General features: G+C 39.3%; 2 protein-coding genes and 3 long non-coding RNA genes across 9 annotated transcripts; 2 read left to right on the top strand and 3 right to left on the bottom strand.

Moving 5' to 3' along the window:
* Positions 1-20,112: 20,112 nt before the first annotated feature.
* Positions 20,113-45,183, bottom strand: LOC125321251. The gene is made up of 2 exons (XR_007201501.1): positions 44,799-45,183; positions 20,113-33,327 (listed from the first exon to the last, which is right to left on the bottom strand). It is a non-coding gene; the product is annotated as an uncharacterized LOC125321251 (long non-coding RNA).
* On the top strand, positions 44,293-162,602 carry ALCAM (activated leukocyte cell adhesion molecule). 3 transcript variants are annotated; one of them, XM_048293785.1, is made up of 17 exons: positions 44,293-44,664; positions 126,932-127,032; positions 129,761-129,980; positions 133,986-134,050; positions 134,431-134,518; positions 135,355-135,537; positions 140,299-140,426; positions 142,088-142,217; positions 147,651-147,763; positions 148,631-148,766; positions 148,841-148,974; positions 150,421-150,553; positions 151,261-151,299; positions 151,602-151,719; positions 153,634-153,690; positions 158,598-158,712; positions 160,291-162,602. In XM_048293785.1, exons 1-16 carry the CDS (start codon positions 44,568-44,570, stop codon positions 158,683-158,685), a joined length of 1,830 nt encoding a protein of 609 aa, XP_048149742.1. In that variant the 5' UTR covers positions 44,293-44,567; the 3' UTR covers positions 158,686-158,712; positions 160,291-162,602. The 3 variants fall into 3 exon arrangements, with proteins under 3 accessions (XP_048149742.1, XP_048149744.1, XP_048149743.1); XM_048293786.1 differs by lacking the exon at positions 44,293-44,664 and adding an exon at positions 48,395-48,482; XM_048293787.1 differs by lacking the exon at positions 153,634-153,690 and having other exon boundaries at positions 44,295-44,664.
* A 21,404-nt stretch (positions 162,603-184,006) lies between these two features.
* On the bottom strand, positions 184,007-312,167 carry CBLB (Cbl proto-oncogene B). 3 transcript variants are annotated; one of them, XM_048293782.1, is made up of 19 exons: positions 312,046-312,167; positions 310,980-311,138; positions 301,115-301,365; positions 244,624-244,770; positions 233,469-233,625; positions 229,532-229,653; positions 227,250-227,387; positions 225,682-225,769; positions 223,245-223,376; positions 219,312-219,515; positions 211,513-211,698; positions 208,580-208,945; positions 206,839-206,933; positions 203,131-203,274; positions 199,023-199,102; positions 198,792-198,923; positions 197,366-197,506; positions 194,820-194,939; positions 184,007-188,908 (listed from the first exon to the last, which is right to left on the bottom strand). In XM_048293782.1, exons 2-19 carry the CDS (start codon positions 311,124-311,126, stop codon positions 188,646-188,648), a joined length of 2,913 nt encoding a protein of 970 aa, XP_048149739.1. In that variant the 5' UTR covers positions 311,127-311,138; positions 312,046-312,167; the 3' UTR covers positions 184,007-188,645. The 3 variants fall into 3 exon arrangements, with proteins under 3 accessions (XP_048149739.1, XP_048149740.1, XP_048149741.1); XM_048293783.1 differs by lacking the exon at positions 198,792-198,923 and having other exon boundaries at positions 312,046-312,128; XM_048293784.1 differs by lacking the exon at positions 203,131-203,274 and having other exon boundaries at positions 312,046-312,128.
* Positions 312,168-421,735: 109,568 nt separating this feature from the next.
* On the bottom strand, positions 421,736-443,314 carry LOC125322185. The gene is made up of 3 exons (XR_007201881.1): positions 443,164-443,314; positions 422,648-422,693; positions 421,736-421,874 (listed from the first exon to the last, which is right to left on the bottom strand). It is a non-coding gene; the product is annotated as an uncharacterized LOC125322185 (long non-coding RNA).
* A 9,349-nt stretch (positions 443,315-452,663) lies between these two features.
* Positions 452,664-457,583, top strand: LOC125337850. The gene is made up of 3 exons (XR_007208144.1): positions 452,664-452,838; positions 453,944-454,057; positions 457,064-457,583. It is a non-coding gene; the product is annotated as an uncharacterized LOC125337850 (long non-coding RNA).
* Positions 457,584-487,078: the final 29,495 nt, after the last annotated feature.

Below are 487,078 nucleotides of genomic sequence, written 5' to 3'. Positions count from 1 at the left end.
TTGTAAGGACCTGTCTCACTTCACTCTTGTGAATTACCTCGATATAATCCATAAATTAGAGGCTTCTCCACACAGTCTGACCTTTAATGAACAACAGTTATCAAGACAGTGTCTTTTTAATATCATTCCATTTCATTCATGCTCCACATATCATCTAACACCTGCAGTTAGTTATACACTGTCCTTTCAAAGGAATCCTAAAATCCCTTGAATCTAATTCCTAAAATGTCCAGGCTGTGACCTCTGGAAATGGTCTTACATGCCTAGAAATGGAAGTTGGTCATTCTGTGACTTCAGAACACGTATCCACATGCAGGACTTTGGGATTTAAGGCCTTGCTGCATACTTTCACCTCCCATCCCTTTGCATTCGGTCTTTGCTGGAATAGAATCGAAGGTGTTTAGTACAAAGGCAAATGGCAGCAGCCTGTGCATTGCACCCCTGCAGCAGAGCACGAAGACTTAACAAAGATCATGGCAGGGTTTATAATGACACTACTCTTGCTACTGTGAGTCAACAGACTGAGCCACACCTGTCACACACAAAATGCAGATGGGACCTTTCCTCTCCTCTTGCCAATATTAGGTTCTGGCAGTTTGCATACGTGGGGCCAAATCATTACTGGATACTCCAGTCGCACCTGCATTGCTCAGGATCTTGGCTCCAGGCCATATCTGCTGAAAAGACACAGATCTTGGTGTTGCTCTCATTGCATGCATGAACTGAGTCTGCACTGAGAATAGGCTGAGCTGTGCTTAGCTCGTTGCTCACTGACGTGCTCATGCAGTGTAAAAGAAATATTTTTAAAAAATATAGGTCAAAATCACACCTGCCTCAGTTTCCTCATTTGGTGATTTAACTATTTAAAGTGCCAAAGTTTAAATGAACTATTGAAAAGTGAGATATAATTCTAGCTAGAGCGCCATTATTATACTGAAACTTAATAGCCCACACACATGGTCATTCTGACACCTTGTTTTCATGCGTTCATAAATTTCCAAGGAAACAAGTTTTGAACTGGGCTTTTTTCAGATTTGGTGCCCTTTCACACGCTCGTTTTGGTTTTTGGCAACATGAACAGGAGTATTTCAACATTGCTTTATTACAGAGAGAGTGGGCATAAAGAGCAAATTAACTCCCATGGCTTATCAAAAAAAAGTGTTCCATTTTATGAGTTCTGGCACCAGGAAGACATAAAGGTAGAAAAATTGCAAGTGTCTTCATTGTGTGTTTTTGTGAATGAAAACATACATTTTGATGTATGCGGGACCTGGCTGTATATGAACACACATAGAATAAATAAAGTGTTACATAGGAGTAACATCTTCAACACATTTGGTTCAAAATCCTGCCAAATCAGTAACAGTCTTTTCAATCATGATAAAGGGTTTAGGTTAGACAGAAATATGTATTAAATCATAAGGATATCTGAGTTTTGCCAAAGAAAAAGGTTTTCATTCTTCAGGGACCACAGGGAGCTGCCCCTCCATACAATTTCTCCTTCCACAGAACCTCTGGATCTGCTCCATGCCTCCAAAATGCAGTGTTGGCCTTGAACGCATCTCTTGTGCTACCATTTGACACACCTACACAGTGGGAAAAGAAAACTCCAGCTGGATCACCAGAAGAGACGGGGAACCCTTGTTTTAGCTTCTAATGTACCTGCTTTCTACACTTCTTGTTTAATGAAAAGGAAGGTTTAGAAGTTGCTGGCTTGAATGGGAATAAGTGTCCAACTGGTGACTCACTGCAGTATGCAGTCTCACAGACCTCCTCAGCATCCTACCAAGGCCCCAGGGTGCTTTTACACCATACAAGGTTGCTCCTTTACAAATTCTCACTAGGGTCTTTCCCAGTTTCTTCCAGAGCCAGCAGCCCCTGTGTTGCCTAGAGCAGGACTGACCTGGTTCTGCAACTGTCCGACACCCAGCCCCAGCCACCTGGGTCACTTACTCTGCCTCTTCCCTTCTTACCTTTAGCTAAAGCTCCCAGAGTGTTTCCTGGGCCGCAGTTCTGTGTCATTACATGATGGGAAGGCAAGAAATCATGGCCATGTGGATCAGCAAGGAGGCAGCTTGCACTCCAGAGGAGAGCAGCTGCGGGGCTGTGCTTCCTGTTAGCCTTACACATTGAGCAGAAGAACAAAATTATGTCTGTGCCTTGTTGTTCTTGTACAGCATAGTATTTAGCACTTCCTGTCTAAAGTTTGAAATCTCTTTCGGTGAGATCAAATGAGCCTATCAGGGGCAAATTTTCAATGCCAGAAATACACAGTGAAATACCCTTTACTTTTAATCAATGCTCCACAGATTCAGGCTGCATACTTACTCCCTCATGTTGTTTTAGAAAATCCTTTTTGTCTACCTTTCATTAAGTTTTCAACCATAGGGTCCCCACATACATATTAGAAATTCACAATTAAAACTTTCCATTCACATTCTATGAACCTTGATAATTATGGGATGTCTTTTCCATTATTAGACTAAAAAGTTTGACTTTTTTTCTTTTTACTTACTTTTTCTCAAAGGAGATCTGGTAATACGTTGTACATTCAAAAATATTATTTTTTACAGTTAAAAGCCCGCTTTGCTGTGTCAGAGGCTATTGTTGCAATGGTTTATGTAAATTAGCACCATTCTTACTGTGCCGCTTGATAAGGCATCTAATTTAACACGTGTTACCACTCTTCTGTTTGCATGCAACCACTGGGATACATATCTTTCCCTGAAGTGATTGATTTTCTGTTGATGCAAATTTACTGGAAATCCTGAGACTCCAGAGGATGTTCGGCTGATGGCTCTGAGTCCTGAATATGGATTTTAAAATACATTATTTCTTTATTTCAATTTGCAAAAGAGGCACAGACAATCAGATCTCCTTTTAAAATGACACAGTAAAAATTACATACAAACTTAAGAGTGGTTGATTACAAGAAATAATTCCATTTGAGACTTTGCATATGATTGACATAGTCTGTGCTTTGATTAGATTAAAAAAATCTCCAGAGATAATCGCTCATAATGAATCGTTTATTATGTATATCTCTTAATTCTAGAGGGGTTAAGGATGAGTGAGCATGAAAGCCAGGGACAGAGCTTTATGCATCCCATAAACACTCCTTGCAGATATTTATATGTGTCCTCAAGCACCTCTGCATGAAATGCAGGAACAAGGACAATTATTACACTTCCTGAAAGACTTCTGTAGCATGGAAAAGCACTTCTGCACATGGAAAGTGTTGGCTCTCTTGGATCTGAATCCTGCCATGACCCCAGAAGCCAAGTGGGCAAGAACACGGAAAAGACCAGCAGCACACTTGCACAGAGCAAAGGTGAAGCAACCCTTTCTTTGTGCCAGACAATTGCAGGCAAGGGGTGGGAGGTACAGAGCAGCCAGGCTGTGGCCCATGCACTAATTTACCTCAGAGATGAAAGGCAAGAATGTTGTGCAGGGGGCTGGGAACAGCTACCAATGCTGATATGCCAAGGAATGCATATCTTTGGCTTTCTGCATGGCCTGTTCTCACTAGACAGACACTTGGAGGAGTATTTCTGTTCAGCAGGGTTTTTTGGGGTCAAAGCACCAAAAGGCAGTTTACCTATAAATACAGAATGACCTTATCGAGAATATTCGACTAAAAATTTCTGTCCTTGGACCAATTACGCATTGAGCAAAGGTTTTCTTTTCCTTGCATACATCCTTAAAAGAATTCTTTAACCATTCTTTTCAGGGTCACAGACCAAAGTTCAAATTGCTTTCATTAAACATAAAAGGAAGATTTTGTAGCCAAGTTGTCTGCATACCTTTTTTTACAAGCTGGCATATGAACAGTCAGCAGGTGCCTCTCCAGAGCGACAGGCGTGATATACAGCTCTCAGAGCCATCTAATACCAGCACAAACACCATGTTTTACAGGCTGCCAGATGACTTAGACAAAGAGCCATCATAATGACTTCCCTGGCTCTGTAATAGCTCCATTTACAATTAGTGTTAGGAGGTAGCAGAGCTCAGTTTTGTGTACCAAGCTGACACAGTTTAGGTAGGACACTCTGCTGTATAAAACACACCTGGGCCACTGTCTGCAGAAATTCATGCCCTTGTTATACAATGGTGGCTACTTGGATTGTTGAAAAAGGCCTGCCTGAGTATTTTTGTACCTATGCATTTTGTTTGTAGAACACAGCTTAAAATTCCAGACTGTGGCTGTCAATTTGAATATTCACCTTTTGCTGTCCAAGCTGCATAGATGAGATTTAAGAGTGGTTTGATTCACCCTTGTGAGTGGGAAAAGTGCCAGAACTTATGAGGGAATTAGGTACAGTTGGAGCGAAGGTCTGCAGGGAACTTGGCAGTTAAGGATGCAGGGAGCATGGCAGGTTTGGATACAGGGAAATGACACATTCACAGCCCACTCCTGGCCATAAGCCCAAGAGTGGGTTTTTACTATTTCAGGTGAAAAAAGTACCCTCGATGATGTCAGGAACTTCCATTAAAAATGTGTGAAAATAAAGATTATAATCAATAGTAATTTTCTGGTAATAGCACCATTTTGCTTGGGTTTGGTCACAGGTATGGGATCACTGAGGACACACCACGGAGGAGTTTCCCTGATGGTGTGGGACACATTACCCAGCAGTGCTTCCTAGTTCAGACCTGGATGTTCTGCAAACTCCTAAACATAAAAAAATTTCAACAGCAGCAGTGCTCAAAACACATCTGATACAAGCAGTGCTTAAGACACACAAATTTTTTAATATCCCCGGTCTTCAAAAGATATAATTTTAAGAACTTCAAATGTATTTTTTCTGCTTTCTAGTATTGGAATGCTTGGTTACTACTGTTTGTTCTTTCATTTAAGCAATATACACTGCCCCTCTTAGCTTACTTCTTCCACCTAAGAATCAGGAGAAACCTATTTCCTAAACGAGCAGAAGCCCTCACTGAAATACACAAAAAAGCATAAAATATTTCAGCTTGCCAGAAATTACTGAAAGGAAAACAGGAAATTGCTCCTGTTTATATTTATTTATTTATTTATTTACTTTTGTGCTTTACAAGTGGAAAAAATCCTCTAAAAATCATCTTGTCAACCTACTTATTATCTAAAACAAACCACAGCCACTATTAAGGTCATTTAAAATAGAGGAGTATGTAGAATTATTCTAATTTGGTGGCTAAAATGTATTATCTACTGTGAAAAAAGAGTGGAAAGACACATACTGAATATAATAAGGAGATCATCAAACTAAAAGAAATCTATTTTTCATCTAAAAATCAAAATAAATAAGCAAATCCACACATTTAAAAAATAAATACACTAAGCACACAAGTGTTAGTAAAAATCTGGAACTTTCCTAGTAACACAATGGAAGAGATTAAAAATAGAAACAATAATAAGAACACTTCTATATGTATTACATGAGATTACAATCTGTGTGTGTGTGCAGATTACAGGATATTTCAGGTATCTTAAGCCAAGCATTTAATCATACAAAAAGTACAAACAGCATGTTTCAAAATAACATCTAGGAAGAGAGGACACCTACATACTGAAGAAATGTTTTTGAACCTCTTTTTCCTCACAACTGAAGAATGGAAAGCATACACAGAATGGGAGCCACCTGTGTCAAATTGACATTATGATATGGTAACTGGTTATTTCACAGGTCCAGAAAGCCACAGTCTGGTACTCTCTGTGACCTTGGGTTAGATTTTTTATGTCAACTGCTTTAGTGAGTTAAAAGGGTCTTTAAGCAGAGCTCAGGAAAGAGATGAGCTTCCTCAGCATTAGCCAGCTCCATGTCCTACACTCTCTTATCCCCTTCAATGCTTCTTTTCCTGATCAAACAGTCACCATGACCTTCCCCACCTGGAAGGTCCTCTCCTGTAACCTTTAGGCACACTGACTTCTGGCCTACTGTTGATGTGTATGAGGCTACAAAGAGTTTGAGACTCCAGAGCTGAGAGCACTCGTGTAAGAGAGAAAATACAGCCACACACACACACAGACGCAAGCACTGCCTTTGAAGATTTGCATAAAATTATTCAGGTGTAGAAACCCTAGATCTTTTCCCTAAAATAGCTCTTGGCATACTTATCTTTAGGGACTTTTCACCTTGTGGGTGTAATTCCTTAATTAATTACTTCATCTTCTGTCTACAATCCTGCAAACCTCTTTGCAGATCTGTTAAAATACAGTTACATATTCATGTGATCCAAGCTTTGTGGGTTTTATTCATAACAATATGGATTATAATCACAGTTCTTTTGAAGTACAAGCTCATCAATACACCTAGCCAACACAGGTTGCTGCTTAATAAAAAAAGATAAGTAGCAATGAGCTTGAAGTTTCAAAGAAAGACACGTTTGAATATATACCCCATTAAAAGTAACTCTGCCTAGTTGTGCAAATGCTGCACTTCATTCATAATTAAGGTAAGCTTTTACCTCCCTAATGTAGTTTATGGAAGACAAATATTTATGCTTTTCTGCACTCACTAAGATAGAGGCAGCCCCTACAACAATGGTGAAGGCTGCATCTCAAGATTCGGGTTCTGTGTGCTGTCCAGGGCACATGGGAAGTATACTCAGTGCCTGTTCAGTAAAGATTTGATGTCCAAATTTATGGCAGCTAAGAGGCTGATCTCCCAGGTCTCCTTGAAGCAAAACAAGTTTGAGTACATACCCATTTAGCTGGGAACCTTTGTGCAAAAGGAGGCCTCTGAGCAGCCTTCAGCCCACGTGGGCATTCAGGTGCAGATGTGGATGCGCCCAGCAAGTATAAACACAAAACCAAGAGGTGAACAGGAATCTTTTCAGGTTGAAGTTTCAATCTGGAGAAGATGGAATGTGAAAGAGTTTCAAGATGACCAAATGAGACATTGTAGGAACAAAAACTAATATTTAACAAAATTTTGTCCAGCCTGCTCCCTTCTATTAACCGAGTTGTGCATATTACCTTCAGCCCTGCACTGTTCAGATGCTGGATGACTTTTAAGGAAATAAAGATTTCCCCCACATCTTTTCTTCTTTCTTCTGCTTCTTGGTTTTGAGATTCGGAAAGACGTGATGATGTGAGAAAGCTAAATCAAAGGAACAAACGTGTCTGACAGATCTCCCTGGGCTGATATTCTAATTGCTTGCTAAAGTAAGTTTTGCACATGACATAAAAGAGTATCCCATTATACGTCCTGAGATTAGAAACTTCACTATTATGACAGAAATTCTTATAAAAGATGATGCTTGTAAAGAAAGATGTGCTTACTTGAGTAGCTTTGGCAGCCAGCGTGCTTTGGCTGCTATGAAACTAGTGTGAATGTCACGGATTTGGCTCCATTCCCAGCTCTTTTGTGAATTTGCCCAAAAATTATCACTCAATCTAGTCCTCTTGTTTTGTTTCCTCAGTGGTGCCAGGGTTGGGACTGTTCACACACGACTTTGCAAACTACCTAATAGAGTGAGTCCCTATTACAGCTAAGGAAAGGAAAAAAAGGCAAATCCTCTGTAGGCTTTTGAGCATAAGGCAGAAATTTTAAGTTCATTCTGTATTCAGTGGGGAACCAATGGAGAACAGAGCACTAGGGAAATAGATTTGCCTGTGTTTCTAAGTAGACAAGTTGCTGCATTCTGTCATCATGGGCTGTTTTCAGTCTGGGTAGCTGTATTTCCAGATAATGAGGCATAATTTCTCCAAAGCAGCTTTAAATCTTGCTGCAGATGATGAAATTTTTCAATACTTTTCATTTTCTTGTTTGTGTACTGCAAAAAATCAGGAGAACAATAACAGGAAGTTGATTGGAAAGATATTGGGGACTATCAGGGGCTTCAGAAAAAAATTACAAATCCTAAATATGCTAATACCTACAGTTTGCTAAAAGCAGCATTTTTGTGGCATTTACTTTAGTGCACCCTTTCATTAAAGAAAACTTTATGGGAGTTAAACTTTAATGCATTTTTTGTCTGTGTTGACAATTTGGATGGGTCTTGGGATTTGTTTGTTTATTTATTTCCTCTTAATTGGATTATAAATGGTGACAGAGCCAATTCAGTCTCTAGAGTCTGTAATTTAATGATGTTCTGAACCTCTTTCTGAAAGTTACCCACAGAGGAGCTGTACTGAGAAAGATGCCACCTTCTCTTTTCTTAGTGTAATTCAACTTTACCTGCCTACCAATAAATTAATTTACAAGGTCCTCCTATAATTTAAATGAAATGTGAAAATTATCCCTTTCTTGACTTATTTTCAGGAAGCTGAATCAATATAATTTAGGAAATTAAATGTTACCCTGCTTCCTTCAGACAGCTGATCTTAAAACCAGCCCCAATTCCTTGTTTTCTCTCCTTTGCTACCAAAATTTTTGTACTTTGCATAACTCAGAAACCACCCATATTTTGCCAGTGCCAGATTGGCACATATCAAAAATTAATCCATAATTAAGTGCAGATAAGGTACATGCAGAAGCAGCACAGCTGCAGCCCTGACAATATTGCCTAATTTATTGCATCCAGAGAGATAGAGTTATTTCATGTGCTATGTCAGGTGGACTAGGAGACAGAAAACAGGCCCTGGACCACTAGTAAGAATGAAGCCTTTGAGGCTTTTACCTCTGAAGAAAGATTGATACCCCTGGAGAATACCAGCATGAGAAGGGATTTCTGGTATAGTAAGTCATAACAGATGTGACGGCACCCAAAGAAAGTGCTTCCTCCCATGAAGCCCTGATGACACAGTACTGTTTTGGAGGGGTGAGCTTTAAAAGCAAACTGTCAAACCCACAAGGCTGTGCTACTGTAGTTCAACTGAACTTAAATATTAGAGAGATTTAAAAAGACCGAAAGATTTACAGCCTCATTATACTGAAAATAGCTGCAATTTTTATATTCTTGAGTTTTGAGGAGCTTTAAAAAGTTTTCTCCTATAATTTGGGACTTCTATGCAGTATAAGGAAAGCCTCATCAAAAGAATGAGTGTCTGGGTCAAGACAAAGCCATAATTCCCAAGCTGTTGGAAGGAAAAGAGATGAAGACAGAACTAGGTCAGAGACCCGGTGTTACAGCTCTGCAGATTTGCTTCTGGTGCTCTTTTTGGTATCCAGGGAACAGGGAGAAGAAGCCTTGTGCTCACCTCCAACAACAGGTGCTGCCCCAGCCTATCAACCACCCACCTTCAGCTTCATTTAAATCTGCAGCTGGCCTGATTTTGCAGTGCTCTGGTACAGGCAAAGCTATCAGGAGGTCATCACCACAGGACTGCGCAGAGCAATCTGCTATTTCAGGCAAGTCTTTTTGCCTATACCTACAGACACTCCAGCATTCACGTGTTAGCGAGAAAAGGTTTCCAAATACAGAAATGCCAAACTGGTGGCCACCAAAACCACTGGAATGAACAACTTAATTTGCTGTATGTGATAATGAACTACCTTGCGGTTCTTAACTGGTCTTATTTTTTTAATTCAACTCTAGGCAGCTTTGAAGCAAAATAAAAATGAAGACAGAACACAGTAGGAAGATAATGATCGGCATAAAGTAAGTAAATAGTCAAATCAAATTGCAATCATAGGGTACAAAATAAGAGTTTTACATAAAAACCAAGAAAGAGGAGAACAAGGGAGTAAAGGTTCTTTTTGTAATGCTTATTAAGAGTACCTGAAGCCATGACACAGGCAGAGGACAGAAAGATTAGTCTACACCTCAGATAGCTTACATTTCAAACTGAACTGAAAACCCTAAAGAGGTTTTCAAAAAGGAGAAGCAAGTTCCCTATTTAGAAAATAATGCAGGTGACACTAAATACTTGCATGACTATAAAAGATGGGCATCCAAAGTTGTTTACAGAGTTCAAAACCTTGCCATATCTGTCAGCTGCATGTAACAACTGCGGGAGCCTTGGTGGCTTGGACGGTCGGGACGGACGGAGACGAGAGATCTCTATAGTCAGATCTTGGAACATGCGGTTTATTGCAAAGGGCGTGGGTACAGGGGCACTGCTTAGAGCTGCCAGACTCAGCTCGGAGCAGGCCCAGGAGAGCAAGAGAGTAAGCGGGTAAGTAAAGAGAGAGAGAGAGAGAGGAATAAGAGAGTGTAGTAAGAGTGTGAGTAAGAGTGCGAAGAGAGAGTAAGAGTGTAGAAGTCCTGGTTACAATACAATAAATCATCTTCTGTACTGAATATTCTAATTGTCACTAACCAATCTAATACAAGATACAAATCCTATAGCATTTACATACAGCCTATAAGAGTTCTTATATTACCATAGAGTGTTACATCTTAACTTCTAAAAACTACTCTTTGGACCCCTTCTGTTGAGCTAGTAGGGTCTGCTCTGACCCTTGGACCTGCCTGCAAGCAGAGGGTATTGTTCCATCAAGAGGGGATTACCTTCAGTCGGCCATACCATTGTTTTCCAGTTGTTCAGTAACTAAGACTTGGTATCTCAAAAGGTGGCTTTCATTTCGATGTCGCTTATAGTTTTCATATTCCCAAAATCTTTTGCCAGGCAATCATATTTATAAGGCTTTCCTGTTTCATCTTCCCCAACAAACAACTGTTTAGGAGTTTTAAAATTAAGCAAATGGAAAACCCCACAGGATGTTACAGATTATGTGGATTTAATGTTTCAGAACTTCTAGATAAAACGATGACTTGTCTAGGCACTGCTCATCTTTTTAATTACCTTTTTGGTCTCGTGGATGAGATCAAGCTCAGAATTATGGAAGTACTTATGGAGGTACAGTCACTGTGAACCAGACTTCAAGCTATTGGGAGAGTGACAGAAGTTAAGCCATAAACAGTCACTCCTTTACATTCAGAATATATATTAGTGAATCACCATCTATGCCTTCTTTCTAAGTCACGAAACACAGCCACATGCTTTATGTTACTTTGCACATCACGCACCATCACACTAAGCCCTGCTCAATTCCCCTGCATCCATCTCTCACCTGCTACAGTAACTTGCAGTGATTCTTTGTCTGCTCTGTCAAGCCCTCGGATTGCATCTGCCTGAGACTGACGCTTCCCCAGCCCCTTAGGAACAGCAGATTTGTCTGCAGTGTTAATATGTCACACAGTACACCTGGATGTAAGTGAAATACCAGCCCGACCTGTTCATCCAGTCTCCAGATCGCCTTGTAAAGGGTTCTTATATAACCTTGTGAGGTCATTTCAAAGTACTGCTGAAAATTAAAGAATGTTGGCAGCCAAGCTGAAAGCAAGCACCCTCAGAACTGCACCCATTTTAGAACCAAGCGCACTTGAGAAGAACCAACCTGAGGACATTACGTTTCATCCAGTGAGGGCATTTTTGCCAATTTACTTTTACATTTGTCCTGTACTATTTAAGTTAGCAACAGTACCCACATATAGAACCTCATCCATTCCTATTCTGAACCTATGGAAAGATAAAGCAGAATTTTGCAAAGGTTATCTGTTTACACAAGACCAAACTAACGCAAGAGCTACACACACCATAACAAAGAAGACTCAGAAGGATAGATGGCTGAACTGAACAAAGGCAATGGGAATGTTTGTCTGCACTAAAATCTCCAGCAGCCAAAGGCAATACTTGAGACAAGTTTTTCAAATTAGGTGGCCTGAAGTTAAGCACCCGCATTCATATGTAGGCAGTGATGTGAGTGATTTGAGATATGAAGGATTCAGGCAACCACTGCTTATACTGGAATCACTCATCAAAAATCAGGTCATACACTTCTCAGCCTACATATAGATTTAATGCCTAAATTAGGAAGGAAATTTTGGAAGTCTTGAGTTCTGAATCTTAAAAATACTTGAAAACTTTAACAGAAACATGGTGTCAGATCTTCATATATGGTAAATCAGCATAGCCCTATTGGCATAATGAAAAAGCATTGATTTTTTAATGAGCTGAAGATCTGGCTTTGCAGTCCACTGTGGCATTTGTGTGTCCATGTATGGATAATATCTCTATATTGGCAGGGAGAGCTGGAGAGAAACAAGTCCCAGGAAGCAGGAGCCATGGTTTCAAGCCAAGATCTGCATCCAATCTGCTGTGCTATCTTGCACATATCACTTTGTAATTCTAAACATTTTCCCAAACAAATCTTCACCTTTAGATACCTGCTTAGACTGTAAAACTCCTCCTACTATGCAGTCACACAATGCTGAGCAGAAACAGATTCTAAGCTCAGTTTGCGCTCTCACCTGTTATTCCAAACGCTATCAATATTAAATACATCTGATTTTATAAAACTAGCCCAAACTCTCTGACTTGGCTGTGTAAAATGTGCCCCTGATTCTGCAAAGAAAAAATACACCTGACAAGCCTTGAATCTGCATCTGCCTATGTTTGCACAGTCTCCATGTAATGGATCTAACTGCACATGAAATGTTACAATGACAATAAATACACATAAATCTACTAAACTGATGAGCATTCAGTCAGACCTGATTAATGATGCCCTCAAGAGCAGCACCAAGCTGCATTTTCATCCTTAAAAGTGAAAGGCAACAGTTTTAAAGGACATGAAGAACACAGAGAGCCATTTCTCTTCAGAGCCCTTGAGAAATATTTCCAGCATGATTCTTCCCATCAGTACAAAAGCACCGAGTGGCAGCCAGAATTCCAGGAGGTACAAAGCCCCATCAGCACCACCACAGGAGGGACAGGAACATAATCTCTGCACCATGGTAAATAAAGGTGCTATCCAGCACCTGAACAGAGACTTACAGGAGAACCCCACACCCCCCACAGCTACCCTGGAGCACCCCCACAATAAAGTGAGCAGCTCTGCCCTTCAGCCTCATACAGCCTGGCAAGAAATCTCCACAAGGTCCTGACCAGAGCTGGCTTTGATCCAGACAATGCAAAGGAACACAAGCTCTCATCTGCCTGTGCCCATTCATGCAGGCATGGCTAAAGAAATGCACTGAGCTACAGTCAGCTGGGGAATCAGCTTTAAGGACTCCTGTAACTTATCCTGTGCCCAGACCAGCAGCTCTCTCTGCTAATCACATGCAAGTTTATGCTGCCAGTGTTATTTAAATGGTCTGAATTGGTTTTCAGAGTATTTAATAAATATTCCCTGCTGGCATAAAAGGAATTGAAGAGCTGGAGATCTGAAAGAGCCAAATATCCCTTTTGGCACCTTTACTCTAATGATGCAACTGTGTCTCTGTCAGTCTCTGCCAGTCTCAGCAGACTGGCATTAAAGTGATGCTTTGCACAGGAAAAAGTAAATAAGCAGATTATGTTCCATCTGATGCATAAATAGTGTGATTTTTATTAAAAGCCACCAAATGCAGCTTCAAAAAGCAATGCGTTGTATTCTATGATTCATTTGCAAACCATTGGCCAAGCAATAAAATCTGTCATTGTGAAGTATTTTTATTTTAAATAATATGTGGAAATAGATTTCTAATTGTTTTCTTCTGGGAGGACAAAGGAGTTCTGATAATTAGGCCACCTAGTTAATTACTAATCCTCTTCAAATATGGCTAATAGTCTGGTTTGTCAACATAGTTTAATGGAGATGGAAATGAAACGTGTCTAATTTTCCTAGCCACAGGACTTTCAGAAATGACAGAGGTGTTTTTCCTCCCTTTTCCTACTGAAGAGCAGATGTACCATAGGTCATGGCAACATCCTGGGCACAAGCACAACTAAGTTTTGATATTGAGCACTGTTAGCCTTCCTGGCTTATCCCTGCCCTGGTCTATGCCCTTGTGAGGTAATTGTAATACTAATTCCAGGAATAGATATTAATTAATTTCACTTTTTGAATTCCTCATTGTTGCACAATCTCATAAAATAAAAACAAGCAAAAGCAACCACTAAATTTTGGCTACTTGCTACAAAAGGGACTTTATAACATGGCAGATTTTTAGCTTTCATTCAAAAAAGCCAGCTGTGGAGATTTTCAGCATGACAAATAATTCAATTTTTTCAGTGCACAGTGTTTTTGACAAAAGACTGACCCTCAAGTCATGTCTCTTTTCTGGTCTAAAGGACAGTGCAATGGGCTGGGACCCAGGTGATTTTTACCCTATTTTCCCCATTCTAGTGTCATTCTACAGTTGTATCACTTTCCTTCTGCATCCTGTGGTCACCAGCTGCAAAATTCAGGTAAAGCTAAAAAATTCCCTTGTGAAGGAATGAAATTACCACCCCAAATTGCCCCCTCCAAATTGCTACAGAGAAGTTAGGCCCTATTACCCACATTAAAAAAAAATGGAGTCAACATTTTTGTTCTAGCAAGATCATGGAAAGACCAATTACTCTCCCATATACACATATTCATTCATTTTACCACAAAATCAAGCCTAATATAAAGACCAGTTAGACACCTTTAATGAATCAGAAGGAAGATAAAACTAAATATTGTCAAATGAATAGTCTTCTGTTGTCATTATTAGATTGTCAGAAATATCATCCTAAGTTTCTTTTCTTTTTTACATTCTTCTAACTCTGCACTTTTAATAGGTGTTAAGGATAAAATTTCACAGACCTAACTTCCAGTCTTCAATGGATGAAGCTGAATACTTTTATTACAGTTTAATAAATTGTTAATATTGAAGATGAATAATGAGATAACTACTGTCATGTAACCCCCTAAAAACCATTACAAAAATATGCTTTCTGACAAAATTTCAACTTATTATTAAAATATATAGACTTGCCCCTATGCAGGCAAAGGTAATTTTTCTGACATTACTATTTCTAATAATAATTTTGTTTAAGATAAAACCTTATTTTTTTCTAAGAAATTTCAGCTTTCATTCAAATAAAACACTCTGAAGTTGCATCCACTTGTTTTGCACTGCTTTCCATTCATTAATGGATATAGTAGAGAAGTATTACACTCTTACTCGGAGGAGACTGAAATCTTGGACACTGCTTTACATGGAGACATACAGAAGCCAAAAACCATCCACGGGCATGGTTATGGCTATCCTGGGCTGGCCTTCAGAATTCTCCATCGAAGTTTTTACTTCCATACCAAAGACTCATACTGCAGCAGCTTCCTGGTGGCAGATGTGTAATTCCACGCTGAGTACAGTGCATGAGTTTTCTTCAATATTAGAAACTCATTTGAACTCGCACATCTAACTTCCCTCCAAATTAACACTGGACATGTCCATCAAAGCATGTTACAATTTTATGAAACTCTAGTGCAGCCCCATTACTCACTAGCATGTTTCATCTCACTCTCCATCTCCTATTTTTAAGATTTCATTTCGGAAAACAAATGCACACATTTATAGGTTGTGCAGTCCCATGACTGCAGTATTGCTATTGATTTCTTATGTGACAAACCAAACACATATACTCAGCAGGATCTGGGCTGGTGTAATGATTTCTGAAGAATTCCACTTTTTGCTTTATTAAGAATGTTTGGGGAAATAGCTTGGTGGTTTTACACAGGATACATTAAAACTGGAAAATAAGGCTCACTCAGCTACAGCTTTGTTTCTGTTGCTAAGCTGTCTTCTCGTCAGCCCAGCCAGAATCTGGGGAAACCTCACTATTCAAATTTATCATTTTTGGTAGAGCTAAGCAGAAACTACTGAGGTGCCATATAAAAACCAACAAAACAACCAACCAACTAACCAAAGAAAACATCATCATCAACACCAAACCAAAACAAAACCAAACAAAACCCCAATCCACCAAAACCTAGGGATATCATCTGCTTTGTTTCCTCCTGCCTTCATCCCACCATTTTTTTCATATACCAGGTTGTTTCTTTTCTTTCCTGAGGGCAGTTATTGTTTGATCATAATCTTGCTGCTCTCCTAGCAACCTGATTAATGTAAGCATGTTTTTACTTTAGGTTCTGTGTGTTCAAGATTAAGCAAACTGTTGCAGATGTTCTAAAAACGGTTAAATAAATAATTTTTAGAGTATTTTCATGATTTGTCCTGAAGCATTGTAACATCTCAGACTGCCAAAACATGAGCCAGGTCTCAAGGTTCCGTTCATATCAGTGGGAAATAAAATGAGATTTAACAAAGGCAAAAAGATGAGCTTGAAACCTTTCTAGTAGAACAATCATTTGGATGATAAAGAGATGTGAACTGGGAATTCCTACAAGAGATAATTTAAGAAAGGAATGCTGTATCAAAGGCAATTTTTCTTCTGTTTCTTTATAAGAGGCTGGCAAAAACAAACTCAAGTATGCTTCAAACCTGTGATGTTTCATTGTGTTCTCATGCAATCAAAATGTCCTTCAGAATAGGCAAGATCTGGATTTTTTAAATGTAAAACAAGCAAGCAAACAAACAAAGCAACGAACCCAGAATCCTTCATACAAGGAGAAGAAAGTGATGTTCATTCTGAAGAGAAGAACAAAGGACAAAGGGATTGGAAGCAAATACCTGTATTCCAATGAACATGGAACACAACCTGTCGCATCAAAAGACTGTATATTTTTAAAGAGATTATAGAATTCCTTAATTGGATATACTGACAGCATTGCGCATTGCTTGAGAACACTGTAATTGCGTATGTAAATGTTCTGAAGTGCATTGCCATGAGGGCATCCCTTCTGTATGTCCAGCCAGAAGGCAGGAAATACTGGCCAGAGCACACTTTGGGATAGCGTTTTGGAAACCACACGGTGCACCTGGTGATCAGTAAAGCTCAGGGTCTGAATGGAAATACACTGTTCCACTTTTAAGAGCTTCCAGTATCCTAGGACATAACACAGTACACACTAAGGAAAAGCAAACTGAGCTCTCATGCCTTTTTCTGAACTTACAGGTGGACAAAGACCAGAGCCTCTTTCCTAGGGCTTTTCTTGGATCAAACACAGATGTCTGGCACAAAATGTACATTTGTGTTTGTACTGGATGCCAAGCTGAAGCTTAGCTTTTCTTGATTTCTCTTCAGCCATTCATCATACGGATGGTCAAGTCATTTCTCTCTCAAGAGCCCCTTTATCAGTTTAAGAACACCTGACCTCTGTTCAGCCCACAGATCCAGGAGGGGAAGAAAAGTGCAGACAGAGATGCCTGCAATTTACAGGCTGAGCCCCACAAGCTCTCATGCACAATGGGCAGCTGAGCCTCCAACACCTTGGGCACAGAGCCTGGCCCCTGGCCCTCAGTGCCCCAATGTGAGCCACAGCGACTGCAGCAGCAGCAATGAAATCAGCCACTCAAGTGGCTCCTGCTGCCTTCACAAGTGGGCACGGTCGCAATCACCAGAGCCACGTGCCAAACGCTTTTGTTGTCTGAAGTGAAAACTGTAGGGGGAGAAGGAATATTTAGGGACGACAGCACCTGAAAAAAAAACGTGTGGAAGCAGCATCTACCACTGCATTGTGTTCTGCTGTTTGGAATCCCTCTGCTGAAAAAGAGATAATATTAACTTTCACCAAACAATGTGAATAGAACTAAGAATTCCTGAATCATTTCTAAATTCCCAAGTGAAAGCTGCTATATTTAATTTCTTATTACAAAATATGCAAACAATAACAGTTACAAACAATTACCAGATCCTGAACTCCTAGGCAAAATGCCTAAAAATTGCATCTTCATTTTCAAAAGAATTCAATGGCTACATGCAGTATTTCAATATAACATTTCAATATAACACCCCAAAAAATTTACTATATGTGTGTGTCAGACTTAACTAGATGTTCTTCCTAGACATCAAGGATTGAAATAAAAACCTACAAAGCATTTACTATCAGTATACTAATACTACCTTTTACTTATCTACTATTATTATTATTGACAGAACAAGAGCTGTTAACAATGTCAAAGAAGTAATTTGAAGAAATATTTAATTTAAAATTCGGAAACATATAGAAAATAGTAAAATAACTTTTCTAACATTTTATTAAAAGCTCCAAGTGAATTGATATGTTGAAATATAGTCAAATATCTAAGTAGAGTTTAAAAGCCACTGCACATTTTAATAAAGGTCTTGCCAGATAGTGTAAGACTCTGCAATATTTCAACCTAATATCTTGATTGCAAAATGTTTGAGTTCTTCCTATGGCTCTATGGAGAGTCAAAAACTCACACTTCCATCCTTTCGTTCCTATTAAAAAATCTACCCAGATAATTTGATTTTGAATAAAATCCCTAAAATTCTTCTGAAAGGGATTGAATTGTTATGGGGAATTGCAGACAAAATTGAAGATAATTGATTTTTATGCATGAAAATTTAAATTAAGGCAGTTCATGTTTAGAGTGACAGAATAGAAGTGTGCCTGTTGAGTTAACACTTTGCAAAATTCAGCTCTGATTAAATTCATCCAGATTCGTATAAGGGGCTAGCCTAAGATAGGCTTTTGGGGGATAAAGCAAAACTGAAGTTCATCACATTTCACATTCGCTCACATACCAAAAAATGTGCTGGCAATCAGGAAAGCAAGAATTTTGCTGGAAGATTGTTGCCTGATTCCTATTCCTTCAGATTTTTGTGTGAGTTTTAATATTATATATCAAGAATAAAAAATAGATGGAAATATTTTCCCCAGAAAAGCTCAGACTGTGTTTCATAATTTCAAAGTCCATTTTCCAGCCTTTACTGGGTGAAAATAAAGAGCTTCAGGTAAAAATACAAAACTGTGGACTACAACAGAGTATGACTGAATCCCTAAAACACCTCCTGTTTGGACTATGGGAAAAAATATAAATTATCAGAGCTTAAACATCACAGAGTATGAAAGCACTAGACTAGAGATGGCCAAGTTACATCAGTCAATTCCCAAGTCACTTTACTATTAGATAAAATATTGTCACGTTTTTATATTGTTATACCTTTTTACAACATAGTGCTGGTTTGCAATTGTAAAGTGTTGGCAAGTGGAGAAAAGGGCAGGAATGTTATGGAAACTTCAATGGAATGAGGTAAATCTAAAATACTCTCCAAGAGCTGTGTGTCAGGATGTGCTGGTGCACTTCTAGTCCATGAGAAACTGCACCATGGTTCCTTATTTTGTCGTACCTTCAGACTGAAGAATGACAATTTGGGCTTTTTTCCCCAACCAAAAAAAATTGTAAAAGATGAATAATACATTAATGGAACTGCAGCACAAGCTTACCAAAACACTTAATTTATTCAAATCTTTATTAAACACACGCACACAACATAATATAGAAGTGTGAATAAAACAATGCAGAATCAAAATGTTAACATTAAGAGAAAATACAGCAAAAATATTTCCAAAGAAAAAGCACAAAATGTGTTTTTCATCTGAACATTGATTAAAATGTTTTTTCCTGCAAAATATTTTTATTCATTCACATAAGTATTTGAAATAGTCCATCTCAAACTGTTTTAACTACTGCTAACAGTAAATGTACATTTGAAAGCTAAAGGAACATGCTGGCTTGCTATACTTATTTTTTATAAAAGGAAGCATCTTTGCCAGCAACTTATTTATTACTCTAACTCTTTCTGGAATGTGACTTGTCCAGCACAGCATAACAGCAGAGCTTTGAAGCAGAAGGAAAGAGAGGAGCGAAAAATACTAAAATACCTTGAAAGCACAGAAAATATGGTACTAAAGCCAATGGCACAATATCTGCACAATCTAGAGGATCAACAAGGCAGAGAAATATTTTCTTGTGGTGCAGGGGTGAGCTGGAAGCAATTAGGAAAGAACAACCCCTCAGTGCTACTTACAAGCATGAAGCAACAGTCATGACTAAAGCACAGTGAATCGGCGCCTGCCACAGCCAGCTGCCATTTCGAAAGTGCTGCTCCAACAGTGGTTTGTGGAAGGAAGCCTAAGATGGATAAATGTCTGCAGGAGCCCCAGGGACATGCAACTGCTCTAAGGACATTAAAAATAGCAGTGTGAATTCCTGCTCTGACACCGCGGCTAGCAGACAGCTCCTTGGCCCCAAGTTAGTTACAAACTGATATTAAAAACCTGGGAAGCCCCTTAAAGTCTCACTCTGGGCCAGCCAGGCAGATCCCACAGGCTCCTTGGCTAGAAGCTGAATGCTGATGAGCAAAACCAAGAAGAGGGATATAGTTTGGGGATAAAGCAGAAAATGAATTTGCTGAACAGAAAGCTCTGCTTGGCCTCCTTAATCCTCGCAGGTTGGGAGTAATTGCAGTGATTCCATAAAGCTCAATCACAGAGGGTGCAGTGGTTAGATGGTCATGTCTTTGGCAGGCAGTGGTTCATATTAATAATGTTCCAGGCTTTCAAAAGCAGCCTGTATGTCTAAATCAATTACTTCCCGCAGCCCTTGTGTGTGGTAAGCAAGCAATGCTATCTCTTTCCTGAGATAAGGAAACCAGAAGGAACTGAAATCGTTACAACAGGAATGTGAAGCAGACAGGACAAGGGCCCCATATTTCTTTTGTTTAGAGTTGTGCTTTGAAGAATTTCTCCAGCCTGTTTCTCTTTCTCCTTTTATGTTATTCATTGTTATCTCTTCAGATTTCAAAAAGTGAGTTAAGCACCAGAAAATGTGCAGAGCTGCTGAAACGCCACCTAAAAGGGCTCTGTAAGCCTTAAGAGCCCTACAAGGGCTTCACTACAAGAGAAACATTTCATGCTTTGGCCTTACCGTTTAAAAAGGGCATCAGATGATATTTGCAAAGAAAAACATGAAAACGACACAAAATGCAAACTTCTATTTAGAATGAAAGCTGATACTCAAACATGTACCTACAGTAGCTGCAATGTTGAATAAAGCATTCAACACTGACAGTGGTTTGATACTTGTCATCATTTTATCTATGAAAAATATTAAACTTTTTCTATTAATCCTCAAAATTACTTCAAGGGAGGCAATTTAATAATGAGGACAATCTCTGTGGCTGGCCCAGTGTAAGACTTCCCAGGGGGCTTCCCAGGTTTTTAGGATCTGTTTGTAACTTGGGGCAAAGATCTTTCCACTAGCCTCCTAGAACGGAGCGAGATGTGTGCTTCTGAGGGGACTAAGAAGATTTATTCTCTTATTTCTTAGCAGCATGATTTGCTCAGCATTCCCACTGGACATGCCCATGCAGTTTATCCAAGGGTATCTTTGCTAAAAAGCACAGTGGATGGAATTCCAGCTCTACTGACGCTGATGGCAAAAACTCCCAAGTATTTTGATGAAACTCGCCTGGTATTAATTTCCTGAGTCACACTACAATTTTGGTCATTATTTTGGGGAAAAAATCAAAATCTGCACAATAACCTTTGTGACCAGATGGGAAAACTATTACAGTACATCTGTATGTAGTACATCTGGTATGGGGTGTCCATGCATGCAGTCTATAACTCAGGGGCATTATAGAATAATTCTCTATACTGTAGAGATATGTGAATCAGTATAGAAGCAATCCAACCGCAGTAGTACAGGCATCTACCCAGTCAAGAGTGTTTAAAAGTAGCTCAGATTTCTGTGTGCTTTGTATACTATGCAGTGAAGCTGTTCCCTCTCTGAGAAAAAATATTTACATTAAGCCCCTTTTATCAGGACGATATGTAAGCTTAATTACAATGTAAACATAATCTTATGTTACAACAAAGACTTCTAATTGGATGTTATAAGAAAGACTTCTTTTACTGGTTTGCTACAAATCCACTCCACCTCTTCTTAGTATCTGTTCTGTGCTGGCAACAGATAACTTGGGTATTTTAAAAGCAATAGGATTTACCAAAAAATGTCCCTCAGCCCAGCATTATTTCTACTTTAAGTCAGAGACCTACAGAAAGAATTGAAAGATGAGGGTCTTTTCTATACTTTGACAAAAAGCCATGCTAAAAGTATTGATAAAACAATAGGAGAAAAATAAATCAAGAAATATCTCCAAAGTCTAGCATATAGGGTGTTTCATTGTTCCAAAACAATATAAAAGAGAAAGTTGGTACAGAGCTCAATTATTGCCTTGAGTGCAGTATCAGTATTGCTCATGTCTTCGAAGAACTCTCTGATTTTTCCCTTAAGTTCATAAAGCTGCTGTAGGCTGCCTAAGAACTGATAAAGAACTTCACTTTCTGAGGCTAAATGTGATGTCCACACCAGAAACAGCTGTGTTACGAGGTTCTGACAAATTCCTGTTGTCCCAAGGGTCATTTCTTGGTGAGGTACATTTGTTCCTATCACTAAAATGCTGCAGGCAGAACCCTCAGCTTGCACAGATGCTTTGTGCAGACTTATCAGGGAGAATCCTGGGCATCCTAACCAAAATTTATGTCCTAATTTCAGGGGAATTATGCCATAAGCAGCCACTTCCCCACAGTGTGGCTCTGGAATCTTCTAGCCCAGAAGAGTGCTTAAGCTGCTGAAGGTGTAGGTAAATCCAAGCAACCAGCATGAGTGCGTGTGTCATGTAGGAAAACTCCAGAGGAGTTAGTGTCAGAGGGATCCTTTCCTGGTGTCCTGATTTTGTACCTAATCTTCTAATCTTTGATGGCACTAACTGCTGGAAATAGGGAGGACTGACCCTTAGAGCTGCTGCTGACAAAGGATGAAATATGGCAGTGGCACAGCACAGCAACAGAACTGCCAGTGCTGACAGGTCTTACAGGCTCTGTAGGCAGCATTTGAACCACAAATACAAACACTTAGTATTAAATGGAGTAGGGTATAAAGGTGAGGAGCTCAGACAGGAACAGGCAAGGTGCATAGGTTGATATGCACCCCAAGATATCTGCATATCTCTCTATGAATTGACTTACATAAAACTTTTGGAAGTGCTAAATAAACATACCACGTCAATACTTCTGCAACTGTCACCTGGAATGTCTGCATTCCCATTTTGGTTCTGACATTGATTCCCTTTTTGCCCTTGGTGAGACAATTAGCAGTACCAGGTTAGACCACCTGGATTCATGACACAGAAGTCCTTATTCTGCAAATATAGAAGGGTTGCAACTTGCTTTAATGTTTTCACTCATAAAAGCAAAATATTATAAGAATAATATATATCCTTCCTGCTCCCAGTTGGGTTAGGAGATTTCATGTTTTTCCAGTTCTTTGAAGATGTAAAGATTGACACTGAAATCAAGTATTTTTGATAAGTTGCTTATATGCCATAAAGGCAGCATGATAATCAGAGATATTCTGCAAGGTGATCTATTACCTCATCTTAATGTAGTTTTTCTTAACAAGGTGTAGCTTATCTTGTATAACTGAGTGTTGGAGGAGGAAACATGGTGGGAATATTTTGGGTACTTCTATATCTGGTAGATCATAAGCCAAGACAGATATTTTTCTAGATAGGCTGTCATCTTCCTCTTTGTACTGGTCCCACTACTTTGGTATGTCTCATTCAAACAACCCTGCACTTGGACCACCACCTCTGCCTTTACCTCACTAATGTACTACTGTATCTCAAGCAATAAGAAAAAGATGCAGATTTTAGGGGATTTGAATAACATCACTTAAACTGCAATGACTCTCCTGAATACCTGAGGCAGTGTAGCCTTTCTGGAGCAACATTCTGTGCTCGGGATGATGCATACATGCAAGCAAGACAACAGTGTTTCTTCTTCCCTATAATGTACATTTGGCCAGCCTGATTCCACCTAGCTTGTGTGCTTCTGAAACAGTATTTTCAGATATCCACATGTGGGGATAAGCCCTTTGAAGTGTTAGATCAGATGATCATGAACAAAACCCCACGATCCCTCACACAAACTCAAAAATCAGTGAGAGATGCTCAGAGAGCACCTAAATCTCAGCTTTGGGAGGAAAAGCAGGAATAATGGTTTCAACAACAGCTAGAGAAAAAAGTTGCCAAATGCCCCTGCCATCCTCAACCAATCCCATTGCCCTGTTTCCTCTGTCAGGAGCCTCCCCACCCATCCTCAGTACACTCAGGGAACCTTTTCATGGGATTTTGCATATATGTGCACTTTCATATGTGTTATAGTTTCTTTCTAAAATATTCAAAACTTCTTTCAAGTCCCAGGTCTGTGCTAAATTCAGCATGTGTGAAGACCATGGACATAACATAGGAAACTGGATAAATTGATATTAAAGGATTTCAGTTTTCAGTACTAACATTGTGCAAGAAGTGCACGTCTCTAAAATAAGAAGGGGAATAGCATGCAATGGTGAACATATAAGAGCCTAAGCTCTAAGCTGGAAAACCTGACTCTTAGCAATTTTCCTCTGAAATTTTCACAATTTTGTGCTCCATGTCCTCTACTGTCCGTTCTACATCTTTACTCTTCTCACCTCAACAATGAATTTACCAAATTTATTGACTACAGTGTGGAATAGCCCCTACAGTACAACTTGCAAACCAAAAGGGTTTGTTTCTTTTTCCATATACATGAAATGCTCCATATGTAGAAATAGAGATTGGAAAAGGCTCTGTCAATCTGACCTCAGTAATACTCAACCTGTCTTAATAAAATGTTTTAGAACTTTTTATTATTTTTGTTAGAAGAGACTTGCTTCCCATATGCAATTGCCGTGAGATTCCAAGACAGAGTTGTTACTACAACAGGTGTCAGGTTTAAAGAGCTGAACATAAATGTTATAAAGGAAAGCATTATCTCTATGCACAAATGTATGCATGCATGGGGATATGTGTTGATGTGTAAGTGCATGTACATATATTTATCTGCATATATTCCTGGTTTTGTATACATGCCTCCCTCATCCTGCCATCACGGAGGCAGAAGGCAATTTTGAAGCTTATTTTAAAGCAAAATAAATTGCCTGCTGGCAATTCCATCTTCAAAATGTTCCAGTAAATTGTTTTGTTAAGAGTAACATCATTTTCATCTCACCTAATCATTATTTGTCTAAACAGTGCTTTCCTTTTAAAAATACATTGCTTTATACTACTGTTTTGCTGATTTATAAACTTCACCGCCCCTAAACTAGCAATATTGCAGAGCATGCTGATTACATGACTAGATTGGGTGTGACTATGCCTGAACTTCTTTCTGAAAATGAGGTCTGAGCTACAAGGACCTATTGTCCTCACCATGAGCGAAAACAAGGACACAAATAACACAGCTATTACATATTTATGTCAATGAAAAAAAACTTGCTCACTTAAAAATACGTGTAAAATCCGTGTGTTGCTTAAAATTACTTCTCCAAAAAGACATTAATTTTTAAATCCTTTGTTTTTCCCTCTAAGATACCAGGAAAGCAAGACTTTCAGGAAGGGGAAAGGGAACACTGCTCTTGTACACCTTCTGTGTGCATATGTTAACAAACAGGAGTTCACTGAGTGTGGCACATTCCTTTCAATCCTGCAAACACAGTTACCATTACTTCCCTAAGCCTGAGTGACCAGGACTCTACGTGCCCACTTCCACAGAACAAGAACCAGGTCCAGATATGTGCATGACATTAATTGTGCAGGATAGGGCACTAATCCTTACTCCAAAGCCCTTTCTTTCATACTGCAGCTACATCAAAAGTAGAATTGCAAGAGAGCACAGAAAAGCACAATCCAGAAACACATGGACTCACTTCTCAAATTCAAAGGCAGATGCAAATTACAAGCAATGAAAAATAGGAAGTGCTGCATTCAGCTTTCTGCCCTGGAACACCATGTAGTAAACTCCCAACCACAGCAAGCACAACACACAGGACTGTGTTTTCATGAAAGGCTTGCTCCAGCCTTCTGCAGCAGTTTGAACTGAGCTCTCAGTCAGGATATCTGCAGACTCTGTAAATTACGTGGATGATGTAATCTAGGTCAAACTATGAAGAAAAAAATCCATATTAATTTTTCTTTTCCCCAGCTCCTTTTTCATCTGTTTTACAAGATTTATTCCCCCCATAAAATTGTACAGTAGTTAAATTCTTAACAAACAGGATGTCTTGGTAAATATAGTAGAGTAATATATCTACTAGGAACCTTAAAAATTATTATAATTAATGTGCTAATAGTTACAATAATAATAATAATAATGACAATGCATATACATTTATTTAACCAACTGGCATCTCTGGACTCAGTCAAGCACAGAGCAGAGTCTTCACCTCTTTTCCTACATATATTTGCAAAGACCATTTCACTGTACTTCATCACGGAGTTTTTGGAAACATTGTTTTTTTCCTGCTCAGGTTAAAAAAAAGTTTTAGTAGAATGTCCGAGGGATTCATTCAAATCCTTGACTATAGATTCCTAAAAAGCCAGGTATTTCACCTAAGTCAAAGACTATGTAATGCTTCTAGGGTCTACCGAGGAAACAGTAATGGACCATGGCATTTTAAGTAAAGACTTTCCACACACTATTCTGTTCTGCCACAGTTATCCGGTGGTACATCTTTCAACCAAACACCAGGTGTGAGATGCATTCCACATGAATTTACAGGCATACTCAGAATGCTGTAAGAGTTTCTGACATGATGTGTATGCATTTCCTTTTTTCTTTTTTTTTTCCCGGGGATATCTGGAGTCGTCGTTGTCATTCATCGCATCTAGCAGCTTCCAATCTGACTTAAAATCATTCTTTGCCAATATGAAATATCTGCTGGTCATGATGCATGCCATTTCTTATCTCTGAAGATGTGAACGTGTGTTTCAGATGTACACAGCCCCATACCCTGCTATCTCTTAAGGGCAAGTTTCTGAAAAGTGCAATGGATAACAGGTCAATGAATAGCAATTTTTTTTTTTTTTCTCACAAGAAAAAAACTGTTCTAGTAAAGACAAGATGCATTCAGGCACTTAATATACACAGATAGGAACACTACATTGCATTACGAGACCTTTCCCACTCATGTGCCATTAACATTAACCAGAAGTATAAGATATTAAAGGCTTAGATGCAAAAGGAAGATGTTGCTGCAAACCACACACTAGACACCCAGACAGTTCTAGAAGCATCAGTGTGATACACAAACAGTATTGAAACAGAAAAAAAATATTGTACTGTATTCAGGAGGATCTGTTTTCCCAGGATGTTATACATGTAAATGTTTTATAAAAACAAGAAATACATATATCAAAATATATGGAAGAAAACAGAAATGTATAGTTTACAGTTAAGTGTCATCCACATGTTAAGGTGTTTCTGGGATGCCTGCTGCTGCTTGTCAGACCTGCTTCAACATGACTAGGCACCTCAGGAAAGTTTTTTACATAAGACGAGTGGTAGAAGGGTGAAAGATGGAAAATCAGGGTGATAATGATGGCTAGCAGGGCAGAGTATGAAGCAGCTGACAATGGAAAACCAAGACAGTAGGAAGACCAGCACAGATAACAAACTCTTACTTTCTGTTCATGTATTTAATGTCCATGTGTGGTGGAGGTATATATCTACAGGTGAAAGGAATAATCTCAGATTTTAGGCATCGTAAGCATCAATGCCAATATATATATTCTTTATTTGTATAAATATAGATGTAGATATTCACATTTATAAGCCTTCTATGAGCCTTCTAAGATGCATATAATTGTTTCTACCCTGGAATGCTTAAAATTAAATGAATGGCAATTGCACTTCAGTAATGCATTCTACCAGAGAAATTAAAACTAAACTTGCCTATCAGGGGAAAAGGCAGGTGCTACATTATTTCTATCATGCCTCCAGTGGAAATCAGCTAAATGATTTCCAAATGACAGAAATTGTCTCAGTGACTTACTCGCTAATAATACTTATTTGAGTTAAAATCTGTTTTCTTATTGGTAATATCTGGAATTTTATTCTGCCTTCTTTGGAATACTGATACAGTACCAAAGACTTTGGAATAATAGAATGTGCAATAATTGAACTTTGAGATTATAAGTGTTATATTGAAGTCTCAAAAAAACTGTTAACTTCTCTCAATTAGAATAAAATATAGTTACTTCTTCTTCCAGAGATTTCAGCTACAGATGCAGAAGTGTTAGAGAGGTATCCTCATTTCTGTCCTAAAATGTTTTTGCTGTCCTCCCTTAAAAGTCTATGTTGATTTAAAGTTCTTTTCCCTCACAAAATCTTTATGGTAGCTAGCTAGTATAGCTTTCAGATTTTATCTTGCCATATGTTTCAAGTTGTGTGCTTCAGTCTGCATCTGCGGAGTGTCTGCTACGGTAGGGCTACAACATCAACTCAAAACAATTGGGACTACAGTCTTTATAGTAATTACTCTCCACAGCTGTTGAAATCAGAATCTCTAAAAAAGGAACTTAAAAACTGTAGCTTCTCTCCCTCTCCCTCTCTTTCTTTATTTTTATCTGAGGCAAAAACAAGCACATCTTGATGGGGCTTTCTGAATTGAAAGATGGAAGCAGATTTTTTTCATGGTATAATATAAAAACACACTGCTTTAGAGTATGGAATAAAGGTACATCTGTCTTTAACCACGAGAGATGATTTAAAGAAAATCTTATGTAGAAAAAAATGTTATAGTACAATACATCTTAGGTGTTAGAAGTCTCATTTGAAAATGACATTGACTAAGTTCTGCTTTTCAAAAAAAATTTGCTGGTTGTCAGAAACTGAAGAATTTATTAACAGTTAAAATCCTAGCAATACTGAGCTTGCCTCTCTTACGGTCTATGAAGGTATTGCCAACCTCTTTATCTCAACAGCTAGACATCAAAAACAAAATCAACCTGTCTTTCCAGTAAATATATCCAAGCACCTGCATGTCGTTAGATGTGGCATCACTACAATGATTCAGAAGCTATAGAGAAACATACTTACAGTATCAAGGAAGAGTTTGACCCTGCAGTTCACACAGAACTGCTTGATTAGACTAATTCATTCACAATCTGAGTGCAGTAGCCATTTTTATCTGTTCCAGTAGTGTTATTTTAAAACCACTCTAATTAAAATAGTATGCTCATAGGATTATAACAATGCTCAGTTTTAAGTGACCTCAGGAAGTCAAACACAGGATCTCTATTGAGGGCAGATCAGGTTGCTCACAAATTAGTCCAACCAGGTCTTGAAATCCTTCAAAGACAGAGACAGAACAGCCTTGTTGAGCAACCTGTTCCACTGCCTTACTGTCCTCTTGGGGAAAAAGTTTTTTTCTTGTATCCAGTTTGAACCTCTCTTGAACTCCTGTCCACTACCTCTTGCCCTCCCACCATGCTCCACCATTTGGAACCTGTCTCCAGCTTCTTGATCACCTCCTCACCTCTCCATATAAAGCTGCTATTATGTTTTCCCAGACCCTCTCTTCTCCAGATGGAACAAGTCCTCCAGTAATAATGTAAAAGCAAAAAGATACATACACATATGAAAAAAGCAGCAGTGATTGCATTTAGTATTATTATTGCTGCTAAAACACAACCAAAAGTTGGCATACTGTTCTGTTTTTAAAAAGGGAAAAGAATGTTCCTGCCCCAAATGATTGAGAGTGCAGATTTTCAAAGGTATTTAAGGAAACTGATTTCTATTAGATTTGGGGGAAGCCAAATATCTAGATAGCTTCAGATATTCGGCCTTAAAACACTGTAAGAAAACACTACTGTCACCACAACTGGAGTCCTTAAAGGTTCAGCAAACACAGGAACTTAAGCATTTGAGCAGCCACATCTGGAATACTTTCAAACCTACAAGGAGCACATGCATAAATGTTTTCAGACTATTAGCTAAAGAAAGGGAGTGCAAGAAAAAAAAAGGAAGGCAACAAATACAGGGGCAAAGGGTATGTATGTGAAGCTCAGGAGTACATTTTTATGATAAACCCAGTTATTTTCTTTTTTAATGTGTTAACAAGTTGCCAAACAAATCTCACTACTGTGGTGGTGAGAAACTTCATTTCTAAATCTCAACTAAATCAAGGAGCAATGTCAACACTTCTGTGACTGCACTGTGTTAAAAAAATATACAAGGTAAATTGCTCTGGAGGAGTCTTAATCCATCCATGAGAACTGAATCTGAGTTCTTCTGTTTGTCTGGAGTTCAGGAGATGAACTCTGTCCTTTGGCAATACATTAGCAATGGCTCTAAGGTTCACTTTTCAATGAGTTCCTCAATACTGCTGAAATCCACCCCTTTCTTTCGTGCATCACAAGGTTCAAATTATTGGAACTGTTGCTATAGCAGCATTGGGAATCTTCTTCAAATTAAAAAAAAGCATTTTGGTTTATTTTTTGATCTACCCAATGATTTTCTTGCATTTGACAAGGATGTTGCTTTTGGTAGGAATTTATTCCATTCTCAGATATGTGTCAGAAGAATCTAGAATGTTCAGACAGATCTCTTCCTGTTACTTTTGTGCTATAAATTTAAAAATTAATAACTAGGAAATAAATGTAAATTATTTCCAAGTAATAAAATGTTATATCCACATTTTATGAACATTAATGACAATTTAAAAAATGGTGAAGTTCAATCTGCCTAGGCAGACTCTAACATAACAATTCAGTTACCTAATTACATCATGATTACCTACAAAGTCAGCCACCTTACACATCTATATGTGGATGAAGTTACTCATTTTTTGCAGAATTTGCGCCATGCATTACACGGGCAGGAGTTGAGAAGCTAATTTGAAGACACTGAAAAAAAGAAGATGCACAGGAAACAATTCCTTTAAATTATTAAATATTTAAAATTTTGGGGAACGAAAATAATGAAATACTGAAGAGAAGCGGATATGCTTCTTTTATACAGCCTAAAGGGTAGACCATTAAACAATGTATTTTAATAATAAAGTTTACCTTAACTGAGTTTAAAAGAAATTATAGGCATTTTCTTTTTCCTCTTTTAAGCAATGTTGTACAACTTTCTCTCTCTAAATACATACATCTACATCAGTGTGAAAAATGTCCTAGGATGTAACAAACAAAAGTACATCTATCAAACTCCTGGTTTTTCTTCTTATCCAACTTCAGAAAAACACATTGAAGTGTACTGGGTCTGACCTGTGCACTAGATCCAAGGAGCACCAGTTATGAAAAATGTATATAAATACTTGCAAGAATAGAAGAAGTTGATTCTACTATGCTGGTAGTTTTTCCAGGGCTCATTGTTGCTTTTTCTAGTCTTCCAAAGTTTCCACAGAAGCCCATGGTTAAGGCACAGAAGTTGTGCAAGAGGGCTGCTGCAGTTTTTCTGTTTTGATGAATGTATCTCCAATTCTTAAAGCAAGATAGAAATCAAGTATTTAAATAACTGTAAGATTCTGTATTTGTTTTCAGGGACACTAGGAAGATGGTAATTATATGAAGCAAGTCTTACTCTTTCAAGGTCACTCCTCCCTACTCTGCCTGTGTATGTTTTCTCTCTAACTAAATGTAGACTGGAAGCACATGGAGAATAATAAATTATGGATAACAACTTTAATTCATAGCCCTCATAACTGAGAACCCTCAGTAATCTGCACTTACTCTCTCTCCTATGCAGCAGCAAACAAGCTATAAATCTTCTGAATGTTTTACTAATATGCCTCTCTTTTCCAGCAATCACAAGCAATGTCTCCAAAAAATAGTTGCCTTATTCACTCCCACGGTATTGTGGAACAGTTTGATAACCATGGATTTACCATTAGTGGAGAGTTCAAACACAGTTTTAATCTCAATGAAAATAGGAGGTTTTAGTTGGTTACTAGGGCACAAACTCATCTAAATCCTTTGCTTTGTTTACACTCTCAAACTATTTTTTTCCAAATAGAGGTTGATAGCATAGGAAAATTGGGAGGAAAATGAAACAAAGAATACATTAACAAAGTGAATACTGGATCAAATTCTTTGCATCTTAATTAAGCCATAATCTTGTTTAACAGGAAACTTACTTGGTTAAAAACCAGCAAAATACAGCCATTGTCTGGGGAGTATGGGAGGCACATTGAACAACCTGTGCAACAAGAAATTCCATTGAAACTTGCTTGTGACCTGGTGAGAGTGCTGCCAAAAGGACCTCTCTTGAAAGGAAGTGAATGCCACTTGGACTGCTAGAAACAGCATCTTGCCACCAAGAGGAACATGGCTAAAGGAAACGAATTCTGGTCTGCTGTGCATGTCTGCAACAGCAATGGCTGCTACTAGCTGGAGTACTGAGAGAAACACAACAGGAACTCAGAGCAGGTTAACTCACCATGTACCTAGGGAATTTCATGGAGAGCATTTGCATCCTGTGGTAGCTGCATCTAGGCTAAAAGGCAATGAAAATGTACTACACACTCTTCAAAAAAGCTACTGCCCTGAATCAGCCAAGACTTCTTTCACTTTTAAGACAAACAGGATGGACTTAAGCAAGGGCATAAACAATTTCTCAGGTCAGCAGGAATTCATGCAAAAATACTGGTGTTTTTTGACAATCCAGGAAAGTTTTAATATAAATAAATTACAAGTAAAAACTCAATTTCATGTTGAGATATAAACTCTACAATAGCCCGTTTATTAAGATCAGCTCACATATGCTGCAGAAGAGTGTTAAGACCCCCTCAAACAAGCCATTGGAGTAAATTTGAATAACAAAAATAAATTATCTCTGGACAGAAATTATTCAAAGATTAGCTTAGCAAGCAAAGTATTATGTTCAATGATTTTTTTTTTCCCCAAACCTACTATACTAAAATAAAATAGTTGTAGAGTTAGGAATAAAAAAGACCGAAAACAGGAATGTGAGTTAGCAGGCATACAATATGTCTCTGCAACTGATTCTCACTACTCTTCAGCCTCCCACCAGCTGTAACTGAATCATTTTTCCAACTTGTTAAAGAGTGGATTATTTCTGAAGCTAATGTATCCTTGTCCAGAAGGCAAAGGAATTTCCAAACTTATTTCCAACCTACTCTTTCCCTTATATACATACACATATAATCATGTGTAGCCACTGCTGCTGTGTTCCATGTGTTCAAACAGTAGGAGTCATCAGTAACAGCAGCTGCTCTGCATGGGGAACATGATATCCTTCTGAAAAATCAAGACCCAATTCCTATAGCCACGAACAGCCTCAACACTCTGAATCACAGAGTCACACATTTCTGCCCATCTTTTCCCATGAATGTTCCACAAGGATCATGGTACTGTCCGTCTTCTGATCAGAACTTAGGGCTTCATGATGAAAAGGTCATAAGAACAAGTAATTATAATGCCTACTACATTAACTGTAGCAGTCACCCAAGCACCTGTACAAGAAAAGTACCTCTGTCCCCCATGGCTTCCACATAGTTTTTTCTATCTTCAATTTATTTACAGATAAATAACATGTCCTATAGATTGCATATGTAAGATCCCAAGGATGTTTTCATTAAAAAAAAAAAATCTAAATGACCTAATCATAACTTATTTCATTGCACACAGATAAAAATCACATTTAACCAACACTATCTAAAACTTCATGTTTCAGCAAGAATTATCTTCAGTAATGTCTTTGAACAAATACCTTGAGAGGGCAATCTGCTGTCACAGGAGGATAATGCACCCACTGCAAAGCCCCTGTGCCAATATATTTGCTCTCCTTCTGTCATCTCTGGCTCAGCCTTCTCCCTGCTCTTCATTCTGGTCCTTGTGGTTGGCAGCTATTGAAATAACAAAGACCACAGTATATGACTTGAATGCAAAGGAGATAAATCAGCATGCTGCCTGCCTCCTAACAATACCGTTTTCCAGATTATCCATGGCTTCTGCAAAGGCTCCACATATACTTTGGGAAGGACATGAAGGATTCAATCGCAAAGAGGCATTGGATTAAAAAAATACTCAAATTCAGACTTCTTAACATTTCTCAAAGAACTGAAGTGGTCCACTTGAAGAGTTTCCCTCAAGGACAACTTATTCTCAAGCAACATTCAGAGGGAAAAACAAGATGTTAAAGATTACAGGGCATTATTAGCATTCATGGGACATTGTAGCTGTTCCTGACTCTTTTACTTGTTGATTCAGGAATTCAACACTTCATCCCTTGCCTCAGTTTCCCAATCAAACACAATATAAATAATGATACTGACATTCTTTCTTAAAGTGCTGTTGGAACTGTGCAGGATGAGCACTTCATAGAAGCTGCGTGTAAGTACTATCATTCTCTTCTTTTTTTTTTTTCAGTTTAAGAGACACTTAGCTATAAGTGAGATAGATGCCATTTCTAAGAACCTCTTAAGACCTCAGAATTTGGTTCATACAATATAAGAATTACATGACTGTGCCATCCTCTGTGTCATCAAGTAGCATTTGACAAAGCAACATTAATTTGGTAGGAGCTCAATTATAGGCTCAAATCCTCCTGGTTGCCTTTTAGAGGTTCTGCTTTTCAAGGGGTTCATCTCTCTCAAAAGAGATATGATTTGCAAAAAAGAAGCTCACAATGCATGCGAAATTAGTTGCAGTGGTTCAAAAGAAAGTGGAACAGCAGCATTCACTTCAGTAACTGCATTTATGCCTCTCTAAAACTTCACCTCCATTCTCAGAAAACTGAATCTTCATACACTACTGCCCTGTTTCATTGAAGCAAATTTTAATTTCCTTCCCCTTCTAACCCACAAAAGGACTTATAAAATGTCTACACTCTCTTCCCATTTCCAACTTCTTTCTTTTGTTTTGACCTTTTATCTATGTGAGGAAGCAACAACGCTGAAAGATTTATACTTAAAGAGTGGGGGAGTGAATGTGAGCAAGGTGCAGAGAACTGTGATTAATGCATCCAGTTTGTTTGTTTAAATAGATTTTACAACTGTCTTACAAAAGAACAGCAGGGGAAAAGTTTAGTTGGAGGATCAAATGGTTCTTCAGCATACATCTTACACTTATAAACATCCTTATCCTTGTACAGATGCATCTTCATATCTTGGACTACATATTGAACACACAATTTTGTTGGTGAATAAGTGGCATGACCTCTGTTTTGTGTATGTCATTATCTATTAATAAAGTGGTATAAAGCCTGTTCCCTTGTAGTGACTATGTAACATCTTTAGCATAGGGTGAATTAAAAAAAGTACAAAACAGAAGAGAAATTCAAACAATGTGTCAGAAGCACTCTGCAATGAACAAGACCTGCTGTATGTTAGCCCTGAAAGGCAGCTCACACCCACCCAGCCACTTGCTCACTCCCTACAATGGGATGGGGGAGAGAATCAGAAGGGTAAGAGTGAAAAAACTTGTAGGCTGAGATAAAGACAGTTTAACAGGGAAAGTAAAAGCCATATATGTAAGCAAAGCAAAACAAGGAATTAATTCACTACATAACACGGACAGGAAGGTGTTCAGCCATCCCCAGGAAAGCAGGGACCCACCATTTGTAAAGGTGATTTGGGAATACAAACACTATTGTTCCAAACATCCCTCACTTCCTCTTTCTTCCCCAGCTTTACATACTGAGCATGATGCCATATGGTGTGGAATATTCCTTCAGTCATTTGGGGTCTGCTGTCCCATCCATGTCTCCCCACAACTTCTTGTGCACCCCCAGCTCCCTCACTGGTGGGGTGGTGTGAGAAAGAGAAAAGGACTTGACACTGTGCAAGTACTTCTATCAGCACTGTTTTGGTCAAAGATCCAAAACACAGCACCATAGGAACTACCAGGAAGAAAAAAAACTCTATCCCAGCCAAAACCAGTACAAGGGCTATAGGTGCATTTCCAAGTAACAGGAGAATCCCGTGCTGCTGAGCTCAGCAAGCAGTGAGTAGGTGATTGTTGGTGGGAATTAAAACCAGAGCTAAGGGGTTCTTGATCTTCCTTTTCTTCAGAGGAAGGTGCACGGAAAAAAAGTGGGGAGAAGAACTGAATGGTAGGTTGGAGGCTGCTAGGCTGCAGACAGGCAGAGAGGGAGAAACCTACCTGTGGGGTAAGACTAATGACTGAGGGTGGGGGGACAGACCAAGAAATAACAGAAATAGGCACACATATGAACTGAGATTGACAGAGAAAAAAAACAGAAATAGTAGGATGAAGGAGAAACATCTTGTCTGTGAGACATGGGAGACTGTTTGGCAATGAGAGAATAGGGTGAACAGCAAGTCTGCAAATAAATTAGAACTCTGGATAGCAGAGTCAAGGGAATAAATTGTGCTCTGAAAAATGTCATAGACTTAAAAAGTTAGATCAAATGTAAGCCAGAATAGTAGAGAGATCTTGATAAATCTGCTCTAAGCAAAACAGGTAGACTCCTTCTTGTTACTAACTGCAAACTTTCAGAACATTAATGCCAGGGAGGTTTGAACCCTTTTGACTGCCATTCCTAGCAAAGAACCATTACACACATCCTGAGAGAATGTGAATCTGACCTTGAAATCTACAATGTGCCTGTGAATCCATCTCTTGCAGAGTGTGATCCTGAGACAGCTGATAACAATTGTCTTCCAGTCTTTGAGTTGCAGACTGCTACTAAATAGATTGGCAAAATATTAGTTATCCATCCTTATCAGAAATTCTCAGCACTCCATATAAAAAAAAAAAAAAGCCCTTGCAACACTGCTTCTATAATTGCACTGATTATTTTAGCCACTGGAAACACACGGGGCAGCTACAGTGAGCCTCTCTCACAAGGATGCACCAGTAATTGGTATTACCTTCTAAACTGTGACTCAGCACTAGTCCCTAATCCAACAACCTGTGGTTACATCTTCTGCCAACATACAATGCCATAAATCTCCTTCCCAAAGACATCTTTACAATTTCTTGAAGGTAATTACAAGTTCATTTTTATGAAAATACATCCCCTATTACAATTTCTGCAAATCAAAAGGCTTTCTTCAAGTTTGATTTGACTTTTTCTACAATTTTTTTTGCTTTAGCATAAAAAAGAAACATGTACAACAGTTTAATGTATTCAACTGAGCCAGGATGATGTACAAGAAAAACAATTTTCTTTTCCTTCAAAACACATTTTGCTCATCCTGTCTAGTTTGTCTGTAGCAGGAGCTCTTCCTTGTTCCAGAACAGCAAACCTATTTAAAGAGAGTCCAAGCACTTCAGAGACTTTTGTTCTAATGCAACATACATATTATATCATAAGCATAATTCCTACATGGCTAATTCTCGCAATCCATGTGCTATCCCTCCACATCTTCAAGTATGTTGGCACATTTCTACCGATTTAATGAAACTCTATATTTTCAACAGTTTCAATCACAGCCTCCTTTCCAAGGGCTAATATCACCTTCTGAGGAACCAGCATTACATACATAAGAGAGACATTCCAATACTGTTCCCTCAAGTTGTGTTGCAATCCAAACAGCCTGGTCTTGAAAACCTTTCCATCTTTGAACATTTAAAAATATAATTTACAAATCTAGCCTAGACACGGGTATCCAGATAAATGACAGAAGATCAAATACATTTTTCCGGGGATCTGACAACACATGGCTCTGAGGAACACATGACCAACTGGTGGCCTTTTCACCTCTTGAGGCAAGCCTATTCCTGCCTTGGGTAACTGGCAGACTGGAAAGAAGCAATTCCTTTCATTTACTTAGGAATTGCTCTTCCTAATCTACAAGTGCTGATGTAGCACAACTGGGGGCAGGCACACTGCAGTAAAGGTTGCAAGGAAGAAATCACAACTCTGGAACACAGACAGTGGATTTATTTTAATGGTTCTGCGTATGGTTACATTAAAAAAAAAAGCATAATTGATTTCCTGCTGATGCTCTCCTCCAAGTTAATGAATGAAAGCTGCTTATGTTAAAAGTCATGCAGCATGATAAAGTCTGCTACTACTATCAAGACTGTAAAGAAAAACTGATTATTAGGGTCTGAGGCAATACCTGTCACATAAGGAAAATGCCCAGCTTTGGGATGTGCAGAATCCAGTGTCCTAGCATTGAAAAACAGTGTGAACCTGGTACTGACTCTCTATTTTAATCCCTCCTTTCCAATTCTCATTTTATTGGCATCTCTTATTTTCTCATTTCTCATTTATCATTTGCATCTCTCAAAGGAGCAGTACTTTGAAGGAGCTGAACTCTGCAGTATGATGCATGTGCTCCACTCAACACTAACTCATCAGTTTTCAACACTTGATCAAGGTTCTTTGGTTTGCCCAAGACAAAAAGGGAAGAAAATTGCTTCTGCAGGAAAGGTAACAAATTTCCTTTGGTCCAAGTTTAAGTTCTGAGTAGGCATGAAAGGCTCTGAGCTGTCTTTGTCCTGTCCATCTTCCACAGAGGCCTACAGGTTTGCTCAATTTTCACTGATTTTCTTCAGCCACAGGCGGACCTAAAACCAAGTGGTGTCCAGGTGGATAAAGTGCAGACTCTGTTCCATTTCTTGCACCCAAACTTTCTATAAAATAAACTTCACTTCTTTCCATCCTTACTTTCACTGCTATTTTCATAATGCAAAGGAGAAAATCTACAACATGCTCTGAATAGGTTACCTCCACTTTTCTCCCCTTGGCTAGGTTTGAAAGTTAAGCATGAGCACACTAACTAGTACAGGCAGGAGCATTTCACTGAATTGACAACCAGCCATGCTTCTGATCTTTACATTTGTTTTTACTACCTTTCTCTAACCAACAGAAATATAAACAGAGTAGTTTCAGTTTGGGAGGTTGAGGATGAAATCTCAGGAACTCTGAATCCTTTCTTTTGATCACCATTGGTTTTTCAAACAGATTAGGAAATCTGTTCATATCTCTAGGGTTCAGTATCTTGTCCAGTGTCAGAGGCTGCCAAGCACTTAATGCTCTCACAGAATCCGAAATCCTCAAATGAAAGGCAGGACGAAGGTGAAAGCTATTTGAATACCTACCTTATAAAATACCATGATTTAAGGCTTAATCAGACCCCCAGATTAAAAATTGCACAGTATCAGTATTCTGATTAGATTTGATCAAGAAGATTTTAAAAATTATATAGCTCATACAGAAATCAGGAATCCACGTGAGAATTTGATTTTCTTTTACGGAAATCAGAGATAGCCCCTGTAAAAAAGGAAGTCAAAATTAATTTTTTAATACAGTGCTAAATAGTCTTCCATTGTTGGTGCAGGAGGGGGTGCCTGTGGCCATGTCCATTGCTGCTCTGTCAGGTTATTCTCCACTAGCCCCCCAGCAAGGGCACTCCGTAGGGAAGGATCCATCTCTCAATGCTTCCAGAGGTCCCATTTGCACTATTTCACACTTCAGAAACTGAAGGCTCCTCCTAATGCTGTTTCAACACTAGCACCTGCCCCAGCTCATCTGATGCCACACAATCCCTGAGTGATTGCATATTGTCTCCTGACTGGCAGCACAGCACCAGGGATAAAAGGAGGCTGCTGGCCAGAGCGGGCCTCCATTCTCCTCTGTTGCTCTGCCAGGATGTTGTCTGCACTTGCTTTGGCAACATGAGTAGAACGGGGTAACAGAGCCCCAGATTTGGAAACTGGGGCAGATTACGCCAGAGCTGACCTTGCAAGAATCAAGCTAGTCCAAGTCCCAGACTGAAGTGACATCAAGGGAACAGATGGGGAACTGCTTCCAGGTGAGGCTGGCACCAACACCAACTGCACTCCACTCCTTTGTGAACGGCCCTGCGGAAAGGCTCCTCAGCCCAAGAAACAACTTCACAAGCCAGGACTTGGCTGAGCACTTCTGGGAACTGTGCTCTGAACCACTTGAGACTGCCAGTGTGTAGGATGGACTCAGGAGAGGCCAGCTGCTGGTAGTGTAAGGAGTTGTCTGGATCCATCCAACAGGGCAGAGAAACTCAGTGACATCCTAATAAATCACATGACACTCTGCTCTTTCTTGCTCCTTCACAGCACGCCAACATTTCAAACCAGATGTTGTAGAACTGCTTGCAGGATATTTCTGGCAGAATGCAACATGTCTTGTCCAGGATGCTCCTTAGTACAGGAGACCCATCAGATCCTATATTATTAAGGTATTTTCCTGTTACAGTCAGGGACTGTTAATGACTAGAAAGCATAGAAAGTCAAAGAATTTAGTTTCATGGACACTGAGAAAAGGGAAAGCAGTCTAATCATTTTAGCAAAGCTTTGTATTACAGCTATTTTACTTCAATACATATCAGTGCTACTCTTCACACTTGTGAATCTCGCTGGATATTCATAGAAAAATAATTCTTTTCCCTCATAAGTGGCTTTTGTAATGGAAAAAAGAGACCTGAAATCTGAAAACTGATCACTTTTACCTACCTCAAACCTTTATAAAAAAGGCAGAGGAAAAGGCAAGTAGGTGTCCAGCAAAGTTGATGCATACTGGTCCAGCCTAAAGAACTGGATTGCTTTTTCTCTTTATGTAGTTCTCAATCATCATCAGCTAATGTGACTCTTGTCTATTTTGTGCATAAAACCTACTTATAGTCTAAAAATTTTGTTTTCTTCATGTTTGTTAAGGCAGAACACAAACTTTTAAAGACAACCAGCTATTCTTCAAACTCCTTACTCTCATGTTCCACTTGTATTTTATGAAAATTTCATCTCAGCTGAAAGCATTCTGGGTGTTTTGTATATAATACAAGTGTAATGTTATTTTAATGAATGTTTGTACAGTACTGGTCCTTTAGTTACATTATGTAAAAAAAAAACTGGACACGGGTAATAGGAAAATAAGTTTGTTTCAGGAGCCTAATTGCTACACTGATGACAGTAATAACAACTCTGGCAGGCATTTGCTGATGTTTTGGAGTAGTATGATTTTTGCAGCGAAGAAATACTGAAAACACAGATTCCAGGTATTATTCTTACTGTAATTTGTCAGGGGTTTTTTATTTATTCCAAATATATGGGTCTTGTTTACTTAGTCAGAGACAGCCACATTTGCAGATACCTACAGAAACCCTGGTTAAGTAGGCTTTCTTCTTTGCTACTATTGGTCGCAATTTGCCTTTATGCCAGCTCTGGTTTTTGACCATTTTCTGTGTGTCCTGCATATTCTGTTTGAAATACTTTACAACCTAGAGACACTTGACCGTGTACAGCTGATCCAATTCAGAAAGACTTTGCTGCCAGTTATCCTCATGTGCCAATACTGAGCAATGCAAAACAATTTGTGACAGACGAGCATTCATCTACCACAGATTCTACTGCAATCAAGCAAAATCAGTGAAAGACTCTGCTTGACTTCAGCATGTGTTGGCTCAGATTTGCAGAGCCTGGTGTTTAAAGTATTCAAGGTGCATAAGGGGACTGGAAGCACCTTGTGGATTTCTCCAGTGTCATAAAACATGAGCCAAGTCCCAGATGATTCACTAAAAATTCCTGTAGCTGTGTTGTAACCAGCAGCATGGATTACTATATGCTTAACCCTTGATGTTAGATAATGCTGAATCACATCTTAACACAATCATCTGTACCCACACAGGTCTCTCCTGAATTAAAACCTTTACCCCAGCAGTGCCCAGCCAAACTAACAGAATCAGATTTGCAGAAATGCAAGGCTGGACATTGCATTCAATACTTGTCTCACAATTCAAGGGTAGTTTCAACAACAGGTTTCCCCTTTGCAGACTGTATTTTGAGTGCTGAGCCAAACCAGCCTGCAAAGTTTCCTTGAAATAATATTAACAGTCCTCCACTCACTATTAACCACAGATTAAATTACCAGGAGCATTGTGCTCTATTAAACACTATTCTCTACTATTCTTGCTAGAAATTTGCTTCCAAAGTGTTTTATGCACCTGTTGTAAAAGGGAAATGACGTTTCAGCTTAACAAAAACTCTTTGTTATTATGCACAACCACTATTAATGGATTACACTTTTAATCCATTTTGTCACATAAATAGAAAATCTATGGTTTGATAGGATTAAGCATTTAACAAAGTATTATTATTATTGCTTTTCAAAAACAGTTATTTTCTACTAAAATTTTTTTGTACTAGTAAGTGTTTTAACTTGTTCAAAATAAATGTTTATTTTGGTCTTTAAAGCCAGGCAGTTGCTGCTTTCCCTCACTCACTCACGCTCCTATTAACTTCAATAGGAAGAGGAGCATGCCCCAAGAAAATAATCTGTAGAAAAACAAATCTATGTTCTATCAACCTAATAGACATTAAAAGAATTAATTTTAAATCTCAGAACTGAAGATAGTCGAAATGACATAGCATATAAAGATATCATTAATAATTATCTTAACAATTTCTACTCACATTTAGAATCCTGTAAAGTTATCAAAACCCTCAAGTAATCTGATCTTGAGATGTTTTCTATTTACTCAGAATTCAAAGAGCTCTTTTCATGTGAAAGGTAGAAACAGCTTTGAAGATAAATGACAAAGGAGTGAGGGAAACCCTAAACAAATCATACCTCTGATTAAAGTATTATGTCCTTAATGTAATCTCCCACATTTCTCATATTTCTTACAGACTTTAAACAACACATTCAGAGCAAAATACTCCTCAAATAACTTTTCTCAATACTATCTTGAGTATAAATTGTAAAACTACTCTGTATGGTTTGCCTGCCTGAAATGTGTAGTTCTATAGCTTGCCTTTTAGTCTCTGCACCATGCCATTGGAAGTTATTTACAATATTCAGAAAGACTTCCTCATCCCTTCTCTCAGTGAGAGAGAACATATACTATTCATTATGTTGATGCAAATGAGGCAGCAGTTAATCATCTGCTTTGAAAACAAGGTACTTGGGCATTATTTAATTTCCTAAACCAGCAAACCATGTGTTTGCATTTATACAAATTGTTCTCGCTATTGCTATGTTGAAAAAAAAAGGCAAACATACTACATGCAGAGTGAATTCTGGCCTATAAGCCTTTTCCTATGTTTATTTGCATTTAGATCACTTTTAGAGTTGGCCTTTTCTGTCTTTTTTTTCCAGCCACAATTCTACTCACTTCAGCAAAATTGTCCATATCAATGAAGAAGGCAGAATTAGGCCCTTAATTTGCAATGGAGCCCAAGTTGTTGCAAAATCAGCACAGAAAATTAAAAGATCTATAAATTTAAAAAAAACCAAAAACAGTGGAAATAAAAGTTTGAACTCCATTAGATGGTCATCTCAGTGCAATTCTATAGAAAGCCTCTCTGAAGATTTTGAGTGGGTCTCCAGATCTGACAGCAATAGGAATATTAAATATCCCTGCTAATGATTACCTTACCACATCTAAACACGCAAGAAAAAAAAACACAGAATGGGAAATACTAATTTGTTTCAACAGGTAAACAAAAAGATTATTGATCTTAAAAGTAGTATTTTTTAAATCTGTTTAGTAATACGCCCATAAAGAGAAATCTGCTGAGAAAACAAAGGATGACAGAGTTCTGCTGAGCAGTAAGCCTAGAAAGTAAAATATTTTTAAAACTGATTGCATGGCATGCCTTACACAATAAGAAAGATAATAATAATAATGTGGAAGAACAGAAGGACTTTTTGAAGTGAAGACAATGCTTTAGACTTAAAGTTCTAAAAGCCAAATATTCTTAGTCCGCTTTACAGAAAACAAGCATAATACACAAAAAAGTACACAGGCTGTGTTTTTTAAAGGTACTCTATCACTGTAATGTTTAAGTATTTTTAGTTGTTAGCCACCAAGAAAATTGTTTTGAGAATTGCACAATAGACTGGTTAAGTTTGTCTTTCATTTTCAGGAGTTTTGGGGAAGTTCCTGTCCAAGAATTCAAATCATCACATGGTGAAGTGAAGAAACACTTGACACTTCGGATTTCACTACTAGAAAGTCCCTTTGAAGAGACCAAACTATGTGCATTATTCATATTTCAGATTTTGGACATCAGGTTTACTTCACATGACAGCGTGGGCTACATGTTGATCACGCAGTACTGCTAGCTGAGAAACTTGCTGTGCGGCTTCAGCGTGCTTATTTCCCTCTCAGTGAAAGAGCGCTGCTTACTCAGACCGAAACGGGAGGAGAATAGAGCGCTGTGCATGAAAGCGCTGCTTCTGGATTGCGTTACTTTGATGAGGAATCTTTTTGACCTTTAGGGCAGCCGACTTCCACAAGTGACGAAAGATCCCTCTTCACCCTGCAGTGCATTTCTTCATGCAGCTAGAGTGTTGTGAGCTCCCTTCCTTTGATCCAATCCTCTGCTATATCAATTAAATCAGATTAAGCTGATCGTTATTATCTTTGCTTCCTTTTCTTTCTTTTTTTCATTTTGGCTCAGAGGAGGAACCATCTCGTTTCTATACATACGACAGAACAGGCACTGCCATTATTATTTCATTTTTTTAGCTGCGGATTTGCAGTACTCGTAACCTACACGCATCCTGAACACAGCACCAGAAAACAGCCCATGCACCGAGCAGAGGCAAAGCCGGGGTAGGTGAAGGGGGGATCGGTTTGTCCCGCATGCTCGCCAGCCCCGCCGCCCAGGCCCCCTCGCCTTCACAGCGCCGCCCCGGTGGCAGCGGCGCATCCCGGGGCTGCGGGGGAGGCACATCCCTGGCGGCAGCAGAGGCACATCCCCGGCGGCAGCGGAGGCTGCACCCGGCGGGGCGGCAGCGGGGGCTGCCCACAGGGCTCCCCCCGCCTGCGCGCCGTGTGCCGGGAGGGGCGGGGGCTCGGGGGGCCGGGCCAGCCTCGCCGCTGCCGCCGCCCGGCTCCGCCTCTACTGCCGCAGCGCTCAGTCCTGGAGCGCCGCTCGGCTGCCAGAAGGGAGCCGCCACCTGCTCCGGTGCGGAGTCGCTCCTCGCTGCGCGCCGAGAGGGAGAGCAGCCGCCCCGCCGCCCGCGCCCAGGAAGTTACCGCTGCTCCTGCCGCCGGGGGAAAGCCACCGCTGCTTCTTCCTGGCCTCGACGAGGGAGAAGTCGCCGCCGCGCTCCAGTGCGAGAGGGAAGAGCCCCCGCGGGCGCGCCGCCCCGCTCCGCCGCCGCCTCCCGGTCCCGCCGCGGGCAGGCGGGATGATGGAGCCCCCCGCCGCCGCCTGCGCCTCCTGCCGCCGCCGCCCGCTGCCGCCCCTGCTCTGCCTCCTGCTCGCAGCACTCTGCCTGCCGCCAGGTGAGCGCCCGCCCGCCCGCGGGAAGCGATGGCCGCGGCCGCGCCGTCCCGGCCGCGCGTAACTTGGCGGAGGGGAGGCCGGGGTGCAAGTGGCGGTGCCCGCCCGCCGCTCCCCGGAGCGCCCCGGCACCTACCGCGGGCTCTCTGCGCGCCGGGGGTGGCTCCGACCGGTGGTGCCCGCTGCGCTACTGGAGGAGAGCGGTCCTCTCCTGCCCTCCGAGGGTGTGCCGGCTGATGCCGTCTTTTCCTGCGGGAAAAGCAGGAGCTGTCCCAGCGGTGAGGGGGACCAAGAGGCGGCGGTCTCATCTTTCCCCGTGGGAAGCGGCGGTGGGGTCCCCCCGGGGCGTTGTCAGCAGGCGCCGGATAGCGCTGCCCCCGCGGGAGCGAGAGCCGAGCCCCGGCGCGGTGCCGGCTTCACTCGCAGGCTGAGCGGCACGTCTGCGCAGCGAGCCGCCTGCAACTTCCGCGCTTCAGCCGCTTCTCCCCTCCCCGCCTTCAGCGGCCACGGCAGCCCGCGGGGCCGGCGGCCGCCCGCCGCTTTCCGCTGCCGCTTGGAGCGGTGCCGGGCGCGGCGGGGCAGCCCCGCTGTCGGTGCCCCCTCCGCGGGCAGTGTGCTGGGGAGCGCGGGGCCCGCGCCTGGGGGCAGCGCTGAGTGCCGTAGGCTGCTCCGGCGGATCGGGGTCGCGTGGGTAACTTCGCTTCCCCTTTCCGCTCCGTAAAAGCACTCTCGAGGCCCTAGGGAAGTAGGAAGGCGCAGAGAGTGCTAAATACCCTAATTGTTCTGGGAATATTTTGGCTATGAGGTGTTTGTAGGCTTTGTTTTGTAAATATTGAGCGTGAAAGTGAAGTATGAGGAAAAAGCTGTGAAGTGAGTTCTGCATTCAGCGCGGGGACCGTCTCATTATTCTTGTAGAAAGAGCGTCAGCCTGTGGTAAAATTTTGTATTGCTTTAAGAAATGGCTTTGCCTCTATGTGCCTTTGCAACAACGGATGGTTTGCCGAAGTGTTGAAGTTGTTGGTGGTTTTTCATTCCTGGCCTCTGCCTGGTTGTTATGTGCTCTCCAGTTAACCATTTACGGCCAGCATGGTCTTGTCGAAATGGAAGAGAAGAGCAGACCTTTTTCACTAGATCATTTATGCTTGTGTTTTACAAGCTCCAAGTAGAAAACCAGCTACAACAGTAAAATAAGGCTGCTGAATCTATAAATTTCAAACAGAATAGTAAAAAAGCTCCAGACAGAATCAACAGCAATACTGGAACCGTAAGCAGTGTGTCAGGCTGTGCTGCTTGGCTTTTGCTTTGGCAAACACAGTGTATAATCACTGTCGGACATAATAAATACCAGTCCCGGTGGCAGAGCTTACAAAGAGTACTGGTTGCTGTGATGCAGAGAAAGTCTTCAGGAAAGATTGTTCATTTTAGGAAATCTTAAAGGCATGTGGATTATCAGAGGGATAAGGATCTCAGCTTCTAAGAAGCAAGACTTGGCCCCTGTGGAGAGATTTCGCCCAGTAAATACAAAATGATCTTGCTGATTGTGTGACTGTCTACATTTTCCGATTGAAGAAAATGTGAAACCGTAAAATATTTTATCTCAAAGGTTGTGTTCATGGAGCTGTATAAAAAGATGGCACTTAACTACCTATGATCTTAATAGGTTGTCAGCAAAACCATCCAAATTGTTCTTTCTGCTCTTCATTCCTTCTTTGCCCCCTCAAGGAGAAACTCAGGCTTAAATGTAAGGAAACACATGTGGGGAGAAACCAGCCCCACCTCAGCTGGGAAACTTTCCCTGCAGTACTGAAAATGCCTGGAAAGCCCAGAAGAAGATTTAAACCTCTAGTTCTCTGTTTATTCTGAGAAATATAAAAGATACTTAGAATAAAAATACCTATTAAAAACTCTTGATATTGCTGTAGTTTTACTCTTTCTCCCCCCTTGCTATCTCAGCTGTTTTAGATGATAGCTAGTTTGCTATCATCAAAACAAATTCTGGATGTATTGCTCTGTCATGGTGCTTGGCTTTTGGGAGTTCCATTGGAGCTTTGGATCTGGAAAGCAGTAGATGAGCTATTAAAAGCATATTAAAAGTTTATGGGCCGCAGGTATAAATATCTCTGGCAATATTCATGATGGACTGGAGATCCTTATGAGAAAACTCGGGTTTATTTCTTCACAGAACAACCTGCCTAGGAAGATACTCATCTTAAAAAGAGAGAGGTCCAATACACATTTGGTACTAAGAGACTAACTCTAGGTCAGATTAAGTGAGAACACCGATTATAATCTCATACTTCTCTAGAGGAAATGGTTGTATATGAAAAGAAAGTCAACTGTTAATCAGCAGCTAATCATGACCTTTGTAAAGCTTTCCTCTCCCCCTGCTTTCTGGTAGATTGTAACAATGAAGCTCTTAGTCTCTCGTTTTATTAATAGACTTGTTACATATTGCCATATTGCCTAAGCCTAGTGAGACTGAAACGTGTAATCTTATTCACGTGACACTCATTGTGTCCTCACCCCTGACTGCGTTTTTTCCCTGGTGTATCTGGTATGGCTTTGAGCTAGGGAAACTGGATTTCTACATTAAGATCTGGAATTCACATGGGTTTTCTGAAACTGAAGTCAGAAAACATCTGCACCACGTGTATATGCTTCAGTGTGCCATGTGTTTGTGATCCAATATACAGGTTACAAACCAGACTCATTCCTAAGTGAGTTATAAATTGTTAAATTGATTGTTTTGGGAAGAGTTTGATATGTTAAGGGGTTTTTTTTTTTCTTTTTTGGTATATAAGTCTTCCAACATAAACTATTTTTCTTGTGCTCTCCCCTCCACTGTTGGGTTTGTAGCACTCAGAAGGCAGAGGGCAACAACAGAAATCATCCAGGTCTGTAAATCCTTGAAATTTCAGCCAAGTGATTTTTATTGAAGAAAATATATGTTATGTTCATGAAATAAATATGTCTGTTGCAAGTCATATTTAATTTCAAGATATTTTATTTTCACTTTTCAACCTGTGTAAGAGTAATACCCTTTCTTACAGTACCATCTGTTCTCCTTCCTGAAAGTAACCTGGGTTGTTAAAATTATTTACCCTGGGGTTATATATTATCTTTCTTTGCATTAGAAGTCATTTGTTGACTTACTTCCAGCAGAAATTTTTGGGGAACAGAATCTCTAAATATTTATGCATGATGATACATAAAGGGGAAAATAAATAGCATTAAGTGTTTTGCATAATGCAAATTAGATCTGTGTGATCAGGATAAAACTGTCTTCTCTATTTTCTTGCAAGTATCTTACTTATGTAGTGTGGTTTACAGTCTTAAGCTGTAAGAGTGCTCACTGCAGATTTCCATGATGTCATACCTGATTCCGTATGAGATCCTTCTGAGCCAAATGAAAACAAGCATTTCTGTAGCAGCAGTAGCTTTAATGTATTGGCTGCTCATACCATATCACACCATCATGGGCTTTTTTAGGTTCCTACCAGAGGACTTTCTGGAGAGTATTTTTTGGTCAAAGTGTGTTTGGACTGCTTGGGTTAAACTTGAGCAGGTTGCTGAACAGGAAACTGACTACAAAGGAGTACCACTTCTGTATGTACTTTGAGCCTATTAACACTGGAGAGACTGAATGTGCTTATTTTGTAGGAGCTGTAATTTGTAATTGGATCTCCTAACACTAGATTACCAATATTTAGTCTCCCCTTCTTGTGATCTGTACTTTATGACCATAACATGATGATCACAGAAAAGCTGGCTCGAGGTCTGGTCTCCAGTGCTTGTTCCACTGCCGTTTCACACACGGGAGGTTTGTGGCTTTTTTTAATACTACCATGCTGATTGTTGAAACTGTTTTTCCTCATCACTAATAGTATGGTTTCTTAGTATAGTCTTGGTTAGTTCTGCCAACTCTCTTCAGTGCTACTCAAGGTTCCTCTGGGTTGGCAGGTGTGTAGCTTTTTCCTCTGGTAATACAGTCATTTTTTTTTAAAAAAATGTATGTAAACTGAAAGGCCACATTTGTAAGAGAATTGAGGACCTGTTGCAATATTCTGATTTCTCTCAAGTTCCTCTGTCTTCAGGAAAAATAGTTACGCTTCTATGCACTGATGCTCAAATGAGAGACTCTTAAAGAACTGTAAATGCTGTAGGGTGGTAATTAGAAATGACTCAAGCAGAACGCCATTTTTCCAGGAAAACCTGAATATTAACAACTCTCATTGATATGAAATGGTTGAGTGTTATCTTCCCAGAAGACAAGGCTTTGACCTACATGTTCTTTATCTTGGTATATTTTCTTTAATGGGAACAGGATGAATATTAAAGGAAGCTGTACATTTCTGCCTTTAATACACTAGAAAATGAATATCATCATTTAGAGAGGAGATTGCAATTCACCTTGTATTCTGGCAGTCCTCTACTGTCAGTGATCAGATCAAGTTTCTTCCTTTTTTTCTTCTCTGGTTTTGTTTCCTTTTTCTTCTTCCCCAGTGTGTTTTATTGAGGATGGCTTGAATCACAATCATTCCTACATCAGTGGATGTTAATCTACTGCTTCAAAGTGTTGGCTCTTTTGAGGAATTTCTGCCTAGCTTAAGATCAAATTGCATTTGTTATCATGCATATAGGTCTCCAGAAAGACAAATAAATATTTACTTATTAAAACACTACTGCTTCTGCTGAACTAGTCTTTTTATTGTTGATAAGAAATACACTTCTTTTGGGAGGTAAAAAATGGGAGAAAATGATAAAATAGTGTAGAGAGCAAGACAAAGTACCTGCAGCTTCAGGGTGTGATTTTTAGAGGTTATCAGGGGTTAGAACAGTTCTGTAACATTTGGTTAGAAAGCATTTGAAGTGCTTTCAACAGCAATGGAAGTACTAAGCTGTTCCCTTGATAAGAACTAAAATGTGCAGTTGGTGATTTAATGAGTGTTTCTGCAGTCTGTATATCCATACATTTTGTTTAGGTTGTACTCTGTATAGTTAACCCCTGTTGTGAAGAAAAACTTCAAAAGCTTGAACTGCATGTGTTGTGTTTTGTGCTGTGGTAGCACCATCTGTAGTACCTCCTGGCATCATTAATCATGGGTGCTGGTCACAGCAATATTGGACCTGAGGGAAACCTCTCAAATAGCAGCCAAGGATAGCAGAAGTCCCCAGGGCTGGAGCCCTGGCACGCAGTGACGTTTTGGCATGTCATGGGCTCTGTGTGGTGGCTGTCCCCTTCCCTTGGCTGTCTCTTGCATACAGTATATATGATGGGTCCCAGCTGCCCAGGCTGGAGGGTTTTGGGTTTTTAATAGAACATAGATTCTTACCATAGTTGGCATCTTTTAAACTTTGAAGAGATATTGGCAGCTAACTCAATAGAGGGAGCTCCGCTACTTTACTGTTAGAAGCAGCGCGTCTCAGCTTTTCCCAGACCTCTGGCTTCAGCCAGAAAGTTATATTAAAAGTCTTTGTTTCTTCACACTGTTTTGTAGTGGTAGGCTTTGTTACTGCAAGCGTCTTACTTTCATCACAGCCTTCCTGTTGCATGAAGGGGAAGGAAGGGCAAATCCAAATCACATACTAGACAGACCCAAAGAGATGACTCAATTAGAGACGTTCTCTTTTGCTGCAAGGCTTTGGGTGTTTTAGATGGATACACTACAGAATCAGGTTTTTAAGTGACACTTGGGGAGGCAGGTGGTGAGATTCATGGAGAAGAATTAGAATAAAAAGGGAGTATTTTCAGGGATGGAATGGGCCAAAAGTGGTGTGGCATGAAATAGGGTACAAAGAGGATAAGGAAAGGATCGTACCAGACTTATTGCTGTGGTGAGAGAAAGCTAGAACACTTCCAGTAAAATGCTAGGTAGGATATTTGTTAAAAAAAATCTGTTTTTTCAGTAAGTTCTTCTAGGATTTTTTTTTTAAGGGGAAGTGGAATATGTATGCCATTCTGTAAACATGGTCATTGTGAAAGAAGCCAGCTTAGGTGTGTGCTGGTATGCTTTTAACCCATTCCATGTCTTTAATGCAGAAAAGCATACATACAGAAAGCTGATAACTGCTCTGTAAACTTAGGACTTTATATTTTTCATCAATACTTTCCTTTTTAAAATATTATTTCTTATCAGATGGTTTTGAAACTAATTATGAAGTCCAATTAAAGAGCAGCACTCCTAAAAAAAATATTCTTTGAGTCACCTTCAAGTAAGCCTGTAATGAACTCAGCATTATTCTTCAATCAGATGAATCATGGACAAATGCCCTTTATTATTTCACTTGCTGCAGAAGTTTCATTTTTTAAATCAATTTTTCTCCAATTTAACTAAAGAAACTAACCATAGATAGTGGAGAACAAAATAGATATAGCTTGTGTACAGCTTGATTTAAGTGTGGCATTTTATATACAACTGACTTATTTCATGGTTTGGTTGTTTTGCCTTTTTAATGTGAGTTTTTGGTGGGGTGGGTTTTGGGTTTGTTTGTGCTGTTGTTGTTTGCTTGTTATTGTTAGAAAATGCAGTAATTTATTTTTTGAGAACTCACGGTTGAGCTGAGTGAGTTTTTCATGCTTAGGAAGAATTCCTAAGACTCATATTTTAGAGGATTGGCATAGTTTATCTCTGAGGTGGAATGGTAAATGTTCACTTTAGAGTCTGTAAATGGGTACCTTACAGAGAATACATGGGTTGAACTGGGCTTAAAAATGGGCAATTGAATGCAACTGTGAGATCTCAAAATTATTTGTGAGGTGCTGTTCTTTTAATTGCAGCTTCTGAATTATTTTGCTGTTGATGAGATAGCTAGAGTATTAATCTATGCATTTTTCCATTTTGGCATGGAATTTTTGTTTGCGAAATGTACAAAGCACCATGTGTTTAGCAAAGTGAGTTCTGTGACTTATCCACATAAAATCATGGTGTGTTGGTTTATTCTAGTTGTTCTGGAGAGTAGAGATGAACTTAATGGCCTTTACCTACAAAACCATACATGGAACAGGGAAAGGACAAATGGAATATTTAGGCAGGGTTGGGGAGCTTCAGTGTAGCTATGTAACTTCAGAGAAGAATGCTGAATCAATTTCTTCATTCATGATACAGCACATCAAATGCTTGCCTATGGAGAGGATGATAGGGTAGGTTTTATCTTAAAATCCACACAGTGACACCCCATTATGGGATTTGCTTTCTAAAACTGGGGAAGGTGGAAATTTCTGACACTGACAGCAAAGTAGTGCCCTGACAACTGGTGATGTAAATCCAGAAAACATTTGCATCTTACACTTGACAGCTTTAAAGGTTAGTGAGGGGATAAGTTTTCCAAATTTAATTCATGACTGAGATTTTTGTCAAGTATTTTTAATATTACTCTTCAGTTTTCAAACTGCTGCACAACTTGCTGCTAAACTTGAGCCCTGCCTACACACAGAAGCAATAAGGAAGTCAGTGTTATAAATGTCCCAGCAGCTTCCAGTTTGAGTGAATTATGTTTCTTACTATTGTGTTTCTGCACAGACAAGAACTAAGTGATTCAAAGCTTTACGGTTAGTAAAGTAATTCTAGTAATTGTGATTAGTAATGGAGTCCTGTGGTTTGAAACAGTCACCAATGTATGAGTAAATGATGACAGCTACTTCGCATTGCGTATGTTTATATTTTGCACCTTTGTTTTCCACAATATTTTTTGTTTTGTTAAATATTTAAAGCTTCTAGAAAATGGTTTGCTCTGGTAATTTTGCTCTTGACATGGTTTCTGTAACAGGACTTTTGGAGGGGTGACTATTCCATAGTTCCGTTTTACCTGGCACATCACACTGCTGTTGAATGATGCAACATGTTCTGTTTTACCTTTGAAGTTTAAGTCCTTTATCCTCAAGATTTAACCCCAGTTAATATGAGGTGCCCCACAGCAGCAAATTCCGAAGTGTCTGTATGAATCTCGGAGTGCGCCTTCTGGAAGTTCACCTGCAGGCTTGGTAAGGGTCAGGTTCTGGTATTTCATCCAGACTCCCTTGTGTCTGTGGGTCATTTCTTGTCACTTTAAGTACCCTGGGGTTGTAGGAACCCAGAGTGCAGAGAATATTTCTCTCCGTGTTTTGAGGGGTTTCACCTCCCTGAACAACACAGCTTTTGACCTCTGTCTGTGGAAAAAACTGCCTACTCTTAGAGAAGAACTAGAAACTACACTAATGTAAATTAGATGATAGACTTCTAGGTAAGGTTGTCACAGGGTGAAAAATTTAGAGGTTTTGGGTTTGTTAAGGTAGTAAATAGATAAAAGCAAAAAACATCAAAATGGAGGATTGTTGTTGTTCTCCAAACTTTCTTCTTTTTCTACTACTCCATATTCTGCAGTTCAAGTAGTTTGGGATGATTGGACAAAGAATTCCACAGTTCCTGGCTGTGTTATTAAATAATTGGTAGAAAAGTAAAATTAATGTATGTTTTAGTAACCATTGGTTGACTTACCTTTAAAAAGGCTGTGTAATCTTGATAATTCGACTTTCTCCTGTATTGTCTGCTTTGTGCTATGTCTGGGTCACGTTAGTGACTCTTTTTTTCTGATAAGACTTAATAAACAACTATCAAGAAGCAGCGAAGGCTGAGAGTCCCCATTTGTCTCTGGAACTCCTGGCAAGGACTTTAAAAACTCTCTCGCATCAGGAGAGGTTTGATTACAGCATGATCAGTGTCATCGAGTGTTAAATCCAAAACTTCTGCACAGCTCCCTGGGGCAGCAGGGGGAGGAGTCTAAAACTTTTAAGATAGTGGGAAATAAGTGGTATGTTGTAACGGTGACTACCATGGATGTATAGGCAGGTAAACCACTTCTTAGTAGATTCACAGAATATTTTCTCATCTTCTATGCCTCTTAGCATACTGCCTGCTCTGTAAGAAAGTTCTTTCCTTGTCTTGAAAGAGCCTTAAGCCCTTGGTATCTGCAGCCAGAAGGAAGGCAAACTTTCTGGCCTATGTATAAAACTGCTGGTGTATCAGAGGGCCATAAGAGATGCATTGTGTCTGCCTGAGAGCCAAAGGGATAGGAGCAGGGGAAATGAGAACTGTGGTTTTTTGGAGGTCTTGTGGGAGTGGGAATGTAGCTGGGTGTTGGGGCACGCTAGCAGTGTTAGGCTCTGCAGAGCCTGCTGGCTGTCGTCATCCAGTAACGGGGGCCTTGGTTGGAATGCTGAGGCAGCCACCAGGGCAGCACAGCTCAGTGTGGGAAGCTTTGGAGTTCTCTTGGACAGCATGCAGCTCAAGAGCCAGCAGGCAGGATCTCCCTGTAATGGTGGTCACCTGTAATTCCATGGTGGCTGTTTCATTTCTGCTGCCTAAGAGGGGAAAGATCTCTATTCCTCCCAAGCATGAGAAATTCCCACCTTTTGCTGGGGGCATGTTTGCTCTCTGACCTACTGCAGAGAGGTGTCTGCTTACTTTAGAAACATCTCACTTTTTTTTTTCTGCTCTGAATGGTGCATGAAGCCCTCTGTGGCTCACTTTTTAATCATTATGTCCATCTGCAAGTACAGCAGTGATAAGGAAAGATGGGTTTCAGCACATCCAGCATGCTCACAATCTTTGGCTCTCTTTCCATTGCATCAGTGGCACAGGGCATAGAGGAATGAATAACACTGTGTTTCTTCAGTGAATGCTGAATGGCTGAATGTGAGCTGCCAGCAGCTTTATCCAGAAAAGTGGGGTGTTGGGAGGAGTGATATCTGCACCCAGAGGAGGATAGGCAGGTGAATCATTTCTAGCTGGAATGCTCAGTCCAGTTTTATTTGATGTGGGAGTAGTTTTGAAGGCTGAGGTTGATGGCTCAGTCCAAAAGCTTGTCAATTTTTCTGGGCAGAAGTAGTATGTTCGAAGTGTTTCTCAAAATGATTTACTCTTAGTTTTACATATGGTTACTCCTGAGGGCCACATATGAGCTTCACACTGGAAATTTTGTGTATTTATAAAAACTTAGCCCTCTTGGTATGGTGGGATGCCTTGTTTCTGGTGTGGATTCTAATACACAAAAGTAGCATCCATAGCTTGATTTTACTTGTGTTTCAACTGGTTTCTAGTCTTCCTGTGAGGCGTTGTCATCTGTAAACAGCAACAATTGTTCTGGGAAGCTTTTCATGTAAACGTGAGAGAGCAGAGTGCTGAGCATGTGGGGACCATGACTCCTTGTGAGGAGGCTCTCTTCATGCAATAGAGTCAATATTTGCTATTTTTTTGGACATGATGTACAGTACAGATTTTTTTCATGACCACAGAAGGAGGTTGGTGGCTCACAGACTGCAAGTTCTGTGACAGTGTGATAAACTCTACATAAAACTTGAGGGACCCTGTTAATTAAAAATAGAAACTTTAAAAGGAATATTGCAATGAAAATCTCATTTTCTTGCTGGAGCTTTTCATGATGCCTGAAAGCGTTTTTTAGTTGGCTTTTAAGTCACTTCTAGTTCTGTTTTTTGCATTTTCTTTTCCTTCTTTAAAGCTGAACTGTGTCTTTAGGGAAGGATAGCTACTAGAAAACCAAAAGTTTTATTGAGACTTGCATTAATTCCAGGTGTGAGGTTATGACCTAAATCTTCCAGCTGCTAATAAAATGCTAAGCTCTGCAGTTTTCCATTATCTTCCTCAACAGCAACTTGAAATTTAAAAAGAACCCAAAACCCAGAGTTTCTTTAATTCCCTCTGGTTGGGGAACACTGAGGACTGGATGAAGATTTGGTGTTGGATGGGATTTTTTCGGTTGGTTTTGTTGGTTGGATGTTTTGTTGTGGATTTCTTTTTTCCTTTAAGTATAACTTAATGAAAGAGGAAATTGATCAGTGTTCTCTGAAAACAGTGGCACCATATGCCAGGATTTTCAAACAGTGGTATTTGTAGAAGCTTTTGTGAGCTGGGACTGACAGTGGCTTAGGAGAACCATTTTTCCCTTGGACATGTCAGCACTCCTGGGTTGTTAAGTCGGGGTGGAAGTACCACAGCGTACATTTCATTTGAAAGAATTTGAGTGATCTCTGGTACTTTAGTGGTGAAAAAATCATATGAGATTTATGTGTCTTGTGGCATTTGCTTGAAGCTATGCTTCAGACATAATGGACACTTCACATCCTTTGGCTGCTTGGCAATGCTTTAGTTGCAAGTGCAAGGCTGGATAGTTTGTATGGTCTGCTTCTGCAATGGATGCACATCCTTGATAATTTCTATTGACAACAAGCTGTTGGTGAGTCTGGAATGCTTAATCTTCTGCAAATCATGTTTGCAAATATACCAGATGAACTGTATGTTGAAGAGCTCTCCCAGTGTCAGGGATGGGTGAACTTTGCCCTGCAAGGCTTGGAGCAGGGAAGTTTCCTTGTGATCAGAACCTGAACAGCATGTGTCCAGGTCAAAGAGCTCAGGGACATCCAGCTCCCACCACCATTTGCTTCAGGAGTAGCAATTCCTGTGAGACACTATTTCTTCCCTGTGTTGCAGGAAGGGACTAGGCTGAGTGTTTTGTGACTCTCGAGGCAGTCTGACAGTGTCAGCTGGTACCACCAGCTACTGCTGCAGCTGAGGAGCATCAGTGTCTGTGATTTAGCCTTGGACTGAACCCTCATGTGGGCTTTAACTATGCCTTCTAGGTGCTCTATTTTGTATATTGCCACATGTGATCTCTTCTATTGATGACACACACGAATGAAGGTTTAAAATTTTGTAAAGTGAGTTGGATGCTAAAGCTGTGCTTTACTGACGTTTTATTTTGAGGGGAGTCTGAACCTGACTTTTCAAAATCATGGGAAAGGGAAAATGATGCAAAGATTACTTAAATTCTTACCCACCAATTTTTATTCTTTTGGCAGCTGAAGTTTAAGAGAAAAGGTCTAGATTTCTTGTTTAAAGAAAGCAAAATAACAGAGGTATTTTTGATTTATAAAGCACTTGAACATCAAAAGATATTTGAGAATGTTTCAGGCTGAGAAATAGAATTTTTTTTTTTTGCTAACGTATTGTTTGCTTAACTTCAGTGTCATTGACTAGTGTACGTCTCTATGTTCTGTAGGCTTTGGAGAGTGAAGACTTTAGAGGTCGGAACAATTAAAGCTGGAGCATCTAGGATTGCAACAGCAGCACTTTGGATCTTTGACAGGGTGTATTAATGTGTCTACTTAAAAGTTCACTTTTCTGTCACTGTTCTGTAAGCAAATATTTATGACTGGAACATTTACAGACTAGAAAGAGAAGTTTGCTGTCAGTAGTGGTGATCGAGCCAAAGATACAGATCAGCATCTCTGCAGAGTGGCATACCCAAATAAAAGGCAAAGAACTTACTTCCAGCATATCCAACCAGGTATGTCCCTAAAGCCTGTGAAAATAAATAAATAAAAATCATGGGAAGGGGTCTTTGCAATGCTGACCAGGGAGGATACAATGTCATTTGGGAAGCTGGGACAGAAGAGACAGACAGTGCGCGGGCAGGAGGAGCTGTAGCTGGCGTGTGTGGGGCTTGCATGTCTTGTGGCTGTGAGTTTCTGGAGAACAGTCGGCTGAGTCTGAGGGCAGCCCTGCTTTTGGGTCAGGGTTGTCATGTCCCCTGCTGCTGCAGAGACGGGGAAGGAGTGTTGGTGGTGGAGAGCCTGGGATGGGAGAGCAGGCAGGCCGTGGCAGGAGGAAGGAAGCAGAAGGCCCTGGCACAGCTGCACAGAGCCGGTGTGTGCTTCCTCTTCCCCTTATGTGGATGGGGGAGGAAACTCCTCTGCACAGAAAGGGCAGCTGGATTTGGGCTTGCGAGTGTAACAAGTTGTGACAGGAGAACAGAAAGCATTCTGAGAAATGGTGGGGTTGAGGAGAGCCCCTGATCAGAGTATTTTGAGGGAGAGGAGCAGGGGAGAACCCAGTTTCAAGGTAGGCAGTGCCTGCCCTCCCCCGTCTGTATCTTCGCATGCTCCCCTGGGTTTGGCAGTCACACCCTTCCCTTTCACCTGCCATAATTTAGCAAGATGTCCCTTTTGGTAAAGATCATGTTACTGCCATGTCACCATGTTGTTCCTCTTCTGTCAGCCACACAGCTGAGTGATATTTCCTGTCTCAGAAAGCCATCTCTGCTTCCCCACAGGGATTTTGCAAAGCTGACACGTTCTTACACTGGGAATACGTGCCTTGTGCTTGTAGAGCAATCACCTGGACTAACACACCCTTTATAGACAGCCTCCCTTCTCCATCTAGGGGTCAGGACAGATAAACTGAAAAGCTCTTCATACTGACAGTCTTTTTGGGGGGAGGCCCTCAGTGATTTCGTCTAATTGTCATAGGAGTCTTGGTGTATGGGGTAATGTGTCAGGGAAAGGGTATCATGTGCTGAGCATAATCAGTGGGTGACCTAAATGTCTGTCTCTGTGCTGTTGGGCCACCAGATGTTCTCTGGGGTGACTCACACCTTACAATGTGGGCATTCAAGGTGGTCAAAAATCTCTCACTCCTGGCAGGAAGCAGCCTGTGTTCTCACAATGCATTTTTACCAGTTCTAAAGAAATGTAACATTAGTTGTTTAATAAGAACATTGTAATAAATGCAGATATATGATGCACTGTTGCTGAAATTGCAACAGTCAACTATTTTTCTGATCTAAGCCTGTTCATGCTGTGTCTGGACTGAGGTAGGGAGAATCAACCTGTGGTAGTTGACAGGTGCTGTAAACCTATAACAGCAGCTTTGCTTAGTTACTAAATCCAGAAACTGAGCTAGCACAATAGTGTTGGGCCATGATCCAGCATGTGTTTGAACACCCAGTTTTGAAATTATTTGAGTATTTTAATAGATTCTTAAGGACCTAATTTTTAGGATTGAGATAGCAGGGCCCATGCAGAGGGGGCACAGGAGGATACAGTAAACCATGGTGTAGAGGCTGTTAAGATGCTAGATACTGGCTGTGAGTCATAGGATCTTCTGCTCCTTGCAGAGTGTGTTGAGCTATCATGACTTGCAGAGAAATAGTTTAGGTAGGGGATTGATCTAGTTCAGTCTTCCCAAGACTGATGCAAGTTCACCTCTTTGGCTGACTTTTTAAAGCCTCCATTTTTAAATTGCACGCACATGGTTTTCCCATCTATAAAATATAATGTATGAGAATGAATATATATTTTTTTTTGTGCCTGTCAGCAGGGAATAGGCAGCTTACTAAGCTTTCTTGAGTATAATTTTAAATGGAGAAAATGCTTCTATATAAACTGAGATTATCTCATCACAATATTTTTATGATAGTTAATTAAAATGTGAGAAAATCCTTTAGAGCAGATTTGCAGTTTTGTGACTTTTATGAGACTTAACATGAGAGATCTATTTTTATAGTTATGCCTTCTTATTAGTTTTGGGATTAGGATATGTTTAAATGCATGGCTATCAAATCCTGTGATGATTACTTGTTTATTTTGCAGTGTAGACTAATTCAGTTATGGTCCCATTCATGTGGTTTTGTGTCCCACTTTTCAACGAGATATTGTAGTGCTTTATTGTTATTGCTATTTAAAATAAACTCCCTGAATAGTTTTAATTTCAGCTTGTATTTTTTTAAATATTAAGTTTCAGTGAAGCATATTTGATTAGATTGTTGTGAATAATGGTCATTTAGGTTGTTCCAGCTCCTGGACATCCATTTTCATTATACTGGAAGACTGTAAAATGTAAGTGAAGGAAGGATCACTGTGACTAGCTGCAAGAGACTTAAATACTTAAAAAGTTGTCGAGACATAAATAAAATCCTGTAAAACCTTGGCTCTCAGTGCATAAAACTGTGATAGGAAGCAAGACCTGTAGAAAATTTACTGGGATAAAGCAGGAGTTATTGAAGACTGGCATGTGCTCTGTTCCCTTTGCAGTGGACAGGCACGTCAGTGGAAGATTGATCTCTAGGCATGGTGCTTTCTACTTGAACTCGTCCTCAGTCTAAAGAAAGAATGGGCTTAAACAAATATTTTTTTTGTTTTGCTTTGACCATGCCTATGATAGCATGACAGCATGAATCTTTTAATCACAGGCTCATCTGTCATCTCAAATAACACCTGGGAGTTTTTTGCAGAATTTCTCAGTCTAGGAATCATTCCATCAGAAGTGAATGTGATGAGGATTCAAAGTCCTTTGCCTTGACCTATTTGTGTGAGTGACCATGGGGAGAGACTTGTGCTCTAGGCCAGCAGGAGATTATGCAAAGGAGTAAAGGACACTGCTCTTTTCTCCCTGTGGGTCATTAAACACAAGCTTTAGGGGTTTTGGGACAATCTAGAGAGGAAGCACATCAGATAAATATTAGGTAGAATTCTCAGGGCTAACTACCCAGCAGACTTTGCTCAATAATATAATGCATGTTTCCCTGATGCTTCTATGCCAGCTCAGGTGTGAGCATAGATGTGCTTACGTAAGCAGACTGCACTGTCAAAAACAGAGCAAGGGAGAGGAAGAAAGGAGAATTGTTATGCTGCCAGGAATACACATGCTAATGAGAGCTATGTTTATATTAGCAGACTATTCTGATACATCTAATTAATCAGAATTTGTCTACCAAACTATGTCTTGGAGATCTAGAAACATGGGGATTATGAGATTTGCCAGATCTCTGTGGCACAGATCTTCTTGGGAGACTTGTGAAACAATGGCTAATGATTGCTTTTGACTCCTAGATTCCCTCCCAGAAAAGTAGAAACTTAAGATAACCTTGAATCTCATTTTGTCTCAGGCCATTTACCCAGTAGTAACACTACATACACTGAAGTAGTCCATATAATTTTTTATGGCAATTTGAGTTCAGTCTTTATTCATAGAGGGGAAAGTAGGCAGTGAAACAAACTGTTAAATAAAATACCAGCATTTCACATACAGGCTTTCATACCAGTGCAATTGGATGCATACTGAAAGGGAGAATCAATTATATACCTGCTGCTTATCAGAAGTTAGCAAATAGTAAATGCAGTTTCATTTTTATAATCAATTACCTAGCCCTGAAACTTGTTAGCAAAGGTTAGGAGCTGTAATAATTTTCAGTGAATGCCTACACATTATCTCAGTGTATTTCTACATGCTGCATTTTAGGGAGATGAAGGAAAAATGTTTCTTTCCTGAAGTCTTTTAAATTGGCTTCTGAACGATGAGGGTCAAGCCCTTCAATTTCTAAGCTCAATTTACATTCATCCCACAACAAAAATGATGGTGTGTACTTTCTCATTAGTCAAACACCTTGTTTTTTCACTTGTAAGCATAGATTACTTTACTTTCAGCTTTGTGAGTTTAAAGAATGCTTGCATCCCTGCATGGTTAGTTCAGCCACACCATTGTTCAGAATTTAAAGATGAGTGGGAGAGTAACAAAGGATAACTTTCTTCTTTTTTTGTTATTTTATTTTCCTCCAACATTCTCAACAAGGATCCAAAATTCTTTGTATGCAGAAGTTATTTGTTGCTGGTGACAGGCTGTGAGTGCATTGTGACATGTAATTGTCAATCTTTCAGTCCTGCTAGCCCAGTGTTTGCTGTTTATATACAACCTTTCATGTTCTTATTTTTTAAGTACCTTCTTATCAAACACTCCTTTATTTTTCCTCAAATGTTCTATAACTGATGTTTGATTATTAACTCTTCTATGATGGTATTTCTGGAGGCTTGTGCAGGCTTTGTTTCTGGTTTTCTGCTGGATGGCAGCATATCCTGTCAGAGTTGCATACCTCTGCATAGCTTGCTTCACTGAAATATTTTAAAAAAATATCTTTTGTGCAGTATAATACTTGAGGGTGGTTTTTTTGTTGTTGTTTTTTTTGGGGGGGTTTTTTGGTTGGTTTTTTTTTTTAAGTTCCTAATATCTGCAGCTATCAGAAATGGTTGGATCAAGTTTCTCCACTAGCCAGATCATGCCCAGTAGGGTATTTGATTTGTTTGTATTTCTTGGTTATTTTGCCCAAGATAAAATTAATTTTGGTGAAACTGGGTGTCTTGTACCTCTTCTTTGTTTGTTTATTTCTCTTTGAGCGTGGTAAAATCTACTGAAACTGCTTGGTGTTACCAGTTGAGTTTTTGCTCATTTTTAATTACAGAAAAAGCATTCTTGCTCTCTGTTAATTTTATAGTTATTTAACACAACTATTTGTTATTTATTGTTCAAGGCTGGTTTTCATAGACCAGTTAGTTTCTGAATCATACTGTATCATAGGCATCCTGTTTTTTCAAAGAGTGTTTAATTGGCATTAGTCAGGCTCTCATTAACTGCATTTTCTGTTTCAGTATTATCTTTTTTGGTAATTGACTTAGTGTCCTCACTGCATCTCTATTTTTAAAAGTGGTAGATAGCATTTGAATCTCTGGAAATGTCCAGTCATTTTAAGTTTGTGGAAGTTTTTCTTCCCAGGTCCTCACCGAGAAACTCAACTGCCGGCTGCAGATTGCAGCAGCAGTGAAAATGAAAACATTTCTTAGGTACTCTTGATATCTTTATTTAACTCAGAAATCTTTATTTAACGGGAAGCAATGGTAAGAACGACAACCTCCTCTAGTCTGACTGGCTCGATGCTCCATCAGGCCTCGATATCTGTGGTTAGAGGGGCTATTTTTCTATTCTCCAAGACCATGCATGTCTTCTCAAGTTGTCCCAAGCTTCTGCACAAATTAGTCAGGAAATCCAGACCACACAGATGGTTTAACCAACTCTTCAGTGAGCAGGGGGTTGATTGCAGGGCCGGTGTCTTCTGGCAGTGGTGTTCTGGGGTGCTAAGTATGCCTGGGGCTGTGCAAGGATCCTGGAATGAGCACAGCACTCTGGAGGGGAAAGATGTAGCTGTGGTACTGTGCTAGGAGTTGATTTATGAAGGTGCTGCTCAGTTGCATTGTCAACAAGGCAGTTTTCCTTCTGGTTTTGTTGCTACCTTGTGGAACATCAGCTCAGAGGTGCCCGAGCCATACAAAAGGGGTTGGAGACTTGCAAGACTGTTTCTCAAAGTCCCGTGTGGATAGGACAGGGACATAAGAGTGAGCTCTGCCCTCTGCAGAGATGAGAGAAGGGTATTAGAATGAAACTGGTTTGTCACCATCACCACCTCATCCTGGCCAGGTGGGGTTGTCCCTCTAGCAAATGCTGCTGCACCTGAGGCAGTGCTGCTGCCGGATGCCTGGGGGAGCAGGAGCTGCTTGGTTTGCTGCTGGCCGGGTCAAAAACTCAGTGGAGCTCATTTGTATAATCATCTAAAATGACAGAATGAAAGAATTTAAGTAGCCTGGGAAGGACTCTGTTGCTGCATGAAAGGAGAAATTGGATGGAGATGGCAAAGCTAAGTGTAAGGTAAAGTAAAAGAAAAGCAGAGGGAATGAGGGCTGTTGCAGAATTTTTTTCAAAAATTAAAAAAAAAAAAAAAAAAAAAAATTGCTTACTGACATTAAGTAATGAAGCCCAGGAATGGTTTCTTTGCTTTCTATTTTATATTTTACACAGCTTATAAAAATGATATAACGGTACTTCATTTATGCCTATCAATAATTGAGTCTGTAATTAAGGCTTTTATTACCAATAAACCCTTGTGATTCTGTGTGTAGTGAATATTATTAAAGCCCATTTTTCATTATAAATTCCTCCTGTTGATCAGTTATTAAAGTGGTATTTTTTAATTTTAAAATAAATGACATAAAGCATTTAGTTGGCAATTTTTTTTTTTTTTGGTGAACTAAGAGTAGAAGAGAGCGATGCAACAGAGATGATGATCCAAACACTGCTATCTCCATTTTTTTATCTCACTAAGAAAACATAGAATTATTTTCTTTTTCAAATGGGCCTTGGGCAGTGTTGACTGAATGTGTTTTAATTCTCTGTTACTACATTGCAGTTCTTTGTTTTGCTTTATTCCTCAAAAGCTATGCAAGTTCAAATGCAAGGAAAATAAACTGTAACAGAGGTTTTCATAAGCTGGTTCCTGCAGATTAACATGTACTTCTGCAGATGCCTTTTTTCCTTATGCTTTGTGTCCTATTACCGCACTGTAGAAACATCCTACAGAAGAAAAACATAGTGGTGTGAGTGGAGTCCTGATCACTGTATTTTCATATAGTGTGACTGGTTTCCTTAAAATAAGGAAATAAAAATACTGCTTAATTATTTGCTGTTACTGTCTGCATTTTAATATTGAAAATACAGGTTAGATAATGTTTTGACTTGAAATTTGGTGAAAGAGAGCATGCTGTGCTATACAGCAATGGTTTCTGCTCCAGCATGGGCTGTTTCTCAATATCCTGAGCATTTTTCCTCCTACCAAGTGACTTGTTGCTGAAGCTGGAGCTGCTGCTTTGAAGACTCTTGTCTTTAAAAGCAGATCTGTACTTCAGACTTTTTGCTTTTTTCCACAGTTCGAGGAAATTGGCACCTGACTGGGTTTTTTAATTTTCCCCTCCTTTCTTCCTTTTCTCCTGTCCCAGTCCATGACAGTCTTGGCTGTTTTATTCCTGTTTCAGTACAGCTCTCATATTGCCTTGCCTCATCAGCCAAGGTAATGAAGAGGCACACCACACTACTCTCAGGATGCAGTTTCCAGCTAATTGTGTGCTCTTGAATTGTCCTCTTAAGATAATTATTTGCAAGATGGACTATATGTCCCTTTGTAGCCGGTTTCAAAAACACCTTTGGGTGTTAGAAGCTCTAAGGCAGCTGTCCAGTACCTTCTCTGGCTTTAATTCATTTACATGCTCTGGAAGTGGAGCAGCCCGATTACACCTTATCACTTGGAAGGTCACTTTAGCAGCTCTTCCAATTAAGTTGTCTGTATTAGTAAAACAGTTCTTTTTCCTCAGATTCTTATTTGACTAGTGCTGAAGTCTCTCATGTCCCTTGGGCAGTTGCTGTAAAAGATCACCAAGTGAAGAAAAATAGGGATTCCAGGATGTAATGTACTGTTTTTTCAGAACTTTTATGATGTCAAATTGCAGGGTTTGTTTAGTGCAGCAGTGGGGTCCTTAGTGGAAGCTAGGTGATGTGTAGCTTCTGTCAGCTGAAATCAAATCACCTGTCCTGCTGAGTTTTTGCTTGCTTTGTCTTAATTTCTTTGGCTGATCTTAGAAACCATTTAAATTTTTTCAGCAATGTGAGTTTTCAAAGTGGAATGACTCATACATACGTGTTGCTTAAGTTTCACCATTGCAAATAGCCAGGGTTCTTTGTTTTTACTATCATTAAATGTGCTAAATAAACAGGGAAGTCCTTGATTATTTCTAATGCTGACAAACTAATTCTCTGCTATTACAAGGTGGCAGCTCTGCCCCTGAGATCCCTGTGACCCAGTATCTGCTCTGTGTGTAAGTAACTTCTTTATTAAATTAGTGAAGTTCTGTACTGGTGTATTTTAAACACAAAATGACTTCAAATTATACATTTTTATGGTTGTTTCTCTCTCTTCTAGTCTGGCATGAAATCTCTCCTGTAGGATTTTTAATGCTTAGAGCAGAAAGCAGAATAGCCTACCTGCTCTAATACATGCAAGAACATGCCTTGGTGGCTGTGAAAGCTTGCTGTGTTTGTGTAAGATTGATTGCTATACTTCACTTTTGAGTTCTTGTTTTAGTTTTGCCCTTCAGAAGTTTTACTAGAATAGTTTGTAAGTGCCAATATCGTACCTTAAGTGGGTGTGTTAGATATTCTTAGGTGCCATGTTCTTTATTGATGCTTGCAAGTTGCACTAAATATTGTTGGGGAAAAAATATAAAGCTAAGCACAAGAGACCTTTATGAATAATTGTATGCTTTGAGAAATGTTATGCTTAGCTTAATGCACACTTTAATTCTCCAGAAAGCACCCAAGCAAAAGACACAATGCAACAAACTTAATCTCCTTCCCTTCTCCTCTTCAAATTACATCTATCACAGCACCACAAATATTTCTGCTCTTTTTTTAATGCCAAAAAGGTGTGAGTAGATCATGGAGCTATGGGAAAATTGCAAATTATTTTGCAGGAAGATTTGTAATTAAAGGACAGAAGTAAGGAGGAGGATGATGACACAAATAAATGAAGTATAGCGAGCAGGAGAAGATACCTTAAAAGAAAGTACATTCATGAAACAGCTACTCACATAAATAAAAATTTATATGATAAAGTAATCTTAACTGATCAGCAGGAAATCTGAACCATATAAAACTCTTTCATCAGAGTACAATTTGTCAAAAACTTGTATTTCATACGGAGTTGAGTTTGGTTGTATTCAGTTTGGAGTTACGGGCTAAGTGGAAGACTGTGCTTAGCTGTTTAGTCTGTGGATAGAGTTTTAGATGATGTAAAGCTAAGTTTCACTCATGGTGGATCATCAAATATGATCCATTTAAGTTCTGTAATGAACTCTATCTTTGCTTTTCTGTTTTAGGTGTAACCCTTGACCCTGAAAATCTGCCACAACGTTAGGCTTCTATGGCTACAGGTCAGCTGAGACCATAAAGGCCTTTTAATTCAGTCTTTGGATAACACTGTAAACAGGATGTGTAAACATCCTGTTTCATGTGTGTGTGATGGGAAGAGATGTATGTATTTTGCTTTTGATTTGGGTGCCCTTTCTGAAACAAAATGACCTGATATCTGTGTGCTTGCAACACAAGATCAAAGCATCTTTTTGGGGATCTAGTGAAACATATTGATCTCTGAGCACATGGCACTGAGCAAGATTCACAGATTTTTATGAGGGCAAGAATGGATTACTTAAGCTACTGCATTAACTAGGCTTGTTACTGTCAGGGCACACAGTCCTGGCTCTGCTGTCAGTCACTGGGCTTACAAGCAGATTGGATCAGTAGTGCTGGTGCACACATCTGTGAGCTGTGGTCTAAGGAGGATAAGTATTCCCTGGAGAAGGTTGGGTTTCTCTGAACCAGTATGGTGGGTTTTCAGGGCCAGGTTTTGGTATTGGTGAGGCTAAAAGGGTGGCTTCTGTGAGAAGATGCCAGAAACTTCCCCCATGTCCAATACAGCCAGTGTCACCCATGGAGCACATCAGCAATGGTGGCAGTACCTCTGGGATAATGTATTTAAGGAGGGGGAAGAATCTGCACAGTGGAGATTTAGCAGGAGAGAGGAGCGAGAATAGGTGAGAAACAGCTCCAAGGGCAGAGAAGGAGGGGCAGGAGGTGCTCCAGGCACTGGAGCTGAGGTTCCCCTGCAGCCCATGGTATGGCAGCTGTGTCCCTGCAGCCCATGGAGGTCCATGGGGAAGCAGAGATCCACTTGCAATCTGTGGAGAACCTCATGGCAGAGCAGAACCCAAAGGAGGCTGAGACCCTGGGGGAAGCCCACACTGGAGCAGGTTTGCTAGCAGGACTTGTTACCTCGTGGGGGATTCACGCTGGAGCAGTCTGTTCCCGAAGGACTGCACACCATGGAAGGGACCCACACTGGAGCAGTTTGTGAAGAACCTGTGTGAAGGTCATGGAGAACTGTCTCCTGTGGGATGGAGCAGGCGAAGAGTGTGCAGAATCCTCCTCCTGAGGAAGGAGGAGCAGCAGGGACAACATGTGATGAACTGACCATTTCCCATCCCCCTGCACCACTGTGGGGGTAGGTAGAGAATTCAGGAGTAAAGTTAAGGCCAAAAAGAATGGAAGTGTGGGGGCAAGGTGTTTTAAGATTTGTTGTTATTTTCTTATTATCCTACTCTGATTTGACTGGCAATAAATTAGATTAATTTTCCTCAAATCAAGTCTGTTTTGCCTGTGGAGGTAACTGGTGAGTAGTATCTCCCTGTCCTTATCTCAACCCTTGAGCCTTCAGTTGTATTTCTCTCCCCTCTTCAGCTGAGTTGGGGAGTGACCTGTTATCCAACCAAGGTCAGCCCACCACAACCAGCCACATACCTTGTGGGAAAGAACTGCCGCAAGAAATGGGAGATGTGGGTTGCACTTCTGTGTGATTGGAGCCCTTGAGCATGGTGTTTGACTGCCGGGGTGGGTCAGTGTGTGGAATGGCTGGAAGCTGTTCAGTTCTGTGCATGGAACAAGCCTCTCAAAGTCTTTTGACTTGGGTATCTGCAGGAGTGCTCATTCAAAGAGATTCAGCTCTTAATTAGTTGAAATTTGAAAGGTGTTTCTAGAAGCTAAAGGCATGAAGTACTTTTAAGTTGAGTAAAAGCTGCCATAGTTCAGATGAACAATCTCTTCCAACCTTTAATCTACCTGTGGTCATACCAGCAATACCAGTCTGAGGTCATATCTCTGAGCTGATGTCTGGGGTTACATTTCTTTCACTGAGAGGAAAAGTCTTCACAAAAAGTGATAAAAATGGTCATACCTGTCTCTTAAAGTAGAAAAAAAAGTATATCCCAGAGCTCCTATTTGTTTTATTTGGCTTGTTCTAATTTATCATATACATAAGAACCATGAAGTTTAATCTGCATATGCCTCATCAGGGTTGTTGGGTTTTTTCTGTCTAGATTAAAATGTAAATGTAAGTACAGAAAAGCATCCATATTAAGAATTCAGCGACTGACTTGTTATAATTGAATTTGTGTCTCAGACTGGGCATTTGTGCTTTAGCTGGTTTAATTTGCATTTGAATGAGTAAGTAGAAACTTTGAATTGGATACTCAATTAGAAAATGGTATGCCGGTACATTCTTCCTTACTGTAGCCTCTAGACACATTTCAAAGTCCAAGTTCTAGGTTTCTTATTCAAAAATTAGGTTTGAATTTAAGAAGCATTGTAAGGGTTTGTTAGTTCTGTTCTGTACCAAAATCAAATCTAGAACCTCCAGACTTAAATTAGGACTTCGTTTCCAAAGTGTTGGGTTTTTTCTTTGCACTGAAGAACAACGGTTTTGGTATTTTGCTTGCTGGTGGTCTTGAAAAACAGTAGTATCTGGTAAGAGATGTGATTTAAGCAGAGTTGATGCACTGATAAGCCCCAATCCACAGAATCAAATTAGATTAAATTTATTCCAACTGAGCAAAAGAAATATTTTTCTATATATTTAGAACACATAGGACAAGGTCTGTAATTTAGAAGTTTAATACCACTTTTTATGGGGAGGAGCCTTAGAGCTTGGCAACACCAGCATTAGTGCTAAGAAATTGCAGGTGGGAGATGCAAGCAAATAAGTACTTGCTATTAAACCGGCTTATTAGATGCTAAAAACGCCGTGGTGTGTCGAGTCTAAAACCTCACTTCAGAATCATTTCTGAAAGAAATGTATTGCAGGGTAAAGAACGAAGGACAGGAAAGGGGAAGGAGAAGGCAGAGTGTGAAGTATGACCAAAGATGGATCTTCCCTCCCCAGTGCTGCATGGAGAGGTGTGAGGGTATCACACACATCTGGTGCTCCTGGAAGCCTCTAAGGCTTCTGCCTCAAGTACTGGGCTACAGCATGTTGTTATAGGCCCAAGAAATTCAGCAGGAATAAATGGGTATTTGAAACAAGAAAATAGTGGAAACACAGGAGAGCAGAGAGGATACAGAAATTTTTAGTAGATCTATGTTAAATGTGTAAGGGGCTAGGCAGCAAGAAGCTCCTTATAGGGGAATTTGTTTAAAAATTCAGCAGACTGGAAAATTGAGATAGGCTCAGAGGAGTCTTGCATTTCCAGTTCAGGTGTTCAGTGCTAATTTCAGGCTAAAGGGCATGGCACATTTGGGTGAAGCAAGAGGTTTGTGCCCACACTGGAATTTCCTTTGGGAAGATTTATACTGATATTACTAAGAGAGAGGTTCACATTTAAGACTGGAAGAGGCATCTTGGATCACTGAGTTGGTGCCCACATAGTTGCAGATGAGAATATAAATTTTGCTTATGAATTGACTGACTCCCTTTAAAAATTGTTTTCTGTCATTGTTTCTTCCATTCAGAAGGGAAGAAAACTTCAGCTTGTCAGAATGCATTAGTAATATGTATTAGTTTTTTGGCAGTATTTGAACTGTAGCTTAAACACTTCTATCTCCAATATGTTCAGATAATAAAGTCTTCTCTCTTAGTCTTCCCTCATGTGATATACTCTTTCTTCTTGCAAGTAAACTATCATTTTACTTGTTCAAGTTAAATCAGGTCTTGAAGATATATTAACAGAAATGAGCTGTTGAGTTTAGGCTTCACTGTGGTTTTGTGCAGTGACATTAATACTTTGTCCCCAGGTATAATTTAGGGGATTTTTTTTGTTGAGCTGTCTGACCATAATTGCTGTGTTATTATCTGTCATGCCTAGACTTGTCTACTTGTGCAGCACTTGTGAGATGTTCTGCAGAACTTGGGCTTTTATATCTTTTGTCCCATTTCTATTATTCTACTCCTAAGGCAATCCCAGATCTTCCCATGCAGTGTTCTTTGTTCTAATGGCAGCATCATAGCATCTCTCCACTCTGCTCAGCCTCCCAGTGTTCATCCTTGTCAAAATTTGCCTTGCAAATGAACACAGTGACAGGAGGAGCAGAGCTGTTGACTTGGTTATGAGCTGTAATGTGTCATTGTCTTGACTAAAGCTGTGGTAATTGACACACTGTTTTCTCCACATCTTAACTTTTAGAAGGTGGGTTTGTTCATCTGGTATCAGATTCTAAGTACAAATATGGTGGGGTTTTTGGGACAAAACATTGTATTAGTGGAGAAAATGACTGAACTGTGAAAATGTAATGAATAAAGCAAGATGGATGTGGATAGAAAACTTGATGGGTATTTGTTAAGGCACATGAAAGTGTTAGACTTTTATTCTAAAGACTTAGTCATATCTCTTTATACATGATTTTCTTATAGCTGTGCAGAACTGAACCTAGTTCAGATGATGCTGTTTATATCCTATTCATCATCAGAATTTTCATTTTCTGTTAGTTTGCCTGTGTGCACAAATATATCCTTACTACAGCTGATTGAAAGGAGCAATCCAAACAAGGATGTCTTGGAACTTAGAACCAATGCCTGACAAGTTAGGACACAGTTTAGCTCATGGTCCTTGATGTTACAATGTCCAAGGTGACCCACATCCCTCCTTGGTTTTTGTTTGCTTTTTTTCCCCATTACCTGCTGTTCATTGGAAATAGAAGAATTCACATAGCTGGAGGTACAAAGTTCAGGGAAGTTTTTTGAGACATAAAACATAAAGGAACTGTGAAGGTAAAGGTGTAATCACTTTTTACAGCATTTCAAAAGCAGGACATAATTAAATTGCTCTGACTGTATCATTAAAATTAATTTTTTATGCTTTAAAATATCAGTTGCATTAAGGGATAAAATTAATGCATAACTGTTTTATGGAGTGTAAACTCAGTAGAAAAGTAATATAGTGGGAGGCAAAAGAGGTAGACGAGAAAGAAAGGTGTGTGAGAACAGTGAAAAATACCACATGAAAAGTCAGTATGATGTGGTTTCCTATGGTCTCTTATCAACGTCAGATCTCCTGATTTCAGGCATAGATCACAGCATTTTTGTAGGGCAGGTAAGCAGGATCTAAGTAATATGGAAATTTTGATTCCTTGCAAACTTCTGAATTGAGTGAAGAAACCGAAACTGGTATTTCCAATGAGTGACTGTTCTGGAAGAAGACATGAGCTTCTTTTCACACACATCTAACTCTCCCCCACCATTTGAAAAATAAATTGTTGCTTTTGCTGCTGAGTAACAAGACCCTGAGGGAGCAGAGCTGTGAAGTACTAATGAGAGAGAGGGTGGCTGCAGGACTGGCAGGAAGGAGGCTGGACTGAAGGATGCGCAATACCTGAGAGTCCGCCTACTCTCGTTGTTGTTGTTGAGTTTTTGTTTGTTTGTTTTCCCCACTAATGTAAGGATACAAGTATTGCAATAGCTGCTTATCTTTTAAAGAGGGGAAATATTTGAGATAGTGAAAGACAGAAAAAGACAGTGGAAGAACATTGATTCCCAACCAGCATCTTGTGAGTAGAATGATCCTGAATGGTTTTGCTCTGATACTCTGTATATTCACCAGTTACTTTGTCCTCGGTATTACTGAAAACAAGCAGTCATTTTTCAGAGTGCCAGGAAAGCAATGCTCTGCTATTTCTCACTTAGCTACTGGAAAGGTTGCTCATTTTATGCACATGTGAACCAACACAAAGAGATAGTTCAAAACAGCCAGGCTCTGCTCCCTTGTAATTAGGAAATCAGAATGAATGTTTTCTATTTCTTCACATGCAACATTTCTTGCCATTACCTACACAGTGTAAATGCAGTGATAAAATGAAAATGAAGGGGGGAAAATATCCTGCGCACTAATAGATTTTAATTAAGAATATGCATAATTCTTTGGAATGACACACAGCTGGACTTAGCTTCCAAAAATGGCATTGTAATGAGACCCATGCTAGCTTTTGCTTTGCCTGCCTCTAACTTATGGCAAAATATTTGTTATCATATATTATTTCTATGAGACATTAGCTGACTCTGGCTGTTTTAGTGATATAATAAATTACAGAGGAAGTTATTTCTTTCGGATTTACAACAAAAAAACCAAAACACAAACCCTCAAGAAATAAACAACCCAAAAAACTAACCCAAGCCCTAGCAATGCTGTAACAGGGTGGTTGTAAGGCTTCCTGCACTGGAATTTAATGTTTGACTTCGGAGTTAGCAATCAAAACTCTTGTTTTTCATAAGGCGTAGCAATATGGAAGATAAACGAAGATAAGTAGAATGTCTTGCTTTTGTATTCATTTCTCCCCAGCAGAAGGAAATTGGTGGTGAGATGATAAAATACAAGGCAGCCAAAGATGATTTGTGCTGCTGAAATCTCATCCTCTGGTTATGAAAGCTAGTTTCCTGCAATGCCAGACAGTGACAGCCCATGCATGTAGCATTTCTCTTAAAGCAGAGGGCATGTGGTCTTGAAGTGCAAAACTGGTTTATTGTAGTGTGTTTATTCAGTTTAGGGGGGTTTTCTGGCTTGGTATGGTTTTCTGTTTTTTACATAATAAAGATAAATCTGCAGATAAATCTGAAAAAACATTAAAATATTTTTTTAATTTATATATTGACTTTCTTAGGAAGTGGTAAATATCACTCTTCATGAGGAAAAAATTTACATCAGGGTGGATGGTTTTGTTTTTCCCACAAAGAGTTTAAGAAAAATATCAGATTAGGCTATCAAGAAAAAAATACTTAAATCGCTATATTTCACATTCAGACATTAAGCTATAATATGAGCTATGTGACTTTTCAGTTTTTGGAGCTAGCTGATAAATTCAGTTACAATATTTTTTCTTACACTGCAGTAAATATTCAAGGGATAGTGGAAAGGCAGGATATATAGTGAAATCACATCTGGCTTTAAAGCAAGTGTAGTGTTAATGTGCCAAACTTCCAAAACTATGTTTAGGTCAGAGAATCGCTTGGGTTGGAAAGGACCTTAAAGGTCATCTAGTCCCAACCCTCCTGCCATGGGCAGGACATCTTCCACTAGACCAGGTTGTTCCAAGCCCCATTCAGCCTAGCTGGTCGCTTCCAGGGATGGGGCAGCCACAGCTTCTCTGGGCAGCCCATGCCAGGCCCTCATCACCCTCACAGTAAAGAACCCAAATCTCCCCTTTGTCAGTTTGAAGCCATTCCCCTTGTCCCATCACTACATGTCCTCGTAAAAGGTCCCTCTCAACTCTCTTGTAGATTTCTGAGAGGCTGCTGTAAGGTCTCCCCAGGGCCTTCTGTCCTCCAAGCTGAACAGGCCCATCTCTCTCAGCCTGTCTGGGTAGGAGAGCTGCTCCATCCCTCTGATCCCAGGGCTTAAAAAATTCCCTGAAATGGAGCTTAAAACATGAAGGGCTAAAACTGGACATCTTTCATGTTTAATATGATTGCAAGAATTTTTAGATAAGTCTTACTCAAATACTGAGATTATTAACTGTGTTGTTATGGTTGTGTGGGAAGAGACTGTTACAAGTATAAAGAGCTGTCTTACTGCCTTTATCCTACTCCCACCTTGTGTGGGAGGAACATGGAAGGAAAATGCAGGGACAGAGATTAAACTGGCAGAGACCATATGTAACACTAGCGGGTTAGAGACTAGCCTGCTAAAAGGAATTATATCTGTTTGGTATCTATGTGGATGAAGACTTTTGGACTTCAGTTGTCTAACCCAGAAACTCAAAAAAATTAGAATCTTCCATGAAAATGAAAACCAATGTACTAGAAATGAGACATAAAGTGTGAGCAAATACAAGATAAGTGACTTTGCAAAGCAGATAAAGATGTTCAGCTCAGAATTAGCGTGATTGCTGTTTGCAGTGGTGTGTTTTTTTGAGGAGCTGGAGATGCAAGTCTAAATCCCCTTTGCCAGCACCCAACTTGCAGGATAGAGAGGAAGATCTGTACAGCCATCCCATGTATATTTGTAAGCAAGGGGAAGTGGATCTTGCATGCGTCAACTCCTAGGAAGCATCTCAACCCCCAAAAGAAATAATTTTCATACAGAAGAAGCATGTCAACAAGAAAGACTGAGGGGGTCATGGCTTTCTGTGAGTTTCTGGTCTCACAGTTGGGCTTGCTACTGTGATGTGCTGACATTGCTGCAGTCAGTCAAGGAAGCTGAACCCAAGAGTTGAGGGAGAAATGAAAAGTGCGTGCCTATACCTATTTTCTGGTCGGTATTCTTTGTAATGAGCCTGTAAAAAAATTAGTATTGTTTTGGGTTTGTTTGGGGTTGTTTTGTTTTGTTGTAGGGTTTTTGGTGGTTGTTTTCTTTAGTTTTTTTGTTGTTGTTGTTGTTTTTCTTTTGTGTGTGTGTGTTCTGGTTTTTCTTCTTTAATCTAGTAGATTTTGTTGGGGGAGTCTTTACTTCTAGAACTGACTTCTGTGTGAAGAATTTTTAAAGCATGAATCAATTACTGCCCAGCCATAGCTCCTCTTTCAAACCTTCTGTTTATGCCAACACACATCCTGTTCTTGTTGCTGAATTGTGGATTATGGCTGTGGCGTGCAGCATGCTTGCATGAATATGGCATGAGAAAAGAGGTTTCTGCTGGGAGGCAAGAGCCTTGGGGATATGAGCCCTGTGCCCTTTTTTTTTTTTTTTTAGTTGCTTTTCTCTGTGAAAAGGGTGATCGCTTACTCACTATACTGACAATACAATGTGGAGGCTTTATTGCCCCGGGAGAGTCCAAGGAGCCCTGTATGTTCCCATAAAGAAATGTGTTTTGACCTAAAAACTGAACAGTTCATTGTAGGCAGTGTTAGATTAACATATTGCTGTGGTTTTCTGATCTGTTGGTTCAGTGGCAGTTAATTTTTTTGGCTTTGCTTTATAAACAAAGGGCTTTTGGAAGTCTAGCCCACAGTTGTATCAGAAAAAATGCCTGTTAATTTTTTCTGTTCTCTTCTCAGTGGTTATGAAAAAACTAATTTTTGGATGCTGTTACAAACCAATGAAGTAATGGGAGGATATTTCTTTCTCTGCCATCTGAAAGTTGCAAAAACCCCTTTTCATAAAATTAGAAACCCCACTAAAGCCTTAATTACTTGACATCCATCCCTATTAGTGAGCAGACAAGGCAGGAACAGGATAAAATTATTTTCTTACTACTGAGGATTTTTTCTCTTTTAATTTTTTTTGCAGGCTTCAAATTCAGGAGTTGCTTAGATTACTTTTTGAAGGTCCAAAGATGTAATCTTCAGAATATAGGTGGGATTTTTTTCACACAGTTGAGTAGCAGAAGAAATACATTATATGAAGGCGATGTCAGGATCAAGAGCATTAGACTGTTTTTTATCGGAAGTGTGAAGTTTTAATAGCCTTTTTAAAAGCTATTGTGAAGCACTATTCATATTCTACAAAGGTTAAGTTTTATAGCTCGCTAAAAATGGTGTATGCTTAGGTTATAAATGCATTTTGAATTCTCTAGTACCATTTTAGTGTGGTAAAATTGGAATGGCTCTTTTCTGACCAATGACCAAAACAGTGAAATATATATTTTTTTCTCAATAGACAGTTTCTCCTCTTTTATAACAAAAAATATAATATATTTTTTTTAATAGAGGAAATGGCCACCAGTATGTGAATACATCAAGTATACTGTGTGCTATGAATGGAAGCACTTCAAGCCTTAAATTTAGGTCAGTGAGAAATCGTGAGGGAGGAGATTACAGGCAGCTTTCTGGCAGACTTGTGCTCTGATCCCTCGACATCTGTATCACACTGGACAGGGATTGTGTTGGCCAGTTCTACCTGGTGAATGACTCTAAAATTATCAAGGGATGAAAAAAGGCACATAACACGTGGCTAACAGGGAGATACTTGTGTATCACTGCAGTTCCTTGAGTGTTTTCAGTCGGAGGAGGCATCTTTGTGTGTTCTTGCAGGGGGATTCACCTAAGCATGAGCTTATGACCTTGGACAAAGAAAAGGAATTCTGACTTGTGTCACCTAAGCTTCTTATTTAAGAAATGAACATAAGGGGTTGGTTTGGTTTTTTAACTACACACTAGTGAAACATCGGTCTGATTCTAGCTATTTTTGCCATTGTTTCCAGTATTTTTCTTAGCACATACATACACAAGATAAACAAGTGAAACTGAGATTGACAATATTAAAAGAGCCTGCTGGCTTTCTTGGACAGAATGTGCTGAAAGCCACAAGAATTCTGTTGTCTTTCTTTGAGGTTTTGTTTGTTTGATGGGTGGGGTTTTTATGGTTTTTTGTTTTTTCAAAAAAGGGGAGAGAGGTTATGCAAATAGTGGTTCCTGACAACCCTGAAGAGCATTTGTGACCTGACATGCTTTGTCCCTCTTCTTCTAGTGTATCCAAGTAACTACAAGTTGCTCCACTTCTCTAAGGCTGTGCTAGAATATGTTTGCTAGAATGCAAACAGTTACGAGTGATTAAAAATAAAATTTCATCTATGTACACAGTGCTTAATTTGATTAGGGAATTTTTTCTTGGAAACATTCCCCTCAGAATGTCATCAGTCTTCATTTAGTCGTCAGTGTTGTTGCCTGCCTTGCAGCATGTACAGCTGTGTGGCTGATGGTGACTACAGAACTCATTAGCCCTTCTGAAGGGCAGGGTAGCAGTAAATAAAAGGAATTGGGTGTTTTTTCCTCATCGAACATCAGTGTATCTAGAATCTGGCAAATTTTGTGGCAGATACCAAGAGATACACACTTTCTCTTACTTAGAAGCAGCTTTTCTGGCACAAAAACCTGGCAGCTTTTGTGTCCTCTAATGGCTCAAGTCAGGAGGGCTGGAGCAAAATTTGCCTAGTGGGGGATGTCACTTGTAACACAGAAATAGGAAAGCAAACTCTCAAATACTGTTACTGGGCTCCCAACACGATAAAGTGCTGCTCTTGTTCCCTCTAACTTTTCTATCCTAAGCATTTTTTCAAATTAATTTTGTAAGCTGTAAATAAATCTAGGATTCTGCCACATGTCGAGAATCCTCTGCAAAAACAAAAACAGAAGCAAAACCACCATTTAAACAGGGTCTGACTTTCTGAAAAGGAACTCAGAATTTTTACTGTAGCTACAAATGACTGTGAATAACCATCTATTTGAACTGGTTGTCTGTTTCCAACAATAGATCTTTTCTCTTTCATGGTAACCATAGTGAAATGCCATTCAACTTTACTTGACTTCACAAGAAGCCTGGCATAGAACTTTAAATGGCTAAGCCATTTGTTTAATATAATCTTATGATTGGAGCAAAACTAAAATTCTTAGTTAGCAGTATGTTTTGTGATGCAAAACTTGCTCAGGAAATTCTTGTGAGCTTCTTAATGATTGATTTCATGTAAGTTAGCATGCTAAAACTTAAAATATATATTCGTGTTACTGCTTTGAACAGATTCTGAGTTCTTTTCTATGTAATATCAGAAATGAGAATTATTGCATAATGGGCTAGTCCAAACACTGGGAGAGCACTTTCCTAGTTTGGAATTTTCACATGTCTGTGTTCAGTCACTATGGTTTTGTGTGTGACAGCAATTGGCTAATCCCAAGTGTATGAACATGTGTGGTTCGTTAGGAAAGACACGGAATAATATTTGGGGTTTTTTCCTGTATGTTTCAAATTAAAGTAGGCCTGAGAGCTCTTACTGTTTGATAAAGCTGTGAACCTGTTTCTTGTGATTCCCTTGTTAGAAAGTGTACTAGTAGAACTACCAAGAGAAGCACTCAAGCAAGATGAGGTTAAACTGGAAGTGTTAAACATGTAAAGGCAGTAATACATGAACTGGAGTGTTGGAACATGCCGGCAACTTTGTATCATTCTAAAAATTTGGTGTCACAGATTAAATTTTGGGTTACTTAACTCCTTTGGTACTTACGAATTTTCAGTCTCAGCCCAATGAAGATTTTGCATTTCCTTTTTTTTTTTAAATTATGATGTAAAAAGACCATAAAAATGTCATGTACTAAAAAGTGTAGTACAGTTGTTATCAAGTCTCTAAAAATTGGGGGAAAATGTCTCTTAAGCCTGTAAATCTTCTCCATATTAATTTATGCCAAGTCTAGAAGTTTGATAAGCCCTACTTATGGGAATACACAAAGGATAAAGTGGTCCTGCTAAGATGTTCTCTGCTACGCTGACAAAGCAGCAATTTAAATTGCAAAGAAATTGTGCAGATTTAGTTTAGTTTATTACAAAAATGTTAGTTCAATGCATCTACAATTCCCAATTTTTTTCTTTATTAACTCGTCTCATCCCAAGTCTGACCCAACCAGAGCAGGAGCTATTTCTTATTCACATGAAAATAGAGGGTTGCTATGGTTGTGTTCTCAAAGTGGATAGCACCTATTTTTCCATTTTAAAACTCAAAGACCCAGATGGATCATACTTTTATGAGTAAAAATCTGTAAGATTTTTTTTTTTTTCCTGCAAACAGGATTAAAGCATTAGTGTGGAGACATGGAGAAGGGGGGAAGGCTTTTAATGACTTTTAATCTCAAAGACTAAATATTTGAGCTCTGTTATCCAGCATTTCCTCATGTTTTTTATTCACCTCCTTTTGCTAGGGATGTGGTGTTTCCTACTGTGTTCCTGCTTTTTCCACCTGATCCCCATTAGGGTTATTGCTGTAATCTGTAGTGTCCCTGACTCTCTTCTGTGTCCACATCCATACTAGCCGAGGAAAAGGGCAGGTGGTAGAGCATGGAGTGTACATCCATCACCAAACATCCTGCTAGGAGCAAAGTCTGGCAGGTGTAACTTTGCTGTTGTGCATTTGCAGTGGTGACATTTGGCTTTTTTGCTGGGTTTTTTTTTTGACTTGTAGAAACCCATCAGTATACAGTCCTGTGAACATAAAAAAAAAACAACAAAGGAAAGGGAAATACAAGACAAAGTTGAAATTTCTAAAGGTGTAAACAACACAATTTGTTCACAAACATGGCTCTTCTCTAGGGCACTTGGGAGGTTTGCAAGTTTCCTTGATCAACAGACGTTTCTCACTCACTAGTGCTTAGTTCAAAATTGAAAATGAAATAAATTCTGTTACAAGTAGGAGGATTTTTGTTATGGTTTCAGTCCTCCATTGCAGAAGATACTGTGTTGTTTGGATCTTTCTGCAACTCTTGTTTGTTTACAAGTTATTTTACAAATTGCAAATGCCTTCTAGCTTATAGTGGGAGTCTAGCATCAGCATTAGAAGAATGGGAGGGGAACAAAAAAGCTGAAAAGCTCAAAGACTTTTCTGTTTTCCCTGACAGTAGCACCACTGCTTGGACAGAAGACAATTGTAGGCAACAACAGAAACCGTGCACTTAAATACTCAAATGCTGTGTGTTTTAGCATTGTGTTAAACACTTTTGCACAAGAGTAATTGTCCTGATCATCTACATGGAGTTTAGATGGTTACTTTCTGAGGCATTTATCCTATAAACCTATAATTAGAGCACTTAAGCACTTGCACAGGTGCGATGTAGCGATGACACAGTAAGAATAACTCTGAAGTTAATTTTGTGTTCAGAGGGTATTTTCACAAGATTTCATAGCAAGATGTATAACTAGATCTTTTGTTGCAGGAGGAAGGTTATGGGGTTAGTTCTAGGTTACAGTACACTGCATTCAATAATTGTACATTTCAGCTCATTTTTGGTTAATGAAAATGAACAATCTTGTGCTCACCAGTATCCTTTTCCTTAATAACTTTCTTGTCTTTATGATACATAATTCATCAAAAACACCCACAGATATGCTCTGTTGAAATTTCAGCAAGGAAATGTCAAAACTTAAATACTTGAGCATAAATAGCCTTTCACAAAATTCTGCCTTCTGATCCATGTGAATGCCATCATGAATGTTTCTCAGATGTAATATTTGGGCTTTGCCATTGGAGGCTGTTAAGAAGGCATGGCTTGGTTGAAAAACAGTGACAACTTCATTGCTATTTTGTGAGTGAGGATTGTGAGGAGCCTGTGTGTACTGTTCAGATTGTTGAGATTAATATGCTGTGTGCCTTGTGTTGATTCTTAAATACCATTGCCATCTTCTTAATACAAACCCTTAAGCAGGGGATTATTTTACCTACTTTTTTTTTTTTTTTTTTTTTTTTTTTTTTTTTTTTTTTTTTTTTTTGCCTGATTATGTGCTACAGGGATAATAAACTTTTCAGATATTCAGTGTAGAGAAGCTTAACACTTAGGGCACAGCTCTCTCTCATGCATCATAAAAGGAGCATGGAACTTGTTTCTTTTTAAGGGCTTGTCCAGGCAGGTTTGCTGGAGAAAATTAGGTCATGATAAACAGGTCAGCTCAAGAGCTCGGGGTCATTCTCTACCCCAGAATAGTAGAAATACGTGGAGATTTGCAGTTGTCCATATCAAATGTATTCATTCAGTTGTTTCACCATATTTTTTCTGGTAGTGCAATGGCCTCTAGGAAACAAGCCATTAAAAAGTGCTTCGAAACCACTGAGTGTCACTAGGCATCTGAAATAGAAATGAGTCCTATCTGACACATTTTCCGGGGTTGTACTGACAGAGGAAAGAGCTCTTCTCTTAACTTAGTCTCCTGACTGCAGGTGTACCCTTCAGCAGTACCTGGGTGTAATTTGCTGAGCTGTGAACTCCTACCTGAGTGTTTTGGAATGTTATTGGTTTGGCATGTATGCTAGGAGAACTTCCATCAGCTACAGGGCGTACTCATAGAGGCTTTTGAAAGGCCTTTGGTTGTGTGAACAGTTGGAATGATTGCCTCCAGTTACTTTTAGTTTTTGGAAATAGTCTATGACAAAGTAGGTGGAAAGCTACCTGAGGGAGTTGTGTTGTAACAGTGTCATGGAAAAGGTGGAAGAAGGTGGTAGAGAGTTTTATTAGTCACAGAAATGTGGAAGATAATTAAAAATGAACTGGAATAAAAATTGCTGTACGATTGAAGGAAGAAGTAAGTGTGTTTGCTTGCTATGAAATTAGCTTACCTTTCTGTGTCAAAATTGAGGAAACCAGTTAAACTTTCAGTACAGCAAAAGTCACTATACTGCTAGCAGTACAGACTAAGTACCAATCTGTGAGAGAAAATAAGGAAAAAACCCCCTTATAATCTCCGAATCTGTACTTGTAACAAACATACTATGAGATTATTTTTTTAATGTATTAATTTACTTTTTATTATTTTTTTAATGGCTGAGGATTGATATATTTCTGTTGTAAGAGTGATGGTCATTCAACAGCTTTCGCAGTCAGCTGTTCCCTGCCTGATGGTTAATTAAATGTTCTATTCAGTGAGTGATAATTGTTACTGAAGGTCCAGTGCCTGCTTTAGCATGTTGATTGCATGTGTAGCACAGGTGCTCCAGATTCAAGTTTGATCTAAAATTTCACTACGGGACACACGCTCTCATTTAACTTGGAAGCGCAGGATGCTGAAGAGATCTGCGCTCACATGGGTCAGACAGTGGGTTTGAGAGTCCCTGGTTGGAGAAATGTTGTTAGTACATGAGCATGAAATTAATACTTACAGGATCGGTACATACGTGAATGATGCTCAATATTCTTAAGACATTCCCGCTGTTCTGTTTTGCTGGGTGATTTTTTTCTGAAGAAAAAAACTATTGTACATTTAAAGATTCTTATGAAAATTAGCCTTCCAAAAGATAACTCTCAAATGTTATATAATTAACCACTTTTGGAAACAAGGACAGACAGATTTTTGAATGTGCAATTTACACTGATGTCACAGAATCCATAATTCAGGAGATAAGGGATGGGCTTGTTTGTTCTTGATTGATTGTAATTGCAACCAGATTTAAAAAAAAAAAAAAAGGTTAAAGACAAATTCTAATGGTAATTTTAACATGGGAAAAATAGATGGTACTGGTATGAAAATCGTGACTTTTGACAATATAAATTGACAGAATCTTAATATTACAATATTCAGTGGTGGCATCAATCAGCTTTTGACCTTCTCTTTTATTTCATACTGATCAACCCTTTCTGAAGCTATTATATTTTCATCCCCCTGAACAGCTTTAAAAAGTAGTTATCTGGGGATAGGGGAAGATGAGCGTGCTGGAGCTGTCAGATCTCATGCTCACCAACTCGATGGAAAAAGGGAAATCCATGATTGGCTGTGGATCTTGTTGCAAGCAGTCAAATGTGCGTAGCTGGAGGACACAGGGTTAGCTGGTACAATGTGCCTGAGCCTCTTGTCTTACACCAGTCTTGTGGCAGGAAGTTCTTTCAAACTAGTGTAATATAGATGGAGCTGTTCAGACACAGAAGGAAAGTTTGAACTGTCCCCTCATAGCTGAGAAGTAATTTAATGGCAGATTTGATCTTGGTCATTTTGGATAAATACAAATGGCTTATAATAAAAGTATAGTACAAGACAAGAATAAACATTTGTACTTGAACTGCTGTGCTGACTGTATTAAGAGCAGGCTAACAAAGGGCTCTGCCCTTTAAAGTGGCTAATAAAACTTTTTATGGCACAGTGAAAATTCTGCAGAAAGTACCAGGTAATGACTTGCTCAGTAATTGTTGCCTTTTTTGAGGCACAGCTTTTTTTCTTTCATTTTTATTCTTTTTTCTCTTCTTCAGAGGAGGAGAGAGGTGGATGGTGAACACAAAAGAGGCAGAGTCTGTTCATTGGCTTCTTGGTAAGAATCAGACAGAACTGGCATATCTGGGAGGAGAACTGATGACATTTCTGCAGGAGGCAAAGTTGTTTTCATTGACTTTGGGGGCAAAAGAATCATTCCAGAGTTTCCGTCTTTCAGAGCCCTTCCTGTAGTTTTTCCTTCAAAAGACCTCTCTAACAGTGAATAAACTCATCCCAGTGCTTGCAAGGAAATGTTTTATTTTGTGTTGTATGTGGATAACATAGAAACTATGGAGTGAGGACACATTTTAGTATTCGTCTCTTGATATGGAGAAATGAGTTACGTGATAGATTTAGAGGAGGCCATGAAAATAGCCTTATGAGATGAAGTATTACTGTCTGGGATTGGAAATTCGTACATTGAAGCAAAGATCTCTGAAATGAGAAATTTGCTGTTAGGTCTGAGAAATGTGAATCAGAGAAAGAGCTGTTGATCATCTCTAGGTGTAAATCTTGTCCTCAAATAAGGCTGTAGTATTTAGAGTAGCTTGCTTACTTTCTCTTAATGATGGCTAGCAGCTGTTTGCAATGCTGAATTTCAGCCCTTGGAGACATGCATAGCAACCAGTAGCACTCAAAAATACATGATAAACGATTGTGGTGTGGTTTCTTGTTCAGTGTGTGCCTTTGTGATGACCATGCGTGAAGTAGGATTTATAATCATATGTTTCCCTTCCAGAGAATAATAGCTGGCTGGGAAATGCAGTAAGTGATCCTGATCACCCTCCCCAGTGTTTATTCACATTAAAGACTGATGTATGGCAAGCAACCAGTTAAAAGTAAAACTATAAATAATTGTGTTAATCAGTGTATAATATATCTTTGTATTTGTTTATTGCCTTGGGTACTTGATTAGGCAGCTCTAACATACAATTAATCAGTAACCTTCTGTGTTAACTTCTCAGCGCTCTTTAATTAATCAGTTGTGTTGCAGAGGCTCTGCTGGCTTGGAAAGCCAGGAACTGTGCCATGTAAACACTTTTGTTAATGTCAAGTGAAGGTTGCGATATGCCTTTTTTTTTTTTTTTTTTTTTTTTAATTATTAGCTCAATTGAACTAATCAGCTTTTCGGGGTCTAGGTGCAAGTTCTAGAGGCAATTGTAAACACTAGACAAGAAACATGGAAACTATGTGTCCTGTAAATGCTGGGAAGTTTTTGTGCCTTAACCATTGTCATAAGTCTTTTCAAGTGTACTGATAAGGACATGTTTGTTAAGTGCCAATCCAGCTATGTTGTAATAGCTGTGTATTTCATTAAGAACAATTGGAGGGCTGATTTTTGCCCTTTCAAAACACAGAAAAGCTACCTGCAGATAAGTAAGCATGGAAGGATTTCATCTTGGCACTGCAGATAAAAACATAAACACAGGTACCTGATGCATTTTGGATATTGGGTCATATCATAGACTCAAAATGATTTGGGTTGGAAGGGACTTTAAAGATCATCTCGTTCCAACCCCGTGCTGTGGGCAGGGACACCCTTCCATAAGACATGCTGCTCAAAGCTTTATCCCTTGAACCCTTCCAGGGATGGAAGGAGATTTTGAAGTTCTTCTGCAGGCGTTCAGAAGTGCATGAAGAGGCAGGTTCTGGGATTTTACAAAGAAGCCTTTTGTCAAAGTTAAGCCTTGGCTCACCTACAATGTTATTCAGACCCTCAAAATAACAAGAATGTAACCAACACTGATTTTAAGTGCCAAGTCTGTTTGTAACAATTATGCCAACTTGAAAGGAAAGTTTTACATTTCAGTCAATGCTTTGAATTTAGTTACATTTAAGAAGATTGTATGAATGAAGTACTAGAGGAAGAGCTTTTTATATGTGTTTGTGTTTCTGTGAGAGCACCAAAAGAAAGATCAGGGTGAGGACTGTAAGAACAGCCTGTCTTGCTAACAGCAGACACAGTTTGAGGGTGCCACTCCCAGGACACCATTCCTAGTAGTAACACTGAAGAACATATGGTTTATATAGAGACCAGAAGACTAAGACCTCAACATAGATGAATGCTCAGAACACAGTGTCTTCTGCTGGCAACAGGATGGTGACACCAAGGTTGCAGAATATCATCTATGTGATTTTTCTTTCCTGGGAGCTCATGAGGGAAAAACAAACACGTTTCAAACAAACAAGGGGTAATGGCCAGCAAACAGCAACCTGCCTAAGATTTATGAAGGCTGAAGTAAGCAACACTTTGAAGCAAAGGACAGTGCCATAACAAGTGTTACCTCAACAGTTTACATGAGAATGATAATACAGGATGTTGCATTGAAGCCAGTGTTGCGCACAAGATATATTGGCCAGACCACTTGGACACACAGGCTTGTGTGGGATTGCAGGAGTGTGGGTCAATGAAATCTTTGAGAAAATGAGTCAGGTTGAATCAGCTTGGGGATATGATAAATATCACATCACCTTCTCAGAGAGCTCTCTTACAGAAATTTTCTGATTCTATTTGTCAGAGGCAATCTTCCTGAGAAAGTACAACTCAGGACTTGCTACTGTCCATCTTGATCATGTTGGTTAGAATATACTGGTTAACATGTCAATGTGTTCATCTGCAGGGAGAAGACATAGTAAAGTCTCTTTTCAAACAGCACTGTATTGCCTATCTCACACCTCTCTTCTGCCTTCTCAAGCTCCTGAAACCTTGAGGTCATACCCATGATAACCCTGACTCACATCCAAGGAGAATCAGCCAGACATGAATTAATTTTTCCAAAGGGGAAGAAATTAAATTAAATTAAATATGGGCTTCCTCATAGTACTTATCTCTGTTAAATGAGAAAATTGTAAGTACTGAAGAACTTTGAGGCTGGTAGCTGTGTATCAACTCCAAGATATTTTCTGGCCAAAGTAATTAGGGCTCAGCTGATGGATGGACAGGTACACAGTTCACTGTGTTTACATAAGCTCTGTTTCAATAGGACACCAGGCTCCATATATGACAGTGTTTATTGTAGATGAGCAAAACCTATTGTGGCTTTCATCCAGCTGGATGATAGATGGGGATTCTTCACAGAAAGAGAATGAGAAATAACTGCCAGTACTGACAAAAATGCCAGACTGCGAACCGAAACAGTGAAAAGGTGCTATTGCAAAATCAATGCAGCTCCCATACAGGATAATACAGAGGGGTCATCTGTCTTCTTCCTAGCAGACAGTCATCTACATCAGATACAGCTGAATATGTTAAATGGAAGCCTCATCCAAAAAAAGTATCAAGGATGACAGTGCTAAAAAAGACTGATGTTACTCCTTGTGCCTGACAGTTAGGTTGGGCTGGTTGGTCTCTGTCACACAAAAATACTGCTGTCTAGACATGGGGGTGGGGGAAAGCCTTTTGCTAATAGTAAAGTGGTTATAGAGTGCTTTAACTGTGAAGGAAATAGTCTCCTTTAGTCTTTCTCATTCAAAAGTTCTATTTATTAAAAAGAAGAATTGGGCAATTTTTATATTTGTTCTTTGAAGTTTAGCATGACCTACAAAACTACCATATATCCAAACTCAGGCAGAGGATTCCTTCCGCCAATATTTGTGTACTCAAGTGTATATTTTTCTAATACTGCTGAAATGCTGCAAAGTAGACATTTTTATTCATTGCACGCATCTGGTTGCTTTAGATAAACTAAGTAAAAAGAACTAAAATACTGATGAGAGTATTTTTCAGCTCAATCTTTATTTTCCTGTGCTTTGCCATAAGCTTCAATACCGAACTACTTCTTAGCCTGGAAGTTCATATTACATTATCTTTCTAATAGTTGGAATAATATCCAGACACTGAAAGGCTTATTACTGCCTTAAGTCTGGGTACAGTGACCACTGCTATCAAATGCAACTCTGTATCTGAATTCTTACTGTCCCAAGTGTGGCTGTGCAAAGTCAAATCATTCAAGTACTAAAAGACATTAAAGTCTAGAAGCAGTTTAAATGCATTTTTTCACAAAATCCATCATTTACACCAGACTTAATACCTTAGAATTATAGAATGGATATTGAAGTGGACTTAGAATTACTTTTTTTTTGTTAACACTTACACTATTGGACCAGGTAGGGGTAATATTTTCCTGATCTGTAGCTCATGAACAATTAGAAACTGATGGTGTAATCAATGACTGAAGCAACCACGAAATGATGGAGAGAAAGATTGTGAGGGGATCTCAAGTTACCTGGCAAGTTCTTCACACTGATATTTCCCTTCCCTCCTTTGGGCTTTCTGCCTGTTAGTCAGCAAAAAAAGTAGGTAGATCACAACTGAGCTTAATTTTGAATAAGCTGTACTGGGGAGGTGGGAGCAGCAGCAGGCTGCAAAGGAGGGATTCAGAATTATTGCACAGGCACACGGTGATGGCGTTAGGAAAGCCAAAGCTCACCTGGAGCTGGAAATGGACATCAAGGACAACAAGGCAATCTTGTGCCACTGGATGGGCAGTAAAAGAATAAGCAAGGAAAATGCTGCCCTGTTGCTGAACAGGACAGATTGAGTGACTGCACATAGATAAGAAGTCCTCAGGCAGACCAAGTCTCCAGAACTTTCTTTTCCTGACTTTTCATCTGGATCTCCTAGAGATCTCAATAGGCAAACTGCCCACAAGCTGGCAGTGTGCCCTTGAAGCAGACAGCAAATGCTATATGGGACTGCATTAGCAGAATAGCACCAGGTCAAGAGAAGCAGTTACTTCCTTGAACTGGTATTCCTAGATCACATTGGAAAAACCGCACCTGATTTTGAGCTTGTAGATACAAGATAGATGTGGATAAACTGGAGCAATTGTGGTGAGGAGTCTGCCATGCAGGAGGGGCTTTTATGATTCTATGATCTGCCCAAATAAAGCCTTGGGGAGCCTCAAGTGGTCTCATGGCTGACCCTGGTTTGAGCAGAGGAGCTGCACTAGAGGCCTCCTGGGATCCTGTTTAACTTGATTTACTCTGCGATGATTCTGTGAAATAGGTCACTCTCTGGATTATTGTCCTTCATTTGCTTCCCTCCTTCATTCGTAGTCTTGATACTGGATATACCTGAAGATTGTGTGAAATGTGTATCATAAGGGAAGCAAAAGATCTTTTGATACCCTGGTTTGGGGGCTTGTCCAATAGTAAATTGTGTTTGAAAACTAGGTATTAGTAGTGAAATGTGATATGCTTGGAGTTGGTCTGAATTGTGAGGTTCTCTCCCTAATGGTAGCTTGTTAGCAATATTCAATCCTAGCACAATTCATTGATTTCCTTACTTACTTGGGAAATGTATTGTGTTCCCTTCTGACTTTTCTCTCCTTCTATACTTTACTACAAAGGCCTGTGTCACAGCATACATTTCTTGTTGACATAAAATAGCAGGAGTATAATACCATGTACTTAGTAGGCTGTGTGTCATAAGCATTAGATACCAGACCCACTGGTGCCAAACTAACTAACAAAATCGTTTATCAGATCACTTCAGGGATTTTCCTGCATTTGCTTTACCACTCTTTGAAGTGATGTAATAGGCTCTGCTGACTTCTTGTCAGCAGGGAATACACAATAAGATGTCTGGCTTTTGTAATCAAACCTCCAAGGGTCTCTATGCAGAGCTGTAATGCGGCTCTTGAATTCTCAAATACAGACAAGTCCACTTTCGTAAAAAGGCAGTTTAGTATGAATGACACATGCAGAGCACTAGAACTTCACATTCAGTATTCCCCTGCCCCTTTTACTAAGAACCATTTCTCAATTGTGCATTTTTCAGAGAAGGAGTGACTTAGGCCAGGTCACTTGAATCATTTAAAGCAGACAAGGTGGAGAACTCATGCATGTGTTGTATACTTTGATAAGACAGTTGTGTTTTGTCAGGAGAATGCTCTAAATTGTTGAACTTTGCTCAGTGTGGCCTCTATTTTGTATATGAATGTGTAGTTGTGATGTCACTCCTAGCCAGCAATGAGTTCTTTGTATCTCCTTCCAACAACATTGTATGAAAACATCAATATAAGGAAAATCATATATGCCTTTTGATGCATTTATTCTGCAGGGATCTTTAAAAACCTTTACTTTCACTGAAAAATAGATCATCTAAGTATTTTAATCAAAACAAGCCATTATGTTGGCAGGTATTGTGTGCTTTGGCCTTTTAAGGAGGAAAAAAAGTGTGCTGAAGTGCCTGTTTCCTTGCTGGCTTTTTTTCCGGTGGGTTCATGAGTAGAGACTTCTGTTCTTGGGCTTTATGTCTCAAGGCAATGATAATTTAGAGGGCATAGTGTAAAACTCTGTCTGCTAGAAAGCTTGACAAATTTTATTTAAAAATCAGTAGTTTTTTGGTTGTTCAATTTCCACTCCTGAAACTTTTCTTATTTTATGATCTTCCTGAGAAGCTGATGACAACTGCAATTAGAAGTATAATCACTAAGGACAATAGTACTCAGCATTCTCTAAATATGCCATTATTTTTTACCTTATTGTTCAAGGGTATTTGAGGAAATTCTGTATTTCAGTTGCTTTATCCCACTCTTACCCGAATTCAGCATCTAAGTACGGTACCAAGTGTTGTGCTTCGTTGCTAAACATCTGCTGAATCTGGATCATGATGATTTTGAACATGAACAACTGGAGCAAGATTTCCTGAGCTCTGCAGTGTAAATTGGAAAACTAATTTGGCACCATAAATGGATTTATTGCCATATGGGCATGTATTGCCCAAAGTCTTCCACCAGCCTTGCTTTCAGAGATCTGTAGTTTATTATGAATATAGAAGCTGTGTTCTCAAGTTCTTGGCCTTTAATCTAGGGAATATGTGATCTGGACAGGTTAACTAAGTATTCTGGGATGTCATTTTTTCATTTTGAAATGAAGTTTCACACGCTGTGGGCTAACTAATTAGGCCCACTTAGAAAGCAATGAATGATTTACTCCATTTGAAACAGGGTGTGAAGTTAAAGAACCTGATAACTGCTGAAACTAATGCAGAGTGGTTAGGTCCCATTAACTTCACCTTAAAAATGTCAGTCTGTTAAGTAACTTCCTTAGCACTTAGCTTTTGGCAATTACTTAGAGAGTCACCATTTGCATTCCTCTTCCAACTACTTTGGAAGTGGGAAGAGCTGGAGCTCCCTGGGCTGCCAAGAGCTGCTGTCTCCTTTCAATGCAGAGCCTGGCACTCCTAAGGTCCTTCAGCTGCACCTCCCTTCCTGCTTGCTTGTCCCACTGATGTCAGGTCGGTGACCTGAGGTGTTTGTGTGTCTGTCAGGGTGGTGACCCTGTACATAACCACCTTGAAATGAGGGCTGATACAACCTCTTTGTGTTCCATGTTTGGTTGCCAAGTTCATTACTCTGCTGGATATGAAGTCCAGGCTCTCTCAGCTCAAACCTGTGTTAAACAGTTGATTTTTCTCTTTTTTTATTTTGTTCAGCTTTTGTGCTTGAAAACCAGAAATGGTAATACTGCTTTTTCTGGGTAGCTTATGAAGATGTAGCAAAAATGCCGGTAAACGGTTAATTTAAAAAAATCTTTGTTGTTTAAAAACAAAATCATATGAAGTATATATCAAATACATGAGGGTCCTTACATTTGCAAATTTTTATATTGACTTCAGCTTTTTTACACTACACTAGTACATGTTTTGCAATTAATTTCAAATGGCAAAAGGTTGAAAAGGCAATTTTTTCCCCTTTGTCAGCTACTTCATTTTCTCCAGCATTGTTGAAATCAGTGTAGCACATGTGTTATGTTGTCTGCTGGATTTATAAAGCAGGATGTAATTAATTAAGATGAATGTCTCCAGAGCCAGTTTGTAGATCAGGTGAAACCTCTGGCCTTGTCCTCTGTTTTGAATGTGGTTTTGGTGGGTGGAACAGAGACATCCACAGAAAACTGAATGGCTTTCATTTTGTTCAGAGTGTCTAGTTTGTTGCTTGGGGAGGGCAAAGTGCAGGAGGAAGAGGGAATGTGGCCAGATGAGCTGTTTGCTTTTTTCTTGCCTTTCCCACTCTTATCTTGGAAACTTTATGGTGAGGAAGTATGGCCTGGGATCCTCTGAAGAGAAAAGGTAACAGGTAAATGTGTGATACTAAGAGCTGGAAAATGAGACAGGAAACACAGGACTCCCTGCTGAAGTGCTTTGATGCTTCTGTGACCTAATGTTTTTCCTTTGTCTCCTCCCCAGCAGAGCTGGGAGGGTGAATATTGCCTACCAGAAACAGCCAGGATTAGTTAGTTATGCATTTGAAGTTCACCAGCAGGAGACCTTCAGGGCTTTCAGACAGCTGCTCTTGGAGCATCGATCATTCATTCAGGTTGTCCCACTTCATGAGAAAAGTAATTACTATTGGTGAGCCAGTAAGTATGCACTCTTTTCTTAATTTGCTTTTTGACATCTCTGAGGGAGCAACCAATACACTTAAAAGTGCCCCCAAATTATTTTTTTAAGTTGCCTCGTAAAGGTAGATGACTTTTAGTCCAGAGTTCTTATGACATGAGAAGACAACTGTGTCCCAAGTCTCTGTAAAATACTGTCTCTTCTCTCCTCTGGTTTCCTTTAGCATTTCCCACGGTACTAAATTGAAGGGCAGGGGAGTGGCAGAGGTAGCCCCGGTCTGTTTGCTCTCTTTTTGTGTTCAAAAGCATGTTATCCTGAGTTTGAAATAAAATGTTTCGTTCTAATGACCATAAAGAATTGACTTAAAACAGTTATCTATACAAGAAAAAATAAAAGCCTGTTCAAACCCACCCAGTCTGTCAGCCTTTGTGATTATCTTCTGTTCTGTACTCAAGAGATTTGCCCACAGCATAGAAGAAAAAGCCAGCTCCTCATTGTGCATCTAACCCTTGTGGGAGACAGTGCTCTTACTGCTGCGCCTCATCCACTGAATTTAGAGTCAGAGTATAGCAATGGAAGACATCCAGGGTAAAGTCACACCACTAAACCTTTACAGTCTGTTACATGTGCCTTACAAAGACAGCTTTCATACTGACTGCAGAAGGGATGTAAAACATGGGTTGTAACAAGGATTTGTTTGCTCTTGGCTTACACACAATTCTCACAAAATGACTGCAAAGATATGGGGAAGAAGGGAATAAAACTCTGGAGATAGTACATGTCCAGAGAACTTTAAAACCGTATGTTGATATAATCTGCACCAACTCTGCTCTTTTCCTTGATTCTTGGATGATAGTACAGATTATGCTGAAGATAATCCTATTCAATTGTTCTTTTGCTGTAGGAAGAAAATGCAGGCATAGGTCAGGGTGTGTGAAATCCCTTTTCATCTCATCAATATTATTTCTACCATCAGAATTAACAACGCATGGTACCACCTAAGTTATCTGTGGTTGTAGAGGGGACATGACATTAATTTCTATTTGTTACTTTTGTGACCTCACAAAGAAGAAGAATGGCAGCATTTATCCTTCCCTGTGAAGGGCCACATACTGGTTAATAAAGTCTGTGTCTACTGATAAGAGTGACAGCAGTCAGTCAGTCTGTGCAGATGTGTGAGAAAATGAAATCCCTGTAAATGTCCTCCAGATCAGTAGATACCAGCTAATTTCCCTGTTCAATAGAACAGATAGATATCCATCCAAATATCTAATATCAATATCATGAGGAGGCGGAATAGCTGGATAGTCAAAAATGCAGATCCTTCCCCCATCATCTCTCCCCAAAGTGCAAAGATGCTGATTCAAGTGATACTGATTCACTGGCAAGATAAACGTGCTCGGGTGTGCTAGCTCGGTTTGCAAAAAAGGACTTGTTACAATCAACAATGGCGCATTTAAACTTTGAAACTAGATGTTTCTTGGCCGTGCCTCAAATCAAGTTCCCTCAACTCTTCACTGCTGTGGGAGACAAGCTCATCTTAAGTGATTCTGACTGAAGGCTTCCTTGAAGAATTGCCTGAAAATTGGAAAAATTATGTGTATCAAAAAGTGAGTTTAGATCATCAAGAGAAGATCACGAAATCACAAACAGCCTACAGCTCTGTAAAAGATAAGGAGTAGCAGCTTCCAATGCTTAAGAGAGAGCATGGGGAGAATCACTATGTTGCTTGGGATAGTAGCTAGAAATAAATAGATAAATATTAAACTATATTGTTAAAATTGCTAGTCGTGACAAAATATTCCTAGATAAATTTTGTCTGAAAACAAATGAGAAAAATTTTGGATTCTTCCCTTGAAAGAGAAACTCCGTGCCCTTCCTGGGAATTACAGTATCTTTCTACCTCTCTTTTTTCCTTGTGTTGGAGAGCACAAAGTAGGAGAAAGGACTTGTTTTGTTAATCCTGTCTTTCTCACAGGAGCAGACTTTCTGTTGAAAAATCAGCTGTACACAAGTTCTTAATTGTTGCAGTCTTTAAACAGATTTTTTTTCTTGTATACATTTATTTACTTACTTTAAGGGTCAGAAAAGTTCACTAGGAAATTAGTTTGATAGTTGCTTACAAAAAAATTGTTTCAAATTCTAGTGATTATTAGTTGAAGCTATTAAATGAACCTGAAGAAGTAACATAAACCATTGTGTGCTTCTCTTAATCTTGGTGATTTATGGTAATGGTGATATCTTTTAAAAATTCTGTAGGTTTTTAATTGAGATATCTAGAGAATCTCTGTATGTAGTTTGCTCAATATCAAGGTCTCCATGAAATAAAGTTTTATACATCGGTGTCATTGTTACATCCTCGAAACATTTTGAATGTTCTATTGCCAGAGACTAGATTAAATGCCTGTGCAGTGTTCTCTTCTGTATGCAGTGTCTGGGAAATATCTTCCAATGTCTGTGGAAAGAAATCCATCACTTACATTATCTGTGAAAAGTAATGCTCTCAACACTGATCTTACATGATTTTGCGATTTTTTTTTTTTTTTTTTCTCTAGTTCTATAACTTTAAGAATATTGGTAATGCTTGGAGCAAGTTAATGTCAGCATTTTAACTAGAAAACCTTTACTTTTTGTCTGCAAAAATTGTAAAATACTGAAAGTGCTTATTCAGCATTTCATCTTGCAGACCAGTGACTAGAAAATCAGTATTTGTACCAGGGTGGTAGAAATGAGGATGCTTTTTTATTTTTGCAACCATATGAACCAAATCTTGATAGATATCTGAACAGTCCTTGAAGCTCCATTATGCTATGTTGTTATTTTGTGTGTTGGGACTTCCTCAGGCATCCGAAGTCACTTACCTGAGGGAGGAGATCTGCTGCATGTGTAGACCTGCAGCAGTGGCCAGCGTGGATTTGCTGGGTGTCCCTGCTCTGCGGGGAGGACTTCTGGTAGCTTTGGGTTTGTAAATGTACCTGCCCAAGGCAGAGCTGGAACAGTTGCAAGCTGCATGCACAGTATATTTGACTGTCAGCTTCTGCTGATAACTTCCTTAAAAAAATCTGTTTTCTGTTTGGGATTTTTTTGTTTTTGAACAAATATTTTGAGTAAAGTTATCACAGGAGTTTATCTGACCACTTGGGCAGGTGTGCATCTGAGCCAGCTGTGCATCTGAGCCAGCTGTTTACACAGCATCTGCTCACAATCAAGAGGGCATGATTCACTGTGAGGAAGAATATTCTAGTTCCCTAGAAATGCCGTTTTCCCTCATCTGAGCATAAAGATGATGCTGAAGCCCACACTGAGTGTAATTATAGTTAGGTGAAATCAATTTTACCTGAGTTTACTGCTTTATTAATTTTTCCTATAGTCAGAGAATGGCTATAGATGGTTCTGTTGGGGGTAACAAAAATACAGTTGGATAAATATCCTGAGTTTATGACTTTAGGACTGTGTTTTAGTAACAAATGCTTGGTAAGCTTTACATCAGCATACAAAAAATCAGTCAAATTTCTAAAAAACATACTTAACCCTGATAATACTTACCCTTAAAGGGAGATAAGTGGGAGTTGCTGAGGAGCTGAAATGGAAATTTTACAGCATGAATAGGTCAGCCAGGAGTGGTAGTCTGTTCAGCTGCATTTTTTTGGTAGGTTTTCTGTATGCTTCAGATGGTGGAAATAACTTTGAACTCAGCTCAAGGACTGTTCATGAACCAAAATTAATTTGTATGCCAAAAAAACAGAGAATTTTGACATTACTAAGACATATGGGCAACAACATTCAGAAATCCCAACTTACCAAATCACAGTTTGGAGAGATATACAAAAGATACTGGTCTTGATAATTTTCTAAGAAAACCTAACAAAGAATTTTTAAATGGCTTATAGTATCCCAAAGTCTCTTTACAGATTAGCAAGCTTAAGATCCTCAAAGTATTCAGTGATTTAATAGAGTCAGATTAAGCTAGAATTCTTAATTTTTTTCAATGTTCTTTGAAATTTGTTTTTTATGTCATGTAAAACAATTTTCATGGGCCATGTTAATTTTGCCAGTGTTTGGTATTGAATCACTTCAATTCAGTTAAAAATTAATCAGTTTAAATTTTTTTTCTATCTAACCTCTTGTGACTCAGTTGATTCTGCTTCCTCACCTTTTTTACTGGTATTTTTTTCTCAATGTTATGCTTCTTTCAGTGATATTTATGAGGAACCTTGACTAACAAGAATAGCAAATTTCAGATCCATCTAGAGTGACATTACTTAAATAGTGAATCAGCAATTTTTTTTTCTCATAATTCTTTTGGTGATATTTTTGCTTTGATTTGTTGCAGTTTATGTTACAAGAAATGTTACTTCTTAACATTTCCCCACACACACCTAACGGAACAGATCATGCCCTGTCTGCATAAGTGCTAGAGAATGATTTCTTTGATGATCAGCTGTTAAGTTCTTCATCTTTTGGGTGCAGAGTCTATTTCTTTTGCTTCTCAACATCAGGTTCAGAATAGTTAATCTCATTCTCAAGAGATGAAGTGCCCTCTTAGCAGCTGCTGATGTGTTTTGGAGACTGGTGGTCTGACCTATCTAATAACACTGGCGTAATCTTCCTAACAAGTAGATGCTGATCCTGATTTCCCACCAAAAGTCTTTGATAAAATCCACAGAGGTGGCTACTGAAAGGGCAAATAGCACCAATTTTAGCAATCAGATGCAGAGTTCAGGGCAGGGGGGAAGCCTTCTTTCACAACTTGAAATCACATTTCTTTCTCTTCTTTTTTTCCTAAAATACTCCTTTTAACAAAACTCACATTCAGAGGATCTTTCTTCCCTGTGGTCTTAATCTGATATTGAGTTTCTTAATGGAAGCAACCTTGGAGTGTTCTAGTTTTGATTGGTTGTAATTCTTCTTTTTCCAAATGCCTCTCCTATAGTTAGCTGTTCTGCACAGAGAGTTAGAGTTTCAGATCTTTCCTTATTCTTCAGGAGACAAATTTTCCTCCTCCTTTCACCTGTTTTTTTTCCAGTGTCCCAGGATTCAGTTGAAAAATTAATTTGCCCTTCAGTTAATCAAGGCTCTGTTCTGCTTCCTTTCTCATCAATATCCGGCACATCTTAGCTGATTAGGGCATTGTTAAAACAGATTAACCTTAGCTGTAGATTAAGGACCTAAAGTGTTTGCTGTGATCCTCAAGGGAGAGCCTTACAAGTTTAAAAGAAAAACCTGTCCTCTTCAGTTAATGGCCAGATGCTTCTTGAACAAACTTTGGGATTGACAAAGCCTTAATTAAATTGCTTAAATTCTCAGGTGTGGATCTGATCCAGCAGTTGTTGAAGCTGACTGATATCAGCAAGCTTTAGACAGACCCAAGTCTAACACAAATGAGGTATTCTAGTACTGTCTCAACTGTCACACAATAATTACAAAAAAACTCACCAGCTTCTTTCTGTCTCTAGCTGGAAAACAATATTATGGCTTGTGTTTTACACCAAATGGCAACTGGAATACAAGGTCTCTAGAATGCTCTGGTAAATCTGGAGCTGCATTTTTATTGTTTGTTATCTCCATGTTATTATGAAACTCTAGAGCTAGAGGATACTGGGCATTTTGGAGCATCATTTTAACCTTGCACTGTCTTTCTGTCTCCAAATTATATTAGAAGTTGTCATTCCTTGAAGGAAAAAACTTAATATATGAAAATCAGTCAGAATGAAAGGCCTCCATTGAAGTCAACATCCATCTGGCATCTGAGTGTTCTTCTTGCCCTTGTTACCTAATTTGAAGAGGATTAGACAAAAACGTAGTATTTCACTGTAAATAGTTAAGAATTGGCTTGACAGGGCCATACATAATCTGATCTGGGCTTTCCTTTAAACAGAAGGTTGTGCTGGATGATTTCCAAACCCCCTTCAAGCCGGGCTTTGTTATGAGTCTGTGATTCTACAGTATGTTCAGGGGCACAGGGTGGACACATCTACCCAGAGCTGGCTAAAACTAAAGATGTATCTTTGGCTGACTTTATGCTCATGCTGATCTGTATTCCCATCTCCTCCAAAAACCCCATAAAAAGCAAATCTATAAGTGATGAACACCAGAAGAACTGGGAGTGCTGCTTCTGTACTTGGCAAGAGCAAGCTTTTTAGAACATAGTGGTCTTTGCATCTTAGGCCTGCAAGTAATGAGTTGAAAACCAAAGGAGGACTGCGAGCAGTCCTCCTTTAATGGAGGTCCTGGAGACACAACAGGGTATCCCACTAAGCAGAGTAAAGAAGTAACTTATTGCTTTCTTCCTTTGGAAAACTGTTTGCTGGGCCTTTTAATGTAACACAGAAGATTTCAAGTGTGTGTAACAGCAAAAAAAAAAGTATTTTTTTACAGCTCACCTTTATAACACTCAGTTTTTAGAGTGCCATGAGATGATGTGGGAAGAACTGGCGTTAGTGAAAAAGCACCTGGCTTGGGTCTGTGATGAGTCCCCTGTGCAGTTTTTTCCCCCCATAATGTCCTGTCACGTGTTTCTTCCAGATGGAGATGAGTCCAAGTCAGGTTAGTTTCTAGCTGGGGAAATGTGGGCTGAGTTAACACCTGGACTTTTATTTTATATGCACAAAGAGGGAACACTTGGTGCTCTACACTTTTCTGCAACTGGGCAGGAAAGACGAGAAGAGTGAGGGAAGTGTGGAGATTGCAGCTATGAACAACTTGTGTTGTGGATCCTGTTACAGTTGGGGAGTTGCCTGATGACACCTTATAAAAGCTGAGGAAAATCCTTTTAATTTACAGCACATATGTCTGTTTGACATACCTCTGAGGGCTTGTGCTCTTCAGCTGGCTCTGGCATGTTTTCCAAGATGAGGGGTCTCAATTCCTCAATCAAATCAAAGAAACCCACAGACAAAGTTAAACAAAATTTTAAATACCTTTTTACAAATCCTTGTTCAAAAGTTTTGATTCAAAAAATCAAATTTCTAAAGGTGTATAAGGATTTTGTTTGCTTTCCTCTTAAGATATCTTCAGAGATCTCTTCAAATAATAAAAAAAATTTGTTTCTTCAACAACTTGCAGCCATGAATTTGCTGAGTTGGGATGGATTTGGGATATTAGGTGTTTGATTTAGGGTTTTTTTTTAATGTCCATATACATTAATTGAAATTCTAATATGATGAATAGAGGATTCTGTAGGTTTGAGCCAGTTTTCAGAATTTTGCTTACCCATAACAACAGAATTTTGGGGGGATCCTATGTTTTGTAGAGACCTGATAATCTTAAGCAGCAGTGCAACTGGTTGTACTTAGCCTTGGGATGTCAAGCTGGATATCTTCTCAGAGTGTGACTAAGGGGCAATTCAGGAAATCAGATTTCTCCATTATATGTCACTTTGATCACCCAAAAAGCAATACTGACTTTCTAAATTAATGTCTATGCTCTCTTGCTCATACAGAAATGTATCCCTGATGGAGTTAACGTTTTTGAGAAGGACTCTGATTTATAAATGTTCTTTATTAATTTTTAACTCAAATAAAATATCTGTGGCTTATTAAGGCTTATTGTTCTGTAGTTTCTGCTACTTTTACTTCTTCTTCCCTATTAAAAAGAATAAGGTTACTGTCCAGGAGCAGCTTTACCAACTGCGTACTTTTCTGATAAAAAGTATGAGGTTATGTGGTAAGGGGTGAGTGTTCAGACCTGTCAAGCAAACTGTACATCACTTGCTCATGGCTGATCATTCTGCACCAACAGACTCTGCATCCTTCCTAAAGCTTCATTTTTCATAGCCCTTGGTAGCAGCATCCATGGGGATTTGTTAACAGAACTTACAGTGGAACGCCATTTCTGTAAGCCAGACCTGGAAAAAGCATGAAGTAGCTGTTGCTCTTAGTGTCTCTTTTGTCTGGACCCCTCCAGAGCTGGCTTTTATGTGCTCACAGAGCTTGTGGCTGTGAGCCCAGGACTCAACAGATTTTAATATCTCTTGAATCTGTGAAATGTTCTGTCCCTAGGAAGAAAGCTGTCCCTGCCTCTTAGCCCTTTTCATCTCCCGCAGGCTGCCTTTTCACCATTTAAAACAAGCCAACCAAGGTACCACAGCAATGGCATATTTACAATTGAATTCCTCAGTTAATCTTGTTGGAGAAGGTGATTTCGGTCTCTGTCCCTTTGTGAGAGATGGCTCTGCCCCCCCTCTGCAATTTCAAGCCTGGATTTGAGGAAGATCATCTTAAAGACTGAGATTTCCATCTGCAGTTGAGGCTGCTGGTGAGCAGCAGGTGTGACCTGTTCCACGGTAGCATTCCCAGCTCCATGGTACAGCTTCTCACCTCCAACGCACATCAGTGTCTGCTCACTGGATCCTGCTTCCCATGGCTGCTTTGAGGGCAGGGAAGTGGGGAGAAGAAGTGGAAGAAGAAATGTTTTGCCCTTCATTTTGTCCTTCTGCCTTGCTTGTTTTGCAAGGATTTGTGGCAGTCTACCTCCAGAGATGTGCAGCGCCTGGTACCATGCAGGCTGAGTCTTCAGGTTGCTTCATGCCACTGTAAGAGAAGCCCTAATAATGCCAACATTTGAAATGCAGAGAGAAATTGTGATATCTGAGCAGTATGGAAGATTGTAAATCTGTAATAACATAAAAATATGCTGACATCTCTAGAATCAAGTAGATTAGATGTGTTTTAATACTTACTCCACTGACTCCTTTTTGCTGTCAGTTTTTGAACAGAAAATATAAAAGAAAGTGTAAAGGAGTAATTCTTGTATTTGCACACAGTGATTCTGAGTATAGTGGAATAGCAAGTTTTTAGAAGGACTGGTTACTGTGCTGTAGTGGAAAAGTTACAAAGTCTTGCTTTGTCTTCTCAATTTTCTGACAGGCAGCTGAGTCAAATTAAATTGTGTTTAGAACATGAGGTTAATACCCAGAAGACCTGGAGTTGCATTTGTAATTTAATGTATTATGGGTTTAATTTTCTAAGTAGCCATGCCTCCAAGTGACACTTAAAAGCACCAGTTTAAAGCTGCTTCTTCGCACATTATGTTTCATGAGGAATGAGCTGAAAGCAAAATCTGTTTTGTTTTTCCAAACCAGAAAATGGTGGTTTTGTTTTCACAGTTGGGTGCCAAATGATGACAATTTTTTTTATTCATGCTATTAAACCTGAAGGTTAGAATTTCAGCTGCACTTTATAAGTTCGTATTTCGACTTACAATATGTATAGAATGCCTTAAAGAATCATTTGAAAAATTATTACTGTGTTTATTCAGTTTATTTATTCCCCACATATATAAGGCATCATAAATTTTATGTGTCATAAAAACCCTGAAAAGTCTCACAGAATTGTCACTACCCCACCAATTTCAGATTTTTCTGTGGAAATTGGTGAACTTCTATACTAACTGTGCATTGAGAGGGTTTATTTGGCAATGCCCATAGAAGCTGGATTAAATAGCAGGTTTTGTGGTTACTTCAGAGGCAGCTACTCCTGCAGTACCCATCCCTACAGTGGAAATGCAGGTCAGCCAAGGGAGCACGTGTGCTGTAATCCAATAACAAAGTGTCAGGTAAAACTCAATGTGCCTCGGTGGGCCTGGGCCTCTGACATTGCTTCCTGAGCTGTTCCACCTTAAACCTGATTGTGTTGGCCTGTTTGGGCAAAAGTCAGCAAAATCACTTAGATCTCTTTGGTTTGTTGTGAAACAGACTCCATTAGCCTGAAAGGGACTCAACAGAGAGTCCTGTGAGTTGCTTGGATAAGCCTGAAGGCACGAGAAACCTTTGGGCAAAACTGTGGGGGTTTTGGTCAAGGTTTCTTTTGCTCCCAAAGGATGTGGATATTAGCAAGTTGTTTATTGTGTAAGTGTAGGCATTATGTTTGAAACCCAGCCTGTTTTAGAGTTCATTTTGATGTTCAAGGAAGTTACAGGACAGGTTCAATCTGCTTCATGATATGTAGGTAAAGCCAACATTCATTAACCAATTATCTACATGCACTGTATACGTCAGAGGAAAGCATCAGATAAGAGAACTTCTGTCCAACTTCCATCTGCCTACTTGGGCACCTGGCTTAGATATGAATATACTTAAATCAACAAAGTAAACAGCTAACCACATGAAGGCAGAGTTATCGCTTTGAATTACTGCCCTATTTTAAAAAATAAGAGTTGGCTGTGTGTCTTGGTTCACTTGAATTTCTTATTGTAAAATACAACTTTGGCATTCTGGGTTGGATTTCTTTTCTAATTTTCATCATATAGCTTAGTAATCTTTTAACTCCATGTGTCGCATGGGTAACTAAAACCTCTGTAGGTAGGAAAAACTGAGCGTAGTAGGCGAACTGTGAAGGAAGATTTTGGGTTTCAACCATTGAGACAGACTTACACAAGCCCAGAGGGCTGTATGAAGAGCTGCTCTGACCACTGGAAGCTTTCTCAGATCATGTGCACAGGATCTGAAGAGTGTGCAGTCAAAAGCAGACAGTTCTAAGCTCAGGTGACTACTTAGGTAGATGTACTGAGCAAACCCTGCGTGGATAGCAATTGAAAAGTTTCTCCAGTGTAGGAAAGAGATTCCCTGTCAAGGAGCTTTAGCATTTTCCTAACCCTATCAAAATATTTCTCACACAATGTTTCTTTATTTCTTTATAATTTCTCCTCCATTTTTGCAGTGCACAGTGGGTGTCACCATTCTATTACTACTGCTAAGCTTTTCATTTTGGGAATGTGTTTTTCTCTGCATTCTAACTTCGGTCTGCTTTAGGGATGGTTTTTATGAGTTGCCTTTATAGTGCCTTGCATACTGAAACTCTAATGATATAGAAAATACAGTAATTGTTTTGCAGTATTGAAATACAAGTATTTGCCTTTATTTCAGAACAGTTTGTCATCATTTGTTATGTAACTGCAGTGTTTAACCTAGCAGAGTTTAAAACTACATATTTCATATCAGTAGTCAGGTGTTAGATCATTTAACAATATTATCAAAATCATTATTTTTTTTATACAATGTATTATTATTTCATCACAAAATACTATAGAGCTGATTTAAAGGTTCAAAAGCAATTTGCCTGATGCATATTTTATTTTTGGTGGCAGAACAAGAATACAAGTGTCCTTGTTCTTTATTCAGAGCTTTAGCCAAAAGACCTTCCTTTCTCTAATACTCATATGTTGGTTGTGGTTTTCTATTGATACTTTGCTTGTTACTCCAGTTATAGAACACACAATTTTCCTAGCAGTAAATTATTGAAATTAAGGTGTTTGGTTCACATAAGGTCTTTCACCCTGCTTTACATGAAAACTGACTGATGTGTTTAACAGAATAAACCTAGAAGCAGCTTGAAAGATAATGCTGGGTTGGTTGACTGGCTTTAGCAGGGAGAAAAGCAAGGACATACAGATTTGAAATAATTAGCTTTTAGTGCTTTGTTCTGGTGGCCATAACAGACTTTTCCACTGTGATTTAAAAAGTATACATGATGACATTAAAAATGTAGAGCCACATCTTAATTGCTCTAGTATAAATCTGGAATAACTTTTAAATTTCAGTGTTTTATGAAGCTGCAGCTGAAATCAGAACCCAAGCCACAGCTATTGCGTTTCATGCACTTAAAGGGAGCTTGAAGGCTGAAATCTCAAGAAACTGTAATGAGTTCACTAACCTGGCGGGGCATGTTAGCTCTTTTTTTTTTTATTTGGAGTTTCAGTAATATATGCTTGTGAGATTGAAAAGAAGATGATGTGAAATCCGGCCATATTTGTAGTGTGAATGAACACATAAACAGCTGTGTAGGTACATACATACCCTACATTTAACCCACTTTCTCTTTCCAGAAACCTGAAATATAAAATCTCTATCGAATTTCTTTTTCAATTGAGTGCACACAATTTTTCATAATATTTTGATAAGTCCCATCTTCATCTGGTAATTTGAATATTTCATATTATTTGATTTGTCCTTTGATGATATCTTGCAGGAATATGTAGGTGAAAGTATAATGCAGAGATTGAATCCTAATAGATGAAAGGTTTAACATCTTTATAGGCTTCTGCTTTGCTGTAGATAGGGTTCTGCAGAATTGTGCAAAATTCTTAATAAATCAGAACTTTTACTTGCCAGACTGCTTGCATTGGAAGAGCTGAAATGGATCCCTTCTCTTGTTTTAGACTGTAAGGGCTCTTAGGTTTCAGCCCGTGAGCCCTAAAATGTGCCAAAATCTAAAGTTTGAAGATTTTGGGGTTTTGTTGGGGTTTTTTTAACAGGAAAGTGATTGTATAAAATTTTGTAACCAAGGAAAAAAGTCTATGTTTAATGACGTGTGTTTAAATAATTCAAAATCCAGGAATATATCATATATATCCGTGAAATGCTGAAATTATTATTTTCAATGTACCTTTAAAACCAGATATGTTAGCTCCAGCTCATATCAGATATAAACTTTAAAGTTATCCCTCAAAAAATTTGATAGCTCAACCTTCAATATCTCAAAAAATTTTACACGCACTTCTTTTTAAACTGAAGGGGTAAATCTCATAATCAAAAATATTTTTATTTAGTTATCAGCTATCAAAGTGTCAGTATTTGGCCAAAAATACCCAGTGTAATGCTAATAAGCTCTAGTTTAATTTTCTTTTGGGTTTGTTTTTATTTTCTTTGCTCGGAATAATGAGTGTTTTAACAAAATTTCACATTTATACAACTTATTTCATGTGGATTTGTCTTTTTTTAAACCAGAAAAGCAAGTTATTAATGAAAATAATTTTACTCACTTGTTGAAAAGCAACTGCTATCACAGAAGAATGTAAACTCTGTTTAAGATGGTATGTCCTGTGTAAACAATGAAAATAAGAAATGCTGCATTCTGTGTTCGGTGAACGACAAACCTCAAGTTAAGGTGATGAACCATAGTTCCGAGGAAAAAATTATTCAGAAGACTGGGGCTTTTTTGTAATGTAAAATACTAATGCATAAATGTGTAGACATTTTTAAAAACCCAACAATTTACCTAGGATCAAAAAGCTATAGGTCTGAAGATGCCTGCTTAAATGTGTTCTTCACAAAAATTACAATGTGAAGTTAGGTAGAAAAGAAAATTGCATAAGTGTTTTCCTGAATATATGGCTCCTTTGAATAGAACAGAGCCAAAAGGCTGCTTGTTAAAATATGATTCACTTCTCTCCAGTGGCTGTTTCCACAAGACAAGAATAGGATTGTTTCTTTGATAGATGAACAGAAGAAATACAGAAGAGGCAAGAAAGCAGGTGTGTCAGCACATAGCAAGTGTCCTTCTGAAAACAGCTAAGTCCCAGGTTTAACCTATCATTAGGTTTTATGCTTTGAATTAATCTGCACAGTGAAATCTGGTGAAAAGTACAGAGTAAGGTTTTTCAGTAATTACTCCTAAGCATGTGTTTCTGTTATGATAAGTGACTAAGCATAACAATTCTGGCTGTGATGGAAAACAGGGAAAAGTCTGTCCTTGATTTGCTTCTGACTGCAGCAGCTGGCATAGGTGTATCCAGCTAGATGTGCCAAAACCAGCTTGGATAGCTATTATTTTACTAAATAGATGCTCTCTGTCTTTTGAGGGTCTATTGATTACCAAAAGGTTTGATGGTTTTTTCTCTTTAGTATATAAATTTAGCAAGCTTGCTGATTAAAAAAAAAAAAAATAAACACATTAATTCAAAGATGCATTCATTGTCTATAATACAGTGCAGCTTTCCTCATGTTAGAAGGGCTTGTTCATAAGCAGTGTAGGTGTGTAATCTGATATTATTTTTTGTTCATGTGATAGCTTTGTGTTTAAGATGAGATAGATGATAAAGTACCTCATGAGGCATCTTCAGTGCCCTGAAATATCATTTGAGCCAGTTTCACTGTCCAGCTCTAATAGTTTGATTTATGGAAGCTCTCTAAGTATAGAAAGTATGGGGTTTTGTTTTACAGAATTTTGAAGGCATTGACTACTACTTTCACTTAAAAACTGTAATTTTAAAAGATGAAGTTGTGAAGACTTGAGAGGACAAAGTTAAGTGCTGACACTAAGAGAGCTTTTCTGCCCCTCTTTCCCTCCTCTGTGAGGGAAGGGGAGGCCAAGGTTGAACAATCCACACCAAATTACATATATTTGGTTTATAATGTTGGAGGATGAGGTGACATTAACAAATACAGCTTTCAAAAACATGTCTGGTCCGTCATATAAACTGCACTAGGTAATCCTACTGGGATGAAGGGGAGAGAAGACAGTGTGCAAAAGATGATTAGAGACTAATATGCTAGTGCTGTTGTTAGTTAATGCAGCTGACTTTATCTCCTGGTGCCACCACTTTCACTCTTAACTGGCATCATGCCCTTGTTTTTGCCGAGTGTTTCTTTTGCTACCATTAGGTGCAGTTATGTGAAGTGTGTACCTATTTAAGATGATGTAAACTGCTCTGTTGCATGTATTTGTAGTGGTCAACACTCCAAGAACTGTGGTACCCAGAGAATCCACCTGCAGCTGTGTTCTCTTAAGTTCTTGAAGCTGCAGGTAGGTAACTTCAATTATCAAGAGTGCACAGATTATGTAGCTTGGACCTTGGAATATTACCTCACAAGCAAATGAACAAAAGTAAGTAGCTGAAGCTCCGAATCACAAAGCAGGAGAAATTCTGTATTGCTGTGTACTTTAATTTATCTGATGTGTATACCAAAGGCCAGCAATCTGGAGTTTTTGTTAAATCTTCATCATTTGCCCACAGTAGCTTGGTTTTGTCTATTTTTATTCTGAATGTTCCCTCCAGGTTGACTGTTCTTATCACTTGTGTGCTCTTGAGTGGTGTTTAAAAAGTCCTTTTCTTTGCTGTGTCAAAGAAAAATAAAAGCAGAATCACTGCATCTGCCTTGGTTAGTAGATTGACACTTCGTGCTTCTGGTTCCCACGGTTTGTAAGGAAAAGTACCTTAACACTTCAAATTCAAATGTAAATCTTTTCTTACTCAAGAATATTCTTGGTAAAAAAAATTATCCTCCGATATTTCTGAGGTAGAATATGAGCAAATCAAACATACTTAATCTTTTTTTGGAAGGGACTGTAAGTTTTGTTTAGGTCTGCTTTGGCTCAGAATGGTTCGAGATGGGCTCCATCCCCATCTTTCTGTCAAAGCTTTGCAGAGCTAAGGGGAGAAGGGAAAGGCGCTTAACACATTGACATGGAAATAAGCAGCTCTGAGCCCCCAGCTTTGAATGCCTGCTGAGGGCAGGACTAATGAATAAAGCATCACCATTTTTTCATTGCTCATTTTTAGCAGAGCCCCAGCACCCTGGCAGAGATTTAAATAGTAACTCATAAAGATTAAGAGTTGATATTTTTCACCTGTAACTTTTCCCTAACAAAAACAGTCAGAATTGTACCAACAATTAAAATGAGGTACTGCTTGGCTACAAGCTCCCTGTGCTTTTGTCTTGTATTTATTAGCTGATGTAACTTTGTATTTGATTTTCTGACTTTTATATGGAGAGGTATGTCTTGGTGTGCAGTGGTACAAAATGAGTGTTTTCTTACAACCTTTCTCTCTGTCAAGGCTCTAAAAGAGAAAAAAAGGAAACAATATTGAATGAAACACTAATGCTGTACACTGGTAATGCTTGGGTGTACTGGAAGTAATGTGTCTCTCAGTCTGCTTCCCTGCAATGTCCCTTAATTCGTTTTAATGTCTCTCTTCATTCTTATTAATACACTTTGTTGTTCTCTATGCTTCTGCCACGTTGTATTACAAGTAGCTACACGTGAAATCTATTCTGCTCTTCTGTCACCTCCAGGTCTTTCCCAGCACAAGGACTATCCCTACATGTCCTCTTCCTTTTTTGCTGACACTTGCTTTGGAATTTTTTTCCCCCATAAATTATGACGCTTTTTTTTTCCTAGTGTAGCATCTAATCAGGATTTCTATCTCATATTCAAAGTTCTCTGAACAGTTCATCGTTGTGATCTCAGCACCATTTTCCTCATATTTTTTGTATTAACACAGTTGCAAAAGTATCTTGACAGCTTTTAAATTCTTTTTAAGAGAATGTTGCACAGTGTCAGGTTTTATACTTTCAATAGGTGTACCTAAATTACATAATGCTTTGTCTTCCAGTGGGCTCTAATGTTCTTTCACAGAAATAGATTGAAATCTGCGGTATCTCAAGTTGGAGTTGTTTTACCCAAAAAGTCTTAGAAGATATCTAAGCAGAATTCCTTACATTTATCAAGACCTAAATTTATTGCAATCTCTAAAATAATTTACAATGTGTTTCATGAGCTTTAAAATATGATTGAATTTTAAAAGCTATGCTTTTTAACTGTTAAAAAAATAGTCAGCTCAAGCTTTGGAGTCACAAGTCATTAATGTTGAGTGAGAATAAAGATTTTAAGCCATTTTAACCAGAAGTATGTTCTTTTTTACACTTCCCCACATTATCTTAACAAAATGAATGAGCTTTCATTAGGAAAAAAGTAAAAAGTACAAGATTAAAGTTGATGAGCTAAATCAAGGTGTCCTGCTTGGCTGATTTAAATCCATGATTAAAATCAGTGACTTGATTTAAATCAATCCACTGTTCTTTCAGCCAGTCTGAAATGAACTGTTCTTCATTTCCTGCCTAATTAGAATTGCTTCTGTAAGATTAGTTAGGACTGTGCTTTGATACAGAAAATCTGCTGCACCCTCCGAATTCCCTGAATTTTGGTTTTGGGGGATGAAGACCTTTTTTCCTCTTGTTTTCCTGCTTCTCAAATAATAGTTTTAATGAAGTGAAACTACTCCTAGAACAGTATACCTCTGTCCCTTAATGGCTGGAGATAGAAAAACAGGTCTACAACCACAGCTCACCTTGTTAAGGATCATTTCAGCTGATGACTTGTTCAGATAGCAGGGAAGGTGCTGGTGCTCACTTGTGTCTTCCTTTCATCTGTCCGTTATCCTGGGACTGATGTTCCCAAGTGCCTGCCTCCTGCAGGGCCTTGCCTGTGCAGCCTGGTGCAGGTCACCCTCGCCCACAGAAATGACTGAATAAAGGGGTGTGGAGATGTAACTAAGGAAGTGAGGGACAGTAGACCTAATAATGGCTATTTTTCCCACGGGCTTCATGCCCATCAGTCCACTGAAAATGAAGCAGGTAGAAGGTCCTGTGAAAACTTGCCTCTTCCTAGGAGCCTTGCAAACTTCGCAGGTTGGATGCTCTGGTAGCCTGTCAATTTAAGCTGGTTTTGCGGTCTTTTTCTCAGCTGGCCACAATCTTTGATTTATTTATTCATTTATTTTTCCCTCTTCCCTGTCTTCACGACACTTTTGATATGAACTACTTCTTACATTCCTGTGAAACTTAGGTGGAAATTGTCATCATCTTAACTCGTTGTCTTGCTGTGGGGGGGTACCTGTGAGCATCCGTCACACAAGCTTCATTTTCCTTTGCTGTAAAGAAAAGCCTGTCACACAGCTCTAAGGAAGGTTATCGTACTAGTTCAGGGTTTTTTAGGCCCACAGAAGCAACCTATGATAAACTTCTTTGTTCTCTGAAGTGTAACTAAATAACAATTTCTGTTTGTAGCTATTGCATCCATCCTGAAAAATGAAGAAGTGATTTCATCCTGGTGTGAAATCCAGGACAAAACCAGATTATTTTACTGCATGGCCTATAAGCAGATCTCTTCAGAGAAGCCCTTAGTTGATTTAATTCCTTTGGTTGTTCTGGAAGACAAGTCATAGGAAGGATGGTCTTCTGCATCACAGCTTTGGAAAACCCACTCAAAGTAATCATCCTGCCAAATGCTGCCTGCCTGGCCTTTGCCCATCATGAGAACTTTGTGCTGCACCTGCCCTACAGGAGAAAACTGGTTTCAATAAGTCTCTTTTCCTTTGATTGTCCTTCTTACTTAGATTGCACAGCTGTTTAAGAGAGAGATTACCATGTACTCTGGATCTTTGGAGTGCCTAATATTGTGAGCTGCAGGGGAGGCATGGAGGCAACTATGAAATATTACGTTATTAGTGGTGTGCAAAGATTGTTTGGAAAAAATACTACTGACAGTTCTGAAAGCTGAAGAATTTACCTTTATGATGAAAATGAAAAATAGGTAAAAGCTTGCTTGTACTTAGAACAAGAAAATAATGTTTTGTTAGCTAGAATATAATTTAAAATATGTTATGGAAATTTACATTTTTCTAAAGAAAGAGCTGCCAAATCAAATTAGTTTTGAATTCAGGAAAACTCTCGTTGAGGGATTCAGACAAGCCATATGGTACTGTCTTGCAAACACCAAGGCAAGGGAAAGTATTGTGTGGGCTTTTATCACATTTTAGTCATTTTGAGAAGAAAATATGTTTTAATATTTTTATGCATACAATTTATATTGCAATTTAATGAGAAAGAAATGACATGTACCTAAGATAAATCTAGATAATGAAAACCTACTCAGATGCATTCAGCTTGATTTAAGGTGCCTTGTTTTGATTTTAGAGCACTTAATATATTGAGGGTTTGTTTTTTTTTTTTAATGGCTATGATGGATATTTATCTTATGTTGGACTCATTTCAATACTGTAGCAGCCAATTTCAGGTACTTGTATGGATTGTCTAGAGAGGAAAAATAATTCTTGCAGCAGCTGTTGGTGCACAGAAGGCAGGTTCAGGTGTGAAGCTACTCCTAGGGACTTTTTGATATCTCCTCCTCAAAGCAGAGGCGTGGTGCTTAGTAAACAGTACTTCAGGATAATGCCAAGGGTATAAAATGAACCACTTAAAACTCTGCAGCCTGGTGCTCTGTCACCCAGTTCAAAGCTGCCTTGTGCCAACTGTCTGTCACTGCTTCTCCCCATTCCAGCCCTGCCACAGCTGGCAGCCCTCCACACCATGGTGTTCAAGGCACTGTATGTCTGGGGACATTTTCTGTGCTGTTTTAGAGCAAGGACAAAAGCAGTTATGTCCAGGAGTATATGCTTTGAGATTCACTGGTGTGTACAGGAATCTGTAAATGGACAGTTTAAGTTTTCTTACTTCTTTTTAACAGGTACTTTTTGAGCCCTGCTCCCAAAGGTCCAGGCTCACAGCCCCTCAGTGCAGAAGCTGTGGGTCCCTGTTGAAAGGTGCCCATGCTGCTTTCCAGAAGGGGGGATGACTGGGGATCAGCTGGTGAGCAGCTGGTGCACTGCAGCCCTGCTCCGAGGGCTCTACACCCAACACCTGTATAAGGGCTCAAAAAGCCAGCCTTTCACTCACTCTTCTTGGCCCCATTCCTGTAACTGTTCAAAGCCAGCCTAGACAGGGCTGCGGGCAACCTGGTCTGGGGAAACGTGACCCTGCCCATGGCATGGGGGTTGCAACTAGGAGATCTTGAAGGTCCCTTCCATCCCAAACCATTCTGAGATTCTGTGGGTTGGTTTAGGCTGTGAACATCTGTTTTTCAGTGTGAATTTGCATATCAAAGGCATTTATGAAAAAGAAAAACATATAAAGAAAAGTTAAACAAATCAGCCTAAAAAGCTGATTTGTACCTGTGAGAGGCTAAAGGCAGCTACTCTTTTGCTGGGGGTTGGCATGGGTTGCTCTAGGGTTTTGATTTGTATGTGGTGGGGCTGGTTTGGGATAGGTGTTTGTTTTTCACAAGCCAATTAAGACCAACCTGAAATACCATCGATTCCCACCGTGCACGCATAGCTCATACCACATGTGCCATGGCATTCCTCCCTTTGGTCAGACAAGCTGACACTGACATTTCTGCAAAGACCCTCACCTGTTACAAAAGGCAACTTCTAAAGAATGAAACTTCACAAAGTCACTTTTATCTTCACTGTGTGACACTTGTTTCTCATTAATTTAGAGAAAAAAGGCTTGTTGTCAGTATTGGGGCATTAAAAACATACATCATTCCGTGAGCTGTTCAGAGATGGTCAAAGCTCACATAAATAATTCTCTAGCCTTGGTATTTTAGGAAGGACACCAGATGGTGCTCCAGAAAGAGGGGGGGGAAAAAAAAAGGATTCCAGAACTATTAATTAATTTTCAGGTTGTCTTTAGAATCATTATATATAGCAGCATTTTTTAAAAATATTTGTGCTAATTAGTGCATGTTTTTACAGAAGGTGGGGATGATTAAAAGTGTTCTTCATCCTCACAAAAGATAGAACAAGTTTTTTTGCGGGGGTCAGATTCTTTGAGCCTATGAGCCATCTTGGCACCCCTCCAAATGGTCAGAGGCGGCTTGGAATAGCTGTAGGATTGTTTCTGCCTTTCAGAAGTGTTTTCTGCCAGGTACCCAGCACGGTTATATTCCTCTTGGTACAGAGCAGTGATTTGGGAGGGCTGCAGGTAATGGGTGCTCTAGGAGTCCCCTCGGGCATGATGGCTTTAGAGCCACAGCACAGCAGGACAGCTTGCAGCTGCCTGACTCAGAGAGGCTTTCAGCTTAGCAAGAGCTGAGGCAGTCCCACGCAGACCCCATGTGAATGCGGGTTCTCTGCAGAAAGCACAAGAGTGCTCTTAGCAGAGAAGTAAGGTACCTCTCACTTCTCAGTACTGCGGTATAAAGGTGCACATGAAGGCTCTGCTCTTCAGGAGGGGATCTGCTTCAGCCAAGAAATGCTGTGCTTTGCCCACAAATGGGCTACATAGCAAACACCTTGTCTTCGATGGCTGCAAAATGGTCATTCTCTGAGTACATAATTAGTGTCAGAAGATGGATATCTAGCACTGTACCGGTAAAAGCTCCTGCCACAAATCAAAATAACTGCTCAGGAGACCTGTCCTTTATGTTCCTGCTCAGGGGCAAGTGGTGATATGGGCAGCAGCAGCAGCAGTACCTAGACAGGGAAATTGGTAATTATGGCCCAAATGTGTAGGTCAAAACATGATGTTCAAATGTACTTAAAAGTGCATTAATAAAGTTGGGCGTTAATGCGGTTTACAGGAGCATGATGCACTGCAGCAGCTGTCATGCTGACTAAAACACGGCTGCCTTCTCTGCTGAGTTTCTGACAGGTGTATAGAGGAAGCAGTGACTTTCACACCAAGATTGGTGTTTACAGAGAGTTTCAATGACAACATAAGTGCAGCTACTCTGCACTGGAAGCTGTGCATCTAAGGTGGGCTACTCTGAAGGAATTGCTGTTTACTTGGCCATTCAGATCAAAATCTGAAATTTCAAGCACCAGAGCCTGTGCAGCTGCTATCATTTCTGATACTGCTGTTCAGGACTGCGTTGACGTGAGCTGTGTGTAAAAAACACATTCCCTAAAGCCAGCACAGTGTATCACCCAGACAGTCAAAGTTTCTCTCTTCCTGCAAAACACGTAGCAGGTTTTATTGGTGACATAGGCACAAACCTGGAGTTGCGAGGTTCCATTGAGCTGGGGTTATGCTCTGGAAGTAGGAGTGGCTCCATAGGGGTCCTAAAGTGCTCTGCATAAGGTTGGTCTGGGCTGGATCCCTGGGCAATCATTTGGTTGTCTCTCCGTATCCTCTTACACATGGGGTCCTGGAGTTTCAGGATGCTACCACAAGATTTATAATAATAGGGAGTGAAGCCTAGTCAACATAACTGTTTTCTAGTAGTTATGCTGATATTTCGTGTCTTCATCCTCATGCTGTTGCACTGTTTGTTCTTGATGACAAATACGTGCGTAAATATTTGAAAGATTAAAATTCTTATGGCTTCCATTCTCACACACTGACAGTAACTCTGTTTTTGGGCCCACATACAGGCCTTGCAATGTAACCTGCTGCTTTTAAACTTTTTAGCAGCATTGTATTTGCAGAAAGTAGTGCCTACATTTTAAAATTCTAGAAAGTAACTCCTGTATTAATTTAAAGCATTAGTAGGAATCATGCTTTGCATTTTCTAACCTTTCATGGCAGCTGAGACTTACAGCAATTTGTTCAGTAACTGGACAGTACCTATATGTTCCAATGTTATATTATATTGGAAAATCACTGTAAGCTGTGACTGCATCCACCATCAATATAGATTTGAACTGCTGTTATGTGCTCCTTTCCAGCATTGTTTTATATATGCAGCATTATTTTAAACAGTGGTTTGTTTTTTGATTTTTTTTTTTTGTTTGTTTGTTTGGGTTTTTTTTATTTGGCTGGTTTTTTGGGGTTTCTTTTGTAAAAAAAAAAAATTCATGAAAAGCAGGAAAGTAATAGCACAACAGATGTCAGTTTGTATATGCAGGTAGAAATGTAAATACACATGAGGTGGAAGCAGAACGTGATACTTGGCAGCATTTCCTACCCTCACACGTCAGTAATATCCCCAAGTAGACATGATGGGCACTGAAGTCACACCAGCCTTAGATATCTCCTTATCCATATGTCTATGTTTCACTGTTGAATAAGAGTCTGTGTAACCTTTGTTTTTATATATTTGGGTTTATATATTGCTTGCAATCTTTGCTCTTGACACACCTGTGAGTTTTCAGCATACTGGTTAAGAAAGGCAGGTAAAGACAAACTTGCAGAAATGAAGGTGGTCTTGATTTCTCCCGTTAGTGAAAGTGCACATCTGCTTCAGCTCATCCTCCTAAGGCAGGAGACTGTTGCCAGTATCAAGGCTGCCTACAGGCATCTGTGAAATTTAAAAAACTCCATCTGTGAGGAGCCCATTAAATCTAAAGAGTGCCACAGAGGAGATATCAGTCACGTATTTTAGCATAAATCATAAGGATTTTGTAGCGTTATACTTTCAAGGAGCTTTTCCCCTTCCACACTTGTGTTGTTGTGCTATCAGTGAAATGATAGGTCCTGTTTTCAGGTAACAAAGACCTGTTGATGATTTGGCAAGGCTAAGTTCATCTCATCTGCATTGCTCTGTCTTCTCCCTTATCAGTAGGGAAAGCAGCTGGAAAAAAGACAGAGCAGCCAAAAGCCTGTTGTCAGCTGCAGGGTGTCTGTCCAACAGGCTCTGTTCAAAGCCTGTACAGCTTTTTACACCCACTCAGTGTCATGGAAGGATAAATCTGCCCTTCATCTGTGCTCTCTAAAGTTGTATCTTCTGTAAGGCCTTGGCCTTTTTTTGTTTGTGTGGCTGGGGTTTTTTGTTTTGAGGTGATGAGCACATGGTTTTCACCACAAGTTAATGAAGCTCATTCACTGAAAATAATATTCTGTACACATTATACAAATTACAGTCACAGGTTATTATTTTCTCCATCATGAAGGCTAGCTGATTTATTTGTGACTAACTGCTAAAACCAGCAAGCAGCAGGTCTGGTAAGTGTGACTGCAGTAAGGCAAGTGTGGCAGGACATTGTTAATTAGCTGCGGACCCCATAGCCTTGATGAAAGGCAGGTAGGACAAACATTCTTCTGTGATACACAATATTGGATGTGCAATTTTGGGTGCCTGTCTTGGCAGAGTGTCAGTGCCTTGTGCCCTTCTGCAAGTCACCTATCAGACTTACATTCACCAAATATTTTATTTCTTAGTTATTGGGGTGTATGGTATTATTATAGGATTACAATTGAATATTTTGCAAGTGTTTCAGAGCACTGATAAAGAGAACCAAGAAATGATGGCTTCTCCCCACAGGGTCATCTCTGCTTGCTGGAACCCCTGTTTGCTGCAGAGGTGATTATGGATAGCAGATAGTGAGCCTGTGGCAGAAGCTGAGGAGCTGAGCCTTAGGACAGTTTTGTATGAGTAAACAAAGGCCTAGGTGGATGTGCAGATAATGGAGGGGGGTACGTTTGCAGATCTGCAGCAGTCAGTAGTAGAGATCTGGCCGTTTTCTGTGGTTTAGGATTCCTTGACAGAGCAAATCATGATTTGAAGTAGAGGAGCAACAGGCATGATTTAAAAAACTACATTGCTGGAACCTGTCAGGCACTAATTTTCAACTTTGAAAGATCCTAGACAGATGGAAGGCAAGTGCCTGTTCCTTCTGACTGTGGGCAGAAAGGACACAACTCAAAGGAGGAAAGTGGTTAGAAGAGGAGGAAAGTTGTTTGCTGTTGAGCTTTCTCTGCATAGGAGGACTCTGGTGGCATTCATTTAACTACATCACTTTTTCTAATTTTTTGTCTTACTTGCCTTTTTTTCCCTAATTCCTGATTTTTTTCCAATGCATTTATTTACTTTTAACTAGAGTGATCAGTGGTATTTTTCTCCCCTCATGCTTTGCAATATTATTTGCTTTATGGTGCTTCAGTTTTGCTCCTGAGACTCCTTCAAGCTTAAATAAGTATACAAAATATATACATGTTTTGGAAAGTTCATATTTTTTAAAATATAAATAGTTACTAAGCTTTCACTTAGCAAGAAATTTAGTATCTTTTTTTACATTTACTTTATAGCAGGAGATATGGGTAATTCCTATTTATTGCTGTACTTGCCAAACCTTAGGTATGTTATCCATGCAATTTTTGCTAAATGAAAGTGAAAAAAGGCTCAGGGAACAAGTCAGGAAAACCAAGTAGCTTTAGTGCTGATGTTGGCTCTGGCAGTGTGGCCATGGAGCCCCTCCATGTGTTTGACTGGGAGTAGGAGGATTCAGCATCAGACTTTCCTCTATGATGCTGTAGTCTTTGTGTGTTCTTGCATCTCGCCAAGGCCGGGGTGAAGAAAATACTGCTTATTGGCTGCTTTTCAAAAGCTAGGGCTAGAACTATTTTTCCCTTGTTTTGATGCAAGAGTTGAAGCATGGATCAATAAGGCATCTGTTTCTTAGATAGTGCCTAACTCCCGAAACAACTGTAATTGGAAGGTCAATCTGTTCCTTCTCCTCTTACCTGCTTATGGAGCCTCACAGACTAGAACCTAAAATAAGGTACTTACAAGGGGTACTTGAATGTAGACAAGCTGCCATGTGCTTTACTGGCATGTGTAGGCCATAATGTGTGTGAAAGAAAACTTTTTTTTTTTTTTTTTGGACAGTTGGAGAGGAGCACCCTGGGTCAGGGACTGAAGGGCACTTCTCTTTTTGGTTAGCTGATGGTCAGAGTGAAGCCTTAACTTGGCTCTGTGATTGCGTCTTCCCAGAAACAGCAGCTGACCAAGTGGGTTGCAGTGACCTCCCCCTTGCTGTCTTGCAGTTTCTTCTCACTGGTTTGATCCTTCACAGGCTGGAAAAGGTTAATGGGTGTGGTAGGAAGGGAGCCCAAGTGTCTCACCCTATGAGGAACAGTACATTTGCTTCCAGGTGCCCCTGGAAAGAGCCAAGAGGTTTGGACGCCCTTTGGCATCTCCCCTCTGGTGCCTCCATCACCTTTTCCCAGGCTTCTCGCTGCAGTGAAGCAGCAGCACATGCAGGGTGAAGGGTAAATGTGGCAAAAGTTCAGCCTCCTTTATTAGAAGATCTTGTCTTCTCCTTTGGTGCACTGCCAGTTGGACACTGACTTAAAATCTGGGATAAAAGGGGGCAGCATGTTCTTACTTAGAGCACCAAATCAAAGCCTCTCATAATTTTGGTATGAAAAATGTGTGCTGTTTAGCCTTTTATTCAGCATTTTTGTATAAATAATGTGGGTTTTCTATACTACTAACCTGTGAGATATATTGCTCTGTACTGTCAATATCAAGCTAGGAAGAAACAAGAGGGAAAACATCTTTTTTTTAGTATGCTGTCTATTGACTTTTTTTAGTTGGAAAAAAGGGATTCATAGAAGACTACAATGGGGATTTTTAGATACTTTTTTTTGAGCTGCAGGTTTTATTGGACTTAGGAGAAACTTTTAAGTCCCTTTAAGTTATTGGCTACACACCAGTCTTGCTGACTAGCATAATGAGAATATAAAAAACAATTTGAGTAGTTTTAACAAATGGAGAAGGTCTTTAGAAGTGCAAGTGAGAAGCATATCAGAAATATTCTGCAGGAGCAGCCAGGGGCTAACCTCAGAAACAGTGAGAAGTTTCACTAAGCCACAAAGGCTTTGTTGATTCCATTTTTCCTAATTAGGTATACCCTTTAAAGTAAAAATTCTTTGCAGTATTGACTCAGAAACTGTTTTCTGAGTCATATTTCTTGACTCTTCTCATCTCTTGGCAGATAGCTTGTGTCATCAGACTTTAGTAAGCTATAACTCACTTCCCTGGCAGATGTGCCTGACCACTTGTAAAAAATCACACCATATGTTGGTAACTATTTTAATAAACTACTCTCAATTTCTAGTATGTTAAAAAAAAAAAAATCATAGTTCCTTTAGGCATGGCTACATCTTGAACAGAAGTATTTATAAGAAGATTCATTAGCCATTTTTTCTCTTCCTCTGAATTATGGAAGCTATCCTAAGAAATGTGTAAAAAATGGTATGAAAATAAATTATTAACCCTGGTCTTTCAGCTGCAGCATCAGTTGTGGGAAAGAACTTTTTTCCCCACTGTATGGTGCTCATAAAAGTCATAGCTGGGTTTTCTGATGCTGATCACAATTTGCCAATGTTGGACGTGTCTTCTGATGTGGTTCCACCTGGATCTTGTGGAAAGGTTGTCTTTACTAGCCTTATACTAACTCAAGCATTTTTAAGTAGGTAGTTGTGTGTTCTTTAAGTCCAATTTGTAAGTATTTGCTTGGAATTACACTGCATTTTTTTCTATTTACAGCAACACTGCCATATATGTAACTTCTTTTAAACCTCTAAGATTTACTCAAAGGACTTGAAAATTTAAATCTGCAAATATGACTAGTTTTGGATTAGCACTGAATCCAGAAACAGAGTTAAATAATTCTGAGCCAAAAGCAAGGACTTCTATAAAATAGTGTGATTAGAAGGCCACTGATATCACAGTGATGTCTTGGAGTGGTGTTTTGGGAAAAGAAGCTTAGGTCTTTCTCTTTGGAAGGAAAATCTTGCTATAACAAAGCCCATGTGCTACAAAGGCACTGGTGGCTTTCATGGGTTTTCCTTGCAGTTCTTTAGCAGATTTTGGAGCCTTCCTGATTTTAAAGGGAGTAGATTAAAAAGTGGAGCTTTTCTGGTCCCATTTGAGAGCTGTTGGACTTAGCAGTTCCCTTTGTTTTCATGGAGCTGGGCACTGGAGCAAGGCTGAGGTGGTAAGGTAGGAAGGTTGATGTGCTGACACTAGTTCATTTTGCAGTAGCATTTTGCATCAGTTACTGAGCTTTGAACTGCTCATTTAGTCTCAGGCTTTGCAGAGGGTAGTGCTAGGAACAGCTCTTTTATGTCATTTGAAAGCTTTGCTGACTTGGAAGCAGTATCTGTTTTACTTTAAATGACAACGATAATGCATTTAATGATGGCCATTCAAGTTTTAAAGGAGTATGACTACGTGCAAATTTCTTTTGCATACCTATCAAAAGTTCTAGAAACTTTTGATGATTATGATCTGGAAAATGTCATGGTTATTGCTTTATATGTAATATTTGAAGCTACTAAGCTGACAAAAGATTATTAGTCATCGTTATTTAGATGCGTTCTTGGTGTTTGGGTACATTCAAAATGAAAAGCTTTTTTTCTGTATGTTCTCCAGCGCAGTGCTTTAGCAATGATGATGATAGAAGATGTTCAGAGAAATGCTCAGTGTGAACCTCCCTAGGGTAAAGCTTGCAATGATGATAATCCTTGTAAACTACGCACTGTGGTATCCACTACAAAACCATCTGCTCTCGAAAGGACATAACTTCCTAAAACCTCTGCCTTGCAAAGAAACTTCCCTCAATCTTCCCAAAAGCTTCTGCTAAAGTAGTTCCAAATCAGGCTACATGCAAATCATACTGAAAAGGAGCATAGAGATAGGAAAGCTGTTTTCTGGCTTGGGAAGTGGGAAAAATAGCCACCAAAATACTGAAACAGCTGGATATTTTGAGACCTTGGAACAGATGTAGCCCTCAGTGAAGTTAACAGCAGTTGAGTAGTCTGGTGTTTGAACAGGCACACAGCACTCAGAGCTCTATTTGGTGACCTTGTAGGACTTTGAAAACTGTGGTTAAAGTGATCCATGGGATTTTGGACCTAAACTCAGAGGCTCAGCCTGGAGCTCACACTTGGGGCTACATAGCTGAACCGTAAAGCCGAACTGTATGCATTTGTAGGAAAACTGTTCATCCCTGCCATTCAAGACTGGCTGAACTATCGAGGAAAGAGCCAGTGAAAAACATGCAATGGACTCAGTCCTCTTGAAGGAGTGGGCTGAGGATTTCTTTATTGATTTAGGTGATAGAGCCCATGTAGCTTTGGTCAGATGGGACAAATTATCTCAGCTAGTTTCTAATTATAGCTCATTTCTTTATACTGATAAGGAAAACACTTGTTTTATATGGTATTAGAGAGGAATAATTGTTCATATTCATAAGAAAGATGATTTCTGAAGGGCTGACATGTTTCCTTCAGGATTTTTTCGTAATTCATGAAAAAAAACTGTGTTTTAAACACACTTAATGCTTGTGTAGGGTAATGATAGCTGAATTCTGCTGGAATTTAATGCCTACTCTGGTGTTTTCAATATCTCTTTAGCTTTAAATACCCTGCCTGTTTGTTTGCTGATGTGTACTGTCCTTAATGTTGTTGGGTGCCAATCTCCTTTTCTCTAGCCTGTTTGAGTACTTGCCAAAATCAGTGTTAAGTACCTAAGTGCTCCTGTTTGTGTGAGTTTGGCTACTTGTGTCATTGGAATTAAGTAAGTGTTTATCTGACAAGCTTGTCAAAAGCAACTCAACATCTTCCAGAGTCACAACCATATTTTTACCTGGATCTTCTCCCCTTCCTTCCCTCCCCTCTCCCCCTGCAAAAACAAACAAACAAACAAAAAAAAAAAAAAAAAAACCCACCCAAAAAAGCAAATGAAAACTGTCCCAAATGTGCAAGTTACTTCACATCTTCAAAGAGCTCAAGTTAGCAGTATGCATTCTGAAGGGTAATTTCTGTCTGTTCCATCAGTGCTTATAAGATGATAAAAGAATTTTTTTACTTTAAAATTGCCTGGGCTCTAATATTATTCAGGGTTGAAACTAATTGAAGGTATACCATGATAAAGTACGAGAAATCCTTCAGAAAGTTCTGCTGTGTTGCTTTAAAAGTGTTTGGTGCATCAAATACTGATGTGTATGTTTATCTACAATTAGTTTCCCTCTTGGATACTCTTGATGATTCTTTGTAACTAATAGTCCTTTTGATGACCTAGTCGCTCATGTGTGGATTTGTTTCACTATTTAAACAGGTAGAGATAAGAAACAATATACTGTTTATATAACCTGTATCAGATAACATATCAACAAACACATGCGCCTTTGTTTTTAATCATATTTGTGCAGTGAAGATAATCAGTGTTTGAATTTTCTTGGAAGTGTTTGCCCTGCTTCCCTATTTTCGTGCCCAGCATACGAATGATCATACCCACCTAGCTGAAATAGGGGGTGTCCCATGTGTGAGTTTTGATAACATGACCCTTTTTTTGCCTGCTTTTACCAGTCTTTTGACATCTGATGTGTGTCTTGTGTTTTCTGTGCTATGTCAGAAAATTAATGAACACTGTGTGAGCTGTGCATAGGACTGCCTGTTGTAGCTCATGTGAAGAGTAGTTGTTTTCAGTAGAACAAGCTGGATCATGAGGATGAGCTTGTTGAGAAAACAGCAGCTGAACCTCTGTTGTAGAGATGTGCAGACTCAAGGCTGGGTGGCGTTTGGCTCCCTGGCTGTTGTGGCTAAGCAAAAAAGGGTTATTTAAAGGCCCATTATATCCATACAGGTTTTGTCTCGGTTTTCAGCTGATTTTATCAGGCACAGGTGGCAAAATAAAAGGTCCATGACATATTTGCTGTATACAGTCTTCACTCACTGTTGTGAAAATCTTGAAAGCCTACTAAATGGCTTACTGAAAAAGTGACCTTTTGCCAGCCAATGAGAAGAGAGAGAGAAGGAATATTTAGAAGTTTATCCCTACCTGAGGAGTCCATGCAGCATGGAAAGCAGCTCTGGAGAGAAGATCCTTTGGTAGACACAGAGTTGGACATGATTGATGTACCCATGCACAAAGATGGCTAATGAGATTCTGAGCTGCACTAGGGAAAGTACTGCCAGCAGGCTGTGGGAGGGGATCCTTCCCCTCTGCTCAGTACTGGTGAAGCCACACCTGGAGCAGTATGTCCCTTTCTGAGCTCTGCAGTATGAGAGACATGGGCATACTGGAGAGAGTCCAGGGAAGGGCCACTGGAGCACCTCCCCTGTAGGAAAAAGCTGAGAGAGCTGTTCAGCCTGGAGAGGGGAGGGCTCAGGAGGAATCTCATCGGTATGTACAAATACCTGAAAGGGAGGCTACAAAGAAAATATAGACAGGATCTTCTCAGTGATGCCCAGTGACAAGGCAAGATGCAGTGGGCACAATCTGAAGCACAGGATGTAACTCTGAACATCAGGAAACACTTTCTTCCTGTGAGGGTGACTGAGCACTGGCACAGGTTTCCCAGGGAGGCTGTGGTGTCTTCTTCCTTGGAGATGTGCAGAAGCCATCTGGATGGAGTCCTGGACAACCATAGGTCAGGGCTGTAGATTGCCCTGCTTGAGTAGAGTGGTTGGACCAGTTGCCTTCAAAAGTCCCTTCCAACCTCAGTCAGTCTGTGATTTTGTAAGCTCTCTTAATTTTTTCTCCAAATAGTGCTTTTAATTAAATGAAAAATATTTTTTTGTGTTAAAACCTGCTTTAAGGCATCAACAGTTGGGACAGTAAACACCTGCTGTCAAATCTTGTCACATCCAAAGTAGGAGAGTTTTTTCTAATACGTTTAGTATTGTACCAAGCTGTCATTCATATACTGCTTTGTCTTAAAAAAACCCCCAAAATTACTTTTAATAAAAGCATGTTCAATGAGGAGCAATTAAGCTGGTCAAGGATATAGAGAGCAAGTCGTGTGATGAGTGGCTGAGGGAGCTGAGCTGTTCAGTGTGGAAACTAGGCTTATCACTCTCTACAGCTACCTAAAAGGAGATTGTAGTGAGATGGGTGCGCACAAGAAATGGCCTGAAGTTGCAGCAGGGGACATTTAGATGGGCTGTTACGAAAAATATCTTTACCGAAAGGACTGTCATGTCCTGTAACAGGATGCCCAGGAAAGTGGTTGAGTCACCATCCCTGGAGGTCTTTAAAAGACTTAGGGACATACTTGAGTGGTGGACTTGGCAGCATTAGATTTACAGTTGGACTCAATGATCTAAAGGGACTTTTCCAACCTAAATGGTTCTGTGACTCTAAAAGGTGCCTTCCCAATCTTAAGAACATGTAATGGTTTTGTGAAACACTGATGTTTCCTAAAATAAATCATTTAGGCCAGTACCAGCAATTTAGGCTGGTACCTAAGTGGGAGCCTGGTAGGACCTATGTTTCTGCCTGTATAGCTGAAATCCTTTTACGAAGTGGAGGGCAGAAAGAAAAGTAGCAAACAACGTAATATTTACTTCATGAGGCAAAGCTTTATAACCTCCCAGATTCTATTTAGTACAGGCTAGTTGGGGCTACCTGGAGAAAAGATGGGACGGCTAATGCCTCAAGTAAAGATTTGGAGTGCTAATCCTAATGTAGAGTTTCCGAAGTAGTTAACTACAGTTTCTGAGGTAGGTGCTAAGTAGGCATAATAGCTCTTGAGTTTGGACACTGCCACTGAAGAAGCTGCTAATTGACCTCCCCTGCTTGACGCTGCTGATTGCTGCAAAGAACCATAGCAGCCAACGTGTCCTGCTGTTCTTTAGTAATGAGACTTTGCTCCTTGGGTCCAGAAAGTGTAATAAAAAGCAGCATTGCTGAACCCGCCTGGGCAGAAGCATCAGCAGTAAAAAATGAAGTGCAAAGGAGAATATAGGACATCTTTGTAGATGTAAAACGTGATTTAAATCAGTGGATACCAATGTACTGAGGGAGGTTTGGCTCCCCAGATTTCCACTGTACTGGAAGTAAGCCCTGCTGTGCAGACCAGTGCAGATGAGTCTTGGGCAGTACCTGTGCTAGCCAGTTTTCAAATACAGGTTCATAGTCTCACGTGGAGCTTGCATCTAGAGGGTGTTTGAACAGCCCTTGTTCTGTTTTACATTTGTCCCAAAAATGCTATTGGTAAGCACCTAGAAGATGAGTTTGTGGCAAGAAGTTGTTTCAGTATTGCAAACGGAAGGTAGAGGTAGAAAACATGGCTGCTTTCCACACACTTTCTACAGCTTTTGTTATTTCCTTGGAGAAATATCAGCTTCCTAATTTTTTTTTTTTTTTTAGCTTACCTTCTATCCATTCCTCCTACATGATCCTGTTGATTTAAAAATAATAATTGGTCTAAAGTATGACTTGCCTTGTACTTTTGGTGAGGATCTAAAATAACAACAGCACCTTCTCTGCCGTTAAGCTTCTGTTCAAGATTTTTTGTTTTGTCCCTTAGTATGTGGGTACTGTTTGGTTCTTCCCTTGTGAAACACAGGCAGAGAGCAGGACAAAGAAGGATGCAGTTAGCACTGCCATGGAGACATGGGAAGTTCTCTAATTAAAAGCATCAACAGCTATGTCATCTCAATTTACCAGTGTCCTGCTGGGATCTTACTCTGAGCCATCATACCTCATGAAGCTGCTGCTTTCTTCCCATGTTTGAACCTGTGTGGAAAGGTTTCATCTGGCTCAGAGTTTCTTCAGCACTGGATCAAAGAGAGGGAAATGAGGTAAATCTCAGCCTGCTCAAGCCTCTTATGTATGTAAAGAAATGGAAGGAAAGTGATATAGGTGTAATTCAAACCTAGCAGGTAGAGCTGCTCTTGGTGTACATGGGGCAAGATCCTGCCTCTGAATTAGTGTGTTGTTAACAGCACTGGCTCAGTTTCAGAAGAAAACATCTGAAAATCATGTAAGGAATCTGGCTGAGCTCTTAATTAGCTACAGAAAGGTTCACCAGAAATAGAGCAGGGCAGGACATGATGTCCGGTGACGTAGCGTTATTCCCTGCAGCCGCCTTTGCGCCCTCCTGCAGTTAATGAGAAGCGAGGGCCCTGACATTGACCCTGCATCGTGTTAGGGCACGCAGAAATTTGTTATGTATTTGTAGATCCTGCTTTCATTTTTTTTTTCTTAACATGAGCTGGAAATTATGTAAAGAGGTCTCACAATATGATGGTTGATGGCAAGCACTGTCATATCATTAAGCAATAATTTTCTTCTTCATCCTGCCATTTTACAAATATGTCTAGTAGCAACAGAGAGAGGAATTTCCAATTCTGTTGAAGTGGTTTTTCTGTTTGTTTCTTAAATGTATAGGTTGGTAGGGTTGTTTTGTGGAGATTACTGCAGTTACTGCAGTGAAAGTTTGAAGTTATTCAATTAATTTGCATTCCTTCAATGTGCTAAATTTGTTGCTACAGAAGTAGGAGGAGAATATTTTTCAGGGGGACCTTTTGTATTCTTGTAAGGACTGTTTTTCTGTATTTAAAGTAAAATCTGTGTCTTTTTGGTTCTGTGGTAGCAAATTCATAGAAAACTGTGTGATTCTAGTATAGGCAAAATTTATGGCAAGTCATGATTTTGTCCATTTTAAGAAATGCCTTTCAGCTGAAAGAGTTCTAAGATCAGAGGCCAGTCTTTCCCTTCATCAGGCCATTCATCAATTACCTGCTCTGAATGCTGTAAAGAGTTTTTCCAGAAACATTTTCATTCACCTCGTGAGGCTGTTTGTTGAGTCTTCAGTTGTGTATACTTGCTACCTTAGCAATTTTGCGGGGGCTAAATGGGTGTCTAGAAGAGAGCAGCATTTCAGATCCTGGGGGGTCATTTTGTTTTCCTCTAATGACAGGGAGTATTTCCTCTAATAACAGCAAGTATCTCATATCAGAGGAGCAGTTTTTGGTTTTCCGTGTGGTGCAAAACACTATTACAGGTTTCAAATTACTAAATGGCAATTAGCTGGAATTTGAACAGGTACCAACCAGTTTACTAACTGAATATATATTTGCAAATCTGTTGTAATTTTGGTCCCATGGGAGAGAGGAACCAAAAAAGGACAGCTTTTTTCAGCTGTAGCAAAAAAATGAAAATCAGGATTCAGCTTGCAAAGCCAGAGTTGCGTTGCCCCCCCTCCGGTGATCAGAATGAGGATGAGTGCAAGAAAGGGCCAAGGGAAAAATTCATTCCAGCTTTGAATTTTACTTCAATTTATGGCTTGATATTGTAAAACATTGCTTCTATTTCCATGAAATTGAAGTTATCTGATCTCTTTAAAAATTTTTGTTTCATTTTCAAAGATTGCTCTTACTCAGCACCATCTAGTGGAATCACCATTATTGTCATTTAGGAAAAGCAGCTGGTCCCTGTGAACCATATAACAAATTAGAGCATCCAGTACTTATAGTGTGAATAATGCACCTAAAGCATGTTTGTGACTAATTAAGTAACAGAATCAGAAAGATTACTAGTGCTTTAGCTGAAAAGGAGCAGTTGAACGAATGAAAGTTTAAGATAAATGCAGGTAGTGGTGCCTGTTATCTCCTGTGTTCCTTCAGTCCATTAAGCTCCAGCCTGCTTTTTTTGCCTTAACCGTGTGGTGCCATCCAGGTTGTAGCTTCTCTAAGGAAAGATTTTGGAGTACTGTTTCTTTGTGCAGTATCACACAGCACAAACCCCACAGCCTCATTTGTCTCTGTGATACATGTGACAAGTACAAGCTGATGTTAAGTGAGCTGTAAAGTCCTTATGTGAGAAAAATGCTCTGAAGTCTTTTTAATTTAAACTGTAGTCAAGGAATTCAGGTTTTGGCTCTTTGAAAAGGCATGACTTTCTTTAAAACAAAAAACAATCCCTTTGAAAAAGCTCCCTATTGAGTGCAGCTATGTGCTCTATAGAATTGTCAGGCCCTCCCAGCAACTGCCTTATGACTTGGGAAAAGCAGAGGGGTGTGTGGCTCAGGTCTTTGGGGGTGGATGGGAACCTGTTTCTTTTCCAGCTATAGAAAGAAAGAGCTGAATCTCCAGAAAAATTAATGTTTCTAGAAGGAATGGATGATTCTCCTCAGAAACACCTGGCTACATCAGCAGCATCTTACTTCTCACTCTTAGATACGGTTCCTTTGGCAGCAAGCCCTTAAGCTACAGTTGCAAAGGAAAGGGCAGCAAAGGGGGAGATCCTGAGTCTCTGAGCAAAGAATCTGACAGAAGTCGCAGATGTGCAGCTGAGAGCAGGCAGCCAGCACACTCTCTGGGCAAGCACCAGAGGCAAAAGCTCTCTCCAGTGCAAGGAGCAGCAAACAAGAGGCAACTAAGGAAACTAGAAGCAAAGTTGCATTGTAGTAAATGCACCAAGTTGTAACATCTTCCCCTTTAAGCCTCCTTGCATTTCAGCATTTCTTCACTTTAGGGTCTGTTGGTTTTGTTCAATTCACATGTTTCGGACAATGAAAATAAGTGGGTCAGTTTTATTCTGTAAATTTATATGCATTAGCACAATAACATTGTGCTGAGGCTTACAAAAAAAGCTGTTCTTAAATAACTCATAGAAGCATTTCACTTCATTTTTCCAAAATCTAAATGTACAGACTAGTTTTTTTCCCCCCCAGGTTTTAGGGAACACATTTTAATATTATCATTCTCTTTTCTGTCATCATTTCCTAGTTTTTTAATGTTGTGGAGCAGTCAGAGTATCACTTCTTTGGTGGCCTCCTCACAGTAGTGTGTTGCAATGTAACCTTCCCAGGAAGAATTGGCTCTTTTTTCAGATGAAGAAAATAAAGGTTTAGGGATTTTCACTTTGTACATTTTAAGTTTGAGACAATCCCAATTGTAGGGTAGGTATTAATCTGGTTGAACAGGTGCAGTTGTGTTTGGAAATCCACTTGGCTCCCATTGACTCCAGCAGGAAACATGGGTCCAAAAATGTCATAACATTTACTTAACAAATTTAGTGACAGGAATTCTGTTTTGTTACAGGATTGAGGATAAATCCTACGTGCCTGAAAATAACCATTTGCAAAGGAGCTGGTGTTGCAATAGGTGTGAACCAAATATTATCTAGCATATGGGAATTCAAGAAAACATTTTAAATTGTTTCTTCTCTTTCTGTTTCTCCTCTAGCTCTGGGATTGTACACAGTAAATGCAGTATATGGAGACACTATTACTATGCCTTGTCCTCTAGAAGTACCAGATGGTCTTATGTTTGGAAAATGGAAATATGTAAGTATAGCTCATCTTTATATTTGTTAGAGCTGCTATAAGATGATGTGTATTTTTTGTGTGTGTGAGATTTTAAGATTCCAAATGATAGTATTTCTGCCTCATATATGAAGCCATTTATTCCCGTGTTTGTAAGACTGCAAGATTCCAAGCTGTATAATTTCTGCCAAGCGTCGATTAGAGGTTTGAGGAATTAATCTCATTGTTCAATAGAAATAATTATTCAGGAGTTCTCTGCCAACCTGTATTAGAGATCTGGCATGTTATCCAGTGGTGTCTTGCTCACTTGACAGAGCCATTGTTGTACATTTGAGCACTTTTGAAGTCAACTGCCGGAAGCAGAGCATGCTCCATCCCTGGGAAAAAGCCCTGCCCCGCCTTTGGTTGATCTGACAGTCACTCGGATCTGTTTCAGGCTTCGTTGTGCTCAATACACAGCGAAGAAGAGAGCAGAGCTGACCTTAGGAGCATGGCTGGTGGTTTCACTCTGCCATTTCTGTCAGAGAACAGAGGCAAAAATGTGGGTGCTCTCTAGGTGTGCTGGCCAGCCTGCAGTAGGAACACTGCAGGATGAGCTTCTCCTGTATATGATCGGTATCCCAGGTCAAAAGGAGAATCAGAATATCAAAGTCAAATGAAACCTGGAAGCATATGCGGATAAAAATGCTGGCATACCAAACCCCTTTTGCTTCTTAGACTGGTATTGAGACAAATGGTTTTCCTGCCTCTGTGAAGTTCATCTAAATTTCCTCTTCTGCTCAAAAAAAATGTACCTGGAATAATAGATAATTTCTAGTTTGACAGTGGATTTAAAATTATGTAGCGCTAGCTCTCTCTTTACAAATAGCATCCACCAGCCTATTTTACAGGAGAATGATCTGCCAGTGGCAGGGGGAGTCCTATTTTCCCCTAGCTCCTTCCTTTTTACCTTCAGGTTTGCAGCTTTTGCAGCCCCTATCCACTCAGTAGTTCCTTTTCTGCAAACACGTTTTGGGAAATGAAGTCAGAAGTCTCTGGAGAACGTTTCCCCAAAAGGGAGAAGTAAAACTGTTTCATAGGAGCATTCAGAAGATGGAGTGCCTACATTTTGCAGTAGCTTTTTCAGTCTGCTGACTTTCCTTGGGAAGACACAAGTCCATCTCTCTGAATGTGCAAGGATATTCTGAAAAATAGAAACGTGTTATCTTTTTCCATTGCATTTGGATTGCCTGTGTTGGACAAGTACCAAGCAGCAAGTGGAGATGTTGTAGCTTCTTCTAAATGGAAAGGGAGACAAAACCTAACATACAAAAAAGCCTGTCTAAGTTTCTGTTGTATGAAATTGTTGACAGCCCACGCAAGCAAGTGAAAGTGATGCCTTTTCTCCTGGGGCAGCTCACAGCATGGCAACAGAGAGGGTTGGATTCATTTTTTTCATCAGGTGATTATTTAGTTGGAAGAAGAAGGAACTCTGTTTTCTTCTCTCCTGCCTTGTGAGGAGCAATTTGGGTTCCTGGTTGGGAATGTGAAGGCACTGGGAAACTTGCACCATGGCAGGTGTTGCTCACTTCAGGGTCTACCTGTGTGTGCTTGCAGCTAGGTAGGCTATGGGAGTCAGGAGCTCATTTGCACTTGACAGCCAACTTCCTGTGTATCAAGTCAAGACAGTGTTTTCTTTCCTGTGTGACAGACATCTAGACAAATCCAGCAGTTAAAAGTAGGAGAGGGAGAAAGACTGCAAGGGAATTTAAACTCCACAGCTAGCTGATGCCTCCTGCTTTCTGCCCAGCTCCGACACCACTCATCTCGTCACAGCATCGTCATGCTTTTGTGGGCTCTGCAGTCCAGCTGAGGTATTGTGCTGGGAACACTGCTAACACCAGTGCTGCAAGGTATAAGGGACAAAAGAGAATGAAAACCTTTTCCAGCCCCCAGCACAATACAGAATATAAAGATAGAATCAGTGTTTCACCTCTCTTTAAATAAAGGCAGATACTGTCTGTCTGCTCTGTGCACGTGTTTGTGTAAGGAGGAAGGAATCAAATCCTGTAGAACCGTCCCTGTAACTTTGTCCCTCAAAAAAAAAGATTTTTATATGAGAGATTTGTGTAAGGCTGTCAACTTTGTATTCCTTCTTGGGATGGCAACTGCATAAGGAGGATGTCTAGAAAATGGTACTTTGCAGATTAACAGTATTTGATTGTATGTATATTCCCATACTACAAGCTGTCAGGTCTTTTAAAAACAAAGGGAAATAAAGCTAAAAACTAATTTGGAATAAAATAGGCAGTTATGCCTGATTAAATCCTGCATTTGGAATGAAGTCTAAATATCCCGAATAAACAATATGAATATGTAAAACAATAATGAAAAAAGGAAATTGAAGCTGTTGAGACTAGCTCACACATGCGTCTATTTCAAGTACTTTTTCATACAGACACTGGCAAGAGCTGCCAAAAACACCAGCTTTTATTAGAGAAAGTCCTTTGCTACGCTGAGATTGAGCAAAAGGATTGAAATAATTTCTATTGATGATATGCTCAATGTGTACCATGGCAGTCTTAAACTAGCTCTCTTATTACACTGAATTTCTTCTATGTACAGTAGAAATTAATCAGGAAAAAAAAGCCATCTGATACAGTTTGCAGAGGGTTTTTTTTGAAATTATGGGTTTGTACCAATTGCAAATCTTCAGGAACTTTTAAATGAGTGTTTATGCAAAATAGAGGTGTTTATCCTTTTATTATAGGAAATGCCAAATGGATCTCCAGTATTTATTGCCTTCAGATCATCAACAAAAAAAAATGTACAGTATGATGATGTACCAGACTACAAAGACAGGTTGAGTCTCTCAGAAAACTATACATTATCCATCAAGAATGCAAGAATCAGTGATGAAAAGAGATTTGTATGTATGCTAGTTACAGAAGATGATGTTTCCGAAGAGCCGACGATAGTCAAAGTTTTCAGTAAGTAAATCTAGTTGTTACTACCATTAACATTCATCAGCATCTGAATCATAAATTACAGAAACTTTTGTTTAAGGCAGGATTAAAGCCAAGAAAGTAAGTTTGGCTCAGTAAATTACTAAGACTAGCAAATTTCTGCAGCTTTCAAAAATGTAATCTACTGGTGGCATTTATGTAACAGGACTGCCTGCACTTGCAGTTTATTCATGATAAGTGCTGGCTCAAAGAGAATTTTAGGCTTTGATAATGACTCACTTATGTGATGTCATTTGGCCTTGGAAATGAAAAATGTAAAATTAGCATTGATTATTTTCCATTTGTTCTCAGAGCAAATTTTTCTGCGGGAGGGAAACATTAACCGTGTGCAGTCTGTAGAATTAGTTCAGGCAAGAGGTTTGAAGTGGCTCTAAGCAGCTACTGTGCAACAGCACGAACCGTGAGGGAGAGAGCAAGGGGCTGGAAAATGAGCCACCAGCCCCAAATGCTTGTTTTGTCCCCTGCTGAACGGTAGGAAGGAGAAGTACCAGTCTGCCATTCTCTCCTGGAGCAAAGCAAGGTTTATTAGTGTTTGGTATCACTACAGCTCGATGGCAAGGCTGGTCTGCAGTGCAAACCCCAGTCCTCTGAGGCACAGCCCAGCTCAGAGCTCACACAGGAGCGAGGACAAGCCTGGTCTCTTCTTGGTGCTGATTCAGAGCAGAAGTGTAATCCATCAAACCCTGAGCCAGCCTGGGGAGGCGTCCATTGTGGCTTTTAAGGGACACAGGGCTGTGGCTGCAGTGTCTTATCTTCCTTAGCTTCATGTTTTTATATGGCTTTTGGCCTTTGTTGCTCTTCAGGTGCAGATTTACACAGTCAAAGTAAGTCTGTTGTGGGAACACGCTGACTGCAGGTACGGGCAGTTTCAAAGTGATCACACTCTGTTTGAAAAACAAATTCATGTTTTGGAAGGGCATTCTTTTGCTTTTCTCAGGTAGAATGTGTCAGGGAGTCCTCAATGATGTCTATGCTGTCAGTCACATAAATGAGTTTAAGGCCAGATTAGGAGCCAATAGTAATTCCCTCGTTTCACTTTCAATTTGACTGCAAGAACAATTGAATTAATGACAACAGGGACGAGTGTGCTCAGAGCACGCATTGTAAACACAGTGCTTCAAAGGAAATGATCAAGAATTATCATGTTTACTTATTGCACAGTAGTAAATATGTAGATGAGGCAGTGGTATATGGTGAAATGAAATGCTAACTGCTTGAATTACTGTGTACTCTACTAAGTATGAACACAATGCTAACTCAGCCATGGAGCACAGCTTGTCTGGTTTATTCTGTGTATTAGTACTAATAGAGAAATCTTCTATTTACTAAGGAAGATAAGAAGGGAAGATGCCACGCTTGTAATATGGCCAACTTAGTGCTGCAAGAAAAATTACCTTTATGTTTTTTCACTTTGCATTCACAACTTTATTCATGGTTCTCTTAACTTTTCTTTGCATTTAATTTTCTTGAGTCTGGTTTTTAAGTTCTCATTTTTAGTTGTTTGCTTGCTTTAGTTGCAGAAGAGTTAAGAGTTAAGCTGGCAAGCTTCGTTTGTTTAGCCAGGGGAGTTTCTAACTCATTGAGCCACAGGTACAGAGCTAGGCAGCTGCAGTGTGACCCTCATAAACCAAGACCTTGTGCACCTGAAAATCAGCTGCATCCCAGGAGTCATGGCTGATTCTGGGTTTTGCTGGAGCTTGTTATGCCCTCAGCTGTGCTACCTGATTAACTCAGGATGAAGGAGCTGAAATGGCTCGTTGTGCAGTTACCACCTGCTAATCTCTCTCACCGACTACTCAAACAAGCACTACCAGCTTTCCAGATGGATCCTGTCAGCAACTTTTTTGTGGAATTAAATGGCCAGTTTCCAAAGCAGAGCAGCCCAGCAGACAGAGCTGCTGTCCTGCTGCACTGACACTTGGCTTTTGTAGGCAGTGAACTCTTTTTCCCTCTATTATGAGGCCTATATAGAGTTGAAAAGTACTCTGGCAAGCTCTTAAGCTGAGAGATAGGCAGTGTGCTGAAGTTGCAAACCCACCAAAGTGGGGTTTGCTGCCAAGTTTAAAATTTTTTCTCGCTTCAGACGCTGAGCTGGTAAATGCCAAGTAAGTGTTTTACAGTGAATTACCTTTGTGCACGTGCAGCGGCTGTGGGGGTCTGGCAGCAGGCATTTCCTTTGGAGGCTGCTCTCAGAGAGCAGGTGGCAGCCTCTCAACTGGAACATCTGCTCAGTCACAGAGCACTCAGAACGAGGAGAGCCCCACACAGCAGCTACAGAGCAGGGGACCTCCCCTTTCCCTCGTAGGATCACTGCGGGGCAGGGGCGTCCAACACACCAAAAACAGGGTCTCATCTATCAGTCCTGGGGGAGATGAGAGATGAAAAGAAGCAAAGCTGAGGTGGAAGAAGGTGTTGTGGCTTGGTCAGCTGGTGACTGGGACAGGCAGGCAACTATCCCTGTTTATGGGACCCAAAAATCTGACCCAGAAGGCCTGTTAATGGTCGTGTAAAACCACGTTTTCTTGAATTGACAGGAAAATATTTTGTCCTTGACTGGTTCTTATATGAAAAAGATTCACCTTTTTCCTTTAAAGCTGACAAAAGAGAAATAAACATGCATATCTCTCCTAAAAATAAAGATCTTTATTAGTCTTTAGAAGAAAATATGATGGTCTTAGTGTATAGCTTTGACTGTTTCTTTTGTTTGGTTTTCTTTTTTGCCACAAGCAAAGTTGTTTGAAAATGTCAGATGAATAGGTTCTTTTATTCACTTTCATTTCGCTTTTGACCTGATTTTGCTCCGTCCTGGAGTAGTCATCCAAGTGAAGAGTATCTGTGCATGTATGTGCACAAGTAAAATGGATTATTGGGAAAACACACAGGCTTGCTACGTCTGTGACAACAGGAGCAGTGCATCTGCACATCAGCAACTTCATCAGTGTGTGTAGAGATCTTGGCAAGATAGTGGTGAAGTTCACTTAGGGCTGGGATTAGTGACATACAAACAGTGCTTCATAGGAAGCTTGATTTGGGGAAAGGGTTCTGTAAGTTGACACGGTTAAGAATGTTTCAGTCTGTCAAAGTATGCTTGTTTAAACAGTATAGATAGGGTGTAGAGGCTCTCCTTGACTGTATAGACATTGATTTATTTTTTATTTCCTTCACTCTTCCCCTCTCCTTTTAAAATTGTGGGGAAAACTGTCTCTTTTTGGAGATAAAAATTTGCATTCCGGGCTTCAGGCCAAACTGTTTTAACAGACAAGTTATATAGTCTCTAGAAAGTAGTCTTTTATGATGGAAACACTGATAGATCCTCCACTTTGGCAAGCCAAGAGGTCCATCTACCATAATAAAAGTAAATAAAAAGACTTACTGGCACTGAAGAAAAAGTTTGTGTTTTTTTAAGAGAGTTATAACTAACACAGAATTGGTTAAAATAATTACACTTCTCTCTATCATCTGAATTTCTTAAATGTAATAATCCCAGTTAGGAAAAAATAAACATTAGAAGAATTATTAGGTTGACTTTGTTCCTTTATAATGTTGACAGCTCAGCTACAGTAATATCTGCAGGAAAGCTGCTTTTTTGTTGCTACAGTTTCTGTACCACTGGCTCCTTCTCCAGCATGTATATCCTATAAATCGATAGATCAGATCAGATTCTCTCCTCCTGGGTGGTGAACTAGTCTGTCTGGCTAAAAGATGTATCGTCAGAATACATGGAATTCATTATGGAAGGCGTGACAGATTTAAAGTGAGAGTTTGTTCTTCTCAATCCATTTGCCAATACTGAGAGAGAAGTACCTCACCTTTTCTTCTTTTAATGGGAAAACATAGGTAAGGCTGTGATAATCAGGCCAGATTATTCTGTTTAGTTTCAAAAGTCCACATATTTTTAGTATTTTTTTTGCTTTTCAAACAGCTGTTTGTGCCCCCTTCACCAGTACTTTTATCCTATTTATGTTTTAGAACAACCCTCTCAACCAGAAATCTTACATCAAGCAGACCTCTTAGAAACAGAGAAGCTACAAATGGTAAGAGAAGCATCCTCCTTCACAGTTATGTTCTTGACAGCTGCCTGAAGTCCCTTTTCAGTCCAGACAGAGGTGGTGGCTCAGAGAGGTGAATGAACACCTGCCTGTGAGTCTATAGCCAGGCTGAGCACAGAGCATTTGCCTTGCCACTACTCTCTTTATTCCTGCCTGATCTGCAAACAAGGGCCATCCTGACCTTAGGCCCACCACCCTCTTCCAAATTGTACCTCACTGACTTGATTTTCCCTATTTAAGAAAAGCAGTTGAGGTTAAGCCTTTGAACTTTCTAGAAATTTTTACCCAAAACAGCATAAGTAAAAACAAAATTATGTCAAAACCTAGTGGAGAAAACCAGTGACTAATTCCTGTCTGTTTTGCAGCTCGGGGAGTGCATTGCAAGGGACAGTTATCCCGAGGGCAATGTCACGTGGTACAAAAACGGGAGAGTTTTGCAGCCCGTGGATGATGGTATGTTTTGGTAATGACCAATGTCCCTGGATCCACACATGACTCAAGAAGAGTGTTTATAAGGCTTGCTCTGCTTTCTTCTAATATATTCTTCCTTTGAGAAAAGCTACTTGTATGTATATACAGATGTAACTAGAAGATGTTTAGCCCTTTCAGAGTACCCAAGCTATGCCACATAATCTTTCTCTTTTGGTACCGGTTCTAAAACCACATCATAGGGAGGAGAATTGCCTTTATTAATGCTATCACAAAGCTATTTTTGGGCCTATGTAACCAATAGAAACCTGTATCTAATTTTCAACTTCTTATAAGGCATTAACTGTCTCAGTTTCATACCTGTTCAATATTGTGTTTTGGACCATGTAGACCATCATCTTATACAACTGTTATTTTCCAGGATATGTATGAACGACTATTTTTTTCCTTCTTTTCAACTTTGACAGACTGATCAGGCTACAATATTTTTCCTTCCATAAATCAGAGAAAGCTTAAAAAATAAATTTGATCCTAATTTTTTTGCCATCATTTTTGAGGCCTTCTTTCTGTCTTACAAATTAGGCTGAGATTTGTATTAAAAACCCCACCAGTTTGCAACTAGGTTTTTTTTGTTGGATTGGATTTAAACTATTTGGTAGGTTAGGAGTATGTTGTTGGTAAAATGTTCCTTGTATACCTCAGTGGCAGTACAACAGGAAAAGTTTGTACAATCTCTTGGGTGACATGTCATGCTGCTTGTATGTTTGCACCCTGATCACAAATGCAGAACAGGCAACAACATACAGGAAAAAGGTTTCAAATTCTGTCTGTGTGACACTGAAACATTATTTCCTTTTCAGTTGTGGTCATAAATTTGCAAAAGATTGTGGACAGAACAACTGGACTTTTCACCATGACATCGTCTCTTCAGTACATGCCAACAAAGGAGGATGTAAATGCCAAGTTCTCTTGCATTGTGACTTATTATGGACCATCTGGCCAGAAAACTATGCAGTCTGAACCAGTTGTCTTCGATGTTCACTGTAAGTTATCAAAAAAGTATCTTTTGCTGTACAAAGTCTACCTCCAGGGCAGGGGAAAGCAAAATCAAAAACAGTTTACAAAATTAGAGGGTTACTGCTTCTTGGCTATTGAAATGGTTTCTTCAAAATTGATTTGCATCAAGAAGGTCTGAGTACATTGCCAAGGTGATTTTTATTATCTTCAGATTTACATGAGATTTCATTTTTCCTAACAATAGAATACTGAATATCAAGATTTCGTTGACAAAAGTGGTAGCCATAAAGAGTCACAGTGAAATGGGCTTTTGAGAATTTTAAGAGAAGTTATAGTGGTTGATTCTGTGCCCCCTGAAATATGCAGTAAATACACAATACAGTTTTTAGTAAACTCAAATGTTTTTCATCTTTGCAGAGTCAGCACCAAGCAGTTAATGCTGGCTGTCTACCTTGCATAAAATGCTTCTCTACAGCTGTAAGATGCTGTGTTTTACATTTAAAATACATATTTTGAATATTGGTAGACTTTTAAGTAGAGAATTTGTGTAAATAATTGCTTCTAACTGGACTGAATTCTAAAGCAGCTTCCTTACTGTGTTACTGACAGATGTGGAAATCAAAATGCTCCTTCGAGTAAACAAAACAGGCTGTTGGCAAGGAAAGATCAGAGGAGGTGGCAGCACTTAGAGACCAGGGGAAGAGACATTTCAAAGTCTTGTAAAATGACACTTCTGAAGGACTGTAGAAGAGACCGGGTCACAGCAGGATGTAGAGGAACCAGAGATAGACAATATATCCAATCAAGTGTTACCTCTCTGCACACTTCAAGAAATACCTCATCTTATAAAAAGATTAGTCCCTGTTTTGGGAGTGATAGGGTCTAAGTATACAGCCCAGCATCTATGTCTTAGCATAAATTGTATGACAGCTGTGTAATCCAGCTGAATACAAAGCAAATAAGTAAGGCACTGGATCTCTCCATGCAGTGTGAGTGCACCATTGCCTTGAAAACAAAAGCCATGGGCTGGAAGTGCCATGTATGTTCTGCCTAGATGATAGTTGCTTTTCCTCTACGGGTCAAGTTTGTTGAGCCACAGGGTAGGGGATCGGTTTTGACCTTGCCCAAATAAAACCAAACCTTGGAGGTCTTTGGTTTCCTCTGGATTAAGGTTGTCTTTTCACCAGCTGTTTCTCCAGAATGACAAGCAGAAGAACTAATGGAGAAGAAAACCCCTGGGACAACTGTTACTCCTAGAAACACCACAGGCATTCCAAGCCTGCAGACACCTATCCCATCATTTTGAAGCTAGAAGCATTTCTTATTTTTTTGGTTTGGATCTAAAGCTGGGCACCAAATTTCACTGTGGCTTTTTTTTCTGTCATTTGTGGAGCCCCATGACTATGAATAACTCCTGCTGTGCATGGCAGATGTTCCCAGGAAAGAAATGTAATGACCAGAAAGCATTTGTTGCTATTACTTGCCAAGAGGTGCTGTGCTGTCCTCATTTCCCCTCTGCTTTCATGCATTAGGGCCACTTCACCTGTTGAGGGTGAGGCTCTTCCAGGTTCCTGTGGTGCATGTACTACATGCACTCGCAAGTAAGAACTCCCCATGTGAGGGGAAAAGAAGGCTGCACGGCTGCAGGATGGTCACTGGCCGTGTATAGTGTGCCCTCTGTATAAAGATTTAATGGTTGATAAACTAGCTCTTCTAGTCCTGGCCTAGTAATACACAATTTAATTAATTCCACCAGTGTGCTGCTAATTAGCAAATAATGGAAGGCAGGCACACCATTCAGTACCTCAGAAGAGGCCTCAAGTATGAATTCTGTCTTTAGAATGTGGAGTTTCCCAACTTTCTTTATGAGTATTTTCATCTGCCGTAACTTCAGTTCCTTACTCTGCATAAATGCATCTCCAAATGAATTTGTGAAATTCTTTGTTAACAGATGCATTTCATGATTTCTGTTAGTTGATGTTAATGGCCTGTCTGATTTGGTTTTGCTTTTTTAGTTTAGTACAGTGATCCTAATTCGTTTCTCAATAATTGTGATTTTTTTAATGAGTCAAATATAATGCAGATTAAAAAAATGTCAGACTCCAACTCTAAGAAATTGAAGTCTTTCAGCCTTTTTTATTTTAGATGGACTGTCAAAACTATGATATTTTGCATCTCTAAACCAATAGAACAAAATCATAAAGACCTGCTGCTCATTCCTTGCAACTTATCCATTTATCTTAAAGAAATGGGGAGAGCATGATTAAAATTATACCGGCAGAAGATTTTTTTAAAGATGTATCTACTCACTCAGGATCTAAGAAATGTTTCATTGTTTGTTTTGTTTTTTTATTTTATCTTTTGTATTGAGTTAGTGCAATCTTTAGCATGCAAGTGTTTAATAAGCTAGTTCATGTCCTGGAAGGAGCCAGCCACTGTAACCTAGTGTGAGAAGTAGAGTGAATTAGCTCTTGCTGTGTTGGATGTTACTTGGATTAGGATAATTTAGCTCAGCTAGCAGCAGTTACGTGCTTGGTTTTGCAGCTGCAAGCAAGGAAGCTACTGAAAGCTAGGAGTACTAGGAGAGAAGTCTTGGAAGTGGGCACTTAGATAGTATTTCAGATATTTAATTATCTAGGCTCCAGTTATGTGGGGTTCTCCTCAGCAGTAATCAGTGTAAAAAGATAATGTTTGTCAGGCAGATTTCCCAGTCATGCCGTGTTGTTAGGTGTCTGTCTTGTTATGGATAAACTGCTTTACATGACAGATTAGAGTCAAAGGCACTTCACACTCATACTGCTTCCAGCATTGGTGTTTTCCTTGAAAAGGCACATTGGCTGGGACAGCTCTGGGATAGCAGCATTCATTTACTAAATGGCTGCCTTTTGGTGCTGGCTCCTGGAATTTTGCTGTTGTTGAAAGCAGAATCTCAAGTTTGCAGAAACACCAAGTCAGGAATATGTGCCACTGAGAGGCAAGATGTGCCTTCACCAGGCTGCTCCTGTTTATTAATGAAAGCGGGGGAGCACATTACTCATGCCAAACACCACTCTGTGTGGCACTGGATACTATCTTCCTGTTCTCAGGCTGCATCTTCCTCAGAAGAGTGACCTCTTCATCTTAAACATCTTAGTTTAAGTAGTCTTTTGCTATTTACTTCTGTATGTTTGGGGTTTTTTTCTAGTTTAGCAAATTAAATTAAAATTTGCTCCTGGTTGTTTACAGTAGATAGAAGGGTAAGATATGTCTACAGAAAAGACTGGTGCTTTGCAAGAATGTTACTTTTGTTTAACTGTGCCCATTTCATCCAGTTCTGTTTATCTCTGAGAGGAAAAACCTGTTCTAGATTAAAGTCCTAAAGTCTTACTCTTTATTAATTCCTCCCTTTTCAGTCTTGAGACAAAGCCTAAGCAATTCCAGGATATATCTAGACGTTCTTTATGATAACTTTACCTTAATGTAAAGTTGACAGAAGGAGACACACGTTTTTGCAGCAGCCCCTGAAACTGAGTTTTTGGTCCAGCAGCTACCAAGAAGGGCATGCATGTCATTCCTGGCCAGCTATCTCATTGCATCTGTTGTATTCCATACCAGCAGTGATGCTGGACTTCTTTTTTCTAAGCAGGAGAAGCTGTGCCTCAGCTCTGAAGGTACTGGGGAAGGAGCTTGTTCGGCCATGGAAGGGAGCGGAGGCTCTGAAGGAGGGAGGGAGGCTGTGGCTGGTTGGAATCCAGTACCCCTCCTGCCCTGAGGAGGGGTGAGGTGCTGTGCTCTGCTGGGGCTCCCAGTCCTTGAGAGGCCCCAGTGAACTGCAGCTCCTGTTATTGAGAAATCCCGTCACAGAAGACAGACGTGATAAATGCCTGGAGGGTTGGAAGGGCTGTAGAGCACACGCTTCACTAAGCACACAAAATCACCTGTCAGCCAGGGCTTTCTTTGCTGTGGAGATTTTTTAGTGCCTAATAAGGTGCGCTGTACTGTATCTTAATGCAAGACTGGCATCTCTGATGGAATTTTATTTATCCTTTGAAATTAAAATGGTGAGAGTTATCTGCCCATATTATTTTTTTTAATTTTGTTCATTTTACTTTGTTTTTTAAAAATTATATTATTATACTTAGAAAGAATAGCATCTGCTAAAGAATGCTTTAGAAAATTGTGAAAGTAAAATGTAAGTTATAGTTCAACTTCAGTGAACATGACAGAAGTATGTTACATTTACTGTTCTGTTGACTATGTTAAGGGTCCTATTATGTTCACCAGATTTATCTTTCTGAAAGCCTGTAGTGATCAGCATATAGAATAGGCTGAATATAGTTGCTTAGTTCATATTTCTTTCTTTTTAATGCCAGAAGGCTATTATCTAGTACTAATACATGGTGTTGAGAGCTTCAGTTGTTTTTCTGATTGCTGCAGTCCTCCAAAAAGGGAATTTCACAGAGGACAAGTTAATCCCTCATAATGAAATCACACCATGAAATGGTTCATACTAATCAGGATTTCTTTTGCTTTAAAGCACATGACATGTTTGTAATCATTGCTGTTTCAGTTACAGGTATTTTGGAGAAGAAAAATGAATTTTATGTCATATGACTTCTTTGCACTTAATTGGCAAAAATATAGAGAGTGTGATTAACTTCAAGTTCTTTTATGAAAAGATCTACACGTGCAAATATTTTCAGCTGCAGGATGATAAAATTGCATTTTCTTGGGCCATGAATATTGCATGCATAGTGTTGCTGTGCGGATTATGCTGAAGCTATTAAATATGTACATTATTTTCACAGACCCAACAGAGAAGGTGACTATTCAAGTGCTGCCACAAAGTAGTACCATTAAAGAGGGCGATAACATCACTCTGAAGTGCTCAGGAAATGGCAACCCTCCTCCACAGGAGTTCCTGTTTTACATTCCGGTACGTCCTGCCTTGCTGTCGCTGCCTAGTGTAATATTCTGTGTCATTCCTTCCTACAGACATTGCTACATGTCAGTGTATACGTGGTTTTGTAACAAATGAAGGAAGGAATTCGATGCGACAAACACTGAAGATAGACATTGACCATTATAGCATGCTCTGAGAATGCCTCACCTCAGTTGGCAAAATATTTTTGAAAAAATCTCTCCTTTACCCCAGCCCACCCGAATTTTGCAGGAGTATAGACCTACTAAAAATTACAATGCTTCATTTCCCATCATCAGGTATTTTAATAAACAGTTTTGATTACAGCTGTTTAGCACCTTGAAGGAAACCAACTCATCTGTTGTCATAACACAGATCCAGCAGTGAAAGTACAGCAAATTAATTCAGCTATATTTTGGACTTTCACAGATTAATCTTTGTGCAATTTCTTTTCTTCAGTTAATTAATTAATTGTTTGGTGGCATATAAAACAAAAAAGAATGTGTGTGACAGCACAGGAGAACAAATCTGTCAAATGCATAAGACACAGACTGAGAAAAATAAAGGCTTTGTTACCATTAATCTTCTTAGTACTGGTGAAGTCCACAGACAGATGTGACTTTATATTCTAAGGCTTCTGGTCCTTGTTCCCATGTCCTCCTTCCCGCTCCTACTTTACATGCCTTATTTGTTCCTGCTGCAGCACTGAGCAGAGCTGCTCTTGCAAGAAGACAGAAGTGGTATCCTTTCAGATATTTCAAACCCAGCATATCACCCTCTGAACATAATTGTCGTCTACTCTGGGCTCCTGGCATGTTTGAATTGCTGAAGAGAGCAAGGGGAGCTAGGAGCTGAAGTCCTTATCTCAGAACAGCCATTTAGATGCAGTGAGTCATCCTAGAAGCGCACTAAATGCTAGTGAAAAAGTGTCTGGTATCTCTCCTTGCTCCACTATCACAGTGAGTGAGCTAAACACCCAAGTTTGTCTTATCTTTGGACTCCCTGTCTTTTCTCTCAAGAAGAGCTGCAGTGGGTGATTCCTTCACAAGGCTCAGAGGTATTATAAATCTCTTTCTGGATCCAGAGATAGGAATTAGGGTATCATCCTATGCTTGTTTCAAAGCTGATCTAAGTCAGTAATCAGGGGGAAACTAGGGAACTGGACAGCCAGAAAGCAACATTTGCTGGCTAATTCAGAACACCAGTGTCTGTGGATAACTGCATATAATGCAGTGTATACCTGACCAGGGTCTATATTGTGATGTGGATAAAGCAAGGTTTGCTTGTGCTGTTCAAAAATTTGCAATGCAGTACAAATCAGTTCATGATTTGTCCTAGACTGAATATATCAGAATCAGATTTAGCTACACAATTTGTTTTGGTTTTTGATTTCTGCAATACTTATTCTGCTAAACTTTCAAGTTTTGTATATTAACATTCTCTTAAAATGAGTTAGTCATTCAATTAAAAGAGTAAGCTCTTGATTGTAGTTGTTTTTTAAAATTATGTTGTCACACAGGAAGTAAACCTCAGTATAATTAATAGGAAATTACACTTCAATGATGCCCTGTCTATATGTACTTTGGAGTATTTAGCTATCCTTATAATTTAAAAAATCCTCAACAAAAATTAGTGGGTTTAGCAAGCCCATGTACAGTCTTGTTTTCCACCCGCAGGGAGAAACAGAAGGTATAAGAAGCTCAGATACTTACGTAATGACAGATGTGAGACGAAATGCAACAGGACAATACAGGTGCTCTCTGACTGACAAAAGCATGATGGACTCGACCACCATCACTGTGCACTGTAAGTCATTGCATTTTGCACTCTTAGGTAGGATACAAACTGATCTTGGACCTCCTGGGATGGTTTCTCTGCTTTATGTATGTAGCTTAGTGCAGTTACCTACAGGTGAAGCAGTTGGTTTGAAGGAGTGTCTGGTCATTTCTATTTATTTTAATGTATTTCTGTTTGAAAATCTCAACTTTCTCAATTCATTGGCCTAGATACAGTTTCACTTCATGTAACTTTTGTGTAGTATACATTGTCACATACAGTGAGAATTTTGGTATTTTATATTTCGGTCATGTGAACGTATATAGGGCAAATTACTCTCTTCTGGCCGTGCCTTAGAATGTACACAAACATGGAAGCTGATCCACAGGGATATCACTGAAGGCCATTCTTCATAATCAAGTTCACATTCCCTCAATGAGCTTAACATGTAAGGAGTCTAGAAAAGAGACTCAGGATGTTGTTATGTTCTCATAGGAAAAGTTGCTTTTTTTTTTTACTTTTCCCAGAATCGTGAGAGCTACAGAGCTCAGTAAATTTTCTTTAGCTGGATACTGTTTATTCACACTATCAGCAACACTTCGAAAGCAGCCATTGAACTGGTGGAACCATTGAAGCAAGAGTTGCTTTTAATCTCCCTATGGAGAAGACATGAGCAGGAACTCTCAGCCAGGGGTGGTTTTCCACTAAAAATATTGATGGTCTGAAGTCTTCACGGTAGCATCAATAGTTGACAGATTCAGAGGGATCTGATGGATAATGAAGTTTAAAGGCTTCCACAGTTGTTATACTTTACATGAAAACAAACTTCATGTTTTTGTATTTGGTTTTGAATTTTTTTTCCTGGAAGAGGTACAATACATCCATAATATATCTGTACATGAACAATTACACTGTTATATTTAATTAATATTTTGCCTTTAATAAGTTCATCTGCTGTTACCCTGCCCACCCCTTCTATTTGCCAAGAGTTGGGCATGTAAAATCTGAAAAGAGCCCAGTGCTTCTGCCTCTTAACTTAGCAAAGTGAAGGTAGCAAATGTAGCTTTATAACTGACCCTTTAATTTTTCTCCTAGTGGACTGCAGGTCTACTCATACTTTCATAAATAATTAAAAAATCAAGTCCTCCGCTCCAAGTTATTTTTAACAAGCCAGTTTTCCTTTCTCTTCTATTTTGTGTGCACATTGGAAGAGCTTTACTATGCCAGAGAAGCATGTGTTTTCTAGGTGTGAGTCTTCCCAGTGTTGGCAGCTAGTGCAGCTACCCAGAACTCAGAGCTATGCTCTAGTACCCTACTGCTTCACTTTACTTAGGGTTCATTTTGTTTTTCCAAAACACCTCTATCTGCAATAAAGCCTTTGCTTAAAAGAGGCGCAATGGCCTGGAATAGTTCTGTAATTCCCGAATGTCCAGACCATGCCCTATCCTTAAGGTACTTCAGTGTCTTCCTTATGCTGCTCTAAAGCATTTCTGCAGGATGTAGTTTGTCCTTCAGATAGTACTTACTAATGCCTATCAAATCCTACTTTTTCTCCCTCTTTTGCTTTATTTTTTACCTTGTCACATATGGATGAATATTCCTCTCTCTGCTGTTACACTGAAAAAACCTTGATTAGGAGTCAGGGCTTTTCATTTCTTCCCATCCAATCTCAGTATTTTAGATTTTCTGTTTTCTTTTTTAAAAACCTAACCACAAACACAACAAAAAGCAGGCAATATAATAATTTAAATTTGAGAAACTGTTTACAGTAATTTGTTAAATTTCAACTGTAGTGCTTTTTCCCAAAACAATTTTATTGAGCATTCTAATTACCCTGATTTCTTTCAGTGTCTAGGTAGGGAAAGCTTCTTGCTGGTATGAAAAAACATTATAATGCCATATTCCTCAAATATTATTTGCAGAAAAATATTCTGGCTGAATACAGAGCTCCCTTTTTGCAAATTGAATGTAAATTATGAGACTTACAGAAAGCTGAAAATTGACATTGAAGCATCTGAGTTACCCATAGTGTCTAGGGAAATATTTTATTTATAAAGGAAATTGAGGAGGGATGAAAGGACAAACTGTACAACCTGAGTTCTTGCCCTTCAGAGCAGGATCTGTGCAGCCAGATCCCAGTTTAGAGTCCAGCAGAGCTGAGTGCTTGTGGTTGGCATGATTTGTCCCTCTACAGAGGGAGCAACAGAACAAGATTGATGTTGTGGGTTTGGGGTTTTTTACACTAGGTTGTAAATTCTCTGCCAGCTCTGTTCCTTCAGTGAGTTTGCCCAGGGTCAGATGAGCAAAACTGGCAGGGAAGGGGACCAGAGCAAAAGCTGTTTACAACCACTTACAGAGATGTAGCAGCACTCCCTGAGCGAGGCAAGGAAAGCACCCTGCAGCAGAGGACAGGTATAAAGAAGCAACTCTCAGCTATAAAGAAGCAACTCTTTCAACCCACAGTCCCCTTTCTTTATCTATTGCTATGGGGATTTGAGCAACTTGGCCTAGTGCTGGTGTTCCTGCCCATGGCAGGGGGGTTGGAAGTAGATGATCTTTTAGGTCTCTTCCAACCCAAACATTCTATGATTCTGTAACTGTTTCTGCATGTAAAACCTAGTATGGAGTAAGTAGGTCTGTGGAACTTCCTCTTTGTGATGCTTTCCTTTCTGCTAAAATGGGTTCTGCAAACCATCCAGTAAATTAAAGGTCTTAGGAGTATAGCACTTGTATTTCTCTGTAGATATTTTTATAGCCTTGTATTGACTTGTCTCTTTCATTAAAGCCATCAAAAATACAGGGGAAATCACCTTTTGAATGTTGCATGGGAAAATATATTCTCAGGATACTAGGAGAAGTTTCTAGTTGTCTGCTAGTTTATTCATGGAGCTCAGACAACAAGCAAGTGCCTGCATAGTTTTCCCAATTGTAGCACAGTACAATCAGAGGCCTCCTTTAAATGCTGCAAGTCTGTCCTAGATGTGCCACAGTTTCCAAACTGAATTGTGTGCTCCAGTCTTGCCCACATTAATTCCATACCTCCCTCACATGATGTGGTGATACGTGCAGAATGCACTGTTTGTCTCTTCCCTGCTCTACTTGGTATGCAAAGACAGCACTGAAATCAATGCAAGACTTCAAGTGAGACCACATTAAGAGCTAGCATATATTGAAAATGGTGCCTGATGAGGAGCTTGTTTCTGAAGAACATTTCAAAGCCAAATGTGAAATGTACAGAAAATTCTCACAGAAAAGTTTTTCTTTCAATGGAGACAAAAATTTAATTTTGACAGTCTTCTGTATGCAAGAAATATTTTCTCCTCATACTTCTGTACCAAAGAGAGATTATTTACTAAGTAGCGAGATAAAGGTAGCTACATAGCATTTCTTTGTGGACCTGGCAGATAAACTGGCAGAAAATTAAGCTAAATCAAGTTGCTTGTGCAGAGTTCCTAGAGGGGATCCTATAACAGTAGCTGAATTCTGTCTTGCCTCACAAGTCATACAAATACTGCTCTGAGTTACGTAGCTCATCTCATACACTGTAAATTTTCCTGAATTGCTATAGCAACCAAGACCATGGTGTGAGAGGGATTGTAGTCCCAGTTACACCACACAAAGGGGCTGGCAGGGCACAGACTATCCTGGAGGAAGACTCAAGGATTGCTTTGGGCTCAGTGTCACTCTTGCCTGAGATGAAGGCAAAAACTTTCATGAATTTTTGCTCCCTATGACAAATGTGAGAGGAACACCTTCTGAATGGTCTTGGTGATCTCTTGGGGTTGAGGTGCTATCTTGCTTCAAAGAACAAGAGGTTTAAGTACATGTATAAGGAAATTCTTGAGGGGAAAAAAGAAAAAATCTTAGTTTTTTCTTCAACCACCCCTCTGCCTTGATAGAATGTGTTTAAGGGTAACAAAGCAAGAAGAAACACATCCCATACACCATCCGAATCTACATACTGCTCACCGGAGGAGTCTTGTAATTTTATTTCTTTATTTTTCTTCTGGAAGCCACCAGAGAATAATTGGATTCCATTTACTGGTTTCAGGAGGGAGGATAGGAAATCCCCATAGGAGTACAGAAACAAGATGCCATTTTATCTCATCAAGATCTTTGACAAATGCACAGATGAAAGTACAGTCCTTGTGACCTCTTGGACGAGACACTGGGCTTGTAACACAGATAATAGTGCTGCAGACCAGTAGTACAGGCTGAACCCTAGTTGCTCCCTGAAGTTCTACCTCTAATTACAATGGTGTTCCCAGGGCAACCACTGAATGAAGCCAGTAGGGAAGTTCATTGTTTTGTTAAGGAAAACTCGCTTTCCTCTACTGTGATTTTTGTCTCAAGCTTTTTTTTTAAGTTCTGCTTAAAAGCCAAAAGGAGGCTTTACAGTACTTTGCCAGCAAGTACTATATTTGTGATGAAGTCATGTGTGCATTTGACTGCACATGTTTGTGTGTGCACACACACATCTGTGATAGTCATTCAACCAGGCAACTTGGCTCACAAGCAAGGCACTGTCAGAGGGGAAGCAAAATAGAGATTGGCAAACTCTGCTTTTCTTTCACTGTAGGATTAAAATTTTTAAAAAATGACCAGCCCATTTATACTAAGAAATAGCTTATATATATAAGGTTTATATATAATATAAACCTTTATACTAAGAAAAATCCAAAGCAGTGTTTTCTGATACTCCTGTTACTGGCTCTCACCCTGCCTTGTGTCAAACACAGCTGTCGCTGACTGCAATTTCCTGGGAGCTTAAATATGTCAGGCAGAGCTTGGAGTCTTTTTTGAGGTACCTAAAGTGGCACTTTAAGTAAAGGGCTTCATGTTGTAAAGGGCCCCAACCCTGTAATTCAGACATCTCACCCCTTCAGTCAGTATCATGTCTCATACACCTTCTTTGACCACCTTCATCTCCTTCAGATTTTGAGGATAAAAATCCTCTAGTTTTATCACACAAAAGAAAGGTACCTCTTGACCTGCCTTTTTCTCTACAATTACTATTTAGCATAACCTGTCCCCACCTGCACTAGTCCTCCCCTGAAGATGCATTTTTACCTGGCCCATAGCAAGCTGCCCTCACAGCATTCTGTACTTCCTTTTCCAAATTCACATACTTCTATGTGAAGTACTTCTTCATCTTCTTATGCCTACTTTGTCATTCTTTCAGCAGAACAAGGTGAAAAAAATGTATCCATTTTTCTAGTGATTAGTGAGGTTTTGCTTTTCCTGTTAGCCTATAATTACAGCAAAAATATGAATGTTCTGCAATGCCTATTTTAGAATAATTCTCTCATCTCCCTTACTTGTAAAATTGACTTAGATTTTATTGAAGAAATGAAATCTTGAATTTAATGAGTGCAATTAGTCACATTTTCTTTTCTTGGTAAGCCTCTGAAATGGGCCAGGCTTTCTGAGATTAACTTTTTACAAATGTTCTTTCTATCCCAGATTTGGATTTGCAGCTTACTCCTAGTGGAGAAGTCACAAAACAGATTGGAGAGGCCCTGCCTGTGTCATGCACGATTTCTTCCAGTAGAAATGCAACTGTGTTTTGGATAAAGGTCAGTAATTAATCTATTTCACACTTCATCTGAGTGTTCACCCCTTCATATTACTGCTGCTACTTCAGTGTTTTGGGAGGAAGGAAGGAAGGAAGTTGTTCGTTGGGCTTTTTAAAGAATGTTGTTAAAATGAGTCTTATGCATATGCTTAAAATGAGATCTTATTCACTCACATTGATGACTGAAAATCAGTTACTATAATTATCAGCTCAGCTTTCAAATAGAGAGAATTAAGGCATATTGTAACACAAATACAACTTTCTCAAAATTGTCTATGCAAGGCCTTTTGAGAATAAGGTTCCTCTAAGAAAAAAAGCCCATTTGGAGGAATTTTGGTGCATTTTCTCAGAGGTGAGCTTGGTCTTGGTTCTGATAAACATAGCAAAAAGGGCACGGGTTGAGAGGTCAGACAGTGAAAAATGCAGCTATTGAAGAAGGTGGCTTTACACCAAACCTGTAGTGCTGGAAACTTACAGTAAGGATACCTAATGGTTATTTATGAGGATATGTTGATCTCATAAGCCTGGCCTAGAGGAGAGTTGCTTGTGTCTCAAACATGTTTTGTCACTTGTGGTCTTGGCCAACCCACTAGAAAAGCTCAGAGCTAATAACTGATCCCATTTATGCCCTTGATTTAAAAACAATATTGTTCAGGAAGAAAGGAGATGGCTTCTATAAATCTCCATCAGTTTCTACTTTTCACGCTGGATATTCAAATGCTAGTTATTAATGGGGAAACAGCTTGAAAGTGTGGCTTTAATTTTCCAAAGCATGTGAAAACTCCTGTTGATAGTAGTCACATCTGTCATTAAGGGGTTAATATATTGTGAGTCTATCTCTGTCACTTCTAACTCCTGACTTTATCAGGACAATACCAGAATGCAAACAAGTCCATCATTTTCAAGTCTTCAGTATCAAGATGCTGGAAACTATGTCTGTGAAACGACCCTCCAGGAGGTGGAAGGATTGAGGAAAAGACAGACACTTAAACTTATTGTGGAAGGTAAGAGAGCAGAAAGTTATGATTATTATTGTTCTTTTTAAATCAAATGGTTAACTGCAACATTGTTCTTGTAGGAAAACCTCAAATCAAAATGACCAAGAAAACCAACACAAATAAAATGTCTAAAACAATTATCTGCCATGTGGAAGGTTTCCCCAAACCAGCAGTGCAGTGGACAGTTACAGGCAGTGGAAGCATCCTAAATAAAGCAAGTATCTTTCTTATTACTTTATTCACCAAAAAACTAGTGTATAGGAAGTGCAAATTAAAGTCGAGGGACATTTTTCAGATAGTGAGATTGAAGAAAAGTCTTTTTCATTTATCTAAGAGAAGGTTAAGTGGTAGCTGTAGCTACATGGTACTTACATGGATGATTTTTTATGATAAAGCCTTTTTGAATAGAACAGGTGAAGGCAAAGGAGATCCACTGGCTACAAGCTGAAGCTGGAAGGAAAAAGAAAAGGTTACAAATGAAATATGCATTTTTTAAATGAAGGTACTTAGTCGTTTTATCTGGGTAATGTGCTGATTTCACCATTGCATAAAGAATTTGCAAATAACGATGGAATTGTAGAACTTACATTAGAAAGCAAATGGGTACTTGATGTAGGCATTAGCTGAGTGAAGTGTAATGAAATTTGGCATGTGTGAATCAGAAGTTACATTCAGTATAATTCCTTATGGGCTTTGCAGCTTTTATCCTAATATTTATAGTTGTTTTTGTATGGTTATACCTGTTGTTTCTCACATTATGCCCGCATCCTTGGGGATAAATAAGAAGAACTCCTACATAGCAGGCAAAATACCTGGAAAATATGCAAACTGAAGTATTTTTATATGGATTACCAAATCCCATGCAGAGTATTGCCACATTTTGCCTTAGCAGGAAAAGTAAATGAGACCTCTCTACAGTCAGTGGATGGAAGTACAATGTACAGTGCTCCTGTAGATTCCATTACATTTCATCAGGTTCTGCTTTAAGCCTACAGAAATTATGTGTAGCTGTCAAAATTTGTCCATTTACTTGTAGGTATAAGACAGCAATTGTCTTGAAGCTACACAAATGATTGAAAATAATTTTCTCTGGGTGTTGCATTAATCCAGGAATAATGTACAGCAAATTTAAGGAACAACACATCACTATTACAGTGCAGATACTGTAGGTGCTACTAAATACACGGAGCTTGCCAAAATAATGCTTAATGTGGAAACAGTTTGGAAAGCTGGAAACTGGAAAACTTAGAGCAATTCTTTTCCTTATAATGACATAAATGAAAAACAGCAAGATGGAAAAAATAACACCTTAGAAGTCTGAAATTTCCTTTAAGAATTTTGTCATTTGGAATATTTTTTAAATAGTTGAAAGAAAAGCAAATACAGAATGTTGTTAACTTTTTCAGAATAAACCTTTATTATCATTAGTCTTACAGTGTGCACTATGCCATCTATAACTGGATATTTTGTCCGGCTTTTTCTTTCAAATATTTGCATTGCCATTTAATAAAAAATGTATTTCTGTTGCTGTTGTTTGGAGAACTGAAATAATAGTTGAAAGTTGTTTCCCTCTGAACATTTTCAGTGTGTAACACAATTAATGAGTGTACTGTTCTTTGTGTTTTTAAAGGATACTAATCTTCATTTTTCACCTTTTCAGACAGAGGAGACAAAATATGTTAATGGGAAATTTTCCAGTAAAATTGTAATTGCTCCTGAGGAAAATGTAACTTTAACTTGCATTGCAGAAAATGAGCTAGAAAGGACTGTGACCTCCATGAACGTCTCTGCTAGTGAGTGTCCTCTAAAGATCATTTCTTTAAAGTTACAGTTTCTCATAAAGTACCCATACATCACACTCAAATGAAGAGTAGGTCTGCATAGTAATGTTGATACTAAGATATTTAACCTTTTTGTCTTAAGTCAAGCAATTGTAAATCCACTCTGGATCAGTAGTACATAAAATTTATTGATTGCTTTCTACATGAGGTCACTTAGTCTTCATGACTTTCTTGGCTAGATACCTCTATTTAGAAAAGTAAACAATATTACAAAATAATAGTACAACACAGTAGCACAAAATACTGCAAAGTAATACTTTATTTACAAGACAGAGGTCTTTATTTATTACTAAATTGACAATATCCCTTAGTCCCTAAATTCCAGTTTATTATTACTGGTATGACTTGACTCACAATAGAAATCAGCCATACTGGGCTTTAATCACATCATGACGAAAAGTAGTGAGAAGCTTTGGAAGGCTAGCACAGAAATACTCAGAAATATTTCTGACTTTAATATTATACAGTTTTAGAGTAAAATTCTTCTAAGGGATATATTATAGTTACAAAGGAAAGACTTCTGTTTAAAGATGGGATTAAATATCTTGTTTGGCAAACACTGTTCCAGTTTCTGTCACTGGTGTAAATAGGCAATTAAAGGTGATGTTCAGGTCAAATATGTGTTGTCTCTAATTTAATTTTAACATTTTTCATTTCAGTAAATATTCCAGAATACGATGAGCCAGAGGATAGGAGTGGTACGTATGGTTTTCTCTCTGTAACCCTTGCTTTTGATTGTCTCGGTTCAAGACCTGTGTAGAGCACTGCACAAGTTCCTTAAAGTCCCTTAAAGCTGGACTTGATTTGAAATAGTTAGTGCTGTGATTGACTAAGATGTGACTTTCTTGAAGCTTAAAAACACGTTTAAAGAGCAATGCCTAGTTTGGTTTTTTTTTCCATTTCTAGTCCCTTTTCTTGTTTCTGGTGAAAATTCTTTAGAAATGTTGTAATGCTTTACTTTATCGTAGGTCATCTCATTAACTTTTCTTCTTTGCTTCAGATGACAATAGTGAAAAGGTTAATGACCAGGCAAAGCTAATAGTGGGAATTGTGGTCGGTCTTCTGCTGGTTGCTCTGATTGCAGGTGTTGTCTACTGGCTCTATGTGAAGAAATCAAAGTAAGAATTTTTGTAAAACTTTATACTAAACTGGAAAAAGAACAATGATAAGCAGAGATGTATGTTTACCTGTTTTCCTTCCTCTACAGCATTCCAGTAGTCTAAAGTGGCGAAAAGCTGTTACAGTAGGTGCACTTGGTAGAGAAAGGAAACTTGGTACCCCTGGCTTGTCCTAATGCTGAACAGGACTCATGTCCTAGAGGTGGGGTTCAAAGATTTTCATAGATCAGAGTTGTAATGAGGTCCTTTTCCCTGACAGCCAAGTCTGTGCTGACTCTTGCATTTAAATATAGTACTTAATTGTGGAACTTGTGTGGAAGTCTGTGTGGTTGTACTGGTGCTAGAAACTGCCTTCATTTAGAAATTGGCTGGCTTGTTTCCTTTAAAATGGAATAACATACAGAATAAGGCTCAGCCATCTCAGGGAAAAGAGAGATTTGTTTTGTTCACCTATACTTTAAGATTTCTGAAATAAAATTGGTAAACATAGAGCTTCTGTTGCTGAAAAATCTAGAAGCTCTCATCCCAATCCAGGTTTTAGCCATCACAGGCATAGAATAGCATTTTTCAGTGAGGCCTGCTTGCTTTCAAGTTTCTTCCTTGTCACAGAGGCTCACTTCTGAATATAAATGGGAGGGTCCCAAGAAGTGACCATTTTACTCTGTCCTTTTGAAGTTGGCTTGCTCCATTTGGTCTTATCCCTATACCTTTGTCTCCAGGGAGAACCAAAGGCAGTCAGAAACAGGCTTTCTTTCTGACAGCTCTTACAGCTGCTTCTTAGCACAGGAGGTTAAGTGGTTGTGCATAACAGGCACTGACAAGGACAGGTGTAAAAGCAGTCTTAAAGTTCACTTGGTTTTTGTATGATCTTTCACTAAAATTGAATCAAATGAAATCTAAAATATACCAGTGGGATTTTACTATGAACAAATGTGTTTTCACTGATGTGCAAGTGCAACAAGGAATTCCCCATCTGCTAGGAAATGCTCTTTTTTTTAATTTTTTTTGGATAATACATAAAAATTTTAGTTCAATCATAACGGATTAGGTTTTTGAAATTTTTCAAATATAGAGTTGTTATAAATTACCCAAGCACAGAACCACACTCAGATATTAAAGAGGATTTTTTTGGTTTTTTTCCAAAGCTTATGCTTCTTGTGGTAAAAAATTAAAAGTAACAACATAGTGCTCTTCCTCCCACACTTTGCTACTGTTGCAGTAATGTCTAAGATAACTTTGTCATTCCTTTTTGAATGTGTGAATGTAGAATCATGAAACCGTGGTACACTGGTTTGGGTTTCTTTGGATGAGGTGGTTTGATTATAACAAGGGCAGAGAAGGTAAAATATATTTTCTTGCACCATTGAGTAGTGTGGGGAGAGCTGACAGGAATCATAGAATATAGCATGAGATGAATTTATGAATTACAGCAATTTTTTCTGCTTCAAAGATAGAATATAGCATATTCTAAATGGACAACACTCATTTTTCTCATGCTCAACTTCTCTTCCTAAAGCTTAGAGGAAAAATTAGAGCTAGAATTGATTAGACAGGTTCACTGGAAACAAAAATACCTTTATAGTTTAATTATGGTCTCTGTATTTGACATGTGGTTGCTAGCTTCAAAACCCCTTAATTGATGTATCATCATTGACAATCTCCTGTTCTCTGTACATGTTTAAATTGATCTGTTGTTATCTTCCCTGCTTTCTGCACACCATACTTGCAGGAGCAAGCAGAATGTCAGTACCTATTCTGACAAAGTTTTCATTATGAATCATAGCCTAGAAATCAAAGCAGGCCTTGCAAAAAGCACCTTACACCTTTAGGCACAACTCCATCCAGGCCAGCAGGTAGTAGTTACTTTTTGAACCCACCCTTGACCAGTAACTCACCTAATCTCTATCCCCAAAGTGGCGCCAAAGGAAAGTCTGAGAACGCAGCAGCACAGAACTTTCCAAGTCTGCCGAGGCAAGAAAAATGTTAATTTTTTTTTGTTATTGGTGTTGTGGTTTGTATAATCTTCTATTGTCTTGTCATCCACACTAAGTAGGAATTATACTTGTAGCCTTGGAATATATTCCCAATAAATCACTTGTACAGTTACTCACTGCCTCAGCTCCACTTGATGGAAAAGCTGATTATTGCCACATATCCTTTTCAGTGTGAATATTATCCCATAAATCAGAGACTCATCTGTATTCCACGTCCTGCAACCAGCCTCCTTTTGAATAAAGAGTTGAGGCTACCTACTCCAGCATGCCTTGTTTCTCCTTCATCTGAGCAGAAGGCCAAACACTTGTTTTCTTCATATTTCTCCTTTTTCCAAAAAGGATATTGTAAACTAATATGCACTGAACAGAATATAACTCAGCACTTCAGAATTTTTCTAAAATTTTTGTGTCAGACGTCAGTTGAGAGATTCCAGGACACCCATGTTCGGTAAATGCTTCATATATGAAATTTTCACCTTGCCAGAAACAGCTGAGGACATAGCAGGAATTAAAGATTCAGAAAGGAAATAGTGCACCCTGTACCCTGCTCTCTAGTCATGAAAGTTTGCACGTAGATTGGACCCTGGCCCCATTTTTGTCCCTGGAGTTTGGAGGTGCCCAAATCTCAAGTCACAAGGCTAGATAAAGGTTAAAATGGTTCAACATCCAGTGAAGGAAACTTCAAATGGACCAGCTGAATCACAGCAGCAGTCTTAAAATTGTTCACACTCAGAGCACATCAAACTCTTGAAATGTTTCTTAGGTCACAGTGATGACAAAGGTTACTGGCATCTCTGAAACTGAACATTTGAAGCATAAAAATTCTGCTTTTCTGATACTTTATAGCAAACAAGCATATGAGTCCACACATGGTGGGCCAAAAAAGTAGGAAAGTCACTATGTTTTCAACAAGACTCAGCATTTGTGTTGGTTTTCACTCAGTTCCCTTCCAAAGAAAAGACATCTCTGAAAGTGTCAGTTCATGACATGACAAAAAACTAATATAAAAGTGACACAAATTAAAAACAGTCATCCATTTCCTGATGATTGGAATATTTTTCTAGGATCTCTGTGTTTTTTCCTACTGATGGACATTTGAAAACAATCGAAGAAAGTGGAAGGCAAGGTTGGAGTAAATAAGGAGGTTGCAGCTAGTCCAGATTGGGATGTATAAAACCATTAGCTCCTAGAAAATCTTCTGTGTAGTTTTAATGAAATTCATGGCTCCTGCTTCAACCCCCAGAACTACACAGATGTGCATTATCTTACCTGTCATTATCACAAGATTGAGTAACAAGGACAAGCAGCACTGCATACTTTCTTCCTTAAATAGTGATGAGGGTGAGGCCTAGACTTGCGAGATTAAAAGAAATCAGAAATTAAAACCCTACTGCAATTTTTGTGTCACCTATATGTAGTCTGTATTTATACTACAGCAGGAAAAACAGTTATCATGGAAAATGGTCTTCATATTACAAACAATGCTATGAGCATCGTTCAGTATCTGAACAAGATCCAATAAAATAGTGGCACCTCAGTACATACACGCCAAAGAATGCTAAAAACCTCACTTTGGTGCTACTTACAGACAGATTTTGATTAGGATTCCCTGGGGATAATTGTTTTCCTGAAGAGCAAGCATAGATAAATATTAAATATGAGTCATAATTTTAGCAAGAGCTCGAAATGATCCATGATTTACAAATTAATTTAAAGAAAAAAGAAAAGAGTTGAGCGAGTAAACTCATATTTATACAACCAACTTCTCACTCTTCAGAACAACAGCATACAAAAGTGTGGGCTTTTTTTGTGGAGCTGCAGATAATGACAATGTGTGAGAGTGCTCCATGCCTGGGCAAAGTGGGCTGTCTTCCCTTTTGGGCAAATCCTTGGGAATACTTCTATCTGTTCAGACTCCATTGCCCACCTGCTCAGACATTATCAGGAAGTCACTCTTGAGTTGAAAATGGAGCAAGCTGACAAGAGTCAATGCACAAAAAATGTAAGGAACAAGTGTTGTTGAATGTTAAGCTGAAAAGGACCATTTGTCCTGTGCCTGAAGTCACCCCAGGAAGTGATGGAACCTGTGTTTTGAGACATTTCTGTTACAAACCCAAGCCACGTCTGTCAAGCCCTGGGGATTGGTGCCATGCCAGGGGTGGCTGTGCCTCTGCTGTTGGCAGGGCACTGCCACTGGATCACACTGCTGCAACTCTGCAAAATAACTCCTATGTCTCTCAATGACACTATTTGGATAGCACTAAAAAAGGCAGCAGCATTGTTTGTGCTGAGGTGGTGAATCTGCCTAGATAATGGTATTTGGGGAACAAAAAAACCAGGTCAGCAGGATCACCAAACCACCATAAATAAACAGCTGCATTTCAGTCTCAGGCACTGAGAATTGAAATCCATCTGATTGTCAGACATGAAAAACTGCTGCTGCTCTCATTTCAAGCAGGTGGTTTGTAACATCCTCCGAAAGAGTTTTGGAGCACCTGCCTCTTTCAAAGTCAGTGTTGCTCTTTGAGTGTCCCATTTTTGCCCATTGTGTCTTTAGGAAAATAAAGGTGACATTCAGTTTCACTGTATGCAGAACTAAAATAGATTACTTTCAAAATCGAAACCTGATCGCGTTGGAGAATATCCTGACATTAGTCATTGAATACTTTTAACCTAATCGAAGACCAGACAGATCCCTGTGCTGTAACTGTCAGGTCCTATGAGATTCAGTCTGCTTTGGGCACTGTAAAACTCTTGATAAGAGGCCAAAAGAAAAGGATCCCAGTGAGCCATGCCCATGATCTATCCAGTCTCCAAGAGCAGACATTAGCAGTTATATGAGGACAGATGTGCATGACACTGCTTTCTCACATCCAACTCATTTCAGCTCAGGTAATTGCCTGAGTCCAGACTCTTTCAGCTTTTAATCTCTTTCCCTATTGTCTCCTATTTTGTGGGACTTATTTATGGAAAAGACTCATTAGCCACATGACAAGCCAAATTATGTGCTCAACCTAAACCAAACATGGTTTTAATTTAAATTTAAAATTTTTTTAATTTTCAAGGGATTTTTTTTTTGGAGGGGTTGTTTCCTTTATGTTAGGATTAAAGAGATTTGTGAAAGGTTATTAAGCTCACAGAAGGTCAGTCTCTACCAAAGCACTGAATTTTCTTCTTCATTGCATCTCATATCCTTTCCTTTTATGCATGCCATGTGTTTCAGGTTTTGAATACCAGAAAAAAATAGAATGTTACTGCCCAATGGAAATTTACCACTGTAGAACAAGTTACTTTGTAATACTATCTCAGCACTTTTAAAATTAAATTTGCCTGTAATAAAGAGGAGCTCAGATCTTTGCAGTAAATGAGTTTTCAGGATGACACCTTCCTGTCAGTCACACAAATATAACAGAGGCACCCTAAACTGATAGGAAAAGGTAAATGCTGCTTTAAAATGTTAAAACTTACAGCCCCTCAGGAAATAACCGCCTCTAAAACCAAAAAGATTTTAGAGTGGTCCCTTTCAGTGTAGCCTGTGGGATTTGGGATCCAGAATCCCATGCTCCCCTGGCACTCCACCTCCAAGCTGTGTTCCCCAGCCCGGAGAGCAGCATTTCAGCAGCACTCCCCGAGGTGGGGGGGTCAGGTGCATTGGCACCCCCGCAGGAGCTCTTCAGAGACAAAGACTAAACGGTGCTGTCTCAGTAGCACTGCTCCCAGGGTATTCCAGCTCAGGGCACACACGGCAGGCAGCCACTGCTCCCGGCCTTTGCTCAGATGGAGGATGTGCACAGGAGCGCTCCACTAGCGCTAGCTCTGCCCGGTGCTTCGGGAGGTGCGTACCTGCATGGTGTCAGCGTGCCATGTCACACTATCTCCCTAACCTGTGTCTTCATTGTATTTTGCAAGTCAGCGTCACTCCGGGTCTTTACCCTGCAGCAAGGGTGAGCATATGCATCAATCTGTCACAACAGACCTCACTTTTCTGTAGGGGAAACAAATTATCTGTAGAGAAAATGCAGCTACGATAATCTGCTTTGACACAAGGGATTTACTTCGTCCCACTCAAACACATTTGCCCATTTACATTTTCAAAATTGGGACCTTCAAAATGTTATCACAGCACTGCAGGAATCTTTCACCTTGGCAGACAGTGAGGCTTCTCACAGATTAAATGAATGGCATAGTGGTTTTATTGTGCTAAGCTAAACTAAGCACTTAACTCATTAATTCATCACCACTACTTGCATTAAGGAAGACCTGCTATTTTTAATGAGGCATACCTCTTTTTTTTCCCCCCCTCAAACATTTACACAATCTCATCTTTACCCAAAGCTTGTCAGTCATAGCTAGCACAGACCTAGAAGCTAGAGTGGGATTTTTTCTCAGTGTTGCCAGAATTTTCATTAGTTTCTTCACATTTAAAGAGCTTCCGTTTGGCACGGGCTCTGAAAGTCATTTACTACGAGTACACAAAAGATTGCTGTGTTGATCAAGATATCTCAGCCATGCTCGGAACGTTTTAGTACGCCTTAAAGCAGACTCGTGTTTATTGAAACAAGCTGCACAATTACTTTCTCAAGAAACATAGATCTCCACAACTGGTTTAACCTTACTAAATGTCTGCTAGCTCAGACTAATTCTGAATTCCTCAGGAGGTAAATCAAACACACAGAGCCCTGCTGCAATACTTCTTGTGGTACTCACAGCAGTGGGGATCTGGTGTCACTGGCCTATTTACAGACATATGCAAACCTGTTGCTCTGCTCAGAACAGAACTGTCAAAATTTTCTGTTTACTGGGAGGGGAGGAGGCAGTGTCATGAATATGAGGATGGAACAAAATGCTGTAGACATGCAAAAATGCCCTTCCTTTACATTATAGGACAGCATCAAAACATGTAGACAAAGATCTTGGAAATATAGAAGAGAACAAAAAACTAGAGGAAAACAATCATAAATCTGAAACTTAAGAGAAAATGTGTCAATCATCATTCCAGGTAAGTGCTTCATGTTACAGCATTAACATCTCTTTGTCCACCATTTCTCTCTGGTGATTAAAGCTGTAGCTTGGGCTGGTGTTCACCTTCCAGAGGTGAGGCAGTAGGGTCGTTTTGTGGTGTAGTTTTAGAACAGACAGACTCAAGCTTTTGGCTAGGTAAGAATTCAGAGCTGCACACAAAAATATAAAAAGAAGCCTGACATTCAGATGGGACTTAATATTTGGCTTTATTTTAATGTATGTGCTCAAGGAAATGAAAATATAAATTTGTATAATGTATCACTGTGGTACATATGTGTATGTAGGGTTCAGAAGGTTTCAAGGTATGACTTGAAATGTTTACAGGAATTTCTTCCCTTACTGAAAGCAACAGTTTCCAAGTCCTTGGTCACTTTTTTCATCATTAATGCAAAGGTCATGAAACTTCCTTTAGAACAAAACAATTCTCTTAGTCTAGATTTCACACACCTGTTCTGTGATCAGTTCTATCCTGGAGAGAGACACTGTCCATTACATTAGTAACAGGTTTGAAAGTTTCCCCTGCTGGGATCCGTATGAAGTAAACTGTTTACAAATGATCTGGCAGATCCCCAAGTTCTGCTGGGAATTACAGGAGCACTGCAAAGCACCAAGAGCACCACCCTGTGCTCACACATATATACACCACTGCTGCACCTCTCCTTTTAGTACCCAAAGGAGGGGGTTAGACCATTTTTCTGGCCAATTTAGGCCATTTAAAATTAACACTGTGATAACACAAGAGTCTGAAAACCAGCTAACCATAGAGAGGTTTGTTGAGTTTGTCATCAACTGTTCTTAAAAATGAGAGTAGTACATATCGAGGGGTGTTTGCATTGTAAGCTCCTCCACAGGAAACCTGTAGACAGCCCTGATTTTCAGTGATCTTAAGCAAATAGCACTGGATACTTTCTTGAGGTAAAACGGGGTTAAAGCATTTGGAATTATATAGAATTATGGTATTTCATGTTTACATAACAAGGTTTCTTATTTCAATGAATGCAACTCTCATTAATGTCAATATGTCAGTATTGTCTGAAATTTTCTAATAGCAGTCACAAGTTTTTCACTAAATATTCAGAATTCATTGGCTTATATAGAGCAATTACATGGTATATAAAGAGATGCAGCATTGCTGTAGGCACTTTACCAGCAATATCAGTGTTTTACTAGTTTGGAAAAGGGAGTTGGGAATATCAAAATTATGGCCTAGGAAGGATTTAAAGGTGGAAAACAAGTCAATTTGGATGTTGAAAAGCTTGCAGCGTAAATACAATGTGTGCCTTCAGTGCAATCTTTTACTCTGTATTCCTTCAGAACAGTAGATCTACACAAATGAAATGGACATAAATCCATTACTTACCAGATAAATTTGCAATATTGTTCCCAGTACGTCCAGTAACAGTGATTCTTGTCATGAAAGAAAGTGTTTGCATCACTGAGCTGCAGAAGAAAGTACTATTCATGTATCTGTTTATTTCAAGTTTACATACAGAGTAGTCATGATGGGTAACATATTTTAAAATGTTTAACTGGCTTTTATCTTTCATATTTTCAGAGAATACATATAGACCAATTGAAGCATGAACGTGGATTGTATTTAAACATATACAAAGAAGTGACAGCTATTCATGGTTCAAGTATTAAGCAGATCATACTACCAGGTTTTCAAAGGATTTTAGACACAATTATCTCAAGCTAAAAAAACCCCACAAACTAATTTTGGCAACAGCCATGATAATAGGTCACCATGTTGTGTTCTGTTTGAAATATTTTTTTGTAAATGTCTGCACTGAAGATTTCTTTTTGTTTGCCTTTATGTAAATTTTTTACGTAGCTATTTTTATACACTGTAAGGCTTTGTTCTGGGAGTTGCTGTTAATCTGATGTATAGTGTAATGGTTTTATTTCAATTGTTTTTATGACACCCTTCGAGCAGGTACATGTCTAATTCTGGTTGTTATCAGTGAAGCCTCTGCTTTGTAGCAAGTACCTAGAGTGTAAGACTGTCTTAAAGGAAAATGTCAAACTCCTTTTTCATTCTTTGAAATCATGGTAAAGCAGAAGGGGGACAGCTGTGACAAGAATGAACTAAATTGTTAATGAAAAGGAACATTTAAAAAACCGTGCAAAGCTAAACAGGCTAGAAAGGGAATAAAGAGTTTCCCTGAAGAAGTCTGGGTATTGAGCAAGGAACACTATGAAAAATTCCTAGCCTACATACAGCTGGTGGCTAATAAATCCTTTTCTTCTAGAGCAAGACACGCATTTTATTGATGGTTATCAGTCGTCTTTCATGTTAGCATTAGGATAAGGAACTGGAATTCTGGATTAATTTTGATTCCTTTATGTTATTCGCTGCCTTAAAGTACTGTACCTTTTCTTCATTTCAGAGAGATACCAGTCAGAATTGGAAACTTTTTTTAAAACGTGGTCATATCAAAGCTGCATTTTTCCCACAAAAATAGAATATATATATATATTTTTTGTGTGTTTTTGTTAACTATGCTACAGATATTGAATGCACCTTGAGATAATTTTAGTGTTTTTAACTGGTACCTAATTTATCAAACAGTACATATAATTGTAACAATGAAATGTCTATGTATCTTTAGTTACATTCAAGTTTGTAACTTTATAAACATGTTTTTTGCTTGAGGGAATTTTTAGAATGGTACTTGATAAGAAAAGGTTTTAGGGTGAATGGCCAATAGAAAGTTGTACTTAAGGGAGATAAGTTTCATCTTATCTGGAAAGTTAGTTTCTGGAAGAAGGTAGCAGGCAATTTTGATAGAGAGGAACAGTAGAATAAGCAGAACATCAGGTTTCCATTTACAAATATCCAGGGAAAAAGTAAGTTTTTATAGACTGGTAGGCAAAAATAAATAAATAAATAAAAGATAAAGATGGACGTTAGGAAATGTATTTTGCCACTTTTGCATTATTTAGGGGGAAGAAAACACTGTTACTTGTAAATTTGTAAAATGTTAAATGTCTGGGCAGTAGTGACTGATGTCTTAATAAAAGCTTCCTGTAGTGCATTGGCATGGATTAAATACATAAGATGTCCTATAAACTCTATGCTGTATAAAATATTAGAGGGAAATCCTGTTATATGCCTCTAAACTTTAATTTGTTACTGTTTTACTTGGCAAAAAAAAATTATAATCTTGGTCAATATTTAAACCAAAGTAAAATGGGGGAAAAACCAAAGTAATTTGTTTTGCATGGCTAAGCCATTCTGTTATCTCTGTAAATATTGTGATTTTTTTTCTTTTTAGAATTTTGTTAAAAAAATTCTAAAATTTTTAAACACCTGTTTTTCCAAAATAAAACGTGAACACACAAAAAAGTTACTTTATATATAAATATATCTTTTTCTTTTGGTGCAAGAACACTGCCAAGCGATACACGTTTTTTAAAAGAAAAAACAAATTCAGTGGGCATGACTCTGAACGGGAAAAGTTGTACCAGAGTCCTGTGAAGGAGTGTGCATCTATCACCTCTCTTTGTTTATAACACTACAAATGGTTCTTAAATACAGAGAGGAATCTTCCAAAGATAGGGAAAACTCCAAAGGGAAAGCATAGGGAAGGGCTGAAAATTTTCATACCACTGTCAGGGGAATATAGGGCAAAGGAGAAGAAAAAAAAGTCCTTCAACTTTCACAGCTACAGAAAAAGGAATATAAACAACTCCTCGCCTTTGGGATTCTGCTTGATCTCCTATGCACTTTAAATCGTCAGTCCGAGGAGCTGGGTTTTTCACTGCTCCAAGTTCACTATAGGCAAGTCTCAAGAACCAAGAGTGCAAAAGAATTAATGTTTCTATCCATGCCTAAACAACAATAAAACTGAAGTATTGTCTTCACTGGCTTGTGTGAAATCTCAGTTTACAAGAACACGTGTGAGCCCAAGGGAAAGCGCTTACCCAGAGTAAGCTGCTGCTGCTGCTGCCGCCTCTGGTCCTGCGAACACAGCCCCGTAGAGTCTGGCTGGCAGGAAAAGTCATGGGATGCTCATTGTGGGTTTGTGGAGCTTCTCCTGGCCCACAGCACCTGGGGAGCACAAGCATTTGCTCAGAGGAAAGCACAAGCTGGCACACAAAGCCTTGCCAGAGTTCATCATGCAGGTCTCTGCTTGTGACCTGGACAAATAATTACCCCAGCAGTGAAGTTGGGGGGGGCCTGATCAAATCTGAGTGAGAACACCACAAGAGTTCAACCTCAGTTTACTACACACAGGAAGAAAAACCTCTGCTCACAAGTGGTTTAAAAGCATGATAAGGGGCAGCAGGGGACAGTCCATCCTCTTGCTTTACAGGCAGGAAATAATGTAATTAATGATGCCTGTTCATGGCTGCGCAGGAAACTGCCACTGAGCTTGGAACAAACCAGTGGGTTTGACTGCATGCTGCAAAGGCAGTATCCTGCAAAGATACCCCATGGGCTTCCCAAGCAACTCTGGGAGTCCTCTGAAGCAGTAAGATCAAAGCTATAGCTGTGCTGCAGTGGATATGTGCCACAGAAATGTGATAATGGTGCGGCCACAAGGTGAGGCCTTCTGGAAAGAAAGAAAAACACGTGCTTGGGGTCAAAACTATAAAAGGCAAAGCATCAGGGACATTTTGTACTTGTTCTGAGTACTGCAGACCAGCCTCTGCTTCAGGACTTTACTGCACCTACAGCTACTGTGCTGCTGGGGCCAGCAGCCAGTCAGAGCCTGAGCAGGGGACAATGCTGACCCGACTGCTGGCCAGGGAAACAAACCATCCACACCTCATTGTCTGGATATTTTCCAGGACTTGCCAGCATCAACCCAGATGGTTTAGGCAATATGTTACACCTCTTCCTGGACACAGAGTTTTCATCCTGTCATGTTTTGGAAAACATACACAAATAAGTTCTATATTGGTTACTATTTGAACATTATGAGATACCAGTGTGAGTTTTATCCACATTGGTGCCAGCCCACAAGGCCATACAAAGACTGAATAAATCTAAATTTGTTGTCTTGTTTTTTTTAATGATAAATTTTGTCAGGGAACATCCGATATTCACCTAATAGCCTCAGCTGCTGGCTGTTGCAGTGAAATCTGATTTACTTGTAGTACCACATGTAGCTGGATACCTTCCTGTTGACTTCATATTTAGACAGCCATATGTCTGTAATTATCTCAGCTAAGATTAACCAGTGACATATGAAATGAGATCATGACCTCCTGTGTCAACCACATCTGTGCAAATGTTTTCTGGGTTTCCTTTTGACGAGAATGCATCTGCATTCAGGTGTCTGTTTCCAAGAATTGCCCAATACTGCATTTTCAAGCAGGTTTCTCCTCCAGGCAGAAGGAGACAGAGGAACACAGGAGGTACATAACTTCCAGTTATGTGCTTCTAACCCCTGAAGGGCTCCCAAGCTCTCTGGAAAAGGATAACATCCTCAAGCTGGCATAATTCAGTGCTGAGGCTCACTTCAGCCCTCTCTCCCGGTGGTCTGCCAGGGAGGGAGGGCACTGCCCTTTTACAGTGGGAAGATAGGAAGGGAGGCAGGCAGGCTGCAAACAAACCAAGCAGCCAACCCCTCACATACACCCCTTCATGTGTAATGCAGCTCTCACATTCTGTAAAGATTTGCTGCATTTCAAGTTGTTAGAGAATCAGAAGCTAAGCCTATTACTTATTATCAAATTATGTGAAAGCCAATTTCTAAAATAAGACTAACTCCATCCCCCCAGCCACTCACAATTCTTAAAATGTCTTGTAATTCATACATTTTTCTCATTTACATTCTAAATAGAGACATTTATTCTGTTAGTAGCAGGGCATTCACTTTGATGTAGTAATGAATTTCAGCTTGAAAAGGTAGAGCCTGACAAATTATTAGGAAATTTTGTTTCTTAGTGAAGAAACAGTAATGTACCTCTGTCATCACTCACCCTCCCTTCTTTCCCCCCAGATGTTTTGCCTCTTCTCATGCTCCACTTGGTGTTACAGCCAAGGCTTCTGTTGTCCTCTTCCCTGTGCTAGTGCTCATTGCCACATCTCCTGTTCTGTATAGATTGATTCTCTGCTGCCCTCACCATCCGTTCTTCATTTGCAGGACACCCAGTAAATACCAGCAATTTAACATAACCGTAGACATGAAACAGACTGTGAAACAGGAAAAAAGGTAGAAATGTACCAAGCTTCCTGTGCTTGGGCTTCTATGTGTTCACATCCATAGTTCTGGAGTTCCCTGGAGTTTCCCTATTTTGGGAAAAATGGCCAAAAATCTAACCCACACTACAAAGGCTCAACTGTAATACCATAACATATATCCGTGCACACCGTGTTGCCTTTTTTCTCATCTGACCCTTTTCCTGCCACTCATAGCATTAGAAATAAATAAATATCATTGGGTCCTTGAACACCAGCACAAGTCTTATGTTTAAGAATGTGATCTTTTTTCATATATTCAGTCCACATAGTTGTGATGCAAGGATTTATTGCATGCTACCCAGCCCCGGACTTGAGAGAGCAGAGGGAAAAAAGTAACATCCTCTTGCTCTAACAAGCAACAAATTAAATAATATTTAAATATAGTGACTTACACACATTTAGTTTTTCTAGGAAAAAGGAACAAACCTACGTTCAATTTCACTCAGATATATTCTACAATAAAATAATAAAATAATTATAAACAGAATACATTTAAAAGGAAGAACATATAATTGAATCTAAATTCAGGAAATGAAATGAATTAAAGACTCAAATAAAACCCTCATATAGAAAAAATATTTTCACAAATTCAATTTTGTTGATGTTGATATAAAATAATTCTCTGGTTTTATTATTCCAAATAAAGAAGGAAAACACTCATTTCCATGAATTTAGGAAAGTAAACACACACAACAAACAATTGGCCAAAGTGAGTGCACTTACTAAACAGAAAGAAACAAGATATGGAAACCAGCTCAGACAGGCTTTCTGATAAAACTCAAGTTAGGAAGATTAGCAGTGTGTGGAATACTCAGGCTTTTGTCTGATGTCAAGTGTGTTACCTATGCTAAGTGCAATGTCTTTCTACCCCCACTCACTGTACTTGAAATAATCCACTGTGCACTGCAGTCCAGGTTTGCTGTTTCTCTTCTGCTCAGCAGTGCATCCCAGATTTTCCTAATCCAAACCACATCAGGAACAGCAGTGGAAAAGCAGAGTTTTTTCACTGAAATTTTTACACAGATTGAAGTCAGGGATAAGTATTAAAAGTTTGGCAACAAAAGTCATCAGTGGTCAGAAGCTCTTGAGAAAATTGTATTTGTGGACCAACTCCTCTCACTCTGCCTCTGACTGAAAAATCAATTGTTTTGTCCTTCATAAAGGGGTGTGGGAGAGAAGGGAAGAGTGAAACTGCCAGTAAATAGGAGCATAACTCACTATAAGTTGCCTTAAATGGCAGCTGAATACTTTTCCAAGCGCAAATCTTCAAAAAATAAAAAAGGTGGAAAAGAACCTGAGGTCGGAGGGTTGCTGTGGTCAGCAGCATCCTCCAAGGATGCAGCCCTTCGACATGAGCCCTGCTCCATCCTAGTGCTCTCTCTACTGCTCTCCCTGGAGCACTTATTCAAACATTTGCTCTCTCCTCATTATCTATATGTTTCTCTGCACTTTCCTGAGATAAAAGGTGCTAATAGCTATCACTGAGAAGGGAGCTGGGGCTCAAGGCAGTCAGAGCAATCCTTTACAAATCCTTAGTGGTCATCTTTAGCTCTAACAGAGGAAGCCACCAAATCTCTCCATGTAGCTCCAGAGAGGGAACAGCCTACAGTACTGGGCAGAGGTAAACTCAACAATTAACAAATCCATCTAATTCCAGTTACAGCAGGATGGAAACGCTGAAAGGAACTTCAGCCATTACAGAAGGCACACAGAGAGCTGGCATTAAGCAGCTTTCATTTGCTCATGGAGTTTTAAGGAAGGTCTAATGGCTGAACCAGCAGTAGCAGCCAGAGCAGGACTGGCTGAAGCCTTAACCCAGCTTCAACATAGCAGCAGGTACCAAGACAACTTTTTAAATATCTGCATTTCTTCAATCAGTACAATTCTGCTCAGAGATGAACTGAGAGGAAAGGAAAAAAACCCTTCTTGAGATCAGTGGAAATAATTAGGCTGGTCAGGATGAGCCTCTTCAGCTCTAAGAGATATGGAAACTAAACCCAAATAGCTCAGGTTCCTCAATATACATAATACTGCCTTTATTATAATAATTCCACTTTCAGTGCAAAAACATTTGCATAAATTTACATGAGGGAAAGCATTCAACTTCATTTCAAGGTATTATTAACTAATAAACCCTCTCAAATGGTATTTTAATGCACTCAGTTCTTTCATCCAACTAGATCTTGACACAAGACACAAGTATAATAAGTAATCCAACATAAAAATTCATAATTCATCATCCCCAATAAATCCACCTGAAATATGAGGCATGGCATTTTGTTGCTGGCTGGGCACAGGGCAGAGATATGGCCAAAGAAATAGTGATCATGGCTGTGGTAACCAGCAAAGTGAGAGGTTTTCTAAGTGGGAAAGCAGCCTCTGCTTCCACCATCCTGAAGAGAATTTTGGTGTGAAGTATCACAAATAGCACACTAATTATGCATTAGTGATGCTCATCTACATGAGGAAAACTCTAAATTCTGGTTAATGCAGAAACTTGCACATCAGGACAAGAGGCAGTGAGAGAGAAACTATCAGGCATCAAGGAACTGAGACAGAACAAATAATGAAACTATTACATTATTACAAGGGAGCTTTACAAATTAAAGCCAACATGCAGGCATTAAAGCTGACCCAAAATCGTTAGAAAATAGTCAAAGGAAATTAAATCAGGAATGAGAATTTTCTCAAAAAGAAACTAAAAAATATTTCACAGGAAGAAAAAATAAAAGGCTACTCAGAAAAAAAACCAACCATACCATCCTGTCTGCAATGGCAGCTATTAAATACCCAGACAGACTTGAAAAACTGACTAAAAAGTTCCAAAAAAAAAATTTGCCAGTCCCCCTGTTCCAAAACAGGAACCATAAGCCGAAACTAACTGAACCAAAAATATTTACAGGGACATTTGAGAGACTGGGACAATTTTGACCATGTAGGAACTAATGACCAAAAAATGGGAATAAAAAAATTTTACATTAAATACATCACCTTGAAGATTGCAGATTACTATGGAAGACAGTCTAAGTGGAAGAGTAACCAGACTGGTGTTGAACATATGTTTACAACACCTTCTTACCACTTTGGGTTCCACAGAGACACAGCCATGCAAGGTCCAGTTTCAGAAGAATCATATGCTGGGTTGTTGCCTCAGGGTCTGACTCTTCTCCTTTATATTGCAGGCTTGAGATCTAACTGATAGGACCTGTAATTCTTATTGATTAATCAACATATTACTAATAAATAATAAAACTGTTTAGTTAACTAATAGACTACTGTTTCCAATTCACTTTATTTGGCTTGCTATTACACACAGCTACAGAGCTACCATTTATCAATGCTAAATCCTATTAATTACACATAACTACTACTGAAATACAAGTCACCCTTCTCTCCCCACAGCTTTTAACATTAAGGTGCAAGTTATCCCTCTTGGCTCTGCCCCCGTACACCAGTCCTTTCCAAAGCAGACCTGGCTGGCAGGCAAGCAAGTTGTCCCAAGGGTTCCCTCTGGCATCCTGGTGTCCTTAGGCCAGTGGGACAGCTACACTAACATCTGTAAAAGCTCATGCTCTTACTGCTGGAAAATCTGCCCTCCTTTATTTTTTACCTGATTTTTATCTTACTTTCCATTTCTCCACTTCTGAACCCTTTTTGTTCCCCTTGTACCTCCTTTCCTCGAGCCAGTCCCCTCCCAAATTAATATGTTTCTGATTAGTGCTTCTCCACCAGTCCCAGTTCTGCTACATCTGTACCCAAATTCAGTGTTCAGTAACAGTAATGAAGCAATCTCACTTTACTGATATTAACTGAGGGGGGCCTGGCAAGACAAACTCCCCTAGAGCTGCCTGGTTATTTTTAGCTTACCTGCCTTCTAAGACAAATCACTCCATATGGGAGCCTTGATACCACTACCTGGATCCAGTTAAGTACAAGCACTTGCTTGTCATCTGCAGGAGGAGTGTGCATGTGACAGCAGCTTGTCACTCTGTTTCTGTTCACACCATCACCATCCTGCTCTCTCTTGGCTGATGGATTGCAGTGCATTGCCCTTGATGTGTCCTTCAGACAATCAACAGCTTTCCTGCAGACTTTAGAATCCAAGACCTGGCATTCCAGCAGGACATCTGCTTCCCCCCCATAGGTTAACTAAAAGTGATCTGAGGGAGGAAAAAATCCATAGAGGTTATGCTTAAATGAATAATCTGTGAAGTAGACAGAGGTAGCCTGGCTGTAGTGTAGAACAGAAGATGTGTTTATTTAAACCCACAATTCTGAAGTTCAAAGATGTAGAAGAAACATTGCTTTGTTCCCATCCCCTTGCCCCCCCAATAAAGTTGAAGAGCAATGTTAGTGATGGTGGTAATGATGGCAGCAGAGCAAAGCACTGCTTAGAGACAGCATCCAAAAAGCGTCCCCAGTGCCTGAAGTAACATGCAGAAGCAAAGCTTGCTGCTCTGAGCTGAGAGCAATGTGCTCCCTCTCACACTGCTGGTGCCTGAGCTAGAGAGGATAAGCATTCTCCAAGGGACCAATTGTCCTGCTCCTACATATCTGGGGCAGGGGAACGTCTTAGGCACAAAGTAAAACTCCACACTGAACTTTAATGGGGGTCTGACTGTAGACAGTTACCTTCATTAGCCACAAAGATCAAGCAATCCCCACAGATACCCTCAGATACCCTTTTGATCCCTAATCATTCTTGACAGCAGGTGGAATTTTGTGTGTTGAATTAGGAGTCTGTCTTCCCTCACGTCAGAGATCATTTCCTCCCAGTACAGCCTTGGTGCCTGGAGAACACGGCAGCGTTAATAGGTTTCATTTCCCCCTACTGATGCTGAACAGCCTATGATTAATCACACTGTCACTGGATCCCATCCTGATGAGAAAAGTAGGCTAAGCATTATTTATATTCTAAACGTTAGGCATTTACAATATGGTTTTAACAGTTGGTACCCTGATTTTCTGTGACGCCGGTTTGTACGACAAAACAGCAATGGTTTAGTATGCGGAGATCTGCTGGCCAGTTCTTACAGCCAGCTGAAAGTACCCAGGCTCAATAAAAAAATCACAATAAAAAATTTACAGGAATTATTTTCTCCTTTTCTTCTAAAATCTGTTCTCAGTAAGAACCCAAATGCCATTACCATTCCAGGTCACATCACGTAGGCAGTTTCTTCTTGCACACAATGAGCCCACTCACAAGGTGTGGGTGACATTTTCTCAGTGCTTTCCAGTAAAAGGGGTCGGCTCTCAAAATTGTTCAGAACTTTTTCAGCGTTGACTAGGCTGTTCTACAAATAAAGCCTTGTACAACAGTGAGCTCAGGGCCCTTCAGACCAGTCACCTCAGGCAAATGACAGCCACCTACTGGAATTTACATGCAAGTTTCACCTCATTCATTAAAGATGGAGATTTTCCTAGTCCCTTGTTATCGTTGTTTATCGTAACTAAATGATTTGGTAAAATCTTCTGCCTGGCTGTTTACAAAGTGCCAGTGCACATCCTATGATACTCAGCAACTACTCAAAGACCTGTATCCTGGTCAGAACCTCACAAGGAAGTCAGACACTGTAATTCTATTAACAGCTCCTTATTGAAAGCAGAACATCAGACTCAAGCTAATCTGTTCTGTTGACACAACAAGCTTCAAACTCCTGGCTTACTCTTTTTTAATCAGAAGCCTAATCAAATTTTACTTGTTAACATGACCTGATTATTAACTGGCCCAGAAAGGAAACATTTTTCTCCCCTAGTTATTCAAGCCTCCTGGGCTCACTGCCTAAATCCAGACGCTGGCAAGTGGTGGTACAGACCTGCCATCTTGTTTTGCTGGAGTGGGATTTTGTCACCTCTGAAATAAAGGGTAAAACCAGCCATGAATGAGGGAAAAGCCCAGCAAACGTCGTGCTTGTGGAAAGGCAAGGGCACTTCCATAGGTGGCACTCAGGGCTACACTGAGCATCTCCCACATCAGTCCCAGCGTCTGATGGAGCTCCAGGCTTCCCTCACACGTGCCTGTCAGAAAGAGGCATTGCGGCATCACAGCCTGCTCCTCCAGCCACCCTCTGCTGTGAGACAAGTCTGTTGCTGCTTCCCCTGCATCTGGCAGCTATTCCCGAGTGCCAGATGTGCTTCCCCCTGCTCCACTGCCTCTCCCTGCACCGAGGGGCGGATGGAGCTGCGGTGCGCTGCGGGGCAGGCAGCCCGGGGCTGTGCACAGCAGCACGGGGACATCCTGCCCTTCGGCACTGCGCTGCCTCCCACGAGATGGCCGGCGGCAGGGACAAGGAGGAAACCTTGTACAGAGAGGCTCTGATGGGAAGATGGGAGGGAACACCTCATCAGAGACATCAGGGAAGCAAGGGGTGCAGATGACAAAGAGCAAAGGATGGGGAAATGCACTTCAGAAAATAAACGAGAGATCTTGTCTCCAAAGCAGGAAACAAGAGGGAAGAGATCTTAGAAAGCAAAGAGCAGACTAAACATGCAGATTCTGACCAGAAACAAAATAGAGGCTGGTGGAAGAGAAAACAGCATAGGACAGGACAAGCAGCTGAGCAAACAGCGGCAAACCATCAGCAATGCTGTGAAACACGACTGAGAAATGATATGCTGCTCTGCAAAGGTCAGACAAGGAATCATGGCTCAGGAGGAGAGAAAAGGACAGTTCTGGGAGAGATGACAGGAGATTAACATCCCAACACTTTGTCTTGTTTTGTACAACCACTAAATAAATAAATATTCTGCACTGAAAATATACACTGCATTTGTGTATGCAAGCATTATATATTATATCACAAACACTGTAAGGTGAAACATTACAATAAAAAGAAAATGGAGAGGGAAGCATGAAACAGAGAAAAAAAAATTGCCCAGTGAATTCTACTTTGTGCTTCAATTTCCACTGGCAATCACTCAGAATGGATGGAAGGACTTTCTGGCTCTCCTGTTGGGACAATGCTACTACTTGGAGACTGGGGAAGGAGGGGAAGGGCTTCCAACATTTCTGAAAAACATGCACCTCTTCAGAGCACAATCCCTCAAAAAGGGAGCAGTGCCTAGAGGGAGATAAACTGTAACATGCTCCCTCCACCATGTAGCAGCAAAGGTAAGCTCTCCATACAAATTACTCGATTTTTTTTTTTTTTTTTTTTTTTTTTTTTTTTTTTTTTTGCAAGGAGAATGAGTAACCACATGAGATATCCATGTGTTGATAGATGAATGTCACTACACATTCCTGGATAGCTCAGGAAACAAAGTATTAAAAAAGATTCTAATTACTGCAAATCTTAGTGGATTTAAAGCATTTGGGGGTCATCCATCAAAATTAAAGCATACTGTGATTAGAGAACCATATTAGGATGGGATACATTTTGCATTACAAGGGAGCTTTACAAATTAAAGCCAACATGCAGGGAAAAATATGATTCCTTTGAGCTTTTACTAAAATTTAGATAACTCGTAATTAATATGCATACAGGATGACTTGTAACTTAGTGGGTCATGTGTCTTTTTAAAACTTGGTAATTTTAATGCCATTTTTATTAATATGATTAATGCAAGCCTGTTTGTCTGATGAGAAGGAACAGAAGCAAATCAAAGTTATCTGTCTGCTTCATTTAAACTCAGATTGGTAGGAATATACACTGCTCTCTGGCCTGAGATCAAATTGAGGGAGGAAAAGCAAAAGCAGCCTTACAGAAATTGAACCATTATTTACTGGACAGGATTGGAAGCTGTCATCCATTGAACAAGGCTTGGTCAACCAAACTTTGGGATATAATTGTACCTTCTACAAGATGCCAAGATAATGGATAAGGATTTCAAAGGAGTTTTATTAAAAGACAGTATTTTGCAGGATGTAAAAGGATTTTAGATCGACAAACATCCTACAAAAGTGAGCTAGGAAATCAGAGGGACAGTTTAATCCATGCTGCCTTGATTTAGGCTCACTAGAGTCACAAAATAGCTGCTGAAACACAGGTTGCCGTTTACGATGAATCAAACTTTCTCCTGTAATTTGACACCCTTTTATAAATGAGCCTGTGACTCTGCAGCTCAGGCTCAAGAGAAGAGGAGAAAGGAGAGGCTGGCAACTCTGGGAGCCAAGCCTGCAGTGTCTCAGATTGAAGTCTTGTATAGCGTCTTTTCCACCCCTCCAGAATGCTGCTGTTGAACAGCACTGGAACACGGGCGAAGCGAGTATGAGCCACGAGCCTAGGGATGACATTCACCCTGCAGCACTGCTCCTCAGTGGCTCCGGCTCCCGTGGCTGTGCTCTCCCTGTCCCCACAGCTGCTCTTCCCTCCCCTCTGCTGCAGCCACGGCAGAGGCATGGAGTGCCTTGTGCATGCGAGCAGCCCTGCAGAAAGTCCATTTTTCCCTGTGTGTGCTACACAAGATTGCATGCAGAGTCAGCCTTGCTTTGCAGCAAGAGTCTTGTTTCAGGCTTTACTACCCTGACATCACATCTTCCTCACAGCAGGAGGACGCGTCTGTCCTTCGTGTTCCCCTGTGCACAGGCACAGAGGGACGGACTGAACGTGCAGGGGACACGGCGTTTCAGAAAAGCCCTGGGCAAGGCTGTGTATACACACAGAGCTGTGCAGATCTGATAAGCTCAGCTTATCAGCAAGCTCCTTCAGCAGAGGACACAGTTAAGCCCCCTGTTTTACAGGGCACAGGCTTTGGTCAGACAGCTCTGAAGTGCAGGGGAGAAATCATTATCCATATGCTGAACTAATACTAAACTCTAATGATAAAGTCTTCACAGAGAGAAAGCTGAAAAACTGGAATGAAACCAGTGCTGAAGCAAGAGCCCACATGTTTGCAGGCAAGCATTATAGACACTTATCAGTACTGAGTCAGCAACTAAGGCAGGCAGTAGAAGTTTGGAAGGAGCATGCTGCTGGATAGGCTAAGTGCACTACACAGTCCACACTCCATCACCAAAACCATTTTCAGAAGAGCTGTGCATCCCTTGTCAAGCAGTTTCTGGACTCTTCTCCTTGTTTCTTCTTTTACTAACAAACCCAACCATAAGTGGGAAGATTCTTTCTAATCTCCCCCTTGCTCTGCCTCATACCTCTTTATCTTTTGTTTGATCTCCATCCTGGAAAACTCCCTTCAGCTAGTTTTGCACCTGATAGAAAGTGAAGCAAAACCCCCAAAATCTTCAGCCTTCCTGAAAAAGTCTTTTTTTCCCTGGCTTTAAATTCCTTCATAGTATCTCAGTTGCTATCAATCTATCCCAATGGCATCCTGTATTTACCATAATTTTATCCTCTGTCCTCACTGCTTCTGCAATTCTACCTCCTTTCCATCTTCAACTTTACTTTATTTGGTCATTGGTCTCCCATTTGGTTTTGATCTCATGGTCATGGATTGGCAGCGATGTGACTTCCAGTCTTGCTTAAGCATGTGATTGGCACAGGTAATAAGACAAAAGCAGGAGGAAAGTATCCAAGTTTTTGTTTGACCCACACACCCTCAAAAAAGATGCCAGCAAATGAATGTGCAGATAACATGAACAGTGTGTTGTCAGGACTGACAGTGCCCAGGGTGCACTCAGCACTTTCTGCAACACAGAAACCACAGCAGCTGCAGAGCTGATCTGCAACCAAAGCACAATTACAGTAAATTCTTTGTTTCCAGGGCAGAGTCAAGATACCAACCCCCTGCAGCCAAAAAACACACAAGAATTAAAAAAAAATATACTGCAGATATCCCGTGAAAGAGGTGGCACATCATTAAACAATCTTTTCAAACAGCCTTGACCAGCTTGAATACTCCCCTGTTGTGTAACAACCAAGCTGTTAAAAGGCACAAACTGGATCATTTCAAAGCACACAAACACAGCCCATTTCATTCTAAAACTTAAGATTTGCTAAAAAGTGGATTAAAAAACGTAGAAAAGAAAAAAAAATATAGAAAACCCATCGTTTTCCCGGTCTATAAAATTAGTCCCTTCTTTTTCACATCATTTCTCTGCACTGCTGCAATCTGCATGCTCTTAGACTTTTGAGCTAGTTATCATATGCCCAGTTCAGTGGGCTCCTGTTTGAAAGGGAAACTATATGTTGTTAACAGACATCGTGGGGAAAAGTAGATGAGTTTCTACCATTTGCATCTTCTGACTCACCTCAGGAAGACAGTTGGTACCACAGCTTTCCTGGCTAGCACACTTCATACAACCCACAGAACATGCAATTATCTGCATTTTCATTAAAGAAAAAAAGTAACAGGGAAGGAGGGCACATCAGGCTGACAGCAGCAGTCACATCAGCCCTGCCTCAAACAGCAGCCTTCATCTGGAGTCACCACAGAGCAGCATTGGCCCGATCCACCGCAGTTGTAAAGCCCAAGCCCTCAGCAGCTGTACCACTGCTCACACCACAGAGCGCTACGTGCCTTCTCCCCCAAGAGTTTAACTCAAGAGATCCCACATGTTCACAGCCTGGAGCATTTTGCCTACAGATCAGGAGTTACCATTCAGCATCAGAGAACACCACAAAGTAGCAGAACTATGGAGACATACAGACAAGTACGATTCCAGCCAAAAAAACCAACAAACCACTGACACAGTTAAAAACTTAATGGTCTCAACACAGCATCAATGCTTTGTGCAGGCAAGGCATGACTGCACTTAAAGCCACTTACAGAGCTGGCCAGGTACTTCAGGCTGGCACAAATAGCCAGGGAACAGCTAATGAACAGCTGCTAATGAGGGATTTGCTCACTGTGGAAGACAGAAGGGGCAAGAAAGAAGCAGAGTGTTACTGTCACTGAATGTCCCTGGGCAACAAAAATTGTAAAGGAGGAGAGAGTTCACAGAGTGACACAATCTTCAAGAGACAGGCACAAGCTCTCAGCAGCTGTGGTACTTCAGGCTGCAATAGCCAGCAAGGGTGGGAAGACAAGATTTCAAAATTTCTGAGGAAAATCTTAGTAACAGAGAAATCGTATCATAGTAAGCAAATAGAAGAGATGAGAGAGGCTAATAAGATGAACCAAGAGAAAAATATAAAGCCTGAGACTGAAGAAGTTGAGGTGAGACAACCAGTCAAACACTATAAGAGAGCTGTAAAAGCATAATTCAAAAACGTGCATCTGCTTTTACTGAAAATGGGACTGGGAGAGAAAATGAATGTTCTAATTAGGTTTATAAAGGTATGAAGACTTCCCCCACTGCCATATTTCAGGTGTTTGGAAATTAAATCTAATTGGATTTTAAAAATATCTACAAAGATATCTCAACACTATACATAATTTTGCTTGGTAAAGTTCCTATGCTACCTTTCACAGTTGCTAATACAGAAGAAATGATACCTGTCAAGATAGTTGTTTGCTTGTACTCCCCTACATGGCTATTTCCTCATATTTTCCATTGTCTTATTCCTATATTTCAATAGGATATATATATGTTTCTGCCTCACATTAGGGACAAAATTATTGGTAGAGGACATGTTTTTCTATTCTGTGTTTTCTACTTTTCCAGCATCTAGTTCACTGGAGTCTCACCACTCTACCAAGGTTTTTGTCCAGGATCAGATAAATAGCAAGAATGACAGCAATATATCTTTAATTTCCATGCTTACTCTTATCTCACAAATATGAGAAAAATGATCAAGCCAGAAGCACTGCATTTAAGTGTCAACATCTTAACAGTTTCTTCTTCATGGAGCTCCATGTGTTCTGAGGTGGACAGAAAGAAAAAAACTCTCAGCAATTAAACTCCTGACTTTAAGGCAGTAGAAATTTGGTTGAGGAAAGGTCAGAGTGGAATAGGAAACAAAGTTTCTTTTATTATATTAGGAAAAAGATTAATTGAAACAAGATACATAGATTAATTAGAGCATAAATCTCTTCTAATGGCTTTAGCCCAGATCATCATCTTTTAATTGCCCTTCAATTCAAATCATGAAGTTTTTTGGCATATATACCTTATTTCTATCGATTCCATTTTTAAATCAATAGAAGTGAGTCACACAGAAGTCAGCCTTTACTGACTTAAGTATTTTGATAGAAGCCTATGAAACAGAAATGCACAGCAAGAGCTGTAGTCCAAACTGCTTGAACAATGTCCCTTAACCATAATACAGACTTCTTTTTACATGAAACTTTCCTCCCTTATATGGCCTTAACCACAGAAGCATAGAATAGCTGTAAGTTGAAAGGGACCTTTAAAGGCCATCTAATCCAACGCTCCTGCAATGAGCAGGGACACCTTCCACTAGAGCAGGCTGTTCAGAGCCCCATCCAACCTAGCCCTGAATGTTCCCAGGGATGGGGCATTCACCACCTCTCACAGCAACCCTTTCCAGCCTCTCAACGCCTTCACTGTAAAAAACCTCTTCCCTCAATCTAATCCAAATCAATCAGTCTTCAGTTCCAAGTGTTACACCCTGCTAAAAGTTTGTCCTCACGTAGGCAACACTGCTACCTGCATCACACACAGAAAGTCTGGATAAATAGAAGAGAACCTACTTAAGAAAAAGAGAAAGAACAGTTAAGGGAGAAAGGAAACAAACTGCAGACACTGACATGATGAGAAGCTCTGTCCCTTGGCCCACGTGAATTTTGTTTTCCCAGCACACAGAGGCAAATTCCATTACTCTCACCTACTCTCTGAACTTCTCATGACATCTCCTGCTGAACCCATGATGGTTTGACTCTCCCTTTAAGCTAAACGAATCAAATTCTTGTCTTTGCAAAATGACAAAAGATCACCCCATGACAGAGCTTGGAAAAACAACTAAACTGAGCCTGCAATGCTTTGTCCCACCACTTACAGACTGGCCTATCTCCTCTTACTCCCAGTACAATTGTAGAAAGGGGAAATTTCTTACTCTCTAGAAATGAGAAGGAATAGGTGCTTTGCAGATTCCAGTTTGCCATCTCCAGCATTGTGCCAACTTTTCACTTTCAAGAGTGCAAATAAATGAGCTACACTTATGATGTGTATTTAAATTCCAATTATCATACAATTAAGCTACAACTCTGGTTCTCAAGAAACAATATGCTCTTACAGCATAAAAAAAATCAGCAAAATTACTGAGATTGTTTCTTAGAGACACAAACCATTTTCATTTCTTACTGCTTGCCACAGGGATATTGCTTCACATCCAGAGGATGCCTCTCTCTATATATGTGAGTTCTGGTACCACCCTTCCTAAAATAGCTTTCAAAGCATTTTTAAAACTAATCTTGTGGAACCTCTCTCCCCTTCTTCCCCCTATCCCCCCTGAATTAATCTGATAGAGCTTTCATAAATAAACACAGTCTCTCCTTCCCAGTGGGGAAGGGAACAGTCACATACTTCAGAAACCATGGATTTTAGTAAACGGAGTTTAAAGAAGGAGAACTTATCTTTAAATATTTGAAAATAATTGTCAGTCTCCTCCGCCTTAAACCCAGACAACCAAATATCCTGTCATTGTCTTTATCTGGTATTTTTAGATTCAGTCTTAAGTCCAGCTCCTCTCTCAACTCAAAGGCAAGTCCTAGCAACATTTCCTCTTGTCAGGATATGGCTTTGTAAAACTGATCCCTTGATTTGAATAAGGCTCAATTCATTGATGTAAATGTAGATTGCAAAAAAGTGCCAAAGCCTTAAGGACCTTCCCCTTCTTATTCTCCAATCCAAGAAAGCCCACTGCTGCTGCAGCTTCAAAGTAGCTGACATGCAGCCCAGAGATCAGGCAAGCATTTCCAAGCTTATTATAGGCTGGTTTTCCAGGAGTCTCCCTCTCTCTACATGTTATTCAGCGGACATGCAAATGAAGTATTGTCCAATTTGTTCCCGAGTTTCTCACAGAAATGCAGAAGCAGTGCTCTCCTTTGTACTCTCCTAAACTGCCCTACTGGCCTGGCTCACAAATTTCTGCAGTCTCTAGATGTGTTTCTGTGTTTAAACTGAGTGAAATACACAAACTCTATTTCTTGAGTGATGAAACTCACACAAGGTTTACTAGCACCACATAAAATAAAAGCTCTACAAAGAAATCTCACTACATCACTACAGTTTAAAAAGATTAATTATACAGACACAGAACTAGAAAGAGAGCTCCTCCCTCCACTCTCTCTCCTGCTGCCTTCTACACACCTACCAAGGGCATTATTACAGAGTTGCTCTAGATAAACAGGTTTAAAAAGCAGCTATAGATTTTGGGTGCACAGGTAAGTACACCGAGAAATCTTAAAATATTCCAGATGACAAGGAAGTTGCTTTTGAAACTGGACCACCTGAAACTGAGGTATCACAACTGCCCCCAAATAATTTCATTATATTTGGGCAGTAACAATTTTCAGCATGCCTGATGGCTGTATGATTTATTGCCAGTGATGAGCATAAAGCATAGTCACAGCATGACTACTCTGTAGCTGGAAAATTATTTCCACAACTGCGTTGAAAAGTGAAACCCAGATTTCAATTCTGAGAAAAAAACGCCACAACCTCCCATGTCAAAGTAACCTGTAAGGTCTCAACACTTTCTAGATTTAACAGGTTCCAAATTGGGCTCAGATATGAAACTGCCAAATGACAAAGTTTTCTTTGCTTAGTCATTCATTTACAAGATTTGGTGAAATTTCTCACTATCAATTTCAAATCATCTAATTTTGTGAATCCTTTCTAAACTTAGATGTTAACATATTTTCATTATAGCATAAAGAACAAAAGAAAGGCCCATTCTTTCTGAGACTTGCTGTTAGTTTAAAGCAGCATTAAATGGAATTATTAAGCTGTATTACCCACCACCATTTGTGTTTGAGCTGATGATGTTATTTACACTTCTCATTTAGTTCTGGAGAAAGAACCTTCACCAATCAACCATTTTCTTTCTTCCTTCTGTGTTTTTTTCCATAAGGGTATTTTCTTCATCTTTTTTTCCTTTTCTTCCTTTGCAGATACCTGTCACATTGCTCCTTCCTGTTTCCTCTGACAAATCATTTTATCCTCTTATCACTGACAACAAGAGATAGACAACAAGGTCTTGTTCAAACAGTGTAACTGCTGAACAAGCATCAGTAAGTTGGCATCATTTCAGAAAGTATAGGGACCAGAAGTTTTCATAATTGTTTATTAACTAAGAAAAAAAAAAAAAAAAATAGTTGGAGGACATGCAGCTCCCTCAAAGCCACTGCTGTGGTAGCACCTTTCTTTTTTTAAAGGCATGTGCGATAGCTTCCAAAAACTGAAAATAAAAACTTCTCCACCATAAAACCGATTGTCTAAATAAAGAAATAGATTAAAAAAATGCTTCTCCTGAAATCCTTTTTCTCCCACAAACATGCTACTACCAAATCAGACCCACTCCGTACATCTCATACAGCTCTCCTGACAGATTTTGCTACTGTCTTAAAAGGGAGACCAAGCAGCCCTCAAGAGGCATGGATATTGCAGTAATGGAGAAAGCTCAAATACAATGATGATACAGTATCAATAATACAAGGTCCCATAGGGCAGATCACCGAAAAATAAATTTCAGCTCAACCAACCAAGGAAAATCAATCCACATTGCTAAGGTAGTTTGTACATCAACAGGAGTCTCTCTGTACGAGCTGTTATTCCACACTGTTGTGCTCATCACTAGCAAGAAATTAACCTTTGTCCTGTGCACTCCATCAAAGGAAACGAGTGTGCTTCACAAGGCAGAGTGCAGCAACCACTAAATAAGCATGGAAATGACACGGGGTTCAGGATAGGTTGAGTTTTACAGCATTATGCTTGTGACACCACACATGAATACAGCAAGTTACACAGCCACAAAAAGTGCAAAGCATACATCTTTGCATGAAGCCACAGCAAACTTAATTTTGTCTCAGGCCCTTACAAATTGTTATGGAATGTGGATAAAAAGGCAACCAAGAGCCAGTTTGATGGCAGGTTCACAGCCTGCAGCAATGCTTTGGTCAGCCAGTATCCTAAAAACAAAGCACAGATACAATTAAGGGTCTGCCTCTTCTAGTAATCTTGGAGACTGTTTACTCAGCAACACCAACACATCAAAGGAAAGGATGCCAGTGTGCGAGGACAGGTCTGTTTAACTCCAAGCAAGGTTTGTTTATTGCTAATAGTCTTCCTGCTTAAGATAGACCTCAAAACACATAGAAAAGCCTTGAAGGGCCTGGACACCTCATGTTAAATCACAGGTAAAAAATGTTTCTATGAGAACTGACTGAGCAGATTGCCACAAAGAATTTCAGAGCTGTGCCACAGATCACAGCAAGGGCAGAGCAGGTGTATGTATGTGTGAACAGTAGTGGTGTGAGGGCAAACACTGATAGAGTATTAACTATGGCACAGATCACTCTGGAATGATACATGCAGGAACATAAAGCCCTTTTCATGTTACCCTGTTCTGCCCCAAGCATGGCAAGTTAGATTTCCCCCACTTAAGTGCACCCTTGCACACTACCACTCAAATTCCCCCCTCCACCCACACTCCGAAACACTTCTAAGTTTGTACCAAATGTCCACCCATCTTTTCTCATTTGATTCCCTGCCTCCTGTTTCCATTATACAACGTTCCTGCTCCCCCAAGATAATCACAGTTCTAGCACCTCCTTGCTCAGTAAGGTTGTACATCCTCAACTCTTCCCTCACCATCCAGTCGTCCTGTCTCTGGAGGATCTTGTCCAGGTGGGCAATCTACACTTGTATGAGACCTCATGAAATTCACCCATTTCTGTTAGAATTTGGGAAAACTATAATGTGTATCCTCCCCCAGGCAGCAGCATGCAAACCCACAAACCTTCTATCTCTGGTCACGCTCACAGTTTCACCTAAAAAGCTACAAAATTGTCATCAATACAGCCAACATATGGGCAAGGTTACCTGACAAATAAGGAATAAAGGTATTTTGGAGGCCCTTGGTGGAATCATTCAGATATAGTGCTTTCACCTGCTCTGTGTGAGAATTTTCAAGCTACATGACACTTACTACTTTGATATCAAAGGTCTATCTTTTATCCTGGCCGCTCATGGTAATCATTTACCTTTATCTGAAGGAAGTTCCCAATTTCATTGACACACCTTATAAAATTCATCCCTTCCACTTGCTCCTCAATTAGTACTAAAAGTAATCAAATGCATTTGTGACTTTTCAAGATACAAACCAAATTCTTTGGACAAACTTCTTAACTCCCATATATTTAGACACAATTCATCTCAAGCATAAGGACTGTTACTAGCAGATGTAGTCTGTGTTGGTTTTTCACATTTCAGAAGCAAAATAGGGATCTGTTGAAATAAGAAGTGGATTTCATCTTCATCCCTGACAAGCAAATCATGAAACACAAAAGCACTCTTCCAGGCCAAGAAGGGAATAGGAAAAAATGCCAGTGATACTAAAGAAAACAGGCTTTCTCACAGAATTCTCAATCCATTTTGGATGACCATGCTCACAGAGGCCATTTGGATACAGTACAGAGAATCTGTATAATCACTGAGACAGACAAGGCCAGCAGAACACTTTATGAGGGACCTCAGAAAAAAGTACAGATGTGGTTGCAAGCTGAGATGGGAAACTGTAAAGTGTCTGTCATCATGGAGAGGAAGGATGTGCTGGTGACTGATGTCACTAAAGAGATTTGGGGTGGGAGAAGAAGATAAAAAACAGTCTTAGAGGGAGCAGATGAGGATACAAAGTGATGCATCCGTTGTGGGACAAAGGTTGGGCTGAACATGGCCAGAGCTGGGATGTAGGAGAGCAGGATAATTTGAATTTTAGTATGTGAGCTTAGGTAATGAAGGTACTACTGACAACAGCCACAGTGAAAAGAAAATAAAAGCTTTAAAATAAAGGCTTCATAATTTTTCAATTTCAAATTTCAAGACTTTCATATGGACCACACTGAATTGGTAACAAAAATGTAAACAAGAGGAAACACTTGAAAGTCACATATTCAAGCAAGTTAATAACTTCAGCAGACTACCAGCCACTAGCTTCAGGTATTTCTGAACAGCTAATGATGTAAATTTACTTATGTTTGTAAAGAATTTGAAATTCAATGACACTCCATCAGCAAATTAAAAAGTGTTTTCCAAGGGCACTGACTGCACTGTGGTCTGATGAGAACTAGGGAGCAGGTGTTACTTTCAGTGCCCTAATCACCACACACATGAGCAGAAGCGAGCTCTCTATTTTGGAGAAAATGTATGCACCTCCCCAGCTACACAGGGACAAAAGCTTGCCTTGTAAAACATGGATGACTGTAGTAGCTTGACTACAGTGCAGATTCAGCTATCCAGCAGGAGCAGGTATTTTGTGCAGATTCAGCTATCCAGCAGGAGCAGGTATTTTGTAACATGAATACCACAGCCTAGGTTTAGGCTGGCATCACGTGGCATACTCTCTCCTCCACACTTCACCAGACCAGCAGGTACATCTCAACGTACATACACACATCCTTCCAAAGCCAAGATGATGAGCTTGGAAACAGAGGTGTTTCCAACGAAATCCTTATAAAGCTTTCAGGATTTTTGCTAGCATTCAAACACTTTATGAGCAGAATGCTATTTCACACTTCCCTCTGCTGCTAAAACCCTGGCATCCCATTCCTAAACAGTGTGACTGTCTTCTAAATAAGACACGCTGTCCTCAGAGTAGGACACTTCCCTGGAGAAGAACCCAGCAACTGAAAACTGGAAAAATCGTAACAAACACTCCTTCATGTGCACTAGATCCCCAGGCAATTCACTCTAGCTAAATCTGGCATGGCAACAGGAGAGAGGGGCTTGGATTGTTATGATAAAATTATCTTCTGTCTAGTTGTCTGCTCCTCTCCCATCCTGCTGGCTACTGTGGCACTTACTGCAATAAAAAAAGCTGTTTTCCAAGCAGTATTGTTGTAGTTGGATGGGCTGATTTCTTCACAGATCCAGACAGATGCAAGCAGCTTCACAGTGAGAAGATCAATATTCAATGGGTACTATGCTTTTACTTCTGGCAGGTCTACAAAGCAAGAATCTTGTCACAGTTCACATTATTCTGAGTCTTTTAAGTTCCTTACAATGTTTGGGATGCTTATGCAATTAAGTTTCATAAATATAAGATTTATTTTGTGATTCAAGATTAAGATTTGGGAATTAGCATTTATTCTAAGTAAGAATTTCCAGTGCTAGACATGAAATCATCTAAGGCCAAATGGAATGTTCAGATGTCACAGTAACACACAGTGTTGTAAAATCTAAGCTTATCAATTTCCTGATGGAAACTTACTGACCCTGATAAATGGAGGCAGGTATCTGGTACAGAATTAATGACTGGATCTATCAAACAAAAATTCCTGAAACATTCCTAGAGCACCCAGCTGCTAAAATTTGTTTGTAACACAATGAAGTAACACCTAACTTTCATATAACAAAAGTAAAAATGACAGAAATAGGCACCTATAGTACTAAAGACAAGTATCCCAAACAGGTAACTTCTCTAGTTAGTAATATGACTAGTGACATATACAGTGGACAAGGATTTAACACACTGAAGGAAGTACCACAAAAATCTCAGCATTGAAGGCCTAATCCAACAGGAGGGAACAGTGTTGGGGTTTAAATAGCAACACTTGTACTGTCATGCATAGTAGAGGGGTTAGATTTTCTAAACTTTTTCCAGGATGCTGGGATACAGTAACACAAAAAAAACTGTTTCAAACAGCTAGGTTTTTTTTTTTTTTTTTTTTTTACATTAAGAGTACAATGCTTGAGAAGGTAAATGCACAAGATATTAAAAAAATACCAGTGTCAGCTTGTTGTAATTTTCTTCAGGAAAAAATCCCGCAAATTAATATACAGTCGGACTATGTGTTCACCACTTTGGATTCTAAATATTTAATGGTTAGCGTCTTTCTGCCATACAACTGTTACATGCACATTCCAAAAATTACTGCCAATTTATTAACTTTTACTCCTGAAATTTAGAAATGAGGTAATGTATGGGGATATAAAGGACATGTCTCAATGCAATGATTCACCTTATTTTAGAGCAAGGCCTCATTTTTGTGGCTTACAAAGCAATGGTTTTTAAAGCCCCTACACAGGATAGGCTATATTTCTAAAGCATCATAGGAAAAGTGGTAATATTCAACAACAGAGACAGAGTCTTGAAAAATCACGGACTAACCCAACATTTTCTTAACATTAATTTTATAAAATACCTTACATGAACAGATAAAGAACTTGAGCATACATAATAACCAAAATTTAAAAAGAATGTTGAATAAAATATAAATTAATTGAACACATCACTAAATTTGCCACGTTAGACAAGTTTATAAAAGGCATTTTCAGATAAAATAGTTATTTGAAAGAAAATCCTTCAAAATGGAAATTGCTGAAGTCCTTTTTCAAGAAGTCACTCCTAAAAGCCCTAAATTCCAGGTCATCAGGTAGCACCTGAATTTGCTTTGAATACGGTGTTCATTTGCTTCAAACATTTGTCAACATTTAAGACACAAATTTAAATGCTCTCAGGTCAGAGTTGTCAGTGCAAAGTAAAGCTTCAAGCTGAAAACGAGAGAAATATGACAGAAGAAATGATCCTGGTACAAAACTTCCTAAATTCACATTATAAAAAAGCTGTGCCAGATGCACTCTTGAGATACTGGACATTAACAAATGTTACCAGTGGCCATTTTAGGGTTCCAGACAAGCCATTAACATGGCTAATTATATTAATTTCCTTTATCTTTATCACCATTTAAATTTTTCCTATACATAGCCTCTGGAAAAGATCTGTGCTGCTGCTGTCCACTTGCTCTGCTCAACTTCTGATTCAGCCAATTTGCTCAAAATGCAGTAACTTAGCCAAAAGGAGAGAAGAGGTGAGGCCAACAGACATCACAAGGATGGTCTAAAGACTGCAGTGTTGGAACAAATACAATAGCACATGTTTCTGAGTTTAACCAACTTTGTTCACCCAAGCACTCTCCTTCAAGTCAATCTTCCTTAAAATTATGTAAGTGCATAACACACTGCCAGGCTCAAACCTTTAAGCTTTCAAAGGTTAAAAATACATTTAGAGAACTATGTCTTTAGAGAACTAGACTGCAGCCAGATTAATTTATATTAAGCCTATTAATTCCTGCAGAGTAAACATCAACACTCTAGTAAAGCAATTTTGATGTTTGACTTTAAAACTACTAACCAAAACAGGTTTGAAACAGTCTGCACATTCCACTATTTAGAAGTGCTATTAGCACACTCATTTAAGATTAATGGAACTCTTTTCAAGTTACCACTCAGAATATTGCTCATTAAGTTTGGCTTTCTAACACAAAACAAAAAAAAGGTGTCACTGGTGGTCACAACCAAAAAGGAGAAGGAAAACTTTAAAAACCTTAATCTATCAGGCAGCAGTTCCAGCCTCTAATTGAAATATAAGGATGTAATTTATACTAAGCTGCTGCATAAAAAAGAGAAAATTAGTTCTTCATTACAGTTCAAAATTTCAAAACTCAATCTGCAGATTGTTTGTTCATCCTTGTAAAGTGGTTTTTTTTTTTTTTTCCACTGTCATCATTGCTATGCTGGCAGTTATGCTAGAACCTCATTTCAGTAATTCCAGTACAGCCAGAGTGTATAATTTAATAGCATGAATCATTTTGAATTTATAGCTAGCTAAAATGCTACAGGGATGTTGCAAACAAACCAAATGAACTAGAGTGTTCAATACTACACAAAACTTTCTCCCAAAACAGAGGAAAGAGATTAACTTGAACCAAAACCACAGAACGTAACTTACACCAAAATTTTTCCTAAACCGTACTCGAGGAATGAACAATTAAAGGAAGATGCAAATGTCTTTTCCTGGAATATAAACTCAGAATTGTTTGCTTAAATCAAAATGGAGCAGCAGCTCTTCCCTATACCCCGTATTCTCCTGATCATCTTTTATCACTGAAGCAGATTAACGATATCCACACTATGCTTTGTGATGCTACAAAATAATTTAATTAGTTTTAAGAATAAGATTTTTGATGAAACAACAGGACTTTGAGATAACACAGTAATTTCCAATGGGTGTTCTCAGTTATCTCAAATCCTGCAGTTCAGCCACATGCTGTCTTTAAAAACATCTTTGCAACAAATGCACTGGGCTGATGAGATCTGATCCAGTAAGTGATACAAATTTTAGCACTTGCTCAGAGTGAAAGAGAACACTAATAGCTGAAAGAGAATAATGAATATATACTTCACACCCAGCCTGGCACACTGAAAATTTTCATGTACTCGTCACATCTCAAGATGAGAAAAATATTCTAACTACCACAAGGTTTTTTTTTTTCAATAGTATTAGAAGAAAAGATTTCCAAGTTTCCTAAAAAAACAGTAAAGCAGCAATCTTAAGAATTGTTCTGAAAATATCTGGACTCAGCTTTGAAGGTACTCAGAACAGAGTTGTCGTCTCTCTCTTTTTTAAAATCAGGAAGATTTTTAAATTGGCTTGCATCAACTTGGGCTCAAAAATAAAATGTCAAAGTTTGGAGTATCACTAACCAAGTAAAGCAAAAATGTATTTCCAACTAAGCAGCTGGAAAGTGAGTGGATGAATTTGGGTGTTAAACACATCCTTGAGGAATATGAAGTGTACAGGGGAGGGAGGAGGTTACTGAAGAACTTTGCAAAAAATATTGCTACAGTAGCATTAGGAATTAACAGTGCATCAAAGATTTAAAGTTTCCAAGTTAATACAAACTGATCCAAGCCACAATGAACCACAGGATAATCACTCAAACAAAACATTAACCGCATTCTACTTTACTGAAGCTAGAACTGGAATTTACCTGAATACCTTTAATATCATTGAAAAAGATTCGTTTTAGTCTTGCCATGAAGAACTGGTGCCATTAGCATGTAATCAAAACACAGTATTATTATGTGCATTTGGCTTTTTTTCAACATCTGCAATCAAATACTCAAACTGGAAAGAGATTTTTTTACATGTGAGAACTCAGTATCACTGTTGCACGAAGTGTTTTATTTGTTGGTTGGATTTTTTTGTGGAAACTGTATATAAAAGACCTTGAGGACTACAGGTCATGGAATTCTTGTCAAACAGAAAGCTGCCCAACATTACTGTCAAAATACCTTTAAAAAGGCAGTTCACAGAATAATGTATTTTACATTCAGATATCTCCTCTCTCAAAAGCAAAGGAATCTCAGAAGAAAAAAAAAATCAGTAGTGAAGGCCACATACTTTTTGCATTTGATGAGCTGAAATGCAAAAAACAATTAAAGCATCTTGTAAAAGAAAAAAAAAGACCAAAAAACACAGAAATTCTGGAAAGTGATGATTTAGTTGATGGAGTGGTCAGCATGGAAACTGTTGGGAATGCTACAGCAGAACTGACCACAGGTACAAGGGAATATGAACAGGACGTAGTACAGGCACAAACTAGAAAACTGTAACTTGCCAACTTGTAAACAAGAAAAAGCACTTCACAGATTAAAAGTTCTAGGGAAGTAAACTTTTTTAAATTACTTTGTAAGTTCAACCCTGATTTAAAAAAGTATGGCTAGCAAAAATACATAAGCCTCAGCATATTTATAAGTCTTGATCAGAGCAGCCAGGAGCCTTTGATAAACGGCTGGAAACAAACACCCTTCTAGTAAGGATGGAAGAAAAATATTCTGTTCTGTTCTTCCTCTCATTGCCCAATCCACATGTGTATCTGTAGAATTCATACACTCCAAGAAAATCTTGACGCTGCTATAGATTGAGACGTGGGGAGACTGGTGGAGGAAAACAGACAAACTCTCTTAAAATGCTGCGGGCCACGTCAACGTTATTCTGGGCAATTTCCAGTGCCCTCTTGACTTCTTCAAAGGAATAGCCCTCTCCCATAAGTTTTGCAATTTTTGCATCCACATTTTCCATGGAACTGTCAGAGCTGTATGCTTTCCTGTGATGTATTTCTGGTGCAGTTCTCCGAGGAAGTGGTTTAGGGGGTCTGGCTGGTGCTTGCGAACCATCTGTTTCAAATAAAAGGGATAAAAATCATTATAAATTGGCCTGAGACACTGTTATAGGTTGGTCAAACCTCATGAAACTGTTTAAAAAATAAAATTCTAAAGGAACATGAAAAAATATTTTAGTTAACCAATATATCTCATTTTAAAATTTTGACAGAAGCTTAAGTCCTCAAGAACATCCAAAATGGAAATAAAGTAGCAATATACTATTTTAATAACATGATAGGAACATGCAATTTACAATCTGGATTATCTGAAGTTGGAAGAAAAATAAAGTATGCTGCAACAGCAAAGACAGTAGAAATAGCCAGTCAAACTTTTAAAGGTTCTCCACTCTCAACCCACAGTTTGAGAACTTCTTATTTTAAAAAAAACCCGCCCAAAACAACAAAACGAACTAACAAAAAACCCACAAACAAACAAAAAACCCCAAACAAGTTCCCCCCCTACAAAAACAAATAACTAAGCAAAACCCAAACACAAATGTGATCACAGCTTTATCAAGAACCATAAGTTGTGTAGAAGAGGAATCCAGACAAATACGCCTGAGGGAGAAAAATCCTTAATTTATGGGTCCATCTTGCAGATTCTGTTCAGTCAATTGCTATTCATTTCATGCACAGCAGCTACACATAAGCACATACATAAGTGGTTTCTCAAAAAGACGTCTAGTCCAACTATTCCCACGATGAAAACAGAACACGCTCCTTCCTCTCCAGTCCCCCTTTAGAAACATCTCCTGGCTCCTTATCCTCTATGGAAAGGTCACCTTCACAGTTAATGCTGGTGGCAAAGAATCAGGATGGGCTGGTGAAGAAAAGCTAATATTCAAACTTGCTAATCTCCGAGTCAAGAGTTTCGTGCTTAAGTAAACTTAGTGCTTTACTGAAACCTCTTTATCCTCACTGATTCCACAATAAGAAGCTTAAATACAAGTAGGCATAGCGCAGAAAACACTTTTAAGAGCAAAGTATTTAAAAAATTAAAAAGTCTTTAATCCCTCAAAAAGGGTTCTAACAAGTCCTATCAACAGTGACTTTGATAGATAAATTAGAGGAATTTCTGGCTGTGATACTTCCTGTTTACTTACACTGAGAGCAGTGGCATTTTCCAGTGTTAAGTACTTCAGAGGCAGTTCTCTAGGCATGGAAGACATGTTGTAACCTTATCATAACCACTGGATAGAGAACTATAATTCAAACCAAGTGCATGAAACACTTCAGATAAATGAAAGCAGTTCACACTAGAGCATGTCTAATGCAGGTGTATTTTTCTTTCAGTTAGTTTTTCCATCAATTCGGATGAGTGTTACTATGAAATTTAATTTCACTTCTTAATTCAGAGAGTTAATAGTACCTTTAGCAGAATGGTGATATTCATATAATAAAGGGATGAAAGACATTTGATTAAAGATTTACAGTAAGGGGCTAAGACCTACAGGTAGTAAGAGCTACTTCATATTTGTTTTGATTTTTTTCCTCTCTGAAAATAAAAAGAATTATGTAAATGATAAACATTCTAATAAACACACCTGAAGCAGATCCAAACCTCCTATGAAGGTATGGAAGATCCATTAAACACTTCTCTGAGAAATTAACTATAGCTCAGGAAATGCGGTTATCACTAAAAACTGAATCAGAAACAAGCTCGAATTTCTCACTTCACTTATTTTAGAAAAGACTGTAAAAGAATAATATGCTTTATCTTTAGAATAATAGCACATCATGTTAAAACCAATCACTTTGCTTTCACAAACATTCAATCTGTTTTAATATGTACATTCCATTACGGACTTCATTTCTATACAGTATGAAGCAAAATTAATTTACAAACTTTACATTTTCCCCTGGGCTTGAAGTACAGAAGAAACTCCTTATGCATAAATCAGATCCCGTGCTTGTGTTACATGAGGATATTTTTGCTTGCCTCAGTCTAATACAGGCTTAAAACTAAAGCTATTTCTTGTTTAAAACCTTCACTTCGCTGAAGCTTTCAAACAAATTTTATTAAGCAATCACATCATTTAGAAAAGTCATTTTTAATTCTGTCAGCAGATTTGAAGCACAGGCATTTTATTCTCACTACAGTGACATCTCTCTATAGCACAGATACTTTGAGATCTTCAGCACTCTCAATTTCCATTATTATTTTTTTAAACGCTGACATCTCTTTCAGTATCTTCACATCCATATAAAATTTCAGCTAAAGCTGGGTATCATATTGGATCCTGAGCTTAAAGATACTAAGCCTCAGCTGCATGTCCATCTGGACACTCAGATAGAGGTATTAAGCAGGACTTTTCTTCCCAACCTCCCATCATCTCTGATGTTTCAGCCACCACAGATGTCTAACTAAAAATTCAAATAGATTTTCTAACCGTGCAATTCAATTAACAGTTTTCACCACGAGCAGCTTCCTCCACCACTCACATTTCTGTAATTCAGCACTAGACTGAACCCTTAGGTAAGGGGTTAGTATAAAGGCAGACACAGGCTCATTTAGTAAGTGTTTAAAGCATGGAAGCAGAGGTGAGAGCTCTATGGCACACTGGGAGGAGGCTATTTGTAACAATGCCAACTGTCTGTTCCTCTCTGCTGTGAAATGCCCTTCTTTTCTTCCCTCACTGCTTCTCCTGGATGTGCCTTGGTCTTTCACTGACAGACTGAGGAGCATCAGAGAAGCAGGTGACAAAGGCTTGCTGTGCAAGGCCCTCTGTGGAACAGTGGCAAGCAGCTACACCTAACCTAACTGGGGTACAGGAACAAAGCACACCCAGGGGACACGTGCTCTAAGGAACTCAGAGAGCAGGGAGAAGGCAAGGGAAGGACTCACTGCACACACTGTTCCATCAAGCTGTTAGACACCACCTTCATATTTTACAATACTGTGGATTACATTATTTCCCCTAGTGTTAACTAAATACACCCTGGAATAATAGTCTTGTATAAAGGAATCCAAATTTGCAAGTGTTTTCATAAGGCCAACTGAGTGAATGAATAGGCAGCAGGCAAATATACTTAACCAACCATTTGAATCTGTATCTTACAGAATAGCTAAGTTCAGCGAAACACAGCAGACATCTATTAGAGGTTTAATTTTCTTCTTCCTTTCCCTCTTATCATTGGCTGTGCTTAGGTAAAATATTCTGACTACTAGCAATATCACAGAATCATAGAATGGTTTGGGTTGGAAGGAACCTTACAGATCATCTAATTCCAACTCCCCTGCCATGGGCAGGGACACCTTCCATTAGACCAGACTGCTCAGAGCTCCATCCAGCCTGGGCTTGAACATTTCCAGGGATGAGGCATCCACAACTTCCCTGGACAACCTGTTTCAGAGCCTCACCACCCTCACAGTAAAGAGCTTCTTCCTGATACCTCATCTAATCTCTTTCAGTTTGAAGCCATTCCCCCTTGTCCTGTCACTACCTGCTCTTGTAAAAAGTCCCTCTTCTGCTTTGTTTTAGGCTCCCTTCACGTACTGGAAGGCCACAATTAGGTCACCCCAAAGCCTTCCCTTCTCCAGGCTGAACAATCCCAACTTGTCTCAGCCTTTTCTCATAGGAGAGGTGCTCCATCCTTCTAATCACCGGGCTGGTCTTCTCTGGACTCACTCCAGCAGGTCCATGTCTTATGCTGGAGGCGTTTCTCCAGGTGGGGTCTCATGACAGCAGAGCAGAGGGGCAGAATTCCCTCTCTTGCCCTGCTGGCCACACTGCTTGGGATGCAGCCCAGGACAAGTTTGGCTTTCTGGGCTCTGAGCACACGTTGGCAGCTCATGTCCAGCCTCTCATCCACAGCACCCCCAAGTCCTATCTCCTCTTCTTGCTCTTTTTGTAACAATCATAAACAGTTGTATATAAGAAGCTTGAGAAACCATGCCTTTGGGGGAGTGGGTTGTATGGCTGAGTACTGTTTCTGAACTGTTCGATACTGGATACCTGAATTAGAATAAATTTCTCGGTACACATTAAGGATTCAGTTGAAGATCATGACAGCAATCTTAAAAACAGTGAAAGTGAAGCAGAGAAGTTAAAGCACTGCCCATGCTACTCTAGGGACCCAGTGGCTAAATTATAATTACATTTTAGAGCGAACTTCATTTCTTTCTCAGCTAGTTCAAAGAATCACCTTACAAAAGCAATGAAATGAAGAAGTTCTTAAGTGAGCTGATTAGTTCAGAATAAATGCAAAATCAAAGTTCTGAATACAGTTACACTCTCTACATTGTCTTTTTACATCACAGATGAAGGTGAACCAGTTCATCCTGAAGCTCATCAGCTCTGTCCTTTGGAATTACTGCCACTGTAAAAACAATTTTCCAATTAAGAGAATGACATGATCTATCACATAGTTTTCATCTAATTGAAATTAAATGGAATATCTTGCTGCATATCATGCTGATTTAGAATGATATTTATAGCAAAAGCTGACACGTGAGTGTTTTAGAAGATGGCTGTGGGAAACACAGATAGGAAAGTATTAAGTGACACCACAAATCTCCAAGTTCTTAACTAGCAAGTATTCTGCAGTTGATTTAGGAAAATTAAAAACTGTTCTACCCAAGAAGTGCAAAAATTGCAGGAAAACTCCATAGCTTTAAAAGTAGTTACATCACTGTCATAATTGGCAGTTTAAGAGACCTCAAAACACCCTGAATAAATTGAGTCAGTATTTTAGGACAAACAGATCCCTCACAATGCCACATATAAAGCATGTGTTATAAACTCCTTTCTTCCAACAATTGGAAACAAAAAGAGAAACAGCTATATTTGTAAAGATACTCTCCCAAAAGAGATAGTATTTACCAAAGGTATCACACTGATTCTCAATTATGCTATTCATTAAAAAATAAGTAAGCCTGAAGAGAGCTACTGAAATTTCCCATCATTTAAGCTGGAAAAATATATTCTTTTTTTCCCTACACCCCAACAGCATGAAACTCTGTATTCCTGAGAAGGAGAATGTAATTACTACTAAAAATATATCTTTTTTTCCACTTGGGAATGTTGCAATTGAACAACGGTGATTATAACACCTGAAAGACTAGAGAAAAGTCCCTTCTTTATGCATTAAGAAGTCTTTACACACAAATTTATCTTATCTGGAGAATGATTAATGGTACAAAACATCACTTGGCTTTTTCTCTGTGTGGTTTCTTCATACAGCAAAATAATGTGTCTGGGACAATCCCTCCCCTCCCCCATGTACTACGCACATCTAAAGAAAAGAACATTTTTCTAAAAACTGGTGAAAGTACTTTGAAATACAGGTAATACTGTTATTATTTTTATTCACTTGAGTAGATTTCCTTTAAAGTTTACTATTTTTGTTGCCTGAAAACCATAACCAAAATTTCTTTGGCAGAGGAATTGTTTCTACTGTACCTGTTCCAGAAGACCAAATTTTAAGTGGTTTTGATTCTTGCTGTTTTATTAAGAAACAAAGTTTCTTAGAAATTCAGACAGACATATCAGCAAAAAAGACTGAAAATAATAATACTTTAGAGAGTGAAGCTACTATTTTTTTGTTTAGGAGAAATGAAACAAAGATGGAAATCAGATGTTTGTGCTCCTTGCAGTCCTTCTGGTCTCTTGTGAGCTTGAAAGATGGCAGGAAAACCTCTGCCTTTCTCAAAAAGTAAGGAACACTAGAACTCACAAAAGCATTCATTTTGGCAGCTAGTAAAATTGATGCCATAGTATCTACACCTACAGACAAGTAGCCACTTCTACCCTGATTGCAGATCTTTAGTCTCTGTTATCCTTTGATGATTTCATACTTTTCTAAAGCAGTATTACCATTGTCATTTGCTGCACAGGATGACAAAAAACTCATTGGACTTTATGGATGAAAGTTATTTTCTTCATAAACTTGTAATTTTCTACAAGAACAGTTTTCTGCCTTACCTGAAGATGGAGGAAGTTGATCATAATCTTGAGATGTCCTATTTGTTTTGACATTTTCTGCAGGTGCTCTCCGAGCAGGTGGCAAAGGAACATGACCAGTTACTGGGTCAAAATGGGGATCTGTGATAACAGAACAAAAAATGTGTCTTAGAATAATTAGAATTATTATTGGAGGGAGGGCTGAAGCATAGAAGGTAGGATTAAAACAGCCTCCCATCACGCAGAGGAACCATGAATCCAGAGGTGTCCCCCCACAGCACATGCACGTACACCTCCAAATTCAGCATTCCTAGTACACGTTAAGTATGATTTGAAGTGACAAACACAAGAGCACAGCTTAAAGGCGGTCTGCCCTACACTGACCGTGGTCTCCTCTGTTCACATCCATGAGGTACTTTTCAACTACACAACCTTGACACTGCTGGGATTGTGCCTGGCAAAGCACAGGAGAAGTTGCAGTGACTGAAGCAGCACGATCAGAAACATCCCAGCTATTCAGTTTGCTTAGAGCTTCATTACACTTCTATGCTTTGCAGTTCACAAAGACTGCAGGTGATTTCATACTCATACAGTCCCAGCTATGGGTAAATATTACAGGGACAAAATTTTAAAAATGAGAGAAAAATAGTCCTGGTATATTGTGTCCTCCTTTTCTCTTTTCCTTGTCTACCAAAGATGCTGCTGAGCAAGTGTAACATCATTCTGGATCTGGCTTCTGCTCTGAACTCAGTGCTTGTAGAGTGTTTGTTTTGTATGTGAATGCAACTTTTTGCTGGTGTTGATGATGAGATTATTATTCTAATCTGACAGGCTCTGATGGATTGCTGAGAAATCACCCTCAAGACTTGTATGGAAACCAATCATCAAAAACTCATCATAAATCTTCTACAGCAGATTATGTGACAAGATGCAAAGTGAGTAATATGGCTTTAGAAATACCACATGAATAAAAAAAGACCAACTCACACAACCATGCATGCCTAAGTAGATGCATACACTTCTAAGATTAATGAGAACTGCTGCTGTATGATTGTATTCCCTATGCAAATATGAAGAACAATACATGGCTGCAGATACATATTCCAGATATTTATTTTAAAGCTATTAAATGTTTTTTAACACTATCAGTGACATTCTTAGATTATTTGGAAGTTACACTTAAAAATTTAAAACTCTGCATGTTTCTGGGAATTGGGCACAGACAGATGGAGCTTGTGTACATCTGTGCGTGAGGGCTCCTATTTTTCCTCTCCATTCCCATCAGACCTGAACAGTGCAGTGCGTGTTTCTGCATCAGATGATAAAATTGAGGCACCCATCCAGACTAGACTGCTGAAGATTACATTTTTTTATTTTGAAGCGTAGAAGATAAACTACACTGTATTTATGAACATCAACCTTTAAATTCTGTAATGTGCTAAGTCCTTTCACCTGGATGTGTTCAGAAATTTAGATGAGAAAGTAACACACTGAGTTGGATTTCCATTATAAAATACACACAGATTTGCAAATTACTCAATGTCAGGCCTTGACTAATAGCAAAACATAATAAAAACATTCCATAAAAGGTCACTGTCCCTTTCACCCCACAGTGAGTTCCACTCAAGCAGGTCAGCCAAACACCAGACAACCTGTGAGGCCATCATGCAGCTGCACATGACTGCTTGTCATCCACATTCTGGCCTTCCTGTGAAACTATCACCACAACACTTCATTTTATCCCCCTCCATAGAGCTTCTAAGAGAAACAGAGAGGGGAAAGACAACATCTAACCCCACCACAAGGCACATCATCCCTGAAAATATTCACAGCAAAGGTAAACTTAAGACACCAACATTCTTTGAAAGCTTCCACAGAGAAAAAAAAAAATCACTTCACAAACATGGCTTATAACCCACAAAAATCCTGTTGTAATCTGTAGCGTAATCAGCAAATGTATTCAACTTCATTAACCTGAAAATCAAACTCTTTTCAACTCAAAGACAAAAATAGTGAATTGTGAATACAGTTTTTATACCATTTACAAGCAAAATACCAGACTGAATGTGTCACAGTGATTTACAGGGAGAGATAGGTGAAAACCTGACTTAGCAAAAAGGTTATTTGCCTTAGTAAACAGGTTATGAACCCCAGGACCTAGCAATTGTGTTCATAATATAGTTTTGTAGCAGAATTCTTTTCCCTTACTTTCCAGATTCTTCTGCAGTTTCAACTTGAAAATAACCCCTATGAATTACATTTTACTGTTGAAAACAATGGAGTTGACAAAAAGATATACACTAATATTACAGATTACAACAGAAAACTAAAATGTACAAAATTTCTAGCTTGGTATGGAAATATTGACCTTATTTTATTACTTTGTGATAATGAAAAATGAAGTCTTTATCATCTGAGTAGCTTCACCTTCACCTTTAAAAAATTTGATTTTTTAGTATTTTGTATAACGAGTTCTTGAGACCTGATGACAACTTTATCACTGAACAGATAAACTTCTGAAGTAAAGGAAAATGAAATAAAATACATTGTTTCCTCTGTATTCCTACCAGAATGAAGGAATAGTTCATGCCCTGAAGAGGGTCGGCTCCCTGAGCCAGCAGGTTTTGTGTGCTCGATCATGCTGTGCCGGGCAGGTGGTGGTGGTGGTGGTGGGAGTGAGGGGGGTGAGTTATCAAATGCATCTTCACCTGCAGTTTAGAAATGAATTATTAGATGAGCAAAACTTCATTAAGAACTGCAGAATAAAGAATAAAGCTTATTAACTTTATTTTTCTCTGTCTGCTGAGGCCTTTACTCCTACAGTTGATCTAAGCAATTCAGTGACTCCAGTAATGAAACTGTAAACCTGACTGTTAATACCCACAGTCCTCTTCTAATACATGCTCTGAATGACCTTTTGCGGTGCTCAGTTTCTTTTCTGGGATGGAAGGAGAGATTGCTTTTAGTGACTCAATTGCCAAGAGTGTACTACAATGAAAGCTTCACTGAGTATCATGGTAGAGTAACAGCTGTATTTCAGTGGCTAAGCAAGAATATTTATATAAAAACACCAATGCTGACTACACTGAATCTACTACATTTGTCCTGTGTATTATCTCTATCTGCTGTTCAGAAGCTCTGACTCCAGACATAAACTGAATTTTCTAGAGCTTGGCAAAAGAATGCACCTCTTACACAAAGGTGGTGCAAGCAGGACTAGAGTTACCAAGCACCATGGTTTTTTAGGTGTTCTTTTGCCTTCATTTCTCCTGCATCTCAGGAATACTTCAGGGACCAGAGAGAGCATAGTGTTCAAATGTTCAAAAGGTTTTATGGAACTAGAAAATTGGATGCTGACACATACACACAGACACAACCATGCAGCTGAGTTTGTCAATGAAGGTGTGGGTGGTCCCCAAGCACAGCATCAATATATATGCAGAGATCACTGATTTTTGTGTAGGAGAACAGAACAGAAATCAGGGTTGGAAAAAAGAGCTTTTGGTGACTGAAGACAGCAGTGAATTTTAAACTGTACCTTGTTGGTGGAAAAAAAAGCCAGATATTAACTTATTGATTTAATTTAGTGGTTTGGATTTTTACTCAAATACCATCTTTTGGGCATTCTTCTTTTTATTTGACAAAATAAATTGAATTATTTAAGCTACAGGAGGAAAAATGCTCCACTACTGCATTAAATTGCAATGCTCAAACTTCTTAGTAAGGGACAATTAAAATTTATTTTAGGAAAAATGGTTTTTACTTTTCTGTATAGCTGGAATACTGATTTAGTATACCCTTTTGTCTGTCTCAAGTGAGGCCTTACAAACAGACTCCAAATGACACAAACATTGACTTACAGCTGTAATTTTTAGCTCATAGCCTGTTTGGTACTCCTAACATACTCAACACTGGCTGTTTTTCAGTAAACACGGCATTTAGTTCATCTGGGCAGTGTTAACCATTACATGTAATCAGCAAAAAGTCTGCAACCTAAAGGGGGCACCAGAAGATCATAATCGGAGGGTGTCCTGCTGAGCAAAGAGCTGTGTTTGGGGTTGTCTCTGGCAGGAGGCCGTGCAGGTGGCAAAGGTACCGGAACAGTAGGTGCATCATAGACATCTCCTGAATGACACAACCACAAGAGGTGAATGTTTTCCTGCTGCACCCCTAGGGCAGCACAGAGTAAATAATCTTGACGAACAGCGAAAAATAAAAACATACCTGACTCTGGATGTTTAGATTTCTTTATCTCAGAAGTAGCACTGTGTGTTCCATTTGCACATTGACCATTCTCACACACCCTGAAGACAGACATGAAGCAGGAAGCAATCAACCATTTAGCCAAGCATTAATTCCCTGAATGAGCAGTACCTGGCAGTTCACAACATGGAAACGAATGAAGGACAATAAGCAGCACCAATTTTAAAACTTACATTTTTTGATATTGAGAGCAGATACTGGTTAACCCTCACTAAAACTGTTTTGAAGGATTATACTGCTTTCTTGGTCATGTACTGATATGGCTTAAAAAAACAAAGGCTGCAATGCAAATTAGAGGAAGAACTAAGAGGAAGAACTAACATTAAACACAGTCCTCGCTTCAGAACTCAAGTCATTAGTTTATTCATCACATGTCACAGATTCAGTCCTAGTTCACTTTCCCAGATGCTGAATTTTCCCTAGCAGAAATAGGAAAAAAGGGAAATGTGGGTTTTGGTAATTATCCACACCAAAGCACACAGAAAAACCATTAAACAAAACGTAAGAACAACAAAAAAATCCAAACAGAACACCACAACGCCCCACTAATATTAATAAATTTCAACTCAACTTTGCAAACATTAAGAAAAAACCCAGTGAAAACCCCAAAACTGAACTAGCCAAAGCAGTTTTACAGGAAGATACTAATCTCTGTATCAAAAAGCTGACTCTTACTGATACTTCTACCAGAGTTTACTGATTTTTTTTTTTTAATGGCAGCATATTCTGCCCTCATAACTAAACAACAGTATCAAATTAATATGAAAATCACCCAACCAAACAGTAAAGAGTGCCTACAATCTTGTCAAAAATATTGGAGATTATTTTTGTAAGAAGACTTTGTTCAAATATGGCAGGGAAAAATAGAGAACAAGCCTTTTCATAATATTAAATATTGTTTAAAAATACAAAAGAACCAGGAAATACAGAAGAACCAGCTCCTGTCACAGCTGTGGGCCCTGCATACTCAGAAAGAATCAAGAGAGTTTCCTTGGGAAAAGGCCACCATGCTAAGCAATTCCAGCTTAACGATAAAAACCCCATCCCACCATGCACCATTATTACTAAACACTGGGAAATCTCCTAGAGTTATATAAAGCTAAAATTTCAGATTTGGGGTTTTTACCAACAGTGTTAATAAACCTACCAGCTTTGGCCACAAGGAAAGGAGGAATGAATAAGGGTCTAGAGTAATTTAAAATACATAAACAGGAAAGAGGAAATGCATTTGTGGTCCCAAGAGTTACAACTAGGAGCAATGAAATAAATATAAGAATAGTTCCAAGATTTAAAAACAAACAAACCAACCAAATGAGACAAAAAACCCAAAAAAGCCCCTAATGGTAAGAGAGATTCTGCTATAAATTAATTCCCCCAGAGAAGTGGTAAAGGAGTGCTGTTTCTTTCTTTGACATTAGATCAGTTCAATCTTCCAAATGCAGTGGATGCAACACTTCCTGTGACTCCTCACCACATACACTAAGTAACTATTTTCCACTCTAATGTTAATCTATTCTGCATTTTCAAGAATGTAACCAGCCACAGGGAGCAAGGTAACTTAGCATGGCACCACTTCAGAAGTATTCAGTTCATGATGAGCCCAGCTAAGAGATCAGTTTACAAACAATGCTGAAATACCTGTTTACATTAACAGTAAACACTAGAAAAAAGGGCATCTAACTAACAAGCTAACTAACAAGCAAGTCTTCTGTCCTTTCCCCTTGTGGAAAAAGCTTTATTAGGAAAAGACAGCAAATGCAATAATGTAACATTCTTCTAATAATAGCCTAATTAGTAACGCTGAAATTCTTTCATTTCTTATTCCTGAACTTCCTGAACTGAAGAGATGTTCAGCAGTAACAAACCAGACAATTAAATGATCTGCCAGAAAGTAAGATTGAATAATTTTTTGTATTATTCTTGAAATATTTTTAGCATTGTCATATCTACAGGTAAAAGAGAGAAAAGGCAAGACAAATTTGGGAGTAGGATGGACCAATTACATAATTCCTAAACTAAAAAACATCCTGACAAAACTTTGTAAGCTCTTTAGAGTACTGAAAACTCCAAGTACTATCCAAGAAGTGAGGGAGTAACACTTAGGAAAGAGTAAGAGAAAGTGACACTGGGGAAAGAACTGAAATGTGCTAAAAATTTATAACATTTACAAAAAGAAATAAAAAAAAGTTAGTAACAGTTTTGCAGAACAATAATGACAATTTAAGTTTCATTGAAACAAAGCATACCTCCCACGATTTTTAATCAAGTGCATTAAAAGAATACAACATCAACCAGGAACCAGACTCTTTCTTGAAAACTTTATCTCAGCTTTCACATCTAAGCAGTGACAGTAGCTAAAAGAAGATATTTTAAGTATGTGGAACACCAGATTTTTTTTTTTTTTTTTACTGCCTAGGAGAATGGTTTGAGTTAAACTTTTTATCAGATTGTATAATAAAAGGAGTTGGTGGTTTTAATCACGGAGCAACTTGAATAGCAAACTGAGGCATTTTATCTGTAGCAAGTCCTGAATTCATGTAAAAAAACCCCACCATATGCACAGTAAAAACTGGAGAAAACTTGGAAATCATCTTTCTATCTATAGCCTCCATTAATAATTCTAAGGGTCTGGTAAAGTACTGTACCAGCCAACTGAAGGCAGTCTATTTTTTTCGGTATCATAAAAACTATAAGATTCTATTTTTCCAGCTGCTTATTTTCTCAAGAACCTTTCAGTTTGCATCATTCCCATACAGAAGCACAACATGATCACATAAAAAATGGCATAGGTAAAAAGGATTAGGACTATGGAATTTTTTTCTTCTGACTTCCCACTTTTTGCTTAGCCAACAGTTTTATTTTTATTTATCATTGATTTATTTTTGAAGTCTCATACTGTAGATAAGAATTTAGGTACTTAGTTCATAAAGCTTAGACAACTACACAATACTCATGTCTATGCAGTGAAGCCTGGATCAGGATTTCTAAGACAGAATTTTTAACCTGCATGCAAAGAATGATCATATTATGACCATTTTTTGCCTGTTTTAAAATCTAACTTAAAAGGTCTGAAAATTATTATTGGCTAATAATACATGTTGGCTATATTATTGGCTAATATTACACCCCAAAGGGTGAGAGACATGTTGAGCTTTATTGATGGAGGGTCCCCAACATCACATTCTGACAGAGAGGAAAAAAATGGCAATATGTCACTGAATTTTTTTTATCACAGGAGGGTCTGAATTTTTTAGATCATACTTGACTTTAATATAATACTTGTGACTTACAAGACCAGTTAAACATTTGCCCTTTTTGCCCCTACAATTTAAGACTTATTCTCTTAATCCCAGCCATTCATATCTTTTCAAGCTGCAAAGTTCAGCAGGAATGTCACAGCCTTGAGTTGCCATGTCCCTTGCTCCAAGTCTCCTTGTCATAATCCATCCATTAGTAATTCTAAACTGTGAAAGTTTGGTGGTATTGTTTCAGAACGTATTTAAAGCTAAGGAGATACTCCACCTCTATTTAAAAAAAGGTTCTTTACCTGAGAAGCACAAAGAAAATATACTGCCAAATGGGCTCAAAAAGCTAAAAAGACACATTATACATTGGACAAAAAGAGAATCAAAGTATGCACATGCAGCTGCCAGTTCACATACTTTTCAGTACTGCATTGCTTTCAAAATGAGTAGTATGAAATGTGAAAGGCTAAGATTTTCAAAGCTGACTGGGAATTTCAGTCACACAGTTCTCCTCAAGTTTAAAGAGTTGTAGGGGTTGAATCTCCTGGTCAGTGCTGAAAACCTCAGCGCAAGGGGAAAAAAGACCAACTACAGAAATGGTATCCAAAGGCAAAAAATACCCAGTTCTGACACGAGAGATACAATGATGTGAACTTCATAGTTTTATATCTGTGGTGGTGGCCAAATGAAACAGAAGCATGGGTAATCCAAGCTTAGAAGGCAGGCAAGCTTAACCATCATTACAGACATTGAACCAGCTAATTTTGAAAAAAAAGCAGAGGTTTTGTAAATAAATTTCTTTCAAGGCACCTAAATTACCTTACCGAGCAAGAGGTTTTATATTATGACCATGAGGAGGTTGTGAGCTCAGTATTACAGGATGCGAAGAAGGGATTTTGTATTCTTCGTCATCATCTGGGTGTTCCCTTGATTTATCAGACAGAGAATTTGCTGAAGGACCAGGGCACCTAAGGAGATGAGAAAAATGCTAGTTTTTCTTTAGCTGTTATGTACTTGACCTCAGATAATATAGAAAATACTCCTCTTTAGTCCAAACATCCTTAATACACTCTGCTATGTGCAAGGAGACAAAAGCCCCATGACAAACAAACTTGTAAGGTTACTGACTTTTTGTCACTGAGAATGCATAGAGAAAAGGGCAGCTGCCCTTCTAAGAATTGAACAGCTACTTTAAGCAAGCACAACACAGCAGAGAATTACAAAGAACTAGAGTACTAAGTAGGCACTTGCAAGACAACCTGTTTGCACTGATCAAAAGCACCAAATAAAAGTTAATTCAGGACAAAAGGTACGTAGCAGGGCTTAGGGATGCAGAGGACATTCACCCTTTCACCGGCCTGTCAAGCTGTAAGGACACACTGTGTCCTCTCACATGCCTGCAACGTGCACGTCAGCCCTGCTCCTTCTGTCACTGAGAAGTGCCATGCCAAAGGCTGATCTCAAGAGAGACAGGAATTCCAAGCCACAGCTGGCCCTGATGGAACTATTTCATCTTCAAAATTTTGTAAGCAAGATGGGAGAGACAGCAAGAGGAGAAACACCTTTTGGTCCTACTTTTCCCTCAACTACCTCAAAGCAACCAAATATTCCTAATATATTTATAGACTACAAAAGGTGCTTGGAATTGGATGCCTCATTACATACCCAAAAATGCATCTTCCCTCATGCAAAATATCACTGTGTTTTAAAGTACTTTTGAGACAAAGAGTCTGCTGCTGATGCACTAAAATGGGAGCTATTCACTGGAATGAAACAAACACTATTTAACTTGAAAATTTTGAAGTTTTGGGGAAGAATCATTCTGTATCTTTGACATACGAGTTGTAGATATCTTTTCAAGAATAAAACAGCAATATGATCAAAACCACTAAAGAAGTCTGACATAATTATAGAAGTCCAATTAAAAGTAACTATTTTCACGTGTCTGGTCAAAAACATAGGGGCTGAGTGGAAAATAAAAATCAGATGTTCAGTTAGCAAGAGTCCAATATTTCATTATTGAAGTACAATTTAAAATAACCACTTTAGCAAAACAAAAAGAAATCAGCATGGTTCCCAGGGGGAAAAAAAAAACCAAAACAAAAACTCCAGTGCTTTTCTATTAATGTAACTTTTTAAGAAAAAAAAAGTCATATTTGTAACATTATATTCAGTAAAAACTGATCAAACAATTTAACTAGGGACATTTTAGAAGTGTGAAGTTTCAAGTAAGGATCATTTTGCCTCCTTGTTATTTAGACTAAGACATATCATACATGATCAATGTATCCTTCAGCCAAATGTTTGGAATTACAGACTGATCATAATGACTAGAAAGAACAGAATGCCTTGGAGCTACATGAAACACACCAGCTCTCAATCCACAACACTGCACAGACTGGAGAGTACAAAAAAAATTAGCAACTTGCCCAGATTAATCAGAGTAACAAGGTTGTGAATAGCAGAGTATTTTGAATCAAGTACAGTTCAACATTTACGAGTGCTGAGTGCAGTCGATTTAACAGGAGGAAAAAACAGACTGTAAAAATATTCTCTCCGATGTTTCCAACTAAGTCATGACATATTATTTGAGTTACTTTTTTGAAAGCAATTGTGGTTGGTGCAAATTGCTATTTTTAAACATTTTTTTCCTTCTTCCTGTTTTTTCACCTACATATTGTCATACAATATTATACATTAGTGGGGTATTTCCTAGCGGTAACGAAAATTTAATTTTAAATAAAGAGAGACATATTAGTGTTTAAAGAAAGAACATACAATGACCAAATTTTATTTTTAACAGTCATTCCATGTGACATTTTAGTAATTAGATAATTTGAACTTCTCACTCCTAACATTATGTATTGATAATTTTACATTTTAAAAATCAAAATCTAGAACTGCCTGTGTAATTTTTAAAAGGTGTAAGTACAAAGCCGATACAGAAATGAAAGCTGATTTCTTCCTCAAAAATCAATGGAGTTCGGTTTTCACAAATAAAGATTTTTCCTTCTCCCTGGAATTCATCAGTTTTCTACTCAGAAGACTCTGGTTAATGAAAGCATTTCTTTTGACCAAGCTGAAGTCACACATTCTAGCTTTGGATTGGCCTGACATGGATTTTGTGCCTGTACATATTGTTACAATACCATGTGGACCTTCCAATGCTCTATGTATACACTGTACTTTGGTTCAAGGCTACATCTGCAAGTATCTGAGTAAAAAAAGTGGGATACTCATGAAGAAGGATGTTTTTCCATGCTATGAGATATAAAAATAAGAATATTCCCGTCTTCAGATTTGCATTGTATTATGAAATAAGTAGACTAGAAGGGGACTGATTACATGAGGTATCCAACCAGTACTCCTGTGAGACCCTACCTCCATCAAGTTACATCCCAACATTTAATTACAGGTATGTCTGGATAATATTCTATCATTTTCTTCTGAACTGAAAGAAGCAATGGAGAACTTTACCTCAGCACTTGTGTCACCTGAAAACAGGTTTCTTAATAGAAAAGACAAGGCTCCACTGCACCTTTATTGTAGTGCTCAAGAAGAAAAAACCCAGCATATTAATAAAATGCTGAAATATATTTGTCTTCTATATTAAAGCTAACTGAACACAAAAATTGAATGGGTACACAATAGTGAGAAGGTTCTCAGGACTATTATGAACTGACTGTCCAATTATATTACTTAACAGCAAGAGCCACAAACAGAACACAGGCAAGCAGTTGTAAGATAGCATTATTGTAATATGCTCCAATTTCCTTACAAAAACACAAAAAAAGGATAGACTACACTGTAGAACTTCCAAGCTTTTGACTTTAAATATATCTTGTTCTGTACAAAATCCTGTGTCATTCAGAATCTGAAGATACTTGCTAAGACAGCAACATCTTTATTTAAAAAATAAACAGGCATTTTACTGGAAGACTAACAGCAGTCTGCAACTTGAAATGACAAGACTTCCCAAACCATATTCTGGAACTTAGGAAGGTTGATCATATTTAAAATTACATAAAATGGATTTGGTTGTTTGTTTTTTAGCCACAGCAAGTAAGAGATGATGGTGTGAATCCTGGACAAAGCTCCATGTTCCGAAAGCCCAGAAAGCCTGACAAGATTAGGGGCAGAACAGTGACAGAACACATTTTTTAGCCCTAGCACTTTCCCTAGAATCTGTCATCTCCTGTGATAAATAGCTCTGACCACACTTCTCCTGTAGTAATAGAAGCAAAACCAGACAGTACCTGCTCCCACTGCCAAATGCCTGTGAGCAAGATCTGCCATAATTTATCCTCTCTTCCTATACAAACATGCTATGTTCAATTAACATTAGAACTGCTCCCATTTAATCAATACCATTTACATTTCCTTTGTAAAACACACATTAAAATTCATGGAAAGCATATCAAGTTGTGTTAGTTAATTTCTTTCCTTTTCACATTTTTCTCTCAGCACCAGAGTGTCACTGCTATTATCTAACATTAATTAGCACTTTTCTTTTATAGATAAAGTTAACTTACTTTATACTAGGGATAATGGAGCCAGCTGGAAGAGGGGGTGAAAGCCGTGGAGGGACATCATATTCTTCATTCATCAGGTGACCATTTGAAAAAACCTAAAAATCACACAAGTATTACAATGGGTATCTCCTTCTATCACCATGGATATTCATCAACTAGGCATTACAAAATAGACCTTGAGAAGCCTGTGGGTAAAGGCTTTCCCAGGAGTTCACACCACAGAGCTGAAGTGACTCTCATGTCTGTTTCAGCTCACCCCATTTTGGAGCTGTAGAATATGTTAAAACTTCACCAAAAGAAGGAGTTTCACATGATAGTTATTAGACAGACACTCAGTTACTGCTGAACTGCCTGGGAGAAAATTAAGATTTCAAGATTGCAAAGTGAGAGAGATGAAGTGTAATGGGAAAATGCTAAACATATTAATTATTAAAACTGTGATACAGTGCCTGCCAGAATTCATCCCCTACCCCCAGGATTGTCCTCCCAATTCTTGGTTTCTATAAATAACGAAAGTTTATATTACAATTGATATATGAATCAGGGAAGAAAATTCTTCATGTTTCCCCATGAATGTGAATACAGCCTGAAATGGTAATTCAGGGTTGCTTCCTTCAATCAAATGGTTTAGATTTACAACCTGAAGGTGACAGTTCAAACAGTACTTGGTTAAAGGTATGCACATATAACTTCTCCAGACTACAACAGCACTTCCACACTGACTGGGTATTCTAATTTGAGAAGTATTCATTCGATCAGCTTCAGTACTGTGCCAGACCACAACAAGAATGCTACATGAAGGAACAACTGAAGACATAAACCCAGTACTCTTTTAAAAGCAGAAGAAAACCTGCAGCATTTAAAATAACAGCCTAGTTCTAAGTAAAATTTTGGTGCTTTGCCTCAATGATGATAAAAGCATTATATAATGATGATTTAATTATATATAACATCATAGATGACTTAAGTACCTTTCATCATATATGTCAACACCCCTTATCAATACTAACTGAATTTCAGTAACGTACTTTCAAAATAACCAAAAGCTCCATATATATACACACACACACACAAAATAAAAGTAACTGGAGATAGAAAGGTTAAATAGCTTGTGGTCTGGGGAAAAGCAAATAGATGGAAAAAAAATTATTTCTAACTGCCATGACTTAACCACAAATCCACCCGTCTTAGCACAAGCTACATAGTCTTGCACAAGCTCTGTAGTCTTCAAGCAAAAAAAGAGCAGCAGCTTTGAGTTAATAACCTCTATGAATAAATTACTGAGCTGCTTTGATAAAACTGATTAGAGCAGAACTAGGCATTTTTTCTTAGGACATCACCATTTGATCTCTTTCCAAAGATAAGCCTGACCAGCTGTAAATGGCTTTGCAAGTGCCTGAAGCTGCTAAAGGCCAAAATTCACCTCACCTACAACAGAGAGAACTGGAATACCCATCAGCAAATGCATACACAGTCTTGGCATATGACACTTCCAAAGTGGACTTGAGATGCTATACTATTACAGCATACAGTGATACATTGTGAAAATTGTAACTCAATTACTGTTGCTTTACAAATTACAGTATTTAACAAATAATTTCTTTATGAGCAGCTTATGAACAGAAAAGATTCAGAAACCACAAATCATCACTGGCTAATATCAACAGTGTGTTAGCCAATGCCAGACAATGCTGCAGTAGTGTGTCAAATTAGGATTCAACACCCAGTTCATGTGAAATACCTTGGCACCTTCTGCAGGCAGCTCGTGACGTCTGTGTTTCCTCATAAATCCCTGCTCAGAACTCACGCGGCCGTGCCTTCCGTTTATGTTTGAAATGGCCGTCAGTCCCGGCTTGGGGGAAGCATCGCCCCCGCCTCGGCAGCCCACCAGCTGACCTGTCCCAAACACGTCCCTGGGACACCACCCCTCGAGGGGCATGGGCTGGTCCCTGGCAGGGACGCTCTCGGGGTGGTGCAGGTGCCTGCTGATCCGGTTGTCCGGCGGGATGGGGGGAGGCCTCTCCGGCGGCGGGGGCGGAGGGTCTCGCAGGGGAGGTGGTGGCGCTGGCAAAGGTTTGTCTTGTTTCCTCACCATACAGGGAGAAGACTAAACAACACAGGAAGTGACAAAAAAGCAAAGTTACACGGAGGCATGAATGTTGCTCATGACCAAGCATGGCTTTATCGTTTCTCACTGAGCTGCTTTCTTGGCACCACGACAGTACCTGCCAGCAGGCTAAATGCAGGCCTTGCCTGCCTTCTGCAGACTACCTGGCCCTTTTCAGAAAGCATGCCCCATTTCTGCTGTTGCAGGAGTAACCCAAGAAAGGAGTGGAAAGCAGAAAAGACAGCTAACTCTGGTAGGTTTATTTGACCCATAGTTTTTTCCAGTATCCTTTGCTTTGATCATTTGAATCACTTATTCATCTACTAAAATGAGTTCTGTGGAGTGTTTGGAAAAAGCAGACTTCCTGATGCAGAAAAAAACCCCAAACAAAATAAAATCCACATCTCAGAGGAATGACTTGGTGACAGCAAATGAGCACAAAAAGCAATGATTAGAGAGCAAGGGGAAGAAGAAACAATTACTTCATTTTTAATTATATACCTAGGGATGACTCCAATCTTTACATGACATGCACTGTTAGGCCGCTGAATCTGTTTGAACTGCAGTTCAGTTTTTCAGCTAACAACCTAATTAGTTTGTAGTTTTACTTGCAATTAGCTTATCTGCAAGAAACATTTGTCAGAATACTTACTTTCTAAGAATTGAATTATATCATAAATGGTTAAATGTGATCTAAAATTATGCATGCTAATACCAAAAAGCTGAAACCCGGGTTATCAGGAAAAAAACTTGTAGCTGCACAAATTTGAGCACAAATCTGACAAAACCAAAATATTTTCATTATGACTGAATTACAAATGGCAATTTACAAAGTAACAGTTGGCCAGGTCCTTACAAATGTTTTATCTCCAGCTACCATAAGAAATACAGGAAAGATTATTTCCCTGGGAATGTATAATTTTCTTGGACTTCGGTAAACCTGCATATTATCACCACTGAAAGAAATGGAGGTCACAGAAGTTTTACAGTAAGAACAGCATTTGCTCTCACTTCACTGGCTAGCCCAGCACTCTTCTTCAAGCAGCACCTCAACACGTGACTTGAACTGAAAATAAAGTTATTCCACCTACAGGTCTATGCATATAAAAAGGAAGTAAACCAAATAAAGAAGTGTTTAACTCACCTGCTGGTCAAGAAAAATAGTTATTTTCACTGTCAACACAGGAAAATAATACCCTGATCCAGATTTTTCGTTATACTTTATAGTTATAAATTAATAGTTTTTAACTTGAGAAAAATAGAAAAGTTATTGTTTCAGGGTTTTTTTCCCCCTGAAGGAGTAGTTTTGGCAGGACTAGATTTTCTTTTTTTTCTTAAATATAAATTTTTTGAAGTATGAAATTATTCTTTGTTGCCCCCATCCTTTTTCCCTTGCACCCCACAAAGTTGTTTTTTTTTTTTTTTCTAGGAAAAGTTTCACATAAAAAAAGCATTTTCAAAAAATTAAAGCAGCATTAATAACATCCCTGGCCTACTTTTTTTTTTTAAAAGCCATGAACTCTGCAAAAAACCCTATTGTAAAACTAATTTTTAATGGATGTGGCTTTTTTTTTTGTGTATATCCTCAATGTGTTAAATTCCTCTGCATAATTCAGGAAGTTAAGAAAGAAGATTAAAGAAACTATACAAACTTCTATTTTTTCTTCTAAATTATAAACCACTAAAATCTTAAAAAGATACTGATTTTCAACCTTAAAGTAAAAACCTGACAAAAGAAACAAGGTACTTCAAACTGAATTATTATGAGAACATAGGTTTGAAGTCACTTCTTGAATTTTAATTAATCATATAAAAATGAAAAATTTAAATCTAACTCGCTCTCTCTATACAGCAATTACAATAAAACAATCAACCTGTAATAGAGAGCAACAAACAGTATTTGTTCTCTTTCATGCTTATCCACTCAAAAAAATCATTGAATCTTTAGTATCATTAGTTTTACAAAACATAGCATACAATCTTGTTGGCTATAGAGTCATTATTATTTCCCTTGAAATTTGAGTCCTATTATATGCCATTTAAGGTTATGAAAGCAGTGTATCTGCACATATTTTTCTTGTAAGAACACTGTGGAAATTGAACATAAATCATCATGAAAGGAAAACATATAATTTTAATGAGATAATGACCTTTAAATCTATTTTCAGGAAACTTTAGCTTCGATTTATTTTCATTAATCAGAGTTTGTTACAGAACTGATCCATTACTGCAATGTCTTTAAAATTCTGACCATAACCAAGTACCATATAGTCATCAGGCAAACTGAAGTCATATTTGACCAACACATGCAGTCAGAAACATTTAACTACATAAGGTATTACGGAAAGAGAAGAGATGCCATTGATATGGATCTAATCTAAAGTTTCCTTAAACTAGAAGGAATTAAGGTTCTTTTGGCCAGAGCAAAATCATGCAAAAAACAAAATCCATGGAAAGCTTTGAAACAGTCCACCATATAAAACAGACAAGAAAGTTCACCTTGGAAACAAGCAAATACAATTTCTCAAAATTCTTATATCTGGAAATAATGGTTCAGAAAGATTTACCTTTGGTGACCCGGTTGGGCTGGCACATGGTGACCGCGCTACTCCCTTCTGAATCAGATCCAGACGGGGAGGTACAGGGGGAAGACTAAGATGTGGGATTTGCAGGGGGTCTGGAAGGGGTTTTCTTCTTTGTGCAAGAGGGGAAGATCCTGGGGAAGTCACTGGTGAATTCTGCCTCTCATTGCACTTCAAGACAGAAAAAAAATTACCTTTTACCTGATGATGAAGTATACAACTTCCATTCCACAACTAAAACATTTGATACTAATCAGATACTTACTAATAGTCAATTATAATAGTCATTTTTCATAATGGACATCTGGACAGTAGAGCTCATCTTATAGTTACTGAAAAAGAAGTCTACAAGTCATTCTACCTCAAAATGAAGACCCATGTTAACTTGTGATGAAAATAAAAGAATGTATATTCCAGCAACTTATATAAAAACCTAACAATCACTGCCAAACATAAGGAAAAAATCCATAAATTCTACTGTAGCACTGCTACCCTTGATAACCTTTTTATTTATAGAGAATACTCAATGTAAAGTTCTACAAATTACTTTTAAAAGCTGGACACCCATGATATTGCCTGTTAACTACAGCCCTTTTTCAAATCATAATTCCATACAAAATAGAATGTATACCTACTGAAAACTTACCAATCAAAATCACCAGCAAGTCAGTAGGGAAAGAAGTGAAATCACCAAAAAAATGAGGAAGTAATTACAAAAATAATTTTAGAACAATTTTATCATTTAAGCAAATACTGAACTAACAACACAAACATTTAACATCCCCCTCCAGTGACAAATTATGATTTCTTTTTTCCTTAACCTGTCCTTTTAAATTCATCAGAACCAAAGATTTCAACCCTCAATATAGGGCTCCACCCAATTTTGTAACTACTCCCTGCCCCTCATCTTGCTCAGTTTTAACAAGCACAGCTCAGGCGTTTGCATAGATCAGTTCAAGTTATTTCCATGAACTCACTGTATGAGTGTCAGTGCATTGTAATAAACCCGGATGTTTGTGCTGTTCTGTGCTTTCCCTGAGAGTAGACAAGTTGCTGGAAGACATCACATCACAGCTTGCCTAGAGAGGCAAAAATGCACCCATCTTTAGGCTAAACTTCCGTGATAAAAACCTCCCCCTCTCTTCCATAAACTTTTTCTCACAAATGCTGAACATCCCATAGTAACTGGGATGAGACTAGAAAGTTCTTTAACAAGGTAAACAAGTAAGCAATGTTACCTTTCTTTATTTACATAGTGATTATATTAAAGAAACTGGAAACTTCATAAAATCAAAAGCAGATTGAGGAAGAGGATCTAGTGCACTGACTCCTTATCAATGCTCTGTACTACAGCTTAGCTTAACATCCTGTTCTATACAACAGGGATTGCTACCACATTTCCTTCAAAAATAGGAGCCACCACAGTATTACTGTCAACAGTGCATGAAAATGCAGGAGAGGGGTGAGGAGGTGGTGAAAGCTAGAAGGGTAACATGCAACTCCATCAGCATGATTTTTTGTTGCTATTTAGAGTCTTCCCCACTTTGTCTACATGTGTAAGCTCCGTGTCACAACTAAACATTCAAATTCAAGAGACAGAGCAATTTAAGATTTGTAGTCTTCATGGCTACCAGAAGATTCCCAGTTTCTCTCTTCAATGAAGAGGTGGTCTCAATATGTGTATTAAATGCCTTGAATAAAGTCCTTAAATTTTCTTTGTTCCCTTTAATTGGGGAATAACCCTGCCATTGACTAGGAGACCATAAAGGTAAGCACTTAAATTATCGAAGCATTTAGCCTCTCAACATTAAGGAAAGTTGAATAACTAAGCAATATATGTATCTTGCAAGCATGCCTGAGCAACCATAATTATAGAATAATGATAAACTGATTGTCAATTCATTTTCCTTATCAGGAGGCATCTATCAGTTAAACAGCATAATAAACATTGTATCATTTAATAGCATTTGTTTTCAAAGTTTAGTTGTAACTCCATGAAGCATTCCTGAAAGCCAAGAAGCATGCAATACAGTCTACTCAAAGGATTGACTTCAGCAGACACAAAATGAATTTATTTCCCAAATTATCTGAAATAGAACCAAATAAGCAGGTCACACCTCCAAAAAGATGCAATTATTTAAAAGAAATGAAATTGCTGTAGTTAATTCACAGCATTTTATGGTGTTGCACAACATAATGCATTTCAGTCAGCAGGGAATTGTTCCAGAAGAACAATCATATGTCATAGGAGTAGGAAACAAAGAGTAAGAAAGATAGGAAATACTGAAAACCAATTACTGGACAGGAAACATTTGTTTGGAATTTAAGATGTTCTAATTGTCGCATCATCACACTAATTAACACAATTTCCTGAGAGAGCAACCTGACAGTCTCAAATGAGAGAAGGCATGGAGCTGTACAAATCCCAGCTAAATGAACAGCACTGTAGTGATATCATTTTAAGAATATCCATCCCTGTTTCCATCTGGCAACTTTCTCTTACACAGTTCTGCCCTAAAGAATCATTAGGCAAAATGATGCCCTCTTCCCTCAGTGTGACCACTGGTCCCATCCACGTCAGACTTCTTTTCTCCTGCTGCAACAACACTCTAGCTTTCGCAGAGCCAAAAAATCACAGAATATTCACATTTAAAACCCATTCACTTAAAAGTTCAAGATCTTTAAACCCTGACATGCTTTTAAACCCAATGAAGAAAACAATTTGAATTATGTGATAGACTTCTAGTTCCATATATGCTTGGCATTTGGCTACCCCTATCACATTCCATGGACAGTAAACCACAACTAACAAAACAAAATGGAAGATTTTCACAGTAGTAAATGTGTGAAAGGACTTGAATTTAGCCTTACATCCATGCCTTGTTATGTCTTGTTTCAAAATAGCAAAGTAATCTTTCAGCCCCCAGGACTACTATGCTATACTACAGCCAAAATGCTAACAGAACATGCTGAGATTTCAAAAAGGGAATTGATTATGGCCAACAGGTTAAAGGGTAACTTAACAGGCACAATAAAAGAAAAAAAAAAAAAAAAAAAAGGAAAATAGCTGCAAGCTGCTCGGTGCTGAAATAAGAGCAAAAGCTTTGCTGGGACAAACTAATAATTCCTTGTTTGGATCCACTGATACTAAATATAAAATAAAACCAAGTATTCCACAGCAACAAACCGGTTTACCTCAGCATTCAGTATCAGATTTCCATCATATTCCCATTATGAAAATCCCATATTTTTCAGTCCACCCCCATCCAACCTGTCTAGCTGCATCATTTGATGTGTGTTGACAGCTCGGCCAACAAGATGGCTGCATCTCATGTGGATACCAGGGCACTGACAGATGTACTAATATCTACTCTTTTTGGCTCACTCTCCTAAAATTTCTCCGTTTGTCACCTACTGGAGATTTCTGTGTGTTTTCTGTATGCTGGGAAAAAATGTGCAATGAGAGAGCAGAGTGACAAAAAGCTAAACAAGCAAGCGATTAAGGCACAAACTAACTCAAATGAACTGGCAGTGACAGAAGACAGACCTTCAGTGTACAAAGGGGCTCTGCTGCACCATACAGAGACCTGTGCAATAAAGATGTAATTAAGGAGAAGAACACAGACTCCTTTGTAACAACATGGACTTCATCTGGTTGGCGTGACTGCTGCCAAGGGAAAAGCAGCTGTGACTGACTTTGCAGTTGTACTGCAGAAATAAAACACTTGTGTTATTCCATCAGATGTATTTATTACTGGGATATACTGGTATCAGTGTGCCCCAAGCAGTTGTGAATTCAAGAAAAAGCCTGCTTCCAAACCCCGATTACAATTTCTAGTCAAGGCTTCTTCTGATGGAAATACTAACAGTCAGCCTATTGAAACAAGAGTTTTAACTTCAAATACTTTTCTGCCAGATAGGCACATTTGAAAAGTATACTCAACATAAATCTTTACAATTGACTCACTGAGGAATATTATCCTGCCTGTTAATGTCCTTGGAGCAAACTCAAACTGCTGAGGCATCTAAGATGATCCAAGCAGACCTACAACAGAAGTAGTTCTCTAAAGTTTCTTTATTTATAATCAGGTAAAAGTAACTCACGTATTTGTTATTTCTTGTTAAGATAAGCTGTGACCTAGGCAGATCAGCATTATGTGGACTTAAAAACTTATATGAGGATATGAATTTACGTCACTTAACACTGGTGACTATAAACATGTTTTTAAAAAGACAGATTTATTCCCTATTTGATCTTTGCTGACCCAAGAAAATGTATGTGAAGTAGAGAGAGGGAGTTAGGTCTGTGAGAGTCAGCAGCACGCTGCCAAGGGAATCAGTAATTAGAGGAGGCACACTCCCTCCCAGTATTTATACCCTTCAAATACTAGTAACTAATCAGTTAAGTAAGTCACTCCTGTTGAGTGACATGATCTCAATATAATTCCCACCAACCAGGTGCTCCAAGGAAGTGACATGTATGTATGGGTTCAGGTACTGCTGAAGGGAATATCTGGATACATATTTCAAGTCTTATTTTACATATTTTTATATTTTATATAATGAAATAAAAAACATTATTACTATGTAATACCTACCTTCTTCCATTACCAGAAAAAAGTCAGCTTAATAATATGGAAAGGAGTTAAAACAGTCTCCTCCCATATTTTGAGAGCCAAGGTCTTTTGTAGTGATTTACCAAGTTTGACCTAACTCACCTGCTGGAAGAAGCCTAGTCATGGCAAACTGTGTCTTTCAGCCTTGACAATTTCCTATCATTATTCTAAAGCACAGCATGAATCAATCAACCAGGTTTTTGTGTGTTTAGATATCTAGGAAATTAATTTCAGAGAAGACAGTAACTCTCCAGATGGGGTAACTTCATCTACTTTTAGACAAAAGTGTTTATAGACAATTTTAATTCACTTTCAGGTACTGAAAACCTCCTAATCTCCTATACTGGTAGAGCCCTCCTCTATGTTTTCATGGGATATTATTTGAATCAAACAATTACCTTAGCACTTATCAATTCAAAATTACTTTCTCTTAGCAAGAACTCCTGCACTATCCATTTGCCTTATTTTCCTTCTTTTTAAAAGAAGATTATCAAATTATGTCTTGTACCAAGGAAAAGCGACAGAGAACTCCTCCTTCATTAGGACAATTAAATATAAAACATTATGGAATAGCTAACATACTCTACTAGAGATTCAGATGCCCTCTTTAAAAACAATGCAAAAGAAAAAAAAAACTGGTTTTAGTATTTACCTGAGCCTGTAATCTGCACTTTTTTAATGTGCATTTCATAATGTTGTGCTTCACTAGAAGAAAAGGTATAGAGCTAAGAAAAGGAAAATTTTGGGCAATAACTGCATTAGCTAATCTGATACCACTGGGCTGGAAATTTCTCCGCAAGGAAACAATTAACAGAGGCTTTTGGCACCACTCTCCATCTTTCTTTTATTAAGAAATATCTGAAGACAATTTGGAAATAAAAAAAAAAATAAGCTGCTTGATGAGGCAGATAAACAGCCTAACTGCAGTGGATTTCTCTAAAGCCTGTTAGAGGTGATCTGCTGCTACTGCTGACTCATACATAACACCTAGCAAGAATTATTCATTTTTCTTAATGTGCATCACTTATTAATGTCTTTTAAGAATGACTAAGGAGCTTCATGATTATTCTTTTCCTTAAAGCAATTTCAAGTCTGAGGTCTTTCAGAGACTTAATTCAGATAACTCTTAGAGTTTCTGAGAACAGTTCAGGGTAACAGTGATAAACTGCAGAACTGGTATTTTTTCTGATATCTGATTGAGTATTTCCACAACACGTTGTGAAGCCCTACAGTCACTTCATCAGAACTTCATGTCCCTGAAACTCTCCTCTTCTAACAAGTTTAACATCCCAGCTCAGTACTAGCCAGATTTTTCTTATAATGGTCAGCCAGGTGATTTGACACAAATACAGTCCATTAGATTTTCAAGGATTAACAGATTTATGTTGAGGAAGCTTACCACAGCCCATGCAATAAAGTAAGAATTGAAGAAGTTATTCACTGAGATTACAAAGTAACAAGAGTACCAGCAGGTTGGCTGCAAGAGTTAAATTATTGTCTTTGCCATGTAACCTCCATCATTTCAACAAACTATGTTACTACAACATAGTTTGCTATGCAGTACCCTGTTCATATGAACAGCATCAACGACAAACAAAAGAAAATCCCAAAAAGAGTAAAGTTCTACATAATGTCGTAGAGAAAAATATAATTTCTTTCTGCAGGCCCCAAAGATACACTGATTAGCAGGAAAAATAATGATTAAAGAAATAGGCAAGTCTGATGAAGACATTGCTAACAAATAGTATAAATAAACAATGCCATATTACACACAGCTGGTATGGTTAAGACCATCACTGCAAAACCAGTGGTAACAATTTTAAGAAAACAGCAGCTAAACATCACCAAATGATGCAATATTTCAACAATTTCAAGTAAAGAGGCTGGCAGGGTGAAGATTTCTTTCACTGAACAATGAAATCAATGAAACAAAAATAGCAAGGCACCTAAGCACTCAAGCTCTTGGTGGCTACCGAAAAGATGACTTCTTATAGTAACCTATTGTTCCTTCTTTTGATAAAGGCATAATGCATTTTTGCCTTATCATGGAAGTGATAGCATTATAAAAGCCCATCAATTCAAGGCTATCTCACCGAGGTCATGCTGCAGACTGCAATTTAAGTCCAGGCAGGAAGGATAAACTGCTCCCAGGGGTAGCCCATGTTGTATTACGTACACAACATAAGAATGATTCATAAGCCTTAAGAGGTTAGGAAGGACATCAGAAGCATGTATATTAACTGACAGATACTCTCAGATATGAGGGTGAAGAACGCTTTTTTTCTTAAGAAATACGATGATAAGGAAATGGGAAAGTAAGATGTTACAGAATTAATTCTAAGGCAATGATTCAATCTAGATGACCTTAGTATAAGGTAAAATCTAGTAAATGCTCTGTCAAAATCAGTATTGCATGGCCTCTGACAATATCTATCCCAGGCTAAAATACAGTAGTAAAAACTACCACTACAAAATAAACTTTTTTCAGTGACAGTGCTTATTTATCAGTAATAAAATCTCCTGCAACGAAAGATCCCAGAATTTAACACAGAGCACTTTCAGCTCAAAAAACATCCCAAAACACAAAGTCACTATGGACAATCTCAAAAACACTTTTCCCACTAAGAGTACCTAATACTAAAAATTACAGGAAAAAAAAAAAAATCATAGACAACTCACATGAAACGTAACTAAAAGCTACGTGTGTACAATATGAATTAGGTGTCAAGTCACTTCTATAAAGTAATAATATTGAAAACTGTTTAAAAACTCAAGTTTAATCCTAAAGCACTCTATACATGTGTACACACGTGCAGAAAACAAATGTATATGGGAATTTTTTTGTTCTTTACAAATAAAAGCTTGGGGAATTGTCCATACAGAATAGTTTGGGTAAGAGTTTCACCTGGTGCAAATTCATGCTTTGCCCATTACAAAAAAAGCTATCTCAGTTCACATCAGCTGAGAATCTGGAATATTTTTTTTCTCCAATCCAACTTCAGTTTTAATGCTGTAGTATTGATGCATTTTGTTTTTTCAACCCAACAACTGTTGAGAGAAATGCTGAGAGCTGAAGCATGAAGTGCAACCTCTCATTGTTTAAAGTTACAGGCAGCTTTGTTTACAAACATTCTGGGTTTAGCTGTGGTACAGCGTTTGAAAAGTTACCTTTCGGACTGAAGCCAAACGATTCATCATTAGAGACTCTTCTCTATCATCATCGTCATCCAAGTCCAACATGGGCATACTAAAGCTATCCATAATACTGCAGCACCTGGAGTTCTCATCCCTGGGATCAAAGGGATCCACAATGATTGGTTCAGTTCCCTTGATCTCACAGCGGCAGAAAGGGCAGCCTTGGCCATCCGATTCCTACAGCAAGACAAAAAAGTAGATAAATATAAAAAAAAAAAAGAAAAAAAAACAGCAATAATTTTAAAAGTAGGACTTGTACCTTTTGCACAGAAACATTCGTAACTGGTCTCTAAAAGCTTGTAAAGAAGTACTGGAGTAAGCAGGAAACAGATTAACAAATATTTAACTATAGTAAATCTTAAAATGACAGCACTTTTAAAGCTGTCTCTCTTCAACAGATTAAGTTTCACTTAAATTACTAATGAAAATGTAACTTACCTCTACAAAGCACTAAAACAGTCTTAATATTACAGGTCAGGAAGCAACATGTTTCCTTTCAGGCTTACAATTTTGCTATTTCTTCAAGAGAAAGAAGGTGAGGTGTGTAGACAGATATAATGCATTATATTCTATATCTTTTATATTAACGATAAAGGGTTTCTTTTTCATGTGAAGTTAGGAAATGCAGGCAAGTTTTATGGCATGCAGCTCTTCTTGGAAAAACATATTCAATCCACCACAGCTGCAGCATTACTAGCATTCAGAACACCTAAAGCTACAAACAGCTTTTTTTAAGTTTACATAAAAAATCAGGACTTAACTACATTTTTAATACATTTTATAAGACACGGAATTCTTTTCACATGTTATCAGAAACAAGAACTACTTGAATTTTACTTTTTAAGTGGTATGTGTTCAATGATTTTCAAGCAGCCATATTAAATTCCTTTTACTTATTTCAGATATGTATTTTTTTCTCATGAGAAAAAAACAAGAAGCCTTTAGATTCAGACTACTAAGGAACAAAAACCAGAGAAAAGTCTTTCAAGCACTTACGAAGAAATATTTCCATCAAGAAGCATAACATAGATTTGAATTATAAAAAAAAACAAAACAAAAACCTATCACCAAACAAATAAAACCACAAATAAACCCACACCCAGAAGAACCATGAAGCTTTGAGATTTCAAGGTAATTCAAAGTGATATCAGAATCACATTGTGTTGTAATTGCAGTCAGGTAGACAGACAGCTTAAGTGACATGAACACCAAAATTAAGTCTAAACAACTTACCTATACTGAAGTACAACCAAGCAAGCACAGATTTTTGATTTCTCAGATGTAGAAACAATTTTTTTCTAGTTTTTTTTTTATCTTGACACTTGCCAGTCTTACTAAACTGACAGACGATTAAGAGTTTTTGGATGAGCTGCATCACAAGGCCAGGTAAGTATAAATGATGTCTCTTGACATCATTTGCAGGATTGGTAGTGGATTTTCATTTTGTATGGAAAGACATATGTACTCTACTTCCAGCACCATAAGTACAACTAATTAGTAAACATTACTACCTCAAAAACCATCTTCAAATGATATGGTCCTACTGAAGTACCCACTGTCAAGTGAACAGAAGTCCTCCTTCACTCTACGCAATTCCTTACAGCTTCATTTTCTAAAAAAACCCTTATCAACGAGGCACAGAGCTTTTACTTTTCAGGGCTTTCTTGTACCTATGTTGTCAAATAGTTCTGCACTAGCAGTTTCCATCCTTTCTTTTAAAAAGCCTTAGTAACCAAACACATCAGCAGACTCGTATTCAATAGTATGAATATATATCCAAGATGTCTGTATTAATACACACACTTATCCATGCTCTCAGAAAGGTTATTTAGAACATTATGAACCTTACGATACAGCCTATATGCCCATATGCTTTTAGAAAACATGTAATTTTCAGACAATAGACTTCTGTGGTGTAAATTTTACTCCTGTTGTGTAACAAAAAAAGGAAACAAGTAAACCAAGTCTTATTTGAGCAACTGAGCTCCAGAAAGGTGAACAGCTCAATCATCCTTAGTATTCTATGCAGATCTGATGCTGCTTACTCAATTTTTTTCTGCTTAGTGGAAACATCTGTATTGGATCTCTTGAGGCATGCCTAATGAGCCATTATGCTGCCAATTAAACAACCCACCAGAAGCTCACAACAGCTGATGCTGTTACAATGTAATATTTCTTCATTGCCTAGCTAATTATACAAAAGTTAAATTTGTAATGAAGTCTGAAATGTACCTGACCAATTACAGCTGGTAGCAATGTTCTGATGAAGCCTGGTGCTTTCAAACACGTCAGTTCTCTGAGCCTAAAATGCTTTGTCATCATCTTCCTGAATCCCTATCCCTCAGCCAAGTACTGGGGACCTCAGCTTCTCAAGCCTCCAGAGTCAGAGCACATCACTGCCCCAAGATTGGAACATGCTCCTACCATGACCCGACAATCAAAAGTACAAAGATTTCAGTCAGGGCTTCTGCTTAGCCCTGTCAGCTGAGCCAAAAAACAAATGAACAAGCAAACAAAATCAACAAACTACAGACCTCCCAGAATTTTTCAGAATTTTTTAAATCAATGATTTATGCAGTCAGACCTCTATGTCTGTCATTCAGAATGAAACCTGAAAGAATAGAGAAAGGGTACTCCTGAAATGAGAAACATTGTTCCATCTCAGCAGCTGCTTAGTAGTGAAATAAATATCCTTACGTGGGTATGCCTCAAATGGAATTTCCTCAGAATTTCTGATCTATGGCCAGTTTGAAAGATTTGTGCTTGGAACATCAAACTCAGATTTCACGAAGAACACAAAATTGGAAACTGAGAGTACTTCTTTTTCAAGAAAGCTTTATTGCTAATGGAAGAAAAACTCAAATTATACTTCTGATATATCACATTGGTTTGCCACTGAGACTTTCTTAATTAGGTAGAAAATGTCCTAATTAGAAAAGGAAAATTATGACATGAAATGAAGACATGCCACAAATGTAAGAATGAAAACACATTAATGGAGGTGAATTCATTTAAAAGCAGGTCCAAAATGGACTAGACTCAAGGATTCTTTTTACTCTTCTCACTACATTTGTAAGCAAAGACTGATTATAAACTGTGGAGCAAAGTTCTCTCTGAGAACTGGATGAGTCTTCTCCCCATAAAATATAGATATGAAAGAAGGGGCAGGGACAATGCATAATTGTAAAGAGGAATGACCTTAGCTTTAGATTTTACTTTTTAGGTCAACTACCCTGAACTAAAGGTACCCGTTCTCCCTTCTCCCACAGACTAGTGCATCTGTGAACAAGATGGGACAAAACACACCAACCTGTGTCACCAGGAAGTCTCTGGGTTTTTTTGATGTTCCATAAATGATGTTGAGAGAAGGGAGTTTCCCCTCCTTTCAATCTCTTAGTCCAACAACCATCTAAAATGTTTTAGTGCTACACATCTCTAACGTGAAACACAGGCATCCCAAAAGCTTTATTTTCCACAGGTCAATTCATGACCTGTACTACTGGCTGAATCCTTCTCTCACCAAAGACATCCCTTCTCCTCATAAAATGCTGTCTAGTCAGTTATCCATTCCCAGTAGCTACGTGTCTTCTTTGTGCCTTTTAAATACATCATGAAGTGACTGAATTGGCACCAAATGCCCAGCTTGTACTGTCTGAGTAGGTACTGCACTCAGGAAATAGCTTCCACTCAGCAGCAGTCAGCAAATGGCCTTGGCAAAACTACAAGTCCAGACTGCAAAGACTCCTGGAGCTTTGCTTTTCACAGATTTCTGGTTTGCAAAATGAAGTTTATCATTTTAAATATATACATCCTTGCACCTGGAAAAGTAATCATGTACCCACATTGTAAACAGGAATGTAACAGAGAAATTCATTCTCTTCTCCACAAACTAAATTATGACAGTACCTGCCATGCTGTAAGACAAGAAGTGCACATAAGGTGTCCGCAAGGCTCTATCTTCACATCCTTGTCATTCTCTGCACAGATTTTACACAGCTGAAAAGTGGAACCCATTTCACAGTACAATTCATACTGCTCCTGTAACAAAAGAAAGTCAAGTGATTACTTCTTCCCAATGATCTGTTCACAAAGAATATACTCCTCCAAATGCCGTTTCCCAACCTGCTTTCCTTATTTATCAAGGAAACTCTTGCTACTGATCTAAAAGCCACACTAAGGTTACTGAAACAGCTTACATTTTTGCTTCCTCAAACCTGTGATATACTACAACTCATGCCAAAAAGTGCTTAAGATATCTGTGCCTATTAGATTTTGTACAGACTTGTAACATGTAACTGCTATGCAAGGCACACATCTGCTTTTCTTTGGTTGCAGCTAGAAGGAAGAAAATGACCATATAGTTGCAAGTGAAAAGCTAAGTAATGAATAGGGACAAAACCAGGATTTTCATTTCTAGGTATGAGTTTAGGACTAAGAATATTATAGGATTGAAAACTGACAAGTGAGAGGGCTTTCTACCTACAGCAAGGACACTGTATAGCAGTATGTTAAAGTACACAATCCTTGTGAAGGAAGCATGGCAAGAACACCCTGCAGGATAACTTGGCAACAGTCATGCACAGATTATTCAGTACTTTGCCTCCTTACAAGACTGACAGGAAGGTAGAACACCACCATTAGGAGGGATAAAAAACAGACAAAACTCAAGTCCAGAACAGTTTTCTAGAATTAGTTATTGTTGAGGAACAGACAGTTAAATGCATTTGTATTGAAATAAGTTTTTTTTAGCCTTGAAAAACCAATTTTTGAAAGCTTAAAGTAAGGAGAATCCAGGTCACAGGAAAGTAAGCAGCTACTGCTAAGTAAAGTGAGGGGACATGAGGCTAAGAAAAAGAGAAAACAAAAGAGAGAGCTTGTATCTGCAGCTGTAGTCAGTGTACTAAAGATGCTTACAGTGGAGCTCCAGCAAAGAATCCATTTGCAGCAATCTAGCCCTGCAGCCACTTCAATACCATCTTTTCATAGTTTAGGTAGGTATAGTGACAACTTTAAACCTCTTCAGTTATATACTATTTAAGGTAGACTCACATAATTCACACTGTTGAATCACCATCGTAATTAGCTAATGATGTCCTCATAACTACATGTTCACAAACAACTGGATTCATTCAACGGATTCGAAATAAAATGATTGGCTTGTGAAGAACAAGGTAATCACTGACCACGTGCTGCTTCTCCTTTCCTTGAGGAAAAAGTGAATATATGGGCTAGAGCACTGCTCTGTGCAACACAAATACCTGATAAATCTCCATTACTCTTTGATTATTATCTTAAGACTGGAAGGGAAAGATGGAAGTCAGACAAGTTGAAGTATTCAGGTTTTCTTCAGGTAATTGTTTTTAGGAATTCTCTTACTTACAAAACAGATATTTTTGTAACGGTATTTCTGATAATACCACAGATGGTAAAGAATGCTTCTTTTCTAAAATACTTCTGGTGATGGAATGCACATGGAGCACCCAGAAGTACAGAAGATTCAGCAGGTCATCCAGTCTGATTTGAGGAAACAGAAGATCGTTGGGAACAGTATGGCTTGTATTTAGTCTGATGTCTTTCTTTGAACATATCCTCAAGTCTTCCAGATGTTTTCATCAGGAAAAATGTTCTACACAGTATGGCTTAACCTTCTAGTCTTGATTTCAGCACCATTTTTAATCAAGCATTTGTCTTGGGGGGGCTACTTCCTACTACTTGACTACCAAACATCTGCACAATTAATCACATCATCACTTAACAAGACTTTAAACACAACTTCATATTCTAATTTTCTCTGCAATTCTCTACAAAGTGACTCTATTTAGGCATTTAATTACTTCTGCTGTTTTCCCAATCTCTTTTTTAATTTGCATCCTAGACAAAGAAGAAAGGAGAGAACTGGATACCCCGGAACATCTTTGCGATGTATGAACTATACTCCTCCTCCTGGACTTGCCAACAAACTGTACCATTCCTACTCAGGTTTCAAAACTGTTATTTGATCCTCATTTTGTTTCTGTATTCCCTCTGCTATTAGCAAGGAAAAAACAAGCTACATAAACCTGTTGTTACACAGATATCAGAAAAACCTTTCATAGCTGTTTAAAACACTTCTCACTTGGAAAAGGCTCACAATAAACAAAACATTCCAAGACATGCCATCTGCATCACCATCAGCTCTACAGTTTAAAGGATTTTTATCCTGTTCTTCACCTAAGCCCTTCTATCAACAACATTATTTTCACTCTTATGAACTTATTACTCACATTTTAATAAAAGTTTATTATTATTGCTAGGTGAGATACTAAGGGAAGATTACAAAGTAACTCAAAACTCTGTAACATACCTGTGTGACTTTTATGTGATCATGTGGTGTGGGCTCACATAATCCTGTCAAATCAGGATTATAACTTCGTCCATCTGGGAACAGATAGCTGCATCACAAGAAGACTGTTATAAATATGCACATATCTTTAGCTTTATTAGCTAAATCATACTTAAAAAATTTCAAGGGGGCAGAATAAGTTACAGTAGACATTACTAAAATAAATCATCTTTCCTCAGCCATCTATTTTTCTTTTGAATGCAACTGAATTGCTACATATTCATTCTGACACATGCTCAAGCATATTTGTAAGAGCAGAGGAAAGGTTTTGACATCACTTGCAGAGCTACCACCAGAACGCATCTGAGCTTTGATTAGCAGATAACCTTCTAGGGGTAGCTCAAAAGAGTATTATTTCAGATCTTTGTTTCACAGTGAGCTCATACTTCCTAGTGATTTCCCCACTGAGAGCATCATGCTCAGGGACTCTTAAGACTATTTCAAGTAAAGCAGCAGAAAAGATGGTAACACATTTGTGTGTATCTGTATTGTGATATATATATTATATATGACACAATATTACTTATGTGCATATCTGTATATTATGACAAGAATCTACATGATGGGAGCATTTTAGTCACGTGGGAAATTAGCAATAGGTTAAATGGTATTACAGCAACCCTAGATTTTTCTATATTCAGGTTTATGTTACCTGTAACTTGCAAACAGTTTCTTAAAGGCCATATATTGTTAAGTCACATAATGAAAAAGTTATAGGGTACAAAAACATCACTCTGCATTAAATATTCTCAGCTCCAGTTTTTGTCAGAGAGAAATACTACCAATATAAGTGTGCTTTTACTACAAGTATGAAATCATCATACCAGAAAAAAATACTAGACTGCGTAGGACTGAGAAAAAATACATGGTTGCAAAAGATTTATCAATCTTTTTTTTTTGAGGATTCATCAACTACCTTTCCTTTTTCTCTCACATTATATATATTTATATTGCGTATACCAAAACATGTATCCCAGTGAAAAGATTCCAACACCAAATATTTGTCTGTTAGTTCAGCCAACCCAGTAAAAATGTACTACTTCTCCCTATAAACTTACATTCTCTAATAATTATAAATCTTTTCTCTAAACTATTAGAATGTGGAAAATGTTCTGGCTGCACAATATATAAAAAAGCAATTACATAGCTTTCAAATCATTGTCCAGAGTTAGACACACGAGTAACTGGAAGTAATAACTGTTCAACAAGCTTAAGTGCATTGGGAACTCGTGGGGGGCTGTGGGGGGAAGGAGTGATCAATGCAACAGCTGTCTCATTTTATTTTCTCGTGGAATTTATTTGCTATGAGATATGACTTTGGTTAACTTTCAGTAACTCTGGTAAATGGAATTCACTAGAAATAAGTGCTTTTTAAATGAATTAAATAAATGGTCCTTAAACTCCGAAAGAATGCTAACCACCATATGCAGATTCTCTGTTTTAAACATCTTTAACTACCTATAGAAGAATTAGGAGAACAAGGAAATCAGGATTTCATAGCCAGGGTGGCTGTAAGAATTTGTACTTACAATCCTTCCCGGCTGCCATCAATCAAAGCTTGAAACAGAGGCTTATTGTGAGGTATGGTCTGCAGTATGTTCCCATCGCCAGTCACATACCCAATGGCCCACTGGCCCAGGCGAGTGCAACTCAGTCTGAAAATGTAGCTTGATAAAAACAGGATGAATGAAAAGTCAGTGTAATTCAGAGTTCAGCAAAAAAAAAAGTGAAGAGAACAAGGAAGGCCTCTGGTTCAAACACTGAATTAGGTCCCTGGATATTCGGGTCAGATTCCCAGTTCTGCCACGTTCTTTGTATAACCTTAAACCTGCCTCTTCTACACTTTCTCATGGGCAGAAATAAAGTAAGAGTAGCTGCCTACCCCCTGCTTTTCATCTGCCTGTGTTTTAGTTCTCAGAGTGAAAGCTGCACATTCACTGTGAACAGTCTCACTCAAGACATGTCCATAAACCTCTTCAAGAAGAGTGTATGATATTATCAAGTCTCCATAGCTACAACAGACACCTTTTCTGCACACACAGGCCAATAACCTGAACAAATGGAAGGAGAAATACAAAGCATCTTTAGATGCAACAGAAATGGGAAAGATGAAGGATAAAACCTATCCTACTAGCAAATGGTAATTTTGTGTGCGCCTGTGAAGGTGAACAAAAGAAGTATCACTTCTGTTTTGGAAAAATCAGATATTAACTACACAACTGGATTTAGATTTAAATACTTCTGTGTGTTACAGGCAATAGCTGGGAGTATACATAATGTAGACAGAGAGCCCAATCAGAAGAAAAGGAAGATTACAGGCAACAGGATTGGGGGTGTATAGTGCTTCATACTAAAAACTCTACTCCCTTTCATGTCAGACACCATCCCACATGCACAAACTTCACTGCGAAAAGCATCTCACAGCAAAAGGCCACAAACTCAATTCTGTATTACAGAGCAGCTTTTCTTAATTACAGATCTATAATTTATTTCACTCCAAATTATTATGAGAAATCTAAACCTCTCTGAAGTTTGACAGAGCTCTTACAACCTTCAGGAGGGCCCATATTACATTGAAGTTCTAACTATTCATTTGAACAGAATCTTGTAATTTGCAGGATGTTTTAGGCAGATTAAAGAAGAAATTTTACTTCATATCCCCTCTTTCACACTCCAGCACTTCACTTAAGCAATTCAGAAAGTAATTATCTGGTATGTAATAGAAAGCTATTTTAGAACTAATTCTCTATTTACAAGGAACATAAAAGCTACTTGGGGTAATTTCTCTATTACAGCATCAGGATCAATAATAGAGAAAATACTAAATATATCAAACACTCTCAAAATCAACCTAGTTATTTGACTTATGTAGTAGTGTCCATGAGTATCAAGCTAAAAATCAGTGTTGTTTTGCTGGAACCACAAGATTTTTGTATATATGCACTTGACTACTTTGGTAACTTAAGATACAGTATACTGTTTGCTAAAAATCAAAAGAAACCAAGTACTGAATATGGGTATAGCTGTTGTGAAGTTTTGAAGTTGGTAGACTTCACTAATGAGTTTCAAAACAATGCACTTTATGCGTACATGTGTTTCTGCAGAAGTTTAGACAAGTAGGCATTAGGGAAAAAGATTCGTAACTTTAAGATAAAATTAGCAAAATAAATGCTAAGTAATGTAGGATTGAAGTAATTACTGAATTTTTTTTCCTCCCATCTGAAAGAAGAAAAAACCCCAGGACAACAGTGACATAAATGGTAAAACCTCAGTTTAAATAATTTACTATGTATAGCACCACAAAGAAAGTATTTAAAAACTCAACAGGTCATGATCTTTAATCTGACTGATTGCTTTTCTAGGTGAAGAGTTTATGATATAGAATGATTACTGTAAAGGAAAAAAAGAGATATGAAACACAAATGGAACACAAAAGCACGGATTAAATTTATAGCTTCAACGTTACCATGAAAGTTGTTAAGATGATTTTTTACTATTAAGTAAATTTCAAGGTAAATTTTGAAAATCAAATTATATTTTAAAATACACTTTTCAAGAATGCATTGCTTGTTTTACCTGATTCAGAAGAACAAAGAAAAAGCAATTTATTTTCAATTTCTTTCTGTTAATTTTTACATATTTAGACTTTTATGTGCTAATACAGTATTTTTTTGCTTCACTTCTTCAGTGCTAAAGTGAGTGTTAAATAAAACACAAAAATATGCAAAATAGAAGCGCGAACCTAGAATAATTATATAGGTTCTGAGACAGCAAGTTTATTTGAAAAGCAGTATGCAGCAAAACCTCTCACCTCCCAGGTTTAGTGCTGTATTTCTGCAGCCTTGCTTTCACTTCATCATACGTCAGGAATGCCATATATCCAGGATGTGTCACAGCTAAGAAGTTCCAATTCCTTAAGATTGAGCCCCACGGCTACAAAGAGAAGGCAAACAAGTGAGGAGAAGCAGCCAGGTAGCTCTTCATTTCTAAAAAAACTCAGGTCTGTAGGTCAGAGACACGTGAAGTGTTCTCAGCTTCAGCTGAAAAACACACACTTCTGCTTTAGGTCTAATTGGTACAAAGGACTGTCCTATATACCTGACTTTGCTACAAGTGTTCCTTCGAAACAATTATTCCAAGGACACCAAGTACAAATTTTTGGATAAGGATTTTGAAGACCCTGAATTTAAGAGACCTTCTATTCACAGCTACATTAAATATTAAACATCATGTTTAGTTAGAACCTGGAAAGTATGACTCCATGATGGTTTAATAAAACCACAATTAAGCCTATTCTTGAGAGGTCCTGAAGCACTTTCATACTTAATGATAAGCAACATTAACAAATGAATTGTAATAAAGCCACTAATTTGAGCTGTCATTCCTTTTTTTATTCTCTACCTCTTGATTTCTTCAGTCACCATAATGGTATTAAAGACAGAGAACAAAACAAATATTGACAGCACTTCACCTGAGTATTTGCTGACCTGAATAGCAAATGCTTCAAAAAACTCAGTGAAACATGCCTGATATGCTATCACTTCAAAGAATACAGAACAGTCCTTTACTGTAAATGAAGGATGATTTTTTTGAGTAGTGGATTAATACAGATTTATAAATGTCCATTGCCAGCATTTGGGAAGACAAGAAACTGCCTCTGAATGGTTTGCAGATTTTTTTATCTATTTCTCTAAAGATCAAGGCAGGTGAAGTTAAGTGACACAAGACAAGATGCTTGTGTTCTTATGTGCCCTGCAAATTCCCTTTAAAAGATTTTTTAAGGGCTAATGAGGCAGAGATGAAATGCCTGTGTGACATGCTTGAGCAGATTATCCTAACAGTTCTGCTTGCGAGTGTTACATTTCCCAGGCAAACCCTAACCACTACTTACACAGAGATGATCACCTGTTTATTTTAAAATTTATACTTCTTCAAGTTGGACACATGGAATAGAAGACAGGTTTCAGCAGAGAGGCCATAAGAAACCTGAAGTGTTTAAATTTGTCCAAAAGCAAGGAGGAAAAAAAAAAAAAAAATCACAGTTCCTAGATTCAACACTACATCTCATCAGCTCCTTCAACAACTTCAACAAGGCCGAGTGCAAGGTCCTGCACAGCTTGGGGCAATCCCAAGCACAAGTACAGGCTGAGTGGAGAATGGGTTGAGAGCAGACCTGATGAGCAGCACTTGGCCATGCTGGTGGATGAGAGGCCGGACACAACCCAGCAAGGTGCACTCAGAGCCCAGAAAGCCAAATGTGTCCTGGGCTGCATCCAAAGCAGCATGGCCAGCAGGGTGAGGGAGGGGATTCTCCCTCTCCTCAGCTCTTGTGAGACCCCACCTGGAAAACTGCATCCAGCTCTTGGGCCCCCAGAACAGGAAGGACATGGACCTGCTGGAGCAAGCCCAGAGGAGAAGGAAGATATCAGGTGGATGGAACACCTCTCCTATAAAGACAGGCTCAGAAAGTTGGGATTATTCAACCTGGAGAAGAGAAGGCTCTGGGGAAACCTGGACCAGCATCCCAGTACCTAAGCAGGTCTACAAGAGAGCTGGAGAGGGACTTTACAAGGGCTTGGAGTGATAGGACAAGGGGCAACAGTTTTGAACTGAAAGACTGTTGGTTTAGGTAGGATGTCTGGAAAAAATTCTTCGCTCTAAGTGTTATGAAGGCACTGGAACAGGTTGCCCACGGAAGTTGATCCACAGCTTTTCAGTTGATGCCCCACCCTTGAAAGTGTTCAAGGCCAGGTTGGATGGAGCTCTGAGCAACCCGGTCTAGTGGAACGTGTCCCTGCCTATGGCAGGGTGGTTGGAACAAGATGATCTTTAGGGTCTCTTCCAACCCAAACCATTCAAAGGCAAGAACCCATAGCTTGCCTTGTGTACACAGAGTCTTACAAGAGCAGAAGTGCTAAATGGGACAAGATCTCTCTTCCATGGAAGTATTTTCACATCAAAGCACATGCTAACAGCAACAAACTGAATTCCTTCAGAGCATCCAGATACCCTGCTGTGCTAACCCCTCTGGTCAGGGAACACAGCACTTAAAGCTGTGCATACATACAGTGGGGAGGCAGGGGGAGCAACTTCACTTTCACAGGATCTCCATAAAAACTAGTCTTACTTTCTTCAGTGAATAAGGATCATTACAAATGCAGCTTTTCTGTAACATAACCCACAGTTGGCAAAACAGTATTTTGATTACTTAATTGGGATTTTCTCTGTGGGTGTATGCACACATAGTTACAGAAGCTGTTTAAAAACTAAAGAAGTAAAATGTAACCTCATGGGAATGGTTCTCAGACCAAGTTCAGTGCAAGTTCAGTTCAACAGTTAGGCAGCTATTGCACCTAATCTGTTTGGCAAAACATTTGTCTCTGCTTCTTTGCTGAATTAAAAGTTAACCCTTACCAGTCATCTCTCTTTACATGTATCAATACTGCTGATCTCCTTCTTCTAGCACAAGGCAAAGTAATGAATCAAACAGGCAATGGCCTCACAAAGAAAGTAAGTGACCAATATTTGAGGTTAAATTAAACAGAGATTACTGACACCATTAACATTTGTAACTATGATACTGTTTTGACTCATAATGGAGAAGAGATAATCAAAACTCTATATACTAAAATCATCAATCCCCTCTTGCCAGATTTTAATGCCAACTTCATAATGGCACCCTTTCCCACAACAGCAAAACTAGGACATCTAAGCAACAATTAACACAGGATAATGTGGAAAACAGAACAAACATCAACACAGGGCTTGATATAAAATTGATATTTTGAACATATCTCCATCAGGCTAAAGAACGATATATTCATTTAGGTTGGAAAAAGACCTTTAAGATCTAGTCCAGCTGTTAACCCAGCACTGCCAAGTCCCCCACTAAATAATGTCAGTAAGTGCTTGATAGTCCTTTCAATGAAGAAACTTTTCCTAAAATCCAGTCTAAACCTCCCTAGTGCAACTTGAGGCTCTGTACTAGTTTATCACTTTACAGGGTAAAGAGAATAAATTATCAAATAAATGGTTGTATATCTCAATGGCTTCTATATATAAAAGAAATACCCGAAGTGATAAATTCAGAGGCAGGACATCTAATATGGAAGCAAACTACCACAGTCTTCTATACTGACTAAAATACTTTAAGTAGGTTCTGTAGAAGGAACACAAGGTTAAAATAGGCACATAACATACATAACAACCTTATTTCAGATAAATATTAACAGTAATACAATTAATGATATTCCCAAATATAGTTCCTTGTTGAAAATAAACAGCAAAGCATTAATGGCAAAAAAATATGTTCATGAAGAAAAGACTTAGGCCTACCTTTAGCCTAAAACAAAGTAATATGTAGCTGTCTTTATGTGTTTGTAGCAATACCTCATGTATGTAGATACAAAAGCACAACAAAAAACACAGCTAAAACTCTGATTATCAGGAGGTCTACATTTCTAGGAATGTATTTAAAAATAGTGAAAAGCAAGCAAGCACCAAACACAAAGGTCTTGCAATAACACTAGACGTGTGCAGAAATGAAGCAGGTGCTGCTGCATGCTTTCCGTTTTTCAGATGTGGGTGTTGCTGCCTCAAACACCTCTGAAGGACTAAAAGAAATACACAATTTATTTCTAAATCATAGTGTTTCGGTTCTTTCAGTTTTTTAAAAAAATCTGCTCCCTTGCCCTCAGGGCAGTAAGTTTCTCAAATTCACACAAGTATCTAAAGTTTTTAAATCTTACCTGAAATAATCTAGTGAAGATATCAAATTCGAAAATTGAAATGTAGTCATTGCAGGTCAAATCAATAGTAGATTTAAGAGCCATTGCTTCCAAACCAGAGCTAATCTGATGAACTTCATGAAGGCACTGCCTGAACACTTTCCACGGCACTATAGTTCTGTTAAATTAGTAGAAATAATAAATTCAATAAAATAACATATTTAAGATTTGGTATCTCATTTAGACATCAAAATAGAACTTTTAAAGAAGTGAAATGGAACATTAATTTGGTTTCTCTACAGAGACAAAAAAATACAAATTAGGTTTTCTGAAAGCAGCCTAAGCAAATACAAGAATGGCTTACCTTCCTTTAAACATAGCTGAAGTGTCATTTATTTCACAATGATAAATATTCAAGCTTCCTTAGGAGGACAACAAAAAGAACACTGAAGAAACTAAAATACCCTACCAAGCAGGTGCTGCAAACAATCTCACGTCCTTTCAGAGATAATGTAAAGGACCTGCTCTGTGCTTGGTAAAGAACTCCTTTCTTCACAGCCTCACTTTCCAGAATGATAAGCATCAATTTAATATCTACAGAGATGTGATTTTTGCTATAGCTAAAGCTCATCAACAGTGGTCAAGTAACATGACAGCAATTAACCAGATACCACTAGGGTCCAAGCCCTGCCATAAGCCATGGCAGCTACATTAACTTTAATAGACAGGAAATTAGAATTATCCTTTCTAACACACAAAGCCATGTTCTGTCAGATTCAGCTTCTATTTGCACACTTGAAGATAATGCAGGTTAGTTATTTTACCAACTGAGTTCTTGTATTTGGAAACTGGGATGAGGCTGATCACTTGGATGTGCTCCATCTTATCACTCTCAATAACAGCAATTCTTCTTGTGTCAGGGTGAAATCCAAATTTTGCCAAGCCATAACACCTTCTCTTAAAAATGCTCTGCCACACATTGAGATCAGATTATATTATGTTTAAAAACATTCTAATTAACCAAGATATAAGCAATGCATAATTATTTAGGACAAGATCTCACACATTCATAGTAATATTTTGTTAGTAACTGCTAAATCAACTAAAGACACAGACCTCACAGACTTAGTAATATTTCCTGTAAATTTTATTAGATCAAACTGCCTTTGTTTTTGCAACTATTTTTCTCATGCACAAATGTAAATTACTTAGTATGGGGGGGGAAGGGGAAACCAACTGTATTAAGTTGGTCCTGCGTAACAAATACTGTGCAGTTATCCTAAAATAAAACAAGCAGTAATTTGAAGTACAACACTAAAGATACACTCCTGTATTTTTAATGCATAAGATATTTGCTACATTTCTAAGTGGAAAGAAATCCACTTGTTACATGCAGGGTTGTATTGAGAAAGTCATAAATGACAAAATGGGAAGTATAATAGATCTCAGCAGATACTTTCATCTGCGTATGAAAAACAGGAAACCACAAAGAGCTGAAGAGAGATACCACATCAGATGCCATTTAAGAAAGAATGCACATCAAATTTTCATTACAGTAAAGAGAATGAAACATTGCATTAAATTCAGACAAAAAAACTACAAAAGTCAGTGCTTTTGTGGTGTTAAAAGTTGTCTCAGTTCAAGTGCCTACTGCTTATTTAGCTCCTGTAACCATGGCTCCAAAATGTTTTCTGATTCTCTTTATAAACCGCCCTAAATGGTTACAGCACTGGGATCATGCTGAAACGGGGTTAGAAAAGGTTCAGGGTTCATTGTGGGGTTTTGTGATCTTTTTGTTTGGTTGTTCTTTTTTGGGGGGTTTTTTGAGGACGGTTGTTTATTTTATTGCTTTGAGGCTTTTTTAAAGGTTAAGACAATAACCTTTAAACAAAAAAACACAATAGTAGAGCATTTATCAGATATGATCACAGCCATACTACACCTTAACAACTCGTTTTTCATGCCTTACCCAAGACAGTATCTTAGATGCAACTACTAAGTAGGATCTTAGGCTGTCTATTCACTTACACTGCACCCCCAAAACTCCACCAGCAACACAGAAAACAAAAGTCTTCAGGAGAATGTTTTTAGAGCTCTGTTGGCTAGCACTTTGGACAAGACAGAAACCAGATGCTGGGAAATTAGTGGTTAGCTAATGAAATAATATCTAAGGTGATTTTTTGTGATTTCTCCAAGAAGCGTTTGGAATAGTGGTGGCCCAAATTTAAAACACACTAAATTCAACAGATTTATTTTCTCTGCAGCGTCATGGAACAGGTCTTTTATCTTTTTCTTTCTTTAAATGAAGGTGTGAACTGGTTGTTGAAACCTGTTAACTCCTATTTCTCAGCAGCTATTTTATAGAGTCAGTATTCCTAAATACTTTGAAACAGCAACAGCCAGGGATCATTTCTCGCCCAGTGTCTCTCTCTCCAGTTTATCCACACATATGCAGAGCTCTTTTGAGGCCTTGCAGACAGCACACACCCACTCCAAATGCGGGTATTACCGAGTCTTCACAAGGTGAAGGTTTCTGCAATGTCCTCTCCTCCTGCTCCTACATCACTGAAACCTGGTGACCTTTCAGGCACCCTGAGAAACACCCTCCTCTGGCAGAGATCTGGGAGGGGTCACACAGAATGAAAGAAACTTTCAGAGATGGCTGCTAAGTTGAGTTTCTGTTTGAATTAACATTTCACTGCTCTTGCTTTCTCGTGTTTTAGGGATACACAGCCTTAGAAGGCACCTGTTCATTATTCAAATCTAAAGAGTTACTTTAACTTGACTTTTGGTTGGTGGCAGGGGTGGTGGAAAGGGAAGGAGAACAAGACTTACCAAACTAAGGCTGAGATCGGGACTGTCCTAATTAATAGCACGTTTAGACTGTTATCTAAATATATATGTGTTTACATATATAAAACACAGAAAGAAAAAAATAAAATCCTGTTTGCAATGAAACCACTGCCTGCCACATTCATCTCCTGAACCACAGACAGTATCTCCTATAAATATTTTCAGGGATCTTTTTGTAGTATTTGTTGCATCATGTCCTAATGATCCTCGCACCAGAGGCTGGCAGATACTACGCATATGCCTCATGCTATTAGGCTGAACCTGCGGACACTTGTCTAGGAGATGAGTCAGTCAGCTCTGCTTTCTGCTCATCAGAAGGATGTGATTTGATGTCTTGGTAACATTAGTTCTCTACAGAATTAGGCTGAGGAAGTGCAGTGTCTGAGTATTTCAGGTATTTATTGTAGTTACATAAGCTATCCCCTGTAGAAGAAGTGCTCATGACTGACTCCAGCTGAGACAATGTTCTGGGGAGTCTCTCACACGAGAGGATGGTACTAAACAGCGACTGTACTTCCCTCAAAGGTCTGATGCCCGAAGTTTACAGCCCTACTGCATGTGCACACATTACAAATATATATACCCAGAGCTTTGGTAACAGTTTCTCTTTTTATAATACAATTTGGGAAAAAAAGAAGAAAATCTGACTAAATTACACATACATACTGTTACTGTGCTACATGTTAATTTATTGCAACCCTCTACCAGTCCAAAAATCCTCAGAGAGATAATATTAGAAGGACACAAAAATATGAAGAAAGCCACAATGTACACAATGTACAGAAGTAAAAGGATAGAAGGACCTTTTACAAGGAAATCCTAATCTCTACCTGCCAGTCTTTTAGGAAATGATTTATACACCCCATGTCCTTGTACTGCCTTTCTTCATCATTAGAGTAGAAGCAAGCCCACACCAATTCAAGGAAAGAAAACAAAATATAACAAATGATCCTGAAAAATATTTCCTGAAGGGGTTTTCTGTGCATCTCTCAAATCAACAAAAATATCTGGATCTTGGTATTTACCCTGGGATTGTTTTCTTAAAGAGTCCGGTCAAAAATCCTAAAATAAGTCATTTCTCCTGTCAAAAAACCCTAAAATAAGCCATTTCTCCATAGGCCTCTCTAAATGACACTACTTCTCTCCCTTTCTTCTACAATAGTAAATCTAGTAAGTGTATTTGAAGAATGATGAACTCAAAAGTGTTCTAACTGAAGTGTAAGATTTTAAAAATACTGTTATATAAGATGGTATCTGTTTACTATTGTTGGCACACATCAAAGCCAAGTATGACTCTATAATCTTAAATACAGTGTTTTAAACACCACCCACACAACTTCCACATGCTTAAAGGAAAAGGGATTAGTGTCTAGCATATGATTTTCAAGCAATTTAGCAGAGGAATTTAGGTCCTCTCTTCCCTCCTGCCCTGATCATGTGTACATGGGATTTTCTAAAACTCCCCAAATGTTGCTACATTATTAAAAAGCAAAAAGACATTAAAATAAACCTGGAGATGAAGCATGTATTTTCTGAGCACAAAGAGTACAGCACTTGTGTAAAACTGCAGAGATGCAGCTATCCTGGAATGTCAAGTGACACTGCTTCCATTTGAACCAGAGCAGACCACAAGAATGTCTAGGGAGGTAAACATGTACCTGTATAACTTACAGTGAACATTTTTGTCTGCAAGAGACTCTCAAATGTTGCCAAAAAACACACCACAAAAAGGCCATTACTGTTTCTAGGGCAATCTAAAAAATACTCAAACAAACACTGACCCAGATAGAAACAACATTCTTTTTAAGTCTGCAGTGAGCAATGTGGATTTTGACTTATCACCACTGAAAAGGGCATTTTCTTAAGGTGGCTGCTTCATTTTTAAGTGAGAGGCCACATGTTTTCACTGTTTCTGAACTGCAGAGCAAATAATTGACACACAGAAGGCTTGAGAAGTTCAGTCCTAAGGGAAAAAAGGAATTCTGCCATATCATGCCAGTACAATTGCTAAATACTGACATCATTCCAAACAAATATGGATTAATCTAATGAGAACAGAGATGGCAAAAGAGAGAAAATGAACCTTATGAAATGGGGAAAAGATACCATCAGAAAAAGCCACTTCCAAAGCTGTGTAACTGGACATTGCTGGAGAGACAGCAAGTTCCTTAAGAGATACAGGAAGTCTGCATGTCCCCAAAGGGGACACTTCTCTATATTTTCAACTCTGATCTCTAACCACAATCCCAAAGCACGCTCATGCTTTTGCACATCCTTTTATACCTAAAACACTGCTCTCCTGCCTATCCATTGAGGATCTGTTCTCCTGTCTCAGAACCCTTTGCACCAAGTATCAGAACTTTCTTCTCTCTATCTTTTGTACATGCAATTTTACCTTATTCTTAGCTACCCAGAATAGCTGTGAAGACTGTTCTTTTCCATTTTCTAATTCTATCTTGCAAATTTCCACTGACTTGCTCTTCTCTATAATATTACCTGTTGTTTTATTCAATCTTTTTCATCTTGCATTTGTAGGAAAAAGGTTTAGTGAGATTTCTGTCTCACTAGCACCCAGGGAACAGTACTTTCTGTCTCTAGCTCAAGTTTAAACAAGTTTATCAATAAGCCTGTGCTACTGATCTGCTGAGGAAAGAACCACACCCCAAAAGCCCTGTTCCTGTTCACATCCTCCTCTTTAAAAGCTCCTGTTGCTATAACACCTGTCTTGACAGTGATGAAGGTGATGGTATTTGGACCACTGCCTCTTCCTCTTTCATCTCTGTCTTTTGTTTCCCTTCACAGTTCAGTTCATACTCAGATTTGAAGCTCTTTGGGCCAGGACCAACTCTTCAGTCTGTATTTCTACACTGTTCAGGCAGTAATAGGGCTCTTGGGCACTATCAGCAGCAAGAACAGAAAATCAAGTAATAAATTATGGGGATTAACAAGGTGTTAAAACTTAGTTTATCTGAGGTCTCTTGAACTTGGAAACATTTAACTGTCAGATAAGTTGTTCATTGTGGTCTGCCTGTTTTACTGCTTCTTCTGTGAACCCAAACCACTGAGGCTGTGTCTGTTCTCTCCTGAGCCAAAAAGCACTGACCACAGCAGAACCATAGCTACTCAAAGTTTAGAGTATCAATTTGAAATGCACTATTTAACTGCTACTGAGAAATCAATAGCCACATTTTTTCATAAATTCCAATAAAAAATAAATACATTTCAGACCTCATCTAGAAAAAAGTATAGGAGCATTAAAATAGTAATGTCTTTGATCCCAACAGGGAAAGAATTTCTATTTCCTCAGCAACTAAAAGGTGTAGGGAAATAAATGTATCTGAAAACAGTAACAGAAATGCTTCAAATTTTTTAAAGTTTCACAATGAAGAATAAAAAGCTTAAAAGATAAATAAATGGCAGAACTATGGAAAAGTGAAAATCTAAGAATATTGACATTTTGCTGCTGATTCATTCTGCAACACAAAGACAGCCACAAATCACAAATTTCAATAGTTACCAAGCCCTGCATGACTTCACTGTAGTTTTCAAATTCAGAAGCTGAAAGATCTATTAGGTCCTCTTGCCTGCTCTCCTTCTCAGTCCAGGATTACTCCCAGTGGCATTTTGCACGTTTTTACTCAGAAGAGCAAACCAGTAAAAGATGTAAGGTGCTAATAAAATGAGTGAGGAATCAGGGGAAATCTTCATCAAGCACTATACAGTAATAAAATGTGGATAATGAAGATGCTATCAGATTGTGTTTTACATGCATATTTACAACCCACTGGGGGGGGGTTATTAAAGTATCTGTGAACAAATGTAACTGCTGGTTATATGGCTTACAATTTCATAGTTCCACTTAACATTACTGTTTAGCTGCACATGTAACTAACACTTGCTTCAGCACAACTGTAATGGTGAACCAGGGGTGAAGATTCACTCCACTAAAACCACTTGCTCCAATCACTGTACTCTGTCAGTCACTATAAATTCAGAAAAATCACATCTCAACTTCACCACTTTCCTGCTTTTGGAATTATCAAGTTATTTCTTGGTATAGGTAAAGCTTGTGTGAATTTATTTCTTAGTTCTTTTTTTAGTCAGCTCCTTTATATTCTTTAAGAGGCTCTCTTCTTCCACATAGCCGGTGAAAATGCCAGAGAGAACCTATTCCAGGCATTCAGTCTTTGGAATGTTCTCATTTGTTCCTGATTTTTGTTTTCAGAAAGTAAATCCAAACTCTCTATTGCTCATCTCCCTGATAACTTTTCTCTGTCCGCTTCCTTTACAAACTCAATACACCAAAATCATCCTGAGCCTTCAATTGAACACTGCTGACCTCCTCACCTACCCCCTAATTTGGATACATGTTTTACTTCATCCTTGCAGAAAAATCAATACCTCCATTTTTTCCTTCTTCATACTGCTATTAGCATCCTTCTCCTTTCACCCAGACAATCAAAATCTCATTATCTCCCACCTTGATTTATCAGTCCTCCCTATACACTCCTAAACCCCACATCAGTGTCTCCAGATCCCTTCCAAACATCTTGTAACTTCCAGGTTTCCCATTCCCCTCTCAAACGTGCAATACTGGAAAAACTTCACAATTGGAAAGGCTCTGACTCTGTGCTCCTTTTACACTTTTCTGCCTGTGTGAGGGCTGACGACTTCCATTATTGACGTATCTGCTGCTCTCACAAAGCATTCTCTCCCAGACAAGCTTCTCCAACTACTGGCATTATCTAGAAGTTTTTTAGGGGGTACCAGACATGTGAAAGCTGAGAAGGTATCTGCAGGCCAAGAATATGTGGTTATCTCAGCACTTTGCACTGAGGGAGCTGTTCAAATTGCTCGCTGAGTTCTACACAATGTTTTCAACAGAAATCCAAAGAGCAGCTACATGTATGACCCAAGGCTCGAAAGAGCCTAGCCATTTACTTTGCTCATGAGTTTGAAGCCATATGAATGTACGCCTGACTAGCTCTAAACACAAAAAGAAGGACTGCATGGTATGACACTTACTAGTAACAGATAAATAAACTTAGTGGCAGCTGCACAATTTTGCAGCAAGTGTACAGACAGACAAATGTAGCCAACAAAATTAAGTGTTCTCCATTCACCGGAAAAAAATCTTTTTTCCTTTTTTAAAGTAAAACTGGACTCATTAAAATTGTCTGGTTTGGATTTTTTTCCTCAGCAAACTAAAATATGTTGCTTTCTGTAAATGGAAGTGTAGGTCACATTTTCAAAAACTGAAAGCCAAACAGTTAACTTAAAAATATAAATTACTATTGGTGACCTTCTTGCTATTTAAAATATTTCAAATTAAAAAATAAAAAAATGTCACATTTCAGAAAGAAATGAGTGCAACAAGTTGATTATACAAAAAAGCATCTAATTCGTTATGTTTAGAAACAGGAAGGTTGTTTTCATGATAATACTATGTTGAAAAAAATCATAAATTAATCTGATAGTTCAAATTCCCTCCTTCCAGTCAGATCAAACTGCAATAGAAAAATTTTTTGTGCAACAGTTTACCATCAGAAGCCAAGATCCAGCACGACTTACTTTTTATTTATGCTCTAATCTTGAGCAGAGTGGCCCCAAAGTAAGGGCTGCTTTTCAGAAACAAGTGAGGGGTCCAGGCTTCCCCTGTAAAACAGAAATGCAGCCAGGGAACGCACAATTGAGTTCCTCCCTGTACTTCTTCACTGCACTAAGTAGAGTTGGGGGTTTCAGAAAGTCCTAGGGGCCTAACTCCAGGTGGTCAGATTAGAGAGAGATATTATGAGTTGTTTGCAAAATCTTTATGCAGCCTTTGCTTTTAGGGAAGTGATACCAGCAGATTTGCAAACTAATTTGTCATAACAGGCCCATTGCAGAGGAGGTGCCTTACAGGCATATCTGCCATATACTTCTAAAAGGATTAGAAAATAATTGATGTTTAAAAAGCTTCAGGCATTTTGTTTAACAAAGAGATTAAACACAATGCCAAAGAAACTTTTCTCATCTGTTTGACATATATGCTGTTACATGTTTTATAGTTACTTAAGCATCATTAACTAAACCTGAGATAATGGCAAGGCTGCCAAGCACAGATCTGCTGCTCCCTGCTGAGGAGACAGGCAACGAAACCAGCTTCACTTTATTAAACCAGAGCTGGGAACACCAGTAACAGTGCTTATTTACCTGGTCTGAAAGTAAAGCACCTGACCAGAAAAAACTCAAAAAAAATTTCAGGCTATACTACAAAAGATATACAAGTTTAACAGGATGTCACTAAATTGCCTTGATTCCTAGACATTCTTGATACATTGATGTTTTAGGCAAAAAACCAACAAGATCCAAACATCCAATCACCCTCCCTAAAAAACAAACAAGAAAACCCAAACATAAAAAATGAAAGCCTATCAAAGTACATGGGGGAGAGCAGAGAAGGTCAGAGGGTTCCTACTGACAGTTCATATTCAAAGTTGCATTCTATGAAGAAATTTGCATAAGAAGGAAAAAAACAAAGCCTAGAAAATGCATGGCAAGAGCTCTGGGGCCATGAAAAGTTTTAGAAATAAGAGCTCCAAGAAATGAGTCAGGAGAGAGACAGAGTTAAGTGTGAGCAAGGAAAAGACAAGGGTAGAGCTGAGTTGTTCAGATGAAGTGATGCAGCTGAAAGATTCTCCTTACCAACTTTGCTCTGATAAAATCTTACTAATATGTTACAGTACCCTACTGTCCGACACCTCGAGTGCCTATCGTGTCATCTGCCAATGGAAACTGGCAGGACCATTGGAAGGAAACTTGAAGGAAATCACTTGAATCTCACACAGACAGTAGTGAGAAGTCAGTCAAGAACCCCAAAGAGGAACAGTACAGAGAATAGGGGAGCTGAGGAAACTGGTTTAGATTAATTGATAGAAACAGAGCTCGCAGAGGAGATCATCTGTAAATCCCAATGACAAAAATGCAATTTGTGATCAAGATATCTGCTAAAGGTCATTCAAGGACAGAGCCCAACAGGAAAAGAGAAGGACCACAAGGAAATTTAAATTCTGAGAGTTGCTAAGCAAAGGGGGAAAAGAGAGGAGGAAAAAATAGAAACACTGAACAAACAAGATCATTAGTCATTTTATCAAAGATCCTGTTTTTTCTTTTCTTGACTGACATGTTTTTTAAAAGCCTTGTCTGAAAGAGAACCCTACATGTCATTTAAGTTAATCCTTCAGAAAACTTTAGCTGAACTTTTGAAGTTATTTTGAAAATCATATTCACATTAAAATGGGCAACACAGAACACAGTTAAATTCCTTTTCTCTAACAGAGAACTGATATAGCAACTTCATCACACTCTAACATTACTTACATGGGAAAGAAACTACCAGAAAACACTACCATGAACTCAGAAAGAGGAAAGCTGACAGTAGGTGTGTTTAGACTAACAAAAAAAAACCATGGAAGTGAAACTGTTGTAAATTCACACTGAACAGGACTGATTTGCAAAAGTGTCAACCTACTACACTGGTATTCTAAATAAAAAATTACTTATCTTAAAGAGCTGTTTATGCTCAGAAGAGGCAACAGATTGTGGCAGAAATTGTTCTGCCTACGTTGTGCAAGATACCAGAGCTGATGACCGTAATGAGTCCTCCGTTATAATGAAAAATACACCAACCTATTGCCTCTGGCATTCCTCTTATGTCACTATTACACTTATAAACATTCCACATGAGAAAGTGAACAAGCTGCACATCTTTTATTAGCTTGTATGTGTATTCTAAATCGATTTTTTCCCAGAAACAAAACAAAAATCCCACATATGCCTACTTTTACATTTTCACTATTGCATTTGCTATATGGATTAAATCATATATCTACACTTTACACACTTCATTCCACTAAATAGTGTAGTAGTGAGAAAGGTATAGGTGAGATAAGGAAACATTGTCCATGACACTAGTATCAAGTTCCTAATTCAGACTTCAGAGTTTTCATTTGTAGACTATACATACATTTTTAATAGGAAAGGACATGATTTGCCCTATAGTTTGTGAAAGCAATGTACTATCTTCACCCTATAATGGAACAAATAAACTTCTTGCAGTAAGACTGAACGTAAGTACCCTTGACAGAACTACCTTGAACAAAATACAACATTGAAAAAAAAAAATGTTAACAATGAACTTAGTGATTTTAGCCAATTTAAAGACTTAGATGAGAAATTATCTTCAGAACATCTACCAACCCTTACCTGGATTTGTAAAAAGTTCATTTTTTTTTATGCTTATGATTAGAAAGAATTCAGGATTTTATAAAATGTTGCTACTTACTTATCTCCAAAGAATTTTCTCCAGAAATCTGCAGCATCGGCTTTGGTGATGCGAAAGTTATCACCCTGGAATTGTCCATTTGGAAAAATAGCCTTAATTTCTGCTAACATGTGGCTGAAGATGAGAGACAGCTTTGTTAGGTTTCTCCTGTGGATGTAATAGGGAAAAAAAAAATCACATCAAATCCTTAGAATTTAGTAAGTTTAATCCATCTTTCAGTATTTCACATATCCTGTGTATTTGTGTAATAATCCCTTTGTGACACAAGAAAAACACTGAGCTTTCAACTGAAAACATAAAAAAATATAAATCAGTGGTTTGAGTTTCCACACACTTCTGAGGACATATTTATCATTAAGTCTCCATGAATATAAAATCACTTTTTGGCAACAGAAAAATTTGAGTTCTCAACTGCATATTCAGATACATTCCTTGTGCATTAAGCTTGTGTGTTTCTATTTCCTTTACTCATTGCAGAAGCAAGAATTTATACTAATTAGACAGCTTATCCATTAAAAAAAAACCAAAACAACCTACCAAAGAAAGCTGAAAAACCACCCCACACTCAAGAAACTAAAATTATAGTTTTGTACATGACATCAAACCTGTTTCAGTCCAAGTTTCTAGAAATATAAACATGGCATAGAACTAGATTTACTCCTTTTTTCCTATGGTAGTTTTATTCTTTTTGTTCTTTTCAGCTTTCTCTTAATGTACTTACTTCTTACTCTCCTTTCAAATGCTCTCTAGTTAAAACTTATTTTCAGCTATCACTAGCATATTATAAACAAACAAACAAATCAACCTTCTTTGCTGTTATCTCATTTCCATACATTTTCCAGACTGGTATCAGTTAATCAAAGATTACTTAGCTTTTGGCACAGAAGTTCCATTTAGTATAGTGCAAAGAACAAAGAATCCTTAAAAGCAAATAATCCTTTCATATGGAAAAATCTTTGGGAAATGGTGAGGAGAGGAGAGGAAAAGTAGCAAACTTTATGAGGACTTGTGCCTGGAGATTCCTTGATGCTCCTTGCAGTAAAAAAGGGCCATTTCCCAAGCTAATATATAAAATAGAGACTACATACGAGACTGAGCAGTTTCTGATGAAGGATTTGTATTCTTGTGAATTCTACTGGAGTATTTTAAGGTGTTAGAAGTGTCTCACATATGTCAAGGCAGTTTCTGATGAAGGATTTGTATTCTTGTGAATTCTACTGGAGTATTTTAAGGTGTTAGAAGTGTCTCACATATGTCAAGGCCGTTCACCTTTAACCATCTCAGGTACTACTTAAAAATGACTCGAGCAATTTAATGAAAACCACAATAAAATGCTTTTCAATCATGTAATTTATAGACTGTTTAAAGACAGTATTTTAAATAAATTCAAACTTATTCGTAAGTTCCTAGCCCCATGGAAATATTAAGATAGATTTTTATTTTAGTTGAACATATTTCCAGGGGTCTTCCTGAAAGAACACTAAATTTAGCACTGAGGTGGTAATTACTTCAACCAAATTTGTGAACTTTATAATAGAGATTTCTGTGGAAGCTGTGTTGCAGATTTACTATAGGTTTTACTACCAAGAAAATGATGATAAAGTTGTTGTGAAAACATAAGTAATTTAAAACAAACAAACCAACCCCCGATGAATACGCTCTCCCTTCCCTCAAGATTAAGAATGGCTATAGGGCTAATTCATTCAGAGTCCTCTAATTCCTTCAGTAAAATCAGATGTCTGTAATTATGATGCTCAATAGTTCCTTGCTATCCCACTTCCTATTTCCTTTGTATTTTAATTACACACATGTGTTCTTTACTATTTTACTCCTCAGAATTCAAGCCTGATGCAGAGGAGCAAGCAACAGCTGTTTCATGTGGCTTCCTCAGTCTGCCCTAGACCCCGGATTAAACAAGAAGCTTTCTGTATTTGGGACAGATGGGAACATGACTCGGTGCAAGTTTGAGCAGAGCTCTCCCCTGCCTGGCACAATCAACGTCCCACATTAATGCGCTGTGCTGCAGCGGTTCTTTCCAGGTACAAATTCACCTAGTGAGCTTGCTGGATCCCTGAGGCTTGAGCCCTGCAGTGAATTAAGGGATGAAGTCACACAGAGGTGCCATCTGGGGCACTTCCTTGACCGGAGGGCAGCGTGTCTGTGCGTACACATCCCTGCAGAGGCACTGCCCAGTGGGCACAGCTGCACAGGACATGGCCAGAACCAGCCGCTGCTAGGATGTGGACAGTAAGAGACACACACCCAAAGGGTTCCATCTAAACCACAAAGCCCCTTCCTTCCCTCTTGGAACAGCATCAGTCACTAAGTGCATCAGGACACTTTTGTTCCATTGTACAAAACCGCAAAGAAAGGAAAAAAGTACCATTTTTTTTTTGTTTGCATTTCTATAAACAAGAAAAAATATTTTAACATCTAACTGAGATAGCTTCTTTTTATCTGACTGCAAAGGTGAAACTCAAAACCAACTAGAAGCTTGTCTGTGCTTGAACATATATCACAGCACGTACAAACAGCAAGAGTTGGCAAATTCTTGGTAATTTATATGCAGGGTATCTGTTTCTTTCAGTTTAATTTTGATTCTTGCGCTATGAGATCACTATCTCAAGTCCTTCTTTGGTATCAAATAGCCATGACAAATCATGTCTCAATTTTTCACTTACATATTTTTTCTTCAGAACAGCAAAGCACATAATGCACCATTTTTGCTTATATATGCTTATGTGATACCAGATCTCAGTACCTTCCTGAGGCAGAGGTATAATGCTCACTGATTTAAATGGTTTTTAACAAGTATGGTGCAGACATGATGGCACTGGGGTGGGCCAATGACTCTCCCTACCTGTGCCTTTCACCTGCCTGAAGATGTCTATCCATTTCAGCAATGTACTTTTGCTGTCTTGGGGAGGGCTTTCCCAGGACACCTCAAGAAACACATACTCCACTTTATCAGACCTGGCAGTCTGTGCAGCTTCGATTCCCTTCTTTCCCCCATATGAAGGAAGGAGCACTGTCAAAAATTTTCCGCCCTACTTTTTCCATTTATAAGTTTAAGACAAGGTATTTAAGTCCTATTTATTTGAAAAAACAACAACTAAAACCATCAAGGTTTGGCAATTTCGTGAATAATTCTAATGGAAGCCAAAGAACTGTTCAATCTGAGCACCTATTTTATGTCTCATTGCCACCACGAGACCATAAAGAAACCAGTCTGCATCTCTTGCAGTAACAAAGGCTTTCTTCTCCTGGTCACAGCAAAGGCTGATGTAGTGGCAAAGGGACAACTGCACTGGCAGCCTGGCAGAGCAGAAGAGCTGAGCAGGTAGAGACATGCTCCAGAGACCCTTTGACTCACTGGATTCCAGCAGGGGGGAGATATCCTAAGGGATCACACTGCAGCTACAGCTCAAAATACTGCCATCCAAATTATACAGAAACAATGGTTTTAATGCCTCACCAGCCAGCCTTCACGGTTTAAAATTATAATATACTTTTACTGGCAACCTGGGGCAGGTTAGAGGTGGAACTTCTTTCTTTAGCTGTGGGACAGAGCACAGACATCTTTATTTCTGCAGAGAACGAATTTCATGCTGATGAGAAAAAACTTAACTTTCTGAAATTACAATCAAACAACACTGCTTTATACAAAAGATGATCCCCGTCCACTATGTAATAGCTACTGTGGTAAAATGTAACAATTTTAACACTAAATTAAGTTTTATCAACTGCATTTTATGTAACACAGTGTAGATCTCAACCAAATTACTCGCAGCATACTCAACACCTCCTAGTTAATATTTTTCCTACGATTCAAGCTTATATTTTGCTACCTTGCTTTTACCAAGTCGAATCAAACTAATGCCATACAGATCAAACCCCTTGTAGAACTTGATTTCTGAAGTACCATTTTATCAGTCATAGTCTATGATTTGCTGCCAAACATGTTTGCACATGACGGATCTACCGAAGGACCAACATAACACCTAAGAAAAAAAAATTAAAAACTGAATTTTTATTTAGTATAAACTTGTAAAGATCTGTTGAATCAGTAAACATCTTTTCGCTAATCAGCAAGATGCATGTTTTTAATTTCAAAATTAATCTATCTTTTGAAGTTATCCGTCCTCAGCAAGATTTCTAAATAGAGAAAGCAAAGCCTGAAGACAAGGATTTCGGGTTTATTCACTTCTCAGCAAATTACTATATTCTGAATCAATTTTCTCTTCAACTGTCAGGAATGGGGTCAGGCTAGAGATTTAATAACTGAAGGACTTTTCAAATACCAGTCATATGCAATTTGAAAGCAGGGCTTGATAATGGAGATACTACAGCATCCCAGCCAAACCAAACCAGCAGCGGCTGAAGTAGTAGGAGGTCTGAAGCTGTCCTACCCTCCAAGTGAAGCATGATCAGCATGCAATAACACAGATAGGTTTTGGCTGTGTCAACTTCATAATCACCTTATGAAGTTAATTTTACTTGCTGGAAGGCAGTATGGTCCAGCAAACAGGACTGGACAGGGAATTAGGCAAGTCACTTCCTTTCTGCCACTGACCTGCATTATGAGGTGGAAGGAACACCCGAGTCCTGCACTTACTGCCTGTGTACATGGATGAACAGAGCAAAATGCTCAGAGAGCTCCAGACTCGAAGAGTTCTAAACAAAAAAGCATGGCAGATCCAGCCTGTGCATAAATACACAAAGCAAAGCATCCATCTGTGCCCCGATCCTTCATAATTACTGGATGTCACAGACAATAACCAAGACGAAGTCATTTTAACAATATGTACCTGTTACTCCTGCAACAACTTGAAAATGTTTAAACCTACCTACCTACTACATGTATATATAATTTCTACTTTCATGCCTATATATTACTATGCCCATGAAAGAAGTTATTTTCATTTTACAACAACAAATACTCCCCCCCCAAAAAACCCCAGTCTGGAAGAGAAGTCTGAATGCATATCTCTGCAGTTATTTATGTCATTCCAAAAATTAGGTTCTTGCTGGATTTCCATTTTCATTCCATCTAGTAAGTGTTTAATCTTTCTTCATCCACATAGATACACTTTGTTAAACAATCACCTGCTGTAATAAGCAATACACCAACTTTCCAAGCTCATAACATATAACTCAATCACTCGGCACAGAAAAACAGTCTTTAGAGTTAGAATAAAATCCGTTCGGCAGCTAGGAATACTTTCAAGACAGATCTGACACAAAAGTACACCAAACAACTCCTAAATAATTCCTCTATAATCGTTAGCTAGAATAATCATACAAAGAGAGCTCTCTTAGGTGGCAAAACTGCAAATCATAACTGTGTAGGAACTAAGATGAAAGAAAGTTTGAAATATGAATTTCATAAGGTGAATTGTTTATTTTGACTTCTAAAAATCCAGCCCCCAAATATGAAAACCTTAAAATCCAAAGCATATGTACAGAGCTCATTTCACTTAATTAGTGCTATTCAAAACAGATTTCCGATCCACATGCTCAAGTTGTAGTAAAACACAAGGATCCTACAAAATACATGTTACTAATCCAAAGGAACAGAGTACAGTCTTGTGATTCGGGTACAAAAGAGGGAAGTGAAGATCCATGTTCTGAGCTCTGTCACTCCTCTCTCCCAGAGTTCAGAATTTTGTGACTCAGATTTCCATTGTGTGAAAAAAGCCCTTTGCAAATTATTTCCCATTTTTATTTTGCCACTACAAGGAAAATCATAGCAGCCCATAAAGCCCCTTGACAGATCATACTTCTGCCGTTAGTTACTGGTAAGTGACTCAAACAGGAATGCCCCAAGTCCAGGACAAAATACAGGAGAAAAAAAAAAATTCTGAAGAAATACGTGAATTTTTGAAGATCTCCAGAAGACATTGGAACAGGACTAAAAATTATACATGCTGACAGTGATTCACTCTTGATAATCCAGTATAACCCTGACTCACTTATCCCCCTTCCTCTTACAGAACTTCCCTTTTCAGAGACAGGAAACACAGGAGAAACAATTAGTAAAAAAAATCCCACAACAAAAAAATCCACCCTCCCCCAGACCCCTAAAACAGTAACACCCCCATCCAAAAAAAAAACCAAAACAACCCCCCCAAAAAACCCCACCAAAATTCCCCAACATTTTTTTAGAAATGTACAGGTGTAGAATGCAGTCAGAAAATCTTAACAATGGAGCATTCCTTAACACTTCAGAGGAAGCAAAGGAAACCAAAGGTTCCTGTCAACATGCTTGCAGAAAAAAAAATGCCTATCATCATATTTGGCAATCAGATCAACTCAGCTTCTGTGCAATGATTATTTTTAAAAGCTATATACGGACAGGGTATTGTTCAGACACCAAAGTATAGACACCAAGCCTATTCTTGGGATGAAATGTCCCTGGGACTAAGAATAATCATGAGCTCTATTTCCTACTTGTGCCACTGACTCATGGAAGGAACACATACAACTAAATTTTGCTGTGCTTTAGTATTCCTCGCCTCTAAGCTGCCCCACAAACAAAACCTAAAAACCTGCCTTAAACACGGCAAGGTTCAGCCAGTAACTAAATTTATCATATGTTAAACATAAAACACAAGTATAAAATTGTAAGAAAGTAACTGGAGGCAACTATTACTTCTCTTTGAATCCTGGAGGAGCTGGTTTATTACAATTGGGAAAGCGGCATCCTTCCTTGAACGGCTCTTCATCAGCCTCTTTGTGACAGATACACGAGTCCTGGGCAAGTCTGTGCTATTCACAGCGGATACCAAAAGGAAGCAATGGCAGCCTTTGGATAAGGATCGGGCAAGTACGTTTGGGAAAACAAAAAAGCTAATTCCAATGTCACCTTGAATTTTCCTCCATCTTTTCTTTGCTTAGAAATCACTTTACATCAATACACTAACTTCCGCCAGCAGCCTGCTTCCTTTTGTTGAAAAAGGTATCAAATTCAAAGAAGACAATGCTTGAAGAATTCAGAGCTTGATTTCATCTTTTGAAACTGCTTCTCAGCTGTCATTGCTTTTACAGCAGGTATTCGCTGCCCAATTTATATAAAAACAGAGAATTAACTTAATATACAACAGCTAAGTAAAGAAAGTGGAATATAAATACAAATTAAGGAAGTAGGTCAGGGTTTTTGCCAATCGATAACACTCTCCACAAACTGATGTGTCTGTCTACTCACTGCTCTTCCATTTGTGAACTGGCAAGCCATTGTGCCACCAACACCTCTTAGGCAAAGTTCTATCCATGTTTTGCATTATGTTTGCTTTTTGCAAAACAAATGCTTCATACAGCAGCAACCATAAACAGCTCTTGTCAGCTGGGTTTTAGGCTTTACAGTCCAAGTTTCGAAAATTTCATTACTTCCAGTTCTGCCCAGGGGGCATTTATCCACACAGATAAATTTCTCAAGCTACTCCTAAAGCATTTTAATTTCTTTCCTCACTAGTACTCCAGTATATGAGGTAACAAATATAACCATGAAATGAAAACCTAAGGAGTGCTGGCAAGAGCAAGAAGTAACAAAGGAAATACAGTCTGCATAAAGCAAAATGTGAGTCGTCAAAAGTAAAGAGGTGTGTTGACAAGCTAAAGATTTAATAACTTTGCCCATAATTATTATCTCTAAATACCCATGCAGAAGGATAGAGGTGACAAAAAAAAAAAACCCTCTAGAGAATACTACTCTCTGAAAGAAATTTGCTAAAACTGATCTGAATATTTACAAGTACAAACACTTTGTGAAGGATAGTCAATTCTATAACATTTTAAGTAGCAACATAAACTAAGAGCTAACAGACTTACTGATTTTACTAGCAAGAGTTTCAATGGACCTACTAGACCATCCTTAAAAAACACATGATTTAACATCCTTAATCTAATACGTACAGAGATTTACAAGCAGAGCTGGACACTGGCTGTTTAGTTTTATTTGCTACTTTTCAACAGTCAGTTGCTCTTGAACTATGGTTCCATTCATCAGTACCAACATGTTGTTCAGGCAGTTTGTTTCCTTCATCCTCCTCCCAGAGACATCTTTGTCTACAATGGTCCAGTGTTATTTAACTGAACACTGACTTAAGTCTAAAGCCTAATATCTGTATATATAAATGAAACTGAAGTTGTCACAGAATTCCCCAGGAATCCTCCAAACAGTAAACTCTGTCTTTGAAAAGCTGACTTAATTCACTGAATACACAAGTACATAAAACTTGTTAAAAACATGAATGGATTAATATGAAACATGAAAGACTGAATTAGCATCCTTTCACCATTTTCCAAAGCATTCTTCAAGTGGAAGGAATACTCAAAACCACACTTGGCCAAAATAACAGTCTCAAAAACAGAAGTGTGGTTGGTATAATTGTTTAATACCTGATTATGCCAGTAAACATCTTGAATTGCACTGCAAAGTAAGGTCACTACTATAATTCATCCTATCTGTGTACTGGAATATTAACTCTACAACAGGTGTTAATATTTCCCCACATAACCACCTCCCTTATAATTCTTGTAAGGATCACTGATTTGGAGGTTATTCCTGCTATGCATAGAGCACAACTGCGCCAGGCCAAGCAAAGCTGTGTGCCAAAAGGGACCAACTCAAGCGACTCCAGAAGAGGTAAGAGGCTGAGTTTGGCACAAATCCTGCCCCAGCCAACGCAGCAGCCCAGAGGCCAGGGATGGCACAAGGAGGTACTGATGTGGCTAAATGCTTATCTGCTTGACAGCAATCGAGCATGAGCAAAGGAAAGTGGTTTAGCTCTGTGTCATGCTTCATCTAGTTTGCTCTCATGCAAAAACTCAGGAAACTCAGTGGTTCTGAGGTGCTAATACCAACAAAGCATGTGTGCCATGCAGCACCCCGAATAATCCTCTTCCTGTGCAGGTCTGCCTCCCATCTGAGCAGCAAACAACCGATTATGCTTCCCTTCACTGTTTTGCAGCGTGCTAATTTTCTGGACTATTTTTCAGAAATAGTCCAGAAGACGTATTCAGGCTTGTTTTTTCAGAGTTTTTTCTTCAGACTATTGTCTCACCTTAAAACATGCTGTTATGATCTTTTCTAAGTAAAATAAACTAAGAAGAGATGTATGAGCATTCTTAGTGACAGGCAACAAAGTACTTCAAATTCAAACCTTACTGAATTTTGCAACAGCATCATTTTTCATGAAGACAAATCTTTCTGATTGTTAGAGAGTGAATCCAAAATTTTTCAGGCCTACTGCTCGTCACACTCAATGACTAGACAAAATCTGCAACACAATTCAGCCATTTCTGAAAGCAGGACTGGTAATACTTCTTTCTGACATTAAGGACTTTTGGCAAACTAATATCCATATGTGTCTTTTTCCATTTATTTAATTCTCAAGTACCTAAATCCATTTTTGATATTTAACAGGAAACGGTCTTTGAATCACATGTGCCTCCCAGTACTCTTGGGGAGACTGACACAAGTTTGGCTAAATGATGAAACTGAGGGAAATCTTATCCAAGAGGGCCCAAAACAAAATTCAAAATTCTCAGCTCTGACTTCTGAGCTCATGTGTAGTTGACTAAAGATATGAAACACTTGCAGACAACAACTGAGTTTGAGCTGGCCTGGAGCAGTGAGGCACAACTCTAATGTTTACATAGGGGGTTTTTAACATCAAAGAGGATAGAATAAGAAAATTGTTCTCCATTTCTGTCAGTGAAGCCCACAATGAATTCAGAAAGAAAGACAAGCTGTTTGATTCAAGAGCAAAGAAGACAGAAGCTAGAAAAGGGAGATGGAAAGAAATAGAGGGCAACACTGTCCTCAGAGAAACTTTATTTAAAAGGTGTGATAGTGCTGAGCAGCGTAGGAAAGCCCATGAGAAAAAGCCAACACTTTTAGAGAAAAGTTTGAACAGCATGAAAAAATTAAACTATTAGGAGATGTATTAAACACCAGGAACAAACGTGTCTATTTTGCAGTTGCTATCCAAGTGAACATCTATCCTGTGCATTCAGGCCTGGCCAGGCAACAGAGCCATGGAATAAAAAAGTCTCATACTGCATTTACAGACAATTGCAATGTACAAATCCAAAGGGGATCAATCATGGCCGCACACAGAATCTTATTCCAGGCAATTCTTTTGATACCTTACCTTTTCAGTTTTAACTTTGTTTTTGCTTTTATGAGTCATAAGAAGTGCATTAGTATTTTTACTGATTCTAATGCAGATAAGGGATCTGAACAGAAGGAGTGTATAGAAGTATCAAAACTGCTGTATTTCAAAAAGTGCTGTAACCTGCAGAGGTGCTTAGTACCTGCTGTGTCACACATGATTTCCACTGAGTGCAAGTCAACAAGCTGTCCCAGCATTCCTAAGAGATTGGCCAAAAAGGAATTTTCCTGGCTGAGCTGCTTCTCAGACTTGATCTAGAGACAATACTGAGCTGCACATTTTGCCCTAGAACTTAACTTTAGAAAAAGTCCTTGGATCCTTTTTGAGCCTCTTGTGCATCATTACTTCTATTTATTTGTTCTGTGGCAGTGGTAGGAGCCTCTCATCAAAAACAGAATTGTTTTACAAAATCTAACCCTCTTCATCCCATGTAGTTTCCAAAGTATCATCATTAAATGAGAAACTCTTCAACTTTAACAAATACATTTTTTCACAGACCTTCAAATATTTAAGAATTTTGACCCTAAGCCCTGAAATCAGATTCCACGTAGGCAGACGCTCTCATTTATAGCATTCTAAGTGTTGTCATTAAAGCATTCTAAGAGTATTTTAGACCACATGAAAATATGTTATTTATTCAAAATGGAAATCCAAGTGAGAGCTATGTAACCCATCAAAATATAATAATCAGCCTTCAAACCACGTCTCAAGTTATTGAATCCCTATCAAACATGTAATAAAAATTTCCATTTCCTACATGCACCCTAATCAAATCCACCTGAAATCATTCACTGAAAATGATTTAAACATTACTTAGAGCTGAGATGCAGCTTTTTTGCAACATTCAGGTAGTAGAAATCTGTGTCCCATAGCTAAGCAGTGTCATACAAATGCCAAAACAGAGCACAAAAATATACAAAATAAGATATATGAAGTACTGAAACTGTATGTGGGTCTCAGAATATTCACTGGGGTTTTATTTACTGAGGGAATGTAAAGTGACTTTCATTGAGAGAGAAAACTACCGTCTCTGGCCAAAACAGTAAACAACCTACCCTATTCCCTTTCACATAAACCCTGAGGCACTCAGTTGCCTGTCCTCCTGCATATGAGGAGCACATCCAAACCATTTAAATCCAGATACATTGCTGCCACATTGCCTTAGGAACTTTATCTGTACAGAACAGCAGAGAGAGAAAAATCAAATCCTTGGTTCCAAAATGCCACTTGAACTGATGCTGTGTGTACTAACAGCCCTTGAAGATCAAGTCAGTGCATATCCAACGGGACAATCAGGAACAATCTGGCATCAACGGAACACAGCACAGACCTCGGTCAAAGTCTAACGGATTTTGTAACAAGATGTGAGATTTCACACTAACTAGAAAAAAGTAGAACTGGCTGAAATATTTTCATCTGTAATTTGGACAGTAAAAGCAGGCACTAAAATCCACAAGGATATAGTTAGACAGACAGGTGGGTTTTCCATGAAAACAGAGGCAGAATCTTTGCCTTCAGGAAGTACCGATGTCAGATCTCCAAACAGAAGCTGTCCATACAAATCAAAATAAAGCATTTTGCTTCTTCACTCCTTATCTCCCATGAAAAGCAAAGGAAGAGAACAGAATGAAAGAGATTGAAAAGTTCTTTGCAAAACATGACTTTCCTTTTTTTGGTCTAAAGTACAGTAATCAATCAAGAAATTTATACCCTGATCTGCTTATTAATTTTTTTCCCCTTTCAACATTAATAAGCTTGCAGTATTTCAGTGACTACATTCACAAACATGGGTCTTCACCTATTTCTTTCAACCAGTGGTGGTATTCTCACGTAGGGACAATTCAATATGGGAGACAATCAAATGTTTTAAAGAAAGCTACACAGTCATGACCTGGAAAGGATGGTCTGCCACGAATAAAAAATTGAAGTAAGAAAAACTGGAAGCAGAGGGCAGGCAATAAGGGTTTGTGCTTGCAGAGGAGGGAAGTACCATCTCAGTTATTTGATACATTCACGGGAAAGCAGCAAGCAGCAAGGAAACCAAGTTTTCTGATTTCATGAAGGCTGTAAGGCTGACAGATAACTGCAAATAGCTGCAGAGTGATTGCACAACAAAAGTGGCAGACGAAATTCAAAATACGCGACGGCAAAACGATGAATTTGAACAGTTAATTGACCTGATGCACAAAATGGCATGTGCTGAGCTGTCCACTTTCACTCAGAAGCAAAATTTTGAATTATTATAGGCAATTCCATGACAATATCTGCTCAGTGCTCATCAGCAATAAAAACCCAGATCAAATATTATGAATTATTAGCAAAAGAAGAGAGGAAACAACCCAGAAAACATAATTATGCCACCATGTAGAAGCACAGTCACCTGTTATCAAACCAGATAAATAAGAAACAGAGATGTAAGAGATACACTGAAAGACAAGCGAGGTTACCAAAGGTAAGAAGTGGCTACAAACTGAGGAGGAACTAGGTATGCTGCGACTCTTCATATTGGATGAGTAACCACAGAGGAACTCTGATAGAGATCTACAAATTGCAAGTGGCATAAGGATGAGGACTGAGAGTAACCAGAATATTTAGTGAAGGTGATGGGAAGCAAGCTCAGAAAAATCTCTGATCCACAGAAGTTGTTGCCTAATACTAAGGAGGCAAGTTTAAGTAGGTTTGAGGGGAAGCTGGGAAAACACCAGGGAGAGCTGCTTCACTGAAGGTTACCAGAGTAACAAAGCACAACAGGTTCAGGGAATCCCTTAGCTAAAAATGGCCAAAGGCTGGGAGAGTACTAGGGAAACATACTAAATTATACATGTTTGCCCCATTTATGCTTCCTTAGGTATCTCCTTATGCTCACCATGGAAAATAAGAATTACTATAATGATTCAGATCAGGTTCTGTCTTAAAAACAAGACACAGTACTTAAGAACAAAAGCACATGGTTCATAGGGTACCCCCAAAACTCTTAAGTTCACTTATTGATTGCACAGAACTTTTAATACCTGATCACTCAAATTAATTTTGGATGCCTTGGTGAATGGAAACATCCTACAGTTGACAACCATTCTTTTTCATCTCCATAAGTGAGATTAAAAAATTGAAGTTGCCCAAATCAAGCCTGTTTCATGAGTGTGGTTGAGTGTTTCACCAGGAGAGGTGCCGGGTAAAGTCCAGCAGTAGGAAAGGGCAGGTGGTAGAGCAACACTGCATGAGGCAAAGACTGAGAGAAGTACCAGGGTTGATCAGTAGCTGAGCCCCATTCTGTGTTTTAAAATGATACCTGCAACAAGAACCTAGAAGGGTACTTGCCAACACTGGAGAAGTGAGTAGTGTTAAGAGGGCTGGTGGTGAAATTGAATCACAGATGTCTTCCAAGATCATCAGCTTCAACAGTGAAAGCCAAGTAAGATAGCACTCCTAAAATTAGATGAAGAGGTTCACAGAGGGCAAGTGTCCAAAGAGGATCAGAAAAGGTCACTACACCACAGCTGCAGTGGAAACTTCCAAATTCTGAGCACCAATGGGAAAATCTGCATATTTTACTCACTGCTAAATTTTATCACATGCAGGCTATTAAAACAATACGCATAGATAGAATCACAACTAGATACAAAATACACTAAAATTCCTTCTGGTAAAAATAGTTTTTAAGGCATGAAGGTTTTAAGACTCACGCCCTAAGAGTTTACTCCCCTGAGATAACACTTGCGCAGTTTTGCCTAGCAAGACAGTTCACTTTGCTACTTGCAGAAGCAAACACTTTATGCGATTATGGATTCCTGGAACAATCCATCAGCCTCTGAAAACAAATTGCTTTGAAACAGGAATGTAAACCTACAGACAATACTGTTCTTCTCTCAAGCACCGAAGCATTCCAGCTCTTGCTACCAAAGCAAGTAGGAACAGGAGACAGAAACTGAAACAAACAAAAATCTCTGGATACTAAGATGTCCAGCTGCAAATTTCTAATCACTCTTTTTTTCCATGAATCATCCTTAAAATCACTGCACTGAATAGCCTGGCAAATTCTCGCCATCTGAAAATACTTGTATTAAGATTATATGAAATTATACTATATTTAGCGTGGTTTAGTTTTTGGATCCAACACTTCAATTTCTCTAATTACTTGAATGATGTAGCTAAATTATATACATATACTCTTAAGAGCCATTGGGCTAAAATATTCACAGTCAAAATCATATTGCCACTTCTGGTTTTTCAGATCAGCCATCTTGTGATAGGAAAGGAGCATTAACTACCAAAGTGTAGCACGTATTTAATCACCCTTTGATACTATGAACAATAAGATGAGTTTTTAGACCTGAAGGGAAACAGAACTGGAAAAATACAACTGTATTCCTTCCATCTCTGGGAAGCTCAGAGCACCAGCTACCACGGCAGGTATCCTGCTGAGGTTTGGCACAGTTTGAAATACCCTTGACAAAGAGCTTCACTTAGTGTGGCATATATTTGGTGTTGGAAATTCTTTCACCCATACTAGCAGTTTTCATCCCATGTAAGAGACATCTGACGTGAACTGGATGACAAATACTATTGCTGTAATAAGCCATATCTGAGTTACTGTAAGAAATACTTGTGATCAATAGCTATTGTTTGCTCTTGCAGTCAAACAAATTACAAAGCCTCCATCTGCTAGTGACTGAAAAAGGATCATTACCAAAAAAAGAACTATTACAGCTAACTACAAGAGAGAATACTGGAGAAGCTTGTGCAGCCAACTTGAAAAACATCTCAATCTGTATCAGCAAAAAGACAGTTCTTGAAAGTTTTTGTGCCCCAAGTCCCCACACAGCTTTCCCTGTCCCTGGACAGCTTCCCAGAAAAAGCAATGTCCTGTACACCAGTTTCCACCAGAAGTCCCACAGTATTCCTTCACTCCTCCTATTCCCCAATGGCTAAAAGTAAATTTTTCATCTGGCTCCCAGAGAAGAGAAAGGAAAGACTGTGAGAGACAGACAGGAAAGGGGAAACAGAGGAGGCAAAGGCCGAACAGCTATCCTGGAGCTTCTTGCTTCCCACCCACCAAGCCACATTCCACAGCCCCGCAAGGGAGAGACCCCTCTCTAGTACAGAAGATAAAGTAGTATCTGACATGGAGCATTCTCTTACAGAATGTTCATCCATGGAAAAGACTGACGCAAAACATGAAATATCCAGTGTGTTGCACTCATGCTCATACCAGTCCAAAGCCCACTGGATCACAGTAAAAATTTAGGAAGAGAAAGAACCTTACTCTATGTTAATATCCTGAGCACAAGAATTCCCAAAGATTTCTCCAGAGAGCTTGAGGATTAAAAGGCCTGGCTAGTATGTCATAGTGACTCACTGCTTAAATCCAGAATACTAAAAGATAAGCTAGCCAGAAGAAACTTTACTTTTGCCGTAAGTGATGTTAATTAAAAGGTCAAGAGATCTAGAGAAGGTACTGAGAGAAAAACTGCAGGAGGAGGAAATGAGCAGGACATTAAAAATATATATTTTTTAAAAGGTGGGGATTAAAGGAGAATAAAATAAAACCCTTTGAAAGCTGAAAATGAGAAAAGGATGAAAAGGTAAAAATGAAAAGTGCAAAATTTATGTCTCTAATTCTTCCTTCAGAACTTTATAGTTCACATTTTCCTCCAGGTTTAGTCAGCTTAATTGCACATATGATTCACAGCAGGCTCACTTGCTAGTAAGAGAAGATTCACGATTAAGAAGGCACAGTAAATTTTGATTTCAATAGCTAAGACCTCAGTATATCTGAAAAAATTATTTCAGTCAAAATGCACAAGTATGTGAAGAATAACTCTCAATTTGATTTTTCCATTTCTTGCTTTTTCTACAGTCTGGCTGCAAAGAGTCTAGGAATAACAGCAACAATGTACTAACACTGAGCAGTTCATCAACATCTTGCACTAGCTGCACATAACTCTCTTAGGAGAATATGAAAGCTATTTCTTTCCAAAAGCAAGCCCTTAGTATATATGTTAGGAACAATGTAAATAATTTTGGATTCAGATCGTGCTAGGCAGCAGTTTCAGTATGTAACACTACTCAAAGAATCACAACTGTGAAAATAAAAAAATGTTTTTAAAGTATTTAATTCTGAAGAGTCTGCTTTAGCTTCCCTTAAATGTTTTTAATAGTATGTTTAAGGAAAATGCCACTGGGACAACATAGCTTCTTTTGGAAGAAAGGGCAATGCTAAATAAATCATTTCTTATCTAAGCTCTCAGCTCACTTAACGGTGAATCTGAATGACGATGAAGCGACAGCAATGTGTTCAAGAGGGGGACTGTTTTTCCTGCAGACCGAAGTTGAGCCCCCAACTACAAAGTTTAATCAGTCAAAATGGAGAACATTAGCACTGCATAGGATCTCTGAAACAGGAGTGACCCCCTGGGCAGGTGCTGGGAGGTTGCAGACATTTTCCTCAGGGCTGGGGATTTGAGCTTGTCACGTGCTTTCCATGCTTGTGCCTGTGCAAATTAATCACCAACAAGTGTAAAACAACAATTCCAACTCTACAGCTGCAAGTAAGTATGTAGGTGCTGCTTCTCTGTGGCTCAGGGCCAACATGTTCAATGCCATGATCCCATACCACCATTTCATCCTCATACAGCTCACAGTCAACCCTCTCTACAATGGATATTTAAACACTTCAAGTGTTATTTTTATCACCAAGGCTGGGGGCAGGGGGGCCAGAGGGAGGGAGCCAGAGCAGAAGATACTGGGAGCATTCAATAAAAACATCCACCCCATTTGTACACAGGAAACCTGAGCTTTCAAGCTGTACTGAATTAATTTCACAGTCAATCCACAGAACTCCATGGATTCTGCCGTAAACAAGTCTTGGCTGAAAACAATGTTCATCCCACTACAAATCTGGCGCTATATTCAGATGGCCTAAATTCTGCCTAGCTTGCTGTGTGCTTATTTTTGGAAATTCCTGAAAGGAAGGCCCACCAAGAAGCTACAACAACATTAAAAAAAATAAAAAAAGAAAAAAAAAGAAAAAAACCAGCACTAAATGCCTTTGATCTAAAATTACGCTTTTTCCCCAGGTAATAGAACTGTCATAGAAAAAGACTTCCCTTGACTTGAAAAATAATAAAATCATATACATTTATGCTTTGTTTCAAGAGTTATTATATCAGAGTTATTTTAATAGTCTTTGACTCTTTACTATTTAGATGTATACTATCTCATAAACCTACAGAACTGCAAATATTTCCACTTAGGATAAAACAGAAATTTCCTTCTGCTTGCTCTTCAACTTGCTCTGTTAAAACAAACCCAGCCTAACAATTTTTGTCTAAAAATTTGAAAAAGCTTTGGATTAAATATTTGTCAGGTAAACACCAGAAAAAAGCTTTTATAAAACTTATGGAACCTGACTTACAGCTGACACCATTCTGTGACACCATAAAGTTGAGACCTTTTCAACATGCAAATTCAGGAAAATCCTGAGATAATGGAAAGGCACAGAAGATAAATCACCATATGACTTGCTGTAATAGGGCTTACAAACATCAATATGTATCTCTGAAGCATTAGTCCAAAGGCAATCACTCAACATTTCTCAGACTGCAAGGCCTTACTCCCAGATCCAGAACCCAAAGTGACACTATTTTAATAGGAGCCACAAGACCTGTAAATCCAACAGGTTAAGTGTTAAGGCACAAAGGCTTCATCTCCAGTACTAAGAGAGTGTGCCTTGTATCCATGAGTTAATTTGCATTAGTTATTGCATTATAGATTCCTAATCCAAACAGAGATCTTTCATTTTAATGAGCTGAATATGAGGCAACCTCAGGCAAGGGTTATGCTGATTTTGTCTAACAAAGAACTTCTCTGCAGGTACCCTGCCTCTGCCAGAGTTTTATGTGAAGCAAATATCTCACATCAACTTTCCATCAGCTCATTAGCATTCCCCACCATCTCTCTTCTCAACAGCAAAGCCATCTATGTAGATTGAAACAAAAACCAGAAACCCTCTTTTCATAGAGGGCTACAGCCTGCAGCAGCCAGCACTAGTGACTGAAATCTTGCCCCTGTTGCATAAGGATTAAAAAGAGGGAGGTTACAAGAAGTATTACTGCACAGTTTATTATCTGTCTTCTGACAACAAGCAATAAATTATTTTCTTAACTACTAATCCCTAACTACTGACTTTTATAATGATTAACTTCCATTATAATACACTGAAAGAGTAACAAGGTCCCTCTAATGATAGTGACATGAAAGCCAAAAACCAAAACCAAAAGTATTTCCTCAATTTAAGAATTCCTCATCCAAAGCTCCACTATTCATACAGGTTTCCTGGGATTAGTTTTCTCCATGTCTGAAAAAGTTTCAGCTTGTGGTGAGGGGAGAGGTATGGCTTCCTGAAACTCCACCAGAATAAGTGTGTTTGTTCTGAAATACCCTTGGGGCACTATTCTGAAATGCCCATTGTGCACTATCATTCACCCTCTGGAGACAGTGCAGCTGGGCAAAACATCTCTTCAACAGAGTACAGAAGACATGATATTAGTTATCCTTCATTACACAGGACAAGGTGAGCCTTTTATTACAAAATTCATACAAAACCATAACACCAATAATATATGCAATACATGGTGGGATTTACCTGAAACCCATGTCATAAAAACAGCATTTCTGTGTGGTAAATGTCACATTAGCACACTACATAACAAAAATAACATTCTCTTCTATTTCTAACTTTATATTATCTTCCTAGTCTACCACATTCACCTCTGCCCTTTGGTATTTTCTTTAGATTACTTGCATTAATGTTAACATTTATTCAGCTCACTTGAAAGGTATTTTTCAGATACAAGTAGGAGTCAGGTAAGTATCAGCTATCTATATAACTAATAAAATAGTTCTGTCCTGTATGCCTTTTGGTACCAGAGGGCACTGAGATACACACATGTGAATATATACATATATTTATATGTCATTGGCAGTTAGCTTAAAAGGTGGTGCTGGGTTAAAGGTTGATGACCTTAGAGGTCTTTTGCAACCTAAACCATTCCATGTTTCTGTAAGACAACAACAGCAGGCCACTTCTTCTCCAACACTGTAAACCGAACTGAAATGGACATTTGTTTGTTGAGGCTCTCAGACTCCAGACACATCGGGAGTGTTGCCCCCGATTCCACACCACCTTTCATGCGCTCAGCTGCAATTAAGAATTCTTAGGTGCGTGTCATATTACAATCAGACACCAACAATACATTTACATACCTTGCATCAGATTACATGTTTTGTCCCCTCAGAAATAAAAAGCTTTCCATTGCACTAACAATAAGTTATTCTCATGCTCTGTGCAGCCAAAGCACCTTAAAGAAAAGGCAGGATCAGGCAGCAGACCCATTGCTACTACTGCCTACCTCAAGCAAGGTCACAGCTTGGGCAGTACCCCTCACATACGGAGAACAACCAGCTCCAGCTAAGCCCTCAACTCCACGCGGAGTTTTTGCCGCTTCTTTCGCAGAAGACCCTTAACTAAGGGGTCCATGAGCCTCTTCGCTGCAACATGTTACAAGACAGTAACAATTTGTTTTAACTAGGGTGTTAAAATGAACAGTTTGAACAGTATTTGCTGTATCCTACAGCAGATACATGGCTAATGTTTGCTTCCCGGATTCTAAGAGAAAGTGAAGGCAAAGATACATTTTTAACAAGAGTTCAAAAGCCCTGACTACACTGGCTTGTCTGTATTTCCTCGTATTAGGAAATAAAACAGGGCCAGGGCATGAGCACTCCAGGCTGCAGGCAGGCGCCTTGTCATGACTGTCCCAGCCCCATCAGACTTCTGCCACACAACTCAGGCACTATTCGGGTGGGTGACAGCTCCTGTGGGACACCATTCCCAGCAGGCCCAATGGATCAGGTTTCCCTGTCTTTGGAGAAAGGCAAGTCCTTCTAGACACACATGTCATACCCCACCATGAGTCCTGGGGATCACACAACGAGCATGGGCTCATTTTATTACTGAACACAAAAATGGCCATCAGTGCTAGAATGGAAATCAAGGGAAAATTGGTCACCAGGGATTTAACTCAGGAACATTCTCAAGGCTCACAGACAACAGTGAAACTCAGTAAATGTACAAGTGCCTGATCAATAAAAAAGGAAGCCTAAAAATACCAGAGTTAACCTACAAGAAAAAGTTAATGGTAATTCAACTCAAACTTCTGTAATGTTCATTTCCGTTGAAGAAAATATTTCAGGAGTGAATACCAGCATATGTACCCAAGAAAAAAAGAGCAATGGAAGAACAGACTCAGTTTTAAAATAGAAGGCAAGAAACAATACAGCATGCACCTTTTCTAATAAAAATGTACCAGAAATTTTACAGTGTAAAAACCTGAATATACGCTCTCAAAAGCAAAAAGCATCTGTTGAAAACACTGTATTATCTCAGAATGTAAGTATGACACAAATATGCAGAACTATAAATACAATTACATCTGTAGCTTTTATGTAAAGCAAAGTATTTAAAGATGTTATGCATGAGAATATCAAGTCCAGAAGGAAAACATCAGATTTTGATAAAGGCTGAGATATTCTAGAGTTTATATGGCATTAAATTTTGCTCTAAAAAGAGACAGACCCTTAAAAGCAAGAAATATCAAACTTCCTGAAGTCCACTGGAATTTCCAGCATTCCCATTCTTTTTACAAGGAAAGTAGTCAAATAAAACCATGAGAGTTTGGTATGAAAGAATTTGTCCTTTGCATATAGATACTCTAAGATTACCTGTAAGATGAAAGTAACCTTATGAAGAACTGATATTTCTTTATTCTACTGATGTCTCAACAAGTGTTGACACTTATTGAGACCACTCGGAAACCCTCTTCCTATTTTAAAGTGTGGAATTTTTGTACCTACTTTGTTCAGTTGAAGTCTCCCATCACTAAGGTTAGATTTTCACCCAAATGAAACTTACAGGGAAAAATCTGTCCTCAGAAGGAGCAAAACCAAAGAACTTCCCAAAAGTGAGAATTGTGTTGAATCTCCTTTTCTTGTGAACACCCTGTTTCAAATTTTCCTGTTTCAAAATCAGCAGCAGTTTCCATACAGATAATTAGTCACCCCAATGAATGCACAGCAATTTCTACCCAGTTCAGCAGGGTCAGAATTCAAGCAGGTAGGAAACAACACATCCTCCGTGAAAAGTAAGCATACAATTGCCAGACTCTTTTCTTCATGGAGAAACTTCACAAATAAACCAGGAAAAAAATGCATCAAAACTCTATATAATGGTTCTTCCATGCATGATATATCAGGTGGTATTCAAGTTTCAAAACAATGTTTACATCTGGCTGCAACTTCTGGGGTTTTTTTGCACATTCCACACAGGAAATTGTTGAATGCCATTATACTTCAGGGTGCAGCTTTGTAATTCAGCTCCTCAGCTGATGTAAACGGGGTTGTGTCCCGGTGTAACAGCCCAGCCACATATCTTATTTGGAATAAAGGTCTGGATTTTAGGTTGGTTGGTTTGGAGTTTCTTTTGTGTTGGAGAGCAGGGGTTGGTTTGGGTGCCTGGTGTTGGGGTTTGTATTTTCTAGCGTAATACTCCAAACACCAAATTAATTTTTCACTTTTAAATGTTTTTTTTTCAGCAAAAAATATGAGCAAATTGTTTTCCCCTGCAATTTAACTAGCAAACTGCAAAACGTCTCAAAACAGAGGTATCTAATGGAAATTCTGACACATGCTTAGAGCCACTCTAGTCAGTACTGGTTTGTTCAAGTTCTGTTTAAAAGCATTTTACTTTTCATACATGATTTTCCTATAAAATTCTATATTTGGGATGGTTTTTCCTCTCTGTTTAAAATCACTGAGTTGCTCTTGCCTTACAGAGGTTGTTGTCTTTTTTCTCTTTTCATGGGGAGAAAAATGAATACATTCTCTAATGGATAAGAAAAGTCAGATGTCTAACACTTAATTTCTTTGCATCCAGCACATGTGAAACATTGCCAACTCAAGGTGGGAAGTGAAAATAGAAAGCAGGAACAACTTTGGACGTATGTAAATATGTACTTGAAGTAATGGAGAAAAAAGGCTTGCTGGGGTAATTGGCCAGTCTAAAGCCATATGATATACAGACCTATGTAGATACTTTGGTGCCAAAAGTAGTATTGTGTTTTAAATCTTTTTGGAGAGTTAGCAAGTTTTTTCGCTTATATTCCAATGGAAAAAAAATTGGTTACTTTCCTGACTTCCCACTGACTCTTACACTAACACTATAATATTTGACTAAAATTGACTTGTGTAACAATCCAATATAGTGGGAAACGGTAATTTTATTTTTTTTCCCTCCTCTCTGGATCATTAACATTGAAGCAAAGAATACCTAGCGGCCTTTTCAACTTTCACAAATCAAGACTGGTGTTCCTCTAATGCTACAGACTTATTCTTGTGCACCTTAAGGTGGATCACTTACACTCTGCTAAGGAAAGCATTAGCACTTGTGTTACACAAATGACCAGAGTAGGTATGCAGTAAACAGAAAAGCTCCAGAGTTCACCTTCACTAAGCAGCAAATAGTATGAGAATGTTTAGGGGTTCAGTTACTGTTTTTACCTTTCATAAAGTGCAGAAAGTAGAGACAAAGTGAGTAAGAACATTAATCAGACTGAAAATCTGATTATACAAACACTCAAAAAATGGGAAACTGCGTGGAAGCTTTATCTCATCACTGGAACAGAGGCACTGAAAATACATATTCCCCACCCAAATAAAATTTTCCACTCTCTTCCCTGCCTGTCTGGAAGAAAACCCAAAACTAACAGAACACCAAAACCAAAAGGTTCAACACTATCTCACCCCACTCCCTTCACTTATGAGATGCACAAGTTTACAATTCTCTTTCTGATTTCCTCATCCATGAACAGGAATGAAACTATCCTCATCAGGAGCAGAATCATTTTGCAAAAGCAGTAGAAGGTTATCTCACACCACATGGTACAGAAAGCACCTTACTCAGGTTTACTTAAGTAAGCCGACATTTCACCTCTGGAGCTGATAAACAATTCTGAATGCATTTTCTGTTTCCAACAGGAGATTAAACACTTACAGAAATATATATTTCTTAGGTCCTCATTCCTTAATAGAAACACAGCAGCAAAGTAATACTGTATGTGATCTGCACAAGCAAGTCCATGAAGGCCTTTTAAGTTCCATCCAATCCTAAAAAGATGCATCGCATTTAGCCGCTTTAAAAATAAGGTACTATTGTAAATTACATACAGCAAATTAAGCAAATGGAAACCACATTCTCTAGATAAAAATCCATTAGCATGATGCATGCTTTGTTCCACTGTTATCTATAACATATTCATACTCAACAAATGAAAACTCTTACTATGAAAAGCCAGTTCCTTCTGTCAGTATCCTCTGTAGAATTAAGAAATGTAGCTCTGCCAAGATCCTTATTTTATAAACAGGAAACGGAGCAACAGAAGTCCAAAGCAAGTGTACTAAAAGTGGTCCAAAAGGCTAACATGAAACTAGATGGAGGCTGAAAGCCAGGGTTCCAGGCCCTTTCTCTACCCGTTAAGAAGCACTGGCTAAGAAAGAAAAAGGCACCTGTCCTGCTCTTTGAGCCAGACCACACCACTGGTATTTGCAACAGCAGTTTAAGTACAGGTAAAGTTCTGATGGTTTGCAAAAGCTTTTTTGCCACCTCCTAATCCGTAACTTCATGTAAACTATTTTTGACATGGGAGAAGTTAACACTCACCTATTTGCCAAAGACCCTCCAGTAAATGAAGTAACTACTCTTGGTCTGACACTAGCACAGTATCTTATTCACATAACCTAGATCCTTCCCTATCTATTTGCTTAAACAGCTTAAGGTTCTTAGTAACAGCTGAGCCTATTCTTGATATCTTCACCTGTCATTTTAGATAAAATTTTAATTTCTGATTTCATGCATTTAAAACATGTTTCATATATTTTCATTTTCCCATTCTACTTATAAAGCACAATCTGTTTGGCATCTACAAAATTTTCTTTAAATTTATTAAGGTAAAGCCTGAAATGGGCAGAGAGCCCAAGCATGGTTTTGGGGCTTGGCTTGAGTTCAAACAAAGTAGTAAGAAAATCCGAAGGCAAGGAAACTCACCTATTCAAGTCAGGACCATTATAAAAACAGCTCTCAAGCTGCTCTACACAGCCAGTTTCTCTACAGATACCCCAAAAATAAGGCCCAGACCACTATGTCCCCCCCAGCGTGTACCACCATGAAATTGAACGATAGGCATGACAGACCATAAGATACTCAAGCTGCTCTTTCCGGTCTCCTACAGTGGCCTTAGTGAAAAAAATAACCACTACAAGAGGTGTAGCCTGTCAGTGCCCAGACTCTCCTAGGCAAGGCAGGTTACTCACTACATCTGCAAATACACTGCCAGATCCTTTCTCATTTGATGATAATGACCACAGACCTTATGTAAAAAAAGTTCAATCAAAACACCATAGAGGTCCCCTTCAAAAGAATCATTATCCTTCCACTTGGCTGAAATGCAAACTAGCAGAATAAGAGCCAATTAATTAAAAAGCCACATAAATTACATGGTTATTTTTTGCTACCCTGCTGTGCAGCTTGACAGTCACTGAGTAAGGGGAAAGAAAGGATTACACAATCTGGCAGAGTAGGCTGGGCAAACAGATGAGGAGAGAATACACACCAGAAAGGGCACTGAGAGAAGTTACACACCCATGAGAGAAAACAGCTGATCAGGTTAATTAAAACTTTTTTGTTCAAACACTTTTGTAAGGAGACATTCTCTGTGCCAATGTTTTGACTTCTTTTTTAAGTAATATTTTCCAATTATTTTATTATTTATGCCTTTCCAGCATCTCTACTATCGAGAGGATAAAATTTAAAATTTTCCTTAGTCTCTTCTTTCTCTCTGTGCCTGCCTGTTTAATTAACTAGTTATAATCTTTTCTTAAATTGTTTTGCCCTAAGTTTATTTTTTTCATTCCAGTGCAATGACCAAGAAGTCAGACTACACTGTCAGAAATGTCAACAACTTAAACAGCAAAGTCTCTCTTAACACATGAATGAGCACCTCTTAGTTTTGCTTTCAAAATACTGATCATTTAGCTCTATTGTGAAACAGCAGACAGCACGTAATCAGAAACAGAGCATTATTCACTGTGTGAGCAAATATAATCATGTACAAAGCATACATACTTTTTTAAAAGAGCCCTTCAGAGCCCTGAGGATGACCACTCATTTAAACAAAAAGAAGTGGGGAGAATATTTAGCCATATTCCAAGTTTCAGAATACCTATGAAAAGTCTTCCACAGAAGCTGCACTATATTAGACATGATTAAAACTATACACTACAGTATTCCCTTTGAGTTGTCTACATATTACAGTTAACAAAGTATCAAAGATGACCTTCTGAATTAGTCCACAGCTGCTTCACATCCAGAGCTCACAGTTCTCAGAACATCTGAGCCTCAGTGATTTTTGCCTAAACAATTTTCAAGCATGTTTTTCTTTGTGTACTAGTCATTAAGTACACATTTACAAACACTACTACAAAGTAACATTACTTTTCCCAATGAAAGTTTATCGATATTAAGACCTTAAATTCTAGCTATGTCTATCTCTACAAATAGTTTTCTTCCAAGAAAAGTTTAAATGGTTAAAAATACTTTAAAATATCTACATATTTTTCCCTATGCAAAATATTTCAAGTTGAAGTAGCCAAAATTTGGCCAAAATGAATGAATTTTTGTTTTAGTTAATAAGGAAGCTTTCCAAGACAAGGAGATTCCTAAAAGTACTTTGTAAAGTTTGTGTTTGAAATATTTTTTTTTCCTTCCAAATGAGAAATAGAAGCATGAGACTGTAAAAAGACAAGACTGAATTCAAAATTGGATTTTCAACTGTACCCTTCCTAAAGCAATATTCTGAGGGTCAAAAAATTCACCCTTCATTTGACACAAATTTTTAAGAACTAATACTTGCCAGCTTTAAAGCATTAAAGATAAGAAAAAAAAATACTCACAATAGTATCATCACTCTTAAAATGTTTTATTGTGCATTACCTGCAATACTTTGTTTCAGTAAGTTTCCTCACATCATAGTACTTTTACAAATAAGTCTAGACAGTAAAAACATCAGGCTACTGGCAACAGTTCTGAGAATAATAATCTATGAACAGAGGAACAATGAAAACCTCTTACTTCAGTGCTTAGCAGTAAGTATGTGAAAACTACCATCCAAAGTATAAAATAATCATGTATTTGTTTGCATTGAAAACCACTACAGATTGATTTGATTAATATGCAAACATTCAAGAAAATCCTGATAAACACTTATCAGAGTAATAAGGTAGTATCAGGTAAAGCAACAATTTTCAGCAAGTTCACCCTTTTCTGATAGTAGTTTCTATTAGTGATCCTTTTATTTCTTTTGCTATTGTACATCTCCAATGCCACTTGCATTTGGAACTTTGCACTACATAGAACCCAGCATGGATGCTCCTTGGATCTGAACTGAATCTCTCACAGGATAACAAGTACTGCAAGCCGGCCACCGAAATGTCACAGCAGCAGCTTTTGCCGTGACGCGGAAAGTCTGACAAATCCAAAACCATTTTTGCAACTGTTAGGTTATTTCACAATATGTTAAGATCATTATGACATTTCTTGGGTACTTCACATAGTTACTTTAATAGATACCATTTTCTTTCCCACAAATAACTTGCTGCTGCCCCCCTTTTCTTCCCCCTGATTATATATCTCAGAAGTTCACAGTGTGGCACTACCCGTCTGCTCCTGGGAGCACCTCAGAAACATCACCCACCAGTTCCTTCATTAATTAATTAATTTGCTGCATGCAAAGAAAATGGAACATTTTCTTTCTGGATACTTACCCTAAAATTATCAAGTACATTATTTATGGCACCAGTATCAAGCATTTTCTCTAAGGAACAAATACAGGATCTGTAATTCTGTTTGCCTGCTTCTAATACAGTGTCTGACATTTTCATACCTTGAGACAGGGCCTAGTTTTCATTCCAAATTACATCTCTAGACACAGAAAGATGTCAGCTTCATCTCACTTTTGGCTGCAATTCATTTCTGAGAAATAATTAAATATCAAGGGATTTTAACTGTGATAAAAAAAATACCCATCAGTAATTCAAAACTTCATTCTTTTAATAAACTAGTTCAGAATTTTTCCAAGACAGAGAACAGAGAAGGCAAAGGCTGTCTAACAAATAGGTCTAATCTTTTTGTTTATGATGATGATGATTACTATAATGCAGCCTATTTCAGAATTAATCTGGTAGAAAGATGGAAGGTAGGTTGATTTTTTTATTCATGACACTCTGGGTTTTTTTAAGATATTGTGTCTATTAGTTAATTAGATTAATATTTATATTAGTCCAAATGAGAATCTTTTCCTCCTCATTCTAATAATTTTCGAGAATTATTAATCTTTTACTTGCCCCTCTAAAAGCTTAAAATCATTTGTGTTGTGACCAGTAAGCACATACAGATGACGTACACTGATGATACCTTTGCCTAGGAGATTAAAAAACCCAGACCATACAAAAATAGATCCTCCTACACAAACATACTTTAAAGGCATTTCTTCAGAAGACAGCAAGTATGATTTTGGTGAATGGTCATGATATATGTGAGAAGATGCACTTCTCTGAAACACTGAAAGCTTTCTCTCTCTGCATGTACCACATTTATCAGTAATATCAGAAAAAATTTTCTTGCCCATATTTAGGCACACTATTTTAGGTTAGTTTTGCATATTGATCTTCCCCTTTGGCGTTAAAAAGGTGAAATACTTCCTGATGAAGCTCCTATTAATACCAGTAGAAATAATATGTACCAGTTGTCCATGATTGTATAAACACAGAGAGTAGTACCATAAGTACCACAAAGTTTAACTGTTCAGACAGCTTGAAGTTTCCCTTTCAGAAGCAAAAATCACTGTTGGAGAAAAATCATTTGGAAAACTGAATTTCAAGGCACTGCCTGAAATGGGAGAGAAATGAAAGAGAACACTCCTCAGTAGTCAGCAGCACCAGCAAAGATGTCTGTCTGCAGCAACAGTGGAAGTGGACTCCAGCAAAGACAGCTTTTATAAAACCAGGGCTACATTCCCCCCAGTCAATCAGCAAAGGTAAAGATTCAGTCCTGCACTCAGGCATCACAACAATTATATTTCAGAACATATTGTACAATTCCTTATGTTTCAGATGACTGTAGTAAAAAAATGCACCTCCTAGCAGTTGGAGGACCTGCTGTTTCTCCTACTTCCTTACCTGGTACTCCTGAGGGATCTCCAAATAAAAGACACACACTGATACTCATGTTTTTCTGCCATTTAGCTAAGCAATTAACGGGACAGAACTGTTCTTTGGATAACACCTCAGAGGTCTATAAACAATTCCACTATTTCAAATGCAAGAAGAATATTAAAGATGCTCCCAGAAGCAGCTGCCCCGCTCTATTTAGGTTACAACAGTACTCAAGTTAAACAAGTCTTCTATAGAAGCTTTGAGTAAGTTAACGTTATTTTTCCTTTTCTAACAAGCCTACATCAGAAAACAAAACATCACCCGAAATTAAAGCAGACATCAAGAAAGGACAGCATTTTCCACTTCTGAAGTTACTAATCTAAAATTAAGAATAAGGAAAGCTGTTTCAATTGTGCAACAGTGTAGCACAGCAGATCTGACCAGATTCCTGCTCTCTCAGCATACAAAAATGATGGCCTCTGAAACTCACCTGGAATTCATGAAGCTTTTTGTGACTATCAAACTCCTGACTAAACTGATGCTGACGTTGAAACCTTGAGAGATGCCTCAATCAGACAAACAAAATTAATGACTACTTAACTTCACCATTATTCTTTCACTTTTCCCACTAAAAGCTATCCTCCAGCAAATGCCCTGAATAAAAACTATTACTGCAAAGCACTCGGATGCTACTGTGATCAGTTTTACCAATGCCATAGTAGAAATTAATACTTAATATTCAGTCATGAATAAGGCAAATAGGCAGAAAGAAGCTTGAGATTACACAATGTTAAAGTAAAATAAAAAATACCAAATTATTCTGAATTTATTAGGAAACATTGGGGTTATGCAAATAGTATGCATTAACATATACTCTTGAAAAATCACACAAATGAAAACTGTATCCAAATGCACGTATACAAATGGACCCTGAGATATTTTAGCATGCAGACCCATAGAATAAAAGTTTTGTCTCCTGAAAGAAGTGGGACATATTTCCAATCTTTTGTACCAAATTCAAAAGTACAACTAAAGTAGCTATGCTTGCTTTTCTTAAAGTTTAAATACTTGGTATCATAACTTCAGTGGTTCTAACTCTGAACACAAAGTTCTCATTATTCTAGCACAGAGTCTATGAAGCAAAGAGCAGTAGCAGACTTTGCTGGACTGTATTTGTGGAACTGGAACATAAATAGAAAAGAGAAGTATTTCAACTACATTACTGGTTATACTATAATCATCAAAAAGACAAAATATCACACTAAAAAAGAAAAAAATTACTGCCATTGCCTTGAATGTCACTTGAGCATGTTGAGCTCAAGACCACCTCTTTACTTAAAACTCAGTCATGAGGTTGTATAAATACTGATCCTGAAATTGTGTCCTTCCTATAGAGAGACCAAAATAATGTATTTTTTCTCCTTTTTCAACATTAATGTCTTTAATATTTTGAAATATTAGTGTAATATTGAAGAAAGCCTAATAAGGCAGACCATTGTACTTAAGAGATCCAACTTGGCTCTTCCATGTAGTGCATCTGCTTGAAGTCATGGATGTAACTCGTATTCCTCACCTAACAGTACACCTTTGGTTTATCATACAGAATCATAGAATCACAGAAAATGCTGAGTTGGGAGGGACCCATCAGGATCATCGAGGCCAACTCCTGGTCCTGTGCAGGACACTCCAAGAGTCACACCCTGTGCACTGTCCAAATGCTTCCTAAACTCTGTCAGGCTGGTGCTGTGGCCTTCCCCAGGGAGCCTGTTCCCCAACCACCCTCTGGGTGAAAAATCCCTTCCTGATTGTTTAAAAACAATCCTCACTTTAATTGACTGATGTTTTTGTTTGACTAGCCAGAAGTATTTATAGAAACTGCAAGTAGCTGTAGTTTTCTATTACAAACACAAATGTTTCTTATTAGACAACAATCTAGTCTAGAAAGCTAAACCAAAATCAAATGCTTAAAAAAATGTCACCCACCAAAAAATAACTCAGCAGGGACAGAGTAGCAAAAGAGTCCTCCCAAAGAACTCTAGCATAAAAACCCACTCTATCTAGTGGCCTAAAGTTTCCCTGAAAAAACTGGAAATACTTTGGTAAATATCTCAGATTGCCTTGCAACTCCACTTCTGTTTCTGTATCACCACAAGTTTTACTTTATTAGCCTGTTTCAGCAAAAAGGGCTTCTTCTGCTGGCCAGCTCCCATTACTAGCACAATCACTAGAAGTAGATTGCATTGAACATCAACTTGTGTGCTTCTCCTTGCTTCTGTCTTATGAAGATGTTATTACTTCTGTTAATTTAGCACAGAGAGGCCCCAGCCAAAACTGAGGCCTTTGCTTGTCAGGCTCTGTACAAACCACAACAGGAACGCCTGAAGACTTTCAAATAAGGATGCAAGTCTGCAGATGACACAAAAACTAGCAGAAGGGGCTGCTACACCAGAGGGTTGTGCTTCCATCCAGAGAACCTCAAAAATGTGCTGTCTGGAACCTCAAGGCAGTTCAGCAGGAGGAACACCAAGCCCTGCACCTGAGGAGACATTCCCCCACGCAGCAGTCAGTGACGCTGGGGGCAATGCAGCTGCAAGGCAGCTTTGCAGAAAAGGGTGTGAGGTCCTGGCGGGCACTAAGCTGAACACAACATGCCCTTCACAGCCAAGAGGGCTAATGCCATGTTGTCTTGCATTAGGAAGAGTGCTACCATGCAGGGAGGGAGGTGATCCTCTCGACTCAGCATTTGTGAGGCTGCACCTGGAGCGCCGCATCCAGTTCTGGGCTCTCCAGTACAAGAGAGACAGAGCTACTGCAGAAAGTTTAGCAAAGGGCCTTGAAGACTAAGGGAGTGGAGCATTTCACATGAAACAGCCAGGATTATTTAGACTGGAGAAGACAAGGCTCAGGTGAAATCCCATCAATGTGTAGAAATACCTAAAGGAAGGGTGCAAGGAGGAGAGAGATGGGTGCTTTTCAGTGGTGCAAAAGCAATTGATACAGACTGAAACACAGGAGGTTCTCTCTGAACATCAGGAAACACTGTCTTCTGTGAGGGTGACCAAGCACTGGCACAGGTTGCCCAGGGAGGTGGTAGGGTCTCCATTCCTGGAGACAGACAAAAGCTACCTGGACATGGCCCTGGGCAACTGGCTCTAAGTGGCCTTGCTTGAGCAGCATGTTGGAACAGATGAGCTCCAGAGGTCCCTTACAACCTCAACCATTCTGCAATTCTGTGATCCTTTTTTATTTTACAGACTCAATTCAACATAAATAATTATGTAAGGAATCATATGACTCATTAATTCCAGAAATAAATGCATGATTAGCAGTACAACACTGTGACAGTAATCTGAGAAGTTTATGCTTAATTTAATAAGGTGCAAATATCTGTTGGTATTTTAGTTGATCCTGATCCCAGGTCAGTCTGTGAAAGACACAGAAGTTTCAAAATATACATATTCATTTATATTAAAAATCTCAGAACAGGGTAACAGCACAGAAGAATACCACAGAAAAGAAAGACCATGTAGGAAACTTTAAACAATGTTTATATATGGAAAATTAATTACAACAAATAGCCTCAGTTCACTTTGATTGTCATTTACTATTATAAACAAACTCATGCCTGAGTACTCTCAAATTAATTGCTCAATCTTCATCAGTACATGTCGTATGATGGGTAGCTCAATTTCCAGAAAATGTTACTTGTTTTAAACACCAGATTTAGCAAAGCACATCCTCAACTTTGAAACAAAATAGAAGCATCACTTTTGGAAGCGACTGGCTGTGTACATAAAGACTCAGCTGGCTATTTGCATGCCAGATGCTCAAAACAATATGCTAGTCAAGCAAGGACACAAATATCCTGACTGAATCATACTCAGGATACAGTCATGGAGTTCCAGCAGCATTTTCTTATAGACGCAGAGAAGAACTAATCAGCTTAACAGACACAAGAGAGCTGCTCTGAAAGTGAAAAGGGGAGTGAAAGGTTAAACTTTCACAGCTTACGAAGTTTCGTCCTACATTTGGCATGGGTAAAAGAAACCACAAGTCTTACAAGGTTTTACTAATTTAAGCTTAAATATATCTTTAAAAACAGTTAGAAACCTACAAAATTCCTCCCTATGCAAGACTTCTGTAATGCAATAGCACCCTGAATACCTTCCCATACACTGCACTCCATTGACTTTTGTCTTGCAGGTCTGCAACAGGAGGGGAAGTTTGGAACCGTGGAGAGGCTCCCGCTCAGCACATAGTCAGTAACAGCTCAATATGGGGCTGCCCCTGTCACAGCAAGATTTAATCAACAGTATTTGAAATGTAGTTCAGACTGCTGTGCTAGCAGAATTCATCCAAACATCTCACAGGGAGGAAGCAGACCATGACAAATATTTCTTTTTACTGGCACTACACATAGAGACGAACAGCTGTTACAGTGAGGTATAAACCTGCCTACTAATTTTCAGCAAAAGCAAGAGGACAGTCATTCTTTGAGCTCTCTGGTGGTAGATGTTGTTGAACTTACGTGCTCTGTACTGCTGTTTGGCATGACTTTGGAGTCTACAGAGCAGCCTTTCCAGTTTCATGAAAGCTGGCCTTCACTCTGCACTGAAGGGCACAACTGTTACAGGTTCTATACACTGACTATGTGCCCTTCACAGCCCAGAACATTAATGACAAACTGTTTTCCAAAGTGTAATAGTGAAAATGCAAAAAATGTGAATTTAAGGTAAGCAATTGTGAGGAAGATGCTGTGGACAGTGTTAGGACGACATAAAAAACCACCTGAGGGAGCCACAGCCTTCCTGCAGCTGTGGGTGCTGGACCAGGGGCTGCACCCCAGCTCCCACAGCCTCTTGCCTCAGAGTGGGGATGGTACTGACACACAGGATCAATCCTCACTGGTTTAATTTACTTTATGGTCTAAGGTATGGATTCCCTCAGCCTGCTTACAAGAATGCTCTGCTTACTGTAGCCCACATGGAAAGCCCTTTCAGAAGTCTGCTTTACCAACAATCATGGTGGTTACTGCTATGGCTCTGACAGAAAGAAAATTCAGTGACGGACCTACTTTATTTTTAAAGAGGTGTTCTGGGAGGTGCAGTGTCAGTAAAATCCTCTACTTACTGAACCACAAGAAATTTTCAAAAAAGAAACAGCTGTATTAAAGGAGTCATGAAAAGTTTCAATATATTGAAGTTTCATATATTGAAGTCTCCAAGTTTAAAAAGCATGACACTAGAACTGCATACTATTGCTAGAAGAGTTATGTTTCATCATAGGGCCTTTAAAATTATTTCACCCTACAGAACAGCTTACTTTAAATACCACAGACATAACATTTACAGTAAAAACCAGAAAATATAACACTATGACAAGAAGGAACATAGCCATAAATATTTTTAAAAGATTAGAATATAAAATTTAATTCAATAGCAGCATCAGATTGGGAGTCATTATTCAAAATAATAGAGCTTTTCATTGGCAAAAGTTATACAATGTGACTGAAAGCATTTTATGGAAATGAAACAAAATAAACAGAATATTTACATTTGAGATTTTAACTATCTTCAAAATGTTCTGTGCTTTTTTTTTTTAACAGAAGGCAATCTAATATTCTTATATAGTTCTAGAAAAACTTCAGGCATGGTGGCTTCAAGTAATTTTTAAGATGGTCTGGAAGCATTATATTAATTTTTACAACACCCAAACCCAAAATACCTAGAGAGGAACCTGATTTAAAATCATACATTCTTCTTCATAAAAAACTTAGTTCTCCCCACACACATATTACTTGTCCAAAGACAAGTTCATGCATTTGCTTTCAAATTCTAAATGTGGTAAATTTGACAGACACCTAAACACACAGAACCCCGACCATGAGCAGGCATGATGATAATGTGCCTGCATGCAGAAAACTTAACTATACACACATCTGGCAATTGCCTAAGCACAAACAGCAGTATCTCCAAATGTTGGCCAGAAATTATGAACCATGTATTGAATACAAAGAGATGATTCAGCAGAGGACTAAAACCCCAAGGAGTTACAGTACTTGCCATATTAAAAAGAAACACAAAATAATACACATAGTGGAAGAGAAGTCTCTCAGAAATTTAAATCTGTATGTGCCTGTCAATATTTAAAGCTGGCTTTCTATGTTTTACTGACAAATACACATTTTGCAAACAAACTTGTGCATGTAAATTGTGTCACTGAGGCTACAATCTATTTGTTATCTAGTGGACTGAAACATCATCTTACGTCAGCAGGCATAATGGAGCACCTCAGGTAATTAGTCTTTAGTTACCTTTCCTTGATGACTGTTTGCATTACATACTTCCCTTCAAAACACAGTGTGAGAAGCTAAACCCCTGAGAGCCAAGACATGGGACTGGTCAAGAATATCTTTGGAGTTATTTCAGATCAGCAGAAGTACACATGAAATGGAGACCTGAGTTCATTAAGAGCTCTTCAAGCAAATAAGCATGTCTTACACATCAGAATACATCCTGTGCTTTCAAACATCAGTCTCTCACTGTGGTATATTTAGAGTCTAGCAAATTAATATTCTGCTCTTCCAAGCATAACTAAACCTCGCAGCTTAAAAATCTGCATGGCTGATGAGCTTTAAGGTGAGCCTTGGAAGGGCCACATTCACCTTCAACATGGAGAGGCCACTTACAGTGAAGGACTTCCAGGCAATGTTATCAGTCTACCATCTTCAGACATACCCTTCCATGAAATGCCACAGGATTTCTCCAGACTTTCTATAACTCTACCTTTCCTTTCATACATCTGAAAGTTACTAACGATGCCCTCTCTTGGAACACACCTAGACCACACGTTGCTTCCATGGTTCTTCCCTATACAAACTAGGGTAAGAAAACCACGTGGCTCTGTCTCAAAGACCTTGCTCTGTGCTCTTTTATTTTGAAAGTCGCATGCTGATTTTAGACTAAACAGGCCCAATAGCCTATGCCCACTGCATGTCTGGAAAAAAAAAAAAAAAAGAAAATTATATTAGATTTTTACCTATTTACATCATTTGGTAAGGCTTTGGTCCTCCCTCTACAATCTGCTTCCTTGTAGCTCAACTGTACACGCCTTTCTGTATAAAACATACATTTAAATTAGCAGACAAAATCAATTAACTTTGCATCATACTGGCTGCCTTCTTCCCTCCAAAACGGAATTTTGTTAGCTCAACAATTTTTATAGCTTAAACACTGAATAGAACTCAAGCTGCCTTAGCCACTTTCTCATCACCAGAGCCAATCTTTTTCAGTGTATCTTCTCCCACACTACGTTCCTCCTCTGTGCCAACATTGCTCCATTCTCATATGTCGCCCTACCCAAACTGAAGTGTACAGGCAGGTCTCCTCCCCAGTTGCTTAAAACTGAATTTCTCTGTGCGGCTCTGTGAACTTTACCCAGTCTGTTTTCAGTGCTACTGTCATCCAGCTGGTATCTATTGAACACATGCAGTGGATCATAGCTCAGCAAAGGCAGCATCAGATGTATCCATTCCCCCAAGCTCCCCAGAGAAGAAAAAAAAAGAAAGGGCAGGGGGACACAAAAGGGACAGGAAATCTCTGTTATCAGTAGACAACATCCTGTTAACTCGATTCACGTGAGTCTATGTGATATATACTCAGTGAGTGTTAAACTGAAACCACAGTCTATTACAAAAAAAAATATGGAAAAATCTATCTGATGTCAGCTGCTACAACATTAAAACAGATAATATTTTAGGACAGTTAGCTATACATAGGTATGACTGCTCTCTGCAAGAACCAAAATAAATGACAGGAGATGGACCTTCCCTCAAACTTGTGAGGAAAATGAGTTACTTCTCTCCACCCCTCCACCCCCTGTCCTCAAGCAACTGGCTGCAGGTGGCCCCACTTGAGCAGAGGGGTTCAACCAGATGATCTCCAGAGGTCCCTTCCAACTTCAGCTATGCAAATCCTAAGATCAGCATGTCCACTTGGAAATGTAAATCTGACAAGATGTAAAATTGAGGAGTTGACTGTTCAATGATAACATCATCGCTTTTTCAGAAAAAGACTGGATTTCCATTATAGAGAGGTAACTGAATAAGTATCGACTCAAAAAGGAGTAAGAGATAAGACTCCCATGAGATCCAATTCCCAAGCTGTGTGAATTGAAGTTTAAAACTAGTTTCTGTGTGTCCCCAACTGCGTCCTAGAGTACTATCTGTTCAAGAGTTGCAGTTCAGCTGGGAGCATTTCTGCACTGGAAATGGAGATAGTCAACATAAGATGCTACAGCACTCCCTACACTCAGGCAGGCACAGCAACAACAGCAAAAGTCCAGGAGAACCATTTCTGTTCTAAGAGCAAGATCATTTTGAGAACAGTATTTCTTCATTCAGTACAGCTGAAGACAAAATTCAGTGCAACCTTTGGAAATAAAAACTGTTCAATTTAGCTTTGAAACCTTCACTTCCTCCTTACAGACTTTTGAATACTCAGACACAAGAGTGGTGATATCAATGCAGGTTTAATCATGAGCGAGTCACTGATGCCTACTGCTCAACCTGGCACCTCTTCCACATGCTGTTACAGAACATTGCATCTTACCTGTACTACATATAACTAACTCCAAAATGTTCTATTTCCTGTTACTGTGGCAGAAACTAAGTCTACTCTCCTGTTTTCAAGCAGTTAAAAAGAAATGCTTACAAATGGTTAAGTTCACTTATTCCTGCTTTGCTCAATAAACAAAATCAGAAATATCTAACTTTTCATGGAAATTTAGTTATGTAATGTGGTTCTACTATTATTCATTATATCCACTGAGTATACGCCTGATGCCAGGCAATGTCTAAAGAGTTTTTAATCCAGTTTCGTGGCCATCCACATGAAAAGCAAATTTGTCCTGGTAAATCTACATCCTAGTTTCTCCAGGAAAGACTGTCCTGGTCTTACAGCAAATCACTAGATCAGAAAGGGGTTTAACAAAGGCAAATATCGTCTTATGTATCCTCCCCTTTTTAATAAAAATATAGAAGCAGAAAAATCTTTAGCATGATGTAATACAGAAATCAAAGCAAGAGCCTGAAGAGCTGGAGATGCTCTTCGTGGCACTGCTCTGAACAACCTAGGAAAATTACTTTCACACCTCTCTGTATCTCAATTTCCACAATTTCTAGTTGAAGAAAAATCTAAGAGCACTTTTGTATTAAGAACTAAATACCATACAAAAGCCAGGAATATGACCAAAATCCCACTTGTACTTATTTCACATATAACACTAACAGGTGAGTCTTTGTGTAAAATACATAAACCACTGGCATGTGAGGGTGGGAATCAAATGCTTCCAAATCTTTATCTACATGTTGAACATTACTAGATATGATTCTGAATCAACTTTCAGAAACATAATACAGCAATTATTTTAAAATAATGTTTTAAAAAACCCACGTCTTCAAATGCATTCATGTTTTGTCAAGTTTTAGACAGACATGAAAACACATATTAACTTTGATATAAACTAATTCCTCATATAAGCTTATTAAAATTATGATGCAAAAATGAAACAAAATGGGTTTCTTTGACAGAAGAGCTTAATATTATAAAACTAGTTTGCTAAGTCAGATACTAAAATTTAGAGTAGTTCCATCTCCAACAGTGAGAAAAGTAATATAATAAAAACCACAGAATGCCGCTCTCTGTTATTATATATTTTGTGTCAGCTGGGGTTATTTCCCCACGTACCCCAATTCCAAACAGTTCCATATGAGAAAAGCAAAAGCTCAACTTCTTTCATCCTTAACTTGATCTCTCTGTCACTATTACACACAGAGCATAAGTTCACTAACTCAAATACATCGGGATAGTACCACCTTTCACAGAAGCAAAACTGTGTTGACAAATTGTGGTGCATGTATTCTTCAGATATGTTACTGAGGCAGCCTTTGCCCCGAAAATGAGCACATTTTATCCTGCAAACCAGAAGACACACTGACATCCAAAAGCATGCACTAACAACAAACAGATTTTGGAAGGAATGGTGGCGGGAGTAGCAGAATCAGCAGTTTTGGATCTCACGATTCAGAAGATTTCTCAACAGCCATTGTCCAGCATTTCCTTTAAAACTTATGGTATGGGACAGAGAAAATGAAACCAAAGCACTCTAATTATATCACTTTACATTAAAACAAACACACCAAAAATTAGAACTTCACTGGCGGGTAAATTAGATTTGAATAGACATTCAACTGTCCAATAAACCTTACTTCATTCTTCACTGCAAAGAACACTCAAACCCTCCAACCAGCTTTGACTTAAAAGAGGTACATAAACTTAGTTCATTCTTCAATTTAGCCATAAATTCCAGATTAAGCAGGCACCATAAACCAAATGGAATGAAATCAAATTACACACTTGAAGCACTCCTTGGAGAGAGCTATTGACTAAATGTTGATTTTTCAGGAATGAAACACTGAGGTCACACATAGCTAGGGGAAATTAAGATGTGCGTTTTGTGTAGTTTTCTCATGAACTCTTAATAAAGTTGTCTAACTATTCTAAATGACTATGCCTCTGTCTATAAAAAAAGATTCAAAGAGAAGGAAATCTGAGGGGTCATTTGCTTTTGCACAAATTAAATAACTGATCATGGGCTACTAAATGTATAATGTTATAACAAAACAGAATAATGCTATTCATTTCATGCTTACTGATTTGGCAAAAAGTCACAGGCCACAAAGATATCAGGTTCAAGTGTGGGTCAGTCAGGACTTCACGTATGTTGCCCCTCCTTCACTCTTCCCCTGCAAGCTTTTATCTTCTAACCCTCTCTGGCCATACCTAACACCTTTTAAGACAGTTACAAAAGCAACACAAAGCCCAGTGTAATATATCCCAACTCTGACTCAACAAAATTCAGTCCCCTTAATGAGAAGTAGAAGCAAATTGGTCTTCTTTTAACACTCATCTTTGTTGCATTGCTTTGCCCCACACTTTGTAAACCAAATTTCAAATTAATTTGCAGCTAAAATCTTATCAATATTTCATTGCGAACAGAATAGTGAGAGAAGGTGTCTACTATTTAATTTGGAAAGCACAAATTCAGGCTGCATCAAGTACTTATCCTCTAATGGTTCATGAGCAGATTTCTTCCAACAAATTATACTAGACAGAGCACACTGAATTGTGAAGCAAAGCAAAACTCTCAGTGTAATCAAGTATCTAAGTTAAAAAAGCTGAAGTATGGTTGTTTAAAAATAAATCTCTCTGAACATAAAAATTTAACTACCCTTTGTAACACCACTTTGAAGGGTTAAAAGTACTATACAAATAAAACTGCCACTCAAATATTAACAACATCAAAAAGAATAAAGTAAACTTTTTGTGAAGGTCTGGTGAACATTTGCTGGACTGGCAAAATAGAAATGTTCTCTAATTATTTAAAGATGAAAGAGTATCTATTTAAGTACATGTGATTGTTTGAATAGTCCTTGATGGGACAGCATTATTACTACTTAGTTTCCTCCATTATAAGCTAAAGAGTATATAAAATATCAGCTGTTAGTGTAAAACTATGTTATAACACCGCAGTCATGGACAGCTGTATTTGCTGACTATATTATTTTTCCTCCCCAGGGGACCATACATTCACCTTAAACTCACAGGGGAATCAAGCCTTGTGGAAGAAGGAACCCTGGGGACATTTTAGCAACACTGCAGTGGGGAGGGAAGGCTAATTATGAAAATGAGGCAGAACCATTACAGTGGGAGCTCCAGGGTATGTAGGACTTGCACAGAAATGAAAGTAGTTGCAAAATAACAAATATGACTAATCCAAGGCTATTCAAACACCGTTTTTTGTTATCACGATGGGTGTGTATTTTATCATCCATCTAGTTACTCTTGAAAGGAGCATGCTACTATAAATAAAAATTAATTTTGTAATACTAAAAGCAGAAAGTGCATGGTCTTTATGAAAGCCTCCGAAAGGATACATAAAACCAGTATGCTATCAAGTACACTTTATTAAGCAGAATCAAATCTATATGAAATTTAAATTACTCTCAAACTTCCAAAATATTCTCGAACACTCAGACTTGCATATGCACCCATCATTGTTTCAAGTATTATTAGATGGTATCTTAAAAACTAAAGGCCTAAAGAAATTTTGATTTTGTCTGAGGTTTGTGCAAGTTTCTTCTATCTTTGATGCGGACCCTTCAGAGGAAATATGTAAATATGCGCTTAGGTGTCAGCCATAGGAATTTAATCCAACATCAGTGCAGTCTGGTGCTTAAAAAGACAGAAGCACTTACAAACATGAATAAATTAAGTAAACAACCACAATTTGCAGACGGAGAAAACAGGACACAGACCTTCCAATCACAGATTATGGCCATCATCCCGCAAAGCTATTTACTGCAGAACACAGTAGTAGCTGACCATCTATGCATATTTATTGCACTCTAAGTTAGATCCTTACACAAGATTTAATGCCTTAGTGACCTGAAGACTTCATTATAGACATGCAATTCTCTTGGACTAACATTAAAAGGAACTCAGACTACAGTGATTCAGAATCAGAAGGGCAGTTGGATTGCGTACCCAACACACTAATGTGTTATGAGCCCTGCTACATCCTGATTACATCCAAGACCAGGTCATCACCTGAATCATTCTTTCCCCTGCAACATCCACCCACTCCCAAAAAGGGACAAAAGGTTACACTACTGTTTGCTTCAGGGTTTAACCTCTCCAGCTCACAGAGGATAAGCTCTTGCAACATCTGGGTTCATTGTCTTTTGCATTCAAAGTTTCAGGTTCCAGAAGGTATTTCGAAGTCTGGGGAGGGGTTATGGTTAGTTGGTGGGAGTGCACTGACAAGGGTTCGGAACAGAAACAGAAAATCTCAGGTTTCTGTCAATTCAGTAGTCTTTCATCAATATTTACTGGTGTTTCCTAAGGGAGACACAAAAACTAAAGTCAGCCATTCGCATATTTGCTGTCACTATGCACATTACCTGATACATTGCACATCTAGTTCCTCTCAAGAGGTTCAAGTAAGCCACAAACAGGATTCATTCCATATAAAATGATAATTAGAATAATCTACCACTGCAGAAACATGGGACCACTGGATGTCCTAACATGACCAGTAGAGCTGCACAAGAGAAGTGTTTTTACAGCAATGTCCCACCCACCCACCCTTCCTATCAGGGATACACAGAGGAGCTCTTTCCAGGGGTGTCATCTCTCAACTTGGATTTCAAAATGTGGAAGAACATTGATTTGCTTATCTTCAAACTGCAGGCTTGTCTAGTTGGCCTGCTGTTGCTCAAATGAAACCATTTGCCATTTATATGGAGGCTTGTAAGACGGCATTCAGCTAAAGAGGGCTGAAAACACATTCATTTAAAATAAAACTTCTGTCCAGCAAATATAATCACACATGAGTAAATCCCAAGCCACAACACAACAACATTTTGTTTATGGCATGTAGCTTTTGAAACTATAGTAGCAAGTTATTGTTCCTGTACACAAACTGAAATGTTTGAAGTCTGCCTGTTTCAACGTCCAATCTGAACTCTGCTCCTACACAGCCACCCACATGCTACGGAATCAGCATGTCCTGTCCCATGGTTTGCCCTGCTACGTGCATGAAACAAGATGGTTCCTCAATTAGACAAAGGCTTCAAGCAAGAAAACACTTGAGGGAACACAGTTTACCCCATTTCTCAGTATCTAAAAAACCACTGATGTGACAAATAAAGGAGACATCAATTAATCCTAGATTATTACAATGATAGAACCTCAATCAGCTGAAAGAAATTCAGTGAAACTGCAGGTTCCCCATACTCAGATATGATTACTAGAAAAACATAGTTGTTTTTTAGCCTAGACAACAGTCACAAGCCCAAGCTCGAGGCCATCTTCTTTTCCACAAATCTCTTAAAATTCTTCAAAAATAGTGCTATCCACTATAGCTTCCAGACACCTAATGATAAGATACTGCTTTAGAGTTATGAGTCTATCATGACACTATGCCTCTAGATGTATTCCATTCAATTTGCATACATTAATTTAATTCAGCTTATATTCACCTGGCAAAAAGTCCCACTTGAAAACTACAATGGCTGAGACTGTGTGTAAAGTTCCAACACAGACAACTTTCACATGCAGGCTAAAACAAGGCTCTTAAAATAGGGAACTATTCTGGAAATGCTGACACATCTTTAACACTGTGAGTGGGCGCCAATATAATACACGCATTGTGTACACATATGTTGCTGTCTTCCTGGGAAGCTTAACTGAAAGCCCACATGGTTGATGTGGGACAGCAGGAATGCCTCTTTGAAAGCACTCACACTGCTTATTCATAGTATCTCAAACGAAACCCAAGGCATATGGTAAAATTATGCCATTTGACAAAACAGCACTTATGACAGGGAACAATCCCTTTGAATCAAAACTACCCTTGACACTTCAACAAAGAAAAAAACCACCTTGATGACAGAATTTACACACAACATCAAGCATTTAAATAAAAATAAATCGCAACCGCTAGAATTGCAGAGGTCATCAACAGTTTAATAAAGTGAGTTACATCCATTACAAAAAGACCTACTTTAGTTGTTTTTTTTCCACTAAAGCACACACCCACTCTAGAGGGTCAGACTCCCTAAAGAATAATGCAACAATAGATGGACCATCTGCTGTTACACAAAGCAAACTGAAAACCCAGGAATAGAATATATGGGAGCTGTACTAAAATCAGCGCTACCTTTCCATTTGCTTTCACCCCAGATTCTTAGCTAAGCTTTTAAAAACAAAAACAAGTAAGACAGGCCACCACATAGGAAAGTCATAAGAGCGAGACATAAGCATACATAAAGATAAAAAAAGAACATGAAATATCCTTTGAGACATTTTTGCCTTCTCTTGGCAACTCTAACCAATACACCAATTTTCCAGTGACATTCTCTCTTCTGTTAATACAGCAAATAGCTGGCATTCATGGAACTGCTGCTCCACAAGGGTACAGAAGGATATGACAGGTTATCTTAAATTGCATATCCATGAACATTCACACCTTAAACATCTTCACAGCTGTCAGCTGATTTTACTCTAAGGCTTATTTGTCATTGCCCCCTCCCAGATTATTTACGCACATCAAGCACAAGCCAACCAGAACTCCTTAACAGGCTTAAAACAAGTGTGAACAAATAACTGCCCAAGGAAAAGACTGACTTGGAAAGACTCTCTGCACAGTACAATATTACCTGAAAACAAAGTGCAGATAAACAAAGGAACAGTACATGTACATGTCTCTTTTTCCCAACAAGTGCTGCAAACCAGTGTAACAGATAGGACCCTTCTGTTCCACTATGTTCGAAGAATTTAGCCACTAGACACTTTTACCATGTTAAAGCAGATACTAAGAGATGGGTCTCGCTCTTTTTTGTTGCTTTGTTTACTCTGAGTAAACACAAGCTAGTTTATTTTGCCAATATTTCCCTAGCTATTACCCTTTCCAGTAGGCTGTGGGCTTGTAGGTTTTGAGAAGGTATGTCAAAAGTCCTTTCAGTTATCCACTCCAATAACAAATTGCATTCTCAGAAATCATTTAATAAAGGACTGATTAAAATTTAAAAAAAAAATTCCAAAAAAAAGTCCCTCCAAGTCCTTTTAAAGATATATTGTAGGATTCTAAAACACTATCTTTTAGGTTGCCCATGACAGTTTAGCATTAATAACACTAAATTCATGCAGCACAAATAAATGAAAACTCTGAAAAAACCTTTTGTGCTTTCAGAAATGTATTTTGCATTCATATTCCTCTTTAGCTACTAAAAAACTGCTATGTGGTGCTCAAAAACGTCTCTTCCTGGCATTGGGATTCATTAAAGATTATTTCAAAGTGACTGCTGGGATCCATGAGCCCCACAGAACAGCCACCCTCCCCCATTCTTTTCCTCCTCCCACTGGAAGTGGAAAAATGAGAGAAAATAAGCAAGTCTTTCTCAGTGCCACTCAAGACAACTCTGTAAGGCAAGATTCCTTTCAGACAATCATTACAAGCCCATCAGTCATACAGGGGTGTAGCTAATGAACCCACAGAAGCACAGACTGGAGGACTGCTGGGTACTGCCTGGGTCACCCCTGATCCATCCTGCTGAACACCCCCCAGACGAGCACTGTCTTCTTACATTACTGTGCTCTGTAAGTCATTAGAGCCCCATTCCTCATAGGGCATTAATTATAGGGATTAACAGTAAAAGGAAACACATGAACAGGATGCTACATACTTCTTATTTTTTTTTTGCTTTGAATCTTTGTGTATTTGCTACAGCTATGAATTAAGGAGTAAAAAGGATATGAAGAGATCTGTAAAAAATAGTACAATACAGTCTTCCAGTTTTCTATATTAAAGAAGCCCATTAAAAAAAAATATACTGGAGGAGACTGCTGATATATGACCTTTTAAGCAAGCCAAAAAAATTGGCTATATACACCACATTTTCTGTATTTTCCCAATTTCAGCACAGAATATGTATCATTAAGTTGTAAAACCACTGGAGCATTAGCCACTGGGAATGAGCTGTCAGTGAGATGCAGTTATGAAGTGGATTAAAAATTCTTATGAAGTTAGAACAAACACAAGCCTTTATCAGCACTCCTATCACCTGCCATTACTCTGCTGCTATAGTGAAAAAGCATGTAACTGTAAATATTACTCTTAATTCTAGAAAAACCTGGAAGTGCTGTACAGTAAATTAAATGCCGTAATACTTAGATGTAAGTGATCTACTACGACTCAGGCAACCAGCAAAAAACCTAACTAAAGTATAGGTGTTCGAACTGAACAAAAAATACAGACACAGACTATTCATTATGACCAACTCAGCGTTATTGAGATGACCCAGCAACTGAATATATGCTTTTCCTATGATAATGTTTCAGAGCTGAAAGCTAGAATATTTCACTACAAAAAGATTCATTTTTTCTAGTATTTTAAAACCAAATACTTAGAAATGAAGAGACAAAAACAAGCTAAGTTAACATAACATAGACATCTCCTTTATTGCTGGCACATTAGGCAAGCAGATGTTCTAAACAGAGACTGCCATCATTTTTAATGACAAACAACAGTTGGAATACAGGTTCTCCACTTCAGGATTTTCACCACAGGCTGTATATCTGAACAAACAGAAATATTTTCAGGCTCTATTTGTTGCATTATATCTTCCTTTAACATGTATGACATTTATAGAGTATTAAATACAACTTACACAGCTCTATCCTAAATGTACTGATGGAAGGCTTACATATCACATTTGCTGAAACTTTCAACTTTGACTTCAAAGAAATTATTTTTCTTCTGTCAAAACTAAGCATTTTCTAAAAACAAGAACAGTGCTCAGGGATTTTGATACTAAACCTTAAAGTAATCTGGTAACATAGTAATTTAATTTTTTACAAGTTACACAATGACTAATTCTCTGTAGCCCCATACAGTGTTCAAAATGTTGGCATGAAAACACCTGAAGGTGTTTCTCTTCGTCTTTTCACACTCTCCCACTAGAGAGCAGTTAGAATTCAAGGCCTGCTCTAGGATATACACCTGTCTCACCAATTAATGACTGCTTTTAAAAAAAATTTAGACATTGCTCCAACAAATGTTCTTGGATACAAGACGTTTTATTACTGACCCTGCATTTCATACTTCCCATGACAGACATTCATGACTCAGAATCAACTCTGAGTTCGCAAAATATTCTGTTGGCTAAGGACCATTTTCCATTGGAACAATTTGAAAACAGATGCTAATACATTTGTCTGTTTCACATTAATGCCCTTTAACTTGTAACGGGAGGCAAATTTTTTCTCATGCAGTCATTTCTTAAACAATACCGTACTGCCCAAAATGTCATATTTTAAGAGTGATAACTAACAAGCTAACTCATCACCTCTTAAAAAGTAAGAGGATTTCTGATATAGAACCAATGAAGGTGTTTGGGTTTTTTTCAGGACAAATAAAGAGGTTAGTAAAAGCCTTCAAAACATTACTGAGGGGCAGCACACGCACAGAGTAAAGAAACAATTAAGCTGATTAAAATGTTTCTTTATTCTTACTGTAATCAAGACTAGAATTTGTCACAGAATAATCCTCTGCACAAGCCAGGGAACAATCACAGATTTTCTAAGTATGTAAGTTTCACTAAGTATCTAGGTTTCACTTCTTTGAATGTGTGTCCTGGTTCCAGCCAGGGCAGGGTTAATTTTTTGCAGCAGCTAGGACGGGGGCATGGCCAGGACCCCAATGTTGTTCCATATCACCAAAGGTCATTGCCTTTTGGTCAGAGTGGTGGGAATGCTGGTCCTGAGCCAGAGGGAACATGGCTGCGGTGAGGTCAAGCTCCGCACTCTTCCTTTTGTACACTTTTGTTATTAATATTGTTACTGCTACTGTTCATTTTCTTACCACATTGCTGCTTCCAGTATATTGTTCCTATCTTTGCCTTTTGTGCCTCCAATTCTCCTCCTCAACCTGCTGCAGCACAGAGGGAGAGGGAAGAGGAGGCGAGGGAGTGGCAGTGTGTGGTTTGAGGTTTGTGGGAACACTAAACTGGGGAGTATCTTTCCTAAACCAAGAAGGAAAAGTTAGTCAACAGATACCAGAAAGAAAAGGTGAACACTGGGCCCCAAACATAATTAATCAGCATTTGCAAGACACTCTTATTTTACTCACTTATAAACAAGCCCATGGATCCTTTTCTTTCTGCCATCAGTACGCCATGTCTAATCCAATCCTGCAATATGTCAAGTACTTCTGCAAGAGTCTTGGTATTCTCCACTCTTGGTTATATCAACATAAACAGACACAGGGCAATACTTTGGATTGGAGCTCAAGAGACGAAAGTAGAAGCTAATCAGGAGCTGGTAAGACTTCCATAGCTTATTATTCGGTATTCCTCCCTACCAGGAGACATTTGCATTGTGCAAGGTAGATGTAAAACTGGGGCTAATATTTAAAATGAGATATGGTTGTGGATTTTATTTCTACAGACACATCTGTTCAGTATACAGACAAAATAAAGTAAGGCTCAAACTATTACTAGTGATAACTTTGAGTAAGAAACATGGAATAAATAAGGTGATCTTCACACATTTTTGCTACAGAAGATAGGAATCATTTTCTTTTTTATTGTTGTTTCCAATTTCAAAGCCATATAATTTCACCGGTTTATCTTATTAAAAAATGTGTTTTGTGAACTCTCCCACAACGGTATCAAGTAGAATAAAAAAATTAAATTTAATAATTTTTCCCCAAAATTCTTCTCCCTCTGTAGAGTCACAGCTTGCCAAAAATTAGCTAGTAACAGTGAAAGACTAGCTCAACAGGTGGGCTGTTCAGGTCCCCAGTTGAGTCCTGATATATACAGGGCATCAGATACTAGGCTAAAATTACACCTCCACCGTTTGACCATTCAAGAATTATAAATGAAAGTCCTCTTACAGAGAGATCACAACAAGCTTACCCATACAGAAATTAAATTTAGCTCAATCCATACACTACCATATACTACAGTCTTTCATCATGTACCCCAGAAATGTGTTTGTTAGGCATCTGCTTCTTCTATGTTTCCCCTTTAGTTTATTGTCTTATATCATAGTAGGAAGAAATACAGTTAAATCTATCTCTACATCAGACACACCAGAAGTAATAATTATTATGACCAAATAGTACTGAAATGAACAAGCAATTACTTCTTCACCAATTTTCTGATCTGCCAAGGTATTTGCAAGAATAAAGTCAATATACTATTCAATATGTATTTCACTTCACACAATGTTAAAAATTAGGTAATGAAACAGATTATGGGGAAAATCTTCCATTATGAGACAGAACAGCTCTTTAATTCCAACATGAAATCTGAGCAAATGATGGGGAAAGTACTCAATGTTTTATCATATGCTAGAGACAAATATAAAAACATTTCAATAAGGAATACCGTGGTTGCACTCAAACCAGAAAGATTATATATGTTTTCAGTCATCTACATTGCGAACAAGACACTGATGATAGTCACCTGGTTGCTTGCTCAGGAAGTTTTATCCCTCATATAATTCACTTACTAACTTCTTTTTCCATTTGTATTATGTGTTAAGATGTGCTTCTTTTAAGAGTTTACTCTTGGTCCTTTCTGTGTATTACTCACCCTGTTGATTTGGGTTTTTTTAATAGTTGTATTCGTTGCACAGTCTTTCACGTAAATACCACATTTTCTTTCAAATCAAGCAAATTATATTCCTAAACTAGCTCTCAAGAAAACATGATTTTAAATCATTTGGAATTGCTCAATATAAAAGAATGAAACGTGCCAATATATTCATCTTGCAAGCAGCAAAACTGTTCTGTGCAGACAACAGCAAACCTACATTTTTAACCACAAACCCTTGTTCCTTGTTATTAACAATATTAAAGCTTTGTCTCATTCTAGAGCATGCACAGTATTATTGCAGAATCTTAAAGAGAAAGTTAGCTTGCAAACGTGCAGCCACTGATAAAAAGACTTGCTAAATAATTACATTAACTCTGTTATTTTTAATAGGGTTCAAGTAAATTAACTTTGTTAATACCGAAGCAAAGGACAGAATAGGAAGAAAAAAAATTTAGGTCAAATGATCACAACATATTTTTAAAATTCCATGACATTATCAAAGTACTCCCTAGCATCCTGAATTTTAATGAATGGAATAGGGTAGTTCCATCCATCAGCTTTTCCATCAATATCCCACTCTGTCATTTTTGTTTTGAACTAAAACTTCAGCTGTGTTAATCAAAACATATACTGCCACTTTTTCACACGAAGGTTATTTCTTACTCTTTACAGGTTAGTGAAACTGTCTTTACTATTGGTTTGATACACAGCAAGCATGTCTTCTAGGCTGGTTTTTTGATCAAGCATTCCTTGGAAAAAAGGATTACCACCACAGCACATTTGTTTTTATAAACTGGCTTTACTTTACTTTCAAAGAGCTTCTATTGACTAAACAGCAAGTGTAGCACTTGAAAGTGATTACTCCCAAGTGCTTTTTTCATTTCTTTATAGAATAAAAGCAGACTTTTATTCTTTCATGTTTCTAATTTTTAATGGAAAACAATGCCACAGAAGATTAGGAAAAGGAAACCATTTATTTTTACAGCCTGAAAATAAAATTAGATGTGCTTATAAGGTTAGGCATACATTTCATAAAAACGGACCCTTTATTCTATAAACTTTCTCTGTGTTCCTGTTTGCATGGCAAGCAGCTTCCATCATGCAGGCTAGTGTTGAAGGCATCCTAAAACAAATACCTTATCACTGAATATAGAATGCTTCTGACATAGGGAAGCAGAGACCAAATTTTCTAAAAATCAAATGCGCATAGAAAAGTGAATTATGAAAGATGCATTCAGGGGCACTACAGGAGCCTTCCTTTCTACATGCTAAATTCACGAGTCAGTGGTGCCTGCTCTTCAAAAAGTTCCCAAAGTTGCTAACTTGGGCTTTATCACACCTAAGAACACAGCTTTATTAATAGATGGTGACCATGGCCCACCCCCACAAGCACAGCTGTTCCCTATACAGACCCTGCAGGCAAGTATGGGGAAGGGATGTGAGACAGAGCTGTTGCAGACCAGAAATGGGTACTGGTATCCTCACTGCAACAGAGTATTTCCAGAGATCTCTTATCAAAAGCACTGTATGTCCAAAAAACCACCTATTTCCCCCAGTTCATTGTGCCATCCTATATTATGCTCTAAAGATGAGCTGAAATCATATAGAAAACTGTCAGTTTAGACACTGCAACAGTCACATTGTATAACCCTAGCAGTAGAACTACCATTAGGTTTATCATAAAGGAATATATACTAATATATGGGAAGCCTGAAGGACTGACTCCCCTAACTGCACTTTTTGAGAGCTTTCACACCTGCTCAAACTGCGTATAAATGGTATGGCACCTTAAAATTTGGGAACAGCATCATGCACACTTTCACAGGCATAAATAATTATACAAAAGACAACAAGGAAAATATCAGACTGTGTATATATCCCCTTACAAACAGCTGAACTCTACCCAGACATCACTGTCAACACCACATTACTTGTAAGATGATGCCTGAAAGAGACCTTGCACTAGCATACAAAATGCTGTTTGATTTTATACGAGTAAAAAGGCAAAATGCACATCTCTCTCCTCTACACAACTAGATATGAATCAAGGATCTAAATCAATTATAAGAATTTACAAGCCATTATTTTTTCATTAGCATCTTTTGTGGTTTTAAAATCCTTGCCTTCCTCTGCAATCTGAATAAATAGTTGCCTCTAAGTAACTCTGGTACTAATACTTCCTTTGTTCTCATTTGACAATACCCACCCCCAAGTAGTGAAGATGATAAAAAAAAATCTAAAATTTAAATACTGCCTTACAACAACTGCAGTCACACAGCCTGTTTGCATTTATGTTGAGAACAAGCTGTCATAATACTGCTCTACCATTTGTAACCTCCACGCGTTCTCACCTGCCCTCTGCAACAAGAGTCTCTTTGTCTGAAAAGCGTGTTTGTGTAACATTCCTTTTTTAATTTAAACTATAACCAAAAATAGCAAATGCCTTGTGGTCCACCAGATCCGCACTGAAGCTCAACTACTCATGTGGGTCAGGTACACCAGAGGGTTTATTAAAGCTGTTTGGTTCACATCTGGTTTTACATCACATCTAAAGAGCAGGAGGGGAGAAGAGGGTGGAAATTCTCACCGTAACATAAAAGATTAAAAAAAAAATTCATTACATTTCCTCCTCCCATGCAGCCCCATCTAATCAGTCATGCACTCATTTTTCCTTAGAAAAAGCCTCTTTATTAGAGGCTATTTATTGTAGCCAAGTTCCATTCCCAATTACCTTATTTATGTTATACATTTAAAGAGAAAAGTGCCCTCCTTTTTCTAGGGACAGCACAGGAGCAACACTCCAGAAGACTTTCAAGGAGAGCAAGGCAACTTCTTTTACTAAAAATCTAGTGAAGGAGTCATCTAAAAATAGAGGTAAATAAATACAAGAGGGGAAAAAACAAACACTAGTTTCCTTTCAGCTTCAGCAAGATTAGAGTAAAACAGTCAATATATTATATCTCTAAAGTGTGTTGAGACAGTTTAAGTTTAGGGGTTTACATATCAAGTTAAGCAACAGACTGATGGTAAGTGTATCTTAGCTCGGAATTTACTGGAGAGCAAAAACTACATAACATGCCTGGAAAATGGAACAAATCACAGGATACCAAGGGGCCCATAACTTTTCTTCAACAATTACCAAGTTATCTCTATGATGTCAACCCAAAGCCAAAACTGGCTCTATGAAAAGGGCTATTAACATCCTTTCCTGAATCTGTACATTCTGTTTGTCAAACAAAAAGAAGTCAGCCAAAACAATCTTAACTTCTCCAAACAAAATCATCCTGAATAAAACTTTACTCTTCCTGATCCTTCCCACAATCAACAAAACCTCCTCTGCCTGGAGACACAAACAAGTTGTGAGGCTAGCTAAGTTATAAACTTCCTAAATTCCTGTAAATAAAACAGCAAGGTTGTGATACAGAGGAAGTAATTCAAGGAAGCAGGGTAAGTTACCTCACACTTACTACAGGACAGAAGTACACAAAGGGCTGCTGCATTACAGCTGGCACACCTGACACCCATCCTGATACTATCTTACCCTCTCATCAAGTCTGTACTTTCAGGATAAGGAGGAATGGGCAAGAAATTTCTGCAGCAGAAAGAATGTTATGTACTTTAATGTGCCAGTTCAAGGTGTTGATCCAAGAACCATGACTGATCTCAGTTGTCAACACAGACTTAAGGAGAGAAATGGAATACTCTATAAACCCACTAATCAACATGAACAGTAACAAAGGAGAACTTGATCTATCGTTTGAATTGCAGGTACAAGACTTCCTTAGAAGACTTGAGAATATAAGAGTTCTGTGCCAACATTTAAACAAGCTGTACAATATCGAAACACATCATTTGAATCAAGACACCAAATGGCCAGATGCACAAGTGAATTTAGTAAGACTTTCTAGACAGAAACAGAAGTGGTTTTGTGATCACCTTGAAGGACTTCTTTGACATTTCCTGCATGCACACCTTTCTACACTGACCACAAAACCATCACAAGTCTTCTCCTCTTGATATCTTCATCCATACCATCCACTACTTAGGAAATATCCACCTTCCATCCTCCACTTCTGGAATACCCTTTAAAACAAACAGCCAACTAACTCTGGCTGAACCAAGGAGCATTTTAAGAGATTATTAAAAGTAAGTATACACACTGGTTTTATACTTTTCTGCCTCTCCTCATATAAAGGGCCTATAGCAGAAGGCAAGCAATATTAAGTCAGAGAATAAGTTCCATTTCAAGACATATTCTTCTAAGGATATGATTTACAGGAAATCACAGGAAACCTCCCACTTGTCTCCATTAGTAAGAACTGAAGGCTATGTCCAGCACCTTGAACGAATCCAAATGTAATCTCCCCACTGCCATTTTATTCTTCTGATAGTCTTATTATTATAACTTACGTTCTTGATTTCTACACCTGGCTAACACATTTGTCTCAAAAACTGCCATTCTACAAAGTTTTTATATTTTCTGAATGCATAATTCTGGAACGCAGCAAGAGGAAAGGAAGTTTGGACTTCACAGAAACTATGCTTTCCAGCTTTAGTTTACTTCCCAACAAAGGGCACAAAGAAAAGGAACGAAAAAAAGAAAAGACAACCCCAAAACCTTCAAAGACACGGAAAGCATTTTAAGAGTAGATAAGCCTGAACCAGTAATTCTAATAAGCTTGTGTTAATAACCTTTTAAAAAGTAACATTTGTGACAAAAAGATCTTAAAATTACTTCATTCATAGAAAAACTTTATGCAGCCTATATCCAGTACACTTTACAAAACTTACTGGACATTATCTCTTACTTCATTCAACAAGAACACTGAAAGGACCTAATTTTGTAGAAGACACCATACCCAGAAAATAGATGCAGTTAAGGACAAGAAACGAACTTGCAAACCCTATTTTCCCTTCTTAGCAAGACTCATCCAACAGAATACAGCATGACAGCACCAACTACTCTTAAATGGCTATCATATGCATTTGATATGGAAACAAGATGCTGTGCCAGTCAGATTATGTACAAATAGCTAAAACAAAAGCTTACACTGCATTAGTGCTGCTTCTCTAACTTGTTTCATCCACGTGATCTTTGAAAACTAAAATTCATTCACAGGATCTTTGAGAACTAAAATTCATGATAAATTACTCACAATAGAGTAATTTTGGTGTCATCACACAAATAAAATCAGATGTATATTGGCACCGGTTCCTAAATGTACCATCACTATAGAAGTGAAGATTAGTCAATAATGCTAATAGGCTAAAATGATACCAATCAAATTTATGAAGAATGAAGCATTTCTCTTTTCCATGACGCCCTTTTATCCAGAAACCAGTACAGAATAAGACTGAAAACCACAGAAACTGTTCAGGCGCTAAGATCTGCCTTGCCTTTTTTTAAAATTGACTATTTCCCAATATTTCTACTACAAACTGACTACTTCAATTTGACAGTCATTTTAGAAGCATCTTCAAAAATATCATCTTTAAATGATCACTCCTACAATTACATTATAATACTAACAAATAAGGTTAATGCAGGCATATGGGGAAGCAAAGAAGCTAAACACATTAACAATTCTTTTGCTAAGCTACCAAGAATTAGCATGATCAAGTATGTTGAAGCATTGCTTTGCAGTGCTCAAATACTTAGTCATATGGCTCAGCAAACAACTGTACCTTCATTCAACTTAAAACTAGGACAGAGATACAGATTAAGCATCATCAATACATGAAAGAGGATGCACTGAAATCATAAAGATATAGACTTTTACTTGGAATTACATGGGTCATGAGCTAATGAACTAATACTTACAGTTTTTTCGTTTAAGCAGTCTGACAGTCAGAATGCAATTTGTATAGGAAACACAACTAACAATTTGAACACAAGAAAAACATTTCTATTACACTCCTTTCCTCAAGCTCTGAGCTCCATCAGTTAGGCAAAATAAGATAGTTGTCACCTTCTGAAACACTAATTTTAAAAGCCTGAAATAGTTACTGTGATTCAGTGCACTTCCTTAATATGATTTGTTTTAAAATCCCTCCTCTCCCACCATCTCATAAGAACGGCCCAAACAAACACACAGCAAATAGGCTAACTACACCTTCTTCAAAAACTCTGTGCTTCACAGAAGACATCCTACTATCACCACTGTTACCCTAATGCAGGAAATGAAACGGGTAACTGGAAAGAAGCAACTCTAGCAACTAGATATAGTTACGAAGATACTGCCTGAATGACTGTACAGAGCTTACAGCAAGTACTTTGAAAAAGTGACAAGGAAACTGCCTTTAATTTTTGCTAACTTTAAGCAAACCTGTAATTAGATTAGGATTTCATACAACACAGGTAAGTCAAAATAAAATCTGCCTATATAGTTCAACCACTTCTGTCAAATTTCCCTTACCATAACAGGTTTGTATTTCCTTTGTAACTACTTATACCAAATGGGAGGCTTAAAATAGGCAGCCATAGGCTCAGTGTTGATAACACTTTCAGGGGCTCTGGTAAGAATGCATCAACAGTGAAAACACTGCTTTACACACTTGCAAATTCAAACACAAAAAACATTCATACATTAAAATCTTTACTCATCACTAAAACATCTTAAACAGTGCATTTTGCTACTCTTGAGCATTTTTGCCAAAGTATATTCATAACAGGACAGTCTTTATGTTCTTTAAGAAAAAATTCCTTAGATGTCAAGCAAACTTCAGACACCCTACCAAGCCCAAAAGACTGCCACAGTAGACTGAATAGCTGTAATCATTGCCAAAGATCTGGAAGGAACATACGTCTAATTCAAACATAACAGCAGTGACATGTACAAGAATGTAGACATTTCACTGCTTCTACTGACAATTTCACCAGCTGTAGAACTACACTGCAACCATGCCTGCCTCCGAGCTCAGGTGCAGACAGAAAGAACAGCAGGAATTCAATCCTCCATTCACTTGATTTCTCATTCCCCACTATCTCCTGTAAAAGGAGAAGACTTCAGAAAGAGCATAATCTCTTTCATTGGAATACATCTAAAGTTATACCACACAAGGCAAAGACTAATGGCCACAACAATGTTGTATCCCCCTCTTCTCAAAACAAGACTGCAGCTCTTGCACAGAATTTCCTGAAATATTATTTTTTAAAATATTAGGTAATCAAATCAAATATTAAAAACCTCTTCAGTTACCACCAAGAGTGCAGATAAAGTGGACGTTAATTCCTTTTACTAAAAACTGAACCACTGCAAATCAAGAAGCCATGAGGCTTCTGAAAAGGTTTCTCAGAATGAAACTAACATTATCATTACTTTACCATAACATCATGTAATACCTGAAAAATATGAACATTGTTTTGCTTCATTCCATCATTTGTGAAAACCCTAAGTCAATATTCATCATGGTTCCCAAAGTTTAAGAAACCAGGGTAGGAAGGAAGGTCAAGCTCAATCCAAGTTAACAGTCACTCTCTCTACCACAGGAAAAACTACATACTGTAAGCCCTGTGAATAAGTAATTACAATGAAATGAATGTTTTATGAAGGAAATGCACTTGGTTTTAAAGGTCACAAAATGACAGATAAGAGCATACAGTGAAACAAACCCAGCAAATTACTGATTGACCTGCAGGGTCAATGAATCCAAGCAATAAATATTTCTGCTCTTTGAATAATTAAAAATGTCAAAACAATGGCTGCAGACAACAGTGTTAAGAATGCAGACAGACCAGACAGTCTACTTCATATTTAAGTATTTCACTTACCTGTCCTGTGACTGCTCCTCATACATTCTTTCCTTCCCTTCTTTAAAGAGTCTTATGGCCCGTTTTGATTTTTTCATAAGACTGTCAATGTAGATTTTAAAATACTCATTTTCACTGAGTTGTGCTAGTTTCTGGTTGTCATCATACTTGCTCAGTATAAGTCGCAAATGTTGGTAAGTGTCAGGTAGAATGTTAAGTATATAAGGTGGGCTGTTTTTGAGTTGAAGCTTTGGGTTTTGGCACAATCTTACCTATAAGCAAAAACAAGAGAATGTAAAAGACAAGAAATACATTGAGACAAAAACTCATCTGTTATCTTCAGAGTTATTGGATGTAACATACTTCTCCAACCTCCAGTCCAAAAGAATTAAATCCTACTTCATTTATATTCTGTGAAATTCCAGCATAGTCTCTAATGTCAAAATAGGCAGAATTTGACTTAATCTTGTCACATCTATAAAGAGCAAACAAGCTTACCTACATATTTTGTGGGTTTGCCCTTAAAGTATGTCTTTTCCTGTCTAATATATGCTAAGGAACATATCAAAACACAGCATGCAACAAATGCCAAGAGTAGTACTTTCATACAGATCTGTTTGCTGCAGGTTAACTTACCTACAGATGTTTAAGTATCTACTAAGAACTGACATAAATTACTTTGTCATCTGCTGGCTCTCTATCTAACAATATAACCTCTTAGACCCTAGGGAAATTTAATTTTGAATGCTCTGCACATAAGAAAATGGTCTGAACTGTGACAGTGGTTCAAAAGTTATTAGCTACAACAGAGAAACTTAAAGTCACTCAAAAACAGATACTGTAAACCAGGAAACAAAATATTATAAATTCACTGTTTTTCAGCTCCTGGCTGGAATAGAAGTTCAGTACTTTGCTTTTGGCTGGATGGGGAGGTGTCCACCAAAGCTTCTTTCTCATTCCCCTACCCATAACAAAAGACTCATAGGTCAAGACAGGGACACGGAGAGATCATTCACCAAATACTGTCACAGGTAGAATAGACTCTACTTGGGGAATTTAATTTATTTAATTACCAATCAAATCAGATTAGGGTAACAAGAAAATAAAACCAAAGCTTAAAAACACATTCCATCCACCACTCCCTCCTTCCTGGGCCTAATTTTACTCTCCAGTCTACCTCCTCCCCCCCAGTAGCACAGGGGGATGGTGAATGGGGGCTGTGGTCGGTTCATCACACCTTGTCTCTGCCACTCCTTCCTCCTCAGTGGGAGGACCCCTCATACTCTTCCCTTGCTCCCACAGGAGACAGTCGTCCTTGAACCTCCCCAACATGAGTCTCTCCCTCACAGACCACAGTTCCTCATGAACTCCTCTAGAACATGTCCCTTCCACAGGGTGCAGTCTTTCAGGAACACACAGCTCCAGCATGGGTCCTCTCCACAGTTACAAGTCCCGCCAGGAAACCTGCTCCAGTGTGGGCTCCTCTCTCCATGGGAGCACAGGTCCTGCCAGGAGCCTGTCTTAGCACAGGTTCCTCATGGTGTCACAACCTCCGTCAAGCATCAACCTGCTCCAGCATGGGGAGCTCTATGGCTTACAGTGAATGTTGGCTCTACTGTGAACCTGCAGGGCAACCTCTGCTCCAGCACCTGGAACACCTACCTCCCCTTCCACTGAGCTGGGTGGCTGCACAGTTGTTTCTCTCACATATTCTCACTCCCCTCTTCCCTGGCTGCAATTTTCTTCTGCACAGTAGCTTTTCTCCCCTCTTCAAGACATTACCCCAGAGGCACCACTGCTGCCGATGGGATGCCAGCAGCAGGCCCATCTTGGAGCTGGCTGGCACTATATCTATGGGACAAGGGGGAAGCTTCTGGCAGTGCCTCAGAGAAACTACCCCTGTAGCCCCTTCACAACTAAACTTTGTCACTTAAACCAAATAGAAGAAAACATCTCAATGGACTTGGAAACACTGTGATCCCAAATGGCATAAATATTAATTGAATGTATATTACTCAAAGAATAAGTTCAGACTAATCAAATACCTTTATTTGAATCTAGTCTCCACTGAAAACGTTTCTGGAAGACAAAAGTACTCACTGTTTCCTACACATCCTTAACATAACAAGATCAGAATTGTCTCCTGGCTATCTAAATTTTCTGATAGTTTGTTCTGTAATGTTCTGTTCCAGAAAGAAGAGAGACTAAAACTAACAGGTAGTTTTTGACTGCTGGTGCACTGAGCTATTCAGGCTCAGCTAAAACATTGCATAGGGACACATTCTAGATATGTGTGCATCTGTACAGATGCAAATACTTATAAAAGAATTAAGACCATGTGGTATCAAAGTTTTATAGGCATCATTTGGAGATTGCCACATTATATATTAGTGACTTTGGCATTCTTTTGAGGTAGCTAATGAGTTTATAAAAACATCTTAATACTGCTGAAAGTAGATTCCTATTCATCTATCAACTTGAAAAAAGTAGTCTTGAGCATTTCTGGGTGAGAGGGGAACAAGCCTATATCCTATAACACTCAGCTCTCTAAACTCAAAGCTCTATCACTATTGCTGACCTCTCCTGCAATTTCTACATCTACACCATTAAGAAATTCACTGTCTTAAGACACTACTGCCACTAACAGACCTTCATGCACCCCAAACAGCAAAGCAAACACGAAATAGTTTCTTACCCTCTGACACGTACACAGCACAAGAACACAAGCAGGCAATTAGACTGAGGTAACAGGGGGTCATAGTTAGAAAAGTGGAGATAGCGTGGACAAACGTCAAGCACTACGAAGCTTTTAAGAAGTCTAGCACCATTCAAAACAGTATTTAAAACATGACACAATAGGTCTCCTCATTTCACTGATTGTTATTATAGTAATTTCTATTATTCTTTCAACTTTTAGACCAAGTGATACATCAGGAAGCCTTCTGATGTGTTGTAGAACAGTCCTTATCCCAGAGAAATTTACACCTCAGTAGGAAAAAAAAAAAAAGAAAGCAGGCAAGTATGAATACATGAGCTGTTCAACATGCTGAAGAGTGGTTCAGACACTGAACACTAGCAGTTTGGTATTTCTAGGTATAAACAGCGAAGTTTCAAAGCAAGCTCTCAATTTAATGGCTTATAAAGGAATTCCTTTAAGTTCAGAATGAGCTGGAAGGAAAGAAAAAAAAAAGTACAGCATAAAGGTATTTGATCATCTCTTGACCGGTAATGAATTCTGGAAACTGCAATCCAGAACTGCAAGAGACCTTGAAACTGAAAATAATTTGTTTATATTTTATGTGATAAAGATAAGGCCATCAGAACAAAAAAAAGGAACAACAGGGCCCCAGTTGTGGGTTAGGAGACGTCTAAAGCAGCATTCTCAAAGAATAAAGGTTGGATATGACAGCATACTTTCAAGCTCAGAAAAGCACTGAAGTTAAGCTGACAGGTAGAATTCTCTAAGGAGATTTCAGAAACATGGGCAAAGAATCTTACATGTGTAGACAGACCTGAAAATCATCCATGCAGAGACATACATGAATGTCTTTTAGTAGAAGAGTTAGAAGAACTGGAATCCCAAACACAGAAGTGAAAATCTTTATGAAAAATAGATTTTTCCCTCTGAACTTTGAGTTCACTGTGACTTCTGATTTAGTGAAAACTTGAAACCAGACTGACATTCTTCACAAGATGAACTACAGGTGACACAAATCTGTCACTGATAAGGCCTTACAACTTTCTGACGTAACAAGTACAAGGAAAAAAAAAAATCTGAAGATCAAAATGTTTATTCAGAGAAAAAAAGTCAGCAATGAGAGCAGACCACAAGCAGAGGTGGCTCCAGTAATTTTGAATTACTTATTTATCCTAACTTAAATCTCATGAACAAAGAATTAATTATCTTTCTGAAGTTTATCTTTTCGATCAGATGTGCCAACAAGCAAAATATAAGTGATTTCACATGTATTAGAAATACCATTAAAATATCATTTATACTAGAACTACCATTCTTGATTAGAACAAGAAAAAGCAATTTGCTTATGCTGGTTGCTGTATTTTCAACATCAGTCCATATACAAAAAGAATATCCAGTTATAGAGAAGAACTAGTTTCTCTTTCAGAAGTTCTAGAAAGTTTTCCTCAGTTTCACGTCATTACATACAAGATGGTTTACAAGGCTTCACTTTCTGCTGAATTTGAAGAGATAAATACGGCACATTACCAGGACCTTCCATTTTAGAACAAGCTTTTAAGAAAGCCAAACAAAATTCATCAACACCTTCATTAGTTTTATGCACTATAACTGAAAAAAAATACTAATATGAAGTTCAAGTCAGTGATCCACTGAAGTAGTATAGGGTTTTCTTCACTTCACAGAGTGCACAAGGCTTCAAAGGAAGTCTGTAAAGAGATGGTTGGTAAACCATATGGTTTCCAGTCAGGATGTCCTGACACGTACCACAGCAGTTCACAATTAAAAGTAAGCAACAAGAAATGACACCTGCTGACGCAAAAGGTTTGCCAAGACCTTTCTTCAAAAGAAAACAGAACTCAAAACAAACAAACAAAAAAAACCCCAACACCCCTAAAGTAAAGACCGCTATATTGCACTTTACACCAACACATTCGGAGAGGACATGAATCATATCACTCTGTGATTTTTGTATTGTTATGACTGGAAGTAAGCATGTATATATTTAGCAGGCACTCAGCGTAAAAAATGAAAAGAAGCATGCAAGTTAGTAAAAAATATCTCTTATTGAGGCAAACTGAGGCAAAATTAAGCTCCTTTCATGAGCTCACACTCAGGGAAAAATCCAAGTACTTAATCCAGAATCACAGAAACAATAGGAGTGCAACTCTGTGAAAACTGAAGCGATACCCTAATCTACCAGAAACTGATTTTGAAACAGTTAACTCTGGAACTTCCAGACAAGTTAACTCTAGTTCCTTTGCAGAAAGAACATTAACCCCCCTCTTCCCTCCTCTCCTCCCCCACCCCTATCTAAAATAAATGCCACTACTCATAACACTTTTAAAGATATTTGACTTAAATTATAAGGCATTATTTCATAGCCTCATCAGAGATTAGAGTAATGGAGGCCTACTGTACATAGACAAATTAATTTCTTGCTAAAAACTATCTTCTATACACTTTTTAAAGCAAGGTTGAAAGCCCCTTAACTCATTTGACAAAAGGACCCTTGTTCAAGCAAAGTATAGCAGCTTTAACACAATCTGTTTAAACACCTAATGCTAGTCAAAGACAATACAAGGAAAGTAACTCAGCTAAAACAGAGTATCTAATGAGTAGGACATCCGCTAAACACTGTTTTCAGCTGCAGTGAATGGACTAGAACAATTGAAGCATCAGTGCTCACACACTTCCAAAACCACACTTCCAAGTCGCCCAACTGAAGGAACATCTCCTGCCATGCTGTACAAAACAGTCAAAGAATTAGGAAACGCTTTGACACACCACAAACAGCATAAAGGTAGCTCCGCAGTTAAGATACCGTAACACTTCTCCAGCAATCCACAACATCCAATGCAACCAACAAGGAATTCTGAAAAACTTAATCAGGAGGGGCTAATAAGGAAAATGGTCCAAGTTTGAACATTATGCTTCTTCGACACAGATTTCTTCCTGCCTGAAGTTACCTTAACTGCAACGCATTTGATTTTGCGCAAAAATAAAGCTCTCATGAGAATATAAGTAAAGGTGACCCAAACACCAATCTTTTTGCCTGAAAATACAGTAAGTGCTTGCTCAACAGCTACCACACTGCAACTGAGCCATATGTTTCCATAGGGGAAGAATAAACAAGAAGAATGCTGATGCCACAGACACACAAGGACAGTTGACTTTGGAGGGTGATTTTACTCTCTTCCAACTAGAAAGAGAGAAGCTTCTGTTTCTCTGTTTAATTTTGTATTCTTTTTCTATAAGCAGCATGTGCAGGACATAAGATTTCCTACCAATTTTGACTGTAGAATCAATTACACGAAGCTTCGCACACACAGTTTCAGCTACCATGCTCTTTATACTCAGATGCTGACAGATGTTAATTTAAAGAAAACCACAATATTAAGCTGCAGAGGTAACACAGCTTTTACTCACTAAGTCAATAGTGTAAGCTTTGGAGATGCACTCTAGTTTGCTCTTAAATAATTACTAAACAGCAAATCAATGCCATCCCCATTTATACAGTCGGAGTCAAGCAACTGGTGGGCCATGACATTGCACCCAAATAGTTTAGGCAATATTGTTAATCTTCATAGTAGAAAATTTAATTACTTCCAGGTCCAATGCATAGGAGGAATGAAAAGTGATTGAAAGTTGATGAAATATACCTGTTTTAAGAATCCTGTTCAGAATGTGTCATGATTTTCTCAGTTTGAATCCCGCAAGAGTGAAGTGTGAAAGAACAGTACTGACAACTCTAAATAGCCCAAGCAGTAAACTGACCTAACTACTCCAATGTTTACATAGTAGTAATTCTCTCCCAAGGCTAGTCTCGACATACCGTTATTCTCTAATATTAATACATGGCTAGGGTCTAGGTTTTAAAAACCATTAGGTTTACAATCTCAGAAAAAAAAAATCTCATGTAATTTATACACAGTTTAAAGGAAGACCTGAGTTATTTGTTAACAATATTCATTTTTCATTTATTTACAGGATAGAAACTTTCTAAAATATACATCATATTTTAAAAGTAGTAGTTTGTTTCCTACAAGTCCAGAAAGATGTGGTCAACTTTCTTAAACAATGCTAGCATTGGAAAGAAAGGCTAGCCTTCTAAACCATAAAAGAAATATTATCCTTTGCATTGCACAGGAATTAAACAAAGTATTTTTGGTTCTTAATGGTAAAGCTACTGCTTACCTATGAGAAAAGCAGTAGGGAAACCTGACATTGATGCTAACCATTGCTTTCCCTTTAATAATGCAGTTAGTATTGTAAATTCACTTAAGACATACCAACAAACCACAAAAAGTACAGATTCCAGTGTATGAAGTACAAAAAGGAAAGATATATAGACAGATAGCAATTTACATTCACTGATTACCTACATGCAGATTTTTTTAATTCCTTGCAAGAACGTTGCTTACGGTGACTTTTACAAACAAGGCTCTAAGCAGGAGCACTATTCCAACATTCTCTCCTGCTAAAGAACTCTTTTTCAAAAAGTCCATTATTATTTTCAGACTGGTAGTAAAAGTTTAAAGAGAAAACTCCCCAACAGAACTGCAATATTCTGCCTATTCCAACCTAAAGTATCAGCCCATGGCAAAGTGGTATTATCATGAAACCTGAACAATTTGAAAGCAGGACACATAACCAATTCTACACAAAGAAGTTTGCATGGTGTCTAGGTAGCCAGAATTTTTGCATACACCACAAAACCACCCTCATAGTACAGTTCTGATAGGGTAGGAACGTTTGTAGTATTAGTTAATCCCTTATTGTTGCAAACAAGTAATTCATACAGAATGCCTCATCTGCCAGAGGACAAAATTACAGAAAGAAATCAAAGAAAGGTGAAAGACAGCAATTATAAGAAAGGAAAAAATGCAAACCAAAATTATTGAGCTCTGCTGCTAGTTTTTAAGGCTGCTGTTTTTTCATTGTTTGGTCAAGATAATAGTTTTGCTTTGCTTCCATTCTTCATTTTCTTAACATCTTTAGAATGGGAGAAAACTTCAGCTACCTTACTGCAGCAGTAAGATGGTTATCACAGCTACCATAGTTAAAGAATAAACAAGCATAATGACTGTTATTACAACAAGTAAAACAGACCTCCAAGCCACAGCCTTACTATGGGTACCACTCCACTGACTTGGCAGAGCAACTGCCTTCGCTAGGTACTCATTTGATCAGTGACCCACCACAGAAATCAGTCATAGGACACACTCCAGAAATGGGATTTAAAACAACAGTTGATCGAGCAAGTTTCTATTTCTGATTTTAATCCCTGGGTTTGATCTAGACAGAGGAAAAAATTACCTTCCTGTGCCTACTGCCACACAAAGCTATGAGATTTAAATTTGTTTGCCAGGATATTAAATTTGCTCAAACACCCTTTCAGTACAAGTACCAAATGCTAAAAACTCAAGCAACAAGCTAGAGCATTCTCACACTATGACATCATCCTGTCTGGTATACTTCAATACAATTTGGAAATAAAATTTGATTAACTGAGAGCAGCTTAAAGAGGATACATTAAAGATCCAAACTGAGGACACTTATCCAGTAAAATGTAAAAGGAAGCACAGCACAATGTCCAGCTGTTCCAGTGACTTCTACCAAACAGGCCTTCCTGGCTGTTCTGATGGGCTGTGACAAATACAGTTATCCTGTATTCAATGAGTGAAAGCAATCCAGAACTCTAAGCAGTAGGGTAAAGACTTTCTGGTAACTGTGATTATACAAACAAATCAGGGTATAACCATACTATATAGATCTGTAAAAGGCCTGACACAGGGAAAACAGAGCTATGCATTCCCCATGGGGTTCCAACAACAAACCAAATTCCTAGTTTCCAAGCTGAAAACTTCCTCCTACTGAAGAAGAGTACCTACTTTTGAGTATTTATACTTGCACTTCTTAGTACAAGAGACCTCACTAGTAACAGCATCCTGACCACTGACAGGCAAATGTCACCAAAGTCTTTGTGATAATAACCATTTTTATCAAAGCTGGGGTTTCAGTTTATAATCACTATCAGTAAATGCAGTGGAAATGCAAACACTGTTCTTGGAGCAACAAAAAAGAGCCTACAAGGACTTAAAAAATTCTTAAGCACTTGTAAAGGCATATTATATAAAATAGTCTCCACCCTGCCAGTATAACTAATGATGAACATTAAGAAATGTTGAACACCTTATTTTACAAGAGCCACAGGGAAAGCAAAGAGTTACCCTAAGTCACAAATAACCACTGAGTTAAAAAGTGGTAACTGTATTGCCATACAGACCCAAGGCCAACAGGTAGTAATCCTCACTGCTCAGAAGTTTCAAGAGGAAGCTTTTAAGTATCACCCCGTGTGCAAAGCACAGTGTCTGAATCTCCTGAACAGCAATCCATGTTACAATCAAACTGTTCCTACCATTGGTAAGGCACTCCCCTAGATAATCATGATACAAGCTGTCATTTCATAGACTACTAAATAAAATGTACGAGGCTCATGAGGGGAAGCATAAGAGCTAAAAAGCTATAGCCTATCCCCCCACTTCCTGAAAAACTAGTTTCAGCATAGTGTATTTCTAGTTTCCAAATTAAGAGTAGACGTACTCATAAGTCATTAAAATGCAGAACACATACTTAAAAAGTTAGGCATGCCATACTAATCTGTTTACTAAACTGACAAGAGTGACATCCCCCAGTCCCCCCGCAGATTCCTAAAAGCACAAACACATCTATGTTGCCATCACCAACATACTCACAGGACAATTAGCTTAACTGACATTTAATACTTCAGAGGTCTTGTTTGCAGACTAACAGTGTGATCCAACACGAAACACAGAGAATATGTGATTACGAGTCTAAGTTAAGCAGCTTTTGATTGGGACAGCTCTTCAACTTTGAGTCATTTTAAAGGATCTGAAAATAACAATAGCCTAAGGCAAACACACACATTTGTTTTCCTTCCACAAACCAAGATTAAAAAAAACATAGCCAGAGGCCACTGGAAAGGAAAAAAAAAAAAAAAAAAAAGACAAATGATGCTTAAATAACCTAAAACATAAGTCCCCTTACATCCCGAGGCACATGCAGCACAGCACTCAGAGCTGCAGGAAGAAGCTGTTTTGCCCATGTGTACCTATTTAAATAGCCCCATTCTTCACCGTGTATACACGGACACACAGAGACACCCACCACTTTGTCCATAAGCTTCCAGGTCTTCTCCACAGTCCTGCGGTCGGCAGCTGCCTGCTTGGGGGGGCCCACAGCATCCTGAATGGCATCAATGAAGCCCAGGATCCGTCCCTTGCGCGGGTTCCGGCCGTTGAGGGAATTGGCCATCTGGGAGCCAAGCTGGCCGCAACGACAGAGAAACACAGGCTCACAAGGTGCTCCGAAAACATCTTGTCATAGAACCCGCCGCAGCCTGCGAGGCAACACTTCCTTCTCCACGGGCAGGAAAGGGCAAGATCAGGGCACGTTTAGGAACAAGCTTAACTTTCCATGACAATCAGCGTAAACCCACCTGGCCCAGGTTTACATGGGCAGGAGCGATCCCGGATTTATTGTCAATACCGACAGTCGGGAGAGGGGAACACAGCCGCGCCCGGCTCCGCGCCGCGCCGCTGCCGGTCCCTGCGCCCGCCGGCCGCGGGCACATGCCCGGCACCGCACAACAAAAGAGGCCGCGGCGGAGCGGGGGCAGGAGCGGGAAGAGGGAGCAGAGGAAGGCAGCGCAGAGAGCAGGCAGGAACCCGCAGGGCAGGCGGGGGCAGCTGCACGCACACGGACCTGGCTCACGCATACGCACACACTGGCACCGCACGGCCGTGTGCCAAGGGCGAGAGCGGCCGCCGGGAAAGCCGGGAGCAGGCGGCGGCAGGGAGGCTCCTCAGCGCCCGCGGCGGAGCGGAGCACAGGCGAAGCGTCTCTCCGGACGAGGCTCTCCTCCCTCCAGCCGCGGCGGCTTCAGTGCCGCGGGAAGCAGGCGGAGCGCATCCCGCCCCGCCACCCGCGCCCGTCCCGGCTCCGCGCCGGCCGCCCCGCAGGACTCTGCCCCGTGCGGCTGCTGCTGGCGGCGGGAGGGAGAGCGCTGCCCCACGGGGAAGAGCGGAGAGCTACTGCCCCGCCGCCCGCGTCGCCCTCCCGGACCCCAGCCCAGCCCGCCCGGCGGGGGGGTGGAAATGTGCGCGCGTGTGTGGAGAGTCCTACAGGCACATGCAAAAGAGACAGAGAGAGAGAGATAGAGATGCACACGCACAGGTCTGTCTGTGGCACCGCTCGCAGCCCCCGGCAGGCTATGGTCTCCCCGCACTCCTAGGAAGTGAGGCTGGCTCCCCGACGGCGGCGACCCCGCTCCTTCTCCTTCTCCCTCTCCCGCGCCCGCGCCCGCCCCCTCCCCGCGGCGCGCCGGCGGCCGCTCCTCTCCTCGGAACATGCCCACCCCCAGGACAACACTCCGTGCGCGCCTGCGCGCCGCGCCGCAGCGCGGCCCTCTGCCCGGAGGCGGGAACACTGCCGCCCCAGAGCCAATCACTAGGGCAGGCCGCGCTTGATTGACGCGGCATCCAGCAAATGGGCGCGGGTGTGGGCACGGGGCGGGGCGGCGGCCGGGAGAGGGCTCGGGGTGGGGAAGGGGCGGGAAGGAGCGGCCGGCAGGGGTGGGAGTGATGGCAGAGCCGGCCCCTGGCTGCGGCCGGGCCGAGGGGGGTGGGGTTCCGGTCCCACCTGGTGGCGCTGGCTAAGGGGCAGCCTGAGACCTTTGGGGGTGATGGGGGCCGGGTGGGGGTTGCCTTCATGGGGATGGTGACGTTGTCCCTGGCTGTGGGGTCTGCAGGGGCTGTGGCAGTGTGTCCGTCCTTCCCCTCGTGGGGCTGTGGGACCCCTGCCTGTGGGAGCGCTTCGAGTGTGTTAACAACCAATAGTTCCTGCTGCCTTTTCGAGTGCGCTGCCTTTGCGCTTCCCCTTCGCGCATTTGGGAGTTTGCTGGGGTTTTTTGTGGCCACAAAGAACAAGAACTTTTTTTCCCTCTGTCTGGTTTCTTTTCTTGTTTTTGTTTTTCTTACTCTTTTCTTGAGAGCGAAGGAGCTTTGCTGTTAAGCAAGTGCTGAGATTTCCATGTTCCTGTGCTGGGAATGGGTTGGAGAGCTCCAAAAGGTGGTGAGGGAAAATGTAAGCACTTTCTAGTTTAAAAGATGCTCTTTTTTTGATACGAGCACTTCCCCTGGGGATATGGTGAATAAAACTCAACTGATTGTTACACTTGAGCGCTGCAAAGAGTGAGGCTTACCTGCGTCGGGTACAAGACACTTGACTTCAGATCCTTTTGAAGATGGGCCAGGGAGTAATTATACTTTGCAAGGGTTTATCTTCTAGTTAGCTGTCATAAAAGGAAACAAAAATGCCACACTTAGCGTCAAAGTTTTTATTTTCTAAAGACAATTGTATTAGAGGAGTATTTTTAAGTTTGGGGTTTCAGAATTTCTGCAAATGTGGGTTTTGTAGTAGGTGTTTTGTAAATATTTCCTTTTTTAACGGTTTCCTCTTGGGTTTTTTCCTCCTTTTTTTGAGTCTCACTTTTAATAAAATAGGAGTCAGGAAAAAACAGTAGAAAAACTTGTAGAGTATTTCAGTGTTGCTTTTATTTATATTGTAATTTATAGGTATTTTTAGTGCAGGTATCTTCCTGTTGATTTAAAATGTATCATGTTATTCTTTAAAACACATAAAACAATAAAATCATATCAATAATGTCTTCCTCAAAAGTTGTTTCTCTATAGCTTTAAAATATGAATTGGCAGTTACTTGCCTTAAGTGGGTTGGAAGCTTCTTATTTTATTGTAGTCTCTGTAAATTACTCTTGTCCATGTGTTGGTTTAAAACTCCTCTCTGGCAGATATTCCTACCCCTTTTTTCTTTGGAGCTCAGCTTTCATAAGATTAAGTAGTGACTGCTCACTCTGTTGCTATCTCTCATTTGGTTGTGAAAAAAGCAGAGGATCTGATGCTTTTTCTGAACTTGTAAAGTCTTTGGTTCCTGTTCTCGATTGTTTTGTTTTCATTGTTGTTATGTCATTCCCTTCATATCCCACACTCTGCCAAGAGCTGTGATCTGTGAGCTCTTGGTAGCCGTCTGGGGCTGAGTCATGTTGTCTTGCAGTTCATCCGAGTGCAGGGCCAGCAGGAGCGAGCAGCTTGGTTCCCTGCATCCCTCTGCATCTGTGCTGCGTTGTTAAGAGAGTAGCCAGCTCCATGGGGAAAGTGAGTGGTTTTCAAGCAGTGTTCTTCCATTGCCTGTGCTGTACAGTAAGTACAGATATTCTGGGAATTGCAGTCCTCAGAGGGTCATGTGAGTATGCTGGAAGCAAGCCAGCTGGAAGAGCAGGTGAAAGAGATACCTATGGCTTCAGCATCAAGGCTGTTAAAGATGGGTCAGGATTCTGCGTGCTGTGGAAGGACGAGAAGACATAGACTGCTTTTGTGGCTTCAAGCACACAGAGTGACAAGGCTGTTTGACAGAAGACAGCTGAGAGGTGAGGCTGAGAGGAGAGAAGCAAACAGCTGCTGTGTTTGAAGTTCAAGGCATGTCTTGTTAGCAGCCAGCACAAAAAGCTTAGCTTGCCTGCTGGATCTGTGGGGTGCATAAGGATTAAGGGTGGTTGCTGAAAGCACTGGCCACCTGTAATATTTTGATACAGGCCAGCAGCACTGTGTTAATGTCCAAGTATTCCTACTGCCCAGCTTCAGGGTCTCTAATAGGCTAAACTAAGAAGCTAACCTGCTATGTATAGATCCACTGAGAGACCACAAGGTGTTGCAATGCAGAAACCTAGGTCAGGTACTTTAATGCTCTAGGAAAGAGCATCTTTCTATTCGGGCTATATGTAAGGTACATATGTAAGTTTGGTATCTAAGGTCCAAAAATTGTGTATATACAAATGACTCCACAGATCTCTTTTACTTACAAGCTCTCCAACTGAATGTTTATTTTACTTGTCATAATACTACAGTATACACAGTTTGGATCTGTGATTTAGTCACTCTATGAAAACACTACAGAATAAAGCCAGGTAAATCTGAGGTGTCAGATTTTGAGAATTGTATGTTACATGAGACTGATCCTCAGCCTAGTCAAGGTACTAATCAGTCATGTAATGATGACATTAGGATGTCATCCAGGATTTGGTAAAATTCTGTAGTGAAAATTGTGGAGTGAAGGTGATTTGGAGTCAGGATATGATAAAGGAAACAAGACAGTGTAAAAGAAGCCTCGTATTGAACTCTTAGGTACCTTTGTAAAGTAGGGATTTCAGGTCTGAGCATTTTACTGAAAAGCAAAATTGTGACTTCTTGAAAAGCCCAGCTGCTTGGTAGGGAAAAAACAAATACAAATGATCAAGCTAACAGTTACATTTTTCCATTGCAGTATTTTACTATCTGTTAACTGATTTGGGTTTTGTTGCATTTTTGTTTTTATGGAAGGTTTTTGGTTGTTTGGTTTTTTAAATTTTCTTGGTGACTCTCATTCTTCTGGAGTTATTAGACAGCCTTATGAATGAAACTTTGTTGGTGTTCTTGAATGAATTCCATCAAAGAGCAATTGACAGTCGTTGGAAGCAAGAGAGATGTTTTGGTTTGGTTTTCTTTGTTCACCAGCTATTAAAATATTATTGATTTTCTGCAGTTGGTCAATGCATGTATAGTGGGAGCTTTTGTCATCTGTGTGGTTTTTTGCTGTGGTACAAGTGGCTTGGTACCCAAATACACTGAAACATAAGAACAATGAAGAGGTCAGATGTAGGTTCTATTTATAGCAACATAAATAAGGTTAATATAGTCTATAATGTGCTGAGTTAAGGGATATGGTAGCAATGCCTGTAAAACTTAAGTCATCTATTTCAAAAATTGAATGTGAAGTGACTTCTTCCTAATTGTAACACAACATCCTGGCTATCCCAGCATTCTTAAACTTTGGAATTAACCTATTGGTGTTTTGACTGAATATATACGATGTGATGAAAAGGCAGCTGTTCATGGGGGTGTAGCATTCTGTGGTACAGTGTCAGGCAGTGGTTTAGTGGCTGAGCTCTGACGAGGTCACCATCTTCTCAGCATGTGCAGTGCCCCAGCAAAAAGCAGCTGGTCCCTCTTTGCAGGGAAGCTGAAGCTGTAAGGGCCACTGGAACCTGCTGGTATTTTGGTGTCCTACCTTTATCTGTTCTGTAAAAACATCAAACAAAACCAACAAACAGGAAACCCCCACACCACAACCCAAAAAAACAAAAACAACAAAAAAAGACAGAAGATAATTATTGTAACAACAGATAACTCTGAAGTTCCAGGACTATTTGCTTAAATACATTTTGGCTTGCCCATTCCAGATATGTACAATATCTTATGAATACCCTTCTTCTCCCATATCCAATTATTGCATAATCACCTGTAATAATTGTTAAGAATATTAAAGTGGAGCAAATGGAAAACGCTTTCATGTTATTATTTTGCAGTGCCCTCAAGGATGCTAGGATCTTTAGATCTAAAACAAAATTTTTAAAAAAGGGTTTATAAGCTGCAAGCCACCATCATGGGTAATTTTTAAAATAGATTGCAATGTACTTACCTGGGTTTTACTATAGCAAACTGAGAGAAAGCAAAACCAATCACCTGTGACACTCAATATTCTCTTACTGATAATTTAAGTCGGTATAATAATAATAACAACAGACGCTTTTCCTGCCTTAGTGGGTAATTACTTAGAGAAAATTTGTGATGAGAGTGGCAGTTCATTGTTAGATTATTATCTAGTTAATTTGGCTACTGCTATTTTTTCTCTATTTACTTAGCTTATGTTTTTCATAGTCATCAAGTACTCAAGCTTACTTTTAAAAAAATTTTGTTATTGCTTTCTAGAAATGAAAAAATATTCTTTTCACACATGAAATGTGAATAGTGTAACAGTTTAACCCACTTTGCTGTTGAACTACTGCAAGAAAGAAAAAAAAAAAAAAGGACTGCTTGTCCAAGTTTCTGTACACTGTAAAGATCCATCATTGCTCCAGCAGGCTGTTGCAGTACAACTGATGATAATACAGTGTTGCTGTATTAGTTCCCTCTGCTGAGTAATTAAATCCTCTTTTTGTCCTTGATGTGGAAAGACAAGCTAAATTTAGCTCTGTCTGTACCTGTAAATTAAATGAGCCAGGCACTGTTCTTGGGCCCTGAGGCCATGTAGGCTGGCACAGGGATGGTCGCCACCGTCCTTCCTGAAATTACAGCACCCTCACCACCCCCTCCTACCTCTGCATCCAAGCAGTGATCCCTGACCTGTGCTGGCCCTGAACCTCCCTGGGATTTGTTTGGGAAAACGCCAGCTGACATGGGCCGAAACTACTCAGCAGTATCTTAATAATCTACTACCACACTTCATGGTGTGCCTAGGTCATTGTGGCTGTAGTAACTAGACAGATATACTTGGAGTTTGTATGCATCTAAATGTACACACATGCATATACAGAGTGTAACAGGAGATGTTTCATCTTTGTTAATTTTGGTTGGGCTTCAAATAATGAAATTGTTTTCAACTGGCTTCTTGAGGAGTGAAGTCTTTAAAAGGTGAGAATTTAACTGACTAAGGCTCTTGTGCTCTACGTTTTCAAATCTTTCCTTTACACTAGGAGCAAATCTACTTAAGTATCCTATTGTTTCCCTTGCAAAATATAGCACATCCATTTGCCTATGAGTAATTAAAAAATGCATTCTCTGTTTGCAGAATGAGTATGAAAACTAATTGTGGGGCCAGGCCTGTGTTTGTTTACACACCTCACTAATGAGTTCGTTTGCTGTAAACTAGACAGCCCACTTCAAAACACATCTCAGCCTTAATATATTGTATTAAAAAAGTGTGTCAGCTTAATTTTAAAACAACCTACCCCTCAGGGAGTGTTCTTCTGTTTCTTTTCTGTTATTAATTGCATCCATCTGCCAGAGCAGGTGCAAAGGCTTTAACTAATTCCTGTCATTTTAGTACTACCTCTTGAATTTGCTCCATCTGTGCAATAGCATTAAAAAAAAAAAAAAAATCAATGTCTATATCTATTTTTTTTTTTTTTTTAATTTTTTTTTTTATTATCTCCCTGTTCCATTTGAGTGCCTTGATCTTGGTTCTTCCCAATCTTGGTCTGATAAAACAACCTTTAACTCCAACATTCTATTTAATATCTTGCCAAAATACAACTGGCTTTTCTTGTTTGACTTGATAATTAGGAGGTTTTGTTCTTTTCCATTCAAATAGCTCTTTTTTCACCAAAATTTCTAAGTTTTTCAGCTTGTGGTAAATGGTTGTAAAATACTCCCCAGGACTTTTCATTGCCACCCTTCTCTGGAGTAGGAGTTGTGCTTTGACAGTAAACAAGCCTATGTCTATTGAACACAGTTTAGCATAGGAAAGACTTCTGTGCTTCTACAAGTCAAAGTAAGCTCAGTTAGTGGAGATTTGAACTATATTGCTAGCAGCTTTAATTGAAATAGTCAGATGAGACACTGTCATAGAGGCTTTTCTTCCAGAAAACAATGTTTTCTGTTGAGTAAGAGTGTCTTAAATGGGAATTATGCAGTGCTAGGAAATCATAGTTTAAGCATAATGATTTATTTGCTTAAATTTCTTCTGTGCCATTCATTGTAGCTTCCAATATTCTTGTTCATCCTTCTAAAACAAGACAACTTTTTGTACTATAATCTGCTTGACTCCTTGACTGTGAATTTGTGGTGTATCTTGTGTTTCCTGTATGCTTCAAGTTCTGCTGATATTTTGTTTGTGAGCAATGACAGGAACCTTTTGTCTTTGACTGGTAGAGTAAACAAGTTGGGGTTTTTCTTCCCTCTGCTTACTTACCTTCATTTAAAATAAGTTATTTTTTCCACACGGAAAAGTAAACCATGTATTTTATAAGGCAAGTCACTATTTTAATAGAACTGAGTAATTTTTGACCTTTTGCATGGGCCGTTTTCAAACACAAACTGAATGCATTTGGTATTTGTAATTATTTGTTGCATACTTCAGAGCATTCAGTTATTCTCAGACTGAGCTTATAAGATTTTTGCATCAGTTTCTCACTGTACATAATGCAATTGGTGACTATTTTTCTGCTTCATTACAAGACTTTTTTTTTTTTTTTTTTTTTTTTTTTTTTTTGAGTGGAAAATGAAAACCAGTGAACCAGATTTCTGGGGAGAGGAATAAGTGATTTTTGCCTTTTGAAAATATTCATTTTAATGCATCAAGAAGTCATATTTTGAACAACAGTGAATACTACATTGAAATGTGCTTTTACATTATTCTGTTAAATCTGTTGTGTGGGAGAGTATAACATTGGTTTCCACTAAGTTTCAGATTAAGGCGTCTTGTGTCCAACGAAATATAAAGAGGTCAAAGTAAAACTAATAATGAAGTGAAGCTTGAATTAACCTCTTTTGCTGAATTTCTTTCATTTTCCTGTGTAGTCTTCAATGTATCCAGTTCTACATGGATGCCCTCATTGTTTAGACAGTCAGCAGTTGTCCAGCAGAACATTGTGACCCTTGTATCAAACCGCACAAAAGTAGTTTTAATTACTAGGAATGTGATTTTATTTCGGTTTGGGTTTGGGTTTTTTTGCTCTGCAGATTTATTTCCCCATGTTTTTATTTTGTTCAGTTACCATTCACTTGCTGGTGAACGCAAAACCAGCTATACTGGCTTACAAGCCTGTTGTACCAGTATTTTCCTCTCTCCTTTCTGTTATTCTTGGCTTTTTACAAAGGGTCTGGTATTTTACAGCTTTGCTTGAAATAATGTAGTACTACAGGGGATAACAAAAATATGTCTTCTTACGTAGTTCAGTTCTTCTCAAACTCTTACTTCATCAGTACTGATGATGAACACTTCAGGTTTTCTACCTACCCACCAGTAATCTATGCTGCTCATAGGTTTTTATCCTGCTTTTCTGCAAATTAGCCAGACACAGTGCTCACTTTTTAAGGAATGAAATATTTATGATTAAAGTCTTGTATCTCTCAACAGCTGTATAATTTTGGCACCAGGTACAGTACATGATTGGTATTCAGTCTGCCACATTGAGTGAAAATTTCTCTTAAGTTTTTCTATGTAGATATGAATAAAAGACTGAGTTTATAATATTGCCTATATTGTCCCTAATTTTCAAGTTTGCCCTTTTTTGTGCCTTTCTCTTTATGAGAGTCTAAATGTTAGTTTTCACAAGAAATGTTGTTAATATTCTTATGTGTCAGCAATGTGGAGAGTGTGTTGTGCTTTACTCAGTCCTGGTAGAAAGAAATATCAGAAAATTAGTTTTTGATATTTGGTGGTTTTGTCCAAACTTAGAAAGAAAGTCTGGAGGAAGTAGGGAAGCCCGGTGTCTTGGAATTCCTTGCATGTGTTTTTTCTTTTACCTATAGGCAATATATCCAGAATTTAAAAAGGAAAGTAGTAATCTGATCATGTGCCTATTCATGAATCCTTGAAAAGGCAGGCATCTCATAAAATATTTGGTAATTTTGGAAAATTTACTGAATGTGAAGGTTTCTCTTTTTGAAGATACACTGAGGTGCAGAGTTGCCCGCTATTTCTAAAATCCTTGAATGCTTTCCTCTGCTTGTGCCTGGTTTTCTGAAGTTAGTTCTAAACAAATACTTCACTTTTTCCATAGGTACATGCCTCAGGCTGTTTATTTTTCGTGTTTAGCATACTTAAATATTGTCAGATTGAAGGAGAATAATATGGATTCATTAAGTCCTCAGTTCTTCTGAGCTATATAAATTGGCTTTGGACTTCTTCTGTCAGAGCCTTAGCATGACTGTCCACACACTGTGTGGATATGACAGAATTGCTACTTTGGTGTCTGGCTTCACTGTCTAACACAGCCAAAGAGACTGTACAGCTTCCAGGGGACAAAGTCCATATGCTGGAAGGATTGGTTGAAATTTGGCTCAGGACATCCAAAAGACTCATCTTTTCATTTATCTTAAAAGTCATCTTCTGAAGGAGAGGAGTGCTTTAAAGCAAAAAAGCTAATATATTCAGAGAGATTTTTCCTTTTGGTGACAAACAGAAGGAAAGTGTAGTAATTTTGTCCCTTTTTTTGCACAGTCTCAATGCAACTTCTAGGGATGTGTGGGAGTTCTTACTGCCTTTCTTCTTCGTAACTCTGCGGTCAGCTACAGCCATGTAATGGCAAGAGTAATTCACTTTGTAGACCCTGAATAAAGGTACATTCTGCCACTCTTAAGTTCAAAGAGACCTCACTTGCAAGGCTTTTCAACCCAATTTCATAATCTTGCACACCCTTATGACATAATAAAGTCTACAGTTCAGTGGAATATCTGTTCCTGTATTAGTGCAGTATCTCCTGTCCATGTGGAACATCTACTTTAACTTACTGGCACGGAAATGATAGGTGGTTGTGACTTTTATAGAAACAGGCAGATCTGCACTTTTACAAAGCAGAGCATGGTAGGTACTGTGGTGTGTGTGACAGAGTGTCTGCCAGTTCAAATATTTTTAAAATGTGGAACACTTTGTAAAAGGAAAAAAATCATAACATGCATCTCTCCTTTTTTTTTTTTCCCCTATGGTCAAGGCTGAAAATATTTTCTTGTGGACTTACTTCCCTTTACTCGTTGGCCTTCCATATTTATTTTTTTTCCTTCCACTTGGCTAAATTATGCCAGTTGGATTTTAACTCTTTTTAACCAGATTACTGAGCAGCAAAGCCTGTGAAGAGTGTAGTTGGTTGAGCCAAAAAGCTGAAATAAAGCGGGTAACCTACTCAGAAATAAGACAATTTGGACAGTAAATAAAACCTTTTAAAAATCTTCTAAGAATGTAGTGATTATATAAATGGAATATATGTTCAATTGCAGGTCCTCTTGTGTTACTGTGTAAGGGCAGAACTAGCAGAAGGCTGTTATCTTCATATGCAGTCATATCAATGACCTCTGAAGGAGGAAGAAAGGAAGCAAAGATGAGGTAAAATAATCAGAAAGAGCAATCAGAGAAAATATGCTGGAAGCAATAAGTTGAGATTGAAATCTGTTTAAAAATACAGGCTTGTAGCTGTAGTTAAATGCCTTGGTTTCACTGACATTATGCAAACATCACCCTGGGATTTCATTTAAAAGGCTCTCATGTGCTCATGATTTTGGAAGAGTTGAGACTTCAGACTTGATGGTTAAATGAAATGCATTTGTTTATCACACTTTCCAGAGTTTCTGAACCCTTCCTGGTGGGTACCACAGCTAAAACTAAACGGTACTTACTAAAGTGTTTGTTGACGAAGATATTTATTTTTGTAAGAAAGGAATGTGTGTTCTTCACTGCCTGTGCAAGTAGCACTTGTTCTATTCCCAATTACTTGCAAAGCTTATCTGTCAGTCAGTTTAGCTTCTCTTACAAGATACTCTACATTGATGCTCACTCAAGCTTTCTGCATTTTCACTTTGAGCTGCTGCTCTGTTTGGCATTGGAGAAGTTGCAGCTTCCTTTGAAAGAATGCTTGTTTGCTGAAATAGTGAAACATGTCTGAATACTGGAAGCAGTGCCTGGGAAAGGAGTTTTGAGATCAAAAACTTTGATTAATAATTGACTGTAACTCCTTCTTCCGCTGAGTAGAACACAAAAATGTCATGAGGCTTGTTTTCTTTTTTTTAAATTGGGCCTGCCAGCCAAAATTTAAAATATTAAAATACTCTGTATAAGCTGCTTATGAATAAGAAGTAGGATAAGAATTAGTCATAATTTTGGCAATAATTTAGAATCTAATCAATTAGCTGCAGTTACAGCTCTTCTATGAAGTGGTGCACCCACAAACACAGTTATGTGAAATCTTTTTGGGATCTCACTTGTGTAATTTTACTGTATTTTAGTGGCATTTTAATATAATCTTGGAAGTAATGATGTCAGATTAGCCCAAAAAACAGTAGGAAAATGCAGTAGTGTTCTTTTTGGTGAAGTTATGACAGGCTTGTAGGAGGACAAGTAACTTTAGGTAGATTTGATTTTCACTCAGCTGATGTTATTTTTCAGAATGACAAGCTTGTCGTCAGCAGGAAAACCATTGGCACTAAATATGACTAATGTTTCACTGTATTGCATGAAGCATTTAAGCACCATGTAGTCTGAGATATTTAATTTTACATGTTCTCAAAGCTTTTTTTAAATGATGGTTTTATTTTTAAAGTATATTGAGCCTTTTTCAGGAGACATCAGTGGGACTGTCTTGGTTTAAACCAAAATGTAAAATGTGGCTCTCCAAATTTTCTTCTAAATTGTCAAGTTTGCTTGGTCTTGTGGATTTATATCTTCAGTTGTGCTTAATCACTTTCTCTGTTCAGTGCCCTATTCATGCCCTCATTTTTTAAAGTACTTATATATGCTTAAGCTTCATCTTTGTCCAAGTGTGTTGCTAAAATAAGGGTAATTTTTCAAGGGTGGTTAGCAGCACAAATGTAAAAATGTTTGTTTGAAAAATGTGCATGACTTTGTGGGAAATTGTTTGGGGTCTCTCTGTCTGTGTGTGTATATATGTGTGTGTGTGTGTGTGAGTACTAGGAAAGCAAACTTCGGCAACTTCTTACATCTTGTTCATACAAGCAGAACTTTGTCCTTATAAAGTGGATATGTTTGGTTTCAGTTTTGTCCATAGATGAGCTTGCTTAAATGCAACTTGGTTGTAATTCTCAATGGATTTTGGTTTTAAAGTGGACACTGGGGATTGCCCAAAAATAAAACTGGTCCAATTTCTCTGAGTTTTTTCTCTTTTTGTCATAAGGTTTACTCATCCAGCCAAATAAGTCAGTTTCATCTTCTCCATGCACATCTGATGTAACAGAAAGAAATGGTCGTTTTAAATAGTTGTGACAGTCATAGTTATTACAAAAGGGTGAGTGGGGGAGGAAAATAAAAGAAACTAAGTGGGAACAAGTCTAGACCAACAGTGACTAGTAGTGTCATAAGCCATAACATGAAAGCCATGTATTTATAAAAACTCATGGTGATAGTGTGTCCTTGCTCTACGTTACACTGGCATGAGAACTCAAGACTATTCATCATTAAAATTAAATTTTGAAAAAACCCCTTACGTCAAACCATTGCTGTTAATCAATGTTTGAAATCAAAACCTTTACTCATCAAAAGATGAGTAAACCTTTTTTCACAAATATACAGATCATGTAAGGATGGAAATCATCATTATGCAAGGTTTTACTTTTTTTTTTTAAAGTGAGGAGGCTTACTTGTATCCTGAGGGTGGTGTATTCCTGTATTTACCCAGTCTTCTCCATGATGACTTCATATAGTCATGAATAGAATCATGCCTAATTTTTACACTGATAAGAAAATACCTTGTTTAAAGTGCATCTCATTTTCTTAAATGCTTTTAAACCGCACAGTTATCTAAGATCTTGAGTCTGTCAAATTCTCACTGGCATTCTCAGTTTGTCTTGTTCATTACTTTAGTAAAAACTATTTTACATGACTATACAAGGAACAAGAGAGAAATAATTACCCATCAAAGAAAACTTCTTAAAAATAATGGATGGTAGACTCAGCAATAAAGAATTAAGCTATTCGGAAGTGAACTTCAATAAAAATCTAAATCCACTTTGAAGTATTGAAAAAGGCATAGAAGTAAGGTCTGCCCTTTGTTTCTGTCACTGTTGGTTTTTTTCTTCCATGCCCTTTTCTTCTCGGCTTCCCAGAGGCCTTTGCTTACAGTGTGATAGTGACATTGTGCGTATCACAGAAAAGCAAATACAGTGGTTCAGTTGTAATCTTAGCTCCTACTGCCCACACAGATTCATGAGCTCTCTTCCTTTAACCTTGCATATTGGTAACTGGAAAGCTTGGAAGGACAAATAAGATAGAAAAGGAAGTTATGTACCATATTGGGCTTCTGTTACTCCTTTTTCAAAGGTGACAAAAATATTTTACCCCACAAAAACCAGAGTTTAAATGGTCCCTACCAGGTTCCAGCTGATGTTTCCTGGAGAAATGTTCTGGGGAAGATTTTACTTCTACTCTGTCTGTGGTCTTCCTGCCTAGGCCCCCTAATTTCCCACATCAGTCATAGGCAGAAGTGCTGCCCTGAGCTACATTACAAAATTGTACCCCTGATGAATAGGAGATATTGTATTGATAATTTTGAATAGGAAACAAGAGACTTAGCTATGACTAAGGGCATTTCTGTGGATGGGCTTGGCTCTGTGTTTTCACAGGGCTTTGGATTCATTACCAGCATGTCCAATGACGAGGAATAAGCAAGAGAACTGAGCTCACTTTCCTACATAGCACTTGTCTGGAGCCCCTTTCTCGGATGTAGCACTGCTGTGGGTTTGCAGCAGCTGGAATGCATGCTAGTAGTGGACTGACAAGCAATGGTGTCAGCCATGGTGTAAGAACTTCACTGTGCATAACCTCCTGGCTCTGATTATTTCAGATCAATTTGGTATTAGACAACTGGCTGTTCAGGACAACTCAGATGGAAAATCTAATCTGAAAAAGGTGTTCACTGTAGCATCCTGGGAACCTTCTCAATGCCCAACACTTACTTCTTTCTTCTTATGTGTAATAATGATTTTGAAAAGATATTGGTCTCTTCAGTGGGCACATACTTCTATTCAGTATTTCCTGGTGCCAGTGTGAGTCCTTCAGCATCAGAGGCACTTTTTCACCCTTGTGGGTGACATTTTCATACAACGGAATATGCAAAGCTGAGGTGTTGCATCACACAGAAGCATCCAGATCCACAGAAGTCTGCTGGAATGGGTAATGAAGCATATTCACTGTGGATTATGATGAAACGGTTGCTTGTTATTGTGTGAGACTGGATGTACCACTTTCTTCCCGGACTTAGCCTGTTTACTGGGCACTTTAGGTATTGGAAAGAAATGCTATAAACATGAATGCAAACTGTCACAGCAAAGTGAGTGTTGGAGTCCAGAAAATAAAGTTGGAAACAAATTTCCTTCGTGTTAAAGTCAAGGCCTATTCAAATTCATATAGTGGAACCATAGTAACATGTGGTTATTAATAGAAATGGATTGTATAGTTGTACTATTTCTAAGATATTTTCTAAGATATAATGGAGACAGGTCTGTCTCCATTTCCTGACTGCATGACTTTGAAAGAGCTTGTAAATAGGTTGCCTGGCCTGGGGTGCTTGTCTTATATTTACTTACTTGCTGCTTTCACTGGTCAGTTCAGTTGTAACCATATGATTTTCTTAAAAACAGGAACAGAAAAGAGCTCTCACATCTGTTTGTGTCTGCAGTTCTGCACTCTTCCCCCCTCCAAGGCCAACACAGCCTTGTCCATTGAGAACTGCTCCAGAGAATTCTTCCTCTAAAACTCTGCAATCTTCCACCAGCATGAGTTAAGTATTTCTTGGAACAAAACTTCTCAGCTCATTTCAAAATTAATCTGTTTATTTCATGCATGATGGATCTTTGAACAAACCACAGCTGATAAGAAAAATGTAGAAAGCCTGATTACTTAGCATCATATTGCTAGTCTGCTGCATATCTGTTCCTGAACTTTTGAAAAACATGAGCTTCTTCTATTCACTTAGCTGTGGCAAAGTACACTTCCAAGAGAACTTCCTCACTTTCCAAGGGCTGGCAAGAGGTCTCCCAAGTTACTGTCCTCAGCACTACTGCTCTGTAACAAAGGTGCGTGGGCAGCTGGCTTTTGTGAGGGGGGAAGCAGCCCCTGGTAAGGTAACTATGTGTGTGCTTTCAGTTAGATGCCCCTGGAAGGCTTTTGTGCGATATATTATCCCTGACAGGAGCTGGCACCGTATACAGGCAGACCGTGGGGAATGAGGGAGGTGCTCGGTTTTGTTGTTTAGCAGCACAGTGTCTGCTAGGTGGTGCAGGAATAGAGCAGAAGATGGTCCTGAAAGAGCTGCTTTTTCTTGCATTTGCATACCAAATTGAACTGCTATCTCTGATTTCAATAATCTTTTCTGACACCTATAGATAAAGGATAAAGTACATTCCCATATTAGAGGAATCCTGCAGTGCATGTTCCAGAGCTGTAAACTTTCTTAAAAGCTTTGGGACACTTGGCCTCATGAAATCTGAACTTCAGTAAAAAGTTGAATGCAGGAGCTAGCCAACATTCACTTTTCCAGTTGGTTTTGCTCTGTTTATTTTTGGATGCTGTTTAAATTTTAACCTCCATGGGGTATGCTGGTGTTTAAATTGCCCAACTTGCTTAATAGGAGGGCAAAAGAAGAAAGAGGAGAATGAGCTTGAACAGCAGAGCAGGCATGAAGACAATACATTTAGCTGACTTCTGGAATTGCAGCTGGAATGTTGTGGAACTTGATACAGATGGAAAACAGGAGTTGAAAAGCGCAAAATTTCCAGTGTGGGTGCCATTTTGAGTAGGCTGTGTGGGTGGAGAATGGTGCTAAATGCCAAGCAGGGAAGTAGAACGGAGAGTCTCTTTCCAACTAGTAACAGACAGCTATAAGTGGAGGGGGGAAGGGGTTGGGGAAGTGGTTTAAATATCCCAGTGCAGCTGTTTTGTAATAAATCACTAATACTTGTGGGTAAAGCTCAGCTCATCAGTGTTTGCTACTTCCTTGTCCATAGAATTCTTTTCCACAGTAGTTTCAGTATTATTTTTATGGTATCTCTGTTTAATGTCCTACTGTATGTAATCAGATGGTTCATGTGGCTCTGAAATCTTTTTTTGGTCAGACTATATGACATACAGCAGGTCAAAACTGGTTTTGACTGTTTTGGTTAACTATCATTCCTCAGTATGAAGTAGTGGACATCTCTGCTTCGGCTTTGGTCTTAGATTCTCAGTCCAAGTTCTGATGCTTTGTTTTGGCATCAGGCCCAGGTCCAGGAGCAGATATTTTCATTTGCTGCAGATATATTTCGTGTGTGTTCATGTGACTCTCCTTAAAAAAAAAAAAAAAAAAAGAAGAGTATGCAGCAAACAGTTCCTAATTCGAAAAAAAAGGCTTTTCCTCCAGTAACTTTTAAGAAGCAGTTCCCTGCCTTGAGTGATCATGACAATACTTATGCTGACTGGTACATTATCATACAGAGGAAAAGGGGAAGGACAAAGTTTTTCTGCTTTATAGTCACTAAGTGTTTGAGAGTGTCCTTGTCTACCTGACAGTTAAAGGTGGATTTGTTGTTCAAGATAGACTCATGCCCCTTTGATGACAGAAATCCTTTGTTATGAATGGCCCAACATTTTTCTTCCCTCATGTTAGGTTTTAGATGAAACTGTTAAAGCTTTTGAATATTTTATATGTGTAATAGTTCTGGTTCAATTTTGAACTAAGTGGAGGTCATTGGAAACAAAAAAAGTGTTTCTTAAAGTTTCAGAAGGATCCTGCTGTTGAAATGCAGAGAATTTCTATTGTAATGTGAACAATTTAACTCTGTCTTGTGTGTAGGACATGGAGTATAAGTGTTGTAATCACTTGGCTTTTATTGTTCTAAGAGAACCCTTTTGTTAGTTTCCAGCTTCTGAGAGGATGGTTGTAGTTCTTGCAATCCTGTCCGCTAGGAAAGATTACAAGAATCCCACATGGTAACATTTAAAAATCCGCTTTCATCTACAGCCAGAAAATAAGGGCTGCTATATGTAGTGCATAACAAAAGTGGAAATTACTCAGTTCAACAAGCTTCCCAAGTGTATTGATGGTTCCCTTCAGAGGGAACGACACTGCAATGCATGTGGTAATTATCTCTGTGAAAGAAGCACACGTGTTCTTGTGATTGAAATTTAGTATTTAAGAGCAATGTTTGGTGTGAGGTAATAATTGAGAAGTCATTTGGGATGCAAAGCAGTGGAAATAGGGTGGGTCTTTATACAACTGGAAAGTACAACCATGGGTTGTTTTTCATAAATAATATTAGCATCAAGTATTCCTTTCACTGAATTTAAAATTATAACTATCAGGCTTGGAGGAGGGAGGTTGTTTTTCCCCTTATCCTATACACTTGTAAAGGATTTGGAATGCAGTCCTGGTGCTTGCAAGTTTTCCTGCTGCAGCTGGAAGAGAGATGTCATGCTGCTGATGTCCACCACTGGTTGTGTTCTAAAATCATAGCCCAAACAAAGGGAAATGAATAGTTTTACCACCTCTCCCAGCTGCTGTCACAAGAAACACTGACTCAGACACACCTGTGAGTCAGAATTCCTGTAGCTTCCTTCCTGCAGCCCAGTAGTAGTAATTTGCCTCTTACTTCACACCTGTAACCTTTACTGCTGTTCTCAACCTCTGCGTTGTCTCTCTTAATGTAAGCAGGCAGCAGAAGTGAAACTAAGCTGTCTCTTACTGTCCTCTTCCAACCCGTCTATTCTGAAAAGAGGGCAGCCAGTCAGAAAAGTACTCTGTTCCTCTGTGCTTGAGCACAACATTTGGGTAGACAGCAAATTATAAAAGGACTCTCTTTTTCTCAGAACTGATAAGTAACCAGGTCATAAGCTACATAAACAGGAACTGGACTGAAGAAAATCAAAGGTCGTGATGTTTCTTAAATGCAGTGGAGATTCTTACACAAGCTGCTTCGCTAAAGGATAGTAACGTAGTTTATTTAAATTAGGTTTCTTTCCTCTGGTTTCACAGACCGTTGTGTTCTTCATGGTGCCTCTGTTGTTGCATTACAGTTTTACTTTCCAGAATATAATTTGCTGTTGATTTTAATGTCCTCTTAAAAGCACTGACTTATTTTTTTCAAATGAGCCAATGATTTTGATTCTTTTCTTTTTTGGTTGTCTGCCTTAGATCCTCTGAAGTATCTGAAACAAGTGCTGAATTACCTATTTTGCAGAGATATTTCAAGTTGCATAACTGAAATAAGATAATTGCAGAAGAAAAATTACATCTTTGATTGATTATTGTAATGGTAGAATACCTAATTAGACATGCAGACAATAATCTCTAATAAGTGAAAAAAAAGTCCACCCTACAATATATTTAGACATCAGTAAGAAATGAAATGAGTTAACAACAGGAGAAACAAATGGTCTGTGGTTAATTCGATCACTTCCTTTGCTACAAAAAGGCAACCATCAAGTTTTAGAAGGCTTATTCAGATGTGACGGGGACAACCCCTAAGCAACAGCAGCAGGAACATCCACCACTAATCATTCTCCTTTGCCAGTTTTTATTCCAGTTCTGCAGTTGCTCTGCTCACAAAAAGGAAATATGAAAGACTGTTTTGTTTTAGCAATGACAGTCAGTCTAAATGTTCAAACATACATCTGCTGAAACTTCTTAAAGATTTAAATTTTCATTTAAAATATTCTGTAATAAAATGCAGCATATGTAACATAACTAGCAAACCTTGTACAGAAGTTGTTTTTTGCTTTCCTATTATTAAACACAGCCTGATTCAGGCTGGGGAATACTGGAACAAGAAATAGCTGTTAAAATGCTAAGCACCTTTTGCTTTATGAGAATAGTGGGACAGAATCAGAGAATTCTAGGCAAGTTTTGGTTCATTAGAATTCATCATGATTTGGGCTCTAAGTTATACACAGACATATAAATTTGAGGTGAACCTAGAACTAAAAGAGGAATGTCTTACAGATCGGGTTTTGAGTCAAATGAACAGAGCACAAAGCTTATAAAAAAAAAAAATTAATTTTATCGTCTAGCCCAAAATCTAGCAATGACAGTTTAAGAGCTTAGTCCTGGCAGATCTGAAACAACTCTGATCCTGTTTCAGATCTGAATTTGGCTGTTGTTGAAAATACAGGTTAAGAGAATGCATCTGTGGCATATTTTTCATATTAAATAGTTTATTCATAATTTGCTAAGCAGAGTCATTATTTCCCCTTTACCCCACATGCCAGGGCTTTTACACCGTGTGGATGTTTCATTGCACATTAACTTTTGCACACAAAAATGTCTTGTTTAAATTTGCGAATTCACTATATAGAACTGCTCTTTATCTTTTTAACCATTTGGAACATTTCTGCAAGCATTTAGTAATAGAACCTACAACTGTTGTTTTTTGTAAATATTTAACTCCTAGCAGTGTGTTGAAAATCTTGGCATTGGTCAGCAAACAATGCTTTGGGGCGTTCTGCTTAGGTTGAGAGACAGTCTGCCTGGATTAGGTAGGTATTAATTCAGGGCTTCTCACCTTCAAAAACCTGCCTTCCTGAGCAGTTGATAGAGTCTTTGCTTATTTGGCATCATCATCAGCATGCAAGAAATTTTGCAGTAAATAATTGCAGCCCATTCACCAATGGCCCACCCTGGAGACACTCAAGAGAAACAGAGCAAAGCTACCAAGTTCTCAAGGCAGAACGACCAAAAGATTTAGCTACTGGGAATCCTGGACCAAAAGCAGCTTCTGTAATGCAACACAAGGTCTACTTGTGAAGTGCTCTATCAGTGGATACAAGTCACATCTGTATGACATTTAGTGAAAGCTTTCAAAAAAGCCTCTTAATCTGATTGCTAACAAAAGATCAGCACTTTCAGTAATGGTAAGAGGCTTTCAGTGTAGTACCTAAGCACCACAGTAAGAAAAATGCATTGGTCAGTAGTCTCTGTTATGTATAATTTCCTGTATTTCCACCTTGGGACAGAATTTTGATCTTTATTCTGTTTAAGTCCTTTACCAGATATTTGTCCAATTTCCTCTTTTAGGATGTGCGACTCACTTTTGTATTTATTTTGTGCGTGTGTGTGCATTTTTGTGAATTTACTTTGGATGATGCTGGCTGTCTCCAAGTTACATCAAAATGGGCATTTCTGAGAGACTACTGGCATTTGCAGAAAATCTTTTCTTAAGCACCTAGTCTTACCTATAGTTTAAAGTGCTTTGGTTTGGTTTGGTTTTTCTTAGTTTTGGGGTTTTTTTTCCAAAAGGCATAAAAATCTCCTTGGGCAACTACTCAAAAAATTTAGTTAGAACTAAACTCAGGGGAAGAAGCAGAGTGGTCATTACATTATTTTTATCTTGTGTTTTTTTGGATTTTGTTTTTGGGGTATTTTTTCAACTTGCATTTAATTTAAAGGCTAACATATAAAATCTCCAAGTTTAGGTGGAAATACTGAGGGCAACTGACATGAAGTTCATTAGCGCTCTGTTGGGTTTGCATGGCTTGGTTTTTGGTAGCAGGGCTGGCCACAGAGGTGGCTTCTGTGAGAAGCTGCTGGAAGCTTCCACTGTGTCCAGCAGAGCCAGTCCCTGGCAGCTCCAAAGATGGACGTGCTGCTGGCAAAGGCTGGGCCAATTAGAGATGGGGGTAACACATCTGTGATAACAGATTTAAGAAGAAAATCAAAACAAAGGTGGGGGCACAATTTTAATTCCAGACAGAGAAGAGCAGAGTGAGAACATGTGAGACAAACAACTGTGCAGACACCAAAGTCAGTGGAGAAGGAGGGACAGGAAGTGCCCCAGGCACTGGAGCCGAGATTCCTCTGCAGGCCGTGGTGATGACCATGGTGAAGCAGCTGTCCCCCTGCAGCCCATGGAGGAGCCCCATGCCAGAGCAAGTGCATGCCTAGAGGAGGCTGTGACCCCGTGGGACCCATGGAGAGAGGGCCTCTGCTTCCAGGCTGGAGCAGCCTGTCCTTGGAGGACTGCACCCCGTGGAAGAGTGACCCATGCTGCCGCAGTTTTGGGAGGACTGTTGCCCGTGGGATGGACTCACACTGCAGCAGCTCACAGAGAGCTGTTGCTTGCGAGATGGAGCCATGTTGAAGTCCGTGGAGAGCTGTCTTCTGGGGGAGGGACCCTATGGTGCAGCAGAGGAATGACTCCTCTCCCTCAGCAGTGGGAGAAGCCTTGGGTGATGAACTGACCATAACCCCCATTCCCCATTCCCCTTGCACTGCTGGGGTAGGCAGCAGAGCTGGGAAGGAGGGAGGGGTGGGAGGAAGGTGTTCTAAGGGTTTATTTTACTTCTCATTATCCTGCTGATTTTGTTAGTGATAAATTCACTTTGTATCTCTAAGCTGAGCCTGGTTTGCCCGTGATGGTATTTGGTGAGCGATCTCTCCTGGTCCTTATCTCAACCCATGGACCCTTCATTAAATTTTCTCTCCTCTGCCCAGATGCAGAGGGGGTGAGTGAGCAGCCTTCATGGGTACCTGGCATCTGGCCCACATCAACCCCCAACAAGTATCAAATCATTATCATCTATACACTCTTCCAAAGAACTTTTTCTGTCAAGTGAGTAATGAGTTTGCAAGAATTGTTTTAAGTGCAGCATAAACCATGAACATGGTTCAGTTAAAAGGAGGTATATTGTATTAAAGCATACACTTTACTTGGGTATTCATAAATATATTAATTTAGCAGATTATGTTCCTTTAGTGACCTATTTGTAATAGTTTATCTTCTATGTTATTGCTGTTTGTATTATTAACAGACTGTCTCTACACCTGAGCTCATAGCCTCTGTTACACTGAGTGAGAGTCTGCATCAACCAGCAGCAGGAGTGGGATTGATAACCCATTCTCTCTCTTCTCCTTTTTGGACATTTGCCACTATAAATTGTATGTTTGGTAAGCATCTCAGATATAAGTTTTTGACTGCCTTCTGGCCAGTCTACTTTCAAATAAGCCTCTCAGGATCTGTAATCCACATTACATAGACCATTAATGGATAGAAGATTTCAGAAGCAGGAAATGGTAGCAGCTGCATAGGGACATATTTTTACTCTACTAGAGATTCAAAACATGCTTTCAATGCCCAAGCATTGTTCTCCTGTTTGTATCTTGGTTTCTATAATTTATTTATGTGCTTTTGAAATGAGCTTCTGCATGGTTTTCTCCATGAATTGAGCCACCAAGTACTTGGGTTAAACTGCTACCTGTTAGAAACTATGTCATCGTGGATGCATAATTTTCAGGATAGGTACTTACAATTTCGCAAGCAAATATTTAAAAACTCTTAATTGCTTTTGGAAATCTAAGTCTCTGTAAATGTGAGTTATGATCTTGAATGATCGAAATTGGTAACTGTTACCTACTGAAAGTGTAGCTCATATTTTAAAACATTTATAAATTATATATGTGTAGTATTTTGGAGACACTGAAAATCTTAAAATATCTGACAGCAGTGGAAATCTTATGGTTTCTTTTACCACATATGTTGGTCAGTATTGCTCATAAAGATTGTAGTCATTGTATACTCATGTTCTAAAAAAATTAATCAGTCTGGCAATGTGACTTTGTGAGGGTCTTGACTTATTTTGAAAGATGCCTGTGGTTAGTTTTCAAGAGTGGCTTAAATTTTGGGGCCTCAGGTTCCCTGTACAAGTAGGAGTTAGAAGCCCCTGTTGCATGCTTTCTGTTAGGCTGTTTATAGAAAGTCATGGATGGGTGTTACAAGCACACAAGTTATAAAAAAATTCTATATGATATACTCCAACTATGTGCACTAACTTAGACTGGGCCACTTTGATACAGGAAATCACTGATGTGTTTGCAGGATTGACATCTAGAGGAAACAAGAAAATTGGGAACATGTGGTGAACATAGTTCTAGTGCTTTGCTAGATAGTTCTTGCTAAAGATTAATATGTCAGTGTGATTTACAGTGAATTGAGTGTTGCCAATCTCTCCTGGTCATCCAGTGAAACAAAGCATGTGTGTGAGGTGAGTGAAGGAACTTTGCAGCCCGTACCACCAAACCCAAAACTGCAACATGGCAAACAATTTCCATTGCTAAAATCTTTGCTTCTTTCGAGGACTACATGCTGCCCCAGTGTCATCTTAAGCATAATAGGGCCTAGAAACCATAAGTGATCCTTTTCCAATAAAAATGTCTCTTTGTCTCTTCTTTGGGAATGTTGTAAGGAAGTATGCTGTGTATAGAAGGACTTCCTTCCATATTTAAGCAGGAAGAGAAGTACAAGTTTGTATACAAGGATGGAATTAACTGCAAACCTTCCTTTCCTCTGTTCCCTCCCTTTGTTTTTTTAACTCTGTAGCTGGCATTAAAATGACAGCAGGAACAAACTCATGTTTCTTCTATGTACTCACAAAAAGAGAATGGGAACTTAAGGCATTGGTGCATGTCCTTTGTAAGTTAACAAGACAAATACCAGGGCAATTTAGGATCTGTGTTCAGTCTTTAGTGCTCTTCATGAAGCTGCTAACAAAGAGCTTCTTTTTGTTTTGCTGCAGTATAATTTTTAATGCTGCTGACAGACTTGGATGCTGAAATTCAGCCTCTGGTTATTCACAGAGCAGATATAACAGCTGCAGTTGCATTTTCTTGAGAGTGTTCCAGAAGCTATACTTCTCCCAGACCTTTAGGGACCACTTACTGAGGATTGTGGAGAACTTGGTGTCAGTATTTACACAATCCTTGGACTCTTTTCTAAGGTTATGCAAAGTCTCCTGGCTGCATTGTCATAGCAGCCACCACTCACTTGAAACTGAACACTGACCACCAATTTTACATACAGCAGCTTTTTCTTTCAGTTTGGAACTAGTGACCTGTGGGTAGAAATGCTTTGTATTCACGTATTGATGTGCTTATCAAAAGCTAATTTTATTAGAATATAATTGGTGGTGGCAGTCTAGGGAGGTAATTTCATGCTTAATTTTGAAAGTGAAGTTAGGTGCCTATTTCTCTCAAGTAAGGGTGGGAGTTGGGCTCATTTAGTTTTCTGAATTGTAGCAAACAAGTAAAAAATAGATTAATTCTCCTAAGTATGTGCACTATACAAGTCTCTAGTGCTTGTGAGTGAAGATACAGCATAAACAAGTCACCGAGTACCTATCTATTCCTACATACCTGTCTGCACTTTAACTCCTTTGCAATGAGTAAATGTGCAGTCACTTTGACTGTAAGCTGCTGAGGACTCTGAGACATTTAAATATTGGGATAGGTATTAGAATTTTTTATACACTTTATGTCTAATTATTCCACTTTTATTTAAGAGCAGGTTCCTAAACTCTGGTCTTAAATAGATAGTTAACAGGTATTTATGCTTATGGTACTATGGAAATGTTTCATTTATTTATTAAAAAAATGCAATTGAACCCATTTTACCAATATTTATGGATTTAAGAGCTCCTGGGAAATAATAGGTGAAGACAGGAGAAATTAAGGTTTTACAGTTAATCCTGTTCCTTCTTGAGCCCTTTCATTATTATCTATATTATTCACGGTACTGTACCAAAGGCTGGCCCATCCCTGAGCAGTATCGGCGCGGGAGCAGCGGCTGCGCTGGGGAAAAGCCCCGCTTCTGGACCAGACCTGTGGGGTGGGCCTGGCGTGGGGTCTGTGCGACCCAGCCTGCCCCAAGGGTATCCGCAGCTCCGCACAGCAGAGAAACAGCAGCTGCATCCCCCTTCCCTGTTCGCCACGCCACCTGGACAGAAAGCGAGCGAGTAGATGCCATCCCAGTGGAAGAAGCTACAGAAGCAGCTGTTGTGTGAAAACTCAACCAGCACCGATCTCCAAAGTCAACAACAACCAGCCACCTCATCATTTTCTATTTTTGCATTATTTTATCATTTTTCTGTTGTATAAAAATTAAGCCCTTCCCTTTTCAATGTAATATGAAAGGGGGAGATGTGGTGGTGTATTTCTCACTGATTCATTCATTAAATACCTTTCCCATTTCCCCGCCCCCCCCCCCCCATTTTCCCCTGCCCCTAGCCCTGGCCACTCCCTGGGCTCTTCCTATTGGTTCCTGTACCCCAACCCCGCCTATGTACCGCCCCTGTGATCTGACAAAACCCCTCTGTGCCTGGATCAGGAGGTCTCTGCTTCTGGGGATCGCGGGGATGGGATGTAACTATTAAAAGTCCTCTGAAAGCCTCATGGAGGGACCCTTCTCGCCTCCCTCGCCGTCACTGGGTTGTAACGCTGCAGAGCTGTCCAAAATGGACTATGGGAGAGCGAAAATAGTCGCACTTCCCTAAGCAGCTCCACTGAGCTCTTAGGAAAGCTGCAGCTTGCTAAACTAAACCTAGCATTACAACAATATTAGTCTATCATAAGTAACCTTGTATGTATTCCAGCTCTTAATTATTCATTCTGAGCATAAAACATAAAACTTCCATTTATGTAGACAACTGAGTAATTTCTGAAACACTTAAGGGTTTGGAATTGTCCACCAGTGTGGTTAATTTCCAGGTGGTGTGTATTTCTACTCCCTTTTTTTGGTGAATGGGTATGCTTTGGTTCCTCTGTAACATTTACAGGAACAGGAAGCAGCAATGCTATTAGTACTCTGAGCCTGGATTTTTGTTTTCTTCCAGAGTTCCTAGGCTTGAGAGTGAGTATGTCACTTGGCAATTTGAAAAGCTTCAGCTCCTTGAAAAAGTAGTTACATGCAGCACCCTATAAGGATATAAGTTCTTTCTTGTTGACCAACAAGTTTTTGCTAATAGGGGCTGTTATTTCTGTCTCCTGGAACATTCAAGTTTAACAACTTTATACTTTTATCGCAGCACTTCTGTGTATCTGGAGAAGTTAGGCTGCTCCTAATCTGAAAATTTATGGATCAAGCTGCATCTGTAACAGAATAGGAAGCAAATCAAACAACAGGAGTATTTTATCATTGCCTCTGTAAAACAAAACAGTCAAGCCGAGATGGAGTTTCAAAGGTTCGTTTCTAAGCTGTGTTAGGTTTTAATTAGTGAAAAAAACTGTGACTTTCATTGTCCCTTATTTATCAGTAGTTATTTACTCTACTAAACCTGCATAGATATGTTTTATGTAAGATTGCTGCTTCAATTCTAATTCAGTGTTTACAGTTTTTCAAGTTTGGCTTTATTTTTAAAATGTATTTCAACCAGTATCGATAAAAAAATGCCTTGAAAACTAAAGTTTTCCATCTGAATCCCTTCCATCAATGTAACAAAAAGAATATATTAAAGATTTTGTTTACTGAAATGCTGTTCCATCATTTAGTACAGCAGATTTTTAGCAACATCCCAGCAACTATATTTCATTCTGGGGAGGTTATGAAATCCTTTTTCTCTCTCCACCCTTGTAATTTTTCTTCTTTGCTTTAAACTCAAAGGATTTTAAAAAATAGATTTAAAAGATTTTTTAAAATCCCCCTGAATCACCCTTTGTCGGACAGTGACTCCATAGTTCTGGTTTTCCCCATTTAAAAATTACTAAGGAGCATATCATACTGTCCATTGCAAAGGACTCTACTGCACTTTCAGAAACCATGGGTAATTTGTGTGGTAAGAGGAAGGAAATAGCAACCTATGAAGCATTCTGTCTTAGTTAGTAGGAGTCATACCACATTTTCTCAGAGGAGGGATTCCCGTTTGACTTGGAAAAAAAAAAGTAGATTCCTGCCCACGTAGACAAGGAGCAGCATTTTCTCTCCTAGTTTTATTACATGTTTTTTAATGCCTGATGTAGTTATCTGAGCTCTGAGAAGCCAGTTCATTCTTGCAACTGATTATTAAAAATGGCATCTTCAACCAAAACTTTGTGATAGCTTAGTGTTTGGGGCTGCCTAGGAATGTCTGAAACAAAAAAATTTAGCCCAACACAGAGGTTGAGGTGGGAAGTTAGAGTCAGGTGGGTACAGAGCCCGTATTTCCTAAACAAGGTATCTTACAGGGCAGAAATTCTGTGGTGCACATCATATGCTAAGCCACGGTCTGGGTCTCAAACTCTGCTCTCAGTATGGCTGGCTCACCACGTTTGAAGTCTGCAGAAACATGCTAAATGGCAACTTCCATGCTTCATAGCTCTGCATGTCTGGTTTGTGGTGGTTTCAAAACTGTGTGCGTTGACAGGAATACCTTATATAAAGTAGTTCAGTAGCAGTTCAGTGAATTTTTGGAAGTTACCTGGCCCTTGTCTCTGTGGCCTCATGCACTCTCTCAATCCCTTTCTGCATTGAAAGGAGATATTACAAGTAGGTTTTTATTTACTCATTTTTTACATCCTTTGTATTTTGATATGAACAATGTTTTTTTCCTCATGGAATGTGATTCAGCAGAGCAGTCAACCACTTCTTTAGCTTTAAAGTTGTTTAAATGGACTCTGGGTTAAAAAGAGATAGTTCCCAGCCTGTCTCTATAAACAATTGCTTCAGGCTAAAACCTGAGTTTCATTTCTTGAAGGAGCCCATGGGAGGGATCCTTGTTTAGCCAGATGTGATGCACAATTCTCTAATGACACTCATTCTTCTGCCTCCTCAGCTGAGTTCAGTACTACCTGACCATAAGACTTTCAGTATTCAGTACTGTACCAAAGGCTGTCATGTTTTGGGTGTGGCTGTGTTTCCCATAAATGATATAGGGATCCCATTTTGTTGTCACAAAATGGGGTGAGTAGTGCCAAGCATTTATATTGGTGCAGAATATGGGTCCTCAATTATCCCCTTGATAATATAAATAAAATGAAAGCCATGCTAGTGTCATGAGCCATTTTGTCTTGCCTTTCTTTTGCAGTCTGGTTGCGACTAAATGTTACTTATTTGGTGAAGTGTCCTAATAGAACACATTGCTTTTTTATTTAAACTTATTTTTTGTAAATCCACCAGTAGTTCTTTTTATTTTGATATGCACATTGGATCAAGCAAATGGCTGCTTGAAGTGGTTGTTAAAGTCCCTATGATATCAGCAAATGACCTAAGTGTAACTTCGGGAAGTTTTCTGCATGACTTCCAGGAGCTGTAGGGCAACTGAAGTAATAAGTGATTATGACTCATAAAGAATAAAAGGAGCTGAAATGGAAAATTACGGGAAAGAGCATAAGCTCTGGCTTTTCCCTGCTGTGATTTCAGGGCTATTTTTATTAGAGACAAGGGAACTTTTGCATGCCTAGAGAGAAGGCAAAATAAACAGGGACATAGATATCCTTAGAGGAAAAGTTAGGTGAATGAAGTAAGGAAGTAAGGCACTAATAATCTCCAAATTCTGGTGCAGGAAGAACCAGGAGCTTGTTTTTTTAATTTTTTTTTTTTTTCCCCTTCTCTTTTCTGTTCACCATTGGCCCCCCCCCCCACTCCCCCCATCCCATCAGTAATCGAATGCACTAAGGTTAGGGTGCATCCATACTGTTTTCAGGGTCTCAGCAGTTGAATATACTGTTAGTTTGCAACCAAATTCTTCAAATTAGAGCTAGTGAAGCAGTTCAAGCTGTCCCCAGTATGACTGGACTGTGAAACCTCCTATTTTACTGTAACTGGGGTGAAGGATGAAAAATGTTATGAGCAGTGTCTTCCTGAGCCCTGTGTTAGTTACAGAGAAATGCCTGCATATGCAGAAGTTGTCCTTGAAATTAGGATAAAAAAAGACATTACTATTCTCAACAAAACAAACGTCGTAATAACAAAAGCAAGCTAGATGTAATTTCTCATTAATATAACATGCCTTCCCTTGCCAGATTTTCAGAAAGCTCATTTTGAGATGAGCAGAACTCCTCTATGTAGCTGGCTGAATTCAAGGTGGATGTTTGTGCTTGTGTATTGGTGGAGGCCTAACAGACAAGAAAGATTTGATAATTTGAAAGACTAAAAAAGAAAAATATATTTTAAGGAACTTAATAAGATAAATTCTTGTGTTACAAAAGCTTTCTACTCCTCCCTGTGAATGCAGCAAGAAAACCTATACCTACAGCTGCCCTGTGTGTCGCTTGTGTTAGCATAACTCATCCACACCCACAAAGGCACACAAAGCTATTTTGCTTTGTGCTGGAATAGTGCCATCCAGGAGTAACAGCCAAGAGGAAAAATTCCTTTCAGCAACATTCATTGCCCTAAGCCAAAAACAAGGCAGAAAGATGCGCTTCTCTCTTTCACGCTTGCGAAGTTGGAGACAGTGCCAACATAAACCGTGACTGATGCTCTGAAATGGTGCAAGTCCATGTCACTATTTCAAATTCAGTGATGCAACCTGAATTTACATTAACTAACTTTTTAGTAAGTTAAAGCTTTTAAAAATACTTTAAAGCTTTTGGGCAGCGAAAATGGTGAAGGGTCAGGAGCACAAGTCCTACAAGGAGCAGCTGAAGGAGCTGGGATTGTTTAGCCTGGAGTAAAGAAGGCTCAGGGGGACCTCAACACTCTCTACAACCTCCTGAAAGGTTGTTGCCAGGTGGGGGTTGGCCTCTTCTTCCAGGCAACTAGTGACAAGACAACTGGAAATGTGCTTAAGCTGCACCAAGGGAGGTTCAGACTGGACATCAGGAAGAACTTCTGCCCTGAAAGGATTGTCAGGCATTGGAACAGGTTGCCCAGGAGGGTGGGAGCGTCACCATCCCTGGAAGTGTTCAAGAAACAACTGGACATGACACTTAGTGCCATAGTTTTGTTGACAACATGGTGTTCAGTCAAAGATTGGACTCGATGATCTTGAAGTTCTTTTCCAATCTTAATGATTCTATGATTTCACATTGTTATACTTGTTATAAATGATAATTTCATAACTACGGTATGCTGCAGGCTCAAAGTAGCCTATGCCTCAGGTACTATGTTTTATGCCTTTTTTGGTTACTTCCTTGAAAAGCTTTAAAAGGGAAACGAGATTATACTGTATGAAGGAAAACTGCTTACCTCATGTTGTTAGGGTCTGTACTTTTAACTCAAATCAAAGGTAGGAGACTCACTGATTTGAGGAAAGTGGCTTTCATTAATCCTGGATGGTTCACCAATGAAGGAACATGAGAGAGATGGATGTCCTTATATCTGAAGAGAAGGCAAAAGAACAGCTTATTTGAGGAAAATGAAAATCAGTTGGGACAGAGAATTTTGAACTGTATCTATACTTGGAGATGCTGACCACATTAACTTCTAGATCTAGATGAACACTAAGCATTTCAGCTTCGGTCTAACAGCGACGCGCACACAAGCCAGCCAAACTTCACATAGCCTGACAAATCACAAATGCAAGCACATAATCAAATAGAAGCCATAACTTTGATACAGGTGCTTGGCCTGAATAATGGGTGGTTCAGGACCTGGGAGTTTAAAAGTTTGTATATGTATAATTAATATACAATCTAAATAAATACTGTAGCTGGAGGTCATGGAGTCAGATTTTGAAAGGTCCCTGATACCGTGTCTGCTGTGCTTAATCATCTAATTTGGAAAGTAGTGCACTCTCAGTAGATGCTACTGAGAATGGGAACATAGATGCTCAACATCTCCTTTAAACACCAGTGAAAAAAGATTTAGGATAGCATAAAGTAGGGGAGTTTGATTTGGAATGCTGATGTAGGGCCAACAGTTGCATATCAGGAAATGTAGCATTGGCAGTCAATAACACAAAATAGTAACAAAAAAATGTAAGCTGATTTCAGAAAGGAATGTGGAAATATTTGAATTCATACATTTAGAAATGTAAAATAGAATACTTCACAGTGAGAACTATTAAATGTACCAAACCAGAGCTAGTATGCCTGTGATTTATGTAAGGCTCACTAAAAAAAAAAAATTGTTCTCTCCCTTGACAAAATCAAAACTACCTGCTTTTCATTTGCAGAGCTGTTCATTTTTTGACTAACTGCATTAAAGACAAAAGCCAAGAAAGTTAAAAAATTATATTTATTCTCCAAGTAGTCACCATGTCACTAAGGAGAATGAAACTGCAGATGCCTTTGTTCATTATTATGCAAAAGATTTACAAATTTGGTTCAGCTTTAGACCCTTATGCCATTTCTAACTTCCTTGATATTCTTCTCTGAAACAAAATAAAATTACATATATGGAGTTTTTGAATGACAGAAATCATCCCTCTTGGTTTGATTTCTTGGATAATATTGATCCTGCATTTTCCCAAGACCTATGTCTTGTTTAAAAATCTGTTAAACCATCCAAAGTCCTACACCAGTGAATGCAGCCTCTACAATCAATGTGTCAGCTGAGGATCTGACCTCTCCTTTTCAAACCAGACAGTATCTCCCATATTACAGGACATTTTTGTACCTACTCTGCCAGCTTATTACAAGCATCACAGCTTTTCTAACACTGAAAGTTGCCCAGAGGCCATAAAACAACAGAGGCCACTACTGTAGCTTAAATGATGACTTCCATCTGGGGACACTGTGGAAGGCAGAGTCAGATGCAGTCTTATTCCTCTTTCGTTCTGCGTGGCTGTTCTGGAGGGTACATTCTAGGCAAGGTACAAAGGCAAAGTAATCACTCTATGAACTGTTTTAGATAATGTAATAGAGTAACAAAGAAGTTATCCTGTGGGTTCTGGCTGGAAGGTAGAGAGGAAGACTTTCAGAGAGAGCAGAACAAGAGAATTATCTTTAAGTCCCTCCTCCTAGCTATACATTCTTATTGTTTCTTATATTGAAATTGTCCAGAAGCAGTATGTGTGCTTGTCAAACTCATTGAAATATTAATTTTTCTCCTGGGAGAAAATCCAAACAGAAGTTCATTAGTGGACAGCATGCAGGCACATTTGGTTTAGAGGTGTTTTACATCACCCCACGGTTCCACCTCTTGCTGATGTTAGTCTAATGAAGGCATATTCAAACTACTGTCTTTTATGTGCTTCAGCAGCTAAGTGGATTTTAGTATGTTTGGTGATATAGTCCCCACATCAGACAAACTACAAAACATTTAAACAGAGCATTATATTTAGGTGAGAGTCAGTATTTTTTTTCACAATTGGCCCAGAATGCACCATGTTTGCAGTAATCCGCCACCTGCTCCTGTTTTCCTCAGCTGAATCTACCCCAAGCTCAGCTTCAGAAATTTATATAAATAGATTGGTATCCTATTTCTACAGACTGGCTATTTGATCTTTCAGATTTCTTTCTTGTTACTAACTTTAGTGAAATACTTTTCCTATTAACTTCATGTTGTTCCTTGCTGTTTCTTTCATTTTTCTCTAAGTAGATCTCTAGTTCTGCGGTATATGAATGCCAAGAATATTCCCAGTCCCAGAGCACTGATCTCAGAAAAGCAAAACTAAATAAGAGAAATTTCAAGAAAAATAAGTCTTATTGGTATTTTTTTTTAATGTTATTACTAGACAAAGAAAAATCCATGACTATAATTTTGTTTTAAGGGCTCTTATTTACCAGAGACAGAGTTTAGGCTCAAGGCAAATTTTCATTATGAGAATGACTAGCAGAGATATGACTCTTGAGTTCCTTTTTGTAGCTAGTTAATTATGTCACCTTTAACCACTAAGACCCTTTTCAGGGTTACTTATTTTGGTGGCAAAAGTCGATTAGTCAGCCTTGAATACACTGAAGCCAAGTAGAAGAACCTATTCCACAAGGCAGCCTGGCCCCACCCTTGTTCAGGGAAACCCACTGGGGCTGGGCTATCTGAGCTTTGACACGTAGGAAGCTGCATAGGAAATGTGAGAACATGGGGATTGTTAACTCCAGTGGAATTTGAGGTTTAAGTTGCTTATATTGTAGAATGGACTCAATACTCTAGTAGTTTACCCTTTCCCCATGCTAAAGTGAGCGGGGGAAAATGTGGAGTAAATTCAAGTTTACAAAATGCTGAATTTTTGTCATGTTCTTTGCAATTTGTTTTCTGAACTCAGTGGTTAAGGGACTTTATTATGTTATTGAACTAGTCTCCCTGTTGGGCAAAAAGTCTTGGGTATTTTTTTGTTTTCCCTGCCTTTCTCTTATTATATATCCAATAGTTCAGACTTACGAAGTGCTGATTTTTCTTTTTGAGCAATGCCAAGTGGTATTATCACATTTCTTTTTGGTTTTGTCAATTATAAAATATTCTTCTTTGAAGTGGTAAAGGAAGTTTAGAACATATGGTCAAAAAAAAAAGGAGGGCATTTGAAGCTAGACCTTGAAAAATCATGAGAGATGTGTTATTTTTAAGAATTTTGTCTTAAAACATCTTCATTCTTAAAGTGTCTACAATTTAAATGTTGTTTTATCAGATTTCTTCTCCCTTGCTAATTTGGAATATGCTAATTTGAAGACATAAATCTTGAAATTTTTTCCAGAGTTTTTTTCAAAATATGAAGAAAAATTAATTCCTTCTGAAATGAAAAAATGTCACAATCACTATTGTTGATGCTGTTGGCATTTTTAATTTTTTTTAATAGAATGTAGGAGAGCATGCTAGAATTTATCCTTATTTTCAAAGTATCAGATAATTGTATATTTATCAGTGTGAACTTCTTGGACCACAACAGTTCTTTCATTAGTAGTCAAACAGGTTTCATTGTCTTTGCATAAGCTGCTTTCAAAGATTTGGGGTTATAGGGATACAACATGCTTAAGTATCTTACATGCAAGAACCTCACCAACTGTGTTTTGAGCTGTGAGTGGCGATGCCTCTGGAGCAGTAGGGGACTTTCATATAGCTGCTTAGTTCTTATAGAAGATCCAGCCTTTATTTACATTGCTTTCAGTTTGTAAAACATTAAAAAAAAAAAAAAAAGTTGCCATTAAAAAAAAAGCTGCCATTAAAAAACTAATGGAAGGATAGTAACTTCAGTGGCCTAAAAATTGCTGATTTCCAAGGGGTTCCAGTGACAAATCCTTTCTTTCATTTGTATGAATGAGTAGAGATTTGGGGAAAAAGACTGTGGTTTTGTTATATCAGCCTGTGACAATGAGCATTGGTTAGAGGGAGTATTGTTTAATTAACATAATTTAAAGGGTAATAATCTAAGTCTTTTATGTTTAGTTTGATCTATTGTGTCAGTGTGTATTCAAGACATTGAAGTGCTTTTTTTAAAAATTCCTTTACTTTGTAGAGTACTTGGCCTCAAGGAGTGCTCATGCATAAAGAAATTGTGGTTAATTTCTAAAGTAGTTCTTAGGAATTAATGTGTACATGCAAATCCTTGCAAGTAGAAATGAACTTGTTATTGTCGTTTGTTCAGTTTTCCTTTCTTTGGGATAAATTTCAGTCACAGGTTTCTGTGAGGCTATGTGTGTGTGGCCTTAGCTAAGATTTACAGCTCTTGCCTTGCCCTAAGAGTCGTGTCAGGCAGAAGGAGAGGAAGGAGTCTTGGTAGAAAGGTGCCATTTTGCAGAAAAATAAAATGACCTATTCTTCTCAGTACAAATAAATGTTTCATAAATGACTTGCTAGCAAGGGGTGCACAAAGGAAACTCTACTCAGGAGCTTGTCTAATGCTGCTAGAGCAATACAAGCTCATGCACTGGGATAACTACGGAAGATTCTGGAAGATTCTGTGTGGATTTGCTTACATTGTTGCCGTTTACACAGTGTGGTGAGCATGGAGTCTAGTTTCCATACCTGTAATATGGGAATTATCATCCTCCCCACTGGGAATGCACATCTTGTGCTAAGTAGCTGCTTGTTATGCTGAACATCAGCTGCAACCTATTTCCATTTGTTGGTTTTGGTGTGATTGATCACAGAAGAAGCAGATGTTAGGTCCTAAGCAGAGGGAATAATTTAGGATATGCATCCTTTAGAACACTTTTTGTTAAGTCTGAGAGAACTGACAATAGTAAATTCAAACAGAGTTGCAGACCATAATAGCACATACTGTAATATGCTATTCTGTACTTAGAGCAAATAGGTGCATTAGTCCCAGGATATCACGTTTCAAACCATTAAATAGACATAATGAGGTGATGTATTGGTATAATTACAGCTAGTGGCAGGAACAGAATTTGGAATCTGTGCCTGCACACTTACAAGGGCTGTGCCTGAGGCAACTGAATAGAACCGGCTTCTTAAGACTCTGATAGGTACATCAACTATTCCTTAAAAACACCTTCAGTAGCTTCTGCTTCCTACCATTGCTATTCTGCCAAGAAGTGCTACTCTGGTTGAGTAGTGGTTTCATATTATCTTGTTCCAACCTGTTAAAATTCAGGTTTAGAAGACTTTGCCTTTGAAACTGGTAATGGTCATAGTCTGTAGAGTTAAATTATTCATCTAAAAGCGCATTTTCAGTCTTTGAAACACTAGTCAATGAGATGTCTCTCTAGTAAGATTTTTTTGGTGGTTGTTGTTAAGAGAAGGAAATAAGCCCCAAACAACAAAACAAAAAACCACACCTGAATACAGAACTTAGCAGCACAATTTTCCAATTATAAGACAATAATGGATATCAAAAATACAGTTGCATACTTGCTCCTGATGTTGTACTTTTCCATTCCCAGGCCTGTAAAACTGTTCCCTGCATTTTGTCTTTGGACCTGAGCACATACTTTCAGTTTCAGTCATAAACTGTATATGGACAAGAGGGCTCAGCGTGTGCAGATATGATGGTGAAATACCAGGTGAAACCGTAATTTCTAGACTAATTAGATGTCATTTCTAATCATTCTCTTTTGGTTTCTCATTCCCATGTTAGTTTTAAACCTGGAAGGTGAACTTTCTTTAGAGCTAATGACTGATTTGTAGAGATTTTGTGAATGTCTGTCTGGAGATTATTTTCCCATAGGAAATTCCCTCATCGTCTTTAAAATTGAACTGTTACCTAGCACTAGACACACGTGTGTGGGTTTGGTATAAAACTCAAGGGGACATTATTTTTGGATGTTTATATGTATGTGTGTGTGTGTTCATGTTGCAGAAGGCCTGGGGGGGTTATTATTCATACTACTATTTTTTCTGCTGGTTTTGACAAAAGAGCAGCTGGTTCTACTAATGAATGTTTAAGGTGCCCATTTTTTCTCTCCAGTCTCATCTGTGCTGCAGGGAAATATATTCTGATGGATACAATTCATGACACAATTATTCATGAAATGGCAATGTTGTTCCCAAGGTATAGTATCTGCTTTATTTCCTTGGCAAAGGTCTTCCTCATGGAATATAGGGATGAAAAATGGCAGGAATCAAAACACCTTGAACATTGGACAGATTCATATCTGAATAAGAATAGTGTAGTTTTCAGATTGCAAAGATCACTCGGTATTCCTCTTAGCTTGCCACTAGAAAAGTCAGTGTTAAAGCTCCTAAACTTTATGGAGAACCTGGCTATGCCAACATTTAACCTTAGTCATTCAGGTTTGAAATGTCTGTATAAAGCAAGCACATCTCCATCCATATTAGCCACTTTTTCTTGGTCACTGTAAGCTGTTGAACTGAAAACTGTTTCTAAAAGCAGTTGACTGGCTGATGCATTAAAAACTGAAACTAATTTCTTCAAAGTCATCTTCTTGAAACTGTAACTTCTAGTAATTCACAGGCTTTTGATTTATTTTTATTGGGAAAGCAACAGTTACTTACAAATGGTACATTCACACAAAATTTCACTTATTTTAATAAAAAGCACGAAAGCTCCACTGCAGTAACTTAAAGAATAGATCACTGCTTTAAACTGTGCAGTAATTACAACTTCACTAGTTCACAAAATCTAGTTTAAGAAATGAACAGGCCAATCAGCTATGGGTTTTGACTGTCTTTTTTCTTTATTACATTCATGCTTTCAAGATTTTCTCCAGAGGACCTCTAATTACTTCTACTTTATAGCTATACAAAAATGTTTAGTTTGGTGAAGTTTTGCTGCATATTATGTTACTTCTAATAAAGGTTGGAAAATCCAGTGTGCCCTGGTACTTATTCCTTCCGTTACAAATTCATTCACTATCTTTTGAACTTTTATCCTGCTTGCTCTTACGACTCACGTTGTGGTAGCACCTGTAGGAAATCAAGTGCTGTATTAGGACTTTGTACTGTAAACCCTCTCTAAAACTGCCTGCCAATTACAGTGTAGATTTACCTGCTGCAGGGAAGGTTAGTCATTATTTTCTTCTTCTCCCTCTCCCAGCTGCCATCAAGAACAAAGGATTTATAAATTGTTTGCTTATCTTTGGCATAAAAAGTCCCCCAAAAACAAACAACTCCCCCTCAAAATAATTATTTATCTTGAGGGATAGTATAGGCAGTGTACAAGGTCAGTGAATCAGACACAGATGTACCTGTAAGGAGGTGCATCTTGCTGTGGCATGTATTGCACAACAAATCATGGGTGAGAGCAATGACACCTTAGCCATCCATTTCTCTGATGTATCTGATGGTGATGTAAAGCTTGAAACAGCCATTACTGGGCTGATAAACTCCCGAGAAATGTTCCTGAACAACTGCAGGTGGCACAAATAATGCTTTTTGTTTGAATGAATGTCTATATGCTTTTCAGGTATTTTTGGGCCATCTTTAATTGCCTGCAGCCCTTTCCCATTTTGCCCATTTTTGACAGCCTTGGTAAAACCAAGAGTTAAAGGATCTAGTTTCAAGGTCTCTCCTGGAGTTTCTGTGCACCAACAAGAGACACTAGGAGTTGAAGCTGCTTAGCATTATCTATGTCTTAGCACTTGGGAACACCTTTCATCTTTTTAAAGAATAAATTTTCAAAACAAATACTTTTTTAAGATAAATAACACTGATGGAATAGAACAATACACATTTTTTTCATGACCCCTTCTCTCTATCTGAAAGGATGTAAGAGGAGACCATGGGCTTCTATTACCTGTAATAAATCTGCAGGATCCGTAGGCATCTGTACTGCTTTTATGAACACACGTGCAATCACAGACTGAAATTAGAGAGTTAGTAACACTGTGCTGTACGAACACCCCCCTCCTTTATCATTTTCAGAGCACTGTAAAAACACTCCATGTAGCTGTAATGATCAGTGGTAATTTTACCTAGCCCTTTATTTTGCAGTTCGAACATGCATGAAATAGGTAAATACCTGTTTTATTGATCCATAAACTGAAGCTAAAAGAGGGAAAAAAGCCCAAGCTAGCTCTCCTAAAGCAAATGGGGAGGTTCTGTACTGCTTTGAGAGCAAATTGGATATTGTGAGCATCTTGCCTGAGGCCATGTAATAAATAGCTTATACAGGTAGAAGTGGAACAAAGGCACCATACTATTCTATCATAATGTTCTAACTGCTCAAAATCAAAAGCATACCATTAAATGTATCATTTGTTAATGTCATTTTAACAACACTATCAACTGTGCATTTTTTCATGAAGCAAACCATATTTTAATTTTTTTATCTTGGCTTTCTAATATTTCAGACATTCTTAAAGATACATAATCAGATTTCATCCTTTTTACAACTGGAAATTAGGTATATCTATAGATGGAATAATGTATCATGCATTTTCACTGGTGTATCAGAGAGCATAATTTGGCCCTATTAATGTCAAAAACCCCCTAACTTATCTTAAATGGGTAAAGTTTAATGACCGTCTCTTTATTAGTGGTTTTAATGCTGAGGTATAGATTTGGATTAAAGAGTAAATTATTCCTGGTTTCCATAGTGCCATAAAGGAGATATTTAATTAAAAAAAATAAAAAACAACACAACCCCACAATTTTTTTTTTTTATTTGTGTCTTTTCTCAGCTGCCTATAATTCTTAAGGGAAAAGACTTTAGGTCATAAGGAGGATTTTGTGTATATTTTTGACAGCCAGAGTGGGTTGAGCTTTCGGTTCCATCTTTAGACTCCAGTGAGCTGCCTGAGGCAGCATGAGTAGAAGATGGAAAAAGAATCTTTTCAAAAAGATTCAGAAATCATTTTGATAAGTCTGTATTTCCTTGCTTGACTTGACAGTTTTATTTCTTTGTAGAGCCACTGGCTATTGCTGTCTTTGATTCTTCTAACTCAACATACTGCAGTAAAGCATTTAATACCTTACAGAATCTGAAATTGTTTTCACTAAGGCAAAGCAGGGGGTGAGGGAGTGGGCAGCAAGGAGCAGCAAATATGGTGGATTTAGTAACAGCTGCAAGTAGCTCATTACAGGGCTTTGGGTTTGGTTCCTGTTGGATCCCTGTGGTAATTCAGCTTTCAGCAACACAAGTCTAGAAAGGTGGTGGCATGAAAGCCTCAAGGAGGAACAGGGAAACAAGCTGAAGCAGGTTAAGCAGGAAGAAGGGATATATACAGCAAAAAGAATGGAGTGTGATAATCCTTGTCTACATCAGTATACTTGCTCAGTGTTTTGTTGTTTTGTTGTTCCAAAGACAAGTATAATTATTTCAGATACATTTTCTGGCTTTTGATGCCATGTGTCCAATTGGAGCTGCTCTTTTTCTGGTTGCACTTTAGTGTGGGAAGTGTATCAGAGCTGCCAGACTATGTCCCTCTTTTTGAAAGTAGGTGGGAAGTGGATAGTCCTGGTCTGTGCAAGGAGATGGAATGGCAAAAAAACCACTTGCATCATTAGCTTCAGGATCTGTACCTTCATGAAATACTTCTTGTAAAACAAACTAACACACCTGCACCCCTCCAAAAAAAAAAAAAAAAAAAATACAGCCACGATTTAAAACACAAGGAAACAAAACAAAGAACAAAACCCCCCAAAACAAACACTCAGAAGTCTTGGCCAGATGGAGGTGGTTATGGTGGCCATGAGTTTGGTCATAAGCAAAAATACTGCTGGTTCTTTCTCAGATATTAACTATTTGTGCCTGGAATTGTTCTCCATATTAATAGAGGATTGCCCTCCTAAGTGGAGGTGATGAAAGTAAATTTTTTGTTGTTTTCTGAACTCTCATTGGAATTTATGTATGGGAAAATGTGATGGAAGAGAAATGTGCCCGCTAGACTTTGGATTTTTAAATAATCAAGAGTGAAATTTTATTTTATCCTTCCAGCAGCAGTGTATTCTTCAAGACATCAGGAAAATGAGGACGTGCACCAAGTTGGCTCTGGGCAGAAGAGTGGCACTACTGGCTGTATGGATATTGCTCATGTGCAGCTTGAATTTGGACATCAGTTGACAATGGTAACTGGAATGGGAAAGGTCTTTGTGCAGCACTGTGCTGGTGGGATGGTATCACTGACACAGTTGACAAAGGCTTGCAGTCCCAGACCATTCTTATTTTCTTATTCTGTATGTTGAGGAGAGAAATACTGGATATGTCCAAAGGTTTTGGAGGAGTTACTCCTGTTTCTGACCCTCTTGTCTCATTTGCATAGTGCTCTAAGAGCTCTGGCAGAGCTCTTAACGAGGCTTATGGCGGGATGGGAGAGGAAAGAAAATTAAATTCATGCTACAGCATGAGGGAGAAACAGGCAGAGGGAGAAAGCCTGGGGTGAAGAAGGAAGACGAATATGCTGTTTGGGGATTTTTGAGACAAATTGCCCTCCAAGGGAGGTTGTACTCAACACATGCTTTGCTCAGTTACTCAAAACTGAGATCCCTTTTGGAACTGCAAGCCTAAGTCATATGCCTGTGCATAGAGCATGCCTGCCCTGCTGCACTTGCATCTGCTTAGGGGATCGCTGCCACTATGTCATCTAACCAAAACACATGAAGATAATGCAACAAGTCACCACTACCAGATAACCATAAGTTTTGACATCAGCCCACATCTGCCCGATAGGTCATTCTGTTTTAACTTAGACCTAATGCACCACACAAAGACATGGCAGCACTTCTCTTGGCTTAAAGGAAGTTGTCCATTAGGTAGATCTAGCTATGGATTTAAATACAAGCCTAGAGTACTATGGCAGTAAATAGCTCTGGATTTCTCTGTGACTTGGTAAATCTTTAATTTGGTTTTTTTTTTCCCTCTGCAGGGTAGGAGTATGGACTTGTAAGTATGCTAGAAACCAAGATGACACAAACTTGTGGTTGATTCCTCTTACGTGGCCTCTCACCAATTCTCTTGGTAATATCCATAGACTCTTCTGCCAAGATCCTGACAATTACAAGCTGCTGAGACTGTAGGAAATGGAATTCCTATAGTTAGTCCCCAAGTCATCAGGTATCCTAAATGCATGTAATAGCCAAACATTAAATATGCTATTATTTATTGCTGTCACTGTGTACATATGTGACACAGGGTATGACAGAAGAGCTAGCACAAGATAATGAATTCTGAAAAGTTCTGGAGTAAAACTATGGGTGCTTTCCTGGTGTCTTAGAGCAAACATAACTTTTGAGGAGAAAGCACACTTTTCTTTTAGAATGCATCTTTGCTCTCAGCAGTAAGAAGAGAGAATATATAAAATATATAACAGCCCAGGGGCTTAATAATCAGTTTTGGTACAACAGATTTGTAAGTAGGGGAGAGTGGTTGGAGGGAAAATTCTGCTGCCTTTGCTCTTTCAGAGTTATAACTTTGGAAAATGAAAAAATTTTTTCTCTTTGCTGTAATACTTTTGATATTGGCACTGCTAGGCAAGAGTAATCTTCACTTATCTGCTTCATGCACCAGTGAAGTTCTTCATGGCAGTGTGTGTGCAATTAGATAATACTTCTAAAATCTTCAGTGTCCATTGGTGGGACACAGAGGAGAACTCGTGAGCTTAAAAAGTGCAACAAAGGGTAGAACCCCTCTACAAGAATTAGAGAGTTAGTTTGACATTTAGAACAAAGGTAAAAAGCAGGCAGCAGAAGTGTGAAAAGCTTTCCCTCTGAGACACCAAAGTAAATGAAACTTAATTTGAATCTCTTGATTGAAGTAATGATTTTCAGATTATATTCAGCCTTCTGTGCTGTGCAAGGCTTGATATCACATCTAACCATGTTTGGTTCTGAAGAGGTCTTGAATTAAGGTTCCTGCCCACAGAAAACTGTCTGAACAAGAGGACTTCAAGGTATTCAGAGGTGGTGATTTTCCTGCAGTTTGTCCTGTCCAAACAGGACCGAAATAGAGACAGAAAGTGAATGCATTGTGGCTTAGAACAGGGCAAGTAGAGAGAGAAGTGATAGAAAGAGATTAATACAGAAGTTTGGGGAGGTGTTGATGCAACCTCTGTTATAGGTACTTGTTTTTAAGACTAAAGCCTTGGAAGGCTAGCGGGAACTTAGAAAGGCTGGGTGGAGGAAGGAGGACTTGCTGGGATTTGTGGACAATGCATCAATCCATCTTCCTCATAATCTCCACACTTCCTTGTCCTGTCATGTCTTTTTAGCCAAAATTATTAAATGGCAGTTACCCAACTGCTTCAGGAGTGAAATACTGCTAAAGCAGGGGAAGCAAGAATGGTACTGACACACTCACATCTATTCACCTGGCAGCAGAGTGTGACAGCCAGTCTTTCAGCCCCTCCAAAGCAAGGGTGTCTTGGGGTGCTCATGAAGGCTGACTAATATAAACTTTCCAGAAACCTATGAGTATGTGTGTGCCCATAACGCAAGATTAAAGATTCATTATGAGATATCTGGTATATTCTTTATTCAGTTATTTTCCCCACCCACAGTGCAACAGCCTCTGCTGCTTAGAAAATGAAAGTGAGAGTGGCAGGTGAGATGGAAGAGACATTTGATATACCTGACACCTCATTCATTTTTCACATCTGAAAGTCACGTACATGTTTTGAGTGCTGTGTTCTTTGAAAGGTAATTCCTCAGCTAGGCTACTTCAATAACTGCTTCCCACTAGGTATCCACCATGCCCACCTCCATGTTTTGTACATATCCTTGGGGGTAACAAGTTACACTCTGTGCTCAAGTGTAATACTTGGAAATGTCTGTTTTATATAAGGCATGGAGAATGCTCTGTGAACCGCAGATAAAAGGTGCTGAAGATGTAAAGCAAAGAACCTTTACAGTACTGAATAATACCCTGTTTGCCTGTCAATGAAAATGTTTGCATTTTTTATCTGGACAAGCGGTCTAAAAGTAGGAAGAAATAATAAAAGAGGCCTTCTTCACACCACTGAAGCAAGCAGTTCATGTTCCAGGCCTTAATCTTCATGGGAACTTTAATTTGCCTGTTATCTGCTGAGATGAGAGGTGAATTTAGAAAGGCACAAGCAGCTGAGAAGGTTTCTGGAGTGCATTCATGGTAGCTTCCTGCTGCAGCTGCTGAGGGCCCTGACAAAGGGTGTCTCTTTGCTGGGCCTGACACTTACAAGCGAGGAAGAACTTGTGAGAAATATGAAGGTAGGGGCAACCTTGGCTGCACTGAGCACAGGATGCTGGAAGTCAAGCTCTCGAGAAAAGGAAACAAGGCATATAGCAGGATTACAACCCCTGGACTTTAGAAGAGCAGATTTTGGCCTATTTAGGAGTCTCCTTGGAAGAATGTTGTGGGATACTGTCTGAGACACCTGCTTGGGTGGTTTGTTGTTGTTTGCCTCTTAAGGGTTGTGTCCTCCGAGTCCAAGAGTAGTTCATCCCAACATGCAGGAAATTGAAGCAAAGGGAGTAGGAGACTTATGTGGATGAACAACGATGTTCTGATGAAATTAGACATAAAAAAGATGCGTATACAAGGTTCAAAAGGTCAAGTGACCTAGGAGGAGTATAACCAAATGTGCAGAGACAGGGTTAGGAATGCCAGAACCAATGAAACAATTCACTCTAGCAAGGGATTAAAAAGCAGCAAGGACTTCCTACAGGTCTATCAGCAGCACAGGGAAGATCAAGAAAAACATGGGCTCAGTGCTGAATGGGGAAGGGGACTTGATGACAAATGGCATGGAAAAGACTGACATGCTCAATACCTTCTTTGCTTTGATCTCTACTAGTAAGACTTGTCTTCACAAAGGCCTCTGAGACCAGTGGGAAAGCCTAGAAGCAGAAAGACTTAGCTTGGTGGATGAGAATCAGATTAGGAAATTTTAAACGACCTTGTCAAGAACAAATCCGTGTGTCTGGATGGGATACACCCATGTCTGCTGAGGAAATTGGCTGATGCCAATGTATGGCCACTTTTGATCTTCGGAAGGTTGTGCTGTTAGGGGAAGGTTCCTGAGGACTGGAAATGAGTAAATGATGTGCCGATCTTCAAGAGGAGCATGAAGGAAGAGCTGGGAAACTACAGGCCAGTCAGCTTTACCTTGATCCTTGGAAAGATACGAAGCAAATAATTCTGGAAACCCTTTTCAAACACAGCAAGAATAAGTAGGGGATTGGATTAGCCAGTATGGATTTATGAGGGGAAGATTATCCTTGAATGGTATTATAGTCTTCTGCACGAAATGAGTGATTGTGGTTCGTGATGGTGTGATGGAAGTAGATGATCAGTGGATGCTAATCTTCACTTTAGTAATGCTTTCAACACTGTCTTACAAAACATCCTCATAGACAAACTGATGAAGGATGGACCAGATAAGTGAGTGAATAGGGAGTTAAGTTGAAATCTGCTTGAATTGTAAGGCTCAAAGTGCTGTGGTCAAGCATAAAGTTCCAGCTGGAGATCAGTCACTAGTGGTGCACCCTAGAGGTCAGTACTGTTTAATATCTTCAATAATCATGTGGATGATGGGGCAGAGTGTACCCTTAGGAAGTCACAGATCATACAAAACTGGGAGGAATTGTTGATAGACAAGATAATTGTGTTTCTTTTCAGAGAGATCTTGGCAGACTGGGCAAGGTCAACAGCATCGTGGGTTGCATTAGGAAGACTGTCACAAGCAGGTTAAAGGAGGTGATCTTTTCCCTCTACCCAGCCCTGCTGAAACCACTGTTGGAGTGCTGTGTCCATTTCTGTGTTCCCTAGCACAAGAGAGACCTGGACATACAGGAGTGAGTCTCCTGAAGGTCCCCTATGCTGATTAAGAGACTAGAGCATCAGTCATGTAAGGAGAAGATGCAAAAATTGGGATTATTTAACTTTGTGTGTATCTTATCATTGTACATGAATACCTCTTGGAGGAAGCAAAGAAGATGAAGCCAGATTCTTCTCAGTGATGTCCTGTGAAAGGCCAAGAGGGTGGGAACTGAAATACAGGCGATTCCATTTGAGCTCAATAGAAACAACTCAGCTTGTTTTCTGACAGCATGGCTTTCCACTGTCTTAGTTCCCAGCACTTTGTGGAGTCTGATCCTTGGAGATGTCCAGGGTCCAGTTAGACTTTGTCTTGAACTAACTTGATTGAGTTTACTCTGCTTCGGTTAAGGGGATTTGAGTAGGAAATTTCTAGATGAACTTCAATGATTTTTTTTTTTTGTGCAAGTGTATGAAACTGAAATATAACCACTACAGGAACCAGAACCCCACTGGAGTCTCATGAAAATGATACTAAATGATAGCATTTGAGGATAAAATTATAAATACAACAAAACAATGTGTTTTCCTTACTTTTAATGATGAACAAGTGTCCAGATTTTTCTTTCAGTTGCTGAGTCCCAATGTGTGCCTGCAGATTAACTGAATAGTTTGCAGAGGTGGCGGCAATGCAACCACTTTGAGGAGAAGAGATAAAAAATCCCACCCCATCAGAGACATCCTACCTACATCAGTGATTTTTTTCTGACCCAGCTTGTGGCTACAAGATAGAAATTCTTATTATGAGCTCTTTCAAGATAGTAAGAGAAGTTTAAAAAAAAAGGGTTAAAACAATGTATAGCGTAGCAGGCAGTAAAATAACTTTTAAAATATTAAACTCTTGATCTTTTTTATGTGCATGTCATGGACCAGGAACAGTTGATATGCACATGACACTCTAATATCAACCAGCACGCTGACATTTCAGTCTACATGGTCTAACTGGTGATGCTTGTTTTGGGTCTAGTCATTGGGACTCTTTCTTGTGTGTATAGTTTCCCTTATAGGAAATAGGAAATGGTTACTTGGGCAGCTAGCCCATACTGCTGGGTTTTAAATGCTCAGCCACATGTAGACAGAGATATTTCTGTGTCTGTGGGGGCTGAGAGGGGGAAAGGAAGTGGTGTTGGAGATAAACCTCCTCTGTATGGCTCCATGAAAACATAGACTGCAAAGAGAAGTATCAAAATGTGACTCTTTTATTATCTGTTTCCTTTTAACGTGGAACTCTTCCATGTGTCCAAGCAGGGCTCACTGGGCTTTTCTTTTATTTTTGTAACATCTTGAAATAGTAATGGTAATATCTGTGCTTTGGAATAGGCTTTAGATAGGTGAGAGTATGCACTAATAAATTTAGGGCACTCATTTTTGGTTCCTTCTTCTGCTGCAGACTTTCAGCTTTGCATTTTCCACCTCTCACAAATACTTACTTATCTCTTCTAGCATTCCCTTTCTGTACACTTTCCTAATTTGAAACCTCCTACAGGTGTAAGGTAAAAAGGGGAATCTGAGTAGTGGACACCTCATGTCACAGGGAAAAATTCTTCACTTTTCTTTTGTGTCTCTACCACTGTCCCCAGTGCTTTAGTTCTAAGAAATTTCATCCCCACATCAAGTTTAAATATTAATGCAAAATTAGTTTGGGTTGTTTCTGGCTCATCTGGCTATTGATTTGTTGAATTCTTGCTATTTTTTTGTTCTGGCAAGTCTGATCAGCTGGAAGGACAAGACACATCTTCAAGTCTAAGAGGAGTACCTATCCTCTCCACATCCGGTTTTAGGGGACTACTACATAAGAGTGAACTTACATATTTAGTAACACTGTTTGAGTGACTAATGCATGGTTACATATAGGAAATTCCCAGTTATCCAAAACTCCATTTATAAACAATCTCTGTAATTCCATCTTCTCTTCACTGCTGATCATTTGACCTCAACTTTATCCAAATAGCCAGAATAAACCAAATGTGGTTTGGCAGCCAGGTTTCTGTTATATTTAAGCTTGATTCATAATGTGTCAATCGTCTGGTAATGACACATATCCACTTTTCCATAACGTACTCAAAAACCTGTGGATAAAACACTAGTGCATAACTGTTTTTCTCAAATTACAGTGGTAGGAGAAAAGAAAGTATTTATAAGATCACACAAAAACACATTTTCAGATGACTTAGTTACAAAGGGCTGTGAGGAAGGCAGATGTCTCCTTCTCTAGTGTTCAGCAAGAGTCTTTGGCACAGAAATGCCCCTTTCAGGCATGAGAAGAAAACCAAGGGAAAAAAAGCTGTTCCTGTGTCGTGCAAAGGTGTATATACCCAGCTCAGAGCAGGTGTCAGGAGCGGGGAGGCTGGTGGAAGAAAAGCAAGGGGAGTAAAAACCAGACCTCAGAGATGGAGGGAAAAAAAAAATCAGACTCCCCAAGAGGAATTTACAGTTTGCTACAGCAAAAAAAACTCCAATGAACTGATGGCTAGAAAGAGAACATACCCAAAAACAAGGGATCCTTCCTACCAGCAGACAGGCATATAGACAGTATGTCTATATTGAGATTCTTTCACATATGTCTACTTCGTGTTTTGAATGTGTTGTTCTGTTAAAGCCTAATCTCCATGTTTCAAAATGCTTGTGGTATATTTTGATGAGTTCAATTTGTGGGAGAGGTTTGGGAAGATTCACTAGAGTTCTCACTGATGATAGTGATTTTGAAGTAGGTTTGCAAAAATTCCTTTCCAAGGAAAATATAATTTTTAAAGTTTGTGGTGATTTTTGCTTTATTTAGAATTGATTTTTCTCTTATCTGAAGCACAGATACAAAATTCTGTATTTGAAATTTGAATACTTTCATACTAAAACCCTTGTGAAACTTCATCTGTAGCCTAGATTAATTTCCACAAAAAAGTAAATGATTGTGGACTTACAGGAAGTACCATTTTTCTATGGAATGTCACCATTGTCTCAGTTAATGAGAAGATCCTGCCTTTCTAAAAGTTTTCTTGGCTTACTGGATTTTTTCTTCCTGACTGCTTCAGAAATTCCTGCTGATGACAAATTGTCTTTGTATGAAGTGTGAACCAGAATCCCTCTGACCAGTTGTGGTTAGAAAATTCCCACACTATTTTTGCAGTAACAGTGTTTGCCAGACAATTCAGTCCAAAATCCTATTAACATTAGGTATGCTTTGCCTAATGAACTTACTCTCCTAGTTTCCCCATATTCTCAATGCAATTTTTTAATGGAATCTAATATAATTCCTTCTATATTGTCTAAAAACTTAGAGCTTTTCAGAAAGCTCAGATTCAGACTGTAGCTTCACTCCAAGTCTGCATAGCTGTGACAGTTCACATCACTTAATGCTATAGGGCCTCAAGTGTTTCTTTATTTGGGTAATTGGAATAGATAGACCTGAATCTTTTTCTAGGCATGCAGTTGAGAATGAACTCTTTGGTTGGGATTTAATGTCAAGATTCCTGATGAATTCAGGAGCAAATACCTAAAATTCACTGTTGGATCTTTGGTCTGTCAAAGATGTGTTTGGAGAAGTCTCTCATTCTCTTGCTCAGTTAGTGTGTGACCTTCAGTAAGTCCTTCCACTTCTCTTTTCTCCACTTTCAGTCTGTAAAAGATGGTAATGGTTACCAAATGTCTTAGGTTTATTGTGAAAATTAATGGACTAATAATTTTCAAGCCCTTTAGCTCATCAAAAGATACTTCAGATTATTTTTCCCCCTCTTATTAATGATCTAAGAGAAGTTTGAGATAATGAGTAAGAGTTGAAAATATATCTCCCATTATTATTTCCAAGAAACATCCACCACTTCTAAATCATAAAAAAGAAGCACAGATTGTTTGACAGGGTTTCCAAGAGTGGCTATGAATGATTCTTACTGAAATTGTTGAATCATTCTGCACAAAGTTTTATGTTCTTTAGAAACCCATATGTTCAGTAAATCACCCTGAAATTCCAATCTTTCTTAAATTAACAAATGAGTTTTATCAGACCATTAATTTAGGCTTTTAAAAATTTTATACAGCCTCTATAGACTTGTGCGAAGAATTCAGTATGCTTGGTCATCTTGCATTGATTTTAAAATTCAAAAGTATCAGCCTGAGCTTTAACAGCACATAATTGGTTTGAACCTCCTTTAGCTTAAAGGCCTTAATTTGCTTTAACTGATACATGTTTAGGGAGGAAAATTTACAGTCTCAAGTAAAAGTGGTGAAAGGCAACAGAATTGTACAATGGCTTTAGGAAACAAAGGATGTGGATAAAGGAAGATAAAGTGGATTTGGACACAGTTATCTTGGAAGAGACACAGATCAAAAGAAACAAGTACATATGATGCTCCCAAAAGCCACAGGTGGTATGAATATCCTGCTGTCATTTGTGCCTTTGGAAATCTAAAGCCTTGGTTCTTCTCCTCCTGAATTCAACAGCAAACCTCTTGATGACTTTGTTGGAGAAAAATCAAGTTTTAATTATTCCAGGTCTTATGTTATCTTGGTCAGAAAGTCTATCCTTCATAGTGGTAGGCTGATGCCTGACAGACTAATGTTGTTAATGTTCATGGAGTTGATTGCTTGTGTCTTTTTAGGGGTAGATACCTGTAGTGTTTTCTGTTAGGGAGCTGCTGGTTTTGGAGAATAAGTGGTCTTTTGTCTGGCCCAAAACACAAGAGGGAAGACCAGTACAAGTTAGAACTTGCAGCTTCTTTCAGGTGTTTCTCATTCTCTTTAAAGTATACCTGTTTACCAAATTTGTGTCATTTGCTCTTTAAATCCCTCTGGAATTTACATGTCCCAGGACTAACCTGTGCTTTCAAATATCTACTTTCACCTTTGTGGAAGAAGTAATATTTGGTATACTGGCAGTAGCCTGGTTTGTCACTGTACTGATAGAGAATAGCATGGCCACAAAAATGGTACAGAATGGTTGAATCTTGAAATGAAGTCTCTCCCTGAATTTTGTTGTTCATATTAATCACTATTATTTTTTGTTTGTTGTAAACAGCTTTATATCTTCCTAGCTGAAAACTCTGTTACATACAATGAAATGCTGTACTAAGAGCTCTGGAGGAATTAGCTCTCATTGCTGTCTTCTCTCCCGTGCGTGAGATGGTACAATGCTGAATTTCTGCACAAACATTTGCATAGAATCTGTTTCTTGTTTTGTTAGCATCCTGTTCTGACCAAGGGAATTAAATGTTTGTGAAATCAGATGCTTTTTGCAATCAAAGAGGAGATTGGTATCTGGTCCTACAACATCATAGACATAATGGTGGGATTTTAGGAGCTGCATTCTAAAAACAGGTGGCCTAATTGGCTCTTTCACAGTGCTGATAAAGAAAGCTGACAGTGGTTGCTGCCACTGTCATCCTTCATTTGTAAGGAAAACTCTGGGATCATACTCATATATGCTAGTGTCTCATCCTTATTCTAGGGGAAATCATAAGCAATTTCTAATTCTTTTTTCTGTTTTATGGTGTCATTCTAGTGAACAATTTGATAAATACATTCAATTATGTTTTGGGTTTTTTAATACAAAACTTGCTCAGGCTAGCACTTGAACAATCTGAAACCCCCTTCTTACTTACTCTGCAGCTGGATGTCAGTGAATCACAGAATCAACTGGGCTGGAAAAGAGCTTTGAGATCATCGAGTCCAGCCTATGATCAAACACCACCTTGTCACCTACACCGTGGCCCTGAGTGCCACATTCAGTCTTTTCTTAAACACCTCCAGGGGCAGTGACTCCATCACCTCCCTGGGCAGACCAGACTGAAATGTCTTATTGTAGACAACCCAGACTGAAATCCCAGTCTGAATTTTCACATTATGTATTCCTTCTGTTTTACTTTTTCTCCATACTTCCCTGAGTAAGTTTCCAACCTTTCAAAACCTTCACATTTTTAACATTTGTTCCCCTTATTTTGACAGAGTATCTTTTAGGGTAGTTCATGCTAAAATAACAGGCATGCATAATCAAACTTCAGACTAATAATAGTAAAATATCACTTTGTTTCATAGTCTTCATCTGTCAGTATTTGTAGACTTTTTCATAAAGATGAAAATAATTTCTGTGCAGGCAAACCATGCAGTCCTCTGGTGAACCATTGTGTTTCATTAGCTTGGGGGCGGGGGGCAGAGTTTAAGAAAGGCAGTAGCTGTATGATGGCTCTAAGGGGAAAAGTTTGTTGGTTTTTTTTGGGGGTTTTTTTTTGTTTTTTTGGGTTTTTTTTTTGTTTTTTTTTTTTTTTTTGTGAATGTTCCTCTTGAGCTTTCTACACTTACTGCTCTAAATAAGATTCTAATCTGTGGTAGGTGCTGAGTAACATTTGGCCTACAGACATACCATGGACAAGTTTTGAATGGCACTGGAAGGAATCACCATGGCAATAGGTGGTCATGCTCTTCACTTCTGAGACCTGTTGACCTGTGCCCTTTAGGTCAAGGTCTCCTGCTGCCAGACTACACTGCAATTGTTGAATTTGTGGGCAGCTTCTTAGGCAGCATGTGCTAGGGTGCTGTTCCTGCCTGTTGGACAGCAACAGTGAGAGCTGCTTTGTGTGGAGGTCTGCAACTCTGAAGAGTCAGTAAATTTAGCTTGCTTCCCAAGGGGACTTTGGGAGGGTCATAGACCATCTGCAGTACTTTGTCCTATTCAAATGCCTGTACAGAAAATCATTATAGATCAATCTTCCTAAGGTCTCAGAATCCTGACCCTTCTTATCAGCAGAGTATGAACAAAAACTTCAAAGTATTGAAGATAGAAAGAAATTGGATTTGTGCCTGGATAGGACTAGACTAGCTTACAAGAGGCAATGGAAATGTACCTGCCAGGGGGAAAAAGGTCATTTGCTCAGAGGTAGAATTCCTGTGATGTACTTAACTGGGAGAAAGTTGTTCCTTGGAACTGCCTTTTGTATTCAAGGTACTGCAGACTGCTGTGCAATAATTAATTAGAACTGCAGCACCTATATAAGCAAATTTATCTCCAATTATACATTTGACAAAAACTTGCATCTTGTCTACAACAAGTTGAAAGTGGTATGACACACAGAGATGTTTGATTTGGGACTAGAATGTATTGCCCTCCAAAACTGTCATGTACTCTTAAATATCTATCTAGAACCAATGACAATCATCAAACTCTCCTAATCTTTCCTGAACATGTGCCTCTATTAGATAAAAGTTTATGATATAATGCCAAATTTATTGTAATAAAATATTCTAGATGAATCTGAACCCACAGCAGCCCACCACTTTATGGTTCTTATGTATTCTTCAAAAAATATTAAGAATTTAATATATCCTCTTAAGTAAGACAGCTGCACAATCTCATGAAAAGTTGTTAAAAGAATATTACTTACATTGGATTATAAGTAAACAGGTGTTGTAGAAAAAAGCAAAATTTAGTCAATGTTAAATCAGCCTCAAAACTATTCACATGCTATTGAGGATTTCCGTCAAATTTGTCAGCCAGACCTTTTTTTAAAACAAAAATCTTTCAACCCACTGCTTGAGTAGGGTTCACCAGGCCTATTTTTTTACCCAATATAGACAGATACTACATATTTTCTGTGGCTCTGTCCTTGCTGTGCCTCCACACTGTACCCTCTTAATGACTCTACTGAAATGATTTAGTGATGTGGGTCAAGAAAGATATCTGAGGGAAAGCGTGGCTGTTTCTTATCCACTGGTTATGATCCCCTCCCTCCTGGCTGGCAGAGCCAAATGCAGAGTGGGGCCATGTTTTTTCTTTTCTTTGAGAAGTAAAATACAATTTAGTCTATAATGTGGTCAAAAGCTTGCACTAGTCCTAACCTTAACTATTAACATGGAAAAGACTTCTTCCCAAGCCATTGTAATAACAGCAAAAACGGAATGCATAACCTCAACTGTTACTCTTGAGCACTTCAGAGAAATGCATTAGTTAATTACTAACTATTATTACTGCCAGCTGGTGCCTGGTTAAATCTGCAGTTTATTTTACTACAGCCTGCTGTGGAATAATTCTTCTGTTCCATGGTATGCAGATGTTTTCCTTAAATCTGAGAAACTGTGTGGAGGTAAACAAACTGGTTGTTTTTAATGGGGGGTTCACTTGTGAACCTTTATTTCTCAGCTATATTTCTCATCTATCCTGTTACCTACCCATTCTCCAACTGTCTGTGTACTTAGTGCTCCATTCTATGCCTGCCTTCCCGTACCTACAGACAGCATAACAGAGGCAACAGGAGTTGCTTCATACTCTTGCAGAGGTATGCCCCTGTAGGAACATCTCCATTTTACTATCCCCAACACATTCATTCATTTTTGCAGCAGTAAATGCTGAACATGCAAAACCTGATTCTTAGCTATACCTCTGTCACATAGGAGCTCTGGTTTACTTATTTCAGAAACCGTAACAACATCTGTGCCTTTCATCTGAAGGGTATCAATGTGATAAAGAGCTGGTATGAGTAATAAGTTATCCAGTTTAGTGGTCAAGTTGGGTTGGAATAAAATAATTTCAAAGGATACCAAAGCATACTATCTACCTCAAGATAAAATGTTTTGTTGTTTCTTCTAGATTACATAAGATCTGTTTCTTCTTAGTTATAAATTTTATTTGTCTTTTTAAAACACAGTGTTTTGATTTATATTTTTTTTTTCCTGTTGGAATTCTCTGTGGGAATTGCTATGGTAAACTTCAAATAGACAGCTTCAAATGACACTTTTACTTATTTCCATCATATATGAAAAAAGCATTTACTTGGTTTTATTGTCCTGTCTTATTGCAAGTATTTATACAATCATCGTCCCAGCCATGAACTGGTTAGAAATGAACTGGTTAGAAATCACTTGGACTCAGCAGCAGCTGCAGTCTACTAAATGGATGCAAGGTAAATGAGGCCCCTCTCAATTTAAGAACTGCTTTTCACCTTCTGCTGAGAATCTTACAGAAGTAAAGTTTGTCATACCACATCCTCTCTTAACCTTAGAGAAATTTATGGACCTTATATTTAATTTATATTAAATTAAAGGTTTCATAATGCAGCAGTTGCTACATAAATTCTTTTAATGACATAATGCATTCATAATGGAGATTTAAAAGAAATGTAAATATATTTCATGCAAAAGTACAGAGAAAGATGAGGGACAAAGGCAAAATAAATCCACAAGAGGTTTTAGAATGAGGTAGCAGAGATTTTGACTTCCAGTTTTGTGTGAAGTATAAAAAAGCAGAAACAAGAACTTTTCTTAGTATCTCACTCCCTTCTCTGCCTCTCCCACTTTGCAAACCTCCACACATTAAATTGCTTTCTAGTTTTAGGTAAACAAAGTCCTGATGTATTACACGGTGGCAAAGTAGAACAGAGAATACAGTGAAGCTTTAGCTTTAAAAAAAACCCAGCCAAGCAAATCTTATCTCTATGGCTCTAAAGTTTTGTGTGTGTGTGTGTGTGTTAATGGATTCTGTGCTGGTATTGGATTGCTAAATTGTTCATAATTGAGCATTTACGAACACTCGCTATATACGGAGTTTTTGATTTATGAAATGGGCCCAGTGGTCAAAAAATATATGGTTAGTTTCAGTAATATATTTGTCTGGTGGCACCTGATCTATTAATCAAGAGAGTGATTTTCCAGTCAGGCAAGTGCTTTGCAAGTAAGACTGATTTATAAGTGTAGAAAATAATGGATAGTTCATGTACCTGATTTATAAGTAACATTACTGTCATACAGATGGTTTGAAATGCAATACTTTATCTGTTGGATGTAAATATCTATTTTATTAATAAAAATTGACTGATTTATGTGACTGATTTGTAAATCTTTATTCTAGATTTTAGCAGAAGTCGTGCTCTGATATACATTATTTCTCAAACGGGCTATTTTCCAAGGCCCAAATTTTGTAATCACGGTTTAGCTTATTGATATTTACTTTACATTCTTCTCGCTTCATGTTCTTACCAAGATGAATTACTTTCTTTGTCCTTTTTAGGGTACTGCCTTGATGAATGTTGTGTATGGGTGATTTTCTATCACTTCACACCTTCTGTCATAGTGGTGCTTTCTGCACAGCCTTCATATTTACCAATAATTTCTGACCTCTGTTTATGTCTGGGTGCCACTTCAAGAGCATCTAGTGCTTTTTCTTAGTAGCTGCATACAAATTACCACAGCAAACAAACTAATGAATGGATAGAAAGTGTAGCCAAGGGTTGATAATACTTCACAAATCTGTTAGTGGCTTGGAAATTTGGGCTATAAACCAAGTACTTTGAGATACTAAGCTTTCAGTTGCCCAATTAAATAAAATAAATTTGTTCCATCTGAGATCAAAAGGAAAAGGTGCCCATAAGGTGGATCTTTCTGTGGTTTTTAATCAGCATTGGATTATATCGAAAATGTATTTCTTGTATTTAATATTCTTTTTTTCCCTCTTCATACTATTCATCTGTTGAGGACCTTCACACAATTTTTACTGAAGTCTCTACTCCCCAGAATATTCTTTTCACTAGTGGTATTCTTGAATAAAGAGCAAAAATTTTGAGATCTTATTTAAAAAAAAAAAAATCTTTTAACTGAAAATGATACAACAGATTTGAGTCCATTTTTGGGATTGCTTCAGAAATATTAGTAATTTGGAAGCCTACAAGCAGTACTTTACACAGACAGCATCTGACTGAGCTATTCATAGTGGGAATTCAGATCATTATTGAAATGCTTGCTATTGGTCATCTGGCTTTGTTTGCTGTTTAATGGTTTAATCTTCACACAGTCTCAACAAAAAGCTACTAAATGAGTTGTGATTACAGTCATGACAAACATATGCAGGAACCACAACTCAAGCTTACTAATTTGTGGGGAATACTGTCAGGAAGAGGGGGTGAGTAAGAGTTTACAGCACTGGATCACTGGATATGCAGCAGTACCTTGAGGCCCTGAGTTAGTCTGTCCCTCATTTTGCAAGGCAACTGTCAAGGAGAAAAGGGAACAGTTCGAGGATATGAATAATCCAGATCACTTTCACGTTAAAGTTAGGGACAGATCTCATTATACTATAAAAGGAGATGCAGGATGCCACCAGAGAGAAAATGGGAAGTATGACTCCTTCAGTCAATAGTTAAATTCTTGACTGTTTGAACAGACATCCCAGTTAGTACACAGCTTATTGGGAATTTATAGCACGATGATGGTGGGGCAAGATCAAGTAAGATTGTCATGGAGTAAAGCCAAATGGAAAGGGACAGGAATACATAACCTTGCAGGAGCTGTCGTACAATCACATTGTGACCATTGGTCATATCCCTGACCTGCAGAGTTTCAGTGGATAGGATAAATGGATGTGGATGGAGAGGAGTTCTGGAAGTGATTGGGCCAAGTGATTGGGCCAAGGCCAGAGGGAGTGAGAATGAAACACAAATATCTCAGTCCTGTGAAAAGTGGATGTTCACAGATGTGTGAATAAAACTTGGTTCATGTTCTCCTTTTCTAGTCTTCAGCCAGTGCATTTCAAACAAAATGAATCACAATAAACTGTAGAGGGTTTCGTGTGGCAGAAGCTTTAAGCAGATCTTATGTTAATTAGAATAGCTAGAGTAGCTTCAGATCCTGTAAAGAGCATCAGTTTTATGATCAAATTCATGTTGAAGAGATTCACTAACAGCACATTAACTCACTGTAAAAGATCTGATAAAGTTTAGATGAGCTACACAATTGACTGTATTTCTTGGAACATTAATTATAATTTAAACTTTCATATGCTTATAACTGTTACTTTGAGAATTAAAGGACAATTTAAAATGACAAAACATTAGGTTTTTATGGATTGTTCTTCATTTACACTACCATATTTTTAAATTATTGTGGGATTAGATACTGTAACTTCAATTTATAGCTGTCTGGAAAATTTCTGTGAGTTTTTGTATACTGAAAATTTGCAGCTGGAGAAATATTTAGCAATCATTTTCTCAAACTCTGTGTTTGAGAAACTCACTCTGTGCTGTGAAAGCTGGAAAGAAATATTTTGGTCTGACTGAAATCTGAACATGTGCTTTGACAAATCACAGAGAAGTGGAGTTTGGTACCAAACTGGTCTCCAGTGTTAGCACAGAGAAAGAGTTCTGTTATCTTGAAAGTCCTGGTAACCTCATGGCTTGGGCTTCCTCTCTGAACTTCATTGTTCACGGCATTTTGTTTCCTACCTTGGCCTTGCTCTTATCTGTCCTTGCACGTATATACAGAAGCCCTATGCACTGACTCCGAGTCAGGCAGAAGGAATGGGAAAATAACATCAAACTATAATTTTCAGACCTATATATTCAGACCTATATTTTCAGTATATTTGATGAAGAGAATTTCGTGTCCAGTTAGCTCAAAACATCTTTTTTCTGTTTGATTTAAAAAAAAACTGTTTTAGTCAATTTTGAAATGCTAGAATATTTTTATTTGTGTGTTTTCAGACATATTCTGTATTTTCACCTTTTCTCTTGAGAGTAACACCTTTTCTCTTTCAAGTTTCCATTCCAATTCATTAAAAAAATCTCAGAATTTCTTATAGGACAAGACCAGTGATTGACAACGAGTTCTGCCTCCAGCTGTCTCACAAATGTTTGAGTAGGCACAGGGCTTTGAATTCACACATTAAGTTAAGCTTTAGTGCCTATATAGTTACTCTTAAGGGTCTTCATCAGTACCTGTAGTAGGTTTTTTTTTGATTCTAAATCTGAAAGGACAGCATATTGGATTCTGAGCTAGTGCAAACCATTGCTGACTGGAGCCTTCCAGCAGTTACACCATTTCTTTGTTAATTTCACCGATGTTGCCTTCTCATTCACCCTTTACATCCAGAACCACTTTAATGGTGTTATGTAATTGCCTAAACATTTTTGTTAATTTCTCATTTTTTATTTTTAACATTTCTATAAATAAATATTCACACAGTACCTGAGTGTCTTGTCTTCCTTCCCTTTCCTTAAAAGGGTTTGTTTACTTCCCATCCTCAGGTTATGAATATAGCCTATGAATTTATCGTGAGTACCAGAATGTTATTCACAGCCGTAGCTCTTACATTCTGCTCCAGTACTATTTGTCATGAGCCTTTTTTAAGATGAAATTAATGAAAAGCATCACTGGATGAATTACTCAGCTCTGAGTGTGTGTATCTGTGTGCATCTAGGACTTGTGAGGAGAGACCTTTTGAAAATATCTACTGTTGGCAAGCCATAGAATTTCCTACTAGCAGGAGGAATCTTACAAATGTGACTAACGAGTGAGGGTAATGTTGTTTGTACAGTGCGTCACCAAGAGTTACACACTCATTTTATGTGAACTTGCTTCCTCTGTCATAGAAACAGTCCCTATATAATTAACTCTTTTCCTGATGACTAGATCTTTGTGTTTAGGCCCTCTTTTTAAAGTAAAAGTCTTAGTTGTGATCTCTTGGACTATGAAGGTAGAGATTGCAACTCTGTGGTAACAAACACACTGGCTTTGGTAAAGAGCACAGAACCACTACAAAGAAACAAAGCTGGCAGAGTGATAACCAGGGTATAATCCCCTATGTGTCCTCTCATTTGGAGGCTTCATTTCCTTCCCCCACTTGAATCAGCAGGTACAGAGATCCATGAAAGTAAACCCTGAATGCTGGGACAGAAATGAACAACAAAATTGCACTTGAACCTCCAAGGTTTGGCTCCTATCTAAGGCCAAACACAGAACCCTGCATTGTTTCTGTATTTTACCTAAGCGGTTTGCCCATCTTTCCTCTACATATTTGCTTGTATTTTGAACATCAAGCTGAGCACATAAGCAGCAGGATACATTGCACTATTAAACTGCATCACAGTTACTGGGATCCAAGCACCAAGCTCTGCAGTGGCCACCTAGGAATTGCACATTGCTGCAAGAGCATTATGACCAATGGAGTTTAAATAACATGGCTACTGGACTACAGTGTATGCAATTCCAAATTTATTCTTGACAAAAGTGAACCCCAAACAGCGTTGAAATACTGAACTCTTACATTCCACTCTGTTGAGCTGCAATGGAAGTAATTTATTTAAATATTTAGGGAAATATTAGGAGCTTTCTTGGAAAATTCGGTGACTATAGCAGTTAAACCCTGCTGTGAAACATAAAATACTTGCCATATTAAAGCAATACTTGCCGTTTGAAGGATTATGATGTACAAAATTGTGAACTGTTACTGCAGCTGAAGTTGCCTTAGAATTTTAATGTAGGTTTTGGTGTAGGGTTCTGGAAGAGGCCACTGGGAGGCTTTAGCTTCAGGTACTTACACTAGCCCTCTGCTAGAGACTGCCAAGCCCACAGTATGCTTAGCCAATGTTCTCATGAACAACTCGGACAATTTAAACATGAGGAGTTCAACCTCAGATGCCAAAGCATGAAGTGACACCACTGAGATGCATTTGTGTATTTCTTTCTGTTGTTCTCCAAGGATGACTGCTGGGTAAAATAATGTTACAAATTGCTACAGCATGATTTGCTAGAGCTCATCTCTTAAATCCATCCTAGTTTCATTTTAGTTACAAATTCCTGGCTTGCTTTGTCACACAGTCTGAACTGAGATGCTGAAGACTGTGAGATGACAAACTGGGGAAGAGCTTGAATAAGATGGTTTAAAGAAACCTAAGAAAAGTATTCTAGGTTATATTTGTAGATACACTTTTTTTGTTTCTACATATACAGCTGAATATTTTTTTTGGTTGTTGGTTATAAAATATAAAAAGGATTATTGACTTGTTAGCATAGCATTTAGAAAGCATTTAGGTCTTTTAGTGACCTCAGTTCCACATTTGGGTGACTAAGAGCTGCATTGCTATGAAATTACTTTTGATGCGCATTTCTTGACTGGTGTGAACTACCAGAATATATCTAATTAGAGGCAAATGTTTTCATTTTTTGAGAGCTGAAGGTCAAACTGATGTTTTATTCTCATGTGCCAGTCAGCAGAATAAGAAGAGGGTCCATTTCCCAGCAGATCTACTTGGGTCCAAACGTTGTGCCTGCTGCGTCCTTTGTTAAAATTGTGCTAGGCAATTGAAGGGGGGAAGGGCAGGTACCATTACTTATAGACTTTCTAGTGATGTCTGTCATGTAATTAAGTACCAGTGTTTTGGAGAAATCAGGTTTTCCCCCTCTACTTTGTAATATTAGAATTGGTAGAAGTCAAATAGCTGGCTTGCATCATACCTTTTGCTACTTAACTACACTACCGTCTTCAATAAAATTCAGTTTCAAGCATGAATCATAGTTTGTAGAAGAAGGATGAACTTTAGTAACCACTCTAATAAGCTTCATGGTTTTGTGTCCACAGGTGTACATATATAGGTCAGACTTCCTCTCTCTTGGCCAGGAACATGAACTTGGATCAATACTTTATGGTTGCTGTGGTCCTGGAAAGATTTTTGTGTTTGCTCACTTTTACTTTTATGATTTTGCTGAATATATTTAGTATATTCATTTAAGGAAATGAAGCAGCAGCTGTTGCTTGGAATAAAAATTTTGTTCAGCTGAGGAGGTGTAAGGCCAAAGCAACATCCCAAAATAGTGGGATACCTTCAATTGTTAATACAACAGTAATGTTTCAAAGCTGATAACACAGTTTTGTGATTCCCAGTGAATTTTAGTGTTACAGATTTTTTGCTGTGCCAAAACCTGAGAGCAGACACTCTGGATCACTGAAGCTGGCAGAAAATGGTGAGTGGTTGACTGATGCCAAGATAAAACATCTGTAGGATAAAAACCCCTCACTGAAGTCTGTGCTTTTGGGGAGTAATTTGCTTAAACAGCTGATATTTATGTCAGCAAAACCCTCAAGAATGTTTATCCTTAATTGCAACAACATAAATGTTGATGATCAAGGACTTCAGGAAAAATTTACAGAAATGACAGTGTTCTCTAACTAAGTTATTAAACATCACATTACTTTCACTTATGAATCCCAATGAGATTCTGTACTTATGTGCCTAGGAATTACTTGGCACTGATTACAGGAAAAATAATTCTTTGTGAGAAGGTGACAAGTGTGATTTAGAAATCCAGACTTCTGAAAAATTAGGGACTTTATTTCCTGGCATTTGCTGAAGGGGAAAAATAGTGTTACTGAAGATATTTTACTGTAGAATGAATTGAAAGGAAAGAGAGCAGGATACCACTACAGCAATAATGGGGGAGGAGGATGGGTCTGGAACTGAGCAGGGGACATCCTATCCATTCCTCATTACATGAGCAGATTGTGCTCCGCTGCAGGGGGGTGCCAGAGAGTCTCCTTGTAAATCCGTGATAGCTGTAAATAAAAGGAGAGAGAATTAAAATGTCTACTGGTTAATGCTTAATATTTTACCAGCTCATCTTTCCAAGAAGATTTAGGACGTGCATATGGTATGAGCTGCTTTTCTGGGAGCAAGGGGGGAGGGATGGAGGGGTTAAGTTAGTCCTTTGTGTGTTGTGTGGTGCTGAGGTATAGGAGAAGGGAAGAGAGATGACATCTGGTGCTGATCTCAAACACCCACGCAACGAGATGAATAGATCATCATTCCATCCTTAAATCCTGTTAACCAGGAATTCCAGTTCTTTGCTGGAATTGTGTCACCATGCAGAATAAATCAGTATGCAAGCCAGGTTGCTTTACTTATGGTACATTTCTTTAGTACAAAAAGGGAAGAAACAAAGATCATAGTATTTTTAATTTAATTTAAACACAGTTGGAAGGAAAAATAAGTTAAAACCCACTGTCCTTAAGTAACACCTCATCTTTTTATCACATGCTTAGCTCTCTTCGTAGGTTAAGATCCAGAAGAGAATTTGTCTATGCTGGCCATTGTTTCTTTATTCCTGCTACATAACTTAGAATCTTCTCGATGGCAGATCTGTGGGGATTAGCTATTAAGTACTCTTTGAAGTCTTGGTCTCTAGGTAAATGTTTTTGAAGATGGCAGGCTTTGCAGGGTATTTCTAAGGAAAACAAGAACAACTGTGTTTTAACCTCTGAGTCTTTCACAACCAAAGACTGTAACTTGAGGCGTTTCACTTGCCTGGTCTTGTTGACAACCTAATGTTTTCAAGTGTAATTGAGCAGGTAGGAATGACTACTGAGCTACCTTGCATTATTTGCTTGAGGTTTAGTTTGCTTCTGCCAGTTTATGGCATTATGAGGGGAGGATGTTAGGTGTTCTGAGCCATCAGGAGCTGGAGATTCTTTTGCTCAGAAACTTAGACCAGCGCCCTGTTACCCCATTTGTTCTCACTGGGCATTTGTCTAGTTGCTTTTCTTTGCCTCAGCATGCTAACCTGCATTTTACCAGTTGAATTTCATTCTTCTTTTTTTCAGACTTCTCTTTTGCTTTTTTTCAGGATCATTTTGAATTCTCTTTGTATCCTCCAGCACACTGGCAATCACTCCCAGCTTGATGTACCTGAAAAATTAATAATCTTACTGTCTTTTCATCAGCCAGTTTATTAAGGAAAGTGTCAAATAGTCCTGTACTTAGGATAGGCCCCTGTGGAATCTTGTGGCGGGTATGCCAAAGATGGTTTCAGAATCAATTCCCATAATGAACTATACATATTGGCTAATAAACCTTTTAGAATTACTTTTATATTGCTTTGGGAGCTCTGATGTGTGGTTTCCTCATAAATTTTGTGGCATAATGTACTACCTTAACAATTAGTTCTTGAGTTTCCTTGACTGAAGAAGTTTACTTGGGTTTTTATTTCTTCTAAGAACACAAACAATTGTAAGATTGATAGCAAGGCTCTTTTGGTCATAGGGCACTGTAAGTGAAGGGAAGGCTTGAAAAAGCATCATGCTAGCTGCAAGAGTGACAATGAGATTGGAAAATCCCCTAATATCTCCAATTATACATGCTGCATTCCAGATGGTAAAAAGATTAGGCTGATTTATGCTCACCTGCTTTCATAGACTGGTCATGATAAAAATTTCCCTGACCCTTCTTAGATAGCTTGTATGTGGTCAGAACCTGGAAGAGATGATAAACAGAGGGATCTTCCTCTTACCTTGGCAGGGGTTTAATGCTAATAGCTTTTCTTCAGTAAGTTCCAGTAGTTGTTATGGATAGGAATAGATGCTATTTTCTATTTTTTTTATTGCTGTGCTTAGAGAAACCCAAGGGAATGTGTTGTCAGGGGCCTCAGAGATATGGAAATAGTCACCTTGCAGAAGTCATGCAAGGGCCAAGCTATTGACCACCAGAAGTCATGCAGATACTGTAAAAGGGGACATAGCATATTCTTAAAGACAGAGGACATCTGATGTGGTAAAGTCACCCAGTACTGTGCCGTATAAAATAACTGGTTAGGGCCTGAAAGGAGCACTGCAAATTTTATCTGTTAAGCTGGGCTTGGTGCCATGTGACTGTCAATACCTGGACCTAGGCTGGTTGTTTCCAACCAGTCTGGGTGTTTACACTGTGCTTTGTTCATGTTTCTGTTTTCGGGGTTTCCAAAGTAGTCCGCACTACCCTGGTTTGTCTGGTATCGGTAGAATACCCCTGCTCATACATGCGGTCACTTTTGTATCACTTCAGGCAAAGGCAACCTTCAAAGTTTACCTTTACTTGCTGCTAGCATCTCACTTCTTAACTGAAAGCTGATATTTTGGTACACTCCGAAGTTTGGTACCCTAGATATTGTCTTAAGTGCAAATCTGAAGAGAGGCTGAAAAGCAGAGATTTCATTTTATCTTTATTTTTGGGTGTGGAGTAAGGGTGCAGAATGAGCTATGTGTGTAGATTCAGCCACGCGCCAGTCTCAGCCTCAAAACATACAAGAGGGTGCTATTCTGCATTTTATTAGAAGTCCTGCAACCCCTGTTAATGAAAACTGGTATCTGCTGTCTATCTGCAAGTGGTGTCCTTAAGAAGAAGTGAGGTTCCATTAACCTCATCCAAGCTCGTAGGACTTTGCAAGAAGCCTTGCATAGGTTTGGGTGGATTGAGAGGAGGAATTGTCATGTGCCTTAAGCAAATAGCAAACCTTCTGAGCATATGAAGTCGCACAGACCACAACAGCTGTGCTCACAGGCTGAAGCATTTTGCACATCATGGGTCACTGTCCTTAGTGGGCCATAAGTCCTTCTGAGCAGGAATCAGCTGACTTTGCAGGCGCTCTCTTGATGATGAAATTCCTCATTGCCACTAGAATCTAAAGAGGATTTAATCACCAAAATCGTTATAGGATATCAAACAAGCAACAGCCTCTTAAGATTGCATGCTTTTTTTTTTGTGTGTGTGTGTGTGATTGATCTGTGTCTCTCTCACATTTATATTTAATAAGTGCCTTAATAAATAAGTATTTGATAAGAAGATCTTTCTAACAAGAAATATCTCTGGTACTAACAGGGGAAAAGCACCAGTACAGGCATAATGATACATTCCTGCATTTGAAAAATGTCCTCCTGTGTGCAGTTTAAGACTGGCACTTAGTGAAGGTAGTTTTCATAGCTGTAGACCACCATGGCTTTAAGGGAAATTTAGTATCTCTAATTAGAGAAAATACTGCCTTTCTCTGCAAGCCTGTACTTAGTAATTGAAGAATAATGTGTTAAACCATTATGATCATTAAATATATGAAGAGGAGGGTACACTTATTTCAGTTCCCCTTTAAAAAAACGGCTCATTAATAATTTAAAACCCTTTGCTTCAGGGTTTTTTTAAACACCTAACTAAAAATTAGACTCCTAATTACATGTTAACAGTACAGTGGCAAAAAGGGAGGGAAGAAGAGAATCATAATTACTCATTCTCCCTGGCCTTATTTCAGCAAGTCATTTAAACACGTGGTTTAAAACCTTCAGTAGTCAGAGAAGAAAAGGACTACAGGCACTCAGTAGCATAAAGACGGCAGCCACAGGAAAAATGAAACTGCAATGTGCAAATGCTGTTCTATAGTGCTTGCTGTCAGAAATGTCTGAAGGGTTGAGGTTCCGTTTCAAGAGAGACTTTGAATTTGGAATGAAACCAAAATTACAGAGAACTGTCTTTTCCAAAGCAAAATAGAAATAAGCACACTATTCTGTATGAATACAGAGATTCATTGTCAATAGAGTCACAATAGCTCATTTTGAAAGGTGGCAGGAGAAGGCTGTCTGGTGCACTGGCCTACTTCCATCATAGATATCCATATGTGCTTTTTGGAAAAGCTTGTGTTCCTGAGATTTGGTCCTGGATAAATATACTGAATTGCCTAAGATGTAGTGATTGACAAAAACTAGTGGAAAGGGTTCATGCTTTTTAAGTAGCTTTCCTAATGCAGTATTCTTTTCTACGAAATTGTGGCAGCTTTTGCTGTTATGTTTCTAATGAATGATGTATGTGCTGAGTACTGGCGAAGCCGTTTACTGCTTTGACTCACTCCTGGTGGCAAAAGTATAGCATTTTAACAGCTTGTAAAGAGCTAGAGAAACTTTTTAATGGACTTAGACAAACTGGCATCACCAACATTTCTTCTGTCGTTAATGCTCGTATTTCTGCTCAGTTTTTTCATTGTGTCCAAATGGCCAGAAGGAAAAAAAAAAAAAAGATCAAAGACAGTAGAAAATACTGAAAAAACAGAGCACACCCTGTTTTAAGTCCTCCTCTGAGGTGTTGTTTTTCTATTTGCAAAAATACCAGATCATGTTAGTGATGCCTTTGCACAGAGTGAAGAATAATACAGACCTGTGATGTGTCTGCATGTTGCTGGTCTCTTGATAACTGTTAACTGACAGCTTACCTTAGAGCTGCTGAAAAATATTGCAAGCAATATTTTATTTACAGGCTTTAGAATTTGAATTGATGAGTCTGTGATTGGATCAGGGTTGCCACTGTCATTTGTCCCAGAAACTAGCAAGGCTCAGCCCCCTATTTTAAGAGAGATCTTTTCTTACTGTTGCTCTATGAATTCTAGATGGATTTATTGAATGTTCATCTTATTCCCCACAGATCCTTTGGCTAGTTTCAGGAAGTCAAATCTTTAGCTTTTTCATAATCTTTTCACTCTAGAACCAAAATGATGATACGTTCTCTATTGTCCTACAGCAACAAAACATTCGTAGGCTTGTACTCTTTTTCATGTGAAAGAGAGAACCTATCATCAGATTCTCCATTTGCTTGATTCCTTTTGTAAGGTTGACTATTTTGGTCTCCAAAGAGTTGGAAATTTTCCCTGGCTTGTGCAGTTTGTGATGACCTTGTTCCACCTTTATGGCATGTTGTGCTTTCAACAACATTCAAAGCAGAATAGCACATTTTCTGTAATTCACAAAGATATTGACAGATGAAAGCTTTCAGCCAGACAGGCAATGCCTAATTTTACTGCCACAAAGATAAAGCTCCTCTTGCAAGAGAGGACATTGCAAGCAAGAAATAGAGGAGGTGGAACAGAGAGCAAGACTTGCTTCTCTCCCCTTGAGGTTGGTATGGTGAAGCTGTTAAATGGTGCTGGAGGGAGAAAAGCTCATTCCCCCAGCAGTTTCCATTGCCTCATGGACAGACTGTTCTTGGTGGGACAGCACCCACAAGTTTGGTGTTGTTAATACAAGCAAAGGAAGCATGACCATGTCTCAGTCCACAACAGTTTATGAACCTGGACCGCAGCCTATTTCATCAACCAAGGGCTGATCCTGCTTGTAAATTAGGTGAATGCTTCTATTACTAGGAATGTTGGTACCAAGGCAGTAACTAAAATCAAGAGACTTTGTGTGTTGGTTTTGGTTTTGGTGGGGCTTTTTGTTTTGTTTTGGGTTTGTGGTTTGGTTTGGTTTGGTTTTCCCCTAGTCTTCCAAAAGATACTGTTGTTATTTAAGCTTCGTTCAGCTCTGTAGACAGTGACCCATCTTCACTGCCTTCCAAGGGTTTGGGCCTACATCAGCCATGATGTTTTTCAAATGGAGCCAAAGGCCTATATCAAAACTGTCAGTAATGTACAGAGATCATCTTTGCCAGCTGTTTCCTCCATGCTGCAGGCCTGGGTGAGTATGGATGTGCAATGTGCCACGTTCTCCCCCTGAGGACAAGGCATGCTGATAGCGCCGTGTGCCTTCCGGGGCCGCTTCATATTCTCCACAGTACAGCAGGAAGGCAGTGTTTGAGGAGCAATTGCTAAGTAATTCAGAGAGCCACAAAGTAACTGGACTGCATCCCATGACTTACTTAGTGAATGCACAGCAAAACTACTCAAAGGGTTTCTAGACAGTGCACGTGATTAATCATGATGTCGTCTTTTAAGGTTTTTCTTGGTTAAAGTAAATAAAATGAAAAATGCTTTTCTAGGGGAAGCAAAGTAGTCTTATATCCATATTGAATTCAGTCAAATAATTGCAGATCCTGTATTTTATTATCTTGAATGAAGCAGGAAGTTTCTCTTTGATCCTGACTAGGGAGGGGACCAGTGGGGAGGGTTAATTGTTACTGAAGGCAAGTTATTCCTTTCCTTCATGTTACTTCCCTTCCTTGGTTACCCAGACTGAGCTGAGACTTTCTTACACACTGTATGCACTTGCATAACAAACAAGAAGTTCAGCAAAAAGATATGCTGTAATTTGGGGAAATAAGTGAAATGTTGTTTAAGGCGAAAAGAAAAAGCTCTCACATCATGTTAGCATTCTAGCACAGAAAAGATATGTAACCTAATTTTATACATACATTTGTCTGTACTTTTTACTGGCCAATCTTTATAAACAAAGGCCTGGATCTGCCAAAAAGGTGAGGCAATAAAGGCAATACCTTTATTGGCATGAAGACAGCAGAAGTAAATTTATGCCAAAAAGAAGAAAATCTTGTTTCTTGGGATTCCAAGCAACTTTGACTTTCGCTAAAATGATAGAGGGGCCTGATTTTCTTTTTTTTTCCTGTGGTTTCCAGAGTATTTTTTTACCTCTACAGCTTTGAAAGCAGTGGACAAAAATTAATATGGATAAATGGGGTAGTCTTAGAGATGGGGGAAAGCAGGAACACATAGATGAGTTCTTGCACGCCCCAACTTAGCCGGTCAATACCATAGCAGAGCACTGAACTCAGGTGTCTTGATTTCACATTGGAGTGTATCACATTGTCTCTGGTGAAACCCTTGAACTCATCTGTGGCTTTGCCCAGAGAATAAATCTCTGTTTCCCTAGTGTTTGCCCTTCTATAAATGACCTAGGTGAGGGGGAATTCTTGCCATGAAGAATTTAAAGATAGACAAAATTATGGGAAGAGACACAGGTAATGGAATTAAGTCTTAACTTTTAGGATGTGGAAATTTGGGAAGTTTTTGTAGGAATTGGGACTTCTTGTTGAGGGTTGGGTTAAAGAGCATCCATATATTTTGTGTGCTACAAGAATGGGCTGTGCCTTGTCTGGAGGGGTCTGTTGTAATGAACAATATACTTGTACACAGCTGGAAGTTGGAGGGTGTGTTCTGTTTGACTTCTTGCATTATGAACATTCAAGCTGATTTTAATCTCAATTAACTGGAGGATCCTTGGGAGAAGTCTCAGGGAGTAGAAAGAGCTGTTAGTCTTGCACAGGTTGCATATTGTTGCTGTGGATTGTTTTTTATTTTTCCTGAAGAAAACACCTACTCTCAGATCAGCCCAGGTAAAAAATAACCATTTCCAGAGGCTGCTTGCTCTGAGAACAAGCAGTAATTTGCTTGAGGAGAAGGGAAATAATAGATCTGCTCCCTCCTTAATATTGCAATTTACAGCTGACTTCACTGTCCTTTGCATGAGATGAGAGTCCTCTGATAGTCCTCTGAATTTAGTGGGATCAAGGCTGCCTGCAAGAGGTTTCTTCAGGCTGCAGGCTGTTAAAATGAAAATCACTGAGGTCTCCTGTTACAGCTGAACAGAGAGACCAGCCTCTCTTTTGCCTCAGGCAATAGGTAATAAGTCTGTGCAGGAAAGAAAGTATAATCTATTTTTCTGATATTTAGTGGTGATAATGGCCAGGGATAAGGGCTTTACTGTGCTCAACATTGTTAAGTTAATCTCTGCCCTGCAGAGCCCCCATTCATAGAGACGCAACAGGTGTTAGTACAGAGCTATACGTACAGGAAAGCTGGGTTCATCTTTGCATAAATTAATATCACAGTGATCTTAATTGGCACAACGGAGGCATTTAACCATGGCACTAATCCATCAGCATCAAGGCAGCTGTAGGTGTGTGTGACACTGGTTCAGCTGTGGTACAGTGCACACTCATCAGCATTACATTCTGCCAAGGCAGAACCACGGAAGAATAGTAGTTGTTGCTGTTCCAGACTGCCTTGTCTCCTCCCTTCCTCCCCTCTTCCTTCTCCTTCTCTTCGCTTCCTCTTGCAGATGTAGGCCACAGCCACTTTTGTCCACTTGGACAGAAAGCTTGAGGCAGAGAACTCATCCTCTTAGAGATGGAAAATTCCTGTTGGTATGTGGCTGAGGGAGGGGTCAAGGCCAGCTGGCTCATTTAACCTTCCTTACCTGTCTCTTCAGGTGGAGCAACACTCTGCACAGACAGCTTCCCAGAGGCATCAGACCCCATGAGGACACTTGCTCTAGTGATCTAAATTAGCCTTGCCTTTTAAGTTCACTAAATTTCAGAAGGAGCAGGCAAACTAACCAGCTCCTCAGGTGTTCTCAGCTTGCCCAGATTTCAGAGGGACTTTGGTGTGAAATGTTCTCCAGACATTTCATTGTTTTCTTCCATTGCTCTGCTATGCTTTATTCCGCCTCACTGCAGTCCATGTTTCCGAGTTTGCAGGGAGACAGCTTTTCAAATGGGATGATTGTATCCTTTTGCTTAGTTGGAGAGGGGCCTGACAAAGCAGTAAGTTAGACATAGTTACAGCCTGAAGTCCAGTTGCTGGCAGAACTTTCAAGCTGTATTAACTTTCTGTGGACTGGCTCTCCTGAGCGACTCTGGGGAAATATTTGTTTGTCCAGCACTTAAAGCAGTAGATTCTAATTCCAGTACCAAGACGTTGACATAGCAATACAGAGGAAAAAACTATTTTATTTTTTGAGGAGGTATGGAGAGAAGGAATGAGAGACAGGTAGATGCTGGGGCATGTAGCCAGGCAGAAAGGAAAGGGTAATGGCTTGTGAGGAAGGGATTTTGAAACAAAAAAAAGTACTGATCAAAACCAGATTCACTTAAAAATGTTCACTGCAGAACTGCCTTCAGGTAAAATCTAGTGTCAAGTATTGTTGCATTCAGGAGAAAGCTGAAGTCACAGTGAAGTGTTGGTGTTTCACTAGCCCATTCTTGAGAGGAAGACCAGGGCTGAATACTGTTCTGATAAGTTTGATAAGTTTGAAGCTTGGTCTAAGAAACATCCAAACATCTAAGGCAGCAAAACCCCATCTCCTTCCCTTCAACAAAGATAGCCCTTTTTTTTTTTTTTTTTTTAATTTACTAACTGTAAGCTAAATTTATCAACCTGAAAATGAGGAGAGCTTGCTTAGTAGTTTAAGTTCTCCCTAAAGTTTGGCAGTTGTGAAACCATTTCCTCCTTCTTATTGTTTTCATGGCCTCCATTCCCTCACCTCCTTTAAACACCAGTGAAAACTGTTGGTGGGGAAGGTAAGAATTGATTTGAGCCCACTGGTGTAGAAAGTCAAATTTATCCATCTTAATTTTTCTCCATCTTTGGCCAGCTGGTGGAAAATTGCTTTTTGCTCCTAGCAAAGACTAAGAACTACACCATATTTGGAAAAAAAATAGTATGAATTGATGCTTTTTGGAGACACCACAGAGCTGTTAGCTATTTGGTTGCTGTAACTTTTATTTGTAGGTTTTACTTCAAAGCTTTATACATGTAGGCTTGAAGGATTCCTCCACTCAGAAGCACTTGAATTGAATTGTTTCATAGACTTGATTGATAATGTAAGTTTTTTGCATGTGTCCTGTGGTTAGGAATTTTCCATGTCCTCTTACATGATTCTTTTGTGGTCTTCCTGCACACAACTTCTGCAAGGCCATTTTTTAGGTAGTCTTAATACCATTGCACTTAAAACACTGGGCTGAAGTGAGAAGGGTTCTTCAAATCTGAGATGAAACACTTTGCCAATTTTCTCCATAGTTTTCACAGGGAATTTAAATCTTAGGTTGTAACCAGTTGCATTCATTTTCTCACCATGAGGTACTGGCCAAACCTAGTGATTTAACCTAGTGTGTGCACAGGTCTTGCTGACTGCTTAGTCTTCTTATGCCATCTCATTCCAAGGTGCTGCTTCTCATCATTTTCTCTACCATGTTATAATGTTTCCTTGAGGGTTAAATACCTACTGCTTTCCAGAAGGAGGGCTGAATTTCACTAGTGCCTTGACAATGTAGCCACAGGACATAGGATAAAATGAGAATATTTGATCTGTTTGGGTCAGTGGGTTTAGTTTGAGATGTTGGCCCGCAAAGAAAGCCGTGTGGAAGGACTAGAGAGGTTGAAGAGCCAGGATATAGAGAACACAGGACAGAAATAAATTAGGTGCTATGATGAAGGGTATAAATTCAAAATACAAGCAGATCAGAGACTTCTCTCAGGACTAGCCTGAAATAAAAGGAAGGGGACAACTACTATTTTAACTGAATGAATCTTCAGTTCAATAATATTGAATACTGACTGTATTATAGGGTAGAGATACAAAGCAACTTCTTCCTGGGAAAAGAGGTTATTTTTGCTGCTTTTCACTGTACTGAAGAGACCATATCAAATTTTGTACATTCATTTTTGGTCTCCATTTTCTGAAAAGAAATTTCAGATAAAATGGAGCTTGGGCCAAAAGGAGAGTTCTAGTTCATCTAGAAGAGTATGTTCCAAGAGTATGACCCAGGAAAGGCTTCATCCCCACTGTTCTCTAAGGTTTAATGAGTTAAAAAAAAAAGATTGACATTTAAATAAAAAAGAAGAGGGAAACAGTGTAAGTTACTAATCGACACCTATAGTGGCAACTTGAGTAGAGTGCTAATGGGAAGAATTAATAGAGCATTTTCTAAGTAAAAGTGAGCTACATTTTTAAGGTAAGAGTGTTTTGTTCACCATATGTATGAAGATATGTAATACCTGTCATCAGGAAAATGAAAATACACTTTTTGTGTACATCAGTTAGACACTTTTAGAAAATAAATCATGTATTTGACTCTAATCCCTATAAACTTAGCTATTTCTATAAAAACTTAGAGAGAAGCAGCACATCTGAAAAAGTTTCCGTAATAATTTTTAAGAGAGGTTTGGTAAATAAACAAGAACTGGAGCTGACATCTATCTATATTCAGAGGAAGCTGAACCTTATTTATTTTCAGCTTTGTATAAACTACCACACCAGCCAAAAGTCATTAGAAGATGCAGACATATTGTTTTGGGATTCTGTCAGCTATCTGGGGAAAAAAAAAAAGTAAGCATATGAATTTATAATCCTTTGTTTTCTGGGTTTTCTGTGAAATCAAAATACAGCTGTATGTTTATACGTGCATACTAAAGATGAGTAGGTGTATGATGCAGATTTGTGGATTTTTTTCTGTCCAGATGCAAGCATGAGAAGAGGAAGAGTGCTATGGGCATACTTTGCATGCAACTCTCTGTTCCAGAACTCAGTCATCACATCTGTACTGCAGCTGTCCTCTACTTTTTAGGAAGCTCTCACTTGGTTTGAGAATTGGAAATGAATTGAACACTCACATTTGAGAGCTTGAAAGCCCAAAACTATCTTTCCCTTGTTTTTACTCAACAAGAAGCTTGTGATCTTGAAGGGTTGCTAGATAAACATTTATAAAAAAACAGAACTTATTTTGTAATGTTCAGGTTCAAAAGTATCATTCTGTCTTAAATCAGCTGAAGTTACAGGACTCTGATTTTGAGTGCTGTAGAAACACAGACACCAACTATAATTTTAAATCCTCTGTCCAGATTCATAATTTCCATTCTAATGGGATAATTGAGTAGCAGCCGGCTTATCAGAAAGTCATCTTTAATGACTGGTTGATTAAGTTCATCATCTGTCACAGTAGCATAAAGATGCAATCACAAACCCCTGCACATATTTTGGAAGGTAGGAGCTCTGTCTCGTGAAGCAGAGTCTCAGAAAGCCCCCCTCCACTTTTGGAAATGAAGGCAGATGGGATGTACACAGCCTGTGAGCATGACTGGAAGTGTGTTGGAGTACCACTCTTCATTTGTGAGCTCTCACCTAGGTAATATGGCCATCCCCAAACTCCTGAGAGGTTTTAGAGTACCATCCTTTGTGTCCTCTCAGAGCTGCTGTAAGCAATGATGTCACCTAGACTTATGCACTGTGTGCTGGTCTAAGTGAGGCCCTAGAGGTGCATTTTCAAGTCTGTTTTAAAGTTTTCGAAATCAGCTGGTCTTGTTTTATGTCTTCTAAACACACAGTATCTGTAGATAATTAACTCGTTGTTAAAGGACAGTTGTTATGAAAAAGCTGGAAGGCACATTCCTCCCTCAGGCTGGGTCTGACGTGAGGTCTGCTGAAGTCGCATCAGGCCATCACGTAATTTATTTTTAATTTACTGGATATGTTGCCTTGGGGTCGCATTTTCACTAGGAAATCTGAGGCTATTTATGTCACGTCTGGGCAATTTCCACACACAAACTTGCTGCAGACACATTGTGAAGTCAGGATCATCAGTAAGGAAAAGGGAGACCCCTCATAACACAGTGTGCCTCTCACGCTTCCTCTGCTGAATGATGAATTACAGGGACACAGAAGAACTGAGGATTCTCTTCCAGTAATTTGTAGAGGTTTGCCCTTCAAAGCCGCCTCCTGAAATGCCAGGCAGTAAAACTTGCCTTCCAGGAATGCTGACAATTTTCCTCAAGCCTAGGGGTCTTAGCCTGTGGGTGCAGGTGCTGACTTTAAACGGGGTTTATGAATGACAAAACCAAGGAGGTTGAACACCTGGAGTGGAGCTCTGCCTGATGGAAGCCAGAAAGCACCACAGCCCAGAGCAAGACTCAAGATTCAATGACCTGTGTCTTGCTTATGGGATACTCTGTGATGAGAGTACCAAGTGTTGCTGACACATGCGGTCCTGGAGTGACTTCCCCTCCTTTATTTCAGCCTTAGGCTTTAAAAAGAATCACAATTAAAACAAAACAAAAACCCCTCATCCTTACCAAAACAAAAGGAAACATTCTTAAAAATGAATTGTGTATGTTTAAGTAGAAGAAAGTATCTTAGGAATTATGAATTTGCAGAAGGCAAATACAAGTGGAGGTCAGCACAGCAATTATGAAGAAGAGGCTATCGGATCAGAAAAGCCTCAGTGACCAAATAAACCTGTGTTAATCAAAGACCATACAGCAGTGAGAAGAGTTTGGGTGAGTTGTGAGAAACAGAGAACTTTTATCTAAGTTTGCATCAGAAATGCATTTGTGTAAAGAAATGAGGATAGATGTGAAGCTGAGCTTCCCTAATTGCAGGTTCAGTAGTTGAATGTATCAGAAATGTTCTTCCCCTTCCGTCTTTCGCTGGTTCATCTATTTTGTACCTTTTGACCAAAGCAAAAAGGTCCTCAATGGTAGCAGTCAGCAGCTACCCTTTCTCATTTTTTATTAATTTGCCAGATTATGAAAGACCATAACCAGACCATAAATAATGATAATCTCTTCTTGGAACATCCTGAGGGGTTAACAAACAAATACTGTGAAGTGCTAGGGGATTCCTAATGAATGCAAGGACTTCCTGATGGCTCTCCTTGGAAAGGAGAACATGATGAGGAAAGTGGCTTGTGTATGGTTCTAATTGCACTACAGGCCTTCAGAAAATATCTTGAAGTAACCTCTTTTGGGTTGTATTTTTTGAAGGTTTCATCTCCCTCATCTGTAGTAAAACTCATTCAACTCATTTATGACAGGAAGAAGTGTTTAATGTTTGCAACTGTATTTTCTCAGCATCACTCTGACACTCAATCTGTAAAAGAAATATTGGCTTCACAAGGATCTAGAGATGTAATGTCCTCAGAATTTAGTTTTTCAGTTTCGAAAATACACACACAGAATTCAAAAGCCAAAATGTTCATATTTCAAAGGTTTTTTCATGTAAGGAGGACAAGAAAATACCCAGAAAATAATTTTAGTATTTACAAAACCCAGCAGATGGGTACATTATTCTTATTATGTTTTTCTGTCGGACTTTCAGTGTACAGATAATAGCAGGGTCATTGCATGATTGTGTTTCTGTGAACTAATGGTACCTGTTATGCACTGGCTTTAAACCTGCTTTATTAAGTTTATTCTCCTGAGTCAGATCCTCAAATGCTGAAAATAATTGTATCCTTTGCAGAGCATCTAACCCTTGTTATAATTTTTTTTAAGTCAGAAAAAGAAATTGAAGCTAGTTGGATAGTCATTTGGGTATTCCTTGATCTAAATTACTGATTTGTGTACTCTTCTACTTTCACTGCCCCTTTGGGCAACTGATGTTACAATTTAAAACTGTACTTGACTAGATAACAATCATGTATGGTCCACTCTGGGTACAAAAGGATTGTCACTGCCTTAGATACCAATCTAAGCATCACCAAGGAAGTAAAGAAAGGTGATATTACTATAACTAGCTTAAAGTACAAAAACAAATTATTTCAGCAAGTTACCACTCTATTACAGTCTACCTGGCTGGGAATTTATAATATTGTTGTCACAGAAACTCGAAGTGAATAGCACACAGCTGTGAAAAAAGACTAACTTAGCTATTGCTAGGGGTTCTAGGTGGGAGCTGTGTCAGGGAAATGGGCTTCTGCCACCCATGTCACTATGGATGATTTTCTTTCCTACCTAGCTGAAATAATTGCAATTTTTTGTGCCAAGTTATTAGTAGTTTGCTCTCCGTGCCCCAGTCAGAAGGTGTTATGTGGTGACCTAAAGTACCAGTGCCTGTGTGTGACAGATGAAGGACACAGACCTGGCCCACAGAAGGCAATGGTGAGCTCTGAAGGGTGCTGGCAGTGACAGAATGTTAAATGAATCAATCAGCAACAGGCTGAGAAGTTTGGACTAGAGCCTAGCTCGCTTCACTCCCCCTCCCTGGGGCTTCCTGTTTGGAGGGTTTGCTTCTTACCAAGGGCTCAGATCCCAAACGCCTCAGCTGAAGTGTGTGTTGTAGTAGGCAAATTTTCAAATGGGCCAAGAACCATGACCTAGACTGTTGTTTATCTGTGCTTCAGAGAGATCAAAAAGATGAGTAGGAGGGGATGCAGATAATGTGCTGGGTGACCTTCACTGAAGGGCTTAACGTCATTGCATCTCTATTTCCAGTAATGGGAAATGAAAATTACTACACACATCTCTAAAAACGCTGTTTAAGTTTCTGGATAAAATCCATTATTAAAATGTAGATGGTAACTCCAAATGCTTCTGATGTTTTGAGATGGTCTGTCAGATTTACACTGCATGTCTAGTTCGGGGAAAGGGAGTCAAAGCAGGCTTAGTAAAATGGTCACCCTGATCTGATGCTAAGAAATTTCATTCAAAATTGATAGAACTTTTAAATCCTCTACTCTTAGAACTGATTGAACACTTCTTTGCAACTCTGTACTTAAAACAGCAAAATTGAGTTTTTCAGTTTTGTGTATAATGAGCTACAATGAGTTTATTAAAAGTACTGAGAGTGGAAAACACAAATAAGATGTATCTCAGCTTCTTCTTCTGCATGGCATGAGATTCAAAATGATGGCACCAAGAATGTTTAAATCTTTCTCACCCCTCAACTGCCTTCCCCAAGTATGTTTTGGATAAAGAGTTGACTTTATGCTTTTAATGAGATGAAACATGTCCTAAAGGTGGATAGTGCTAAAGGAAGGGAAAAAAGCTTGGTCAGTTATCCAGTACAGGTACAGACTCCAAAGTCTACCATCTCTTGTTTGTTTCACTTTTCAAATTCCATTTACCACTTTAGAAGCAGATGGTGGATTATAAGCCAGCAGCAAAGCAGCCAGGATCATGGAAGCAAAATCTATAAAATGAACCTCAGGATTATGGAAGCCCAGTTATCTGGAAATCTTTGAAAATTGGTGGCTTTTAAGTGCCTGTTTTAGTGGAACAGGATAGATTTGGTTATACTGCAGCACTTTTATGTTGGGATATTGCTTATTATGAAGATTAAAAATTGCCTGCTCATTTTTCTCTTACAGCTTTTGTCTAATTCTATGTGAAGTCTCACTTACACTTGCAGGAGGTCTATGTTTGGATCTGAACTCTCTTGAGCTGGGTGCTGCACTTTCCACAAAAGCTGTGCTCTCTGAAAGAGCTTGTGTTCTAAATCACTAGTAGGAGGTAGGACTATCTTCATTTTCTGCAGCCTTGTATAGTTGTTGATGTTTACACTGAGAAGCTAAAAAATGCCAACAGATTTCAATTAATTAGCAAATTCTGATATTTTAGTGAGATTTTTTCCCCAGCTTCAAGGAAATAAGAAGGACATGCAGGGCAGTGGGAGCAATGTTTCATATTTCAAGTGTAGGGTGACATTTTAGTTTTGCAGCACAGGAAAAACAAGAAATGTGAGGATGTGATCATACTGTGTTATCCTGCTATTCAGTTACTTAGTGCCATTGCAGCCTTACCACTGCAGGCTGTGATTTTTGTCAGCTGTTGAATTGCATTTAACTTCATCTGTTTTGGATGAGGGGTTACCCAAGGAAACTCACAGGGAAGATGGTAATGAGCCAGTCATAGGAAATGTCCATCCCTTTCAGGACTGACACAGCTAGGTGACAAAAGGCTGTTTAACAAAAGTCATGGGATGTGGCGTGGCAGGTGAGCTGTGACGTGCTTTGCTCTGACTGCACAGGTGGGCATCCGTGTGGATGAAGAGAGCGGACAGGGCTCTCTCAGCTCTGCTGCTTCCATTCCCAACAGCCTGCAGGGCTTTCTGGAGGAAGCCAAATCCCTTCTCAGACCATGTGCTTTCCATTACACCCAGGACCATCATGATAGAGACAGGGCTGTCTGCTACAACTTTCACCTAACTTCACTGTTGTCTTTCCTCCCACCCCTATAAAGGAATTTTCTATCTGCTACTTATGCCTGGAGGCCAGATGCTTCTGCAGTAAACATTCACCTCCAGCAGAACCACAGGTGATGAAAGTAGTTCTGCCCATGGGATTTCCCGTTAGGTAAACCTCCCTTACCACTAGCTAAAAGCTTCCCCGTAATAGAGTGGCATTGACTGCCCCTGGAGAAACCACTCTGTCTTTGAAGCATTGAGGCCTGAGGCTCAAGTGGAAATGAAGAAGAGGCAAAGGATGATGGACAGAAGCAGCGTTTTTTGCTTTCCGGATAATTGGAGAGGTAGGCCCTTTACTGTTTTTCATCGAAAGACTTTGTGTGCAGCTGTGTGCTATTGTGATTTCCAGGGTAAATATAAAATGGAAAACATTTTTCAGGAGCTGACCCTGTGCAAATGGCCAGCATGTGATGCAGTGATCCCTTAGGTAGTATTAATTTGCATGCTCTTGCTCTTCCAGTATGTACTCAGATTATGCCAAGGCAAAGTCGTTGCTTGTACTTGTGTTGTCAGGTGTCCTATTTTTCTTCATACAGCTTTGTCTCAGGCCCTTTTTTCACAGGATACAGCAAAGTTGTCAAGGTTCATTTTCGTCAGGGTTGAACTCATTTATATGAAGGAGTAATCTGTGGGGCACTTATTCATTATGCAAAATCCTCACACTGTCCTAATAAATTTGGCCCTAACAGTGAGCATAGTTAAGAAGAATCTGAACATAAGCTGAAAAAAATTAAACCTTGGCCATTCCTTCCTAATGGACTGTGAATATGTTAGTTATTGCTGTAGGTTGTGTTTGCTGTTAATGCTCTGGTAAAAGTGCCCATTAAATGTAAGACCTGCAAGCTCATTTTTTAGGAATTAATAGTCAACTTTGTCTTGTGCAGTCTGTAGCAACATTTTACTTAACGGCAGATTTTTCCTTGGGCTGTGGGGGATTGTCTATCAACCTGTGCATTTGTTCCCTATTCGTAGCCTGTTCATAGAAATGGATGTCTAAAGCAATAGGAGTGAAAAGGCCAAGGCAGCCATTGGGCATGGCCTATGTTGCTGACATGTACTTGCCTATTCATGGACTTTTTAAAAGTATATTTGAGAGGCATTACCCTTTGAGAAAAACAATGTAGTGTCTGTTATCTACATTCTGTACTAGCACACTAAATCAGAGTGACAAAACTGTGCACCTAATTTCTATTGCGGCCTCAGGGTTGCCTGGTGGCTGGAGGTTGGCTGCTGGGTTATAGGGTTAGTCAGCTTGGATGACAGATAAAATCCATATGCCTACCAAAAGGGGAAAGAGGGGAAAGCACATTTAGTTTCCTAAGCAGTGAGTACCCAGAAATTTCATTTCCAGCTCTGTCAGTGGCTCAGCACACGTTCTTAGTGCAGTCACAAGGTTAACACTTCAAAGAATGTCCATTCGTTTTGAAGGTCTCAACATCTGAAAAATCTATTTTCTTGGAAGTGCTGTGAACTTTTAAAACTGCTATTGGAAAAAAAGGTATCAAAGCAGCTTGTACTTTATTTATGGAGAGATTTGCAGTTAGAATACTTCTAATCCCCACAGTTTCCGAAATTAATAGCCATTTTTGAGAATGTTGCCTTTATCTTCTATGGTTTCATCCTGTACAGTGGACATGGTCATGCCTTATACTTTGCACAGGTATTGCAATGTATGATTAGTGTGCAGGAATACTTCGTGATCCTTGAATGATGAAGCTTCCAGATAAAATGCAAGGGTTTTTTTACACTGTCAATAACTTTGATGCACTTGTTGTTCAGAGATTGCTCCAGTCTCCATTCTCAAGAATAATCATGCAGCAGCTTTTTCTCAAGGAAGGTGTTTGTATTAGTGGTGTGTAGAACAGAACAGTACCCCTGGCTCATACTCATGGTCATGTAGGGATGCACTGGAATTTGGGAGGTCACAGGGTCACATTGTGAGCAGTAGTTCCTTGTTCTGCCCTGATACCAAGTGTAGCCTTAAGTCCCCCTAATGCTGGGTCAATGCCATGAGCTCCTGTTTCCTGTGTGCTTCATGGAAGGTATTTGCTTCATCCTTCTGGGGGATGAAGCTACTTGCTGTTGGTGAATCATAACCTGGTCCTATTGTGATATCACACATGTTGGTATTCCAGCTCCAGAGCTGAAAAGGAGAAAAGCCATTATCTTGGCATTATTTTTCAGTCTGTTTTAATGTAATTTCTCCAATTTGCCCTATCAATGGTGAATGTAGTATACAGAAATGTATTAATAATAAGAGGTATTATATTTGTTTAGATTCCATTAAAAAATATTTTAAAATCCTTTTCCTTTGCTTGTAACTTTAGGCATAGTCTTGGCTAGCTGTTAGTTTGTCCAATGAGTGGGATAAGCCAGAGGACTTAGGGACCAGAGTCTGACAGGACATCTTTCTCTTGTTTTGCAGTGGAGGTACATCACTGTGTTTGATTACTGCCTCATACCAGTATTCATAAGATCAAAATCAAGCCTACCCTGAAGTTTATTTTCCCCAGGATAATGCTTGTGACTAGAATCTGACTTGTGCAAAAGGAGGATGTTTGTGTGAGCAGAAACCCAGATACAACTGTTGAAACGGAAGGAACAGAAAGGCCAGTGTTACATTTAGCAAATGCTTGTGTCTGCTGAGGTGTTAGTATTCATATAAGTTGAAACTATTTTCTGCTGCTATTTTTTTTTTAAGCTGTTGTAGAAAAAAGTGGTGTCTTGAGTCATTCTACTGTTTATCACCATCCAGATCAAAGGGCACAGAATTAGGTTTGTGTTTTCACAGAGAAGATTGATGCTGACACACAGCTGTCCTTTCCTCCTCCTCAGCAAATCAAGACTGAATGTTTTGCAGATTATAAGCTTGGTCCTGGTGAGGAGTCTGAAATAAAACTCCTATTGTCTCAAGTATTTTGGTGTTTGCTCTAAAGAAATCATCAACCTTCGTTGTTTATTTTTTCTTCTGCAAGAAAGGAGGGGATGGGGTAGGCATCCATCCATCTGTTTGCAATCTTAGTTTTAAAACTCTAAAAGTAAACAGGCCCCACAGTCCACCCCAAAACTGTGTTTGTTGGCAGTCTAGAGCCAGGGACAATGTACACTTCAGAATCAGTTTATCTTAAAAATTGTACAGACTGGAAAAAAAAAAATCAGTGATGGTGTTTACCACTTAAAAGTAAAAAAATGTATTTTTAGACATCTGCACCAACAAAAATACTTACTTCTAACAAGGCCAGAACACTACTATTTAAATTCCTCTTTGTATTCCACTCTTATCTCTTGTTCTGATCCTTCAGTGGATTGTGTTGGATATGAGGAACCACTGAAATACTGCTGTGCTGATATGAAGGTTAAAGAAGGTTATCTCAGAGACAGGGTGTGTGCTCAGATTTTTTGCACACATAGCAAAATTAGCTTGAAGCATGACAAATCTTTTGCAGGGCAACCCAATGATCTGTGGTGTATATATTGCATAAGTTAAGGTTTCAACCATGGTGTCTACAATGAAATATTGGTGGCTGAGGGGCAGTGGTAGAGATGGCTTCAGGAAAGACTAGATGCTGTGCTATCTATGGCCCTAAAACTATTGCTAACCTACAATGTTACTAATTGTGATTTATGTAACGATAGAGCCACAGCAGAGGCCTGTAATGGGGCATTTATTTGTGTGTGTGTGTGTGTGTGTGTGTGTCTGTGCCCCCCCTTGAATTTCCAGGGAGTTAATTCTATTTCCTCTATTGTGTAGATATATTTGCACAACTGCAAAGACAGGCAATATTATGAGCTGAGGAGAGAGCTGCAGCACATGAATAGACACTTGTTGGAATGTATTTATATGCGTGCACAAACATAAAACAAAAATTGACATTGTACTTGTAATTAAATTGGAGAGATATTCAGTGTTAAGATTCCCACAGTGTCTGTTCATAGGCATGAAAAAGCTCATTTTCTCTGCAACTGCTCATCTCCTTTTTTCTCTTGACTTGCTCTTTACTTTAGTCCGTTTGAAGCTTCCTAGTGCAGGAGAATCAAAGCCTAAGAAGCAGGATTGCCTAACTGGAAAAGCCATAGCATTGTTATGATTAATTTGGCTTGAGTAGAAAAGCTGCTCACAGGGCAGTATTGCTATCAGTAGTTGACTTTATTTCTGTGGATGGGGATGGGATCCCTGAACAAAGCATGCAGGTTGCAGAGGCTCTTCATTCTTCTGTGTTATGATGACACTGTGGTCTCTTGTAGACAATATTGATGCCCCCATCATCTCCAAAGACAGAAGCTGCTTTACTTGGGGAAAGCAGTAAGCACAAAGAGAGAACTTTAAACTCTGGAGGGGAGAGAAGGCCCTTCTGGAGTTACACACCAGAGGAAATCCCCTGTGTGGAGTCAGTAGGCTGTCTTTACAACATTTCATTCTTTGGAGTTCTCTCACAAATCTCACTGGATTGGTTGCTCTCTGCTAAAATTCCTGTGGCACATTTCAATCTGTTCTTTCTTAATTTCCTCAAGCAGGCTGGTGCATTTTCTTGTTTACTTAAATCTTTGTCTCTCCATCTTAGGGTACTTTTTTCCTCTCTGTAGCTGTTAAGTTACTCACAAGGTCAGATGATTGCTCAGAACTTCCTGGAAAACCTCTTGTTTGCTTTAAACAAAAGTACTCAGGAAGTTCCTCAGCTCTTCCAGCAGAGTTTTACTGGCAGCAGCCTGCCAGTCCTCCAACTGCACTTACTGCATTTTTTGGAAGATGTGCTAAAATAATTTTTAGTACAGTACTAAACTTAGGGTATGTCAGCATTGTCCCATGTATTTCAAATGCTGAGACTATTTTCAAGATCTCCTGCACCTCAGTTAATAGAAAAATGTCTCCTCACTCACTGTGATGGCAGTGTGACAGTCAGGCTTTTTTGTGTTCCCCACCAAGCCTGCCATCTTCAGATTAGAGTGTTCCACTCCAGGCACAAATCTGATGCCTTTACAGCTCATCTTCCCCTTCTACACACAGGCTTTCAGTCTTACTCAGTTGGTGAGGCCTCACCCTGCTTCAGGAACTTCCTGCACAGCACAGACTCAAGGAGCTTAATGTAAGTATATTAAAGAAGATAAAAGGAGTGGAAAAATAAAACCAAACATAAACTCAAATGGCTTGGCACACAGATTCTCTTTAGGCTCACAGCCCCTGGTAGCTCATTTCAAAGCCCTTGAATCTACACCATTAGGCAGAATATTTCCTGTGATGTAGGGTGATGGAGCAATAATTTTAATGTATTTGTATCTTGATACTATATATGCTTCTCTTACAGCCCTCTCTGAGCAGAGACATGCTGATACGAGTAAGGAAGCACCAAGGGGCTGTTGTGTGTATTTTGTGTAAAGCTTTAATTCTCCAAACAGCCATCATGCTGTGGGAGAGTTAAAGGCAGAAGGCAGCTCCTTCCTGATTGAAGCCTCCAAGTCCTCCATACCTACCCCATGAGATGTTCGTGGGAAGGAGGACTACAAGCTGTTGAATTCAGCTGTTACCTTGGAAATGATAACTGTGTAAATAAGGCCAGCCACTACCAATATGAAAGTGCTACTGATGTGGCTAAATTAGTTTAGAGACTACTGGTGCATGAGACCGCCTTCAATACTGTTTTTACTCATAAGTTCGGCTGGAATCTTAGCTTCAGCCACCATCAATTGTGTGACATTTTAAAAATTGTTCTGAGAGCTCCACAGGAGGGGCCTGTGCTGACTCCATTGGTCTCCACGAGCTGGTCAAATACTGCTGTTGTAGACTAAATCATTTTGCAATCAACTCTTTAGTTTGCAGCGTGTGTTTGCATTCCCTCTCCTGGAAAAAAGGTGTGAGCACAGGAAGCTGTTGGTGCTGGGACCTCTGCTCAGCAACAGCAGGATTCAGAGGTCAGAACGACTTTGAGCTGTTACTTTTCTGGCAGCCCTGACCCTCACTGGGGCTTAGGCATCTGAAGGAGCAGGGTGAATCTCAAAATAGACTAATAATTTCCATGAAAAAACTCCAAATAAAATAAAACCACAAAACTCAAGAACATGAGTACCAGTGCCTCTGCTACAAGAACCACTGCTCTTCAGCTAGGTGAGTCTTGCAACCAAACAACATTTTGTGGAACTTAATGCTTTAGGGCTGAATTGCTTTCCAAATTACCAAGACTTTCTATTTCAGCTTTTTGGCCAGTTCAGAAGTGTATACTCTGTAGATACACCACTGATTTGTTTGAGTCTTTTCCTTCAGAAAGGAGGCTATTGCCAGAAGACAGAGCAAGAAAAAATAACTTTGTGTTGAGCTCAATGAATTCAGTTCAGCTGGTACTGGAAGAGGGAGGTTTTTCTGTTTTTCCTCTTGACATGCCAAGAAGGCCTTTGCAGTAAGGACTGGGCAAAATGTAAGTGCAATTTATCATTCCTGTTGTTTTATTGTATTGGGAAGTTGGGAAACTTGATTTTGCAAGTGGCTGTTGCTAATTCTAGATCCTGTCTTTTCTCATTGAAAGCAGGTCTTGGAAATTTGTTCCAAAGTGTCATGAAGTACTGGGTTATAGTGAAGCTGTGGTTTACTTCCTCTGACAAAGTATTAGTCAAGGCTGAAATTATGAGAACTGGTAGCACTAAGTGTGCTCTGCTCTTTAGTGCTCGAAGGTCATCAAAACTGGGTCATAACTGGTGCTAATGTAGAGCTTCCCTGGCTCACAGCACATGAAGTCAAATTCAGACCCAACTTGGCAAGTATCTTTAGCATTGAACCTGCAAGCTTTAGATTATAGTTGCCATTTAAATAAAATAATCTTGTATGATTATTACAGCAAAAAATATTTGCACATATCCTCTGTCTTTATGAAAGATTGGTGCCATATTATAGTAATTTATAGCTGTTTCGAAACTGGATCCAAGCCCCACAAATATGTTCACACAGTTTATGAAGACTGTATCCAGTTAACACTTTACTTGCATGAGAGAAAAACTTCAACCTTTTCATGCAAAATTTGAACATTCTTTTTGTTGCACACATTCTAAGAATTTCTAATGTTAGACATTATAGCATTTTTTTATTCTTACATGTGGAAGAGCATGACATCTTTCTCTAGTTCTGCTTTTTAGCCTTTATGTTTCTGAAATAGAGAGATTAATATTATTTTGAATCCTTAATAAGAAACTGGCCAGACATTAGCATTCAAAGCATGACAGTAATTCTGTAATAAATAAAAAGGAAAATGATGGTTAGACCAGGCAAGTAAACTCTGTAGAAAGAAGCAGATTACATCCTTGAGGAAAACAGACAGTAGTGTGGATGCTTACATCTTGCTGTGCTGATTCTAATTCTTGCATTCATGGTATCTAGGAACTCAGAAGTCAGTTATGAACAGGCATTCACAGGCTTTGGCATTTAGTAGGACAGGAAGAAGTTTTCCAACTCATTTCACATGGAGCAGTTCACAGTCAGACACTGGAAGTTTACAACTTCATGTCTACTAATATGGATTGGTTTCAAACCAGCAGTCCAGAGAAGAAAGTGATTTGCTTTCCTTTACTCATTCCCTTAATTCTTTCAACTCTTGCATTTTTTCTTTCCTAGACTTGATTATATTTGTCATGCAACGCATTGGTGGCTGAATGAATATGCATGAAGTGTGCCCGCTTGTTTAGCAGCTGAGCAATTGGTTATGAAAATTGACTGCTGGAAACATTTTCTACCTAGGTGGCTCCATTTATGCTGTGTTTTGTTGTTTTTAACTTGCATCCCCTCCCCAATTTAATTCTGAGTAAGTGATCCTACTAATAGGTATGTGCTCAATTTGTAAAAGCAATTTGTTTATTGTACCTGCAAATCAATAAAGATGGATTGTTTGTTCAATAAATCTTGTAGTCATCCACTCTGTAGTTTAACCCAAAAAACACTACTAGTAGTTTGCCTAACACTAGGCTGAGCCTCTTCCTTACCTGGATGTACGTTTTTTGAGACTGTTAACATATTGCCTTCCTTAGGCACAATTTCTTTCTGCACATGCTCTGTGAGCATTCCTGCAATCAACAGAAGCTCAGTGTTTCCATGCATAGTAACCACTCATCTTCAAGTTCCTGGAAAAATAGCAAGAGAGGAATAAAGGAGGCCAGATCAAATTACAATTGGGAATGCATGACTGTGTCTGTGGATGTTATTTTCCTGCTATTCTGCCATTCTTTGTGTTTCACCCAGTCTTATGCTTTTTAAGACAGGGAAAAACTCAATGAGACAGAAGAACAATGGTAAATGCCTAACAGGTTTGGGGATAGAAGCATGATATTCTTCAATTCAGATTTCAAGTGATTTATTTGGCTTATATTTGAACTATCATTTAATTTGTTTCTTTAGAAGACTAAGGTTATGAAAGAAGTATTGCTGAATGTTTTCTTTGTAATCAATAGTCTAAAGCTTCCCAGAAAGTCTTGGAAGCACAGGAGTTCAGTACTAAGAGCCACAACCATGTGTTTTATAATCTTTCCTAGGCAGTATGTCAATCTAGGGTGAAAGGAATTCATTACAAGTATCTCAAGGAATGGCCACCCAAATCTCACTTTTCCAGCAGAGGCTTGGTAGTATTTTCTTAGTAGCAATTCACCTCAGGAGACTCCATTCTGTAGATTTGGACTTAGGGCTTTCTGTATCAATAACCTTCAGGGTAAGCACAGAATAACATTTCTCTTACTGCTCCTTTCTGCTTCTGGTGGGGAAGCTCTGCCAGTAATGCAGAAGGGTAGTTAGGACCCCATGGCTCAGATGGCTCAGCTAATGAGTACCATTTGTGATGTCTGTGTCAGGTCTCTTGAGCACTAGACGAAGTTATTTTATACTCACTATGAAACCCTCTGTCAGAAAAAGATCATTTTCAATTACCACCAATCAGGTCTGAACTACTGATTAAAAAGGGTAAGGTTTTGTATGCCATAACCTCATATTAAAAGGAGGAATGTGGCACTTCTAAGCAGGGGGAGTGCTAGCTTTGGTTTTGAGCATGTATTCAAAAGTAGCAAAAAACCCTCAACACTGAATCTTATTTCGGGAGGCAGGCAAGAGGAGATATGTGCCTAATTCTAACATTTAAGCCCACTTTGCTTCCAGGTTTGTAGTCTTCGTGCTTTACTCTGTCAGGTAACATGCAAGAACTAGACTTTTCAAAACTATAGATGAGCTACAGGGGGTGGACTCTGCAGTCCTTTTCAGTGTGATGCAGTGTTTTGGAAGTCTAGCAGTTGCTTGATACTTCCTATAATAATGATTTATAAAATAATGATTTATAGCTTCCAGTAGTTAATTTTTGTCTTCATTTTTGTACTGTGAATCTTCAGATCTCAAGGAGATTATCTGAGGGCAGTTCTTTTTTCTTGGATTATTCTGGCAGAGATACTATGTTGTCAAACAGCTGATTTCATTGGTAAAGAGAAGCTCTAAATTTACTGTGTGGGCTTTTTAACAGAGACTTGCCAGCCTAATCTTGTGAAACTAAGACATTTGATTAATTCTGCCACTCATTGGAACTGCCTTATCTTTACTGTGTTTGACATTCAACACTTCAGTTGAATTTGCCTAAAAGGATGGGGGGGGAGGGGTGGGGAGAGGGAAGGGGAGAGGCAGCTGAAATCGACTTTCTTGCTAAATTCAAACACAACTTCAGCAGAAATAAGTCATTGCCAAGATGCAGAAGCCACTATTCTTCCACTGGTAAGAAGAGCAAGCAGCAGATATCGTTCAGGTAAAGGGAGAGTGGTCTTGCTGGGCTCACTGAAGACAGACAAATCCAGAGCAAGTCTGAAATGCCATTTGTTTTAGTGCCCTGGAGAGACAGTGGGCATGACAAGAGCAAGAGAGGGACCTGTACTGGGCTGAGCTGAGATCCTCGCAGCAAAGCTGCCTCTCAGCCAGAGGTGCTGGTGTACAGTCTGCTGGACTGCTGCCTTCCAAACACTCCTCAGCCGTGGTTTCATTTGTTCATGTGCAAGTGTCTCTGACCAACCCTGTTAAAGTTTCAAGAGGGCTTTTTGAGGTTGGTTTATTATCAGAGACTTTTTCTTAGCCTTCTCTTGGTAAGGGGATAAAGAATTCTTAAAGTCCTTTTCCGTCTGGACGGCAGTTGTTTGAATTACCAATTGTTACCTACCCTTTGGAAGAACCCCTTTTTATTGTTTCCATGACCCAGACTTGAAGCTTAGTTCTATTTGACATATTTACAATTATTACCAAGGAGTTTTATGGCAGAATAAGAAACAGAGACTTTGCATTTCTACAGGAAGGCATTCCCTGTGTGTTTGATTCAACATCCAGTAACTGGAGTTATATGAACAAAGAACAAAACTATCAATTTGCTAATTATCTTTTCCATCAAAATGTATTGTATCCGCTTTTGAGTAAAGTCCTAAGTTTTGTTTTTATGTTCTTCAAGAAAAAAAAAATTGTTAAGTTAAAAGTCTTGGAATTTTTAAAAATTTTTATCAAAAAGCTGTACAAAATCTAGATGACACCACTTCTTGTGAGTTTTTGTTTAGCCAAAGGTAGAGGATTGAGGTAGAAAAAGAAGCAACATTATTTGTTCACTATTTGAAGAAATGTAAGCTAAACTTCAAGAATAACAGCATTAATGGGGTCTGTCCTAGTTATAGATTCTGTTTGTATTCCCCTCCATACTTGTTCTGACACCACAGGTGTCACTATTTCTTGAGAAAATATGGATATTAAAGTAATCTAATTATTTGTTTATAGATCCTAAGAACAAGGAGTACCATCCTTAGAGGAAGTATATCCTGGCACTAAGCCAATGTGCCTTAGAATGAAGGCACATTCTGGAGGGTTGGGCAGTGTCTCAAGAGGCCTCAATAATTTTTTGTAACGTATTATACCAACACTACCACCTACAGGAGTTCAGCAAAAGGGATACAGCATTTTACAAAAATGCAAAATAGAAGAGAAATCCAGGCTCTTTGAGTATGGTCTGACCTTCCTCAATATGCAGCATTTTGGGGAAAAGCCTTAGCTGTATCAGGAGCAATTAAGACCCAACTCTTGCCTCATGAATCCAAACATTTCTATGGAGAGCCACACTTTGAGAAAGGCAGATCTTGTTGCACTGCAACCCACTGTGCTAGAAATTTAAAGTCTCTTGTTCTTTGGTCTTAAGTGTAAGTGAGAATGTATGATTAGACTTTAAACCTCACAAACATCCATAGATCAGAGGCACAGCTGCAGAAAAACTTGGCTTAGTTTAATGTGCACATTTCTATTTTTGGTTTATGTATAGGTATACAGCAGTACTAGTATTTTAACCTGTGTGGAAGTTGTATTACTTGCACAGATGTTGTATATGTTTCATTGCTTTTTAGTAAGCTTTAGGCCAGCACAAACAGAACTGTCTGAAAATAGATGGAGGCGATTGAAAAGAAAATACGTCATTACTGGTGGTTTCTTTCAGTCTTACTGGACTTTGAGGGATTCTGTTTCCAGTCATCCACTATCATTGCTTACAGTATTTCAAATTATTTACCCAAAGAAAGGAGATTGTGAAGCTGTAGCTTTGCAAAGTATTTACACTGAATAAATGTCAAGTTACATTTCCTCATTTTATCACTTTCTTGTCAGTCATTGCCAAGCTGGGAGAGATGATCCATGAATAGCAGACAAGTATAAATTTGCATCTATAAAAGAAAGGAGTGCTAAACATTCTTGTCCTGCGCAGTAAAGCACTTAGAATTGTGCTCAAGCTCAGTGGATTTCAGTGAAGCCAAGCTGCAGAAAAGCAATAGACATAGCTGCTTAGCACCCTGTGGAATCCAGTTTTCAATAAAATGCACCAAAATGCCAATTACATCATGACTATCTAATTTATCAGCGAGAAACAAATGTATTGAGAATTGCCATGGCTTCTATTCCATGTTTTCTGATATCCTCATTGGCCTTTTAATTTCCTCTGACAGGTAGCAAAAGCTGAAGTTTCTGAGGTGTTACCTATGAGATTTTCTCCAAATGCCCTGTGTTTGCATATTTATATCCCCCAAACTTGCTAAGAGTTTCATTCTTGCTTTAACAAGTATATTTCAAGCTTAGTCCATTGGGGGTGTCATCTCTGGAAGAAGTCAGAGCATATCTGCAACCCTGACTTTCAAGTGTTTGGCCTGAGTAAGAGAAAATTTAGGACAAGGTTCCTGGTCAGCATGTTGACCATGAAGTGGAGAGGCCAGCCTCAGGAGCTGTCCTTGCTCAATGGCTGTTGTAGTAGCTGGCTGCACTTCCCAGGTGGCTGGGGGACTTTCAGTGCAGGCACAGCTCAGAAAGAGCATTCTGTTTACTGAAAGGAGGTTGGAGGCACCTGAGAAAACAGGGCAAGAAAGCAATTGATTTCAGTATTAAATCCATAACTTCACTGCTCTCTTTTGTTTAGCTCTTCTAGGTAAACTATGAAGCTTTCAGATGTCTTTTCTAGATAAAAAGATAAAATGAGAACTTTTTAAAAACATGTGAACTATGGAAGGAGGCAACAAAAATCTGTGGGGGAGTCAGGCAGCAAGACTTGAGGGCTAAGCTTAGATACATAGGCAAAACTCATAATAAAACATTAAAATGGAGAAGTAAAACTGACTTGCCCAGAACTGTTGAACAATACTTCCTGTCAGCTCTGAGAAAAGCATTGACACCAAGCAATAGAACGTAAGGTTACTGGTGGACATCATATCTATAAAGGAATCTTGAATAGCTGCAGTCGAGTGTAGGACATCGTAGAAACAAGTTTTCAAGCTACCCATAAAACAATTGCTGTGAGATATCAGAGGAGCTCTCAGGAGTCTCTGCTCTGAACTCCAAGCAGCAGTGTTTGGAAAGCTTGTCTTAATTAAAATTTCAGGCAGAAGCAGACAAAAAACCCCCAAAACCCCAAACAACCAAAACCCAAAGGTGTGAAAGAGAAAGAAAACCACTGAAACAATTGTGTCTGCAAAGTCAGACATCCAAAAGGTCACAGTTCTTGGTTCTTCCCCAAGGTCCCTTGGGTGTTTAAACCTAGTATTTTCACAATCTTCTCTATATTAAACCTTGTAAACCACTTAAGACACTTAAAATGAACAGTGCCAGTGTCAATTTATCTGTCCTTGGTGTTAGATGTTAAGCTTCAGGTTGACATATATTACTTCATATCATAACCTGGATCGAAAAGTTCTGATATGAAAAAGATAAAAATTAATAGGTTTACTGAAAATAATTTAAAATGAGCAGTCTAATAGCAACAATTATAACCTTGGAGACTAATAATTAGAGTTTACCATTTTCTGAAAATTATCTCCTCCTTTGCTTTTCCCATGATAGAGAAAGTATGGCTGTTTAGGCAAGGGGATAACTAGCTCAGTCTCTTGGGCCTTTGGCCAGATATGTTGTGAATCTGAAATACCCACATGCAGACATCACACACTGCATGATGGTACTGAAATAATTTTTATGCCCTTTTTTTTGAGAGTAGTTGACTCGAGAAAGTTTTTCCTATTGGTGTGTTACAGGTTTGCAAAGCACAAAAGGACCCTGGCCTTTGTGTCTGTACTTAGCAGAAGTGGCATGTTTTGCTTTGGGGAAGCCAGTTCACACATTCTGCATCTGGTCAGATGTTTGCAGGACCAGGCCTAAGTAAGCGTCTTTCGTTTTGTTTTGGTTGGGTTTTTTTGCTGTATATTACCATAATTAGAGCAGATGGAAGGATGGCGTACAGTCTCTATGCACTTTCATAAAAAAGAAATATAATTGTCAATTCTTCTGAATCTACCTCTATTTATACTATGAGTTAATCAAATACATGGTTTCCTTAAGGTCTCTAAAACTGGCTTTCAAATTGAGTATCAAACACTGCCCTTCATAAACTAATTGTGTGCTATTTAGTCTATTTGCAAATGTAAATGCACTATATTTATTTTGTTGACCTCTGAACTTGCACTGAACTTTGTAGGTGGGGCCTTACAAAGTATGATTTTCTTTCTGTGCCTATGGAAAACTGATCTGTTAGCCAGCCTTAATGCCTCAGCATGATTTTGCAGCTGAATCTCAGCTACCAGCCAGGGACTTCACAAGACCCAAGAATATATCTGACAGATTGTCTTCCTGAGGGATGCCCAGTGCCCCTCTTACAGGATCCATTATACTGAAGTGTCCTAAATGTGACACTTGTCCTTTCTTGTAGAACTTTGTCTGTTTGCTAAGCAATGCAAAAACTCTGAGTTGGCTTTCTAATGATGGACAAAATCTGTAAGGGGGAGTCTGAGTGATAGTAACGCATTTTTTGTGTGTATACTAAGGAAGTGTTCCTGGAAAAAGGAGAGCTCACAAAAAAAATAGAAGCACTTTCTCAGTAAGACGAGCTCCAATTTGTTCATAAGGAGTGAGTCTGGTTCAAGAACTGACTCTAAACTGTGAATTCAGAGAGTCATCCTTGAGCAACTTGCACAGCTTCATCTCCAAGGTCTACTGTTTCTGTAAAACTTTAAATAATATAAGTGAGCAGCAAAATAGCAGCTTTTCCTAAGTTTTCCCAGCAAGGACACCCTTCATACCTACAGTTGGCATTGACATTAATTAAGTGCTGTGACGCATGACTTGGTGGGCACAGGGTAAGACCTCATTATGCATCATCTACCCCACAGAAACAGTCTGTGCACGCCCTGATTCTCAACAACCAAGAGAAGGAAAGCAGGGGCAGTCTGGCCCTCCCTGGGCAGAAGTCAGGGGACCCTTGACTTGCTACAACTAAAAGCTCCATGTGATCAGATGATAACCAGCTGCTGATGCATGGTACCTCATGCACATGGCAGAAATCAAATTAATCTGTAGCCTGAATTTTGTGTGTGGCAATGCAAAAGGCTCAAGTGCCTGATTAAAGACTTAAAAGATGGTTCATGAGCACTCTGTTTGGTTTAACAAAATTGGTCAGTTTTGATAGCTTCATTTTTAAATTGTGAATGGCATTAACTAGTGGTGTGGGTTTGGTGAGGATATTGTTTCCGCCAGCTTTACATCTCTGTGAGGGCAATTACCTCTACATGGCTAGGTTAAATCCCAGTTTACACAAGAGTGAGGTCAGAATCAGGCAGCCTCTGTGAGTTAAATGGTGTATGTAGTGACTATTTGCTATTTTTAAGTCATATGAGTCATATGTATATACGGACTGTGGTGCTGTATGTGGCAATTAGTGAGATCTTTAGCCCTGTTTATCTGTTGATGCTAAGAGAATGCAGAAAGAATTAAAAGGTAATTTGAAATGGTTCTAATTTGCTTGTTCCTCATTATTGCAGCTCATAAAGATGTTGATTTGCATACTGGATATATTCCTGATTTGTATTTTAAGGTTATTTCATTTCCTGTTATGCTTCTAATGCAAATTACCTTTGTATATGGAAGAATACTCTGCCCTCTGAAAAAAGGCTTAAAGACATTCTTTTGGAAGGGCAGGATGAAGGTAATAATTTACAATAGCTGTGTTTTTTCTGTTCTCATTTTTTATTGTCAGTGAAAGAGAAAGCTCTTTTTAAACCCCAATGTGTAGCTCTCTGCTGCACCCACCACAGCAAACTCTTCCAACAGCAGTTGAATTCTCTTAATTGAGTCTTTCACAAGAACAGCACCAGGCAGGCAGCAGGTGAAAAATACATTGAATCAGTCCCATGAAAGTGGACTTCACCAGAGGAAAGAGTGTAGGATTAGGCTAGGTAGAGTTATAAGTGTTTGGGGAAAAAATATTAATCCGTCAAACTGGGAATGAAACTATGTAGGCAATCTTAGTTATAATTACTACTCTGCTCTTAACTATAATGATGTTGGGATTTATGCAGCATTTTTCATATGTGAATTGCTCATCAGATTGCTAATTGTCTCATAACATAGACAGTTCCTTGCCTGAATGTGGCTGCAAAAGAGTGCAAGGATCTTTCAACATCACATACAGGCAGCTATTTCAATTTTCCTTTTGTGTCCTAAAGAGATTATGCTTTTGTGACCACACCATACATCTTTATCTGTGTGCCTGCCTAATAATGCCAGAGCACTTTCAGCCAAGGATGACAGAGTACTACAGGTCCAAAAGATTAAAATTTCCCAAACATTTTAGAGAAAGAGAAGACTAAATTCAGGAAAGAGACTCAATTACTATTTCCACTGAGGGAAAGCCTGCAATGTTTCCTGTTTTCCACAGGATGCCAGAGAGTTTTCTCTCTGTACATGCTGCAGACAGGTAAACATCAGGAAACTCTTCGGTCAGTTTTCACCTCCTTACACATGGGAGAATCCAATCACAAGACAAAGAGTGATAGGAAACCAGATTTCATTGCTTGAAATATGGTGGAGTAAGAGTTAATTCTGGCTTTTAAAAACACAGGAATTTTGAAGCAGCTCCCCTCCTGTGAAAAAGCAGAGAGAGGCAAGGAGACAGAAGTCAGCCTCCACTTTTTCAAACTTGCAGTAAATTACTTTCCTTGTCATCCAAAATGTGTTCATGAAAGGAACTGAGGCTTTGGAAAAATTAGCTGAAAAGACATTTTCCTGTTGGAACATGCTATTTAGCTAAAACACATGCTATTTTCAGCACAATTGGATGTAAAGAAATTGTAAAGCAAATGTCAGTAAGTCTGTGCCTTCTTTGCCTGGACATTTTTCTTTTATTTGCAATATATTTTTCATTGTGTTATACACTAAGGAAAACGTATAGGAAAAACTTATAAATGTAATCAAAGCAGAACTTTTTGAAAAGGCCAAAGGGGGTCAAATTAGATTTCATGAGAAAATGAGCTTTTGTTTCAGATTCAGAGGAAAACTAAAATTCAGAAAGCTCTAATTTCCTGTAGATTGCAATTTTAGTTTCTAATTGCAACCACTATCAACCATTATGACTCTAAGGAGCCTCCTTCCTGAGCACTCTATCTAGAAACATGTCTAATTCTTTTTAAATAATTTATATCTTATATTTAATGAATTTAATGACGGAGGTCTAGCAAACTTTCTAGACTATAACATGATTCTTTTTATCTCTATGTGTTTTCTCATGCCTCTGGACATGAGTTGAAAAGGCTGTTTCCATAGCTAAAAAGTATATATGCTAAGGGGGAAAGAAATGTGTGTAAGAGTACAACTGCTAAATTCTGTGAATGCAGCCATAGACCCAAGTATAGGATGACTAGTCATTTTTTTTTTCTTTTTTTTTTTCTGAATTAAACATATGGTTTGATAGTAATGTCACTGTTACCAGGATTTTGTTTCTCAGTAAAATTCAGTGTTTCTTTAAAAATCCATTACTTTCTTCCTTTAGATTTTCTTAACAGAGTTGTAACAGAGAGGAACTCTTATGAATAAAGTACAAGAGCAAAAACATTGACATGAAATTTTCAATTCTTTTTCATTGATTTTTAAATTGCATTTTTAAAATTTTGATGGCAGAAGCAACAGTTACTAAGTATATGCTAAAAGCTATTTTAAAACTGCAAAATCTTGAACAGGCTGAAGTTTTCTTTGATTTGGGTTTGTGTATATATGACAAAGTAGTGATGGTGGCACTGCAAGCCTCTGTAATCTTCTAAAAATCAAGCACTTCCAAATGCAGTGGTTATTCTTTCTTGAAGCTTTAGAAACCAGGTGCAATGATACCAACTTGCTCAATTTTTGTATTGTCACGTGAAAACTGAAATAATAAAGATGTGCTGAACTTCTCTACTAGAAAAGAATACTTTTTCCCAGAAAACAGTTAAGCTCAGTTCAATGTATTTAGCATTAAAGGAAGAAAATGTGCAGTTAAGGGGAAATAATTCTATATTTGCCTAAAGTTTATGTAAGAAAATATGTTAAAACCAAGTGGAAGCTTATTATTTTATGAGCCTGTGGTTGAGGATTTTCTCCATCTGGGAGAAAGTGTGAGAATGGAAAGAGAAAAATAATAACCTGCGGAACTGTAAAGTGTCCTGGGAATTTCATTCTCCCAGGCACCACATTAGTGCCAGAGGCTCTGATTTTTTTCCTTTCTGTTTTATTAGACCATTCCTGTCAACATCTCTGGGTTGCCCAGTTTTGGGGGAGAAATCAAGCTAAAATAAAGCAAGAAGATGCTGAGACTAGGCAGTAATTCTGCGCACTTAACTGCAGTTATATAGAAATTAGCAAGTCAGTTGCATGAGTGTAGTAAGGCAAAGTGCAGCAGCAGTCACTGGCACAGGAGAGCCGGTTTGTGCTGTGGGTATGAAGGGAGCTGGTTCACTTTTTCCACCTGTGAGCTGTGGGGAGCTGCGTGGGACACTGCCAGTCTGGTCTGACCTGAGTAACGCTATCTGGAAACTGTGAGATCTGCTTTGGTGCAAACCCCGCACTCGCCTCCACTATCACTTCGTTACTTTGTTAGTCACCCAGGGCTGCATTGCTCATGGGAGCCTTGTGCCTGGTGGATTGGAGGTGCCTTAAGGTGCATGTTGAGTTGACCCTGAAAGGAATTGAGTTCTGTGGCCTTAATTCAGCCTAACACATCTGTATGTGTATGAATTTAAGTTTTCAACTCCACTCACTGCCGGAGGAGAAGGTTAAGGACTTTGTACTCAGCATAAAACTTCAGTAGCTCCACCTGTAAATATAGAGGAAAAGTGGAATCTTGCTAGTTAGACACCTGAGAGGAGCTGGACTTCTAGGTGTCTTTCTGAACCAGAAACCTAGGCTAATAAAATATTTTGCACATGCATATTTACAGTCTTGACCTTTACTGTTACCATCTAGCTTTTCTCACCCCCCCTGGCATTTTTCCTCAAAGAAGGAATATTATTAGTCTGCTGCAGCTTCCTACCCTACCCAGAAGTGTGAAGGAAGTGCGAGTTTTGCATGTGAAAACACACTGCACTGATGGTCGGACAAGCGTCAGTGGTGGTAGTGTGAGAGAGGCGAGGTAAAGTGGCTCCTTGCGTGGCTGCAGAGGTGGACAGCTTGTGAATTGATGTTGGAGATTCATCACCTGACTCCCAGCACTGGGCAGCATGCTCTGTGCAAATCGCTGATCATAAATAATTATTAATAGTAATCCACTGTAGCTGCAGTGTTCAGATGTCAATGTTAATGAAGTGAAACTAGCAGCGGCTTTCTCTGTGAATTAAGTGTTGACCATGGCAGTTGATGTTAATCAGCTGTGAACAGCAGTGAGGTCAGATGCATGCAAAGGGAAAAGATCTCTCTCATCTATTGCCTATGGCTCTTTTGCCAGCTATCTCATTTCTTTCTAATGTTTACCTTTTGTCACCATCCAGTTGGTAGGTAGAGTGGTACAGATGGGTCTGAGTAAGAGCTCATGTACCAAAAATAGTTGCTCCTGCTTGCTTTTGGGAAAGGATCAGTATCATCAAGAGTGTGCTCTGCAGTGAGGCAAGAGTGCTGGGTGGCATATTGGTGAGACAGAAATTGCATATAAATTAGTCGAAGCGGGTTATTTTCTGGGAAGTTTGAACGTGTGAAAATGTAGATCTCTGCGGATATACAGTACAAGAAGCATAGGGAATTCCTGTAATAAAAAGAGAAACTATCTAACCCATTTTTACTAGGCAGTTAGTCAAAATCCACAGCAATCTGGGGTAAAATGAAAGATAAATGTTAGAATCAGGCATTTCCTTGCATGTAATCCTGCTTACTAACAATGAATATTCATGGTGGCTTTGTTCATTATTCAACCTTATTTTCTAGCCAGCCCTTATCAGAGAACATTTTGGTTTTTTCTCCCCATAGGATTTCCTTGGGGCCACATTTCCTGAGAGTGTGCTGCCTATCTTCCTGAGGACCAGAGAGGGTCGTGGCTTGAATCAGGCTATGGTGCTGCTGCAGTAGAAGTAATGGTGGGGGTTGAGAAATGAGTACAGGAGCTGCATCTTCCTTACTCCGTCATGTAAATCATGTAATACTGTATGGCTTTCTGCTGCTTTGTTCTCTGCTCCTTTGGTGATTTCCTGTTTCACTTTCTGCCCTTTTCTGTGACTCATGTACAACTTTGTCTCAGGCAGTGGTAGACCTTATAGATTGTGTTATGGCTACATGAACACAGTGCAGTCTTAAACAGGAGGTGAGACTCTTGGGGAGCTTCATTACAGCCCTACAAAAGTAGGTGCTTAATTCTGTGGCACAGCAGCCTCAGCAAGGTCAGTTCACCCAGAGAAAGTAGATGCAACAAAAAACAGAAGGGAAACAAAATGATATGGAGACACCTGTGAGATAGATCATTTAATCAAATGAGAGGGCGATTTCCCCAGGTTAACCATGTGGGTGAGTGTGTGCCTGTAGGATTTGAAGAACTGCTGGTGTCAGCTAAGGCTTCAGGAGCCTGGGAAGTTGTATTTTGCTGTCCTTCAACCTCTGCTCACCTTCCCAGGTGCACAGTGGAGCTATATGACCTGCTACTATTGCAAACAGATGCTTTTGTTTCTAAGACATACATTTCCATCACCAGTTGCTGGCACTATCTCAGTTTTCTGATTGCAGGTGTGTTCAACTAATATAAAATTCATCCTTTCTAGATATGTTGCACTGTGCAGCAACTTGATGTTTATATATTGATGTATTGTATATTGGTGTTTTGCTTTTTCCTGTGATGAAATTCTAGAAGCAAAGGCAGGTGAAGAGCAACACTACGTACACAAGTTCCTTACAGAAATTTGGGTGAAATCCTCATTCTCAGCAATTCTCTTCCCCAGAATCTCTTCTGCTCACCCTCTATGGAGAGCCTTGCAAGCTGTAAGGAAGGCTGACCTGCCTTTCACCCTTTGGGCAAGTGGGTTCCAAAGGAAATTTGCCTTTTTTCCTCAAGGGTTTTGCTCTTGCGTCTTGCATATGTGTGTGTGTGTGTGTGTGTGTGTGTGTGTGTGTGTGTGTGTGTGTAGAAGGAAAAGGTGCTTTTTTATGGCTGTCCCTGTATCAGAAAGCACTACTGCTCACTGTAGACAACAGCCTTCAGTCAGGCTAGACCTGGAAAGAAGACAACATCAGTATTTTTTTTAAAGTGCTGTATTGTGAAGAACTTGCCGCACCAACCTGAGACTGCACTGGGAGGAGAAAAATCTGGGGGGTGCGTAATGTTATTGGAGTAGTTATTTTTGAGGGGTTGGATTCTGTCCTCAGCCATAAGGTAGGACTGTCATCTGTGCTTGAGGTGCACAGAAGCCAACTTTGGCAAGGTTTCTTTGTTAAATAGCGGCAGAAATGCCCATTCAAGTCTGTAAGATTTCCCTTTCCTCAGAAAAAAATCACAAACTTCCTCAGAAAAAAATCAAACACTTGCTATTGATCTTTAGAATATGGCTTTGAATGAAACTATCAGAGGTATCACAGAAAAAAGCATTTTCTCATTTTCTCACAAAGGAGAATTTTTTAGGCCCTATGATACAAAAAGTTAAAAGTCTAGAAGAAATGTTTAAAGATACTGTCATTTCATTTGAATTAGCTCAGTTATAGAAAAAGGTTCTTCATTTTATGAGATTATAATTTCTATTTTAAGGATCAATTGAGCTTTTGAGACTTTGGCACTTGAAAAAAGCATCACCATAGGAAGCATTGTTCAAGGCTACGTATCTTACAAAAGCTTTGGGTTCCCTTTGGCTGCAAATCACCAGTCCACCTTAAGTGATGCTACTTGTTAAATTGATGATTTCCCAATTTTAGCAGAGTCTGATACATCAGGGCACACCTGCGTGTCTGGAGTGTCCCATATAGAGTTCACAGAATCACGGAATCGATTATGTCAGAAAAGACCTTGGAGATCATCAATTCCAACCTATGACCTAATACCACCTTATCAACTAAACTATGGCACTCAGTGCCACGTCCAGTCTTTTCTCAAACACCTCCAGGTACGGTGACTCCACCACCTCCCTGGGCAGCCCATTCCAATTCCCAATCTCTCTTCCTGTAAAGAATTTTTTTCTAATGTCTAGCCTAAACTTCCCCTGGTGCAGCTTAAGACTTGAAGCCAAATCCCATGGTTTATGCAGCACAGTACAGGAGCCAGTGTGGTACAGAGGAGGGGTTATCTTTTTGTTCTCCTCTTCCTGGGACAGCATAGAAATTGCATCAGTTCTTGGCATATTTTAGAAAATCCAAAGAGGAATGATTATCTCACATCAGCTGGAACAGTACCCTGTGCTCTGTTCTCAAATACTCCATGTTCAAACTCTTCTCCATCTCCTGTGACAGCCAGTGCAACTGTTCTTAGGTAGGAACTTTATTATCCTTATACTGCTTGAGGATCCTTTTGTGGCAGGAAAACCCTTCCCTTGTGATAGGACACAGCAGTAGTACAGAGGAGAAAGAGTGTGGGGTTAGGGTATGACCCTTCAGGTATGGTTATAAGCTGTAATTCTCCGAGTAGGTGCCTCAGCCTTTATGGGGTGCTTTGAAATCAATGATGATTGGAGGTAAATATAGACTTCTGCCCCTCTTCCTAAAGTTTAGTGTGCTCTTCATTTGATCATTTTAACTTTATAGATTTCTTTTTTCAATTAAAAAGAATGATAATCAAACCAGATAATGGCTGCACTTTGAGAGATTGCTTGATGGCTGGCATGGTCCTTTGACTTTGCATAAAGTGTCTTTTTCCAAGGTCTTTTGAATTGGACTATTTACTAGTGGCTGCAAGAGCTCAGGATTCAGGCAACTGGTTGCCCCTGCCTTAGTCTTGTTTCTGAATGTTTCAATTAGCACTTGTCTGAACCATTTTTTCATTGTGAATTGTTTCAAATGAGTCTGTAGAGTCCCACAGCCTTGCAAATCGCTCTCATTTAGAACAACTTTGTAAGGGCTTGCCCAGAGAGAGCAAGAGCAAACAAGGGGAGAGACCCTTTCCTTCAGAACTTTCCTAGGTTGAGTTGAGTGTTAGCTGCCAAAGAATGTAATTTTAAGAACTTACAGAAACAATCAAAACCTAGCTTAACTTTACACTCAGATCCCAGCCTTGCTAACAGCAGAATCAGGCATGAATGCCACATGTTGTTATGCTAAAGAGTTTGCTCAGAAGCTGCATTTCCATGCACTGACCCCTAAAAAATTCACTAGAGGTCCCATCTGCTTCCTGCTGTGACAACATAACATTGTTCAAGGGAGTGAGAAGATGAGCTTACATTTCCTTGCCAGCACTTGAAAGCTGTTAGAACAGACATGTGGAGAGATATTTGGGTCACATCTTGTAGTTCCATTCTCCTACACAAGACCAAGAAAGGTCTTTATGTATGGAGAAAATCCTGAAAACCCCGCACCAATGAATTATTAACTGAGATTTCCCATTGATGCTACCTAAAAGAGCGCTTGGGTTCTGCATGACCTCCATGGATGTGTAATTAACTTATAAATGGTGTGCTCTCCACTCTTCTTTAAGGACTATGTATTTGGGAACAATTAAGGCTAGTCCAGAATATGTCAAAACTATCCTAATAAGTTTGGAAGTAGTGTAGTCCTACTCACAATAGCTTTCTGTTGGCACACCACCTGTTTAATGCAGCAGCATGGAACACTGCATGGGTTAATTGAACTTGGATTTTAGACCCATGGCTCAGTCTGCCGTGGCTGCAGTGGTAAGATCCTGAGCTAATGACTGTAAAGTTAGACTGCAGCCACTGAAGTGTAGGCCCACCTCGGGAAAAGCTTGGCCAGAGGATATGTAATAAAGAATTTGTTAAGAAAGTTTTTGTCCATCTGGTTACAAACTCTAATAGCTGTGATGTGGAGAAATAAGGCTCATTACAAGCTGATTTCATTTATGATACAAGTAAGTGGGAGATCTGAGGTCTTATAGTTCCAAAACAACATGTTCCTGTGAAGGCAGAAACATGATCATCTGTTGTGCCCTGTTTTGCTCCTTTTTAAGCTCTCAAACTCACAAAGAAAACGGACATTTTAAATCATATGAAGTATAATTTATAAGCATTTCAATAAGTTTTATTCATAGAAAATATTTTAAAATATATCTACTTTAAAATGTTCCTATGCATCAGATGTTTACTTGTGCTGATCTTACCTCTGTAACTATGTTTTTCCATTAAACAGCCATGCTGGTAATCCTAGGAACAGGAGTCTTGGTCTGTTGTGAAGTGCTTTGCATGCTGACAGACTGTTCTAATTGATTGCCAAACTCTAATTTTGTTTCTTTCCATGAAAAAGACAAATTGCAAAACCAGTCCTTTAATAAACAAAACCTTCTTTCTTCTCTAGCCTTCTGTCACAGGAGATGACAAGCTTTTTTCTACATGGGCCTCTAGAGAGAGCACAGAGCCAGAGGCTGATTGACATGGTGTGGGAATAATGACCCCAAAGGGTAAAATGTGAAGCTGTCTTACCAAAATTTGCCAGTAGCACTGTGATCCACAAAAGACTTGCCAGGGACAAAGAGGAGGTACTAGGAGCATTTCCTTTCCTGTTCCCAAGGGACCTTGTAGGAGATGCAATGGTAGGTGTATTTACTGCTCGGTTTTGCTGGACTTCTCATGCAACCACCAATTCCATATGGTGCCTGGGAAGTATAAGTATTTATACCAGGCTGAAAGTCACTTCACTGATCATGAATCCCTTCCACTTCTGGATCTTGCTCACTGTTAAAGAGCCCAGATTGTGTTTTTAAGTGCAGCTACCAACTCTAGGACTGGCAGCTTTTTCATAATCCAAGCATTTTTACTTCATGTATTCTTTAAGCCACAGGAGCAGATGATTTCATTCAAGAAAAACCTTGGGGTTTTTCATGGAAGAGAAGAAAAAGAAGAGAAACTCAAGAAAAATATAGTAGAACTGTAATTGTTCTAAACCAGAATATTTTCTAAGAGACATCAGTGTCTTTTGAGGCATACTCAAGCTTAGCAGAACCCTTTGGAATGTGCTTCATTGTGAGATTGCAGTTTTATTGAGGTCTTTGTCCAAAAATTAAGATAAGCCAGAGCATGTTTTTCCTTTAGATTATTTTCCAGTATTCTTCACCCAGATTGCTTCATTAGGCAGGTTGTTTTGTCATAAGCACTCGCCCCTGAAGGATTTCAGCAGCAAAGTGGGAGCTTCCTGTAGAAAAAAAAAATAAGAGAAATAAATGTTTTTTCTTACTTGCCTATGTCCTTTTTTTTCTATAACAGATGGAGCAGATTCAGAAGTATAAGTTTAAGACATCACTTAAACCAGAAACAAGCAGTATCTGCACCTTCTGAAAAAACATGCTATTTTGAAACTTCCTAGCTGGGCACTCACTTGTGTAATTTGTGCATGAAAACATTATGGTATGTTAGTTTCCAAAAGGAGAGAGCATACAGCAGTCACCTGGTATGACTCTGCTGGAGAGGAGGAGGAAAGACGTGTTTCTGATGATTGCCATGGGAAGGTGAGGGTGCACAATTACCCCACTGCTACTCTAAAGGAATGCAATTATACATGGAGACATCCTGGAGCAGGGGACATCAGAAATGCACTTGCTAGGAGGCTGATGGAAACACATGCAGAGAAAATGATTCACTCTCAAAGTCACTGACTGATAAAGGCTGGGAAGAGTGGTGGGTTTTTTCTCCTCAGGGTCACTACAGCCTATTGAAGACACATTGTACCTGTATGCACAAACATGCAAGAATGTCCAGCTATCCTGTACCTATTGTTCTTCTCTGTCTTTCATCTGAAATTGCCAGAGCAGTCGTCAGTGCCACTCCAGGCTGTGAAGCTCTTCAAAGATAATGAAGGAAACTGTGAATGTAGCGCAGCTCCCCAGGGCAGTGTGTCGAAGGTTTAATGCATTCCTGGCAGCCGCCATGCTGGAGAGACACAGGGTGCTCTCCTCCTAGCTGGAGTTTCTCAAGGATTGTGGCTTCATGCCAGGTCACTGTGCTGGAGTCTTGATAACAGAGACAAAGCCAGATCAGCATTTGTCCAGATGAGATTGAGTCTCTTGCCAACTGGAGTTCATGGAAAGCATTATTCATGGATGCTGCCAAGATCAAACTTACTGTTTTCCAAAGAATCCAGGACTATTTCTAAGCTAAAGATTGATCTGGTATTGCTGTGTTCATGCTGTGGGGCTCTAAAAACTTATGTTTCTTTCATATTAGAGCTTTTTTCATAGTAGAGCTATTTACTTCATAGTAGAGCTACTGCTATCTGATATGTAATCCAAGTCAAGCAGTAACATAGCTGTGCTTAGTCACTGGGATAGAAAGATGCCAAATCTAACAGGCTGAGCAAGTCTGAAAGCTGTGTCTTTGTTTTGATTTTATTTTGAAAACTGAATTACTGATAAGTTCAAGAAATCTGTGGGTAAGAGTGGGTTATGAAGCTGTCTTTACTGAAAAAAGATGTAGAGTAACTAATTCAACCATGTCTTTGTCAATAGAGGCTTTATATTCCCATGTGGGAGAGTCTTGCTGGTTGTTCCAGTCATTTGCTAATTTTGTTGACAACAATTATTCTTGCTAGCTAGAGAGGTGTTTAACTAAAACATTTCCAACTCTCAGATGCCCAAAAATTTATATTTTCCAACATCTTTTCTTCTTGGAGAAATGATCCATGCAGAGTGTTTGAAAGAGTGGAGTAACTCAGTCTAGAGAATAAAGTACTGTGTCAGAAAGGATGGAGGCGAAGTAACTTTTCATATATGCTGTTGTGAAGAGAAAAGGAATATTTTTCTCACACAGTCTATCCTAGGTAGAGCAGGAAAAAAATGGGCTTTAATTGCATTATGAGAAACTAATTTAGCTGTTGAGAAAAAACTTCTAACAACAAGCGAATCAGCAGAATAGATCAGCTGCAAAGGTTACAGAGGCTCCGTCAGAAGTTTTTAAGAACAGGACAGGTAAGCATCAGATAAAAATGAAGTTAAGCTAAATTTGGGATTGATTAGTTGTCTTCAAATAACTTTCAGCACTTTTTCAATGGCTTGTTGCTTGGCATGCCAAGAAGGGGATATAAAGGAACTTTTTTGTTACATTAAAGGACCATAACAGCAATTTTTCAAAAAGGAAAAAAAATACTGTGAGAGATACTATCTCAATCTAATCAATGCTATTTAATAAATAGTTAAAGCAGAAATATGTTTGTGGCAGGAGAGGAGAGGAGAGGAGAGGAGAGGAGAGGAGAGGAGAGGAGAGGAGAGGAGAGGAGAGGAGAGGAGAGGAGAGGCGAGGCGAGGCGAGGCGAGGCGAGGCGAGGCGAGGCGAGGCGAGGCGAGGCGAGGCGAGGCGAGGAGAGGCGAGGCGAGGAGAGGAGAGGAGAGGAGAGGAGAGGAGAGGAGAGGAGAGGAGAGGAGAGTGGCATGTTGGAGGTGGAGAGAACAGAGCCTGTAATGTACTTAGCCCATGGTTCTAATTCAGAGAAAAATTGCATCTTGTCTGGCTTTCCCCTTAAATTATAGGAGGGACAAACACCACCAGCACCACAAACCCAAACAATCTACCAAGCTTCCAGTTCCATTCCATGGCAGAAACAGAAAAAAAGGGAGTGGCAGAGCTTTGCCCTGTCACAAACTGGCCAGAGGGAGAAAGGTACAGTGTGTCCTCAGGAGATGCCACAGGGATTACTTAATATCTAATCATATGTTAACCCAAAAAAAGATTTAACTGGTGCCTTTCAGGTCCCATCTGCTCTGACAGACCCACAGACAGGCCTGGAGACTAAAATTATCATAGCTTCTACAATTTATAGAATGGGCTTTATGTAGCTAGAATTTCCATGTTGCTGCTACAACAATGTCCATGGAAATACAAGGGAGTGCTCAGAATAAAGCCATTTAGCCTTGATCCACATTGCTCATGTGGTATTTTGCAGTAGGGTTGTGAGCTATTTAGGGGGCCTTGTGCATTAGTGGCATCTCCCCCCTCTGAAAAATTCTCATTGATCTTTTTTTTTTAAATAAACTTTCCTGAAATACATGCTTTTAAATATAGAATATTCAGCAGTGACTTTTTGCTCATTTGGCTTTAAAGCTTTCTCTTCAAGTCTTCTTGGCGTTTATCCCAAAAAGATGTTAAAATTATATCATAGAGGAAACCAGTTTAAAGCTTACTGGAAGAGAGCTGATCTCTTTTCTTTAATTTTGGTATATGCCTAAGTAAGCATAATCTTTTGGTTGCAAGATTAAAGTACATCCACAGAAAACTATCTTCACTAAAATATGAACAAGGCATCATAACCAACCCAATGCCCTACCCAGTACTTGAGCTAATGTTTTCCTGTTGATGTTGAGGAAACCCATCTGGGAAAATGGGAAGAAAAAAATGTATTTTGGTATTTCTGGGGGCAAAATATACTACTGCATTTTTTTGTCTTGAAATTTCTTTTAGGAACAACCACATCTCATGGCTGCTGCAGTCAGGGCCCCATGCTGTAAGTGATCCTGACAGTAAACAGCTGGTGTGATCTTATCACATGTATTTGTGTAACAAAAAAACAATGCCTCCCTTGATATTCATATCAATATTCCCCTGGACTTCCACTGCCTCCCAAGAAAAACTCATGCAACCCTGACATGCCTTGAACCTATAGCAACATGGTAAAGCAAAAAATTACACTCTTGATTAACTTCTTAGCTAATAAAATGTAAACTTGTTAGTTTACATTTACTTCTGAGAGGAGAGCCATATAGTCATAAATATTGCCTCTAAATTGAACCATGCTGTCTTCAGATCAGGAGGCTGAAATGTGACCTTTTTTGCATGCAGGGGTTTTGGGACAGTGTCTGCTGAGGGAGGTCTGGCATCTGGACATACTATTGTTTCCACTGCCTGAGAGCTTTCCTCTTATAGACCAAGCAACCTCAGCCTTGAACTTTGTTTATACCACAGGAGTCATGTTCTCTGTGACTCACAGAGCCTTTGGCAAACAAAAATATTGAGCTTTTTCTGAAGGGTGAAGAGGCTTCAGAGCAATGCTGAACTGAGGGGACACTCAGGAGAAAAGGAGAGGAGAAAACTTTGGGAGAAACCTGCTCACACAGACCTCTGGTTAAAGACAAAGAATCTTAGATATTGTTCAGCAGCAGGATGAAGTGAAAGAAAATAAAGGGAAATATTGGGAACAGGAGTGAAAATTCATAAATAAAGCCCTGTGACTGACAGGGCAGAAGAGAGTTTCCAGGTGCCTGATCCTTGTGCTGACCATCCATATCAGACATTAGGTTTCTGGATCTGGCCTGCCCTCAGAGGCCACAGTAGGATGCTGAAGTTCCTCAGACTGTCTTTCCACTTCTCCAAGTCTCCTCATTAGATGTCAGACAGGTCCCAATGAATAGTATAAGACAGATTTTTAGTGTAAGAGTCACCATTAATCTGAAATTGCTTGTTGTCTACCTCTATCTCCTCCCCCTCAAAAACAGTAAAAACTCTAGAAAACACATAGAAAAGACAACATAAAACACCTTTCCTGCAATTAAAGTCATTCTTGCAGTATTTATGTGACCCAAACCATAAAATCTGTGAAAAGCTGGTAATGTGCTCTAATCAGGCTGTCCTGTAAATAGGGAGAAGAAAGGGTAAAAGGTAAGTACCTAGAAGAGTGCAGATCAAAATAGTCCTGGGGAAACAGAGAGGGTTGGGAAGCAATACATCACAAAGCACTATGGTATCATCTTAGGCACCCAAGTTCTTGATTAAAGCTTGTTGCCCTCTAATGTGGAGAGAGAAGGGAGGACACAGAATCAGCCAGGCAGTGAGGGGCAGCCTGTGGTTTCCCATGGGTGTGGGAAGTGTGTCTGTATAAATCACAGCCCAAGGGACTTGTGCCTGCTTACCCATGGAATGACAGAGGAGATTCCCTTTCCACCTTCCCACGCCTAGGATGTCCCTGGGAGTTTCACAGAGCTGTGTAGCCCAGGTCCCTTAACACACCTGCTATGAGTCCTAGGGAAGCTTTCTCCAGTACTGAGGGACAGGAAAAAGCTATCAGTGGAGAAAGACTTCTTGACAGTTATCTTCTCCTTGAAAGCCCCTGGAGAGCAGAGGCTGGAGGAGGTGCCTTCTCTGCCTGGGGTATCTGCAATATCCTCACCTCCTTCCTGGGCCTGCAAGTACCATTTTGCCTTAAAGGAGTGCGGAGCATACAGAGGACAGTCAACCTTGTTGTGGGGGGCAACATGGAGAGGGGACAAAGGACAAGCTAAGAGGCTGACCATGATCACATTAAGAAGACTGTGTTAAAGGTCTTGTGAATGTGTATGCTGGAGACATCAGAGTCCTCTGAAAGAGTTGGTGAGGTGGGTCAGCTTTCCTCTGCTATCTTTCCACTGATAGGAAAAGTTTCCATTGGGCAGTGTCCCAGAGCTACTGCGACAGTTCAGCAGCTCCTGCACAAAGGTCATGTCCCTTTCCTCTTTTGCAAGAAAAATGCAATAAATGGCATTACAGTCCTATGAATAAATGCTGTAATGTCAGAGTATTTTGAAAAATAGTAGATCTGGAATAAGGCTAACTCAAAATAGACCAGAATTGGTGTTGACTGTGAAATTCATGTGCTCATGCAACCAATTAACACAACATGATATTAGTAATAGTATTGTCAGATTAGTTTCAGTCTAGCTTATCTAGCAATTCCAGCCAGAGCTGTATAAACCTGGTCTTCCTTGTCATGCCATTGAATAATAAGCACTGAGTGGCTGACATCTGTTCGTATGCTTACCATGTTTCATGCTGATTAGCTTTTTCCACAGGTAGGGAAAATAAAGTCCCATATTAACCAGGGCTTAGTGGGGCTCTGTGGCAGAGCTCTGTAAGGCATAATAGAAAGTAATTTACTGACAGAGACCTATTCTCAGTCACAGCAGTTGGTTGAAGTGTTAGTTTATATTCACTGAGGATCTGGCTGTGAGACCTGGTTTGGCACTGTTATCCCGTATTTACACTAACATAAGCCAGTTGGAAATCACCAAGGATGTGGGGTGTGGTTCCTCACAGGGAACACTCTGACGCCCATGTTGGTTTAAGGTTTTCTTGACGGGAGAAGTGAACACATTCACAAGTGGAATGGAACAGAAAATTAAGAGTCACCTTTTGTCAAGAAAGCTGCTATTACAATAAACCAACATGATTTATATACCAGTTCTTTTTTTATTGTCATCTATGAGCTACAGTGACGTTATTTGAGCTGAGAATTTCCTGAGGACAGCATGTAAATGCTCACAAATACAAGATTCCTTTTCTTTTGTGTTAAATTTAAGCAGGTTTTAAAAAAATAATTTTTAGTCTTGCAAAAGGGAAAATAATCTCAATGTATGTATGTGCTTTTCATCATATACCAGTTAAGATAGTCTTTTATTCTCAGTAATTCAGTGACATAATTTCACTGTCATTAACTGAAGAAATTATTTGTCTTCGAATGAAATCTAAAAAAGAGGCTGGAAATAGGGTTTGCTGGGAGGAAATGCAGTCATTTTTTTCTGAGCTGTGGACTCTAAAGCATAAGCCATGCTTTTACTGTGTCCACGCTGCGTTGCTGGAATTGGAGACATCCCCCACCGCCTTCTACCTAAGATTTATTGGAAGCATCACTCAAAGGAGAGAAGGCAGCCTATTTGCTGCATTGAGTCTATTACAGGGTGAAGAGCCTCATTTCTGGCTTAAGTTCTGGTTCATTTAGAAGCCCAGCTCAAAGGCTGATGGTACTGCAATAGACGAGATGTGTTGGTGTGTGTCAGAGCTTACAGATATTCCTTTATTGATCTTTAATAGGACCTCTTGCTCCTGATACTCCCTGAACCTAAGATGCTGTGTTGCATTGATCCATTCCATCTCCAGCTCCTCTCTCAAAGGGTAGTTTGGGTTCAGATGCACATGTTGTGGCGTGGAATTGTGAGCACCTTGAATGCAGCTGCTGAGGTAATTGGCTGCTTGAAATTTAAAATGCATCTTCCCCTGCTCCATACTTTGCCCAAGTGCCATTCAAAAACCTGCATAAGATTACAATGCAGTTTCAGATACTGTTTCTGGAGCTCCTGATGCTCAGATACAGGCAAATCAGAAGAAATTCAGCACACAGCTGAATGATTAGAGGGGCTGACATGATTGCTTATATCCATCATCAAGGAAAGATGAAAATGTGTGATGCACCTAACTTGGCTAAGCAGCAGCTGGCTCAAGTGCCAGATGAAGGCAAATGAGAGGAATCAGTGTGGGCATGTGAAATGAGATGAACCCAGAGGCAGGAAGCTGAATTTTTGGCAGAATAGCAGCCAGTGTTGTGAAGAGAAAGATCTAGGTGATCAGCAGGTCCCAAAGTTTTTCATACTCAGACTCCTCTCCTGGGTGGGACAGGCTGGAAAAAGAAAAGAGGCTAAATAAGAAGGGCAGAAAGGTTGCAACCCAGCCTGTTCCAGGTTGTATAATTTATGTATTAGACGTAGGACGATTTTCAAAGGAAATGGTGGAAACTCCATGAAACATAGACAGGCACTGGCCAGTGCCAGTGAATGCTTCACAGGGGTCAATTAGGAAACTGTTGAAGGGTGTATTAGAATGCTTATTAAGACTTGTTCCATTTCTAAATGGTAACATTTATGCCAAATACACTCAGCAAACAAAAAGAAGTTAAAAATAAAATCCAAAGGCATAATGATTTCCAGTTGTATTTATTTTCCATCTCATTTCAGTGATCAGACAGTAAAGTTGGTAGCTTTTGTCAGTCTTAATCCGAGGGTCAGTGAATGAACCAGTCTTAAATTCCAGGGCTTAGGTTTGTGCCACATGGATTTCTCTCTGGTGAGCAGCTCCTACGACAGAATTTGCACGTTTTTAAAATTTTCTTTCTGATTTTTTAAAATTCTTTTGGGTATATGCAGTCAATTCATCTTTCTGAGGTAATCAAATTATCAGGGTAGTTAAGTCATAGGAAGAGAGGTGAGAGTAATATTAATCCAAAGAACACCACGGGTGTTCTCTCTACACCCACTCTCTATTTAGTCTTGTCCAGCAGTGGTTTTCAGTCTATGCAGATCATACAACATGGTGATACTGTGTGTAAAAGTATGTCCTATTGCCAGTTACCATATCTTCTAGTATCTTCTGCCTTTGTTCTAGTACCTAGGGATATTACCAGTCTAGCAATGTCCACACTTACTCTTTTTGCCTCTCTGAAGTTGTCTGCTGCAAAGTTACAGGTAATTTACAAACCACATGAACAGCTGTATAAAGTCTAATAAAGAGTTGTTACTGTGCTTGTCAAGTTGTGATAATATGATTATGTGGCCAAGAGACAAGGACCTAGACATGCTTTTGTCTTTTGTACACTTATAAAATCTGGTGTTACTTACCTCGTTTTCCTGCTTGAAATCCATTGAGATTAGGAGAGGTGTACTTTCTTTTCCCCCATTCCTATGATGCTTTTTGGGAAACCCTGATGTAGAAATGATTCACGCTGACTAACAGATCAGCATTTTTTGATGAATTTCAGAAAGCACTTGTTTCTATATCTGCAATTTTGTGGATTCTGTTAACACAGTCATTTTCAAGTTAAAACAAATAAATTTAGCAGCAGGAATATTACCTCTAGGATGTCTGGCTCTTATCAGTCACACAAGTCTGAAGAGAATCTGTCAATAGAAGAGTGAAGAGTTAAATTCTGTTGATGTTTGTGTGTTTGTTCCTATTGAAAACAGTAGCTGTATGGAAGTAACAGAGCAGTACTTGGCCTTAAGCCTTTCTCAACATCCAAAAAGTGCTGCATTGTCTGGATTTTCTCTTGCAGACTTTCTCCCTCCAGGAGAAAACTCTATGTACTGGATGTTCCTGAAATGAATGAATAACGCTGTAAACAGCCACATAATTAACCCGTCTTGTCTAAAATGAGAGTCTTCCTAAAATGTGCTTAACCTTGCTAGGATGATGGTGTTTAAAACCTAACTGTAATAGACAGCTCTGATCTGAAGCACTGTAATAAGGAAAGAATTTGTAAGAGGAAATCTATGAGATTAAAAAAATGTGAGAGATGAGAGAGAGAGTGGAGGCTAAAATCAGAATAAGGCAGTTCATTTCTTTGCCCTCTTTTCCTGTTTGTCTCTTTTCAAGGGGGGGAGGGGGGGAGCGGGGGGGGAGGGGTGAGGTAGCATCTACCATGCAGGGCTCAATCTGAAGTCTTAAATCCCTAAATAAATGTGTTAGGAATTGTCAAGGAATTGGTCCTTGCCTGGAAAATAATGACAAAAATATTCATCAAAGGGACAGGCGAGACTGGGGCATTTTGTTTGGTTGGTTTGCTGTATTTTGTGGGGTTTTTAACATCCTGTGAACAGTCTGAGTGGGGACTTTATTATTAATATTTTGGCCTTCATCCCATGCCACTTGCACATATGGTTTTGAAATAAGAGAGATGACGTAAAATTGTTTTAATCTTTTCCTTTCCTGCGGTGTATTTAGATGAAAGAGTCTGCAGTAATCACCATTAGGCATCTGGCTACCCCCACAAAGTGGGCACATGCCTGATTTTCCTTGTTTTCCGTAAATGTTCCTGGATTTTTCCCTTTGCCTTTAAAGATGTTAAGTTTACAGCACTGTGCCTCAAGCTCTGTTCATTGAATTTCATGCTAGGATGAGTGAGAGGGGGTTAATATACTCATTCTTGTTTGTCTCTCTATGAGCTCTTCCCTGAGCTGCTCGGTGCATCTCACACAGCTGGCAGTAGCTGGAATGTCCAATGCTGCTGCTGCACGTTCACATGTCTGACAAGAGTAAGAGGAACAGGTCTTCCTGGAGAACACTGGCCACTCTCCTTGTATTTTATCTTTGTTCCCAGCAGCTAACAAGGAGGACTGATGCAAAGGTCATTTACAAATCAAATTTAAAGGACCTGTTTTAAAACAGGGGAAGGAGCAAGTTCTTCTCTCTTTTCAGTGTGTGTGTGTGCACAGAGGAGTTAAGCCAGCTTGTCTAAAAGGAGAACAGGCCATGGATTTAGTTTTATCGAGGTAATTTTCTGGGTGAAACTCCTCCTGCCTAAATATAATCTCTTCTGTCTGAATTTTGTTCTGTATAACTTTAAAACTCTGGTGAGAATGTTGAAGGACTTTGCCTTGATTTATTGCTCCCTTTAAGTTGTTTAGTTTTAAATGAGTTGGGAGATTAAGAGCATACTTAGAGGAGGTTAATCGTAGTGACTTCTGTGGCCTGTGTGATTCTGCATTTCTGGCTCTTATTTCAGCTCTGCAGACTGGCTGTAGCTTGTTAAGACTGTGCTTGGGAAGGACTTAGGATAGAATAAGTTGAGCCTTCTTGGTCCTGGATATGGATGATTTACCCACATCACCAGGGACAGAAAGGTCAGCCTGTATTACCCAGCTGTCAGTTTTCAGGCTCCACCTCAGGGAGTTCCTAGGACTGCTTGTCCTCTGTCTGTACCTAGGCGTATGTTCATGTATAAGCAACAGTCAGCAGGTTTGACCTGGAGAACAACTTCGAACTTGGCTTGACTTGCAGTGTAAACATCCCTTCAGAGGCATTTTAAGAAACAGCAATCCGTGCTTAGAATGGCTTCAGAAACTGCAGAAACTTGTACCAACCTTAAATACAAATCTTCACAAATACTGGCTAAATACTTACAGCCAGTGTGGTATGTGAAGGATGTGTTTCAGCTGAGGTTAGACTGATTAAGAGTAATTTAAGATCAAGCTATGTGTTCAAGTCACTAATCCATATTTAGGACTGGATAGGAACACACTGAAATGCCTAAAGGTGCAAATATAAATTTATTTATATATTTATAACATTGCAAAAAATTCTAACCCACAAATGCTCTAAGTCCATCTTTGAAGTTTAACTGTCTCTGTAAATCTGGGCCCCCATATATTCCAGAAATGAGACCTGTATAAATGTCCTGCAAACTGACAGGTTGCTAGATAAGTGGAGATTGGAGAGTTGGGAAAAACTTGAGATAGCACAAGAGTGAAATTGTAGTCATGAATTTCTATCATTGAGGTGTTCTTCTTCACCAGCCAGTGATGTAGCAAGAGCATCTTTATGGTGTCCTGTCAGGTTATCAGTGACAAAAGACACTGTGCTATGAGAGCTGTCATGAAAGTATTAAAATATTCTGGGTGAAAAACAAAATACAGGACAGAAAAAAGATGAACGAAAATCTGAGAACACTTTTCTCACCACCCCCAATTTAGAAAGTTACTTTTTCTTTGTCAACACTCTGTCATTTCTCAAATGGAGAAACTACTGATTTCTCATCTACATGTTATTTTTCTTTAATAGTGTTCTAGGACTCTAAAGTTAGCACATATCATCTTGTGTGAAAAAGCCCAGCCACTACAGAATTCAAGAAAACTGCTTGTATTTTAATTTATTTAAAGTAAGTTAATTTATTTAAAGTAAGTAGAGTTACCACATTTGGGGATTTTGCTTTTAGTTTTTTTCTTGTGTAAGAAGCCAGCATAAGAGCAAGAATAGAAATGTTCATATTTTTATGTTGGAACATATGCATTCATGTTTGTACTGTATTTCAAAGGTGAAAGAATACCAAATTCTCATTTAGACTTCATTTAGCTAAGAGTATGTTCATTAAGTTCTATAAAAGTAGAGTTTGCCCAAAAGGCACCTGCTGCAGTGAGAGAGGCATCTTAAGAATCTTCTACAGACACCTTCCACTAAGTCAATGGCTAAAGAAAGAAAGTTTCTACCTCGTTTTTTGGTGAGCATATGCACCTCTCCTTGTGCACGTAAGTAATTGACATTAACCAGCAGATAGCTCCCAGGCAGCAAAGATGGAGATGCCAACATCCAGCAACTCTGATGTGAGGGACCAATGTGGAATATTTATCTTAGTTTTAATATTCCATCTGTGGAGCTGCGCCTAGGTAATTCACTTTGCAAAAATGTGACCTGATCTGCCTTCTCTCATAATTTGTCTCTATAAGGAGACAACTGCTGTTTCATTACTTGTTCAGTTTCTGTATGATGTAGTCATAATGGGACTGCAGTCATGTAAGGTGGTTTTGTGAGGGCAAGGATGTATCTATACAAAGAGATTTAAGGGCTTGTGCACAGTTTTACACTTGTGCAGGTTAATGTGCCTCGTTTCAACTTGGAGTTGCATTAGAGTTCATAAGATGTTCACAAGTACAGATGACTCAATAAACTGGCAACATTTTCTGATTTTGTTTTTTTATGTTCCATTTCACCGTGTGCAAGTGCTGCTGAAGGAGTATTGTGTAGGTGGAATTACTTAAAGGTTAGTAAGGGTGATGTCACCTAATGGGACTGTTTGTTTGGACTTAACAGGATAGCTAAGCAGTAAAGTATGTCTGATTTCTTTCTTCAAGCAAAACTGATGTGAAAAAGTTCTCAAAATACAGAGTAGTTCACACAACACATGGAACAGATTAGCAGTAAGAGAACAGTCCTGAGATAAGAGAACCAATTTTATGTACAAAATTATATGTACAAAACAAAGCCCAACCCATTATGTTTATCCACCCTTACTGAAATGGGTCACTCTTACTCCCAAGAATAATTGCATCAAGGTATTTTGTTTTTTTCCCAAAATCACAGGAATTAAGATGCTTTCAACTGATTGGTGCCCTAACTCAGTGTTTAAAAAGTGATGGTGATTCTGAGAAAGACCTTCAAAAAGGATTTAATCTGTCCTTGTAAGTTTGTAACCTCTTTGCTGCTATAGTTTTTGCTCTTTTTATGTGTCAATATAAATTTTAAGAGAGGCATCCCTTAATCAAGTCCCTGCCAAGTGTCTGTTTGGGGACATATACACAAATGATGGAGATAAGTTCTTTTCTCTTTACTGAAGGGTTAAGTAATATGGAAGAGAAGAAGAACAGAAAGATGAGAAAGAATAAAGTAGAGCTGAAAAAAGAGGAAGGGGAGAGGTAGGTGAGAAAGAAGACATGAGTATGAAGGAAGGAAAATAGTCTGAGAGGAAGGAACTGAGAAGCCAAGCCTCAAGGGAAGTAATCTTTGACACTGAGAAAGTTACCATTTTCAGTATGATTATTCTGAGACTGATATCCGAGGCAAAGAGAGTCCCAAGTGCGTGAGTTGAGATGTTCTGTGGTTGGGTTTCTCATGAGGGGTGGGTATTGCTGTGTGCAGGATACTCCCCTCAGCTGGGTGAAATATACGTCAGAAGTGTACAGGTTGTACCAAGCATGCGTCTCGAGCTACTGGAAACCGCTCGCTGCCAAATTTCCTTTATATTCTGAAATCACCTACTGGAAAAAATAGTACACTCTGATGCAAAATTGAATAAATCCTCTCCATGAAAGTAATCATATTGCTAGGCTATGGAAATGAGATGAGGAGAAAACCCTCCCAAACTAGCTTCAGTTAAGAAAATACAGTATTCATTTTTTAAAATTCAAATAGAAGTTTTCCTTATTCTTGATAAGGCTGAATTTTTTTCCCTGACAACATGCTATTAAGACAAACTGCCACTGCACTGTCTACTGCTTCCATCCATGTCAAAACTTATGTCTCTGAGGTCCTCTGATAACAGCCTGGGGCTTTTACCTGGGAGTGAAATGATAGGAGACAACTATATTTCAGGGAATAAGAGCAGAGAAATAAAATATTGAATCTATCTATGCAAAGTTACAGAAAACCTGCAAACTTTTAGCAGTCCAATGAATGAATACTTTGACAGGACAAGGGGAGAGCATTTCTGGCAAGATTCCATTTAGGATGAGCAACCTTTTTACCAGGGGTTAATCATCAAATTGATCAAAATACCTTTGCTACTTTCCTTGCCATGCTTGTACACCAAGCCTTTGTGATTCAGCACAGAAAATCTAAAAATTATTGACACAAGTCTCCTGTTTGCAGAATCATTTCCTTGGGTGCAATCGGTGTCGCAGTCATGCTCTCTATTCACACATGGTGACCGAGGTGGCAGAGTAACAGTGAAGCTGACGTATATGAAGATTGATCTTTTTCCATGCTTCGCTCTTCATTTTTGAATAGCCATGTTGATAAGCGGTTTTGTTTGACTGATGACATCTACCTCTGTCTTGGAGTGGGAGGGACAGTGCAGACCTGCTCATCTCTGAAGGAAAGAGATGGGGGATTGCATTTCAGGCGACCAGAACCATTTTACTGCTCTGAGGTACACTAAAATCACACTCTTTTTCTACATCCCTGTGACATCCTCACCCTGGCTTAGCTGCTCAGTATTCTGGTAACTTAACCTCACTCCTGGTTTTTGCATGAACCTCTGTGTGACTTTGGACAAATTTTTATTTTTCCCAAGATGCCTCTACAGTACCAAAGTAATATACAAGATGGTTTGCTTTAGAAAAACCAGGTCTTTATCCCTATTTCTTTTGTAAGCCCTTCACTATTTTAATGCTTCCTATAACTGGTGAGGATATTTCCTTTACAAACATAGTTTTCCAGGCATCTAAAATTGTAATCTAAAATTGTAGTGATATATTGCAAAAATAATTTTTTTGTCTTGAAGTCACAGAGTACTTACCATGACAGCTTCCCAATTTTTCCCTTAATGGTTTAAGTTTTTAAGACCTCTTTTCTTTTTTTTTTTGGCTGAGAAATTGCAGTTTATGTGGCATGGGTAAATGGAAGTTAGATATCCTAGTAACCAGTGCAGAAGGTGTCCAGTCATTTTTTGTTTCTGACTGTACTGGTGAGAATTCTCCCTCTTACTTGTCATAAAAAGTCTTTTGTGCAGTTCCCCTCTTTCTTTAGGCTTTAATCCAGCAAAACACTTCCAACACCAAGTGGTCTCATTTGCTTTCAGTAACAATATTCACAGACTTAACATAAAGCATGTGTTGGAGTGCTTTCCTGGGTCAGGGACTGCTTTACTTGAGCTGCATATCAAGTCTGCTTGTATGTTATTCTAGAAGTTTCATAAATCCACAGTATCAGCTCTTCATCATACTTAGTATTTTCATACAATACATGTTTGTAGAAGATCACAGATTAAAAAAACATGAATAGACACACAGGTGTGCACCTATCTGTGCTTGTCAGAGCCAGGATATTCAGGGAGTCATTTCTTATACAGCTATGTTTGCAAAGAACAAACTGCATTTTTTGTCCAATTTGTTCTGTTTCATTTTGAGATTTCAGAGTGACAGCTTAGGGAAACAATCAATAAGGTAATTAAAAAAGCCAGTCTTTGCCTACAATCGTTCAGGCCAGGCATAGTGATTAATAGTGAATTTCCCACTGAAAGCACAGTGGATACTAACGTTACTTGAAAATGGTTCCTGGTTTGCCCAGGTCTCACCCTCTGTCTACTGTTTTTATTTTTGGTTGTGGTTTTTTGTTTTGTTTTTTTTTTTTTTTTTAATCTTTTTAAAGTTGCCCTAGTTTCACAAAGATTTGAGAAAATAACTTTTGAATGAAGAGACAGGTTTGGGCAGCCCTCACTCGTGCCAGTAATAAGCTAAGGGCATCCCTCACTTGACTCCATCACCTCTCTCTGCAGCATTTGGAGCTTTGCCCACACAGGACATGATGTGGGCTGGCTGTCAACAACCTCAATAGCCCTGCCCCCGGTCAGGTTTCTGTCCTGCAAAGTCTTATCTCCTCCTCACACTCTCGGTATCCATCCGCACACTCCTGAGGGCGTAGCTCAGGGTTGTTTGTGCCCAGACATGCTAAAAGTATGTCTAGGCTGCAACTTCAGGTTTAAGGCAAGCTAAATAGCAGAGGTATTGGGAGCCGCCCACCCTGAAGTGATAGAGAGATAGCTCCTTTCCCTGTCAGCTGTTCTGTGAGCCCGTCAGCAGAACGTGGCTCGTGTGTGCCCGTGTCACACGGCAGCGCCGCTTCCCTAAACGCCAGGAACAACCAGAGACTTATCTTGCTCTTAGGAGGTGAGAAATTAAGGATCCATGTGACATAGATAGGGAATTAGTCTCAAGGTCAGGTGCTCCCGGAGTCATTTGAAGTGGTTACCTATGCTGATGGCACCTTCTATTTTTGCCATTTGGTCCTTTATTAATGATCTTCTAATGAGAATTGACAGCTCTGGTGTGACATTTGGGATATCTTAGATCTGAAAACAGTTACCTGGAAATAATTAACTGACAAAGAGACTTCAGCTAAGATTTCAGTCAGACAGAAAAGCCCTCACCAAAATCCTGTACAGAGAGTGGATTTATATAGCATATGTATTGCGCTGACTGCATTTTAAAGTACCACATAGAAATTTTTTTTTTCCCGTTTGAAAAAAGAACATAAACAAAACCAACCTTATAAATAATTAAACAATTGTCTTAAAAGTTTTACCTTTCTATTTTATCAACAAAAATTTTGGTTTTCAGTTGAGAGCTTAGTTGAAATTCAACCTCAAAAATTCTGTTCCAGTTCTCAGTACTGTAGATATTTTGATTTTTATAGTGCATGTTTCAATGGCTACAGTTCCTGAGTATGGAAGATGTAATCCCTCTTTTGCACATTTGAAGAAATGCTTTGACCTCACAATTTCCAAAATAGAAAAATCATTTTTAAACCAGGTTTTTCTTTCCTTGAAATTGCCTATACAAGATGAGACAGATTAAAAACCAACCAAACAAACAAACAAAAAAGTCATTATTTACCTCAATGTGTCATTTAGAGCTGGGACCCTACCCTGCATAATGACAGTGCAGTTGCAGTGTCTTGTTCTGCAGGAAACTGAAATAGAATCAGCCTCTACTTCCCACAAAACCTCCCGTGCTCTCTAGGGCATCATAATCAGAAGTCTTGTCTTAGCAACCTTCACCAACCACTAAACCAATTCTAGTTGTGTCTTAATATAGAAAGAATGGTTATTTTACATACTGCTGGGCATAGTGCTGGTGGCCCAGAAGATGATGATGGGCTACCGACTTCTTTTGGGACATACATAAAGTTTGACCATTTGTATCAACAGAGGTGATAGGGGAGACAGTTTCAAAATGTGTGACTGTGGTTAAAATTCAAGTTTTACTAAGTTTCATCTTGTTGAATTTTTCAGTAATTGCAGACACGTATTTTTCACTGCTTTTTGTGGTAAAGACAGTGTCAAGGTGATCCAAGACAGGATCTTTATAGCCTTCTTCTTCTTCTGTTTTGTAATGTGCTATCTTTAGTAAAGAGATTCGTGTTTTATTCCTTCATGGTTGATGAAATGTGTTTATAAAACGTGGTTTGCAAAGTTCTTCTGGCCTCTTTCTGAATTTGAGATCTTTGTTTTCTTTCTAAATCAAACTAACAAATCCATTCCAAAATTTTGTCTTACTGACATCTCCCAGAAAAGGACAAACTTTGTGAGGGTGCCACAATAAGACTGAGTTAAGCTGTACATTTAATGTGATTAATGCATTATGTGTTTAGCCAGAGTAGTGTGAGGAATGATGGCACACGCTCATGCAAGATTCAGCTGGGGAGGCTGTGTGGGATCCTGGGATTTGGTGCAGAAGACAGTCTTGGCCTCTGTCAAGATAAAGAAAGTGGTGTGCTAATTAATGCATTTTGGTCAATGATTTTTAGGCAGCATTTTTGTGTTCCTCTCAGATGTGGTTCGAAGTTTTTACATTAGAATCTGTTAAGTAGCTGACCATGGTCTGTTAAACATATCTTGAAGAAGTTAAACCTTATCTCTGCATTAAGACAAAAATAAAAGCATACTTCCATTCAGTCCCATCCCAACTAGCTGGGTATTTGCCTCAGGCTTCTCATCCTTACCCACAAAATGAGAAATTACTGCCTCTAGCACAGTGATTAGTGTGACCACTCCCTAAACTGAACAGTAAGAGAATATTAGCCAAGTTTGGTGAACCACCCAGTTAACATTTTAAGCTAACGTGATGGTTTCTTCTGAGGTGGATTAGGAGAAGTTCCTGTGAAGCAGCTCTCCCAGCAGAACACAACGTGTTTGTGACGCACACTTTGTAACTTCGGGAGAGTGATTTCCAGCAGCAGGTAATACCAAATTGGAAATAGTGGGGAACAGAAGATGTGTTTATCAGTGTTGCTACCTGAAGGGTGACCAAATATCTGTGGTTCCCAGTCTCCAGCTTGATTTGTGTGAGAAGGGAGATAAGAGGTGCTAAGGAGGAGACAGAGATGGGATGTGTAGAAAGGTATATATTTATTTGTGAGCGTGTTTTTTCATGATCTCTGTCTTGAACCCACATAAGGGTTCCATTTTCCATGTGCCTCTGTCTTGAAGCATTCATCCTGCCTCTTCATCTTACTGACCCTTGTATCTGTAGCTAGCTGAAGAAGCAGTTTTTCCTAGCTGATGGTCCCCATGATTGCCACGTTCTTTAAATCAGGCCCAGAAGGTGTTTGAGAATTTTGTCTCTGCTGTTCTTCCTCTCTCCTCTCTACATCACCTCCAACTATATCAATGTTGGGAGTCTAAAGAGCTAAAGCCAGATGTTTGAAACACAGATAAGAAGAGAGAGGATGTTTATGCCTGGGGAAAGCAGAGGAATATATATTTTTAATATTTTTTAAAAATATTTTTTATCTTAGTTGTACAACTCCTGCCACTTTAAAGCAGGAAGTATATTCACTTTTAAAGAAAATAGAAGCTCTTCCATTGGGTATGCCTGCAAAGCACTGTAAATCATTTATTTCACTCTTCACACTTTAACCATCCTAATGTTATTTCATTCAGAGATCAAGGGGTGTTCTGGGACAAAAAATTTTCTCATTGGCAATTTAAAGAGGATGTGAGAAACACATGCATTCTCAGTTGTCACAGCATAACCCAGGTTGTCTGAAAGTATGTGAGAAAGACTGAACAGAGACATGAACACAGGGGAAGAAAGTAAGCCTCCTACACCTGATTTTCACTTTCCTTGAGTCAAATAGATAAAAATCATGCCCATGTCATGTCTATATCATATCTGATCTAGTTAAAGCTTCAAAGAGTTGATACTCTAGTGTTAACATTAACCTAACTGACAGAATCTTTCCTGGAGTTGACATGAGCAAATACATCAAGTTGAAGACAAATTAATCACTCTGGTGAGCTTCATCAGTACCATAATGGGCAAAAATGAGATTGCATCTCCCATGCTAACCAGGAAGCCATTATGCCGCTCCTGTGGAGAGTTGTGCTTGAGGGAAGAATGGATAAGAATGAAGAAAGTGGATTTGGGGAGTGAAAAAATCTTGATACTAAGTGAATTCAGAAGGGAATAAAGTACATTTTCTCTCTGAATTCACCAAAAAACATGACCCTGAGATTCTTCTGACTTACGTAACATATCACCCAACAAATCAGGATAAATTTATGAGAACCTCTGGAAACAGTAGAAACTCCTAGGAGAAGTTTGAGCCCTGACCTTTTCTCAAGCTGTCTGTATAGATCTGATCACTGCTGTATTTGCAGAGTACACAGAGCAAAACCACCCTTTCCTGCAAGTCACCAATAACAGCTGCCTGAATGTACATGTAGATCTGCAGTGTTTATGTAAACCACTGACTTTGTACACCAAAGAATTCAACCTGATAGGGAAGTCAGATTAGTGTATGGCATCTAGACAAGACCTATCTAATGTTTTCTACCCAAAGAATTTCAGAAAGGTACTGCTTTACTTGCTCTACAAAAAACAAATGTGTGCTAAAACATACAAGCTGAGTGGCTTTGGGGCTGGAAAGAAAGTTCATGGCAGATTGAAAAGAGATCTGGTTTCCTGATACCCTGGGTAGTTGCTGGTCACCTGAGCTTGACGCACCAGCCTTCTCTTTCCTTGTGTCCTAGAGCACAGTGCTCTGTAGCCTCCAGAACTTCCATATTGATGGGTGGTAATGGAATTCCACTGAACTATAGACTTTTTTTTTCTTGTGTGTTTCAAGATCCTGGTGAAATCCATTCCCATTATTTTGGCTGTACATTTTCAGTTCCCTCATATGTAGCATCTTCTGAATATCCCTTATTCTGGGGAAACCTTTCTATTAAAAACACAAATAAAATGCATGCTGGGTCACTTGGCACTTGTAGGAAGAAGTGGAGACTATTATCTATTGGAGGGATGACAAACTAACAGAGGCTGTAGCATGTAGATATATGGTTGGGGGAACTACAGATCCCCGTTGGATGCAAAAGCAGTGAAAGATGATGACTCTCTAGAAAAGTGAAAGTAGTCACATAGGAGTTATTTACCAAAGAGTGAGAAGTGGAATTTGTGGATTGTCATGATTTTTAGCCTTAATACCAGTTTTAGAGCCTTGTTGGGAGGGGAGGAAGAAGCTAAAAATTGAAATTAATCTGGTCATCTGTCAAAATGTTTAAGTGAAGAAAAATATATGGAGGTCTGCCTGAATCATCAAAAATTTTGATGGACTGGGTTTTCCTCTATGACTAAGGAGTTATAACTCATGACTGCCAAGTCAGAAACAGCCTATTGCTCTTTGTTGAAAACTAGAAACAAAAAGGTAACCACGTTTCTTAACTTTTTTTTCTTGGGATATTAATGCTCAATATAATGTATTATTACTTCAGCTGTCCAGGGCTCTCAGGGCCTTTTAGCTTTTCGAATGAGTTGATATGAGTACTGAAAAAGGTCTTATTCTTGTTCTAAACTGTTTAGAGTGTTCAGGGCAGAAGCACATACGTAGCACACCCAGCTGTACAACCCTGTCCGTGGTTAGATGAAAAGGCCCCATTTTATTCCAAGTCTAGAGGGATCTCTGACTGTAATGTCTTTGGGACAGTCAGTTTAAGCACTGAAATCTGAACTCTTCACTCTGTGAATGTGTCTCTAGGTTAAGGATCTGCTTTTCAAATATATTTCCTAATTTTTCTTCTTCTGCAGGTATTGCAAACAGCACTAGGTCACGCTACTGGTGAAGTAGAGGACTTCCTGCTCCACCAGAAAATTTTCCAAGCTTCTATCTACTTGTTGTAAATTGGGTATTGATGCTTTGTCTCACACACAGTGAAGTCAGATACCCCCAGAGAGAGTCTGAAGCAGTGTTTATTGATACACACTCGAAGGAGAAAGCTGCATTGCTATTTCACATTCTCTCTGCCAAACTGGTACTGGATTCTCCAGCCATGCCCATATGTATGCCTGTGGTCTGGGCCCCACCAAGAAGAACCTGTCTTTCACCAGCTGTTGGTGAAGCAGAGGGAAGAAAGCTTATGAGTGATTTTTAGCTGAAATGGTACCTCCCATACATTTCAGACGGGTGAATAAGCTGTGACTAATATTAATTTTATTGTGTGATATCAGAGGGAACGTAATCACACAGAGAGCATTGTGAGTGAAGATGTTGCATCAAGTTATTATCTGAATTTTGTCTTGTAAAGCATCAAGGGTAAGCCACATGTAGCACTGATTATTAACTGTGGTGTTACTTGTACACCAGGATTGTGAATGCCGATGAACCTCCCTGTTGATCACAGCAGAACTGATGTTTGATGTGAATCTGAATCAGGTTTCCTCTTTACCTGTGCTACAAGAAGTTTTGATGAGGACAATTAAAACCTGGCTCTACTGCTGTTAAAGGTTATGAGAGGTCCAGAAGCATATTTAGAAAATTTTACTGGTGGAAGGCAGCATTCATGAGAGTAGCAAGGTAGGAAGAGATGAAAGAATTTAAAAGAGGACACATCCTCTCACCTACTACAGAAAGAACTGATTCATATCTTCTGACTGGTATGCCACATGGCAAAAATATAATGGAGTAATAAAATATTTCAGAAATGCAGGACAAGACCTTTTCTGAGACGGTGGGCATAGACCTGACTTGACTGAATATTGCTAGTGTTTGCCAACAAACTGTGAGGTGGTTAGCAAATCCAGGATACAGGGAAGGGGCAACACTAGCAAATAAAAAGGTGTTTGCCTTTGTCAAGAAATTAAAGACTCATGAGGAAACCAAAGCTAGGGAATACAGTCAGGAATATTTGAAAAGCAGGTATTTGGTGTTCACTGGTACTGTCACATAAAAATGAAGATACTGGGGTTTTTAGTTTTCCACAATCAGGTAGTACTTCTTTCCTCTGCCTTCAGTTTTTTACTATTTTTTTTCTTTTAGAACCACACATGCTATTTCCAAAGGTAAAGCAGTAGCTGCCTAAAGTGGTTAAGGAAGCTGTTTACATTTTTCTACATTCCTGATGTTAGTTAATATTTAGAGGAGCCATTCTTGAGGGTCCAGAGGAGCCTATATTTGAACACAGAGATTTCTGCCAAATATATCTGGCAGAAAGGTTACCAATATATTTGGTTTTGAAGACAAGCACCTGCTTGAGGCTGAAGTGTTGACGTTTAGTATCTTTGCATGTGGTGTGTTTGCAGCTCAGTTGTATACACAGGGCACGCATGTTGTACTGGTAAATATTTCTTCACGCTCTGTCCTGGAGTCTAAAATTGTTTAGCTGTAGAAAAGGGAGAATTAGCAATAGAGTGCACTCTTCTGTTCCAGCAGTGATAAACATTTGACTGTCATTATGTTCGGCTTGGACTATTTTGTAAATACTCTGAGCTCTCCATGTGCGAGTAGTCATCGCTGTAGTAATCAAGCTTCATCTTGCAAAACTTTTATCCATAAAATTAAACCCACAGGCCTTGATGGGACAAAATGCATGAGGAAAGGGTACCAACAGGCATAGTTGAAGAAAAAGGCCCTTAGAGAATGCTGTAGTATTTAGAGTCTGAGATAATAAAGTATAGTGTGGCACAAATGTCTCACTAATAGATGGTAATGGGTTACAAAAATTAAAGTGCCTTTCCTGGAGTACTGGGCTGTGTGGTACAGAATTGGTGGGACATGTGGTGACAACAAACATGCTTTTCAGATGGAGTCAAACTACATTTTGACAAACTTTAAGCATTTCAATTTTCATTGTTTTTCTTTAAAATTATATGTCAGGCAATGAGTATAAAGCAGCTGTCATATTCCTGATGGAAATAAAGTCTCTACATTTGTATTCAAAGCTCATGGTGCCTGTCCTGGTACTAAGGGAAGATAGAAACACATCAGTCAAAAACATCTGTTACTTGTGATGCATTAAAAAGCACCTGGTGTAAATACACACCTTTTAAAAGTTTAGATTTCATCCTAATTTGGAAGTTTTTGAAGTTTCAAAGTTGAGATTTTTACTGAGGTTTATGTTCATCCCTTAGAAAAGATACATAATTGTGGTTATTTCAGGGCTGAGCATTAAAGCCTCAGTAAAACATCCCAATAGCTTCGTGAATCAAAATAGATTTGTTGCCCACTGAAACCAGCTGAATGATAGACTTATTCACAAATGTAATCCAAGACATTTTACTTTTCAAGGATTGGAAGAGTCTAAATTGACTGGACCAACTGTTTAACTACAAATAATTCAGCCGCCTGCATTAGCAGCCAAGGACTGTAGGTCTCTGTAGCGAGGCCTCATCTGGAGAGTGCTTGCCCTGAGGAAGCCTGCCAGATCCCACAGGAACTGTTTTCAGACTGATAGGTTGCCATTGTTAGTTCTTGATCATTTAACCCTCACAGATGGGCGAGGGCCTTATTGAGGGGCTGGGGGAGCAGGGTGGGAATGGTGGTACCCATGTGCTGGACGTGCATCATTAAAGTCAGCATTAGCAGCTGATGTAGGGCTCAGGTGTCTTCTTGGTGGGATACACAAGTAAATTATTTATATAAATAAATAGTCATCCAAGACAATTAGCAGCCATAAAGCGAAGTGTGGTGTATGCTGGTCTGTCTCTCTCCCTTGCTTACAGAGCCAAACTTTTGTAAACAGGGGTGTGAGTGGGTCAGTTGTTGATTGGCCCTGCAAAATCAGAAATTTTGCTTTGGCTCAGTAGGAACAGATTGGCTGTGACTGCAATCATCCTTGCCACCCCTCTCTAGTGTACTCCCTTGGATAATGAACCTTGGATGATGCAAATTAACTCAGCTCCTCCGACAGCATTTCTTGTGTCTCTTCAACAGCTGTGCTGTTAGCATGGATATGTACGGATTAATGGCCTCTTCACGTCTCCTGCATGGTACGCAGCAATGGGGAGCAGGAACATCCTGGACCATGGAATCTTTGTTACTCTTGTTTCTGAATGAAGAGGGACTCGTGCAAACCAGCTTTGGTGTCTTTGTACTATTCAGTGCGCTCCCATCTGGAAAGGTTTACAGGCACTAATGCCTGGAGGCAGCTTTTGTCATTGAACAGGAGAGTTATGCAGAGATGGGGCTGCACATGTGGTAATCCACCCTGTGCATGCTGGAAACTGTTGTATGAACAGCTGCATGGAGTCAGCCAGGACCAGCTCTGAGCCTGAGCTGGCTCCACACAGAGCAGCGTAGCGTGTCTGCACTGTGCTCCACATGTTCTCAGGTGCCTTTTCATGTGGGCATAACCAAACTGTTCCCACATCTGCACCAGCTCTGCATGCAGTTAGGACCACATAAACACAATTTGGTGCCTGAAATAATAATCCATGCTGGACATTAACTGCCTCAGTGGGCTTTTTCTAAATCTGTGTCCACATCAGAAAATCACACAAGTGCAATCATATCAGTTAACCTGTGATTACATGACCACCGTCTGTTCAGCTTTCAAATGTGGAACAAGACTTTTAGATACACGTATTCAGTTTTATTTTTGCTGCTGTGTTTCCTGATGTCCTGGTCAAGACTTGGGCTGTGAGGGAGAGGAGAGGGTATAAAGAACAGCTGCTTCTAAGAGCCGCTTTTAGAATTCCAATTTAAAGCAAAACTTGTCCAAAGCCCACTTCAGTCTTTTTCCTCTATGAGAAGAGTGCTTTACCCCCTCTCTGTGCATCATACATGAGTAAAAGGGGTGTATTTTTTCTGGAAGAAAGGTACTTGTTCTCTTAGAGTTTGTTTTGTGTCCTGTGTACGTTTAACTGCCCTGTGGAATGTTGTGAAAGGGGCTTTTTTTGAGTGTGCCCATTGTCTCTGTCAAAGGGCTGCTAGAGGTTTAGGCTGCCTGTACTATCTTAGCAGTGATTTTATGTCACTAAATAACAAGCTTTTAGCACAACCTTGCTGTTGGGGGTTGTCACACTTTGTGTGTCAGTGTGTGTATGTGCTTTTCTGCTAAGTCTCATCTCTCCCAGCCTATAGTCTGGTCATTTAAAGCAAAGTTCGCAAACAGCATAATAATGCTGGCAATCACAGAGGAGGGAGTTAATGGCTGCAGCTGCTATTGTAAACCTGATTCCCACAGGCTCAGCAGAGCTTGGCATGACAGAGGCAAGTTCAGTAAAAGGGGCCCTGCTGCTGCAGCTGTGCCTGAGCAGTTGGATTTTTGTTGTCAGCCTGGAATGGAAGCCGGGCTGGGGAAGCTCCTGACTGCCTCCTGCAATGCGCTGAGTGGTCTTGGCCCCAGCGGGAGCCTTACATGCTAGAGCTGAATTAAATGGATGGTGTGGCTATGCAGGAGGCCAGTATAAGCTCCAAGATCCAGGTGAGCGCTGAGGAAGCTTCAGGGGTTTGCCTTTCAAGAGAGGACATCCCAGCTCCAAAGGCAGCAGAGGAGAATGGAGGCATTCCTTTAATGCCGAGCTCAGTGCTTCTGTGAGAACTGAAGCAATCCTCCTTTTAAATGACAGATTGCCTGTGCCAACTCAAAATTGATAGTGTCCTCCTTAAGCTTCTTTCAAACCTGTGATTTTCCTAATGGGAGAAGAACATCCTTGTACTCCATATGCTTTCTGAGTACCTGCTACTGTTGTACTACCCAGTAATTCTCCTTTTGCATGTAATCTCCCTTGATGCCTTCTATTTGTTGTCAGGGCCAAGGCTAGGTTCAGGCTCTCAGTAACTTCCAGAAAATACTGAATGGACCATGGAAGGACTAAGCAGTTTTCTTTTTTCCTCTTCTGTCCCTCTTCTCCCACGTTATTGCTGTGCACTCCATGTAATGTGAGAGAGGAGAGTCTGTGCAGTCCCAGTGTATATACATCTTCTCCCTAAATTAACATTTAAGGTGTTTGGAAGCACCAGTGACATTGAGACTGAAAAGGGAGGCTCAGTTCATCTTCAGTAATATCTTGGATTTCTGAGCAATCACAGAGTTTTATTCTTGTAGCTGTTCTGGCCATGCTTGACATTTCATGTTGAAGAGGCAAATTTTCTTGAGACATTTTGACAGCCAAAAGCTAGGACTTCTGTGGATTTATATGGATTAGGATGTGCTGGTGGCTTTCCTCTCCTCTTTTCTGGCCTGCATAGCTCTCAAAATGTAACATGGTGCATTTGTATGTCAGACATACTGACAGGTGCTATCTAGTGCCCCTTGTTAGATTATTTAGGCCCAGAGTGTTGTGGTTTAGAGCCATCTCTCCCCATTTCAGGCAAATTTCAAATTGTCTTAAGGATAATTGAGTCCCTATAAACTGGCATCAGCAAAGAGAAAAACTATCCAAATACTTCCCAGAGTGTGGGAAATGAGAGGAAAAGTTGGCAATTGCATAAGCTAGCTAATCATTTAGCATATGCACAATGCCCTGCCAATATGCATTCCTGTATTTACAGATAACCCACAACATATGGCATTTCTTGCCTGGCAGGTATTATGTGTGAGGCTCAGGTTATTGCAGCAGAGGAGAAAGAACCCGAAACAGAAGGTGCAAACCTATAGGAAGTCGGTAAGGATGTTTACATACTTAAGAGATTTTTTTTTTAATAAAAATGCTGTAGTTGCTCTATAATAAGGGTCTGAATTACAGAGCAGAATCTGCTGTGGTTCCTATGGCCTGTGTTGTATATTATTTGAACCCCTCACAACTTGTATGCATTTGTCTTGGTCAGATATTTTGCCCTTCCTTGCGTTGCTGGTCTAAACACTTTCTTAATGCATTGATCTGTACAAGCATGGTCGGTATCATACAAAAAACATTACAATTGTAAAAATTTAAATACTTTTAAAACTCTGCCCTTATGTGACTTTCTCAGGGTCTCCAAGGAATCCTTCTGTAGGGGAGGAACTGAAGCTGATTCTGCTGAGTTGCAGGGGAACACTTACGTGTGCCAAAAGCATGGGGTGCATTTGCCAGCACTGAGCCAAGGAGCCTGGCAGGGGCTTGATTTGATTGGTGGCTGAGTCCTACCAGACCAGTCTTACATCAGAAAAAAACACCCTGTAGCCCAATTCAAGCCAGAGACTCCATGATGCTATCGCTCCTCATGCAGAAAATGAACAGCAGTTGCCCAGTGCTGCTGGCCATGTGTCCTCCTCCCTGCAGATAGCAAGCTGGAATAAAGGCACCACTCCACTCCACATCTCAAGGACTTACACTGTGAGGAATTGACTCATTTCCTCAGAGGACTGAGTGCTTTCAGCTCTCCTTAAAGTCAAGTCAACCATCACTGAATCAGACTCTTAGTCCTTGTAGCAGCAGGGCAATTTGAAGTAAGGCAGTCTGTGATAGCAAGGACGGAAGTGGAGAGATGTTGCATTTAATCCATAAAGTATTTTTGAACTTTCACTGAAAACACATCTGGGGGTTTGTGAAAGGAAGAGCACTTTTTTCCCTCCCTAAAATCTCTCTCTTTTTTTTTTTTTTTTTTTGTGCGTGTATGTGAAAATTTGAAAACATTTAAAGGAAGCCAAACATCTTTTAAAAATATGTATCTATACTTAAAAACATAAAGGAAGTTCTGACGAAAAAGCTTCTACCAGTTCCTACTCACAAATTGCAATTACTAATAATTCTTAATTTAAAAAATCTCAATCACTTAAAAAAGTTTAAAAACTTTCTTTCTGATTGCTTTTTGTCTGGCAGTTCTAATGTGATCAGATCAGTTCAACTCAGCTTCAATTAAGAAGATGGATGTATTGAGACTCCCAACAAGGTTGTCTGTCAGTAGCACAGGATTATGTGATCCTGCCATTTGGCTCTGTGTTTGCTCTTGGTGAGGCTGATAATTTCATCACCCTCCCTGAAGCTGCATTTCATTCCCCATAAATTCTTTAGTGCCTCTTTAAGCCCCTTGTATTGGAGCACTTTGTCTTCTGGAATGTCCTGGTTTGATCTGTCATTATGGTGGCATGTCACATTCAGTTACTGGATGTGTCTCACTAGGTGCAATGCAATGCTGGCTGCCAACATAAGTAATTATGAGTGAGTCCTGCTTGTGAAGCAGTTTGCTGGAAAAAACAGCTGAGAATCCTGTTTTCAGAGTATCTGCTCTTTGAACTGTCTTGGCATCAGTGAAATGCTTCATTACAGAGAGATATAATAGAGCTGTGGGCTGTGTCCAGACTGACAAACTCCTGCCCAAACCCTCCACCGTTGCTATCCTTGGTTGGGCTCTGATGGCAATGGCAGCTGAAGGGATAAATTAATTGACCACAGCTTCCCAAATCTTTCAGAACAACACCCACAGTTGTGAATGCCTCACTTTCTGCTCTGTTCGTGTTTGCTCTCTTCAAGCCAGTGTCCCACTTCTGCTGTCTGAAATGGCTCCTGCTGCCTTCATATCTCCCTGGTCCTTCCCCTCCCACACGCCTTGCTCCGTGTGCTCCCAGTGCCATGCCTCTCCATGATGCAACCTGTGCTTTTTTATCACTCTGCTGCTGGCCCTGACCAGCACTGCTGCTGGGACTAAGTGAGCGAGTCCAGCAGAGCAGGTTCAGCTAGATTTGATGCCTTGCTCACAGCTCTAGTGTGCTTCATCTGTTGGTGATGGGAACACAGCTCCACTTGCAGCTTCTGCAGCTTCTAGCACATTTCATCCTGTGCCAAGCATGTCAGTGTGACACCCAAATTTAGCATGCCAGTCACAGATACAGCTTCCCCTGATACAGCTCAGCCGAGAGACTGGGAAATTGTGTCAAAAATACTCTGTGATATTGAATGAGAGATTGATAGTGCCATTAATAAAGCTATTGCTAGCAAATAATACCTCTATATATAGAGAGACTGGATTGCCTTTCACAACCATCTGCCCCTTCTTTGTCTCTTTTCTGCATTGTCTTTGTGCATTTTTCTGTAACATCTGTTTGGAACACTTCTGCTTTGTTGGTTTCCCAGGCTTATGAAAGTCAAGTTCTCTCTCCAAACATAAGCATTACACCTTATTTTAATCTTGCTGTACAGCACAAAAGGTTTGGAGTTTTAAATTTTAGCTTTTTGAGCTTACCTTTGGTAGCCTGAACCACCATGAATGATGTACAGGTAGTTTGAATGATACAAACCATGCCTGATGTAAATCTTGCTCATGTGAGCAGTCCTCTCTTTTCTGCCTGAGTGGCATCATAAGCAGTGTTGTCACCTGAAGTATCATCCTTTGCATCTGAAACAGCAGTACATGAAACAAAGGTTGTTTGCAGATGATCTTCAAAGTCAGCTCACACTGCCAGTTCCATCACTTGTCACACTGTGAGATGCTTCTTTCCCCCCTCCCTGCCCACAGCCCCATACCGGGGGGCTATATAAAATAACACACTTTGGATTTCCTTCCTCCCCAGTTTCTCAACCTGTAGAGTGCTTTTGAAATACATTTGTGAGAGCATTTTCTCTGAAACCGGGGATGATAAAAAGAAGTGGTTTCTAATGGAATTGGAGAAATTTTGCCTTATCGTTCCCTTATCCTCTCAGAATCTGCAGCCTAAAGAGAAATATTAAATATGCAATGCTGTGAGAAAACTGGAAGAGCTACAGTCATGTAGCTCAGTTATTTAAAGAATATTCTCTACCTTTTTAACAGCTAGATGTGAGGCTGTTAATAAACACAAAAAATCCAGGAGAAACTGAAATTTAGAGAGGACCAAGACCCATCATGAACTTTGGTTGGACACACCCCTGTGCTTCATATGGATGTGTGCCTTCCTTTCCCTTCACTCTCTTCTCAAGTGCAAGAGTGCCTTTACTTGTTAAGATTTAATTTTTAAAATATTCTTTGGCCCCGAGCATATAAAAATTGATCTGAAAGGGAAGTATGAAAATTTGAAAAAGGGTTTCCTTGAATTTCCACTACACCAGCTACTAGTTCCTTTTCTCAGGAACTTATTACTGAGTACAGACCTGCCTGGGAACTGAAACTTCAGTGTGTTTTAGTATATATATGAACCACCATGCTCTGTATTGTGTATCTGATTATGGTTTTATGCAGATATCACTGTCATTTCCAAGTCTCTTCTCTGTAAAACAAACCCACCCAAGTCACTAAGTACCTGCAAGAGAGTAGAACCATTAATTAAGAGTTTTGTGCAAGTACATTTTGACCCTGAAGCTATACAGTTTTACAAATAGTATTCTTCGGGTCTTCCAGAAGATACAACAATAGCTGTGAGGAACAGACTCTAATGGCTTAACTTCCTGCATGTGCCTACACACCAAGTGTTAAATCAGCACCGATAATTTTCAAGGTCATGCGCGTTTGCTGTTCTGAGCTTAGTCTGCTTTTGCTACCGAAGTGGGATGACAGCTGTGTGCATGTGTGCTGTGAGTGTAAACTGAATTCAAAGCACATTGTGCACCTGATTTTCAAGGGCAAAGCTGAAACTAGGTCCTCTCCCTTTTTTTCTTTTCACTTAGAAGGAAAAAAAAAGAGAGAGAAAAGTGGGGTTGGGGGTAATCAGACAGTTGAGCTTTGTTACTGTATTATTTACTTTAATAAAGCCATAATACTAACTGCAAATAGCTTTGGAAATATTCAGTTACCTTTTTCATCAAAGGCATTTGACACACAAATAAAGGAAGAACCTAAGTGATGTGAAATGCAATGGACAGCTGTTACAAACAAACAGGCTTAATGCTTGGGGGCCTTGGATGAACTCAACTTTTAACGTCACTGTGGTATTAGATCTGTACAGGCCCGTTATGACATTACAATCTTTTAAAATTTCAATAGATTAGTTCTGTTCGTTTAGGTTCTAGTATTTGTTTGAGGATTGTTCTTGTTGGCATGGTTTGAGAGTTATTAGGTGGAAAAGCCCTGGGAGTGACAGATGTGATGGAGAGGCATATGATAAGAAGAAGGTTTTGCTGTGGCTATTTTTTTCTTCTTTTAAGTGGAATGACTGTGATTAAAGGTGGACAAGTATCATTTAAAAATAGGAAGGTTTTCAAGTATACACTCACATACAATTCCTTTACAGAATGCTTGACCTCTTTTCTCTTACCACAACAGATTTATTTCCTAAAAAGCTTTAGTTCCAAGGAAGGAAAGTGTTATAGATACTCCTGCCAACATATATCCATCTGTGAATGCTGGTGTGAATATTGATATGTTTGAATCAGAACACAGGAGGGCTGCCTGTGGCCTGGGAATCATTCGGTCAGGAAGCAGATGGCTCTGTGGCAGCAAAGAGCACACGATGCCAGTTACTGGGACCACTCAGGAATGCTGTCTGAGCAACACTCATGATAAACACTGAATATGTTGTGCAGTCTGGGAGAGAAGTGTGTCTATATAAATGAGTTTTTCAGTATCCCTGCATCTGTAAGTTAGACTGTTTCATTACATCTGTTATATCATTGATATGCAAAGGCAACCATGTTTTCTGAATATTTAGCCAGGTGCCAGTTAGGTTGGATGCAGCAATATAGCAAACTCCATGTGTGGAATTTTTGTGGTACATGTTCCAGATTTACAAGAAAAAAAAAATTGTTTTGGTCTGTTCTTAATGACAACACTGCTCGATTTTTCTGGCCATTTCAGTAGTTGGCTTGGCCTGTGTTCCAGTCCCAGGGACCAGAAGTTTAGTTTTCCCTGATAAATGCTGCCTCAAATTCGGAACTCATTCTGTTCTGCCACGTCTTTGTTACCAGTTATGTCAGTGCTGATTTTGCTGTCACCAAAGCTTCCCTTGCATTAAATATTTTGAATCAGTCACCTGCATTGTGTGTTATGTTTTAATCTCTCCAGCTTTAGAGAGCCTCATACATTTTTCTGGATCCTTTTAGATCCATAATAATAAACAGATTAATTATAATTAAAATATAAGTGTATATGATTACGCTTTTGCTAGACACTAAGCAAAGCATTTTTAAATCTAATATCAGGATAGAGAGTAGACAAATAAATGGTTCCCTTTGTTTAAATACATTTTCAGAAGAAAATCAGTTGTCTTGTGCTGGGTCAACATTGGAATTCCTGGATCTTAAAATGCAAGCATATAATTCAAATAAGATATTGTTTTCTTTGTAGGTGGTCACAAAATTCAATGCATCTTTCACAAATTGAAATTGCATAAACATAAAATTGCTGTAAAGGAAGAATTGGGCCCAAGGTGCTATTTTTAGTGAGCATTTTGAGTGCTGTGATGGTATTTTCTCATATAATAATAGTGATGGTGATTGGAGCTTGCTTGCCCTAAGCTGGTTTCCATCATTCATTTATCTATAAATTGAGTTTGAATGCAGATTGAGTTCTGGGTGGAGAATTATTTCACACAGTTTTTCCTCTTCTGATCTTTTATTCAACTGAGCTGGTGAGATGTTCTGCTTCCATTTCCAAGGTTTTTCCTTCAACACTGAATTTGAATAAAGAACTGAAGAATGCTTTGTTGCTTTCTTTCAACCTAAAAATGGTTTTCTTAACCTTTATAATACCTGTTAAGTTTAAGACCAAGGGAATTAAAGCTCCATTGGTAATATTGTATACACGGGGAGTGAAAGTTTTTCTCTATTTCCTCCAGGCAGGCTTGAAACCCATATTCCTGTGAAAATGCTTGTAAGCCCACAGACAGAGCACTGAACCAGCCTCTTGCTTCTCCAGTCATCACTACTTCCAGAAAAACAACTGGTCCTGTAGTTTTCCCAGTATAAAAGACTGTGTTCACTAGATCCACCCAGGATCTGTGGCACCAGTCCTTCCTTTATGATGCCTGTTATATATCATGCATAAAGAGGATTTAAATGTTCTCCAGGTGATTCTGGGCATACCTCAGTCCCCATGTCCTTCAGTGAATCTTACCCCAGAATAAAGCAGAGCAATGGACTCTGTTATAAAATGTTGTGTCAAGAGTAGCTGTGTTGATATCCTCCTGCCACCTCTTCCTCAGGAGAAGGGCAAAAATTGCCACCATGAAGAAGATCATTCATACTGGGGATTAATGCCATGGAGTACTTAATGCTTTTGTACATTTCAAATGTTTTGCAGATTGCAAAATTCCCCATGATGGTCTGGGAAGGGCTCTGTCATTTCAATTTTGCTCTTAGATGAGTTGGCCAGGATTACTCTGTAAAACAGTAACGGATTTGAGATTACAAAGATGGGTACCTGAGTTGTCACCAGGCAATGTAGGAGAGGCCTCAATATTTTCCTTTGGGGCAGCTGTAATGTCTTTGTTTTGCCCTGAGCTGGCTGCACTAGAAAAGTTGTTTTCATGGTCAGATCTTTCCTATCAAAAAGTCCTTAGTTTGTCATCTACCACTGGTTTATCTGTGAAGTTCAGTTTTATGGTGTCTGTTCTCAGCTTCTTTGTACTCTGATGACTTTAAGATATATATCAAAAAGAGATTGTACCGCTTTTTGTGGAAATTTTGTATTTTTTCACCTTCCACCTATGGCTGTGATCTTGCACCATTGAGCAATTTATGGAATGTGAACTCTTTGTCTTCACTTTTAATTATCCTGCCTGGTGAAACAGGATCCCATTATTTAATTATTTCCCCCCACACACCCTTTGGTTAACTGTGATCACCAGTATTTTATGCAGCACCCTTCTTTTCCTTTAGAAGTCCTGGATTCCTGGTCTGAAGAGCTGTAATCCCACAACCATAGCTACTTCGTTTTAGCAGGTTTTATACTGGTGGTTCAAATGATTTGGTTAATAAGTGACAACTAGTAGAAAGCACTGAAGAGCAATTTTCATGATACAGTGCAGTGCAATTTAACATAGGAATAGCTATGATACAGCACTGACTGGGAAGCAACAGTGCTTTGTCCCAAAAGGGACATAGACCAGAGGTCTGGATGCCAAACTAGACCTCTTGCATTCTAGATACTGTATCTTACACAGCCATATATAAAAATGATGTTGGTTAGGAATACACCTACAGTCCTTGACTGAGTCCCAGTTAGAGTGAGCGATATTTTCTTGAGGGTGCATGTCAGGGTCCCTCCCCCCTGCCATGTAGCCCTGGGAGAGGGGCCCTGGGAGAGAGACGAGGTTTCCCGAGCCCCTGATCAGCCTCGTTCCCCACTGGTTGTTTTGTGTTCCCCTGCGCGGGCAAGGACCCTCGGGTCCCGTGATTGAGCAGTTCCTCGGCAGAGCTCCGGCCATGTGGCTGGAGAAATAAACATCTCTGAAACATCTACCAAGAATCTGTCCATAGATATTTCTTTCTACAGGCCTCCTGGTTTAATACATCGTGTTACAGTATCCCCACTGTAGCAAATGGTGGAGAATGCGGGCAGAACGATCCCCGATCCCTACAGCGACTGATTCATGAGTAAATTCTAGAAACTGTGGATTCCTCTTCTTGGTTTTGCTTTGCTATTCCATATCTAAACTATGGAGGAACCTTGGGAAGACTCTTGGCTCTCAGAGCCGCATATGGACATTTATCTTAAACTTGAAAAGATTCTTGAACAACGATTTGTAAATTTTAGCTTAATTCAAGCTCAAAAGGAACTGAAACATTTCCTTTCATGGTTGTTTAAGAACTTTTTCTATGTTTCTTGGGATTTAATTCTTACCAAAGACTTTTGGAATGGACACAATTAATTTTTGAGTCAAAATATATGCTGATGGAAGAATATTTTCATGAATATTATTTAATTACCGAGACTGTTGAGCAATATCAGCTGTGTCCTGGCGAAGGGAAGCCTGGCGAAGGGACGGTGCAACCCAGGCCACGTGGACCGAGTGCTCTCCAAGCAGCAGTGAGGCAATTCCCGCATGCGGGCGGAGCCACGCGAGCTGCAGGGTCGGTGGCGGAGCAAGGCGCAGTGGGAGCAGCATGACATGGCAGTGCCCGCCCAGCCCCGCGCAGCGCATGGTGGAGCGAGCCCCGTGAATACCTGATCGAGACGGGCGGCGCGCAGGCGGCGGCTGGCGGTGGTGGCGGTGGACCGGAGCCATGCCCAGCCGAAACGTGCGCTGGAGCGGGGCGCGGGGGGGTCATCGCTTGGGGTCCGGCCAAGACGTGGCTGCAGCACCTGGCAGCGGCAGCGAAGCTGCGACCAGAGGAGGCGACGCACGGAGAACTGAGCGGCGCGGCCCGGCCCGGCCCGCGCAGCCCCAAACGCGACCCCGGGAAGAGCGCGCAGCACAAGCAGCTGCAGCGGCCCCGGCAGAACTAGCAGCCCTGGCAATTCCAACGCGGGAGTGAGCGAAAGAGAAAGCAAGAACACAGCAAGACAGAAAACAGCAGCCACTTGGGAAAAGGAAAAGATCACCGTAGCTAAGGTTTTAGGAATAGTAAAATGGTATAATGTTAAACAAAATTATGGTTTTATAACAAGATGTGACAACCAGCAAGACATATTCATTCATAGAGCTGCTATTAAAAAGAATAATCCTGAAAAATACATCCCAAGCTTGGGAGATGGAGAGGTAGTGGAATTCAAAATTGTACTAGGTAGAAAAGGGTTGCAGGCAGAGGAGGTCACTGGGCCTGATGGTGTTTCTGTGAAAGGCAGTATATATGCTAAAAATCGTAGTCATGGTAGACAATATCTCCATTGTAGGCCCCCCCTACAGCCTCCCTTTCCTAATCCCACTTTTCCCTTTTACCCTATATCCTATTACCCCCAGTGTATTCCCAAACCGGTTTTCCACCCATGGTTTCCCTCACAAAACCATGCCTTTGCCAATTGTTTCCCCAAAAATCCCTTTCCAATGCCGAGTGGGGGATGAAAAGGGGGAGGGAAGAAATTAAACCCTCTCCTGCCTCAGTTTCCCCACAAAGCATGCCCGGAGAGTCCTGTCTCCCTTCTGTCAGCCCTAAGATGTTCCACAGAATCTGTTTGGACATTCAAAGACTCAGGAGGGTGGCTTGTTTTGTTTTGAAACTGTTCTTGTTATGTTTATCCAGTTGTTTTCAATGTTAAGTTTTAAATCTTCTTTTGTTAAAAATAAACGGGTGAAATGTTGGGGTCCCTCCCCCCGCCATGTGGTCCTGGGAGAGGGGCCCTGAGGGGGAGACACGGGGTTTCCCTGCCCCTGGTCAGCCTCGTTCCCCATTGGTTGGTTTGTGTTCCCCTGCAAGGACAAGGACCCTCGGGTCCCGTGATTGAGCAGTTCCTCGGCAGAGCTCCGGCCATGCGGCTGGAGAAATAAACATCTCTGAAACATCTATCAAGAATCGGTCCATATATATTTCTTTTCCACGGGCCACCTTGTTTGATACGCATGTTACAGTATCCCCATTGCAACAGGTGCAGTTTCAAACTTCCTCAATTGCTGTATACAGCATACTTCTGCCTGATCCCAAATTCCTGCATATCTTAATGCAATCAGGGAATGATGGATTAGCACTTCAGTAAGCTATGCCAACCTGATGAATTGTGTGGTAATATTGTTCCCAAATTGCCCATTTGTTTGGAAAAGAACTTTAGTCACTGTGTTACCAAGGAAGACATTGATTTTCTTCCTTTTCTTTTTTTCAAGCTAAAAGTTAAGAGGAGTCCTGGGGAATTGGTTTTGCCTAAATTGATGTATTGGGTCGGGCTGGGCAGGGGATAACTTCCTTCATATCAGCCTCTGTGGTTCTGTGTTTAGAATTTGTGGCTAAAACAGTGCTGATAACCCACTGGTGTTTTGGCTATGGCTAATCAATGTTTGCACAGTGTCACAGCTTGTGTTTTCCTGCTCCACCAAGGAGTAGGCTGGTGGTTGGGAGGGGGCACAGCAGGACAGCCAACCTGAATTGACCAAAGGGGTCATATACCATATAACAACAGATTCAGCAATAAAAGTTGGGGTAGAGCAAGAAGGAGATGCGGGCTTTCTCTTCCAAGGTGGCCACTGCTCAGAGACTGGCTAGGCCATCAGTCTGCTTGTGGGAGTTGGTGAGTGATTGCCTTTCAATTGCTGCTTTATTTCTTGCTTTCTTTCAGCTGCTATACTGTCTTTAGCTTGATCTATGGGTTTTCTGGCTTTTGTTCTTCCTATTTTGTCCTCCATCCCAGTGAACAGGGTGGGGTGAGTTAGAGGCTGTGTGGTTGCTTGGCTCCTGGCCAGTGTCAATCCACCATGGTAAAAAATTTTTAATTCTCCTCCACATAAGAATCTGCCAGCAACACATTCCAGGATGCTCAGCCTGGATCTCTGCTCAGGCCTGTTCCTTACCCTCCTTTTCCCATTGGAAGCCAGTCCAATGCTTGTCCTATCCCTTCATCTTTCTGATGGCAAAATCCAGCTCTGCATCCAGTATTGAGGAGAGCTGAATCAGACCCCTGTCTACTTGCTACAGTAAAATTAACATTTTCCTAGCGGTGTCAGTTGTGGAGTCCTTGGAAAAAAGTTTTAAGGGACAAAATGTGACTTGTGGTAAAATAAACAATAAATTATTCGAGTGATGTGGGGATATTGTGGTTCCCAGCTGGCAGGTTAGAGGAGCTACAGGCTAGAACTTGATAGCAGTACTCCAGCTATATACCATCTGCATTTCTTTTAATGACAAAAATAATCACCAGTTTCCTTCACTGCTGTCAAAAAGCTGAGCCAGCGTGCCGATCTGGGAGTGTGATCTGGAGTTCTGGTCTGGCTACATCAGCTGTGCTTTTCAGCCAATTCCAGAAGCAGATTCTGTAATACTGGTGAGGTTTGATCCAGGAAAAGTACAGATGTTGCAGTGTGTTGCAAGTACTTTGGCAGTTAGATTCAGTCCTGTCCCTGGGCCTTTTTCTATTTGTTTTGTCTCTCATGACATTTGTGCCATGGAGCAGAAGTAAAAGTAGACAATCCAACAAAAGTAGTATTTTTCCTCTTGGAAGCATCCATACAGTTGGGCAGAGTCCCTAGTAGCTCTTAGTGTTTACTCTTCTTACATTTGCACTACCAAAGAGAAAAGATATTTGACTGCAACTGTGGATCCTTGAACCAGAGACAATGGTCATATCTGAGATTAGGGTTCTTGGGGGTCAACAGAAATTTATTAGCATTGTCTTTGCTCACTATATTCTCTCAAATGTACTGACAAACCACTTCTAGTCTTCGTTGACTCTGAGGTGACCTGCTCTGATGTGCTCTGATGGTAGTAATCTTAGAATCCTGTGTTGGTATTTTGGGGTGAGATTAATGTGTAGAGTTTATCCTTCAATAAGGAGTTCAGTCAGCTGGAGAGCATACCTTGGGTGAACTTGGGTAAGTTTTACCCTACACTTGTGCTAGTTTTTATCCAGTGCTTTAGCACTGCGGCAAAGAAGCCAATGGAGTTGTTTCAACATCTGGCCAAACCAGTCTGTTAACTGCATTCTGCAAGCTTTACATTAACACTGGAAAGTTCACTGCTGTGCTTTCTTACGACACATGTGTATGGAGGTAGCCATAAATCCACCTGCTGCACTAGTTCTAGTGTATTAAACCACAGAGAAAGCATCAATCTTTTCGCTTGCACTTTATTTGTTCAAGGCTGTGTCAGTATGTGACATTAGTTTTATGCAGAATCTCATGAAATGTAGGAGTTAATGAGGTTGGCTACATATAAACATAATTTTTGGATAATCCAGGAACATAAAGACTGTTGTAAAGAACAGATGAGATAAAGTGAGACGGAATGATGGTGTTAATGGGACTATTCCATCACGAAAACAGCATGGAAAATTCTGCTGAAACAAACCTTTCCAAAGTCAGTGATAAACATCTCTTGCCAAATGCAAATGCCTCATTCAGACCTGACCTCCAGCAGTTCCAACAAGGTATGGTGCATAATTTCTGCTTGTGTTGCTCTGTGGAATTTGTGAGGGTTGATCTTGACCTTGGATTTGCTGTTAAACTTAAGAATAGTTAAAATATTTAGTGCACAGAAATGGAAACCTCTTTTGGCAATGCGTTTCTTCATGTCTACATGATTTAAAGAAATAACTGAGAAATTTAAGTTTGCTTGCATTACAGGCAGAGAGATGATTCTTGTAAGATGATTCTTGTAAGCAAAAAAACTGACATCCAACAGGAGGTGATTTACCTCACTTCTGTTCATCTGCATCACTGCAATGAAACATGAAGAAAATGCTTTTATGAAAAGCAATATTATTTTCATTTTTAAAAGTTAAATTTAAAAAATTATCCAATTGTGTCACTTGCATCAATCCATGACTGTGAAGGTTTTTGCACAAACACTGGCAATATCATATCTCTAGCTCTGCTATTTCTTGGTCTCTAGTGACTCCTTAGCACTCTCCAGAACCTGGCCACCAAATCTTTGTACAGAAAAAAATGGGCAGCTTTCCACAACTTAATGTGTGATTTCTCATTACCACCTTCTATAAAAAGGCTCCCCTGTCTCTTCTTCCCCTTGAGTCACAGGTCTTGAGTGCCTCAGAGAATAATTTCAATATTCTGCAATCCTAACACATTATTCCTTCAATTTGTCTCAAGTATTCTGAATTTTTATTCAATGCAGTCTATAATAACTTGGACTTAGGCTTTTTTTTTTTTTTTAATATTGCACAGAATAATGTTCCAGCACAGCACTGCAAGAGAGTTCTGTAATTAGTGTAGCAATCGGTGAAGGAGGGCAAACTAGGTTCATACATGCACTGTGCTCCTTTGTCAGTAACAGGAGACTCAGAAAGGTGTAGATAACAGCCTGCATGCTGGAAGCAACATTCACACCCAATTCAAATAATACGATGGCACTTAAGATGGTAACATTCAGGGGTATCTACTGGACTTGAAATATGTTGAACTGTTTTGTTGCATTTTCATCAAAATTTCTTAACTTATGCTTTTATGGTACTGAAAAATTTTGCTCTGTATGTTCCATGACAATTTTAGATGCTGACCTGTGCTATCTCTTTTCAGGTAACCTTCATGGAAGAGTCACATTCAGGAATATTTGGTGCAGATGCCAGAGGCAGAGAAAAAATTTTCTTTAAAACCACCATGAGATTCAGTCTCTTCTGCTCCATACACAAGGTATATTTCCTAATGCTACCATCATAAATAAATAACAACATATACATTAAAACAACAGCAGTGCTACACACAGCTTTCTTCTCTAGAGCAGCTGGGGAAGAGCTAACCATTTATAAAACAGAATTAACATGTTATTTAACTAAATATACAAATGGAAAGGTGGCGTGTGTGAATGGAGCAGAAGGAATGCCTGTTTGCCAAAGGGGCTCTTAGGCACTCACTCCCTTTGGACTTGGTTGCTATTGTGCATTTCAGAGAATTCAGCAGACTCCTCATTGGGAAGTTTAGAAATTCGCATGCCTGCTGTGTCTACACTGGTTTTAGGGCAGCCCCAAGGTCTCAAGAGTCCTTCGCTGGCACAGTTGAGTGCAAGAAGGACTGGAGCACACCCAAGACAGCAGGTGCCTGAGCATGCATGAGCTCCTCTGGAGGCACACTTGCACAGGCTGGGCACATAAGGGCAGGACATGGAGCATGCAGTGCCCACAGCTGTTGGGAACTTTTCCACTGTGCTAGAGGTGTAGACATGCTTTTTTGTCAAGAACACCAGGAGAGGCTCAGCAAAGGAAAAGGTCTTGGAGTATTGTGGAGCAGCCTTCTCAGCACAGAGAGTGCAGGCTGGCCTGATTCATTTGCCCTGGTTCTGGAAATACTGGGCTAATTTCTTCAAGATGTCATACTGTCAGTCTACTAAATCTTAGAGGTCAAATAACAAACATATCTGGTAAGCTGAAGATTCTCTTGGTACTACTGCAGTCGTGGGGAATAGACCAAAGTGAAGCAATTTCTAGAGTGGGGAAATCATAAAGAGCTGGTTTGTGTTCTTACAAATGGAGCTGAACCCTGAGCTTATTAACTGCAGCTGGAAAACTGGTTCAGAATAGTAACATGTCCTTTAGTAAAAGCATATATCATCTGTGTTAAAAACAGGTCTCATCCTTCTTTAATGTTCTCCAGGCTGTTGTGATTAGTTCAAAGTCCATTACTCTGTCGGCATTATTTTCCTGTGTCAACATAAAGACACATCTTTTTGGTAGTCCTAAGTGTCCTTATTACATATCATGTAATTGGCATTGAACTTTGCAGGCCTTCTGTTAAATTCGAGGTTGCTTCTAGGGCCTCCCAGACTGTCCCCAGTTTGCTGTTGGGCTTCACCTCATTACACCTTTCGGGGACACCAGATCAGCACACTAAAAGAAGAGGTTTAGCAAAATAAACACCCACAGGGTTAAAATATAAAATATTACAAATCTATACTAAGCATCAGATGACTCTGGCCTTGTCCCCAGGTTTGGTTTAAATCCACAGGGGAGACCAAGTCTCCCCATGTTGCCCTCTGGCAAGAAATTGACTCCTTTTGGCTGAAGAATTGTCCATTGTTAAACAGTCCCCATCACTATTTGGCTGAGTGGAGAACACTGATGCTTTACCTGACGCTATCTCAGCCTGAGTATTTAAGCCCTCAGCCTTAGTGTGCTTTTGCAGAGTGTGTCCAAAGCCAAACATATTCTGTTGGCTGAAGGCCCATTGCTTCCTTCAGCAGACCAGGTGAGGGATTCTTATTTGCTTGATCTCGCATTTCTGGGCAACCCTGCCAGTGTCTAGGTCCTCCTACCTAATGGATTATTTAATTCCCCAAAAATACAGGGTGCAGATAACATCCACAGGGACACATGAAATTCATAGTAATGTATAAACACTTTTCTCCAAAGTACTGCAGTCTGCAAGTAAAATTCCTATGGTAGTTAGTTGCTGGAGGCTCATTTGATTCGCTCATTGCTCTGCTGGCAGTGCGAAGTAGCTCTGCTTTAGTTGTATAACCTTATGGTGAAAGAAGTGAGCCTGCTTCTGCAGAATTCTGCCCTAGAACTCAGCCCTGTGTCACCCTGCACATATTTGTATTCAGTAATGGGACTTCAGAGATGCACCTACTGCTTCCCCTGCTGTGATACACTGCTGTTTGCTGGAAGGGGCTGAGAGAACTTGCTGAAATTTCCTGGGAATGAACCTTCCAGATGGTCCTGAAACTCTGGTTGTATGCAACTGGGTTTTGCCTGCATTCCCTCCAGCAGGGTGTTTGGGTAGCCAGGAGAATGAATTACACTCACTTGAATTTTGACCCCTGTCTTCTTGGCTGCCGCCAACTTGCCTTTTAACCAGTGTCAGACTTTAAGGAAAGGGCTCTTTGTTTGGGTGGGATCCATTCCTGAGACAGCAGGTCACTTATGTTGGCTTTGCTGTGAACACAGGCCTAAGGAGGTAGATTCTTCCTGTTTCCCTTAAAGTGTTTTTAGACAGATCCTGCCTGTCCTCTTCAGGAGGAAAATGACAGAGTGTAAAAAAGCACTCCTACTAGAAAGCAAAGATGGAGAAGAGTTATCTGAAACTGTAAATGCAGGTGTTTGTGTGGTACACTTTGTGGTGTGGAGGAGAGGCTGAAGGTACACTGGCATTCTGTCTGTGAAGATTCAGTTTCACTGCAGATTTTATTAAGTTGTAAATCTTTTTGTTGTGGTAGATGGATTTTGCAGAAAATTTCCACATACTGGGTGGGATAATGGATTGCTTTAAACCACAACTTTCTTTTAAAACATAAGCCTAACTTTACTATTTGATTCTGCAGCTATTAAGAGCTTTAGACATTGATTTGTCTGCTGAGGCTGATTACCGGAACTAAGAGATAGCCTAAATTCTCTATGGCTCTGTCTGAACAAAAGTAACCTGACCTAATAACATGTTTCCTCCTTTGTCTATATGTTAACTCTAGAATTACACTGGTTTTCTGTGCTTAGCTTCAGGATATAAAAATTGCTTCCTTTCCCATGTGTTTGGTTGATCAAAATACAATTTGACAAATATCTTCCTTTTTTAGAAGTTCTAAGAACTGAGGTTCAAATATATTTCCCAAGAGGATGATTTCTTGTGCTTTCCTTTCTGCTGTCTTTCTACATGTCCCTTCCCTGTCCTGATGTTTAAAAGGAGCTTATGCATTTTAATATTTTCCAGGTTGTGCAGACCTAAAGGGAGGAGAGGAACATGCAGCTGTGGCAAACCTCAGAGCTGCTGAAGTTGTGTGGAAGGCAAACTGAAATGTAAAGCCTAGTCTCGGCACCAAAGGCCCCAGGGAAGCTGCAGAGCCATGTGGGGAGAGTTACGGTGTTTGCTTCTGATGTGCTTGTCTGGGGTGGGTTGAGGTCTCTAGGAAGCAGAGGAAAGTATCCATCTGTCTAAAGTTCCCATGAGGTGGAGCAGGGCTATTTCTGTTTTACAGATGACAAATGGATCTCTTCAAAGGCTAATTCCAGTCACTGAACACCAAAAAACTGGGCTGCTCGTCTGAAGAAGCCCCTCTGTTTCCACAAGCTGTAGGAAAAACAAAGATTTGTTTAGCTATAGGCAACCTTCCATTAATCTCCCCCACTTTAACCCTCCCCCAAAGAGAGAATTTTTCTAGGTCATGCAGAAGAGATTAAATAGTACCTTAGAGCAAGGAATGTCTCCCCCTCCTTATAATTGCCAGGCTGGCATGCTGGCCACTCAACCATCTTTCCTGACTATTGTTCAGCTTCATGTAACCATTAAATAAAGTTTTCATGTGGATATTTATGTAGAGTGCCTATGGTACTTCAACAGAAGCTGGCAGTAAAGTCTCTCCTGAATCACTCTGTTACCACTGACTCCAGACTTCTTTAGATAATGGTTGATAAAGTTCAAAACATTAATTTCCACCAATAAACAGGAACTGGAAGCCTAGGGAGTTAATAGGGCTTTTTCATCTCACCCTAACACTCTGATCTAATTTCAGATAGCAGGAAATATGCCAACTTTAGCCGCTAATTAGAGTTACTCTTTGGAGATTATTTGTAGCAGACCTCCAAGCTTCTTACAACAAAAATGCACTGACAGTCCTGCCAGTATAAATATGTTAGCTGTTTGTAGTGTAGAGGCCATTTGAATTATGCAATGAATTGTTACAAAGAGTTTTAAAATATACCAGACTTCAAAAAACATAATTTTATCTGGAAACCATGGTTCTGTAATTCCTCAGGAACAGTAAGTGTGGCAACATTACCAATTTTGTCTCTCTTCTTGAAGGTGCAAGAAGTTTTTAAATAATAAAGAGTGAGGTGGTATTAGTGATTGAATTTTTTTTCATATTTTCTTTGATCCTGTTCTGGAGAGTGCTCTTGGTACCATATTCTGCTGAACTCTGGTTGTATTCACTCAGGATTAGGCTTCTACTCCACTGTGGAATGCATCTTGCTCTCGGAGAATACATGGTACTCTTTCATCTTTACAAAGTCTCTTCTTAGGGGACCGACTCTTGATACCCTCTCAGGGAGCTTCAGCTTTATCACGAAGTTATGCTTCACAGTGTAGCTTTTTTTGCTGTCCAGCAGAAGTAAGAGATACAGAATCTCCCTCAGAGAAGTGAAGAATATGAATAAGTGTGTGGTGACAGAGGTGTGATTACAAGATTCATTTTACTAATAGCTTTTCCTCTCGTAGCTCTCATATTTTATGCTTTTACCTCACCTTTCATTCAAGGTTGAGCTCTTTTATATGCAGTTTCTGTAGCACCTAGGTAATAGTGGTCATAAAGCAGTTTAGAAAATTAACCAATCCTTGCACTATCCCTTTGAGAAATTCCCTGAGCTTTATAGCAGATGTAAGGTGATGAGTCAGTGAGAACAACACCAAGAATAGAATCACATCTCCACTTCTACTGCTGTCCATTGGTCATCCACAAAGATGGAAAAATGCACCATTACTGATTGTAGCTCCCACTAAATCAGTAGGATTACTAAAGAGCTTTCTACAGAGAACTGCTGAGGAACATATAGTGCTTCTGAGGCAGTGGGAGAAACAGAAACCCACAGGAGAAAGGGAACACTCATGTCCTAGACCTTTGCAGTTTCAATGTGGGTTTTCTTCATTGCTATTTGAAAAAGGTGTCAGAACACCTTGGGTGCTGTATTCCTGGGTACCTCCTCTTCCTTTGCCTGCTCTAAACTAGATTCCCGGGCCAGTCTACAGCTTCCAAGGTGATTTTAATATCAGTAATTATGAGAATTAGAGTGCATCACAGTTAACTCAGAAAAATGAGGATATGAAATAACAAACTACAATATGCTTGATATATCAGAAAACATTTTTAAAGAAAAACATTTTGGTTTTCAGGCTCTTGACTGTGGACATATTTAAGTTAGTTGAAAATCCACTTTTCTAATAAAGGCAATTTGTGGAAAATGTTGTCCAGCCCAGGCCTGTGCTGTTTTGGGTTTTTTGTTCTTACGTACATCTTGCATTTAAAATTCATGTCTTGTTTCACTTGAAAGTCTATAGATGACTGGAGAAGTTGAAGAATGACAGAGAAAGCATGCAAGTGAAACCAAATTAACATGAGAGGTGAAATTGGTTTTATTTTGATTCTCCATTGCCACTCATTTGTATGGGCATTTAAACTTTCATGATATGCTAGCCTGATACGAAACAAGACAGGGATTTTGAGCTGGTAGTATTTTCTTGCTCTACCTAATAAATTTAGAGGCAGATTGAGGTTGATTGTAGGTTGTGTCATTGTGGAGGAGCAGTTTAAAGTCATGGTTCCTTTCCTCAGTGAAATGAATTTACAAGAGCTAAGAATCCCAAAAGTTGAAATCCCCTGCTGCGCTCATACGCCCTCTTCCTCTGAGCTGTATCAGTGATCAGGCTGCCTGCCAACACCGTTGTGTCAATCAGGCAGCTACAGGTGATCATTAAGTATTTAAGCACTGCTTCAGTAGCTGTCTTCTCTGTCCTGCCCCATATATTTATACAGCCTGGTGGTCCATGCTGGAGGGTGTCTGAGGAGCTGTGAACCCCTATGTGTGTTGTGAATGGATCCAAGCCTGCAAATGACTATGCAAAATAGAAGGCAGTGGAGTATCTGGCCCTTTGTTCTTTTTTAATTAACCTCTGTAGGAAGAAATACCTTAGAGAGAATGATTTCCATCCTGACCTTTAATGCAAGGATGGAGAAACTGCAAATCTAAGGGGAACTGAAGAAGCATAAGGAAGATAAGTTCTGATATTCCTGAATTACCAAACAGGAAAAAAAAACCAAACCAAACCAAACCAAACCAAAAACCCAACATGTAGAAGACTGTAACTTTATTTTGTTTTAATTCTTATAAAGGACATGATGTCCACTTCTTTAGATCACTTTAAGGCAGCTATGCAGCAAAACGTAAGAATGGAAAGCCTTCCTTTCCTTCATTTGCAGATGTACATGTCAGCATAGAGGGAAATGTGGCCAGGTGTAAGGAAGGGACCTCAGCCTGCAGAGCTCAGAGGTGCAATGCCACCTGCCAAAGCTGTGTCCCTGCATGATGATTGCCCTGCAGCATGGGTGGGAGAAGCGGGAAGAATGTGTGGGGTGAATTATATACCAGTGCAGAAGGTGCCTATGTACAACATAGGATGCCATGGTGCTCCCAAAGGAAACACAGTTAGGAAATTTAAATAAACTCTTGGTGGCTTCAGAGAAGACATCAGTGCAAACAATTTCTTTGAAAAAAGGGTATGTGGGTGGCTTAGCCAGCAGCAATGTTTTCATTTTGTCTACTGTAGGGAATTACTTCTTTTCTTAAACTTGCCCAGCCAGCTTAATTTAGAGCAGATTTAATTTACACTAGGGGTAATGTATTAAGTGAGTGCCAGGACTGTGGAGGTGAACTTCAGCAACAATGTGTGTTGGGTATTGCTTAAAATCTGGATCCCAGGTTAATTCACTAGAAATCTAGTATAAGGAGCCATAATTTTCACAGTGTGAAATGAAAAAGGGAGAAATGACAAGCAGTGAGCAGGACAGTGTGAAATGGTAGGTAGCATGTATGTGAGTGACAGTTTTATCTTACTGCTTTCAGCTGTCATCTTTGATGTCCTTCCCTTTTTGCGTATAAACTTGTGTGCTCACATATTTTTTACTGTTTTATTCCACAGAGCATATATCAGTACACATGATCTGTCTGACCTGTTAAATGGCCTCCCTGAACTGCTATGAGCATAGGCATGGTGATTGGTAGATGCTCTGCAATCACTAAAAGGTGTTACCTAATATTAAAATTAATGTATTTTAGTATATATATTAGTATATATAGGATTTGTTTCCAAGTATCTGGGCAGCCTGATATTTCAAAATTCAGCTTTTGTGCTACAAATGATTTATCACATCTTAGTTTTCAGGACGTGCTGAGCTCACTGAATGGGAATTGAAAAGAGAGTTTATAAAAGGAGATGGGAGGAGCTCAGCTTTTCAGTCTTTAATTTTCAGAGGCCAAGTTATGGGCATGAGATACCCAATTGTAGGTCAAGCCCTTCTGCTTCCAAAAATGTCACCTGGGAGCAGCAAAACCCCCAGATGAGATCCAAAACTACTGCTAGTTTGAAAGCCAGCTGGAGATACGCAGTGTACAGAAATGCAGGGGTACTGAAGTGCCCTGCAGTTAAGGTGTCACCTTTCCCTCTGTGCTCTTATGTAAAAAAGCAATTGCATGAAAAAATGACTGTAAAACACAGGTGTGGATTTGAGCATTAACACCCAATTTGAGATGGGGAAAAGCAGCTCTTAGGGTTACATGCCTGCTTGGCATTTTTTCTAAATGTCACTTTCAGTGCCTCAGTTCTGTGTCCTTTTGTATAAAATCCCTGAAAATTAAACTCTCCTTTTTTTGTCTTGCTTGAATATAGGAAAACAGAGATTTCCAAGTGCACTTCTGAAACTTGAGTGGGTGAATAAATTGCTCTGCAGACCTGCCCAAGGTCTTGAACAGGGTGTGAACTTAACTTTCTCACCAAGCCCAGGTGCCATTTCAGCCATGCAGTCTGTGTCAGCACTCTGATGTGAGTGAGGAGAGGAAGGCTGCTCCTTGGGCATTGCTTCTGCCCCAGATCTCCCCAGGAGCCTGCCTCTCTCCTCTCATCGTAGAGAAGGCTGAGGAGGGTGGTCACTTTACTTTAGAGCCTAGGCTGGATCCCAGCATTCCTTACTGGCCACTGTTCCCCACAGCCTGAAATGGGGGTCGGAGGCCCTCTGGCAAGGCTGGGTCACGGAGCTGACCTCAGGGCTGTGCCTCAGGCCAGCTGCCAGCCCGCGTTCAGCCCAGGCCTGCCTGACAGGATGCTGAGAGTGGCACTGGGCTGCAGCTCCTGGTCCGGGCTCCTGAGTTCAGCTCAGGAGAGGCATCACCGCAGCAGGTGTGAGGTTCTGCTGCTGAACACTCGTACCACAATGATGGGCTGTCACCACAGCAGTGTCGTGCTTTCACAGACCTTGACACCTGAACAGCAGCAGCTAAGCACAACAGCCTGTGGGGAATGATAAGCTAAAGCCATCATTTATTACAATTTCCTCTGAAATCGGCTGTGCCCCTGCCTGATGCTTGAGCTGTACTTCTGTGTTATCTGCCTTCACAGACAGGAGAATGTGGCAAATGCAAAATCCCTGCTCCATTAAGATCTTTGTCAAGCTCACACATTTAAAATATCTGGAAGAGACAATCTCAAGCTTCAAGGTTTTATGTTAGCACTTAACAGTGGGCTTTGAAGGCTGTTGTTATACCAGGAGCTCAAACCAAGAGAGAACAAATTGGAAAAATTGAGATTATTCAGGAAAGTTCTTGGGTTGTTTAAATTATGGGCACCATCCTGTAATGTCCAAATGTACAGCATTAATGGCCCTTAGAGAACAAAAATCAATAGCTAATGAAAATACTTAATTTTCTATGCAGATTGCTTGTGCTCATGCTAAGCCCTGGGATTTTGAAAGCATCTTACTCCTCACATCCAGACAGACACATTTGAATTCTGAATAACTTAAATGTTTTATTCGCTGTGGTTTCATTATAACTTAATCACTACTGATAACATTTTTGTTTCAACTACATGTTATTTGAATTTTATATGAAAGAATGAAACATGAAAATTTCTTTTAACAATAAAAAATGTCTTATCCCTTGGACAGCAGTTAAGCAAACCTTCACCAGTTTAAGATTGGACTCAAAATGTTGAGCTCTTCCAGTCCTGTGGTGCACTGTCCAGTGATAGGGCTTTTTCCCAGTCTCTTGCTGACTTTTACATAACTAAATCCTAAAATATTTAAATGTTACTTCTGCAGCCCTGTGAGAAGTGGTTCCCTGGCCTTCTGATACAAGCAAACAATATATTTATCTGTACCAAAGGCGAAGCAGAGGAGTGTGGATGCTGAAATCCAGATAGTATAGTCTGAGCTTTGCATCTGATTCAGCACGACCTTCTGAAGTCACTTTGACGCAGCTTCTCAAAGCCATGGAGCTGCCAGAAAATTCTGCCTATTCCAGTAACGTTTGCTGAAGACTCTTACTCCTGTTCCCAGAGTTAAAGCAGCTTTTCCTGCAACATTCTTGTGTAACTGTGTAGTTGTATTTCTATCAGAGCTTTTCATGACCTAGGAAAGAGGGTTGCAAGTGAAGGGCAAACAAAACTGAAGACACAGCATTCAGCTTTTTATACTGCAAGAATTTCAGATGTTAAGGCAGCTGAAGGCTGCAGATACAGCGACCTTACTTTCAATAAGTTTGAAAGATCTAAGTCCATTGACAGCAAGCCTGTCTGTCGTTGTTTTCACTTGCTTCAATATTCTGTATTCTTCACTACTAAGCAGGAATTACTCTTGTACAGCAGATGGTTGCAGTTTTATGAAATGTCATGTTCTTTTGTTTAAGAAGAAACACAGAACTCGGTATATGGCTCCATCTCTAGTACATCAGTGTACTGTGGTTGCAGTCTTACTTTTCCAAAGTTTACAGAAGTAAGGACCTTGGAGTTTGGTTTTCCAGCTCCTGTACATGTTAGTGCGCACACACATAAACACAAACATGCACATACTTATTGTTTTACTGACTGCTCACTAAGGGACAGTGGAGTTTGAGGCATGGAACTTGTTTTAGTCATCTGAAAATTAGACACATAGTCTAAACTGTATATAAATAGTCAGGGCTTCTGTACTCAGTCAGGAGAGATGGTCACCTCCAGGAGATTATTCATCACTTGAAGTTTAATTTCAGGGGATGATTACTTAAGACTAGATTTGTGTCTTTCTGGTCATTAAAACTGGATGGAGTAAATCCCATCCCAAGTGGCTAAGGAAACTGCCCAATGAAGTTGTCTAAATACCTTTAATTCTTACCAGCATTCCTTAAGATATGATGATATGCAGCATTTCAGAGTATAAAAAGTATAAGCAGGGACAGGTGACCTTGAGAACAGTACAGAGCCAGTGTCCAAATATGCAGGGATTAGGTAAGGAATGTTAAAGCCCACCTGGAGCTGAATCTGATGAAGGACAGGAAGGGCAACAAGAAAGGCTTCTACCAGTAGATCAGCAGCAAAATTAAACCTAGAGAAAACATGCTCCCAGTGCTGAATGGGAAACGGCCTTTTTACAAAGAACATGCAAAGACTGAGGTACTCAATGTTTTGTTTGTCTCGCTTTCAGGAATCCCAAGTTGTTGAAACTATTGAGGAAGTCTGGAGTCTACTCTTGCTGAAGGAGGATCAGGTTAGGGAACATTTAAACAACCTGGACATACATAAGTACATAGAAGTTGAAAAAATGCACCCATGAGTGCTGAGGGTGTGGTCCAACATCATTGTGAGGCCACCCTCACTCTTGGAAAAGTCTTTGAAAAGTCATGGCAATTTGGTGAGATTCCTGAGGGTTGAAGAATGCAGATATCCCTTGTGTCTTCATGAATTATAAGAACAAGGAACCAGGGATCTACAGGGGAGTCAGCCACATCTCTGTCCCTGAAAGCTGATAATAAGGTAGTAAATAATTCTGGAAACCATTTCCAAACACAAAAAGAACAAAGAGGTGATTAGAGTTGTCAGATATATGGTGGGTAGAGTGATGTCTGACCATCCTTCCTAAAACTAGTTAATTGTGAGGCACAAAGGGTTGTGATCCGTGGCGTGAAGTACAGCCAGAGACCAGTCACTATTGCTGTGCCCCGGGGACCAGTGCTTCTTAATGTCTTCATTAACCACCTGGATAAGGGGCAGATGGTAAGCTCAGCAAGTCTGCTGATGATACAAAACTGGGAGGAGGGGCTGGTACATGGGATAGTTGTCTCCCATTCAGATGGACCCCGACAAGCTGGGGAAATGGGCATGAAGTACAACCAAAGGATATGCAGTTCTGCACCTTGGGAGTAATAACCCCACGTGTCAGTGCAATAACCACGTGTGTATGTGCTGGAGATGTACTTAAGGAGCTCTGCAGGAAAAGACCTGGAGGGCCTGGTGAGCACCAAGGAGAATGTGAGCCAGCAGTGTTCCCTCAGGGCATTGGGATCTGCATTAGGAAGAGTGTCACAAGCAGATTGAAGGAGGCGATGCTTTCCCCCTACCCGGCCTTGGTGAGACCCCATCTGCAGTGTTATGTCTGTTTCTGGGTTCCCCAGTACAAGAAAGATATGGAGATACTGGAGGCTCATTGAAGGTCCTCTAAGATTATTTAGGGACTGCAGTACCTTTTGTGTAAGGAGAACCTGTAAAAGTTGAAATTATTTGTTTGTATTTTATCAACATGCATAAATGCCTGTTGGGAGGTAAAAAGGAAAACAGAGCCAGACTCTTCTCAGTGGTACTCAGTAAAAGGACAAAAAGCAATGATCACAAACTGAAATACAAGAAATTTCATTTAAACATTAGAAAAAGGCTTTTCCACCAGTATTGTACACTGGAACAAATTCTCCAGAGAGTTTGTGGAGTCTCCATTCTTGGAGATATTCAAAACACAACTGGAAATGGTCCTGGATGACATGTTCCAGCTTGTGGGGAATGATAAGCTAAAGCCATCATTTATTGCAATTTCCTCTGAAATTGTAGGAGAGTTAGACTAGACAATCTCCTTAGGTGCCTGCCAGCTTCAGCTGGTCTGTGATTCTGTGATTGTGGAGAGCTTTTGGAGTTTTCAGAATTGCAGCCAAACTTTCTTTGTCTCTCTTATCATTAACAAAACAGTAAGAACTCTGTCTTCTGCAGACAGTCTGCTTCTGAAAGTAGGAGAATGTAAAATCCATAGAAATATTGTAGAAATGCAAAATATGTAATTGTTGCCCTTTTTTTATTAACATGTAATTAATTTGATTTTGTTTCATGACAAGTGAATAAATAGCTCCTGAAAGTATAGTTAATGCACAAAGAAAACACACAAAAACTGTTATGGGACAGCAGCTTCACAAAGGAGCATCTGCTAAAGGAAATGACCTGCACAAAGTCATTGCAAGTCCATTATTCACTAACTGGCTACCTATTGAGAACTAAATGACACAAATGAGTTATATTCACTGGCTTTTCATCTCCAGCAAAGTGGGCTCAAATCCCTAATAAGGCACCAGGTGAAAAGGAGTCTCTTAGGCCTCTGTTCCAAATCCCCTGTTATGCACCATATTAATTAGCACATTAGCAGGCTTGCCTCAAGGGAAAAGCAGGACTAGGACAGCAGGTGTGTCATGCAGCATAATTGAGATGCAGCAGCAGAGCAGGCTGGTGCTTTTGTACAGTGTCGGGCTGTTTCACAGCACCTCTACAGTTACTGATCTGTAACTGACATGAGCACTAGGCTGGCTCCTAATTTTAAAAGTCCCGTCTTCTGTTACATCAAGGAAGCACTTCAAGGGGAAAAGAAAAATCACTGAAATTTATGGTTGAATAGGCTAAGTAATATGGGATCCTCAGGTATGAAAACGTTTGTCAATAGTAATTTGGAATACACAATGGCTCAGAAAACAATTGAAGGTCAGTCTGTATTTTTTTCTCATCAAATGCTAGTCTTGCCTTCAGGAATCCCAAGTTGTTGAAACTATTGAGGAAGTCTGGAGTCTCTTCTTGCTGAAGGAGGATCAGGTTAGGGAATATTTAAACAACCTGGACATACATAAGTGAAGACTATGCCATGAGTGAGAGGAGAAGGAGGATCTGTCAGGGATTTGCATGCTGTTGTGCAGAGAGGGTGGTTTTTACTCTGCTGGTGTAGATATGTCAGTGGGGTGAAAGAGTGAAGTGAGTCTGAGAGTTTTGGTAGGGAAGGGCTTCTGTGAGCAATATTAATAGGGAAAGGAAGTGTAATCTTAGCAGTATAGAGTGAAAAAAAATGTCTTATTGACACTTTCAAAATTCTGAGAATCATTCCCCTACTACACAGATCAACCCTTTACGATATTGAGTATTCCTGCATCGTGGGCCATTTGTCTTTCCTACAAAACAGTGGTGAGGAAAAGTCAGAGGAATTCCTGTGAGCCACCAGGCCTGGAAGCTTGCATTTCCCAACCAGCCATGCTAATGCAAAATGTCATCAGCTCCAGGGTACACAGCACAAAATACCTATTTAATTCAAAGTTCAAGGCTCTCATACCACATATATTTACCTGATAGAGCACCAGAGCAATGTGGTTACTGTCATAAAGCAGAGGGAGAGCGTTTCCTGGTAGCTGTATGGATTCAGAGTCACATTTCTGAGGCTCAGCTGAATTATTCCTGTTGACAATGCAAGGTTGATGTGTTGAAGTGAAGCACTGATGAGAGCAGTAGAAATATTTTGTTTGTTCTTATCAGGAGTTATTTACAAACCTGCCAAACTGGAATACAGTCATTTTTCCCCCCCACCTTTCACTTAGCAATTAGAAAATTCTTATTAGTGCATAACTATTTTTCCTTGTTTATGATTAATAGACTGTCTCCCAAAACTCTGGATTAAATTGATATGTTCACTGCTTTAATCTTGGGGAAGCAAATTATTCTCTCCTGACATTCTGATGACTTTACCGGTATGACATAAAGAATTATATTGGCAGAAGGATGCAGGTGAAGTCCAAAAGCAGAGATCCCAATTAGCTGTTGTGGAATAAATCCCAGCTGCCCTTCAACCTTTCAAACATGATACAGTGGATTCCATATACTCTATTTAGCTTTTGATCTGAAAAAGTAAAATGAAAGCAGATATTGAAAAAGCATGGATGACTGGAAGTACTGGGGAATATTCATGAACATGGTCCTAGATTTAACTCTGCAATTGCCTCGAGTTCATGACAACAAGAATTCTCTTCCATAGAAAAATGTGTGTTGCTCTTCGTCTCCTCAGATAGAACCAAAGGGAGACCTTCTGAATTTATTCACATGAAGAGTAATGACAAGAGAGAAGAAATATGTGAAATTTGAAGATTAGGAAACATGGATTAGTACAGAACAAATTGGCTAGCAGTTAGGTGCATGTTGGAGAAAGCAGCACAAATCTCTAAATGATTTCAATCTTCAGTCTCCACTAAAAGTCCAGACATAAGTTTTGAAGACATTGTTGTTGAAAATCGCTTGTGCCTAATTCTGAGAAAGTCTGTTTCAGCAAATTAATATTATCTGACTAATAATTAGTAAAAGCATAGATTATTACTACCAGACTCACATAATATTGAGAATTTCAAGATCTCAGTCTCTGAATAACTTTGATTATGCATTATGATTGAAAATGCCATTGTCAAGGCCTTGTTTCTCTGGTGTACGGGGATAGTTTTCCACCTGCAGAGAGAGTTACACAGAAGCTTTCCACAAGGTTGTGGAAAACTCGGACCTTTTACGTAGTTCTTAGAGGCCAAAACTGGAGATCTCTTCTGTAAAAGTGCATGTGTGTGCGAATCACTAATGTCTGAGTCTATTGCTGCCTTCAGTAGAAATTTCAGGTAAGGAATTTTGCTATCTAAACCAAGGACTATTTACTTGCGTTGCACCAAGTTTTACAGCGTGACTTTTTCTTGGTAAAGCAGCAGCAAAAAGTAATTTCCTGTGCAATGAGCCAATAGCTTCACTGAGTCACATCCCTCTGTTAATGTCTTGATTTGAAGCAAGTAGGGAATTTGCAGGTGGAAACTCAGCTTCTCACTCCTGAATTTAAGACTAGTTTTGTTTATCAAGGACCATGGCGTCAATATATTTTAATAGTAAGAACTAGTTCTGATAATGTGGTTGCTATGGAAAGACTTAATTTGACACAAATTGTGTCTATCCTATAGCATCAACCTGATATTATAGGGTAGTAATTATTCTCCAACATGTTTCATATGCAATTCTTACCTTGCACATGATCACCATACCAGTTATGTGCCATCAGTCCCATGGCAGTCTTTTGAAGGAGGCATACAGCTTGGTCGTCCGCTAACACAGAAGGAAATCACATCACCAGAGGAAGACCTTGAGACCCATATAATCCCATTTTAGCCCTTTAGCAGAACCTTAAATAAGGCCTGAGATGGTCTTAAACAAGACTAAGATAGTTTATGTAGGTTTAGTGTTCAGGGTTCGGTCGGGACGGATGGAGACGAGAGATCTCTATAGGCAGGTCTTGGGACACAGTCGGTTTATTGCAAAGGCGTGGGTATTGGGGCACTGCTCAGAGCTGCCAGACTCAGCTCTGAGCAGGCCCAAGAGAGCAATAGAGTAAGTGGGTGAGAGAGAGAGAGGGTGTAAGAGCGAGAGTGGAAGTAAGAGCAGGAGTAAGGAAAGGAATGGAAGTAGTAGTAAGGAATAGAATGTCTGAAGTCCTGGTTACAATATAATAAATCATCTTCTGTACTGAATATTCTAATTGTCACTAACCAATCTAATACAAGATACAAATCCTATAGCATTTACATACAGCCTATAAGAGTTCTTATATTACCATAGAGTGTTACATCTTAACTTCTAAAAACTACTCTTTGGACCCCTTCTGCTGAGCTAGTAGGGTCTGCTCTGACCCTTGGACCTGTTTGCAAGCAGAGGGTATTGTTCCATCAAGAGGGGATTACTTCAGTCGGCCATACCATTGTTTTCCAGTTGTTCAGTAACTAAGACTTGGTATTTCAAAAGTGGCTTTCATTTCGATGTTGCCTGTAGTTTTCATATTCCCAAAATCTTTTGTCAGGCAATCATATTTCCAAGGCTTTCCTGTTTCATCTTCCCCAACATCTCCCCCTTTCCGATGGACAATTAAGATATTAGACATAGTCCTACTCGTCATTTTTTGCACACACTGAAGTATACAAGGTACTGCTACTAAAACTATAATTATTACTACTAGAATAATCAAGCCTATTTTACAGAGTTCCCTTAGCCAAGGTGCAAAGCTCCAACCATCAAACAAACTGTCTAGCCAAGACGGGTTATCTGTTGTAATTTGGTTAGCTAGGTCCCTTAGGTTTTGTAACTGTTTGTGAATGGAAACAGAATGATCGGATAAGTTCATACAGCATAATCCTTCAAAATCTTCACAGCCATGCCCATGTGCTAATAAAAGATAATCAATATAAGTTTGGTGTCTATGGCTGGGAGTTGGAGAAATGTGATCATTATCATATGGCCAATATTTATCAAAAGTAACATTACCAAAACCTTCTGGTAAAGGTATTCCAACTAAACAGGTTGAAAAAGGTTTGTCAGGGCTTGTGTCAGATAGACAGATGGTATCGGAGCCTGCAGATTTGGCTAAAGCAACCCAGACATTTGTCTTTGGTTGATTTACAGGTAAAGCTTCACTACAAAAACTAAAACAAAAGGTTAAAAGCAACATGCATCTACACAAATAATGCTAAAACTCCATTCTTTTCTTGAGCTGTTTTTGGCAGATCGCTTTCTTCTGGTGATTCTGCGCACTTTAGGTGTGGGTGCTTGCTTCTTGGCTTCCACTTGCAGGATCACTGGCTGAAGTGGAACCGACAGTGGGCTTTGATGCGTGGTACAGCTTCACGTTCTTTGCTGGAATCCACTTGGTTCCTTCACCTGTGGAGAGACATGCAAATCCCTTTCCCCACATTATAAGATCATAAGGTCTTTCTATTTTTCCTGATGCTAAATTCTTAATTAAAACTGGAGGGTGCTCTTTCAATTTTGCTTTTTTGTTGTTTAAGAAATGTCTATAGATGGGGGGTTCAGGCTCTTCTGCAGAGCTATTCAAAAAATTAAAAACATACAAGGCTTTATTCAACCTTCTTTGAGGTGTAGCCTGGGCTTTTCCCCTTTTCTGTTGATTTAAAATGCGTTTTAAAGTTTGATGTGTTCCTTTTAGGGTACTTTTTAGCAGTTGCTTAAGATACGGTGAGCAAATGCCACTGTATCTTACAGCACTTTTTAGTTCTTTAATTTGGAGAGTGGAGATGGGAGCCCACATTTTAGGACTGTCAGGCTGTTGGCTAGCTATCACAGGCTTAGTTAATAGACTAAGACTTTCATCTTTATAGATTTGGGGTCTTATTTCATGGCAATCTGTTAATTTAGAATAATCTGAGCACTTTGGAGGATTTTTTGATTCAGAAGGTAGCGCTGACAAACTCTCAGAGCTTGTTTTCTCTTTTTGGGTTGCAAGATCCCCGTCGCTCGCTGGCGGGACTCTGGGGCTCATTGCAAACAAATCTGGCTGCTTTTCAGAGTTTACTTGTGTTAAAGCATCAGCTCCGGCAGAGGGGCTCTCCGTCTCCCCTGCCACTGGAGCTGCATCATTCCCATCCATTCCCCCCCTGCTCGCGGCTTCTGAGGCGAGGCTGTGCTGCGCGGAGGGATACGGCTGGGCAGCGGAGGGATACGGCTGTACGGTGTCGGGGGACCCCGGCGGGGGCGGCTGCGGCGCGGGGATGGGACCCGGCAGGGGCAGCGACGGCACAGCAGAGCTCGGGAGTGGTGCAGCCGATCTCGGTGGTGGCGGGCGAGGAGGCGGGGTGGAGCTGCGCAGCGGAGTCAGGGAGGCAGGCGGCGGAGTCACGGGAAGATGCGCGGCTGGTCCCGGGAGCGGTGCTGAGGTTGGAGAAGTTCGAGCGGAGTGATACCGGTGATCTGGGAGTTGCAGCGATTGCGCATGCGTGGGTTGCAGCGATTGCGCATGCGTGTGTTGCAGCGATTGTGCATGCGTGGGTTGCAGTGATTGCGCATGCGTGGGTTGCGTCATCAGGTCCGCGCGGTAGGCTGTAATGGCGGCAGTCTGTGTGGCAGATGGTTCGGGCAAAGCGGGAGATGGCAGGACTGCAGAACCAGGGGCTGGGGCTGCGGCCGCGGGAGGCAGGAGGGCTGGTGGCTGGATCGCGGCGTGCTGCTGCTGGGAGCTTGTAGGCTGGGCTGGGGTGGGTGGTGGTGCCGCGGGCAGAAACGGTGGTGGCGGGGCGGCGGTGCCGGGAGACGGGGCTGGAGCAGCGGCAGGAACGGAGGAGACTGCAGACATCCGTGCAGGCAGTGCGGTACCGGGGCCAAGTGGCTCGCGGAGCTGGGGCGCTCCGCGTCCCAGCGCGAGCGATGGTGTGCCGGGATCGGGGAACCGCACAGAAACGGCAGCAGGGACGGGAGTAGACACAGGCGGCTGCTGTGCTGCCACGGGGCCGGGGGACCGCTCGGGGCGTGCTGTGTGCGCTTGAACGGCAGGGTGGGGGGGGTAGGGTTCCTGCGGTAACGTGCACAGGAGGTGCCAGAGACAGCAGCGCGGCCGTGGCCGGCGCTGTGGGCACCAGTGTTTCGGGAGCGGTAGGAGACTGTGAAGACGCAGCAGCGGCGGACGCGGATGGAACAATGGCTATCATCGGCGCCGTGTGGGGGGGGGGGGACCTGGGGGGCTGGAAGAAGGGTCGCCGCTTGGCTTTGGGGGGGGCCGGCTATAATGGCAGCCATGGCCATAACCGGCGCGGCTGGGGGAGGGGTAACACCCGTAGGTAGCAGGGGGGTAGGCGCTGGTCCCGCAGGGGTATTGCCGGGGGGCGGGGCCATCATGATGTCAGCAGCGGGGGGTGGGGTAGCAATGACGGCAGCAGGGGGGGGTGGAGCCGCGGTGACGGAACCGGGGGGGGGGGCACGGAGGGGCAGGGGCAAGGGGCGGGGCCGCGGAGACGCTGGCACGGAAGGCGGGGACCGCGGGGGATGGGGTAGTGGGGGCGAGCAGGATGGCGGGAGGGGCGGGAGGGTCCGGTGGGGTGGCTGGGGCCGGGGTAACGGGCGCGGGGGCCGCGAGCGCGGGGGCGGGGCGGCGCGAATCAGGCGGACTGTGGGTATCGGAGCCGCGGGGTCCGGCGGAGGGGCGGGGGCCGTGCTCCGCTGCGGGCTCGCGGCGGCAAGGGGCGGACTCGCAGCTGGAACCGGGCTCGGCGGGGTGACTGCTGCGGGCGGCGCCATCGCAGCAAACAGCTCTACCAGCGCTCTGCAAGCTGGGAGCAGCTGTGCGGCTGCCATATCCCGGTAGGAGATATTATTAAAGAGCTTAACCCCAACTGTGTCCCAAAAGTCTCTTGTAAAAACGGCTGAACGGTCAGCATTTGGGAAATTAAGTCGGGTCCATTCTAAAAGATTTTTTAGCTCGTGTTTAGGCAACTGACTTGGACCAGAACTTATAAGTAAATGCTTAAGTTGCTTATAGAGATCTCTGTCATGGGCAGAGTGGGCTTGTCCCATTTTTTAGACCAGTATGATACTCACTTAGGTGATGTCGCAGGAGCAGCGTCCTTACTCAGATGTCTGTCGTGGGGGGCTGGCCAGGCACTCCACTCAGCACTCAGGACGCTGCTTTTCGGTCCTTTCCCAGAGCTCCGGTTTCAGGCGTCGCTTGGCAACGGCTTTCCGTGCTCAGGACCTCACGGGTGGGTCCGCACTGAGCTGCAGTGCAGGCGGTGCTCAGCACTACTCGCCTGTGCTCGGGGCGTGCGGCAGATTTCCCTCCGCAGAGCTCCAGTCAGCACTGCTTAGCAGCGTGTCCGTGCTCGAGGGGTGATACGGCAGACCTCCTCAAAGAGCTCCAGGGGGCCGCTGCGCAGCAGTGGCCGCCCGTGCTCGAGGGCTGCCAGGCAAGTCCCTCCAAGAGCTCCAGGTAATCCCCGTGCTCGAAGGCTGCCTCAGCAGAATTACAGAGCTCCAGCTATTACGATGCGCAGCATCGGTATGCCGTGCTCACGACACGTTCTAGGTGGCTATAACTGGTCTTTTAGTTACCGTCCATGGAGAAAAGTCCTACAGATGGAGAAAGCTGAACCGGGCGTTCAATCACGTTGTGCGCCAGGCTGCAGGTGCTGGGTGTGGGCTCGGCAATCACGGTGGGCGCCAGACTGTAGGTTTAGTGTTCAGGGTTCGGTCGGGACAGATGGAGACGAGAGATCTCTATAGGCAGGTCTTGGGACACAGTCGGTTTATTGCAAAGGCGTGGGTATTGGGGCACTGCTCAGAGCTGCCAGACTCAACTCTGAGCAGGCCCAAGAGAGCAAGAGAGTAAACGGGTGAGAGAGAGAGAGGGTGTAAGAGCGAGAGTGGAAGTAAGAGCAGGAGTAAGGAAAGGAATGGAAGTAGTAGTAAGGAATAGAATGTCTGAAGTCCTGGTTACAATACAATAAATCATCTTCTGTACTGAATATTCTAATTGTCACTAACCAATCTAATACAAGATACAAATCCTATAGCATTTACATACAGCCTATAAGAGTTCTTATATTACCATAGAGTGTTACATCTTAACTTCTAAAAACTACTCTTTGGACCCCTTCTGCTGAGCTAGTAGGGTCTGCTCTGACCCTTGGACCTGTTTGCAAGCAGAGGGTATTGTTCCATCAAGAGGGGATTACTTCAGTCGGCCATACCATTGTTTTCCAGTTGTTCAGTAACTAAGACTTGGTATTTCAAAAGTAGCTTTCATTTCGATGTTGCCTGTAGTTTTCATATTCCCAAAATCTTTTGTCAGGCAATCATATTTCCAAGGCTTTCCTGTTTCATCTTCCCCAACAGTTTATTAACTTTGAACACTTCCTTTGAGCAGATGAGCATTTCAACCTTATGCAGTTGTTGCTATCAAAGTCAATTCTTACAAAACAATTGCTTCACTGATTTATGCAAGATGTTAGTGTTATCTGTAGCATGGTAATGGGAACTGCTGCAATGTCTTAGAGACCACAGACATAATTCTTTGACTTAAAGAACTATGAGATTGCTCTTTTCATAAATCCTTAGGTGTTGTAGGTACAGAAATCCTATTGACGGTCATAACATCAAAGAAAACCATCTAGCGTGTCCTTCTGCCTTAAGGCAGGATAAGCAATACATAAATTATTTCTGGCAGATACTGTCTAATCTGCTTTCAAAGAACCCTAAGGAGGGAGACCCCAACACCTCCCTAAGGAATCTCTTGTTGTAATTTGCTATCCTTACACTGAGTTTTCAGTGGGGGTAAGAGAGTATTTAAACATAAAGGAGAATTGAGGAAACAAAAGAGAGAGGAAGGGTGACAGTCATAAGCCCCTCCAAGTGAAGTTTTTAAAATCAACATTTTTTATGTGGATCGTTACATAAAGGATATTTGAGGACAGTGAGAAAATGTAGTATCTAGGGATAAAATCTGCTTCCTGTGAAAACCAGAAAAGGCATCTTTCTTATTTTTCCATCCCACAAACTGGCATTTTACATTATTGGGAAAGCCTAGGAATGCAGAAGGAAATGTATTCTTTGATCATAGTCCTAACACTAAACCAATCTAACAGAGAATTGGAATTGTAGATGCATTAGGAAGACTTAGAACGCCACTCATCGCTAGATTAAAGTGGAAGCTCTTGAACAATTTTCTCCTTCACATCAGAGCAAAAACCTTATCTTCCTGAAAAATCAAAACAAGGAAAAAATATCCATCTTGACTGCTTTGTAATCTAATTCTGTGTTATAGGCCAAGTTGTGAGGAGGGTGTTTACAGCAATGAGGTACTAATGTATTCATTGGAAGCCAAAGTGTTCTCTGAAAAATACTGAAGTACAAAAGCAATTACCATTAATCATTATACACAATGAAAGTAGAGTTATCGTGAGGTAATAATGCCTTCTGAAATAGCACATTACCACCTAGGATAAAAGAGCAGCTTCCACGGTGCTATTGCTGCTCTCTCATGAATGTTTATGATGTCCTTTTCTTGTATGTTTTGCTGTCCAGGTGGGTTTTGACCTTAGTAAAGAGCATGATTTTTGAACAGAGAAAGCTCATTTTCCATAATAATGAAGAGCATAGTTATTGCAACCTCTAGGCATGGAAATATTAGCTTAAAGCTCTCAAATAGGCTTTTGCAAAGGGAGGTAATGGCTTCTGCCCAAGTGAAATTCAGCTACTGTGAAGAAAAGCAGTGCCAGTTCTCTGTATCTCTGTACAGCCAATTTTGTAAGCAGACCACAGGCCAAGGGCTGACCTTCTGCACCAAGCATGTGGAATTGCCTGAGTGCAACTCACAGTCACTTCTAGCACAAATGAAGGAAGGTGGGGTCAACCTGAGGCAGCAGAATTCAAGAAAGGCTCAGCCAAAGAAGGAGGATCCTTTATCTGATGATGAGGCAAGGAACGTCAAGGGAAAATGATCTGGCACCTTACCAACCGTACCTCAGGCACCTACAGTAATGCCATGGGTGAGGAGCAGCATTGCCTTGTAGGCAAGTTCAGTGTCACTGATGAAATGAGCTGCTTAGTAATCTGCCCTGACAGTAACAGCCTCTCCTGTACCTGCCTTGCATATTTTGTCAAAATTACAGGGCTATGTTCTGATGTGCTACCTGAGTGGAAATGAGCTGATACAGAGAAGGCACAGGAGATAACAAACAACAAGCTGTAAACTTGAAATTATGCCTTAAGTCTTTGTAATCCCCAGGTCTCAGAGAAAAACCAACCCTTTTGTTCACTTCTAGCAGTGTTACTTAAATCTCTTACAGAAGATGGTGTGCTCCTTCATTGACTTCAGTGCAGCACTTAAAGGAAAGCTCATACTACCCCTTCAAGAATTCTTCCTCTAGAGGCGCCTCTAGGCAAATTCTTTTTACCTGTTTTCTAGGTAATTTGTGGTCTGTTGATTCAAAGCCCATTACATTAAGGCAGGGTGGTCTATCTGACTCTAGTCAGGAGCAGCTGTAGATGAGTGACTGTCTTGACATGCTGCTAGCTACGGTGGAACAGTATTATTATTGGGAGTTATTGGGAAATAACTACAACTTTTAGCTTTCTGCTTAGACGTCTACCCCTCCAGATTCTCTTAAAACTTGAACTAGGGAGAGTTTCTTTTGCAGATAGAATTTTGCATTTCAGTGCTCTGGAGCTGGGGAGACAAAAAATAAGAAGAAAATAATCTTTCCTTCAGGAGATTCATTATGTACATAAATTTCTTGCATTTCTACCTATCTCTGTAATTGCATCTTTATATTTTATTTCAAGGAACCATTTCAGATTTCAATTAACTCTGAATTTCAAGTTTACCAGAATGAGAAGAGCAACTGTGTTTAACATCTCACTAAGACATTGCATATTGATAGTAGATGATATTGATGTTGATATAAGATATTGCATTATGATAGTATAACATTTTCAGATGTTGAATTTTACTCTGTGTAAACCACGTTTCAAGAAATTCTAAAATTTCTGTACGTTCCTGGTGTCTAGAAGTAGCTTTGATGATATTTTGTTACTGTGGGCTCATTAGAGCTAAGCATTAGCTCTATGCTGATACATTAGCCTATCCCTGAAAAAGTTATGCAGTTTTTTTGAATCATTAAACTACTATAAGTCACAAAAAAATTCCTTGAGAATGATCAGACCTTTTGTGTTCTTGTCTGCTACCTCTGTTTTACACACATCTGGCCCTTCTGAAAGGGCTTCTAGACTAAATATTTTATTGCATTAAGTGAAGAACTTCATGTGTGATAAGTCTAAAATGCTACAGAGATTCTTTTTAGATACTATAGCTTTAAGTAAACGGAGAATTCAGAAAAAGTAGGGATATCTGTTAGAATCTTTTCAGCACATTCTCCTGTATTTAATATAATAGATCCAAGAAGTTTGTTTCTTCTTTGATTTAGTGATAAAGGTATTTGCCCTTAATTGTTCAGCTTTTGACAAGGTTCATATGAAGAACAGAGTATTGGTAGAGCCCAAAAGGAATGTCGTGTTCATCTGAAACTGGTTTTGTTATGGTTTTGCATGCACCTTTGGAAAACATTGTTTTCTTGTCTTCCTGTAAATTTCATTAAATTACACTCATTCAGACTTAGAAAGAAGGCTTAATTTTATACTTACTTTTTTTGTACACTTAACTATAGCATTTGGATTTGTCAGACACACTTGTGTTAACTTCCTTTCATTAATTTCAATATTGTTCTATGTGTGGGTATTTGTGTGTGCCTAACTGGAGATAACAGCAAAACACAAAACTGCTGACAGAAAAAGAAAGAATGAATACTTTGTTCATAATCAGAAAGCAGATTACTTGTCCCCAACAAGGTTTAAAGCGAATTCAGCCTAATATTCCTCCAAAGTTGCAACAGTCATTGAAAATCTTCCACTTCAAATATTCATACTAAATAATAATTTAGACATGAAGATTCAAGAGTCCAAATTAACTTTGCATGAATTCTCTTTAAGGATTAACAACAGATTTTAAAGCTTTCATAGTCGCTGAAACTTTCAGGTGCAGCCAACACATTCCTGACCCATTTAAAGAGAAACTTGAGATGCTTCTTATTGGAGGAAATAGCTAAATATGTGTGACTCGCAAAGAGTTCTGCTATGTTTAGATTTGATTTCTTCTCTCCCTCTCTTTCTTTCTCTTTTTATAAAAAAAATTAACAGAATGATCATCTCTGGGAAGAAGGTCATTAGGGAAAGGTCCTCAGTGATCTCCTGTATTCTGAACTATCTGTTAATTTAAGTTTTGTATATTTGTCTAGAGTATTAATTTTCATTCATCCATTTAATTTATTTGCATTTAGATTTTTGGCAGTTGTGTTAAGCATTGTGTAAACACAGAACACGAATTAATTCCTTCCCTCTGGTACTGGATACATGTGAATTTTTGAATATGAAAACTCCTGTTCTTTCTGAGCACCCAGTGTAAAGATCAGGATATTTATAGAACTCAACTAAGCTGCTCTTTCTTGCACTTTTTGATTAGTAAATTGAGGAGAATTAACCCAGCTCCAATTCATACCCCAGCTGTGAGATAGGCATCTTATCCCATTTAGAGGCAGGGATATCAGACCCATGCAGACCACTGACTTACGTAGGGTTTCTTAGGGTGCTTCCTACAACAGCGGCAGCCAGCACCATAACCTCTGGACCAACCAACACTCCTCTCGCTGAATGAGTGGAGATTCCTATGTAAAAAGTGATGGGTTTCCAGTCCTTCTTGCTTTGAATGGACACATTCTCTGATAGCATCTAGCAGAGATGCAGCACTTTGAAGGAGGTGGTCAAAGTGACATAATCTCTGATATTTAGCCCCAAAACCCGTGACTGGACACCATATTCTTTTGGGCTACAATTTTGCACTGCACTTCATGCTGATGGCCTTCGCAGGTTAGAGCTACAAATTGCACATTTTAGCTGCTCCTAACTCGGAGATGGCATGTAGAAGTTGGAGTCTGGACTGAAGGGCTCTCCCAAGGTCTCACAGTAAATGGATGCCTGAAGCATTCAAGTAGAGCAGATTCAGTAGATAAAGCTGTGGATAAGGGAAAATGGGCTAATAGCCAATGCATTCTGGTAAGGCAGTGGAGCTGAAAGAGAAACAAGGCTGAAAAGGTCGATTAGCTTTCTCTGTGGTGGGGGAGGAGGAGGTAGCAAGAGGATCTGTGCTTTGCCTTGAGTCCATGTGGGTCTCTGGAGAGAAATGGGAGCAAAGGAGCTGTTCTGTGGATGAGGACACAGCTGGCTGGCATGAGGCCTTTCTAAAGAAAAGAAAAAAGACCTGAAAGATTTCTCATTTGTTTCTGCTGCTTTTCAGGGACCTGTGGTATCTGTGCAGAGTAAGAACAGAGAAAGTGTCACTTAGAAGATGCTTTGAAAGGGAAGTCTTGTTTAACCAAGAGGCTTGTTTAGTAACTCTCAGAGTTTATACTGGTGGTTTCAGGTACAATTCAGTTTTTGGAGATTTTTGTCTTCACACTATTCTCAGATCCATGAGTACTACATGAAAAATTGTTTATTTTATACCAGTACAAATACTGCAGAAAATCTGTTCATTTCCTGGGAATAGTAAGGATGAAGTTATATGGAGTGTGATATTAGTTGCTATCCAAATGTATGTCCTTCCCTAAATGGTGTTCTAGGCAAGTGTGTTGGTCTTTCTTTCAACATTTTCCTGCCTCCTCTGCAGAATGCTGTGTGAGGGTTCTCTGTTATTCATTTGCTTTATTTTTAAGTTGGTCACATCTAGGGAGACTGATGGAGAGATGAGAGGCTAAGTTTTGCTCAAGTAAAAATGTATATGAAATGTGGTATTTATATCACCTTGTGCATTCTTTCCCATATGACATTATATGTTATCTACTCTCAGAGTTCTGGTTAAGGGGAGATTAGGGTGAAATCTAATAGGAAATAAATTGTGGAATTACTGAGGACAGCAGAAAGATTGAAGATGCATTTGACTGCAGTTTGGTGTATTTTTTTCATTTAGACATGGATGGCAACTGAGTTGTCTTCAGCAAAGCCTTTTTCAAACTTTTTCATGTGATCGTTTGGCTGAATAAGGCATTGCATCGAGCTGTAACAGCAATGATGTTGTGTTTTGTGCTGAGGCCTTAAGAGCCTTGATTCTGACAGAGGCTGAGCTCTGTGGTGTGCTCGCTTGAAAAACTACAGTTTGCACGACAAACACAGCTTTCCAAACAAAGCGCTTTTGTATTTGATTTGTTTGTAAATTTGCCTGGGTTGCATGCATAAAGAGTGAGGAGTCATGAGCTCTTTAGGGATGGCAGTGGCATTAGAGGAAAAGATAATATCATCATATTTGCAGGTCAAGGGTGCAAGAGAACAGAAGCAATGGTGACAACATGCTCTTACTGCTGAATTAGGATTGGGGATTTACAGCAGTGGTAGTCCCAAATCAGATTAGAGATTGATGATAAAAATCATTTGGATGGCTCTGTGAACTAATCTTTGGTTACCTGGTGCAAAGGTAGGGTCACCCAGAAGAAAGCTTCTGTCACCTGGTGAAAGGAAGGATTTCCATGTTTTGTGGAATTTGCTTAGTAATGCTTCTGGACTGCTTGCTTGTTTGACTGCAAATGTCTGGCAGGGTTATGGTGATATGAGTGCACTGTCAGTTAGAGTCCCAAATAGATGCAGGATCAAAACCATTTTAGTAGTGAGAGGGAATGAAGCTGCCACAATTTCAGATTGTCAACACTGTCCCCTCTGGAAGGCAGCATTACTGTTGGGGAATTGAGGCATCCCAGTACTTTTCTCCGGAAGAGAAAGGCAAGGCTGTTAGCAGACAGTGTCCAAGCTGAGAGCCAGGCCTGCAAACAGCCAGAGGCTCGGGGCTGTGAGCTGCTCCAGCAACATGAGATGGCCTGGGGGCATGTCAGCATGGCATGAGCATGCCTGCAGCCACCTGGCTCCTGCTGTGCCTGTGCCCAGCTGGGTGTTCACTTGCACAGCCTCCCACTACACCCCCGAGCCCACAAGATGCCTCAACACCTTACTGCTGAACTTTCTTCTGTCAGGCAGCCTGCATGTGGAGGACATAAGTCACAGCTGGTACTAATTCTGCTATTTATTTTTTTAAAACATCAAAGCAAAACAATAATTACCAGCTGAATAATTTTTAAGCTAATTCTTCAGGGAGACTTTTTTACTGGAGAAAGACTAGGGAATATTCTTATGGATCATGTTGTAGAGGCTGTTCCCTTTATAATGAGAACAGGGAAAATGGTATATAAGACTAAGAGATACAGGTGAGTGAGTGGTCAAGGCTGGTGCTGACAGGCAATTAATTGGAAGAGGCAGGTTAAGAAATGTAGGAAAAAGGAGATGAGAGATCAAGACAGTGCAAAATCCTCCATTCTTAATGGAGCAAGATCAGTGGGCACTGTGCTGAAACAAGACTGTCCTGTCTGCACATCTTGTTTCCCAGTAACCTAAATGAGAAATCATTTGAGAAGGATTTCTTGTAAGTTTATCAGGGCATTGTATACAGTGCTGTTTCTGCAGCCAGTGAAACCCGTTGTAATGTATCTTATTACTTCCACACAGAACACAAAGAGCAGTCATTTCCAGAAATGAGAGCACTCTGTATAATTATGTGGAATGAGTTATGCATAATATATACATGCTTCAAAAATAAAGATTATCTGCTCTGCAGATGTCAGTCAGTATTAACTGACTGGATGCAGGAATCTGTCCAGTGGCAAGCAAACAGGAATTAAAACTGTGATAAAGGTGAAGATCTTGTAGTGAAAGATGGGAAAGAACTGTCAAAAAAGAAATTAAGTGAAAAATTTCTTTGTCTTCTAGTGAGACATTGAGGGTAAAAACTTAGAAATAGGACATTATGTATAAAGGTGCCATAACTGAGAAAGAGGGATGTGAAGTTGGAGAAAAGGAGGGAAAAAGAGATCTGCTAATCAGAGTTGAGTGGCACACAAAACAGAGATGCAAGGAAGCCTCATTTATTCCACTTGGCAAAACTATCAGGTGGGAGAACTTGTAAATGTGTAAAGGTAGAGATAGAAGGAGGGAGAAATAAATCCAAAGATGATCAGAGAGAGAGTCCTCCAACACAAGTGCTGTCTTGCCACCACATAATCTCTGAAAAGTCATTTTGTCTCGGATTTTGAAGGGAGTGTAGCAGCCAGTCTCTTGCACAGTGCCACGAGCCCTGCCTCAAATCCTGCTATGTGTCCTGTTGTCCCAGTGTACCTGCCCCATGATGACAGCTGGCCCTTACAGTATGTTCTCCAGAATATATATATATATATATATATATATATATATATATATATATATATATATTTATGTAGCAGACATACCACGCAGCCTGATAGATAGGGATTGTGTAAAGCCCAGGGTAAAGCCCCTTCCCCACAATGATCTTTTACTATTTTGGGGATTCTTTATGCCTACTTTGTGCTCTGGGTGTTATGTACTTTGTTTTTAATGATGGTAGTGAAGGGATAAATACCGCCTAGTTAAGAGAAAGTTTACTCCTGAATTCCTTTAGACATTTCTGCTTGTCACTAGGTGCTGAAAGAAAAAGGCTATTATTAAATTCAGGTATTGGCCAACCCTGCTGCTTTATTACACCTCAGAAACTGGGTGATGCTCAGAGGGTTGTCCAGAATGGCTGAACACCTGGTTTTGGTTTGGTTTTTTCTTTAATGATGTGATCAAAACCAGGCTGGGTCTTCGGGAGACAGACTGGAGTATAAACTTGGCACCTCTGTTCCCTTCTCAGGTCAGCAGTCTGTGAAACCTTACCTGAAGGTACCTTGTGTAGGGCTGGTCCTTGTTTGGAGTTCAGGTGTATTGTATTTGTTCTCAGACCTAATTACTGTCATAAATTAAACTCTCTACTATGCAGAATTGGTATCTTCTGCTTTGTGCTTGTTACCATAAGGTAGTTGATGTTGAAATTCTCTTAGTTACTTGTACATTGTTCCCTTTTTTTCCCTAAATACACTAGTACTTGGACACTTGGCTATGGCACTTGTACTGGATGACTGCTGCCTTCTGCCCTTCTGTACAAAACAGCAAATAGAAGTCTCTTTAAAAGCATGAAGATTTTTAAGTAACTCCAGTACCATTTGCATTTGGGCATCGGAAGACCCATGAAAGTGATTTTTTTTTTTTTCCTGTAAGGGTTTCAGTCACACTGGCAAACAATGTCTCAATGTTTGAGTGAGCTCTTGCAGATTTCAGCAATTGGACCTAGATAATTTAAGGATTTGATTAAGTTTCAGACCCTCAGCATTTTCCTTAGGTATATTTTCTCTCTCACAGTACTACTGAAGAAATCAGTTTACACTGTTGCTGGTAAATCTGTTGGTGTCTCTGTGAAGTAAGGTCCACACATACTCTGGCTGAGAACTACCTCTGGAACATTGCTGCCCTGAGACACCCTCCCAGCAAAAGTCTTTTAGAGCGGAGAGTTCAGGTGAGGGCTTTCAATAAACTTGCCCCTCTTCCATGTTAGCCTAGCCAAGTGTTACTTAGGTTTCCATCTTTCTAAGACAACTGTGCCATCTCTTTAACAATTTTTCCCTTTCTCCTGAGTCTGTGCTCATCACAGAGCACAGTTTTCCAGGTGTGACCACATAAGCACTGCATTTTTCATTCAGTGATATTGTTAGTCATCACTGTTTGCAGTACAGAGGGCAAATAGACTGAATTTTCCAGTTCAAACAGTTTTAGTCATGTATTGAGGCTGGCATGTAGAAGAGTGCACCCGGTAAAGGACCGGGTTCGGGATTTCATTATCAAACCTAGCTCCTTCTTCCAGCCAAACACCTCTGGATAAATAGAATTCTGTGCTTTGCCATTTTACTCCTGCATATTAATACAGATTCCTCTGTGGGGGCCAAGAAACTGAAATGCAGTGAATGTAATTAAACCATTTTTTCCATGTTTACAATGAGTGGGGCCTGGTGAGATCACAGGAAAGCAAGCCACACATACAGGGCATTTTCTGCAGCTTATATTAAAATTTTAAATAGCTGCAGAAAAATAGGATGTTTGGGAGATTAAAAGTGTACATTATTTCCTTTATGGCATTGATTCTTCTGAACTGCCAGTAGCATTGCACTATTTATTCTCTGCAGGGCGTTGAAGAGAGGTTGGGAAGTGGATGTCTACTCCCTAAGGCAATTTGTTTAAACAATGCTGTTGAAACACAGCTCAGAATTATGTTTAATATGAATGAGAAGCTGGAACCACTTGAAAAGGCAGATAGGGGATTTTCCAGAACTTGCTATTTTCCATTATTTCCTTGTGCATTCACCATGTTTCCTGATTTTTACCTGACCATGCAAGGAGTTGCTGCATCAGTTTGAGCATTCGTTTTGCTCTTTCTGTTGTATAAGTTTCAGTTCAAAATCCACATGACTGTTTTTATCTCAGCATTGACTGGCTTTAGCTCGCACAGGAGAGTAGCGCCTGAATAGGGCTGAGTAGCAAGTTCATCATCCAAAACTATATAAGCAGACCAGTAGACGACCTGAAGTGATTACAGACACAAGCTGGTTCACATTCAGCGTAGACCTTATCCCTGTCTCACAGCATGAAAGGCTGCCTAATGTCTGCGGGACAGGATACTTTTTCCTGCCCAAGAAACTGGCAGGAGGTTAGTCAAGAGAAAATAGTACCTTTCATTTGTTTTAAAGAAGCAAAACAACTCTGGTGATGTTTTTTCTGGCCTAGTTTTCAAAACAATAACTGAGGAACATTCATTGATTTCTTACTGGGACAGCAGTAATGTTCTTTAACATACTGCTTGCATGTAGTTGAATTGGTGTCTGGTTTGTTTTTGTCTTGTCTTCTACTGAAGTAATATACTACTTGTAAAAGGCAAAATGCAGGAGAGGGAAACGTGAGCAGGTACTTCTGCAAATGTACTAAATTTCATATTGTTTGCTGTTAGAAAGTGCAAACAGTTTCTGGCCCTTGTGGTAGCAGAGAAAGACTGGAAACACAATAAAATGCATCCTCAGCATTTTGTAAAATATCTATCTTGGTTATGCTGAATGTTATGAAAATGACATCATAACAATCAGTACCTCAGTAGTCCTCGTCCACACAAGCCAGCTGCAAATTAATTTTGCCCTGCAGCAGGAAGGCTGCCAGGGTAAGATTTCTGACAGGAAGTCAGTGCTTACCAGTGTGGCCACAGGGAGGTTGGTTGTCCCTGCATTGGATGTCTGTATTCAATGTCCAATATGGGTTCCTCTGCTGGAAAAGTATCTTTGAGTACTGGCATAGGTGTGTTTGGTCCCCTGTGACAGCAGAGAGGTGTGTTAGGCAACCTGTTATACCTCTAGCATATTTACAATCCTCCTTATGCTTGCCAGGCCCGTGAAGGGCTGGAGCACTTTCTCTGGCCACCTGAATAGCACAAGCCCAAGCTCTCAAGAAAACAGCAGGAACTCATGTCTGAGGAGCCAGCTGCTGGCAAGGGAAGTTCAGTTGTACTGAGTGGCACTATGTATCTTCTGGCATGGCTCAGCCTGGCCTGTCTTGTCTGGCCTCTATCTTTTGCCTTGTTTTTGATACCAGGAGATAGAATTCATGATTGCCCCTCTACAGAGAGGCTCTGTTATATCTGGCATAGTGTCTTTCAGTTTGCTCTCTCATGGCTGTATGAGTTGGGTAAGATACAGTCTGAAGCTTAATTTGAGCTGTAGAAACACCCTTCCTGAGGATCAAAGGACTTGTGTTTAAATGTTGGTATATGTGATGTGATATCTATAGTTGCTGGTAATAAAACTTATTTTTATCCAGATTTATACGTTTAAGAAGCCTAATTTACAAAATTATAAAAACAGTCAATAGTCCTCGGTCAATAGAGGCACAACTGTTTGCTGTGTTCAGTATTTTGGTTGTTCTGCTTATCACGTTTGAGCAGGTCTGAGCTCTAACTCTACCATCCATTAAAACTACACAGACTTGTAGCTTTGAAGATGGCTACACTACCCTTTGCCTCCTGTCCTAAAGCACTGGATTAATGCATATAGAGAGGACATGAGCATCAGCCAGATTTTCTTAGAAATGTGGAAGATATTAGAGGCTTTTACTTGGCACATCATATATGCTTAAAAAATTAGTTTTTTGTGAAAATAATCCTGATGAGCATGTTTGTCATGTCTCTTCAAACCATACAAAAGCTTTTATACCCTGTGGGCTTTCAAGCCTTTCTTTTTTAAATACTATGTAGCCTGTACTGAAGTAATCTTCAACATGAGGATGAGGATTTTGAGTGTAGAGAAAATAAGTGCTTCTTACATGATCCTGACTTGTAACTGAATGTAAAGTTATGCTGGCACTACTGTTTTTGTTTTTTGGGGGTTTTTTCCTTAGATTTCTTGATCCCTCTCGCCACTTTATTGTTCAGTTATCTGCATTAATCTTGCAGTGCACATCAGAGCTACAGGTCTTACTTTAGATTGTGTATCACTATTGATAACTAGGAATTCTAACCTCTTTTTGTTGCGTTTAGACAGAACATCTGAG

Source organism: Corvus hawaiiensis, chromosome 2 (genome assembly GCF_020740725.1).
Source record: "Corvus hawaiiensis isolate bCorHaw1 chromosome 2, bCorHaw1.pri.cur, whole genome shotgun sequence".
NCBI classification, from domain to species: domain Eukaryota; kingdom Metazoa; phylum Chordata; class Aves; order Passeriformes; family Corvidae; genus Corvus; species Corvus hawaiiensis.
This window is presented reverse-complemented; position numbering and strand designations above follow the sequence as displayed.

What these genes read in the sequence shown, in the direction of transcription:
- ALCAM (XM_048293785.1), top strand. Translation starts at nt 44,568, where the DNA reads ATGATGGAGCCCCCCGCCGCCGCCTGCGCCTCCTGCCGCCGCCGCCCG. An exon ending in AGTTCCTGTTTTACATTCCG is followed by an intron (nt 140,427 to 142,087) that starts GTACGTCCTGCC and finishes TTCCACCCGCAG; the next exon opens with GGAGAAACAGAAGGTATAAG. An exon ending in AACTTTCCAAGTCTGCCGAG is followed by an intron (nt 153,691 to 158,597) that starts GCAAGAAAAATG and finishes TTTACATTATAG; the next exon opens with GACAGCATCAAAACATGTAG.
- CBLB (XM_048293782.1), bottom strand. Translation starts at nt 311,126, where the DNA reads ATGGCCAATTCCCTCAACGGCCGGAACCCGCGCAAGGGACGGATCCTG. An exon ending in TACAGCACTAAACCTGGGAG is followed by an intron (nt 227,388 to 229,531) that starts GTGAGAGGTTTT and finishes GTTTTTATCAAG; the next exon opens with CTACATTTTCAGACTGAGTT. An exon ending in CTTGTCTTACAGCATGGCAG is followed by an intron (nt 219,516 to 223,244) that starts GTACTGTCATAA and finishes GTCTTGCTGTAG; the next exon opens with GAATCGGATGGCCAAGGCTG.